We start from the raw sequence: 450,000 nt of genomic DNA, 5'->3' as shown, positions 1-450,000 counted from the left end.
GAAGGGAAGGGAAGGGAAGGGAAGGAAGGGAAGGGAAGGGAAGGGAAGGGAAGGGAAGGGAAGGGAAGGGAAGGGAAGGGAAGGGAAGGGAAGGGAAGGAAGGGAAGGGAAGGGAAGGGAAGGGAAGGGAAGGGAAGGGAAGGGAAGGGAAGGGAAGGGAAGGGAAGGGAAGGGAAGGGAAGGGAAGGGAAGGGAAGGGAAGGGAAGGGAAGGGAAGAGAAGAGAAGAGAAGAGAAGAGAAGAGAAGAGAAGAGAAGAGAAGAGAAGAGAAGAGAAGAGAAGAGAAGAGAAGAGAAGAGAAGAGAAGAGAAGAGAAGAGAAGAGAAGAGAAGAGAAGAGAAGAGAAGAGAAGAGAAGAGAAGAGAAGAGAAGAGAAGAGATTAAAGGAGAACTTTTTATAGAAGTCTAAAAGAAAGGGAAATAATTGAGAAAACACAGGCTGTAGAGAGAGGTTGCCTTTGGCCCTGGCTGGCAAAAGAGCCATTGAACTGTGAGAAATACTGAAGTGCTGGATCTGTTTTGTTTTATCTTGAACTTTATGCACCCTGGAGAAGGGCAGACCTTTTATGTAATTGACAGGAATTTTAACACCCGAGTACAGCTGGTTGATGAGAAGAAAGCTGCTGGTTGCTGTAGTTTGACTTGATAGAATTTGTCAGGAATGGCTTTGCTTGCTGTGATGAGTAAGCATGGGAGACATTTCATTGCTACTGTGGGGGCTGTTTTTAATTCACTTTAGACATTTGGGCTGGCAAGCTGAGCTTTACAGGCCATTGTATTTAAGTAATTTGGAACGAGAGTTTGGAGTATTAGAGGGAAAGCTGGGTTTACAGTATGTTAATAAGCAGGAAGAAACGTTGAAGTCAGCCTGTATAAAGCTTCGTTTGGAGCAATACTCGTAGCCTGCCTGTGAGCTTTATTGTACACACGGAGAAGGATTTTTTTTTTAGTTTAGTAGAAGAAGTTTATCTTATGGTTTAGGTTTAGGTTATACAAGCATGGATTTGTGGGCTGAATGTTTGGGCCTGAAGAAATCTTTATATCTAATAAAGATCCAACCAAAGACTGATGGTGGGAAATTAAATGAATTCCCAGAAGATTAATAAGAGTGCAGACATCCAAAAGATGTCACCTACAATGGCCATAATGGGAAAGATGTTTCTCTAAAGGTATTACTTACTTCCTTAAGAGAAACTGAATTTTTACTGAGAAAAAGTTATACAATGAACATCCAGTTCATGAAATTTTAAGCATATAGCATGCTGAAGGAATATTGAGTTCTTTGTTGTTGCAAGCAGTGTACAGGGAAAGTACACTATAATTTATATCACTTCTTTGTATGCAATCTTTGCATGTGTAAATTGCTTAGAAAATTGTATAGCTAACAATCTGAGACTGCATGATTCACATGTGAGATTTCACGGGGGTTGGAGCATACTGGGTAAGGAATGAAATGTGAATATGAAGGTTTGGGATCTTGAGAAGAGCTGTGAATGTTCTAAATGGCTTAATACAGGGAAAATATAATTTCTAACAGAGTTAGAAACTGCCAAATAGAAGAAATCTGATCAAGCCTCCTTTTAGTATGGAAAATAAAATTAAAAACATTGTACTCCTTCTGTGGGCAGGAGGACTGGGCAGGGGCAGAATTGCAGAGAAAGTAGGTCAGATGACAGTTTCTGTCCAGTTATGTAGGTTATTTGGAAGAAAATGGAATAGTTTGTACTTCAATATTTTTGCTTCAATGAGCAACAAGAAAAGAAAGTTGTTCATGAATTATAAGGAATGGAATGTGTGTTAAGTTCATCCTATACTTTCAGTTAGAGGTCTGAATATCAGGGAAGTACTTTGATTCAAATTCTGAAGCTCTTTGTTTGAAGACAAAGGAACTGGCACTGATGGAAGACAAAAGTACCTTCTTTTGCCTCTTGAGTTAAGTACATATAACTTAACACAGATAGCAATTGCATAGGAAAACTGACAGTGTTACTTAATGGGAAAACAGCAAAGAAAAAGATTTTGGAAAAAAAAAAAAAAAAAAAAAAAAGTTAAAAAAATAGCGAGGCTTTGAAAATTTTTGAAGAACTGTTTTTTCAGTGATAAAACTGACTTGGAGTCATCTTCCGTGGCACCAAAGTCTCAAGAATGAGAGAGGTGGTTTCCAAACACAGGAGATGTCTTTGAGCAATATGCTGTTTGTTTTTTTTCATAGCAACTATGCAGTCGGGGAAAACACTGAGTTATAGCAGATGCAATAAGAGACAGCTTTCCCACCATATGCGAGAAGACTTTGGCAACATGAAACTTCTCTGATCTCTTTCTTTTTTCAAGATTAGCAGGACAGCCTTGAGTAGAGCCAAGCTGTGTACACAGTTTCATGATACAATTATTAGAAAAAGCAATGCAATACACATTTACAGCACCAGTTGTTTTCAATTGCCAGTAATTCCTAGCAGTTATATGGCATTTGTCTATTAGCTTAGTGTAGTTATAGCTACATACATATATATATACACACTTTATACAGTCATACTTCATTAAGATGATTTTGGAAAAAAAGATAATACATGGTCAGCTTTTCTTCAAAGTATTTTATCAAATTGTATATATATATATATTTACTGAAGCTATTTTTCAGTTTCAGTGAAATAATGTATTACAAGTTCTGTCTGCTTACTGTAGAAAAGTTTTATGTATTTTAAAGGAGAAATGAGTGTATGTAAATTTTCAAATAAAAGAGAAAAATATTCAAAGTTAGCATCACAGTAATTGCAGGGCATTCTTGCTGAAGTGATGCCTACCCCCAGGCTTTGTCTGTGTTCCGTGAGGCACCACAGGAAATTTAGGAAATGAAGACCAGTTAAAGAAGCAGGTTAATGGGAGAGGATAGGGCCAAAGGGAGCTGAATTAAAATTCTTACGGTACTTTGTCTCACATTTTCAAACTTCAGAGTTTTGGTTTTCAGTTTTTCATTAGTCAATTTTTTTTCTGCTGATTCTAATCCTTAGTAATACACATGACACCATGAAACAGGTATAGGCTATATTACAGATAATAGTTTGTAATATTTCAGGCTTTCAGCAAGGTTTTTCTAATTTATCCGGACTCCTGTTGCACTTGCTAGAGTGAATAAAACGCTAATCAGATTATACAGAAATATAATCAGAGAAAATTGTCTTCCTTTTATTTGTATCACAATCCTTGGATTTTCACCAAAATTTCTGTGGATTTCTCTGGGCAAATATTGTGCCCATCACTGGTGAAAGCAATTATACCCAGCTTTTATTCCTGGCTCTATAACCTCTGCAAAATGATGCAGTTGAGGATGATGCTGACCTCTGATCACAGATTCTTTTCAGGAGAATACATGTAGTGAGTGTCTTAGACTTTGTTATGGAGATATGGGGTTCAGTCAAAGTTAGCTTTAACAGAGGAGAAGGGAAGTAAGAGTCTGCTATTTCACAGCACTGGTTGAAATCAAAAATAGTGAAGAAGTCATCACTCAAGAAATGAGACTTTATGGCTGCATTCTGTCGAGTGGGCACAGAAGTGTAGAGGGGTGATTTATTACAGACACTTTTGTTGTGTTGTTATGAACCCAAAATAATGTGACTTATCACACATGCAGACTGGTAGTTTATTTCCACAAATACAGTTAAGTGCTAAATTGAGAACTCTGGAAGTGAAAAAGGCTATCTTGAAGAGATGGAGTATATATGCATGCTGATCACTGGCCTGGGATCAATTTTAGAGAAGGAGGAGTATTGCAGCCATGTAAGACAGTTGAAAGAGCTACCTAAGCACATCCAGGAGGCTTATATAAGCTTAAACTGATATTTGCAGGAGGCTGCATATGTGTTTGAGGCTGCCAGCTGACAAACAATGCTTCTAATGACAATGCTGCCCCAGGCTGTCCTTGCTGTGCCTGATTTCTGACACATGCCAGGACAACAGTTTGTGGAACCGCACAATGGGTAGGACCAGGGAATTTATCCAGGTGATGAAAAAACTTAAACAATATGGAGAATCAAGTCTTAAACCCATGTAGATATGAGGAATATGGGTGAGATTTCTGGTAATATGCAGACTGTCAAATGAAAGTTTTGAAGAACTAGGTTACTGAAAAGGTTGATCGATCTTAGAAAGACTTCTCTTAGCATCTTTGGCTCACTTTCTCTTCTGGTTGTTCCTTTGGAGTGTGTATGAAGAGCTTAATATTCATATTTTCAGGTAGGAATCTTGGACTTAAAAAGTAATTTTAGATATTGTAGGAAAATGCCCACATAATTCAGAATTCAAGAAGCTTGTAGGAAAAGCATAAGTATATAGGTGTGCACTGAGGACAGGATCACTTCAATATGGTTTTATAGTGTGCATCAAATATAGAATCATACTATTTTCATTTGGATGGAAAAGACAATTTTGTAAATAGATCTATGATTTCTTAATAACGTCAGGCAAATGTTATTAACACTAAAAAATCTCTGAACTTAGCTATCACTAGATACATATTTATGTAAGATATTTGTGCATTAAGGAAGTAATGGCCTGCTTAGTTCCCTTCAGGAGAATTTTTGACATTCTTTTCTCCTTTCATCACAGTGAAATGCTTGATAGATCTACAAATTTATTGAAATTATAACCACAGCTTCCTTCTTACCTAGGTTATGTGAGCCCTCAACATTCCAGCCATGAGAATCATCTTGATACTTCAGGCTTGCCAGTTATATCACACCTCTTTTTATAGTCGAGAATTGTCATTTTTTATCCTTGTTCCTCAGACTCCAGCATTAGGAGATGAACAAGCAAAATGTATCTTTAAATTCCTTGACACCTTATGTGTGCCATACGCTGAGTTCAAACAATATTTTTTCTACCTTCTTCTTCTGTTGTCAATGTTATGTCTTTTTGGCTGCTTCTCCAGTGAAAAGGATCAGCATTCATGTCTATCAAGTGCAGCAAAATTGCAGCATGCCGCCCTGTTATCACTGTGCTGTTGGCTGCATCTGCCCTTTACATCATGGAGTCACCGGCATCCATTGCTCACCTTCTTACAGGAACTCCCATAAGATATCTTCTGCAATTTTCTGTTCCATTTTGCCACATAAGTTCCTCAGTAGGTGACTTGCTGAGTGTCTAAAACCCAGTTGATGAGTGCTTTCCAGTTGTCTATTCACTTTGTGTTGTAAGTTGCCAGTCTGCTACAAGGGTTTCTGGTTTTCTGTGTTTTCCTACCGCTGACGCTTTTCCCTGTGACCCCTGCCAATTCATTCAAGGGATTTTAGTTGCTACTACTGTAACTAGAATTACACTTCAATCCCAAGAACATATCTTATGCTGCATTTCTACTGACTTGTACCACATGCACCTCAATGTGCCACATTGTCCTGGTGAGAAGGAAAAACCAGTAGAGGCAGAGGCACAGCTGGCAGAAGGAGAGCAGAGCTCATCTGGATTGACAGGACAATGCTAAGTATATGCCTAACTTATAATACAGCAGTATCTTAGTACTCAATCATTTTTGACCCCAGTGGTAATGTATGTATTTAGAATAACATTACCATCATCCTGTTGATAAATTACTCATCACTGCTATCATTGCTAGATGATTAAAGGAATGCATTTGTCTGGGCTGTGTTCAAGATGCGCATTCTCATCTCCTGGAAGTCAGTGGTCCATTCATTCTTCCAGGAGCAGTAAATTGGGTGTTGAGTAATCTGCCCTTTGAAATGTGTAAAGAAGCTGTTAAGAGAGCACAAAATATGTTTAGCCAGCAGTACCAGCTGGATGTGAGCCCACCCAGGATACTTTGTTCAGCTGACAGCTGCTACCAGAACCACATGAGAGTTGGTCTCTAACACTCTCATGTCTCATGCTGCTTGTCAGCTTCCCCTTTGCTTTGCTCTGAAAGGAGGTAGAAGGAAAAGGATAGGGGCAGAAGCAGCTGCTGGTGTGTAGAGGGCTAGGGAGGATTTGCACCAAGGCATGGATTTAATGTTGTGCCCGCCAGTTTTGAGATGCTATTGGGGAAAAGAGTCATGCCATAAATTGCATCCTTGTAATAATGAGGAAATGATGTTCTGGTCACTCCACCTGCCAGTCCTCTGCCTCTGAGGAAAACTGTTCCTTCTGTTTGTTTGCTTCCCTTCATTCTCTCCCTGTGAATTGTGGGGATCAGCCTCGTGCCTGGTACATGGGCGCAGGTGAGCTCTGACACCTAGTGAAGAAGGGGGAGGAGTGGAAAGGGGCCATGTGGGAACCCACTCAAATGTCTTGGTGCGCAAGCCCAGTGCTTACTGCATACAACAGGGAAAGTCCTGGTGCCTGCCAGTAGAGGGGTAAGCAGAGATGGAGGCTGGAAAGCAGATCATGCCAAAATGAAGCAACAACAGCTGTAGCATCCTCTGGGAGAAGCATGACTAGATGCTTCAGGCACACTCCGAGATGAGGACACTGGCATCTGTACCTCTCCAAAAGCAGGGCTGTACAGCAGAGGGGAAGACCCTTGGTGTTGGAGAGCCAGAACCTTTTTTAACCATTCCAATCTTTACATTTTCTTTCTAGAAACCAGCATTAGATGATTTGAGTGGGCTAACAATAAACACTCTTCACAAAACCCCAAATTTGCTCCTCAGGATAGAGCAGTAATGCGAATACCCCACTATTTTGCTGTCAGCAAAAAATCAATGCAGACCTTCAAAGGCACAAGCAGTCGCCCTCTTGTTGTTAGGTGATGATCTAAGGCAGGGCGAGCTTTCTAGGGAGAGATAAGAGCCTTTGCTGGACCGAATAACACAGCTGCTCTACAGAGGTGCTTTTGGGCTCACAAATCTTCTCAGCAGGAGGGCAGAGCTGGACACGATCTCGCCCCCAGCCCTATCGCCCGGTCTCCCTGACGCCCTTACGGCTGCCCTGAGGGACGAGCGGGGCCGGAGGGCCCGGTACCACGGGGGGGGGGTCCGTCGGTACCACAGGGGGCCGGTCGGTGCCACAGGGGGCCGGTCGGTGCCACACGGCTGCCCTCGCCCCCAGCCTGTCCTCCCCGGCCGCTTCCCCGTCTCCCTGCGCTGCCGCAGGCTGCTGCTCGAGTCCCCGGCCCCGTTTGCCGCCGCCTCTCCCCGGGGCAGGTACCGCCGCCCCCCGCCATTTCCCTGCCCGCCCCCGGGCCCTCCTCCTCCCGTCCCCGATTCGGCGCCGCAGCCGCGGGGCCCCGAGCCCCCTCCTCTCCTCCTCTCCTCTCCTCTCCCCGCCGCCTCCCCGCGGCTGCCGAGCTGTCAGTGCGCAGGCAGCGCCGCGGCCCCGCGCCGAGCCCCAACGGCCGCCAACCGCCGCCAACGGCCGCCAACGGCCGCCAACCGCCGCCGCGGGGCGGCAGCAGGTAGGGGAGCCCGGAGAGCAACCTGACAGGAACGGGGCTGGGGCTGGGGCTGGGGTGGGACGGGGGCCGGTGCCCGCGGGTCTTTTTGTTTGTTTGTTTGTTTTTCTCATTTCTGCTATGAAATGTGGAGAGTGAGGAGGCAAGGGCAGGACGGTTTGGCCCAGCTCGGAGCCCGGGTTGGTCAGCCTCCCACGGGGAAGGGCGTCCTGGAGGGTTTGTGGGGTGGGAGGCAGCAGCAGGCTGGCAGGGGGCTCTGCTTTAGGCTCCTGTGGGAGCCGAGCCCCCGAGGCTGCGGGTTCTGTAAGGTGCCCGGAGCAACCCGCTCCAGCGGGAGGTGTCCCTGCCCACAGCATGGGGCAGGATTTGGGTGATCTCTAAGGTCCCTTCCAACCCACCCTGTGACTCTATGAACACGCAGTATTGTGTCAGGTCATCCAGCTCAGTCCTTCTCTGTGTGCTTGGCAAAAGCACTGCCGTCTCCTTAACCTGCTCCTCAGAAGCTCCTAGGGAAATGGGTCAGCGTCCCCAGCTGATGCACCTCGCAGACACTCGGTGAGTTCCCGCACTGCCAGCTGGCTAGCAGGCAGCGTTGTGACCCTTCGGTTTATGCACATACTGAATGAGCTTTGCTTCAATTATTCATTCTGATGCTACTGCAACCTTCTACAGCTTCTCTTCTCCAGGGAGGTGATGTGTAACAAGACTTTGAAATACTTTGCCATTGAGTCTGTGATCCTGTCAAGGCACATAGCAGCTGTTTGCTCACGTAGCCATTCTTAAGGGTTAATTTATAGCAGCAAAATGCATGTCAAGGAAGAGTGAGGATTCACAGTAGAGCAATATTACCCTTTACATCCCTTCTGTTCCCCTCTAAAAAGCTGTGGTAAAGCTGAGAGCAGAGTACTGAACGGTTAATGGATGAGCCTCTAAAAATGAGTCTTGTATTTTCTGTCTGGAAGAATTAATGCCACAAAAGTACAGTTGGTTTCCAAAATGTAGAACCTACAGCTTCAACATGGTATTGGTTTAAATCTGATAATTTGTCAATGTGGTAGACAGTTGCTATTTTGCAGATGAAGAAACAGGTGCAGACATGAAATACATTGGAAACAGATTTGGCGGCAAAACTTGGAATCCTATTTGTTGTTATTTATGTTTTACTAGTGTGATCAGCTGTCCATTGCGCTGTCTTCTCCATAGAGTACTCATTGATAAACTGAGAACCATTCATATTTTCCAAATACAGGAGGCTGGGTAGACCCACAAAAGCCAGCAGCTATACTTACTTAAGTATAACTCTGACTGTAGTTAAGCAGCTTTTATATTCTCCATTTTAATAGCAGACATATTTCCAAACAGCGGCAAAGCCGTTTGTTGATCTCTGGTTGTTGGAATTCTCACCCGTGCATCAGACATTAATCCAGATGGACACAGACAGAGAAATGCCTGAGGTGTAAAGAGCCATAATAGTTCAAACCTCCTGTGCATAACACCCAATAGTATGAGGACCAGTTGAAAAAGATGCTAGTGTGAATGCAAAAATGAGCGTGTACTGAGTTTCCAAGTGATCACTGTCATTCTGCCAAAATTTCACTTTCTTATGGTTAGTTGTAGGCAGAGAGCATTGAAATAAACTAATCTGATAGTAATGGTAGGTTTCTAAGATGGAAAGTACCTCTGAGAAGATAATATTCTCAGCTGAGGAACATCTCTTCTCAAGAGATGCTCATATCTACATTGACTCTTAAGGCATGAGGCTAGAGCAATTGGCTTAAAAACACTAGTCTGAAAAATGCTGAAGTCTAAGGCTTTGTTACCAACACCTGAAGTCAGATGTTAGGATTTTGTCGGTTTTACCCTTGAACTCTCCCATTCACCTATTCTTTTCCACTGCCCGAAGTATGAAGTGTACATTCTACTCGAAAGGTGCATAATTAAGGAGAATGAAGTTCAACTTGCATTAGAATTACAGCTTACTGACTAGTCTGTAGGGGTGAGCATCTTTGTACTGTCTTGGAATACACATCAAGGCTTGGCATTTTGACAGTTTGTCATACTTTATCAAAAAAATCTGCCTGACTGACTCCAGTTTTCACCCAGAGGAGATGTAAAGCTTCAGTTCTTAATTCCTGATTGACACTCATAGATTTGGTACAGATCCCAGCATATCCAAGTGCAGGTAAATTAGGACTTCATTCTTCATTTCAGCATTCCCAAACCTTTACTTTTGCCAGGAAAGGAAATTTGCCTGATGTTCAAACGAGGTAAGTCAATAATGTGCAACTGCTGTGCTGCTGACTCTCTCGTCAATCACTTTTCTTCCTGAGTGCTTTCTTGTTACTGTAAAGCCTCTCTAGATGTATACATCCTCAAGACAGGTTAGAGAACAAAGGAGGAATTCCTGCTGCATCTAATCAAAGGTCTGAGGTTTCCAGCAGCTGTAACCCAGTCAGAATCAGGAACTGATCACAGAGCAGAGCAGTCAGAGACTACTCCTGAGGCTGTTGGTTGATTACTAGGGCTCCAATGGGAAACAGTACAGGTTCATAAAGTCTTATTTCTTCTTCTCCACCCCACAGCTGTTTAATCTATTCTGTGTGTATTTTCTGCTGTGTCAGAGACTCAGACACAGTGCCAGCAAAACTGTCCATATGGGGTTAAAGAATCTGGGGAGACCATGGAAGTGATCCCTGGAATGGGAGCTAGATAACAAATTCAAGCCACTGTTGTCAGGAGGAACACCAGATCATCTTTATTCCCATGTACACAATGGCTTACTATCTATCATGTGCCTGTTTGTGACTGCTGTGACTGGTGTTGAGCTCTGAGGAAGGAACTTGCAGTCCTTTGGTCAAGGGCAGATGCAAAGAAAATGTTTAGCCCATCAAAATCTACCAGATGTCTTAGTGCATCCCTTCCAAAATGCAGCACATGCTGCTAGTGTACCTCAAAGTGAATGCAATAAATGATGACATTTTGAATACATCCCTAAGTCTGCAAAGAGAGATGGCTGCATCTTTCCTATTCATGCTTTCAGTATTCCAGCAGATTCTGACAGAATGGGCTTTGGTTCATTTCACACATTAAAGGATTTTTTTGTTGTTGCATAAGTGAGAGATTTAATTCGTTTTAAAGTAAAAAGTGAAATTCTTGATCATGGCTGTACATTTGATATTTGCTTTGGTGGGGTACAGAGCATAGCAAGTAAAGGGGGCTACAAATTGGGTAAAAAAGATTTTCTAAACAGGAAGATATTATTTAAATAACATTAAAAGATACAGAGCTCATAATCTGCGTGCTTTTCGTCTGTACAAATCCTTCAGAGAGGCCACAAGCTGCTTAAAACTGATACGATAGCTGTGTTGGTGGGTCCTGGATCTGCTTCTGTTCAGTGTTTTCTTAGGTTTCCTGGATGCGAATAAAAAGAGTGGGTGTATGACATTTCCCAAGGACAGGAAACTGTGAGACTTGAAGTGTTTTTGGTGGGAAAGATCAGAATTCAAACTTATTCCAACAAATTGGAAGGGCTGGGGAGAAAAAGACCTGGATGAAATTTGGTAGGGATAACTGCAAGGTGCTGCACTAAGGCAGGAATAATCAACTGTATAAGCACAAGAGAGAAGCAAATGACTAGGCTGCAACTCTGCAGAAAAGAACCTGTGTTGTGACAGATCACAAGCTGAACATGAGTCAATGTCATGCTGTTGCCAAAGAAGGCAAACATCTTGGTAGGATATATAAAAGACATATAGCCTGGAGAACGTATGAAGCAATCCTCCTGCTCTGTTCAGCATTGCTTATAGCGCAGTTTGGAGGCTTTGTGAAGTTTTGATTATTACACTTTGAGACAGGTGTGATTGAACTGGACAGAGTCCAGAGAAGGGCAGCAGAACTCTTCAGAGGTCTGGAAAGCATGACATGCTTTGACAAAGAAGATTTGAAAAAATGTAAATTACTTAGCCCAAAGACCAGCAAGCTGTCAGGGGAATACTACAGACTTCAGATACAAAATAGAGGAGGGAATGATCTTCTCTTTGGGCCTGTGGTGGGTTGAATAGAAAGCAAGAAATAGCAGAAAGATTGTTCTAGACTGTAAGAATAATTTTTTAGGACCAAGGATAAAAAAAACTGCTGAATATTTGGTCCGGGGAGGTTGTTCCATCATTTTAAGAACAAGTTAGATAATTATCTCTGTAGAATAAAATTAGGCTAGATCCTATCTTGGGAAAGTTATTTGCACTATATGACTTCTTCAGTTCGCTTTGAGACCTTTTCTAACATTTTATGAAGGCAACATGCTCTTTTAATGTAAATGAAATAAAAATTAGTTGTCTAGCTGTCCTGTACTAAGGTGTGTATAATACCCAAGGGTAGCGCAGCCCCTGGAATATGGTGCAGCTCTTTCTGAAAAGAGCCTGAAAGAAAAGTAAGAATTTAAAGAGTTTACTGGACGATGGTGAAAAAAAGCTCTTTTTGGAGAAGGCATAGGGAACAGGGCATTCTGATTTCACTGAAACAGATGCTTAACTAAGTCTGTGAATGCTGAAAACAATGATATGGAAGAAGAAAAACCAATGAGGATAAGCAGTTACCAAAATGATCTGAACTGAAAATAAAAGCTCTTCTAATATTATACTCCTTGAATGAAAGACCATAGTCCAAAGTGCTTGGGTTTTTTTTAGAGATAAAATGAAATAAAATAAAGCTTAGTTCTGCAGGTGATCTTTTTAGACATTTCTCCGGGGAGAGAAAATCTAGGTCCTGTAGTACTCATGGTTTAACATATATTGTTTAATATAAATGGAACAGATGGTCCCCCGTGCACGATGAAAAATACTGAATCTGTGAGCAGACAGGTAGAAAGAAATAAGAGAGCAATGATCATCTCTTTTGGGTACTGTAGTGAGGAGCTGCACATAAGATCCTGAACAGAACTTGTTTTGAGTCCAAAGAATTTTTTAAACCTCTAAGGGGAGAAGGATTTTTCCTTTCCTTACACGTCTCCACTCAGACAAAAAGAAAAGCTCTGAGGAATTAAAGCCATACTGGGAGGAGTGGAAGAAATTTTTAGACCAACCAGGCAATAGGGAATCCTTTCTACAAAAACAGGTACCCTGGGACTGAAAGGCTGCAAAGCAGTGCTGGAAAGAATCTGTGCTGAATGAACAGGACAAGGCAAAAATGAAGAATTAAGCTGGGCTTTTTAGAAAGCTATTTTCACGGAGCTGTTGCTCAGTGAACTGTAGCATGTTAGCATTAGAATCTGATGTAGTTTAAACACTCTTACACTGGAATTACCCATGAATTGTTAGAAATCTTCATGTTTTGATTTATTTTGGGCCACGCATGCACAAACTATGACATTCTATTGCCCGTCTCCCTCCATCTTTCATTGCCACTTGAAAACTTTGGGAAAACTATTGATTTACTCAGAAAGCTGGTCACTTGGTGCCCCAGATATTTCCAGGTAAATTCGCACCCCCTCCACCCAAGGACTGACATTCATGCTAGCTCCTATTGCTTTGCCTTAGTTTATATGATCCTTCCTCCACCCTTCCCTTTGCTTTCTTTACTTTTCATATGAGTAAAACTGATTTCCCAACCCAGTCCTTATCTGGGAGACAGACGGGGCGTCCAAAAGAAGGCTTACATTGACCTGATGCTAAAGCAGGTTCAGCTTTGAAACAACGTGGTTCTGAAAGGAAATGAAGCAAGGGATGGCTAATGTAAAAAATCTTGGTTTTACTAGTAGGAGGAGGCAACAATGTGGAAGGTTTGTTCTCTGTGAAAGCTGGGAGGAAATCTGAGAGGCTGGGCAGAATATGACTGGACATGGTGAAGGGGGTAATCCGCTGTTGGAAGCTGTTGGTAATTGTCATGAAAAGGGAGAGTTTGGGACAGAAGCAGCTAGAAGGAAGACAGGAAACTGAAAGAATTTGACTAGAAGGAGCACTGGCTTGAAATAAGCACTGAATATGAACATTTGCTTACAGGCCGCATGGCTGAAATTTCCCAGTGTGCTTGTGAAGAAATTGTGTAGGCTATTGCAAATGGCACTTCAGCATGCACCACATGTTTAATGCAAAATAACAGGATCCAAGCCTGCTTTAAATAAAGCATCTGCATAGCAGTGTTCAGAGCAGCCATACCCTTCACATTAATTCATCTTTTTTCTCTTATATTTTGCCTAGTTACAGTCTTAAAGTAAGGTAAATCCTTCCCAGTGTGTTGCTGCAGACATTTCAGCAAAATTCTTTTTCTACAAGCGAAAATCAGAGGCAGCAGCTTCAAGCTGGCAAGGGCAATTTTGCCTAAGAAGAAGCTGTCTGGTCACGCAGATGAGACTGGAATCTGTGAACATTTGACAGGCTCTGAGCGCTTTCTCTGTGTGAATGAGGAACTGATGAGTGAAAAGCAGTGTCCAGCAGCGCTTTTTGGTGGTAATGCCAAAGCCTTTTACCAGCAGCTTCCCAGTGCAGATGGACTTTTACAGAAACAGCCACATAAACATTTCTACTGCCATTAAGAGGGAATGGGCCCTTTTTAAATACTGGAAACAATGCAAAGACAGAAAGCAGGTATGGGAAAGCTTTGTAAAATTATGGGTGTGAAATTATGTAAGGATATTGCTCTGAAAATGCTTCTCTCTGTTCTTCCATCCAAGGCAGTACACTCTGCCTTGTGGCCAGCAGCACTTCTGTGTCATATGTACACAGAAAAATCCAATTTCAGAAACACATTTGTGAAAACTTGAATTGTACAGGGTTTAATGGGGGAAATTCATAGCTTCTTGTTAAAGAAGATGACAAACTGGTTAAATCTCTGGATGGAAATATGCTCAGAGTTTTAAAAGTGGAAGCAACAACATGTTTTCCTGAAGATATCAGGAATGAATTCACAGCCCTGTCTGTCTTATTTGCACCAGCTATAGCCTCCTGAGAAATAGCTTTTTGTAAAATGGATAAAAAAACTGATAGGGCTCAGGTTCCAGCTATCTATAGGCTTTCCACAGAGAGCTGTCATTGCAAGAGATTTGTTGGGAAAGACCACTGGAAGTGAGGAACTGCACATTGCAGATTGTGAAGGGTCACCGTGAACAAACATGACTAACTTTCCTAACTTGCTTTGCTACTTTTTACTGTGTGTCTGTGGACATAAAATAAAGAATGCTACCAGACCCAGAATTTGATAAGCCTGATTCATCTCAAGCAACAAATACTAAGGCACATTATGTGGACTGCAGGACTTCATTGGCAGAGCAGGATTTTCATCCTGGAGTAATACTGGGCTCTGCGTTGGTGCTGAGTACATCATGGTTGTTTCTTCCCTGTTCTCCAGCTCAGGCCTATGTCCTGTCCTAGCAGAAAGGAAGGTGTGCCAGAGCAGAGATGGAAGTAATTCTCATGGAGATACGCAGATCTTAATGCCTTTGATCACCTTCTTCAGTAAACCACAGCTCAGTGATTTTCCAAATTGAGATGTTGCAGCATGTTGGCAGCAAAGAGCAGCACTGCAGTGCAATTCGCAGTGTTCCCTGAGTATCTTCACAGTAATAAAACAGCAGGACATGAAAAGAAATGAAGGTGATTTTTTGGCTGAGTGTGATGGCAGGTGTTAAAAGACAGCATGCTTTCCTGCCTTACCTGTCAAGACAAGAAGAAGAACAAGAAAAAAAAAAAACCTCAGGGAAAGCAGCATTCTTGTAGGCAAATACTCCTGTGTAGATTTTTTTTCAGGTGGGTTTGTGAAGCCTGCTGTTGGAACATACTAGTCAATAGCACAAGATATTTTTCAATGTATGCTGTAGTTCAGCCTTTGATGGATAAAAAGACAAAAGCAGTTATGTTTTTATTGGTGAAACATAGTGTTACAAGTTGCTCTATCAAGCAAAAGAAACTAAACCTCATTGATTCTGAAAGTTTTGTCTTAACTGCAGGTAATCAAGAGAGAGACTAGAGTTACCCAGCTTGTGAACATCTTTTGTTGCATTGCTAAATAAACTGTTAGCAGTCAATGAGCTCCAGCATGATTAGGATACCAAAATGCATTTTGTTGTCTTTGCAAGTAATCCCAGCTGCTGCTCAGCTATCCATTAATTTCCTTAGGGGATGATTATTGGACTCCACAAGCACATCGTAACTTGTGATGCAACAAGCATCCACCAGCAAGAACCAGCACATCCCCTCTTGCTTTTACCCATGTGGATAATGTGGCAGGTTGTAGAGCTGTGACCAGAGGGCAGCATTCCAGTGAGTGGGGAATTGGTTGGAATCAGCTACTGCAGGCACAGAGTTCCAGGAAAGATGAGAATCGTGTGCCCACTCAAGCAAGAGAGAGAAAGAGAAGGTGTGCTTATGGAGATAGAGAAGAAAACAGACAAGAAAAATCTAAAACTTGTTCTCTTTTCCATAGAACCTTACATAGCAGTTAGTTGTATTAAAATCGTATCTTTTCTGATACAAAGTACAAGAGCACAGACTTGCAGAAAGTAAATCGAGGACATAAAGCTGTTACAGAGATCAAACTTTGAGATTACACCACAGGTTCCAACATCTCATTATGGTATCTCCATGATCTCATGTACAACAGTCTTCGACAGGAAGACTGGCACAACTGAACTTGTGACTCCTGTAATGTACAGACAGCCAAAATGACTTTCCTGCTTAGTGCACTTTCATGGGCGGCAGGTTCCACATGTTAGATCCAGAACAGATACACCTCCTATTAACAGTTGCTTTCATTCATAATGAGGAGAAATGAGAACATGAAAAGATCACTGCAAGATTTTCCCCAGCTGATCGTGCTGTGCCTGACTGGTCTGCTGGATGACTGGGCATGTGAATGAAAGTAGCAGTGTGGAACAGGAAGGAAAACAAGTACAGCCTGTGTTTAACTGGAACAGTTACTCAAATCCTAATGAAATTTTCCTTACTTTCTCTAAACATTTGTTATAATTAAGGATATAAGGAAAACCGACAAATGGGGCATCAACTCTGAGAAGAAATTAGGAACCTCCTGTTCTGGTCTGCATGCTTGGAGGGTGAAAATATTCCTTCAGCTGTATTGAAGGAAACTGCTACTTAGATGTGTAGAGGAAAGTGTGACTAAGAATAATCAACAATTACCTATGCCTGTGCCTTTGAACTATTCTTAGACTTTCATTACTTAATAGAAGGAGTGGGAACTATCCTGAGCTAAGAACAGGATAAGGAAGACAGCTTAGGCCAGCTATTTGTCTGACCTACAAGCAAACTTTTGTTCAGTGAGGCTGTCTAAATCACCTTTTCATTCTTTGTCAACCCTTTAAAGTCCTCATGCTGCATCAGTTCTTGGGGGAAAAAAATCATAAAATTCTTTTCCTACTTAAACTCCTATTGAAAAGGAAAAATGACGAGTAACCTGTGATACTGAGCTAATCTGCATCTTCCTTAGGTTCTCAGTTTTTGTCTCCAATCCAGAAACTTACACAAACACGTGTAAACTTTCTCCCTTGTTGCCTCTTAGGAGAACCTCTGTGCAACCATCGCCTTCTTCACATTCTCTTTTATCACTACTGGAATTGTGCCTGTTGAGTCCAGCTGGTCAGATGACAAAATGGAACTGTCCTACTGACTGACTCATTTTAGCATCTTTAATCCTGCAGGGGGAGGTTGTTTTTGTTTTTGTTAGTTTTGTTTGGTTGGTTTGGTTTGACCTTATAATAGCGTAGTAAAAGTGAGAAATGGTGTGCTGCATTGGCTTTTTCTTACCCATGTTCCCCATCCTATGGCCTGTAGATTGTAAGTGTCTTTTAAAAGCTCTTTTACAGAGTCTAGCAATGTGCAGTTTAGCAGGCTCCCAGCTTCTTTGCAGACTACTGTGATTTGAATATCATAATTTAAGCAAGATAAGAAGTTTAATGTAAAATCATCACAAAGCCCCTCTGAGATCCTTATGGTAGATGCTGTCAAAGTGAGTTACATTCTTTAAATGCTCCTGGTATTCCAGGCAAACCTGTCTCAGCTAATCATTTATGCTAGTGTGATCTGCCTTCTGAGGCAGCAACCTGGCTGCTCTCGAAGAAACAGGACGCCTCAGCAAAGCCGTGTTCCACAGGCTCAGCATCTCTTGTGCACACCGTAGAAAGAAATGCACACGCAATCCAGGAAAATAGGAAATAAGGCTTGGGGCATGAAAGGAGGTGGTTTAACCTTGGCATTGCTACAGGTGTAACTGGATCCATGAAAAAAATCCTGCCATTGAAATGGTCTCAGTGTTTTATGTCTAAAGGTAGCAATGTTAAATAAACATTGGACAGCAACAGAGACTTCTGGCTTTCTGAGGCTGCAGTTTTCAGGCTCCTCTGGCCTATGCTTTTGCATAAACCATTTATCTCTGAGCTCATTCCCAGCAGTAGCTTGTTTTTTTTTTACTACTTGCTGCTGGTGTGATTTCAATGACTGTTTAGTAAGTCTGTTTAACTGCAAGTGCGGGACAACTTCATAGAATTCAACACATTTTATGCACCGTAGTTTGAACTCAAATATTCTAGCAATATTTTCTGTTGTTTTTCCACTTCAGATCAGTGTTACAGTATGTTTCTTTGCTTTACGTTTTTTTGGTCTTGTTTGCTTGAAGATTGTGTATGCAGTGGAAGGTTGGATTTTTGTAATTTGTTCATTTAAAAAAATATGTAAAAATGTGTATTACATTTTAGTCTGCTAGAATAATTGCTGGCTCCCACCTAGAGTTTATTCAGCCTTCTCTACTAAAAGACCACTTTGCCTTTCTAAATTAATACACTTATACATATACATAATAGTCAAAATGGATGACATGGTGTGTCACCCTGGCACAGCAGATGTGGATAACAAATTTCGCTGAATGCTATTCCAGGAATAAAAAAGGTTAATATCAAAACTATCATGTTTCTGTTTTGATCAGTGCATATACATCATTTTATATATCATCATTTTAGCTTAAGCAGAGTTGTTAGAATTTCAGTTGAAATATAGAAGGTTTAATTAATATTCTGAAGCGCAGGCTAACAGTAGAAGCTTCTGCCAAAATACAGTCTCTCCATTTCCTTTTCCTGAGTATGGGCAGAGCTGAGGAATTTCAAAAGAATTTTTGTCTCTCCACAGATCTTGGGGTATACAGAAGCTGGTTTATTATGCTGACAGACTCTCTTGACTGAAGGAAACATTTAAAATGAAGTACTTTCTGTATTATTGCCATACGGTTCTGTGATTCTAAGTGTGGCTTATAATTTCCAAGAAGCATCCCAAATGCTTCAGACAGTGATTCACCTCTCTGGATTGATGCAGAGTTCAAAAACATGCATTCATCAAAAGCAGAGAAAGGTCAAAGTCCTAAGTGAGTCCCTCATTTTGTTACACAGCCCTCTTTATACTGACTTTCCTTTTGAGGATCTGCTACAATAAATTTCTCCTTGATATTGGGAGAAGTGATGCTCTTAATCTGTATCCAATGAGCGGAGCAGACAGTATGTGGTATCTGGGGAAAAAAAATCTGCTAACCATAGTCCAAGAAAGCTGTTCGTTACGCAGGCTTTCACTGACTCAAATAATTGAAACATTTGCAGCTGTCCTTAAATATTAGAGCAAGAGCTTGGAAGAACAGGGCTTTGCTCTTGTAGCTTACGTGATTTTGCAAACTTTTACTAATGGTGAATCCAGCTGCATTGCTTCACTTTGGTTTCTTATGTCATTTTTCAGTGATCTTATGATCTTAGAAAATTAAAGCACTCTTGCCAAAGGTAGGACTAGGGAATTTGGCTCGTTAATATTTTGGAATAAAAAGAAAACCCTCTTGAGTTTTACAAGAAGATCTGACCTACAAGACTAGAAATGGGGTGACCTTTCTATTATTGAAAGTCCTTTACTAAAATCCATGGATTTCAATAGAAGAATAAAGTTAATTGTCTTTCCACCGGTGGATTGATTCTGTTTCAGGACAGAAAAATCACCTCCAGTGAGCACAAAGGTATTAAAGTTTCCTGGGTCATGCACATGGTGAATTCTGTCATTTTCTTTCCAAAAAAGGGGTTTGCAATTCCTGGCCTGCTATGTGAGTCACTACCATTTTGGTCCAGTCTTTTCAGGTCATTGACGTAATGTCAGTGCCTTTGAGAACTGGTGAGCTCCATCACGTTTTTTTTGCCTCCTCTTCCAAAATTAGTTTCTTGGCTTCTTCCCTGTAGGCTGCTGCCCCCCTAATAGGGGGCTAATAGGGTGTAAAGGCGCTAGCACTCCATGTTTATGCCTTGGATCTGCTTGGCTTCATCGTATACCTCTGCGCTAACACCACAGGGGCGCCATAATAAGGAATGGTAGGGTAGCAAAGTACCCTGCTCCATCCATAAACGGAATGAGGGTCACACAGCTGCTGTGTATGACTCGTGTGACCCATGCTGAAGGCCCACTTTCCGCCTCTGGCCTGGGTCTCTCCTCTCACCCTGCAGTTTCCAAACTTATGCCACAGCAAGAACTCAAGGCTGACACCACAGAGCCCATGGTCATCACATCCTGATGCTCTCTGTTCCCTTCAAAGCTATCACAGGAAAAGGTTTGAGCACCTTTGCCCAAGGACTTGTGCCTTTGCTGGGGCAGCAGTGGAGCATTTCAGAAGCTTCATCTTGCAGACTTTCCAGGCTAATTCTGAAGTCCAGGAGCTGTGAGTTGCCTCTGTTTATGGCAGCCCTGTAGTTAGCTGAGTCTTCCTAATGATTGGCAAGTGATTCTTAGATTGGTTTAGTGAGAGGCAGTTATTAGATACTTTCTAATTTATTTAAATAGATAAAGAACTTAAATAGTCCTGAAAGTGGTGAGTGGGAGCTGTCAAGGAAACAATTTGCTAATGGAAACACGGCATAATTAACTGCCTTATTTAAATGACTTGCCGGCACGTTACTGGGAAGAGCTGATAAACAAGGGACTCTGCAGCAGCAGGGAGTCTTTGCGACTGTAACTGAGAGATCCAGCCTTTGCAAAGCGACTGTATTACAGTGAAATTAGCTTTGGGATGGAAACAAGTATAGGGGTTATATGAAGAAACACAAGGTCAGACTCACCGTAGAGTTTATTAAACTGTTTTGTCTTTTTGAGATTGTTTGGCCAGCAGTGACCTGCCTGTAATATATTCCCCAACTCCTATACAGTGTGGCTAAAAAAATGCATTCTTAATACTTCGCTGTCATTTTTTGCCTCAAGAGCACGCAGGAATGTCACAGTCAGCCTGCTTCTCCGTGTGGCCACACCATGGTGATCATTGGAATAACAACGGATGAGTATGAATCACAAACATCTAATAGCCCTTACAAGTTTGCCTTTAGGGACTGTTTTACTAAGCTGGAAGCTGCAATGAGCCTGCCGTGCTAGATGTAGCACTGTGCAGAAATAATTCTGCAGAACCAGAGGCTAAGCTCACAGTGTGACTGTTCGGGATTTAGTTCTTGGTGAGATGTTAGGGCCTATTAGTATTGTTTAAACTGCAGCAGTGGCCAAATGCAGTACAGACATGGGAAGAGAGAGAGTCTTCGCCCTGAGCTCACAAACTAAAAGGCGAAGTGAGGAAAAATAAAGACAGCATGGAAGCAGATACATGGCAATTAGCTATGGCTTAATAGTTACATTCAAAATGCTTTCTTAAATTAATTTGCTGGATGAGAGACAGACAGCTGGTTAGTTCCTTGTAAGTGCCATGGGTAAGGTTAGTCGTTTTATCTCAGAAGGCAGGCAGTGTGGTTAGGCATGATCGACCTTTAATCAATCTGAGCTGAACATTCCCAGTCATGTCCTTCTTTGTCTTCCCAGCACTGTGTTCCAAGAAGATGTGCTCCATGATCTTCCCAGGAAGCAAAGTCAGGGGCTAACTGTCCAACCAGCTTGTAGTTCCTCACGTTATCTTTCTTGCCCTTTGTGAAGATGGGTGCAACATTTGCCTTTCTCCAGTTACCAGGGATCTCCTTTCATCTCCATGAACATCCAGAGTGACCTCGATATATCAGTCATCTCTCTCAACACGCATCGGTGCAGCCCATGGGATCCCAAGGGTGTGTGACATGCTCAGGAGTCAAAGCAGTCAAAGCTGGGCAAAGTGTTCTGAGTTCAGAGGCATGGAAGAGAATACAGAGATGCTTGTGAGGAGTGATCTAATGTAAAATTGGGACATTAGGGATATTTCTTCTTGTCTTTGTTAGTGTGTCCCTTTTGATAATTAGGTGAGAATTTAATTTGTTGCTGCCTTCAGAGCTATTAGAGCTGCATTTCAGATTTCAGTTTTATTCTCAAGTATGAGCGAGCAGGGACTGTGGGTCAAACTGAATTCTTGTTGGTTGGTTATTGCAGGTATCGCATCGTGCCACTTCGGGATCCCATTACCTCCTCACAGTCTATGCAGATTCCATCTGCTTTACTTCTATTACTGTCATCCCCCATTTTTTTTCAAATGTTTACCCCTTTATCATTTTTAATTCAGGATTTACTTTCACCCCTCCCGCAATGAGTAGCGTGTTTTGCTCCTGTTCTGCCAGTCTGTGAATTCATTGTTTGCTGGCTGGCAAGGCACCAGTTCTGGGGTGACAGATGGGGCAGACTGCAAAGCAGGCAGTTGCTTCCCAGCCTGAATGATATTTTAATAAGCACAGAGACGTGACAGAGGGAGAAGCTTCTCACTGGAATGACTGGCAGTTTTGTTTTCAGCCTGAAAGCACTAATAGATGATTTTTGGCCTCAATCCAAAAAAAAAATCAAAGAAAATAGAGGCAGAAAATCCCATTAGCTCCTAACTTATCCCTCTTTTTTAAGGGTCAGAGAAGTTTTTTCTCTGCAGTCTATTCTCTACATAGTGAGTTGTTTCCTTGTTTCTGGTGTTTTCAGTGCCCTCTCAGAGAGAACTCTCAGCGAGACTTGCCTTTTAATTATCTTTTATTTTCCTTCTTTTTTTTTTTTCCCATTTCATTCACTTTCTCCATTGTCTTCCTCCCTAAACAATCCTTCGTCCTCTGGTTTCTTTACATTCCTCACAGCTCCACAGTGAAGTCTGTCTGAGTAATGGGGCCTACCAACTTACTTGGCTTCCAGTTTCTGCATCCTGTGAAACAGCTTCTGCAGTGCCAGGCAATGACATCTGCATGGGAATCTCGAGAGCATATGTCCTCATCTCCCTGCCCTTCAGCTGGATCTCAGTTACATAATACAAGGCCTGTGTAGGGCTTTGTTTCATCCTTGGTCTTACGAACAAAACCACTGCAAAAGAGAGCTCTGGCAAAGCCCCAGAAAGCTCTGAGATCCCTCTGCAGTGTGAGCAGCACAGTGTTCTGCAGACAAACTAGAGGATAGCGAGGCTTTCAGAGAAGATTGTTTTTTCTTCCTAGAAGTATAGGGTAATAAGGTCCAGCTGTCACTGGGAAAATATCAAAATGGTTCTGGAATATGAACTGAGATACAGTCCCATACACTGGTCAGAGAATGCTGTGAGAACTTCTCAATATTTTCCTTAGACTTTGATGTCTATTTAGCAAGATTCAGGTCTGGGTCTCAGCCGGAGCATGAGCTGGAAATTAATGGGATTCCTGCTAAAATGTGCTTCTTTTTCTTTTCAGATACAATGATGACTCTGAAGGTTCAGATTCTGATTGGCTTCCTCTGGTGCATGATTTTAATGCACGCAGATGGCTTCCCAGTAGACAGCAATACTGAATTTCGCTCTGCTTTCTCAGTGGCCCGAACCAGCAGCATGGAAGGGAGCTCTGAGATGGTCATTACCTTTGACAAAGTGTATGTGAACATTGGCAATGACTTTGATCCCAAGACGGGGTTGTTCCGGTGTCGGATCCCTGGAGCCTACTACTTCTCCTTCACAGTTGGGAAATACCCAAAGAAAAACTTGTCTGTCATGCTGATGAGAAACAAGAACGAGGTGCAAGTGATTGTGTATGATGAACATCACCGCAAGGAACGGAAGGTAGCCAGCCAGAGTGCCATGCTGCAGCTTGACTATGGTGACACAGTCTGGCTGCGTTTACACGGAGACCCCAAGTACGCTCTTTACAGCAACGTGGGCCCCTATACAACTTTCAATGGCTACCTAATCTATCCGGACACTTCTGCCTTCTTCCAAAATGCTCTTAGCTCTCAAGAGCTGGGGCCTCCCCGTCACAATATTCAGCAGCTTCCAGGAGAGCAGAATGAAGCTTCCCAGCGACACATGTTGTCTGATCAGCCGAAGAGGGAGCAAGATCCTCGCTCCGCGTTTTCTGTTGCTCGCTCACAAAGTCTCCTGGGGACAGACGACAAGCAAACCCAGCATGAGCCAATCACATTTGACACGGAGTTTGTGAATATTGGGAAAGATTTCAATTCCTCCACTGGCATCTTCTCATGCCGCATACCTGGTGCATACTATTTCTCCTTCACCATTGGCAAAATGCCCTTTAAGACCATGTCAGTGAAACTTATGAAGAACCACAATGAGGTGCAGGCCATGATCTACGATGACAACCACTCCAAGAGGCGGGAGATGCAGAGCCAGAGTATCATGCTGCCTCTGCAATACGGGGACACCGTCTGGCTCTACAGCCATCAGCATGATGGCTACGGTGCCTACAGCAACCATGGCAAGTACATCACCTTCACAGGCTTCCTGATCTATGCCGAGGCTCAGCCAAAGCGGCTGCCAGGTGCCAGCTCACTCCAAGGGTCAGAAAATTAAACGCAGATGTGAAAGGAGCATAAGAAAAGCCAAGGTGCCATGAACTTGGGTATAGCTCCTCTTCGGATATCATCCTCTACTTTGAGCATGCTATCATGTGTCCAGTGCTTTCCTTATGCTGCGCGCTTGTGCCTGACTGCAGGGCCATTGCTGTGTCTGTCGTTCATCCATAGAAAGGTCTTTACAGGATGTATGTGTGTGTCCAGTGTTGGTGTTTGATCTAAGCATAAAGCATGAGGTAGTTTGGGGCAGGGGTGGGGTGATGTAGTGAAATGCCAAGGATCAGAGAAACACTGCAGTGATGCTACTGCAGATCCCTAGCATCCAGAAAGCAAAGGATGTGGTGACTTTCCTTGCATATCTGTTAAGGGAATAAATGTAATGAAATTGAATGTAATAAAAAATACAAAATATGTACGGTTTTCTCAGATTGGAATTTGTTGGTGGCTGTGAGACTTGTGTTCTTTTAACGGCCTGAGGTGCCACTTCAAGAGGGAAAGAAGTGTGGCGATTGTACGAGCTGTGGTATGGGTTACTGAGCCAGATGGTTACTGGGGCTGTGCACACACTTTTCTCTTGCGTGTGTGTGAAGCGTTGGTGCCTGTTATGACTTTATTGCAAGTTCCATCATATTTGTCGCTTTTCTTAATCTGAACTTCCTGAAGTCAAGAAGAACCCGCAAGACAAGTGTTTAAGAATCTCAGCTTCCATTTAATGAAAATAATTCATTTGGGAAACATAAATAAATAATAATAAAAAAAAAAAAAAAGTATGCTTCTAGCCTACTAGGATAGTAGGGGCTAGAAGGAGGAGGGCACAAAGCTATGAATGGACCAGTCTCTGAACGCTCAGAAGCAAGGTAAGTGAAGTGTTTTTAAATCTATTATTTGGGTCATGATTTTTAAGTGAGTAGTATCATGCCATGCAGTGGCAGTAGTTTCCCCACAGATGAGCTCCTTGAATACAAGGCTATGGATAACCTTTATGCCACATTGCTAACCTAGCACGGACGGGATCAAAGGGACCACCACCAAGTGACAGGTTCTGCCTGCGTCGCCGTGCGTTGTCGTAGTCTGCGCCCCGTCGAGCTGTAGTGCTGCTGCAGTGGGACTGCTGCGGCTGTAGAGGGCACTGGTGTGTTCCTACAGGGCAGCCGAGACGGGCAGCAGGACCCCAGAGTTGGGTGTTAGGAAACCAGGAGGCTGGAGGCCCTATCGCTGTGTGGTTAGTGCTGTTTCCGTTGAGCTAGATGCTCAGCTATACCCTGTTTTGCCTCCCAAAATACATAAACTGCCCAAGTGCCAAATCTTGAGCATGCATGGAACTTTGTGATATCACTGGGATGCAATTTAGAGTCTGCTCTCGAACAGACCCTAACAAAATCCTGAATTCAACAGAATGCCTTTGTATCTGAGTCACCAAGCCAACCCCCTCAATGTTTATCCAGACACTTCTGGAGCTCAGGCTGTATATTCTCCAGCAAGGCAATATTTTCAGGCACTAATGACATCCCAGCTCAGCCTTTCAGTGATGTTCTGTGCTCAAACTAGATGTATTTGCAGCCACTCCCTAACTCCATCACTCCGTATCTATACTAGATGTTAAAGACTGAAGACTGAGGAAAAGGATGAAGGTTAAAGATTTGAAGTATATTAAAAACAAAAACAAAAAACAGGGCTGGAAGAACATGGTAGGACACTAGCTTACTAGAATTTGTTTCAAATGACATGCTAATCTTGGTCCCTACATTCTTTGGGGAAAAAAAAAAAAAAAAAAAAAAAAAAAAAAAAAAAAGATAAATCTGTCCTACAGTGTCCTTTTGTAGCCCTAACCTTACCTCTAAACCCATTCTCTGTGGCATCTTGCTTCCAGGCTTCTTATTCCTGCCTCACCATTTTGCCTCTCCATCTGTTGGGCAGCAGTGGCTTGGAGAAAAATAAACTAGGTCAAAAGCTAGCAGTTCCCACTTTGAATGTCACATACTCCCCTTTTCAGCATGGAAAATTAAGAGTATATTGATAGAAAAAGAATTACAGATCCCACCATCTAAGCACACACAATGAATTTTTGAAATTAATATAGGTAGAATGGCAGCAGAAAACCCAGTAGAAACAAAAACAACATCAACAAATCAAAATCCTCCTGTACAGATAATTATATTTATTTAAGTCTAGACAGCAGCATGTGAGACAGAAAAAAAAGGTTAAAGATCTACTTCTATAAAATAATTATATTTCTGATTTTAAGAATAGAGATTGTGTATTTGTTATGTTTGTCTTTAAAGTGCCATAGTTGTATATATAAAAAAAAAAAAAAAAAAAAAAAAACTTCAGAAGAGGTAAAATCTGCTGAAGAAATAACTAGGTCACGATCCTTAGGAATTTAAATGAGACGTACAGAAGTGTATTCCAAATGAATAGCTGATACAAAGCTGTATACATATGTAAATATGATATGTGAGCACTAGGAAGCTTCCTGGAATACAGACATTTTCAGATTGATCTTTAATGAACACGTGAGGTGGGAAATTACTGTGGACACATCAAATGTGATGCTGCATAACCAGAAAGCTGAAATTAAACACACCACCTCTATTGTGAAACACGGCAGCGTCTGCTTCACTGATTATTGGAGAGGAGAAACGACTGCATTTGGCTGAAACCACAGAAGGAATATGAGGCTGAACTGAATTATTCAAGACGAATTCAACTAGGACACTAGTGAAACATCCTGGAAAAAAGCTGCCAGGACATCTCCCTAGAAAGCATCAGTGATCGAGACAGATAACACATCTAAATAGCACTGCCCACTTCAGCTCAGCCCACTTAAAAAAAAAGAGAGAGAGAGAGAAAAGGGTGAGATGCACTTTTTGGTTTTGTCCTGGTTCATATAAAAACTAAAAACCTGTGTATAAATCCTTAGAGGGTTGCCAGCACAATGCAGAAAGCAGTACAAAAAGGTGTAGCATATTTCTACAAAGTCCTGAATACTGAGGAAAGATTGCCAGCATTCAAAACAAACAAGGACGCAGCTGAAGTCAGATGTGTCCTTTCCCGTGGCACTTTCCCTTTTTAAGTGTCTCTCTTGGTCCTGGCCAGGTTAGAATGATAGAACTGTTTCAGCGATGCTAAATGCGAAGGTTTCTCCTTCCAGGGCCAGGAAGCCATAAGGAGAGTGGAATTTGCAGGGCAGAGCCCCTTGCACAGATCACGAAAGATTTCATCAACTAGCTGGGAGAAGAAATGGATCCAGAGATTTTTATCCAGACCCTGAATGGAGCGAATCTGATAGGCACAGTAAACACTGGTGAAAATCAGACGGTCATACTCTCCTGGAGGCAAAGGGGTATCGATCAGTGAATAATATCTCAGTAGCTGCTCGATCTCCATCGGTGTTTTGGGAACTTCACTCTCTAAGATCTGCATGAACCGCCGCGCTGGGCGCAGGGAGGCCAGCTCCTCGTCCCGCAGCCGGATGGTCCCATTGGCCTCGACGTCCAGCCTCCCCCAGAGCATCTGGAAGAGAAGAGCAGCACAAACATCGCAAAGCCGCCTGCTCAGTGTCCGTCTCTGCCGGCCCCACACCCCTGGCCCCAAGCCTTGGCTTCCCCGCAGGGCCCTGTCCAGCCTCCCCCGCCTCTCCCCCTGCCAGCCCGCCCTCCTGAGGCATCTTCCAGCAGCTCCCGAAATACAGTGGCGATGAGAAGGAGCAGAACAGGTGAGTTTTTACGTGCAAGCAGGTGGGAGCGCAGGTGCTAACAGCGCCTCTGCCCAGAGGCCCCCAACACCCCGGAGACCTCTAACATGACGTCGGCGTCCTCTGGGCCGCGACGGGGTGTGTTGGTGCTGGCACCATCCCTGCTGCGAGGATGTTCATCTGGAAGACATCAGGCAGAGTGTGACACCACAAGATCATGGCCCTTCCCATTCGTTTCTGTCATTTGCTTGTTGATAAAGCCTTTGGTATTTCAGAGCTGTCACTCACGGCTTGCCAAATACGACAGATGCTGATCACAAGATCTCAATGAGCAAAACAAGCTTCACAAGAGAAGCAGAAGTGGTTAAGGGAGGCGAGTATGAATTTTGGATATGATGACCCCAAATCCTGCCAGCACAGAGCTATAGCATGTGGCAGCAAAGGCATTTGTCTTGGAAGGCTGCAAGGAGCCCCTCACTCTGGGGTGGGTGCAGCAGGAGTTTGAGCAGATGGGTTTTGACAACAGGTTGTTTTGTAGCTTTTGCTAGGAGAAAGAAATGCTGCCCAATCGAAAGAGGATGCCAGGAGGCTCCTAGAACCTGGAAATATTGGTGGAAATATTACTTGGTGCTCACCCTGATTTTGTACTTGTTCCCTGAGCATCTGCCACTGGCAGATGCAGATTATGAGTCTAACACGGTCAAATCCATGGCTGTTCTCATGTCCAGCTAATTTCTTGCCAGGCCACCTAACCTCATTTAAACAGGGAAAAAATGAATACTAGGCCAGAAGAATTAATGTGAGTTACATTAATCCCAATAATCCTTTATTTTTTGTTTACTAATTCTTCTGATACTTTAACTTTCTTTTTCCCATATTTGTTCTTTCTTTGTGAAAAAAAGGAGACGCATGTATCCTCAGTCCAGAACTGTAAGATGGATGCTGCAACCCCTCCCTTCTTCATGCTGATCAGCACAGTCACGAGCCAAGACCCTCTTCTATGGCTCCTCTGGGTCAGGAAAATGAAATGCAAAAGCCGATATAAAATAGTAAGCTCTCTGACACTCCTCTTTCTTATTATTTTTATACGGATAAAGCTTTTCTATATTAAAAAGAGAGAGAACATACATTGAACACTCTAGAGTTAAGGTCAGCAGGTGCTCAGAAATAGTAGAAAAATGATTTAATACTGTATGTGTGTGATGACTGCTACCAAAGCCCACTTCCAACTTTCCATTCTTGATTAAAGCTTTTCAGGGTGATAGATGTACAAGCTGCCTGGAGATCTGCTGTCCCTTCAGACTGAGCTTTGTTTCTCTGCACAGCTGCAGGATCCCTAATGTAAGCCAGCTGGGGCTTTGGAATGTGAGCTGGGCTGTAGCTGCTTTTTCCTCTTCCTCCATGGATGTGCCAGCAAAGCTTTTACACCATCCGAAAATTTCTTTCCTGGGCTTCTCCTCTCAGCTAACTGATCCGCAAAATTCACAGATACCTCTAATGAAAGACATCTGCCTGGCTTGCACAGTCAGTCAATTTGTTGAATAGCCACCAAACTGGTGTTATTCATAACCATCTTATACATTTATGCAGCATTAGATTTTGAAGTACAGTAAGAAAAAAATCAACCAAAGCATAACAAATAATGTATTGAAATAATAACATAAATGTAATTTGCAGATGGGAAAAACAGTCCCTTATTTATCATCCAACAGTTGTTCTGTTCCCAAAAAAGCACCTAGAAAACCCACACACATCATTGCAGGAGCAGACTTTTTCAGCACAGACCCCCGCCACCAGAAACAGCAGCAGGTCTTCATCCTGCAGGTAGGTGGGCACAAAGCCCAGCTGGGACTGCAGCTAACGCGCTCTCCTGCGTCAGCACAGCTAGCAGATGCGTTTGACTTCATCTGAAGAAGCAGGCAAAGCGTAGCACCACAGGAATTGCACAAACATTTGCCAAGCCAAGGAGCTGCCCCACGACCAGGTGCGCTTCCTACCTGTCAGCCTCTGGGATCCAGCGAACACACACAGCACCAGCCAGGCGTTGAGCTGCACCTGGGCCATAGCAGCCGTGCCCAGTAGTGGTTCACATCCCCTCCGCGGACAGCGCCGGGTGTAAAGTGAGAGCTGTTTGCTTCTGTCTTTCTTGGCTGCTTCTAATCCCAGCAGCCTCTGCTGGAACAAATCTGCCTTGCTGTGTTTATGGTTGCAGTCCCGGGAAGGGCTTTGCAGTTGAACTTGCTGACCCAAGAGGCTATTTTCCATCATATTTTGGAAAGTTGGAAGACTTTGTTGTGAAGTTTTTGGCAATAATATTATTTAAGGTTCTCTTCCAAAGACTGACTTTCCACTGCAATTTATTATACGGAGCTATTAGTTGCAAGAAATTTTACTACACATGATTGCCTCTGAGGAATGGGGGAACCCTATGGTCCCCTCCTCCACTGCACAGTGCCTCTGTCCCATCTCTGTGACCCTTCAGTTTTCCCTTTTACTGGGTTTGAAAATTTGCAAATGATCCAGAAATGTCACACAGATAAGGCCACAGTCTGGGCAAATTTGTGGTAGGGCAATAGCAGCCAAAATATACAAGCATGCAGAAGAAATGTTACTTGTTCAGCTCTGTAGCAAATCTTTGGGAAGGAATAGTTGGTGTAATGACCTAGCAAACTGCAAGGACCAGAGCCAGTCAGCCTTCAGCACCTCATCATCCTCTCTTGTGACTTATGGGTTACAGTGAGCAAGGTCTGCCTTAGGTGTTCTGAATTATACAGAGGAAATTTCATCTGATCCCCTTCACAGCAGGTATCTGTGCTGTACACATCCTTGCACTTTCACGAGTGCCTAACCCTCACTTGAGACACGGTGTATTTCTCCTCTGAGTGGTGCGGTATTGTTGCAGGTTCACCGACAGGTTCTTGGATGTGAGGGCCATACAAATCAGTAATAAATATAAATAAGTAGCAATGCCGTCTCCCTCAAGCTAACGGTGTTCTCTGGGGAAAGAAGTCTGCCTAGAAAAGACAGGAGAAGCTGAAGTGCATACCCTCCTGAGTGAGTTGGAGGCTGTCGGTTTGTGGTGACTTTGGTCGCCAGCTATTTTATGGGATGATGTTGCAGTTAATAAGCTGCCAGTGTGCAAGGCAGCCGTTCTTCTGCAGCTTCCAGGATCTGCAGCTATGCCCGGCAATATGTGCTCACAGCAGCTATCAAAAGTGGCACAGATTTATTAAGGAAGGAGGAGCCCTCAATATCTGGAGCCATTTTTCCCCTCTGTTTGGATCAAAGTAAGACCTGTATCTGTCATAGCCTTGGCTATCTTACAGTCAGATGACACTTCTTTCAGTTTTCATTATTTTCTGCTGCTTCTGCTTCAGCTGCATCCCTTTCTTCTGAGATACCTTTTATTAAACTGTAAATAATATGCCACTCAAGAGGCAGACTCGGATGACCCATCTGCACAGTGAGATTGATGTGCCTTCTGGTTCGTGCCAGTCCTTTAAAATTCGCAGTGTACACCAGTGTACACATGACTCTGTCTAGAAGTTACTTTAAAAAAACAGCAACAAAACCCCACATCTTGCTGGTCATGAAATAGCCTCTCTAGTATGCATCTGGGGGGATTTTGGCAAACATCTGCAAAGGTCGTAGTTGATTTTGTCAGTAGGAGTGTTTCCTAGGAACAGCATGCAGCTGAAGGTCTAGAAGAGGGTACCCATGTGGTGGGAGGGAGAAGAGAGGAGGCTCACAGGCTGTGCTGAGGTGACTGATACAGCAGCAGGTAGGAGGCAAGCAGAGGTGGTAGACACTGCCTTGAGCTGGGGAAACTTTGCACAACTGCCTCTCTATCCCACAGAGAAAGGCAGTTGCAGAGCACTGATAAATGTACGCTTTAGCTCTTTGTGAACCAGCAGTAGTTGTATGGGACGTGCACAGAAGCAGGCATGAGTTTGTAACAGCTGCACACAGTCCCTGCCCGTGCGACTGCAATGTTAGGTGGTGCACCTGCTCCTCCTGAGGGATTCTGTCCTTGCCAGGTATTCACAGCTGAGCGTGCACAACCCTGCCGCTCCACGCTCCCTCTGGTCATGCCATCTGTTGTAGGCACAGTTTCAGCATCTCACATCGAGCCCGGTTTCTGCAGGGTCACCCTGGCTGCTTGTGGCATTTCCACCAGGACTTCCCGAATCAGAAAGATGGGAAAGGGGAACAAGATATGCAGAACCCAGATCTGTAGGAGCTGGTTGGAGGTTGATCCAAAGTTTGGTCCAAGTAGCAGAAGCTTTGCCCATCACAGGGTAACGGTGCAATGGAGTGAGGAGCTACCAAAGGAAGAGACAAGTGAGGTAGCAGCCACTGTAACCCAGTTTGCCAAAGTCACAAGAAGCAGGATCTGCTGGGAAGAATTCCTCTGGTACTTACATTATAGACCCCTGCAGGCTCTTGAACCTTGTTCACTGTCATTTTTAGTGCCTCCATCAACCGTTATGTTTTTTGTTCAGGCCTTTTATTTTGCACCTTTTGTGGGTCTTTCCGATTTTTCAGTTGTAAACATACCCATAGACAGCAGTGTTTGTACAGGTGAAGCTAGCCGGCCTGTCAGCACTGTGAATTTCTGCTGCTTCCTTTTCCTATTGCAGATTACATCTGCATGCTGGGACAGGCACCTTGCCACAGGGACCTGCACAGGCTGTGCTTAGGTATGTAAGAGGCTTAAGGCAGCACAAGAAGTCACAAGGTGTGGATAATGCAGCACCAGAAGAGCCTCTTTGGAAGAGATGTTTCTTTGAGATAGGACTGCAAAAAGCTTGGCAGCATCTTCATAAAAGGGAAATGCTGCTTAAAAATTGAAAAAACCTCTTGCTTGAAATGTCTCACGCACAACTTGGGGAGACCTCAGTGCCCTGCCTAGGCTTGTCTAGCAGGTCTGCAGGGGAGGAAGATGAGGAGATGAAGAATGGTGAGAGAACAAGAGAAGAAAAGCTCACGGGAAAGGTGATGTTTGAATCACAGGAGAGGAAAAAGAAATAAAAGCTGGAGGGAAGCAGGAGTAAAGTACTGTCCATAATCAGATGGGGCCTCCACAATTCAATCCTTTACAGATATGGTGCTGCTGGTCCTTAAGGAAATAGTCTCCCTGTCTTCTTCTTCTAGTCTGTGAGCCACATCCAACTGCCTGAAGCAATAATGTGTAACAAAGGGAGAGAGGGCACCACCCCACTGCACCTACTGCACAGAGTGGGATGGGGCCTCTCACAACTTGGGGAAGATGTAACGGGATGCAGGTAACATGACTGTCATCTAGCCTGTCCTTCAGTACTCCTGTAACATCTGCTCTGCAGGAGTCCAAGACCCAGCTGAAATCCCCATCTGGATCTTGACTGGAGATCAGTCATCAGGGCCCGTACAGATGGCGTGGCTGCGATGCAGCCGGATACCCTAACACCATCGATGGCCACATCCCCAGGGACAAGAGGTTGCTTGCCCAGCTGTGGGGAGGAAAGCCAGAATGCTGGAAAACACCAGCTAAACACACTCAGCTGGGGAAGCTCAACACGGTGAGTGTGAATCATCACTTGAAGTCTAGTTATTCAGCTCTGCAGCATCAGAAAACACAGCTCCTGAATAGGGCATCAGCTACCACAGATATGTATCTCACCCAGCATCCAACTACATCTGGGAAATCCAATGCAGACAAACAAGCTGACAGCCTCATGGAGGCTGGCAGCGCAGACCAGGCAGTGACAGAGACTTGGAAGATAACTTTGTGCTTGACCAAGCTGCAAACAGCCTTGCCCACCATAAAGTAAATGCTCACCAGCTACAAGGACCTCAGGGCAATCAGGCTTGTGTGTAAGGATAGTCCCTGGGGCTCAGGAGCAGTGGAGGGGGTGTGCCAACACTGGCACTACTTTGTGAAGCTATGTAAGCTCCATCTCAGGCATCCAGGCACCATGTGCCCGGGTGACTAAACTGCACTCTTCCCAAGTTCCATCCAAGACTTCTCTAATGAGAAGACATTTGGGTCCGTTAGCAATTATTCCACTTATTAAAAAGACCTACTGGTGCCAATGCCTGTCCCCATGGGGCTGTTTTGGCTCCAGTACACACATTCTTTCACAAAACTTGCGTTTTATCTAACTTGACAGAGCACCGCGTCTAACCTTTCATGACGCTATGTCAATCAATTTCTCCTGCTATACATGCATTATGTTTAAATTGCTTTTTCTTTCTGTTCCAGCCACCATCAGTCTTCTAGCTCACCACACTGGGAAATACATATTTTTATGATACATGGACCACGACTCCTGGCATGGTGCCTCATGCACCCTGGGACGGGTGAAGGAGAATGCGGCGTGGGGGGCAATGTGCTCAACAAAGAATTTTCACAGTAACAGAAGTGGTGCCACAAACTTTTTTGTCTTGTGCAATGGGCATTCGCATGGAAAAAGAGCCCGTGCAACAGAAAACAGAACCAGCTGTGGAACATGTTGTGGGAATGACTAAAAGTACATTTCCTTTTTAATCAATCAAATTAATAGCAGACCATAAGGGGAGCTAGGAATCGTGTAGAACCCCAAACTTCTCCTGATTTCCTGTGTTCCCTTCTCCTTTTTTCTTCCCACAAGAGCTGTACTTTTTAAGGAAAGTGGCAAATGCTATCAGTTTTAACTAGAGAATGCTGTTCTGAGTCACATCCCAAACACTGCTGGCCATAGCAGCCTGAAACGAATTAAGGAAAAAAATAAAGAATTTAAGTCCATGCTTACAAGTCTAGATTGAAAACAAACATGAAACCTGATTCTTACCATACGGTTCAGCTCTTTATTCTTGCAAACAGATCAGATTCTTGTCACAATGATTAACTGTCCCTTTTTTTTTTTTTTCCTTAACTGAATTTATTATTGTTCTATCTCTTCCTCTATCCCATATTCTGACCACCCCTGATTCTTCTTATTTAGTGATCTTACAATTTAAAGAGCCTTAAATAGCACTGGGATGATTCAGGTAGTCTCTACAAACTCTTCTGAATTATTTTATAAATTCTCTAATACAACAGTTTTCAGATTTTGATGAGGTCAGTCAGCTTTCTGATGAAGAACTGCGTTATGCATTTTCTGGACTAAGAACAAGGGACATTATTAATTGATGACTGCTGTAATGTAATCTCATTCAAACAGCTGGTGGGTGGACTCAAACTACAATATTTCTTCATTTTTTTTTGGAGAGAGATGAGATTTTCCACAAGAGCAAAGATAGTGGTAATGCTATTATATCATAGAGCTCAGAGTAATTGGAATAGTGACAAAAAGGCACGAACTCTCGTCTATGGCACGAGGGAGGGGAGAGGAAAGGAGATATTTTTGACTGCAGGAAAAAGCAGTCTGAAGAAGTTGGAGAAACTAAAGACTGCTAAATTGTGAAGAAAAAGCTGGCATGAAGTAGCATGTAAGAGGTTACCTGCAACCCCTTCTGCCAGCAGAACAGCCAGACCTAACTCCCAAAGAAACAATGCAGACATTTCCACAATCGATTTGGTGTGGATCCAGGTACTTCTTGTGTTGTTCTACTAACAGCTGTTTGAGAACCATTTACAAAAGCTACGTGTGTTATGCTACATTATGATGATCTTCCCATCTTGGAGCTGAGATACTGTTCTCCCATTACTTACGCCACACAGCTGTTTCAGATGTCTCCTGGAGTCTGCACGAGTGAGTGAGTGCTCAGGCTATGACTTATGTCTACAGGGGCAGCTAGCAGAAGCCGTGTATCTACAGCATCTCAGCCATAGGGAATGCCTGGACTCCATTCAATTTACAAGCCAAAAAGACAAATCCAGTGTCTTACAGTTCAAAACAGCAGATAAACACCTGCCAGTTGGACTATCAGGACTGTAAATTAATATCCCTCATCCTGTGCTTTTTATCTAGTTCAAAAATAACATTACTCATGTGACCATGACAGACATGAATCTCACATCAATTTTTATTATCATAAATACTATGTTAGAACAGAAAGGATAGTGCTGTGCACCTGCTCCATTCTGATGTTATTTTGCGTCTTCTTTCTTGGCTCCTGCTTCTATTTTCAGGGGTTCTGGAGCTGCACGATAGGCAGGAAATGTCTCCCAAGGACTATTCAGATCAAACTTGCGAAATTCCTGAGATAGCTCCACAGGTTCTGCCACTACCCGTTTCACTTCATCATCATACCGCACCTAGAACAGTGCAAAGGACACAGGCTGGTCATTTTCATACAGCCCTCATGCTCCCTCCATTAGTGGATGTACACAGTAATGACCCAAATCGCCCTCAAGTATGAGCAACCCCAGTTCTTATGCCATGGATAGGGCTCAGGTCTCTGCCACAGCTTCAGTGCTCCTCATTCTTGAACAAAAGCCCTCCAGATGCCACCAAGACCTCTGTACTCTCCAAAAACTCCTCCTCTTTGCTACCATGCACCCCACATGTCCTGGCTAACTAACCTGAATTAGGAGTGCCCAGCCTACAGTCCACATGAAGTCTACTCGGAATAACAGATTTCTCCTGAGAATAACAGAATAACAGAAGTTCTCCTGAGTCACTGCGATAAGGTGGTCCATCCACCTGGCAGAGCTATATATTTATAAATGCCTATTTATAAATGCCTATTAGAACAGCTTGTTTGGTTTCAGTTTTGCTTCCTAGCATAACATTCAGAACATAGGTGAAGGGTAGCTGAGTACCAGATAGGCTTGATTTACCCTCGTTGTGTCAGTTCCAATCTCCAAACCTGTTGCCTAGTCCTCGGTTACAGGATTCCACAATTTCTATTTTCTTAAAACCCTCTGTTGCCTACAGAACTTCTTTATCTTCTCCTGAGATTCAGCTCAGTCTTACAACTACACCAAATATGAATGCTTCTGCAAGGCAGTCATTTGAAACTAGGCAGATACCAAATACACTCATTTCACATGTGGTTTACCACACAGAGGTAAACATTTGATAAATGACAAGTCAGTTCAAATAGAGTTTTGTTATCTGGGCCTACAAGAACTCCACAAAGTAAAATTCCAACTGTATAAAGATCAGTCCAGTCATTCATTCCAATGGAAATCTCCAGTTTTGCAGTGGAAAGTTTAACATTTCAGATGAAAAACAAAAAAGCAGAAGCACTTTCTCTGCCTTTGGCATACGTCTCATGAAATTTGCTCAGTGTTGCTGGCCTTAGGCTGCCTTATTATAGATAATACTTTGTGATGACTTGAAATGCTGGAGATGCATATGCACTGGAATATACACACAAGTGAAATGTCTTTAGACCCCTTTTAGATAAAGGACTACAAAGCATTCACATCTCTGTACTGAAACTCAGAAAACAGTATTACAGAGATTTGATCACTTTAGACACAAGTGCATCTCCTACCTCCACATAACCAGAGAGTGGGAAGTCCTTCCGGAAAGGATGGCCTTCAAACCCATAGTCTGTGAGGATTCGCCTTAGGTCAGGGTGGTTGGCAAAGAAGACACCATACATGTCCCAAACCTAAATGAAAGGGAGCCAAATAAATTGAATTAGATAGTCAATTTCCATCTTAAGCTTTCCAGCACCTCCATGCTTCCCCACCTCATATGGAAAGGCCACTCCAACCAAGAAAACAAAGGAGTTTTCTTTGTTTGTTCGTTTGAAAACACCCTGCTAGAGGTAAGGGTCCTCTTACTTTGAAAAAAGTCCCCTTTGAGTATTATATCCACAGAATTTCAGTTCCATGTCCAGCTTTGTGCAGTGCCAGTATTCCATGCAGGAATAATTAATTTAAAAGCAAATTAAACAGTGTTTTTCTCCTATTCAGAAAAGACAGCCAGTGAAACACCTCCCCCCTTCTCAGGGCCTTAGATAATGACATTTTTTTAGGAAAATGCAGCCCCACCCAACAGAGACTCTGTTCCCAAATAAAATGGCACTCACCTCCCTTTCATACCAGTTTGCTGCCTTGTGCACAGACACTGCTGAATCGATAGGTGTCAGCTCATCAGTGTATGTCTTCACACGGATCCGACTGTTGAACCGCAGAGACAGGAGATTGTAAACAATCTGCAGTAGGATAAAAGAAGGCATTGGCCATGCATGGACTTTATGGAGATCTCTTCACAGTACAGTACTGGCTGAGAAAAGATGTATGAAGCCTATTTCAAATATTCCTTCTCAGCAAAGTCACATGCAGCACCTAAGAGCTGGGCATGAAAAATCACCTAACTGAGGCTCTGATAGTTTTTCTTCATTCAAGAGTAACAAAAAGGATATGGGACGTAGAAAACATCACTGATGAGGAGCTGAAATAAAGATTAAGACTAAATATTAAAAAAGGAGAATACTTATGGGATGAAGACGCATGATGATTGTCTTAAAGAAAATGACTATTAATTACCCCCAGCATCCAGTGACTCTGTTGGTAAGTGATTTGATACCACAAGATAAACCAAAAGGGGAAAATGTATCAGCTACTTTTCATAATCTTTCTAACTTGCTGGGAACAAAACCAGTTCACTTCTCACGTCTGAAAGATGATCTGCCCAAATTGGACAAGGAAAGAAGGACATCTCTTCATCAATAAAGTTGCCTAAACCACAGTCAGCCTCCTGCAACCTGTGAACTCCACGTATTTTCTTCTAAGATTTTCCTAGGCTAAACTACAACAAGGTCTTTGCAATAATACTATGAACAAGGCTTTCTAGCAGTAGGTGAGAAGACAATACAATGAGCATCTAATGTCCTTCAAATAGGTCCTGATTTTCAGAAGATGCTTTTAGAAGTACTGAAGATTTTTCTTTTTTAGAAGAAGAGGAGAATTGTTAAGGAGAAAATTGGTGGAATTTTAAGAAAAACATGACTGTTTGTGTCCACAGCAGCTAACAGACCTAGGTAGAAGAAGGAAGAGCACCAGTTCCTACTTGGCCAGAAAAAAAGTCTCTAGACACTTTAATAAAATCAAAGCAAAACAAACAAACAAAAAGAATAATAAATAAATAAACAAACAAAACAAACAACCACCTCCCTCCAAGGGGAGGGGGGAAGAAAGACTTTCAGCAGAACACAAAAGGAAAGCTAGGAACCCACGTAGTATTAGTTCTGCTACTGCTCCCAGGATCAACAGGTTAAACAAACCCAGCACTTCAGAGTAGGTTTTTTTCCGACTGTCAGAAAGCAAAAAAATGCAGTCAGAGCTGCAACAGCATCCACAGCCATCAGCAGGTGTGGAGCTCTCCAAGTCCGGCAGCTGTGAGCGGTTCTTACCTCAAAGCGGTACTGCCGAGAAGGGACATCAACAGCAGTCAAGTCAGCCAAGGATTTGAACTGGGCATTGGTGTGATCCCGAAGGAAGGTCAGAACTGGAATAATCCCATCTGGATGGATCAAAAGCTCCAGCTCGTTGAAGCAGGTCACCTGATGAAAACAACAGAAGGGGAACTAGCACTGACACTAACAGGTCTCAACGTTACACTGAATCCAGCAAGACACGTATACAAAGAAAGCATATGGTACAGCAGACATGATGACATCAGAGAAAGAGGCTCAATAACAGCCCTAATTTTCACGTAATTCTGACAATCTTTCATCCTCATAACAACATCTAATAAGAAGTAATGAGTTTATGGGTTGCAGTCACCTCCCAGCATGAACAATTTCTTAAACAGCACTTACCTGTGCTTGCTGGACATACTTGGGCAGGATCTCAGCCACGTACTCCCCAAACGCACAGAGCTGCTTCTGTTCTACTTCATTTTTTGGTCTGACGGTAGCTAAAGAGAGCAACAGGAAAAGCAGTAACTCCCATCCCGTGCTTAAAAATCCCCTTAATCACTCCAACTGTCTCTCAGTAACTTCTGCAGAAGACAGGAGGATTCAAGTAACCCACAAAGCTTTTTTTTCTGGTAAATTCAAAGCTAAACAAACCACACATGTGTAGAGGAACAAAGGGCACGTCACAGAGACTGGCCTATTGCTACACCTGGAGAACAGGAGGCAGAGGGGAGAGCTCGTCATCTCCACAAATACCTGAAAGGAGCTTGTGGAGAGCAGGTGACAACTGATAGGACACGGAAATGGCCTCAAGGTGCCCCAGGGGAGGTTTAGATTGGATTTCGGGAAGAATTTCTCCACAGAAAGGGTGGGCAGGCACTGGGACAGGGCACCCAGCGAGGTGGAGCCCCTGTCCTTGGAGGTATTAAGCGAGATGTGGACGTGGTGGTGCTCGGGGACGTGGTTTGGAGCGGGACCCAGCAGGTCACCTAACGACTGGGTGACCCCAAAAAGCCTTCCCAACCCAGATATCCCAGTTTCGGCATGCTCCAGCGGCACGGCGGGGAGGGAAACAAGATGGAAGCGAGGGGCTGCCGCGGCCGGGTAACCGAGCCCACCCGCCGACAACGCAACAGAACGGCCCCGCTACTTCACCAACAACACAACCGAGTTTTCGCCGGGGGGCGACCCCTCGCCCCCTGCCGGCGCTCAGCGCCCCCCGCCCGCCCACTTACGCCGAGTCTCCGCGGCGGAGCCCCCCGCCGCCCGCGCCTGCCCCACCACCCCCGGGGCCGCTGCGCCCCGCGGAGGGCAGCGCCGCACCAGGCCCCGCAACGCCGCCGCCAACATCGCCGCAGCACGGGCGGGCAAGGGCACGGCCCGGAAGAGGAAGGCGCCTCCTCCTCCTCCTCCTTTTTCTCCTCCTCCTCCTCCCTGCTCTCCCCGCCCCGCTGCGGCCACTCCCCGGGCGCTTCCGGGTCGGTCGGCGGCGCCTGGCGCAGGGTGAGGGGCGCGGGGGAGCCGCTGGGGCACCCCGGGGCGGCGGCGGGAGGAGGAGGAGGAGGAGGAGGAGGCGGCCTCGGGGCGGCGGCATGAAGGGAGGCGCCGCAGGTGGGTGCCGAGCTGGGGAGGGGGCGGCGGGGAGGCCGCGGGGAGATGGAGGGGGTTCATAGCGGGAGCTGGGCTGTGGGGGGGGGGTAATCGCGGCACTGCGTGTGGGAGGTGCTGCCAGGGAGGGAATGGGAGCTCCCCTGAGCCCCACAGAGCTGTTGTCGGAAAAGGCAGGTTTGGGAAAATGAAGGGTGGAAGGGTAACGGGAGGCCTCTTGGAGAAAAGCCTTGGCTGTAGGTGAGCGCTCCGCTGGAAATCGCGTTCAGGAATAAATAATTTTGGGTCCTAGTCACCAGGGTGGATAATCAAGGAGCTATTTAGAAGCTATTTCTACTAGGCGTAGAAACAGGTTTAGAGGGAATGCAAAGGGGCATCTCTTTGCTTTCAGTGCTGCTGAGCCATGTTAGCAGAAAGTTCTTCCTACAGCAGAAGCTTTTTTGACCCAGAAACTGCTCAGAGCATTGCACGTAACCTCTGTTACCTACTAAGAAATGCAGCAAACTGAGTTATCCTCCCCACTGTGGGGAAACGCTGGCTAACAGCATCTCGCATGTTATTTTGCATGCTGAAGATGTCTGGCATGTTAGCAGGCTGAGCATGACCACGAGTTACCTCATTTGGTTTGGCTGAAGAGCTGGCAGTTATGTCCGGTGGGCTTTTGGGTAAAAACAAACCCACCTGACTTGGTAGCACTGCAAAAATTCATCGCTTCACTTCTGGATGCTAACTAACCCCTACTAATGACATGAGCTGCTGCCTGTGCTCATTGTAGTATGATATTCTAACCCTTTTTTCTTTTATCTAGCCCAACTAAGGTACTGTCACTTTCTCTTGGCATTGCTAGTTTCCTAGGGGGGTTGCTGGCCTTTCCACTTGAATAACTGTTGCTGCATTTCTTTGTGTCAGTGAAATGAGTTGCGAAAAGATATGCAAATCTTGCAACTCTGCTGGGATGCAATGCTCACTGTACTGGAAGTTTTGTATACATTATAATCTTAATCATGCCAACTTCTAATTTGTTTCAGTTGTTTGAGGTTCTGAAACTCAAGCAGAAGTTTCTGGCTGTGCTATTTATATTCAGTCTGAAATATGCTGGCCTCTTACCAGTATGCTTGATTTTTCCCTGTATCCTGAAGCACTGCGTAATCGTGTTGGTGGGGGGAGAAAGCCTTATAATCGCTGTGGTTTTACAGATTGCTGGAGGTCTGATCTGTGCAGCACCATGGACTCGTCAGAAGAGACCGGAGGCTCCTCTGCAGAAGAGAACTACTTTGTGAACTACACCTTCACCGACCGCTCCCACTCGGGCCGCGTGGCCCAGGGAATTATGAAGCTCTGCCTGGAGGATGAGCTCTTTGCTGATGTTACGATATCAGTGGAAGGCAAAGAATTCCAGCTGCACCGTTTGGTCCTCTCAGCTCAGAGCTGCTTTTTTCGTTCCATGTTCACTTCCAACCTAAAGGAGGCCCACAACCGAGTGATTGAGCTGCAGGATGTCAGCGAGAGTGTCTTTCAGCTCCTTGTGGACTATATTTACCATGGGACTGTAAAGCTGAGGGCAGAAGAGTTGCAGGAAACCTATGAAGTGGCAGACATGTACCAGCTGACTGCCCTTTTTGAGGAATGCTCCCGTTTTCTGGCTCGTACGGTGCAGGTCAGGAACTGTCTGCAGGTCATGTGGCTGGCAGATCAACACAGCGACATGGAGCTCTACACAGCTGCCAAACACTGTGCGAAGTCACATTTATCTCAGTTGCAAGACACGGAGGAGTTCCTACACCTACCTCTCCGCCTACTGACAGATATCCTTACAGGTAAGGAGTTTTTGAGAGTAGCCATGCTGTGGATCTGGGAAGAGACTTTCAGCCTGAGAGTCTAGCAGGGATTGATCAAAACAGATGGAAAGATACAAGCTTTCACAGTCACTGCCTATTCAGAAGCTTAGCTAAGCAAGGCAAAATATTCTGGATAACTGAATTAGAAAAAACAAAACACCACAACACCATAAATTGTTAGTGGACATGCTATAGACCTGTCAGGATCTATGGTACAGAAAATGGAGATAGAGGATGCTGGTAATTTCCAGCAGTTTCTGAGCTAACAGATTGGAAATATTACATTTTTTTAAATGTAATTTAATAACTTCTAACAATTTTTGTTTGCATTAAAAGTAAACAACGAAGCATTTCCAAAATGAACACCTTAAGAACATCTTTTTCTTCTGTTGTAATTCTTAATCATTTAACATTGTAATGCAATGACTCGACATCTGTAAGAAGTCTTGAGCACAGGCTACCTTTCTAGACTATGTTAGTGTTATTAACAATTTTACATAATTGTTAGGATTATTTAGGCTAGGCAGTCAGCTGACTGAAATAGAGGCAGTGTAACATCTTGGGTAATACAGTAATTACTCTTAATGTAAAGCTAATAGTCTTCCATGGTAATGGATGCAATGACTTAGTGTTGTGAAGGATGTGTCAACATATTAACAGCTTGCTTTGTCTGACACCACTGCTTAAAGGTTCCCTGCTGCCCTTATATACAGTCAGAACTATAAAACCTCTTCGTGATGCTCCAGTCACTACTCTATTTTTGCACGTTTCTGTATCATTGGTAGAGGAAGCAAGAGCGTAGGAGAAGCTCATACAGTCCAATGTGCTGGACTCGAGACTGGAGAGACTCCCCCTTTCTTGCTTTAATTAAAAATAATTCTGTGAACAAGTAAATTGCTATAGTTTGTGTGTCAGTGGTTTATATGCTGTTATAGTGATAAACCTGCTGTAACCGTCTTCCTTGGAACACTGGCAAATTTCCCCATAAGACCTAAAGTATCCTCTAAAGTTGAGGTTATGCCTATGGGAGTCTTTACAGATACTCATTTGCAGTATTTGTTTTGCAACTAAAGAAATTCGCAATCAAAGCTATACGTAGCTAAAATTTTAAACAAAGTTGTGACTTCACTAATACCCCAAAATGATTAAATAATGGGTGACTGACCTCTTATAGCTTTAACTCTTCCTCATTGTGATACCATGTAGTAATCATAGTTTCAGGACTTTGGCCTTCAGTATTTGTGGTCCTTAATTAAAATAATTGCTTAAGAATTTTTTTTCTATGCATCACCTATTTCCGTATATAGAATCATGTTACTCAATATTTATGGCGAAACTTGGTCCATGAAAATGGATTAATGGATTAAGAGCTGAAATACACTCCTACTGCTGGTAGGGAAAATCTTTTGGAAGTGCTGCTGCTTTGTCTAGTTAATGGACAATTAAATAGAGGAAGCTATTAGTAGCAAGGATTAAAATAAACTTCATGAAGATGGTAATTTATTAAGCTTGCCTTCTGTTGCGCCCTGGGACCCATTTCAAAATCAAAGTTTTTCCATTTAACCACTACATCTGATAAACAGCTTATGGAAATCAATTTTACTATTGAACAGATTCAAAATAACCTGCTTTCTCTCCCTGCCCCTCCCACCCCCCTTTCCTTCCTTCCAGTATGGAGAAAAGGGTCAGAATTTGTCAGATGCCTTCAGTATCACCGAATTCAGGGTTTGTTGGACAACGAAATTGGAGAACCTTTTTAAAGGGAAGCCTCTCAATGAATACAGGCGTAATTGCTGGTGTTAGGACAACTAGCTGACTTTCAAACTAGAAGGAAGCACTTAAAATCTTCTAGGTAATGTGCTGCTGCTGCAATAATTTATGGCGTAGCTAAAACTTCCAGTTATGCCTGGAAACAAATCGAAATCTGATGCAGTCTGTTAAACATAAGTGTTTCCTACTGTCACACTACTAAAGAAAGCTGTAGTAGCTCACAGGGGATTTCCAAATGTTGACAGGAAAGCAGCAACACAGATGTTCAGTCTTGAGGGTCAGCTGTCTGACAGCGCTCAGAGAAGAACAATTTCTGCGGATGACCTTTGCTAGATGAGTTTCTAGGACTAGCCAATGAGCCAAGAAATGCAACTGCTGAAATTTTCATTTTCAAATAAGAGAATCTTTCTACCTAAATGCTTAATTACGTTACTATTTTTTTTATCATCTCAAAGCATGTAAGGGCTCTTCCCTGCCCTCTTTCTCTTTGAGACAGCTTCCTTTGTTGAAAGTCATCCAAAATGCTTGAAATCTGACAGCTCTGTCTTCTGATATTTAACCAAGCGAATTGCATGTAGATGCCTGGCTGGCAGTGCTGATCATGCCTGCCAAAATCTATAAACCTTTGTATCTTTTTTTCCTCCTCTACAGGGTATGGTTTGTGGCAGGAGGGGGTGAGGGAGTTGCAGGAAAGGATTTTCTTAGGTACACGCACCTGTGTCTAGATACCATAAATTTATTTCTGTCCCCAAACCGCAGATGGTGTTCCGTGTTCTCAGAATCCGACGGCTGCCATAGAAACCTGGATCAACTTCAACAAGGAGGAGCGAGCAGGCTTTTCAGAGACACTGCGATCAAGTCTGAAGGTATAAAAAGACCTTCTGTTCCAGGCTGGTGTAGCATTTGCTGGTGTTGCGCTTCCCAAGGCAGGGTATATTCTGTTTGCAGGTGCAACTTGAAAGCCGCAAAACACAAACACCATTGAAATTCACAAGGTTTGCATGAGGGATACTCTCACTGTTATAAATAGCAACCCCACTGACAGCTTTTTTAATTTTAGCCTGAGGTTGTTTTTGTTAGTGATTAGGGCAATGCCGCAAATAATGCATTTCACCAGATACTGTTATCTGAGAGACCATTCGGAAATCTTACTTTGGCATTCCCCTCATAGTAAGTACTCTCTCAGTGAGGTGGCCAACCCTTAACTAAACTGCAGTCACTCGGATTCCAATGAAGTCTGTTGCTGCTTTGCTGTCAGATATGACTGGTGTCTTGAAAAGGCTCTGAATGCTCTAGGGTAGCAAGGTTTGGGAAGCAGAGTGCATGCCTCACGCTCACAGGTGGGTCCTGAAATGCTGAAAAAAATCGGTCTTGGGCATCGCTGACATTAGTGTGAACAGACCTAACTGTGGTAAGGTTGACAAGCTCCTCCTTTCTCTTAGGTGATTGGGGAAAATGTTCACATCTACCTGATCGGAAAGGAGTCATCACGTACACATTCACTCGCTGTCTCTCTGCACTGTGCTGATGATGACTCCATCAGCGTGAGTGGCCAGAACAGCCTGTGTCACCAGATCACCGCAGCCTGCAAGCATGGCAGCGACCTGTATGTTGTCGGGGGCTCTATTCCACGACGCATGTGGAAATGCAACAACGCCACCATAGACTGGGAGTGGTGCGCGCCCCTGCCCCGTGACAGGCTCCAACACACACTCGTCTCTGTACCAAGCAAGGATGCAATATATTCCCTTGGGGGGAAGACTCTGCAGGACACTCTCTCTAACGCTGTGATATATTACAGAGTACGAGACAATGTCTGGACAGAGACCAGCCAGCTGGAAGTGGCTGTCTCAGGGGCTGCAGGTGTAAACCTTAACGGTGTCATTTACCTGCTGGGCGGGGAGGAAAATGACCTGGACTTCTTCACCAAGCCCTCTCGGCTTATTCAGTGCTACGATACCAACACGGAGAAATGCCACGTGAAGCCATACGTACTGCCTTTCGCAGGGCGCATGCACGCCGCCGTGCACAAGGATGTGGTGTTCATCGTAGCTGAGGGGGATTCGCTGCTGTGCTATAATCCCCTGCTGGATAGCTTCACCCGGCTGTGCCTGCCAGACGCCTGGAGCTCAGTACCCTCCCTCTGGAAGATTGCCAGCTGCAATGGCAGCATCTATGTTTTTCGAGACCGCTATAAAAAGGGCGATGCAAATACTTTTAAACTCAATCCAGCCACCTCTGTGGTCACGGTCACAAGCGGCATCAAAGTGCTGCTCACTAACCTGCAGTTTGTACTGGCCTAAAGGGGGAAAAACAGGCCCAGTGGTAGAAAAGGCAGCAGTGGTGTTGTGCTGTGCAGCTCAGAGGCACCCAGCCACCCTCCGCACCAGTCCCAATAATTAGGAGCTCACAACATCCAGTAAAGCGCCCATCCTCTACACCCGTGCAGAGGGAGTACAGGCTTTCTAGCTGTGGGCCTGTCCTTTTACATAGCACTATTCAAGTTGAACTGATGCATCTTAGATTTCAGATGGACTAAATGCTATTACTGTGATCCCTTGATGATAAGCTGCTTGTGTTTGAGGCCCAAACTGCAGCAAGTGGCTTTTTTAGCCTGGAACCCATCCACCAATAACAAATCCTACAGCATATGGACGACATCCTCCTTGGCACAGACTGCTCGTTTTAACTGCCCGGGAGATTGTGGGTTGCTGCCATTGTCAGTCACAGAGAGATGTGCACTGTCTGTCCTCCAGGGATGTCCCCGTTTAAACGTTCCTGTGTCCCTGTTCCAGGAGAGGCTGGCAGAAATACTTAGAGCAGACAGATTCCAGAGCTGTCCCCAAGACCCCGAGTAGGTTGCATTATGCAGCACTTCTAGAGGAGTGGTAACAAACGGGGAATCTGCTTACTGCTCTATCATCACCCAGCATAAAGAGGGAGATCATTTTTATGAGCATTGGCTTCCTTTACTGTACAGGGAATCCCTGCCTGTAATCATAGCATAGTGTTGGTGACAGATGGAACTAAGACCACTCCCTGCTACCCCTCTGTTGGCACTGTAACCCTTTGGGTAAGAATCTGAATAAAGTCTCTGCTGAGACAGTTTTCTTTTCTTTTGCTGCAACTATTTTAGAGCCTTCTGTGGATTGCAGTTCAGCTCAGTGCTAATGCTGTGCATGGGAGAGATCTGTGGGGCTCCCAGAGAAAAGACTAGTCTTAAGAGAAAATGCTATAATGAAACAGCCCAGATTTACTGTAATTTATGTAAAAGTTTCTTTATTGATGGTCAAGAAGTACAGCACCTAAGCCTTTGTTAGTTCATTAAGGCCTAAGTTTTCTTTAAAGGAGACGAGACTGAGATTTTGATAATTCTTACTGACCCTCTGCAGTTGTCCCAGCAATCATGTTCCTGTGAAATGCCTCCAGGACTTGGACTTGTTTACGACGAATGAGGATGTGGGGACGGATCTTGGCAATAGCCTCTATTGCTTCCTGGGGGGTCCAGTGATGCAGCTGAAAAGGCAAAAACCCTGCAAGTGAAAATCCATTCCACCCTTGCTCCGCTTAATGGAGCCTTTCTAGATGCTACAGGCAATGTTAGCGTTGTTAGAGAACCTGCTACTTTGTCCCTTCTGGTTACTTCATCTTCCTCAGGAGGGCCTGAGTGTCAGTACAAGTCCACGAAGTGAGGTCCTCACTTAAAGAGTGATGGTTGCTGCCTCAGACCTTGGTTTTCTACCTCACTCATGCTTCCTTCATGTTGTGAGTAGTTTCCTGTCCTAGTCCCACCAAACCAGAGAAAAAGGGCATTGTTTTTTAATTGAAACTTCAGTAGTACCTCCATTGTACTTCAGTACTTAGAGCGTCATTATGGAAAGGCCTCCCAAGGGAGTGCTGAACAGCACCAGCAGTAGGATCCCCAAGTGGGATTTTGTTTTCAGTGCTGGTTTACCTAGTTGGCTCTGTAGTGGAACTCAGAAAGCCAAAGCTATTTTTCTTGCTCCTGAATTGTATTTATAGAAAGGCACAGAGTGGCTCATCGTTTCAGATAACCATGAAGTCTAAACAACAAAAACTGAGGTTTATCTGCTCAGTGAACCTATCGTCACATGCAGCTTGTTATTCCCATCTCCATCTGTTCTGCCCTAGAACGAATTAAGAATCTCAGAAGCATTCTAAACGGGTTCAGAACTTAATGGCCCAAGAGACCAAACGGCTTCTTGAAGTCTGACTGATCTGCAAGAACCAGCCACAGAGCATCAGGCCATGTTTCAAAGCTGTGTCACAACAGCAGTTTCTCCTTCCCATAGGACCAGGACATCTTTGCCAATACTTTTAAATGTTGTAAGTGCAGGTGAACGAGGTGTACAGAGATAAAATAGATTAGGAAAGAGAGCTTAGTCTTCTGTTCAGTGAATGTAAGCTTCGCTTGTTGATTTATCTTGCGTCTGCCAGGTTCCATGAAGCAGGGAGCGATGTGAGCTTGGGGCCTGGCTGTCCACCTCCCCTGAAACGCGTGCCCAGCCCAAACCCCGTACAGTCACACACCTCAGGCACTTGAGCAAAACCAAGCTGTAGAAGCTGGCCGTGCGTGCCCGACTACAAGCACCCTTCTCACCTGGATGAGATACGCTGCCACCATGGTAGCGCTGCGGGACCGCCCGGCCTTGCAGTGCACGTAGACGCTGTTACCTCGCTCGCGGTGCCTCAGCAGGAACTCGACGCCCCGCTGCAGCTGCTCCAGGCTGGGTGCCCCGCTCAGGTCCACGGTGCTGAGCCGCAGCTGCTCCACCCCCAGCGCCTGCCATTCCTGTCAGAGACAGCCCCTTGAGCGCTTAACACCCTCTTATTTTTATGTTATTTTTATTTTATTTTTATTTTGTTATTTTATGTTATGATATTTAATGTTATTTTGTGTTATGTTACGTTATTTTATGTTATGATATTTAATGTTATGTTATTTTATGTTATGTTACTTTATTTTACGTTTACATTATGTTATGTTATTTTATGTTTATGTTATTATTTTATGTTACGTTACTTTATTTTATGTTTACATTATTTTATGTTATGTTACTTTATTTTACGTTTACATTATTTTACGTTTTATTTACGTTATTTTTGTTATGTTTTTTATTCTATTTTATTTTTATTCCTTCGGGGGGGGCGAGCCCGGCCCCCGGGGGTGCTCACCTGGGCGGAGCAGCACAGGTAGCGGGTCTCGTACTCCTCGTTCAGCGTCAGCACGGCTCGGACCTTCTCCTCTGCCACCAGCTGCGGGCACAGGCGGCCCGGTCAGGCCCCGTTAGGGCCCGGTCAGGCCCCGTTGGGCCCCGGTTCCCCCCCCAGCCCCCTCCCCAAGCCCCCCTCTCCCCACGCACCGCTCGGCTGCGGCCCCGCAGCGGCAGGGCGCCGAGCAGCACGGCGCGGTCGATGCGGTGCAGCCAGGGCCGGCGGGCGGCGGGCAGGGCGGCGCGCAGGGCGGTGTAGCCCAGCGTCGGGTAGAACAGCGCCCGCGCCGCCACCCCCCCCATCCTCCGCGCCGCCGCCGGGCGAGCGCACCTCACGCGGAGGGAAAGGGGGGAACGGAGAGAACGGAGCGGGGGGAGGCTGCGAGAGGCGGGGCTCCGCCGCGTCCCTCCCCGCCTGTCCACCCCCCCGCCTAGGGCCCGGCGTGGTTGGTCCCGGAAGCGCCGCCATCTTGCGGAGCCGGCCTGAGGCGGCGCAGGGAGCAGCGGGGCGCGGGCGGATCCCCCCGGGGCAGGTGAGGGCGGCGGCCGCCAGGAGGAGCTCGGGCCGGGCACGGCCGGCGGGGAGCCCGCCGACAGCGCGACCCGCCTCGCGCAGGTAACGGCTGCCTTCCTCCACCTCCCCCTCCTCCTCCTCTTCTTCCTCCTCCTCCTCCTCCCGCTGCTCCCCTCAGGCCGCCCGGCACCGGAGGCCTCCTCTTGCCGCAGCGCAGCGGGGCGCTGGCAGCGCCTCAGGCGGCTCCGGGCCTCGGGGGCGCTGCAGGTACGAGCGAGGCCCCCCGGGGGTGGGGAGCGGCCCCTTCCCTGCAGCCCTCCCGGGACTGAGGGGCGGCTGCGGGTCCTCGCTAGGGGCTGCTGGGGGGGGTGGGGGTGCGGGGTGCTGGGAGGGAGCGGGGAGGAAGAGGAAAAAAGCAGGGAGAGCGGGAGAGAGCGGTCGTAAAGCGGCCGATAAGCGCGTGGAGGGGCAATAAAGGTTAATGACAGCGCCAGGCTTTTATAGGGAGGCTTTTATAATGAGGAGGAAGCAGAGAGGCAGCGTTACAGTAAAGCGTGGAGCCTTCGCTCTCCTGTAAATTCCTGAGGGATCGCGGTCCAGACGCTTTCACCTCCAAGGCACAGACATTCTCCTCCGCCAGAAGTTGTCAGGGAGCATTTTTTTTTCTGATGTTGCAGCTTTCTCGTGTTGTGCCGCTCGAGTGTGGCCATTGGGCGTGTTTCGCTGGGAGCTCGCTGGTTTACGGTGCTCGCCGGGGATTTGCATCCTGAAGCATGCTTTGCTGCTGGTCTGCACGAGCTCGGACTTCCTGAGTGTCCTGATCTATTTATTTATTTAATTGCTTGTGTCTGTCTGTCCCTTCAGGCGTAGGTCTTTGAACTTGCAATCACAATAATTGCTAAATTATCTCCTGCTGCCTTTAGCTCTCTTTTCTATTGGTTTTATATAGATCGGTTCATCAGATCCAGTAAAACTGTGTGTATTGATTTGGCATTGCATATCCATGATAAACCTGTCACCTTTTTGTTTGTTTGTTTTTTTCTTCCCCATAGCTCTATTCCTGAGAGCTCTTCATAACGTGAGGTACTGTTCTTCCCAGCGTTGTGTTTGGACCTGAGTCTTTAAGAGGCAGCCTTGTTAGAAATAATACTGCTGTGGCAGATGTTTAAAAATACTTGTTTCTTTACTGTGTTATAGGAAATGTTAAGGGGGGTACAACTTGCATCCTGCAGCTTTATGTCCAGTTGCATCTCTGCTGATGAAGAGTCCTCTGGGTAGGAGCACAGTTCTTATATCTGCTCGGGGACATGGGTGTGCCTATATGAACCGGCAGAACCCATAAGTAGGGATTTTAAAATATGATGATACGAGGGAATTTTTGTATTTTTTCTGAAGGTGTATGCTGTTCCCTTTCAGTCGGTGCTCACCTTCAAAATAATTGCTGGTATTTATTTAAAGGAAGTGTAGGGCTTTGCTTTTTTGAATGATTGTTCTGCAATTGACGTGTTTTTCTTTCCATGTCTGAGTTTACGAGTAGACTGTTCCTTAACTGTTTCTTGTATCTCTTTCTGCAATATGGCTATTGATTGTTATTTACGATATTTCTTCTTAATCTCATCCATTTGCCTTCTGGGTTCCTCTCACAAATCTCTTCAGAGGGCCTGCTCTAATTAAAGTTTTATTTCAGTGGGTTTCAGGGTACTTACTGAGCTAGATGAGAAGTAACATAAATTCTCCTTTCTGAAATTTCCTGGTTATTAGTCTCCATCTAGGATCTAAGAACCCCCGATTGTTCTGGCTGTTGAAACAGAGGCTGTTGATCACGGATGTGTCCATGAGGCAGTCCAGTTTGCCAGCCAGCATGTGAGATTTACCACTGAAACAGCAGTCATAGTCCAACAGGCTCAGATATGTTTCTGCGTTCTTATTAATCAGTCTTGCCACAAATGTCTTAATGCTTTATTACAATCCAGGCATTTTCAATATTGTTCCTTGTCCTTTGGTTTACCATTCCCCAGGACTCTGTTCAGAGTTATTTGTTGCCTTGGTAACTGCCCTCAGGTGAGAAATATCATTTTTATACATTGATCAGTAGTTTGGTGGGCAAAAAACAGCCACAACGGTATAAATCAAAGCAAGATAAAATACTTAAACGTTTATTGGAATGGGAGCTGTAAATAGAGAAGAGTTATCTAGGCCCTCCAATTGTATTTTTCCATGAAGGTTTGCGACACGGTATCTTGAGTTGTTACCCTGTAGTGAGATTTCTTGGAGGCAAGAGAGCCTGTCTTTGTTGGAAGAAGTAACTGCTGGCTTTAATGCACTTCTTTCTGTCATTAGAGATGCCTGTGTCATATGGAAAAATTCAAGATACCACCTTGTCTGCTGTTGCTGTCTCCAACAGATTGTCCTGCCAAAATGCTTTGTGCTTGGGGCATAAATTCATACTTTCAAGCATAGATTTCCCGAAAGTGATTTGAACGTCATCTTGTTTACACCTGATTCAAAGCTAAAATATACATTAGGAGCAGGAAATTTGGCTAAGGTAAGGGAGAAAATGTAACCTGCTTTAAAGCTCCAGAGCAAATTAGGCTTTGCTCTAGGGACAAATAGCTCGCAAGTTTGAAGTGTGATAGGCAGAGCCGGCTTATTAGTTTATGACAGCAATAGTAGGGCACAGTCGTCATCCCAGGTGAAGGAAGTCTTCTTTCTGACATCTTGGGAAGTCTGAAACTTTCAGCCATCTTAGCTCTGTGTGCTGTAAAAGAAAAACCATTGCTGCTGACTGAATTCAGGATGAACAGTGAGCAAAGAGGAGCAAGTACTGAGGACTCCTAGTTGGACAGGCATCTTCGCTAGTTTTCAGCTCATAGAAAAGCATTTTGGTTTTGGAGAAGCAGTTTGTGGTATGAGTGTGTGTGTTAGTGTACCGTGAGAAAGCCTTAGCCCAGAACCGGAATCGTGCTCCATGAGTGGTTACAAACTAAGATGATACAAACTGGGCTGATCTAACTGCAGCTGTTAGATTTTTCACATGAAGTTACTTAATATTTAAATATTAATTTGGAATAACTGGTTTAGATATTGCTGAAATTCGGGAAAATGAGCAGACACTTTGGGTTCTTCATCCTTTTTAGCAGCACTCCTCAAAGAGGCCTTAAATGAGCGTGTGAATTAGAGGATGAGTGATTGTTGAGTGTGTCATGCTTGTACATCTAGCAGGCTTTTTTTTTCCAGAAAAACGTTTTGTTATGGTTGCATATAATGTGTTCTCTCAGAACCTAATTCTCCATTCTCAGAAAAACTCAGCTGAATTATGTGGTGGCTTAGGTTGTTTTTACTTGAAATTACTTGGAGTTTTTCACAGCCTTGTTTTTCTTGCCTCCGTCAAAATTGGTATTTCTGGAAGCTTTCCCTTCTATCTGCAGACTATTTCGTACTTTGCTCTTCACAATAATAATGTAATTGTTTGCCGCTGCATTTCGGTATTACGGGTGTCAAAGTAAAACCACAGTTCTTCAAATATCTTCTCTAAAATTCTTTTTTCACTGAATCCATGAATATTTTTTGCTATTTTTGCCTTAAACTACACCATTGAAAAGAAATTGTAGCATATGCATGATATGCAGGGATCCTTCAGAGTCCCTTGGAAAGGGAAGATTTGTGCCTGTTCTCCCAGCGCAGAGGAGCTGTTTTTTATGAAGTCTGTAATTTTAATGAAGCATCTTAGCAGACAACATCCAAGTCCACATACAAAAAGGATAGCATCTTCCTTAATTTAATCTCTATAGAGATTTACAGGATGGACACCAAGTCTCTTAATATCAGCAACGTTTTACAAGGTAAAAGCTTTGATGAATGCTTCTTTTCTCTGAGAAAGCAATGCAATATTGGTCCTTCAGGAACAGAAAAAATATTTTGAATGTCACGTCTAGCTCTTGCAGTTCATGTAGGCACAACAGTGTAAAATAAATTCTTCTCTCACTTGCGGTCTTAAATTCCCATGTAGAATGCTGTTTCAAAATTGTCTTGCCAAGTCACCTGCACCTGATCATTATTTACTATCCAAAAATTCCTGTTTAAATGTAAACTTCAAATTTAAAAAAAAAAAAAAAAAAGCCTTCAGAGCAATAGAGTCTTTGCGTGGTGGTCATAGGAGCTATTGCAAACGGCCATTGGGAATGGGCAATGTGCAGGAGCTCTGGAAAAGGGCTGTATATTTACCTTGCGAAGACACACTTTTTATTGCTCAGTAGTCTGTGATCTCTTGCTGGGTGATTTAGGAAAAGTGCAAATATCCTTGTATTTATGGAGCAAAGCCACCCATATTACATTGTGGGCTGTGTATTCACTACCAGGGTTTGACCACTGTCAGAGGCTGGCTCTGGGTTGTGCTGTGTGTATTTCACAGTACAGAAGTTCCCGTGATGCTGATTCTCTGCTGCAGAATCTGCTTTAGAATTTCTTTGTTCTTTGAAGTATTTTCTGCTTCATTCAGTGCTAAATTCAATAGGAGTTTCATGATCGCTTTGAGGGAGCAGGACTAGGACATGTTCTGGATCCTATTTGTAAGGAAAATATTTCAAGATCTGCTTAGGCAGATGCTAACTCTTGAGTATACCAGTATATTCCTGAGTTTGGAGGGAGCCTAAACCATTATCTCAGTCATGTGAAATATGAAAAATATCCAGCTTGGTGCTTCAAATACAAGAACTTTGCTGCTTATTGCAGGTCACGTTAATGGAACTGGCTGAGTAGTGCACTTCTTGTTCTGAATTAGTTACCACACTGCTGGTGTAGCTGAAAGTTACAACCTCCGCGTACATAAGAGAACTTTTCTGGTAACTTCTCTAAGATGGCTCCGCATCACCACATACGATGCGTGATATGCTAAATATAAGAAACAGGCAGCAGCATAAGGCAATAAATCTCTTGTACGTAAAATTATGTATTTGTATATAGATGAGACTGATATTGAGTTTGCAGACTGTCACACCTGTGTGCTAAAACATCCAGGGATTCTGCTGCATTTTTTTTCTCCAAGTCCCTAGGCATTTGAGTTCTCATTTAAGCTGATTTTATGTCTTTTTATAATAGAACGTGAAAAGGGGCAGGAGGGGACACTGCCCAGAGGTGCGTTTCTTCTGTTTTTATTTAAGAAGAATGCATAGCAGGAGGCTTGGTTTGTGTATAAGCATTGGCGTGAAGGGCCGCTAGGAAAGCAGACATGGTATAGCAGGTCTCCAGTGTAGCTTGTATCAACCAGGGGGAAGGTTGTGCTTCTCAGTTCAGGAGAATAATTAAAAAGGGAGAAAGGGCTCAAAAAGATTACATTTACAGTAATTGCAAATTACAGTATTTTGATTTGGGGAGAAAAAAGTAAACCCAAAGAAGCTGGGTGTATATTTGCTTCCAAAAGTGACAAGGAGGACCAGACCGGTTCAGTACTTACTTGAAGCGCTGGTGAGTGTCGGGATTCCCTGGAAGGGAGGTTTTTTGTCCCGTGTCCGAGCTGCTGCCAGGTTCTGTTGGATGGAGAGTGTTGGGAATTTCTGTGTTACTGAGGTGGACTCGAGCAAAGTGGGTTTGGGCCAGTTTCCAAACAGTAACTCCTTCCTGAAGTTTGTACACTTCAATTTTTTTCCTCCTCTGCACGGTGTGACAGCGAGCGAGTGTGCGTGCGTGTGAAGGAACTTGTTTTAGCGATGGTCTCTTTCAGAGACCATGTATGGGTAAAGCACTTGGGCTAGTTCAGCTCCCTGCTCCTCCCTCCCTCCCTCTCGGAGAGCCGAGCAGAATCTATTCTGCTGAAACGCTCGTTCCACTTTCTGCTTTCTATATTTGTACAGCAGCAGCACGCTAGCTAGCAAAGCGCTGGGGCTGGCCTGGTGTGCGTTCAGCATTTGCCGAGCAGAATTGAGAGAGCCAGGGCTTACAGTCTCTGTCGTTCCGTCCGTCCGTCTGTCTGTCTGTCTCTGCGTCTCTGGGGAGGACTGGCGTTCGAGTGAAAGGTGATCTGTTCGTGGATGTTTTGTATTTTTTATGTAAAATGCAGTTTGACCCAGCTGGGAGCCTAGGGACTGGGAGTGGAGGGGGGGAAGGCAGTTGTCTTGCAGGGAGGGTATGTAGTGGGTGGCAGTGGCATCAGCAGCGTAGTTTTTAACTCCAAAAGAGCTGCTGTCTTCTGGGATCAGGGCTTTCCTATCCCTACCTGCCTTGGGGAATGATTAGCCAGGGGCTGTATCTGGCCATAAAAGGTCTGTTGTCACTGTCAGCCATGAAGATTAATGGAAATTAGATCCTGTCCTGGAAGAACTTAACGCTGCCATTGCCTGTTGCGAGGGGGATTGATGAGCTAGACGCTGGCCAGCACAGTTTGAAGAGTTAGTGCTGGGAGATGGAGTTGTAGGAAATACCTTTTTAGAAAGAGCTGGGAACTTGTAGCTGGGACTTCCCTGGCTGTACATTTGCATAAACCTCGTATTAAGGCCCTGCATGTGCTGGGCTGGCTGTTCAGTTACTTTTCGTCAGCAGTAGGTCAGGTGAACAAATAGCACAGCAAGTCTGGCTGCTGGCAGTGCAGCACATGTTGATACGACGTTCTGTGAGTAGTGGAAGGGCGCTCAAAATAGTGGCAGCAACTGGATGCACCGTTAATGCCAGCGAGAAATTGAGAGGGGAAAAAAGGAAAATAGGATCCAAGTATTTTTTCAGTGTTTTAAGGGATACTGCCCTTTACAAATTCTGCTGCCTTTTGGTTATCTATGCAAGCAGAAATCAGGCCTTTTGTTCCTGAAATTCGAGCAAAAGTGTTTCAATTGTGCAATAGAAGTAGCATCTTGTCAAAAATCTTTCTTGAGGACAATGCTTCAGAAACTTGGTCTGAATTATTTTCCTTTCCTGCCACTGCAGTGTCTCTAGCGTATTTCCTGCCGAGAAAGCTGTGTGTACCTCAAACTTGGAAGGAGCAAATTTAGGAGGTGAACTAGGGAATCCCACTGTGCCTGCAGGCAGGGAGCTGTGATTGATGTGTGACAGAGGCTCCTCTCAATCTTGGACTGCTTGAACTCAAGCAACTTAGTTGTGTGTCTGTTTTCAGATCCTTCTTTGTGTAACGGGGATACGGTGTGGTAATTTTTCCATCTTCATCTGGGAAACCTGTGAAATTCATTGTGAACACGCAACTTCCAGGCGGCTAAGCTTTCTTTCTTAAGTGTCCTTGCGCGTTTCCGAATTCTCACATCCTCTTAAAGCCCTCTGCCTTTCTTCCTACTTCTCTGCTTCCTGACTCCCCGACTGACATCCTTTCATTTATACTAGCCAGAACAAAGTGGCAAAAACAATGTCAAGTGTTTCGAAGTTTACAGTAGCAATTAAAAGCGAATTTTAGCATTGTTTGACACTGGTGATCAGGATTGTAAAATTGTATTCAACTTTTAAACATTCTCCCGTAGCACACTTCATTTTTTTTTGCTCATTGTAGCAGGCGTACAATTAGGCAGTTTCAAAGGCCACTTAGAAGTACATGTACGCTATTTCATATTCAAAAAAATGTTTTCTTGTCCATTCTGTGAAAGATGCCATGATAAATGGGTAGAACATTGAAGAAATGCATGTTCACCAAGTGCTTTGAGTAGGTGCAAGATAGAGCCAGGCTGTAGAATGGCACTAGGGGATTTAAATCTTCCATTTTGTAAAAATCTTCTTAACAGCACTTAAGAGTGACATTGTTCAGAGCCAAACTAAGCTGTCAGTGTGTTTTATGGGAGGTGGATGCTTTGAGTTGTGTAGTAAATTTGTCTTGTACCTATTGTCTGCTAGTGCAAAAAGAGTGACTTCGTACTTCGCCTATTTCCAGAAGCTCCAGTGATTCATGTAGCAAAATGTAATGCTTTAGATGTGTAAGGACAGGAAATCCTATTTGGTGTATATACTTTGAGTTTAAGGGATAATACTTGTTAATCCATTCTGTTAATCCATTCTGGATTAACTGCATTATTATCTCGTACATAGAAACAGTTTCATCAAGGTTGGAGACAACTTTTATCTGGCATCCTTTGAAGGGCCTGAAAATCCACAGGAAGAGTCATTTTCTGGATTTTCTTATTACTCTTATTCTTTACTAAAATCTTTTTTTCTTAGAGCATCATAATCATGCAGTTGATGAATGACGTCATGTTAAGGGTGAATGGTTGGAAAGATTATGGAAATTTGGAATTAAGTCCAGCGTTCATTTGAAGTTAGCTAAATTTATAAAGGAATGTCTTTAATGGAAGAAGACCATGGATTAAAAAATTGGGACAGTAAAAGTAGTTGTATGGAAGTGTGCACACATTTATAAACCTTAGTGTTTTCCTAATAGAAATATTGGGGCCCTCATTGATTGGGGCCTTTAAAACTAAAAGGGATACATGAGTAGAGAATTAAGAGAAGTGCAGCACCTAGATCAGATGATGTAGTTCCATGAGTAATTTGAGCATATGCTGGTATTGCTCTGAAAAAAGCTTTTTCTGTCTTTCATGCGTTTTCCCTTTCCTTTGTGCTGCCAAGAGCATTTGTGAGGTTGTGCAGTGAATTGAATCCTGGAAGAAGTCTGGGTTAAAACTATTATTTTCCTGTTGTTGGTAGGAGAGATCAAACCTGGATCGCTTCCTTCCTCAGGTCCGTTACACAGAGGTGGCAATGGACGGCTGGGGAGGAGAGAGTTGTGCTCTATTCTTCTGGCAAGAGCAGTGAATTAAAATGGATCTGCAGGAGGATTATTTTAGCCTATTCTTGTGCATTTTCTCCCCATTTCTTTGTCTTTTCAAAGAGCTTATATCCAGTCTTCTCTAGAAACACAGCCTCCCCAAATTAGTTAAGAGTTGTGTTACCTGCAGTGACAAATATCATTTGGTCCTAGGCAGGAAGGTACTAGATATTGTCACGTTGTCATAACTTATTTCACTATTTATGTGGTATCTGATGCATGCTATATTTGGTGCTGCTGTGCTGAGAAGCCTGCTAGTCTTTTTTGGGAAGAAATCGGTGAACATTCATAACAGGAGGATAAAGAAAAGATAGTGTGCTATGTTGATTGTTAAATGTGAATTTTTGATTCTGGAAGTATGAAGAACCTCCGGAATCTAGATGCAAGGTACAGAAACACAAAGAGAGAATGTGATAAGTAAGAGAGTTTTGTCTGCTTTGTGTCCTTAAGTAGCCAAAACTGTATTTATAGCACTTATTTTGTCATAAAGCTTCTGGAGTCTCCTCCTGCTAGCAGTGGAAAGCAGCTGATGTCATACTGTGCCTTCCAGGAAAAGGGAATGGAAAGAATTGATGGAGAAACGAGTGCAGAACGTCTGAAAATATGTGCTTGAAACTATGAGCAAGTTTTGAGCCTCCAGTTCTTGGCACAGCATGTGGACGGTTTTGATCCTTCCCACCCTCTTCTTCCCTCTCACCTCTCCTCAAAAGCCTGATTGGGTGACGGCTCCAGCCTCTGCAGCGGGGAACATTTATGGGGCCTTAGGTAGAGCACAAGAAGCGAGTGAAGCTGCCTTGGCACAGATGTCCCAGTGCATTAAACAAAAAATTAGCAGCCTGGATGGATGGGGGGTTTCAGGGTCTCCAAATGAGCCTTGAGGGTGGAGTAGAAGGCGACTGAAGTTGGTTGGAAAAAGTCTCTGAATGTTCTGTAGATGTTCATGGCAAAGCATGACAATTAAGCTTCTTCAGGCAGAGAAAAGTTTATCTTAAGCATGGTGCTGTATTTGTGAATGGTGCTCGGAAAAAAAAATGTTTCAGAGTGCTGCATGTTGTTATTTATTGATGTGTTTTCAGTGTGTTTTAGACTGAATTATTGCAGAGAAAAATGTGTTTCTAAAATACATGCAGTGGTTTTCATGATAAAGATCATGAATAAAGTATAAAGATGTTGAAGAGGTTGGTAAATATTGCCAAAAAAAAAAAAAAAAAAAGAAACTGTTACACAAGTGAGGACAAAAGAGAAACCTTTAGAAAGCTTGAGCTGAAGCTTGGGAAGAACTCCTTTGCAATGAAATAGATCTTACTGCACTTGGGTTTTTGAACAAAAGTCAGGACATTCCTAAGTTAATGTTCCCACGGCAACGTTGTGTTTGCCTCTGATGAAGAAATAGTATGAAATATTTTTGAGAGTTTCAGTTCTATACACTCAATGCTAAATCTCTCGAAGTGTTAATAAAAATTACCTGTTTTTGAAAGTTATTTGAATCAATATTCATTTTTTAAAATAGAGCGTTGACGCCAGTTCTTTGTGGATGTAAATGAGAATAATTTGGGTGTTATATCCATGTGCTTCTGCAAAGGACTTGGTGATGTGCTCGTTACCAAAAAAAAAAAAAAAAAAAGGTAAATAAATCACTGAGCTTATTTTTCCTCTTTAGTTTGCAGGCATGGCAATGGCAGGTTATGCATGGTAGAGTTCTTAGCAAGTATTTGTCTAGTATAAACCAAGTAAGGGACACACAAGCTTAAGGTAAATGAGTCTTTCTTAGTTGGGCTGCTTTGAAACAAAACACGAGTGTTTATCCTTCAACTTTTTGCACATGTGGAATTTCAGGCCTACTTAATTTCTTACTCAGATTCTGAATTTTAGAAACTGGGACGCCTCAAAATTGTTTTCTGTCTGAAGCTGACAGTAGATGCTGGGAATGGTCATGTGCACTCTGTCCTCTTTTACCCACTGGGTGCATCAGTACAGCATGGTGATGGCATTAGTTTCAGGATCTTTGTGAGGAGACTTAACCGCAGATCTTTTCCCTCTGTGTTTGAGTCTATTCTTTCTTGGATCACATGGAAACAAAGTACATACCTAGCTGTCCTTCTAACAGGCTTATTTCAACAAGGAGCTATGCAAGCTGTGTTTATAAACATTACACTTAGGAAAGTGAAAGTGTTAGTGTTTGAATCTTCTGGCTGAAATGGATGAGGTTGTTAAAGTTTAGTGCTGTTGCTTCTAGAAGTAGGCACCGTGTTTAAGCTGAGAATTTTGCTTCTGCTCAGTACATCTCAAACTTCTACCCCTAATAAGACATTAAACTGTGCTACAGCTGGCAGGCCTTCCTGGGGCACGTGCAGTATCCATCAAGCAATCAGGAGATTTCCCGTCTCCTTTTTTGTTCTGATCTGTGCTGATCCCCAGATGTGTACTTCTTTTATTCTGTGTTCTGTTCTTCCTGTTGCATCTGTTAATCGAACAAATGTAAATTCTGACAGTTGACGGAGCTGTCGTGAGTAATTCAACTGGTCTAATTACTAGCTGTACAGATTGTCTGGTAACCTGGGTGCAGCTTAGTATTTTTGCCTGCGATGCTGAAGGAAATATTTGACAGCACTGGCTGCAGAAATAAAGTGAGCAGGCACAGTGACTGGGAGCCGGCATCGAGCACGGTGCTGAGAGGTTTGGGCAGTGTCAAGATTGCAGTGGAAGACGGGAAATTCTCAGATTAGAAAGTGTGTCTGCCTCTTGGGTGAATTTTTGGCACTGTAGGAGCCTCCAGGTCTGTCAGGTTTCTTCTTTCTATCTCTGTTGTCTTTCTGTCTCCTAAGCAATGCTTGCTAGAAAGTGGCGTACCCCCTGTGGGTTGGGACCCGAGCTGTGCAGTAAGTGAAACTTCACCTGCTTTGTGTAGGCCTTCCTCTTCACAGCCTCTACGCTCATGTTTCCAAGTGTTTTATATTGGTACTTAAAAGTGTATAAAACCACTGTGATGCCAGACGTAACATTGATTTATGTGAGAGATGGTTGGCATCAGGATGTATCTGAGATGGAGCTGTGTGGTCTGTTTTACCTGTTAGACTCTTTAATTGTAAATGGTAGTCTTGACATCCCACAAACATTAAATTCCTGGAAGGTGTAATCAGAAATCAGAACTAACTGGTCTAGACAAGTGCTGACTGTGACAGTATTATCATCGATCGGAATCCATTAATTGATCCAGTAATCGCTTACAGATGGTCCTGAGTGCTAGGGAGACTGAAGTTTCCCCAGTAAGTAGCAGAGTGGTATTGCTAGGTTTATTGGGCTCATCTCCATCATCTAGTACTTAGTGGCCAGAGCCATATATTCTCATTACCAGCTGCAGTTCTGTTTGAGTTGTATGGCATAGCAGAAGTTACAGCTGTTTGTTTATCACCAGGAGTAGTTTGTCACTCCAGGCTCTGGCAGGGCTGGGCACTAAACCTTCCTTTTTTTGACATGGACTTGTCACGTGGCGTCATCGCTCCTCCCAGCTGTGCGTAGCAGGGGTTGGAAGCAGCATCTGGTGCAGGACATCAGTCAAGGAGGGTAACTGCTGGGAAAAGCATTGCCAAAGCCGTGATGTCCTGATTTACACCTATGAATTGTTTTGCTGTCCGCACAAGAACCTACGCTCAAGCAGCTACAAAAATGGTTAACTCAGCCTCTAATGCTCGGCTGGTGTCAGTCTGCAGTTTGCACTTAAAGCCTAATGCTGTGTCAGTTAATTACCAAAATTGCTCTGTTCCACACCTTGCTAGGTACGTGTCAGCTGTACATGCCTTCATCTGAAGTATCCAAGTTCTGACTTCTTTTGAGAAGAAATAGGGTTGCCAGATTCTTTGGCCCTTGGGCTAGGTCTGTCTGTGTAAACTTGAATAAAGTATTCAGTGGGTTTATGTTCTGCATGCAATTACTAGCCACACTGAAACAATTTTGGTTTGAGAAACACTTATGATTTAAGAGTGTTCTCCTAGACAGGTGGTCATCAGGTTTGCTACTTGCTTTTATAAAGTTTTTATTGCGCTGGATTTTCTTTGATTCAATCAGATGTCTTCTATTTTCCAAAGGTATCAAGAGTTATGGGTTCCTCTGGCTATGTTAGCTGCACTTCATCTCCTTTGAAGTTTTTAAATTAGTTCTCTAATGTTACATAGTTATATGTGCTAAGGGAAGGTTTTCTTTCCAACATTTAAAAAGTTGTTTACTGTTGTATTCGTAGGCATTTACATGATTGGTGAGCTGTGTAGTTCAGGTTTTACTGAAAGTTCATTATCACAGCAATACAACTCAGCATTTATGACAACTCCATAGGCCTTAAATACCTTGCAAAGTCTGAGATTGAAAGGAGGAAAAAATAAAATTTGTATTACATGTTTTGAAGCTAGGGTCATTAGCAGGACTGTGAGATCATGTTTTGACCATAAATAAATATGCTTTAATTAAACTTAAAAAAAGCAGTGGAACGTGGATGAGGTGAAAGGAGGTGTACTCAGGTAAAATATTTGCTAGTAGGAGGTAGTGCTATTTTGAAATGTTATGAATGTTTCTTCTGAATTCATTATTCTGAATATTATTCTGAAACCAACCAAAAATGTAAAGTATAAAAATGTAAACTGACCAGTAGTTAGTTTTCAGTCATATTCTAGAAAAGATAAATGAACTCATCACTATGAAAATGCACATTTCAGATGACTAAATTAAATTTATCAGAATTCCTGGATTGGTTTTTATTTTTCTTAACTAGTGTTATAAGAAAACTCATTTTTTGTTGTGTTCAGGCTTATGAGTTCATTTATCGGGTATAATACTTAATTAAAACAATTGAATTAATTAGGAATGATTTTTAAAATAACTCTAAAATAAGGATATAAAATCTCAAGAGATCTCCCTCTGGAAAAGAAGGCATGAGTACATGTGACAAATATCCAGGTATATTAAAAGATAAGTTAGAAGAGGATAAGGATCACTTACGCACACTTCTGAAAGAATATAGAACAAAGGTTATGGAGAGGCCTGCAAAGCAGGGAAAATGTGGGCACTCACATAGCCTTGTAAAACTCTTCGCATTGCAGATGAATACTGGTTTTGGTTGTTTGCCTATAGATATGTAAGCAGACGTGGATTTTTTGTTAAATGTTGCTAGACAGCCATAAATGTAGTTCTGCAAAATAGGGTACAACCTAGGAGGAAGCAGAGAAGAAATTCTTAATAAATAAATACTTCCAAAATTTGTGTTTCGATATATGTTGGTTTGTGTTATGGGTCGATAGTTGAGTAGCATCCCCGACTTACGAGATGTGAGTGCAAAGAGTCTGTATAGTTCCTGTTTGATTTGCTTGAGAAATAACACTTGTTACTTGTGGTGTTCTTTGTGTTACCTAACTCAGAGCTTTTTTTCATACGCTCCCATCTCTACTGTCTTACATTAGAGTTCACATCTGCAGGGTCATTGTCATCTGTTAGTGCTGCTGCTCTCAAACTGTAATGTAGGTTAGGACTGTGCGTGCTGCTGGTGGTAACACTGCTTCTGTCTTGAGATGAAAAGCCATACAGGTAGGAGAAATCCACAGAATAGTAATAGGAAACAAGACATCTGCTGCCCCTTTCTTTTGTACCCTTCTATTTATTTATTTGAAGTCTAAATATGATTGTTACCACCATATGATAACTTGTTACTAGAAATGGGCTTTCATGTTTCTCAGCTGTTTGCAAGATGCAGTTCATGTTGTAATGATTGTTGTTATGATTCTAACTTGAGAGTACTCAATGTTTCTTGTTTCTTTTCTTTTAGAGTGAAGACTGGAAGTGTGAGAGAGGTGCGTAGCTGCAGGTATGAACCAACTACAGTTTCTGTCCATCAGTTGCTTATTGGAGCTTCCTTTCAAAGGTTTAGACAACTTGTCTTTGCTTTCAGAGATACGTGGCCACTGTAGTGAGCTCAGCCTTAAGTTCTTTGTAATTTCCTGCCCTTGTGCTGCTAAAGGGAGTTGGAAGTGGTAACAACTTAGGACTGCAAGTACCAAATAACTATGCTTCTTTAGCTCCATGTGTAATTTAATAATGTTATAAGTACAGGTAACTACAAAGTAGAAATGTGTACCTTCATAGTTATTTCTTGGCCAGAATATATCTCAAGTTCTCTATACTATATATAACTAAAGGTTTTGGTTGGAAGAACTCCGTGTGGACTGAGACAAATTTCATTATGTTCAGCATAACAGGAACGTGGTTGAGTGTGAAAATGTTTGGAGCCAAATGTGAGGATCTTCTGGTGCAATCCTGTTAATGTCTGAAGTCCAGCAAGGATGTAATTTCATGAGCCAATTCCCCCTTCCTGCTTTACTCAATTCCCAGTGCTGATTATTTGATGGTGCCTGGTTCTCATGATAGTTTGACTGCATGGTCAACAGCCAGCTTGCTAACCCAATTAAAATCTCTCTCATGAGCAAGTTATTTCTCTGGTTTAGTGACTTGGATTTATTGACACTTCTTTGACCACACAATAAAAAAAAGACCAGTGTCTGTAACTGTGCAGCTTTAGGACAATCAACTCGTGACTGCTATGTTAAGTAACACTATCATGCTCAAATTGGGGTGATTGTTGCTATTCTGAGAATTACCTCTGCCATGGCAGAAATGTTTCAGATGTGCTTTAGTGTACAAACAGAGAAAGGAGGCTCTTTAATAAGGAATTAATATACTAGCCATGTCACTTTCCAACTCTCACACAGAATGTTGCTGATAGCTTTACCAAGGCCCTTAAGAGATGAAAAATGAATGCTTATTTCTGTTACAATAACAGTAGATCCTTTCCCTACTATACTCTTAAATCTAAAGTTTCTACAAGAAGGGGAGACAATGGCATTGATTGATGTACCTGTAGATATTAGGCGGTTAGTGACTGCAAAAAGCAAGAGTGGATAGGAAGGATGTGTTCCTTCTGTGCTATGTCCTTATCGAAGAACTCAGAAGTGTGGGTGGAGAGCAATGTCCCCTTACCGGCTTTGGTATGTTGACTTGCTCGTCCTGTCAAGACAGAAAAAAGAGCCAGGGATATCTGTGGAAAAAATGGCCAGGGGCAGACACTTGCTGAAGAAAGCAGAACAAAATAAGATGTGTGGTCAGTGGAAAATCATGCATAATTTGATAGCTCATACAAGATGCCAGTCCTGCTGGCTAGTCTGGCTATTCCTTTAGGTGTAGTGATGCAGACAGAGAGTGTATGGGACTGACAAAACCTCCAGTAAGGAGCCTCTGGGCCCTGCTTGTGTTCTAGGCAAAGGATTCAGAGGAAATACTTGTCCCATGTAGATCCAATTTGGTAAGGTCTTAAGGAAATCAGTTTTCGAAGCCTTTACTAGGGTTCAAAGTATGCTCAGGGTGGGAGGAGAAGCCATAACAACAGACTTGCATGAAAAATAAAACTAGCTGGGGAGGAGTGCTTGTATAGTCTGTGATTGCTCCCCATCCAGAGCAGGATTAGAGAGATGAACCTCAGTAGGTTTAAAAATAGATATATTTTTAGAGTTTAATGTATCAAACATATGAAAAAAGAGGCTATAATCATGTGTTGATTTCCCCTGAATATGGAAGGATGCATACTTGAAAAAAAATGTATTTCTTCAAACTGTGGGGACACAATGGTTTAAGAAACAGGTGCCAGAAGGAAAGGCACCTCTTTGTTCATAAGTTAGAATGCACTCAGTGGGGATTGAATTTTGATATTGCCTTGAGGAGAGATTTGTTTTCTATCCATGGCCATTTGCTGTGATTTTCATAAATACACTGGTAAGGTTTTAGTCATGCCTATATTAGAAAGAAAACATAATTTGTTTTTACAATGCATTATATCCAGCCTCTCTGTAGGTTATTCATTAGGGTAGAAATAGCTGAAGTTGGTATCCAAGAATACTTCATTTTGGAGTGATCTTTAGAAAACTGGCTTTTGTTTGGAAGTACCAGTTTGAGGGCATTGGTCTCCAGGCATTGTGGGTGTTGCACAACAAAACTCCTTTCCTAAGTGGCCAGCCCACTGTGGTTTACCCTTCCTGCTCCTTTGCTGCCTTATTAGGTCCGTACAGAAAGTAGAAAAGAGAATGTTGGCATTTGTGTTTTTTTTTGTTGTTGTTGTTTTTGTTTTTTTTCCTGAAGCATTTCTGTCTTTTCTGACAGTCTAATCTGTGATTAGACTGAGTTTTACAGACTTGTGAAATTTTGCCAATTACAAAACACAATTCCAGAATCTGATGGTTTGGATTATATAAATAACAAAATCTTCAAATTATTTAAATATCAAATTACTCAATTTTGATTGCTGAAACTAAGCCACCAATTGGAACACCTCAGTTTGCAGTAAGATACATAATTTCTCATCCTTATGAGGGAAAAATCTTGAATTCATCTGTCTTAATGTGAATGTAGAAAGGTGTCCAAATGAAAGAGGATCAACATCCTCTTCTCTTTAACATCTAAGGTTATATAAATCCATATTAATTATATTAATATATTAATCCAAATTATATATACTCATTGCTTATTATACATACCAGTATAAAATGCCTCTTAGGATGAATTGAATAAACAAACTGCCTAGAGATTGAATCAGGGTAAAACTGTTGGAATTCTGATTAGAGTCTGGTTCAGAGAATTAAACTGAGGAGGAGTCAGCTTTGATTTGAGGTGAGGAATCGGCTGTCCTTTTAAAAAGCACTTGCCTTTGTTCCACACTTTTATGGTAGCTGCTGTCTCCAAGCAGACAAGTTTTTGAAATGGAGAGTTTACTCTGAGACTTGGGATTGGTCCTGGTATTCGGAAACTCTTATGCTACACTTTGCCAAAGCAAACTAAACAGTTATTCTTCTTGTCAAATACTGCTGTTTTAAGAGGGCCTTGTGAGCACTGCTGGTTTCAGGAGTGAGGAACTCCTACCTTCTGTTATACTTGTCAAATCTACGTGCACTATGCTTATATTCTTCCAGGCAAACAAATTTGCCTTAACAGTGTTCAAATGCCCTGTGAATAGGAGAATGGTCGTACCTCCTGCTGCTCTGGCCCTCCTTTAGGATGCTGCTTTTGTTTTCCTGAAGGTAAAATAATTAATTGTTTGGCACCCCTGTGCCAAAAACCAGGGGAAGTCATACCTTGCCATGGGGCTAGCCAGTGCTCTAAGTAGAAATGATTATTGCAATGATTGCTATTTTAACTGCTTGTTACACTCTGCTGGAGCTGTCTGAGCTGCCTGTGAACTTTTCAGGTAATGTGCAAACCAAAGTTTTCATCTGGATAAAATAAAACGGGAGAGAAATATATATTTATATTTTTAACTGTAGTGTAATGTCAACTGTTCTTGTTTTGTAGCTGGTGCTATTAGAAGAAACAATTTAAGATTAAAGGACTTGTCAAAACAGCTTGCATGGCTGTTCTGATTGCTGCAAAGGACAATGAAACTTGAGACTTGTTGCTTTGTTTAGTCTGAAAGGTCTCTTGAAATTTAAAAAGGAAGGGGGGGGGAAGCCTCTATCATATTTGTAGAAGTTTTTTAAACAGAACTGGCTGCTATTCTAGAAACAGTCAGGAAGGAGAGGCCTGTAAATTATTCAATAATATGAAGTTTGTTCCTTTCAGTTAAGATTATTTGTTATGTTCCTGGAGTAAAACAAACAAAAAACCTCACTCTCTCACCAGTTCTTGCTTCCTCTAAATTCTTTACACAAACATTTGATGTACTACTTGCAATAAACCTCGGCTAAAAGTATTTCTCGTGTGGGGTGATAGAACAGTCTTCAGATGTGGTATTGTCCTGGCGCTGTACATTCGGTTCTGCAGTCTCCCCTGGGTCCCATATGCAACTACATGGCAATGCTCTGTGTAAACGTAGCTGGTTGGCTTGCTCCTCGTAGCTCTGCGGTGTGTTTGGCTTGGAGAGAAGCAGACTGGTCAGAGCTTTCCAGGACCCAGTGGATTTCAAACTCCTTAGCAGAAGAATAATTTCTGGCTGTGTTTTAGTGGCAGGAAACTAACATAAAATGTGTAGTTGATTCTTTTTAAAGAATTCTGCGAATATTGCAGAGGTGACAAAATGTTTGTTTTTGGTGCATCTTCTTGACTGAGTCTAGAGCTGCAGATTCACGTTGTATAGGGAAAGACAGCAAAACTACAGGGCTCTTTGAAACCAGATTTCTAGGTCATACTTGTGTTTAGGTCTCCTTCAACTTCTTACACGTATAAAATACTTCAACAGAATTGCTTGCAGGGTTGTTTCTTAGACAAAAGGCTGAAATATGTGAAGGTGAACTCCTGGCTGTTATCGCAGACAGAAAGAGGGGAAAGGTTCCTCTGCTTTCAGCGCGTGGTAGCTTGCAGACATTAGTATTCAAATTCTTTTCTATGGAAGACTGGGCGCTGAAGTACAGGTGTTGTATACCATCCGCACTTCCAATTTGAGCAAGTCAGAATTCAGTTAATAAACATAAGAAAAAAAATTAAAAAAGGACAGAACACTTCAGGCAGCAGCAATGTTTTGTTCTGTTTCCATTTCCTTTTAGTAGTTCTGTAATTTCACAGGGCAGAGATGCATGTCCTTGCTTCTTGTATTCTTATTTCCTGCCTTGTCTCCTGCTCTGTGTTATATTGCAGCCTTTATTTCCTCTTACTATTGTTGTGGCCAAGCTACTCTTCCTAATTTCTCAAGGTTTTTTTCTATGTTGCCAGCGTGTCCACAAGTCTTTCAGATCTCTTAGGTATTTCTCTGTAGCTTGTCTCTTCCAAAACACGTAAGCATTGTTATGTTCTAGCACTGTAATGATAAAAACTCAAAATGCTTCCCAAACTGTCTGCTGGAATTTTGGCTGGTGTTTAAAAATAAATAAATAAATAAAAATTACTGAAGTCGTCTTTTGCATGTCTTTCAATAGAGATTAAACGGTACCTGAAATTTTACAGTTATTGACAAAAAAAATTGAAAAAACAAGGCTTAAAAGATTAAATCCTTTATAGTTTTTTAATGGCTATATGGCTTTGTAAACAACAAGTTGGCAATGAGACTAGGAAACCTACAAGCATCTGCTTCAAAAGCAGTTGCCCTGGGATTCATACATCAATGCTGCTTCTTCATATCAATTATTAATTGTGAAGTGTCTTGCAAACAGGGATAAACACACAGTGATTACCTTGTCTTTGGTTTGACAAAATTAATTATTCTGGGGAGCCTGCATTAAGGCTTGCCATTATCTGTTCTACAAGTACAGCTTCTCTACTAGGTTGTCATGTGTTAATTGCTCCAAATTCATGATTTAGCCTTTTGGCAATTTGTTCATCTGCATATATGCCTCGTGTCTTTCATAGAATTCCTCTTCAGCCAGGTCTTTGTCTACTTTGCATCACAGTAAGTTTTACTGTGTTTTTTTTTAGTGGTGTTTTTTTTTTTTTTTTATGTTTTTTTATCCACTACTACTGCTACCACCGAGAAACAGCTGATAAAGCTGATTTTTGTCTCCTCCTATATTCCTTCTGTCTGAAGAAAAATGAGGAAATATGCCAGATAAAATTAGGAAACAAAACTTATCTGGAAGAGACTGTTACATTTTTACGAAAATTAACAGCTATGTTTTATGTATCTTTGGGGAGCAGGTGTTAGAAGGAAGCAGTGAAGCAACAAAGAAAAGATGGACTTCATCAGTAAATATTTTAATGTGAAGTTTTTCCTAACAGATTTTTTTTATTGATGTCACTGTATTGTTTTAGTAGAATATTAACCTGATGGTGCATAGGTACTCTCCTTGAAAACAGGGTGGGCAGGTATTGACTACCGTTGGAAAAATGCCAGTATATACTGTGTATGTCGCTGTACGTGGAGCTACTGTGATAGTTAAAATCCTTTGGAGTTTGCCTTTAAAAAAAAAAAAAAAAAAAAGAGGGGGGAAGGATTCTGAAAATAATAGCTGTGATTTGTCTTTTTTTATTTATTTTTGAGCAACCTCAAACCAGAGAGCTTTGGAGGCTCTGTTTGTTTATTCTTCATTGCTCTAAGATAAGAAATTCCATGATTGGAGGTAGGTGCTAGACAAGCCCAAGGCGTTGTCAGGAGGCAGTTTCCTGTCCAGTTCACTTGTTTCTTCATTTTTGTAATGCCTCTGCAAGTATTTCTAGTGTCATCACTGAAGTAGCAGACACAGCTGCAGCAGGTCAAGCACTAGGTTAGCAGCCTCATGCTGCTGTGTTAGCTGATGGCTGTGTCCTAAGAAAGTAAGAGGGTAGTGTTGTGCAGCTGTTCTGCCCTAGAGAAGCAGGGCATTGTCTGCAGAGCTGTGGGCCGCTCACACTGCTGAAGTCTGATACCCACAACCCCACTAGTATATTCACAGCATGCTCATGTTTCCCCATTCAGGCAACCAGATGAAGACAATGAAGGGAAAATTGCAGAAGTTTGGGAGCCGCAGTCGTGCAGACTTTGAACTTCATTTATCTGCAATAAGAAGGAATTAAGGCTGATAATTCAGCTGTTTCTGAGTTCCTGTTACTAGCAGTTATTCCCAGAGCTGTACGTTGTTGCGGGTTTTTTTTGGCTTCTCGGATTTGAACAAATGGTGTAACCTGCTTCCTGGTAGATAAGTGCTCATGTTGCAGAGCTGTCATCTCCCATTTGGTGTAGTCCTCCTCAGGAGTAAGCCAGGTATTGAATATACCACAGATTGAGTTTATTTGGCAGTTACATGCTAACATACTGAAAGCAATTGCAAGGCATTTTAAAAGAAAGGGAAATGCATATATACTGATCACAGTCTGTGCTGTAGAATTTCTGAAGGCCAGAGGTGTGATTTGCTATTTATTTTTGTGGCTTATGAAAACATTTGAATACATTGCTGGTAATAAGTTAGCATTTTAATTAGCATTTACATAGTATATGTATAGTTCAGCTTTTGAGTAATTTTAACAGCACAACTTTTCTTTTTCTTTTTTTTTTTCCCATAGTACTTTTTGCCTTTCCTTTCTCCCAATACACATGCATAGGATCTTTCACATGTTCCAGACTTCCTGCCTTCCACATTTGTAGAGAGTAATAATCTGTACTGTTTGTTTTCACCTTGTCACCACAAGACTGACCCAGCAATCTCTCAACCTCTGTTTTCAGTTTACAAGAACCTCACCTGTTGTGGGTTTGTCTGGTAGCTTCCAGCTACTAGTCCAGTCTGTCCTTGCACTCATGTAAGTTTATTGTATCTGCAGTATCCTGCCAGCAAGGAGTTTAAAAAATCTACTACCCTTTGCCTGAAAAAACATCTCCTTTCGTCCTCTGAGAGGAGGAATACTGATTTATCAGCCATTAAGATTTTGCTTTCTTACCTGTCATTTGAAAAGTTGGTTAGCTTAGAGACATTATCCACTTGCAAAAATAGGCCACATGTAACCTATTTGAGCTGATACACGTGTTCACGTTAGTGCTTGTTTCAAATAAAAGCCAGAAGGATGACATCTAGACTTGTCAGTCAAATGAGTGTGTGGCAGTCAACGGAGAACTGCTTGGCTTCATGTTGGCATGGGGTAATATTGTATATACACATTTTCCCTATTTGTTTTTACTTTTACATTATGGTCATTAAATTCTGTCAGAGCATTATTTGATTCCTGTTTGTACTTCCAGCAAAACAATGGCTTAAAGTCACTGACCTGTCTGAAGCCTCAGTGTTCGAGACTACCTTGCTGGTGCCTTTTGAGGAGCCCGCATACTAATGCGTGCATCACAGGGAGCAACCAGGAGGGACTGGATGTAGGTGTACAGCCTGTGCAGTCTGTGCTCCAGTCCAGAAGTATTTTGATTAATGGAAAGAAGTTGGATTAGTTGGGTTTTTATTAGCTTGTTTTTAAAGAAAACAATGCACAAGCCTTAATCTTTCCTGAAAAATTTGGAATTCACTTTTCATTTAAAAAAAAAAAAGCAGAGCAGTAAACATCTCAAGGCGTTGAGTTCCTAAGCATTAAGTGAATGTGACAGTGCTTTGAGAAAGTCAAAACAAAACAGTCAGCTCCTTTCCTTTGTCTGGCATTGTGCTTGTAGCTCTGAACTAGTCCTCCTGTTGGCTGTTGAAGACATTGAAGGCTGTTGAGTTTCATTGGGTTTATTGTAAGGAGGTAAGATAACATCTGTAGGAACAGCTTTTTTTAGTTCTGCTTGTGGAATGCCTTGTCATGTTTGTAGGAATGCTTAGGTTTATTGTCTAGCAAACAATATTCTCATTTCTTTGTGTCTCAGGAAAGCATCTCTGCATCCTGATTGCCCTGTATAACATCTGGAAACAGAATTTTTGCATCAGGTCTGTACAGAAATGGGAAAACAGTGTTCTTTTCTATCTCAGTTTGTAATCCCCGATGGTACTCTGAAAAAGCATCAAGTGGTAGGTCTTTTCTGACCAGCTTAGTTTAGAACCCCTTTGCACAACCAACTTAAACAGGTATTGGGCTTTATATGCTGCTTTGACACATCAGATTTGTGTTCATGGTTGCCACAGAAAGGCAACTGTGTTTTTAATCTACACAAAGTCTTCTCTGTTTTCACATGAAGAGTTTGTACTGGATATGTTGATTTAGAAAGGTAAAAAGTTGTGTCTGTGGAACTTGAGAAGTGCCACACTGGACTAGTAGAGTGCAGTCTAGATTTGTGTTTTGGTTCTCATAATGTGTAGTACTGTGTGCATTTGACAAACAGGTCTAAAATCTTACAAATGACTGATTAGTCTGTGTTTAAAGGTAAGATTACTTAGTTGTTCCTTACTAATGTTAGCTAGAAGGTGGTAGGTTTGTATATCCAGTATTTTGATCCATATAACCTATTGTTTATCTTTTTTTTGTTTTGTTTTGTTTGTGTTTTTCTTTTTTTTTTTAAGTGGGAATTATATATATATGTGCACTAGATAGAAGTGGAAAAATATATCCCTGTAAACAACCAGTGGTGCTCAAACCCCATCAATATTTTTCCAGGATTACAAAACTCACTGCTCCTAAATATTTTATCTATGAACTGAGTAAGAAGTTTTCTTTCTTCCAGGTTTCCGACTTGCCTTTGCAAGTCTCTTCTGCTTAGTGAAATGAGTGGCAGGAATTTTGTTTCAAGCCAATGTTGCACTGCAGTAAGAAGGTAGGAAGAACAGAAAGATTTCAAAAGAATAATATGTATTTAAGGAGTCCTGTAGCCAATTTAAAAGACAATGTATATGGGTGTGTTTTTTGTCTTTTTATAAACTCCACCGTTTGGGCTTCATTAGTATAACAAATTCATTCAGGTGTTAGTGCAATGCTTTACGTTCTTTTCCAGAAAGATAACCTCATTCTCAATTTAGAAGGTAGGTTTTGTATAACTCATTTTGAATAATCTGTCTTTACACTCCTATTTGATAGTAAGCTTAGGTGCCATCTTATATTTTCTCTTTCTAGGAGTGCTTACATAGAGAAAACGGGCTTTCTATAAGCTAGAGGAATAGGTGACTTGCTGCTTCATCTTCTGGCAGAGCTGGGAGTCGTGCAGGTTGTTCAGTCAGACAGAAGTTCAGAATTTGTTTTGATCTTTCATAGAACTAATTGGAGTAGAAGTTAAAGGTAAACAGGATTTCATTCAAAAGCCAGAGGAGTAGATTAAGAACATCTTGATTTACCTCAAATAGTGTTGTCCCCAGAAATATTTTGAAGAAAAATACAAACAAACCCTTATGTTACAAGTTATTTTTAGAATGGATTTTACTTAAATTGTGCTACCTCTAGAGAGTATAGATGATTTAAATGCTCTCTGCTATATGCATAAGAGCAAGCAGCGTGAAACTGGTATTTCAGAGATAAAAGCAGTTGTCTTCCCCTCCTATCATTTTCTCTATCTAGGAATTTCTATGAAAATCACCTATACATGAAAATGGCTTTCAGTTAAATTAATCTGAGTTGTAAGCAACCCGAAACTTTATTTATTTTGATGGTAAATTTAATGTTCTCAACATATCGGATTTGTGTGCTCACAATGAGTAACTGTCATAGAGATTGTCAGAGAAAGCAACTCCGTCTTTGGCTAGTAGGTAGGGGGCTTTTTGTACCTATTGAGAGATATGGGAAGACATTTTGGGTTCCACATACGCTGAAAACATTCTGTCGACATGCTTACACGATCAACAAAGAAACAATAAAATACTGACAGGTAGTTACTGTATTTTGATGTGTGTAACCTAGGGGTTATCTGCTGAAAAAACAAAACTGCAATTCAGCAGCACTGTAGGGATCTGGATATGCACAGATAATACAAGGGGAAGTTTATTCTAGGACCTGTCTCCTTCAAAGCTTCACAGTGTCTGATTTCCCCATAGCCTGCATCCTTTCCCATAGTTTGCTCTCACCATCCCAGTAGTCCCTCAGCTTCAGAGCTGTGTATGTTGTCTGAGGTTCAGATTGTATAAAATAAAAGATGGTCTTATCTTTAGCTTTCAGTTAATTGCTCGTTGCAATGAATGAGGCTTTCATAGTGAAAGAAAATACTGCGCTTGGTTTTTGGGTTTTATTTTCAAGTTTTGTGCCCGAAGATGGGATGTAATTCTTCAAGCATAAAAATAAAAGCAAAACTTTCAACATTTATGCCTTACAATCTGAGGAGTTCATATGGTAATATATTCTGCAACATAGCCGAGGGCTTCAGAAATATATATATATATATATATATATTTTTTTTTTTTTTTTTTTTTTTTTTTTAAGTGAGATTTAATCTGTAGTATGCAGAAGTTTTTAATGCTCATATTGTCAGGTTAGCACCACGTTTAAATTTGTAGCTACAGTACATAGAGCTTGGAATGTCAGACATTGTTTCTATTATCCTTTGAATAGAAACAGTCAAAGAATGGGTCTGGAAGCCAGCAGGAATTTGACATCTGAGCAAAAAATAAGTGTGTTTAGCTGTCTAATTTTTCTTTCTTTGTGAGCAATGGCTAGGATGGCTTTTGTGTTTTTATAATTCCAAAGAAATAACCTCTTTGCTTTATTCTTCCAGCTTCTATGCAGTAGTGAAATACCATCTTTTTCCACTCTTTCTGATATTTTTATAAGAAAAGTCCGGAAGTGTTTTACTCTCATCAACTTGATTCCTTCAGCTAAGTAATGTTAAAACAAAACCATTCTCTATACTAATGTTTTGTCACTGAAACTGCCGTCATTACTGTGGAATGATGGCACCGTGAAGCATGGAGTTGTGGCTAACGTACATTCAGATATTTATCCACCATTCTAGTATTATTTTTTTTTCTTTCCCTCAAATTGTACATAACAGCATGTGAAATATTTTTGGCAGTTTTTCATTACATGAAGTGAGCATATCAGAGGAGAAAAGAGTAAGTATAATGAGAATTAGAAATTAATATGTGGCAGGATAATTGTACAAAACTAATGTTTTAATGAGCAAAGCCAGAAAACTGAATTTGACATGGAATGTAACAGTGTGACAGTGAAGGATGTGGGAATTTTTTTGCCTGTATCTTGTTGCATTTTTGTTTTAATGGAACAAACAAATATGCTTTCTGTTCTGGGGAGCAGAGAGATGTGGGGGTAAAAGCAAATCAGAATGACGTAGTGCTTTAAGCTAATCAATCCAGTAACGGTTTTGAAACCCATTTTCTAGAGTATCTCATACCAGCATCATTTTTCATCAAACCTACAATGACTATGGCTGCTGGAGTGTTTTACTGGCTGCTTAAAACTAAGGATGAGAGGTGTTCTGTTTCTGTCTTTGGTAAGACCAGAATTCACGGTGCTAAGCTCTAGAATCGTATAAACAATGGAAAGAACCCCAGTATATTATGTGCTGCTTTGAAACCATATAAATCTGAAGTGTTTCTCTTTGTGGGTTCATTTTAGAAAAATCCATAAAGTAGGCCTCGGGCTGAATTCAATGTTTGAATATGATGCATTTTATTCAGAATGGCATTTTTCAAGTAGGACAAGCCCGTGAGATGTGTCTGAAGGTAGATACTACCAATTTACTGCAAGCTAGTAAATTGACCTGTGTTCCACAGTGCCGACTTGAGTGCTTATGCCAGTGGTGCTTAGCAGGTAGCTTACACCTTCTCGTTTAGGGATAAGCCTCCTTGCATTTACCACATAGTAAGAGCATGCATGAAGTAGTTAGTGCCGAACATCTGATGTGTGATAAATTCAAGCCCTCTCTTATTTCGAAGTAACATATGTCACTCTATTACAAGGCCCAGCTCACTGTAGGCAGAAGATGGGAAATGTTCTTTTTTTTCAGAAGTTGGAAAGGGTTATTTATCTAAAAAATAATAGACATGCTGTATTTGTGCAAGCATAAAGAAAGCTGGTATACTGGCCAGTCTAAATAACTGCAGGTACGTGTTGCAGTCATTGACAGACAAGAAAAGCGATCACGGTTGACCCAGTAAGCGTTCCTTAATGATGCTCTAAGAGTTTATTATGGGGTTGTATTGGCTGTATGCATAAGGCTTATCTGGATTCATGTTGGACTTGAGCTAATCACACCACTTGGAGTGCTCGGACACACCCAGCTGGCTCTGTAGCACACTCTGCAATCAAATATTTCTGCATCTCACAATGTGGTATTAACAAGATTATCTCCCCATTAGTTTGAGTACTGGAGGCTTAACAATAGGCCTGTATTATGCGTGTAATTATTACACCTCGCAGTTCCTCGATGAACATGTTATTCCTGTTTTAGTGATGAAGAAGCTAAGGTGTTACGATCAGTGTTTCCAAAGTCTGTACAACAGTTTTCAACAAATCTCTGCCAGGAACAGTATAAAAACACGAATGGTATTACCACTAGTCGTGTATTTTTCCCTTTCTTTGTCTGTGTGTTTCTGGATTTACAGAACCATGATGGGCAAAGTGTTGTTTCCAAAACAAAGGATGTTTTGATCCTCTAAAGAGGAGCTGTTGAAGCTCTGTGGGAGTTGGGGATTTTTTGAGATAACAGACCTTAGCTTTGATTATTATTTTTTTTTTGGCAGGTTCAGAGAAACAGTTGGCATTTGCCTAGAATTTAAGAGTGTCAAAAATGGCACAAGGTGGAAAGAGTGAGATCATTAATCAGACATTGAAAATGTTTGTGGGGAAGGAACCTTTTGACTACACACAATGAATTGTCCACCTTAATGCTGCTGAGATGGGAACTGCCTGGATCTCAAGGCCTTGGGCTGCCATTTTGGGAGGCAAGGAGTTAGTTGGGGATGGAAAGACTGGAGTTTGTATTCTTTCTGCTCTGTTACCCATTGCTATCTTCATGGATCTGACACTCTGTTTATCTGACAGTGCACTCAGTACTGCTTCGCCAGGGAAAATTGCACAAAACAAGCCCAGTGCATCAGCATTTTCATTGTGTATTGAGCTGAGCCTCCCTTCACATGGTCACATCCCCTTTTTAATCTGGGATTCCATGTCCCTTTCCCAGTCCAGCCTGTTTCTGTGGTGTCTATTGCTGGTCTCCCCGAGCTTCTGTTTCTGTGGTTTGAGTGTTTTTTTGTGTGGCTGAGTGTTAAGACCTGCAGGACTTTTGGAAGTGCGTTGTTTAGGGGTTAGGCAATACACCGAGTTAGTGCTAGTAGTTTGGGACAGACTGAGGTGATGGCTGCGTTCAAGTTGGATTTCCTCCCGGAGATGATGGTGGACCATTGCTCCTTGAATGCTAGCCCTGTGTAAGTAGTCTACCTTCATGTCTAATTTTATAACTGAAGTGAGAGTTGGAGTTGCTTTCTCTGAAGCCAATGCTGCCTAATGGATTCCCCTTGCCGTGGGGGGGAAGAGGGATAGGGGAGTCTGCAACTGGTTTTCTTGAGGAAACCGTAGCAGGCATTGGGAGTTGATACTGGATTCTGGACGGAGGAAAAAAATGATTAATTTTGGGGCTGGGGGTAAGGAGGAATAAAGCTATTTGATTGTACTGTTTACGTGTATGCTGTATGCTACGGGTGCTGATGTTCTAAAATCAGTTATTAAAATGAATTGTTGGGAGAACAACTCCAGTTCTTTCCTGTTAATGATTCCAGACTAAACCTTCTAATTAGGAATGAAGGATTCCTTGAAATCCTGTTGAGGTCATGTTAAAAATTGCTCACTGAACAGGGGACTGGCAGTGCTCCTGAAACTGTCCATGGGAGAGAAAGCAGGGCTGAAAATTATTACTGGAAAAGGTTAAGTGACTTCCAGTCGTTCTCATTTAGAACGAAAAAACATGCAGTTTACCTCTTTGTAAAAGGTATTCTTTATGTTGGATATTTGAAGAGATGCTGACTCTTTTGGAGTGGAAAGGTTGAGTAGTGAAAGGATTTATGAGGATAATTTGCTTTCCTTCTAGTAAGAAGCTGTGTGGTTTCTGAGGTCAGTTCGTACAGTTATAAAACTTTGGCATCAATTCTTTATCGTACTCTGTACAGCAGCATATTGAGAGGGGAGAAAAAATAACTAAACGTTGCCTGGTCTTGAAATTTTTCTAAAACAATTATGTTGAGGGATAAATGTGCCTATAGTAAACAGTGTTCCTGTCATTGCCTGTAATGTAATAAGCCATTGAAAAAAATCTTTAAAAAAGAAAAAAACAAAGATGAAGAGAGCTGACTACTCTGGAAGAAGGCCACTGTATCCTTCAACAATGAGCTTGGGGACCGGGCTGGGGGGAATCATTGCGTGGTTACTGTTCTGGTCCCCATGTTCTTTCTAGACTATGTAGGGGTTGGCCAGCAGTTTTAGCATACTAATCACTACAGCTGCAATAGGATGTCATTACAGCCTTCCACAAAGATAGGTCCTGTGGTATACCAGCCTGTGACTGCCAAAAACAAGACCTCACATTGTATTCAGCAAACAGTGAGGAGTCAATACAGAAAGCAGCGTATGGCTTTCAGGTAGCTGGGTGAAGTATAACAGTTTTATTGACAGGCTTTAAACAGTTCATACAGCTCCATGTAGTGCCTCACATGCAGCTCCACGTAGTGCCTTGAAACCTTTTGAAGAACACCATAATCAAAACTTGTGTGTTGTTGTAATCTAAGTAATGCTTCTCTTTCTGTGTTAGCACCCTACTGTTACTCAGCTTGATTTAGTCTGAGACTAAGATTATCCAGGCCCAACCTGTTCATCTGCAACCTGAGCCTGTTTTTTTTCCAGATATTGTTGAAAGCTGCCTATTTTCACAAAGCACTATATCATTGTAAATCTTTAACAAGACTTCTCATTGATTCAATTGTACCTATTTTTCTCTTTTAAGATGTTTTTTCACCCCAGGATATAATTCCACAGAGTCATCTTTAAACATACAAAAAAGTTACCCTCATTTATGCTAGTTATTAGTTTAGGTTCCTTCCACTTCCAGTTTCTCCTGTAAAATTTTATAGGATTGAACTAGTGATATTTTTCAGTCATCTCATCAAACATTTCCTGAATTCCAGATGTCTACATTGTAAGAGCATACATTAGGAGAAGTTTTAAACAACTGTGCAGAGTAATTGGTTTCCAAGTATATGACTTGCCAATGAATGTGAATAATATTCATGAATATTCTCTTGCCATGCAGGATTGCAGATGTGCAGGAGTCTCTTTGTTTTAATCATACATGTTTATATACGTGTTGAAATATATTTTAACCTCACTATAAGCACGCTGCTTCTAGCTGCAATGACATGTAGAATCCGTAGTGAGTAATATAACAGAAATTCCTTGTTATTTTTCATAGCTCAAAGAAAATGAATGGCACACTGGATCACCCAGACCAACCTGATCTAGATGCTATCAAGATGTTTGTGGGTCAGGTCCCACGGAGCTGGTGTGAGAAAGATCTAAGAGAACTTTTTGAACAGTATGGTGCTGTCTATGAAATCAATGTCTTGCGGGACAGGAGCCAAAACCCTCCTCAAAGCAAAGGTGAGAACTGTCTTTCTCATGTTAGACTTGGGGTCTCAGCTGCTTTTACACAGTTCTAATCTTAACTGTTTGCTGTCTGGATTATAAATACAGAGCAGAACACCTAATAAATATTGTGTTGCTCCAGAGCATTGCTATGATGTTATGATATGGCCAAAATCTTGCTGGAAGTGTCACAGTTTCAGATAAAATACAAAATAAAAAGTTTTTATTTATTTTCTTGTATATATCAAATGCTTAGTACCTCAAATCCCAACTAAATGCTGTAACCTGGGTATGCAGTTCAGTAATATGCAATAATGTATTTCCTGTAAAACCAGATCTAAGATCTGGATACTACCAAATAATTGAGTTTAACAGTGGAAGTAGCCAAGATTTGTTTGCCAGATACATTTAAATGCTTGTTTTAATGATATGTTATGGTATTGAATATATCCTGTTGATGGTATCCTGTTTTATTACACACATGAATCTTTTTCAAGTTAAAATCAGTAACACCTACCTATTTCAATGCCTAACTTCTATTTGTCATGTATTTTGCATTGGAAAGGTGAAAGTGGGGGATTTCTAATTTCTGTACAACACATCAGGATTCCTAGTGTTCTTCCTTAGCTAGCGTTTTGTTTCAATTGCAGGGTGCTGTTTTGTTACGTTTTATACCCGTAAAGCTGCACTAGAAGCACAGAATGCTCTTCACAACATGAAGATTCTCCCAGGGGTAAGTGAAGAGGCATTCTTTCTTCTCAGCTCTATCTTGTCTTTCTTTTCTGCTCTGGCAGCACAGATGTAAAACATACATTATTTTGCCCTCAAGTCATGTTTAAGAGATCTCACAGTCTTGCTCTTTTTAATATATTTGTACAATAACAGATCTTAAAGGAAATTTGGAGTGTTTTGAGGAATAATATGGTAGTGAAGTGTGTGGGCATGGCTTCTATAAAAGTACTTTCTCAGGAGGAATGATGGTGTATCATTCGAAAAGCTTTTCTTTCTTCCAGAAACGTATGTATTGTTACTTACACCTTTCTGTAGAGACAATTCAGGCTACCATCTCTTTCTTCCACTATTCTTCTGGAAATATATTTCATGTAGCATAAAGTGAACACATCTGGGATTAAATAATATTTTTGCATTTCAGATGCACCATCCTATCCAGATGAAACCAGCTGACAGTGAAAAGAATAATGGTAAGCTGTGCTAAAGTCTGAGACTTGTGGCGCTATTCATGCTAATACAGAAATTTCAGCTTCTGTTGAACAGCTTCTGATCGAGTCATATTGAACTGGAGACCTAATTATAAAAAAAAAAAAAAAAAAAGGCATGTTTTCAGTACAGTAGGTATTGTAAGTGAGTTCTCTAAATTTTCATGACTAAGTATCTTCCACTGTTGCTGCTTCCGGGGAAAACCATGGTGTCAGTTGGGGAAACATCCAGTGAGTTCTTGTTTGTACTAAGGTGTTTGAAATCCAGAAATGCTTTTCAGGTGTTTGACCAATCTGAAAGCCTGTTGTGGTTAGGGTGGGAGTCCAAAACTTTACCTTGTAGTATACAAGGAAGAGTGAGAATTCAAAAACAGACCATCAGAGAAAATACTGTGAGTATACTTCTACACATTGGCTATTTCAGATTAAGATGTTAAACATCTAACATTGCTTAAATGATTTATCTGCATTTCAATGATGAGTTTATGTACACACTCAAATACGTATATATGCACACACACAGGTGTGTATGTTTCTTGGAAGAATAATGGGAAGTGGAAGGTGTATTTAATGAAATTTTAAGGTGACAGCTCTGAGGCTATAACATGAATTTTAGTACAGGGTTAAGGTGAGTATATAAATAGGAAAGCATCAGTTAAAGTATTTTAACTTGACATTAAAATAAATTCTGGAACTCTTGAACTAAAATGGACTACAAAAAGGATTTGAAGGCAGTTTTATGCTCCAAGAGCTTGACAGTGAACTGGGTGCAACATCAAGATTTACTAGTCCGTTAAAACTTGTCAGCTGGAAAGGTTTGGAGTTTCCCTTGTCCGCTCCAAGGAATAGTCAGCAAAGAAATTGATTTCCCCTCACCATGGCACTAAATAGGAGAAGACTTCCTGTCCTGAAGCTTCAAATTGTGCTTCATGCCTTCGTCATGTTATATTGTGTTGAATGTTTTATTTGCAAACTGTTTTAAATGTCCAAGTGGCATTCTGATTAATTTGCTTCATCACTTAAAAGTGAGTATTTCTGAGGTAATTAGCATCCTCAGATAAACAAAATGAGAGGTTTAAAGTTCTGATACTAGTAACCACCAACTGGCAAATTAAGAGAAATGTCTGTTTCTGCACCATTTATTTTAAAATAGTCCACAAACTAGGAGTTTTTCTTCAACACTAATATATCTGGTAGTGTCAGCATTTAGAGGAAAGATACAATAGCAGATGGATCAGTTTGGATGTGTCATTTTCTTGCCTTTGGTACAGATCAGAATGGATGACTGTGAAACAGAATTAAACAACAGGTGTTGCTTCTGCTGTTGAGACAGGAGCATGAGGAAATAGGCAGAAGTAAATTTAGGTGATTGGCCCCCTATCACACCAATCTCATGAGCTAGAGAGAATCCTTTTGTGACTAACTTGCCTGTTTAGACACTGGTGAGGTATGTTGGCCATCTAAAGATAGAATGGACAGATGAGAGGATGAAAATAGTCCAGTAAAATAGACACAACTCTTCTCTTGCTAACCAGGAACTAAATGTAGGAGATATGGGAAGTGCTGCTGAATCTGATGCATTTTTTGTTTTTGTTTTTGTTGTGGTTTAACCGGCCAGCAGCTGAACACCACACAGCTGTTCACTCACCCTCCCTCCTCCCTCTCTGGGATGGGGGAGAGAAATGGGAAAGTGAAGCCTGTGAGTTGAGATAAAGACAGTTTATTAAGACAGGAAAATAATAATAACAATAATGATGATAACAGTACTACTACTAATAATGTGTACAAACAGGTGATGCACAATGCAATTGCTCATCACCCGCTGACCGATGCCCAACCTAACCCCGAGCAGCCGGCCCCCCCACCCCGGCTAGCCACCCCTATCTATTGTTCAGCATGACCCTAGATGGGATGGAATACCCCTTTGGCCACTTTGGGTCAGCTGTCCTGGGTCTGTCCCCTCCCCGCTCCTGCTGCTCCCCCAGCCTGCCTGCTGGCAGGACAGAGTGAGAAGCTGAGATGTCCTTGGCTTGGTGTAAGCACTGCTCTGCAGCAATTAAAACATCAGCGTGTTACCAGCACTCTTCTCATCCTAATCCAAAACACAGCACCCTACCAGCTACTAGAAGGAAAATTAACTATATCCTAACTGAAGCCAGGGGGGTTTTTTAACATTCTTGTAGCTCACGGGCTTGCAAGGGAGAAACAGACAGTAAAATATAAAAACATTATAAAACAGGCATCCTTCAGATTCATTGAGGTGTCACATATACATCTTCCTAAAACAAAGAAATTGCATTATTAGGAGTTGTTTTTTAACAAGCATCTACCCCAAAATAGAAGGAAAGTAATTCTATGGTTGATGGAGAATGTTTGACAAAGTAAGATGTAGTAAGTATGTTTTTGTTGGTAATACTCTCATCCTTTGATTTCTTAGCAGTAGAAGATAGGAAGTTGTTTATTGGAATGATATCCAAGAAGTGCAATGAAAACGATATCCGAGTGATGTTCTCCCCCTTTGGGCAGATTGAAGAATGCAGGATATTACGGGGCCCCGATGGCCTGAGCCGAGGTAGGCAGAAATTTTTCTGACAGTTCAAGATTCTCCAAAAGGTGATGCTACCTTTTGTAGCTCAAGGTGGCGTTTCAGCTATTTCAGTGATTTTTTTTTTTTTTAAAGGTATATTCATTGCTTTATTCATCCCGGTAATTGCTGATAAAGTGAGTGACTTGTTTCCTTCTGCGTTCTTTCCCCAGGTTGTGCATTTGTGACTTTTACAACAAGAGCCATGGCACAAACAGCAATCAAAGCAATGCACCAAGCACAAACCATGGAGGTAAAGCAAGTTAGGGAATGTCAGCAGAAAATAGTTACTGTGGAGTCTGGGGGACTAGAGAGCAGGGAGAGGACGTTGTTTGCTCTCCTCCTAGAGCTCAAGATAGAAACCTCACCTGCAGAGAAAATACCAAAATATAAAATGGAATGAAAATCAAATGAGATTTTGAACCTTTAATAAAACGCATTGTTTGATTATATATATGTATGGGGAGGGTGTCAGAAATGCTTCTAATGACTGGGTCTTAATGCAGTAGTTTCTGATAACTGGGGGATAGCAAGTGTGTAATTGTTTGAATTGCTATTTGCAGGGTTGCTCTTCTCCCATTGTGGTAAAATTTGCAGACACACAAAAGGACAAAGAGCAAAAACGAATTGCTCAGCAACTCCAGCAACAAATGCAACAGATCAGTGCTGCCTCGGTATGGGGAAACCTGGCTGGTCTCAACACACTTGGACCCCAATACTTAGCAGTGAGTTTCTCATCTGAGTTCTTTTCATCTCTTCAGGGATTGCAGTGTCTGATTGTTTTGTAATGCTCAATGTATTCATGTTTAGAAGGCTCCTGATAAATAGAAGTAGGGCTTGTAATCCCCGTTTTGTGGATGAGGAGGCTGAATTACAGGAAATTGTTATGTGCTAACAGCTAGTCAGGATGCATTTAAGTGAGGATTTCTGCCCCAGTCTCCCTAGCACTAAGCGCTGAAACATTTATTTGTCTTCTGCAGAATGGCAGAAGAATTCCTGTTCCATTGTTCCTTAGCCAGCATTTCTTTCACCCCCTTCCAGTGAGACATAGGCTAGTACTTGGTGATGAGCAAATAGAAAAGGTGGGCAGGTGGAAGCAGCTCACAGTGTACACTAAACAAAACAACAACAAAAATAAAAACACACCAGAATATAGACAGAAACTTCTCTTCTCTATCAAAAATGACTCAAGAAGGTAGTCTACAGTTTGTCACTAGTTTCATTTGGTTTTGCTGGGTCCCTAGAGGGTGAACTTTCATAAACTGGTGTGCTCTGGCTCATGTGGATTACCACATAGCTATGAGAACTGTTTTCATGCAATTTGGGGAATAGAAAAGGAAAACTTCATCTCATTCTTGGTATAGTGTACTACTGAAGTGGGGACATTCATTCTTTTACTTCTGCTTTAAGTTTGGTAGATTGAAATTTTTTTTTTTTTTTTTTAACAACATGTGGTTAAGGGAGAAAAGAGCAGTAGGAAATCTCTCTAAATAGCTTCCTAGCAGGGGCTTGGGATTTCTCTCATGGCTGCTGTGCTTAAGAAATGTGGAGGAGATCACCTCTCACAGTGGCTCTTTGATTTTTGATTTTTGGTATGGCATTTGCCATTTGTCCTGTGCTGGCAATGTCAGCTGTAAAGTCTGGCTTGAGGTAGAATTATGGGTAGCAGTCCTGCCTGAGGTGCTTAGAATAGGTGTTCTCTCTCATTACTGATTCTGTTTTTGTCTTGGTGCATTAGATACAAACTTCACTTAGGCTAGTATACTGACTGTCCTGAGTGGGAAAAGCATTGTGGTGTTGCTTTGGCTGCAATGCGGTGCATGGGCAACATTGATTTTCACTCTGGTGGTGCTCTGGCTGTATTTTTGAAGAGGAATTCTTTTTACGCTTTGCTGTGATTTGGTGCATGGGCAGGGGGAATTCCCTTTGTGACGGCGCTCTGGCTGTGGTGTGATGCAGTTTCTCCCAGAAGCGGAGCCAGCCCTCACTCTCACTCTTGTTTTGTTTTTTGGTGTAATGTCTAGCTTTATTTGCAGCTCCTTCAGCAGACAGCAGCTGCCTCATCTGGAAACCTGAACACATTGAGCAGCCTCCACCCAATGGGAGGTGAGTTTTTTCCACCAGAAGACAAATTCTGTACCCCACCCCACCCCCGCCCCCCCAAAAAAAAAAAAAGGCAGGTAGAAAAAGTAGCCAAAAGGCTTGTAGACATATTGCAGTTGTAGTAAGTAGTCCTGAGTTTACCCATTCCTGTGGAATGACAGAAATTCTCTGCTAAAAGTGTGCATGTTCCTTCTTAATCTTAGTTAATCGTTTTCTCCAAGGTAAGTTGTGGTATCCTGTTTATCTCCCCTACCTCTGGCATTTAAAATTATCTTCCCTTATGGATACAAAAAAAAAAAAGGACTGTTTATTTTCATCCAAACAGATCCATATTTGAAGCACCGTGGTATTGAAATAAGCACTAGTGCATGTGTTTAATTGTTTAGGTCTCATATTTTAAATTATTTCTTTTTAAATGCCTCAAAGTTGAAAATGTATTGTTGCAAGTAATGTGAACTAGTCCTTCATTCCGGTTCTTTAATTCCTGCATTTGTTTTACAATTACTTACAATATTGCTGTGATGTGGGAGTATCAGCTTAACAGATATAAGCCAAATTCCTTGCTGTTGATTGCTAGTCAAAACATAAGTGAAGTTATCTGAAGTATCCTTTAGGATTATGGAGATAATGTAAAAGTTTCTGAACTGAGGCTGCAAATTAATTGCACTTTCTGTCTTCAGAGGATGGCGAATAATAAAACCCATGTTAGTAACTCTATTCATCACTTCCTCTAAATTTTTCTGCTGACAGAGAACCTATAGTTTTGGTTTTAATACTGAACACTTAGTGCTTTTAAAATTGCCTCTTAGAGTTGTCCAGTAGTTAATAATATTACGTGCCCTGTCTGTGCAGAGGTTGACCTTAAAGTATTAAAAAGTAAAGTCTCTTTGTACATCCACCAGCAACAATTGCAAGCTTTTACAAGTGTTGTGTTGTCCGTTCTAATAACTTCGTTGTTTTCTTTAGACTTATTCTAACCTTAGCTTCTTAGGTGTATTTTTTTTTTCATGTTCAGCTTCTTCAGAGCTCTTGGATTCTAGAGTCTCACTAAAAGCAAATTTAGTTTCACAAACACCTGTTTGGTGGTGATGTAAATAGATTTCGTGACATTTTTTCACTTATTGCTTCTGTTTAAAAAAGCAGTCAGTGATAAAGGGGAAAAATAGTATAGCAGTTTGTATTTATTGTCACAACAATATGGATGTTAGGGTGGCCCAGATAGATAAGGTTGTATATGGAATTTTCAGGGTATTTCTGACTTTGCTATAAATTTAAAAAAATAAATAAATAAAATGAGAACCCTCGCATATAAGTAGCATGTTTCATGGTGTTTTGAAAGAAGTATTCCAAGTCTATGGCTCTACACAGGAAGAGTTTGTTTCAAAGTCCCATTAATATCTTACTTGATCGCCTTTCCTGAAATTCTTAGAAAAATAAGCAGGTAATTAGATCCCACTCTGTATTAGGCTTATAGACAAAATTTAATCTTGACCCTATTTGAAAGCAGATGGGAAAACAATGTGATGACAAGAAAACAGGTGCAGCATGTACATGCCAAACTGCTTCAGAAAGGAAGCAAGCTGCTCTGTTCTTCACAAGCTCTAACACTTGCAGTTTTAACCCTCTGTAGCACAATAACAAAAACAACAAAAAAAACCTTGTTGGTTTTAACTTCATACTTTTATGTTACAATTGCACCTTAAAGAATATAAACAATATCAGGATCCTCATGTTTGGGGCACTAAATATGATTAAAGATACAGACCTGATCACAAAGAGAGAACAATTAGAGGAGGGGGAAAAAAAAAGAGGAAAAAAAAAAATACTAAAAGCAGTAGAAGCTACTTAAAGAACGAACAGTTTATGCTGCACTGCCGTTTACATTCTTATGTTGTGTTTGCACACTTAAAGTGCAAAACTGAGACTTTAATTGGTAGGTGTGCATTATCACCAAGTACTCATCTTCCAAAAGATGAGGAGCTGGATCTACTTAAGACATTTGGATAATGTTACATGAATGATGACAATTAAAATTTCTTGTGGAGATGTGAAAGGGAAATAAGGGAAAGGAAAGAGAAGCAGAAATGGAAGATTGGAGCTAGCCTGCTGAAGGTTAAATTATAACTCAAAATGAAGATGAATCAGATGAGTAAATGACCAGTAAAAGTTCATCGGCTCTTCTTCCTCCCACTGGTATTACTGGCAGTTTACCTACAACCTGCCTGATGTTTTCCATTTTCCTTACCACTTTTGTTTGACCAGCTGGCTAGCCTGTGCATACAGTAGGTGATTTTGTGGTCAGGAATTTTGCCACTCAACACTGTTTTACAATTTATTGTTGCTTCTTGTCTGCCAAGGAGACCAGATAAAGCATGCTAATATTCAGCTGATGGCAGTTTAAAGGTGTGACGCTGGCTACTGTGTTGTGTAGGCCTTCTTGAAAGAATTCTGCAGTTGTTGCTGCTCCCCTGTAGAGAGGAGACGGATATGAGACAAGATGAGGTTATTAGCCTGGTGTATAGACAAGTTCTGTGGCTTGCAGATGAGCTGTTATACCCTGTCTTAACTGTCCATAGCAGTTAAAACTGCTATGCTTTTATGACTGTACATAACACTGCCTGAAAATGTCTGTGCTCTGGAGTCTACATCTGGGACTGTGACTACTTGGTCTTTTAGAGAAATCATCCTTCTGGGCAAAAAATACATTTCATTTTAGTTGTAACAAGGAATCACAATGTAGAAGAGATCGGTAACTGGTACTGAAGTCTGTTGTTTTTAAGCTCCTGCCCATTACCACAAATCCCATTATGATGTGCTGAGGTTACTGGATTTGTTAGTTTTGGATGATGGTGGCTATTGTAGGAGAAACTCTGTGTATTCTTCAATGTGTTGCAGGACTGAATGCGATGCAGTTGCAGAACCTGGCTGCATTAGCAGCTGCAGCCAGTGCAGCTCAGAATACACCAAGTGGCACCGCTGCACTCACTTCCTCCAGCAGTCCCCTGAGTGTGCTCACCAGCTCAGGTAAGAGACGGCCTGTGTTGTAGTGTGTTATGGCATGGGTTGCTCTGGGAGTCTTTTCAGGATAAATATCATCTGTTTTGTTCATCTCTGTCATGTCAGTTCTTTAACAGATAAGGAGATTTTCTTGTAAATTTACTGGTGTTTGTTTAGGGTAGGTATCTTTGTCACCAGCAAAGTGTGTGTGGTTTTTTTTTGTTTGTTTGTTTGTTTTTTAACTCACTGTATTCCTGGTAAGGTTAATTTAGAGTAAAAAGGATTTTTAAGGTTATCGTGAAGCAGAAAGGTAGGTGACCTCTTTCCAGTAATTTTGCTACAGTCTCATCACATCTGTAGTTTCTCTGTGAATTCAGACAGGTATGTAGCAGATGTACCCTCTTCCTGTGGACATGGGGAACATAGGATGCTTTAAGCAGGAAGTAATGCATTCTGTGCAGTAGGAAAGACAGCTTTATGTTCCTCTGGCATTACTGAAAAGGATACTACAGCTGCCTCACAGAAGCAAAATACACAGTTTGATAGAACACTTATTGGAAAGAGGTTGTCTGGAACTGATTTTATCAGTTACACTTCAAAAATCAGTATCTTGCTCTTCCATTCTATTTGTGTTTTTTTTTTCTTTAGGTCATGTACGTTATCCAGAGAGACTAGGATGTCTGAACAGTGTCCTTTTGCCACCTTATTGTTAAATGTGATTATTATTTACAACAAATAAAAAAAAAAAAAAAAAAAGTAACTTTGCTCACATCAGACATGGTAAACTTCTATTGCAAATGTGGGTCAGAATCCTACTCAATTATATTTCTATCCTATTTTCAGTTATTTCTAAATCCTGACATGGGAAGAGAGGCCCTGTATTTTTAGGGTGTCAGTTTTCCAGCATGTATAGAGTGATACGTAGGTTTATTTCTTCATAAAAATCCAGATTGCTTATCTAGTTCTGAAATACAGCCTACAAAGTTGACAACCTCACATGTAATCGTGAGACTCCAAAGGAGGTGCTTATTAGGGGTCTTTTAGACTGCCCCAGGTAGCTTTTTGTATTACGTAGGAAGACCAAGGAACTAGGTGAAGAGATGATAAGGAGATTATAAGGGAAAGCTGTTTAGAAGACCTTAGGTCACATGATCAGGAGTTAAGCTCTGGGTGTTTTGCGCAGTTTTCTACTTAGAGAAATTCCTGAGAGAGAATTCAGCTGAGTCTTCTGTTGGTATACAGGCAGTTTTTGTTTGTTTGTTTTTTAATATAAAAACTTTGTGGTCTGCAGTCCTTGAAGATAAAGTTTCAAAATAAAGTTTCAGAATTTATCTTGGGTACCAGCTATGGTATCCTATTGTATAATTAAGAAAGAAACGACTACACAACAACAAAAAAAAACACCACAGAGTTGAGGCTGTAGAAGAGCTACATTTACAGTCCATTACTACTGCTTCATTGTAGAGAAAGCATGGAAGTGAATGTAACTGAGAATTTCTCCCATATCTCTTCATGCAGTAGCAGCGTTGGAATTGCCAGGTTATAATTGGCTATGCCTGATGTTTAGAACCAAGCTTTCCTTGTTGGCTCTGTCATTTACTGACTGCAGCAAGTTTGTTCTATCTGTTGAGGTGGGCAAGGGGACTGGTAGGCAGGTTTTGAGGTTAGTGTCAGGCGTACTAGAAAAGGTAGAGCCAGTTTCTTCTTGGAAGAAGTGTACAGTGGAAGGACAAGGACAGTGAACACAAACTGCAGCAGAGAAAAATCTGGTCGTAAAAGAAAAACATGGTTAAAGTCATTAAGCACAAAAACCAGGTGTCAGTGTGGCTGTGGAATTTCCATCAGTTTAGAAGTTCAGAATTCAGTTGGAAAGGTCCTTGAAGAGGCTTACCTAAATGGGAGGTTAGACCAGGTTTGAGCAGACAGTTGGACTAAATAATCCACAAAGGTCCCTTTTAACTGAAGTTATGCTATAATTTGTGATTCTTTGGGACTGCTTTCCCTTCTGTGGATTTCAGCAGTCACACAGCACCCTGCAGGTGTCATTTCCTTCAGAGAGAGACATCTTAGGACTGGGTTCCCCTTCTGGTCACACCGTTGGAGAGCTAGGGGTGGGGAACAGCAGTCAATTTTTAAGTGCCACCTGTGCTGAATCCAAACAACTTTTTGATGGCCAGTTGCATCAATAAATGCTTGTGTGTCACCAGTTGAGTGATCGTGATGTGTCACTTGAATTAATACCCTATACACATGTAGTAGTTTACTCTTCGCAGGCTTCTAATGTGAAGCAGTCACTATTGTATTGCTCTTAAAACGTAATTTCAAGTATAATTTTAAAAACTAGAGATTATCTTTGTTCAAAAGAAGTTCAAAAATGAAATTTGGAGGATATATGGTCTATATGTAGTCAATGAGCAATCAAACTCTTAAATGGTTTCAGGGGCTTTTCATTAAAGCTATTAATATTCTTCACATTTTAAAACTGTGAATTGAAAAGAAAGTTTCAATGTATATAGATAGCATTCAGTCTCATGATACTTCTCATAAGTACAAAGCATGGTGGCTTTTCACTCTGAATTAGCTATTATCTCTTAAAAAATCAAACTTATAATTGTCTTTTGATTAATATTTGTATGTGCATTCACATTGTATTCACATGGAATATTGTTAAAACTCCACAGTATTCAGAGCATCCCTCTTGAACCATACCTAGACCCACTTTCACAAGATGGTTGATGTTCTTACCCTAGTTTTATCTTTGCTAGCTATTCTTTACTACCTGACAAAAATTTCTGAAAACCCTTAGTTTCTTCAGTTAACAATCTTACAGTAAGCTTTTTTAGTTAAGTATAATTCAGTAGACTGATTAAAAAAAATATATTCAGTAGTAAGCAAGAAGGAAATAAACAACAGCAACAAAATAGAGAAATAATGTTAGGGATAGGAATGGAGTAAAGCACATGTATAAACCTATATTGGTTTTCCATTTCCATTGCTGTGGGCTGTTTTCAAATCTAAAATAATATATGAGAACTACAAAAACAGAAAAAGAGAGAGAATGACTAGAACTGCAGAATTCTTTCCCTATTCAGTGCAACTAAGGAGAAACTTATGTAGGAGTTGGATATGACAGAAGCCTACAAATGTATTAGTGGTGTGACAAAGATGAATTGGGATAGACTGGCTGCTAGATATTCCAAGATGAGAATTACAGGATATCAACTGAAGTTACGAGCTGACAGCTCAAAAATGAAAAGATGTATTCTTTTGCATAGTGCATGCACTAAGTGGCAGAAGTCAGTGGCTCAGAATATAGTACAGTACAAAAAAAAAAATAAAATTGTGTTCAAAATGCACTGTAATTAATGAGTGAAAATCGTAACTTAAATGCAAAGATGTTCCCATTGACTGAACAAGTCTTAGAGCCACAGATTGCTGGAACCTATGAGACCATACCGAAGAAGTATTGTTTTGTAATTGCCATGTATTTTTGCTCATCTATTATTTATATACCTTTTGTCATCATTAGAATGTGCTTTGCTGACTCAGTGCAGCAATTGGTATATACGTGTGATTAAAAAAAATGCAAGTATTAAATTTTCTCGGTGTTTTCAAGCCAAATTATCTCATATTAAAGATTTTCTTGTTTTGCTTAAACAGATGTCTGTTAAGCTAGCTAAACTAAAATAACCGTGTTCAGCTTTTTGCAGTGGTTTAAATTAATTGATTTAAAATCACAACCTTTTTGAAGATGGGAAAGGATCCATTCTCTTTTACTTTGCTCTCTAGCCTTGGCTCTATTCTTTTTTTCCCATGCTGCTACTTGTTCTTTTCTTTTGAAATAGTGTTCTCATCTGTCAAATGAAGTGTCTGCTTGAATTATGGAGATTAGCAATGAAGTGCTGCAGAAACAAGTGATACTCTAAAATCAAGGCAGCTGTATCATTTCTGAATGCTGGCTTTTATTCAGCCAGCTGTTCTGTTTTTCTACCAACTTGAGAATTACTCTAACTTGTTCTCTGTATTTTATTTTTTTACAACATTTAATATGCTACTGACAGACAGGAAGTGTCTTCTTTTCTTTGGAGTTAGCATCTTGAAATACAGCTTATCAATGTCTTCTAGACATTGTCTTTCAATTTCTGACTTGTTAAGAGTTTGTCTAGAACTTTTCACAGAGTAGGCTTGTCCTTTCCTCTGTCAGCACAAAAAGTGAACTGTAATACAAAGTGCAGCTCCCTGGGTTCTCATGCAGTTTTCATTGGGTACAAGAGCACGCTTTTGCCGTGGCTTGTTAGGTAAGTTTGCAGTATCCCATTTAAACAGTTACCACATTCCACTCCAGAAGAGACATGGTGAAACATATATAAATTGATGGATATGTAGTGTATGTAAATCTGCTTGAAAGACGATAACAATTATTTTCAAAGTTGTAATGGATAAATGCTGCATACTGAGAATTACAAAGAATGAGAAGGAAACTGAAAATGCTTGAATTTCGATTCTTTTGTTACGTACTTGATATAAGTCATAAGTTTTTATGTTTGACTTGAGAACTTTGACGTAAGTTCTGTTACCCACACAGATATAAATTCCTCTCAAAGGACTATGAGATGCTTTTACTGCTCCAGTTTTCAGTTCTAACTCTACCTATTGCAGAACGTGGCAGGCCATCTAAGCCAGCAGTCTGCTAGGGAGTGCATCTGTAGACTTCACTTACTGAGGTAAAAATGGTTGAAGGTGTTAGTGATACAGTCAACAGAGGATTGGCTCTATATTTTAGGTCTGTGTTCCAAATCTTTTCTTGCCCATAGCCCCAGCTGCTGCAGTAGGATTTTTTTAATGGAAAATTATTTAATGTGTCAGAATAATTTGAGCATCTGCTGTTTCTGCTCTGGCGGTATGGGAAAACCATATGTTCAGTCTGACTGGAGTTTTCTTTAATGTTGCTAATATCTGTGTGTCAGGTCTTTTTCACCTTATGTGGTGTGTCAAGGTTTGATGTTAATATATAGCAATTCTTACTCATTTCAGGCAGCAGTAATAAGCATTGCTGCTAGTTACTTTGACTGAGATACAAAATTTAGCTGATGATCGTATTTTGATTGAATGCCTTACACTTGATTAAATTAGTACTGTTGCAAAAAGTGGATGTTGTTAGGAAGCAGATTTTTTTCCAAAAAAGGGATTAGATACAAGGGGTTAGATACAAGTGGTGTGATCAATCAAGTTGTGTGGGCTTAGGATGGCTTTATTGACAGAGTCTTCTCTTTTGCCTTAGTCTGTTGTGTGCTAGCTTTTCTTGCAGAAATGATTTAATGAAGAAGTTGAGTTTTCAGAACCAAAAAGTATTGTTTGGAGATTAATTATCTTATTTTAATAGCAGGTTCCTCACCTAGCTCCAGTAGCAGCTCCTCTGTTAATCCCATGGCTTCTCTTGGAGCACTGCAGACACTGGCAGGGGCTACAGCAGGCCTGAATGTTAGCTCTCTAGCAGGTAAGCTGTGTGTTGTGGTGGGCTGGGGGAATAGCTGATTATCATTCCTCAAGTTGCGCTAGTTCTGTTTTAACGTGTTCCTTTTCTTTTTATAGTAGTGTGGAGTATTGAAAGATAATGGTTTTGACTTGATGGCACTACTTAGTCATCTTTACTTCCTCTTTCTTATACAGGAATGGCAGCCTTAAATGGAGGACTTGGCAGTGGTGGTCTCTCAAATGGGACAGGTAGCACAATGGAAGCCCTCACGCAGGCTTATTCTGGAATCCAGCAATATGCTGCTGCTGCATTGCCCACGCTCTATAACCAGAGTCTCTTAACACAACAAAGTATTGGTGCAGCAGGAAGTCAAAAAGAAGGTAGGCAGAAAGTTGTACACCTCGAGAGGACTTCTTAAAAGGGCAAGACCAACTGCCTTCGTAGAATCATAGAATGGCTTGGGTTGGAAGGAACGTCAAAGATAATCTAACTCCAGCTCCCCTGCTGTGGGCAGGGATGCCACCTGCTAGATCAGGTTGCTCAGGGCTTCACCCATTTTGGTCCTGAATGCTTTCAGGGATGGGTCATCCACTACTTCACTGGGTAACCTGTTCCAGTGCCTCACCACCCTCTGAGTGAAGAATTTCCTCATAATGTCTAATTAAATCTCCCCTCTCAGTTTAAAACCATTCCTTCCCCCTTGTCCTGTCATTGTCTATCTGAGCAAAAAGTTGCTCTCCGTCTTAACACTTTAAGTATTAAAGCACCTTAAAAATACTGAAAAGCTGCAATGAGGTCTCCCCGGTGACTTACCCTATGTGCAGAGCTTTAATTTCATGGCATTGCTTAGAATAATAGTTATTGAGGGGGGGGGGGAAAAGGAAGGAAAGCCTATGAGGTCCCTCTAAGGGCTGTCCAAAGTAGTTATTATACAGGCAGTGTTTAGTATTCAGTAGTATTTAACTAGCCTTAAATGCTTAGTAATAGTCCCCATCCTTTTTCTTGGGGGAGGGTATGGGTCCTCAGCCTGACAAATCCCATTGTCAGAAAATCAGTTTTTTTATTTTATTTCCTTGGTATTTCTAAATGTGAACTCCAGTGTCTTTGTTCTTCATCTCTTCCCTTAGATCCTTATTGCTGATCTCTTCACTCTTCAATTTCTGAATCAATTTAACATGTAGTGTAAAAAAAAAGAAGAATATAGGAGTAAATTTTCAGCAGAATGTAGGATGATGATAAGGAAAGAATGTGAGATTACTTGTAATCTGATTATTTTGTTTCTGTTGAGATCTACATAGTTTCTTTAGACAACAAAATAAGCTCAAGTTTATTGTTCAGCTTTTGTTACAACTAGGATCTGTGAACCAGTTTTCGTAGGATGTGGAAATTACAAGCAAAAATGGTGGAGAAAGAGCTAGAATTACATGAATGCCCCATCTCAGCAAAGGATCAGGTTGATTTATTCTGGAATCAAGTACTCTATAGAAGTGCATACAGCAATGTCATTGTTTTCACTAGAAGATTTGACTTGAATGGCTCTTTCACTTTTTTTTTTGTGAAGTAGGCCTACGTTATTTATTCTTTTTCTGAGTTTATATTCCTACTTGTTGCTTAAAGGTCCAGAGGGAGCCAATCTGTTTATCTACCATCTCCCCCAGGAGTTTGGGGATCAGGATCTTCTTCAGATGTTCATGCCATTTGGAAATGTCGTCTCTGCCAAGGTTTTCATTGATAAGCAGACCAATCTAAGCAAGTGTTTTGGTACGTTGGGTCTATCTGTAGAGGGATGGCTTCTTTCTAGTAATCTTTTCCAGCATATTGTTATGTCTACTTTGGTACAGCTCCTTCTCTCCCTCCTTTCTCTTTTCAAGAACTGTTTATGTTGCTACGTATGTTACTACATAATCATTATGAATTATTTCTATTTTTATGAAAGGTACCATACATTATGGGAGCACTGAACTCTCATGCTCTATAAATGTTTTGAAGGCATTTTTTAAAGCTTCCTCCTAATACTTGAAACCTTGGTAACTGAAGAACTATTTCAGCTGTTATGTACTACCTAAATTTGGTTGCATTCCTTACCCTAATTTTCTTTTAATTAGTGTGTGTTTAGACTGGAGATGCATCAGGGCAAGAAATTTAAACAAAAAATATAAATTGTGTCATGCTACTTTTACTATCCAAATAGATTATTTTCAGTTAACTGCTAAAGTCTGTGTTGTGAGCAAAAGACATATTCTTCTTTAGCTTGTGAAGCAGAAGATCGTGCACGTGGACTGCACAACTCAATGGTTTCATTTTTCACCACTTTGAAAACAACAGAGAGAGCGAGCAGTGGTAGCATTTTTGTAGTGCTGTAAGCTCTCCTGACTGTGAATAGGAGAGATGAATCTTTATGGTTTCCATAGTATTGTGCCTTCATAATACCATGTGGGTTTTTTTTTAGTATTTTGATGGTCTAAAAGATGTGGAAAAGCTTTTGCCTTGTGAAAACAAAACAAAGATGACAGCAAAAAATACACTGAGCGTCAGGCTGTAACACCTGCATATGGGATGATCTCCCCAGGCAGTGATACCAACCATTGACTAGAGTTATTAAAGTAGTAGGTTTCTTCAAAAACCTTGGGATCTTTATTTAGAGGATGCTCTTCTCCTGGATTGATACACAACTTTTCATAAGACAAAAACTTAACCTTTGGTACAAGTACCATGCTTGCCTTAACACCTACTTCACTCCAAACTAACCTACTCCTATAATGCCAAGATCATAGAATCATTTAGGTTGGAAAAGGTCCTTAAGGCCATGGTTGGAATTGATCTTAATACTACCAAGTCTACCACTAAACCATGTCCCTTAAGTGCCACTTGCATGTGACGGTGCTTTCAGTCCTTTACGTTTACTGAACTTGGATAGATTGATGTTTTCCAGGTTTGTTGTTCTCCCAGCTGTAAGATGTTACAGAACAAACATCAGTACTCTTTTTTTTCCTATTGGAAGACAAAAAATATTATTTCAATTTCCTGAGTTGTGTTTATCTTTTGATCGAAGTTCCATACATCAGAAAACAAATCTTTGTCTGAGAGCCCTTAGAGTATTCATAAAAACTTCTTACTAAACAGTTGTGAGCTTTTGTAAATTGCATTTCATGCAAGCTTCTCATACCTTGTGAGTAGCTGTTCTACAACTTTGGCATGCAATAATAACGTATTTCCTTTTCTTCAGGTTTTGTAAGTTACGACAATCCTGTCTCTGCACAGGCTGCCATTCAGTCAATGAACGGCTTTCAGATTGGCATGAAGCGTCTGAAAGTACAGCTCAAGCGCTCTAAGAATGACAGCAAGCCATACTGAGCGCCCCTCCCCTCCGGGACTGGAGTGAGAAGGATCTTCTGGTAAGTTGGAGAGGAGCGCACTTAGTGATTCGAAGCCCTAAGGCTGTGTTTTTACAGTCCTGGAAGCTGATCCATGCCGTTCTATCTGGCACATCTTCCCCTGAAGACTCGGCTGCAGCCTCTGCTGAGAATCCTGCTTCGAATGGAGGACAAGTTTGTGCTTTTGTTTCCAGTGTTTTACTTTGGAGTTTAGGTGCCATATCGCTGAGGTTGTTTTTTTTTTTTTTGTTTTTGTTTTTTTTTCCCTTATTTGAAGTTTGCTGTGTTTGTAACCAGTGTGTGTTGAGAAGGACCAATGCCAGCTCCTTGGGGGTCGGGAGGTAAGGTTAAGGGAGCCGTGGAAACTGACACCACACTGCCTTGGGGTAGAGAGGAGAAGGGGAGGCAGAACTGACACCACACTGCCATGGGGAGAGGAGAGGGGAAAGCAGAAATAACACTGAACAGCTGATGGAAACAAAGATGGGGAAGGAGAACTTAGTCCATCCAAGTTTGGGTGAGCGACGAACCAACTCCAAATAGCCTCTGTCATGCCACACCCACTCTTTTATGCTTCCTTAACTGTATGCCATGGTGGGGAATTAATAAATCATCTCTAAAGCAGGAGACAGATTGGAAGGGTGAACGCATTAACAAGCCAAAGGAAAACTGCAGCTCTGTTTGTTTTCTTGTATATAAAGTAGTGTGTATGTAGCACTGTGAATGTACACAGCACTTTATAAAATTATTAGTTAATGTCTCTGCCCAGAAAACTTCACTATTTACAGTTGAATATTAATGAGATGCAGTGAATTTCTCCCTATTTAAGAAAACTTATCCTTTATAATTAGCTAGGTTTAGAGAGACATAGGTTAGAGAGTCTAGATGAATACATCTGGGGCTGGAAACAGGAAATTTTTAATCCCTGATAACCTGCAGATTTTTTTTGCCATTTTCTTTTTCCTAACAGTTCATCGCATTCTCCATTTCTGTGGAGTAGCATCCTTGTTGCAGAGTATTACTTGGAATTCATTCTGATAAGCATAATATGTGCTGTTTGTTTCTCTATTAAAATGACTGTTAAATTGAGATACAAAGCCCAGAGTTACCCTGAAACAGCTCTTGAGGCTCCTGCTTCATACGTGTTCTTACAGGATTTGCTTTCTCAGTCTTTCTGTTGCAAAGATAATTGCCTATTTAAAAGAAAAAGCAACTAATTTGTGCAGTGAATTAGTCTAGTAATTAGGTATTTCTTTATACTGCAGTTTTCCTTTAAGGTGGTGTGTACCAGTGCTAAACAGGGCTAACACCCATGCTGTGGAACCAGAGCAGAGCATTGAGACATTGCAGTCTTATTCTGCATTTTGGTACTGTTATCTTTTATACTGAAGGAAAATTGAACACAACCCTTCAATTAACACATTTTTTTGCACACTTCTGAAATTTCTAGTGGATTGCTAAGGGCCTTATACACTGGTTTTAGGGGACTCAGAGGACTTTTGACACTCTGGCCTGAGTTGTTTTAAGAAATCAGTAGAGTCCCATGTTATAATCATCAAAATCCACTTCTGTCACAAGAGGAAGTTTACAATTTCTGTGTGTCTAACAGAATTTCCATTTACCTCATATTTTCTCCTCTTCCTTGTTTCCTTTGTATTCCCAGTTGTTGATGCTGTTTCCCAGGGCATAAGCTAACAAACACTGCTGTCTGGGAGCCAGCTGCTAAATAACATGTGTGGAGTCAGACGTAGGGTTTGGACTGCCTGTTCTGCTCCAGCAGGAGGAGCACTAAACCCATCAAACCTGACTGAGATCATGTTCAGAATCTGTGCACCCATGCGTGGTGGTCTGTCGGGAATGTCATGCATTCCCAGGGATCTCAAACCTCAGAAGTAGAAGGCCTGACCCATAGCATCCAAGAAGAGCCCTTTCCATTGTTAAACTGAAAATCCAACAGTCGATGCCCGTCCACATTGACGGCAGACAGGTAACTCTGTCAGTATTAACACAGATCATTTTGTGGTGGCAAAGGTTCAAAGGCCAGACTGCCAAATTTCCCAGTTATGCTGGCATGTGGTACCCTTCAATGTTAATTATTTGGATCTCTCTAGAAACGTAAACACTTAAGTGAACCATGTACACTTGAATTCTGCACGACGGGAAAGATGTGTCCTGGTTTTCTGAGAAGAGAGTGTTGGAGTGTGAAGGCCTCCAGGGTGATAATGGGATTTTTTTTATAAATAATATACTTTTCAAAAAAAAAAAAAAAAAAAAGAAAAAAATAGAAAAAAAAATAGTTGGGAGCAGCTGCTCCAGGTGCAACCTGCTGTAACCAAGAATGTTGTTTCTATTTTTATAGAAGTTTTATACCGCTCCAGGGTGGAGAATATTTATTGCCTAAATTATTTCACTGGAAAAAAAAAAAAAAAAAAGGCCAGGGTTTTGTAGAATCCTGAATGTGATTGTTTTACACACATAATGATGTGCATGATTGAAACTACTGATTTTCAGTGGCCTGTTTGCAGCCCAACAACTGCCAAATGGGGAAGATGAACGCTGTGAACCACTGGAGGAGAGCACTGTGCTCTGGGGTCTCTACAGTCACTCTTACCTTCTTTGCACCCTACCCCACTGTGCTGAGAACTTTTGTCCTGTTTTTCTTTTAACCTGATGCTCTGGCCTCTTTAGTAGTCATTTCAGTTGTCCAAAATTAGACATTTTAGCTTCTGCATCCTATAGTGTGTCCTCAGTACTGTGACTTACAGATCAAGCTTGGCGTTGTTGCAGATAGGTGTGACTCCTGTGGACTTGAGGAGATTCACCAGCTGACAATGTGGCTTAGTTTGGTCAGTGACTCCTCCCAGACATAACCACCTTAGACACCTAACTTGGGCTAGCTCTTGTGCCTTACTGGCGTAACTGTATTATAAGTATTGCCAAAAAGAAAAGAAACAAAATATCTATGCAGGTTAAATTCTAAAAGATGTGATCCTCAGATGGTTTGAATCAATGCAGTTCCGCTTTCTTCAGCAGAGCTGCATCAGTTTTCACCAGCTGAAGATGTTGCCCTTTTTCTGTATTTGTTTGAGATTTCCCTTTTTTTGGTGTATCAATGTATATGTTGCCAAAGTTAATAAATGTATCAAGTTTGTCACTTGGGCAGATTTTTCTGTTAACAACGGATCAGATAAAGTCAACATTCCTGTGTCTGTTTGGTGGCTGCTGCTGACTACAGAGATTTATGTTCCTCCTGGCTTCAAGTTTTCTTTCTCGTTCATTGTCAGGAAAGTCTAGGATCTGGGGGGGGCTTGAGGATTCATTTAATTTTTTTTCCTATTTTTAATTCCTTCATGCTCTTATTCAAGCACAAAGCAAAACAGTCAGCTCTTGGGACCTCATGGGGTAAACTGCCCAAATCAAATGAGTTGGTTCTGATGAGCAGCTGGTGTAAAAGAATCTACCAAAATTCTTTGAGTAATGCTCAGAAATAATCCTGATGAGGAAATTGCCTGCAGAACAACAATGTAATAATTTTTAAAATGTGCTAGTATAGGTTAGGAACCATGAGACTGGAAGGGATGTTAGTAAGGAACAAGAAACAGAAGTAACAAAACCATTTGAGGCAAACTTGACTCTCCCCTCAGTATTTTAATGTTGGAAGTTATAATCAGATAGGTTTCTTTATTATAATCTGTTCTTGTGCCAAATGCTTTATTTCCTGGATTGTACAATAAGAGTTGGACAAGTTCAAATAAATTGCAGAGGGATTGGCTTAACTAGCCCCCTGGGCAAAATATTGTGTAAACTCAAACCAAAGAATCTGAATTTTCTACAACAAAAGCTAGTAAGATGTCTGATAAAATAGAATTACGTGTTATATGTGTCACAAGGAAGTACTTAAGTATTTTCTGGAAGCAAGATGGAAATGCTGGTATATTTCATAGATTTGTCTCAGAAGACCTTTGATTTTACTAGATATACCATAATAAGATGAAAGTATTATGAACAATTGAAATCCTAGTCTAATGTTGCTTAGTATCTATCTGGTACTATAGCAAATGAACTCATAGATTCTTCAGCCCCCTAGATAATCAACAGTCCAAAATTAGATATTTCCCTCTAACTTTTTTCCCCTCAATTGTACAAAACTTTTATTATTAGAAAATGCCTTTGATACATAGTCATTAAATTTAAAACCTAAGCAGAATGAGAATTAGAATTTCTCAAAAGTATGAGATGATGGTGACTATCTTCTTGTATTTTAGTGATGAAACAGTTTACTAGCTGTGGGCTCTATTTGGAAAACAGATGCCTCAAAAATTCCTAGCAACACAGAACTCTGTAAGGAAAAAGCTTTACACCTAAATAAAATAAGTTAGGAGTGATAGGTTCTTCTTGCATCATACAATTAACTAAAATATTTCTTGTTAATAGTTGAGAGTTAGGGAAGGAGAGCCAAGTAAAATCCATCTAGTTACAGAGCTGTTCTAGCGGTTTCATTTGGAAGCACCTAAAAGCAACTTGAATAAAGCAAATTGCAGTTGAAGGGTGCAGCTATGACCAAGTAAAGTGCTTCGAGAACTGCTTGTTGCAAACACTTAAGGATGTTATACATCCCTGAGCATGCTTACCACAAAGTATAAAATACAGAATGCTGAGCAGTTGCATTATATTATCACAGCTGTGAGAATAAAACAAGGACAAAATTAAATAACTTTCCCTAAGTCATTCAGTTCTCATTCAGCTTCTCATGGCTCTGCTGTTGTAGGCCAGTCCTTCCTAAGGGCTTTAATGAATCTTGGACTTTCCCCTCAAAATTGCTGACTGAAATACTTAATCTATCCAAAAAGCCTAAAGGAATGGCACACACAATTCCTGTGGTGCATGCTAGATGTCACTTGATTTCATGCCTTTTATTTGTTCTCATGCCTCAGAGTTCATGATGCATTTGCCTTTGTGGTTTAGGACTGAAACCTCACAGCTGTCTGCAAATTATCTAGAGTATTTCTAGAACTACAGAAATAACTGCAAGAGCTTCATTAAACTCCATACTAAGTCCTTTCTCTAAACTGGAAAGTACAAAGAGAAAATTTATTTTAGCATTTCTGGTAAGTTTTGCAGATTTAGTGGGTGATGTGCTACTTTTTGCTTTGGCACTAGAATGCACTGCTTTATATTTTCAATCATGCTATAAATGCTGTATAAAAGTCTCATCTTGCATTCGTCTGTAAGTTGTAGCTTTGAGGGGTGCTGAAAAAACAAGGCAGCGAACGAGATAAAGTGCAGTTCCAGGGACAGGGCTGAAGAAAACCTTTTCTCTGCCCTGCCTCCCACATTCTTCCCAAAATGTTTCTTCTGTTTTGCAGTTCAGAGGCTGAGGGGAAGAAACAAAGTTATATCATGTAATGTAAGAATTAATGTATTTATAAACTTTGTGAAAGCTTCAGGAAATGCATTTTTCTACTCATCAAACTGGCAACAGTGACTGTAGAGCTTCTCAGAGCCCAGAATCCCCTCCTCACAAAGTCAGGGAGCTGGAGGCTGTTTATATAAAAGGTTGGGAGAGGAAAATCCCTGTGCAGGTCTAACGATATGAAAAGTGCTCAGCTAGGACAAGTCTTAACTTGCAGTCAAGTCTTAAGGAATTCTTTTCTAATATGTAGGGTTTTTGGTTCCACTTATGTCTTGTATAATCTTTATTTTCCCCCTGTTCCAAACCACCTAACCCCAGTTTCACGGGCTCCTAGGGAATGAGAAGGGAGTGTAGCTGAAGGAAAGAGCGTGGAAACGTGGATTTCCTGGGCTACCACTGCCTAAGAACTTCCCATGTTAGGATGCTGGAAAAGTCTCAGCTATCAAACCACCTGTAAATCCCTTGTGTCCCGTCTTGTCTCTCAATCTCTGTGGGCAAACGTGAGCCCTGGAGCCATATTTTCAGAGTCAGTCTCCTGGGGAGAGTGCTTGCTCTGTTCTTCTCTTAAACAGAGCTAAGAGAGACACGGGGCACGGGACAAGGTGAATGCATGCTAGTCAGCGTGTCACTTGGCTGTGGAGTGCTCCACGGACTGGATGTTGAGGGAAATCAAGGCCTCTGCTTCCATTTAGTTTCTGGCAGTTTGATGTTTACTTGGTGTCCTTCATGTACTTTGACTTTTACTTGTCCATCGTTGGCATGTGCTGCCCTTCCCTGTCAACTCCCTTCCCCAGGAGGTCTCATTGTACAGTGCCCATTCTTGTTCTCTCTCTCCTCGTTTGGATGTACTGCTCTGTGTAACTCAGTGGGTCTCCCTCTTTCTGGTTTGTTTTTTTTCTAGATTCCTGCCGTTTGTTCATCGTTGTGCCTAAAGCATGTCGATGTGGCGTTCAAGTACATCGTCCAAATCCTTGTCTCTTCAGCTTCTCTGATGCTTGAACTCTCACCTTTGACCTTGTGTTGACTTTTGATGCTGATGTGTATTTTTATTATGTTTGTTTCTTTCTTTGTTTTTTTTTTTTTTGTTTTTTTTTTTTTTGTGCTGCCAAATTGGTTTTGCTAGAAAGACTGCTGAAGGGGGAATATTTAAACTTGCATTTGAATATAAAAGAATTTCTATTTTTCTAGACCTTCGTAAGATAACCACTTGATTTTGTGAATCTGATTCTTTGTAATTGTCTTCAGAGCAGCCTTGCTAGCATACCTTGTGGAGTATTTGTATTTCTGTGAACATACAGCCAATCACTTTCTAGGCTTAGTTTTTTTCTGTGTGCTTAGTTTTAAAAACACAGTTTTGAAGAAAAAGTCAATTATGTGGTGTGACTCAATCTTTCAGGAGACTTCCTAGTCACATTTTGCTGATCTGGTTTCTGTGCTTGAGGAGACAGCATGTGTTTTTATGAGTTCAAACTTGTGACTTGAGTGGCATCAGCAGAAAACACTTGAACTACATTTTCTTCTGATTGTAGCTACATTTTTGCCCTGGCATTTACTGATTTATTTTTTTTTTAGTTTTATTTTTCCCCCGCTTCCCTGTGTGATTATCAGTCTGCAGTGAAAATTTGATCAAAGTATCAAAGTTGATGTTGTATTTTGTTAAGCCCAGCATGCTTGTTTTTTTTCGTAACTACAATCTCCTCAGCAAAATGTGATGTTTTCGTTTTATTCTTTCAAACTGAGATAGTGCCCAGAAATGTTTTGCATGTTTCCTGCTGTTTTCTTCACACCCTCGTATATATCACCTTCACCTCTCTGTTTTCTATAGTTTGTGCAAAAACTGAGCAATTTAACGGGTTTCAAAGGTATCCTTTTAAATTGGTGTTTTTGGTATGGCAAATATCTGATCAGAAGCCACCTGAGGGCATCTACCTGTGCACTTAGACTGTCTGCCTGACAGAGCACCTGGACCTCGTTTCATCTCCAGTGCTGTCACAGGCTCCTGAGGGCTTGGTTGCGTTGTTCCTGTAGTAGGAGTTTCGGTGGAAGAGGATAGCTGGGAAGCAGGAAGGTGGGGGAACTTCACAGTATTTCTGTTTCTAAAGCTCTCTGAAGTTGGGGCTCCTTTGAAACACTCTTTACTAGCATTTTGTATAAATCAGGGCACATTTTTGTGAAGTCCAGCCCCAGCTTAATACCATCAATCAGACCTTGGTGGCAGGATCCTGGAAGGATCTAGGGTAGCTCTTGAAACAAAGTGTTGGAAATCTTCTAGAGAAAGTATTTTTAAACCTGGTCATACAACTGCTGGCTCTTTTCCCAAGTGACAAGCACAATACAACAGCCTCTGAAGCTGTTACCTGAACAGGGTACCATCCCCAGCTCTCTTCTCAAGGGCCTTAGCTGGGGAATCTCTACGGAGATTTTTTAGTTTTTGTTTAGTTTTTAATTGGGTAATGAGCTAAGCAGTTTTTTCTAGCTTGCAGGATGAAAGAGAACAGGTTACTGCTTTTTGTGTGGCAGGCTTCCCCCTACCCTACATACGATCTGCACAGGTAGAAACTGGGACGTAGCTTCTAGATGAAGGCACCTGAAGAGTGTGTGCTGTGATGAAGTTTCAGTCAGAAGGCAAAGCGAGCTAGTTTAGGTATCTTAACAGTATAAAATAATGTGAAGTGAAATCCCAGGAGAAAGGGGTTTGCTGAGAAAATTAATTGTTTGATTGTATAGAAATCTTACTTTTGTCCAGTGTTTGGGCTAATGAGGATGCAAAAGGATTTATCCTCCTACCCTACTCCTGAGTTGGCTGAGGATACTATATATTCTCAATAGATACTGGTTAGATTTGTGTAGAAAGTCCTTAATCTGCTCGAGACAGAACATTTTTTGGATATGGTACAGATACCTGGGAGTGAAGTGTGAGGCTGGGTGAGAAAAGGGTAGAGGCTTGTTTATTTTGGAGGTAGGGTTGTGGGCTGGCTGCTGTCATTCCCACAGTCTGATTGCACAGGGCTGGGTGTCACTGGGGGCACTGATACCCTGCAGTATATTGAGCAACTGCCAATGCATTTCTGTACGTGCGCATGTGGTTCCATAAGGAACTCTGGGGAAACCTGTGGAAAAATATCCGAAGAAAACCAAAATGCCAAACGTTGGATGTTTCTTTCCTTTCTTATTTCCTTTTTCTTCCTTTGGTTGTTTTAATTGTTCTGTGGTGGTTTTAATGGATTTGAGACAGTGGAGCAGCAGCTGCCTTTCTGATTTTTGGCTGCTTTTTGTGAATAATTTAAAAAGAAAATTTACATTTTGGAGACAAACCTGTGGGCTTTTTTATTGGTACAAACATTGTATTTAACACTAGGGGTTTTGTACAGTTTTTTGCCTTTTCTACTAGAAAACAATGTAAAGTGATTCACAATGTGATGAGAAAACAAATTGCCACTATGACCAAATGTAGAGTCTGTTCTGCAGTAACGGAATTTAATCAACTCGAAGTCGTGGTTCAGTCGTAGAAATGCTTTTCTTTACCTTGTTTGAGCTGTTCCTTTTTTCTTGTTTTGATTTGCAAAACAAAATGTCTTTTTGTGTGAAATTGTGTTGTACTCTGTAGAGAATTACGGATTTTACTTTAATGGTTTCAAAAGTAGAGGAGCACATGTTGCTTTTCTGATCTGATCGCAGAGTTTGTGTAGTGGATTTAAAATGAAAAGATTTGTTACAAGTTTGGAACGAGCGAGTATGTGTTAAAGGAATTTTCTTCCTTTTGTGTGTGTGTTTTTTTTTTTTCTTTTTGTCCCAAAGGGCAACTTAAAGCTGTTTTAATTGCACAGACACACCGACAACAAGTCATTTTGTATATGCCAAGTGTGGTACCTTCCTTTGTTTATTTGCTATTAAACTGTTTGAGAAGAGTCCTTGTGTGTTGTGTTTGTGTCTTGAACTTGAGGTTCTTTTGGGGTACAGGTGTGGGAAGCTGAAGAGAGACGAGAGAACTGTCTTCCAGTTTTGTAGCCGTGAGCTACAAAAATTTTCATGGTCCAATGATACCTATTCTAGATGCACAAAGTAGCCTTCCATGTAGATCAGCTACCTTGAGTATAAATGAAAAAGGTTTTGTTTCTGTAGCCTCCATTTGTATCATTTTCTAGTCAAATCCTAAAAATCGTGGATAACACAAATGTGATACACTGGGGAGTGGGTTGTAGATATATCTGCAGCCTCACAGAAGTGCTGGGTAGCCATTTGCCTGTGCATGCAGTGTGCTGTGTGGTGTTTCAAGGGCTGATGAACTTCAGCATAACACCAAACTGGAGCTATATAACAACAGCATGGATGCGTGGTGGTGTGTGGGATTAGATAAGCACTCTTGGAGAAATCAACTCATACCTCTCCTACAATCAACTCATACCTTCCACTCCCACTGCCTCCTTACTCCAAAAAAGACCCAGCTTGCTGAGCTTATCTTGGTGTCTGCAGTCCCCAGTGCTCCTGGTCCTGAAAATACCACACAGGGAAATCCAAAGTGATTGGAATTTTCATAAAACCTGTTGGGGTTTTATAACACTTCAGGACTAATTAGCTCAGGTTTTGTGATAAACTAAAGTTAACCTGCTTTGCTCTTAGAACTAAGATACATTAATTGTTTGAGTTGTCTAAAGATAAATATTTGCTGTAGTCAGAGTATAATTCACTTTATAAATTTGACCGAGTTTGATATTAATATTGCTCCTCTGAGGGGGAAAGTACCACATCGGCTATGACTCTGCCCCATTTGTGAAAAATCCTACAATTCAATAATGCTTTTCCTTCTGACTTCCATCTCAGGCTGCAAGCACTTTCAAGGCAGCTATGTTCCTCCTCCGTGTCCTTTTTCTCTGTTATCTGGCATGCTCTGTTTCACCCCATTACTTCCTACATGATAATAAATCTGAGAGCACTTGCAAGCATCAGGATTCAGTGCTGCATTCCGTTCTCCACAGCGCGCCAATTACGAAGCAAGGCGCTGAGCCACCTGTTGCATAGTGTGCTGGGATCACTCATTTTAATTTGCAGCTGTTGAGAAGGGGGGCTGGAGAGATTTCAGTTCAGATATGTCCGAGGTGAAAGATGGAGAGAAACAATTGAATTGGAGAAGTGGTTTGCTTAGCTGGAATGGAAGATGCCTTCTTGTGCAACAAAGTTGGCTAGCGTCATCTCACACAATCAGTTAGCAACTTTGTCCATTATATCTTATGAAACTGAGACTAGAACTATCAATACTTAAATGTATTAAACTACAAATAAGAGCCAGTGTATTAATTTCTGAAAATCGCTGGCATTTCACATGGGTTCTTAAGTTCATCAACATGAAAACACACAAATCTGTAGATAAGTCCTGATGTTGAATGTTTAGGCAAAATTGTTTTCCTCTCACATCCTCCTCCAGCTTTCACTACTTGTTTTAACTCCAGGCTTCAATCTTCCTGACTTTACCAGCCATGTTCTGCTGTCTTCATATGGCCAGGAGCCACAGGGGATACATTATGAAGAGCAGTGGGGAAGGAGACGAGCAGCTCAGTGTGGTCACTCTGAGGAAGTGACCGTGTGTATGACTATAGCTCCACAGCGTGACAGGTGAGATTCCCCGATTTAGTGTTTCCATGCACCTCACAGGCTTACCTATTTGCAGTTCCTGAGGAAAATTGTTGATCATTTAATGTAGAAGCTGTACTTTTATAATTTATAAACTAGACCAATCTTGAGCCACAGACTGACTGCTGTTAATTTCTCAGACAGTCAGTGTCTTGACGATGCCACCCGTTTACCCTTCCATACTTAGGCAGCCTCATTTGACTCAAAGTGGTATGTTACATATCAGAGTATGTTCCTGTTTTTTGAAAGTGACCAGTTTGAGCTTGACAGATCTAGCCCTTATTTTACTAGGTTAAATTTTCATCTTGGCAGACTAGTTGTGAGTGGATTCTTAAGAAACTAAGCAGCATTTCAGAGGAGAATAGCATGCAACTCAAAAGCAAGGAAGTACAGTGCAATCAAGAAAATGCAGGACAGATCATCTACCTGCTAGAATGGCTTTGGCAGACTGCAAGGCATCTCCTTTCCACTTTGACCTTTCCTCATCAGATATAAGAGCAGCGTTACGGATGAAGAGTTCCAAAAGCATCAGGATGAGTTAAGGTACAGACAGGCTACTTGTGGAAGGTAATTTTACAAAATGGTCTGCTCCAGCAAATAATCGTGACTTCTTTTATTTCCCTCTTCTTGAGTCCTGCCTGGCTTCATTCTTTCATGCTGTCAGCTGCAATGTCTCCCATCTCTGTCCCTCTTAACTTCAGTTTCTCCAAGTTCCAAAAACGGATGGCCTCACCATTACCACCACTTTCCATGGGGATCAACCTTCTGTATCATGTGTCCATCCTGCCACTCACCTTTATGTGCCCATCACCAGATGGGCATATAAAAATCACTGCTGGAAAGAGGGTTTTTTATATTCCAAATCAGACTTCTAATGAAGTCCTAAAATATAGGGTAAATAGATATTCTAACAGTGCTGCTGAAGTGATCTTGGCGCATGAGCCAGTTCTGTGTCAGCTTTACTTTCCTGCAGTCTTCTATAGGTTTTTCCATAGTTTCTACTTCTAGAGTGTGAGAGCATGCAGTCTATTCTGAAGCTTCACCAAGCACATTACATCCCTGAAAAACAATGCAAAATTAAGTAATGTGAATATCAAAAGCTCCCAGAAGAGAATGAGACATGCCTGCTTCAGCATCTGGGTCTGCTGTTAAAACTTTGAATTGCCATTTCTTCTATTTGGCCTGTAAAAGGATCCCAAACAGGTGTCAGCAACTTCTGTATCTGAAAAATGTTAAACTTCTCTGATGCATCTCCCTACTCCCCAGGTATCTCTTCTTCTGAAGGACAGAGTAAATCTATACATAACAAAGACTAAGCCCTTTAAAATTGCACCAGATCAATAGAGGTATGAAACCTGATTCCTAGAGTAACCAGTCTAACTTTACTCTTTCAAAGATGTGTAGGCAAGTTAAAAGCTACCTTATAATTGGGCTGACAGTCTTCTTATGTGCTTGCATCTTTCTTATGCAGAAATGTATTGCTTTCAGTTGTTATTATCAGTCGTCATTAAAGATCAGAAAGTTCTGGAAGCAGAACTTCAACAGTGCCTTTGACAACTTCTACTGAAAACTTCTGGAGGACTTGCAGGTATCTGATGGCAGTGAGTAACAGTCACGAACAAAGTTTTTCAGTGTGGTTAGCTTCTTGCTCTCCTAGAGAGGTTAACAAGTCAGTGGCACATTTGCAGCACATCAGTGGCAGAGATCCTGACCGTTGGCCACAAAAACTGTCCCCATTCTCAGCTTAGGTCTTAAGAGAAAGGCAGATTTTTTTTAGCCTGGCATGTTGCTGCAAGCATAATGTATATGCTGAAACATCTAAAATCATACTCTACTTCTTCAGACACGTATTGTTCCTAAAGCTACATTCGTAGATGAGGCTGCTACCTCCTAGGCTAGCCCGCCCCCCCAGTGCTTGCAAAAGAGGATGGCAAGGGAGAAAGGCAAGAGAACTGAGACATCCCTGTGACTTCAGCTGATTGTCTCTCCCTGGGGTATTTATAAGCTGCATACTGGCGGGCTGGGGTGGGCAGTTGGCTCACCCTGACCTTGGGAGCTGGGAAGCCTGACTAGCATTCCTGGGAGCCATGTGAGCAGGACTGGCAGGCGCAGCTGCAGCCAATGGGGGGGCCCAGCAGTGGCTGCTCAGATTGAGTTTCACTCCCATCGCTTGAGATTATTCTCTTTCTCTCCCTGTTGTGTTTTTCCTCTTTGTTTATGGGATTGGATAGCCGAATGCATTGACGGAGTCTTAACAAGCCAGACGTTTGCCTAATGGATTTGGGATTCTGCCTTCAGTGCTGATCAACCACTTCTTGCCATTGCTTACCATAGCTCCAGCCCCCTTACACGGCTGGGCTTTTATGGCTCAAACCTTTCTGAGCACACAACCCGCCCTCCTGTATTAGGGCATTTTATGTTGTGTTCTCTCTCAGGTACTTCCTTTTTGCTCTCCTTAGAGGTTAGTATATGAGGCTTTTTAATGCATGGGAGATGGGTCAGGACCAGACAAAGCAACAGATAGAAAAAGGACTCCATCTGTACCAGTCTAATCAGACCGAAAAGGCGCTGCAAGTCTGGATGAGGGTTTTGGAGAAGTCTGCGGATCCTGCTGGCAGGTTTCGGGTTTTGGGTTGCCTCATCACTGCTCACGCAGAGATGGGCAGATACAAAGATATGCTGAAGGTAAGGCAAACTGGAGATGAATGCATGCCATTGTGTCGCATCCACTATGGAGAGTGGCTGGAGATCAGAATGTAAAATTAGGGCTTTCATTGTGCATATAGTCAGATGTACCAGCTCCTGGTGCATATTGTGGGCTGCCTCATTCACTGTGTTGACCAATAGCTCCAGCCTACAAGGTACGCAGAGTACTGCTTTCATTGGGTCTGGTCCCTCAGGATTCCCAGATTAATGAGGTTCTACAGACAATCAGGCTTCACAAAAAGGCATGAAAACATGGCCTTTATTTATTTTTTTTACTGTAAAAACTGTTTATAGCACATGCATTAGTGTAAAATGAGATCTCCAAATAGATTATATAGAATAAGTGTCAATCTTGAGGTGTCTGTTATCTTCTTCAACTGCTGTTTAATATCTGACACAGATCTTACACTTTTTTATTGTAACTGTTTGCATGGGGACTGATTAAGAGGGGAATGGGGATGCTTTTTTTTGCTGGGGGATGAAGGGTGATGAGAGATGTTCCAAGAGGGGTCTGACAGGTTGAGGTCAGAGGTGTTCCCTATTGTCAGGATAGCATTGAAGAAAGAAGGACATAGGGCTTGATGAAAGGTTGGCAAAAAGAAGCTGAAGCTTCACTAAAGATCATGAAGATAAAGCTTCTGAATAACTGGACAAAAGGAAGCTGACAAGTGGGATCTGAGAAGTCACAGGATCCACATATAGTAGCAGGCAGTGTTTGGGAGAGTGACTCAGGAATCTAAAGACAAGAGGATGTTGTAACAGTCTTAAGAAACTATCCCAGCCTGAAATAAGGTCTTGTTAAAGGGCTTTGATATTCTTGTCCTGATGGTTTTGGCTTCCTCTTAAGAGACTAATCATTCAATATTTAGCATAAAAAGTGAAGAAGGTGCTCACATCTCATTGAAAAGTGTTTGGTAGCTCTGTTTAGAAGGTGGGGCAGGGGGAATCCTCTTGCTAGTAAACCTGTGCGCATATCAAAGCCTTACCTACAAAGCAGATGCTTAGCATGAAGAAGAAAGAGGGGTATTAATACACTTGGAAAACATTTGAAGAAAAAAAAAAAAATTCTGAGAAGCCGTGTGGGATTAAGTGGTGGCAGAAACAACAGACTGATTAGAGAAGAGAGAATCGAAAAGGTAAGATGTGGCTACCTGAAGAAAACACTGAAGGCTTCACAGAAGCAAGAAACAGGCAAATGAATGGGCCCACGACACTCAAGCTGTAACTTCTTGCCTGAGAAGAGAACAGAAAACAGGATCAGAGTAGGTGAATTCTAGTTCTTCCCAGTGTTAGGAAAGAAAATGGCTTCAGTCAAACTAAGATTTTACACTGCAAATGATCAAAGATAGAGGATGGAGAACTTTAGCAATAAATCATGGGGAGAGGAAATAACAGGAACAAAAGGGGGTCTGTGAATTAAACACGTGAGATTAACTGGGATTTAAGAAGAGTTATGATGCTCAATCTCTTGGAGAGAGAAATTACTTCACACCAAGGAACGAGGCTGTGACTATCAGGAAGTAATGAAGAAGTGATACAAAGGTAAGGGAATCCAGGAAAGCATAAGGTAGTGCACATTGCTGGATACACACAGCAACCTTCCTAAAGCGCTAAGGAGGGGGGTGAACATACATACCCAAGCATAAACAGCTTGATTGTTTTTTATTTTGTGGAATATGTAATATATTCTAGTGGCTTAAATTATCAACTGTTGCCAGTGTGCAAAAGTGAAGCAATTGGTGCCTTTGGGAGTTACCTGTAAATCTAACTGCTATTCTCTAATGTAAACACATGGAGAAAATTGCTAAATATTTACCTTTGCTACAGGCATTAATTCCAGCCAGCAGTGTGCTTGGTTCATCACAAAACATACAAGAGAGTCCCTGCTCAGGAGAGCTTGTGGTCTAAAAGAAAAAGACTTCGAATCATTTGTGAGAACTGTATGCAATGAATCCTGAGGGTTATAGAACAAAAATGATTAATACGACTCAACTGTAATTTGACTGTATAAAACTGATGAATGAAGAAGCTTGCTTAGTTTCTTTGAGTACTTTAATAGCTTAAGCATTCCAGAGAAAGCAGAGTAAATTAAACCAAGTGAAAGAAAAATGAGTTGCATTGTCAGATGTTTTCTGCCTTACCTGCTTCTCTTCAGGGCCATTTAACATTTTTTTCCACTTATTGCCATTCCAGTTCATCTTGTCCGAGAGGCAGTGTGGAGAGAGGTTTCTTCAGACTGCTCCCATGCCTTGTAAACCTCTGGATAACTGCTCAATTTATACAGTGCTGCTCAGCCCATGCTGTGCTGCTCAGAGATGAGCCACTTCTCCAGTGCAGGATGCTACTCTGTGGGTCTTTGAGCTGTATTTATTTAAATGATATGCCTTTTATAAACACTGACTTTTCTACTTGAAGTTTGCAGTGGTACAGATTGACACAGCACGGGAGCTGGAAGACCCAGATTACCTTACAGAGGGCTACCTAAACCTGGCTCGCAGCAATGAGAAACTCTGTGAATTCCAGAAAACGATATCTTACTGTAAGACATGCTTGAACATGCAGGGTACCACTGTGAGCCTGCAGCTGAACGGCCAGGTGAGCCTCAGCATGGGCAATGCATTCCTGGGCCTCAGTGTTTTCCAGAAGGCTTTGGAGTGCTTTGAGAAAGCTTTACGCTACGCACACAACAACGATGACAAGATGCTGGAGTGTCGAGTCTGCTGCAGCCTCGGGAACTTCTATGCCCAGATAAAGGTGCAGTAACCTACGGGATGAGAGGATGGGGGGGTGGTGGACTCATTATGGAAAGAATTGGAAATTGTGTGAATTTCAGCTTAGACGTTTGCTACAGAAAGCGAAGCGCTGGGAGAGCGTTTCAAGTTAAAATCTCTACTTGGTAAAGTCATCAGTGAGTATTCCCCTTTGTAGTAAGGATGGGAGGATTAGTGGAATGCTTATACAGCACAGCAGAAGCAGCTGTGAATTGAAAAGATCAAACTTAACTTCAAAGAAGATCACATCAGAGGAGGCACTGTGCACACAGGGCTGGCAGCCAGAACTCATGGATTCTCTTTCTAGCTCTACCACTATTGCAGGCAAATAGCTATTTGTATGTACAAAACCAGGCAAGAACTGTGGGTGGGATGATTTACTGGTTCTAACTAATATCACAAACTCAACAAATAGTTTCACAGAAGTCTTGATTTTTTGTCACTAATGGAAGACTCGCCAACTAAAGTGTTGAAAACTCCTTAAACTTCCCTCGTAGTACCAAAAATAAAGAGGCAAATATTATACAGTATACTTTTGAGGTATGAAATAAGAAGAGAGAACAGAAACTAAAATGTTGAGGTTGCCTTTGTGCATCTTGGAGAATAAAAAAAAAAAATTATCATTTTTGCAGCTTCATATATCTCATTTGAGAATGGTTTAGATATCTTTAATAGTTTTATGTCCTTATTGTAAAATAAGATTTCTTTCTAAAAAGTTTTTAATTCAGAAAGATGCTTAAAGTATTTTTATTAGTTATTGCCAATTTGGTAGGGCTGTGATTTTTTTGTTCCTGTTTCCTGCAATGCTGAATAACCAACCTCTCAGAGATCCTCACTTGCCATATGGAGAACATGAGGGCTCCATGTAGATGCTGAAAGTGGAGCTGATGCACGAGCAGAGAGTTTTCAGCCTTTAGTTATAGAAGATGGCAAATGATTCTGGCAGCGTGAGGCTGATGGTGCAATATATAAAATTCATTTGCTGTGTCGTTTCTCCAGTGTCCTGAACACATGGAGTAATAGCAGTTCAGCATATGGCAATTCCACCTTCCGCAGTTTGATATCCATGTCAATTTAGAAAACCAGGCGTGTAGAAGAGGACAGGCAGGGGAAGAAAGGCATACAAAAAAAGCAGCTAGCTGTTGCAGCATTAATAAATCAAAAATGGTTGCTTTTTTTTTTCCTTACAATGGTTGCTTTTTTCTCCTTATTTTTTTTCTTTACTTTTGCTGTACCTACTTCTGTCTGCTTGTCTGCCTTGCAGGACTACGAGAAAGCTTTGTTCTTCCCATGTAAAGCAGCGGAGCTGGTGAATGATTACGGGACAGGCTGGAGCTTGAAGTACCGTGCAATGAGCCAGTACCACATGGCAGTGGCCTATCGGAAGCTGGGGCGCTTGGCAGATGCCATGGACTGCTGTGAGGTATAGGGTGCAGGCAGTTGCAGAGCATCAGAGGTCTCAGCAAGGGTATTTTGCCTACAGGACAAGACTGAGAGGAAGAAATGCGATGGCATTCACACCTGACTAGATACAGATGTTGCCTCCATGTCTTAGAGTTGTGGTCTCAGTAGCCCTGGGTGCCTCCAAGTTTCGGCCTATGAATGTCCCCTAGTTGGGAGTGTGAATGCAATTGTAGTTTCTTTAAAAAGTTTGTGCCATTTCTCTGGAGATGACCCTTCAGTGGCTGGAGCACAGACCAGCCCTGTTCTGAACCAGAAGCAAGCTCTCTTGCTGACTAAAGACTATTTCTTTCAGGAGTCCATGAAGATTGCCCTTCAGCATGGTGACCGGCCTCTGCAAGCGCTGTGTCTGCTGTGCTTTGCTGATATCCATCTCAGTCGCAAAGATGTGCAGGTACAGCTCTTTCCTGCCAGGAAGGACATAGGGGATGGCAAGAGGGTGTAAAAAGCAGGCCAAAGCACAACATGCATTTTCCTCCCCGCTTCTGCAGACAGCCTTTCCTCGGTACGATTCTGCCATGAGCATCATGACAGAGATTGGAAACCGCCTGGGACAGATCCAGGTGCTGCTAGGAGTGGCTAAGTGCTGGATGATCCAGAAGGAGCTGGACAAGGTCAGTTATAAACTTGTTTCTACACAAGTTTTTTAGATGAGATAAGAGCAGTCATTTTCCGAGCTGAATGCCCATCAACGTGCAGTAGAGCTGTTGCTCGTACAGCTGCATTTCTCCGAATGGTCCCTCTCAGTCAGGAATTTGTTGCTAACAGTATGAACATCCATTCTGAGTCAGCCTGGTGTCTTACAGAACTGTCTCATTAGTCAGTCCTGATGACTTTAAACACTACTCTGAGAAACTGTTACTGGGGAAAGGAAGTCTGCTCCTGCTGTTGTAGGCAATCAGCTTATCCTTTTGCTCTGAAATAGATTCCACTGCCTACTTTTTAGCAATATGACTAAGCTCCTTATTGTTAGTGACGATGTTTAGACAGCTCTACAGCTCCACCATGTGCTCTGCAGATAAATGTGTCATCAAATTCCTGGAGGAAATTTGAAGGTATATAAACCATGATGTGAAACAGAAATGAGAGCAGAAAATGAGTTGGGAATAGACAACGGGTCAACACAGTACAAGGAGGTGAAGTTACTTATTTTGAAAATACTTAGGCAGTGTATGTGTCTGAAATACCTGACTGTATTAAATGCTGCAGATTGCACTGCAGGAATGTTAGTGGGCTGCAGAGGGAGATGCTCAAAAGTTGGTCTTGAACGAGTGCTGAACAACCTGCAGAGCCTCTACAGTGACGCTTCAAGATCCTGTTTTGGATGTAGATGTGCTGAAGTTACACTCTTACTAGTCGTGAGAGACACAAAGTATACGAAGTAAAATGAAGCATCTCAGAAGGAAAGCAGTATGTGTCTGTCAGAAAAGGCAAGTTCAGGGCGCTGTCAGCATCCAAGTTCCCCATGGTAGTAGGAAGTCAGCGGGGTGAGATACACCTTGCAATGTTAGTAACTAAATGCTACGTTTGCATTGGAAGAAGAAACCTGTGGACATAAAACTGCCTAGTGTAATCCCTTCCAAGCCTCACATCTCATATGTGTCCTGTGGTACAGGATGCAGAAAGTAGGCCTATAAACAAGTTGAATATTCAGCACTCATCTAAACCCTACATCCCCTGGTCTCACCTTTAGCCATTGCCACCCTCTGCTAGCACAAACAGTTCTCACCTGTGAGCCCCTGATGAGGGCTTTGCAGACAATTCTCACCTGTGAGCCCCTGATGAGGGGTTTGCAGAGCCCTGATCTCACCAAACCCGTAAAAGAATGAAATGAAGCTTGGATTCTGCTCCAGGTGTTAGAAGCAAGTCTGCCCTGGTGGTCAGGAACCTTATGCCCATTTGCCCCAAAGGTGACCTCCTCAAATGTTACAGTGGTGAATATTCCCCTCACTCCAAGCCTGTTCCTCAGTTTTACCAGTCCCAGTTTCCATTTTTCATGCTGCTCATCCCAATATGAGAATTAAGTATGGCAATACATGTACTTAACTATTTCCACTTTCAGATTCCCTGCTCTTGTCCCAATCTTCTTTGGCCTCCCAATCTCCTCACTTAGTCCCAGTCTCCTGTCATTGCATGTAGTCAATACTATGCCAATTCCTCCCTTGCCATTGGCACAGCCTGCTTGCCCAAACTCTTGTGCAGTCTTCATTTTCCTGTCTCAGACAAACAGTCCCCTGCACTTCTCAGCACCTCTTCCTCCGCCTCATGTGCTTCACTTTATTTCTTAGTCCCGGTCATTAATTCCAGGTTTTCGATTACACAGTCACTCTGCCTGGGCACAGCTCTCAGTTATGTTCTTGCTGCTGCTCTTCAGTTCCTGCCTCCCTCCTTTGTGAGTTCCTTACCCTAGGTTGTTGCTGCTACCACAGGTCTAATGCCATCTCCGCTGTGTTCTAGGTGTGTTCTTTCATCTCAGCTGGTCCTCATCCCATAGAATAGTGGTGATGCCAAATTATAGGGTGAAAATTTAATAATGTTCCTCATTACCAATATTGTGTCTCAGGGAAGGTCTCTTCTTCCTCTTGGACCTAAAGTAGGTCTTGATAGTTCTAGGAAACAGCGACTGATTATCAGAACAGTGGGGATCACTGTGGCATCTAAGGGAAAGTAGGGACTCAGCTGGTATAACATAACAGCTGCTATGCTAAACGTTTTGCTTCAGACTGAAAAAGAGTGCTAGCAGTACACTCCTACACTGCACCATGTGTAAGTAGGACAAAGCAGATATATGAAGAGCAGGAAAAAAATGGAGGAGCGTGGTATATTGATAGTGCTGATACCTTCTCCTCCCTAAGGTACAGATGAAATTGGAGTTCCCTAAAGATTATTGAGCATTAGGGCAGGATGGGGAAAAGGCTTGCTTTGCTTGTGCTTCATCCCAATCCTGAAGACAGTGTGATTCAGCTTAAATAAGTCTATGTTCTCTCTGCTTATAAACACCAGCCTCTGCCAATGCCATACCCCTTCTTTGTGTGGTTTATGGCTGGAACGGAAATGTAGCTCTTCGATTATTTGTGGTCTTTCAGGGAACCATAAAAGTTTCTTATGGATAAACTTTTTTTTTGGGGGGTATATCTGTCAGGCAGCCATCTTATGTCTCCTGAGTTGCAGGAATGCTTGTTTATCCAAATTCTACTCTGTACCTCTTTACCTCTTTCTTTTATTAACTCCCAGCAGGGTATTTATAGAAGTCTGTTTCTGTTATATCAGACTGAGAACTGATGATGTGTGCTCTCTGTTCACAGGCTCTGGAAAGCATTGAAAAGGGGCAGGAGCTGGCAGAGGGACTAGGGAACAAGGTAGGATACTGCAGCTTCTCTTCAGCACTATCTGTAGTCTTCTGTCAAGCAATTTAAGAAGCCTAGAGTTCATGTATCCACATTTGTTATTGCTTATTAAGGTCTCCATATTAATGATTAAGCGTCATTAATTCATGATTAAGCATCATTAATTGATGCTTGACTTGTTTTGTTAAGTGTTTAGTTGTGGGCATTAGCACAGATGATCATCAATGTGCAAGTCTGTAAAGCGAGGGAGGGATCACAGTGGGAAGCAGTAAAAATGCAGTGTGAAACAACCATAGAGCTGGAGGATTAGAGTTCACTTCTTGGAAAATATTGTTGGCTGAGCAAGAGCTGAACAGCATGCTGGTTGGAGGCAGAGGAAAATGAAATGTAGCATATGTCATGCATAGTTTAGGAACACCATCTTGAAAAAGCTGCAGAGTGCCTCAAACCTGCTCTCCCCTTTTGTGATGCAAGGCTACGGTTAATATTAGGAAGTGCTGAGAGACCAAATGTCCTTCTGACTGACCCTGTCCCTTGGACAGCCTGCTGTGCTGTTTTTTTCTAGCTGGACAATGGGGCTGGAGTAGTCTCCTGTCCCTCTGCTACTGCTCTGTCTTCGTCTTGGTCACTTTTCTTGTTTCTGCCCTTCATGCGCAGCTTGGCCTGCTGAAGCTCCACTGCCTGTGTGAAAGGATCTATCGCACAAAGGGGCAGCAGCGAGAATTGCGTGACCATGTAGTGAAGTTCCATGAATGCGTGGAGGAGATGGAGCTGTACTGCGGCATGTGCGGAGAGTCGATTGGGGAGAAGAACAACCAGCTCCAGGCCCTGCCGTGCTCCCACTTCTTCCACTTGAAGTAATGAGCTGGAAGTACTACACATCCCTGCCATGACATTAGTCAGGGGCTGTTTGTGCCCGGAGTAGGACACTTCTATCTATGTTATTCCTCAGGCTTTGTCATGCGTAACCGTGTCCCACAGCATCCCATTGAGTATCAGGGCCTTAAAGGATGAGGGCCTTAAAGTCCATCCCACTTCCATCCTCTAAATGATTGTTCATGCACATCCTTGCCTTGTAGGCAATTTCCAGATTATTCCACTTAATTCCTCCAGGGCAATTCACTTTGGGGCAGTTTGGCTTTTTGCCCTAGGTAGATAAAACCTACCTTTTAGCTAGATGTTGTATGGAGCTGTATGAGGCATTCAGCCTGTTACTGTGCCGGTGCCACCCAAGGACCATTAGCTGTGCATACTTTTATTTTTAGACCTATAACATGTGACAGAAAGTTGGTTCTTAACATCACCTATTTAAGAATACACCAAGGATCACCCCAGAGGCTTGGCAGCGGGCTCTGCCGTCCCCAGCAGCCCAGGAAAGCAGAGTTGCTCCCCGGGGCGGGGTGGGGAAGGGGTCGGGGCTCTGCCCTGTCCCCTCACCCGCCCGCTGCCAGCCGCCCCTTGCCTTGCAGGTGCCTGCAGACCAACGGGACCCGCGGCTGCCCCAACTGCCGCCGCCTCTCGGTGAAGCCGGGCTACGTCTGAGCGCCCCCGGGGTCCCCCCTCAGCCTCTCCGCGCTCTGTGTGTATCGCAATAAAGCCGCACCACCACCAGCCGCCCGCTGCCGCCCCCGGGGGGACGGGGAAGGGACCGGGACCGGGGAGGGGACCGTGAGGGGACCGGGGAGGGGCAGCGCGGGGCCGGCTCCGCCCCGAGATGGCGGCGGGGCCATCACGCAGCACTTTTGGGACCGCGCCGCCCCCGCCCGCAGATTCGCCACGGCCGGGCGCGCTGCGGGCCGCGGGGGGGAGAGAGGCTGTGAGGGAGGGTGGAGGGGTTGTAGGGACCCCGCACGGCCCCCGAGGGGTCGCCGCTAATTTTCGCCTCGCCGTCCGCGGAGGCAGCCGCGGGGAAGCGGCCGTGAGGAATCTGCGGCGGGGCAGCGGCCGCTGAGGGGAGGGAAGATGGCGTCGGTGTGGGACGAGTCTGAGGTGCGCGGCCGGGGCTGGGGGCTGGGGGCCGGGGGCTCGGGGCTGGGGGGCTCGGCGCGGGGCCCGCGGTGACGGTGCCGTTGTGCCCCGCAGGATGGCGTCGGCGAGGAAGTGCTGAAGATGTCCACGGAGGAGATCGTGCAGCGCACCCGCCTGCTCGACAGCGAGATCAAGGTAGCGCGGCCCGGCCCGAGCGGGGAGCGGGGAGCCCGCGGGGTCCCTGAGGCGGCCACAGCGGGGCGGGGAGCGGGCCCCGGCCGCTGAGGGGGGAATGAGGGGAAGGGGAGGGCCTGGGGAGGCCGGCCCGGCTCCCTCAGATCCTTCTCTTGCACTCCAGCCCCCTGCCCATCTGGGTGGCCCTGTGTCCCCTCAGCCCGGGTTATCGGCCCCTTTGCTGTAAGGGGGGCCCCAAATTGGGCACCGGCTGGGATCTAACAGCTGTTGAGTGCCTGCCTCCATCTGCTGGCTGCGCTCCTGTTGTCACAGCCCAGGGTGGTGTTTGCCACTTTTGCTGCCGTGGCACGCTGTGGGCTCACGCTGAGCCTGTTGTCCCGGGTCTCTTTCAGCAGAGCTGCTCCCCAGTCTGTGTCACCACAGGGTACGCTCAGTTCCCACATGCGGGCCTTTGCATTTGTCTTTGGTGGATTTGTGTGGTTCCTGCACACCTGTTCCTCCAGGCCCTCATGGTCCCTGTGAGTGGCAGCTCTGCCCTTGCCTGTATAGACCGTTCCCTCACATTTAGTGTCATCTGCAGATGTGATGAGATTGTGTTCCATCCCCTCATCTGGGTCACTCATAAAAAGGATAAAAAGAACCAGTCCTGGGGTAGACTTGTCCCAAGATCCATAGGGTGGTATCAGACCTATCCCATGTACAAATGCACTTAAAACTTTAAGCTCATCCCTACTACTCGAGGCTAGTATTATTGAGATAAATTACTTCATAAATTCTACAGGGCAACTTTATCCTGCTGCTTCAGGCTTTGCAAGTGTTTCTAACTTCTTAACTTAAAACACCAAAGATAAATTTGTGTCTTGTTTTTAAATTGCAGAATAGAGTGTGTAGTATAAACAGCCTCCATTTTGTAGTAAGAGCATCACTGACATGGTGGCACCCTCCCTTCATGTGGTTTTCCTTCAGCATTTCCAATACTAAATTGAATCAAATTTATAAATTTTTATGTTTTTATATAATGCTTGCTTTATCACTGCCTGTAAAGGTTCTGCCCTGTGGATTATTGTGTGTTATACTTAAGTTTTTAGAGAAGAATGGATTTTCCATTAAACAGGACCAATTCAGGTGCAGTGAGTTCTGAGACCATTTGGGGTTACAGTCGGTGGGGCTCACACTGTGCTCTCAAACTGTGACAGTGACCAGGAAAGGGAGCAAAGTGCGTGTGGGTGTCCACCAGGTGGCACTGAGCACCACCTGTGTTAGGTACGACAGGCTTGGATGTAAACATGCTTACTGGTGGATGGTGATTACAGAGCTTTCTAATCTTTCAGCCGTTTTTCCTTCCAGTTAGTAGCAAAATCCACAGTAAAATTAAAATTATATAGTAAAATTAAAATTATATAGTAAAATTAAAATTATATATTAGAATATATATAATATATATAAAATAAAATATAAAATATATATTATATATATTCTAATAAGAAGAAATTGTGCTCCCAATGTTGGGTTTGTGTGTTTTGTTGTCTTTTTTTTTTTTCTTATAGAAAGGTTTTATATCTTATTGAAGCCTAGGCCTAGGTCCTAGAACGTGTTTTGAGTAAATTCTGGAAGGTGTTTTGAGCAAATTTGCTGATGATATTAAACTGGGAGGAGTTGTGGACTCTGCTGAGGGTGGAAAGGCCTTGCAGAGAGATCTGGACAGATTGGAGAGCTGGGAGATCGCCAACTGCATGAAGTTTAACAAGAGCAAGTGCCGGGTCCTGCAACTGGGACGGGGAAAACCTGGCTGCATGTACAGACTGGGCAAGGAGATGCTGGAGAGCAGCCCTGCAGAGAGGGATCTGGGGGCTGTGGTTGACAGCAAGTTGAACATGAGCCAGCAGTGTGCCCTGGGGGCCAGGAGGGCCATCCTGGGGTGTATCCAGCACCACATCGCTAGTTGGTCAAGGGAGGTGATTGTCCCACTCTGCTCCGCACTGCTGCGGCCTCACCTCCAGCACTAAGTGAATTGTGTGCAGTGCTGGGCACCACAGCACAAAAAGGATGTGAAACTGTTGGAGGGTGTCCAGAGGAGGGCAACAAAGATGGTGAAGGGCCTAGAGGGGAAGGTGTATGAGGAGCGGCTGAGGTCACTGGGCCTGTTCAGCCTGGAGAAGAGGAGGCTGAGGGGGGACCTCATTGCGGTCTGCAGCTTCCTTGCGAGGGGGAGTGGAGGGGCAGGCACTGATCTCTTCTCTTTAGTGACCAGTGATAGGACCCGAGGGAATGGTGTCAGGCTGCAGCAGGGGAGGTTCAGGCTGAACATCAGGAAGAGGTTCTTCACTGAGAGGGTAGTTGCACACTGGCACAGGCTCCCCAGGGACAGAGTCACAGCACCAAGCCTGTCGGAGTTTAAGAAGCATTTGGACTATGCTCTTAGTCACATGGTCTGAATTTTTGGGTAGAGCTGTGGTGCCAGGAGTTGGATTTTATGATCCTTATGGGTCCCTTCCAACCTGGAAGATTCTACAATTCTAGGTTACTTCAAGGCATAAGCTACAGGTCATGAACTGAAAAAACAGCTCACAAATTTAAAGAGGCTCCGCAGGGCTATGAGGATGACCCTTTCACTGGGAGGGCAGTCAGGCAGTGGAACAGGCTGTCCAGTGAAGTTGCAGTCCCCATTGTGTAGTCCTATTCTTTGGCTCTGGTAATTAAAATTTTACAAGATTCAGTTGGGCTCAGTCCTGAGCTACCTGGTGGGAGCACACAGCTGGCCCTGCTCTGAGCAGGAGGTCGGGGCAGAGGCCCCCAGAGGTTCCTCTCAGCCCGAGTTGTCTGATGAGCCTGATGAGGACCTGGCTATCTTCCTTGTGGGATGCAAGTCATGGATATTACCCTAGTGTTGAATGTTTTGCTTTTGAGGAAAACGAGGAGGTTTTTTTTCCCTATGGAAGCAAGTGATAAGTTGGTTTCTCATATGATCTTGTAGAATGTAATGGCTTTATAAAAATGGCACCTGCATTTCTTTGTTCCACTGGGAGCAGCAGCAGTGCATCTCACTGCAAAAGTGCTGCTAGTCCTGCTACTCTCAGTAGACACGAGCCCTAATTCTGCCATTCCCCATTCATACGTTGTTTGCTTTGATGCTTTATTGTGATTCTTTTAAGTTTAGGGAGTTTCAGGCTGCTTGTTCCTATGCTATTGCTTGTAGTTTTATCAGTGTTCCAGTACCTGATTCTTCTTTAAATCAGCAGAAAGTAACTTTTAAATGGACGGATATAGATGTGCACGTGTCTATGTTAAATTATCTGTGTATCTGTTTGTGTGTATATATATATATATACATATAAAACAAATAATAGTAAAAAATAACAGTTTTATTGCAACCCTGTAGCTGCAACCCATATTGCAACCCTGTGAGCTGACATGTTGATTGGGCCGAATGTATCAAGTGACATTGGGAGGAAATTACTAAGGGGTATTGATTAGAGACCAAATGGACTGCATAGCTCTAACTCCTAACCAGTTTGGGCTATTTTGCTGTCTTCTCTTTTTCTATTATGTTTCCCTTTGTCTACACTGTCTCCTCAGACTTATGTTTTTAGAATTTCTGTGTGTTCTACTTCTAGAACAACACATACATTTTATATTGCCTTAGACTTCTGACGTTATTTCTACCTCTTTCTTCTGCATGCTGAATCCAGATCATGAAGAGTGAAGTGCTCAGAGTGACCCATGAGCTTCAGGCCATGAAGGATAAGATCAAAGAGAACAGTGAGAAGATCAAAGTGAACAAAACCCTGCCGTACCTTGTCTCTAATGTTATTGAGGTGAGAGCGGCGTGCTTTTCTGGAGCAGAGTGAGAAGTGTGCACAATTTATGTCAGGAGGGAGGAGGGCAGGGGAGCTCATTAGTAATTTGAGTCATGGCATATTCTCAAACCACTAATGATCCTGGAATCAGGGCTTCAGGTTTTTCTCTTGGTTTCATTTGTGACCTGCAAGTGCTTATCACTTGCCCATGTCTTGTCTGGGTCATTTCTCAGGGAGGTGTAAGCTGCTGGACATCTCTACACAACACAGCTGTCAGGCACTGCTTTGCTTAGCATAGACTTGGATATGTGAAATCTGGCATGTGTTTTCCAAAAGTTGTGGCACGATGAATGGAAAGTGATGGCTCTGGTAATTAAAAATCTGTAAACTGTGCCCGGCTTTGCGTTAAGATAAGTTCTGTGGTTAAAGCAACAGTAGCTAAGAGACCCTAATCAGAAAGATTTTTATGAAAAAAGAAAGAAAGAAGAGAATGGATTGGAATTTACAACATTTAGAGAGTTTTATTCTTAACTAATAAGCACCAATAATAAGCACTAATAAGCACCCTGCTCATCCAGGGACTTGCTAACCAAGTCGTATGAATGCAAGAGGTTCTGTCCTTTAGCCACTTACACATCCACATCGTCGTGTGCCTGCTTTGTTCATTGTAAGAGGCCAGTTAAGTTTGCAAAAGCCTGGAGAAGGGCCAGATGCTACATTACATTTTTTTCGTAATTCAGTAATTTTGCTGATCTGCTTAAAAAAAAAAAAAAAGGTGTTGGTGGTTCTACTTTTTAAAAGGGTGTTGTTTTGTACTTGTGTTTTCAAACTTAATGAGCTTAAGTCTTAATGTGAGCTGCTGTAATGGGAAAAGGAATCAGTGCCATTAGCTACTGCTTTGTTATGGGCTTGATAGTGTCTTCCTGTTTGCTGCTTCATGAGGAAAGGAAGAGATGAATTTTTATAGGGTACTTTAAAGCATTTAGGATTCTACCGCTAATGGATAACGGGAAGTTTTTTCCTACTCCATGTAGTTTAGAAGCATTAAATCTGGGGGCATGCTGCTAGCCTGGTTATGTTACAAGGAATTCTCTCGCTCTGGTTTTCAGCTACTGGATGTTGACCCCAACGACCAGGAGGAGGACGGAGCAAACATTGACCTGGACTCCCAGAGAAAGGGCAAGTGTGCTGTCATCAAGACCTCTACGCGCCAGGTAAGAGCCATGTGCCCAGCGAGGTGCGAGGAACAACTAGGAATAACATCGGTCTGTTACTTGGTGAGGTTGGTCGCCTCACCGGTAGGGATGTAAATACAGCAGAGACGTTTAATGCTGCCTTTGCCTCTGTCTTTATCACTGATCGTGGGCCCTGGAGCCCTGAGCTGGAGGACCATGGCTGGGGAAATGATAAACTCCTAGCCAACCCTGCACTTGTTTGGGATTTGCTGCTCCAGATGAGTGTGCCAAAGTCTGTGGGTCAGGTGGGATTCATCACAGGGTACTCAGAGAGCTGGCTGATGTCATCATAAGAGCTTTCTGTTATTTTTCAACAGTCTTGGGAATCTGGGGAGGTCTGAGCCAGCCAAGAAGCTGGCTAAATTTGCCACAGTTTTCAAGAAGTGTAAGAAATACCCTGGTAATTACAAGCCTGTCAGTCTGACTTCAGTGTCTGGTAAAATGATGGAGAAGATTACTGTGGGAGTTATTGAAAAGCTGCAGTCATTGGTCATAACCAGCACAGGTTCATGAGGGAGAAGTCCTGCTTAACTAACTTAGTGTTCTTTTACAGTAAGGTTACCCATCTAGTTGGCCAAGGGAACCTAGATGATGTGATTTAGTACTTTGATTTCAGCAAAGTTGTCAATACTGTGTCTCACAGCATCCTTCTGGACAAAATGCCCAGCACACAGCTAGACAAGTACCTAACGCAGTGGGTGAACAACTGGCTGATGGGTCAGGCTCAAAGGGCTCTGGTAAACGGGGTTACATTGGGCTGGTGGCCAGGCTCTAGTGGGGTTCCCCAAGGTTGCATTTAGGGATAGTTCAATGTTTTCATAAGTGATCTGGGTGCAGGATTTGAATGCATACAAAGTGTGTGGGTAATACTAAATCAGGAGGAGCTGCTGACTCCCTTGAAGACAGAGAGGCCTTGCAGAGAGATTTTGACAAATTAGTGCTGAGCAATTGGCAACTGTGTGAAATTTAACACAGCAAGTTCTGGATTTTGCACCTGGGACAGGGTAATCCTGGACATATGTACTGAGAGACTGGGCAGCAGCCCTGTGGAAAGGGATCTGGGGGTTCTGGTCAATGGCCAGACATGAGTCACCAGCATGTCCTGGCAGCCAAAAGGGACAACCACACCCTGGGGTGCATCAGGCACAGCACAGCTAGCTGGTTGAGGGAAGGGATTGTCCTGTTCTGCTCTGTGCTGGTGCGGCCTCACCTTGAGTACTGTGTGCAGGTTGTGGTGCCACAGCGTGATATAAAGCTCTGAGAGAGTATCCAAAGGAGGGCTACAAAATGGTGAAGGGTCTGGAGGGCAAGATATGTGAGGTGTGGCTGAGGTCCCTTGCTTTGTTCAGCCCGAGCAGAGCAGGCTGAGGGGAGGCCTCATGGTGGCCTGCAGCTCCCTCACGAGGGGAGCGGAGGGGCAGGCACTGAGCTCTGCTCTCTGGGGACAGCGACAGGACCCGAGGGGACGGCATGGAGCTGGGACAGGGGAGGGTCATGCTGGGGGTTAGGGAAAGGGTCTGCACCCAGAGGGGGTCGGGCACTGGGATGGGCTCCCCAGGGCAGTGGTCATGGCACTGAGCCTGACAGAGTTCAGGTGGTTAGACAGTGCTATCAGACACGCGGTTTGAGTTTTGGGTGCTGCTGTGTGGAGCCAGGAGTTGGACTCAGCGGTCTCTGGGGGGTCCTTTCCAACTTGGTGTATTCTATGGGCTTGTGACTGTATGAGTGCTGAAAAGAGTCTTACTGTAGTACAGCTGGTTTTGCTTACCTTTCCTATAGACATATTTCCTGCCTGTTATTGGCTTGGTTGATGCTGAGAAGTTGAAGCCTGGAGACCTAGTGGTGAGTGATGTTGTGACTGTTAGGAATTTCAGAAAATTCCAAGTATCTTGTCCTTTAGAAAGGAGACAATCTGTCTAGATTATTTTGAGACCATTTCTATACTAAAATTCTAATAAAAGTGAATATCATGGGTTTATTAATATTTGTAGTATAGAAAAGTAGTGGGGGGGGTTATTTATATATATATAAAAATATATATGTGGGGGTATAGATATATATATGTATATCTATATACTTATATACTATATAAGTATATACTATAAGTATATATATACTTATATATATAAGTATACTTATATACTATATATACTTATATATACTATATATACTATTATATATATACTATAATATATATAATATATATATTATATACTTATATAGTATATATACTATATTATACTTATATAGTATATAGTATATACTTATATACTATATAGTATATACTTATCGTATATACTTATATATATAAGTATACTTATATATTTACTATATATACTTATATATACTATATATAAGTATATATATTTACTATATATACTTATATATACTATATATAAGTATATATATATGCTATATAAGTATACTTATATATATAAGTATATACGATAAGTATATACTATATAAGTATATACTATATATACTTATATATATATACATATATATGCGTGTGTATATATATATGTGTATATATTTATATGTATATATATATAAGTGCCCAAAATTTAGATATCTCCCTAGTAAGCTTTCTGTTAGCAATCTTTTGTACCATAAGTAAATTGGGCCTCTTCCTTTTAAAACATGCCCAATTTGTTGCGATGTTGTCCACCATGCCAAACTGTTGTGATTTGATGGTGTTAAGCTTGTTATCCCTGCATCCTTGCTGCGCAGAGGATCATCTCTGAATGTGTGTTCATTAACTGCTATCTGAAGGGCCTGTTAAAAGCAAAGAGCTTGTGTTTGCAGGGTGTGAACAAGGACTCGTACTTGATCCTGGAGACTCTACCCACTGAGTATGATTCACGGGTGAAAGCCATGGAGGTGGATGAGAGGCCCACAGAGCAGTACAGTGACATCGGGGGACTTGATAAACAAATCCAAGAGGTGATACCAGTGTGACCGAGGACAGCAGTCTTTGAACTCAAAACGGGCAGCCTGGATTCGTGGCGTTTGGTTTTATGTCTTAATACTTTTATTTTGCTGCAGCTTGTGGAAGCCATTGTCCTGCCAATGAATCACAAGGAGAAGTTTGAAAACTTGGGTATCCAGCCTCCCAAAGGAGTTCTTATGTACGGGCCTCCAGGAACAGGGAAGACACTTTTAGCTCGAGCGTGTGCTGCGCAGACCAAGGTAAAATGAACCTTAGAAAATGTACGCTGCTGTAGAATAGTAGCTGAAAAAGAGTAAGGACACATCCAAGGGGAAAGGGAGTATATCTACACACTGGTGTTACTTGGGAAGGTTGGGACTTTTTTTGTTTGCTTATTTGCTTGTTTTAATTAAGAGCTTGTGTAGTACTCAGAACTGGCACTACTAAGAAACTAGACACAGGACTGTCTTTCACTTCCCAGGCTACGTTCCTGAAACTTGCTGGTCCACAACTTGTGCAGATGTTCATCGGTGACGGAGCTAAGCTGGTACGAGATGCTTTTGCTCTAGCCAAGGAAAAGGCTCCTTCCATCATCTTTATTGACGAATTGGATGCCATTGGAACTAAAAGGTGAGGTACAGGCCATGTTACAAAGCTCTTGGGCTGTCTAGCAGTCCCTTTTGCCTGTGTATGTGAGGGAAGTCAGGCTTAATGCACGGCCTGTTCAGAAACAGGGTAAAACAAAGCACAGATACAGTGTTTGCCACAGTCCTTGGGCTCAAAGCACATGTGCTTGAGTGCAATACATGAGCTTAACCAAGGCTGTGAACTGCAGTCATTCTGCCTTTTTATGTGATTAAAAACATAGGGGCAGGGTGGCCAGGTTCTAGCTGATTTCCCCCCCTTGTTTCCTCCTCAGGTTTGACAGTGAGAAGGCTGGCGATCGGGAGGTGCAGAGGACCATGCTGGAGCTGCTCAATCAACTTGATGGTTTCCAGCCTAACACACAAGTCAAGGTTGGTATCTAGCAGAGCACTACCAGGGGCCAGGGCATTTTAGCAGGGGAAGAAAAACAACATTAAAATTATGTCCACGGAATAAGCTGGGTAGATCCCTGGGGAGGAGAGAGGCCCATCCTCCAGGTGCCTCAGTCTGATCGCCGTGCTTCTACTTAGGTGATCGCTGCAACCAACCGAGTTGATATCTTGGACCCAGCTTTGCTCCGCTCTGGACGATTAGATCGCAAGATTGAGTTCCCGATGCCTAATGAGGAGGCCAGAGCCAGAATTATGCAGATCCATTCACGCAAAATGAACGTCAGGTATGGAAGAGGCATCACCCTGGGGCTGTGTTTGCCACTCACATTGGGGGTATGTCAGGGCTGTGGCGTGGTGGTAGGCACTCTACTGTGGTGAGAGTTCACTTGGGTCTTAAGGAATTGCTGTCCCTTGCTTCTGCTTGGGACGTGTGCTCAGACTTCTCCCTCCCTGCTCCTATCAGCCCTGACGTGAACTATGAGGAACTGGCGCGCTGCACGGACGATTTCAATGGAGCCCAGTGCAAGGCTGTGTGCGTTGAAGCGGTAAGTGTTCTCCTACAGCAGCCAGCACTGGTAAGGGGGGGATGAGAAAGCTCAAGTGGAGCACTTCATCAGAACTGATGCAGCGCTCACATGCCATCACTAAATACTGTCTTGTTGGGCAGGGGATGATTGCCCTCCGCCGTGGAGCTACAGAGCTCACCCACGAGGACTACATGGAAGGAATTCTAGAGGTTCAAGCAAAGAAAAAAGCCAATCTGCAGTACTATGCCTGATCTCTGCCCAGTCAAGGTTGTGGCCTTGGCAGAGCACAGGACTAGACTGGACTGTACCCCTTTCTGTCTGGAAAAAATAAAGCATTTTTTCCCTCTAAAAAGGGTGATGTGTCGGGGCTGTTGCCCTTGCTTAGTGGTTCTACATCTACAAAAGGCAAGGGGAGACCCGTCTGTCCTCGGTGCCCGTCGTGCTGCCTTTGGAGCCTCCTGCTAGGACTGGATTAAATCCTGCTCTGCTGCTTCACAATGAGGACCAACAGGTACTGTTGTACGTACTGCAGTAAGTGTACTTGGATATCTGCGGCTCAGACAGCATTCCCCCTTTTTACCTGTGCAGCCAGGGAACAGAGTGTACAACTTTGTTACGATCTTAGAATTCTTTTCAGCAAACACTCATTTTGCAGGGGAGAGGTGAACAGGATTCGCACATGAACGATGCTGTAACTATAGCATTTAAACTTAGCTCTGGAATATTTTACACCATATGTACGTGAGCTTTCTGGTGAGTCAGTCTGGTAATTAGTAGGAAAGAATTCACAATTACGTCCACTGAGCAAGTCTTTCAGTACTTTTAATGCCAGTTGAGAATTAAAACTTCCATTTAAAAATTACACTTTTCATAAATACACTGACTTTAGCATTAAGTATCTTACATGCCACTGTATTGTATTTGAAGTACAATGTAAACATCTCCAAATGCTGGCCATCTCATCTTTATCTGTGCAGTTTTTGGACACTTGGGAGAGGGGCAGGGATGTAAGGGAAGAAAGAATAGGTGAATGAAAGAAAAACGCACCCCAAAGTACTTTGGCTGATGTTCCTGAGTTAGCCCTAGTACTTGCACTGGTTCCAAGGTCCGTTTTAGAGGGAGCTTGTTCCAGTGGAGCATGCATGTTCTTGTCGTGCTGTGCTCAGGGGGCATTTGACATTATAAAGGGGTGGGTGGGTGGTGAAGTGAGCAGAAGCGACGTGTTCCTGAGGCAAATACACTGCAGTTCCTTTGGACGTGAATATTGGAGGGGGCTGTACATTCTGCTATTTCAGCAGTACTGCTATTTGAGCTCGGGGAAAATTACTCATCTCCTTTCACAGAACAGGAGTTGCACCCACAAGTTATTTGGGTGGTGAAAGTTGATCCCAGCAGCTCAAACTATGACTTACTTTCAGAAATGTACCCTGGCCTCTAGCTGAATTGTCACAAGCTGCATGTTGCATACATCTCCCCATTAAGCAAGGGGACATTAGCCAAACGAGTAACCTTACCTGTGGAAGAAGCTGAGGAAAACCTTCCCCTCCTCTCCTAAAGCCGGTAAGAAATTTTCAGAGGCTTGCTGTTCATTTACAGCAGGCTCCTTTTGGAAACAGCTTTAGTGGTGAGTAAATAGCTGATGCTACAGCATAGAATAGCACAGATATCTGCTTTAGATGAATTAATACTAATGATGGGCTAATTCTTTGGCCTAAACCTCGGCTTAGATCAAGGTTCTTTTGGGAAATGATGGCCTGAGCCAACACTAGACAAGTTTGTTGCAAAAGTGTTCAAGCCAACCTCACATAGCTCCTTCCCTAATTTGGGTCTGAATTACACAGACCTGCAGCAATAGAGTTGGTGCGTAAACATCCCTTACAACTGGACAATAACAGGACCATGGAGGTACAGTTCAAAAAACAGCACAAAAGAAGACACAGCCTTGGACTTAATCCCTTGTAAACAGAAGAAAAACAAAAACAAAAACAAAAGAACTGTCCCCCTTTAAACCATCAATGAGCAAATCAGCAATAATTCAAACCTGGAGTTACTTGCAATGTCTGTGTCCACGACGCGTCTGTAGCAGCGTCCCACAGGCTGGTACTTCCCACCGCTATGGCACTGCTCCCACGCGCTAACGTGCCACCTCTTCCGGTGTTAACCCACGGCTCTGCCCAGGCTGCGCGTCCCAGAGTCTCTCCTCGCTCCCTCCGAGGTCACACGGCCCCGTTTTCTTGTCTGGGTTTTTGTACGGATGCCCGCGAAGTGTTGAGTGACGGGGCCAGTGTGCAGAGGAACCCCGCCAGCAGGGTGAGGCCCAGGCCTCCCCAGGCACAGAACATGGACCAGCCATAGCCATGACTGATGTCCTCTGGCAGCCCATAGACGTAGCGGGGATAGCGAGATAACTCAAAATTGATCCCGGCTACGCATGTGCAGAGTGAGATGATACAACACGTACCTGCGGGAGAAAAGCAAGAGGGTTCTACAGTGCCCTCGGGTTAATTATGCTGTTTGTTGTCTTCCCCCTAGGTATTTTAAAAGTCATTTTTCAAAAACAGGCATTACTTAAAAAACAGAGGAAGAAGAATTACAAAATATGTAGCATTATAAGATACCTTCCTTCCCAAATAAGCAATATTGTCTTAGCTAAAAAACAAAAAAAAAACAAAAACAAAAAAAGCCAAAGAACATTTTTAGCATGAGTCTGTCCAGTGCAAGTCCCTGAAGCAGGCAGCAGCAGTCACTGTTCGCTGTGAAAACATTGACTATAAAATCAAAGTGAAATGCTTCGGGAAAAACTGTGACACATTCCCCTCCCAATTTAACCATCTAATCCTTTTAGGTCATCTATCCTTTTAGGTCAGGGCTCACAATTCAAAGATTAGCTGTAGCTTCAAAAACCAGATACAATTGAGGCAGGGTAGAATTTAGCTCAATCACATCTACATTAATTGAGCTAATCAAGTCACACCAAGCAGCTCAATGGTGGCAGCTCTGCCTTTCAATTAAGAAAAAAAAAAACATGCCTCTACTTAAAAGTTGCCAATTTATTGCTTCCATTTAAAGAGTCAGCCTTGCAGCAACTCTGTAGCTCACCGTTTTGGTGCATTTGTTGCTACTATGCCCCTTTCAAGTAAAGAAACACTGGCCTAGTTTTTGAGGGCTGACATGAGCATCTGTGATCAGCCGCAAGGTGCTGTACGTTGATTATTTTCTTTAAGATTCCCTAGAGAAAATGATGAGCTGAGGTGCCTGACAGGAGCAGCGGGCTGCACGCAGTCAGGGCAGGCAAGAGGCCTGTGCTCACAGTCCCTGTGGCTACAACACACCACTCCCCAGAGCAGGAGGTGTGTGCGCGTACAGCCAGGGCCACCCACCCAGGCACACGCATGCCCAGGTCCTGCCTGGTGCCAGAAGTGGCAGCCCCGTGCTGTGCCCATGGCTCGCTGCACTAACGAATCGCTTTGGGTTTGCTGCGGGGCTGACTCGACTTTAAGAGCACCTCCCCAGCCAACTGTGCTGACTGGTGGTGCCAGAAACAGAACACACACGAAGCGCTCTCACCTCCCATCAGGAAGAGCAGCCCGGCCACGTACTGCATCAGCTCCTGCTGTTTGCAGCAGCCCAGCACGCCAATGATCCACCCAAACAGGATGATGGAGACGGCCATGCCGATGAAGCCAGCTGTCATCCTCCGCAGATCTGAGGAGAGAAAGCAGAAAATGCAGAAAGAAGAAATGAAGATGACGTCACCCAGACACGACAGCAGGGAGAAGAGTCTGGACAGATTTAAACTTGCTGTTGCTAAAGCTTGTACTTACACCTATGTGCTTCTCCTCCTGTAGCTTCCTTGCGAAAGTTTCAGTGCTACGTGCAAATTACCTCTCAGCACCCAGCCAGCTGGCCTCCCTTCTGCTGGGCACTACAACTAGGAGCTCTCTTTCGCTGACCAAGAGCAGTACCGGCCAAACGCTCCTCAGCATTGGCCAGAAGGGGCACGTTATGAATGGTTTGTAAATGTCAGTACCGCAAAGGCTTGTGTGTGTGCATTTCTTTGTGAGTGTTGAAAACAGAAACCAAAGGAGGAAGGGGACGCTGAAGAGAAGTAAAGCACAGGAAGGCAGGCGCCGTGAGGTGAAGACAGGAATAGTGGGAAGACAAGCAGACGGAAGATCAATACAGCATGAAGGTAACAACTACAGTAACAAACTCCAAAAATAAAACGCTTAGACAACCATGATATGAACAGCACCTCGTCATCCACAACACAAGCAGTGGTCCTGCCTCCTCGGGGTTCAGGCTGTAGCTGAATTTCCTCAGCACTGTGGCTCACGTGACTGTGGCTATGAAGCATTTTGTGAGGCAATGGGACCAAACAAGTACAGGGAGAAGCAGGAGCAGAAGAGCCTGATTAAATCATTGTCAGCAACAGGCTACAGGTCAGTCAGCTGCGTGGGAAGGACTGAGGCACGAGGCAGCTTGTGGGCTGGGAGCCAGCGACAGGACAAACGGAGATGTTCCCTAAAAGAGCTGGTTGCCAGGGAGCTGCACCAGGTCGCTAGTGTGCACACAAGAAAATGCACCAAGCTCTGCACAGACGAGATGGTGACGCAGCACCTTCGCTGCAAGCCAGCTAGAAACTGCCCATCCCCAGATCCAGAATAAAGTTATACCTTGCAGCACACTTTTCTGTATTCCCATTTCACTTGCATAAGCCCCTCCAAATCTTACGTCCCTTTCCACTTGTACTGCCAGCTGCTTTCCCATTTCACTAACAAATAGGTATTTATACCTCTTTATACCTGTGAAGGGTATCTGATGTAAAGCCCTCACCTGGCATTACATTAAAGCATCACTAATCCAAACAGTCGTGTGCATCACTTGGGTTACTTACGGAGAGCGTGCCACTCGTCCTGCCGGATGGTGTTGGTGATGTTGATGGGTAAGTTGCGAGGCAGAGAGCTGGAGGTGTAGTGGTATTTCACTGCGGTGCAGCGCTGAATAACTCCTGCAAGGGAACACCAGTGTGAAACACGGCACAATCCCCATGCCTTGCACTTGCTGCTGAGTTGGCTGGCCCAGCAGAGCTTACACAAGGGAAGTCTTAGTTCGGTACCAGAGCAAATACCATCAAAAAAGAACCGTTTACTTCAGGGACTCAGATTAGGAGTGGAGGGAGCCTTGCTATAAGGAAACACTGGCTAAGGGGGAACCCTGCTACCCCAGGCAGGCCGCAGGAGGAAAAGCCTGAAGGTAAACAGCAATGACAGCCATCAAAAATGGATCCAGAAGACTCCTAGAGGAACTGGTACAACCTCTTTGGGATAGCTGAGGAGACAAGAACATGTCAGAATATGAACAGGACTGGTTTGTTTCTTAAGAGTACAGATTTCAATCACTTTCTGAAAATTTTGAATGAATGCTAAAAAGTGAATTGAAAGGGAGAAAGGTTTGAATCTAATCCAGTAGTCATTTGCTCTTTGCTTTATTTTTGATGGACAATAGTACCCCTTCAGGCTTGTTTCCACCATAGCTTAAAGTAAAGTGTATCCCTGATGCAAACGTGAACCTACATACATGCTCTTCTCAAAGGGAATTTTTAGTTTAGAAAACAGAGGAGAGGAAATAAACATGGATAGTGGGGAGGGAGAGACCAGTCAGAAAGGTAACAAAGCTAAATAGCACAAAAAGTTCCCCTTAAACAATGGCCACAGGTCATTACTGGCACTTGAATGCTGGGGCAGAAGAACCACTCGAAAACAATCAGCTGGCCAGTGAGCTAATTAAGCTGGTGAACAATCACTAGCAGAGAGCTGCAGACTCAGTGACCAGCTTTGCAAAAGATGAAAGAAAACCCAGGAGAAGAAATGAACTTTGAGCTGCTCCCGTAGCAGTGGGAAGCCTTATTTTGTTCTCTAACAGCACTCCCTGGGCCGGCGCTGAGCGGTTCCTGCAAGGAGGAAGCCCCCACTTCACAAGGCCGGGAGGAGTGCACACAAGACCCAGCCAACTCCAGCGACCACGCCAGGGAGGGGAAGGTGATCTGAAGTTCCTCACATTAATAAAATAGTGACATTTCTTACTGAAGTCGAACAAGCAGACATGCAAAGCACGTGCCCCAAAGAGGGAAAAGCCCAACGCTAGATTTCCACACAAAGCAGCAGAGCACTGCAAGCGGGCTCCTGTCCTTGGGTGCGCTCCCCACTGCCTCCCGAGCCACAGGGAAGCTGCCCGACCTGCCCCATGTGCCTCTCCCTGCTGAGCAGGGCACCCGCCTGGCGGCTGTTTTGGAATGGGTCTGTAGGGCTGCCTGAGAACATCTGCTCCACATTGCTACAACAGTTTACATATGGAATAAAGTAAAACCTCCACCTTCTTATACAAATCCGGTTGCTCAGACATTCTCAAATAGCAGTTCATTCTGGTTCTGGTTTAAAAAACTTTACTCCTCCTAATCCGTTCTCCAGAATTCAAAGTGCTGACTTTATGTAGGCAGCACATAAGCCCGTATTAAAACAGCACGGTTGCAAAGTGAAGAGCTCAGGAGATGGAGAATTCCAGGGCTTATGGTGCCCACTAAGCTCAGCTCTGACCCCTAATCCACAGACCTGGTGACAGCCCCTGATAACACCACCATAAGCCAGTCTTCCTCTAAGATCCTGAGTGTGGGATGGACCCATTCTGGTGTGAGCCGCAAGCAAAACAAGGGTGGCCACTCACTGTAGGTCCCTTTTCCATGTGATAAAAAAAGCTGAAATACGTAGGCAAGAGTCAGAGGATCAGGTAAGTGGTAAGAGTGATCTCACAGCTGAACGTGACCCACTTTCTCCCACAAAATTATTGCATGCACCAAGGCAAGCCTCAGTAGCCAGGTTTTGCAACTGCAGTAACAAGTTCACATGTCCAGTTTGGTCAGGTCTAAGTCTGATTAGCAGAGACACCACGCACTCAAATACACACAGACACTTCATGGGGCTGCATTTAGCAGTGTAACACCTTGTTCTCTAAGTGCACACAAAAAAAAAGAAAACCACAAAGTAACTACAAAATCAAATGCATTCCAAAGGTACCCTAATTAGTCCTCTGTCTTAAGTCCTTACACAGCTGAAATCATAGGCTATAAAATAGGGAGAGCATCCTGTCCTCCATTTCAGAAACCTGCCAGCAAAGTCATTTTGCTTTTGTTCGTAACAGACTCAGAAAAGCAGCACAGAAAAGCCTGCCAAAATTAAAAAGTTTGCCTTCAGGCAAAGGTTTGAATAGAACAGAGTAGCGTGGTGAACAAGGAGGACAAAAATTAAGGGAGCGCTGTTGGTTTTGGCACACAAATAATTTGAGAATGCAGGACAGAAGGGGACACGCGCTTGAGAGATCCGATTATCATACGGTCTATGTACAAGAAAAAGGTTACGCGGGCAGCCTGATCCTAGCAGTTCTTAGGGGCATTAAAAGAACATTATGAAAGTTGCACTGCATGTGCAATTTTCTTGATTAAAAAATAAACATGAGAAGCAGCGAAGTGCATCTGGCAGTGTCACATTGACACATTCATGGCCAACCCACACGACTGTAGCCTCCCACTCCAACGCTGTTTCTCACACCTTGCTCTCACATCCTTTTCCCTCAGGGCTGCAGCTGCAGACAGGTTTCCCTCCTGTGACCTCTCACTGCCCTTGGGGCACCACACCTCTGTGTCCCTGCATGCATTCTTTTTCCCCAGCTGAGCACTGAGGCTGGGCAAGACCAGAGGATGCTGGCTATGAAGAATTTCCGGACCCCAGATACCCAGGCAGAGCACAGGCCCCTTGTCCCTTGGCTGCCACACACCTGGAAAGGGAGAGCTGGGCCCACTGGAGCACATGGAGTTTGTAGTCCTGGGCTCTGCGCACCGATTTTTTCTCAGTTTAGTCTCCAGCTCTCTCTGCCTTTGAAACGTGCGTGCCAGTGCTACGAGGAGGAGATGGAAGGCCCTCTCCTCACCACGGGTGAGGCCAGGGGCGGCTACCGCTGAGCTCCCAGCGCCAGCTCTGGCACTCCCCTGTCTCCTGCCCCGGCACCAAGCAGCCTCAGCAGCCCCCTGGCCTATTCCGGCTATTTTTCCCCATGACTGCTCCTCACCTCACAGCTCTGGATCACTTTGTCCACACCGCTGCCCAAAGCCCTCTAGATCTGGTAAATCAAATTTCTTTTTAAAAAATACAGCTCTTAACAACCATAGTTATTAACAGATCGTACTTACCAATGGTCACGACTAAACACCTTGAGTTTACTAAATATCCTGCTCTAACACGAGCTCTGTGGAGCTCAAAGCCACTCCTGTAACTCTTCCATTTTCTCACCAGCTGGAAAGCACTGGGAATACAGACACTGGGACGGAGCAGTTTTCTTTTAAGGGCTTCCCTCCTGCCACAAACTGCAGTGTTCCCCTGCTTAAGCATCTGCTGGTTCTCACCTTCTCAGCTACGTCATGATACTAACAAGTCATTTTTACCCAGCACGTGCGAGACCCACCAATCCCATCCCTCAGTCTTTTCAGAACAAGCTTGAAAAGCAATAAAAAGAACAGTTTATGAACAGTGATGAACATTTTTTGGTTTTCATTCCTTCAACTTACTCGTGTACAAATGCACATTGTTCAAAAGAACCCACCAAGTTACCCAAAGCAGCCCATTGGAACTGATCTTTCCTAATTAATCATTTTCTACAGTCACCACTTCGCAAACACTGTTTCTCGTATTGATAGACAAGACCACTAAACAGCGTATAATGAGTCCCAGCAGGACCTCGCCACGAGTTCTCCATGCAAAATGATTTTGTTGCCGTCTCCAGTGTGGAATGCACTGAGCCCAGGCATTATTCGATGAGGCACATTGCTCAAGTTCTCATGCTCACAGAGACTGCCCCTACACACAGAGACCCTCTCATTTTACCCACCATGTGGTTCAGTTCTTTGGCTGCTATCTTGTACTAACTGCTAATCTCCATTTTCCCCTTTTCGTCTGTCCATTTTTTTTAACCTTCTCAATGGTATTTTTAAAGTCAAACTGTCTATTTTTCCACAGATCCAAAATAGCAATGTTGCTTTTTAAGGAAACACCCACACATTATTTCCCTCTTCCATTTAAACTTTTCCCACCTCTCGGTTTTGCTCCGTGTTTTTTGACTCTCCTGCCTTTTCCTTTTAAGCGTATAAAGCAAGTATATAAATTACATATGTAAACATATCCATCTATATGCATCACCAGCTAAAATGCTCAAGTATTGAAGTTTCCACAGCACTTAGTTTGCATTAATAGCAATAGATAAGGATTAGACTAGAAATCTACAGAATTATCTAAACAGAAAAGGACACTTACGGATTTAAGTAATTTAATCAGCACTCAAGAGAAACCCAGAAAGAAAATAAACCTTACTCCAGAGATGCTAGAAAATGAAGAGTGGAAACCTTAATCAAAATGCCACTGGACTTGCACAAAAATTACTTACTCCTCTGTCACTAAAGCCTATAAAAATCTCTACTCTTGAGACTATCGAGAACAGAAAGAGGTATCACGCATCACCAAAGGGCTAGCTGAAAACTTAGTGCTAATTGAAGAGAAAGTAGGACACTCGGAGGAGCACAGTAGTGAGCTTCAGCTCACACTAGGATAAAAAGCCCATTTGCTTCTCTTTGGAAGGCATCTAGTAGCATTCTTGAAAGAACAGCACAGCAACAGCCACCCCTGACCATCGGCTGGAAAAGGCTGCTTAATCATAGCTGTCAGAAAAAAGATAGACACAGTGAGAACACGGAGAGGCTGCTAGAAAAGCAGGTCAGGGGAGGGGATAAGACGAGAGTCATATCTATTTAAAGACCTGACTCCACAAGAACTATTATTAATAATTTTCCTTCTATAAGATGATACCTAAATCTGTACAGCAGCAACGTAGGCAGAGAATACAAGGAAGCAAGGTTTGCAGGGAAAGGCAATGTCCTCTATTAGAACAGCTGAAGGAAAAAAAATAAAGTAGAAGGAAAACCTTTTGTATTTGGAATCTCTCCAGTTTAACACATTGGGCCCTAAGGAAGATCACGGACCACTCTGTAACACCCTCACACATGCAGAACGTAGACTCTGGCCTCTACACCCGACAGCAGTAATGTTGGCAAAATCCCTCAAATCAGAAGTATTGAGGGCCAAAGTAGTATTCCCATCCCTTCCCCCACCCTTTGCTAATCTCAGTAGAAGCTGAAAGCATTTGGTTTGCTATGAAGCAGAAAAACAGATAAACATTTTACATCATAGGGACAATTAATAGAATGAAATTAATGAACTGCCTTTTAGCGAAATGAGATCAACACGGAAATAAAAATGAAAATGCATAAAATGGATGCTAGGAGATTAAATAGAGGAAGAAGGTAATCACAAAGCACTGAGTTTCTAAAAGTAAGAGTCACTGCTGTGCGTTGGAAAGAACGGACAATGACGAGCTGAGCCTCGCAGTGCCAGTCTATCCATCCTCCGCTGTGCAGGATTGGCGTCACAGTTGGAAGCCACACTGAAGAACTGCTCCTGCTTTCTTAAGATAGCATTTCCATTTTGTGCCTCAATGGAAGCACTTCTCCCAACTCCTACTCTCCCTGTACCAGTACGTACCTTCTGGAACACGAAGTCCTGCTATTTATCATTAATCACGCACAGTATTTTTTCCCCTAAGCTTATTTTCTATGACATTTATGTTGACTTGGGGGGTCAGCCCGCTACATTATTTGTGCTACCCAGCCCAGGAATTTTATCCATACTCCACAAACTGCTGGGCTTTGCACTGCACCACGACGGCATCACATTCACAGCTTTCTCTCCTGTCGCACCTGGAGCCCTGGGTGACCCAGCTGGACACACACCAGTCACCGTGAAGGTCTGGCCATCCCCTGCAGCAGCGTGAAGCCCCCCAGGCTACAAGAGGCACAACAGGTCCCCATCTCCTTGCCACGCACAGCACAGAGCTGCACACAGCCCCGCACGTTCCTCTGCGCTCAGCAGCGCGGTGCCGGGGCCACAGCGCCCAGCAGCACCCTGCCCGAGCACCAAGCCACGGGAGGGGCTGTCGAGGAGCGGGTCCCACCCGGCGCTGCGGCCCCCGAGGTGTGGAAACGGGGCCCCGGGAGCGGCTCGGGGCCCTCCGCACCGCGGCCGCCGCGCTCAGCACCACGGACAGCAGCGGGCCCGGGGCCGCGCCCGCTCCCCTCACCTTTCCGGATGAGCTCCTCGCTGTCCGGCTCGTAGCCCGCGCGGTGGCAGCGCCTCCAGAGCCCCGAGACGGTGGAGTTGAAGCGGCGGCCGCAGTGCGAGTCCAGCGCGGCGGCGGCGGCGGCGGCCGGGGCGGGGGCCGGGGGCCGGCCGGGCAGCAGGGCCCGCGGGGGCCGGGCGCGGAGCGGCAGGTGCGAGCTGGGCGCCGACATGGAGCCGGGCGGGTCGCTGCGCTTGTGGCCGAAGCCGCGGCAGCGCTCGCGGTGGCGCCGCGCGTCCGTCTCGTACCAGGAGTCGGTGCCGATGGCCACGGCCAGCAGCGCCAGGGCGGCGGCGGCCAGCAGCAGCCCGCAGCCGCTCAGCGCCTGAGCCGCGGCCGCCATCTTACCGCGCCGCGGGCGGCGGGGGCGGGCGCTTCCCTGCGGGCCGCCTGGGGGCCTCCGCCCGCCGCGACGCCCCCGGAAGGGAAACGGGGCCGGCGGAGCCCGCTCCGCGCCGCCGGGACGGGCTCGGCTCCCGGGGCGGCCCCCAGCGCCCCCCCGGCCCGGCACGGCCCGGCCCGAGGCCGCTCCCCTCACGGGGCCCTGAGGGCGCCGCTCGCCTCACGAGGCGCGAGGCTGCGCGCGCGGGGTAACGGTCGCGGGGCCGGCAACGGCCGCCAGGTGAGGAGAGGGGGCGGGGCGGGGCGGGGCCGGGCCGCTCCTCGCCTCAGGGCGGCCGCCACACGGCCCCCAGCCCCCGGGCATGGCGGGGGATTCCGAGGGTCCTGCCTGCCTTCCCCCGTTATTGGAAAATAAGGGTTGGAGAGCTGGAAGCGTCGCCCTGGGGTACACGAGGAGAAACAGCGAAAGCCAAGCCCTGGCCATGCTGCATTTAACCCAAGGGCACCGCATCCCGTTGGGTCCTGCCCGCTTTGAGGGGCTCCTGCCCCCAGCTGCAGCCCTGTCCCCACAGCCAGATTTTAGGGCATCACCTTTTCGAAGCTGGCTTCCAGCTACAGCAAGTCAAAATTAAAACAACGTCCCCATTTCTGACACCTTTGACCTTGATATAAATACCTTAATTTGCCTGCCTGCAGCAACTGCCCACCTGTAGGAGATTTTGGTCCTGACCCTCCCAGCTGTGCTCAGCGCCCCCAAACTGCCCCCCGCAGCCCGGCTCCCAGGGGCCCTGCTGAGGGCAGACGCTGCTTTTCTCCCCAGAGAACCATGCCTGGTGGGAACACGCAGCAGCCATGCATAAAGCTTGCTTTTGCCACATTTCAGCACGCTTCTCTCTTCAGCAGCACGGACTGGACAGATGGGATTACCAGCCACGCAGCTGCACAGTCGTGCCTTGAAGGCAGGCAAATTGAAAGGAACTGACAGGGCTGCTGCTAAAGGAATTTTCTTACACATACCAGCTAAATTACAAGTCTTCCACATCAAGAGTGAAAAATAATTTTCAAACAATTGCTGCTCTACATAACACAAGATCCTGCAATTACGACAGCTTCCTTGTAGAAAGATGAAAATATTCATGTCTCCTAAATCTGCCATCCTATCACATCCCCCTGCTTTACACATCAGTTCCTCAGGCTACAGCCTCAGAAGACTGGCTCTGGCTAGAGCATCACCCTTAAACAGTTCCAGGTGTTGTTCCCCTCTGCCTTACAGCAATCATGCAAGAGCCACTGAACGAGGCAGCTGACTTACATTACTTTCAAGAAAAAGGGGTTGGGGGAGGGAAGCTCAGAGCACAGCCCCACAGACAACCAAAGAGGGCAGCACAGTGAAGCTAGGGACAGAAATAACAAAAGCTACATTGCTGCCAAAGCCCCTGTACCACCATCAGATCATGCCCTTGATCACCTACCTACCTGTCTACATTCTTCCAGCTCTAGGGTTATCTTTTTCCTTCTTCTTAAAGAAGTCTTCTGTAAGAACCAAGAGTCATTTCCTACTATTCAGCATTTATAGCCTGAAAATCTTTCAGCTTAAGAGTGGGATAAGACCTGCTTTGAACCTATGTGTTTGAAGGGTAAAGAAAATCCCTTTACTCCCTTCTGGGCTCCTCCTATACATGACATTTGATGCCTTTGTCCCATATGTCAGGTAACCAGCTTAGCCCTAAGTGCTGAGGAGCATAACTACCAGACAGGCTTTGAGTTTTTACTTGAAAAAAGTATCACTAATCACAAAGTATGTTTGCCAAACTCCAAGTAGTAGTCAGTTACCATGCAAGTTCTCTGCTCAACTAGGAATAACTCACCTGGTGATACTTTTCAGGGAACACAGGCTGGCAACCAAGAATTTTGATCAGAACACAGCGTTCCTGGCCCAGGGTGCCATGGCAGCAGATACAGCAAACTGGGTTAGAAACTTTTCTTACAATTGTGAAAGTCAGAGCAGTAAAGAACAGGGTCAGGCTCCAGAATTAACCAACCCAGAGACATTGTTCTGTAATTCACTGAAATTTGAATTGAATGTGTAGTCTTAGTTCATTGAAAAGTAGCAATTTCAACAACAACAATAAAAAACGCAAACCCACAATGAAAAACCATTTATTTCATCTCTATTGTCTCCATGCAGAGCAGACCAATACAGATGAAGTGGGAAAATGCATAAGAGTAGCTGAAAAAATAGAGCTTAGAAAATACTAGTCTCTCTGCATTTCCAAAAGTGACAAATGTGGTGGAGTGATGCTCCATTTCCTCCCAATGCTCTGCATTCTCAGCCCCAGAGCTGACGTTGCATGTAGTGGAAAGCCAGCCCCTCCTGTAAGCCCTGTGGATACCTTCTACAGGGTATCTTCCCAAGAACCACAGACTCTCTCGGCCTGTGGTATCAGCCAAGAAAAACAACTGAGAAATTCTTTCTTCAGTGTCATCCACTTCACATTCCTGAACGCTGAGCACAAAATCCTGACTGTAGTTTAGTCTTGGCAAGAGTCAGTGCTGATGCAATAACACCAACTCATGGGCACTCACCTGGCAACGCTTCAACTTAAATACCAGCCTCATTTTGAGAAAGACATCTTGGGAAATGGCAGGCACCTCTTTCTCTACAAATTCATCCTCCAAAGCCCTACTACAGGGTCCAGCTAGCTCTAGTCCCCAGGGAGGGGGGAGAACAGCAAAGCCAGAGCTAGGGAGGTTAATATATTCCCCCAGTCCCTGCGGGCTAATCAAATTAATCTTCCAGCAAAGCGGATGCTACATTCAGACTTTCTGACAACTGAATGACAGAGGGAGAAGCTGACAAAGGAAAGCAACTTTGTTTTCCAAAACACTCCCCCTCCCCTAAGGAAAAAAAAAAAAAAAAAGGCACTAAGCCTCCCTCACTGTGAAACTACTTACTGTGTGAGCCTGGGGTAAGGAAAGACAAAAAAAATTTAGACAGCAGTTCCTGGGCAGAGAAAGCTGCAAGCATGAGCTCTCCAGCTCTCCCTGAAAAGTAGGACAGGAGCTGTCATAAGAAAAGAACTGTCTACAGTTCAAGAATCTCTTAGGAAAGTAAATGCCTCTGCTGCGGGCAGCATACCTGCATCATTGCTCCGACCCAAATTACCCCCTCTAGGGACAAGCCCTCTTGATAAGGCTTTGTGCAGGCTGGAGAGCTGTGCTCATTTAGAAAAGCTGTTTAAAAACAAAACTGAATTGGTGCAATTCACATTGTGGCACCTGTTTTGTATCCAATGATTCTGCTAGTTCAATTAGACCAGCTTTTAAACAGATTTAAGCAAAGCGAGGATAAGCTTTGCAGAATGGATGATCTAGCAATTGCCCATGTCTCTGTGGCACTAAAACATCCCTGTGGAATGAGGGCCTGGTCAGCCCTGTCTGCTTTGCCTGTCTGGGCAAAGTGCTAGAAATGTCATTCATTTTTATTGGCCTAAAATTGCCAAAAATGTTACCCCAAATATCATACAACAGAGAACTCTTTAAGCATGCTTAAGACCACCCTTTCCTCTCCTTACTCAGCACACAACTTTTCCAGACCCGTATTTTTTTTAAAATCTTTTAACCAACAGTTTCACCTTTCCCATTTCACCCTCCCTCCAGTATTCCCTGCTGCTTTGCCCCTTCCCTTAAGGAATTCCAGTATTATTGCTTATCCGTTCATCCCCAACAGACTACCTCCACCATGAGGTAAGGCGGCCAGAAATAAGCTACCATCCCTAGCTTTGGTTATAGCACGCCCTTAAACATGCTACGTTGATCAGAGGGAAAGCTAACGGGGTTATATGCTGCTGACCAGGCTGTACTGAATGGTGTCCAACCACTGCCCAAACTGACCTGAGCCATGACAGTCCAGGACTGCTGTAAGGTGCCAGGCAGGGCTGACATGCTAATCCTTCCTTCTCAAGAGGGCTTGGAAACTTGCGGGCAGATGGTGGGTGAATTAGGTCTCAAGAGCAGACTTGGCCATGTTCAGCTGGCAGTTATGAGGAGAGGAAGGTCAGAAATAGCAGCTACGTGGCTTTCCTTTCACGTGTAGATGAGCTGATAAGTCTGGCAATAGAAGAATCATTTACTGACCATTTTTCAGAAAAAAAAAATAAAAAGGTTAGGCTGTGCTGGCTGTTGGAGTGGTAAGAGCTGAGGCAAGTGATCTCCAAGCTGAGCCATTTAATTGTAGTGACCTATCCAAAAGTGCCCCGAGTTCTTGGCTCAATTTCAACATAAGTAAATACTAAACAGACCAAAGAAGCAAACTGCCAAGGCTAATACTACCTTTAGGAACAAGTGATGTCAATGAAAAGCCAGAGATAAGTTGGAAAGGAGCCTTTCCCCTCTATCTACAATGCAGGTTTTCATAGCACCGTAACTCCTCGTGGATAGGGAGTTCTGGCTAAAGCTGTTGCTTTACTGTTGCTTTGCCATCCCTGTTCTGTCTCCAGCCCTCAGAGTGGTAGAAAAGTTCTTCATCGGCTACAGGGATCGCCTCTGTTGTGTTCACACGAGAGCCTGGGAGGTACAGTTCCATCAGAATGAACCAAATAAAACGTTGTCCATTCTCGGTGGAGCAGTTGTTCAGTTCATTTTTGCTCGCTGTATCTTTTGCTCCATAAAAAAATAGAAGCCCTGATGTGTGGGATTTTAGCAGAACAGGGAAAGGAGAGCCAGGGAACGAAGTCCTGCACACCCAGACCTCTTTCTCACCTGCTTCTCACACTAGCAGCCAGATCTGCACGCACACACATAGGAAATAACATTAGTGTTCCTTATTGCTTTGTAACAGCTCAGAGTCACTGCGGTGGCTCTGGGAGGCATCATGAAGTCAGCGCAGAGGTCAGTCAGTTGTGAATGAGAGTAGCACCATGACTGTAATGCCTGTACACAGGAGCAGAACTTGCTGCAGGGAGTTCCTGGGAAAGAAACAGCAAAATTAGGAGGGGTGTAGACCAATGCCAATAGGCAGTGATGTACAAGCTCATGACTGTTTTTTTCTTTGCCCTTCCAAATCTATCACAAGGAAAACACGGCAGTTGTATGACACCATTACACAGCTGAGAAGACTCGTTCCCAGCACCCCAAACAAAGATGCTGTCTATAAACTGACGTGCTTTTGTTCCACTCAGCTGCAAGGCTCAACTTAAGGTTTCCAAACAAATTTATGCTGATTCAGCTGTGCAATTACCCAACTGCATATTCCTGCCCTTTTACTCACAAGAGAACCAACACTTCAGTAGCATGTTCAAAGATTGATTAGGAACCTCATTCAACTAATAAATAGCCACAATTAAAAAAAAAAAGCTGATTAATTTTCATTAATTTTACCACTCTTAATCAAGCGTAAATCTAAGATGGTGCTACAAGTGACTATATACCTGCTACACCTCTGTATACTCTGCAAACAGCTGGGCCAGCACAAGAGATTATCAAGCCAAAAGCAAGCTCCCAGCTGGTCATTACCATTTTCCTACCAACTGTTCCTGCCTCCTCAGATATAACTGTGGAGCTGGTTTTTGGGTCTTTTTTTTGATCACTTCCTGATTTGTTTCAGTGAAAATGAACTAGGTGAGTGGAAGTCTCTCATTTAAACTACAGAAGTTAACCTGTCAATATAATTGAAATATGTGGGAACATTCAGGGGCAGCTCTGCCAGCAGATCTTAGAGGACCTTTACTGTGACACACCTCGATCCGGACCTGCCAGAGCCTCAGTCAGGCTCCATGAAACTAGAATAATACAAACGGGGGAAGGCTATATATATGTACACCAGAATACAGCTATCTGTGTAGAGAAGGGATGATTGACTGAGGTAGGATACAGTGAAACTAAAAAATGCAGAGTGATGGAAAGAAACTTATTTTCTACTCACACAGCAACACAGTGACATCTAAACAAAATTATTAAGCAAGATGCAAAAAATAAGTAATATAAAGCATCATTTCATGCAGTGCAGTCAAACTATGGGAGATTGCAGGAAGCCCAGAGTAATGGATAGGATCAACAAGAGATGAGAAAAGCATGTGAAAGATATGTTCGTGTGTGGTTATCAGACACTAAGCCTGTATGGGGCCCTGGTTCAGACAGTCCCTAAGCCACTATCCCTAAGCCACTAGGTGTAAGAGCTGCGAAGACAGACTGTGGAAAGGGTCACCTTACTGGACATGTTTCTGAGCAACCTGCTCTAGCTGCTTGGGCTTCACACTGCACTAGCACAATCTTTGAGACTGACCCAGTTGAAGGTTTTCACGTTTTATAGGGTCTCTATGGTCCCATAAACTCAATAGCTAGCACAGCAGCCTTGTTAATGGGATTTGGAAAGCTGGCATTCATGTGCCCCCAGAACAGGCGTGGGGAACTGTCACAGCCCGGCTCCCAGGCAGTAAGAAGGGCAGCAGCACAACAGGAGGGAGCACTTACCACGGGTTCTTTTCCTCCAGGAGATCAGGCACAACATTTACCAAGGCAATATACAGAAATCCTCCAGAAGTGAAAGGGAGGATCCAGGCTACTGTTTCCCCTGCAGAAGCACAGAAAGCTTTCATTACTCCTGACACAAATCCATGGGAGAGAAGATACATACATGGGGATCATGGGCTCCTCACATTCCTACTGAAGTCCCAGGGAGCCTCACCTGCTCCTTTTGGTGACTGAGCGCATATTGCAAAGCAGGCTCCTAGAATCCCCCCGAGAGCTGTGGATAGCTGCATCTTGGCTGCGCTCCAGCGGTCAAACCCAGCCCGAAGTAGGATTGCAAAGTCCCCAACCTACGAAAATCAAGAGCCAATAGTTAACGAACATTCTCAGTCAGAGGTCACCCTTAACAGAACAAGTGCTTCAGGACCGTTTTTAACTTTCCACATTTCCAGTCTCCCAGAGAGCTTTCAAAGGGACAAGAAAACATAACCGGACTCAGCTCTTCTCATTCACACAATAAAGCACCCTTGAAACCCCCCACAAGATACAAAGCCCTCTCACCTCGTGTGGGATTTCGTGCAGGAGAATGGCCATCGTGGTCAAAAACCCAACCTACAGCAGAGGAAAGAAGGTAGTTAAGAAGCAGTCCCCTAGACCTGAGAACGAGACTTGCAGGATTACATCACGGCCCCTTTCTCCATGTTAAGGTTCTTACTAAATGTACAGATGAGCTAACCCTTTCCAAAATGCCAGGAGCTGGGGCAAACTGAGGTGTCAGGTTTGAAGAAGCTTGTAATTCTGTCCTGACCCTCTGATTCCTTTTTAATATAGACTCCATTTTATCAGAAACTTCCAGAAAATAGGAGCAAACTCCTCTTATCTTTGGTGGTGTTTTTTTTTGCATGTTGCATCACACTTGGGAACAGACATCTCCACTTCAGTATACAGCTGGTGACAGAAACCTTACCTTTCTGCTAACCAGGAAGCTGGCTGCTACTGCCAGGCCATGTGTGAAGTTATCAATGGTGTTGGCCAGCAAATTGAGGTATCCACTAATCTGCAAAAAGAGAAAAAGAGCCCCTGATAAAGAAAGAGACATACGATAAGAGGAGGTGCCAGACATGGCTCTCGCATGGGTCATACAGAACCATGATCAGATGGCAAAGGTCAGGACAATCTTAGAGTATGTCAGGGCTCAAGTACAAATTAAATACTCCATTCAGTTCTAGAGTAAATTCAGCTTTAGTGTAGGCAAGTACTGTCAGAGATTAGGAAAGACATCTTACTGGAAGAAAGACAGACAGAGAGAGAGCAAATAACAAAGAAGCTTCAGATACAGAGAGAGAAAAAGGAAAAAGAATAAACCAGAATATCTGATTCAAAATTGAGTTGATACTGGGCAACACTAATTTACACAGGTGACTAGCTTCAAATATGACCTGACCTTGTTTTCTAGCCATGTATTTTAATACCTGTTAAATATCTCTTCTTCAAAAGCTGGCAAGAACAATGCAACAGAACAAATGCTGCTGAAACAGCTTTTTATAACCATAAAAATCTTGAAACATTGCACTAAAAAAACTTCTGCATGTGGGTTTGCTTTCCCTTAACAAAGAATAAAGAGAAGATAGTGATGACAGTCACCAAAAAAACACCTACTAGAAGGCTGGATAGCACGTATATGCATTTGTATGCTGACAGATTTCTGAACATTAAAAGTGTATGCCAGTTACCTTCTTCAGAATGCCAGCTCCAGGTCAGACTTCCCTATCAGTGCTATATTCCTGTCCAGAAAAATTGTGTACTTGACCGACCCAAAATGGTTTAAGGGTACCACACCATATCATTTGCTCAGAGGTTGTTTTCTTTATTTCACATCATATTTAGCAAAAAACTACCAGGTGTAGGTCCTGGGCCACTGCAGTTCAATGCAGTGTAAATTATCATCAATCCAGGAGTTAGCTACTATATCAGGCTGTCTCTGGACTGCAAGAACTGGGGGCACACGTTACCTGCAGATACAGGGCAGCACCCAGTGAGCACTAAGGAGAGACCACGTAGAAAACGCTAAGCATTAACTTCTTACTTTACCATCAGGTAAGCCAAAATTTAGCTAATAGGTTTCACGTGTGTTAATAGGTTTCACGGGCCCTTTTCAGTCTCCTCTTCCCTTTTTCTATCAAACTTCCTTTGGGGAATCTTTTCTTCCTGCCACCTGTACACCGCAGCTCAGATTGAGCTTTCTGTTAGGTATCTCTCTCAAAAGCATTTACTTTCTGCAGGTTACTTTCCACTGCACAATCTCCAAACATCTTCACAGGCTTTAAACTTTTCACAGTGCATACATAGTTAAATATGAAAATAAGGAATTAAGCAAAGATCGTCTAAGTATCATGTTTAAGTAACAATCTAAGCAACATCTCCGCAATGGATGCAGAAATTCCCTGCATGTTTTTGCAAGAAGGAGAACACAAAGCAATGCGTGCATACAGACCCACAAACACAGCAGTTTTACTTCTCATTTTTTATTTTCAGTCAGATGTGACTGTCTAAAATTTCTTCTTTTCATGTTGGGATTTAATGTGATTGCATTTTCCCCACAGGCTAGTAATAATTATTCAATAAGTTTTATATTAAAATGATTTCCCATACCACTGTATAGAGAAAAAAATAGACTTCATGATTAAAACATTATGACTTTTTCTTGTCAGTGGCTTGGGCAAAAGCTGTCACTGAAAGAAGCAAAGCCTTGGAGTGTTCAGAAATAAATTGGGTTGATTTGACAGTTATGAGCCTCTGACATTTACATTCTGTGAATACCTAATAGGATGTTCTCCTTGCTCAAAAAGAGCACAGCAAGATGAAGTGTTTATGTTCATGCTTCAGAATTAATGTCACTGTGCAATAAAACATACTTCTACAAATCAACGAGGACCCCTGTGCCATGGGGGAAAAAAGAAAAAGAATGAGTAAGGAAAAGGTACTCTACAAAGTTTTTACTTGATGAAGGAATAAAGGCTGCAATGCAGGGCAGAACCAATCTGTGTTTGGGTGCAAAGGATGCCTCCCACTTGCAGCGTTTAAGCTAGGACAAGTTGTTACAGCAGCAGCCAAAGAGTGTAAGTTCTAATAGACATGGAGCAAGGATGACTGATTGCAGCTTACTAATCACTGAAGCCTTGAAGAGTGACATCTTTTTGTTTAAGTAGTATCTTTCCATTTTGGGAAAAAAGATATAAGAAAAAACTGTTACTGAGCGCATAGGAGAACCGAAGAAGCCTTTGCTATAGATTTTTCTTTTCTTTTTAGGCTCCTACCTTGCACACTTCAGCAACATTTTCTCTGCATGTTCCTTTCCCTCCCCAGTGCAGTCCATGACAGCCACTTCTCCACCAGACAAGGCCAGTGAGACCTACCTGCTGATCTTCCAACCAGGCAGAGCTGCCAAGCAGCATGCAACATTTAAGTTCTGCCAGAGTTTTTCAACAGGACATTAGTCTGCATTCCTCCTCTACTGCCACGCTGATTTTTATGGCTCTTGCAGAAATCTGATTACCCTTCAGATTCCTACCCTCTCTGAAACTCTAGTAAAATTAATTATGGGTTCAAAAGTTACTGAAAAATGAAGGGCAGAACAGATGGACAGGCAGATGGAATGACTGCTTATGTTGTTTCCTAAGGAAACAAGGTAGAAATATCTTGATAATTTTGGTAATCTCCCCCCTACCAGAAAGGCTATTAAAATCTTCAGATTAAATGCCCAGAAGGTGGAAAGTTAAAATTATATACATTAACTCCTGAGTTTCTATTTCATGTGTATTCATAACAGTCTGCAAGATTAAATAGACATGTTAGGATTTTAAAGCTAGAAGAGGTCTCCATGATCAGCCAAGACCTATATAACACAACTGAAACAGAAACTTCAAGTTTCTGCATAAAGCCCATTGTTTCTTAAGCTGTACTGTATTTTGTAGAAAGAAGCTTAAATCACACCTTAAAGCCCACAAGTGACAAAGAGTCTATGTCTCTAGGTAAGTTATCCCACTGGCAAATTACCCTCCATCACAGTTGTCATCTATTTCTAACCTGTTTTTATTTAGTACAGCTTTAGCTTTTCACATATAGTCATGCCTCTTGCATGGGTATTCATACACCTTAAAGTCAACCCTGATTCGTCACATCTATAGAGCTAAAAGCTGAAGAAAAACACTTAAGAAAAAACATGTACTGTAAACCTGAAGTAATTATTTCAGCTCTTTTCTGATCACTTTGCAATTTATTGATACTATTTTGGATATCATGAATAATACTACAGAAAAAGCCAAATAAAGAGTCAGGTCTACTGCTATATGGAAAGGAACGCTTGCTTTTGGTCTTATATACTATTTCCTACTCACTTGGTCACCCTCCTGACTATAGCATCATAATGGAAGACTGTAATCAACCAATTTCCTACTATGATTCTCACACCTTTTTCCAAGGCATTGACTTCCTGGAATCTCTCCCTATTTTATAAGTGTGATCTGTATTCTTTCTTAATCTATTACTTGATATTTGCTTCTATCAAAACATGTTAAAAATTCATCTCTTTTGATCAAATTACTCAGTTTAGCAAATGTCACCAACCTCATGCAGTCACAACATGACATTTAAGAAAGAGAGTAGTATCTGCAAATGTAAAGATGTACTTTTCTTTAAACAATCAATTAGAAAAATCACAAACCAGTAATGAACAGATTTGAGAGGGGCTGCATTAATCCAGTCCCTGCTTATAATATAGAATAACAGATTTTTTTATATTAATAAGGTTGATTTCATGCAGTACCAGTTTTATTAGAATTTGGGAGAAAGCTGTCATTACCAAATTGTCAAACTACCAAATTAACCAGATTTGTCATTACCAAACAATCTTATGACTGAATAGAAGCAGGGAAAAATGTCTAGTTGACAGAATTTATCTCCCATAATACCATATCAATTAGCAATAATTACATGATTATTTTTTACATTAGAACAAGGCACTGAGCAATTGTGTCCCCCATCAGTGTTTCATTTCTCCTTGAAATCAGGGGAGGACTAACCATTCTCAAAGTCCACAGTTCCTTGTATAAACCTTTCTAAAATAAACGCACAATGTTTCCTAACCCAGTAATACTGACTTCTTCAGAGCTATCAGCTCCAGAATCACCAATGAAGCACCTTGCACTTTGTCAGTGTTTAGATTACACAAACGTTACAGGTATCAAAACCACCCAGTGATCTCAACATGTCTTTCACATTGTGTAGTAATAGCTACAAGGTTACAGCAAAACAACTTTAAAATAGAAAGAGTGAAGAGCCTCTGACTGACCACATGTCCAGGTTTGGGCTAGTTTGCGTAACCACACTTTCTGTTCATAGTCAATCTCCTACAAATCTTTCATATTTTTAAGTGCTTTCAAACTCAAATTATAGGTCCTCCTTGGTCAAAGTGATCTTTTACTCTCTTGCATGTCATGGTCACCCAGGCAGGGTTTCCCACAGTGCAAAGATAGTAACAAAAGCAAAAGCAAAGCCAATCTAGAGGTTAGCACTGGGGGGTGGCTACAGTCCTCCTTTTCTGTCCTCCACCTCCAGTCCTGTGAGCTCACTGACTGATCTCCCTTATCCCAGCACTACTTTACATGGGAAGCTGATTTAAGATGATAAATTATGAAAGAAACCTACAGGCAAAATAATCATCATCATCAAAAAATCTTTGCCTGCTTAGCTCCCTGAACAGGCTCACTGTAGGGGTCAGATGAGGTCCAGTGCAAATGAAGTGATGAGAAATACAGGTTTGGAGGCAGAGTGGAAAAGAGGCTCTTTTGGGCAGCAGATGGCTGCTATTCAAAAAAAAAAAAAAGCCCTGAATTTAAGTTTTACAGCTTCAACTGTCAAAATACATCCAAAAGGTGCCTTAAAAGGAAGCATGCTGTTCACAATTAATACAATGTAGGCACTGGAGAAACAATTAAGTCATTACTCAAAAAGTTAAGCAAATAAAGATATGTTGAGTATAAGATAATAGAGTAAGTTGAAAAGTACTGTACTTTGGTCTCAGGATTCAGTCAAAACACCCATCCCCAGGCTTATGCCTTCACAATAGTGATTTTGCCTCTTTTGCATAAGCTGCAGTGCAGATTTTCTCCCAATGAGTATCCTATTTCCTTCCTGCTGTGACTTTGACAGAGCAAAAATTAAGTGTAACTCCCTCAAACACTGAGTCCCCCACTCAGGCACACTTCTCTCTACAGACAACTCAGCCTCCTGACTGAAAGATCTTTGCCCGGAAAACATAGGATGCAAATCATCTAGAAAAGGGCTGCTTGTGGGTCTCTTACCTTGATTCTGTTGTCTGTTGGACACGACGGAGGAGTGGAGCCATTACACTGAGTTGAACCTGTTTCCTCTCTGTGGGACCTGCCTGATACCTTTGACAGGGGGTAGCCACTTCCATTGGGAATCTTTCCAACTGGTGCTTTGTAATCACAGCCCTAAATTAGCAGAAAACAACTTGTCACTGCCTTTTTGTCCTCAACAAAGAGCACAAATCTAGGTTAGAAATCCAACCTTCAGCCTTAATAGTTTCATTCTTACAACCCAAATCAGTAGCTTTGGTACCCAAATCTAACCATGACAGTGACCAGAAACAAGACAGACTTCAGAGAATGTCACACCTTGTCACATCTGCGTAAGAGCAATGAATTCTCCGAGCATCAGGAGAGGGAAAATAGAAAGATATACAGGGAATCAGAATCAGGCCCCTTTGACGTGAGCAAGGTTCCACTGGGAAGATTAGGGCCTCAATCTGTCAGTCCTGCTGGCAGCTACTGCCCAGAGAAATTCAGTTCCATCTGGGAAAGAGTCTTGTTCTCCCCAGTGCATCAGGATAACTGAATCCCAAGGAGTTATTCTATAGCTGGGATTGTCAGCTTCCAAATAAACTGCTCATCTCAGACTTCAGTCTCTATGTATGAGCTGAAGTTCTTTTCAATTTAATCTCGAGTCAAAACAATGGCTAATTGCTTACCCAGTTCCTGACCTGCTCTTTTCTCTCTCAAAAGGCATGGCACAGAAAGTACTGAACAGCCTATAGGAGAGGTGCTGCTAGGAACCAGGCAGATGGCTTAGGACTAGCCACTGTCTGTCTTGGTGTTACCTCCCGGTTCCTGTTTTGTCAGTGTTGCTTCTTTGCTGCTGGGTGACTCTTGTCTGAATCACTGCACAGCACGACCTGGCCAACTATAAACCCTGCCTACCACGTTAGCAGCTCCATGGAACAAGCACCTGGTTCAGATCACCCCCAAGAGAAGTGGACAGCAAGGAACATCTTCCAAAGAATGCTGGTCTTTGCCCTGACTGAGGACGCACAAGGAGAGTGAGTCCAAATTACTCAGTAGAGCACGTGTCAGCAAACTGTCATCCCCCAGAGGTTATCTGAGGCAGTCTCAAATGCAGAGCACTCCAGCTCCCAGTCCATATAGAAGGGGAGCTCTTTTTTCGCACAAACCACATCAAGAACAAAACCAGCCCAGAGGTGAGAAATCTCAAGCTAAAACCACACAAAGCCTGTAGAACCACGTGTCAAAGTGGCAAAATGCTCCCAAAGGCCTTTGATAAGCTACTCACAGCTCCAGGATCCTTTGCTGAGCCTGCCAGATAGGGCAGATGAGGTGTTTAATACAGTGCTTATGTGCCTGACTCACCAACTGAACACAACAGCACTCCCTCCCCTCTGGCTACTCACTTACCACACCAGGACACTCCTTCTCTTCTTTCTCTAGGAAAATCTTCTCTAGCGTCAGGAAGGTCAGGAAGCCAATAATCACCCAGAGACCCAGAAGCTTCTGCTGCTGAAAGCTCTGCCCTTCTCCTAAGGGACAACAGAAAAAACCTTCGTGTCACTTCCAAGAACAGTGTCTTCCCATATGGGAACCCCACCTGCCCCAGATAGTTTAATCACCAGTCCCAAGACAAAAACCCAAAACAATAGAAACACCTCCTGCAAGGAGTAGAGAGCAACGGTATCTCACAGAAAATTAAGTTAACCTGCTCATTGTTGATCTAAGTAAAAGGTGTCCTCATCTTGAGACACTTAGTGTGAGAGCCCCCACCCCTTTTACTTCAACAGCACAATCCAGAACATTTCTTGACAACACTGGGAACTTCCCGGTGCCCCAGAGGCACGTGAACATTACATCAATAAAAATCCTGCAGCTCTACCTACTGAGCAGCAAGACCCAACATGAAACCTAACATCAGTGGAGCTACAAACTCACCTTCCCATTTCTGCCACACCTGGGCAAGTTATTAAGCCCAAAGCTATAAACTTTCTTTTCAATTACAGCCAAGCTTGTGAGATAATCATCCTTTCAACCCGGCTGCAGAAATGGAGGTTGCAGTGGAAGAACAGAACGATTCTGCACTGGGGCATATACAGGTAATGAAAAATTTTATGCTTCAGGACAACATAAGAAGCAAACAAGCTAGAGCAGGAAGAGAGAGTCATTAGGGAACCACTGCAGGAAGAGGGGAAAAAGGACAGCAGGTAGGAGGTTCTGCTAACAGTACCAAAGCCACAAAAAGGAAGAGAACCACAGGATCAGTAGATCTGTGGAGCATTTCAAATCCCAGGAAGTCTGGGAAACCTACAGCATCCTTTTCACCACTCTTTCATTTTTAGTGATGAAAGAATTTCTTAGCTTCTCAACAGGTGGGATGCAGCAGCACTTGCCTTCTCACATCAGTTTGCCAAAGCAGAAAGATACAACTGCTGCGGGTTTCTACAAGTCTGGCCATCCAAGGGGCAAAGGATACACACCAATACCACAAGCTGCATCCCAACAGTGTTTAGTTTGCTGAAAACACAGGTTTCTGTCACCTGTATTTGTTTCCCTCCCCAGCTCCCCAGACACCATCTTAGTCAATATCTCTACTAACAATCATTTTTTCCATGACTTCTCCCTGAACAAAGATTCAGAGGAGAACACATTTGGGCTCCAGCTGATGAAGTGGAGGGATCCCAGTTAGTTCCAAGAAAAAGGCTCTAGGAGAAGAGCACTGTGATACAGATCTACAGGCAAGATGCACATGATAGGGCAAAAAAACTCCACCTAAGATAGGAGACATGTTCATGTATCATGTACCCGACCACACACAGATTCATAACTTTCCATCAGGTTAAAGAAGTATTCCCTTTCCTTAGGGAAAGGGCAAAGGAAAATCAAAGATTTACAAGAGTCCAAAGCAAGGCAGGAAAAGTTGATAGACAAAAAACCTGTTAGAAGTTACTAAAAAAAAGTAATTATGCTCATCTCAGGAAGCTTCTGATCTTAAAAACTTTGGAGTACAAATAGAAATTATTACACGTTTTTATTCTTCATATACTTTTCCCTAAGCATTTGCTTTTACACATTGTTCAAAGCAGAGTAACAGCCTAGACCAGTTTTTGGGCCAGGGCTGACAGAGTCTGGCTGGTTTTGTATTTTTAGGATGGAACAGACTCAAAAAATGTAGCAGTAGGCACAGCACGAGCTGCTTCTATGCATATAAGGCTTTCATACCTGTTGTTGCACTGCACGTGTAGGCCCAGGCTTCGGGAAGCAGGTGCAGAAACACATTCCCCAGTAGCCCACCAATTGCAAAGCTCAACAACTGCTTCAAACGACGTGATCCAGCTAAAAAAAGAAACAAAAACCTGATTATAACTCAGCTTGAAGCCAAAACATCTCCAGCTGAGTTTCTGCACAAACAGACCTAAATTAGAAGCATCTGCAAACCAAGCTTTCAAAGGAGAGAGCATGGAAGAAATAGCTGGAGTGCAAAAAGAAGCCCTTGTACTGCAAGGCTGGGACAGCTGTGTGTGGGAGGGTCCTGGACCAAGCAGCTCCCCAGGGTGCACAACAAATGCTATTCTGTACGAGTTCCTTCCAGGACTTGCATGTGTTAGAGGATTCCCCATCAAATTGACAGGTAGGCCCTAAAGCACTGCAAATGGAATGCCTGCTCTAGAGGAGATCCTGTTCATCACAGTCACAACCAAGGACCTTCAGAAAGGCTACTGCAGGTAGCAGGCTTACCTTCTGACCGCAGAGCAGCTCCTGTCTCAAAGGGGATCACGAGCAAGGGGAAGACCCCACTCAGCCCCACCATGAACGAGCCGATGAGGGAACAGATCCAGGCATCCAGCCGCTCACTGCTGAACAGGTTTCCCCAGGACTCTGCTTCCTTCTCGCACAGAGGGCCAGAGCTGGCAGCAGCATGACTCCTCGCGAGCTGCTGAGCTTCACAGGCCACGATCAGAAACAAGGAGAACGTCCCATCAAGCAGAAGCTTTTGTTTTGTCATCGCTAAGTGGTCTCAGCCAGGCTGGCCGATCTCTGAAAAGAATAGAGAACAGTTCTGAGTGCATGCTAGAGGCTCTTGCCCACCACCCAGGAGAAAAGGCCTTGGTCACGCCATTCCATCCCTCAGCATCCTATTGCAGGTGGATATCCCGCTACCCCCCATAAGGAAGCATCCGAAATTTTCCCCAATTTCAACACAGTACTAAAGGACACTGCTTATCATCAGGTATGTAAGACTGTGCATGAGACACCTTGCAAACAAGTCTTCCTTCCAGAATCTTCCCTCCAGTGGGCTGGACAAGGACTCCCCAGGCCCAAGACCCGCAGGTAGCTTGTCCTTGCCCTTCAGTTTTCCAAGGCTCCAGAAAAAAATCTTGGCCAGAGATATTACCAGGATCAGTCTTCTCTCTGCCTTTTTGGTGAGCTGCTCTAAGAGCCCTCTCTGGCCCTTTTTACCATGAAATTGGCATGTCAAAATTACAAAACCCAGGGGACATGTGGTTGTGGGAATACTGGGTAGAAAAGGCAACTGAAGAGATGGAATAGCATCTAACAAATCAGGATGCAAGACAGGTAACTAAATGGGAAAGGGAACATAACAGAGGTCCATACAGTCATGACTGGTGTAAACAGTATAAACAGGGATAGATTATTCACCATGTCTACAACCCCACGTACTAACAGCCATCACGTGAAGCCAGTGAGGGTCGGCTTCAAAATGAAAACAAACATGACACCAGCTGGTAACTTGCGTGGCAGCATTTCTCCAAAACCAGTGCAAAATTTTACATGGATTCAACAACAGACAGACCAGACACTAGGAAAATAAATCTATTGATTGCTCACGGTTAGACAGCTCGTGTTAGACGCAGGAAATTCCCTTATCTGAAAGGAGCTGCAGATCGAAAGAGTAGTTGGAAAATATCATATATGCTTGTGCTATTTTTACTCCTTCCTACAAGTCTGCTGGGTTAGATGGACTCTTAGTCAAAGGCAGCACAGCTGTTACTAAGAACTCTTCAGTCTTAAGAGAACTGGAGAGAAAAAGGGCATGTTAGACGTGGAAAATAAAGATAATTACACACTCGTTGGCAAATAGGAAAGGAAAGCAAATGACACAAAGGCTGAAGTACAAATGCCTCCTTCAGTTTCCAGAAGGAGGAGCGAAACGTGGCAAGCAAAATTAATTTGGAAACAGGAGAACAAAGTGGGTTAGAAAAGAATGCCATAACGATTGCAAGGCAGCTGCAGATTGAGAGGAATAATGGCATTCACCTGAAAGCATTTAAGAAACCAGTCACAGTAATCTGAAGCATCTTTGAAATTTACAGAAATATGGGAAGGCCACAGAAGGCTCAAGAAGCATCATGCCTCATCTACCTTCACAAAAAGAAACAAATAAAAGGGGGGTGCGGCTGAAGAAGTTACTGACCGGTAACTTCAATCCTCTGAAAGGTTCTTGATGAATTTAAGTGATCAGTTTGCATTTACCTATAAGATAAGAAAGCGATAAAGACAGCAAAGTATTAAATAACAGCCAAACAGAAAGGGGCCTGAAATTGTCAAGAAAAAAAATCAGGGTGTTGGAACCAATCTAAGGGCTCACTGCAGCGGAAGAGGACAATGTTGACCCTTGTCTCCCCATCCTCTCAGGCAGCCTCCCCTTCCATGCTCACACCCGACTCCATGAGCAAGTGGGTTCAGAGCAAATCAGCAGAGACTTTTTAATCCCCAGAAGCTCTTCCAGTTTCGGTCCCTGAACTAGACCACTGCTGGAGGAAGGCCCAGCTGCAGCAAGCAACCAAGGGGAACAGTAAAGAACAGAACCTGTGAAGGAGGACACCAAGCTCCAAGCACAGTAACCACAGACATTAGAAGTAGGAAGGATGCAAGAAGGAACTGCTGAAGATGCTAGCTTGGCTGGCTGCAAAAGAACCACTGAAACTTTTTGTGGAAAGATAACATCTATTGGAATGTAAGCTACTGACCCATACAAAACCCACCAGTTGTTTCTGGACAAGACAAAAATCCGTTAACATAACAAGTTTAAGCCAGCTCAGTTTTTTGTGGCATCTGATTGCAGTGTTATGATCTGGCTGTGACAACCCTAGACCTACCTATCACATGCTGTCAAACCAACCTCAGCAAAGATGAGCACAAAAGAGCAGACTAATGAAAAAAAAAATCAAATGGATATGACAAAATACTAACTCCAATGTGCCAGGAGGGGGGGAAAAAAAAGGCATACATGACTACATTGATTCAGAAAATAAATCTGAGCCAGCAACACAAGCATGCCACTAAGCAGGCAAATGACATCCCGGGACATACCAACAGCTACACTGTTTGTGTGACACAGAGGCAGTGAATCCATTCTACTCCCCACAAATAAAACTTCAGCCAAAAGACTGTACCCACCTCACACACTGTACTTTATAAAACAGATGTAAAAATAAGAGACGTTCCAGTAGACAGAAACAAAAATACGAGCTTAGAAAGTACAACCTGGAAGAAAAGACTGAAGGACCTGGGTGTGTTTAGTCTAGAAAAGATAAGATTGAAGGGAACAGAACAGTCTGCATACAGCAGAAGTCACAAGGGGGAAAGTGCTCAACTCTTCCACATTGTGGTATCAGCTCAAGTAGTAAGCACAGTTCAACCTGGATATGAAGAAACTAGTTTACATAGTGCCAAAATGCTGACAGACTGGAACAGGTTACCTATGATGCAGAAACATAAAAATAAAAAAAAGAGTAAGCTCCTTATCCAGATGCTCTTTCATTGCAATGACTAGATCCCCTCTTGAAGTCCCTCCCCGCCCTATGCCCCAGACTCCTGCTCTACTGGCAGGACCCTACTGCAAGTGGCAGCTCTTATCGGTTATTATCAGCACAGAGAATACAGAAGGCTGAGTGGCAGAAGTAAGAGACGTTTTCACCTCACAGCACTCCAAGTATCCATTCATCTCCACCACTGAAGTGAACAGGCACAGGGCTGATGCTTGGATTAGACCTTGAAAATGACTGAGAACAGCTTATTTGTGAGGGGTGAAGCCATTCCAGCCCCAAAAAATTAGGATTAATACAACCACCATATCAGTAGGAAGATGCAAGGAATACACGTAGCAAAACAACTGTTCTCCTGCAGCTTGGCAATGACGGAAAGTGGCATAAACAGGCCCCTTCTGTGCCACGGTTGCCACAGAGTTAACAGCTTTTGGGAATTGGTCTGGAAAAGAAATCACCACAACTGATGCAACAGGTCCAATTCTTCCATCTAGTTCTCCCCACTCATAGCCTGTGTCTTCCCCAGAGGACACCTGGAAGGGTCTCCGAGACTGAGTGACCAAAATCCTGGATAGAGGCCGTAGCACACAGGGCAAAGGACATGTCCAGGGCTCTGAAAACAGGCTGCATATCAGGCTTCATTTCCTTTTCCCAGCAACAAAAGGGACCAGGGTTATCCAAAAAGATGGTGGTGAACAATAAAGAGTCACAAGGGGTAGAAAACCAATTCTCCTAATTCAGCTGTGTGTCAGTCAATCTTCTGAGGTTGACAGATCTTTTTTTTCTTGTTAATCACACCAGGGAAAAACAGTACATTTCTTCACCCCATGCTGGCTGACCATCACTACCTCATAGCTCAAGAACATCCCCCAGTCTCAGGCAATGAATTCCTGATGTAAGTAAAACAGCTATGAGGAACTCGGTGCATTATCCAGGACATACACGCACTGATTTTTGTGCTCAGCTAATTATTTAGAACACGCTTCCTGCATATGCTTCTTCACAATATATCATAACTACTTCATATCATAACCACTTGCTCCAAAAAATGCAGGTTTAATTCCATAACCCCTTTGTTTTTCTATCACATTGCTACATGCTCTTCATGAAATGTTAAGTTTACTTCAAGTCTCTGAAATAACACTGGCTACTCCCGAGACATATTTTAAGAGGAAGGAAGGGAGCAATCAGAACATAGTCCTAGGATAAAAAAAGCTCAAGAGAGAAAATAATACCCTGCACCACTACAGTTTCAGAGGATGGAAGATGTCTTTACCTACCCCTAATTTTAGACATCAGCATCTGTTTTAGGTACCCCATAAAGAAATTTCTAAGGAAAGCAATTTTAAGTTCTCAGAGAGATCCACTGCCACTATGAGACATAAGCATAACCACATTTATAAGAGATGTGGTTTTTCCTCAAGAAAAGTATATGTATTTAAGAAAATGCCTAAGAGAAGAATCAGCATTGCATCATTTACTCATCAGTTTTGACACAGATGTCCTTTGCTATCACACCTCCCAACCATGCCAGGAGCAGAACCTGTTCACCAGTACTACCAGCAGGTCCCGGAGCAGAGCACTGAAGTCAGGTCTGCTCTGGCTGGGATTCTGAACTGAAGTAACAGCGAGGTCTTCCCAGCTCAGGAAAAACAAACATGAAAATCTGCCATTTACACACTCCTTAGTGAAAAGAAGGGGGAGACTGAACATCAAGTGAGAAGAGGACGTGCCCTCCTCCTGGGAGGCTCCCACAGCCTCCCCTGCCTCACTGAGCTGGTCTGAGGCTCAGTGAGAAAACAGTCAAAACTTACAATGCCAAGGCAAAAACCTACTGGAAAACAGAAAATAAAACATGTACACGATAAAGATTCCTGCAGCGACCCACCTCCTCCCTTCCTGGACACTGCCTTTTCAGACCACACAGCTTCAGCTCTGTCTCAGCACAATTGCTCGCTGCCACACAATGACATTTCAGATGTTGTTGCGCGAAGGGGAAAAAAAAGATCTTTATAACAGCCGTTATAAACAACTGTTTTCCCTGGAAGCCAGTTGGCTTTAGGAGTTGCAAAAGAGTATTGCATGGAAAAAAAAAAAAAAAAAAAAGTTATTTTTCCAGGGAGGAAGCATTATTTCCAGCCAAAAAAATCCTCCACTAAGCCGCCTCCCTCCATTAGCCCCGTGGAGGGCTCTGAACTCCTCCTGGATGCCTGACCCCGGGGGAGGCACGGCGGGCCTGCAGGCTCTCTGGGCACGCAGTGCCCCCCGGCACGACCCCCCCGTTCCCCATTCCCCTCGCGGCGAAACGCTGCAGGCAGGACTCGTTTCTGCACAGCGTGCAGCTAGAGGCACACAGCGCAGCGGGCACGGCTCTGCCCTCCCCTCCCCTCACCTCACCCGGGAGCTCCCCGTCCCACTCGGGGGGCCCGCAGTTACTTCACCAACTTTCCTCAGCCCGGCCCCTCGGCGGCGAGGCTCCGCGAAATGGCGGCGCCAGCTCCAGCTCCCAGCCGGTCCCCTCAGCGCCCCGCCGGCCCCCCCAGCTCCCCGCCGCCCTCACCGTGCCGCCGCCGCCGCCTCGCCCCGTGCCTCCGCTGCCATCCAGCCGCAGCCCGGCGCCGGCCCGCCCCGCCCGGCCGCCCCCAGTCCCCGCCTCCCCCGGGCCGGCCACGTCGGTCCCGGCCTCCTCGGCACCCGCCGCGGACCCAGCGCCGCGATCGCTTCCGGCCGCCGCCAGCGAGGGGCCGGCGCCGGGCCCGCTTCCTGCGGGGGCCCGGGGGGCTGCCAGTGCCCTGCTGGCGCTGCTAAAAGCGGAGCAGCCCCCTCTAACACTCGAGTTTTTTAAAAAAGATGAAGTCACTTTCGCGAGTACCTGCCGCTGCACGGGGTTCTGTAGCAGGTGGATGCGCTACAGCCTTCCTGGTGGGGATTTGGGTGACAGCAGGGCTCTGGCAACGTAGCCCTGACTGCTAATGGTGAAAATACCCACGGTTCTTACCGAGGTTTGCAGAAACTTCGTGTGCTCAAAAAACTAGGTCAGCAGAGAACAAAGATTTACTTTTATACAAGCCGAACTACCTCAGAGCTATAGTTTCCAATACACTTTCCAAAATACACTAACATACCTTTCGGTTCCACCTCTTACCATTTCCCCTGCGACTCAGGACGCCGTGCTCACTCCAGTTTCCAGCACAAACCCCGTTCCCCTAGGAGACGCTGCTGATGCTGACGTTCCTCCTGTCTGCAGTCTCCCCCCGGTCTCATTACATCACTCCAATGTCACGCCACGGAGCAGAGTTTGGAATTCAGTCGGCCATCAGTGGCCTGCGCTGGCCGGGCTGCTCTCTCTGCAGCCGTGTAACGGGAATACGACCCGACAGGGACACGTTGCGAAGGCAGTTTCCGAAAAGTTTGGTCTTTCTCAGTCAGAAGCAGAAAGTTTATGCTGGGAGCTGAATTCTCAAAGCAAGTTTTCAAAAGGAAAGGATTTGGTTCCGAAGTTGTAGGCTTTGTGGTTGCTGTGTTCCACAGCCGCCTCCCTGTTGCCTGAATAACTGTCATCAGTCCCAGTGGCGCAGTTCCCTGTGCTGACGGATCGTGTCTGTGATTATCACAGTTACAACAAGCAGGCACTTCCTCGGGTAAACCACACCACGCTGAGCACCTGGGACTGTCGGAATCACGAGCGGTATCCCGGGCTCAGTGAAGTAAATGGGTTTGCTTTTGACTTCAGTGGTGCAGGACTTCAAGGCACTGAGTTTCGATTTGTGCCCCACCGCAAGCCAAACAGGGAGAGTTTTGGAGGAAATGTGGACTCAGTAGCTTATGCCATCAAGTGGCAGCTGTACCACACTGCATCCAATGGAGCTTTTTCCCGGTGGGTGGCTGAATTCTTAGCTGTAGTGAAATTTTCAGCAACAGTCTGAAGATCAGTATGGCTCAGAGTCCAGCAGGCTGCGTCCAAAAGTAAAGGTGTAAAAACGTAAAGATGGATTCTGTTAAAACAGCGACGAGGCAACTGGAGCAGGGCGCAGGGACCTTCTCTCGCCTCCCTTGAGCCATGGCACCCACCTCTTCAGCCTGATTCCTCCAAAAGTGACTTTTAGGTTTCTCTGTTCTTTACTAAATGATGTTTTCAGCTGAGGAGAAAAAAAAAAATCAGGTCACTTGTAATTGCAGACTAACAAAATCAGCCACCATACATCCAGTTCTCCTCCTTTTTTACTTGTAACTGATGTTTTTGCCTCTCTAACATCTTTATGTGGGTGTTTCCAGCATTTACACTTGCTTAGGAGCTTTGTGGTCCCTTGTGACCTTCTTGCTGGAGTGGGGCACTGTATTGGTGGAAATAAAGCAATTTTCCTGGGAAAAAAAATAAAAAATAATAATAATAAAGCCACTATAGCTCATGAAGACAAAGCTTGGGTCCCCAAAGGCTGGCATGTTGTGTAACCACAAAAGTGAAGAGATATCAGCAGAGCTTGATCCCTATATTGGGAAATATTTTTACTTACTGAAAAAAAAAATCAGTTACTGATACATATTAGTGAATTAATGACCAATGCTGTGAAAAATTTGATTCTCAAAGTCAACTAAAATGCAACTGCTTGACGTGTTATTGCACAACCAGAAAGAAATGCTAGAATTAGCGTATTGGGTCAAGAACAAGTTTAATTCAATCAAAAAGATACTTTTTTGGTTGGATCACCAATCTAAAAAAAAAAAATAATAAATCAGTTTGGAGCACTCAGGATGAAAAACTGGTGGAATAAATATAAAATAAAAAATGGAAAATCAGTTATTCGCACACGTCTAGTTGGTTCTTGAGATTTCTGGAGTTTGGCAGCTCGAAATTGCTCGGGAGCCGCTCGATACCATGTTGGGAAAAGCAGAAATATTGTTACAGCTGTAATTCTGCAGGGACACCGCATGGAGGTGCCGCCTGCCTTCAAAACGAGCAGGTTGGGCCCGCACCAACTTCCCGTTTCCCTTTCAGGGTTTGAGTTAAAGCGTCTTTCGGTGGGGAAAGAAGGAATTTCAGCAGCATCAGGGCAGAGAAGAAGATACACAGCTGTAGACTGTGTCAGATCACTTACAGAGCTACTGGGCATAAGCAATTAAACCCGAGGGTGATAATACAAGTGCCCTTCAGAATTGCCATTGCAATTCACTGCTCAGAGCAGGCTGGTACCTGGGCTTTGTACACCGTCCGGGCTTGGGAACAAGGCTGGTGTGCCTGTACCACCTCCCCTCTGATGACAAAGAGGAGATGTTGTCAGCCTCACCTCCAGCAGCCCCAGCCCATGGAAGGTGCTCAGCCTCCTCCAGCGCTCTGGGGCTGCGGGAGAATTTCCTATAGCCAGGCCCAGCCTCAGTGGGAGTAAGGCCCCGTGGGTCTTACGGAGATGTCGCAAACATCTGCTCTTGGTCAAGGAGAGGACTCTCAGGAGGTGTTGGGGAGACAGTTGTCTCCTCTAGAAAGACATTTTAGCCCCTGAACTTCCACCATAAGACTTGCTGATGAAGGGACTGGAGTACCTTACTAAACTGACACTTCCTCACACCTGATAGTGCTCTCTGCACTCTGTCCCCAGGACATTTAAAAACATTTTTTTCCCGTTGTTCAGTCAGAAGTTCCCTTTTGAAAACAGGATGGAACCTGAATGGTGTCCTGGTAGTGCAAAGGGAAGGTACCAGAGCCTCAGCAAAATCTCTGGGGAGAGCACATAAAATATCCGACGGGAGCATATGTATAAGACTGGAGGTTAAGTGCTGAGAGATGGGGCATGGGCAAGCAGAGAGACGGAGAGACTGGGAATCTGGATAGGGCAGGAGGATTTTTTAAAGGTCTTCACATTAAGAGTGGTCAGGCACTGGAAGAGGTGGCCAGGGTTGCTGTGGTCTCTCTCGAGGATTTTCAAAGTTCAGCTGGACATGACCTTGAGCAACCTGATGTAAACGTGAAGCTAGCCCTGCTTTGTGTGGGACACTGGACCTACAGAGATCCTTTCCCAACCTCATGTTTTCAACAGTCCTCTGATTCAGAAAAAAAAAAAAAAAAAACAGAATCAAGGGGTAACAAGTGGGAGAGCCCTTTGAGTGTGTGGAAGGACCTGTGAGGCCCTGAGGTCCCACCAGCAGGCATTTTTGCCTGCTATTTGGTGGGAGCCGAATGCAATAATGCTACTGCCTGGAAGTCCTGCTCTGACTCATCCCAGGACACATTTCTGCAAGGCACAGCAGAAAAGGAGAAGTGACTGCTGAGCCCTGAATGGGGGGGAGGGGATCTGGCCCCATGGAAGCTCAGAACAGGGAATTTTAGTCTTACTCATCATATTATTTTTATGTTTGGTTTTTCAGACGTAAACCTCAGTGTTTCTGCCAGCATATTAACTCTGTGTGCACCACAAGTTTGTCCACTAGCCCGAGTGACTCCTGTAAGCCTGCTTCCACATACAGATGCACAACTTCCAGCTGGGAGCTCCATCTGACCCACTGCAGTTTACTATTGCTAGTAAGGAACAGAGGGAGTGACAGGTGAGGGCGACTTAACCTGGGCAGACTTCAGTGTTGTGTTGGAGAAAAAAGGAAAATGATGGGCCTGGTCTGGGTAAGATACAGCCAGAGCCAGATGAGTGAAACGTGGCAGATGTAGCAAAGAAGATTTATGGAAGTTCACTGAGATCCATCCTGAAACAGTACTCTACGTAGTATTAACAAATGTAGGCGAGAAAAGGAAGGGATACCTTGTATACAGCAAATAGTGCTGGAATAGCAGAAGCTGGACTTCTAGCAGAAGAGCAGTATGGGTTGTGCCTTACTAAGGTTTCAGACTTAAATAATAAGGCTGCAATATCGCCCTGCCAAGCAGGGTATCAGCATGTGTGTGTTACACAGTCTTTATCTTATATCTAGAAGTAGTTAATGCTGGGTTCTGACCAAGAGGAGGGGGTTCTTACCTTCTTCAATGTTCAGTAATGAAAATCGCTGCACCCTGATTTCTGCAATGTAACACACATTCTTCATGAATACAGGGTACAGCCCCAACCATGGCTCCTGCCCTTCAGTTGACAGAGGGGAGGCTGGAGCCCTGTGTAGGTGTTTCAGTATCAGTGTTTCAGATATACAAATGCGACATAACCAAGATTCACACTTTCATTCTCTGCATAGAGTGAGATGGACATCCCTCCCCAATGTGGTCTGTATTTTGAATTCCAGTGCCAAGATTCGCACTCTCAGCTATTGCAAGTAGTGAGACCTATGCTGTCACTCACTGAGTGCTGCCAGCTCCAGAGTGGACAGTGTCATACCCCCTTTAAATGGTGTAGCAATTGTTTGTCAGGGTTGTAAGATTTGTGCTTACATTCTACAATGTGGCATGCAGAACAGGTTAAATATCAGGGGTCTATAATGAAAAGATGCATGGAGTGCAAAAGGAAGCCCAAAGCAGAAATGGTGTGATTCCGGATAACACCCACCTCAAGCCAGCAGAGCCAGAATTAAATTATCCAACTTTTTAAAAGCAGGAGGATCTGTCACTTGTATTCACCACTCAAATTCTAAGTCCAAGTATTCTTGTCCACTCCAGTTTTCTTCCTATGAGGAGCCTACAACTATACAATTGTTTATAGTCAGTGGTTTACAGTTTTCTTCCAGACTCTTGGTGAATTTACAGTCTCCCTTTGGGTAAAATACAAAACTTCACAGTCGGCTGCTGCAAACAGTTCTCTAAGAAGATCAAGGAGAGCATCTCTTGCCGTGTTCGAATTTGACATGCTGCATTATGGAATACATTCTCAAAGGCGGAAGAAAACTTTAAGATCAGGGTTTTTCCATTTCTGTTTGTCTATAGTGACAGAGGCTGTATAAAGCTGGCAGTAAACTAGGTGCCACTGATAGCAAAGTTCATCTGGGGTACCTGAAAGTAGGTGGGGGAAGCCCTTTTTTTTTTTCTTCTCCAGCTGGCAAAGAAGCCCAGAACTGGTGCAATAGTGGGAGTGCCACAGGCAAGACTGAAATAGTAGCAGGCATTATTATGGAGGAGGATTCAGAACAAGAACAGCAAAGAGAATGGCCACTGAAGCTCAGCTGGCGTTCATTGTCACACAGTCATCGGAGAAGCTTGAAGTAGTGTTTAAATAGAGCAACTTACATGCAACATCCAATGTAAGCAATCCAATACAAAGCAATGTTTTCCTGGTGCTATGGGTCAGTGATGAAATGTTGCACGGAAAAGTAAATTTAGATCTCAAGCGGAATGATTAGAATAAGGAACCAAGTAGCCTGGGGCAAGAAGGGCTATATAGGGATGGATTCAAAGTAAGTCTTAGCAGGAGACAATGAGGAGTCAACCATGGCATCTCAAAGATGAGGTCTAGGAAGCTGATCTTAAGGTAGTTTGCTGTGGACAGTATCAGATGCAATAGCAATAGAGAAAAGATAGCTGAGAAAAGTGATACAGTACTGCCAATTTTCTTTTTTTTTTTTTTTTTTTCCCTTCACACACTACATGTTTTGAATTTTATCTTTTGTTTTGTGTTCTCAGAAGCCATAACTCTTGGCACATTGAGAGTCCCTGTGGAACCTCAGTTTCTCTTTCTTTCATAAGCTTTCTGTCTTCATCTTAGGGCAGCTTGAAATATTTGAAAACATGGAACTGACAAAACCAAAAAATCTGAATAAAGAAAGAGATCTCCATATTAATACTGGAAGGATCTAAAGATGTTTCAATGAACCACGATTTTTATTTTCATCCTGTATGTTTGAGCTTCACAGATCTTGCACCATCAGAAGTGGGGTATGCTCTGGACAGTAAACAGCACAGCTTTTCCAGGACAAGCAGTCACATACACCGAGCAAATTTGTCTGCTGGCTGGCAGAGCCAGTGGCCCCACAAAGATCACAGATCCTGAGTGTGAAAGCTTTGAAAGCTTATCAACCTCCCTCATTTCTTGCTATTGCCATTCTTCTCGGCAGTCTGGGGCTTTGCTCCCCTAATGCTGGGCTTGTCCTACACAGCTGCCCACCCCTGATAACACAGCTGAGGAGCCCAGAGGAAGTTGTACAAGATGCTTTTGTCAACACTCCTTCCCACACAGACCATCTCCTGTCTCCTTTGTTACTGTAAATTGACATCAGAGCTGCTGAATCATGATATGGGAGTCACAAAAATGTTATTTATGCTGAAGAACCAAGGCCCCCTCCCTCTCATTGTTTCCTGCTTGTGTCAAAATGGAGCCACTGATTTTTGTTCTAGCTCCTCCTGTGCTGGTGCTCTGGGTGAAGCAAGATTTGATGCTGTCCTGTACTGGCCTGCTAAAAGACAGCCTTGCTGAGCAGACACTGTCTGGACAGTTCACTGTGAAAAGCCACTTGGAACCAGTGTCTAAGACATTTGCCTACAAGGTCAGAGCCCCAAGGGAATTTTTCAGATGATACACTGCACATTTGAAAAGCTGGCCTCCCACACAGAGGACTTACTTGCACTGCAAAAATGTTTTGTTAGGGTGCTTAGTTACAACAGGCTTTATTCCTAAGCTTATAGATGGAGATGAAGTGTGGTTTGCTTTTACAGTGCTGTAACTGGACTCCTAATGAACTGCTTTGAGAGGTTATGTAGAAAGGGAAGCATGGGCTAGGATTTGGAAAGCATTCGACAACACAGAAAGAAGAACATAGGCGAGAGCAGAGAGAGGCAGGGGGAGCCACGGCTATAGTCAGGGAGTCATTGATGGTCGGAGAGAAGTTACAGAGAAATATTCAGAATACGCAAAGAACAAGGCTAAGTTATGTCGAAGAGGAAGTCTGAGAGGCCTGGCAAAAGACAAGGAAAGAGATTATTATCAAGCTATCCAAAAACTTCAGCATTTTCTGCATATAAAGTCATAAACATATAACATTTTTATGTGCAGATAAATGCTTTTTGGACTCATATTTCCATACCCCAGTGGGGTATAACTTCCCTATTTTAATACATAGACTCCCTATAGGATGGCTAAAGTATATAGGGAAAACTTCCAGACTTTTACTGCCTAAGTAAATTTATCAAGAAAAGACACCTATGGATCTTTTGCATAAATTCAATTTAAAACTGTGACATCACTTTAAAAAATCTGGGAAAAATCACAGATGAAAAGAGCTAAAGTTGTAATCTCTTTCACTGGAATACTGTTCCTCTGCTATTCTTTTCCAAATTCTTATTTTACAACTAGCCAACAAAAAAGACAAAGCTGTAGTCAAAAAGAAAATGTGGAAAAGCAATAAAGATTTCAGTTCTTCATTAACTGACAGTCTTCCCTACTATGACTCACCCTAGGGTTATCAAAATATGTAATAAATTCAAAATAACAAACCACTCCAGAATTATGAAATGATGTTTTTGACACAACATTGATTCTCAACACATTACCAAAGTGTTATTGCTGCTATTGTTGTTTTAGCAATGGTGAGAATAGCTTCAAGATGAAATGATACCTGTGCCAGAAAAATCTTGTAACCTAACTTGAAATCAAATGTCACAGGCAAATGACAGAAACTCTAGAAGAAATTACTGGAGACAAAAAGAAGATAAATTTTAAAAATACAGCTAGTCACTTATATTATCTGTGTGACCTAAGTCATGTGAAAAATGTCTTTGTTAACAACAAATTAAATAATCTCTTTTGTTCAGGCTGACTGTCATTGTTTGGCTCATAGCACACTAAAATACAGCACAGAATTAAAATACTTATTTATTACTAAATGTTAGTTAAAACCAGACCTTAAACTCTTCATAAAATTTCTTATCCTGTGCTTTATTTGTCTTGCAGTTTCAAGCATATCCATCCCAGTTCTGTTGAGTAAATATTCTTTTGTGCCACTACAATACGAAGGTTATGGAACTGGGCTATAATGTCATAGTCTGTTGAACCTCCTTTGGGAGTCTTCAGCACATGCTTAGTAAAGACAACACTGCTTTTGGCACCGTATTTCCATTAAATGGAGGGGAGATTCAAGAAGGAGTGGGTGATTCATGTCCCCTAACTGATAAGAGATGAGTGACAGCATTGACAACCAAAGGAAATCTTTCCTTTTTTTTTTTTTTTTTTTTTTTTTTTTTTCCCCCACAGACATGTATGGATTTTAAGCTCTGCAGTACAGTTTCAGCTGACTCCTTGCTTTGTGATAGTAGCATTTTGGGCTTATATTGCATTTTTTATCATCAGACTGCAAAACATTCACTTCTTCTTTAGAAACAGTATTTTATTTCAAAAAATGGCACTGAACACGTATTCCCACCACCACCAATAACTGACAGGGAAAATAAAGGCACAGAGAATGCAAGTGTCCTGTTCATAAGCCGAGGAGCCAGTAAATTAATCCAGTATCCTAGATTACAAACAAGACCCCAAGGCAAAGGTAAAGGCAAAGCAAAACTTGGGGGTTTTGGATGGTGATATTGGAAGCAGCAGATTAGTCACCTTTCATGTTTGGGAGGAGTTATTTATAGCTCTTTGTTTTCCACTTGGTTTGCTGTGGGACTCTGACAGAAAACACATGGTTTTCTGTGTTTGGCAGGATGAGGAAGATGACAGACTAGGTTTAAGAGCCAGACAAAACTACAGATCTCTTATTTTGCCAATGCAAAATAATAGTTTTCCAGCTAAGGGTCTTCAAAAAAAGGGGGGACAAGGGACAACCCACAATCCATCAAGTATCCTTAGTAGTTTGCAATAGGGTAAAAGTTTTAATTTTGGATAGAATATTTTTGGACACTGAATGGCCATTAGATTTATCCAGCTATATACGGAATATTTATTTTGGGTCTTATCATTGGAAATAATTTGAAATTGGTCAGTTTATCAGCAGGAAATCAGGATGACCCAAGTGCAGGCTTGCCACACAATCTCTACAATTTGAGCTTGTGTTTCATCAACCATGTAATACTCTCAATTCTTAAGGGACTAAGAGGATAAGCAGATGGTCTACAAAGCAAAACTATAATATTTGAGGCTTGATGGGAGATCCGCACTTTGGCCAAGAGGCGTGTACAGTCTTGCCTGCTATTTATTTTCTCTAACATTTAAGACACACATCCACCATTCAACAAATTGGCTGCAAAACAGCTGTTCCTAGTCATCACCTGCCCACCCTAGGAACAACAAAAGAACAATCAGTATTTGGATAATACAGAACAAAATAGTAGTTTGACAAGTTTCTCAAATACAGAGCATAGTTCTGTTCCTGTTGCATGATGGACACAAGAAAAGGTGAGGCAGGGACTGAGCTCTGAAAAGGCTTTTTCCCTGAGAGGCTGTTAAAGAAGCACAAAATCTGAAAATCACTCATATCTGACACGAAGGAGCTGAGCTGCTTTTTGCAAAGTCTTCTAAAGGGGGCTGGCCCTGCTAAGAGGAGAGGAGATGGTCTCAATGCACTAATGGTTCTTTCCATCCAAATTTCCTGTGTGTGTCACAGCTGCCGGTCTGTGCAGCTGTCTCAGTGCGTTGATTTTTTTTTCTTTTTTCTTTTTGTCTACCCCATCTCATGCTTTTAAATGGCTTTTAATTTTATTTTGCAGATTAGGGAGATAAAGAGTAAGAAATACTACTTCAATTTCTGTAACACATTGAGCATGAAACCCTCAACAAGCAAATATCTGTTGTGTTGGTTAGTGATTAGGGAGATAAAGAGTAAGAAATACTACTTCAATTTCTGTAACACACTGAGCATGAAACTCTCAACAAGCAAATATCTGTTGTGTTGGTTAGTAATTCAACAGTAATTCAACAGTAAACACTAATGCATTCTTACTCAGGTAGACTTTTATCCTTGGGCTTTAAGTTTTCCTTTGTTTCCTGCTTGTTTTTCAGGCACATACGACCAGGGACTTATCTCCTGCCAAAGGCTTTAGAAGGCCTCGCTCTTCATGAACTGCAGTAAGCACCACTCTTCCTGCTGTAGAGATGACTTGCAGGAAGTGCACAAAAGAGCACAATCAGTTTCCCTACTTATCTGTAGGGTTCAACAAATTTCAGATCAAGAGGAGGATGATGTGACCTTTTAGTGATGGAGCCTTATGGGAGCTAGCACTACCCTCCAGTTACCATGACTATATCCCCCTGGGGCACCGGGTAGCACTGGTGTTAGTCATGGGTGCCTTCCAGCAGACCAAAGCAGGTGTTATTACCCCAATTCCTTCAGATTTCTCTCATTTCATTCAGTAGTTGTTAGTCATATTCACTGCTCATCACCTACAGGTGAAGGTAGCAGCTCAAGACAAAAAGAAAGGGCAGATGAAGAGCCCAGGCACAGCATGCCAAAGCTCACAGACAGCAGCATGCAGTGGTTTGGCACTGGTTTGTAGGAGCATTGCTCCATAATTGTCAGTCCTTGTGCTGTCCACCCATCTGGTGTTCATGTCATCTGCTTTTTCCCCTTCCATTCTATGGGCAAATAGACCTCAGCTGCTGAGTGTTGCTTCAATGTAAAATAACACGTGGTGCTTGTGGTGTGGGAAGGAAGCTGGCTGTGAGAGATAAAAGTTGAGGTTAGGAGCAGACCGACTGTTACGCTCCTGGGGCTTTGCTGCTCTTTGTATAACCTTGGTGTGGCTTAGTGATACAAATCAGCACTACCTATTCTGATAAAATCCATCCACCAGAGGCAAGAAGCAGCCCTACCTCCATTTCATTTTGGAGTTATTGCTGCCCTGGTATTCCAAAGGGTCTGGATGGGTCAAAGGTTAGTTTTCCATTGTATTACTTACAGAGAGTGACCAAGTTTGCGTAGGGCTTAGAGACTTAGGAAAGAAACTGGAGAAGAAATATATCAGAGGAGCTACAAGAAACAAAAGCCTTCTGGGAAATTCCAAGATTGCCACAGAATAGAAGTGTCACTGAGCATGTTTTTGCAAAACTACCATCTTCTCCTTCCTTCCCTCAAGGACTAGCGCAACTCACTTCGAAAGAGAAAGAATCAGACAGCAATGAGCAGTTCACCCAGCTGTCCTGCTCTGCAAAGCTCCACTGCTCTACTTCACCCAAACCAGTAGGCAGGCAGAAATGCAAAATCATGCCATTTGCGACATACAGAAACAAAGCTCCATGTTTGCATGGGTGGGGGAGAGATACAGTCAAGCTTATCACCAACTACGACAAATGCAGGGTAGAAATGGTCTGGTTACTTTAACTTTTTCTTTTCCCCTCCAAGCAAGACTTCTATGATTCTAATTGATTTTCTTCCTAGGAAATGTAAATCCTAAATGAAGCCCAGCTTCTTTGTGCATAGTCAAAGAGACTGAGACTTTTTTGAAGGCTAAAGACTGAAACTAATGGTTCTGGAAGATGCCGCAACAAAATCAATCTCTAACTCTTCAGTGGTAAATAATAAGAAAAATACAAAAGACAGGAAGGAGTGAGAAAAAAAAAAAAAAAAAAAAAAAAAGAACAACAGAGAATATCTGAGCTAATCTCCTCAAAGTGGTCTTTAACCAATTGTAAAAAAGATTTTCTACCTGATCTTCTGAAGCTTTATGCAGTACAGAAAATTGGTATGTTCCTGAAGGTATAGAATAAGCAAGTGTGGGTTTATCAAGCACCTCTATGGCAGCTTCAGCCATTTCCTCAGCAAAGCCCAGAGCAGAACAAACATTGTCCTTGGGCAACCTTGTCCGATCATTCTGTCATCTGATTCAGACTCAAGCTGTCTGCTCGAAGGGAAAAATTACTGTAAACATCTGTATAATTGAAATCTGGGAACAAGAATAATTTTAAATAGGGCTAAAAGTGCTAAAATGTTCACAAAGAAGGGAAACAAATATCTGTTCTTCCTTTGAATTCAGCTCTATGCTGACCATAGCTCTAGCTCTGTCGCATAATTCCTGGCATAAGGAAATCACTCCCTCTCAGTAAATTTGGAGGAAACGGAATGGAATTGGTATGTAGAAACCCTCTGTCATTCAAAAGACATAATTTGCAGATTTTAGATACAGATTTTGTTAAGGTAAAGCCAAAGCATTTGCTTTAAGCAATAAAAAGGTAAAGAAAGAAATCAAAACAAATTGTTCTGAATTAAGAAATTTATGTCATAGAGTGGCTAGTGGAGAAATGATACTTTCTGTTGCTATGCATTTCTGATCCTTACCTGAGGATCATCTTCTATTGTCTCGGCAGCAACAGCTGAAAGAAAAGCTAGAGGAGCAAGCTCAGTGACTACCCAGGCAGAGTCATAGGCAGGAGAGATTATAGCAGCACGGCAGTCTGAAAAAGTTCTTTCTGAGGAAATATTAAGAAAGAACTGAAAGAAACAGACTCAAATGTAACTAGCTTAGCCTCTTTCAGGGCAGATTTGGGTCTTAAAGAACACTGATTATGTCCACGTTTGAAAGACTGCTTTCCATTTTCAAAGCTTTACCCACATGACAAAGTTTAACACAAGTTACATGTATGCCTTCGTTCACTGAGGGAGATTTTTCTATCCTTAAAGGCAATTTTGTACCTGCTTAACTTGCAAAGTGTTGTGTTAAATCCAACCAATCAATGCTGTCTCTACTGAGAGGCCCCAAAGAAGTCTGACTACAGCAACCTCATAGCTTCCTAAACACTTAGAAGTCGCTAGTCCTGAACACTTTTCGAATACATTTGCATAAAATGTACCCATTACCTTCTATTTCTTGCCTCACACATTCGATTATTTTCATACTGCATATTAAACCACTAATAAGGTACACTAATAAGGTACAAATTTCAGACAGCATGATCTAGTCTAACAAGTCTTAAACAAACTTTGAGAGGACTAAAATCCACGGTGTCCCTCTTCATCTACATTGCATGTTAGTGTAATGAAAAATGAATGATAATTTGTGATTTTTTCCTCTCAGAACTTAAATTTTTATCTGCTGAAGTTAATAATACTCACTTTGGACAGGCCAAAAAGAGAAAAACAGTCTCCATAAATGTTAAGCTAGACTAGAAACAGGTTGAGATAAATACATGTATCAGGCCTCTGAAAAACATCTGGAAGAAAGCTGGGAGTTGTGGTCAAAGTTTAATTAAGTAACCGGCAAAGAACTGCTGGAATAGTTTATTTTTGAATGGTTCCTTTCCAGAATGGATATTCACATCAGCAGGCACAATAAGGATCTCCTCCATCCTCAGCACAGGCTATTTTTTTTTTTACATTTACATGGAGCCCCAGAAGTCATGACATGGAGTCCCAGAAGTCCAATTTCAAGTGTATGCACAATATCCCCAAAGGGACAGAATTTGATGTAGACCCCAGATTTTAAGTGTGCTAGTTACTTTTCTGTGAGGATGCAGAGTAATAAGATACATCTTGGAGCTAAAGGATGTGCTAGTTTGCCCACATAAAAATAATTAATTAACACCTCCATGGATAATTTGTGACAAGTGTGTGTGAACTGGAAGATTTTACCAGACACAAAAAAAGTGGCCAGTAATACTTGCTAGGATAAGACATAATTTTTGTCTAGTTTGCCACCAAGAGAAAAAGATAACTATCCTAGTTATCAGGAGAAAAGAACACAGCAGTATTATGTCCAGTAAATGTCATGATTTATGAATATTTGTAGAACTCTCAAAATAGCCAACAGACAGAATAACCATCAGGAAGAGAGATGTTAGATCAAAATGAAGAGAATATGGACGTATTAATATTGGAACTAAGCATGTTGCTAATCTCTGTGCACACTTGAAATGAAAATGCATTTCATGGCAGGAAAAAAAGAACAGTTATGAGCTTTAGAAAAATTCCGAAGCGTGTGCTGTTAAGAGAGTTAACGTAATGAGGGGAGTTACAAGACAAACTGAAGTTGCCCGCTGAATGACTGTGCAAAACGGAAACAATCTGTATACAATGAGTTACTTCAAAATGAACTATTATTATGTTTTCTCCTCAGATTAAGTATTTTCAAAAGTAAGCTGTGCTAAAAGTAAAAAAAAATCCATTCTAAAGCAATCTGGAGAGCAGAAATCCAGAAAGAAAAGTCCCCATAGAAATGGAAGCAGGTAAAATATTTAATTTATTTTTGCTAGAGCTGCATTTCCATTCACCATAGAATAAGATCAATTAAAAGGTGGCAGACAAGAAAGACATTTGGGAGCTAACACTAACAAAGAGATATAAGCATTTATCCACTCTGCTAAATAGGATATTTGTCTCTAACAAGAAAGTAAGCCTGCTTAAAGATCTGTGTGTAAATTTGCTGCTTGAGTAAAACCAAGCCAACTTCCTAGGGATATTTCTCTAATGTTCTGATGACACTGCCTTCAAATCTACATTCACTTTCTGTGTAGGTTTTTCAGCACTTCTGCAATATAGCTCTTAATATTTTTTGTCTTTCAGTATTGCTGAAGACCAGGTTTTAGGAATCTGAACTTTCTTCTCTGTTTGGTTAGAATTGTGGGATTAACTGACTTTCTCTGGCTAAATTAAAAAAAAAAAAAAAGGGGGGGGGAAAGAAAGACAGAATAGAGAAAATAACAGGAAGGGTGGCAAATTCATCTTCACCCTAAATCATTTTTTAAAATTTTCTTACTAAAATGGAAATCCTCCAATACATAATTATGAATTGAATGAAACATTTCTTTCAAGTCAAAATTATATATTTTTTCACTTCAAATTTTGTTAAATTTTGAAAGAACAAAAAATTTTAGTTTTCAACAGCTTCAATTGCTTGGCCTAAAGAATTCACAGGATTTAACAAGAATTTACAAGTATTTTAGTTTCCAGGATCAGATCCCCAATTTCCCGCTTATTGGACAAATTAAACATCTGGCAGAAAAGTAATGCCTAGATCTAGTTTCAATAGCCAGCACCATCTTCCATTCCTGACCCTCTTCTGCCACCCATTATTGCACTTATTTTGCACTTATTCTTTAATTCAAAAATTCTGCTTCTTGATTCTAAAAGTCAATACTAAAATTTGATTTTCCCATCAACCAGCACAAAAGCTTGCATTTTGAAGATCATTTTTAGAACACGAGCACAATAAAAAACCTTCTCAAATTCAAAATCCTTTTGCGTATTGTATCTCATCTCTTCTGCCTGTTGTGGAATACCCTGTTCTTCTCTTTCAGCCTGTTCTGGTTCTGTATTCCATGTAGCACACCCAAGGAATGGTGTTTCCTACTCTGAGCAAGTCATTGTGCTCCTCCTTTATATATAGAAGGCCCGTCTATTCTCTGCAATGTTATGGTTCACTCCTTTCTTTGCAACCAAGAGAGTGAGAAACACTTTTTCATATTTAATATGAAAAACATCTGAATCACAAGACGTACATACACATCTCCACCCTAAAACACCCTTTCTTCCAAGTTACCAAGGAAATGAGTACATAGTTAATCATGATGAACAAAACACGGTCCTCTCCATCTTCTCTATTTCTATCTTTGTCTGTCAGCCCTCCAGACCAGAAGCCTCTTACAGTGCTTCTGTACAAATGTTGGGGATGAAACAAAACAGTTCAGAAGAAATCTTCCCATTCTGGTAAGAGCATCCTACTGTACTACAGGGGATTTAAGTTGCGATGACTGACAAACACTGGACATGTTGATGACTGAGTTAAGCGATAGGCCTGAGAAACTGAAGCCGGGAACTGCAGAGGCACCCAGAGGTCAGCAGATTTCTCCTCTCTTTCTCTGTGTACCCTGCAGTGTTCTGTTAACATTTTGCAATAGGTTCAGCAGCTAAGTTTTTTGGGGTGGGTGTAAGAGCGCACCACTTCCTGTGGTGGCCGTTGTGCTTCCTGTTTTCTCAAGGCTGATGGAGACGAGCTGGCGGGGCTGCTGATTTTGAAACAGGGGCAGCTGCATGATTGTCTTGTGAGAGCTCAGAATGAATCACCATCCCATCCTTACAGAAAAATCCCGAATCTTTCCAGAGTTGGAACTCTACATCTGGTGGTGTTGGGCTACCTGCTCGAGCACTACAAAGAGGCTGGGGAATGCCCAGAGCGCCAAACAGTCAGAAGTCAAGAGCCAGACCACAGCTGGTCATGAGACTCATAGAAAAATCGTAAAAGTCTTGGAAAAGATTTTTTTTCTGTTCACTTTATCTTCCATTCTTAGAGAAACAGCCCATTCTCTATAATAAGAGCAAGATATATATATATATTTAATATGAAAAACATGAAGCATCATGGGGCTTTTAGAAAAACCACAAGTCAGTAACAGTGGATGGACAGGAAGGTTGCTACTGAAACACACAACTATCTTTACACAGACTTTTGACCAATAAACATTCAAACCATTGGAGGGTTCAAGGACACTAGATTCAGAAAAAAATAATCCTCTGATGTAGTATTTAGGATGCAGAATAAATCTGTCCTGTTATGCCTTTCCTCAAGTGTTGTTATTAAAATTTTCATATCGATATGAGACATTCTGTACTCTAATTTAGAGAAGAGAAGAGAAGAGAAGAGAAGAGAAGAGAAGAGAAGAGAAGAGAAGAGAAGAGAAGAGAAGAGAAGTTAAACTCATACCGCACTGTGAGCTCCAGACTCACATTGGCCCCTAGATTGTCTAGAAATTTGAGGCTAACACCTGTTAGCTAACACATGCTAATAAATATGCTTGAGAAATCTTGCATAGACAAGGCGGTGTGCATTTTACCATGCACTAAACTCACTGAATTGAATATTAGGTTTTCCTCTATGCTTTAACTTATCTATCACAACACTAGACTTTTTTGTCAAACTAACACGACTTTAGTCCATTTCAATTGAGATCCAAGCTCCCCCTGCTCCAGACAGTTTCACAATTAACACCTCAAGTCACTGCTGTTGTCCTCACCACCATGCCCCAAAGCAGCCCAGGTCTACATTATGGAAATAATAACTATACAAAATGAAAAGGAGACAGTGAGAAAATCGGAGCCTAAAAGGCCTCTCTTAAGGCTGAAAGGAGCGGTGTCAGAAGGCAGGATGTGTGGGACCCTGCCAGGGAGTTATGTGTGGTCCTGACATTTGGGGCCAGACCAGAGAGGAACAGAGACTACTATTTAAAACAAATCGCCCTGTTACTCCTTGAGCTTACTGTAAATCTCTTGCCTCAAAGTGATATGTTCAATCCAGATGACTGCCAAATATTTAGGTTGTGCTGGATGCATTTAATACACATAATAGAGAATGCCCTTTGTATTCTACTGCCTACATGCTAACACCTCTGCTTTTAACTAGAGGTCTAGCTGGACCATACGCTACATCATCTAAAATATTCCCAAATCCTTGCACAACATTTTCTACTTCCTGGATTTCTGTACCCTCCTGCTCTCACCTGGTCCTCTGTAATCTTAGACTGTATTTTACACAAATATTTAATGCAGATGAATGTCCCCTTGCTTTCTGAATTCTTGCCATGGGCCTGCTCTGAGTCTTTTCACAGAGAAGTGAATACGAAAGAGCTTGGGTTCCTCTCCCTGCACTGCATTTGTTTCACTTTCTCCTCTTTTCACTCACTGATTTAATCTGAAGGTCTCTGAGCTAAAGCGTGGGGTTTCTGAGATCCCAGTTCATAGGATAAAGACATTGGCTCTGCTGGAGAATGCAAGGAATTAGGACAAACTCTTAGATATCTTCCTTTTCTGGCTCAGTGGCTCTACCTTCATGTGCCTATTTCTTTATCCCCATTCTTTTCTGAAAATCTCATCAAGCTTGTTTAGCAGTATCTATACAGGGTTTTGCATCTGAAACACTAGGATAAGAAAGGGCACATCCCAATTTTCCTACACAGCACTGAGAAAAAGTCTTCAGAGAATCAGTCTATGACGCATTAAAAAATAACTTACTTTTCCTTCCTGGCTTTAAAACTAGAATTACTGCAGACCTCAATCACATAGATCTTTGAGTGTCTGGCATACTGCTGGTTTTGTAGAGCTATGGAGCTATGATTGCTCCTGCAGGGCAATTCCTTTTAACCTCAGCTGAGGTGTTCACAAACTGAAGAAGCAGTGTGGAGAGACAGGTCTCGAACATGGGAGGAAATGCAATACTAAAAGATGTGGCGGGTGGTAAAATGGAAGACACACTAGTTTTGGACAACATGGTGAACGACACTAATTTTCGCAAAATGTACAACAGTGTTTACTGGAACTGAAACAGTTTTCTGCAACTCAACACAAGGGATGAAATCACATCACTTTGCAGTTACTAATGTCCAGCAGTGGCTCCAAAACGCCTTCATGAGGAAGCAGACCTTCACAGACCTGTGTGATAAGCCTGCCTTGTCCTTTGGAACCACATCCCATGAGCGACAGAGCCCATACTGACCATAGAGGCTGCTGTCTGGCTACCCAAGACTGCTGCGAGTCCGTGGCTAACCATCAAGTCAACTGCCAGACTGCTGGGTGGAGGCAGGGAGGGGGGTTGCAATGCTGTTATGAAAGTTGTTTATCCACTGATTATCAGCAGCACGAACGTACGTGAAATAACAGCAGGCTTTTACAGAAAGAGCCTCTGAATTGCATTATGGTTACAGATGATGCACTGTGTCCATGGTCTGACCTCTGGCAGAGGACAATGAATAAGTTAGCTAAAAGCAATCCTGATCCTCTCTTCTTCAAGGCTTGATAAATACAGACCGATGAACATCAATGTGGACTGTACTAGCAAAGTGTGGGACGTGGGACTTCTAAGGAAATCATGCATATACAGTCTTGGGCAATCTGGCACCTTGTTCTTTCCCATGGAGATAGGCATCATCAGTGTCTGCTCTGGATCTGCAGTCTTGTCCTTTGACATAATACTAGTGTTTTCACTTCAGATGGTCAAGTGGTATGGGCATGAGTACAAGCTTGAGCCTGTAGCTATCAGTTAGATATATCTAAAGTCTGTTAAAGAGGAAAAGTTGCGGTGACAGAATTTCCCAGAATTTAACAAATTCATATCACTGTATAAAATAACATATTTGTGAGAAGTTGCAGGGCTGGGTGACAACACAGAAGGAGGTAGTTAGGAATTCAGGGTCCAATTCTCATTTTGCAGATAACCTCTTTGCTCAGGACCAAGACCGTGTGTGAATATTAAATGTGTAAATTTAAAAATTTGGATAGAAAGGTAGGGAATATGGAAGAGGAAGACTTCGTGCTAATGCAGGAGACCTGTACAAGACCCTACTTGTGGTGCGTGTGTATGTGTGAGAGGCCTTACATTTTTTAATAGCTGGTGTTGAGCAGAATGTGTGCCCTTTATCCTCATACAGCTGGAAGGAAAATAAAGAAAAATAGAACCTAATCCTAACAGCCACTTTGTTCCACAACAAAGCCAACATCTCACTGGTAAAAGGCATATAACACGTGAAGGAAGAAAGTAGCTTGGAGATCCATGCACACAAAAATTGAAGAATCAGAGACAGAAGAATTACGTAGTCACTTTAAAACCACTTCAGATGTTTTCTTGATATTGATTCCAAGTAGATTCCACAACAACAAATTAGCAATTTCTGACTGCTAGGAAAATGACCAGTGGAGTCCTCACTACAGGCTCTAGAAAATGTCTCCCAAATCTGGCATTCAATCTGCCTGTCAGGTCACAAAGTAATGTAATGCAAATGTAGTACTTCTAAGACAGGCTGAGAAAACAGTTTTAGCCTCATTGGAGTATGCTAAAATGCTTAAAAAAAAAACAGAGGGAGGCCCTACTGGCTGACAGGATTTGTGAGAAGAATGCCCTAGGATCAAGACAAAATCTCTGGACAAGGTGTTTCTTTCTGCAGCATAATAGTGGATTCCTAATTTATGTTTTTTACTCCAGTTAAGCATCTTTTACCAGAGATGTTCCCAACACTGGGTTTCCAGATACAGTGCTTTGGAGTCAAGATGAAAAATTTGTCCTTGTGTCTTTGAAAGCAGATCTTTTGCCTTTGATGGGACCCTTTAATGACCATAAAGGTGCTGAGGATCTGTTCACTAGTCTTGTCTCAGGAATCATGGTTTTATGACTAGCTACAATAGCCCCATCCAGTTTGATCTATGAATTGATCAGATCATGAGAATAAACAGAAAAATACTTAGGAAACTTTCTTTCCGTGATAGCAGAAACTAACTGGGAGTGTTCCCTCACTTATGCATGCTGCAAAAGAACTAAGTGTATTTGTTGGATCGAAAAGGAGTTACACAGTGTCTCTCCACACTTACACATGGTGGCCACGAGGAAAATGCTCGTCTTTTCTGACCTCATGCAAGATTGGGATGGGAAGAAATGGGGAATGTTCTCTGACAGAGATTCTAATGAAGAATACATATTGATTTGGCTATTCTTTCATTGTCACGAGATAACTTGTGAAGAGAAATAATTTTAGCCTTGTCTCTCTTGAAGATTTGATGTTCACATATTTCAGAGAGAGGAAAAAAAAGCACTGCAGAGCCCACTCATTGCTATTTGCTACATGTAAATGGCTCTTACAACAGAACTGAAAATACCTTGGTATATACAACTATCTCGGGCACTACAAACAAACGTACTAATAGGTTTGGTGCCAAAAAGTCAATGATAAAAGGTAATAAATGATTATTATAAATTTTGGGTACTTAGACAACCCTTTACAAATGTGATCAGCATTCTAGCTGCCAGGGAAGTCACAGGATTCATGTGTTCTGCAGCCGCCCTTTGCCGCCCACATGCAGAGGAGACTTGGCCAGTGTTGTGACCCATACTGCAACCATGTGAGTTTAATGGTACAACCAGGGCAGATTAAACACCACCTCAGTTTATCCTCAAGGATCATGCCCAATTCTTCCAGGGTATGCCCCTGGCAGCCTTGTTCAGAGGATTAGCAGAGCTATTGAAACACTTTGTGGCACCTTTGTTTGGTTTTCATTGTCATTCTCTGTGTTCAGAGCAATGAACCTGCAAGAGGGTCTCTACCAGGTCCTTCTTGCAGGGAGCCAACTATAAAATGCAACACAAAATTAACCTGTGGAATCCCAAAGGTCTTTTCCTCTGCAATGTTTTCTTCTTCCTATATTCTTCTGACTAGATCTACAAAAAGTTAATGCATCTCAACTAAAACACAGTGAATCAAAGCTGCAACACAAAGTAAAGGAATCTCTAATCCAGCTAATTTTAATCATCAGCTTCTCTCACGTTATTTTCCTCTCTGCTTCCTGGGTTCAGCTATCCAGTTACACCCTCCCTCTGGTGCGGCATATCTTCTATTGCCTGGCTTAGCACCTGTAATAAGACCCAAGATATAACCTAACAGGAGGCTTGCCTTCTGGATAGAGAACCTCTGACCAGCTAGACCTCCTTCCCAATGTGAAAGCAGTCACCCTGTGCCCCCGTCCCCAGCTGAACTCTTCAAGAGCACATTCCCATAGTCCTAACACCCAATACAAGATGATTCAGTCAATAGTGCCTCAGATGATTTCCTGCTACTGGTAGTTTGAGGATGAGAAGCAATATTTCACTTTTCCTAGGTCAAGAGGAATAAAGTGAAATCCACAGCCTGAAGTGGATGGCAACAAGAGGAAACAAGCTTGAGAAGCTAACTCATCATACTGTGCAAAGGAGGAGTAAAATGGCAAAAGCTGTTCCAGTAAACTCCCATTTACTGGCATGTTATTGAGCAATAGCCTTGGTAACATGGTGCATAATATGCATACTTAGATTTATACACAAATTCTCACATGTATGCGTAAAAATACACAGAAGTCCCTTAGAGCTGGGAGCCAATTTGCAGGTGGTGTTCAGAAAGGGATAAACATTGTTGGGCTCTCAGTTTGTGAGGTTATCGCTGTTCTTCACAGCACTATCACCAGCCACTTAGAGCCAAATCTATTTAAAAACAGTAAAGTCGGAGAAGTGAAGTTGCCTTTGGTTGTGCTTTTTTTTCTCTTTCCCGTTGTAGCTTCCTCTTTCTCTTCACCAGCTCAGCACTGCTGGCAGCTTTTTATAAACCACGATTCCTACTGCAGTCAGCTTGTTTGGAAACTACATGGTGAGCTCAGTCCAGCAGCTACTGCTGTGGGTTTCTGTTTAATTGCACACCAGATTTGCTTTAAATTCTGTACCCACCGCCATCATTTCCATTCCAAAGCACTCAAAGGGCTCTGCATATTCACAAATATTCAGTACAAAGCAGAATTTTGCTCTCAACATATATAGTTAAGTAGCATAAACTACAATGCATTCCCATAAACCAGTAGTAAAGAAATCCTCTGCAACCTCTGGAATGTTAAACCATAGCAGGGCAGTCAGCAATGCAGTTATTCTAAATTGACAGTAATCTGCACTGTGCATATAAAGTGATATCACAAGCAGAACATTTGCTGTGAAGCAAAAGCAATACTGAGATCTTCATTTGTAGAGGAATTTTCTACGAGAACTCAGACATCTTAAACACCAGAGACAGGGTGGATGGGTGAGTAGAGTGCTGTCCAGAAACTTTATGGTTGCATTAAAAAAGAGTGAAAAAATCTTCTAGCCATAGGATCAAGGAGGAATTACTACGAAAGAAGTCAAAAGCAATCATGTGAAGGAATAGAAGAATGGGGAAACACTGAAGTTGGGAAAGTGAGCTGAATAACACCAGCACTCCTGAGGTCTTCATCCTCTACCTGCTGCACCAAAAGCAAATTTTGCCGTTGGTTTGGTGGAGAAAAATGTGGGTACTAACTTGGGACAGGTGCTTTTTACTTCTTCTCAAAACAGCGGAAATCTTACAGCCAGATAGGGACTGGGGAATGATGACAACAGCTTGGCTGGGGGCAAATGGTACTTATAAGAAAAGCTATACAAAGAAAATCAGTAGGTTCCTCTAGGTCACGGAGTTCATAAACTCTTTTACTTGCAGATCTCTAAAATGTTTCCATGTAGATGCAAACATACATTTTCAATTTAAGCCCACTGATAACTTTTTGTTATTTCTCTCTGGTCCTTCAAAAATATTTCATGGTCTTGCTGAGGCCTACAGACTGTAAGCTGAAAAGTTACTAAATCATGACTGGAAAATATAGATCTAAATATGTTAGTTAAACTAAATTGTAGTATTACTGAATTGAACAAAACCAACATCGGTAATAACACGCCACAAGTATCAACTACATAAAATGTAGTCCCTCTCTTAAATAAACAATCCAGTATTTCAGTGGGAACAAGGTGACTGCAGAAGAGATGAAGCTCCATTTATCAGCAGAGCACTTCTGTCATCAGTTTTACCTGTATGTGTCCATGCTGTAAGTACCTGCACATAGGATTCCTAACAGAACTGTAACTATCTAAATCCATTGTGTTAGAAGTCAGCCATTAGTAAAAAAACCAAACTTTTTCAACAGATAAAGCCATTGGAAAGTCTGTCCTCTTCTCAGCTGGCAGGAATCCTGCAATGCGGGGACAGAGTCAGCTGAATTATAAATACTCAGCCATGACTCTGTTTTGGTGTCTACTCCTCTGTCTCCTACCATCTCCTACTCAGAAAAGAACCATTTCCCTTTTCTTAATGACCACTGAAATCATTTAGGGAATTTCCAGCACACGGTGTGCAGATTCTGATTCACTTTAACCCCAGAAAATGTTTAACTCCTTCTGGGAATTATTGTGAATTGATCCAGTTGTATACACTAAGATACCCCAAGTTCCTCTTTCCCTTTTTTTCCTTGCAGCCATACACAAGCATTTAACATCCAGAGCATTCTGCTGCTTTGCACTCCCACAATGCACATCTTGTTCTGGAACGAAATCTTCCTAGTCACGAGACTTTAGAGTCTCCACACGGTTAGTTTGGACTGATCTGTGGAGGTCTCTTCCCCTGAAATGGGAAGATAGTTTCATTTTCTGACATGCAGCTACACTTCTTGGCATATTCTTCTGCAATATTCTTTAAAACGTTTCACTGCTTCCACTAGTATAACATGGCAAAACAAAACCTCTCATTTTTCCTTCCCTTCTACCTCCTCCTTTGAGCAAAGCTGTTCTTCCTACTCTCACTCTAATGCGGGTGTTGTCTCTGACACAATGCCAATCTACACAAGCAGGTTTTATCAAGGATGTGCAGCTTCCTCTTGCAGGACACCTGTAAGATCAAACTTTTTCACTTTCCTTTCATTGCTTAAACTCTCACCCACCAGTGGCCCGAATGATGGCAGTCTCTTCTCCCTGGGCTTTCTGTCTTCAGACTCATTTTTTCCTTTTCTCTCCTTCCTCTAGCATAAGAGGGAATACTGTTCAAATTCTCTCTTTCATATTTCTACACTAAAATCCTCTGAATTACCACATCAAAAACAAGTTTTGAAGTTCTTTTAAGACCCTTCACAAATCTGGTCCTCCCTAGTCTTTGTTCAATTACTGTACTGTTATGTAATACTTCTGGCACAACAAGAAGCAGACTTAAATACAGTTCAGTACAGTTAAATACTGAACTGGAGTTACAGAAAACTATTTGCATTTAAAAAAAAAAAAAAAAGCCAAGTTAGAAGACCAGTAGTTGCAGCTATGAGAACAATGGCAGGGAGGAAATACACTGTCAATCTAGATATTGTTAGCAGAACAACTTTATAAAAAATACAGTTGCAAAATACAGAGCAAAACATCTGCAACCAAACAACAAAAAAAAAGGTCAGCTCCTGCAGGCCTGCAGTCTTTACATGGCTGATGTAACCTTTGTCAAAGCAGTAAGCAAACTGTTGTTCTACCAAACTGAACAGCTTAAGATGGAGCTACTTACCTCTAAGCTGTTAAATTTTTCTACCTGAAGATTAGTGAAAAATGTCAGATTTTTACCTTACCCTGAAGATTTCAAGGCTGAAAAGTTCCACAGGAAAGAAAGCAAAACTGAAGACTAAATAATCTAACTGCATGTGTCTTAATTTCTTATAGTAAAAGTGGCTTAGCATTACAAAAATAAATTAATAAATAAATAAAAACTTCAAACACAATTTTTCTTATCAGTAACTACTTTTGTAAGAAAAATGTCTCTAGATAATATGCTACAGATTTTGTCATATACAAGTCATACATGCCTGTCCCAGTCATACAAGTGTCACATAAAGCTGTAGCATGGGGCTTGTATGCACAGTTCAGCTCTTACACAGCCAAATGCTTCCTGTGAGGATGTACCTAGAGCACTGGCTTCTTGTGCTTCAGTTCTTCTGTATATGCAAAATTTCGGACACAAAGTCCTTGTGAAAGTGATGGCAGAGAACAGGAAGTGCAGTTGTAACCCATCTACCTAAAGAATTGGGGATCTGTGAATTGTGCTCTTCTCTTTTGAATTCTGGGAGATTACTCCCAGAGATACAAACCTAATGAGATGCAAGTGTGGAAAGCCATCTTCCTAGATCTTCCTAGATACAGCTGCATTCTCAAAACAGAACCATTAACTAAATATCCAAATCACATCTCACATAGCAGAGATATTTCTGATGCAGCTTGTGGAGGTCCCTTATGGCCCCCAGTGACAGAATCCTAATGGTGGGTCTAGATCAGCAATTTAGTCAAGACCATAAGTGCACTTCCAAAATGCATCTCCTGATCCTTTCCACTTAGTACATTTTTTTTTTTAATTTGCACCAGAGAGCACTTTGAGAGCTCACAAACTGGATTCATTCGTATGACAGTGAACTGGAAGATGCAGCTCAGGATTGCAACTACAAATGGGGGAGTTCAGTCCACGTAATCAGGCTGGAGCCAGTCTGAAGAGACGTCACCCCAAAGCAGATACAGGATGGTTGTTAAGTTTTCAGCAACTACAGATATGCCCTTATTGAGCCACATCACAGATGCACCTCATATTTATAGTTTAATTTTGACTAGTAAAGTATCTGATTCAGCAGGGGACTCAGGGAAACTGAGAGATTCATTTAAATGGAACCAAGAGATTAGACAGGAGGTTCAAGGCATAACTCTGCGAGGGGATATTAAACATTACTGCTTGCATCTTACTGATGCAACTGACTCTGGAATGTAGAGTAGATGGCATTAGGACACTGCTACATTTTAATTGTTTGAGATGACACAAATGTGTTGAGAGATTGGATGGCTATAAATGAGCTTGAACATGTGAATTGAAAATCTGCTGCCTTCAGAATGCAGAAGTGCAGAAGACCATTAAAAACTAACATCACATGTTTTACCTGTCTGAACATGCCTGAAAGCCAAAGCAAGTTTTCCTATGTAAAGAAAATGACCAAATGTGGCAGGGATGCCAACATCTTGAAGCTGTATGAATTGCCAATGGGATATTTTCTACTTTGCTGAATTCTGCTTTTTGAACATCTTAAAAGTTTCTAATAAAATGATAAATTAAGTGCTTTTTATTAGTGCAAGTGACTGTGTATCATAATATATTTCCTAAAAAATAAATAAATCAACCAACCAACCAAACACACAAGAAGAACTATGAAACTTCATGGATTAATACACACGCAAATTATTCCTCTTTCTCTCAAAGAAAATGATTATCTTCACTCTGATTTGGATTTAGTCCAGTATACACTTGAAAGTCTTTGCCAACAGTGAAGTCAGTTAAGACTGTGATATTTTAATGACATTTTTATGACATTTCCCACTTGCAAAAGTGGACAGATGCAGTTACATACAGGAATTCATGAAAGCTCAACTGTCAAAAGCACTTTTTTGCCACTACAAACTGCATCAGTTATAGGGGAGGATGCCCATACAGCCAAGAAAAGTCTTTGTTCAACTATATCCATCCTAATAAACCCACGGGTCTCAACAAAGGAACATCACAGAGAGATTGATCACATTGGAACAGGGAGCACATATTTCAGTGGAGTCTACACTCAGACTGTCAATGATCCGAAGGTGAAGCTCCACATGAGAAAAAGTGGTAACAAATTTTTCTCATCCAGCAATTTGTAGCAGACATTTTCTTGCTGCTACTCTTTCATAATGGAAAAATGCATCAAAGACTTCAGCTCAGTGTCTTCGTCTCAGTAATGGCATGTGTAATGAAGAGTTAAATGGAGAGGATTGTACTCCACAGCTCTAAATCCCAACACCTACAGTCAGAGAGACTCAAAAGCTCTTTTAAGAGAAGGCGGCAAACCCTTCATGTTATCTGAATGGATATTCAGTCTTATAAGACTCACAAAGTACATCAACTCTAGATAAAACAAGTTCAATGGAGAACATAGCTCTGGGAAGAATATGGAAGATAGAAGGGAATCTCTTGTTTAGAGGTCTTGTCCTTACTGTTACAAGCAAACTCGGTAGCAGAATCTATGTAAACACCTGCTTCTGATTAAAAGGCTTCAGGATGACTGATGTTGTATGTGGTTTTAGCTGGGAGAAAAATTACCTTCTGAGCACCAAGCAAGGTTTGAGGTAAAGGGACCTCTCTGTGATGTGGCTGCAAGTTGAAAACCTTTTGCTTTGGCAGCTTGCGGTTAGAAATAGCTTGAAGAATAAATAGGTAGAGATAGGAGAGGAACTGCTTCAAGAAGCTGCACACAGTGAGGTGATGCTGACAGGGAAAATATCTCAGATTAATATAAATATTAAGTGTTTTCAGAAGCTTAATCTTTCAGCTCAGCAGTTTCATCTTTAGTCCTCCAAATTCCCATCATGGAGAAGTATCCCTACCCTAATTCAAAAGCCTTTTGAAGCAGTTGGCATCATATATCCCTAGAAATCAATTTTCTACCACACAATTGCTTGATAACTTCATCTGTTCTTCTGCATCTAAATCACCTAATAAATTGTTGCAAGGATCTGGGCCAAAAGCACTTCCTCTAGTAGGCCTTCCTTTAGGAGTGAGAAGATTCTGTGATGACAAACATAGGATAAAATACCAGTTATATCCAACAGTGAGAAAATCATCTATGTTGAATTTTAGCAAGATTGGTACTGGTGATGTTTCTAAATATCTATGATAGCATAAATGAGCATTTTGTTTAACTTCTATCATTTCCATTTATGGAGATTCTTTCCTTCCTAGGAAGCTTATTCAACTTCTGGACTTCCTGCTCTTCCCCAAGCTTTATGGCCAATTGTTTTATTCTCATTCATTATACAGAGAATAAATTTGAAGATTTATATTGATAAGCTTCATATGTTTATGATCACTCATATGTTAGACATAGTTGTTAATGCTGATAATGTTGGTAATCTAGCTTTCCCTGAGTGCAGTAAGGCTGGTACAAAATATCTATCCTTATTAGGCAATTTCCTGTGCTAAGGGACAGTGCTGAAATATCCTCCAGTGTATTAAGCACAGTTACATTCCCCTTTAATAGAAGACCCTCTCTGTAAAACATTTTTAAACCTTCCAGTAACTGCTTAAGGAAACTTCCAGCATACTGAGAATCAGATTGCATATCATCTTTGTTCAGAACAGTCTTTTTAATACACATAAAATTTCCACAGTTACTTTTATCACCTATTATCCAATGATCCACTTTAAGATTGTGTATGCCATTGTTCACTCTCTTCTGTTCTGTTTTCACCGAATTTTACCATCAGGATTGTACTTTGTCTTTTCTCCTGTTCCCCCACATGGATCTGATCACTCCCAGGCTTTTATCCAAAAGGAGACTGAAGAATCATCATTCAAGACAGAATTAGACTGTTCAGCAGCGTGCTTATTTCTAGCTTAATGTCAAGATTTACCAGTAAAATAAGAATGGAATGCCCATGGATCAACTGATGCTAGTGAAATTCAGTCTGGGGCTTCAAGAGTTAATCTTCCATCATGATTTTGATCTTATCCAATTGTTAATATGGTTTGCTTGTTGGGTTCCTTAGGGTGGGGAACGAGAGGAACTTGTGAGTGGCCTCTGGTTTTACCAGTGTATGAGGGAGGAAGTTTGTAGTGGCTGAAATTCCCCCTCACACATAGACCCAGGTGAGTGGTGAACAGGCTACTTTCAAAAGCAGAACCTGTGGCACATGGGCATAGATTGAAGGGGAACAACCCAGACAAAGGAACTTCACTTTTCCAAGATACTACTAACTAAATGCAAAGCGAGAAGACATTTTGCAGAATGAGAGAGTTCTCCCCTTGCAGCAAGGGCCCACCCTCTGCATCCTGAACGGTGACCCACTCGCCTCTGACACTGCTCCTGCCCAAACCTTGGTAAAAAGGACACACATTCAGTGCAGCCAAAGCAGTAGCAAGTATAAGTGGGATAAAGAGAGGGGAAAAAAACATGGAAAGAACTGAAGCAAAATCTCTACATGAAGTTTCAGCATCTGACTGTTCAGATACAAGTTTACAAATCTCATTCTCTACTCACTGTTAAAGGTACTTTTCTGTGAGAAGTAAAGCCATTATTTGGGGCATGTAACACTTTCTCCTTTCTCCTACTTGCTCTCTCCTTGCAGTACCTAGAAAAAAAATCACAAGAAACAAATAAGAGGACTCAGTATCTTTCACTGAATAATTTTGTTCTCTACCCAAATTTATGAAAAAAGTCTCATGGGCTCGGTTTCTATAAAACACTGGTTTTGTAGAATATAAAAAAAAAAAAAAGCAGTGTTTTGTAGAAACTTAAGACTGTACCTGGTACTGCCTACTTTTTTTTTTTCTTTCATTCTAAGTTTTGTCACATAATTCCAACACAGAAATGTTATTAAAGCAAGGCTATGCCACTGCACTGTCCTCACAGAAGTTGCCAGGCTTTATGATTGTTAAACAGGAGAGCAGCATTATGGTTCCTCCACAGTGGGAAACACATAGGCTTCCCCAGCTCACTCTGTACCCGTATGCTTGTTTATTGGTAGCAGGCACAGGCTCTGGGTTGCTGATTATACAGTAAGCACCTGCCCATGGCAGATCTGGCTCGGGGCAGACTTCCTGTTACAGTGCCGCAGCTCCCTGAAATGAGATTTATGCAAACTGGCTAAAAGCTGTGATGTCACAGCGCACTGATAGACCCAAGGGCTATCTCCCTTTTACAGACATTTGATAAAATCAGGAACTTCAAATACAACTCGGGAAGAAGTTCACCTCAGAACCTATTAGGGCAAACTATGAAAACTTGTTAGGGTCTTTCTCGTATCTTGAGATCCACCACTGCAAAGGGACTTCACGGAGTCCAAGGATCTCACTTCTGTTCTTTTTTTTTCTTTTTTTTTTCTTTGTTGTTGTTTTTTATTTTGTTTGTTTCATGTGATTTTTCAAGTCAGTTATTCTGGATGTTTGAAAACTGAATTAAGAAAAATTCACTCAGAAGTTGGCTGAATGTTGCAAGCTTGCAAAATGGAAGGATTTCCCCTCATTCCCCCTGTGAGTATATGGGCTTTATTCCTAATATGGATCACTGGGCTCAGTAGCAAAAGACAGAGTAAACCAGATTTTATTATTTGAGAATATCCTCCTTTGGTCTGTATTTGTTATGCCAGGAAGTTGGGCTCTGGTCAATATATAAAGCTAGGGACGACGTTACAATGAATGGGAAATTAACATTTCCTCCCTATACTTGTATCTGATCTTGATCTCCATTTGTTTTCACAGATTAAATGTGTGGTAGTTTTGTATGGTATGTGTATAGCAAGTCAGTAATTTTTTTTCTTCAGCGCCAGCTTTGTGGTAAAAGGCCGAGTCTTCCTTCAGATTGTAATTTTTAATAATCTGAAGACTGACATAGTTTACATATTTAACTTTCTACCAATCTGTGAGAGAAATGTTGCTGAATACTGGTTTTACGTATCGCAAATTTTTGGACTGTGTGCTCTTTGTAATTATGGCATTTTAGTCTCTAGCTTCAGCTTCTTTTGAACTAAGTCTCTTGAATTACCACTTGCTCGAAAAAGCCATTGGTAAATGAGGGAAAAATCACACCGCTCTTAATTGGGTCTTTCAATATTTTCTGTTAGACACAAGTTCTTCTGTATGATTATGAGGCTGATTGCATCCTTTCTGTAACTCTGAGGTATTGTTACGCTACTCTTATGTATCCCATCATGAGTTCGGAGATAGTCTTTATGAAGAACGTAATGGCACTAACCTGTTGTTGAGAAGAAAAAAAAAAAAAAAAAAAAAAGAAATTTCTAAGCAAAATGGGTAAAAGAGGCCCTAACAAGATTTTATAAAGTCTGTAGAAGTTGAAGAGATGTCAGATAAGGTGTTTTATGTGGCTGATGACTTATAGTACTTGGTATATGTGTCCAGAAAAGAGAAAAAAAGACACTGCAGACCCAATAGTCCTTCTAACAAAATTCATATCATGTTTTCTTTGTCCCATTCATGTCATGTTTTCATTGTCCCATCTACTGAAGGCTAAAGCCATGTTTCTTTATCTTCCCCTAAGAAAGATGGCCCTTTGAATTCTACTCCTGACTGGTATCCATACTGATTGAAAAAATACTTTTTCTTATTTTGGGGAGGTCCTTTATTCTAGCAGTTTATCAGTGGTGTCCCTGAAATCCACTATCTACCCAAAGCGAAGACCCTAAAATAACTTTTATTTATTTATTTATTTATTTGAACAAATCAAGTTGCCAGTGCATCTATTGTAAGTATGTCAGGATAGGAATCCAAAAAGAAATTGAGAAAATGAAAAAATAACACATCGATTTCTCAATATGTCACTTAGTGAGCTTAAAAAAATCCCCCCAAAACCACCCAAACCTTGTCCTCAACTACCCCAGAAACCAGCATCTCATTTTTGTTATTATTATTGTAGATTTACTGTCCATACATTCACTCATAGCTAACTTTTCTTTTATTTCAGTATTGAATTCTCATGCAGAAAATGAATAAATGGAGTTAAACTCTAACAGTCTCGCACACATGCTAATTTGTGTTGCAGTTAATATTCAGGCTGAGCTGTGTTCAGGTGAATGATACAAGAAGCAGTGAAAATGTGATTACAACTTACAGGAACACTTGGCAGGGCAATTTGGATTTGATTGCTGTGATTAATACGTTCAAAAATCAATACTTTTGTGTTTCATGCTTTCGGAATCATTTTAAGCGCACTTTGAACACTGCCAGTTTGAACCCCACATGGCATCACTACAAATGTCTGTGCCTCTTGGGACTTTTTCTGAGGGGAGGCATTCAACAGGGCTTCCTGTGAAGCAACACTTCCCTCCTCTGCCCCTCCCCTTTCAGTTGAGGGTGGGTCAGTAACTGCCTTCCTCTCGACTTTGGTAGGAAATTCTTACCCCTCACTTGGAAAATGCTGTTTAAAGGGTTTAGGAGTACTGCATCTTTCTCCGAAGACTCTGAATCTTTGCATGGAAGAGTTCTGTAACGTGGGCCCCAGCCTTCCAATGCATGAGAGAATGTAGTTGTGCTACTGGGCAGAAAACTGATAAACCAAAAACATCTTTACATAAAGAGGGCCCCAGTTGTATATGAATCCCTAAGTAGCCACCTGTAGAAATCACGTCTCTGAAGGGAGGTTTGAGACCAAAAAAGTCCCTCAGAAGTGCTCTGTTCCATATAACTGCTTTAGCACAGCGATCCAGTGTGGCTGGCCCAATGAGGGAGTCTGTTAGGATTTTTACTCTTCTTTTCTAAAATAGTTATGCTGTAAATTTTTCCCAAGGAAATATGGTTAATCCTGGCCTTAAAACTGGTCTCAGAAGCACATCATTGGAAACTGTGGAGTATTTCTGAATCACATGCCGGTGAATAGTTATGTCAGGATAACAAAAAAAAGATCAGCATTCAGTGAATTTATGATCACCTAGAATCATCTGACAAGGTCCTGGTAAACAACAAGAATGTTCAGGTAGTTATTCAGTTGAGTCCCTTGTATCACTCGTAACTGATGCCAACCAAGCTTTCTCCAAGTAGTTTTGTGGCTTTTCCCTTGATTTTCAGAGCAAAGAAGGAAGATGGAAGCAACTCTCCATTTACCAAAGTCTGTGACAGACAGAATACTTTTTGTTGACATCTTTCTTGATGCTGGACTATGGTCTTAGGTAACTCACTGCACTTCAGGGCATACAGGAAAGAAGATCAACTTCAGATCAACTAACAAAGCTTTCTCTCAGTATTTACAGGAAAACGCTTGATAGAACAAATGCCCATTGAGATCAGTTAAAAATGAAATCATAAAATAAGCCATTCTTTGCCTTTTGTCTGGGCAAACAAAACAGTTCAGTGCCATGGCAGTACTGTTCGTAAGTAAGATGGTGAAATGTGTGGGTGGGTGGGTGGGGAGGTTCCAGAGAAGGACAGAATTAAGTGGTAATGATTGGTGCAAGAGGCACCAGCAGCACATGGCGAAACCTCTTCTTTCTAAATAGAGCAAAATGAGCTTTTAATAAATCTTAAAGAAAAAGAAAAAAAAGTTAGAGAGAGATTAAAACAGGTTCTTGGAAATAGTTTCTCGAATGAATAAAGGAAAGTATCGCACCTTCCCGTAAGATAAGGGTAATCAAGAAAAATGAGATACACAACCTCAAATAACATTTAATATAAATCTTCCCGTATTAGCTTCTGTACCCTCAAAGATCAGACACCAAGATGAAAAATGGTGCCACTCCAAGTCCTTTGTGGTGATGGATTGGTCCAGGTTACATGAGTTAATACGGACAGACATACAAATAGTTATCCAATGGACCACTAAAAAATATATATATATTAAAAAAATCCAGGAAGAAAATTCCTACAATCCATAAGAAAGAATTTTTAAGTTCCAGACTTTCAACACAGAGTATATAAAACTGATCAGTGTAAAAGCAGACTGTTTTTAATATGCTGAGTATCTACAACTCTCTCTGCAGTCAGCAAGATCTGTAAATATTAAGGACATCACCTTTTTAAGAGTCTAACTATTTAACACAGCTTCCTTTGGCTCTGGTCATTGAATGCATCTGAACCTTTGCATCTGGACTTGAAAAACTAGCTACTGATAGTTGAAATACTTCATTCTTAGCTCTCAGACTGTGGAAGACTATTGATTGTTACTGGGTATGTTGGACTGAAATGTAGGAGTTTGAGAAATCTTAGGGAAGAAGATTAGGGAAATCTTAGGGAAGAAGATAGCTAAGGAAAAATGCAACTAGGCAAGTCAAGTGTTCTTTGCCATGCCTAAAATTCATACTATTTATCTATTTTTGGACTGTTGCTTGGCCTTCCTGCTAAGCTATGTCTTTGTAAACATGTGACTGATAAAGCTTTTGTTATCAGCAGTGAAAATTTTATACCTAGCAATTTAAGCTTAAACAGACTGCACACTGATTTCTTTGGAAGTTTTTTTTAATTTTGGCTAAATATCTATGAGTTACAACTTTTGATGAATCTAGATATTGGAAAATTTGCATACTTTCAGTTGGTTTCTCATATTTGAGTTGAAAGGAAACAAAGATTTTTCTTTCAAATGATATATATTTATATGACTTTTTTAACCTAGATTTCTCCCACAGTACGTTGTGTATTTTCTATTTGGATGTTGAGGTCTCTCTGTTCACAGAATATGATTGCTTTCCTCTGAGTTATGGCAAATTAACATTTCTGAATATGAAGGCTGATATAAAGGCAGAAACTTAATGCTGATATTTTTTAGACTGACACAATTTTAACAGAAAGTATATATTTATGGAAATGGAGGCATAGGGTGAATTAATTTACAAAGATAATGAAAACTAGAAATTCCTTTCAGAACTTCATCCCCCTGTTTTGTCTATGAAGAAAGCAAAACACAGCCTCATTACTTCTATTGAAATCATATTGATTTGGAGTGGGAGACTGGACCTATTACCTAGAGACCAGAAATAAAAGGAGTCTCTTCAATGTTATCCCCGCTGTGGATACAATTAAATCATGATTTACTCCCTTTACTTCAATTTTTCCTTACATTGTCTTTATTGTGGGCTATCATTTTCTCAAGATGTCCCCAAAACATCTATCTACCACTATAAATTATAGATTATATTGGAAGCTGACAAGTAAGCAACGGATTTGCTCACAAGGCTTTGAGCATTCAGTGGATCTGATGACCAGACAGGTTGTATTTTGGAAGTCATAATGTTTTAGGCAATCTTACCAGCACATTCTAATATGATACATTGATAAAGTACACAGCTGTCATTAGGAATCTAACAAGGTCCAAAGTACTGTCTAAAAGTATTTTCTATCCTTTTCTGTTCTAACATCTTAACCCTCCTGGAGCAACTCCCTATTTTTCTTGTTCTGTTTTCCTCATAGAAATCACATCCCTAGAAAATGGACAATTTTTTAATACAAAATTCCAGGAAAATGAAACAATGGAGTTAACTAGAAGAATTAAAGACCAAAAAAAAAAAAGAGCTAATGAGAAATGGCAACTCTGATCTAGTTTTCACCAGAAAGAAATCTTTTCCTTTTACCAGCTGCTTATCTCTGTTTGGATTTTAATGGCAGCTGCTGCCACAGGTTTCATTTTGTGAGCAATCTAAAGGAGCAAGAAAAAGAGAAGCTTGCCTGTGTTTTTGGCATGCTGTCACCATTGCCTAAGCTTACAAATGCTGGTGAATATATGAAGGAATAAACATATGCACATATATGTCTATCATGTGAGTTACCATATTGTTTTTAATTTGTCCTTTTCTTTAAAGTTAGTTATGCTAAAGACATTAACAGGAGAAAAAATGTTCTATTAGTACCTTGCAGAAATAGTCTCCTTTCAGAGCAAATAGCAAGAAGTTTTTTTTGAGTTCTACATTGCTGATGACATCACAGAACATTTTTCAAAGTGGATGAAATGATTGTAGTGAACTTAACTTGCTCTAATTCTTCATTCTGGAAAAAAAAAAAAAAGAAAGAAAGAAAAAAAGTACGTTAGATGAAGCAAAAGAATTGTGCACAAATAACAGACCACCTTTACTGAAACAACAGAAGAAGTTATATAGTGTTCACATTGGACTACTCAGAGTGGTGAGGAAGACAAGCAGGGAAGTTGCCCTACATCACCTGTTAGAGAACTTGAATTCTGCACTGAAGTGTCTAATAGGTCACAACTCCATGTATACCCCACATTTAGACTTTCTAAGTCTTCTCTGTGCATAACAAACAGCCCTAAACAAATGATTTGAACCAGCAAATGTTTAGACCCAATCTTGGACAAAAACTGAGAAAGAAAACATTTTCATTTTCCTCTGTTGACATTGTTACCGTCCTACAAATTGTCACCATTTAGTGTCACCTCCTAGAAACGCTCCGAGTAAGATGCTTAGGCAAGTCAAGTTTCTGCTTTCTCTGTTGTGTACAAGACGAAAAAGAATAAATGTCTGTCACTACCAAATTAAAGTTTTCTCTTCTGTGCTGTGCTTGTGTAGTGGTATTTTGGCTCAGGCCTCACTCATGTCCCAGATAGCTGGACAGAAGGTTGGAAGGTGGGATATCAAGAACTTATAAAATGCCACAGGACAAATTCTGTTACACAGACAGCAGAAAGCTCTTACTGGCTGTAAAGAGATGGATTTCTCTCCCTTTTTATTATTATTATTATTTTTTTTTTTTGCAAAACAGTGTTTGGTGTTGAACATTTTATTTCTGCTGGTTCAATAAGAACTTGAAGCCTCCCCTTCTTTCTCTAGGCAATATAAAACGTGTTGGCATCTCCTCTTCACTAACTGATATGAATAATTTTGAATGGATTTGTCTAAGCTAACAGTTCTAAACATTTCTCTTCTCATTACAGCCCTCTGAAGATATGGTACCCTATGAGTCAGACCTCTACCGACAGCCCCATGACTATTACCAGTATCTCAACAGTGATGGAGAGAGTCATGGTGGTAAGTTAAAAAATATCTCCTTGGAGCATAAAGTCTCATGGTAGACCACAGGAAAAAGATTTTAGGACATTCAGGAAAAGAACAAATATGCTGCTGTGATCTACAGTGTACAGGCACATACTTTCAGATCAGAAACCAACAACAATCTATTCTGCTTAATGGCACTGTTCCAATCCAGCAGCTGCAACACAGATTTCTATGAAAGAGAATTTTAGAAAACACTGAATGATGTAAGGAGCTTCCAGGACACTCAGTGTATTACCAGGAACGTGGGACCTCATGATCTCTATCCTTCTTTATCTTCACTGTGTTTTAACTTTCCTCTACAGATCAAAACCACTCTGCTTGTTTCAGAAATCTCCAAGGACATGAAGTTGCAATACTGTACTTCTCTTCTTGCATTCCTGTCTCCAATTCCTGTTTGACTTAGGTCCTAAATACTCTGTTAGTGCCTTCATTTTAATTCTGTTTTTCTGGCATTTGGCTTTGTTCAACTCCATGTATTTCTCTCTTTCTTTTGATCTCTTTTGCATGCTGCCACACATAGCTGAAACTTTCACTCTTCCTCCAGTACACACAAGTACTTCCTCTCTCTAAATCTACATAAAACTTCCTTGTAGCTGTTTGTACATAAATCTAGCTTAAAGTAAAATAAATTATTGTTAACATTATACATGTGATTTAAAGGTTTGGTGTCTTCTATATTTTTACATCTTGTGGGGACTGGGCTCTAAATCAGTGTAGAAGGGATAGTCCAGCCCTGTGAATTTTGTCTCCTGTGCAAAACAATGGTCCAGCAACACCACCCTGGAAATATCAGGGTCAATATTGACTCAAGAAGGAAAAGCACCGTTCTACTGTATCACTTGTGGCAGTCCCTTCAGATCCTGGAGTTTCCCTAAAAGACTCCTATTGATATAGCAACTAGACCCATCACTACTCAATTTAAGACATCTAACAGCTTCACAGCATAGCACTGTTTTATCTGTGGCAACAGAAACTACCTGAAGGGACAGCAAGTTACAGAATAGGATTGTTCTGGGCATTTACCTGGAAAAGATTCCTACCTAAATTTGTTCAGTACAAAACACCAATGATATTCTTAAGGCCTGGAAACAAAGAACCGATTCATTTTTTATAAGTTATCTCATGGCCTTTGTCAAGTCACATTAATCAAACCCAGCAAATTCCACATGGAAATTCAGGGTTTTTACAATACAAACTGTACCTGTTTACACACCCATAAAATGAGGATAAAATTTATTATCTCAAAAGGCAATTGTGACCATTAAACAATAAATACAAAAGATGTCATGTAGGAAAAAGCACTGGGAAAGAACTTTTCTGTCATTAAATCTAGGTTACCTCAAGCAACAACACCCCTTTATCTTTCATAAACTTATCATCTCACCTGTTTTACTGCCCATTTTTCTGTTGGAAGGCTGTGTCTAAGCTACAGTGTTCAGCTCATTAGAATGTTTTTACTCATCATAATGAACACTACTATAACTCCAAGTCATCTATATGCATTATGGCCTATGTAGTACCAGTACTTGTCCAAAAGACTCCAAAAAAAAATGTTCAATGTTTTATCTCCTACAGTAAGTGGTTATGCAAGAGGCAACTTAATCCCAGCCTAAATATTTCAATCAATTTTTTATTTATGAAAGTGCCTGCAATGTAGTTGCTTATGTCCAAATATCTAATGTGCTCTATCCTCTCCTGAATTGCTCACAATCTAAGACAACAATGAGCAACCACAGCATACAGAGGGGAGTGAAACACACAAATTATCTCATTTTTCTTCTTTTCTATAAACATTGACAAACCCAACTATAGCTTTTTTTTTTTTTTCTTTTAACATGACAAAAGTAGTAGGTCTTGAGAAAAGCCATACAGAAGTGCTGAAGTGCTGGAAAGGGATATTACAAATTACTAAATGTTCAGAATAGTGAGGATAAAAGTGTAATGATTAACAAACGATGGGGAAAATTAATAAATAAGGTGCTGCAGTGATAGTGTTGAAGTGAAAGAGGTGAGAACGTGATTAGGTAAGAAAAAGGAAGAAATAAATAAGACAGAATTGAGGAAAGAGTGTTCAGGTTGGGATACAGTGAGATTATTGGGAATATTTAAAATATAATTTTGCAGGTCTACTCAGTAACACTGTGAACCTCCAATAAAAACTACCAGATAAAACAAATAGATACTACAAGACAGAGTAATTCTTCTGACTGTGCAGATATGTGACTGCTAAAGAAACAAAGTCTTGCTCAAGACTCAGACTACCTTTCTCTCACTGTTAGCAAATAAATTTTGTGAAAGAGGTAGGGCAATAGGTTAATCTGTAGATCTATGCTACACACATTACTGTCACTTTTCTAGAAGATAATGCTGAAGACAACCCTTACGCCTTGTTTACTTGAGTTGGCAACAAAGCGCACACAACACTAGTTTAGTATGTAGGAGATCATTGCCAGTAAGTCAACACTAAATCAGACACACAACAATACACCATAGAAAATCCCTATGTTCAATCACATCATGCATTGTTTACATTTATTTTACATAATGCAGTTTAATTATTTTGTAAATGCTGTAATAAACACAGGGACAGTCATACAAGGCAGAAACTACTTTGAGTGATTACGATTAGTCCATCACCCTACCCTGAGCTTGTAGGCTAGTAAGTCTGTGAATGTAATATAGTGTATTTTGTAACACTACTGCAATCTTAGTAATTACAAAATTCAAAAATTCAACTGCAGTTTTGTCTCTAAGTTCACTAAACATCATTGGTTAAATAAAAATATTTTTTTGTATGAAACTGAATGTAGACCACTGCTCATTTCGCTGCTAGCCTCATGGAACTTACCAGATTTTGTAGGCTGGGATTTTATTTTCTTCCCACCTCCTGAAGTAATATGCTAATTTAAGAAACTCTGCTTTGAGATTTTTTTAGGATTTTAGCCCATGTAGCAGTGGAGGAAAGTCCAAACATGTGAACCTTAGTCGGAAATAATATAAGGCAAATAGAAAGAATTCCAGACTTCATTAAAAAAATCCCCTCACTTTGAAGCCATTCTCGTGACGTGCTGGGGCCTGACTCATGGATTTTCAAACATTTAGCATTATTAAAACCATGAAGTTTGTTAATTTGTAAAGTGAGAGCTAATGTGATTCTGTTGTCATTAGAGATTATCCTGCTGCATTGCCACGGCATTTCACTCAACAGAGGGCGGTTCTGCAGGGAGTCAAGACACGCGTTTTTCAGTGTCCTTCAATGTTTTTCTCATTTCCTCTGCTGCTTTTTTTTTTTTTTTTCTTGGCTTGTTTTTTTCAGATGAGTGAAACACAGTGGGAACATTTAAACTGTACATTGTGGTGATGTGTAAGAAACACTCTCCTAGCTCAAAATGAGTTGGAGTATCTCTGCGGCATAGAGCAGAACTGGCTGCTCAGAGACACTGATACTGCTCAGAGCTCGCAAGCAGAGCCATGTCAACAGAGTCGTCATCTTAGATCGGGCACAGGGCTGTGCTGACAGAGCTCTCGTGCTTCCGGTTCGAGAGCTGGCTCATGAATTTCTGCGAGGTTTTGCACTGCATGATGCAGATTTAGCCTGTTACTCCACTTTATTATAAATACTTTTCCCAAGCCTACTTCACCTTCTAGCTCCTGGTCCTGATGTTATTCATCTATTCAAATAGGAGCAATGCGATTTACATTGGGCACAGGATAACCCAGAAAGTTCAGTTCTGTTTCTTACTCGTAGAGCGCGAATCTACCTCCACAGTGAATATCAGCACAATGCCTTTAGGTCCAGTATTGCTTCCCAACATGGGAGGGAGTTTAGAACTCATGACTGTCCTTCCTCTAACCTTTCATTACATACAACACCAAAACAAACATGATCTCCATGTCTCTATAAGTGAGAATTTTTTTCACATCCTCTTTCACTTCACATGAAATTTCTCATAATGACTCCATTGTATACCTATAGCTTGGTTTTTAATGACATTTTCCTTGACCCAAAGAATAGACACTTTCCATTTCTAGAATCTTTCTCTCCTTTCTTTTTTCTTTGCTCCACCTTTATGTTTTTGTGAAAAGATCAGAATTACTGTGCATTGCTAACGTAACAGTAACAAGAACACAGAAGGAAATAGCTGCAGTGCAGCTGATATCTCTAATACCTGCAGATACTGATATCTAGAATTATTTAATCTTTTAATGTGCAATAACTTAGCCAAGAAGGGTAACTGCAAAGGACTCTGTGGACACAGAATTTGGAATTTCATTTTCAGTGCAACTAAAACAATTTTTTTTTTCCTAAGTATCACTGTGAAACTATCGATAACTAAAACAGAAATAAGGACTTTTGTCCAGTCACAATTTTGGGCACAAATTTGTGTTGAAGTAGTTTCTGACTTGGTAACTTATTAGTATTATGTGCTCACTGTAAGTCCTCAAATGTGTTATTCATAGTAGTGCTTTTATAGCAGGACATAATTCAATAAAAAATTATTTCAATAACGAGTAGGCTTAATGTTACATAGTGTTTAACACAAGTATGCATAAACACTGTTATACAGGTTAATTTATTTGCCATGAAAGTATAAGATAACAGTTCTGGAGGCAGCAGAAACCTTATTATAGGCTCCAATAGACTAAAAGTTATTTTGAAGTACAAAAACATCACTGCTGATAAAGGCATTTAAGAAGAATCAGAAAGGTACCACTTGGAGTTTGCACAGATACTCAGGGCTATGCATGTTGGAAATGTACTGTCTTGACTCCTGACCACCACAGCTACTCCTAGTAAGCCACTCCACACCTGAAGACCTACTGTTGACAGCCTCAGAGAGTTTTGCCTGGGCTTTGCCATCCTCATGATTACACACTGATCTCATTTGCTGTATTAGATCATCAAAGACAAGAGGTCTTCGACAGATATGTTCACATCTGACAGAGGACCTTCTGCACAAGGAGTAAAGCAAGGTTATTCTAAGGAACAGGAGTGTAGATTACTCCTGTGGTGTATTCTCAACAATTTATTATATGGGTTACCAGAGATATATCGGGCCTCCATGGTTGGCTCTAAGTAGAGAATCTTCAGTAATTTAGCCCAGTAAAAACGTGTGTTAGGCTGTATCTGTCTTCCAACTAAACAAGTAAGTTTCAGAGTTACTTGTCTGTAAAAAGTGCCCAAAGCCTCATACCAGGAGGATAACCTGTGATAACTTGTGCAGTCAGTGAGTGAAACACAGTGGGAACATTTAAACTGTACATTGTGGTGATGTATTTGATATATTTCTATATATTTCTACATATACGTTTCTACAGGCCTGAGCCATAAAGGTCTACAAGGGCTTACAGCTTCCCAAGTACAAGTATGTTGTAATGATATATGTACAAGTACAAGTATGTTGTAATGTTGTAAATGCAGATATGTAATAAACATATCACCAGGTTCCCTCCGAAGGAAGTCACATTCAAAGTCACTATCCTGGTTTTCAAATCCTCAGTGACACTACACCTAATTGCTTGAAACATAAGTGAGGGAGGATGAGGAGATAGAAGCTGAGAGAAAGAACAAAACCAGTACTGAGGAAATAATATTCTCAGGACATTAGATAATGTCATACACAATAGCATCATATTGCAGAATGAGACAATTGCTCCTCTCTATTCCTTCAGTACAACTACCCTTGGAACAATATGTTCAGCTCTGTCCCTCATATTATCAGAACAGCTGGGAGGGAGCTTAGAGGAGTGCACAAGCATGATTAGGGGGCTGAATATACTGATTTATGTTGAAAGATTGAGAGCTAAATACATGCAGCTGGGCTAAGTGATAATTAGGAATAGATTGTAAGTGTACATGGTAACAACCTGAAAATAATGAAGGGTAGGAAAGAAATTATTTATAATAACACAAAGAAAGATAACTTGGAATAGTGAGATATAAATTAGAAATGTTACACTGAATCATCAAGACATTTTTGCTGAGAAATTAAAGTACAGAGGGCTAGTTCCAAGCTCAGTCAGAGCAGAGGACGTGATGTTGACTTTGATTTAAAAAAAAAAGCACAAACAAATACGTGCAAAATTGTAAATACGTGCAGCTACAGTATTTGAGGCAGAAATAGAGTTTGCAATGCTTCAAATTCCCTCTAGCAGATTTTAAATTCTGAGCAGCAAATTTGAACATTTTGAAAATTTTGGAGAGGCTTATATTGAGCAACAATCTCAAACTGAGAACTGTATAGAATTTAATCTAATCATAACAGTTAATAAATCAAGTAGCAGTATATTCATTATCTGAGTACTTTTTAAATTTTTGAAAAAGAAATTGTCACAGAAATTTCCAGCTTAATAGAGAGATTAAAAACCTAGAGAAAGGGGCTACGTTAGAATGTGCTTCATCAATTAGAATTCAATTAGAATTGCACAATACTGTACACAAAACTGTTTATTCTTTTATTCTCTGGTATTGCTACTGAAAAATATGGTGCATACCAACACATGATTACAGGAGATAAGTCCCATGCTTTTTCTGTAGCATTCCTGAAATTTTGCTAGCAGATGAAAATAAAGATTGAAGATTAGTGTAGAATGATATTCAGATCATCTTTATCAGCTCATTTCCATACCATGAAGAAAACTGTAATGAGAATCCAACAATGTGTAAATCAGTATAATTTGTTGCCTCGAGAATGAAAATGTAAGATTGTTAGAGCCTCTTCTTGAGAAAGGTGCCAGCATTAATGTCTTTTTCATGTTCTGCTACATTATCATTGAAATCCATCACTGCACCTAGGAGCATTGTCCTAATTAAAGTGGCCTGAGCATTACTTTCCAACCACAGGCACCTAGGAGATTAGGAAGAGAAACATCACAGGAATCTATATAGGTTGTCACCAGAGACAGACAGGTCTACAGGGATGGCATGGAGTGGGCAGAAGGGACAGCGGTGGGAGTAGGGACAAGTGAAAGACAGGTAAATGCTATGTTTCTTACTTTTGTAATGACAGACAAGCTGCTGTTTTCTTTAGATCATTACTGGGAATATCATCCACACCACATGCACAGTGAGTTTGAGACCTTTGGAGACAACCACTTCACAGAACTGCAGAGTGTACAGCCTCCCCAGCTGCAGCAGCTCTACAGGCACATGGAGATTGAACAAATGCATGTCTTGGATTCTGCAATCCCAACTACACATATTGGACTCAACCATCAGGTACGGTTACCAACCCTTACGCAGAATTTAGATGATAGTTAAGGGCAAGGAACAGAATGTGTCAGGGAATGCATACAAGAGATTGCTGAAACAAATTACGTGAATTTTTGCTGTCCAACATTTGATATAAGACTCTTCATTCTCAGCACAAATGTGGTTTAAGCCTTCTTTCTATCTGGATGATGAGAAGCCATGTTCCTCAAACAGTGCATAAAAAGATAGTTTCAAAATTGTGTTTAATTTGGAATGAAAATCAACTGCTTTGAAATCCTGCAGAGGAATTGGGCCTCAGAAGCTGTGCACTGCCATAGCAAAGGTGTCCATGCCTCCTGGGAAACATTCCGAGCCCCACTGTGGTAGGAATATTTTAAAAATTTCGAAGCATCCCTGGCAATTTTACCTGACCTGTGCAAAAAATAATAACAAAGAAAAGTCATTGGTGACATTACCACGGTGAAACACAATAAGGCCAACCTACTCGTGTTTTTATCTGAAGGAAGCTAAATCATGACCTGAAGCACAGTATCTTGTCTCTTCTCTGATTTTACAAAAAGTCATCTGCCCATGAATAAAAATCATTCAAATGTGCAGCAGTCACCAAAGTGCCAGTGAACAATCACTAAAGCTGAAATTATAAGGAGTTCCAGGGTCCTGCCAAGACACTAGAACAAAGCGAGCATTGAGATCCTACAGACTATGCTCCATGTCATTACTGGGAGCAATCAGAAAGCTGGGATATTTTGTGTCAAGGAGTTTCCCAGGGCAGGCAAGATACAGGTAACATACTGAATACAAGACAGAGCAGGAATGAGATCAGAGACAGAATTGTTTGCTGATTACCCTGCTGTGTATAATGGTGCCATTGCTAAGATTTTGTGAGAAAAACGGCACGTATGTAATAGTTATGTTAGGTTTCTTGTTCAAAGCAAACTGAAATAGTACGCAAATACTGTATTAATTAAAAAACAAGGGAAAAAAAAGAGTGATTAAGTTAACACTATCAACAGGAAACTGACTTACTGCAAGCCATCAAACTTCTTACCTACAACTCAAAAAAAAAAAAAAAATCAGGAATAGAATATAAGATGTAGTTACAAACAAAGAATTAGGAACAGAAAGTTACAAATATAAAAAAAACGCTTTATGGAACAGAAGCCTGTGGGAAGCTTCAAGTCGTTTCAGTTGCTCAGTGCAACTGCTAACACATAACAACCAACTGTGACACCCAACCAAAGGCAAAGAAGAAAAGTTAGGTCTGTTTTGAGTGTCTTTGGAAGCACCACCAAAAATCATTTTCATCTTTCATTTCCATCTTTCATTTCAGGAGTACAGGCACAGAATTAATTGTGTTGCAACTTTCAATAGAGTGTTGTGTTCTGTTTCCCCCACCCCATGCTAAGCTGCAGGAGATAGTCACCATTACCCTCCTCTTCCTTACCAGCTGGGGATCTTTTTTTTTTTTTTTTTTTTAATTTAACCTACTGTAGCTCATGCAAGTGGTATTCAGCATGCCCTGAGGTTCAGACTCTGGTGTGTCTCAGCCGCAGTCCTAGGCAGCACATACTATTATTCAAGGCATTTCCACGGAAAGAGAAGCAGGAAGCAAAGTTTATTCCTCAGCTGAATTTGCCAGTTACTAACTGTACCCATGGCTGTCGTGCAATGTCATAGTTACAGTTTGCAAATAAAGGAGGAACACGAAAAGATACTTCTCCGATTTTCTGTTGATACCACATTATTTTGTGAAATCAAATTCAAAGCTCAAACTACTCTCGGACAACGGGACCTACAAACAGGTGGTCTCCTCAAGTACTAAATGAAGAAAAGGAAAGGCTGGAAAATTGTGAAGAGTTTTAGAAAGAGGAGAACCACAAGTGGATGCCACAGGCCTTGAGACAACACCAGAATATGGAAAGCAGCTAGCGGTTTAAGTTTTCTCTCTCTGAGTTGTATTAATGAGCTGTTTTCTTCAAACGCACTAGTGGGACCTCTTTAACTCTATATATTGACCTACATTGAGTTTCAGGTGTGTGTGTAAGCAAAAATACAGTGAATAGGGAAAGGAGGGGTGGTGCAGGGGAAGCTTAGGATAGTTCTCAGGTTAGTCTGAGCAACCTCCTTTGCTTTAGACCCTGTTCCTCCTGCACAGCATGTTCCCACCTTCCCCCTCCAGCCCCAGAGGAACTCACTCCCACTCCTCAACACACTCTAGCTTTCCAAAGCTTTTGCCTTTCCAGGTGCACCAAGTGTTTTTCCTCCCCTATAAGACACAGTTCCACCTTGTCATTCCCCTTCCCCCATGATGCTCTCTCCCTCCCCTCCCACCCCAGAGGCCGCAGCTTTCTTAACTGTAAAAAAGCTAAAGGTGACTCTGTGGTGAGGGCTGAAGTTTCGCTCTTGGGGATGTGACAGGAAGCTTACACACACTCTTACCCAATCCTGGCCTTCCTGCCACGCTTGGCTCCAGCCAATCTGCCAACTCACTAACCGCCAGCTGCTGCACCCCAAAACCAGCGCTCGGCACGCTCCTTATTGGGACATTTTCAACTGGTGCAAAACTCATCTGAAAAGCACCACTCGGCCAAGCCTGACACGGGGTGGGTGGTGTGAGTCACGCACTGAACGCCCACTCCCTGCTTCAGTGCCCGAGCTGGTACAAAGGGAATCACGCTCAAAATGCCCGGTTTGGTGGAAGGAATGAAAAGCAACTCAAAAGGAGCTCACCTTTTGTAATCTGGCTCATTTCATGAGAAACACATTTTATTTGCTGCTGAATTTGGGGAATTTTTAAAACTTTTTTTTAAAATGTAGAAATTGAGTTCTTAATCCACACCCATCAGACTGATTTATTTCTCCTTCAGTAAGGAGCTGCAATAATTCTTGGCAACTGGTTTCGAACCCTAGCAAACTAGACAGCAACTGAGAATTTGCAGAGCTGAGGTATATTCCATACTGCTTGTGGCAAGACCTTTATATAAGGGCAAGGGAATTCAGCACAGAAAACAGCTTGCCAGCTTTGCAGATGAGAAATCCCCATCGATGAGGAATTTTCAGATAACCACGTAGGAAAAGAGAACATGATCCGATATGATATATCCCTAGCAGTAAGGCTATTCCTCTCTTCAAGGGGGAAATTCAGGACGAGAAGCTGACAAACCTGTGTAACCCTGGCCCCAGAGATGGATGCAGTCCTGCAGCGATGCAGTGTTGTCAGAAGGTACCATGTCTGAGAAAGGAAGAGAACAACAGAGCCAAAGGCAGTCAACGTGGCTATGCCAAGACAAAACTGATCAGATCTGCGAAATCTAAAAGCATGGTTCCAGAAAGGCCACGTTAGAAAAAAAGTTCCTTTCAAAAGCAGTTTTATACTAGGGATAAGCAGCACAGATCAGGAACTCATTAGGAAGAATGTTATCTTGGTTTATAACCACTACATAGAAGGAACACTGCGATGTTTCGAAAGCAGTTGAAGTATTTTCAAAGCAATTAGTACCAACAAAGCATTTTCTATACAGAAGGCTTGAGTATAAAACCTGGTTTTTGAAAAATGTTCACATAATTATCAATGTATTAGGCAGTGGCATCTGTTATATGAATATATCTTCAACCAAAAAACAAAACAACAACAAAAAACACAAAACACAGTAGGTTCTTAGCCTGTTAGGAAACCTGGTAGTGTGTGTGTCTTCTTCCACCTTCTTAAGTAGGGTTCTCCCACTTAAGCAACACAATTTTCTCTACCCCCAGCAAGAAGAAATGTGTCTAAATTAGAAAGAGAAGGTTACTGAACTGGGGAGATATGGGAGAAGGGGGACAGGATCACTTACATAGGATATAACCTATGGGAAAGTTCTGACTTTCACAATTTTGTTCCTCCTTCCCTCTTGTAAATACTTATTTGAGATGCATCTTTGCACATGTATGTGTTGACTGTTATGTGTTTTTTTTAGCTGCATAGTATTTATTTTAAATGTCAATGACTAAGCCACTCACTCTAAACAATCTCATATATCTTTTGCTTTCCCACCCTTCCTCTGCACCTCTCTCCATGGTATCTCCTTTTTTCTCTTGATGTCCCACTCTCTATCACTACTTCCTCCCTCTGCTATTATTTTCTCCCGAAGGTTTCCTATTTGCCCCGCATGTGCCTACAGTACTCCTCTCCACCGCAGCCCAGTTCTGATGAGGAGGACATAGAGAGGCAGAGCCCCCCACTGGAGGTGTCAGATGGGGAGACCGATGGTGTGGACCCTGGGCCTGGAATTATGCATGGTGAAACAGGTCAGTGAAAACAGAGGGACTTTCCTGTGCTGTGTGCTGAGCAGCTGTTACATTACCATGACAATAAGGAATCAACTAGTAGAACTGCCGTGCTAGTATTTTATCCCACTGCCAAAGCTTCACTTTCCCTGACTCCTTGCACTCTCCTGTCTTCTGAAACTTTGGTGACCATAACCGTGTCTGTATCTCAAATACCATTTCTTCTTGTACTCCTACTTTCTACTGCCCTGCTTATTCAGGCTTCTTCACAGCTTTTGACATTTCTATTCTCACTTCCATTAGCAGATGGGAAAAACAAGGCAAGAAGCTCAAGGAACTGATTTTAAAAAATGCTGAGCTGTGTTTGCTCAGTACCTAAAAGTTTGGTTGTGTAACCTGCCCAAATTAGCTTCAGATTGGTTTCAAATTAACAATGTTTTTAATTATCTTCAAGTTAGAAAATTAATTTCAAAATTAATTTGAAATTCCTTATTCTCATTTTTTAATTCTTGGAACAGCAATCCATGTTACGTCCTCACGGGATAACTCTTTTTCTTGCCATAAAGGCTGCAAATTGAAGAAGCTATGTGACTGACAAGCTAGCTGAAATGGTTATATGAACTATATAATTTCTGTTTCATCAAGGACTACACAATAATACTAATGCTCCACTGCTTTTCTTCATTTTTCACACAGGCAGCAAGAAAAAGATACGTCTGTATCAGTTCCTTCTGGACCTTCTTCGCAGCGGAGACATGAAGGACAGCATCTGGTGGGTGGACAAGGAAAAAGGTACTTTCCAGTTCTCCTCCAAACACAAAGAAGCATTGGCGCACCGCTGGGGCATCCAGAAAGGCAATCGCAAGAAAATGACTTACCAGAAGATGGCACGGGCTTTGAGAAACTATGGCAAGACAGGGGAGGTCAAGAAGGTCAAGAAGAAGCTGACCTACCAGTTTAGTGGAGAGGTGATGGGAAGGGGAGTCACTGATAGGAAGCATTATCCTCATTGAGGCCATGGGACCCTAAGCAAGAAAAATATTAAGACCTCCAGGCTGGATACCAGCAGAGTAGATGGACGCATCTTTCTCTTTGCTTCCTGTGCCCCCTTCTCTGCCTTTAAAGGGCCTTAGCCGTCAGATGTTTCTGGTACGAATTCCCTTCTTCAGCATCTGAGAATCCTAAACGTGACAGAATTCTTTGCTTCCATCCTCCAAGTTGGACAGAGTTGGGAAATTTAAACAATGTACAAATACGTTATTGTCAGGAAAGATTTTTTGATTGTATTGTAACTAAAGAATACAGCTGATGAAGTTTTGCCTTCAAAGGTGGTGCTGTGTCATTCACAGTGACACTGCATTAGCTTACAGCTTTGAAACTAGCATTAATACAGGCTCTGCCGCAGCTCTCAAGGCTAGAGAGAAGTTTGCAGATCTTGGAATGATACTCATTCTTTTAAATAGTAATAACATGTACATATTTAATAAAATTTGATATAATGAAGTCCTAGTGTTTGCATAATAAATGATTACTTCACAAACAAATCTCACGTGCATTCAATTATGCAGATATAGCTCGCCTGTGGTATTTGAACAAAAGGCACGCTGGGCTACAGGGCTTTATCCATCTGTCCCTACTTTTACTTAGAAACATATCAATGCTGTCAAACTAAGTAACTGAGATACTCGGTGAAATACATTACTGTGAAGAGGCTATAGTAATAAAGTCAATTTTAAAATATATTTATATATCATCATTATTTTTTCCTGTGCCAAAGAAGCCCTGCCAATTGAATAACTTCTATCGCTTATCCCAAGAGTGCCACTTATAGCTCTATCCGGTGCAGAACATAACAATTAACCATGTTCTTCTGTGGTTTCACTCATTTTCCTGCTCCTGTTCTTTCCTGTTGCTTGCTTACCCCACAGTGGTATCTTGATTTTAGCTTATGAACCTTCCTGGGAAATAAGTTGCCTTTAATCGTGTTTTTGCAGAATTCTATTTCAACAGGTTTTTAAGCTTTTAATTGTGGAATTTAGTCCCTACTGTAAAACAATAGTAACTAATAACAACTGCATTGTAAAAATTACACTCAAAATGCAAAATAAAAGAGAATTCAACACCTGAGATACAATGGTAAAGTTACCCCATGCAATGGTAAAATTACCCCCATACCACAGGGTAAAGTTACCCCATGAAAACGCTTAAGAAAACCTACATCAACCAACACTGAGAAAATCAGCATTTTAGCATTTATCATTAGTTAACATATCTTGACTGTGGTTAAGCACTCAGAAATCAGGAGATGTCATAAAGACTGAAATGAATGAAGCATTCTTTTGCCATTTCTACAACTATATTATAATAGTTTAGTTACACAGTTACAGTACTTCAAACAAAGCTACAAAATATTCACCCCAACTCCAGTACATACCTGAAGTATTGGAAAAATAATTCATGAGTTATTTATACTCAGAATCGCTGCATATATTTATAGCCTGTGACCATCACCAATAGAAAAAATGTATTTGGGGATGATATAACAAAAAACAGTAAACTAGGTGGGAGAAGTTAAATTCCGAAATAGATGAAGTGAAAAGAGAAAGGTCTAAAATAAAGAGGAGGGTTTTGTTTAACAATGTTAAGCAGCTGCAGAACTTGCAAAACACAACAATTTGGAAGACTCAACTGAAATTGGAGCTTTTCAGAACTTGCTCCTCGTTGAAACCAGAAATAGTTGAAAGTGATGAACTTCTTACAGACCTGAGTTGGGTAAGTTATACCTAAGCGTGGTCACTTTTATCTCCACTAACAGTCTCAGTGTGGAAATGAAAAGTCTGGTGACATCACTGGGCTACAGTGAATCTTTGCAGCCAAAGAGAAAGACGCTCTTGCTTTAAAAAGTTCGTGGTGCAGCACTTCCCAAATCTTGTTCCCAGTTCATGAACACAATAAATATATCAGTCAGTGCCAGAGATCAACTGGGGGTGAAAAGCAAGTAAGGGCTTCAAGGACTATCACTATCAAAGGCAATAATAATAGAAAATTTATTTCCATTTTACAAAAAATCTTGAAGCCTAACTTTTCGTTACTGTTCTTTAGAGTCATGTATGTTCTCCTAGTCAAGTATTTTATATTAAATTAGGGTTAGGATATGTCAAAAGCTATGAAACAATTTAAGAAGAGATTTTGTTTCCAAAATTGTATTGTAACAATTCACTTCCTACAGGACATAATGTAAAACTCATTAAATAAGACTTATACAAACTCAATCTGCATCCATATTGTAATTGTAGGATGGAAGCTCAAGACACTGTAGCTCTCAGAGGACTAGAGCAGCACTCGACACTGACATAATCAGGGTTTCTTCAGCCCTGAGCTAGAAACTCAGGACTTTTCTGCTTCATAGTTACAATGACTGTACACCATTGACTAGAAAGAGATAAAAGACATTTGCCCTTATCAGACTTGCAGATTTGATATTCAAGAAAACAGGAGGATTAATTCCTCTCTTCATAAAAATATCTAAATCAAAAACACAGCTGAAAAGCAGAACCGATCATTTTCTGACACTGTAGTTTGGAGGAGAAGGATCATTTCCTCTTGCAGGAAAACTCTGATAACTGAAAACTAGTAAGCTAATTGTGAAGATGTTTAGGAGAGCACTAAACATATTTCAAGCTTGTAAAAAGTCTTCTTAGATCTCAGAGACCAGGTTTTCTGTTTTTCTAGCATGTTTCACATAGAAAACAATTACATGTTGGAAAAAAAATGCAAAATTAAAATAATCGGAAAAGACAAGAAGCTTTAAATGAGTGATTTGAGGTCTGAGCATTAGTTTAAAATATTATTGTAGAACAGCTGGTTGTGCTTTAATTGAAAATTTTGCATTTTACACTGGTTCTGTCCACAAGTGACATGGAAATGGAGACTGAAGAATCCGAGGAAAAATATTTCTGGGGACATTATTATTTATAATTAAAATCTTTTTTAAAATAGTATTGAATATAGTTTAACAAGCAGGACTACAATTTTGTTTCTTTCCAAAGTTGAAATCTTTTTCTCTTCCTCTTGTTAATACTTTGAAATACTGTTTCTAAAAATATTCAATCCCCATCTGTTTCTGGTTATTTTTTTCATCTGTGGCATAAAGAGTCTGAATAATCATGTGTTGCAGCTGTGAAGGAGACCAAATGATGATGTTTCTTCACCACAGTACCGTTTGTATCTCATCCAATCAAACTGCTCTGGATAGCAGGCTAATCAAGCTGAATTAGCACCATTCGGTTGCATATGCAAACAAGGAGCTCTTTGGCTGTTTTAGAGGAAAATAAAAATAAATGTAACAAAATCACTGGTTCGGAAAATTTACATAGAAGCAAGCATACTTTTCTCTGAAAGTGCCCAACTGACAGACAGACAGAGGTGCTGGAAAAATGTAGATTGGGTCATTATCTGTACAGATGACCTACGATTAGCACAAATTTACTGGAATATTTTGCAGCCCACTGCTGTTAGAGATCAACAACCTTCTTTCATAGCAAGCATTCAAACTACAGCGAGATTTTCAATTTACATATGATCTTTGCAGCTTACTTTAAAGAAATCTAGCAGTTTTATTAGCTGCTGACTAATTAATTCTGGTGGAACAATATTATTCAGAAAGTTACTACTGAGCTAAATCCAAAATTCAGAACCTCCTACAATATTTTAGACTCCCTCCAACCATGTACCAGAGTTGTACAAGGTAAAAAATTTGCAATGTTTGTACTGAGGGATAATCTGCTTATGACAATAAACAGAGATACCATATCTTTTTTAGCTCTGTCCAGCCCAAGAGAGTTTTAGACATTTCTAGTTCTCAGCTGCTACTCAGCTACAGCAGGGAGAACTGCAGTTAAAGGTGCTATCATTTATTTTCCACCTGACAGTTCACATTTATCACATCCCACAGATTTCCTGAAAAATACATATATTCATATCCTAACACATTTACTGTTTTATTGTCTCCTCCTTTATTACCTTTTATCTTCATAGCCTCACTTCCAGACTCATATACTGCTAGAGACGTATAATCTGTGTTTGTCTTCATTTTCTATTTCAACAGGGTTTGTACTCTGTGCTTGCCAATTTTTTTCCTCTATAAACCTGCTGCTTCAGTTCAGTTTTACTACTTGCATTTCTTTTTCTTGCTCCCATCTTTCTACGATTTTCTTCCCTCGTTCAAATCTCACAACAAAAGCCAATTCACAATCAAGCTGAATTCATACTACAGTGCCAACCTCATAACAAATTTATATATCACATTACAACTCAATTCAGTTTAGTACTCTGTTCCCCTAATTCACTCTCATTGCATATTATAAATTAGCAGCAGAGACTTTACCACAGATAACAATACAATTAATCAGCATTTTTCTTTGACAAAGCCCAGAGCAGCATCTTCTCCATGGGAATCCCACTCTTAGGTACTCAAACTAGATGGCTTACTGGTATTAAGACTGGGATATCACATACACTGCAGCAATCTGGGCACAAATTTCCAAGAATTTGCATTTATTTCTTAATTGTGTGTTGACTTGCTATCTTACCATCTTTCCTTTTTCTAAGCAATACTCAGATTCACATAATTTCACATATCCATATACCTAAACCACTAAAAATGTAAAGCTTTTAATAACCAAAGATACCCTAATGAACCCACCAGTTTCATCCTACAATCAAGTAGACAAAGAGCTTTGCTCTTTGAGGTGATTTTAACATAGCTACAACTTCACTAAGTTTCACCTTTCCCCTCCAGCAAATGTTGCAATACAGTTGTTCAGTTCAGCCTGGGTATTAGGGAGGTCTGTATACAACTAAAGTCATCAGAGTCCTATTCCAAGAGCTGGGGAATGCGAACTTCTTCCAAAGAAGATGAAAACAGCAGTAGGCTGCAGATATCGTTTTTCACATTCTCCTTCCTAACTCATCCGTGTCTGCTTTAGCCCCATTTATTTCCCTCACAACATCTCACATCACCGCATGCAAGCACAGAGAAACTCAGGCTGGAAGGGACCTCTGGAGCCGACCTCATCCATGCCCCTACTCAGTTCAAGAGGTTTCTCCAGACAACTTGCTTTTCATTCTGTTTCTTTCCATTCTCTCAGCTCCTACAGCCACATCCCCCTTCTTTATGCCTTCTGCCCTACTCGGTGTTACTTTTTACTATTGGGGACCCAAAGCAGTACGTGAGAATGAGCAGAGCAGTCTATGGACAGAAGGAGAATGAGGATGTGGTAGAGCAGATAAGGTGTAGCAGGAGGTGGTGGAGGAGAAGGAAGGGTGGGAGGAGGTGCTGGGGAGACCAAGGTTATGCAAAGGATTGGGGAAGCGGCTTTGTGGTAGGAAGGAATGCAGTTTCTGTGCTTTAAGGGCTCCCTCCGAGCTTTTGTTTTAACTCCCCAGCAGCAGAGCAGCAGCGTTCTTCCTATGAGAAGCCCTTTGACCACTGGTGCCTTAGTGCAGAATGCTCTGATGCCTCTGTTTTATGCAAAGCAAAGAAAGTTTGGGTGCTGAGCTGGCCATTTGCTTATACAAATTAGTTTGGGTTTTTAAAGGTTTAACTAACTAATTTTCTGGGTTTTGAGTGTTTGCTTTAGAAATATAATTCTAGAATTCTTCTTCAGATGTGCCCTCTCCCACTTTTTCCTACCCACCAACACTGTACCCTGTTCCTTTCTCAGCCAGTCCCAGTTACTCTTCTTTCAGGTTTTCTCCTTCTCCAGCCCCAGTCACCAGATGCCTCCACATTTATTGGAGCCCAGTGGCTTTATTCTTAATGTCCAGCTAGTCTGGCCTCTTCCTCTGACTAACTTTTCTCACATGCGCCAGGGTCATCTTCTCATTATGCGAATGGTTCTCAGTTCCAATATATTTGTTCAGCCATTTATAGCTTTGCCATCCCACATCCTCTTACAGTTTCAGTCTGATCACCTACGGACTCCCAGTTCTCTTCCCTCCCCGTTTGTACACCAGCTCCCCATTCAATATTCCTGTCCTTTCAGGATCTACTTCAAATCCCTCCCACAACCTCCAGCCTCAATTTTCTTCTCCCCACCCATCCCCTTCATCACATGTTTTTATTTCCTTGTCCCACTCTATTTGGTCTTTCCCCTTCTCTCTCTGAAGGTCCAATCCTTTGCCCCCCATGTTTAGATCAGGCAGCTTTCCCCTCTGTTTTGCATGGGCTGTAGAAAGATGTTATCTGGAACAAAAGAAGTACCTTCTGGTTGCTCTTAGTTCAAATATGTGGATTCAGCCCAAGACCCATAACACACCAGAGACAAATGCACAGAAAAATCTTCTGAACCCTACCTGGACCACAACTAATACAGTCAAAACTCTTTCAGAGGATAAAATCTAAGTCGTTCTCACTGAGCACGTGTAAACTGCATATCTTTTCTATAATCTGAAAGTGGAGCAACTCCAGTTAATTGGCATGCAACCAGTCAGAAGTGCATCTCTGCAATGAAAGCCACTTAGCTGTCAAACCTCCAGAAGGATCCAAAACACGGGACATAAAGGGCAGGGATACAAAATGGTTGTGCAGAGGCAAGCTCAGATGAGCAGGGTCAGCGCTACCCACATCTAGCAAGCCCCAGTAGACTCAAATTCTATCAGGGAGGTGAAGTGCCCTCGCCCAGCACGCCTCAAAGATCTGCGTGTCAAAGGCACAAAGGAAACACCCTGACTGGTTTCATGGGTCGCAGCACTTCAGTGAGTGGATTCTGCTGGAGCTGTGCTCTGCACGCAGCCAGCTCAGCTGCGCCTGCAAATCCACAACCCCTGGAGCTGCAAGTTAATTATACCTACTTTGTCCTCAGAAACTGCTGAGGTTTTATTTTCACAAAACAAAACTAAGATGGAGAGACAAATAAACAGAGACGGGGCAAGAAATCAAATGAAATGACAGAAGCTAAATGCAGAAAAAGACCCCAGAAGACAGGCAGTATATGTATTTTCTGCCTCAAGAGCTAGATTTGGGCAAAGTTGTAACAATCTAAAAAATAGTCTTTTAATGGGAAGTTGGTTAGTCTGAATAGCAGGAGGTGCTGCTAAATCTGTCTACAAATAACAAATCCTTGAGTGTTTTATATAAGCCGTGCTGCCACTATCCAAAATCAGGAAGATGCATCACATGGTCTGTCAGTGCAGGCCATCTCTTACTGTCCTTTTTAAACTTGACTTTGAAATACATGAGTACAGCCACTGTCGGCAGCAGAGAACACCAATTTCAGACTTGCAAGCTAATTCCCCTGACAAGCAAGGACACCCTTTTCCCCCTCATTCACTTCTAATAGCAAAGCCCAAAAGACATCTATTATGCGTTGCTTCACTATGCCTCTACATCAGTTTCATTTGAATATAGGATGAAACTTCACGCACTTTCTAAAAAGTCGTCTAGTGTTGTGGTGTGCTGATAAGCAGCTATCATAATCCGCTACACAAATGCATCTATTTTGGGCCAGTGTCGCAACCGCTACCAAATATTTCATTTGCATAGCAGTTTTGTTATTAACAGCAGCTATATAAATAAATAAATATAATGTAGAAAATGCTAGAAAAAATAAAGAATTATCGCTACAATGCTGCCACCTGGTAACCAGAAGTGTAATAGCAGGGAAGACATTTCTTTTGCCCTGCCTTGGACAACCTGACACTATTTTGAATAATATATTTAAAATCACAAAAATTGCAGATTTTTAACTGTGGAGGAGGATCATTTCCCTGTATCAGCTGAAATAATTCCCATGGCTCTGTTTCACTGTGGGGAAGAAGTAAGTCATACACTCCCAACATTAAACTCGATGTTGAACCCTGGAAAGTATCTATGGAGAATGACCAGCTAAGGGACTGACTCACTGCAGTACTCATTATACATTCCAGTTTTAAGGACAGAAATATTCAGGATTAAGTCCATGTTTAAAAGTGTCTATGCCTTTCAGTACCATGCTGAATTAAAACTATGCCACTAAATGTTTACAAAAAGAAACATACCTACAGTAAGAAAGATACGGAATAGATAACATGAAATCCTGATCACAGAGATCAAAATAAATTAATATGTAAGGTATTTTCAGAGGTAGAAAATCCATTAATGAAAAGGAAAATGTTGCAATCACACTAAATATGGAATATTTATTTAAACAGAGAAAAAAATATATTATGTTTGGGAAACATGAAAAGCATCAGGAAACAGTTCCCAGGCACTTATGAGAATCCATAGTACCTCACGTCTAAAAAATTTCTAACTGGCTGTGGTAAGTAAGAGGTGTGACAAGAAAACAGTATGAGCCTATTTACACGATCCTACCAAGCAGCACTGGGATGAACTCCTGCATGTTCCGCTCCCAGCATTAGCAAACACAGTCCATTGCCTAGCATTCCTTTGTAATGCGCAGTGGGAATGCTACATCAGCTGGTTATATATTTGGTAGTGACCTAATATCCAATCATATTTTATTTTTCAGATCAGATTTTTTTTTTTTCCAATTCCCTAGGAAACAACAGCTCATAGACAGCTTCTGGGATACTATCCACAAATAACATACCCTTACAATTTTTCGAGAATTATCTACCCTTAGAGATAAATTTCCAGAGAAACACACAAACGCAATTCTTCTGCCAGCCATACGATGGCAGGATTAACTCCCCATCTCCCTGGAGGAAGCAGGACCTTTCCATCACTGTCACAGTGGTGGATGTGAACACTTCCACACACACCGTCGTCAGACACACGCCTGAGAATTTTACAGACGAATATATAATGAAAAGAAAGCAGCAAATAAATAGCAATGTTTCCATACCTGGTGTCAGGTTTAAAAGCGTTTTAATATAGAATTACACAGCTGTATTTTTTGTTCTAAGAAAAGTGGAGTTGCTCTGATGAAAGTGTAGAAAACATTTGATACTCAGACATTGAAGGACAATTTCTATTCTCCCAGAACAATAGGATATTCTAATTAGAAGCTGAAAAATCCAAATTCAAAATGGAATTTCTATTTTTACAATGTTTACTTCAACAGTGAAATCACCATTATTGGAAAACGTTGAGTCCAAGGACTTAATAATGTCATTTCAGAAAGAAATGAGTATTTAGGTGACACAACACTATTAAGAGTTCCAAGAACTTAAAAGAAATATTGAAGATGTATTTAAGCCAATATCTGTTAGCATTCAGGAAGACATCTGTGTTAGATATGAATTATCCCACATTTAACTCCTCCAAGGCTCTCAGGTCTTGCTTTGAAGCACCTCTTACAGGACACTCGCAGAGAACAAATACAGCCCTAGAGGATATGATAAATACTACAGGACTGCATTTTAAAGAGGTTCTAAATCAGTACACATTTCCTTTAAACCTATGCAAATTGGTTTATTTCCACTTACACTATTTTAGTTCATGTTAATAAAGGCCTATGATGCTAGCCGTAAAAAATGATGATGACTTGAACAGACTTCTGAATCCAGATCTAAGAAAACACTTCAGCATGCTGTGGTTTGTACCCTATCAACTACTTCAGAACATACTGTAGAGACTTTCAATAAAAATAACTCTTTGCTAATAGGTGAGGGAGAAAGGATGAAGTAGTGAAACTAACTTCTCGAAGCAAAGTGATTCCTGGGGAAGTGAAGCAGATTCTGATGGTGATTACAAGAGTTTCATGTTTTAAGTATTGCAGAAGTGACTTCTAGTCAGCTGATTTCCCCTGTAAACATTATTTCAGGGACACATGCCAGAGAGGCAAATAGGTTGAGAAGAAATGTGCATAATGTGGATAATCTGCTTTTTTTTTTTTTTTTTCTCCATCTGTCAATCTATGTTAGTTCTGCCTCCTGTAGCCTCCCTTGTCTAAGGCTGCAAGGAGATAACCCTCTTTCCAGAAGGGATTTTGATGTTGTTCCAATGTCTGCTGGGATCTGGAGAGAATAACAGATTAATGGCAGTTCTTTAATAGAGAGAAATATTTAAGTAAAGAATAATGATCTTCACTAGTCGAGTGGCTGATTTTTCATACTGTGGGACTTCAAAAGACTTCAAGCCAAAGCTGACAGTCTAGACCTCCTGATTCCCAGTGAAATGCCACGGGATAGTATATCAAAATCGTATCATGCTAATTTCTGCTCCATTAGAAACAGAGGCAATGGGAGATGTATATAGGTCACATCATGATCAAAACCATGAGAGGAATAGCAGCATTCTTGCTTATTTTTATTTGTCAGCCTACCCAGAGAGTCAGATGTGAGGGACAGATAGGAAATAGAGTGAATGATGTGCTGCATGCACATCTGTCTTTTCTGAAATCCCTACCAAAAGCTGAGATCCTTTAGACTGAGATTTTTACAAGTTAGTACAAGTGGAAAACTAAAAACCAAGTATTTTTTAAATTCTCTTTTTTTTTTTTTTCAATACTAGTGGCTGCTAAAATATGCTAAATATTTGGCCTACAGACTTTCTCTGACAAAGCTTGAAATTAAAAATGAGACAGGCAAAAGTTACAGAAAATGGATGCACCACCAAGTTGATAATGCAATGACTGGAGAATGAAATGGCAATGTGAGAGCTATTTCCTGGTGAGATTTCCCCCAGATCTGTTTTCCTGTTGTTTTGCTTTTGCCAGCAAAATTAAAACTTTTAGAGGTATCTAAAAGAACCCTGGAACCATATTTAAAATGGTGCTTTAAAAAAAAAAAAGAAAAAAAAAAAGGTTGCTAGTTTTCAAGTAATGTATGCTGCAGATCAAGTGGGTGGATGGGGAGGCAGGACTGAAACTATTTAAGTAGTGTCACGCTTTATAGTTGTGACTGCAAAGGTCAGTAAAGTGTCTGAAAAAGAAAGTTATTTCAAGAAGCTTTGCATTTAATTCTACAAGCATATTTCAGCAGAGGAGAAAACTGAAAAAGAAAAAAAGCTCTGTGAGGGTCTGTCTGTTTCTGACAGGATTATAACAATAGCAAAGTAGCAAGAATGCAAGCAGATACATACTTGTAGTAAACCCGGAACAAACATACAGGATATGTAATTATCAGATCCAGTTCACAGAATGTGCTATAAGCATGGCAGTGTAGGAATCCTTAATGCAATACATATGTGAGGCTGGAAAATGTACTGTATGCATATGCAACATCCAATTGTGCTCCGGTTTGTACCAACAGCTCAGCAGTAGCCACTATTGGATGGTTTGAGCTCTCCGGCTCCTGGAACTTGGCTATATTTATCCTGGCTGATGTAGCCTGTCAAGTGCGTCCTGCTGTTGATAAGGTGCCGTAGTTGACAACAGAGGGGGCTCAAGGGGGAGGAGCAGGATGGGGGCTTCCACCAAGAGTTTCTTTAGGGGGTCTCAAAAGCCCTGGAGACTCATTCCTGTTTAGCTCGGACCCTGCTTCCTAGATACAGCTGGGAGCTTCATCAGAAACAAAGTGAAGATGCCAGAGCCTGTAAAGAAAACAGGTAAGGATCATAACTGCCAAACAAAGGCTGAGAATGGCTTGACAGATAAAAATGTGAGTAGCTTTCATATGCCAGAAAAAAAATAGATGCCTCAGGGAAAAAAAAGGAGAGGAAAAAGAGATGGTATTTTATAAATGTGATCTTGCAGAGAAATCAGTGACAGGAATATCTCAAGAGACTTTGGATGAGGAAAGAATAGAGGTTTAATTCTTAGATTCCTTTCTTATCTCATTTCTTCTCACAGTCACATTCAGGGCTGTGAAAAAAAAAGCTTGGAATCTCTCTCTTGGGCAGTTGGGCAGTGTAAAGTCTCCCAAGTTGTTTTGGTGGTGGTTTTTTTTTTGTTTGTTTGTTTGTTTGTTTTTTGTTTGGTTGGTTGTTTTTTGATCCTAATACTTTTCAGGAAGTGTAAGTGGCAAACTTTGATGTTATTTGCTGGTAGTAAAATCTCTGTGAGAATGAAAGTAAACGGCACATGGTTCAGAGCTTACTCTTTCTAGTTCTCTCATCCAGTGACAGTAGAGCTCTAGGAAAAAAAAAGGAGACACCATACTATAAAGAATACATGCATATTTCCTTTCATTCACCCTCCTCCATCCTCTCCTGTAGAGCCACAAGATCCTATAATAACACGCAGTTCTCAGAGTTAGTCAATAACAACTGCTGATACTTATTAAAGTAGGCCTTTGTACTTTAAACAGGCATCAGTCGCCGGTTAGCCTGGTCAATGGGAAAATCTGCTGTGCTCAACACTACCAAAGAGCCTACAGCTGTTGAGGAGAACTTTCATTTTGGCCAAAATATTTGGAATCAGACACTGCAAGAGACAGAAAACAAATCCAACCTGTATCTCACATTAAGAACTGCAAAGCGCTTAAGGATGATTAGCTTCAAGAACCTTCTTTATACAGTAACTCTGAAGTGACAGGGTTGGCACCAATACCTCGATTTTATCACTTGATGTTCTTCAAGCTGCAATTCTGAAATCTGATGGAAGTAGAATCTTATATAAAAATAAGTATAAACCAGACCTTGTAATTGTAGAGGAAACCCTGAAAATGTAAGTTGTAAAGGTTCAGCAATCACCAAAAAAGATGTTCATAATCGTATTCTATTTTTAAAGTCACTTGATTTTTGAGATTCATTGAAATGTCTAATGCTTGTGATTGGCAATGCTAGCAAAAATAAGTATGACAGAGTAGGGAAAATTTGCCAGTGTGATCTCCTAGGCATTGTGACTTGATTTGTTATGGTTTAACTTCCTTTAAATTAACATTTTCAACTGGGCGTAAGAGGCAACTTCTCTGACTGTGAAGACATCCAGCTCTGCTAGCTAATGGTGAAGATAAATTCTGTTCCAGTTTATTTCTCCAGAGGAAAGAAATCTAACAGGTGTCTAACAACACTAGTCCTACGCAATTCCTATGAACAAACCAGCCCAAACACTGTGATTATCGCAGCAGGGGGAGGAAAAGCTCTTATTACCCACTCCAACTGAGACAGAACCAGTCACATGCCCCATAACTTGGGAGGGATCTTCTCTTTCTCCTAAGAGCCATTAATCCCTCTGGTTTTCTATTTCACTTTGTTTATACAATTCAAGTCACTTCACGACAGGATAATATTCAGCATAATCCCAGGAGGGCTGAATAAGCACCTTATAGTTCATACCTGGACAAGTCATGATTTCTGCCTTTCACATGCCATATAGTTAGAATACTGAAGAATGCTGAGAGATCTTCAGTTGTTATTACTGAAATTAGGGCACCTGGTGTACAGGTAAGCAACAATGCTTCATGCCAAAGAACGATCAGAGATATTCTGCTGTTGTAACAAACCTTTCAACATGCATAAATAATTAAATAAACTAAAACTGTGAAACAGACTTCCCAACAGTCATTCTCTTACTTTAAATTGTCCAGCTGAAACCCTTCAGGATGAGGCTCTGTCCCATTACTCTACACAACACCAAAAGTACTGGCATGGCTTTCCGGAAAGTTGATACATTCCTGAAGACCAACAGCGTTTAGAAAATCTGCAGCAATTCATTTTTAGAGAAAACTATCAAACATTGAAAAACATTATCTTTTGCAGACTTCCACAGCAGAAGCATTATATTCTTTTCTTTGTGTCTTACACATTTCACAGTTGACCTCTGCTCAAAGATTGGCTTTTAAAAAAGCTTTAATCTATTTTTGTTGTTTTTGTGAAAACTCAAGAAGGTTAAAAACACCAACCATTTCCTTAACATTATTTTGTGACATTAAAAGGAAACAGCTGACCTTTTAACACCAAATTTAGTAGATAAATGGGACTTAATGGGAAATGTATGCATTACTAAATCTGGAAAAGGAGAAGTCTGCCATTACTCACCTTCTCTGAAAATCAGTACATTTTTTTTCATGTATTTTATACATTGAGGAGTCTGGATTTTGCAGTTCAGATTTGGTATTTTTATCAAGGGTTTATAAATAGTTTGGCTATAAGTACAGAGAAATTTTTGGCATTTCATAATAATAAGCAATTTTGCATATTGAAGGATAGCCTCTAGAATTTTAGCTGGAATATAAGCGCCTCGTTTTACATTTGTAAGCACCTAGCACAGTAAAGTACTGCTCAGTGTTAAAATGCTGGTCCATGATAATGAACTTCTGTGCACTACAGGAATATAAAAATCCATAATAACAAATTTATAGATATATTTTCCTTTTTTCTTTTTTTTTTTTTTGGGGGGGGGGGGTAATTGAAGATTCAAAGTAAGCTGAATATTATCCCCATTTTACAGCAAGTATGATGGGTGCATAGAGAGAGAGGTGACTGGTTAGTGAAACTATTCCTTGCCTGTTGCTCATGTTACAGGAATTTAAAATCTCAGCTGCTGAAGTAGGCAAGGAATGATAAGATTGAGTAGCTCAACAGCTTTTGGATCAAGGAATGATTAAGCTTGTAATTGCAAGAAGCCACTTAGGTCCTGAATGAGGAATGCACAGAATCTTTATATAGTTCCTCACTAAGGAATTTACAAGCTCCATTACTGAAGTCTGTTTATCCATAGTTTGGCTTTTCACTCAATGGAAGAGCAAATGGTAGAAGAAGAGAACTTAATGCCAAGTATAAGTACTAAAACAAAGACAAATTTTCAATGTGAAGCCTTAACAAATTAAGGAACTACAAAAGCTAATGCTACTTTTTAAATTTTTAGTTCAATATGGCGCCCATCTACATATTTGAATACCAAATACACAGAACGTGAAGTAAGCTGACTTGGCTCTGTGGGAGAAAACTGCTGACTATTTTTTCTAAGTTATACTCATCACAAGTTTCTGGTGGAGCTTGTAGGATGCGTGTTCAAGCAGTTTGATTAGATTCTCCTAAAACACTTATACCTTTTACAGTTTTTACTTCAGAAAAGTAGAAACAACATTTGAAATGCTTATTCTAACACACATTGTCCTTAAGTGCTTATCTCTCTCTCCTTTAAGGACTTATCACAAATAATGCGTGATGAAGAGCTAAAGTCAGAGCCACTGCTCTGAAAAGCAAGATGAAATTTAAAAACAAAAACCACAACGGGATGGCTCTCCTCTATCACTCTATCTAGTTAAAACCACCATTGTGGAATCAACACCTCTTTGATTTCAGGTACTTCACATATACTTTGAATTCAGTGATTTTAGGGGAACTTTTCCGTATAATGCTTATGATTCTTAACAAGCCAAATCACTTACAGGATGTGGCTAGGAAGTGAAATGATTCCAGTTAATTAAACATTATTTTAATACATATCTTCTTTTTTTTTTTTTCTGATAATCACCAAATAAGCATTTCTCCTCTAACATTTAACACTAGCTTTTATTCTTATTCGAGATACAACAGTACTTAGTTGCTATTTATTAGCTATTCGATGCTGTACAAAGAAACAGTAAAATAGTCCCTGCCTCTAAAGAGTTACAAAAGAAAAGTCCAGTAAATGGACAGACAACTCAACAAGAGAGCAAAGAAAGCAATGGTTAGTCCAATAGGTAAGAGCTTAGACATTTTGTTGTGTTTTTGTTTTTGTTTTGTTTGTTTGTTTTGTTTTGTTTTTTGCATAGGATAATATGAAAAAGCTTTGTAGCAGAACACTAAACTAGGTTGGTGTAGGCATTAGAAGATTAATTCAAAGTAGGTCAGAAAGTAAGGGGAAAGCATAAAGGCGCTCAGATGAAGATTTAACAAATGGCAGCTGTTGGAAAGCAGAATACTAATTTCATAATTTTACTTAGGAGAAAAGCATAGGTAGTTGGTTTTGGGACTTAAATGATATAATTCTAGTTTAATTTGACCAAAAGCATATATATTTTGTATTTCTTCAACCTGATGATTGAAAGACTTATTAATAAATTATTATCAAAATGCAATCTGATTGTGGAGCTCCAAATAGAGAGGTTTTTATTGCTATTTAATGAAGTTGTAACTCATGTAACATATATAACTGTCTAGCTGATGTTTCCTGAGACATCTTCAGTTGTTACAAGACTCTTAGAGGAGTGCTATCAGATCCAAGTTTAAGTAGGGACAAAATTAGGCACAGAAAGTTTTCTGCAAGCCTACTTCAGACCACATGGAGCCTGCTTACCATTTTGTCACAGGTAGAAATTTGCTCTTTTACATTACTCAGAAGTTATGTGAGGTTCTTATGGGTGCTGGAAGTGGTAGGAAAGTCTAGGACATGAGAAGTGGGTGCTGAAAAATGGGTTAGGATAAAGTGGCTCTAGACTCATTTCCTTTTATTAGCTCCACATCCCTCTTCTCACCCCATGTTAACTCCCCAAAGCAATTCCAGCTCCTTTCCCCCAACAAACGCACACAGCACACTTATCATTCAGCTTCCCTTCAACAACAATTCCTGTCATCACCAGCACTGATAATTCATATATATGTGCCTCTTCCCCTTCCCCCGAATTGTACACGTTGTTAGCATTACTGACTGCTCTCTCTTCCTTTTTGCTGGGTGGGTTAGACTTTAATGGCAAGCAGAGAGTTAAAAAAATGGGAGGCAGAGGACATGGGCTACTTCGTCATCAGGTGCTCCAGCCCAGTGGCTCCTCTGCTCACATTTGACTGGAATCTGGATAAACATGTGAAAGTGCCTGAGATCTGTCAGTGCCTGACAGGCACAAGAGGTGTAGCCATTCCACAACATCACATGAGAGGTGTCACAGTTGCTGGGTTTTCCACAGCCTGATGGTGGTGGTAGCGTCAAAGAGCATTTTGAGTAAGGGAGGGATACATGAAACTCAGAGGGACATAGCTGGGTAGAAGCCAAATCAAGCGTTGAAGTGAGAGAGATCTCTAAGTGGGGAATGTGTTTCTGACAAAAGCAGGCAAAATCAAGGCTCTCAGAATGGACAATAAGTTTTGAATGGTGATATTTTGGGACATTCCTGTTGAGGAAATAGTTGGATTAGATTGGCATAACGATATGAAAAAAAATAAATCTGGTGAACTTGGATACATTTGTTACCTAAAGTAGGAGCCACAATGAAGGAGAAGAGACTGTGAGCAGCTGACCTCTAACTTCTCTTTCTTTTGTTAAGCTGCCCACTTTTCCCCCACAAGGGAAAATGACAGGATTCTCATCGAATGCTTGTTCAGCAATCACTCTTCTGCAACAAAGAAATTTCTTATAAAAACTCCAGCTGTACATCCCCACTTCTCCTTTGCATGCAAATATGAACAGTGGAAGATAAAAGGGAATATAAATGGATATACAAAGAGACATCACTTTGAACACTGTCATCCATTGACTCTGAAACTCTGGTGCAAGAAAATGACTCTCAGAATCTCCTTGCCTGTGAAAAAGTGGGTTCTCAGGAATGGTTCTTGCAGGTCTTTTATTCTCATGGAAATTTTGGCCTGTTCCAATCACACGTTTTAATGGAAATATTCACAAACATTTTAAGTAGAAATTGAAATAAATGACTCTTTTGGCAGGAAAGGGAGAGAGGAAAAAAGAAAAGACAGGGAGACTTACTTGTAAACTTCTACATATGTATTTAGTTTTTCCACAAGTCAGAAATATGATGTGGTGGTGGAGATTTCTCACTGTGAATGTAGTTCTGTCCAACAATCTGTTTTTGTTGAGTCATCTAAAGTAAATGTAAGAAACCTTACCACTTAACAGGGTGTACAGCAGATCACAGCGTTATTTCTGAATACACGTCTTGAAACACTGACATTCAGAGGACGGAACCTTTGCAGGTGACATTACTGTTAAGTAATTAGTGTATTTATAGACTATTTTGTGCTTAAATAGAAGAGTGATGATGGTAGTACTCAGAGAAAAAGCATGCTCACTTTCCACCACATCTCTACAGTCACAGGGAGAGGAGCCAGCTGGTAGGTATTTCAGGAGTGGATTCAAGAAGCGACGTGGCCCCACACTCCATGGTAGCCTGGCCAACTCTAATTATCTTTTGAATTCTTTACATTAAAGTTGCTGTCTACAGTAACTCTCATGCAACTAGTCACAATGATACACTACATCAAGGATACCCTGGTGTGTTACATACTGAAGTGCAATACTGTACCAAAAGATGTGCAGCTGATAACAAGCATTTGACTACTACACTAAAGTACAGAGCATTATATTCTATAAAAATACCATATTCTGTGTAAGAACAATTACATCACTTACAGCCCTAAGGTTAGAAAAAAAAAAAAAAAAAAGAAAGAAACCATAAAAACATCCAAGCACATTCCAGTGCCAGAGGAAATTTCATACACATGTAGAAGACGACAAAAGGAGCTCATTGAAGGCTACTTAGTGCAAAACAAATTTGTTTTCTCACCAAATTATAAAATGTGAGGGGAAAAAAAAAATAAAATAGGAATTTATATAAAAAAGAGAGGCAAAATGCAATACATCCTAAATTACAGAATTATTTGTAAGTCACTTTATTTGATGCTTGAGCAAATTGAATTTGATGCTTTGTAAAACAGTACAAGAAGAGAGTCCTGTTTCATTTTACAGTCCAAAGGCCATCAGACAAGATCTTTGCAGGTGTAACTCCACTGTGGTCTAGTTATGCAGTCTGAGCACATGGCACAGGAATGGAGATTTAGTGCAGATGGCATTATTAGTACTATAGCATTTATGGTAGCTCAAGCACCTGTTTGAACAGGAGTATGAGCTATTTCTTTTAGTGTTTCCTTCCATACCACGTTCCCTTCATTTTTATAAAGAAGAAACAAAAGCTTATGCTAATTATAACCATTGTTCTGGTGTTTAGGAAAGTTGCTGTTGTTGTCCAAGTAGACAAGCCACGGATACTTTGCAGCAAAGGTGACTGATGTAATCAAATGTGACAGAATTACGAGTATTATATAAAAGTATGGTTATAAAAGGGCAAGTCAATAATAAGATGACATAATGACACACAAAAAACATTTAATGTATGAATCAGAATGTAAATTACTGGTATTTTTATACACGAGCATGGCTCAGGGCAATTAGCAGAAAGGTAACAGATTCAATTAAGACCAAAACACGAACATGAAAAACTTGTTTCAAAATAAAGTTAAAAGATAAAAATAAATAATTCAGAGCAAAGGAAATGGTAAAGCAAGCAGTCTCATTAAAATCTAATCTTGAGAAAGTTTAAGATACCCATAGGCAGAAAGCACAATACATGGCTTGCTTTCCAAATTCACATCTGTTGTGCTACTTTGATTACACATGAGCCAAAACAGGTCATTTGGTTTATGCTTGTTCATCCCATATATTGAGAATTTAATTATTTCTCATCATTAGGATCATAAGTGCTCTTTAACATATAGAGGAAATATTTTGATCCATCTTGTAATTCATTAGAAAACTAGCTGTCGTAGGTAAGCACTTATTAATACTATTATTAATTATTAATACTAAACTTGCTATGTTCAGAATAATGATTTGAATGCAAACAATACTTGATAGTATTTTAGGTGGGATATAATTACAAAGGCCATCGTAGGAACATGCATCCCTTTCCACTATAGCCTTGACTGGTCAAAACAGAAGGACTGAAGATGAACCATTAATTTATTAGTATATTAGGACACAGGCTGCTGAAGTAACTGTAGTTTTGTTGGAGGAACAGATCCTGCTCCTTTTTAATACCAGCATTAAGCAACTGTTAGGATAGAATTAAGAAGGAATTCCTATTTCTAAACAAAACTGCATAGCAAATTAAGGCAGGAAGCTTTATATGTGAGAATATAAATCATACCAATTTGTCATAGATCAAAACACTCACTCACGAAAAATCAGAGCTCAGTACAGGAGAAAGGAAGAGGAAGATGGACAGTGAGACAAGTTTGCTATCCCGTACATTTTATCTCATGACAATATGGAGAAGACATCTCAGTCAGAAACAGAACTTGGTAAAAACAAAGACAATTCCACAACTTCTCTGTGGAAAGTGTAATTTATATCTTGCATGGGCAGATGGGAGAGAAAGGAGACAGCTGTTGCAGCCACAACAGCTGACTACACCAGATATCCCACAACTGCAAAACAGATTTTACTGAGTCCTCTCTCTTTTTTTAGTTTCTGCATTTACCAAGAAGCCGAAGACAACAGAGGTGACAGCCGGAAGTACAGCTGTGTTTGAAGCAGAGACAGAAAAAGCTGGCGTCAAGGTGAAGTGGCAGCGAGCCGGCGCAGAAATTACTGACAGTGAGAAATATGTCATCAAGGCAGAAGGAAACAAGCATTCACTGACAATCAATAATGTAGTAAAAGAAGATGATGTGACATATGCTGTAATAGCTGGAAGTTCCAAGGTCAAATTTGAACTCAAGGTCAAAGAACCAGGTACAGTGTTTCCTAAGCAATTCTAATTTCAATTCTAATTTCAGTATTTTCAATCCCGTGTTCAAAATTCATGAATGAGGCCCATGGAAATTAGCCTAATTTGAAATTGTAAAATTTCTTTACTGGTAATATATCTGTTTTGCCATATGATTTGAAACTGCAATAAGATTTATAAAAAATGCTCTTTAATATTAACCTGAGGGACACATTTCCCGTGGGTAAGATCCCTATTTCCAGACGACAGAAGTCCACACAGCGGCGAACACAGAGGAAATCTCAATGTACTTCTTTAGAATTCACAGTCAAGCTTTTCTCTATAACCATTAGTGAAGTTGAAAAGGAAAGGAAAGCAAAGCTAGTCTAACCTGGACTCACCTTGCATCTTAGGCCTGGTATTTAAAAAAATAATACATTTTTGTATTTAAATGGAAATTTAACAATTGACAAAAATTTCCAAGTTATGCTGTTATGTTTTTTAGGAGTTCATATGTTCCTACAAAACATCTCAAAATCACCTGCTAACAAAAGCTCATCTTTCTTGAGGAACTTGAATACAAACAATAACCTTCGTATTATTTGTGTATCACCTATCATTACTATCTGTGCGGGCATTAAAGCAACAGCTAGATGGGAAATGGATGGAGACACCTTCCCCAGGCTTTCTTGGGAAAAACATTTTGACCTTCCTGATCCCTTTTTTTTTTTTTTTCCTCCAAAAGCTTTGGTCCCCATTCAGCACTTTTTGTATTTTAATATTTTATATTTTCCCTTTTTAGAGTTGAAATTTATTTGGACTAGATCCAATGGGATACTTTCTAACAATAAATGTTAAAATCATACTGTTTTCTCTTAAGACATAAATACATTTTAGGGTAAACGGCATAAATTTTCTGAGAGTGGGGTTGATTCATGATCATATGTTCACAGGTACTGTCTCGTTTTTCAGATCTTACAAAGGCTACACTGGCAAAGTATAACTGGATTACCCATAATTATTATCACAAACAAGAATCTTTTCAGCTTTTTATTATCAAAACAATAGAAACTGTCTCCTTGCCTACCCAGACACAGCCACTTCCCTTTGTTACAGAGAAGCCACACAAATTACTCACCTCATGGCACAACACGTCCAGAAATCTCTAGTGGAAGAGACACTGCAATAGCTGGGAAACAGCATGTGGGACTTGACTGTGAAGTAGGCAAGGCCCTTTGGAAGTATCTCTGCTACCTAAGGAGAAAAAAAAAAAAAAAAAAAAAAAAATGTCAGCAGCTGATCTGCTTCAAGAAATTTTACCTCCCTCCTTCTGGTTCAGTTGCTCACTCCTATTCCCTTTTCATACGTTTCTATCTTCTCTATTGTGCCAAATGAATTTGTCTGAATTTGTCTGTGAAGCCATGGTTTAACTGAGAGGGCATAAACTTCCACAAGCCAGGGGAGCAAATGATAGTGAAATTTTAAAAATACTTTCTCCATACTGATTGCTAGTAATGTCTAGCATTTCTCCCAAACCACACACAGCTGCAGTGTTTAGAACATTACATTCCAACCACAAAGTTAAACAAAATCTCATGAAAAAGCAAATTGTTTTAAAAAATCATAACTGCATCATTTTCACTACTTTTCCTACTTTTTTTTTTTATCTAACTGAGGTTAACAGCTAATAACAGTGCTTTCATCAACCAAGATTTTACACATCAAACACACAGAATTTGAAATTTCAGGCATCAGCTCCTTCCTAGCCCAGAAAAGAGCCTTGTCATCCAGTAGTCCCTTTCTCCTTACAGCACGTCTTCTAAATACTAGAAAACCACAGCTGATTTTTTTTGCATTTCCTAAATATATCAAAGCTGTAGAAACACAGCTTTCTCTAATCTTGGTTTACATGCATTTCCAGAAAAGAGTGAGACGGTCACTCCTGCGGAAGCTGCTCCTGCCCCAGCTGCCTCAGAGCTGCCTGCTCCGCCAGCAGAAAGCAGCCAAAACACAGAAGGTAATAAAGAACTGCTGCTCTTAGTAAGTCTGGTACATTAACAGAAGGGAAAAACTGGAACAGTGAACCTTTACAGTAAACAAGGTAGAGACAGTAGCTGAAAGGTGACTGCTGGTGATAAATGACAGAGAATAAAGAATAGTCTCAGAGACAGGAGAAACATACTGCGATATTTTGAAATGACTTAACAAATTTACTGCATAGGCTGTAAGAGAAGCTGATGCATAAAGTCCTAACTAGAAGTTCTTGTGTTTGATTCAGTTCCCTCTGCTGGAACTCAACCAGAAGAGCCTGCAGACCCTATCGGGCTCTTTGTGACACGACCTCAGGATGGAGAAGTTACTGTTGGTGGGTACAAAATCTGAGTCAAGCGGTGTTCGTAGACTGCACCTGCTGCCTGACTGTGCTCTCCACATACAGGAGGGCAGCAGTCATCTAACAGATATATTAAATGCTACTCATAATCCTATTTTAACCTACTTGCCTTACAAGGTGGAAATATCACGTTCACTGCCAAAGTTGCAGGTGAGAGCCTGCTGAAGAAACCATCGGTGAAATGGTTCAAAGGAAAGTGGATGGACCTAGCAAGCAAAGTGGGGCAGCACCTCCAGCTGCATGACAGTTATGATCGAAACAACAAGGTACAACTGGCAGAGTAAGATTCCCAGTCTTTTAGATTCTAATCTTTAATCTGGGGAAAATATAAGCGAATATAGGAATGTTTTGAGGTACCAAAGCTATATACTATGTAATACTTATGCAGACACACTTATGTTTTGACCAAGCAGACGAGACGAGCACTACATACAGAATCTTGTACATTTTGTTTATGGTGAAATGAGAAAATATCTGGTGGACTGGGGAAGCAGTTTTACACCACCTACTGCAGAATGTTCTACCTTCCTCCCAAGTAATAGATACTGGTTATATTTAAGAGAAAACAAAGTCAGGCAGATAGTAACATATCATCTATTTTCTTTTTATATAGATCAAGTGTTCAGCTATTAGTGTTGGAATTTACTGTTCTCTTGCATTGACTAGACTAGACTACTCTAAATATCTCAATAAGATCCATTTCTAGCACAAAAGTGTCCAAGGATACACAAACAGGAACACAAGAGATTCTGTACCATGACTTCTCATCCCATGTGGGATATGAAGCACTAACACCCTCTTCTGGATGGAACAGAACTGACTTGCTCATGAGTGAATCAGCCACTCCCATTGCTTAATCCTAGGTAGAGGCTATGTTTGTTTAATGGAAGATCTACATGTATTCCTGTTTCCAATGAACATTCAGTTACTATATGTGATGACTATATACACCCATACATCAGTACAGTTTCCTAATATAACACTGAATGCTTTGGTAGACCTGTACTGATCATACCCTTTAGCTGTTCCCACTGAATTGGGGATATGCAATTTTGATGACAGTAATGAGTTATATGTTCAGAAGATTCTTAATTCTAAAAGGAAACAGAACTGTCATCTCTCGTCTTTTTCTTTATGCCTTAATACGCTGCATTCTAAATCTCTCTCAGCATTTAATTTTCTAACTTACAAAGTGTATCACTGGTCTCTGTTCTAGGTGTACACCTTTGAACTGGAAATCATAGAAGCAAATATGACCTTTGCAGGCGGGTACAGATGTGAGGTGTCTACTAAGGACAAGTTTGATAGTTCTAATTTCAACCTGACAGTCAATGGTAAAATGAACTACTGCCACCTTGCTTCTTCCTGTTTTGTTTTGTTTTGTTTTCTTCCTATACATATGCCCGCCGATTCTTTCTGGTACACAGCAGCTACTAGACAAGGATAGATCTGAAGTATACACCTGCAGAGCTACAGGTGCACTTAGAGAAGCCTGCAGATGAAGATTGGGAAGAGTTGGCAGAGATAGAGAACATTAGAAGAAAACAGTTGGATGTCATTCAAGTCAGAATTGTGATGCTCTTTAAGACAGCACACAGAAAGATACAGAGCAGCCCAACTGTTCTCTGGCTTTATTCTGACTTCAGAAGTTTAGAACAGAGTAATCAGGTTCTGTCTACGCAACATCCTAGGTGGAGTTCCTGTACATTACTATGTATTTCCGAGAATTTACCTTTGTCAAAGGACTGATTGCAATTCAGAATGAATAACATTAGACAGTTGTTATCCAGTGGTTTTCTCATTATGGTTTCAATATACCCTGTGAAGCCAGTATCGAAACTAAAATTTACCAGCAGAGGAATTAAAAAGAAGAGATAAGACAATTTGTCATGATGAAGCTTGAGACTAAACTAAGTTATACATCAAACACTGGATGTTGAAAGCCAGTTAGTGAGGGTTACCTATTTAAAGATACTGCTTCAATCCTCCAATATGTGATTGATCACAATTTACAACATAAGAACATAAGCTTTATAAATAGCACTGTAGTTTTGCATTATTTTGATGTGCCACCTCATTCTTGTTTGTCGCTCTTTGTCACATCAGAAGCACCACTAAGTGGAGACTTGGATATTCGTGCTGCCTTCCGACGCACGTGAGTAAGCACAGTAGAAACTTATGTAGATCAAATTATACTTCCACGCAGAATTCATTACTTTCCTAGTAAAAGCAAAGGCATGGTACCAACAAGTACAGAGACAGGGATGTCTACTAAGAAAATATTTCTACCATTAAAATACTAAATAACATCTAGGAATCATCTAAGAGAATTTTGACTTTGTACTAGCATAACAATCATGCTTGTCTTCAATTATGCAATTTATAATGTATATCTTTTTATGAAGAACTTCAGCATTTTTTTTCCAATGCTGTAGAGCACTCCAGATGTAAACCAACAGAGAGGGAAAAGATTCTGTGTAGTGCTTAGCCTTGATTTAGTGTGGCTTGAGGAGCTACATGCATCTTAAGACAAACATTTGCTAAACAAATTCCAAAACTGGAATTTGATGTGAGCCCTGTAAGTAGCATAACACCAATAACATTAATGCATTTTGACTGTATTTGTTTTCATGTTTTATATTAATTGAAAGAAGACAATGGTACTGTAAATGTCTGTGTAAAAACCCTAATATATGCAGGTCCTAGAAGACTGCAAGGTGTTGCATTGGTGCTGAAAAGACTATTCTCACCAGCTCCGTAATATCATTTGAATTTATACATGACATCATTGAATAAGATTTTCCTTCTGTTAGTAAAATTTGCAAATTTGTAACATCTTTTTTATTTCAACATTAATATCTGGTTTTTATTGTTAAATATCTTTTTTCACTTTAAGTAAATCAGTTTCTGTTTTAATTTCTATATATTTTTGTAGTTATTAGATCAAGAACATTCCAACAGGCATCAATTTCTCTAACATAAGAGAAAATTTTGCTCTGTAAACTGCTTGAATTTTTCCATACAAGTGCTATTTCTGTATGAGATTTGGATTTTGCATTCTATCATAAAGAAGTCTTGAAGAACTTATTTACAGTCAAATCCATCTGTAACTAGCTGACCAGCCTGCTCTGGTGCCTAAAAAAGGACATTCGGTGCCTAGTTGCATTGTGTTATTTCACTGCAGTGGAATTAGGCTCCAAGGGGTTCTCTTCTTGCTAGCGGAATTAAAAGAATTATTTTACAATCAGTTGAGAGTAAGAGCAATGTTAGCAGCTTCAGGCTGTTCAGATTTTCAGCTCTTTCTATAAGAAAGAAGCCAGATTTTGAAATGAACTGTTTAAATCTGAAGCTCTGTGTCTGATACCCTCACTCAGGAGCCTGGCAGGAGGGGGGAGACGGATGACTTCAGCCTTTCTCAGGTAGTCTCTGCCTGTGTCAGCAGACAAATTCAAGTCTAACAATGAACTGTCTCTCTCTGATCAGGAAAACAAAATAAAATAAAAAACAGACAGAATTAGCTCCACTTTCTATTATAAACATTTGAATTCCTAATAAATCATGGTTTATAGTAGTGCTTATATAAGATTAGAATGTATACCAGTAAGTAGTAATATGTCTAAGATATTGAAAAGAGTAGTTTGATAGTTCAGTGAGAGGCAGATTCATCTACACAAAAGGCTTGTGTTTGGAGAGAACTATCTTCACACAAACTTCAAATTATATGCATGTCTGCCCCTCTGTTTTACACTCTTTCCTCTATACTGAGCACATCCTGACTAAAACTGTCACTTCTCTCACAGAAGTTTTTCAACACACATGCGTATGAAAATCTGTAATTTCCTGCCACACTCCTAATCCTATTATAATTAACTTTCCCGTCACATCCCTTTTGCTCCCAATGTCTTCTACCATAATTAAAATAGGAAGTCTGAGATTAGATTTAACTCTATGCATGTTAAAGCAATTATTAAGGTCTTACTCTGCAGAAAAGCCAAACGCTGATTGGTGGGCTTTCCTAAAAATCTGATTGTAATTACCACCTGGGAAGCAATAATGTGACTAATTCCCCTTCCAGCTGTAGATTCTGGTTTTCTGAATATTTGACCACAAGAAGCCCTTTTCAAAGTTAGTATTATAATAGTAATCTCCATATATGACACCTGTAGCCATTGAAAATCTTCTTAAAGCAAGGATAAAGAGGCCAAAAATACACTTTCTTGCTTGAGCATCATACCAAGAAAATAATCCATTCCAGTACTGTACTACCTTGAAAGTAATCACAAAAGTAAATATGGTGCTTTCTTAATAAGCAGATCTCTTCTCAAAACTTATTCAAAATAGTACTGATTCAAAATAAAAATGGTTTTGAATTGTTATTTTTTTCTCACCAACCTTGCAAGTACCAAAAGTCTGGACTTGTTTCCCTTCCATTTTTATCACCAGTACTGGCAAAATGCCCATCCTTTATCTGTTAAAGCTGTTTTCTTACGTATTTTTATATTTGTTCCTGCCGTATCAAATTATCCTTACATTCTGGTTATACTCCTACAGACAGACTGACTGAAGTAACTAGCACTCTGTGTTGTCAGAGACAGCATTTTGGGCTACTGCTACCCCTGGTACATGTGAAAATAGTAATTTCTGTGTATGAAACAGTGATGAAGGATAAGGTGTTGCTGCTGGAGGAATCTAAATGCTGTTTGTTGGTATTACCTGATTCTTACTCTCAATACCACAGAGGTGTAAAGGAGCCTCTGAACATCGATGATAGGAGACCAACTGAGGTGAAGAAAATTCATTTTGACTTTCTAAACCCTGCCTGAATGCACAAAAAGACATTAAGACTTTTTTTTTTTTTTTTTTTAATTGAATGATAACTAATCAGGAAATAGATTTAATTCCCAGTCAGTTCAGCACTTCCAAAACACATCTCCAGAATGATTTTTTTTTTTTAAGGAACTAAGCCCAAATAAGTGGTTTTAGAGACTTTGTGTTAAGTTTTCATAGTAGATCTGTACTTCAAACATTCAGAATCACAGCTAAAACACGTTTGACTCAGAACACCAAAAATAACATGGTGTACTCCATCTGAGTTTAGCATATGACAAACATCATTACATATCAAAAAATTCCTGCTGGTTGCTTCTCGTTCTCATCAATCAATTCATCAGGTTCTGTGTCAAATCACAGGATTCCTCCTTTTGCTCGCCCAAGCACCAGCAATGTGATACTCGTTTCATGATAATGAGCTCTGGAATTGCAAAGAGCCTTAAAAAAATTGTAGCTAGGTATACTAGATAAAATACCAGGAAAGAAAACAAAAACAAAAACAAAAAAGTGATTTTGGACTTCAGGAAGTCCAAAAAAGGTTGGTTTAGTACTGCCCCCACTACAACCTATATCCATACTCCTGAAACTACAGCTTCCTAAAAGCACTAAAGATTCTAAATGAGAGCTTCTGCAACATCTACATGATAACCACTATATTCCAAATCAATATGACCACCAAGTTAATAACCTCTACAGTTTTCTTCTTAATCAGTACAGAAAAAATACACGTTCATTAAACAAATTCCTTAATCTAGATCAATAATGAAAAAGAGCCTAATTAGGTCATGTCCCATGTCAGAGCACACTGTCATTCTAAACCCATCCACTACTCCACTGCAGAAATCTATCACCTATGTCATGATATAGTTTCATTTCCATTTCCTTCTAAAGCTAATTACATTTTTCTGTTACTACACAGTACTGAGGGACATGACGAAGCTGGAGAGTTGAATTTTAGTGCCCTACTGAAAAAGAGGTGAGTAAAAATCCACTAATCTTAGAGAAATAAAATTACCTTCTGTAGAATAAGTCTGGAAACACTAGAACTAGAGCAAGTAGGAGGTTAGTAAGTTCAGAATCCTTGGAATTTTTCTAAAGCAGCTCTGAATGGAAAAAGGATAACAAGTACTTATAGCGACTTCCCCAAATAGTCAAGACTTCCTGCATTCTTGCTGGGTTTATAGTGGAGCAAGTAAATACATATTTTATTCATTTATTTTTATTTTCCCAAGAAAGAAAAGACCGGGACCAGTGCAATTAGTTGCTTACTTTTCACTAAAGAAAATAAATAAATTACAATACTTGTCTATAATGCTGTTTACTAAGAAATTTTATCCTAAGTTTTCACAACACATGGCATGAGAGAACTGGGAAGAGAAGCATTTTTATTAGATATCCAAACATTACTATTATTATTGTTACAGTATACAACTATATGTACTATAGATTTTTTTTTTACAATAATAGAGATTCTGTGTTGTATAAATATTATATAACATATTTTAATGCTTTTACTCTAAGTCTTATTTCTTGCTTTTACTTGCACTTTTTTTTTTTTTTTGGTGGAATTTCTTCTTCCCATTGTCTGTCCTTGACACATCTGTTTCATAATCTCTCTACATATGCTTTTTTTCTTTTTACTACCATTGTAATCTGGATATTTTGGATTCCACTGTTGACAACAGAGAGTAAGGTTTCTACTTCATTTGATTATAAATGCATGGGTCAGACTGAATATCAGAACCATTTGGTTTGAAATAATGCATGCATTTTTATCTTACATGTAGAGCATGACAAAAAATTATATAGTATGAAAGAAAATTATCAACTGCCAATTTCTGAGATGGAAATGTTTTTAAACAGTTAGAAATTAAGGACAAACTATCCAATACAAATCAATGTGTTTTTTTTTTCTGCATGTCCTTTGTTTTTCACCATTGCTTTCTTTTATTAGTGGCTTTAAATAGTGCTTGAATCATCAAATTTTCTCAATAATCTGTTGGTTTAAATTCCTATTGTTGAAGGAAGTAGAAATGGGAACCTCTTCTTTGATCACAGATCATTTGCATTATTTGTATGCTGGTGCCTATCAAGTATGCTTTCAAGGTTTGTTCCATACACCCTTAATCATGTTTAGCAAACATATTACCAACATCACCTATTTCGTAAATGTACAGACTTCCCTGTTGCAAAATATTTAATTTCGGGTGAGGTTTCCATTGATCGTTATCATCCCATCACTCTGAGCATGCTTCTGATTACTGCCCATGGTCACTCATTTTTTGTCTCCTGAAGTTACTATAAACAATCATCACTAGACTCACATTCTAATCTCTGTAAGCAAAAAAATAATTAAAAAATTTAAAGTTTTTTTTTCTTTTAAAATTTTTCATAAATGGAGGCCAAGGAAGGTAAAAACACTTGCTTAATTTTGTGCACTGCTAGAAGCCTTTTCTTAGAGGCATGGAAGTGAGATTTTTTCTTCTGTTTCAGAACTCAGTTCAACCTGAACTCAGAATTCAGAATTCAGTTCAAACTTTAACTTTCAATACCATTTTGTTATGTACATGTGACTTACAAGCTTTTTCCTGTGACTTCAGCATGGATTGAAGACCACGCCTGTACTAATGAGAACTGAAAGGCATAAGAACTTACTGTGGAATGAAAGCATTTTTCATTAGAATAGGACAGAAAAAAAGGACCTCATGCTGAGGAACTCTCAAGAGCTATGTAGATTCAAACAGAATGGAAGATTACTCTTTCACCACTTTTGCTTTGTCCCACCTAATTTACAAGTGCCCTCAATCCAGAGATAATGAACATTCCCGCTGTAATAGAAACACCTTCATTTAATACTGTATCTCCTATTGCTGTAATTTAATTAACTGGTGTTGACATACAGATGTCATGGGCCAAGGAGAGGTCATTGGGAAGAGGAAGGGAACAGCTGTCACAGAACTATTACATGGGAAAGTTAGCGGAGACCTTGAAGGAGGTGACAGCTGACAGGGCCCAATCAGTTGACAGTAATGGGATAGGAAGGAACCATCTCTGGGATGTACAAAACTATTTTTAACCCCTCCACACATGTTTAAAACATATCAGCTGCATATTCCATTTACAGCAGATTCACTAAGCTGCATCTTAATGCCCCCAAGTGCATATTTAACCTATGAGGTGATCACTCTGGATAAGGATCCCCAGCGTCACGGAGAGTAGTGTAAGGGTGGGAGAAACTCCACGAGTCCATGCTCTCATACGTTGCTTAGTTCCTGTTGGCAGTGGAAGAGTACAGTCTCACTGTGGCTTTATGTAATCAAAACAAATGTTTTAGCAAATATAACATGGTGAAAAGGACTAATGGGATAGGAAAACTTTTTCTTAGAGGCATAGTAAGCTTTTCTTCTGTTTCAGAACTGAATTCAACACTGTAAGAATGATAACCTTTAACTTTTAGTACCATTTTGTTATGTACACGTGACTTAAAGCTTTTTCGCGTAACTAGAAAATACCAGTACGTAGGAGGAAGAAACTACATTCTGAGCATAAGGGCTCAAATTTATTTTATTTCTGCTTGCATGGAAACAGCATTGAAACAGCACTGAAATGGTATTGCCAGATCTAAAAATGGGATGACACTGACTAATGGAAAAGCTAAAACAAAAATTCAGGAAGTCTTCTCAATTGTGAGATATAATAGGCTGTGGAATTGCTTCCAAATTGGAAGATTTAACTCATGATGTATTTAAAAATAGCTCACACAAAACACTTTAGAAAATATCATGAATAACGATACCCACAAATTTTCAGGTAAAGGGGTGTATATAGATGAGCACATAAGTAGGCAGATAGACGGAGAGACCAACAATATTTATATAAGGACTGAGGGAAAATGAGAATATCTGAACCTGTTACGCCTTTCTTATCTCCTATGATTTTATATTTTCTTTTGAGATACAATTTGCCCTGCAGAACGTTAATTGTGCTACTACAGATTTTACTGGAAATATTATATATTCTTACTTTTATGTACATATATATCTATTCCAATTCATATGTGTTTGGAAATATTCTAATGTTCATTGGTATGATCAGAGCAACTTGCCCAAAAACTGGTTATGTTAAAAGATCTTGGTCTATCTGACAATTCAGTTGACAAATCAGTTCATTTGTCCTGCCTTCTGCCTTGCAGAATGACAGACTATGTGTATTCCTGAACTAAATGTTAGATAGAGAAGAGCAATTTGGATTAAATTTGTGGGTAATGTTGATGCACTGCTATGACAAAGCAAATACTCAGTAGACTGCACTTACTGCAAAGAGTCCAAACTTCAGATACACCTATCAATCCAGTGAGTGCTAGTGAATGAGGGCTTAGTGCTTAGTGAGTGCTATGCCACTCCAAAGATAGGAGATATTGCATGCCGTATTTCAACTTGCATTCACTGGGGGTTTCCTCCTCTTCAAGAGCTACAACGATGCTGGAAATCCAGAGTACTTTAATAAACATAACTCTCGTTATAAACAAGCCCTTTAGGGGAAATCACAGGAGTGCTACAAATATTTGGTTACACCTGCTGTCTAGACTGACTACTGTCATGCTTTTTTAAGTAACAGTATTTCTCACAGACTAATGGGACTGTTCTTTTCCTGAAAAAAAAAATGAAAACACACACTATAACCCTCCACTCTTCTTTGCACTGCCTGCTGCATAAGTGATCTCTGTATTGGGGTTTCCCACTGTAAACGACTTCATTATATTAGAGTGTTCTGCTGCACTGGAAGTTTGCTTGGTCTTGGTGATAACAGAAACAGTAACCACAGGAAGTTTAGGTAAACTACAGAAAGTTTTAAGAAAATGTTACTTCTTTTATCCTTACTGTTTATCAAAATGCAAGCAGTGACAGGCAACAACTCCAAGAAGACAGGGCTAAGTAAAGCTACTTATTTCACTGTAAATCCATCTGTCATAATTAGGAACAAGTAGAAGTCATTGCACTTATCATTTAGATTGCCAAGTGGAACTGTACAAACTGTGTGAGATTGATTTTACTAGGGAACAGCATTTTTCTTAAGCTTATTTCAGAGCTTTTGCACGAGTTCCTTCATTTCCCTGCTACTGAAGCACAGGCTTATTCTGCTAAAGGTGAAGATGACATTCATGGCTCTCTTGTATTAACACATGATGCCCTCTTTCTTGCCTATTGGGATGCTGCATGCTTTTCCAAACGCTTCTGTGCATCGTTCTTGAGTTCAGCAGCTTCTTGCGCTCTGTAAATCGGTAAGATTACACCAATTTCTTTCTCAATTTGTGAACTTTTAACTTAAAACATGATGATGGGAAGAGAATGCCTTTCCCAAAGCCAAACACCTGAATTTTCGCTTGGTTTTGCTAAAGCAAACATTAATTCTTCTGAAATAACTAGATCTCTGGTTAAACCATAAAATAAGTCATTCATTGTAAATATTGTCTCATTTGCTAATACTCATCAGTGTAAGTGCCTTTATGTTTCATAGATGACTAAAGCCAACAACTGCCTTTATAAATGATGATACATATTTTAGTAATCTGTGATTCATTTGAGCATGCAGGGAAAATGTCCTGAGTAGAAAAGGAATCGTTCCTTGTTAACATAATACAACTACCTTGTTTTTAAAGTATGCTCAAGATATCAGTTCTGTTCCTTGCTTTGCCATGTTTTGCATATGATCATCACAGGACAGTACATCCCCCTGTGTTTAGATTTGTTATTGTCCCCTATTGTTAAGGGAAGTTACAATTTTGTAGCTTTGGCTATGAGATAGTAAATCCTTTAGAACAGTGTTTGGATTTTAATTATCGTATATATAAATTTGAGTAAAACTACTCTGCTGTTTAATTTCATTATTTTGGGCAATAATATAGTAAAAAGTTAGACTGCTAAATTCTTTATTAATAAATGCTTTCATCAAAACTATACATAGCTTGCCAAGTCTATGGCTGTTTTAAAATTCTCTCAGTAGTGCCATTCAGATATTCTAATATCTTCCTGCAGAGGTGATGGAAAAACTGAATCACAACCTGATGTAGATGTCTGGGAAATCCTGAGGAAAGCTCCGCCTTCTGAATATGAGAAAATCGCTTTTCAGTATGGTATCACAGATTTGCGTGGGATGCTGAAACGCCTCAAACGCATAAAGAAGGAAGAGAAAAAAAGTACAGGTTGGAAAGCTCTATTTCTTCCAAATACATTTGTGTGTATATTCTTGTTTGGGAGTTCTTCAAATGTTAACATCAACTGGACAGCAGCCAGACACAAGAGCATGGGAAGTATGAGTGTGATACGGTTTCCTTTTCCAATTTTTGCATGATATTTACATTTCATTTCCATTATAAAGGTTTCTTAAAAACACTTCAAGCATGATGCATTTGGGATTCTTGAGCCTCTTTTAGTCCTGTCAAGTATAAATTACCTACTTTTAACTAATTTGTATTAAAAGTCAGAAGCAGAGAAGATAAATTGCCTTTCATTAGTACTGAGAAGATAAATATAATTTTCCTGTGGTCACACTTAGCTGTAACTGTATTTAGGATGTGTTGAAGTACATATTTATGTCTGATTTAGAATATTGTACTTCGCTCATTTTAGTTAATATCACAAGCCTTTCATTCTATGTTAATGAATAACATAAGACAGCATGGGATGAAGAACAGACAAAAAGAAATGGTAAAAATGCAAACAGGGATGGAGAAAGTGGACTAGGTTTAAAATGGCATTAAACAAGAGGAAAAGGAATGAAGACTTATTTTCTTGACAGAGAATGTCAAGAAAAAGAAAAAAAAAAGGAAAGAAAGAAAACAAAAAGAATAAAATTAAGATACTCTTTTTACAACTCATTCTTCGTCACAGCATTCCTCAAGAAATTGGATCCAGCTTACCAAGTGGACAAGGGACAAAAGATTAAATTAATGGTTGAAGTCGCCAATCCAGATGCTGACGTGAAATGGCTGAAGAACGGACAGGAGATCCAAGTGAGCGGCAGGTAAACTAGAAGTATGAGAAATTAAACACAGAACGGCCTGAAGCATGGACAAAGTAGAAAAGCTAGCTATACTTAGAAAGAAACAAATAAAATAGGGAGAAATAGGAACCATGAAAGAATCTACATAGCACATTGAGTTGTGGCCAGTTTACTGTTCTCATGGCTGTTTCTTTTTCTTCCCTGTGCTCTGTATATCTACATGTGGAATGGGATGCTCACACCTACCTTCTTAGCAAGTAAGTCCTCTGATTATGCTCTGTTGTTTATGTATATATCCAGGGTTCAAAATTCTTTCTTACATGGGATATACTTTGCTGCAGCGTGCTTGTAAAACCAAAATTTCAGTGATTTGGTGCTGGAACCTTTAAGAGGAATTGTAATGGTAAGTAGTCAGGCTTGTGTCTGTGTTAGAAAAGCATCTACAGTCACCAGCATCCCAACACCATCCACAGGGGTTTGTATGCCTCAGTTTAGTATGAAGAGATCCCCATAATCCCCTGTGCTTGTTTTCAAAACACTGTTTCTGCCCACTGTGCTAGAACAGCAATTCAAGGGTTGAATCTTAAAAAACCTTGCCACTGATGTCAGAAAAGAAGTGGGGAGCTTTCTTCTCTGCCTGGCAGGGGAAGACTGGGTCCAAAGGAGGGAGTCTCAGATAATTACACTTAGATTCTCTTTTCAGATATATTTTTGAAGCTGTTGGGAATAAAAGAATCCTGACCATAAACCACTGCTCTCTGGCTGACGATGCAGCATATGAATGTGTGGTAGGTGAGGAGAAGAGCTTCACAGAATTATTTGTAAAAGGTGAGCAATGGCAGCAAGATCTACCCCCTAACATTTAGCATCAAATTAGTTAAATACTTATTTAATCTCAAATTAGTTATCTCAAAGCAAATTCTCCAACATATGAACAAAATCTGAGATCTATCAAAGTAGGTATTTTTCTTACAGTTAAAGGAAGACAGATTTTCCCTATAGCTGCAACTGAGAAAGCACAGGAAAATAGCTCAGTAATAGTTATTAATTCTCATTTGGAAAGTGCTGTGTTTCCCAACAATAGGGCTAGAAACTTACTTTAGAAATTAGATTCTGTTCAAGATAAATACGCACCTCAAGCTTTACAAGCAGATCAAGTAGTACAGAAAAATAATGCCTCTGTCTGAGAATTTTGGAACATATATGAAAACCGATTAATCTTATGTTTGTATTCTGTCTCATGAAGTAAATACCGAAAGGTCATCTGATAACATTGGTAATATGATCCAGCATAGTAAATCTTAAGTTCCAACTCAGAGAGCATCACCATGTATTTTGTCAGGGGCTCCTCCTGTAGAGTGCTGACTGAGACCTACTGCTGACATTCAGTCTTTCAGAATATTGTTTCAATAAAGGCCTCTTCATTTCCAGAGCCTCCAATCCTGATCACTCACCCACTGGAGGACCAGATGGTGATGGTTGGAGAAAGAGTGGAGTTTGAGTGTGAAGTGTCTGAGGAAGGAGCTACTGTAAAATGGTAAGGGAATAGAAAAGGAAATAAACAAACAAACAAAAAACAGCAAATAAGAAACAGGCCATATTCCTCCATGGGACATTCTAGAACCAGTGTTTGTGGAGAAGAGCTGTGGACTAAAAAGGATGAAGGCATCCTACATCAGTGCTTTCAGAAAAAAAGTATTTATCCTCCTTCTATATATCAAATATTGAGTAGAAACTGAGAGGCCAGAACATTACAGAAAACAGATGCAATGTAGATATTTTATAAGTGTCTCTAGGATTTCTTGTTCTGCAGCTACAGGATGCTACTGACTCTACTGAGCCGTTAACATTAAAGTTTTCTAAATGCTTGACAGCAACGTGTAACTATTACATTGACTAATCAGATCCACATTGTGATGAGCTCCACTCTTCTCAATTGCAGTGAGATTTTCTTTTCCTTAAGCAAAAAGTCAGCCTCTGCTGAGACAGAGGGAAGGCCATTGACTTATTTTAACATATGTGTTGTGGTGATCCTGCAAAGCCAGTCATTATGTATATGCAGCTAGTGGGATTAAGATGACAAACATTGTGCCCATAGAGTCCATTTTGCTGGGCATTCCAGCTGAGGGGAAGCTGGAAGGTTCACACTGCCTGGGCAGGCACAGCAGGCAGCGCTCACATACCAGGCCTTAGGCACACTGTTCTCACTTCATTTCTCTACCAGATGAAATTCTCTTGTGCTTGTTAACAGCTTCAGGCACATGGTTATCAACTGATCCCACAATGCCCATTACATTCTTGGAAAGTGCTATCACTCATCTGCTCTCCCCAAGGAAGGAACTGAGAATTTAAATAGAGCCCAAGAGCTGGTAGAGCATATGCATTACACTATTAAAACCACATGCACAGGCACACACATGCTATTGTTCAGGAACTGCTTACAGATGCCTGGTCACAAGAGATGGGGACAACCATATCTGTCCCTCTCAGGGCACACTGCAGCTGCCACACTTTGATCCTATGCCTTTGAACGACTCCCATACATCTTGCAGAGCTGTTATCTGTGGGATGGGCATTTGCTGTGACAAGGGCAAAACGGCAGCTGTCTCTGCCTGAAATGCAGCAAGTGGTCAGAGAAACTCTTCAATGCATAGCAACAGAAAACTGAGCAGCTAGATATTTACACTACACACATCTACAAAACATAACTGTTTTTATGAGAGACTCCGTCAGTGCTCTTTGGCAACAGAGGCACAGGAAAGAAATGTCCAGGAAAAACATGAAATATGGTATGGAGAAACAGTTCTGGTTTTATGTCCTTTCGGTGAAATGCTCTACAGTTTAAGCTAAGTAACAGGCACTAGCTAAAGGCACCTGTTACAGATCTTGCACCCTTTAAACCTAGGAGATGAAGTCACAAGCACATGAAAAGAAGCAAATATGTGACTTGCACAAGCCAGATAAGGCCTCCAGCCTCCTAAGCGTGACCATCGGACTAGGGCTTGGAGAATTCATCATGTGGGTCTCTACGTAGTTATCAGGAAAGACTGTCCTCTCAATCACCTAGAAAGATCTCATGTTATTCTTACACAGTACTAAGGAATAGTCATTTCTAAGCTTCAGATGGCCTTGGAAATAATACAATTATTGAAGAAAAAGATTTAATAAAATATGTAGTTTTGATTTGGTTTTTCCATCTCTGAATGCTGGATGTATCACCCAAATGATACAGTTCCAGACAACTTCAAATGAAAACAAACTATAGCAATGTAACAATAAATCCATGTGTCCCCACTATTACGCAGTTCCTATGTCACTGATATTTGTGAGTTTGGATCAGATGACCTAGATTGGTCCTTAATCTAACACTTCTAGGGTTCTATAAAATCCTCTTCTTACAATTTAGTGTCAGTTGATGTTTCTGCTTCACTGCTCTAGTTACCAAGGGAGGGGCTATAATATTACTTTACATAAAAAGTTTTTCCCTTTTTGCCACAGTAGTACAGTATTTTAAGTCAGGCGATGCCTGGGAGGTCTCTTTTGCAGTTTATAATTTTATCATTACCCTATTTGTCAGTACACCCATCTGCAAACACTTTGCTCATACTCATCAGCAAACTGATAGTCACTAAATCAAACAAAAGATAAATGTACTATTCCTTTTAAGCAGGTTTTAAGACACTGCTCATTGCAAATAGTCTATTTTCATTATTTAGACAAGACTTCAAGAGATCTCTTTCTTAATCACGGGCTGAAGAGAATATTGAAATATCGTTGACAATCCATATGTCAAAATACATCACCAAAATAAATTAGAAGTTCATCTTTGGAACAGTAGCCATGGCATGTGTGTGTGCCTGTTTTTGTCACAGCAGCATGTTGAATTTCTAGATTATAGCCCATTCGCAGCAATTCAACAAAGGTTTGTGCATTGCATTGTAGCAGTTGCTCCAGAACTAAGTGCATACACGAGAGCATCAGCTAGGAGAACATCTTGCACCTGACATCAGACTCCTGCCACTCAGCAAGCAGAGGAAACATTATCCTGGCATACCACTAAGCATTGTGTTTCATGTGGTGTTGCAAGCGTTCTGCTTCCTCCCTCACTATTGTTGTAGCCCTGTGATTTGGACGCTAGGCCAGGATTTTTCTAATCCCACTGTAAATTCCAATAAGCTGTACTCTAAAGAACAGTTAGGAGGGGATAAACTGTAGGTATTTTGAAATGAACTTGCAGCAGGTACATCTAAATCACAAACTAGGATGCGTGTCTCTGCTTAAAGCTTTAATCTGTGATTTACATCAGCAGACTCTGACATAGGCAAAGGGTTTCTTTGCATGTATCTACTCTGAGATTAGAAATAGAGCATTCTAATGAGTCCCTAAACAGTACTGCCATTTCCTAGCCTGTAAGGCCCTTGGTTAAGTTTCATAGTCACCAGCAACAAACAAGGGAAACAACATTAGATAGAAAGCAACCTCTTACTTTTCTAGAAGCATTCAATTTTTTCTACTTTTTTTCACATGAATATCAAATAGAAAAAAAAAAAAGTTTACAAACTGCAGTGGTATTCAGATAATATAAATACATTCTAATGATAAAAAATATAACAGGCTACGAAAGGAGGTCAAGCTGAAGAAATTCTAAGTTATTTTCTTGGATCTTGTTTATGTTCTTTAGGATTAGGGACAGGAAAGCTATAAAAAGTCTTACATATTTTTGTGTGACCTTGACTAAACAGCTTGAATCCTCTCTGCTCGCTTCCTTTCATGATGATTGGAAATTACAATAATTAAATTTCCTCTCAGGCTGCATGGTGAAGCTTAATTTAGTAATGTCTTAAATATACCATGGCATCCTTGAATAGAAAGGACTAAAAAATCCAAAATACATTTTCATTTAAATCCATTCTAAATTTTTCTTCTTTTACTGATGCCCACAAACCATGAAATTATAATGACTGCAATTCAAGTCAGGAAAATTAAGACTTTTAAGTCATTATTCATCAAGTCCTTATTACCTTATGGCAAGATAGTACCTTCACTGCTGGTATTTCTTTGTCCCCGTATCTTCTACAATATGTATTATAGTGTCATGTGTATCTACAGTACATAAGTAATAACAATCAAGAAAATCCTTGTAAAAGAACAACCTTGAACCAAAAGTGAAATATGCAGTAAAAATTAGTGGTCAAGCTAGTAAGATTCGGGTCCCTAGCAGTTCTGGTTCTGCTAGCATTTGTGAAATAGTCTCGCTTTTGTTAACTTGAAATGCTACTAAGATTGGAGTTGTGTCCTTCAATCTCTAGCAACACTGAGCTGACTCTTACTTACTTCTTCCACCCATGAAAAATAACATCATTTGGGATTGCAGGGAGAAGGATGGAGTTGAGCTGACACGGGAAGAAACATTCAAATACCGATTTAAGAAAGATGGAAAAAAACAGTATCTAATTATTAATGAGTCAACCAAGGAGGACAGTGGACACTATACTGTGAAAACCAACGGTGGGGTATCAGTCGCTGAACTAATTGTACAAGGTAAGCATAGGTAATGAAAAAGGAGAATCTGAAAACATGAAAACAGGCTGAAGGTAACCTTCTCCAGGATAGTGCAGAGGGATAGTGCATCATCCTTGTGCCAGGGAAAAAGAATATTTCATAGGTGGCATTAGGCTTGATAACAGAGGCCTCAAGGAGAACTCAGACCTGTGTGCCGGATGTAATGGAAACCCTGATAGTAACAGGGGCTTAGCTATCAGTCTTATTAAAGCCCTGCATACTGTGGATTTTCCTTCATATTTCACCTTTCCACAAACAGCTTACTCAGCCCTAGCCTTTTCTACTCAGTAAAGCCACACCAAGTGTTTATTAACAGATCTATTCTGATTTGTCGATTTGTGTACTGACGATTCTCGCAATATCAGAGAAAAAGCTGGAAGTTTATCAGAGCATTGCGGACCTGACAGTGAAGGCACGTGACCAGGCTGTCTTCAAGTGTGAAGTTTCTGATGAAAATGTGAAAGGAATCTGGTTGAAAAATGGCAAGGAGGTGGTACCAGATGAAAGGATAAAGATCTCCCACATTGGCAGGTTAGTCTTGTTTCCGAAAGCATGTACAAGTTTGGATATTACGTTACAACCCACAGGAATTATTATCTCAGGGGGACAGGAATATAAAGCAAGACTTTGTCCTGGCTCCAGCTAAAATGAGAAAGTTAAAATCTTCTCATCCACAATCAGCACATAGTCACAGGCTTGCTTTGGTATGTGATCTGGCATTTTGCATGTATGGAATCAGTGGAGCATCAGCAGAATTTGTTTTCAGTTTTCATTTGGATTTCATGTTTTGCTGGTATTCAAAATATCTAGAAAACATGTTTTTGGTAACTTTAAAATTAACGGTAGTGTTGAGACAGATTAATATAGCATTTATGTATAAGACCCTTCAGAAAAACTACTGATTCATATATAAATATTAACCATTGCACCAATCCATGCTCAAGTTTCTTAATACCCAACTCTTACTGGCAATCAAGACCAGGAAACTTCCTAAGATACATGAGTACTACATGTTAGGTAAATTCTTCCTTGGTACTCCCTTTCTCTACGCTGTTTTGAATTTACAGTAATAAAGCGATGGAAGATCAATGTTTATCTTGTTTTTTACACAGTTTACTGTATTTACAGTCTGATCAAATTAAGTATGTCAGCAGTGCTACAATTGTCCTTTTTAAGGGTAAATGACCAGACTAACAGAAGCAGAGAAACAGCTTCCTCTCTTCAGAGTAGACTACACATTAACCTTGACAAGAAAAATCCACTCACAGACATCATGCTGAGATGGATTTACTCAAATGCTGGAAGCAGAGCAGCCTATAGCCCTAGAGGATGTTGACTTGATGTTAGGGAAAGCGGAGAATAAATAGTGCTGTTTGTTAAAATCCTATAGCCTGCACCTCATCTCTTGAAATAGCCTTGTTTCTCCTGGAATGGTAAGGTAAGGGAGTGGACCATATTTGTTCATGTTTCCAGAATCCATAAGCTCACTATTGAGGACGTTACGCCAGGTGACGAGGCTGACTATTCATTCATCCCTCAGGGATTTGCTTACAACCTTTCTGCCAAGCTTCAGTTTTTGGGTAAGTTGTATTAGAATATACAATGGGATTTCCACAGGGATAAAAGGATGGAATTAATCCTGGTCATACCAGGAAAGACTATGGAGAATCTCTTTCCAGATACCTCAAGACGGGTGCATTACGTTGCTTTTGCCCGTTATTTTGCTATCATTGCTACATCGTTTTACAGAGCCTGTTTTCCAGTTTATTGCATTAATCTACAGATGTACACTCCTTAAGAGGATTTAATGATTAATAAGTTTTAGATTACTTTTTGAATGCAAATTATATGAAATTTTGGTTTTCAGATCTATTTATCCTAACTCTCCCCACCTCTTTTTTTTCCAGAGGTCAAGATTGATTTTGTACCAAGAGAAGGTAAGAATATTCATTATTTATATGCAAGTAAACATGTTTTCAATAGCAAAGGAAACTGTATCTTCATTTTTAATGAGGAGTTGACATAAGTAGTCGCCTCTTTTTCATACAGAACACTCAAACCATATTTTAAACTTATTTCTTTGCCTTTGCTATAGAGCCTCCCAAAATCCACCTTGACTGTCTGGGCCAGTCCCCTGACACTATTGTCGTGGTGGCTGGGAACAAACTGAGATTGGATGTTCCCATATCAGGAGATCCAACACCCACTGTCATCTGGCAGAAAGTGAACAAGGTAATGTGTAATCTGACACAATAGCTGAGGCAAGAATGTCACACCAGTAAATTTATTTTCTTTCTCAAATCTGTGATTAAAAATTCTTATTTAAAATTATTTTTAATTATTTTTAAATTGTAAAGTATTTTTTAATTATTTATTTTTTAACTCAAGAAGAAAAATTAAATAGCTGCAATGTAGTTCACTGGGATTTATCTGTTTTTGTAGGAGTCACCTTGAACTGTGTTTTTTTTATGAACTTGCCTTTTGAACTTGAGCTTTTATGAATGTGACTTTTTTTTTTCCTTCCAAAGGTAGGGACTGTATCTATATGAGTAGACATACATACATGCAGGTGGTCAGATACCATCTAAGTTTATTCTTCTAATACCTCAGAGAAAAAGAAATTGATGATCAGTCACCCCCATGATCTCACTTGATAGTACAGACAAGTTCTGGAGGTGGCAGTTTCGTTTTACCATCTTTCTCAATAATTCTTCTACAGTTTGTGAAGAAGATGTGTTCTCAGCAGATCAGTGGGGTAAAGCTGTATTTGGTATAATGAAAAGAGAGGACACTAGCTATTTGCCTAATCAGAGCACTTGCAAAACATCAAAGAAAAAAATTAGAACCTAGACACAAAAGTGTCTAAGCGAGCTTCCTTCCTGGCTATCTCTGAACATCCACACCCCTCACCATCTGTGTGCTCTTGAGCTATAACGAGCACAAAACAGACATAATTTGCATAAGATTCTACAGCATCATTACACTTTCCATAGGTAGCACAAAAGTAAGTAGATATAGAGAAAATAATATTGCCAATTATATTCATTTTCCCAGACTCATTTCTTCACAACTTTGCAGCATTCTTTGTTCAGGTGGACATATTTAGTAACATTTAGGATTTCTTTCTGCAATGCAGAATTAGTATGGAACCTAACAAAAAAGCCATTCATCTCTTCTTAAGGAACCAGAAGCAGTTTTTCTGACCGTCTCATACAAACATTTCAAACCCTACAACTTATTATTTCCAAGGTTTGAGGTCTCAACATGAGTAAAAGGAAACAAGTTTGATTTGAAGGATGCATAGCATATACTAACTACTGAAATCCAAAATAAACAATACCAAAGCTTCAGAATACGTTGCTTTCTGTATGTTACAGATCTGACTATGTTTCTGACCATTAAAACATTTATATTGACTTACTATCCCATCGTTACAGAAAAAGGTAAACCTTATTTATGTAGCTATACAAAATAATTGTTACCACAGGATGCACACAGACTCGGAAGCAGTTACTGTTCTACTGCAGGAATGCATCTTTGTTTATGAAGCTGTAGATTCAGTTTTGCTGACTTATCCTTCCTTTAATTCACTACAGTCCGATACATCTATTTCCATTTCTGCTTTTTACTTTCATATCTGTTGTTTCCTTCCCAGCACTTTTTGCTCTCACTTTGCTCTTCACTTTTCTCACACCTCCATGTTCAAGCACCCCAGCCCACCTATGGACTCTTCTGACTTGCAGAAACAGCTTTAGTGTTCTGCTCAGAAAATTCAGCTTTCTGTGGTTTCTTTGTTTATCTAGAAAACTGATCTGTTTCGAAGCAATGATGACTCCATGACTCCCTCAGAAAACAGCAGTGATTTAAACACTGATAGTAAGGTAAGTTCCTTATTATTTTTGCGGACACATAAATATGCTTAGTGTTTTCCATTTAAATGGTCCTATTCAGACAAAAATAAAATTCAAGTCAGTAGATTTTAAAACTGGTGAAGCAAATAGCACAGCAAGCCCAACATCCTGCCTCACAACAGCGATTACCAATGACTTTGAACAGGCAAAACAGATCTGGAGAGTGAATTTCAAGTAAGGTATTGGTCAAGGAAATCTCTTTCTAATCACCGTTACATGGTGGCTGGATTACAAGCAATCAAAGAAGCTGTTTAAAACTCACTTCGATGTATTTATGAACGTTTATCCCCCACCTTTTTTTTGTTGTTGTTGTTTCCCCCACTAAACTCTAAGCTTCAATAATATCTAGAGGAAGAAAACTAAGACAAAATCTTACAAGACACAAAGAAAGATGAGAATGAGTCAAAAGAGTAAGCAAAGTATGTACAAAACAGTCAAAAGAAGACTTATTTTCCAACAACTTTCCTTTTTTTGTAATAGACAACTTTTTGATTTTGGTAGATACAAAAGATTTTACATTTGCTATGCAACAATACACCTTTCTCAGGGCACCTTTCTCAGGGTTAGGATTCTGCTGTGCTAGTCAGTGGACGGGCACAAATGCTTTGTAATGCTTCTTCCAAGTCTGAAGATATGTGGGCACATAAAGAGTAGAGCACGTTACAAATGCACAGCAAAGTTCCTGTGGTTATGTTTAGACCTCACAGTCAAGAGAAGAGTAGAAAGTTATCCCATATCACATTCTTGAGTGACAGAAATCACACTGATGCCATTAACAAAGGAATACAGTACCTTTTTTAGAAGGAAATTGATCAAATCTGTTATCTGATGCCAGATATTGTTGAACAGAAGTGTTTGCCCTAGTATTTGAATTGAATTTGTAACCCCCTTTGAATTTACAATCTACACAACTGTTATCCATGAAACTTTACATTGATACTAGTAGTTATCCCAATTAGGAATCTGTAGTACCGGGTGTGTGAAACTAGCAATGAATCATAACAACCTGGGGACTTTCAGAACCAATTTTTCTCTAAATTACTTGCTTTATGCATGCCATTTAGTCGGTATTTTCTCTTTTCTCCATCCAAATGTGGAGAAAAAAATATTCATAGCTTTTGAATAATATTGATAATATTCAAAATGAAGCTTTCCACCAGCTTACATACAGGCTCATTAGGCTGTCTCTGGCACAACTCGCATTGACTTTTCCTGTTACTTTCAATGTCCACAGCTTCTGTTTGAGTCTGAAGGCAGAGTTCGCGTGGAGAAGCATGAAGACCACTGTGTCTTCATCATTGAAGGAGCTGAAAAGGAGGATGAGGGAGTATACAGAGTTATAGTTAAGAATCCAGTGGGCGAAGACAAGGCTGATATCACAGTCAAAGTTATTGGTAAGTGAAGGAAGGAAATAACCAGAGCATGAAAGTGTATTGAGTTCACTGAAACTCACTCAACTCTGAAATTGACGCAGGTTCCGAGTTTAAGCTTTAAAAATAGACAGAAAATGATCATAAAGGCAGGAATACTTTCAATTACAAAATTTGGCAGAAGTATTTTTCATAGGTAGTTGCCTGCCTTGTGAAAAGGAAAGCGAACAACTCCCAGTAGAAATCCACATGTTTACTTTTTATATGTTTCTAGTTTCAAATGATCCTAACATTTTATAGATGACATTCCCTTCTAAGGAACACCCTTCAGGCTAGTATGAGATGAGAAAAACTTCCTGTCATTTTTTTGTGTTTTCCATTTTTAAACAAAGATGACTTCCTTCTGTACATAGTAAGCGGCTAATGGCATAAAGAGAGGCAGCGTATCAGATACAAGATAAACAGACTGACACTGTGAGTCACAGAAGAGCTGGGGGAAATATGCTTTTGAGTCAGTAATTTTTATCAATTTTCTCATGTTTAACTTGTTTTTACCCTACCATGTATATGACAAATGCTCAGGTTATAAGCAAATTTTGAATTGATAAACTGGAATTATTTTCATCTGCAGTATTAAAAGTTAGAATTAACTGCTTTTCATCTTTTATATCTCAAAAATAACAAAATATATGAGACACGCAGCTGTTATACTCTAGACAAAGTTTATTCTAGACAGAGTAAGAAACCCTGGAGCAAGTCTATTGTTACAGGATTGAGAACAAACTACTACTACGTTTGGATTGCTGGTTCTCATTTGAGTGGAGGACTGGTGAAGCTGTTTGCTAAAACACCTAGCAGAGTTCTGTCCAGTGGTTTGAGGTAAAAGAGCCAACAAATGAGCAATTTTATTTCTTTATGAACAAAATAAAGGCAGGAGGCATCCTCTGTCTACAAGAGATTTCGCTACATACCAGAGAAGGAAATACCAATGCTGCTTCCCACTAAGAAGTGGGTTCTGTCTGTTTTCTTTTTCCTGGTTCATAGCATAAATCTATGTCAGCCGTGGATGACTAGATGCAATTTATCACAGCTAGCACACAGCTGATTACCCAAAACCTTGCGTTTTGCAAAAACGTGATGATGTCTGGAAAGAACAAGATAGCTGAATAATTAAACAGTATTTAAAAGAAAACCAAACTAACCTGGAAGCATCAAAAAGTAGAATTCACTCTGGATTAAGACCATGCATTCTATGTTGTATCTACTGTTGTAATCTGACAAATTTCTATCATGGCCTTTATAAGTCCATGATAAATACTACTACTACTACTAGGAAATTCCTCAGGATGTCTGATTTTTTTTTTTAAGATTTATGTATATGTATGATATACAGAAAAAAAATAAAAAATTAAAGAAAATTATTTCATTGATTTGTGGACAATAAGTGTAACAGTAACAACCCCCATTCGTTTTCACGTTTTCTTCAGATGTTCCTGACCCTCCAGAAGCTCCCAAGATCAGCAACATTGGAGAAGATTACTGCACTGTGCATTGGCAACCACCTAAATACGATGGTGGGCAACCAGTGCTTGGTAAGAAGTGCTGAAAAACAAAGTTGCCAGCAGCATCACCTATATTATTGCTGCTCCTTTACAACGATGCCAAAGGATTTCATAAGTGTATTCACTCTAGGAAGGCTGACCCTCAGACATTAAAGTAGCAAATTTTCAAATAAGTCAATTCTGGCCCTTCAATACTAGGGAGAGGGTGCCCCCTGCCTGTGCTATTTGAATCCAAGAAATATTTCAGCAAGTTAGCAAAGCAGAAGATGCTAAAACTAGGTATTCCCATTCAAGACAGAAATTTTAGGTCAGTATACATGCCTTTGACCTTGCTTAGGAATAACAAAACAGAGCTGTGGTCATGTCAGACATCAACTCCAGAACTCTGCAATCTCAAGCACTCATGCAATACATTTTATTTCTTTTTAGAAAGCTAGTTCATAATTCTCCTTCAGATACAACCACACACCATGAGTCACAAAACATATTTCAAACTCTTTAGTGACTTTAAAATCTGCACTAAAACTTGAGGCCAAAATAATCACGTGATACAGGGAACAAGCTGAAGCAAGCAAGAATATCACCCATACCATGGTAAGTTCTCTGCAGAGCATGGTGTTTGTCAGATAGAACTCCCTGTGACCCTCAGAAGGAAAAGGAAGTAAGGCAGGATCTCAGCTAATTTTAGAAAAAAAAAATCCTCTAGACACCAAATCTAGGAATTTGTTTAATAAAGATCATTGGAATTTCAGTTTCTTTTTAAAAAATACACTGAAACCTCCATGGAAGTCCCATGGAGGTGCCAGAGTTAGAAATGTTCTACAATTCGTTTAATCCCTTGTACAATACTTGGAAGAGGGGAGTTTGTATTTGCTTTTGAATATTTTGACCGCATTCACTCATGCCTCATTTAATTCAATAGAAGTTACCTATGGAGGTATAAAAAAGGTACTACTGGGCCAGTCTGTTGTTTGAGAGGAAACAAGCAAGAATTCAAAGTATTTGGTGCAAAGATACATAGCAATAGCTGTCATGTTACCACAACCAACCCCCCTGCCCTTGACTGGGCAAAGCCCATGACTTTGGTTTGTATAGTTGTCAGGATATACATTTCATAAAGTTATTTGGTTTGTTTTCACTGTCAAAGGAATGATTTTGTTAACATTCCACCAGCAACTCTTAGCACTACCTGAGGAAGTAGTCTCATGCAATTAGCATAATTAGCAATTAGCATAAGACTGTGAAAATGATTGAGCTAGGCTAAAATACCTGAATGAAAGCCAAGAAGCAGCACCATCCATTAAAAAAAAGTTGCAGTAGCAAATTCAAAGACCAGAGAAAAAGATGTGTGCATTCTTGTCTGTCTTTATACCGTTACAGATATAGGCATTCTACCACAGCCTTTATTATTTGTATCTAGCAGATATAGAAAAGAAACTCACACCCCACCTTCACTGTTACGCACCTTTTATGGGGCTCAGTAAGTATAATTGTTTGGGTAAGAGTGTCAGACAGAAAGTAATACAAGAGGAGAGTTGTGGAAAATACGGAAGCCTCACAGAACTCAGACGCAGTAATTTTGGATCACATTTGGCTCTTTATGTCATAGAGAAAAAGGTGCTTTTCTTGTTTCCTGCATGTGAAATCATAATTTGCAGTTCCTTTACGTCATAAGAGATATCCTTCCAGGCTATATTTTAGAGAGAAAGAAGAAGAAGAGCTACCGATGGATGAGACTGAACTTTGACCTTTTAAAAGAGCTAACCTATGAAGCCAAGCGAATGATTGAAGGAGTCGTTTACGAGATGCGGATTTATGCTGTGAATTCTATTGGCATGTCCCGGCCAAGCCCTGCCTCACAACCCTTCATGCCAATTGGTGAGTTCTACCCCACTCCGTATTGTTTCTAGCACATAACCAAGAACAGGACAATTTTCACCTCTTCAACTGTCCTTATGCCCAAAAAGAACATGTTAGGAAAGGTTATACTATATTTAATCAGCCTTTTCCTTTCTCATCTCGTCATCTTCCTCTTCTCTGTCTCTCATTCCCCTTCCTGCGAAGCACAGAGGTTCCAGTTTCATGAAATTGCTGATGAATTTTTAGTTGTTATAATTAGAAGTGTGAGAGTCAAGCTGGATCTGGAAAGGAGGAGAACTAATTGACAGAAATTTCCCTGTCCCTCTCAGTTTCCCCCATTGCCTTATGGGTGCAAATATCACTGTATCCCACCAAGCACTCCATTAATCCTGGCCTCTCCACAGCTAAAAGGATAGCTGATTAAAAAAATATTTAAGGAATGATTTCCTATAAATAATCCTTCCCATCACAGCAGTACAGTATCTCCTGCAGTCTCTGAGCTGGAGCAGAGAGTCCTCAGGAAGCCTGTCTGCTAAGAGCTTTGGAACAAGGAGCCACAAAATTACAATTAGTTGGAGATTAATATGACTAGAGTTGCTACATCTACAAGTATCAGTGAAGGGGGACAACCGGCTGAAGGAGATAACGTAAAAGCAGATGATGCAGTGAAGGGGTCAGAAGGAGCGGATGAACTGAAAGAAGGGTCTCTTAATTGTGGATTTCAAACACAAAACAGCTGGTCTGCAGCAAAAGAGGGCAAACGAAAACCATCAGGCGGAGCTACGGAAAAAAAAGGTCCAAGGGATTTTTTCTTGATTAAGGATAATGTTCTCACTTACTGCTTAAGAGGTTTGGGGTTTTGTTCGCGTACTGTGTGATTGGGTATGCTCCCAACTGCTTTTGTCTCATATGCAGTTCACTGTTCTTGATTCCATTTGAATATGAAAAATTTTGACATAGCTATAGAAAGGAAAGTGGATGATGTATTTTTTGTAATAACATCAGGAACTAAGATCAATTTCAATCAGTTCCATAATTTATAAAGCTGTATTTAACTTACTTTATATATTACATATTAGAAATATTTCATATGTAAAATCTCTTAATTATATTCAAAAGCTATCCAGTTTAGAATGTAAATATATACACATACAGAGTATATCAAACATATATTTCTTTAACATTATTGCTTTTATGTTACACATAATATTACATTCCAGTAATTCCAAATGTAATTTTGAACATGTTATCTTTTCTATTTTACAGTAGCATTTATGCGTATTCACAATTTGGGATTTTTCAGTTAAGGCTTTTCTTGTTTGTTTCCTTTTTGATTAGTAGACAGGAGTTGTGCTTAAGAAGACTGAATCTAGCTAATGGTCTTCCTAAACTACGGATTTAAAAAGAGCCATGAGACTCCTGTTCTGAAAAGATATGAAATAGCTATATGTAACTGAAGTGAAAATTTTTCAGCCCCAAAATATTTCTCTCTGATATGTCTCCATTACAAATGAGCCAAATAGAATTAGTGTTTCAGTAAACGGAGTCAAAACTTGTAGACATTTTCTTCACTGTTTGAGGAAAATGCATTACATCAAATTTAGCCACTAACGATTTTGTCTATCTACAAACAGGGTGTAAATACAGCATACAAATTGTATGTATTTTTTATTTTAAAATTTTTCTGCAGACTTCTGCTGTCTCACTCGCCTACAACTTCTTTTTTCATTGGCTTTTACATATTAAGGGAGCATATGTGAATAGGAACTACTGTCTTACCCTCTTATCTTCCACCCACCTCCCTCAAACCCCCTAATATAGGAATCTTCTGGCACACTTCTATTAAAATGAAGTATCAGGTATTACATTTTACAACTGAACTTCAGCTAAATCCATTTTATTAAAACTGACAATGATATATAATTCTATATCTAATATAAATACTAATCACAAATTCTACAGCCTTTGAATTCTCAGTTATACTGCCATTTCTCAGAATTTACTTCTCCATATTTCCTTACAGCTCCTCCAAGTGAACCAACCCACTTTACAGTGGAAGATGTCTCTGACAGCACCGTTGCCTTGAAGTGGAGACCCCCTGAACGGATCGGAGCCGGGGGATTAGATGGCTACATTGTGGAATACTGCAAAGAGGGATGTAAGTAAGCACAAGTACTAGGCAGCAGCAACTGAACATTATTATCATACTACAGTTGCAACAGTTTCACTGAAATATCACAATAAATAACCATATCCAGTATCTCTAAATTTGAACTCCAATCTATGACTAACATCCTTGCCATCCATCACCAGCTTTACTCCGACATGACAGTCAAACCATGACAGTCACGTCAACCATAACCTCATATTCACAATCATAAATGTCAATAGAGGAAAGTATTAAAAAATACCAGTGCTGTTCTATAGTCACTGTTACACTTTTGTAGTATTCAAAAATTGTGTATTCTCTAAAAAACAATATAATACCATGACTGTAAGAATATCAGTCAAAGTTGCAAGTAACTGCTACCTCATCTCATTTAATGCTCGTGGTCTCATAGTAAGAATAGCTGCGCCATATCTACAACATTTGACTTACTGTGATGCTTATTGTTTTTGTATATGATGCAAATGTTATTGTATATAACCTTTATGTTATAAAATCAAATAATCATTTCAGCCATGGGATTTTCTCTGACGCTAAACTTGTCATATGACCTAGACTAGGGTTTTTACAGGGTATAATTTATCCAGAACTCATTTCTAGTCTTTAGTGACATTGTCATGAAATTACTAGAACCCCTAAGTCACTGTCACAGAAGAATAATTTTATCAGTAGTACTTCTGTGCTGTTAGAGTAACTAAGGAGGCCCTAGGAACTCTGTTCTACCACATCAAACAAGAAAGTAAGAATAAATTCCAAAAGCTATGAGCTCTATTACTGTTTTCAGTATATACGGCTCTCACCATTCTGTCTGGATACCCACAGAAGATACATTTCAAGAAAAAAATGAAATTGAGGCTTTGCTTTCTAGCTAAAAATGCTTCCACAATCCCCCCCCAATCTTTTGCTACAGAAAATAAATGTAGAGAAGCGCCAGCGGTCTAAGCTCCATAAAACAGAATGTCAAAGAAAGCACCCAAAGATGATTCCTGTACCCCTAACTATTTTGAGTAAAAAGTGTATGCATTCCTGAAGTGCATGTGTAAATACATCTTCTAGATCAAGAGTTCTTTCCCAGATTAATTTATTCCATTTTAAGCATGGTATTGCACGTTACATTCATTTTACCTTAATACAAATTAACTTTCAATTGTAGACAAGGCAACAGTTTGGAAAAATAAGATCTTATTACAATATGAAAATCCTGTACTTGCAGCTACAGAATGGATTCCAGCTCTTCCTGGCCTAACTGAGCGTACATCTGCACTGATTAAAGACCTGGTGACAGGGGACAAACTTCATTTCCGTATAAAGGCTATAAACTTGGCTGGTGAGAGCGGAGCAGCAATAATCAAGGAGCCCATTACTGTTCAAGAGATCCTGCGTGAGTACCTAGATTGAATAAATCTCACTCATCTATTTCCTCTGGTCAAATACCTAATCGTGTACACAGTGCAGAAAACTGGGACTGACAAGCCCGTGCCTTCTTCTGAGGGTAACATCCAAACAGCTCTTTCAGTCTGACTACAAGACAAATATCTTCTGAGAACATTACCTTACTGTCTGGGTCTTCTATTTCTGAAGTGCAGCTTTTAAAACAAAATCCTACTTCGTCCTTTCAAACTATGTGTGTTTCACCTCATACCAATAATGGCATTGTCTGCATCTAAGTGGCACATTTTTTAATATTTAGGGCTCTGCTGGAAAAGCTGTTATACTACTGCAAAATGACTGCATGGACCGGGGCAAGAGACCTCTTAACATAAAAGCAGTCATCTGCACCTGATTGTCCTAGATTATTTATTAACACTCTGTTTATCACCCAATAGCAGTAGATTATAATTCATTTGGCTGCTCTCCAAAAGATAACATGAGCTGCTAACAGTGTATCCCTCAACCTTTACTCGCACAAAGTGTCTGCCAGAGTCTCACTAACAGTAAAACAACTCAGTGTAAATGAGAGTTGTAATGCATCTCAAAATCAAATGGATATGATGACATATACCCTAACTGTAGGTTAATAAATTCTTTCTATAAATGACTGTGACAAGAACAAGGGACACGGGGAGAACACAGAAAGCTTTCCAGTGAGGTAGAGGAAAGCAGGGAATGGAAGAAAGAACAAGAGCTAAGGTCCTAATGTTAGTGAAAAGTAAGTTGCTGCCCTGTTACTCCACTCCTTCAATTTCAAAAAAGAACTATAATGGATTGACTATAGAGAGGTACAGGAAATTTTTTTTTTGCTCTACTTTCTAAGTTCACAAACATCCCCAAATGACACCTTGCAAAGAGCTGTAGTAACAACAGAGCAATAGATTAATCATTGTCTGTAGTTGCTCTTTCACTCCAAGAGTCCTGTCCTCAGTCCCGTTTTGGAATTGGATACCCAACCTGCCCAACGAAGCTTTGAGCGACCTGATTTAGGGGCAGGTGTCCTGGCCCATGGCAGCAGGGTTGGAACTAGCTGAAATTTAAGGTCCCTTCTAACTGAAACCGTTCTGTGATTCTACTGAACTGAACTCCAAAGAAACGAAGCCCACACAGACGGCTTATATCCAACAGAAGTCAGCCAAATCTACCATTCTGAATGCAACACAGTTTCAGAAGTCCTGCTGTCAATGCAACCTGTGCATTGCTACTAGAATTGTATCTGGTAGCCAAATGCATTTGAAAGTGCTCAGAGCATAATCTGCTCCACAACTGTATAAACAGTCTTTGCACAATTTTCTTACGCTTACATGTATCCAAGTCCCTCCTCTTTAGTGTTTTGCCTTATTTGTCCTGTAAGTAATATTTCAAGTAATCTAAACCCCAAGATTTAACATATTACTAATGCTTAACTGCAGAGCGCCCTAAAATCTGGCTGCCACGCCATCTCAGACAGACTCTGGTGAAGAAAGTGGGTGAGACAATCAATATTGTGATCCCTTTTCAGGTAAGTACTGGCTTCTAGTTTGTCATAGCTATTTATCATTATCATAAAGTAGTTTCCCTTATGTGAGTTCCTGCTGCTTCACTCATTGAAAAGTATTAAACAAAATATGGCTGGTGATTAAAAAAAAATCTCCCAAACATTAGAAACAAAACAAAAAACTCTGGTTTCAGTCAGTTTTTCTTACTGTCCCAGTTTCTTCCAAAAACCCTCCTTTTGGTGAAGAAGGTAACTGCTCTAACTCTACAGCCTTTTCTTGTTAATTGACCATAGGATACATCTTACACGCAAAAAAATCACAGAATCACAGAATCACAGAATTTTCTAGGTTGGAAGAGACCTCAAGGTCATCGAGTCCAACCTCCAACCTAACGCTAACAGCCCTCCACTAAACCATATCCCTAAGCTCTACATCTAAACGTCTTTTGAAGACTTCCAGGGATGGTGACTCCACCACTTCCCTGGGCAGCCTGTTCCAATGCCTCACAACAAATACACACACACTCAAAAAAATAAAAATAAAAAATGCAAGCAACTACACTTCTGAAGCCAGGGTATATTATATTACTGGTCCATTTCTTAGACAAAAGTGTGTAAATTCATTTCTGTAAATCTGATTACAGAAAACTGAGTTTGTATGCAAATAGAATATGACAACTAGCCATATACAGAATCTGTGTGTACAGTAAGAATACCTTAGGTTTTCTTAATAATAAGGTATTAATATACATGAGCTCAGGGTGTTAAAAATAAAAAAAAAAGGCATAGCATGGCAAGTATTGTCAAGAGTAGCTACATGTTGTTATGGCAGGCACAAAATTGCTGATATATTCACACGGACTCACCTAGGACAAGCCTACCCAGCTACCCTGTCTGTTTTTTCTACAGCTGTATGAGCAATTTTAATGGCTATTCATAAAACACCACGTGCATTTTTTTGGGTGCTATAGTCTCAATAAAGCACAAGAATTAATGTACAAAAGTAAAAGGTCTTCTGAGTGAGACACGAGAACAGAAATTATAAACTGCAGATAAACTGCAGTTCAGAGAGAGATCCGCTGTAATAGTCAATGTATCATTTAGTCTATTCCTCAGTCATAATTTGAAAAAAATAAAATTTCTTTGCTGTCCACGATGGATCTTTATGATAACTTAATCACTATTATTATCAAAGAGTTTTGAAATTCTGTTGTAAAAAGTGCTAGAGGTATGCCAAAGATTTCTTCAGCAAGGGAGACATACATTCACATTACATTCATTTGTTTGGAAAGTATCAGCAGAGAAAAAAAGATATATATGACCAAAATCTATATAAAATATCACAAGTAATTTGCTTTGTGGTTACTGGGTTACATGAGGAGTTGCTTTTACACAGAGATATATCTAATCAGTAAACAGTTGCAAACCAGCACATGGAGTAACTGCTTTGAATTGCATGCTTGCACTGCTTTGACATTATCATGTTTATTTTTTCCTTTCATGTTAGTTACCTCCAAAATTGCTAAAACATCCCCTTCACTGAGGTTTAGCCACATGCAAAGTTCAACATTTTACATATATTTTTCAGTTACATAAATATTTTGGAATTTATGAAAAATAATTAAACTGGTATTTTTACTGCCTTAATGGCTGAGCTGAAGTCTGAACTTACACAAAATTGACAAGCTGTTCCCTAAGCAGAGGAAGTGATACAGTTTATGGGTTTATCCATTTGTGTCTGATGTCCCCTATACCTGGAACTTCCTAGCATAATAACCCTCTCGCTTAGGACAGCCTCATTGCAATAGGAACTGACAGTTCTTTGCCCTCCTTCCCTAAATTGGCCCAGCTGACATGTCCTCAATTCCCTGGGCCAGAGAAAGCACACACTGCAACTAATCCAGGGCTTCACTTACCTTGACTGATCATTCAGCTGTTGCCAAACAAAATACATAAAGACAAAGTCTTCCCTGACTTTTCCTCAGTGGGGACACTGAGCTTTCTGTTCACCACCCTGTCATCAGTTTTCACAAAGCTGTAATACATTAATCTGAAGAGATTTCTAGTCCGCTGCCAGATTTAGCTGAAATAATCCAAGTAATTCAAAAGTTATTTCAGTGCCTGATTGACAGACAAATCATGCAGTGGTATAAACTTCTGTCTCCTAAAAAGGTAAGGCTGACAAAAAATTCTAACACCTATCCATCAACACTAAATTTTTAGCCAGAGAGCAAAACCAGAGGATTTGAATTCAAGAACAACTGAAATAAATTTGTAGCTCTTCTTAAGCAATTCTTAATATCTTAAAAGCTTCTTAAGAGTACTTAAAACTGAGCATCTTTCAAAAAAAAAAAAAAAAAAAGCAATGCAAAAAGAACATTTGTCTCTATTTTGAAAAAAGTTTTAGTTACTGACCATTTTTACCGAGGAAAAAGGCCCTAAATAGATATTATTGCAACCTTTAAATTGCAAAGAGGATATAGTAGTAAATACAGAAATACCGGAATTGCTCTGAAACCACGAGGCACTGAACACAAGCAGGAAGAATACTATCTAGCCAAGGAGTAGCTTAGTCTTCTATTATTTACAATTTTTGTGCAACCTGTCAAAATTGTCTGGCTTCTGTGGTCACTACTTTGTCATTTAAGACTGAGTTTCTATTACATATTTTGCCAAGGTATCACGAGCTAAACTCTATTTGCAAACCTATTCAAATCTTTAGATAAGAATGTGCAGAGAAAGACATGTACAACATTATTATTTATCAATGTATTTTTCTGTTGAGTGCATTAGAAAGGTGGGAGTTATTACATGCTGCTAGTGGGTAAGAGTCACAGTATTACTCAGCAATATCCTTGTCTATCATGTATGTGTAAATATAAATATCTAAAAGCACATAAATTTGCCATTCCCTTACAGTAAACTCCCTGAGGATACTTTGGTGTGCTATTTACCAACTCTGTCACTCGCTGCTCTCTCTCATGTTACCTATTACACATTACAGAAATCCAATCCTCTGTGATGTGTATTAGGAACGTGCTTTCTATCTGTTTATGCTTCTCACAGCCTATAAATATAAGACTATATGAAAACCAACACTGTGAACACTTGTAATCTTTCATTGCCACTCACAGCACCTCAAAAAGACCTATAATGAAAGCATCTGATCAACCACACTAGAGCAACAGTAGTTGCACAGCTTGATTTACAGGCAATACATTTCTTACAATAAAATAATGAAAAAGGATACTTCATAATGTTATCATTTCTCATGACCATTTTTACCGAGAAATTTAGTGCCAGATCCTCTGTTCTCCTTATAATATCAATCAAGAACTATTTGATCTTGTAATCGGTCTGAGATATTGCCAAGTATTTATCAAATTAGAAATTTAAACAAACAAAAACCCTCTCTTCCATATAGTTATACCAGTGTAAGTAGACTTTCTACTTTGAAAGCATTCTCCTAGTCAATGAGTTAAAAAGATTCCTCATATCATTTTAAAGTATATGCTGAACCTAAAATAAATTACTTGTCAGTGTCACCAATAATCAGACATGGCTAGGAAAACAAACAGACATTTCCTTTTCATTGTTCAAGAATTTCTACTATAGCTACCAGCTGAAGAAGAGAAGCCACCTCACAGGTTATTTTTAAGAGTGTTCTAAGTGAAGGGTAAAGGTACACCAGAACAGGACAGAACAGCCTTACACCTAATATTTCAGAGCTACAGGCCAGATGGAAATATAATCCCTGACAGAAAACAGCAAGAAAACCAGTTAGTAAATGGGGAAAACGGAAGATCAAAAACCATTCAAGGTTTACTATTAACCCCGATGCAAAATGAATCACGATACAGCATCAGATGATTCAGACTCCAGAGAAGAGACTGTTCATTAAGGAACAGCATTCTGTAGGTGGTTTAGAATCCCTCCAAGTGCTATTTTGGACAGATCTCTGGTTTTGGCTTGTTTTGTTTTTTATTTCATATGAAAGAAGGGTGTTTTTTTTTTTCCTAATACTACTGAAAAATTAAATGATGTCGCAAAGTCTTTCTGAGCAAGTAGCAGACAAGCCTAGAACAAAGGGGCAGCAGCAAAACAAACGGATTTATTTTTAAAGACACAGTCTTTCAAAGTATGTTCCAAGCACCCAGTGAACTGAAGAGACTTCTAAAGGTGCTTTCTCTTCTTGTTTTCTAGAGATGGTGACAAATACGTGTCCTAACCTCAGTGCTTTGGGCTTCAGTTACAGGGCAGCCTAACCTGATCCAACTGCTTGCTTGGATGGTCTCACTTTCTCTCCCCAACCATTTGAGCTACTTCTGGCATTTGTAGCCCTGTGCTGCACCATTTCACCATGCCAATCTGGCAAAAAAAATTTAAATATATATATATATTTATATATATATATATATATATATATAAAATATATTTTCTCCTAGATTGGCCATAAATACAGTTAATAAATACCCTATGCCCCATTTCTGTTTTATTGGGATTCTTGTTGTGGAAACATACTACAGAAGTAGCACTCAAAACTTTAGAAAAACTGACTACTATCTACTAGTTTTCCCAGAATTGGCTGACTGACAGTGCTGTAAACCACAGATAGCTGTCTGATTACACAACACCATCTTTCATAGGTATGGCAACACTGTCTGTCTATACTGACAGCCAGAAAAAGAATTTTGCTACGCAATTATACGGTAAGTTTCACACCCCAAGACTTCAAAATTATAGCAATGTTTTGAAAGATATTGAAAATGCCAGGGGATAAAGAATCAAATGGTTTATGGGAGAGTGAGGAAAGGAGCAAACAACTAATTAACTCCTCAAATATTAAAGACTTCCATTCCTTAACAATCATCAGGGTGAGACAGATCAACTGTTGGCTTCAGAGATGCCTAGGAAAGAATACAAAAACCAGCACAAGTACTTTTTTTTTCTGGGTGTGCTCTCAATATGATTTCAATCTCCTCTCTAAATACGTGGCATCCTCAGGTCACTGTGTCACTAAACCCCACAGATGAGAGCAGATATTTGTATGCAAGAAAACAGAAACTAGAAAGTGTTTAGAGACTCTAATATCTCAGCTTTGCATATTAAGTTAGGCTTCCTATACTTACAGAACACTAAAAAACAGAAAAGTGAAAAATGACAACCTATTATAGTCTAAAAATATCCTTTTTTCTCTTCAGGGGAAACCTAGACCCAAAATAACGTGGACAAAAGATGGTCAAAGTCTAGACGCCAAAGATGTGGGCATTCGGAACAGCAACACGGACACAATCCTTTTCATCAGAAAGGCAGAGCTTCACCACTCAGGAGCGTATGAAATCACTCTTCAAATAGAAAACATGACGGATAAAGTTGCAATAACAATACAAATCATAGGTAAGCACATGACATCACCAGAATTAAGCATATCATACAAATTAGTTGCCATACTGGTGCAATCCAAAGAGCTGTCTACCTCAGGACCCCTTCTCTGACAGTGGTTGACAGCAGGTGGCTGCAACAAAGCTCAGAGCAGGGCCAGCATGTCACTTGGTTTTCCTACATTTTTCCAGCTTGGAATGATCTGTGTCCTAGAGACTTCCTGCCTGAGGGAGGATTATCTCCAAGAGCTCCTCAGGGAAATTTTCTTACATGATTTTAGCCAGTCAGCTTTTGAATCTGTGTCTAGTTTCAGAATCCAAATATGCTTTTGTACGGAATTTCACAATTTAAGCACATGTACAACTACCTGGTTTGGTTCAGTTCAAGTCTCTCTTCTGAAAATTGCATCTGACATCCACAGTTTTGTAAGAGAAAGACCACAAAAAATTATTTAATCACCTTTTCCATGCTACTCATTTGCGTTGTGTAAGCAACCCTTTAAAACAAAAATCTGTTGTGTAGATGCATCTGTAGGTAAGTTAGCAGAAAGAATACTTGTAAAACTAGCCAGATACTGTGGAGGGCTATAACAGTAGGACAACTTGACAATAATTAACAAATAGCTAAAGTCATAACATCCATCTATTATTACATTATAACACTTTGCTTGCTGCATATACCATTTTTCATACCCACATAGATATTCATACATAGTATCCAAAATTCTTAACTTCAAATCAGAATAATTGATTTCTACAGAATAAAGATACACATCTAGAAATAGATCAAGATTTTTTTTTATAAGTGTGATTCGAGATAAGATCAGATACATTTCCACATTGTCATAGGCAATGTTGTTCCTTTGACAATGCAGGTTACCATTCCCTCCTCAGAAACAGGGAAGAAAAAGAAAGAGGGCTCCACTTGAAGTTGGTAGCAATTAAGCAACACAGAAGGCAGCAACTTTTTCTCTGACAGATTAGTGTAAACTAAAGAAAGGAAGAGAACAATAAATGGAACAAGAGCAATGCATTCTATGTTCCTTATTTAATTCCATGCTTGAAGCTAGTTGGCTTCAATACTTAGCAGTTTGGAAGAAGACAAAAAGGATTACAGCTAATTACAGTCTTTGATTCCAAAATGTGTCAGTGAAAAGAAAATTATGTCATGCTTTGACACAGAAAGTAACAGTTCACCTATTAACAGTCAAAGACTAGATTATTACTGTTTTACATATCCTTCTTTATGGAATTAAATTAAAAGCAATCTGTAATTGCATTCCTTTGATCATTTGTCAGTTTCTTGGCCTTGATTAATTTACAGCTTAGCTACAGGAAGAAGAGACAGTTTTCATTCAGATATCCAGAATTATCCCTAGCTGTCGCTCACTTTTTCACAATAACATCCAAGCCTAATAATCATCTCCCCAGTAGACCCTGCAATTGTGAGCAACAACTTAGCATACCAAAAAGGAGAACTAACATCTCCAAATTAAAACAGATTGCCTAAACATAATTGGTATAAATGCGAATGGTCCTAAAAAGAAGGGAAAAAAGAAAATTATTATAGCATTATTCTATTTATTTCCACATATCTTAACAGATACAGCATTCTGTACTTCTTTGAGAAGTTGCTCTTTTACTAGTTATTAGAAAGAAATGTCATTAGCAGGCAAGCTAACAAGCACTGATACACAACGAAAAAGCCAGATATAGCAGTGTAAGTACTGCTTATGCTATGATATATTGTTCATAACAATTGTGCATACATATTAAAAAGATGGGTCAGAAAATCAATTAGTCTGGACATTTTTTCAGACAAAGAAGCAGATTTGCGTGCTCATTAACAGTACAAATTGTGAAAGGATTTGGAAACTCTTCAAGGACTCCAAAGCTGATTTGTGTCCTGTCTCTTAGGCAGTATAGTCAAAATCAGCAGTATCAGGTAACACGGATCCAAAAATCCCACCATGAACTTTCCACTTCTACAGAAAAAAAATACATATATATTCCCTGCTACCAGTGGGACCATTTTGGTCACATTACTTGGGATGTAATACATCCAAGTAGAAGGGTTCAACAGCGTAGCTGATGGAGTTATGGCTTGGTGTCAACCCACACCTAGATTTTTGACTGTCTTCTGAAAAAAATCAGACCAACTGATGAGGCATACTTGTGGCAAAGTGCATACAACAGTTTTTGTGAGAATCTTATGAACTTTTTATACAGGTTAAAGAGGTTAGCAGACCCTTCAAAATAGTACAGTTTTTTGTTGCCAGGTTCCCTCTCCATTGGTTTTCAAACCAATCCAATGATAGCAACATGTTAGTCTGCTTGTGTCAGATTTCTAACAGTCAGAGTTCCTTCTTTCAAAATGAGTTATATTCCACACAGAAGACATGTTATTGCAGATTTAATTTCAGTTCAGAAATTATTTTTATGTATGAAACAAGAACTTCAATACCTGCTGTGGTACTCCATAGCTGTCCTTGTTTATAGGTTGCAGGATTATTATAGTGTGTAGGATTGGAAAAGATCACCCGGTTGAGTTCCCTGCAACTGTTGCCACCAGAGAACTAGCTTAAAGGCATCTGCAGAGAATTTAAACATCACGGACCTCAAACCACTTACAGTGGTCCTTCACCATCAAGAATCCACATGCATGAAAAGTTCACTACGGGGACAGTAAGGAGGAATTTGGAGTTAATGAAGTAGTTCAAGGGTTAGGAAAATTCTGGATTTTAGCAGTGTTACATAAAATTGCATCTCTTTAATAAGTTATATTAAAGGATATCTGACTAGAACTAGATGACAGTTTTTATTAGTATCCCATTTCTTTTCTTTGTGCTGTGTCCTATGAGTAAACTAAAAATTCTGCTGTGCAGAAAAATTAAATGATATTAACAGATTCTCAACGCATTCTAAAACTTGACCAGAAGGTTGTCAAGTTTTATCTTAGGTACAAGCTATCATCCTGGCTTTCATCCCAGCATCAAAATCCTGCCAAGCACATTTCTTCAGAAAGCTTTGTTTTGCTTTCCTTGTTCATTTTAAAATACACATGACAACACTCTAGTATATGGATTTCAAAAAGGTATAGAGAGCCACTGGTAATCACACCAAAGAGAGTTTTAACGTATTTTCTTCAGAAAATCTTACATTATGTGCTGCTATTAAACAAGTCTAGCAGTCTTACCTGCATGAAACCCCCAGAAGACAGACAGATATTGTCAGTACAGGACTAGATTCAATATTCTAAACACTTCTCTTTGTTGAAACCACTTCACCCTACTTAGCTTGCCAGCAAGTTGTCTGGAACCCTCTCCCTCTGCAGCTTTGGGAAACAGAGGTGACAGCCACAGTGACTGCTGACAGAAATGAGCAGAGGTGAGCATTCTTCTCAATCTGACAGTGTCAGGAGACCTGCCTGCATACCACAGCATTCCCCCAGCTTCACACAGGAATTGCCAGCGAGCAGGCAGGCATAATATCAATGGTGGCAGTGTTTAGTCTGGCAAGACCCCTCAGCTGCACATCTCTGGGGAAGAACAAAAACAAATTAGTAGCAATTTTATAAGGAAAAGAATATCTAGGACAGTCATTCTGCCATTTCTCAACAGGTTCTCTTGTATTGTTCATGCAGTGCCTCATCAGTAGTACACAGCAACAGAGCACTTTCTTTCAAAAAGGGTATCTGTTTATTGCCCCTAAATGCTATGATCAACTCCAAAACATCAGTTGGTGAATCTTAAGGATTTTAAGGCCTTTCATCTAGCTTTCAGTGATGGCTCAGAAAAGGTCATTTAAAAGCTGGGCAAGACACAAGGCTTGCAGTTTTATTTCTCCAAACATAATGTAGACCTGTTCTTTTTTAATGCTATCTGTTTTCCAATCAAAAGTCACAAACGAATTGTCCAGACAGTCCCAAATGACTGCCCTTCCTTTGTTAAGAGGAATATAGACCCGGGTCTTTTGTTGTTACTACTCTCAGTGAACCTAGATGACCACTAAATTGCACTTTTAGGTTAAAAAACAAGTAATAAAACTGTAGTAAAGAGAGTGATCACACCCATCCAAACACCACAAACTTCTTTTTCTATTGTTATAAAGAGTTTGTCTCATTCCTATGTCCACTGTGTTGTCTATACATTTCTCAGCATGCTTCAGACCTCCTAGAATACTAGTAAGAAGGACATTTGAAAACTTCCCACTTTAGCAGATTACAGTTTCAACTTCACATAAATGAAGTGTATTGCTAAGGAACAATTACAGATTGCTCTCCAGTTCTATTTTTCCCCTGCATGAAAGGAAATGACAACACTGTCCGTTCTTGAACCAGAAGCAAAGGTTTGTTTATGTCTCCTCTGCAGACAAGCCTGGCCCTCCTCAGAATATAAAGCTTACAGATGTTTGGGGATTTAATGTTGCCCTGGAGTGGACACCCCCACAAGATGATGGCAATGCACAGATCTTGGGCTACACAGTCCAGAAAGCTGACAAAAAGACAATGGTAAGAAATTGCACCGCAACTGCTTACTCTGGGAACACAGAGATTGAAGGAAAACTGCTAAATTCATGACCCTTCTTTAGAAGGGACAGATAACTCTGTTTAGAAGGTGGAATTATACTTTCTGCCTTGAATTATATTTTTGACAAATGCAGGGAGAAACTGAAGGGGAGGAAGAAACTCAGCTGCTGGCAGTCCTGTATGTCAGTGAAAGTGGAAAATGTCTCTTCTCAGGGAAGGCCCCATCAAGTTGTCATGGCCTGAGGAGACACTTTGCATCAAGTTCCCCAAATGAGTAGAGTTGAAATGTAAAGAGGTTGTTTTTTTTTTTTTTTCCTCAAAATGCAGGTATTTATACAACTACCACATCAGCCAGAAAACAGATGAGCAGGAAAGAACACAATGTTTGTTTCCCAAACTACTGTTAAATACCTGTCTACCCATGGTTTCCTTGCAGTAAGAAGGATCTCTCCATAGCATGTCTCACCTCTTATAACATCTTTCTAAACCGTGTGGTCTCGTTACAGGAATGGTATACCGTTTTTGATCACTACCGTCGCACAAACTGTGTAGTGTCAGAACTCATTATGGGAAATGAGTATTTTTTTCGAGTCTTCAGTGAAAATTTGTGTGGATTGAGTGAAACTGCTGCAACCACTAAAAATCCTGCCTATATCCAAAAAACAGGTAATATTTATTATTCAAAACAAAGATTGTAAAAGCTTTTAAAAGCAAAGATTCTCTGATTCTATTACTAAATGGAAAATACAATGTTACTAGATGCACTACCAGAAGTGTTTTCATTACTTAGTAGCTAGCACGTATGAGGTATTTTGGCATCAACAACCCTGACCAGGTAGGGTTTCTGTACTAACATGAACATCTCTTAAAAAATATTTAAACACACTGTCTTCCTAAACTATATTATTTTAAGAATATAATTCAACTAGGAGATTATACTTGCATTCTAGGGTTAAAAGTGCAAGATCTCTGTGGTGAAGACTTCCCCCTGCAGTCATGGTTTTCACATTTTTAACGAAAGCAGAAATCCAATCATAGCCAGAACCTTTTATTTTAACTAAAGCATTAAATGTACTTAAAGTTAACTACATTTAAAGATTTATTACATCACTAATGTCAGAGCTTTCAGGCTTCCCTAAATCAAACAGGCAAATAAAAAAGGCAACTGGGTGGTACAGAAGTCATCAGAACTGCAAACACAGTTCTTACTATTCTGTTTCTTTGAATTGCAGGCACCACTTACAAGCCGCCTTGTTACAAAGAACATGACTTCTCTGAACCTCCTAAATTCACTCATCCTTTAGTAAACCGGTCTGTGATTGCAGGATACAACACCACGCTCAGCTGTGCTGTGAGAGGAATCCCCAAGGTACAAGATACATCAACTGTCACTGATATTGTTTCACCAGGCTAAGAAGCTGCCTTTGGATTTCATGCCAGTTAGCATAGTTAAAGTAACTATATTAAGAAAATGTAAATGTCCCTGAATTATCACCCCTAGAGATAGCATTTGTGTGGTTGTGTGCAGAACCATAACAGGGGGATGCTCCACAGGAGTATCTTTATATCTTCTTCTTAGGATATCATCTGTTTTCTCTCAACGAGTTCACCAAACACAGTGAGCTAGAGAGGGCAATACAGGCAGAATGGGAAGAACAAGTAGGGGGGGCAACACACCAAGGGAGACAGAGGAAAAGACAGAGAAGGAGTCACAGCTTATGCAAAGCCTGCCATTTACAGTATGTATATAAAATCTACTCTCTAAGGATGATAAAAAAAATTAAATATATATATGTATGTATGCATCTTGCCATAACGTATATATTTTTCTCTCTAGTCTTCCAAGAAAACAGCAGTTAATGTAACACTGTCCTATTAACCTAAGTAATGCAGAGGATCACCAGTTTTTCTGTTGTATCAATACACCCACATCACGTTTTGAGAGTCTGATGAGTTATTTTGTAAAATTACCCAGGAGGTGTAAAGTGGGTTTTTTTTGGGGGGGTGGGGGAAGGGAGAGGGGTCTTTTTTGTTTTTTGCTTTTGTTTTGAATCTCAGAGGAATATTTTCTCACTCATCTGTTGAAGCCTCTGCAGACGGCACAGAAAGATGTACTTTTTGTTTGTTAGAGTCAGCAACAAGCAGTAAGCACTGTATGAGCTAGGTGCTAAATTTAGGTTTCTCAAAAACGGGAAATAGACTTTTCGTCTGCAGTGAAGGAATTTACCGTATTATGACATAAGCTTGTCATAAATCTAAACAACAAAAAATGCAGTGCACTTTTCCTTCCCCCTTCTGGTTGCTTATTTCCACCTCCTCTCCCTTCTTCATGCCAGCACAAGGATTTCACAGCTATACAGCAAAACATGTAAGATCGCAGCTTGTTCAATTTAACTTAGGAAAAAAAAAGAAAAAGAAAAAAAAGATTAACACAATCATTTGCTCAGTTCACTGGATGAAGGAGCTCCAGACAAAAATCAAATATAAAAAAGCACAGCCACATAAATAGCTGCAAATGAGCAAGTATGGGCAAAATCCATCTTCCAGTAGCTGCCTTATCTTAGATTAATCATGAAATTACAGCGTTAGGAATGACGTTCCCTCTTGCTTAGCTGACCTGTTTGATTGCCTATATGCACTTCATTATGTGTGCATAGTTTTAAGTAAGATAGTAAGAAAAACTTCGTATTTTACAGCTGTTCAGTACAGTACTCTGAGGCTTTTAAACATAAGCTTGCTAACTCTTCCTGCCATACTAGCCCAAAATACAAATAGTCCTCATTCTTCATACCTCATAATCTTGAAGCAGCTTTTCCAGATACATTTTTGTATTTGCATTGCCCAAATTAACCATAACAAAAAAAAACACTTCTGTACCTAACATAGAACTCATCAGTAGGACATTTTCACAGAGTAGCTTATGTTGGTAGACCTTTCCAATCTTGAGTGCAGATTAAGTCTACCTGTATCTGTATGGCACAGTATGACCTGTATGGCATGACAGTCACCACTTCAGCAGAGAGATTTGTGCCCTGCTAGCAGTGCTGAAATAAAAGACATATGCCCAGATAGATAGAAATGCTATAGAAAAGGATGAAAAACATTTGAGTCAGGGAAAAATAATAATTAAAAAACAAAACAAAACAAAAAAACTAGTATCTTTAAATAAAATTCTGAACACTAAAATTGCTAACGGTGTGCTAAATGACTTGGAAAACCTTTTCCCAGAGCAAACCAAGGCATCCCAAATTGGACACATTCTAACAATTGTGCTCTGATAGTCTATGCAGTTAAATTCTCCTTATGTAAGATACCTGAAGCATTCAAATATATTTTAATATGCATAATAAAATAATCCCTGAAGGAATGAATTTGTAGCAAGTGAAGGGTTATAAAAATTGCAATAAGATAGGGTACAGAGCTACATGTTCTACATGCTATTAGAGAGTTAAAGAAAATACTGAACACTTGAATCGTTAGTTGCATGAAGAAGATAATTCCTTGAAATTTCCTTGAAAAGTAATTAACATTGCCAGGTAACATACAGTCCTCATAACGCATAGACCTTTTGTGGCTAAATTAAAGTTGCTAGACCATAAGTCTTTCATTTTCTGCTTTCTATTTTAATTTTTGTCTTATGTGTTCTTCAGCCGAAGATATACTGGTACAAAAACAAAGTGGATCTCTCTGGGGACGCCAAATACCGCATGTTCAGTAAACAGGGTGTGTTGACCCTGGAGATCCGGAAACCCACTCCATTTGATGGTGGCTTTTACACCTGTAAAGCTGTTAATGAGTGTGGTGAAGCTGAAATAGAGTGCAAACTGGATGTCAGAGGTAATCGCATAAGCATTATGCGTAACACTAATACTGCAGTGAAGTAACAACAATAATGGGCATCTAAAAAAATATATATTCCCCTTTATCTAACACTTTCTTTCTTTATTTCCATCTGCTAACTACACAGAAAAGCAAGGTTGTATTTTTCATGTTAAACTGTTACAACAGAATCAGATTACTTGCTAGGTAATATAGAAATTAAGGTAGATAACGTGTGTCTGACTTGGTATTGCTAAAGAAGGTAATTACCACTGGAACAGAGGTCTACCTAAAGCACAGAATTGTGAGTAACGCAACACAGGTAATCCTTTGAGGTATACATATACTTTGTGCTTGAAAGTTTTTAATTCCTTTCAATGACTCCAGTCACTAGCTGTTAGACACATGTAAGAGATACTACCTGCTACATCGCAAACAATTTTCAGGTGGACACTGATAATTTGTTATCGAAAAGGACAGGAAAAAATGTCACATGTTTACACAACTGTAAAGGATATTGACTAAACATTTTCAGCAAAGCCACTACAAATGTATCTATTTGTCAATATAAACTTATATGGCAACACTTTCAATGTTCATCAAAACCAGGAAAAGTTGTGAAAGTGACCTGTAGAACAGACACTGGCAGAGATCTGTCTTCAGTACAGCAAGCCTGAAGATATTTCTACACAGGGTTTGATATTTCACTCAGCGCTAAATCAGGGATTAGCACACAGCACACCCTGATATCCTTGCTCATTTGGGTCCTAGAAGCAAGCAATGCAGCTCTGATGAACTTGGTCTAAGAACTCTGAAAAGCCTACCTAATGTATATGTAGCACCTTCTTGAGTCACGTACGCTACTTTCAGTACAACAGCTACCACAAGTACTTCTGTTCAGTGCAATACTGTACATCGTGGACATGGCTCAAAACTTACTTTTATCATCTTCTGAAGCGTGCTTCAACATTAAATCTCCTTAGTATCAGCAGAGATCAAAACAACCATGACAAAAATTCCATATTTCCCCTTCAGCAATTTAAAATTTGCGTCCTTTACTGTCTGGTAACATAATTTTACATATTTCTTCATCTTCCAGTACCTCAGTAAGACTCTGAATCTAAATTCATCTGCAAGCCAAGGTATGACTCAGAATAATTCATCTGGATACAGGAACAATGGATGTCTGGTTAAATATATTTTTAAACAATCTTTAGTTATGCATGTTATAGAATTCATGGAATTTTGATAGTCTGAGGGGGGGGTGCATATTCTGATTTCTGTCTGCTTTTAATAATTATCCTGTGATCACATTCTTGCAAGACTGTTTGATTTGAAGTCAGTATTTCACAGGTCTCAATCTTCAATACACTGTACATTGTGTATAAATCCGTAAGATTAAGAGTACTTTATTTTATTTCTTAACTCATTATAAGCACTCCATATAGAAGGCATGCTATTTATTAATATAGAGCTAAGTAGTATCAACAATTTCTGCGCATTAATCATAGTTAAAATTACACTGCATCTATTTTGAGACTTTTTAAAAATGGAAGTGCTATAAGTTAGTTGATTCGTGTATTCAACACTAAATCCTTTCTCCCATTCTGTCTCAGCATCAGAGTGGAATTTGAAGACAAGAAAAATGAAGAAATTAATGAAGGATAATTTCAGTTACACTAAAGAATCCTGATCACCTTAAAAGTGATTTGATACATGTGTATTGGGAGGTAGGGGTGTATTGCAGTGCCCTGCTTACTCAGCGTATTTTCAGATGATTTTTCCCTCCTTTCATATATCTATTTTAGTTTCACTGTCCCTGTTTGCATGTGAAGATAGTCAGGGAAAGAATGATAAAAAATTTCCCCATTACATACATAAGATGTCTGAAAAAACAAGTACTAAAATTACAAGTGAAACAAATTCCTGATGTCTGAGACTAGCATAAATTCCCCACTTTTGCATTTTTTTTTCTCAGACTTCCGAGATGCTTCATAAGAAACAAGTAGCTCAGAATAATGAAATACTAATGGATTATCTCTAATATTGAATCACCTTTCGTCATGTCAATCTCTGCACAACAGAAAGTAATTTTCATTCCTCCTGCTTTTACCAGTAATGCTTGAAGTACCCACTTCTACGCTCTTGAGCAGACTTTTATAGAACCACGTCTGAAACACACCATTTGAAAATCTATGGGTTAGGCTACTGTTGTGCTTTATATAGAGAATAGATTATTTGATGATCTTGAGGTCTCTTCCAACCTATAAATTCTGTGATTATTACCCACTACTGTTTTTCTAGTTTTTGAAAAGACACCTGCATAGACTTCCAGGTATTTGATGTTTCTGCAAACAATAGATATCACAATAATGTACAGAGATAATTTCGTACATCAAATGAAATGATGAAAGATGTAGAGGAAGATTATTTGCACAAATATATATATATATAAAAGCATGTAATAAATGCAATGAACTTACTGTCATCAATTATTACTGAAGGCTTTTGAAAGTCTATCTATATATGGTATGTATATCTTCTCACCTACCATTTTGAATAGAATTTGTGGGTTGAGGTTTTTCTGGATCTCCAGTAGTCTCTGGCTGGAAAGTATTTTTTCATGAAATCACAGTACAAGAGAAAGTGGGAAGATTAAATTAATCCAGGAAGCATTATGCTTTTGAAAACACAACACAAAGAACAGAAGTAACACTACTCCCCTACCTCCAACATGCCAATAGAGAAGGAAAAGTGTGTCCGACACAGCATGTTAGTTGCACTACACAAGCAATTATGCCTTCATAATAAAAACTTATTTAATTAGATGTGTATTTTGGTTATTTTATTACAGTATCAGAACAAAGAAAGATAGTCTACTGAAACCAAAGTTAACTTGCACAAGGTCAACATTTTTCTGCTATACATTGTTATTATTTGACAAATAAATAAAAATGATGGAAAAAAAACAAGTGAGTTTACACTGTTTTGTTCTTTCTTCTTCTAAGCAACACTATTATTTTAAAAATAAGACACATATCACATGTAAAAGTCGGCGATGTGTTCTGTATTACAAATAACTTTATTACCTATTAGCAGAATGCTAAGTGGTCTTAAAGGATCAACCCAACAACTGTGGGATCTGTCTATTGAAAAGCAGAGACTGAATTGCAAGAGCTTAGATTACAAAGGACAGTTTATCCTGAAGAGAATCAGGTGCTATACCAAATGCATTCTATTATCAGAAAGGTGTTTCACACAGAGAGTACTTTCATGCTGTAATAGGGTACAAGATTGCAAGAGTACAAAAGTGAATCAAAAGTCACTACGAAAATTGATTTTTCCACTTGATCTTTAGCTATTCAATGTGAGCATAATGCTTCTAGGAAGAGCAGTATTTTCACAAGTGAACATTTATTTCCACCGTGAAAAGAAGTGTACTACAAATTTATGCTTTCAAAATGTCAATCATTTTTCATGAAATTTTGTTTGAATGGTCTTCAAATACAAAATTCTACCACATATAAATAAACACAAGTCCAAATCTAAAGTTACGAAAGAAGTAGTGCAGTCAAGTTAATTTTAAAAAAATGATTTCTAAAAATTTGAATCCTAAAAAATGAAAATTCAAGTCACTCCTCACACAGTGAAAATTGGAAGAGGGAGAAGCTGTGCATGCAAGATCAGAACTTCCTAGCAAAAGTTCTAGAAGAATCTTTAGAAATTTGTGGGTGTTTATTACTTTTTTCCAGTCACCTAGTATTGCAGTTTATTTGTTCTATTACTGATCTTTACTACATATTTAATTAATTGATCATTAACTTCATGTTGTTAATAAGTATATAAATTACTTTCATCCCAATCTAATTAAAGCTACATAGACCAAGCAGCTTCTGCCAAACGTAGCTGGTTAAGGACAATAAAAGTATTTCAATTTTTCCCTATCACACCTGTAAGGCAACTTGACAAATTATGGTTTTAATTAATACTTTCTTGTGGGGGATCTCCTCTGCTACAAAATCAGATGGAATTATGGTCTCTGAATGTAATAGCAAATATTCACACCTTCAGTTGTTATGTACCGTCAGAAGGGCTGAGGAAGGCATTTCCTTTTTTTTTCCCCTTTTATTTTTTGCAAATTAGCAAGGTATAACCAAGTGTAAAAACATTATCAACAAAGACCACAGAATTAAAAAAAAAAAAAAAAAATCTACTAACTGCTGTTGTCTAAATGTTACATCTAAATCTGATAAGGAAATACTGTCCTGGCCAAGGGAAGTTTCGCTCAGTAGCCCTTACAGAAGCCATAAAATGGAATTAAAGCGTCAATGCAAGCAAACCTTACCAGAACTCCTCATTTTCTTAAGTGCAATCTGTTTTGTTTTTGTTTTTACAAGTGCAGATCTTGACTGTTATTCTACAAGAGAAAAAATAAAAGTAAAATAAGTTAATGGCTGACCATCGCTTCATAAAAGTACAATAAAAGGAAAAATAGCATATAAAATCCAGGAGAAAGAAAAAAAATCAAAATCCAAAGTGTACCATACTTAACTAAACAAAAAATAAAATAAAATAAAATAAAATAAAATAAAATAAAATAAAATAAAATAAAATAAAATAAATCCTTCAAGTGCAATTCTAAAATTGAGTAAACTTCTCAGCAATGAAGATTTGGCTCTTCTATGACTACACCACATATTTTCTTACTAATTAATCCAATTTTAAAGCACTACCCAAATCTTACTGAAAAACTATAAAACTGAGTTCCTCTTCAGGCCACTCACAAGCTTAACTTCATGTCTGCGATTTTTTTAATGCATTTTAATTCTCCCTTAAACGCTAGCACCTGACGGTCGGGCAGTGACAGAACCCCATTTTGACAAGTATCCCTCAGCGCCTTTCTGGGGACGGCTGACCGGGCTCTCTTACCACCACCGGCGGGATGCCAGGGGACTCCCGCCCCATGTGGCAGCCACCCCGCTCCCGGGGCAGCCTGGTTTGTCCCCATCAGGACATGGGGACACGTACGTGGAGGGGAAAGGGGGAAAATCTCCACCATCCGTCGCCGCCGGGGCCGGTCCCGCCGCCGCGAAATGGCGGCGCACCAGCCCTCTCCCTTCCCGCGCTGCGCTGAGGCGAGGCGCAGGGCCCGCGGCCGGGGCCCGCCCGTTGCCTTCAGAAGCTCGAAGCAGGTCGAGCATAGAAGTTCAGATGCCTCCCTCACACTGAGGTGGCAGTACTAAAGGAAATCGTGTGGGGTTTTTTTGCAAATAAAAACATGTTTAGTTCATGAGTAGTATCTCTCATGTCCTTAATGCAGTCAGCACTTGACAATGTAAATGCCAACGTGCACACATGACAGGGAAAGAGAGAAATGTATGCACAACCGTACTGAGATCAGAAGATTACCAGGTGGATTTATCACCTTAAAATTAGATCAGTTCTGTCATAGGGATGGGGAATATTTCCTTAATGTTGCTTTTTTGACAGAAGAGAGCCTAGTTTTTGTCATGCTTGGGGAGCAAAAGCAGGTTCAGTGTGACTACACTCCTGTCATAAATCACACACACAGCATGGTGTGTGTGTGATTTATGGTGATTTTAAATGGATTTTCACATGGTGATTTTAAATGGATTTTAAATAAGTTTCCAGCAGGCCTCTCATGGTCTGAGAGAATATTACTTAGGTTTGTAAAGTCTGAACAAAATCATTGCAAATTGAGTGTGGAGGATGAAGGTAAAGGTTGCTAGATTTCATCCCATCCCAATAGAATATTTAAAATGGCATAAAGTGCCTTACTGGCCTCAAGTGTATCTTCCTGGTCCCTCTACAAGAAGGGATAAACATTCTCTGGAACCACACCAACAGCATGAATAAGAACAAGTACAGGAGTTGGCCCATTAGTACCTCAGCACTTCTGTTTCTAACCAATTAAAAATAAATAAATAAATAAATAAATAAATAAATAAAAAGCCACCAAACTGGGCTGCCAGCTTGGCTGGTGTTTAATACTGCTACTCTGCAAAAGGCAACAGGAGTCTTTACTGGGTTTTTTTGTTTTGTTTTTTTTCCCTAAGCTTATTATAAGAAATTATTTTAAAAAAATAAATTTGACTCATTGAAGATTACAGTGAAATGTAAAGAGGTTCCCATTAATTATTGTAATAAAGCTTTTCTATGCAGGGCAAGGCAAAATTTAAGATGGTTTCAGCACACCACATCTGCAGGTATCGTTCTTTCTAAGAAAGGATTATTGTGCTAGCTATTCCAAGGGAGATATATAATTGAATAAAATGAATACAAACACAAGAAAAGACTAAATCACGAGCATTTGTTTCTATAACTTAATCATTCGAGGGTCATTCAAATGAGATCTATAAGATGTTGATAAGATGGCAAAAGATGTTTTTGGAAGCTAGAGAAGTCATTTATGTTGCCTTTATCATAGAGTTTCTTTGAAATAAAATCCTTATACATGTTTAGGAGAGACTTTTGTCACTACCACATCTTAGAGGAGGTTTAGAAATAAAACCATTCCTGTCTCCTTACAAATGAATTTTCTAAGAACACTCTGCTGAGATTAAAAATAGCCCTACTGATACCTTTCAAGTGCCCCTCAACCACAGAACTCTATATTAGGGCAACAAAGGCTGACGGCGAGATATCCTTCACTTGTCTTTGAGCAGGGTCCATACAGCAGTCTGCACAAGTAATGTATCTTAAAACAGGTTGAACTGGTGAAGGTTTAAAAGAAACAGATAAGAACAGCTTCATTCTTGAGGTCCTTATATGGAAAAAATAGTCTAGCATGTGCTTCTTGTGCCAGACAGAAGTGTTGACAACAAGTAGCCACAAAAACACAGATAACTATCCAACTAGCTATGAACACATTTCAGGTTTAATTCTGTATTGAGACAACATTACAGAAGATGAATGATACAAAAAAAAAAAAAAAAAAAAAAGTAATCCATATAAAACATGTTGATGGGAAAAATTATGGAAATTTATATGCATAAATGTTGGAAAAAAATAAGTGGTAAGTGTGCCTCCTTTTTTTCCTTCACCATGGAAAACCACCTGACTTTTACTTTATATTCATTATGGTGTATAAAACAAGTATTAGGAAAATCATACGTAGTTGTAACTGTTTTACTTGGAAGTATGGACTGTGGGACCCAAATACATTAGGTCAGGATGTAGATGAAAGTAATTTAACCTTTATGAAGGTTGCATTTGCTTCGTATCTGTCATAATGACAGATAATTGCTCCAGTAAAGCAGGTCTATTCCAGGAAAGCATGATCACAAAAAAGATGAATTACTAGCGTAACTCTCAAATATGGCTTTGTTGTTTACCACTAGTTTTCATAAACAAAAATCCGAAGCAAAAAAAAAAAAAAAAAGTGAAGAATCCAGGATTTTCTTCTACTTTGGGTCGTGTATACATTACCTCTTTTTTTTTTTTTAAAAAAAAAAAAAAAGTAGATTTTGACTAGATAAAAGTCTTCAAAAATTTCAGAATGCATGACACTTCTCTCCTCATCACTGAAAACATGTTAACTTAGACAGTTTTTTAGGTTACAAGTCTGTTTTAGACCCATTTATTTCTAATATCAGATGAAATGGTTGAACAGTTTCCAAGACGTATATGGAAAAGCTGCTGCTGGGTGCTATAGGTGATCAGCAGAAAATCTTTTCTGTTCCCTCAATAGCACTCTTTAGCACTCCACTGCAAACAGTTTCATTTTAATGCAAAAGGAGTAAGAGCAGACTGAGGCTGAGGGATGACAGATGATGAAAGGAGGGTGGCAGAGAGCTTGGTAAGAGGAAAAAGATTGAGTGGAAGTTGGAAGAGGACAGAGAAAGATGAGCAAGAGAGCATAGGCCCGGACTGCTTGTGCAGAGGCTGGAACATGATTTACATACTATGATGGTGAGAAGAATGGATGAAAAAACACTAAACAGAGAGAGACATCTGAGGAGAAACTGAGGTGTGGAACTGAGAATGAGTGGCTGAAGTGAGTCTAGGCCAAGAAATTAGGTGTGGGGAAATAGCAAGGAATCCAAGAAAGGAAACTGTATGAAAAGCAGGGAAACTGTAAGAAAAGGGAAGGAGAGACCGCTCTGACACCCAGAATGCTGTGGATAAAGATAGGTGCTCACTGGCATTATTGAGGGAAACTGAAAAGGCAGAAAAGAGTGGAAGAAAAGGAACGGAAATACAGAACCAGAGTTTTCATCTACTTAAAGGAAGCAACTGTTTAGAGCTTTACTTGGTGTTTTTCAGGCCACCGTTTGTTCCTTTTTACGTACTGCTATTTTAGGAGAAGGGGATTTCTATTTCTATATAGGTTCCTAAACCACGTTTATCACTATAGTAACTTGTAAATAGAAGCAACACTACTTGCCCTTGGTTGTTGTATATGTGGTTCTTTCTTTGTAGGACTGATTTCTGGAAGAAAATTTGTCAGTGCTACAACTGCTACTTCTCAGAAGTTTCAAAGCTTTGCACACATGCAACCAGAAAACTACCTTATTACAATTATTATAATTACAATTATACTAGGCAAACCTAAACAGAAAATCAACTTACGATTATACTATGCTTGGTGTAACTGTTGAGCTGGTTTTTATCATATCTGAGCACAGAATCTGCCTGAAAGAGGTCCTCTGTTGTACTCACGTGTACTCAAACCTCATTCATCACAAGCATCAAGCTTTCAAACCTTTGGATACAGCGCTGGAAAGAGCAATCATATACTACTATTATTTAAAGCATCAGCATGTTTCTGCTATTTTATTTCTACTATTTTATTGAATATCAGCACTAGGAACAGCTTTAGGAACTCAAAGCTCTAGCTCACACTGAACATCTTATAAGAGCGTTATAAGACAGGGCTGCACAAAAAGTCATTGCAGCTAGCAGAGGCAAAATAACCCCACTCAGCTGTTTAGAAATGTCTTGTCCTTGTGAGAAGCAAGGCTGGCTAAATTGTAAATTCTGGAAGAGTGAGAAGCTTTTTGGCATTGGCTTGTGTGGCAAGGTCCTTTGCATAAAGTGGCTGCTTCTTGCTTCTACTCCCACATCTTTAGGAGCTAGGAGATGTTTTTCACCAGAACTTTGCTTGTCTAAGAGCAGTGACTTGGAGTTCCTAAATACCACTGCTGCAGTGCAGAAGCCATTTTTCTCACAGAAGCAGGAACTCATTTCACAGGCAACTTCTTCTAACTTCAATCCATTTGGCAATCAAGGGGAAGTGGGATCTAAATATTGCTCTCTTTGTGAGAATTAGATATTAGATGATCTTTAAGGTCTCTTCCTACCCAAACTCTATGCTCTATGAAGCTGAGCTTCTATTTTCATTTAGTTCTGAATTCAGTGGTCAGGGCAGTCTATGCCTGACCCAGTGGCTGGTTTGCTTCCATTCCTTATAAGCAATATTAGCAATTGCTTCCTTATTGGCAGTACACTCAGTGGGAACCAAAAGCCCTTGTCTGGCATAAGTAGCATGGCTCTAGAAATATTTTTATCTTTAGTATAATTATAATATAAAGGCTCCAAAGATGGCTTAGAATCATAGCCACATTTTCCCATCCACTCTGATCACTAAGAATTTTAGTTGTAAAACAAATTCTTCATAATTTCCATCTTCTAGCTATTTAGCTTTTGGGTGCCCAGGAGAACAGCTTATATTTTATCCTACAAGCTCTTCTGTGGTGAAAGTGTCGAAGTAGGATTGGCAGGTGTATCTGCAGCTAGGAATCAGGGTGTAGGAAGTTTTTACAATAGATTTCTTGAAGCAATGAACCCTTTCCTCAATGTTCAACTTCACAATTTTTACCACCACTGTGACACTGACCAATACTAAAACCTTTAATCTTTTAAAATTTAGGTCTACTCATGTTAGAAATCAACACTGCATTTACAAACAAAAACAAAGGTACCTTCTTTTTGGAACACCACAGTGAAGATCTGCAATCCCAAAGAAAGATAATTAGGAACTCCAGCTCCACTTTGAAAAACTGCCAGGAAGACCAGTCACAAACATTAATATTTGCAGGGAATGGTTACTGGTCATTTTGAAAACCAACTTCCACGAACAAAGAATTGTAACAGAGAAAGAAATTTGTTCAGGACAAGCAACTGCCTTAAGGTTTAAGGCAAGTTCATCAATCTTTGTCACATAACTAACGTATTTGCTATTTGTGTAAGGGCCTTGGAAATATCACAAGTGTTAAAATAAAAAGGTTGTCAGCTTAAAATATTGTAACACTAAATCACGAGCTCCTCCTAGTGGTAAAACCGGTAGCTTAAGCCATTTTGTTCCATGAGTATTCTTGCACTATTTGTTATTACCAATATTCAGTATTCCATTTAATTTTGGAAGGCTTAGAAGCCTCTAAGTGCTTATGGCTGCTAAGGAATTCTTACCTAAGGATCAAAATAAGTAGGACATGACAAAACACATGGAAATTGCTGTAATTATTCTTTTCCTACAAAGAAAAGTTTACATACCTTTCAACATTTAGGAGTGATGAAGCTAAGGTGGAAAGGGTAGAAGACTGCGTTCTGAAAGACTTACACTCTTAGGCCAGTTTTAAATGTAACCTCCAGAGCTGTATTAGATTTCCAGGGAACCACAATGAGTATTTAGCAGTGAAAACACTGTACGGCATGCCTTTATCTCAGATGAATGTGCTACATTCCCTCAGTTAGCAGAACAGAACACCTGCCAAGCACAATTACACATCATCAAGTTCCAGAAAGATTTCATACATTTCAAGAATTTCTTTAGTTGCTCTCACCTGAAGGCCAAAAGCCCCATGTCAGCCCATTTGCAGAGTTACTGATTCTTGCCTGTGAACAGCAACCTCTGCAACTTTAGCCACAGCCATTCTGTAACAAAAATGCTGTTGAAAGGGACAGGAGGCGATTTTTCTTGTAAGGCCCATTTAAGTCTTACTTGGGACTTAAGTTTTTCATGAGTCTATAATGCATAGCTCTAAAAGATTATACTTCATGGTTTTCAGTCACACAGAAACACATCCACACAAAGACAGCTCTTAGAGGGAAAAAAGGGTGCTGTAGATAACAATTAAATGCACATCATCAATTGTTATTTAAAACCTTAATCTTCTCTTTATAGCGAGTTTGAGTATGTCAATAGGCCTGTTAACATAATATTTAAAATTTAAAAATTAATATTGTTTGCCTAAGTGGGACCCAGTATTGCAGTTAGTGGAACATTTATGCAGTCTAACATGATTTAAGTCTTAACTGAAGGATTTCAACCTGTAGTACGGTAATATAAAGAATACAACATTTGCTAAAAATTCCAGTATTGCCATAAGAAAACTTAAAGTCTCAAAAGATCAAAGAAAATAAAAAAGCTAAATTCAAGGTTTGTTAGTTTTTGTTTTCTTACTAGCAAAGTGTTAATGATTTTTCATACTTGCTTTCTATTTGCACGTCCACAACCAATATATCAATAATTCAGATGTGTATGTTATTCCTATGTTTTTCACTTTTTTTAAAATACATATTACATGGATGTTACGAAAGAAGAAAACAACAACAAAAATACAAGTTTCAACTATTGATGTGGAAAGAAATGTAATTTTCCATATATGGTTTGCTCTTTTTCATTATTTCACGTATGTGTATGTTGTGTTTTGTATATAGCTACATTAATTTCAGAGTAAGCTGCATGAACAGAAAAGTTAAAGCACAGAAGGATAAAAACAAGTTGCTGGTTGAATGACATTTTATTTTCACATTCAGACAGCTGTACAGTTTCTATAAATAGATGTGGTACTGTAATATTTACATCTTTTCCTCACGCATTACTAGTTTATTCCATTCAAAACAGTAGAGACCCTGACCAAGCCAAAACAGGGTTATATCTGGGTTCATTTACTCAGAATCCTACATCAAAACATACAATACATCAGTATGCATCAGAGCATTTTTCCAGGTATTTTACATGTAACATTATTTGCTCCAGACAGTCTCTCCTCGCAGCATCCTAAGAGCTTTCCATACAAGTGCAGTACATTTCAATAACAAAATCAGGATGCAAGAAACATTCATATTCAGTCTACTTAAAATAAGGAATGTGATGGATAATTTTAACTGAAGGAGTTTCATTACGCATTAACCCAGTATTTGCGAGATTCCTTGATATGCAAGTAGAGATTGAAAAAAAAAGCAATAGCTTAAAAATTTTGGAGACCAGATAATCCTTTGAGCTTCTGAGTATGTTCTGTACATTGCTATAGAAACATCTTGTATAGAATACAGTTACGAACCCAGAATTACATTGGTTTGACATGTGTTTCTGCCAATAATGTTTCCAAATTTTACATTTCCATTTTCTGCCCTCTGTGATTAACTGCTTTCAGTAGTGCTATATGTATCTATTAACTATACTGCTGAGATGTCTACAGATATTATCTAAACTCCGATTTGAAAAACCACATAATTCATGGGGTGCCAGGGTTTTTCACAATATACTACCTTCAGAGTTTCTTTCTTTCTGTCTCTTTCTCTTTTTCCCACTTGAGAAGCAGTCACCTCCACAGACAGAGCAATTTAATAGCCAAACTTCAATTGTCACGTGATATTTTCAGACTACAGTAGCTAAAGTGTTCATTTCTACCAAAAGGGTTTGAAGAACTGTGTGACAAGAACTCCATGTCGGTGGGTAAAAATGAACAACACAGAAGGAAAACAATAAAAACATTACATTTAAACAACATGCAGGACCGGACTGCTTCCACTGTGCACAATGAGAGAATCTGAAAGCAGAAGCCTGCAGTTGTAAAGTGATAAATTTGGAACGAGTACCACTAGAAACAAAAAAACAACTGAACTCAGGCTATGTTAGCCACCTTAAGAAAAAGGGAATTCCAAGGAATGGCCAGAGTAGGTCACTCACAGCTGGATGCTGATGCTCAAAATTGTCTGATGAACAGCTCATATAAAAACTCCGTTAAAGATGAATTCAGAAGGAGACTGAGCAATGAAGTCTTAGATTTTTCTACGGGAAAAGACTTGCAGGGTCATACATAAATAATCAAGTTCTCATAGAAGACAGCAAAGTGAGATCCAGTAACTGCAGTAAAAATGGGAATACTGCAGCACGTCAGTGTGCCGAAGGGTAGGTACTTCCCAATATCATGATCAACTGGAAACTGGCCGAGGTGGTTTGCTTTTGTTTTCTGCCTCTTTCCCACGAATGGCAGCCACATAAGAGAAGAGACACAGCACGGAGTAGCAGATCTCATGAGCCTACGAGGTTAGAAATGGAGATAACAAAATTCAGATGATTTAGCATTTTATAAAATCCACTGCACATTTTGTATTCTGTTGTATGCCTTCATGGGACAAATACTCTTGCTACATAAAAAATTTGGAATAAGTGTCTGATGCTATTTTCTAACTGAAATAGAGAAGACAAGCCTTATAACAAACAAAACACCTTGGGGATAAAAGTGTTAGTTGCTTGATAGTGTGACTACTCATAATTTTTAAGACTAGTACGCTAAGTAAGAAAGTTGGACAGTGCTTTAGCAAAAACATCCTACATAATTGCTTTTGGCCTGTTGCATGAAGTTAAAATCATTTTTCTTGGAGGGGTTGAAAGAATTAACAAAAAACACCTGTAAAACTAAACATCCAATACTATACCTTGACTCAATGAGATGGAAGGATTCTTCCGTATTCACAATGGTAATCTTTTTATGCTCAAAAGTATAAGGACTGGTAATCCCTGTTATCTGTTAACCAAAGCTAGTGAATCCATGGCTAACAAAAGTTGGGATTTTTTAAAATTTTTATATATATATTTATATAAACAATACCCAACATTGCATGTTTCATACAAAAAATACCAAACATATTTGTCACTGTCTTAGAGCAGAGGCTTTCACAAACCATTAGAAAGATTTACAAATAATGTTTTTAAATGATTACGTGTACTATTACTTAATAGAAAATCCTTGTCTAGCATGCAACTGGCAGCACAATTCAGTGAAGGTAAGACTAACTCAGTCTATAACCAAGTTTTAATACTGGCTATTCTGATGATCTGAAAAGTTCTTGTCCTGTATACCGAGGCTTATATTTATCATCTTTGTTATACGTGTATGACAGCATGCTTTGTTGTATTGTAGGACAAGCTAAAACGCTTCTGTAAATTATCATTCATTTTCATTGAAATGGCTTGTTAAAAAATATAGCTATCTGCTTCTTAAGTTACATATATTCTAGGAATGTTGTTTATAACACATTTCTTGCTTCTTCAAGTATCTTACTTCTTTTCCCCTTAAAGGACTGTCAGCTTCCATGTAATTACCAAATGTATACACCATACTTCAGAGAAAATAACTGAAGAAATGTCAGTTACGATGATAATCATTGGTGTCTCTTTCTTCCTCCTAAGTACATAAAAGCCTGATTATTATCTCTTGTCTCACTGCTCACTTTCGTGAAGAGAATGGAATTATTCACAAACTCAGATAGCAACCACTTTATGCCCAGAAATTAGTTTCCTTTTCCATCTGGTCTGTGGATTATGGATTGTGTTCTGCACTGTCTTCAGTTTAACAGTTTCAATAGCATATTGTGCTGAAGTTAAAGATGCAAGCTAGCTGGTTTGGCTTCTCTATTTAATGAAAGAGACCACACTTTCTACATTACCTGCGAGATTCTCTGGTGTCATAGGAACAAGAATCAACAAGTTTCACAAGGGTTTTAATTAAGGGAAGGCTTTAATTAAGAGAAGCTTGTACTTCACTGCAGTGTTAGCATTGCAAATCCTGCAATCTCAATGCATTTCTTTTCTCCATGTGACAATATAAAGATATATCCTCTAAAGAACTACCAGAAGGCATCACAGTTGACTCACCATTGGCGTCTTGTACTTGTGGCTCACCACTTCTTTAGTTTCAGGAACTAAAACCGGACGGGCAAGAGACAAAACAAAAAGTTCAAAAAACGAGAGGAAAAAGGGAAAGAAATAGCACAATGTTCCCATAGGAAAGGGAAGGGATGCACACAGACAGCAGGTGCAGGAACAGGGCATCTCACTATCCCTCACTTCTAGATACTTCTTTTTCCTCTTTTCTTACATTACACATCCTTGACGATAGTGGTAATGTCATAATGAATTACTCAGGTTGGCAAAATATTTCATTGTCTCTGTTTGGAAAATCACAATAGATATTTGATGGTTCTTAAAGACTCTGGCTTTTCTAATAATATTCATTCCTGCTAGCCAGCAACATTAATGGCAAAATATCATTAATGCTTAGTGCAATGAAACAAACCAACAATTCCACAGGAGTTTGTCAGTACTTGATTCCCAAAGATTTTACCCTTTAGATGTTTGAAACCTTCCCTGCTGACTGAATAACAAATCTCAAAAGAGCTGTTGGACACTCTGGTAGTAACCTAGTGAAATCCAGAGGGTTTAAAAAAAAAAAAAAAAAAAAAAAAAGGAAATTAGGGAGTTGTTTTTTTTCTAAACTGGAAGACTGTTTCCCATCTGTCTTTCAAGAGTTTCTCAAAATAGTCTTTTTCCTGTTTAGGAGGTGTGTGTTTGTTCCTTTTAACTTGACATACTCACTGAAAATGTTCTTTGCTTTTGAACAAATTGCCTTAAAGTAAAACATGGATTTCAGTTACATATCCTCATAAAATACCAGGCTTTACTTGTTTTCCAGATTTTATACAAAAAGAGGATTAGGGCACTGATGAAAAATCTATTATCCTGAAAATTTCATGTTGCTCCCTTGCACTGCCTCAAACTAACGGTAAGAAAGAACATAATAAAGCTAAAGAAAAAGTGCCTCAAACTAACGGTAAGAAAGAACATAATAAAGCTAAAGAAAAAGTTGTGTTTTGCTCTCACTGTGGAATGCATAAAGTGAGCTGTAACCATCCCATCAGCGTGCACTGCATCCGAACTGTGCCTTTAACCTCACACTTGGTCTACAAATATTGTTGTGAACAGATACCATGGGAAATCACCAGGAGAGAACAAAGACCACATTAAGAACATACAAATGGCAAATTTTAAATGTTAAGATCAGCATAATAACAAGACCAACTCTGAATACTTCCCTTCCAGAATAGCTGAAATTTGCCATGGGATTTCTGTATCACAACAAAAAAAAATTTAGAAGCAGTAGTATAGAAATTATGCAAAACCAAACCATACCAGGTTCATAGAGGAAGGGTAAGTGATTTATTACACACTGTACTAATGATGAGAAAAGAAACAGAGGCAGATGAGTTCAGTATGAGTAACTAGGAAAAATCCACAACAGAGCCTATTCATGCAGATGTCATCTTTTCAACTATATGACACAGCTAAACGTTGGAGAGGGAGACGGATCACGCTCTAGAGGGCCAAAAGTAGGCAGTGCAGACTGGGTTTGGAAAGGTACTCGAAGTACAAACCAGTGCCTACCAATTCTAGTATGCCATGGTATTGTCATTCCTGAAAAAAAATCTAGTGAAAACTACAGAATATGATTTTAAGAAGTAATATAATATTTGTTTGATTTTTCAGTTCTGTTTTCTCGGACAGATGGCTGTTACATTAATGACCGAAAAACGGGAAGTGCACACCCAGGCTGCACTGCCCCAGTGATACCAGTAACTAGAGTTGGGAAGATAAGGAGGTGCACATCCAAGCTACCTTACCCGTTGGCACCAGATGTTCCAAATTAACTCCATGTCACCAGGGGGTAAAGGTGGGAGTGAGGCTGGTGCACAGCCAAATAGGGTAGGATTTTTACAGCTGTGTAAGTCTCACTGCCCACTGGATAACATATAACTGTTCATATACTCTTCAAAAAGCAGGAAGGGAAATCTGTAAGGACCTTGGGCCACAAGGGAAGGAGAGAAGGGAAACTGTAAAGTCTCGTATTATAACTGATAACAGGAAGAGAAGGAACAGGAGAGCACCTAGGCAAGGTACCATCTTCCTCACTTTGCAGTCAGTAAATTGCCTTTTTCTTTAAGTACAGTACTCCTTCACAGTCCTTTCAGTGTGAAAAATTCTCCTGAGAGGACTGGGTTAGGAAGAATAAAAATGGCCTTGGATTTACACCCACAGAAGTCAAAGCACTACCACTGCAGAATACAGAAGGAAAAAAAAAAAAAAGAAAGGCAACCCCACCCAAAACTCAAATTAAGAGATTAGCAGAAGTACTTTTCTTCTAACATTAAAACTTAATCCTAATGCTGTTAACCTAAGTGGACGAAGGGAGTATATTATTAAGTACCATCCTGCAGCCTTTGGTCCTGTGAATGAAAATATGGCACTACCATAGAATGAGTTCAGGGGACATCACTTTACCTGCTGGAGAATGAAGGTTTTCATAGTAGCCGCGATGAAGGGGCCACAAGAAAGTAAAGCACAAGTACACAGCAGTAACTCAAATTCCAGAGGGAAGAACCTCACGTTTCCTCACCTACTTTAAATCTCCATTTCCAGTTGTGGGCAACAATTCCTGAACTTCTCCTTGCACCCTGCTCTGAAATCACTGTTCCAATTTTCATGCTGTGATATAAACCCAGTGTTACACCAACTGACCTTTCATTTCCTGACACTGTTACAGTTGGAGCACTTACGCTTCACAGAATAACATAAAATCCTGTACTGAAGTATTTCCCATCAGACTGGAGTACCTGTTTAGCACACTCCACATTTCTAAGAGGAGGCACTACTTCAGCATACTCTCTCTATAGTGAAATCGCATGGCAAGGTTCACGATGTTTAAACACAGCTTTATAACTTCATTTTTAAGAAGGCCATGCAACCTTTTGGTGAACACTATCAATTCACTTATAAATTAAAATGTTGATTTCTTTTGAACAGATAAGTCTTCTCATCTTTTAACAATCAAAAGAGCAGCCCTCAGATAAACACTCAATTCTGTACTACAAGAGAGCTTGGCTTTTCTGCAACATCTGTCTTCCTTTCTTCTTTTTGTTTATTAGCTGGATGGGCAAATCGTAAATCTCATTTAGTATCTTTAAAATGGTTCTTGTCTCTGACCTCTATTTTGGGAGTAGGGTATTTTTACTTTATAAGTTATTTAATTTTTCAGCTTTTGGTTGTAGCATTCAGCTCCCCAATTTCGTTTCTCTTACTTCTGAAAAATACCCTTCCATAAGTTCCTTATCATACATCTCGATTTTACAGTAGCTCCTTAATTACAATTTTTTCTGTAAAACAACTTTTCTTTTTCTTCCTTACGGTTATTATTTAATAGCTAAAAGTTGTATCGCAGAATCATCAACAGAAGTTGCTTGGGAATACCTAAAACAAACACTGTCTGTCTCCTTGAGCAATTTAAATACATTTTAAAGAACACTTAGAGTTAAGAGAGAACTTTGGGTCTCCAAAAATGACCCAAGATTCATTCCTGATCCACTCTCTTCTCTTGGAAAGGCTGAAGCCATGGTTTGAGCTGATTTTTTGGCTTCTGAACTCTCATATTTGTAAAAGCCATCAATAAAGTTTTACCACCTTAAGCAGTTTCTATGGAAAGTAAAATCAATCATGTCCATCAGGGTAAAAACATGATACTAAAGGAATATGCAACCATATAATGCAGACATCATTGATCATTTAAACTATTAGAAAATTTTCTGGTGGTTAAGTTCATTAATCTGATCGTTTGAACCATGCATATTTTCAGACAAGGGGAAAAACTGTTCACAGTTTGAAATCCCAAAATTCTGGGAGATTAAATTCGTTTATGGAAAAAAACAAGCAAACAATAAATGTCAGAAAGGTTTTACAATTTGAATACCTTATAACTTTGTATCACCAAAAGGAGACAACACATTATTAAGGATGAAGAAATTAATTCCAGCACTCTCATACTAAATTTCTTTTACATCGTGAGAGAGAATCCATCAGTCAGAACCTTCTATTCACAGCACCAAAGAACAATCAGTCTTGGTAAACGGAGCTCCAAATATAGATTTTGATTAACAGCCAAAGTATGCTGATCTAGTAAGGAAGCAAAACTGTAAATTGTATCGGAGATGGGTGGAAGAATAAATCAATCCAGGTCTGGGGAGTATATCAAGAGAACAGTATGTACGGATAAATATTATGGAGAGCCGCATCTACAGTCACTCTTTCTTTTTTTTCAGACAACTATTTAAGTATAGACTGACTGACACTGAATAGAAACCCAGAACTTTCTCCAAACTAGACTGTAGGCAGATTATAGGTAACGGCAATAGCGCGCCTAAATAACACAAATTCTCTATTCTTCTTAATCTTTACCACTCTTTACTAGTTATGCTCTGAAACAAAAGCCACAGCCTAATGTGCAACCTTACAAAAGATGATCTACAACAAAAATTAAACTCCACACAAAGTGAAGAAGAAACTTGTAGCAATGCTTTTTTTTTTTTTTTTTTGCAATGAAAGCACAGTATTGAGAAAGACCAACTGCAAGTCTTGCGCAGAAAAAGATGATTTCCCAGAATCATAAAAAGGAACGTACCAAAGAAAAATCTTAAACAGATCAAAGATAACTGCTGTTTTGTTTGCTTCACAAAACTCAGAACATCTTCTTTGTCTATTAACAAAGAATACCTAGGCCACAAATCTTAATATGATGAAAATGAACACGTAAATTTTTATGCTGTCACTCATCTCCCTGTTAGGCAACTTCTTAGTGCAATCTACATTCTTCTTCTATCTTTGAAACTGCAGTGTAACTCTGAATCTGAAGATTGGAAATTTGAGTTACTGCCATGTGAGTACAGACCTAATATCAAAATAATGTAATTACCAAATTCCTCCAGGACAAAGACTCCTCGCACAGTATTGCACTTTTTAATGTGATTCAGCTCTATGAAAACCTACAAAAACAGGAGAAAAATAACACAAAATTAGTAAGTTTAAAAAAAAAATAAATAAAACCCAAAATTAAACAAAAACATCACCACAGCAGATACAACCTGAAGTGTTGTAGCATACACTACCAGTTCATTTACAGTTTAATATATAAATAAAGGGTGAAATAAATATTCAAAAGACAAACTTGCCACAATGCTAGAAATCAACAAATAACTTAAAAGTGCTAAGAAGCGAAGACAGCAGAAGATGAAGTACCTTCCGCTCCTTGCAGGAGGAGAAAGCATGGAAGAGAAACGAAGGAGTTAGTAACTCTGACATATCCAACAATGCTACCCCTTCAGGCACTCAAATGAGTTATTGCAAAAAAAGAATACCAACACACCTGAAATACAACAGAAGAGGGGGACGAGAAAAAAAGCCAGCTCCCAAATTTGACATCATTTGTAGCCTCTGATCCATCCCAGTTTCTGCCCCTCCATGCATCCTCCTCCGGCACAGAGGGCAGGTTATGGACACTACACCTCCCACCCTGACACTGACCCTCCTAACCTATCCAGTAATCAAATTTAATCCAACGAGAAATCAATGAGAAATTACTAATCTCCCTCCTCCCTGACAGCCTTGCACCATTTAAGATTTTACTGCTGTTTATGATATTTAACCTGCTTACTTGCTCACGAAACTGTCTCCTTTAGAAGTCAGCATCAGTGTTCTGCTTTAAGAAGCATGGGAGCATTTCGGCCCTTCTCTATCATATGCTCATTTCACAAATGGCCACTGTCAGCTGGGCAGTCACTTAGAAAACAAACCTGCTTTTTAACTCCTTTTTTTTTTTTTTTGTACAAACATGAACCCCAAAAGACAAAAAAAAGAACTACACAACTAAGTTTTCCAGCCTAGAACCTAAATGACAAGACTGCATGAATAAACAAGTTCTGAGCATATTAAGTTTGTTCAAAATCCAGTATGTTTCACAACATAAAACAGTCCCTTCACGTATGCACAGTTCCAAAAGGATCAGCAAATACACAGACAAAAGAAGCTGTAGAAAGTGCCATAAAGAATCAAATCCACACATCAGATTCTAATACTTTTGCTTTTTCAAGGCAACAGAAACACCAAGACTAACATTGGCCTAACACTCAGAGTGAGTCTATTTCCAGTACCTTAAAGATGCACTTACAGGACTATATTACAATAGCCTGGACTGACACTTCCTACATGCTTATGAAGCCATAACCTTAGGACCTCATTAAAAAAATTACTAGGTACACTACGTTGTCTTGGGAAAAAAGGAAAGGAAATCACTGCAACGCTTCCTAATCCAATAGTAACCAAATGCACGTAGCCCTAGACGATATACTACCCAGGAAAAGCAAAGGAAATCAACACCAGAAACCTCACCAGAAGCCTTTTTTTCTTTATTGAACAGACTTATTTGTATCAATAGAGGTCAGTAAACATGATCACTATATATTTGAGACAAGTCAGGTTATCAAGTCAGGTTTTCAAGTTATTTTTACTACCAGAGAGCTAACAAATAGTCCAAGGATGTTTTCTGATCTGTATCAAAAACTAAACTTCTGATGTACCTAAATAGAAAATCTTAAGCTTGCCTTCTATTTATATTCACACTCTCAAGGAAAGGAGAACTAATCCTATCTTTTTTTTCCCTTTGTCAGTTTTCACCATGTCTGTATCAGTTCAGTTGGTCAAAAACATTTTTTTTGAGGGATGGCAATAAAGAAAACCAGACAATAACAAAACACTTACTTTATTGTACTTAGTTTTCTCTTTCTGTAATATTTTCTGTGAAAAAGTTTTTGCTAGTAGTCAAATTTCAAAAATTAAATAGAAAGGTTCAGGTGAAACACTGCTATTTAGTCTGGTAACAGTAAAGTTGGATGAAAGACTTGACTGCCCCAGATTGTCATAATGTGAGCATAACACTAAGTAGTGCAGCAAAAGGAGTTATGGGCCATATGAGAATTTATTTGTCAAAATTATATTAAGTTACCAATTTTCAGAAGACATATCAGTTGACAGGCAATTTGTCACTACTTTAAGGGACAGAGATGCTCTTCTCTCAGTCAGAAAACAAAAAAGCGTGTAAATGAAAAAAGAGTTACTCACCCTGGGGAAAATGGTTCTTCAAGACAGAGCATTCAGTGTGGATCCTACTGTAAGTGGGCATATGCCTGCTACATATTAAACTTCCATTTATTTTTGACACAGACAAATTCTTAACTGGGACAATCACCCAATATTACAACTTGTAGATTTAAACTTGGAATTTTGTGAATAGCCTGCCAATGTCACAGGTACACCTGACTCCTCCTTATTAGGGAAAGACTTCCTCTGACCTGCAAGGCTCAGACAGACTTCAACATTTTTTTCTTCTTAAGCTTATTTACACTGCCAGTATGGTGAGACAATTTGCAAATGCCAAAGACAGCTATCATGCGTCAGTAGTAGGTTGGCCCACCATTCATCTAAAACATTTCCAGAGGAATTCATATGAAACAGTGATAACATACACAAGCTACAGATCAAGAGCCTTAAAAAATAGTTTCACGAAATCCAGCACCATTCTAACACTGAAACCAACTGTATTATTTCTATGACTTCCAACCAAGAGGAGCAACAGAAAACCCTTCTTTTTCCAAGATGTCTTGACAAAAAAGAGTACTTGGAAAGAAGGCTGAAATCAGGGTCTGGATATGGAGTAAAGAACTAAGACAAAGAGAAAGTTGTGTCTGATGAGGTCCTGTAGCCATTGCTTGGTCAGTTTCAACAGTTTTCAACAAAGAAATGGCTATAGGTTCCTGGTTTTAATCATATATGTGCATACTCTGAAATTAACTGCCTTAAGGAGCAATCCATTTAATTTATATGAGAAATGAAAAGGACAGTTTATCTAAAACAGCAGACTTTTTATTAAATCAATCTGATTGACGAGTATTAGAATAAGAATGCAAGCATCCTTCAGCTCCAAAGATGATGGAATTGAAAAGGATATTTTTGTATGGTACAACTAGTAGGAGTACTTTACATAAATGCTGCAGTTGTGTATTCTTTACAGACCCTCAACTGGCAGATTTTTTATGTCTATCTAGACATTATTTTGATATGGAGGAAAACCAGGATGCATCTTACATACTCAATTCCCTTGCCCACTGACAATGTAAATCTAACAGACTCAGGAGTTCAACATATTCAATATCCATACTAAATAACGAGAACTCATCTGGCTGCAGCCTCATTGGAAAGTGGAGGAAGAGAAGGAATAATTTTACAGGTGGGGAAGACAGCTGGCATATTTCCTGGGTCTTATCTGTCAATTTGCACAGACCATCCTTCAGAAAAGATGTACTAATTTTCATCACTGACAGCAAATTAGAACACTGTCAGCAAGGACATGATGAAGCTACTACTCTAGGAGTACTGCTGGTAACACAGGACTCAGTGACTGTAATGCTAAATTCAACCATTAATGGTCCCTTCAGTCCCATAGTAAGAATCAGCACTAGGTTTCCCTAAGGCTTCTTTCAAAATGTCATTCCAGTCTTTCAGTAAAAAAATAAAAAATAAAAAAATAAAGCCATAGAGGCAGACTGTTTCATCACAGAGCAGGTTTGCAATACTACAACAGTAGGTCAGCTGTAGTCCAAGTTCTACCCTGGTAATAGGAAGAAAATTTAAGGAGGCTCACAACACTCCAGTCCTTATACTGCCATATATGAACATGACGATGCCGTGATCTTGAGAGAAGTATTAAATAAAGATTTTGAGATGGACGTGCACTTCCAGTGGGATCTACACTGATGTTTACTCAAAGAAGAACAAAGCTTGTGTGGAGAGAAAAGTCTAGTCAAGAGGAAAGGAAAGGAAAAAGCACTCCACAGAGGACTGACAGAAGCTTTTATTACTTACACACACACACACGCACTCTTTTTCTCCTAAAAGAGGATTCTACCGTCTAGCACAGCATGCATTTAATATCATATGCAAAACAAAAAAACACAAAGCAAAATAAAAAACAAGGATCAAAGGAAGCAACAGAAACTACATCCACAAAAATGAAGAAATGGCAATTCTAGTTGTGTTTCCTCTATGCCTAGAAGATCTGCTCTTTGGAGGGAAAAAAGAATCAATAATTCATTCTTATTTTTGTGAATTACAGCAAGAGCTACTTTCTTGTTCTATTCTCATACTAAATTCTACAGATTCCTCATTTTTTAAAACATGACAGACTACATATAATGTAAGTCACCTTTTGCATCTGCAGTATTCAAACACTGTATCTCTAAGGCTGACAGTTTACACCACCAGGATATGTTCACAATGTGAGCATTATGGCAGTTTAGATTACCAGTGATCAATTTTTCTCTCCCTTGATATGCCGCTACCATTTGCTTTGTGCTTACACAATTCTGACCACCAGAAACAAGAAGTTGAAACCTGTATCAACTTTTTTTTTTCCAGTTCATTACAGTTCTCATGAGGATCTCATTTCAGTGTGTTTTTACATATATGTAAAATGTGCATGTGTGCTTTTGCATAAATATACACATCTACTTTTTATTCCCATCAACATCCATCACACTATCCTTTGTTCTTCCTGATACCATGGCAAGAGGAAACACAGATGTAGGTGTGCTGCAAAAAGCTTCATGCTCACATAGTCATCTTATGTATTTCCCTCATACCTGACTGTGCATAAATTTCAGGTTAATTCCTTCCAGTGTGACCTGCAGAAGACCTCCTTCACCAGTTTTCATATCCTGCACAGGAAACTCACCACCCAACTCAGGGCCTGTGATATGTTAAGAAAGAAAAAGAAACACAAACAAACACACACACACAACAGAGAGAGGGTATGGGAAAAGGGGAAGAAAAGAAGAAACAGAAAGCAGTCAGCCAAGTCGTGATATGTTCAAGTATTTTCAAGTATTTTCAAGTTCTGATTTGACTGGTAGTTACTCCTCTTTAAATATGACACTATGCAGATGTTTTGCTTTTGCTTGGATCCAGAGTGAGATATATGGGGGCAAGCTAATGGTAACATTCTGTGCTGTGTACACACCGTACAAAGCTATTCTCAAATTTCCAACTAAAGGCCCTTATATTTAAAGAAATTAGTAATAAAGCCTAGATGATTGCAGATTAAGCAACAAATATTCCCAACAAGTAAGATCTTGTACCTGGTTTAATGCTTTGCTGTCTTGCTGCTGCTCGCTCCATGCTGTCTTTTACACAGTAGTATAATTCCCGACACTAACATATAAAAGAGTAAAACAGCATTATTTTCCCACATTACAAGGGAAGCAAATAGCAAGATTCTACAAAAAAAAATAAAAACAAGCCTCATGTGGTACACAACAACAAAACCCTGTAAAAATTCAACCACAGCTAATTACTTGATTGTATTTATATATTATTATTATTTTTTAAGTTGACGGAGAAACTACTTCATAGCTAAATTGCCCAAGCTACAGTTCACGCCATGGCACATGGTCATGGAAAATATAACCAATATAACCAAGTTTACTCATTTTCCTAATGCAGAAAAAGCTTAAAAACAATATCACAATCCCTCCCTTTCTCTCGTTGATTCAGAAATCAATGTTACCGGTCATGCTCATTTAAATTATCTATTCGTTATTTATGTCAAATAGAAAAATATGGCTTAAGGAAATTATCTAATTCTAACTCCCCTCTCTAATATCAAATAATAGTTAAGCCATAATCTCAGAGTAAAATTTAGGAGAAATTTCTATCCAAGGCCCAAAATACATACAGTTAGCTTTCTGAGTAACTTCTGTAGTGTACTGATTTTGTCATTCTCTTTGTATTTATGCCTGCATTACGATTACCTGGTCCATGTAAAATTATTTTTTTGAAGCAGAAATCTAATTCCTTTGCCTCAGAAATAATAGCTTTTCAACATATCACTTGCAGTTGCAAATCTTTATCTCTTTCTTGCTGGTCATTGTTCAGGCGTTACTGGAGTTTAAGAGTGGCTGGATTTTTTGTAATAGGTTTAAAGCTATTTCTTTATATTTGCAAATAATTCTAAGGAGAAGAAAATGGCCTTCAAATCAGTGGAGAAAGTAGACATGCATGAAATCAGCAAAATCATACATGGGCCAAGGAAAAAAAAAATCATGTTTTGTCAGTTTGGATTTTCCGTTAAAATCAACGCAATTAAATCCATTACTAAGGTAAAGTATTATTTAGCTTTACCCCATGAATCTACCACAATATTTTGAATATCTTTGTAAGCCTCCATGCTCACTCAATATTTGGTAATTGAAGTGTTTTCCCTCATGGATCAGAATTCAATCAGACACTAGACTCTCTCTGTATTCTTCAAACCAAAAAAAAAAAATCAAGTAAAAGCTACCCTTTTTTAAAATTACATCCTGCTGTACTACTGCCTCCAGGTAAATGACGAAGCATAATGCCAACTTCAGGTATCAATGCTGTTAACAGCCACTGCAGTTTAATAATCAGTACTGGAGAGGGAATACAATTATTTGATTAAAACATGGAATATGACATACCAATATATTTGTTCTGCACTGACTTATCTCATTATTAAATAAAATGTGTACCTTCTTTGTGTAGAACTTGTTCAGTTGCGTCTCCTGACCATTCCTCCGCCAGAGGCACAGCACTTTTGTTTTGGGACAGTAAGTCATGTTTATGAGTTTCTCATACCACCAACGTTCATACACAGTTCCAATGTTGCTTCTCAGCACAATGCAATCATCACACACCTGGGAGCACAAGATGTTAGATGAGATTTCTAATACTATTTACTGAATGCTACTAGTTGCATTATTATTTGTTCTTGTCTCTACCTCCATGAAAAATATGTCTCCTGTTGTGTCTGTCCCAGCATGGACTACAAAAGTCTGCTTCTTGATGTGGCGGCTGCCGCTGGGTCTCACAGGGAGTTCCCGTCCATTCTAGATAAGAAAAAATGCCATCGTGAATGAATTTTGAAAACAATTTTCTTGAAAAATGTCCAGTAGGTGACACTAGAAGCATTTTCAACAAACAATAGAAAAATAAAAGTTTTTAATACAGCTGATCAGAGGCAATTTTGGGCAAAGCCTTAGGCAAGATACTGCACTAAATTCAATTTCAAAAAAAGTTACTATGAGAGTTATCACAGCATAGGAAAACCTTCAAGCCAGTACCACACTCAGTATGTGCTAGTGTGTTGTTTGGGTGCCAACTACTGTTAATATTGCAGTAAAATGGTCTGCTTCTTCCTCTAATTAACTATAAGAGAATTACACATCCTTTCTGTACAGAAAAAAAAAAGTTCCAGAGTTGTAGAAGTGCTCTGGAAAATTAGCTCTCAGAAGGCTTATCATGCATCTACCCTGGTGAAAGCTGTGTTCAAAGCTCTCTAATTTTATTAACTTATCTGTTAGCCTATATTCTTAATGAGCAACACAGAATGTAAAGTTTACTCTGCATTGTAGCTGACAATGTGAATAGTTTTGAATAGAAACTGATCCAGACAAACCTTACAACCTGGTGACCCATGGAAAACTAAACACTGGCTACAGTTTTAGTAAGAACAAAGGTTCCCCTCAATAAAAGTGATATTAAGAAAACATTAGGGTTGCAAAGAACTCTAGTACTGAAATCTCATGTTTATACATATTTATATCATAGTTCCATTTGATTACTGCATATAAGATTACAAATAGGGTCATATCATCATAGTCTTTATGCTGTACTTATAAAGGCAGTTTTTAATAATCCAGTTTGGTTTTAATACTTCTATCTTAGTATTGCAGAGCATTTATAGAAGAATTTTGAGGTATCTTTTTCCCCTTATACTGGAACTCCCACAGATACATCACTCATCACTGTATTACCTACCAGATTGGCAAGCTTGTCTAGAATATCATTTATTTGCTGGCTGTGCACCAATCCAATATGTGATTTTCCCATTAGACGACGCACCTTTTTCCTAATATCATTCTTATTCACCTGGAAAGCACATATAAAGACAGTTACTTTTCTGTAATCACAGACAACTCCTCACGTCTCCCAAATTCAACATATTTTGGTTTCCATTGCTAAGACTACTCATTGCAGCTCAACCATGCTAGGTTCTCTTTAACCCAGCAGTACCAGCAGAAGTTGCACATGCCCAGCGACTGGGAAAAGTGGTGTAAGTGGTACTGTGCTAAACAGATTTCCTGCCTACTCCTGCACAACAAAGCAGCAATTCCATTATCCCCCACTTCCAACTATTGATATTCCAAATACACTCAAATGCCATCTTAAAACTTACCTTCACATTCCCATTTATATCAGGAAAAAATCAATACCTTGCTTCTCTTTCCCCACCCAAAAATTTAGATAAAATAAGTTTTCAAACTATCACCTGCGTACACCTAGTTTAACTGTCAGGCTGTTGCACAGCATAGTGCATCAAAACTGTTACAAGACTGTCCTGGTAACATGATGTACTACAGGCGGTTCCAAACATGATAAAAATTTTAGAAGATTGATTTTCCAATGATTTTTGATGGAGAATTTGCATTATCTAAGAAGTAACACAAACTAAAAGAAAGATATTATTAGTAGCCACCTACAGTATTAAGGTCCACTGAATGAGAAAAAAAAAAAAAAAAAAGGTTGCTTAAAAGTCATTGCAAATAATATGTTGAGATGCATATTGATGTGCATATTTGCAACCTGCCCATACCCTCCTTTCACCTCTGACTTCCCTAAGAAGATCTGGAATTTGCAGTTCTAAGGGAATCTGATTAGATGATGCTCTCTACCTATAACTCATGCCCTTGATTGTAAGAATGTCCTCTTAAAGGACATTCTTAAAGGTAGGGCTAAAAAGTTTCTATCTTGAATAGAAGTGTATGTGCATACTCATTGCATAGAACTACTTAAACTCAAACGATGAAACTCAAAGAATCTCCACGTTCTGAAATAATTTCTTCATTAAGATCAGATGTTTTATAATATTATTTTTTACTATACTGTTCTGATCTCTGAAAAGAGATGTATGGTTTCCAAACACCACCAACAAAACATACTGCTTAAATATGAGGAGTAATCTATTAAAAAAAGTTACCTTTATCATAAGCATATAAGCAATCATATTATGTAGCAGCGTAGCCAACAAGCGGTCCTCATCATCCTCCAAACGCTTTCGATCATGTTCTCCCAGGGAAAGATACCTGCAAGAAGAGCTAGAGCTGAAGTAGGCTCACAGGCACTCTTCATCCAACTCACTACAGCACTGGCAGAGAACAGAACACTATTTGTAAAAAGTGCATGGTAAATAAAACCTCCAAATACACTAAGTCAAATGGCCATTTTCCATTAAATTGCTGTGATCACTTTAAACATTGCCATTATCATCTAGTGCAAGTAACTAATATATGCTCAGTGGTAAAGTTCTCAGTGGTCTACTGGACTTACCCATATTCTCTTTTCCACAATTGTAGCTTCATGAGAACTGCTATAAGAAGAACATTCAACTCAAACAACAGCTACCCCCTTTAGAGCTTTACTTCTGCCTTGCAGCTGCATTTAACTCATGAAGGAAGCGTGCAGGCACTCTCTTTTTCTAGTAAGATAGATTTTAAACTGTTTATTTTTCCAAAAACTAGCACCCCGCACACTGGTATCTTTATTCCAGAATACAATCCAAATAAATCCTATGCTTTATTAGTGATCCGGCCTATTGCATCTATTCATAGTGTGATCACGATTACATGACCTATTTCCCTGGAAATACCACCTCTCAGTGAGCATTAAGAAAAACTTATCAAACCTGAACACAGTATTTCAGTAGCAGGAGATACTGACCAGCAGAGACAAAAGCCTCCCTTTGGAATTGTCAGTTACAGTAACAAGGTTTACAAAGTGGCAATAGCATTTGCAACAGAACTTAAATTATATTCTTTTTACTGCTTAAGCCCCAGGTCTACTGAGAACTTCACCTGTCAATCATCTCCTGGGGTCCCTGGTCCATCCCCATTCCTTCTCTCTCTAACATCACAGCATCCAAAAAAGCATCTTCCCAGAACTGCATCTGGTCCCACAAAGTTGAGCGCTCTTTACCTATGCAACGCATACAAAAATTGGGCATTTATTCCAGTCAAATACTTTAAGATCAGTTATATTTCCTTCCCACACCTTGAAAATACTATAAGCCAGCACACAAAAAAATCTATTATTAAAATAAAAAAGTAACTTTTAAATCACAAGCAATATCACAACTGAAGTGTACAGTAGAAGAAAAGACATCTCTCATTCTAATTCACAGCATAATTTTTTGAAAACCTTAAAGAAAAGAACCTCTTATCCCTGTTCTTTAAGGAGAATGTTTTCTTCCATATATTGTTAACACTGCCTGAAAGCGACGGGAATATCTCACACAAACACAGATCACAGCAAACACACAGAGAAGTGGAAAGATGAGATTATTACTCATAGAGAAGGTTTCCATTGCAGCATCCTCTAACTGGTCCCAGACAGATCCTTTATCCCTACCTGCACCATTCCATGCAGGTAGGAACAATAAATGGAAAGGATGAAAAACAGAGGAAGAGAGAGCTCTTGATTAACAGCAAGTCCAGATATACATTTAAAAAAAACACACGTAAAAAGCCAATACACTGCTAATTTAAGATCATGCTCAAAAGCCATGAGTTTAGTAGCCCTCTATTTGAAGACAAACTGAACGGTCTTTTGTAAAAGCTCAGTAATACAGTTATGCAAATAAGGCTGAAATAAGATTCTTCTCCCCTCCTTCCAACAGTTTAAAGAACTAATTCTTATTCAAGAACAAGAGCCTGGAATAAGCTACATTTTATGCAAACTACTCCAGTCACCCATCTTCTCTTATTCCATCTCCCCAGCAAATCCTTTGCTTTACCCTGAATGGCCTGATGTACCCTCCTATTTTATCAGCACGGACAAACAGGAGGTGGTTAAAATGGTCTCTGGTAACACGTAAATTCCAGTCTGAGCCACACATGACTCCCCTTGAACTTCAGTCTAAACAATCCCCTTGCCCTCCCTCCCCCAAAATATTTTACCCAAAAGTCCTTCATAGAGATAGACACGCTGATTCCCATCCTCTTGAACTCTCCCTGGAGTACTGCCTTTGTTATCCTTTACGCTCTGCTTCAGGTTATGAGACTTTGCCTGAAAATGATACAAGAGGTGTCAGACAATTTAATTCTGCAACCTGTAGGGGTGTTTCTTGCAGTCCACTGCAAGTTTACTTAACAGATAGGGTTCGAAAGTTATATTTCGTAAACACTTCTCCCACAAATGTTGATAAAACAAAAAAATTACTCTGTTAAAAAAAATGAATTGAATTTTACTGCACACATATCTTCCAGTTAGAAGAGGATATTTAAATGCTATGACTACACTTCAGATAGTTTTAAAGTACTGTTTAAAAAACAAAACAAAACAAAAAAAAAAACAGAAGAGCTGCTAAACCTATGATGATGGGTCATCACTTTCCTGTATCAAAGAGCTGCCAAGATTCTACCAAGCAGGGAATCAGTTCCTTTTAGTTAAGTAAATTCAAACACTATCACATGAGGCTGTTTCATTTCTGAAGGGTAATTAAATGACAGTTGGGTTGAGAGTAATATTGAATGAGGGTGGTAGAGCCTGTAACATGGCGTGAGATGTGAACTGACTATTCTCAAAGAGCCACATATTGCACAGGGTATGAAGAAAGGTACGTGGATCCATACAAAAGGTAATTAATTCTTTAATATCTTGTTATTGTAAATCATTGTTGATTAACCCTTAGAACAGAATCAAAAAACCTCTTTCACACATTCACTAACATCAACATGATTACTGTACAAAAATTAAAATAAAAAGGAAGGTATGCAGCATCCTTACAAAAATAGAGCTAGTAGCAGAATTTGTCTCAATTTCACTGTCTGACACAGTGCCCCTGGATCCTGTCAGATTGCCACCATTTTCCACACTTGGGCCATCACCAGCATTGCTGCTCAAGTCACTGTCAGCTCCTAATGTCTCTCCAGAGCTGTTACTAACCTGTGGAGAAAAATAAAGCTGTTATCTTCACAGACAAGACACTGTGGAGAGAAAAGTTTTAAAATGTTTCCTCTTAAGGCATAAAATAATAAGCTGTGCAACCAAAGGCCACATTTGCCTTTTCTCTTTCAGTGATACTATTCTTGCACAAAATCCCCATAAAAAAATGAAGATATACTCAATACAACCTTCAGAAAAAATACAGAACTGTTTAGTTTGGAAGCAACCCATTAGGATTCTCTATAGTCCAGCCCCCTTGCTCAAGCAGGGTCAGCTAGTGTATGTTGTTGAGAACCATGTCCAAACAAGTTGTGAAAATTTCCACACACAGCAATTCTATAACCTCTTTGGACATGCTGTTCCAGTGTTTGACTGCCCTGAGAATAAAATAAGTAAGTGTCTTCTTGTGTTCAGATGGAATTTTCTGTGCTTTGACTTTTGTGTTGGATTGCCTCTTGTCCTGACAGCAGGTACTACTACTAAGAAGAGTTTGGCTCCCTTATCTTCATCCCCTCCTGTATGGTATTTATACACATCAGTAAGATTCCCCCTGAGCCTTCTCTTCTCCAGGCTGAAGAGTCCCAATTCTCTCAGCTTGTCTGTGTTACGGAAAATGGTGTCAAGGGCTTTACTAAAGTTGTAGTAAACACATCCACTCCTCTCCTCTCATACATCAAGCTAGCTATCTCATTGTCTGAAGTTATCAGCTTGGTTAAATGTGATTGCCTCTTTGTAAATCCATATTGACTTCTCCCAATCACTTTTTCTTTCGTGTATTTGGAAATGTTTTACAGGAGAATTTTCTCCATCAACTTCTCTCTTTGCTCTCTTCCAGTCTTCAAGAACCTCTCTCAATCACCATAACTGTTCAGAGACGATCAGATGTGGCCTTGCAGCAGCATCAGCCAGCTCCTTCAACACTCGTAGCTGCAACCCATTAGACCACATGGACTTATGTCAATCCAGTTTGTTGAAGTGCTCTCTAGCCTGGTCCTCCTCGACCAACAGTAAATCTTCCTTGCTCCAGACGTTTCCTCTGATACCATGGGCTGGGAATTCCTGATGGTCAGTTTTACCAGTAAAAATTTGTCTTGGCTTTCCTAACTCTACCCCTGCCAGATGGTACAGCAAGTGTACTGTACAGGTGATCAGTAGAGCTGTACTGGAAGCAAGCAGACATTTTCATATGGTTCAAACACTTAAAGGTAATACGACAGAGTTTTTTTCTTGCTTTTAATGCATCAAACCATCTGTATTTTTTGCTCTCAGGTTACATTCCTTTATAGATGGTTTATACACAACTAAGCCATATTTATAAAAGGATTGCAAACCACTAGTTCCACAAATACACCAATATGTACGAATATGTACCAGCAACAAGCATCACATATGATGAATACAATCTGCTAATAAAATGGTATGTATATCCTGGCAGACACACATGCTTGCTACACAGTCAGAGGCTCTGGAGAGAGAACACATCATAGGCACACTACTATGGGTGTGAGATAATATGCAGGCATACTGTACACAAAATGTAGGCATGAAATGCCCTACCCCGCTTTACCAGGAAATGAATTACATCAAGTTTTCACTTTGGACATATCCTACCACTGTGCTAACTTCAGAATCCTGACTGGTACTTCGAACCATAACTGCTGGTCCTCCACTGGGAAGAGAGTCGAAATCACTCTTCTGCAATCAAACATACAGAGGACAGGAAGCAAAGTCACATCAGTTTAGTTTTTATCATCATGAGAACCCCACTTCCCATTCCCTTGGGATCTTAAATCACATGCCTTATACTTCACTGGTTCATGAAGCCAACCAAATAAGATACTACTGCCTGCAAGTCAGAAAGGCCTTGGGGTCCTACAATTGAGGAGCTAGCAAAGACCAGTACCCTAAAGAAAGTGGGGTAAAGGGGAGGGAATTACTAGATGAGCCTATCAAGTATTCTCAAAATCTAGTTTTCCCATAGTTAAGCAGCCAACAGAAGAATCTTCCATCTTACCACATAAATAAAGCAAGTGTAGGAGCAACTCACCTGAGAACCTGAGGCCAAACTGAGGCCACTGTCTGCACTGATCTGGGATTTTTTCTCATCTGTTTCTCCCAAATCAAAATGTTTCACACCTTCTGGCCCTGAGTAAAGGGAAAAATAAACCATTATTGTATCAAGAAAAAACAGTACATCAGAAGGCAGATGACAGACTGAAAGCAGGAACAGTACCAAGAAAACAAACTTGCTTTCTTGTTCCTTGTTTTTTATTCCTTGGTACTGTAAACAACAAGGCCAGCAGGACACATCTGCCATTCTTCAAATGTTAGTTTGAATTTCAAGTATTCAAAAGGCATAGCCCAACAGTGACTATCACTAAACAGTACCTTTGTTAGCCATTCAATAGAGAAAAGAGGACAGACAAAGGTCAAGTAAGCTTCCAGTTACAGTAACACATGCAGAGCAGTTGCCATTCAACTCTAGGAAGCCACTTCCTTTATTCCTGGCAAAAATAAGGGATACCTAATTGCTTGGAGTCATTATCCTTTTTAAAACAGCTAATTTGCTCAATGTCTCACAATGCATTTCTTGCTCTGAGGTTGCCCACAGCAACTATCTCGGCAGTAATCAGGCAACACTCTACAAGAAATAATCGGTGATTATCAGTGTCACACTAGTAAGAATATCAAGGAAGAAGCTTGTATGATGCTGTACTTTGTAATGTTTGCCAATTATACAACAAATGGCTCTCCAGAGTTGGCAATCACACAGGTCAGTAGTGAGAGAAGGAAACAGCAAGCCTTTAGTCATGCATTTGTTAACCTGCTCAATTGAAAATAAAAGAGAAAAAAAAAAAAAAAAAGAAAAAAAAAGAGAAAAAACTTTATGTTCAACTTCCCATGCAGTTCTAGAACCATATCATCTATTGTCCTCTGATGGGATGGCAGAAGGAAAAGAGAATGATGGACAGGTAGAGCCTGAAAAGAAATTTGGATAAGCACTGCATGAAGTAAGTAATGAGGCAGGAAAAGAATGCGTTATAGACTGTACACAGATTATGACTACTCTCAGAAAGGGGAAGAGACTGAATGCAACACTTCTGCCATATCCATATCTGCCAACTATTCAGTAACAGGAAGGCATGATCCGCAGCTGGAATAGTTGTATTAGATACCCATGACTCTATCCAGTATCTCTAAGCAAACAATGCCACAGTCTCTTATAACCACTAATTACAACAACCTGGGAATTATGAACATGTTTGTGTTATGTGTAATATTAGAGAGGGCAAGACAGCGAAAAGGAAAGAAAAAGGGAAGGGAGGCGAGAGAGGGAGAGAGAGAGAGAAGGATAATATACAAAGATTTGTGGGAGTGAGCTTGAGATGGTATGTAAACTCATGAATAGCAAAACCGTAGGCGGGCTGTGCAGACCATACTAGCTTCCTAATCAACCACAAATTTTCCACGTGAAATGTTTTACAGAAAGTCAATTCCTCATTTATTATAGTAGTCTGCCTATAGAACCATATGCCCTAGTTACTGTAAGTCAAATTGTAAGACCAATGTCAAACTATAAACAAAGTTATGAAAACTAAAAATATCCTTTATAAAATTTGTGATCTTATTTTCCACTGAAATATATATTGCTCACTTCTAACAGCCACTTTTTATAGTCCTGAATAATGCCGCAGCAAAAACTTTAGCATCTCATTAGTACAGCAAGAATACTAAACTTCAGTTGCACGCTTTAAGCAATTTAAAGAGTTCCCTGTCCCAGCACAATTCAGATATATTTCCAGCAGTTTGATTTTTAACACAAGTGAAGCTGACTGATGCAGTTTAGGTGTTTGACAATTGTGAGCAATAATGGTAATTGAGTTTCAGAAGTACAATAACCACAATCATATTGCTGTAACTGTCACTTTACAGGCACTTAGGAACCTCCCCTCCCCTTTTTAAAAGATTGTATATCCATTAGACATTTTTTAAAAAAATCTTCCAGTGCAGGCACCTAACTGAAAGGCCTGGTTTGGGAGAGTAGGTGCGTGCATGTGCTGTGTGTCTGTCACACACTCTCCCACCTCAGCAGAAAGCAACTCAGATCTTAAATGCAGTTTGCTGTACTGCAGAGGTATCCCCACTTGCTTCAGAAGCTCCATGCACTTAACTGAAGTATTTAACTGGGGAGCCTGAAAGGAAGGTACCAAACCCAGGCCCAGCCAGAATGGCAGGAATTATCACCCGTTCAGCTTAGCTGTTAGTTCTCCCCAAACTTCAGTCTGCAAAAAGGGACATTGGGTCTGCAAAGTAGAAATTACACTCATGGTTAGGAAACACCTACTACATCATGGTTTTTATAAACGACCTGTTGTCCTTATGTCATATGTCCCTTTTTATAACAGTGATAACCAAACCAGAAAAATCTGGTACTACAACTGCAGATAACACACATGCATATTTCAACAGATGTTAAGATTTGTGTCAATTTAGACTTCTATTTAGACTCTGCAAACAGACTCAGGTCATTTCACTCCTCCCTTAATATGGTATATAGAAAACAAAATCTGGTTGATTCCTTATTATGAGGCTGCTCTCTGACAGCCTTCACTAAATACAGTTTTTCACATCCACCTTCTCTCTCGCCCTCTGAAGTGCTTTTTGTTGCACACTGACTGTGGTCAGAAACTGTTCATGGTTGAATGCCAAATAACAACAGTTGCCATTCCAAGACTTGAAAGAACATTGACTTTTTCATTCCAATAACATTCAACCTATATATTCATGTCAAAGACTTGTTAAGCAAAAGTGGTCTTTAACTTGTAAGAAAGGAGATGGAACACCTTCAAATTCTATCTATTTCTGATATGGTGACAATGCAGAGTATCTGCTTCTCCTTCTTTGTAGAAGGTAACATTCAGGGGAAGAAAAAAACAAAGAAAGAAATAAAAAAAGACAAAAGACATTTGAACACAATTTCCCCAGGGCAAACTGATCTGTTTGGACTCCTCTATAAAACAAGATTTCCTGATAAACCTTTGTTCTTATGGGCATAAAAACTTATGTGCCATAGATGCGAGCTCACTCTGCACCTGGGGAGTTGGCAGTTATGGGGAGGCTGGGAAAATCAGTTTTCTATGTTTTATCATTTCCTTACTCGTTTTTTCCAAAGATTTTTGCTTTTTCACTTCCTGGTGCTTGTTCCACAATTCTACCCAAGATGCATTGAAAGCAGGAGAGAAAGAGAAAGAGTCAGCGGCTAGTCAGACAGGTGAAAATGGGGAAAAAAATTAAACAAAAAACCCACCCCCTTCATATAAAAAAATATATATATATATGAGAACTACTGAGTGAAGAGTTAGTTAACACACTTTACAAGGAATCAAAGTCAGGATTTGAGCACTGTATCATCTCTCATTTACAGAATTCATGTTAGAGATGACTTCATACAGTTAACCAACTAAGCAAAAACCAGCTATTACGAACATATACAATGCAATTCATCACCGTTCCTGAGAAAGGCCTTTAAGACTGTCAGATATTTCATCCTCCAAAACATGTGCATCACAATAGCTCTGATTAACATAAATGTTTTCATGTTTCTAGTTTGTATCATTGAAAGGAAAGGCACAAAAATAGCAGCAGCAATTATAAGATAACCTAAACTGTAGGTTAACACAATATTTAACCAAAATAATCTTTTGAAAATTATCACAAAGTTTACAAGTTACTTTTGACCTCACGGTATTCTCAATAAATGCTTGGCTCTGCCTTATCAACTAGTACCTACACACCAAAAAAAAAAATGAACTTCTTTTCATCCATTTGTTCCTATCAGGGTATGAAGAAAGGAAAACGGAGAAGAAAAACGCACAAAATATTAATCATGCTTAATGCCAACTTCCAAAAGCCTACTTAAGTCCTAACACCCTAAGCTAAGGGATTCCATAACAAGAAAAAATGCAGAGACAAAGGAAAAAAATATCTGGAGTCTGTATGCACTTTCTTCATTTGAAGCTTATATATAAGAAGAATTATTGATGAGACACTTGCACATTTCTAGCATTCTCACTTCTCAACCCTCAGAAATGCACTTAGCTTTTCCGCTTAGTAGCGCCAGATCATTCCAAGTGCTGACCCGCTGGAGAAAGGAAACATTACAAGCCAACATGCTGAACTAAGTCTCAATGCAGGGGACTGTCCCCTCTCACTTGAATGGTTAAAGCTGAGAATGCTACAGAGGTAGATATGCCAAGAAAAGTAGCTAAGGCAAAGGAAAGGAAAAAGCAGCATGATGTTCTATTGCTCTTCAAGGAAAATTCCTGAGGAACTAAAAGGCCACTGAAAGTGTGTCAGGAATCCATCCCGTCCTACAGATGGCAGAAACTAAAGACAGGCTCTAAAAAAAAAAAAATAATAATAAAAAATGGACTGTTTTACAGCTGTGGAGAAAGACTCCAAACTATTATCATTAAATGTATCAGGAGCAAGAAAAGTTTAGCAAGGAAGAAGAACTAGAAAGATGGCTGTTGGCCTGATTTCTAAGTCTGCTTCATGATTTACGGATATTCCTTCAACTTTCATAAGCACGTGGTGGATGAAAAAGATAAAACTGCCTATGGATCCAAACAGCATCCTGTAGGCCTACCTAGCTGACCACACACTGACATATAACAATCTATTCAGAAGTCGTACCAAATCTATTTGTAAAAAGGCTCTTGAATTCTCAGCCTATATGGTTCTATACTAAAAACCAGCAGGCTGAAAGTTACAATACCTGTCATTAAATCACTTTTAGTTGATGTGTCTGTTAATTGATCATTACAGTTACTCAAGTTTAGCCTATGCCATAGGAACATTTGAGAGCCTACAGTATATCCTAGCACATTAAAAACAGCCTAGATTTTACTCTCATCTTCTCTGTGAAAGAGGAAAAGAACAATCTGGACAGCAGGTCCAGAAAGGATTTGATGCAAACAACGTAGGTAGTGCAATCTTTTCTGTTTCAAAAAACTGATTCTGTTTCAAAAAACAAAAAAATATAGAGTGATCTGCGAGCATTAAACAATTACTAAAAGAGTAGTAATGGAGACTTCAGTAAATACTGAAATTTTCATCAAGATTTACTACAACAAATCAGTAAAACCAAACAAATGACTGACATAAGGTGGGAAACTATTAGCTATCAATTTTAAGGCCACTAGTATCCAAATAAAAAGGTCAACGCTACATTAATAACCACCAAGGACCCTGGAAGCAAGCAAATAACTGATGAGCTTTTTGGAAAGAAAGGATCAGGAAGCACTGTCTTCACAACAAATTTCCCAGCTATGCAATAGAAAAATATCTGTCATTGTTCACCTTAGAAATACGAATATTGCATACGAACAGACTTCCCTGTTATAAGGAATTATCTTACATACTTCACATGTACATAAGTGGTCGACAACTTTCTGAAAGATGAACAAGAAAAGGAGCTCAAGCAGGAACACATCCACCCTAAACTTCTGAAAACGTGGTGAAGCTCCTGACCATGGTTCCTCTAGTACAAGAAAACCACAAACATTCAGCTACTGTACCTCTAGATCCCAGAGATCCAGTTTAATTACCACATTAATACATACTGCAGGCATGGCTATTGCACACAATGTTGTACAAGATTTTACTCCTTCATGTTGATTACTTACATTGCTATTTCCTCTGTCAGACTTGGTCAAAAGGGTAGCAGCTGAATTTGTATTTTGTCCATAGAACACCAACAAGTTCACTGAGATTTCCATTTACATATCTGCAACCTGAGGCTGTAAGTACCTTCCAGATTTCATTGAATCAATGAATTGCTTAGGTTGGAAGGAGCCTCTGGAGATCATCTAGTTGAACCTCCCCACTCCAAGCAGGTTTCATATGAGCAGGCTGCTCAGGACCACATCCCAGTCAGGTTTTGAATATCTACACAGATAGAGCACCCACAGCCTCTCTGGGCAACCTGTTCCAATGTCATCTCATCTTCACTTTAAAAAAAAAAACCACAACATTTTTTCCTCAAGTTGTTTAAATGAAGTTCCTTAAAAATACTTTGTTATTTCAGCAACACATAAATGTTTACCAAATGCTTCTTCCCTAAAGAAGTTAGTCTGGCATAGGAAAGCCTGCATTTCACTCCAGAAGGAATTCAGTCTAGCCATGACTAACTCTGCTCCTGAATATCCAAAGCATTATCTTATATGAAAGCTTTATTTTTAGTTCTGTCAGCAGCATACCTCCTTTCTTCTCTTCTATGGAAAAGAAAAACACTTAAGTACCCCAAAGCAAGCTAAACTGAAATGCTGGAAATTTGAATCTCATAGCTCCTTGGGAGATTTCCAGATAGAATGTAAGATCAGCTTCTGAGCATTTACCTCGACAGATTACCTCTTGAAACAAGAAAGCAAAGAAAATCAGAGGTGATTGCTATCAGCTCTGAAGGACTTAACACCACTCAGCCTGCAGCTATTATTATTGACTGCAGCCTGCAGTCAGTATAAGAATGTCTGCACCCTTTCAGCCACATAACTACCCAGTACACTCATTCCTGTTGCTTTATGCCACATACTGGAGGTACAGCCTCACAGCAGCACACTGCTTTCAGAAGACTAATATTTCATGCTATGATTTCATTAAAAAGTTCTTTTAAACAGGCTAGAAGAAGCAATGGCTGAAATTTAACACAGAATATTTGTGGAGCTGATGAAATATTTTCCTCATATGCTGATTGTACATCTATCTTGGTAACAATCCACAGCAGGTTGGATCTAACCTAAATATTTTTTCTTTTTTCTATTTAATCTATAAAGCCCTTTTAATGTAAAACAATCTAATGTTTGTCTTTTTTTCCCAGACATGGACAAAAGCCATTCCGGCTATGAAATAAGAGTGGGAAAATTTCTAGAGACCAGCCTAGCAGACACTGTAAAGAAGGACATGAATTCCATTTGCTGTTGCATAGAAGGAAGATCCATCAGTACTGCTTACTGAAACTATAACACCACAATTTAAACCTTTTGTCAGTTCTTATTACTAACAGTTAGCAGATCCTTGGTCCCACTTCTATCAATCTATATAATCCAGATGTAGTAAGCAATGATTTAAAAAATGTTTGTTTCATGTAGTCCCTTCCATGGTTGCCCTTTCCAAAGTCCTGCTGGCCCTGTTTCTCTTGACATTTCCTGTTACTTGAAAACATCAATCACAGCAAAAAATGAAAGTTGACTGAAGTGTAATGATATTCAGAAAAAATTAAGATTAGAAAGCTTCTCGGAGAAAACTGTCCTGGACAGTTTAACCAAGAGCAAGTGAAAACACTTATGATTGTTCCTTGGGATCCAAGGTGTAAATGAGGCATGTTACAGCAGCAAATGTATTGTGTTAAAATGGAGACAATGCAAATAGAACCTAATGCCAAAACAGAAGCCCCTCCCACACCTCACATGTATCTCAATACACACCAATGGAAGCGATAAAATTTTCTTCCTTTAGACTCCTTGTGTCGAACTCCCTTGGCCCTTTGCCTGCAGGGCCCAGTCCCTTTGACATCAACTGAGGTACTGGCAGCTGCATCGCAGGTTTCAGCTCCACTCTTGGAGATGATGCAGGATCCTTGCCAACTGGAGTGACGGATCCATCTGTTGGACTTCGTTTTCTCTTTTCTGGTTCTTTAGAGAGAAAGAACAAAGAGTTGCCAAAAGAAAAAAGAACAAAGAAGAAAAAAAAAAGACATAAGGAAAAAGGAAATGAAAGCAGCAGACCTCTTCTATCATTCTCTGAGACTTCATCTAATCATATGTCCCCAAAGGCAGTTTGGATTATTTTTCTGCATCAAACTGCATGATTTGAATTACAGTTAAACCTTCAGAAGAGAATACTTAAATTATAATTAGGTTCCCAGTAAAGAACCTTCTGCAATTCTGCACAAACAATTCCAACAGCCGATTAAGCTTATAGTGAAAATTTCATATCCAAACGATATGAAATCGGGACAGTGATAAAAGAGTCACTGCGTAAAGCAGCAAACACTTTTCTTACCTTTGTTGTAATAGTGAGTATGTGCTATTTCTAGAAGGCCAAAAACACTGGCCATGCCTCCCAGGCCAGCATTTGCATATGACTGCTCCAGGCTCAACACAGTACACTTCAGCAAGTCCAGCATGCCTTTATAAACTTTGCGGCTGATCTCCTGCAATGAAAATCCCATTAGTGTCAATATTTCAGAAGTAAGAAAGTAATTTGAGAACATAATATTCTAAAATTGCTGTAATATCAGCCTGTAGAAAGTAATTTGATAACAAAAATCTTCTATGAATTGAACCTAAGCATTCACTAGGTATGAAGACCCTGCTGAGTTCAGCACTGACCACATCCTGTATGACATCCTGCCGCGCATCTTCTTCTGACTGGATCGTGCGATTTAGCTTGCTTAGTACAAAGACTCGGAGCTGCTCACTCTCCAGCAGGCGACGGACTCTTTTCATGTTCAGCCAGCCGACACCTTGCCCGTCGAGAACATTGTGTACCACCTCCTTCAGGAACTGCTGGTTCTCACTGATGGATTTTTAGAAAGGAAACAAGAAGGCAAGAGTTAATGTTCTGCTTACCTTAGCTTGCATGGGTATAGAGGTCTGGCCAGGACAAACCCATAGATGCATTTCCAAAACTAAATTTACAAGAAAACCTCAAATCTTGCTAGATTTGCTGCTAACCACTGCTCACAGCCCAAGCTGTGTTCTAGGGGTGTAGCATCAAACATTTTTGTTTGTCCCTTATTTCCTGTAATAAGCTGTAATCAGCTTTTTCTCTAGTCCCACTATCTACCACTCTACTGCCCACTTTCATAGCACTCCTTAGAATCCATCGGAAGTCTCTATGCCACAACATTCTTCCCTTGGCTGCCTTGTCCCACCTGTAGACTTTCTTTGCATTCATAGCACTAGTGCTGCAGCCCTAGCATGCATACTGTTTCAGCTCATTTTGCTACAGGGGAGGGAATGGTAAAAAGGGAACGCCTGTGCAGCCTGCTGTATCCCCAGTCTGAGCCACGTTTTTTGTCCTTAGTTATCTCCTATCCCCTTAGCTCAAAGTAAATTTTACTCTACATACAGCTGCTATGCAAGAAGGGAGGAGAATGAGAAAGCACAGGTCAGAAAATGTTTACTTCAGCATTCCAAGTCCATTTCCAAGCTTGAAAAAAGTTCATGATTTCTGATGAACTCATGTAATCAAACTGCTTCACATGACTCAGCTGATCCCCCGCTTGGCACACTAAACTGCTGGCTAGACTAGCCTGATCAGATTAGACTTGACTACAAAGAATAAATACTGTGTTAAAGCAGGGTCTTTCATGACCTGGAATATTTTGGATCTCAGACAGGAAGAGGAAACATTTTGAAGGACAGAAAAACACAAATATGTGCTATTAACTGAAAGGCCGTCTGTACCAAATCTTCTCAATGTGTGCAAGCTTGGGGCCATAGAGAAGTACTATGCTATTTTCAACAGCTAGACTTCTAAGGGAATGTTTGACAAGTATGACACCACTAACACCACTCTATGCTCAGAAAGCAATTAAAAATATTACCTGGAATTGCTACTTCGTCCCTGAGGCGATGGAGATTCTCTCTTCACTGTTGGGCTGTGCTTAATGACTGAAGACTTTTGATCTACCAGGGCTCGTCTGTTTCCTAAACAGGAGAGGAAAAAGGATGAGAAGAAGGGGGTGGGAGGAAAACAGTCTGCTCCCAGGACAGTAACAAGCAATACTGTGGTCGGCTAACACACCTATTCAGGTTACAAGTAACGAACTTCAAACAAAATGGAAACTCCAAAAAAGCAGCAGCATATATCATATTCTAGCATCACACATCGGCAGAAAACAGTAATGGGAGTAATGCGGAGAGAAAAAGAGAAGATGGTAATGGGAGCAGAAGGTGAAAGGCAGGAAAAATTTGGCTGCTCTGCATGCAGTTGGACAACAAGAACCATCTTCAAATTAGTCACTGTATGTAAAAGCATAATGCATCGGGGGTGACTAGTATAGATTAGGTGATACTGGTTACCCAATGAGAAAGGGAGCCCAAAGTCAGGCATAGGGAATGCTGGAAATTGTTACATCATGCACAGCTCATGCTGTAGGGAACCCACCTTCATTGCTTACTGGGCCAGCTTCAGTAATAATCTCCATTATAGTATTTAACCCAAATACTGGGACACAAAATATACAATTAGTAGTGTACTACAATATCTATGCTCCCCACCATCAGCATCAAAAAATAAATAAATAAATAAAAATAAAAATAAACTACCAGCTTTTTCCCAGCCCTCCCTCAAAACAAAACCCAAATGACGCTAGAGCGGGAAGGATGCTTGAAAGCCCAAGACAAGGGCCAGCGTAATTAATCTAACAGATAGTGCTTGACTTGAAATTTGGCATCGTGGAACCACTGTACTGCATCTTCATGGATACTATTGCACATATCGAATTTCAAGGGCACTATCAAAAACATCTGCATCACTGAAGAAAAACAATGTAAATGGATGTGCATGAAATAAAAACTAAAAAGGAGGATGGAGAGTGATCAAACAGCAGCAATGAGATGGAGTCCCAGCATCATTTCCCATTACAGTTACAAACACAGAGTACCACACACACTTGGTAAGAACGGGTTAACGCAGCAATTTTATACCTGTACAACAGAGACAAAAACATTTAAAAAACAGAGAAGTGCCCAGTGGAAATCCCAATGAGCCAGCATGCACACACAAATGAACACGAACACACGCACACACACTGGCACATGCACAGAACAAACTGAGCTACTCCATGAATATCAGACCCTCGTATGCACACAGTAACATTGAAGGCCCTGCACAATTACAACCGTCAAGAAAAGAACACCAAAGTGCAGAAGATGAGGCGCAAAGCACGAACATGGAATGGCAAACCCCATCACTGTTTTCTTCCAATGTATGGAATTAATCGTTAAGTTTACCCATGGAAATAACCCTGATATGAAGCATGTTTCGTATCCTGCACAATTGGACATGAAAATGTAACCAACTGGTAAAAGGTTGTCAAAAACAGCTGCGCAGAATCTCTGCTAGTGTTTTCACCATACCAGTCCTGTTCCTCCTCATTTTACACACAGGGAATGATTACTTGTCTCAAAAACAAAGTCCAAAGCAGAAACACAAAAACAGCTTTTGGCCTTTGTTTCTACAAGGTCAAAGGTCAGCAAAACATCATACCAACCTTCATCCACATCCCTTCCCACTTCCAGATTAAAGTAATCTTTACCGATGAAAATGATGAGGAGGAAAAAATAAATAAAATCAACATATTAAAACAAAAGCAGCAACTTCTAATTAGATAGAGTAACTCAAAAAATTTTATGAAAAGAAACCTTCCCTGATTTAGCAACTATTATCACATCCAGTGCAAGGATGACCAGGCTGTCTAATTTGAATGTAAGAGGGTCATTTCTCTAGTCCCTGGTTCAGTCATGCTATCTAACACGAGATGTCCCAATTGGAAGATTGTGCACCTAAGTTAAAGATGGATCTTTACTCTCAATGAGCTGAAGTATGTTTATAATTTGAGGCTGATTGGAAAATTTCCATATAGTGAATTGAAAGGAACCCAAGTTACCGAGGGTTAATCATGAAGACAGTGGCAGTACAACAGTAGAACCTACCTCTTAGTTCCCATTCTATACACTAAGGACTTAAAAATAATGCAAAATAAAACGCAAAACAAAACCAACATTCACAGCATACCCATTAACACAGGGTAGACTAGCTATTTTCCCAACCCAACACAGTCCGGTTGTTGGGAGGAAGTCTGACTGAGAAATATCAAGACAAATTATTGTCTTGATAACTAACCCAAACTACCAAAAGGCTTCACCACCAGAATTCCTTTTAGGGATAACACCTCAGACTGCCCAGTAACAAGAATAGTAAAGGCTGTAAGGCAAAGGGAAAAATGGTTACCTTTCAAGCTGGGAAAGGGGGTATTCTTGTCTCTCCCAACTTTGGTTGGTAGGGCTAAGTTGGACAGACTGAAACTTGTGCTGTGGTTTCTATACAAGCTGCCTATGACAAAATGGAAAAAACAACAACAAAAAACACAATTAAATGCCTAATACTCATTGCACACATCCAGCTTCCTGTAATTCACCTTCTTATTCAAGATCCATAATGATGGGAGTACTTTTTTTTTAATCCAACAACATTACAAGCATCATACCGTTTTATTTACAATACACCCGCATCTGTAATCAGATTATTCTTAATTGTATAAAACATAATTCTTGGCTCTCATCTTACAATCACTGCCGTTGTGCCTTTGAGTCTTAAATGTACCACCAATATACATTTATCTCCCTGCACTTACACAGGTAACTTCACATCAACTGTGTCTTCTAGTTTGAGACTCCTCTTAGGAGTAAATAAATGGCAGGGGTCACATGAGAAAACAGGATGATGAAAGATCTCTAAAATACATAAGCTTGAAGTGAGAACTGTGCAGAGAGCCTTATGCAACTCTCTAAATGTGACACAAAGGATTGCTTTAAAATAGCAGCTTTCAATTTACGAGGAGAAAACAAGAGCTTTTCATAGCACCAGCATATTTTTAATAGCATTAAGAAAACAAAAATGCACTGTCATCTGTTTAAGATTCCCATATAGCAAACCTCAAATAGTTCATTTTAAATGTCAGTGTACTATTCCAATTTGCTTTCTTTTGTTTCCCCTCAGCCTTATCTTAGTAACAATCTTTTTAGCAGAAACATCCAATATACTTTCCCCACTGCTACAAACTTCTTGCCCTGCTCCCTACAGCAGCAGAAGATTCAACCGGCTATATCTTCTCTCACACATTAAAATAATTTAGATTAGTTTTCCATACCTGTGGGTTTTATTATTAAAATACAATCGAAAATAGTCAAGAATTTAATTTAGCACCTAAACACAAGACATGGTAGCATGGAAAGCATACTACTGGTAAGACTTTTGTATCAATTGCATAAAATTACTCTTTTTTGTTTAATTTAACTGACATTTGCTGATTTGTGCCCTGAAGTGTCATATAACTCAACAGCCTAATGACATAACCAAAGTCCTTCTTACTGAAAAATATCTAACACGGTAGTTATCAGCAACATAAGTAAAAAAGTTCCTATGGTTCCCAGCACGGCTTCTGAAGTCCTGCTAACAATTTGACAACCAAGTTATCCTCTTGACTAGTCATCCCTCTACTCCATCTCCCTGTAAACTCTAATAAATAATAGCAGTTTAATGAATGCATTAGTACATACTTGCAAAAGACATGATGCCCCCAAAACCTTCACTGCTGTTGTTAGAGACAGTAGAGTTTGGGGAGCTGGCCCTGGAGTCCGAATCTGCATCAGAATCATTGGCCAGTTTTAAACTGTTTGGACGGAGTAGCTTCTGAGACCTTTGAAGAAATAAATACAAATGCTATTAGCTTTTTCTCCACCCAAAACCTTGTAGAATTATGAGAGGTCAATGCTGGTCTTGTTCCTTGACTGTTTTCACCACACTACCTTTACCTTGTGGGGAAAATTAAGGAAGAAAAAAGTGAGGGAAGCATCTTTGCATTCAAGCTTTCATTACCTTTCAGGACATGTTGAAAATTTGTTGGCAGAACTGCATTGGTGGATTTGTGCGTGAAAAAGTTGTGCTTTGAAAGCAACAACAAGAAAACCCAATGTCTTCAAACACAGTAGTAACAAAGCCCCTCACATTTCACCGCCAAATACAAAGCTTCACAACCAAATTCCCTCAAAGGTTTCCAGGAATCAGTAGGTGATATACTAGAATGTTTCTAAGAAGAACTGGTAATTCTGTTAGCTCCTACTATTTAAATAAAAGCAAATACCTGAGGGAACTGAGCAAGTGCCTTTACTCAAACCAGAATGGTTTGCAGAATTGGAACATTAAATAGAGATGACCAATGCTACATTTCAGCTGCAAAAGACATTGGAATGAATGTTAAACTACATGAAACAGATGGAAACCCCAACAGAGCTGCGCAGAAGGGCAGGAGATGGGGAGGACTCACCTGCTTCCATTAAGATTCTGGTTAAATCTTGGGGTGTAGCTCTCTTCCTGCTCATCATCTTCATCCTCTGTAGGAAAACCATACTGTGGCTCAAAGTATGGATTGTCATACTCTCGTTTCCTCACCACCCCTTCTGAGGAGGTCATGCTGACAGCTGGGCTGTCACTCTCGCGACGATCCAAGCTCATCTTGGGAAAGCTTGTTTGCAGTGGCAAGGAAGGGAGATGGTTTGAAAACCCAGCAGCCAGCTTCTCTTCCATCTCTGCTGAATCTGCAGACTCCTGTGGACCAGTCAAATCATAGATTTGTTTGAGAATTTGTATTATTTACAACTGAAGGGTGGGACAAGGACAGCTATTTCAAACTGGGAAGTCTGTAGGGTCCTTGCAGATCCTGGCTCTCCACCCAAATCCCACTATTAGTCCCTCTGACCTAGGATTTTAGAAATACCGCAGTATTTGTGCATCGTTCTAGGGACTTTTTCCCCTGTAAAACAGATCTTACTGTTAAGTGTTAGCTTAACTTACTGTTAAGTGACAGCTCCAACATCTCTGTTGTCCTGCTTTGACGTTATGGAATCAACTCCCACATTTCCCAAATAACCACACATTCACGAGTTTCCCCACTCCATTCCCTGTTCTTCCAATGCATTAGATTTTTCCATACTGATTAAAAGACATTCCTGCAGCCACACCCTGGACCACCACCCTCTGTTAATAGTGTTTTTCAATACATGGGAGCTTGTAAGCACAGGAATGACCTGTCCCAGTATAGGAAGCTACCAGTAAACTCCACCTTGCTCAAAGTCCAGAAAGAGCATGCAATTTAATCTGTGTGTAGTTTCACAGTCCCATTAGCTTTTGCCCTTCTCAAAACGAACTACGTGAATTCTCCCTCTCTTTATATCTTAATAACACCAATCTTGGGGCTGAATTAGTCTCAGTACACACATGATTCACTCCGTGGATGACAGTGCTGGGGCTGCTACTGGCTGTAGTACTGGAACTTGAACGAGGCTGGTTGTTCTCTTGGGAGTTCTCACTGTCCATGGCTTGTTCATCCAGATCCCCTGAGTATTCTTGAAAATCATCAAATTCCACTTCACTAGCATCACCGAGGGCTGCATGTGTCAGGGGGTCAACATCTGTAAACACATCATTTTGCATTAAAGAACACTGCCTTCCTCAGCCTTTTGCTCATCTAAATAAAGATCACTGGCAGATGGGGACTGCTGATCAGTAGAATACAGAATCATGTAAGAAGCTTCGTTGTGAAGGGGTTTTGGAGGTCATCTATTCCAAATCCCTACTCAAAGCAGGACTAACTTCAAAATTAGAGCAGATTGCTCAGGTCTTGTCCCACCTAGTTATGTAAGACTCAAAGGCTTGAAACTCCACTTTGACCCTCGGAACCTGTTTAACCATGCTCACTATGGAGAGCCTTGCCTTGGGTCCAGGCAGAACTTAGGATTGTTACCTCTTGCCCTTGGGATATAGGAAATGCATCAGCATTCCTGTATTTGGTTTATTGAAAAGAGTAATCATTTCCCAGTCTCGAAAGAGACACTCATGCTGCAGGCTCCATATAAACCACAGAGAATGTATTGTCCTGTCCCCACGAGAACAGAATGACTCATTAAAGTCAGCACTAAGAATCAAAAGCAGGGGCAGGAGAAAATTCATAAGCTGCTGCCCATATTGCATCTTATCTACTGGCAGGTTGTTTCCAAATCAAGAGAGACAGTTTTGTTCAGCAGCACATATTTCTGTTCTTCTTCCTCCCAGTGTCATTTGGAGGGCACTGTACATGAGCAGAAACAAGGTCTTTCTTCAGCCTACCACTGGAAATTGAAGGTGTATGCTCTTTTTCCTCAGAGCAACACTACAATGGAACAAAACTTTGCTCTGATTAAGGGATTTAGGAGAGTCATTTCCCCCCTCAGTGCAGATGAATGAGGAAGAGGAGCCTATGTGGACACTGTGAAAATGAAGCTCAAAGTTACTCACTTGGAGTATCGCCATTAATGTCACATTTCATCATCTCACTGACAAAGTCACCAAGGGAGGAATAGGAGGAACTTGAGTCGTCATAGTCAACACTGTCACTGCCACTGCCACAACAGGTAAAAAAGAGAGATGAGTGGTAGCAGCATAGCAACAGCAGGGCCCAGTATTTCAAAGATGAGCATCAGCACACACTGTTTTCAAGGACATCTTAGAAATCTTGTGATATTACAGTTTCCACACAAACAAAAAAAAAAAAAAAAGATTCCTGGCAAGAGTGAGGGGCCGGCTTCATGAAAAGTCAGAGCAAATGAAATTAATTTTGAGATAGGTAACAAGACAATACGGTATAGCATTTACAGGCTCTCAGCAAAGTTAACAAGGTCAACCACAGGTGGACAGGAAGTAGTATATGAATTCTCTGTGTGTGCCAGAGGGGTGGAAGAAGCTTCAAGAGAAGTAGAGATCAAAGGAAAAGCATTCTCTTTTAATACTAATGATAAATCCTACTGTGAGGACCACTGGTGCTATGTAGAACATAAAAGATAAGCAATTCCAAGCCTGAGAGCCTCATAGGCTAAAAGAAAAGAAGGATTATAAAACTAGATGAAAAATTCTGGAAAACTTGGTCAAAAACACATTAGCAAAAAATTATTCTAACTTTACTGAACACACAAGAAGGTCTCAGGCAGTGGGTAGTACTGGCAAGCTCTGCATAACCATGTGCTGATTAGAGATTTGAAAGAATGGTAGGATGGGTGGGAGTAGTTATAGTACTGCAACACAAATAACCTGAGAGAGAACAGCATGGAAGAAAAAAGCATAAGGGTGGGAAGAAATACCAAATGACAAGTAGCAAAAGAAAACAGCAAAGTACAAATAGAGAATCATGTTAAGCGAAGGCTTGAGAAAACACAAGCAAAGGGATAAGCTGCTGCTATGATGATGACAGTGCAGCAAGACAATTTACTTCAATGTCAGTGTTCTGACCAGACAGAAGAAAAAAACATCAGCATGGAAGGCTAGAGGAAAAAGCTGCAAACAAGAAGTTGGAGGAAAGGCCCAGAATAATTTGAAGTAACTATCATGTGGCTAGAGTTTTGTTCTCCACCAACCTGTCATCAGTGTGGTCAGAGTCTGTTTCTTTCTCTACTGGTACATTCAGTGCTTCAGCCAGTTGTGAATTACTGTCATAGACACGATAGTGGATGGGCTGCAGCTGGTGGGCATACCACTTAGGTTTGTCACCAATCAGTGCTGGATCAAACATGTCTGTATAAAAAGAAAAAAAAAAAAGAAAAAAACACAAGAAGAGTTAATTGAACTCATTTATTTGTGTTGAAGGCTTCATTCACAGTGAGGCTGTTCATTACTAAGTCTTACACAAAGAGAGAGGCAGACTTCTTCTCTGTAAGCAAACAATTAACTGGAAAAATGAGGGGCAAACAGCAGTGCTAATTTGGTAGAAACCCATCAATATATATAAATAGACATATATAAATAGAAAATTGTTCCTTAAACTGGATTTCCCCACCCAGCAGGAATGATGCACTGGAACAGGCTCCCCAGAGAAGTGGTCATGGCACCAAGCCTACCGGTGTTCAAAAAGCATTTGGACAACGCTCTCAAACATACGGTTTGATATGATCCTGTGCAGAACCAGGAGTTGGACTCAACCCTTGTCAGTCCCTTTCAACTTGGGATATTCTACGATTCTATGAATAGTATGGCATTAAGCTAAGTTCATCCCTAGAATCTCTCTACATTTTAAGAGACAAGACATCAAAAGTGCAGGAAACTTAAGACTAAAACTTACTGTTATGAATCCTTTGAAAAGCGTAGTTAGTAGGGTTGAGTGACCATTCTCCAAAATACTCTACTGCCTGTGTCCTGGAAAGCTTATCTGCAAAAGGCGTTTGCTTTGGCCTAGAGGCAAGAAAGGAGTTTGCCTGGAAGGCCACCACTGGTCGTGGAAAAAGACGAAGAGTGCGAGTATGCATCTGGAAACCCTGCAAAACATTTGGTGAGTTGAAGAATCTCACCATAGCAACCCTAAAAAGAAGCAGAGAATATATATCAGATAAAAAAGACACAACTTTTAAAATGTATGCATTAGGCAATGTTTCAAACCTTCAGAGAATGGTAACCTAATGCAAAAAGCTGTCTTAGAAAACTTCTTAAAATTAAAAAAAAAAAAAAGCGCACACACAAGAAATCACTTGGTTTTAATTCACCACCTTGAAACCAAGACCCCCCCAAAGGAGAGACGTTGCTCTTGGATCCGCTAGCTTAAGTTATGACTAAGTTTCCAGATTTTTTTTTCCCCTCAAGACATATAATGTTATTCATGCACTTAATGGATCTGATACAAACGCTGTTATTCCTTCTCTTTTTATTTTTTTCTATGTAGACTAGAACCTGCGGTAGAACCTGGAAGACCCTGCTTCCATCACAGGACTTACAGCAGTATTTGTGCTGCCTTTAAGTGCAAACTTTAAGAAGACTCAACACTACCTTCCTGTTCAGCCTCACCTGGTAGCCACATCCACAGAGTCCACGTCATTTCCATAGATCAGAGGGTTAAATTCCGTGGAGGGGGTAGACTGCAAATCATTCTGCGGTCTTCCCAGCAGGAGTGGCACCTCCTGCCCTTCGTGGAACTTCTCTAGGTTAAGAATGGGCTGAGTATTCAGACTCATGCTGGCCAGTGCCTAACAAAGGACAACATGATGCACACATTCAGCAATAAATTATTCAAGGAACAAGAGTGAGATCAGAGCTACTCTGCCTCTAAGCAATCACACCGATTATGCATGCTCCATTAGTTTGTCTTAAACTCCTTCTTCGACACTGAGTCAAGAAGTATCTCCAGGCCCTCCTTTATGTGGACAGTCCAAATGAGCTCCTCAATGACAAAACAGTCTTGGAGCTACCTAAGGGTTAGCATGGCAGTCTGTCATTCATGACGCGGGAACAGACAATCCAAATCTGACCACTGGCACTGTACAATACATCTGAGAGTGATTCCCACGTGTAATTTGAATACACACTGGGACCTGGAGGCCTTGAAACTTGCCTTGCAACTTGGCCATTCAGCCAGTGAGTTTGGTATCCTACAACAGTGCAGACACCTCTTACAGAGGCATCTGCCTGCACCTATCCCTGCAAACCTACACTTCTCATCTGAATGATGTCTTCATCTCTCCATAAAGCCACCATCCTCTTCAACCCTCATAACATCCTCAGTAAAATGCACTGGAGCAGCATGACTGGCAAGTCGGTCCTTAACACCCAGATCCAACCTAAATTGGACCTCCCTCATTTCTCCCATTTGCCCACTGAGTCTTCACTGTTTTATTTCAAAAATAAACAATCATATAAAATAAAGTACAATCAAAACACCAAAGGAAAAGGGTAAAATGGAAAATCGAGGGGAAAAGAATAAAATAAAGAACCTTGTTGTCAGGAGTGAGCAGCTGTTGCTGAGTGATTGCAGTCATGCTAACCAGACACTGGAGGCATGATGGAAGATCATATGATAACACCAGCAGCCCATCAGAGCCAAGACGAACACATGACCACAGAGAAACAGATGGAGGGGGAAACAAAACAAAAATAAAATCTATTACTACCAAATATCACAAATAAGAGGAAATAAAAAGGACCACAAAATAGGCACGTGGAGAGAGGTCCAACTGCACCACCCCCAAACATCCACATTTGGCTACAGTTCCTCTGGAAAGTGGAAAGGTTCCTGTCCTTATTGGTACAGCAAATTACTTTCCACTGCAGTTTAAAATCGGGTATCTCAAATTTTATTCATTGACACTAAGACCCAAAAGTAAACAAGGGCATTAACCTTAGTGACATGGGCCACAATTTAATCTTCTCTACTTTGTAAAGCAATCAGTAGCCCTCCTGTTCTGCCAATAGTCAACTCTTAATGATAATGGACACAGGAATATATAGGGATGTACAGAATTTTGGTGAATACTCTGCCAATTTTAAATAGAAAGTGTTCACGGAAATTGCAATTTGTTCTTCTGATATTCAAATTTGCTGTAGTAAGACAGTTTTGCTGAATAGTGCCTGAAATTGCAAGGGGGTGAGGCAGAAGTAAGGGGAAGGTGGATCTAACAAAACTCCAAGCAACACATTGCTTCCATCAGTGCCGACAGCAGGTACTGGGGTATCACAGAGGTCACACACTTTGCTCTCCAGGTCTACAAGGAGAGAGAGAGCAGACCTCATCAGGTCAGTAATACACTTTACCTTTAGATACTGCATGCAGCGTGCATAAGGAAAACAGAAATAAAGAGATAAAACCTGCTTGACATGATCAGCAAGGCTGACCCAAGCTGATTAATGGCTTAGCAGGACCTGAGAGAAGAGACAGACCTCACACAGATCTGTGAATGGAGGGGAAACAAAGATGATCATTGCTAGATGGATTGGGTCAGAGTTTAAGCCTGTGTGGCAAATGTAAAGGAGGAATCTGGAACTTTCTGCACCAAGCAGAAAAAAAGTTAGCCCCAAACAACAGCGAGAAACAAAAACCATCTACTGCATCCAAGAGCATTTTGAATTATCTTTCACTAGGCTAAGAAATTAACTGCAGTCATAGGCCTTAGTGATCACTTGCTTTTCCAAATTAGCTCTCTGCTTTAAGAGAGAAAAGCCAGCAGCTAGATAGCTAACCCTTAACATCTGTATCAATTAACACCACTTTTAAAGCTTAACATGTTGCTCATTTCTAACATAGGGGATATTCTATCTGGACACCCATATGTAAGTGGTGCCTTAAATACCTTGACAGAAAATCCCTAGTCCTGTGCTTCCCGACAAAAGTGGAAGCAGCGGAGACAGTAGAAGATAAATAGGCAATAAAAATGAGCATGAAATTCCTTGGAAAAACTAAAGATCTCAAATGAGATAAAAGTCTCAGATTTAGGGTTGTCAGAGGAAGGCAATGTTAGAAAATCACAGAGGTGCTCACGGGGCTCAGAAGAAAACATCCCAGTAACTTCTTCCCCTATTGATTAGCCCACCTCCACATCCGGAGCAGACCTTGCCATGACTGGCCAAGGAGCACCTTCTTGAACAAGCTCACTCTAGCATCCTCATATCTTATTCACATCCATCTGATGTGCCAGGATACACACCTGCTTTTAACACCTTTTGCTTTACATTTGCTGACTGCATTCTTGTCCAGCACAGCAAAAGAGCTGTGCAAGACTACATCTGCTAAGCTCTACAGAACCTGAGTCCTTCTCCCAAAATGCTTATTACCTGTTTCAGATGCTTTTTCAGCTCTGATGCTTCTGGTTCTGGTAGTGCTGGCAAAGATTCTGCATTTGTAGGAACAATCACCTGGAATAAAGCACAAACAACAAACTAAAAGTTACCCAGCTGTAGCCATTTCAAAACCAGAATCCCCAACATCACATCTCCACTGCTCCTGAGACTGGATAAAAGTCATAATATCAAATTTATAAAAAAAAAAAAAAAAAAAAAACCTCAATCAATACTTTGATTTTCACTTCTTTATGACTGTGTAAATAGTATTTACACAGGAGAGGATTTCGCAAACAAGAGAGGATTTACTCTGTCATAAACCACAAAAAAGGAAAGTTTGAATGAACCTATACTCATCCTTCAGAATTTCCATTAAGTGTAAGATGTTAAACACATTTCCCTTGAAATAGCCTTGCTCATGCCACAATAGAAAGCAAGATATGTGGCCCCATTTGAATTGTGACAACCAGTGCTGCTGGAAGGCTCTTATCAGACCTAGATTCTTACCTAGGGCTATAGCAGACAGGGTCAAGTTACCCAGTGAGACAGCTTTATCATTTATTGAGGATTTATCTTCCTATAGAACAGCCAGACGGATTAACTGAAAAAGAATGCCTTATGAATAAAAGAAACGGGGACTTTGTGACAAGGAAACAGAATCCTGAAATTTAGGACAGTAGTAGCAGGGGCAGACTGAGGCCAGCCTATAAGCATAGACATTCTTAAATTCTCAGTATGCACATTGATGAAAGCGCACAGTTCCCTGGAAACAAAGCCAAAAGTCCTTATGGGCATCACTTACCTTATTGGTATCCAGGTCAATAAGCCATACATCATCAGGCATTTTAAAATCCAGTTTGTAAAGGAAGAAACTTGCTGGAACACCAATGATGTAAGGTGTAGGGGCTAGAAGCAACTGAGAGAGACAGACATCTTAAAAACGACAAGATCTGAATTTGTTATCGCCATATTCTTTTTTTTTTTTTTTTTTAAATAAATAACAATACAGTAGGTTTACATCAGAAGAGAAAACATGCAAGGCTTTGATAAATAAGTCACTAACTCCACACAACAGAAGCATTTTAAAACAAACAAACGAACAAAACCAATCCTGCTCCAAGAGCTTCAATTCTCATCAAGAAGAAAATCAGTGCTTTTTTCTGCCAGGGATGTACTTTTATATGGCTGCATGGCTCTAAGGGGAAAAAAAAGAGCTCAACTAATAGCTTGCTATGTCATGGACCAAGAAAAAAAGATGTTCAGAATAAAAGCTTAACTGGAGAAGCAGAAAGCAGCAAGTAAATACACCCTCGGCTCAAACCAAGACTGTGCTGTTGAGAAGATGTCATCAGGCTTAAAGGGCTTTACCATCTCTAGGAAGCCTAAGAAATAGGTTTTCCACATGTTTGTGTAAAAAGCATCCAACAAGAAATTCTTGTTGTTTCTGAGCATCAGCAGAGGGAAAAGGTTTAAATCAATAAGCCACGTAGCAGCTTGAGATCCGCTGTTTGGGAGGCAAAGTTATCCTTTAAATCTAGAACACCTGGTTACCTGCATGGGGAAAAACAAACCTGCAGCATCATTTGCAGGATAGCACTGAATTAATAATATGGCCTCAATTCTATCTTTCCAAGCAAAATAATGAGCTCCTGCAGAGCTGACTGTTATGAAACCCAGGCTTCCAAATGAAGTAACTTGACATTTCATATTTCTGAGGAAAATAAACTGCAGGCAGTAGTTTCTAAACTCTGAATCAACAGCCCTCAAGATTCCTTAACTACTATGGACCCTCCCCAACAAACCTTAATACTCAGTTGGGAGGGCAAAGAGGGGAAAAGTAAATTCTTGCCATAATATTGTAGATGTGTGGCCTTTCAGTCCATTGCTTGTAAGATACGGCTTTGAATCACATTATTCACTATGCAGGCTTTGCGAATGTTCTACATAAAAGGTGTTACCTACAATTTAGTCAGTGGTGCTCAAAAAACATCCTTTGCAAGGCAGTGTTACAGCCCCTGAGAAAGCGTGAGGAAGGAAACAAGGGCTGCTTCTGTATGTTTCAGACATCACAGAAACATCCTTTGCAAAAGACTAATCAAGGCAAAATACGTACCTGTTCTGCAGAGGCCATGCAGGTGGGAAGCAAAGGGATCACTGGAAACATGTACTCTAAGGGGTAGATCATAGCCACAAAGGCCATCACAGACATGGAGAGAGCGTTATAATCTCGGGACTGCAACACAACCTGCAACCACAGGAACTCCCATTAGCACTGCAGCAACCCTTCTCTTCTGGTACTCCCCCCAGAGCCATACAAATATCACAGCCTGCAGGACTCTGTTTTAACAGCTGTGAACTGGATGACCCTTCAACTCATCTGTCTGAAAGCAAACTTCAGAAGCTTCCTACAACAAGATCAAAACTTTTCAGAACACGCCCCTCAGAAGGAGCTATTCCTTCCCGCCTCCAGACAAACTGATCCCAAAGAACGCAGCAGACGGCCGTTCCACACACCCAGCCTACCCTGGCTGTGGAGAAGGCAGAGCTTCCTAAGCTCTACGTTGGTCCAGAGACCAACTCTTCCCTTCCTACCTTGTGCTCCAGAAGGATGCAGGTCAGCACCTGCAGACAGGCATCCACTCCCAGCAACTCCAAAGGCAGATGCAATGGAAAATCCACCAAGGTGAAGCGGGACGGATCAGGAAGAGCAAAAGTCAAAGCTGGCTGCAACTCATGCGGCAAGACTTCCACATCCACCCGCTTCTGACCAGCGACGGGCATCGGCGAACGCAGCAGCCTGTATATCCAGGCCTCAATCTCACGCAAGTCGTGCAGCAATGCGCTGGACTTCTCCTCCACAAGGAGTGAGCCTGTGAAAATCCGCCACATTGTGTCCCTGCACATGGGGAACAAGAAGATTAACACTCCACAGCTTCACTTGACAGCCGTTCCTCTTCAGGGTTGCATGGCTCTTTGAGGGCAAGGGAAGAGTCACCAAGAAATAAAAGGTGCAGCTAACACATTTGGCCACTCAAGGGAAGGGAAGACGGGTTTAACCTTGCTGAAACAACAACTGGGGGGAATAATAGATCTTTCTGAAGCAGAAGTCAACACAAGTATGTCACGTTAGTCCGAGAGGTCATGCATTCATTTAAATGATCTGGTAAGGTCCAGATCTCTGAAGACACATCCTGCATTGCCCTGGGGCTTAAAATTCAGCCTGCAACTGGGATACTCTCACATCTTGTCCAGCCCAGTTGACTGTAGGATTGCGTCTAGCAGTTCTACAGACTTTTTCAAGAATATGAAATAATAACTTGAGATAATAAAAATATGCCACACCAAGATCTCGTAGGTGTTTTGGCATCATTAAATATTTTTACATCCTCTCTTAAATTGCATTTTATCATCCTGACAAGCTGAACGACCCACAGCAGAAGTGGCTGCATTTCTGCCGAGAATATAAATTTCTAAAAGCTGTCTGGGAAGCAGATAGGTACCTTAGCAAAACAAGCAGGCATTTTTCTATGCATTAAGCTAGCAAACTGCAAACTTCTAGCTCAGAGGCAGGCTGGCCAAAAACATGTACAGCATTGCTCAAGCCTTCAGTGCTTCAAAACTTGAAACTGGATCAGACAAGTGAAGCAAAGTGGATAGTCCATTTGATCCCTTAATGCTGTAGCACAGCATGCATGATGGCTGTAAACCTGTTATAGCCACTGGGCACAAATTTCAGGTTGATAAATATTTTTGGTTACTGTAATAGGTCTGTTAGAATGGTATAGCTCAAATAGCTCAATTTAAAAAAAAAAAAAAAAAAAAAAAAAAAGGATGACACTGGAGACCTCTTATCTCTTAAAGAACAAAAATTACATAATTTTGGAGGGGTCAAAACAAGAGCAATTTGAGATTACGCTGACTGATATACCCCTCAGGAACTGTGATGCTTCGCATCCTCTGCTCCTCCCTCAGCCACTTGTAACGCACAGGACATTAAGTTGTTAACAGGCACACTCAACCTTTCGCAAGCTGTAAGCTGGCATTTTTATTCTGCCACCATTTCAAAACCACTCTACTTTTCCAGGTCACAGCTTGCAAACCACACGGTAATTCAAACCAGCAGCTTTACTCGTCCCCCTGATGGATGCTTAGCCTCCTCCTCTTGCCTTCCTCATCTGTCACTGAGTTCTTCTCCTCTTAACTCTAAGAATTACGGTCAACAACAGCACATTTTTAAAATACTACATGCCACTCAAACACTGGAATGCATCAGCTCTCCTTTCAAAATTCAGTTGAGTTCACAGAGTTGAAGAAAGTCATGAAATTTAGCTCTTTTCTGCCTCGGAAATGATCAGACTAAACCAAGTGATGAAATAAGCTTCCTTAAAGCATTCTTCCATTTAAAAAAATATTTTTTGTTCTGAGAGAAACATTTTCTCCTCACCATCAGTGGATTCAGGTGATAAATCTGTTAATGCAGGAATTGACACAAGCCCAGCACAATCTCCTAGAGCTGTTCTGAGGCAGGAACCCACCAAGTAGGTCACCACTCTCTGAACAGGGGCAGACTTCCTCTTTCATAACAAGCATACAAAGATGCAAGTGTCAGATGTCCTGTCAATTTTTGCTTTTGAGAAGATTAAGCTGGAGTGTAACAAGCTACAAACTCACATTACGAGCTATCTCACAGCTCAATCCCTCCTGATAGTAAGATAATCCCCTCTTTCTCCAGAGATTCATTTTATATTTGCTCTTATTAGTTCATGTATTGAAAAGGGAAAAAAATTTTCCTGGCACGTAGGCGTCAGGCACAATAAACAAATATAGATCCATAACTGATACACATACAGACCTTGGTCCTTCTGTACCCTACAGTGCAACAGCTTTTTTTACATACCCAGCATTACAATAGCAGATATGTAAGATTACCATATTACATAAAAAAGATACCAAGATCCTATTTAATTTGCTGTTGCAAACCTCCATTCCCATTTGCTTCATAATCAGCTTCTTCTTTTCCTACCTCTCCTCTCTCTCCTCTTCAGAGTACTTTGATCTCCTTGAGCCATTCCTGCTGCTCTTGTCTTCTCTCTCCCACGCTGAAGTTCAGATTGTGTTTAATGAGCTTATGAAAAATACTTTCATCATTTCCCTCTGGCCCCAAGTTGAAATTCTCTCTGCCATTTCTCAACTGTTTCTAATCTGCCAGAGAACCACCAGCCCTGACACGCACTGCCACGGAGCTTATGCACCAAAGCAACAATCGCAGCATCAGTGCTCAGCTTCACAAAGATCACGTTCAGTCAGTTGTTAGCAGTGCCTCCACAGGCATATCAAAAATTAATATCATACCAGGAGACAGAACCAGATAGAGAAGTTTTACACAAATCATCACAAAAATTTCCTTTTCCTAGTGTGATTCTGGGTTAAAACAGCAGAAAGATCAGCCACCAGTTTCTGCAGCTACACCTATGGAGACAATTTGCCATGACAGTTTGCCAATTGGAAAAAAAAAAGCAGTGGGAGAAAAAAGTTTTCTCCCCCCTCAACATACCTCTGCACTCCACGAGGAATCCCCAACTTCTTGCCCAACAATCTTTCACTACAGCAGTCCACGAGTCTCTTGAGGGTGTACAAACATTCACGGAAGGTGGAAAAGAAGGGATAGTGACTAAGGATGCACAGAGAAGTCAGGGTGCTGTTCCGAGAGCGATGGCTGCCTTTGGCCAGCCGCTTGCTGCGTGGTGATCGATTCACATCTGGGGTAGACTCTGTACTTGGGACCTGCAGCGAAGAACCACTCTCTGAACTCTCAGTGCCCGCATCCTCTTGGGGTGCAGGCACATCCCCAGATTTGGTGATTTTCTGTCCCTCCCGAGCTCGGTGTCCTCCCGTGCCTTCTCCCTTCTCCTTAGGTACTCGCTTCTGGAAGGAGCGGTAGAAGTTGACACAGATTCCATAGCGAATGACTCCTGTATCCTTGTCTGTGAGGGTGAAGACGAAAGAAGTGTCATCACGGAAGCTCATGCGTTTCTGCCGCACACTCAGGCATCCTTCTGGCTGGCAAAAAAACACAACGTCGGGCGGCAGAGGAAAGTCCACGTGGTCTTCTAGAGGATAACGTCGGAGCAGCTCAGGAGTCTGAGCAACACTATCACTGCTTGGCTGCCTACAAAAACAAACACACAAAAAAAAAACAACACATGCTTACTTAATGCTACTAAAATCTTTGGTATCTCCCTAATGACATGTCAGGGGCCTGCAAGTTCAGCTTCATCTTTGGTTGTCCTCAACCCTAATACCCAGGGGAAGAGCAGCACCTCAATCGCTAGCCACAGTTCTCAGTCACTAGCACAAGCCCAGGAACTGCAGAAAGCTTAAATAAAAGTCTACACCATCATTACCAAGGCCCAACAAGGAGCCCCTCTATTCAAATTTGACTCAGAAAATGAGTTTCAAGAGCATAATATCCCCAGGGGAATAACATATTGCTATGTTTCCCTGACTTTGATTTCCAAAATGAGTTTAACTGCATGGGTCTCTGGGGAATACTCGGGTAGGAAAGACACTGCTCAGCAGATGAACAAAATGAAAAAGTTAAGAGAAAGCCCTCTACCAGGGCCTTGTGCACCTATTGCATGTCCATGGAATTTATGTAGACCTATAATGAAGACATACTGACAACATTTGGACTGTTCCTAGAGAGGTTTCTACGAAAATAATAATTTTTAATATCCTGCCAAGGCAAATAAAGGGGGGCCATGGTATAGGTTAAAACATTATGTCAGTCTTGAAAGCAACACCACAATTTTGCCAGGCAGGAAGCAGCTGTGACAGAAGTATAACACAGCTAACAATACTGTGAAATGATGTATAACATATCATAAGTTTTAACAAGTCCAGCAGAAATGCATTGTAACCACAGGCTGAAAAGTAGAGGAAAAAACAAGAATGGTAACGCTTCTCCTGTATAAGTGTGGGAAGAGGATGAAAACAAACAAAAACAGCAAAAATAAAGCTGCCTTTAGTCAGATTAACAGTCAACTGACCAAGTGATCCAAGTAACACAAAAAAAATATTTTAGTTTATTTGGTGAAGCACATTACAACCTGTTGTTGATTTTATTAACCCTAAATGACATTGGCTTCCATTAAGTTAGCAACAGTTTTTGACAAGTTCCATGAACGCAAAACCTCATCCTGTAAAATTCTTATTAAAAGGTTTTAACAAACGTGTGTGTTTGGTTTTTTTTGTGCTTTTTTTTTTTAGTTGGATTTAGAGTGTAAGCTACTACAAAAGCTGTGTAGTCGTATGCAGGCCTACTTAATACCATGTCTCACCAATCGTTGTACAGCAAATCACTAATGGAACACAAAGACAAGCAACACTATCTATACCTGATTCCTCACCGAAGGAACAGCTTGTTTCAAGGCATTAACTAATCTTCCTACCACCACTTTCCCATGAAAGTTACCCAAATAACTGCCAGAGAAATAATATTGTGAAAACCAGAAAGCAAGGGAAGAAAAATATTCCCAAAACAATCTCTTTCTGGCTTGACCCCTTTGCTATAAAGTCTGTCCTCTTGCCATTTTCTACAGTAATTAGGATTTAGTAAGCACAATACTAAATGGGATGCAGGAGCCCTGGCTCTACCATCACTCTCTTGAGGGACCTCATGCGAGACATCTTCTCACCTTAATACTTTAGATTTGCCTATTTCAAAATAGAGATGAAACTTATTCGTCTCTTATCTAAGAACTGCTGGATTTAAAACCAAAACAAGCAAAAAAATAAAAAAGCACCACCAAAACAAAACAAACAAACAACAACAAAAAAAAAACAGACAGATAGCAATAGAATGTTTTTAATTTACAAAAGAAAATCACTGGCATAAATAGTTCTGATGAACATAGTTCTTCCAAAAAAAAAAACCTTTATTAAACTAAAAATAAACATGCTTTAGTAAGACATAAATTGGTAACAAAATCTATACTGTCTGAATGGTTAAGTACTGAAATATTGTAAAAAAACCAAGAGCCCTAAAATCTTTTGTGTATCAGTATCCACTAATGCATCATCTGTTAAGAAAAACGTCAAATAATATTGGTACTGTTTAAAAAGTCTACTTGGAAATAAACGGTTATAAAAAGTCATCAACAAAGTACCAGTTAATATATCCTAAGGTCATGTCTTTGCAATACTATGAGCTACAGACAGAAAGACAGAGTCTTCTCAGACATTTAGAAGAATTCTCTCTAATAAAAAGGAGTACTTCCAGAAGACATTGGCACTTGTGCGCTGTGGATAACAAGATGTGATGGTAAAGCCACACGGAGCTCCTAAGGAACCTGCAGTGGAAGTTACTTCAGTCAACTGCATCTCTTACCAGAGGCACTTGTTGAAGTGCCTAATAAGACAACAGACCTCTAAGCAGTAGCAATCTAGCTATTGTTGCCTAGCAAAAAACAGAATTGATGCTAGCAAGTCCTTAAGTGAGGACATCAGACACTGTGAGCATCACTGGAGGAGGCAGTTAACATTTCTTCCCTCTTCTTTACCTAGTTACGTTCCACCTCTCACAGAAAAATCATGGTTGTTTCTACAGACAATAAGAAATAATTAAACTATTGAATTATTCTGTCCAGAAAACACAATAATAAAACAATTACTACTTAGGAAATTACTTCATTTCCTCCACTTAGCCTATTTCAATATTGCACTCAAAGCATTTTTGAAAAGAAAGTAGGAGGTAAAGCAACAGGCTGATGCACATAAAATGCTGATATTTAGAAACGAAAGTACAAACATTTCAGAACACACCATTAAAGAAACTGGCAGAAAGTTACCACATGAACTCTGAACAGAGAAAAAGAACATTTGCTGAGCATCTGTGTATTAGATATAGGGTATATGAAATGTGGGCTTGATGTGTGTGCTGTTTAAGTAGACAAACATAACATGTTATTTATTGATGACTAAGACACCAAAAAAAAAAAAGGAATAAAATATTAAAAGGATTCATGTAGTTCCTAATAGGACAAATGAGTATTAGGAGGAAACGTGGCCAAGTAAGGTAAGTTTCAGACTCGTTTTAAAACTGGGTTTACAGACTACAGTCCAAAAGCTAGAGAAGTAAACCCAACCAGCATTTTACTTCCGTGTGGCTTTCAGTGTTTTCAGTGTGTGAATCACCCTGTCCTGATGTCAGTGGAAGCAAAGCTGTTCAGACTCACAAGCTATCAGTCATACATAAACCGGCTACTCTTAGTCACTCTTTGCAGACCCTTGTAAAGGTCTAAAGACCACAAATAAAAAGCCTCTGACTGCAGCAGTATCTTTCAGAAAGTGGCCTAGGCAAGTACATGCCCCCTTTTTGCACACATTCCAGTCAACTCTTCTTCAGCACAAAGCATGGCCTCATCACTAGATGCCAGGCTATTTGTTGTGCTGCCCCCCACCCCACCACCTCTACTGCCTACAGAAAAGCACAGCTGAGAATCTTCTCCCTTACCTGGCTCCAATGATAACAAGGTAGTCAAGTAACCGAGGGCAGCTTTTCTTTTTCTGCACCATTGTCCTTGACCCCCTCCCTATGTCATCTCAGTGAGTTCCTGTTCATGGATCCAGCAATCGGTTGTCCAGTCAGCCGTGACCAAGTGCCCTGGGGAGCAATTCGCTTGGAAATGTCTGGCCAGTTCAACCTACGATCAAGAAAAGCAAAAGTGTCAAAGGCACAATCAGGAATACCAATTACACATATGTATTAATTACATTCCCCCAAAGCCTGTGTTCTGGGTAGCTACCGCCATCCCCAGACCTCCCTCTCTTCATGAGTATAAATACACAAAATGAGATTTACTTCCACTTCACCTGTTTTGAATTGCTCATATCAATAATGCATAGGCTCAGAAAGTCCTAACCCCAAGCTGGGGCATCCTTTCTGAACCTGCACAGACATCAGAATGAGCAGCTCTCCTTAACGCGCTGGGAGAAATCTCTACCAAGGCCTGGCTCTCAGCATAGCAACAAGATGCAGTTTACGGAGGGAAGCTCAATTACAGCACGAGTTGCTAATGGGAAGACAGGAAATAAAGAGTAAACAGAGAGTTATTGTCAGCACCAGCTGATACTTTGCTTAAGGTGGAAGTAGGAGGTGCTTTCCAGAGGACACAGAGGCACCAGAAAGTGAGACTGCAGTTTGAGCAAGATGACGAAGAAAAGGCACGATCCAGAGTGTCCACCACATGCAGAAACGCAGCAGGGACTGAATAAGGCATTTCCTCTCAGGTGTGATGGAAAGCAAAAATATAAAAAGGAACCCAGGGTGGTTTTGTTGCTTTATTATTATTAATAAATAATAGTAATACAGGAAGTGTTTACATGTAGCCACAAAAGCAAAGCAAGATGAACCACACAATAAACAAGAAGATCACAAGAATGACCACAGACAAGCAAAGAAGCCTGTCGCTGGCAAAGAGCCATTCATGAAATGGTTTGAGGCAACACTGTCGTCTAGGCAAAACCCTGGGATTCCCATGTGCTTGGGAAAGCAGCCTTAAATGGCAGCTAAACACAACTGAAGCAAAAACTGCCACCTGCAGTTTAGGTATCTGGTAAGCAACGTAGCTAAAGAAGGGGTAATATCAAGAGAAGCCCAGCTGGATGTACTGCACCTCACCCTCCCAAACCCAATGATCTCCACGGCCCCAAATGACCGCGATCCCACCACTTTTTCCTGTGACGATACAGACCTGCATGCTGCAGCTTACAAGAGCAGAAACACTCCTTGTAAATCATACTTAAGTTTTTTTTTCACTGACTTTATTCCATTTCCTTGATCTTGTACATCTCATCTTGTACAGATGCTCAAACTGTACAAGTTAACAGAGCAGCCCACTAAAAGCATTAATAAAGCTATTTTATGTTTAAAAAGAACAAACAGATTGCCTTCTGGTGTGTATTGATAACAAGGTTTCTATTTTGATTTATCTTTACCTCCTAGAGCTAACACAGAATACAGAGAATTATGACTGTACTAAAACCTTTCAGGTCTGCAACATAACACTTAGATTTTATTTGTATAAAAGTATAACAAATTTTCTGAAAACCTGAGTAAATTTAGGTAATTTTCTTGATGTTTCTCTCATTACTTCACAACCAAAAGCTAGGTAAAGGTACTGTAACCATCAGTGTCTCATAACCTCATTCAAAGCCTAGCAACACATCAGCTTTTTTTCCAGCCCTTCGTATTTCATGCACAGTTGTGGAAGTTCATTCATTATCCCTCCAAATAGCATTAAGAATAATACAAAAAATCTACGAACAGGTAAGATTTCCTGAAAATGAAATGCATACTAAAAAGCATTAATTATGGAGTAAAAAAAAATTAAAAGAAATCTTACACATCCTCTCCACTCCCAAATATTTTTTAAGACTTCATGGTCGGGTTTCAGTAGATCCTAAATTACAGTTGGGGTAAGGTCTGTAAATGACAGCGATATGAAACACCTTCTGCAATATTTTTTATAAATTATCTTCTCTGAACAACAGACACAGGAAGCAAAGCTCCTGTTTATTCATTTTAATGGTATCACTGAAAGCCTTGCAGAATCTGTCCTGTGACAGCTCTTGATCCAACACACACTGTGAGTATCTTGCTGTACACAAACTTGAGAGGAACAAGATGAAATCAGGATGATCATATGGTTATTTTGCCTTCAGTTTTGAATGACAACAGAGTAAGTGAGAGGCTACAAGAACAGAAGAACAGAACTTTAGCTTACCCCTTGGTGACCTGTCCATATCCTGTGTTTTTTCTTCAGTTGTGTAGCCTGGAAAACATTTCTTATGATTGCAATTCATAAGAGCACAAAGAGGATATCTCGTCTGGAAGATGAAGTTTTGGTGAATTGGAGCAAGAGCTAGAAGAATCAGAATGAAGTTTAGGTATTTTTTGCCTTCCTCTATTCAATCTCAACTTCACAGATTTAGTATTTAGAAGGGTGATAACAACTAAAGAGCATCAGATCAGCATTTGCTGGAACTCACCTTCCTGCTCCTGGTTGCCACTGGACACCAGGGTTAACTTGCAAGAGCCAACACAAACAGGCTCCACAGTCCTGCCTCTCGCCCTGCAGCTGCCCAAAGCTCACTTTCAGGCCACACTTTGTGCTGGTACAAGAGTTTGTGCAGTGACATGATGAATCAGATCAGGGAACTGATAAGGACTAAAATTAACACCCTTCTTTCTTTCTTCTTCCTTTCCCATGCCACTTTAGTTTTTACTGGGTTATTTCTATGACTAGATTCACCAAGTGGCCACAAAAGTGCTCGTGAAGGCACAAGGAAGAGGTAGGAGTGGGTAGCTCAGGGATCATGAACTACTACTGAGCTCACTTCTCTGCAGGCAATGAGGAGGTGAAGTAGCTTCTTCCTCAGGAATTTGCTATCATCCTTCCTCTAGCTTTTACAAACTGAGTACATTAGAACAAAATGAGACCAAAGATTGAGGAAGATCTCAGTTGCTTCTCTCGCTTCTTCATGTTACTTCATGTTACCACTGGGACCTGAGAGTTACCTCTGTTACTGTTACCTCTGAACTGAGAGTATCTTGGTAGTATCTTGGTACAGGTTTTGACATCGATGGCCTGCTCTCCCTCTCAAGCTCTTTGAACTTTAGGTTGCTTTTTCTGAACATGTCTTCTGCAGCATGTTCTCTTTGTACGAATATCTTGGATGCTGCCCTTCGAAGGCTGCACTGTCAAGCAGCATTTGAGAAGAAACTGCCTGTAACTGCGGCTCCAGGAAGGGGAAAGAAGAAGCGAAGGCCACCACAGACGCATACTGCACAAACACATTATGCTTCGGAGATCAGCACTGTTTAAGCAAGCACTCAGAGGGACAATAAACAGGTTGGTGAGAATGAGCACTACCCACGCACCGCAGCAGCTATCAGCAACCCTCATGAGCTGGTACAAACTGACACAGTAGCCCAGACACAAAGACACAGGCCAGAGCCAGCACTAACCCATGGTTTTCCACTAACTGAGGCAAAAAGTGTTCAAAACAACACTTCTATTATTGGTGCTACACTACTCTTCAAAATTCCCCAAACACCCACGTCTCGGTTGTGGCAGAACTTCTACAGGACAAGCTGTGTGGTATCCTGCAAGCTACAGTCCTCCCAGAAATAAAAATCTCTGTGAACACAGCAGGGAAAGCACCACACCACAGGGCGGATATAGTAACAGGACAGAACTGCAGAAGCCTCCTTATCAGTTTAGAGGCATCCGTGTCAGACCGATACCCCGGCATTAGTCCCCCGGGGGACATGAACGGTGCGGCACCCGTCTCATCCACACCTCGGAGTCTCCAGCCTTTGCTAAAACATCTTTTCTTTCTAGATGCACAGCTAGAGGAACAAAGTCATTTAGTCAAAGATAACCTGAAGTCCAGCTCTGACAGACCAGCCTTACACTCACCTCTATGATAGCCAGCATGCATTTAAACAGCTCCTTTGCTCCAAGGGATGATACAAAGACAGCAGCAGATTATTTTCCAACAGGCAGATGCTAAGCCCTCCTGCCTGGTGCTTCCTCACCAGTTTAGGATGGGAGCAGAATGAGGTCTGTCCTTCTCTTATCTCTGGCTTTTATCTGACACAAGAAACATACTCAATTACAAGTACATGGATCTTAGAATATAAATTGGGATCAGACAATTCAATTTAGTAAATGCATAAGTAAAGAGCATACAGAGGGACGTTGATATCTAAGAGAAAAAGGAGGAAGCTCATGAAGAAGACAGCAAGAATTACAGGACAGAAGCCATATGAATTCTGGTTCACTGAAGCCTCATCTTGCAAAAGACCAGATTTCCAACCATGTCCAGAAGGAACACTTTTCAGTTCTAAAATATCATCGGAACATCTTGAATTTCTATTTATATTCAGCCAAGACAGTGTGTACTCAGCTCAGATCTATAGCCAACCTTACCGAGTTGTTTACTGAGAAATCAAGACATTACACATGAATTGAACTGAACTGAAAGCTGAAGCAAACACAGATATGGCCAGAAGCTTCAATGCCCCCTTTTTGGTTGACTTATGTTTCATTTTCTCATGTTACACACCTTGAGTACACTGAGGGAGCTACTTCCAGCCGTGACCTGTTTTAGCACATCCTACTTGTGCTTGTATTAAGCTTTTAAAGAAGCAGACAAGCAGTCCCCGTTTTGTATTAGCCATTTTATACCTTTGCTGCTTAACAGCTATATTCAACACCGCTGTAGTTTTATACTCAAAACTATGCAACATCCTTCGGAAGCCCATTGTGCTGTTTCTCCCCTATCCAGGCACTATGGTGGCTCCACGAGCACAACGAACACAGACAGGAGTGCACGCGGCTTGAGAACACCCCCTCCTCCCGAGCCTGATGGAAGAGCTTGACAGAAGATGGAACAATTTCTGAAGTCAGACCTGGATGGACTTGCTGTACTGGTGCAGCTGCTTCGCTTGTGCTACCTTGCCAAGAAAGCAGTGCATGCCAATGCTGTGACTCCCCAACAGATACTAGCACTGACACAACTTGGGGAGAAAAAAAAAAAGGTATTTTCAAAGCATTGCAGACATACCTAAGGCAGACAACGGCACACTCATCTAGCATAGGTAGCCTACAATGTAGGTGTGGCTCCATGAAACGCAGCGGTTCCAGGTATCAGAACCCCAGCAGGGAACGGGACTGCAGGGTGGTTCTGAAAGCATCCTCCCCAGGGCACAGGCATCACTGGGGTTAGTAAGAGCTCTTACAGATAAAACAGCAGATGAATCCCAACTGCTTCCACTTCTCACACATATATATAAAGGGTTGAGAGACAGGATGTGCCAAGCTAGATTAAAGAAAATTATAGTATCAAGTGTGAAAACAGGTTTTGGTGGTACAAAAAGATGTCCTTAGAAGCCCTTCTGATGAATGTGAGTAACCCAAAGACCTCTTTCTCCTACTGAAGGATGATATTACCTCGCTGCGTCCTGCACACGTGCCTGACACTACCGACACAGCCAAACATCTTCAGCCTGCACATCGGTTTCTAGCAAAATGGAGGTGGCTTGCACAGCCAAAAATAGGCCTAATGTGACCAGAGTGGTTTCACAAGCAGAAGCATCGCACGGCACAGCCAGGAGCCTTCTCACAGCACCACAAGACTGAAGCTGGGCTGGTTCAGGGTCTCAGTTGCCATGGTAACAGATTTTGGTGTCCTTGTCATATGCTGGCCCTCCAGCTGCCTCCCTCCTCGCTTCGCCCCGCTTCGGCCAAACGTCTGTGCGAAGCAGCCGGCTGCTGTACATGCGAGGCCACGCCACACATGCACAGGCTGTGAGCAGAGCCACGGGTAATCTGATTCAGATCAATCTCCATAGCAACCCAGCCTGCAGTCCCCAGATCCCGGCTGCTGGCCCTATTTATAGAGCAGCGGCCGCGCTCCACTGCCACGGCTCCCAGTGCTGCCGCTGCCACCGGCGGCACAAGAACCGCCTTGGGGTGCCCTCAGATGTGCCCCAGCAGCTGCAGGCCCCTGAGCTGGATGGCAGACTGGTGTCTGCAACGCATTAAGAGCCTCCCAGGCGGTCGGGTTCTCCGTGTGCGTGAGCACGGAGCATCAGCAGTGGTTACTGCTCACCTAACGTGAGGCCCTACCGCGGCTGATGAAATCCTCTCGTCTAGGTACGCACACGATGCTGCCACGGATGGCTGCTGCCACCAGTTCCTTACTTGTGTGCAGAAAGGACATGCAAAGTGTGCCAGCACGACCAGGCAATCCTAACGGGAACTGGCAGGCGGCAGAAAACACAAAGGAGTTGTCCCAGTGGTCCCCGTCCCAGAGGCACGGCTGTACCCAGCGGCAGCTACTTGAAAAGCAGGGGGCTCAGGTGTCCAACTGCTGTTTCCCAAAAGAAACAGGAAAGAAAGAAAAGCCAAGACCAAGGCCTTGCATTAGCCATGAGACCAGAAGGTGAGGATGAGCGGCACGCGAACACTGTGATCCATTTTATTCTACTGCACTCTTGGGGAAAGGCATCAGTGATACACTAATGCAGGAGAAGCACATGCTTTTACTTTTCTCCAGCTGCTAACTGAAAGGAAATGTCTGATTGTAGCCGCAGCCCTGCCTTCATTTTAAGCACTTCAGTTTAGGTTACAGACCCTATTCGCCTCTCCTCCCTTACTGCCCGAAACAACCCTTTCATACCCGCCCTGCAGATCATGACTAACCATCCTTGTGCAGAACACAAATTCTGGCATAAAAACCCTCTCGTAACCCAGCCAGCCCTCTGTACAACAGCACTATCACAAAACACAAGAGTTATTTCTACCTTCAGCCTTTCATCAGTCCTCAAGTCTCCTCTAGCATCTGCTCAAACACTTTGCAAGAACAAAAAAAAAAAAAAAAAAAAAAAAAAAGAGAAAAAGCCAACCCAAAACTACAGAATGCCCCTGAAATAAATTGGCTTCATCTTCTGCAGCCACTACGGGATTCTCATTCTTTTCCAAACTGGAATTGCTTCCAGCTTGAGTTTTGAGCTGGGAAACCTCCTCAGGGCACTGGAAGTGGGTGCAGACCCCTGCCCGCCCTCGCCCCTCCATCCAGCTCAGCGTGTGACGAGCCGGCCACGGTTCCCGTAACGCGGCCACCTGCGGGTTTTTTCCACAATCCCAACACTGCAAACGCACGGCCATAAAAAATTAACCAGAAGACAACAAAGCACACGGCATCTGAATTGAGGAAACTGCTGGACGCAACTGCTAAATTATTCAGTCTCGCTGTTGCCCCAGGGCCTCCCCCAGGCATGGGAAGCAGCGCTGGGTGCGCCCAGAAGAGCCTCCTGCAAGAGGCAGCAGAGCTGCGGGGCCAGAAGCAGCGAAGAGCACACCAGCATGCAGGGTTCGAGCTGTGACACTACCCACTGAGCAGGTGACATCTCTGGTGATGCCACCACCAGCAGGCACGGGAATTCAGTCCTTTCCTGGACATGGGCCGTGACGGCACAAGTGACGGGCGCCCCCAGATCCTGACAATAAATTCAAATGGCAAACTCACAGCCAGCACAGAAACACCGAAACGTTGCTCAGGATAATGAGAACTGGAAAATAAGCAGAAGCATTTGAAATAATTGAGTTACTCGGCTGCTCTCAGAGCCACAGAAGTGGCGCCCAGAAGCTCCTCCTGTCTCTTCTGTCTTATCTGAGAAACGCTCAGTCTGTCTCCCTCCATGTGCCACCCACCTTAATCACTCCTTCCGCCTCCGTGCCTTCCCCTCCTTTTCACAAACACTGGGACACAGCTAAAATTCCTACTCTAAACTGAACCTACTATTAATCTGCGTGACAAGCGACAGCACCAGCTGGTCCAAACTGCAGGGAAAGCAAAGAGAAAAGCCCGCTCCCTCCCTGCCAGAGCTGTGGCAGGTGGGAAGCACAACGCCTGCCGGCTGCATTTGACGACTGACACGAGAGAAAGGGAGAAAGGAGATGGTGTGGAGGACAGAAGACAAACGCCCCAAGCACCAGCCCCAGCAGAGCAGGGTTTAACCACTATCAAGAGGAAACAGATGCAGACGCTGCAGCAGAGCAGCTCAGTGTTCGTGTGTGAAGCAATTCTGGTGAGTACCAGGGAGGATCGTTATCACCAACCCCCCTCCCTCTTATCTGATGAGCTGCACCAAGGCGAAGGAGGCAGAGCTTCCCATCCCGTGCCACAGGAGCCCTTCTGGAGCAACCAGCACAGAGCTCGGCAAGCGGAGACATAGGGGAGCTGGTGTCAAAGCTGCACGTAAGGTGGAGAACGGCCACTTGATACCAGCAGTGGGAAATTCGGCTAGACTGGACGGGAAGCAGGATGCTCTGCTGTTGCTGAACTCGCAGACACGACAAAGAAAGTGCAGAGATTAAGAGAAAATTTTAAGACTCTGCTCATAAGACAATGCACAGCTCTGGAGGCCACCAGGAAAGATACCATCAGCCCAGCTGTCTCTGTCCTGTGTGTACTAAAAACAAGGCTGATTTCCTGATCCTCACAAACACCACTGAGAGCGAGTGTTCAGAAATTAAGTCTTAAACAAACCAGAAAAGGCAGATCGTGACAAACATCACAGGACAGATCCAAGGCTAGGTGATGACCAGCTCTTTTTTGGGGACTGCCCCAGATGGAAAACCACAAGACTTTGTTCCTCCCTGCGACACTGAGGTGTTATTTCTTGTACTGATGTGGAAGAACACCAGTCTCTCACTTGACACAGCACCTCACAACCCGCTGGCCTCTGGGCCCCAAAAGGGAGCCACCCCATTTGGGTGCCCTCGGCCACAAGGAAACGCCGAGCTCCTGGCAGTGCATGGGTCGTGTCTGCAGTGCTGCGGGGTTTGTGGGTTTAGTAGCTACCCTAGTGCCAAGAAACAAACGTGGAGCACATCTCTCGATTATCAACAGTAATACTCACGTGGTCGTGACAGATTTAAAGGCCTCCAGTGACAGAGAACCTGATCTCTCTAAAATTAGTTTCTATCTCAGCCAGCAGAGCACAGACTAGCTGAATTGCACAGGGCCAGTTGCAGACGGAAGTAACTTTGAGCAGCAGGTCATCATAACGGGCTTTCATAGCTCCTGAGGTACAGAAGGAAAAGCCACAAACCCTTCCAGGATCAAACAAATACCACAATTACTCCACAGATTAGCAGATTATCCCATTAAAAATGCTCCCTTCCAACCAGTGCCTCACGCTACTTATTTTTATTCCACTTCTTCTCTCGGTAGGTCGCTGACGATGCTTTTCCTTCACAAGAATTTATACCTTGAGGTAGATGGAGATTGTTTAAGCAGTGGAAATGGCATTAATCTTACATATTAAGCTTTCCTTCCTGTTTCTAAATGCTTTCTTACACACTAGTATCGCATTCTGGTTGCTAAATCCTTTCCTCACTCCTACAAATCCCCACGCAGGAGCTGCAGTCTGTATTTCCTACCTCTGCGTTGAATAATGATGTCAAAGCCCTTCTACTAAGGGGCCCAGAAACGTAACACAGCACACCTTAAACGTCACCACAGCAAGGCCAGAGGACATCTGCAGGAATTAATCCAGGCTCTAACATATGCGCGGCGGAAAGTAACGCTCGGCTCTGCACCTAGCTGTGACAGAAAAGTGTCAGCTTCCATCTTGTGGGCAGGTTGGCACTACCCACCTAGTTAAAACACCACAGCGTGGAGCGATAACGTGACTAAATGTAATGTCAGATGACTAAATTTTGCATCATTCGCTATCCGTACTCAGGCACTGAATCTCAAACAGTATTATTCCCCCCAAAAGAAAGTAATTTCTCTAACAGATTTTTTTTCCTGCTATTTCTCCCCAGACAGATTACCTCAGGCACTGTACATTAAGACCTGTGAGGAGATTTCTTCTCCCTGAATTCCACAGTACTTGTGACTTTCTGGTTTAATACCAGAAATTTTCATTAATATGTTTTTTTTTCAACTGACTCATTGCAAAAGATATTAAACAGACCAGACGGAATACCTCTGCAAAGATATTTTCTAACACATCCCACTACATCCAACTTGATGATTCAGTAAGGTGAAGGAATGAGCGATAAATTAGGAGCCTCTGTACCCCTCTCCCCAAGCCAGATCAAATCAAAGCCAACATAACTCAACACTGACATCCTGTAATTAGCTACCGTGGCTAGGTGGGCACAGCTCACTGTTAAAAGTCTCTGAAACTTCCATTTCTCATCTCCAACAACCTTCTGAAGCAGACTGAAGTTGGACTTCATCATAGACACAGCCTGTCTGCATGCAAAGGAATTACAGGATGGTACCAAGGTTGAAGAAGAGGTTTCCCCAGTAGAATAACTACGTACATTTCTTCCGTAAAAGCTTTAAACTAGAGGACCTATCTTTCTGCCACTTGCTACACAGCCTTTAGTTCACCACCATTCCTAATTTTACCACATAACACATGCATCATCAAAACATTTCCTGGCCACGTTACGCATCTTGTATAGAAAACATTCTTTCGGCTGGGACATGATTTCCCTTTTCCTTTTAGTCCATCCAGTAAAACTAGAACTGCTTTAAAAGTAGTAACAGTATGGAGAGCAATGCAAACTCACAGCTTGGAAGAGGAAGATGTTAATGTGGTAGAATCGCAAGCGGCCAGACTTTCAGTACATCCACAGCACTGCTAGAGGTGCGTACAAGATCTGCTCGTGCAGACAAGATGTGTTATTTTCCAACCAAAAGCGTGCTGGAGACTTTCTAACGATTTTCCATTTTATTAAGCACACAGTAAGATGCATAAGGAGCATATAATTCATCGTAGGGTGTATTAAACTGGGTCCAAAAGCTATAAAATTTCTAATAATATGACAGTAAAGCAGAAGGACAATTTTATAGCCGGAACGATCGATCTGTTCCAGAGTTACGCAACACGCTATCAGATGATGGCAAGCTCAGATCTTGCAAAAACTGCATTTTCACCACACCGGCTGTCTTGGACGCTCTCTCTGATGTGTCAGTGCTGCAGATTTTCATTAGTGCTGAAAACAGCCAGCACGTCTTGTGCCTGCCCAAAATAGTACCCAAGGTTCGAGCAGCAGAAAGGCCAAAAACAGAGGCGCCTCCCAAATAATCAGCGTTTGGATGACATTGGCTCGGTTACATGACCCTCAGGACACCACAACACATCCTCCCTCCCTCGCTCCTGCCCGGCGGTGCCCAGCTTTTGGCAGATAAGCGATGCTGCAAGGCGCAGAGCAAGGACACGGGCAAGCACGCCAGCCCAGAGGCTGACCGTGGAGAAAATGGCTGGCCTGCCAGGGAAAGCAGGGCGTGCGGCCAGCTTCACAGCCACCTCTCCACCACGGGCACCCAGGGGCTCGGTGTGGTACCCGGGGGGAAAGGGGAAAGAGGAATCGCTTCCCTGTGGCGCTTATCGTTCCTCCCAGCGCCTCGTTACCGTGACTGCACACCGCCAGGAAGGCAGCGCTCTGCCTCAGGAGGCGAGCCACCAAGCAAAGCGGCCATTTCCAAGCGGGATTAGACATTATTTCCCCAGAAATTGCCTGACGCCGAGCGGATTTCCTACCCCCATTGTCTGGAGGCACAGCAGGACGCGCTGCCCTCAAGCCGAGGGGCACGGAGGCGCCTTCCCAGCGGCGTTACCGCAGCCATCTCCTCCTCAGCGCCTCCCTCCCACCTGCCCCTGCCCTTCCCGGCCGGGAAGGACCCAAACCCGCTGCCGGCACCGGCTCGGCCCGGGGAGAGGTGCAGGCGGCCCCCGCGGTGCCCCGGAGCCGCGGGCGGCCCCTCAGCGCCGCGCCGAGATCACCTCACGGCCCCCGCCGCGCCTCCCGCGCTCACCTGCGCCGCCACAGCCACAGCCACGGCCACAGCCTCCACCGCCGCCCCCCGGCCGCTCTGCGCCGCCCGGGCAGTTCCGCATCGAGCCCCGGGAGCCGCGGGGAGGGACGGGGGGAAGGAGGGAGGCAGGGCAGGGCGGAGCGGAGCCGCACACCGGCCGCGGGGGGGCGGCAGGTGCCGCCCGCAGCAGGGCGCAGCCGCGGGGCGGAGCGCGGGAAGGCGCTGAGGGGAGGCTGAGGGGCCGGGCGCTGAGGGCAGGTGGGGAAGGGAGACCCCAAAATGCCGGCCTTATTGCCCCTACAGGCAGCCCCCAGGTGAAAGCTGGTAGCAGGCGAGGCCCGGGGCTGCCGGCCTCACGGGGTTGTGACAAGATCGAGGTGGGGCTTCAAGGACTTCTTCCAAGCGCTCACACGCTGCATCACCACCTCCCTTTAACAGCAAACGAACAAAATCCTAAACGCAACCACTACCGCCACTGGCATCCCAGTGGTTTAAAAAACTACAATAAAGTGCAAAATGGTTAACAAAAAACAGTTTTTGTTTTTTGTTTTGTTTTGTTTTTACACAGAGCACAAAACATCTGCGCTCTCCCCTCATAGAGGAATTGGGATTTCAGAAATCAGCCCATCTGCTCCTGCTGCCCCCATCCATTTGAGCCAATTGTGCAAACACAGCTTCCTTCCTTCCTTCCCTCTCTCCCTCCCTGTCACACACCAGTGACACTACCAGCACCCCACAACCTCTCCAGCAGCCAAATTAACAAAGCAAACCTGAAACAGGTCAGGGACAGAGACTGAGAGCAGTAGGTAGCATTTGGCAAATATTAAAGCACCGCTGAGCTCAAGGCAAGTTTTTCCCTCACACTTGCTTATTTCACCTCCTCAGGCTAATGTGGGAAGTGGCTGTAAAACTAAAAACCAATTCTGTACTCATTTGCACTAAGAAAAATAAAGAATGTAAACTAAGGACTTACCTTTGCTTACAGGATCCTGCACAAAAGCATAGAGAAGCCAGAGTCAAGGAAATTCACTGTTTTCACAGCTGCCATCAACAGCAGCATTACTGGTTGTAACTTGAAAATCCTTCATGCTTCTATGCAGCTTTTATCTTCAGATTAATAAAAAATGAGATGGCAGATAGCTGCTCAAGCTGCAGCTTCAAAGCAGCGCCTGTTACTGGGCAGCAGCTTCACTGCCATTGCCTCTTCTGGCTGTTGACAGCCTCGTTTGTCAGCAAATCCTTGCAGCAGGGCCCAGCTGTCCTCTAATCCATGCAGGGCTGGCTTGAGCTCTTGAGGTCTGCTCATTACGCCCCACCTCACACCCTGCTGAGTCTCCTGTGGCTAGTTAATAGTTAGGACCCATATTTCAATTTTGTTGAGCTTGGCTATGCAGAAAGTGGAGTGGAGCACGTGGAATAAAAGGCTCAAATTCTGAGTGTAGCTCAAATTAAGGTAAAATACGTATGGATAATCAATAGCCTCACAACATTTGCTTAAATTCACTCATTTGCCAGCTACAGCACAAAGGGTACATTGTGGGCTAAAATCTCACACTAGAGGTTAAAGGAAACTGCCTGGTTTTGCGCTGTTATTTTTATTTTGCTATTTCCTGCTTCTCCCCAACCTATATTCTCACTTTCTTATCAATTTAGAGTTTGTTACATCAAAAACATTCCGCCTTCCTCCAGTCTAATGAAGGAACAACAGAGAACGCCAAAATCCCGTATTAGGCTTTATTCTTTTATATAAACATTAACATTTCTCAAACAGATTAGTTAAAAATACAGATTTTAACAAGAATTTTTGCAATTGCAATGAGTTATAAAAAACAACAGATTATTTTACAGATTGTTACAAGTGCTTTACAAAGGTGCAGAGTGAAGGCCAGTGGCAGGGGACCAACCTCAAGTGCAAAATGGACACAATACCCTCACCACGGGCATAGCGCTCAGATACACAGCCAAAAAACAAACAAACAAAAAACAACGAGCCATTGTGAACCTAGGCTCTTGGGATGCTCACCGGGCAAGCAAACAGACCCCTATGACAGAGAAGGCTCATGAGACTAAGCTACCAGGATACTTCAGGTTACATCTCTGAGATCTGCCATAAGATGTTATTTCTTGGAAAATAAGGAACAGGTTTTGGAACAGTGTATTTCTCTTCTGTCAGACAAAATATTGCTGTAAATCCTAGAATACTTGAGGATGTGGATACTTAAGAATGTAGGGCATAAATCCAGCGTGGATCTCACTGTGCCCAAAGCAAAAAAAGATACAAGACCCAAGTGTCCTTCTAAAGCAGTTGGCACTCCTCACACAGCAGGAACCTCCATATCCCATGACAATCACTAGAACCTTGAGCAAGTACCTTGGAAAGACTTTGGCATAAGGAAGAAGATGCAAGCGGATCTGGTTACACTCAATGTTCCTACAACCCACGATCTGAGTTGTGCAGCCCATAGCTTACGCAATGCCCACATATTTCACTAAATGCAGCATGTCCTCTTCTCCTTGGCAAATACATCTTCACACTCACCTTGGAACACATGCCACATGCTCCAAATTCTTGGAAGTTTCTGAGATCCTTCCACCACACCTACCTTGTCTAGGTACCAGTCCTTCCCACCTTCCTCTCTTCTCTTCCACTCCTAAAGATCAAAATCTATGCCCTGATTTGTTTTGAACTAAAGTTTTCCAGGTGTTAGCAAATCAAAGGTAAACTGTTTGAGAACCATCATGAGATAAAATTGCAATATATTATGTTAAAAAAAGTCCACTGCTTTATGCCTGACGTCTTCCTGATGTACAAATGTTCCCTACCCAGAGGACCTCCCTGTTAGACAAAGGGCATCACACATTAGAGGAATCCTCTTTCCAAAGAAGGGTCAGAATGAAAGGGCAACTCTAGAGATGAAGTCTCATAATAAAGAAATAACAGCTACTTCTCTTGGAATCTTTGTAAAGGGCAGTACGTACAAGAGATTTTATTTATCGGAAACCCAGTGAAACCCCTAGAACATCCACATTGACTTCCCTGAGCTCCTCAGATCCAGGTACACTGGGGACCCTGCAGAAGCCTTTTGAGCTGGGTTACTCTCAACAGAGATGGTTTGGCAAGTTCCTGCAAATTCATTTTCATAATCAACAAGAGAGGAAAGGATCAATGGGCCAATCCCCAGGACATGCTTAGAAAAGAGAAAGAGACTCTGAAGAAAGAGGTGTATGTGCGTGGGGAGGGTCTTCATTTCTACCGTTTTCAGATGTTTCATGCTACTCATTTGGGGCATGGGCACTACATCAAAACAACCCCCCCATCTGATCTACCCCAGCTGCCTCCTGCATAATCTCGTGATAACACTGCAACCCCAGGCTCATCACTCCCTGCACTGCCTAGCCCAGAGTTCAGTGCTTTGGAGAGGGGAGGCTGGCTTCTTGTTAGCAAAGGCTGGGACATGGCGTTATGTCGGCATATCAGTGCCCTGGGAGCATGCAGTCACTCATGCACATCCCAGATTTCTGAGAGCAGGGGAGGGAGTTTCTTGTCCTGCAGCCGAAGGGCAAACACCTGTTCAGAGTGGACGTTACTTAGTGTCCGAAGACTGACCAGCTTCATTAACATCCGTGGAAACATCAGGTGGTCCTGCAGGGTCAGAGGAATTGGCAGCTGTTAGTAAATACAGACTAAAACTTTAAAAAGAAAAAAAAAAAAAAAAACAAAAAAACAGATGATGCATTGTAAACACAATTCCAATTTCCTCTAGAACTGGCATCCTCCAGCATGCGGCAGTGTAGGGGAACACAAATACTACACCGTGTCCCAAAACATGCTTGCTAACTATGGAACATGATACAGGACAGCAGGCTGTGACAGCTCACAAATCCTCCATTTACGGCTGCCACCACACAGCCACAGAAGGGAACAGCATGAGAGTACAGGCAGTAACAGATCTGCTACAGACATCACTGCAGGGACTGTGCCTGCATAAACCCACAATCAGTTTGCATCACCACCAAGGACGTTGGTGAGACACTTACGTTTGGTCTGTTGATGCAGATGTAAGAATGAAGGGCTTCCACATAGGTGTGCTGCAGTCTCTCCACCAGGGACTGGTCCTGCACATTCGGTCGGTCTGCCAAAAAGCAGGTTAGAAGTAAGCAGGTTGCTACAGGCAGCATCACTGGACTTGACCCTAACTGTAGTATGGTTTCTCCCCAAAACCTCATCGAGAATTCACCCAGCACAGCTGGGAGTTATCCATGACTGCAGCAGCTGTGCCAGTTTTCTGTTACTGTTCCTTCTCAATCATACCTAATGCACATGGGGAGTCAGATCTGACTCCTCTAAAGGTGAAAGGTTACAGAGACCAAACACCACTAAATAGATGTGTTTGGCATCACGTTTCTGTTCCAGTGAAGATGAGAAGCTGCAGTTATTCAAAGGGAATGGGAGAGTTTCTCCAGCAGCTAAAAAAGTCCGATAACAGGAACAAAGACATATTCTTGATCTTACAGGTTACAAGACAGAAAACAGAAGCAAAGAGTAGAGGCGATTTCTTTGCAGAGCCCTTTCCTGACCCAGAGCTATATTGGTCTCTGATCAAGAGCATCTTTACTTGACCACTAGATGTCGCTCATGCAGCGCGACCTGCCTCAAGCCAGAGACCTGCCAAGCACCTTAAGGGGACAGTAAAATAGCAATTTCTAAGTGAGGAAGATTAATATTGGCTGATTTTGCTATATGCTTTTTCATCAGCAGGGAATCTGATTTTGTCTGGAGGTAGCACTGGAAGATTCGGTGTATAATGAATACCCTCAGCAGAAATAACACTGCTTTATCACAAGACCCTCTATTACTCCTCTGCTGTTCATTACCTTCCTTAATTCTATTTTCTTTACCCTGCAACTTAGTGCTGCAGGCTTTCAGACCTGCCTGGCATTTTACCTGCAGAGAAAATGTTGATGGCGATTAAAAGTGCATATTCAGCATCGTTGAGTTGTAGCTCATTCATTCCCTTTGAGAATTCAAAGATGGGGTTAATGAACTCAAACTGCAGACCTACAACAAAAAAGAAGAGGGTAAGTGTCAACAATGGCAACTGTCTCCTCTATCTCCCTCTCCCTCTCACAGGATAAGCTGTCAGAAACACACTCAGTATGCCAGGGAGCAGGGAAGGCAGGTAGGCAGGCAAATACCCTTATATTATATCCCAAGTATGGTTGAAAACACCCTTCACATTGTACCACCAGTGAACACCAACAACAGCAGGTGAGGAGTCAGGCCCTAACCTTAACTTCTTAGTTTCCTTGAGCCTTATGTGTCCCTCAACACATTAGTAGGCAATATCTATATCTAAAGAAAAACGTCATCAGTTCTCAGGTAAATCCATCACAAAGGCAGAAACCCACAATCACAAAATCTACACTTTCCACTCTCAAACCACCATCTCTTTCAAGCCTGGCAGCCTTCCTGCTTCCACAGAAGCTTTCATCCCATGCTGCTGATTCATCTGTAGTCGGTCTGAGCCAAAAAAAAAAAAGAAATACAGTTCCAAGAGGTCTGAACTATTTCAAATCATTTCAAAGTGATAGAGATGAAGAAGAGCCTGACCTATGCCTCCTATCACCTTGCTCTATCTCTGGAAGTGTTCAAGGCCAGGTTGGACGGGGCTTTGACCAACCTGGTATAGCAGAAGATTTTCCTGTCCACGGCAGAGGGGTTGGAACCAGATGATCTTTAAATTCTCTTCTAATCCAAACCATTCTATGATTTTTCAATAAACACAGCCTGGCAGAAGTGCAATGATACTTCTGTCACAACATAGAGGACACCGTCACATCAAGCCTCCATGTGCTACATGCTACACAAACATGCTGAAATCTTAAAGCCCAAAATAGCATCTAAGTTTCTCATTTCCTGTAGTACAACTGCATCAGAGCAAAGAAGAGCAAGATGGAGGAAACCCCTCTGGCTGCCTGCTTTTTGCCTTCCTAATAATCTGAAGAAAAGGCTAACAGTGAGAGCATCAAGGAACAATAGTGTTTATTAAAACCTGAAAAAAAAAAAAAAAAAAAAAAAAAAAGTTCAGCTCCCTAGAGTTCTGAACCCTTGTTATGAGAAACAGCATCACAACTTCAAAGTGAAGTTAGGTGGCATGCTGAGGCAGTAAGCTCCTAGAAGGCCATCAGGGGCCTGGAGGGCTGGAGCACCCTGAACTTGGCCCATGCAAGGTACAAAGAATCCATGGTTTGCAATGAGCCTTTGAGTCACGCAATGAAAGCATCACCTGGCAGGGCAAGATGATGAGAAGTGGAGGAGAGAAGGAAGAACAGCACGTACCTGAAAAGCCACCCTACAATTCAATTACCAGTGAGCAAGACCAAAGACAGTTCTGAACAGAAGCCATGACAGTAAGACTTAAAGGGCTGAGGCCTAACTCTTCTAGACTAGTCCTTACTGACACTGCAAGAGAACTTGGACAACCTGACACTGCTCCCCTATTTCATATGGTCTCTCAGCAAACCATGTGTATGGTAAGGCTTGGAAAACCTTACCAAGCAAGAGTCGTATCACTGAGTGAGATTAAACTGCTGAGAAGGGGCCACTATCAGGAATTCCTGGCTATACAAGGATGGGAAAGTAATGAAGGACACCTTGAATACAAGATGTTAAATAGCTACACAAGAAACCCCAAAAATCACATGAAGAACAGCCAAAATCTCCTTTTCAGAAATGCTGAAGATATGCACTTCCTTTCACTTAATTTGAAATCACAAATATTCAATGCTCCTGGAAAAACACAGTTCAGAAGTAACGTCACCGCTGATCATCACATACCAAGCCAGTGACACGTCTGCAGCATTCTGCAGGGATCTCCAACACACATTATAGACTTCATAACAACTTGAACATACTCACACTAACGTCATCACTCAAAGCAAGGCTCTACATTGCCAAGTGATACAGTGCGAAGGGAAAAAGTCTGGGGTTTGATTTGCTGTGATCTGATAGAGCCCTAAGAACACATCCATGTCAGCTCTTTACCAGTAAGTTCGCACCAGCTGCCAGCCCTAGGTGCACGCCACCCTCACACAGTGAGCTAAGGGGAGCATCCACACCAGAAGTGGGGTACCCCAGAAAGTGAACTCAACCTTGGTTCCCCCAGCAAACAGGGCTAAGCTCGAGTGCATGCTACAAGACTGCAGACATCCACACAGCAAGACTGTCACACTGTAAGTGTCCGAATTTTCCAAAGCAAGTTCACACCTAAAAAAAAAGACATTAACTGAAGCAATATCACATGTTAAAAGCAAAGAATGTTTGTGGGGACATTGGTCTAGCCCTGTTCTAAACTCCTCACCTAAGTCCAAGGCCCCAGATACCATTTCCACCAGCTCATATTGAAAAGGAAAAGATGAAACAACACAAGACAGAGAAGGAAGAAACACCTGTCTAATGCACCACCTGCTTTGGCGAAGTCATCCCGATTATAGCTCAGGTCCTTAAGAAAAGTGATGCTCTCAATCTCTGGATTGTAGCGTCGAGACGTCTCCAATAACATCACCTGAAACCAGAGATCAGGGATAGATACGCTTGACTTGAATACAAGAAAGAACATTGCAACATTGATAATTTAATGATGGTTAGAGCATCACCAAAGGGAAAAAAATATATATAAAAACTACACTTCTCCAAGAGTGCTTCAAAATTCCAGTGTAAATTCTACTGCATCCTTTGCACTGTTTCCTTCTGGGAAGGGAATTAGTTGCTTTCCACTACCAAGGCTCTTGCCTCATTCTCCTCCATGGCCCTTTGCCAGGAGAGCCTGGCACTGCAGTAACAGCCCCATAGCTGTTAAATAGGTCTTTCAATCTAGGGTGTAAAATCAGTTCTGCATGCGGGTGCTCCAAACTCTTTCTTCTCTTCTACTACGTATTGTGGTGGAGCCAAACTCTCACCTCTATCGTAGATGTCTTCAATAAAGCGATCTGATCTTCCCTGGTGAGCTCCAGGAAGCCGGGCAGTTGCTTGGCAAAGTCCACAATCTCTTGCACAGAGATAATTGCAAGTTCTGTAAAGTGAGCAAAACGCTGCTGCCTCGCTTCACGGTTATTAGGATCAGGAACTTGGGGCCATGGCTGTGGGGATGGAAAGAGACAGTGTGTATATGTGAAAGATGGAGAGAGAGCAGAAGGATGAGAAGATAAAGTGAACAGAGAAAAAGAGACACATTGGACTATTAGCCTTTGCTATTCACAGAATGTTAGCCCACAGATACAATGCCTCAAACATTTAAATTCCCCCAAAATGCTTCACCCACAACCTCAACTCCCCACACTTCCACTTTTTCTTATCATGGTTCCACTGGTAAGAGTTATTACCGTCACTTTGAGCCTGTCTGTGAACGAGCGCTGGTTGCACTGCTGCTGAGCGGCCACGAGCTTCTCTATCATGCTTAACTGTTCAGGCGTCAGTTTGTGGGAAGGGCTTGGTGGGTGTGGAGGGTTTGGACGCACCACGACTGTCCGAGCCTGATCGTCCTCCTGTTTCTTCAGCTTCTTCAGCCGGATTTGCTCTTCAGACAGAACATCTAAAATAGAAATGGCCAGAGATCAACCTTGACACAGGGGAACGCCAGAAACTGCACAAATGGAGGGTAGCATGCAGTGGATGGAGAGGCAGAGATTACAGCTGCTTGCATCTGGCTTATCAGAGTGTACATAATATAGACAGCAGGCAGTGATACCTATCACGTGTTTCTCCCTCTTTTTTCCACTTTAAGTTGTTCCATTGCCTTTCTTTTAATCATACTGTACTGCAAAACGTTCACAAAGGACAGTGAACACATGAAGCTCCCTTCATGCTGCCCTGCAGATGTCAGAAACACATCGGTGGCTTTTCCCCTTGAGCGATTCCCCAGAATATCATATTGTAACATATTCCAAGAGGTGATTTCTCCACATCATGATGTGTCCATTATATTGTTATATTATCCTGTTGTTTTGTCTTTTCCTCACATTGCTAAATTAAGAGTTTGTGGCATTTCATCTTCCTCTTAAGACGTCAAAGTCAGTACTGGATGGAGATCGAGCATGAAAGGACAATTCTCTACATAGCCCATCTGCAGCAGACTGTAGAGCAGTAACATGCAGCAAGATGAGTAATTAAAGGATAGCTTTACATAAATCCTGCTGAGGAGGAATGCAAGTCTTTCCGGAGCAGGGCTGGAAGCCTTCTTCAGTCATGAACTCAAAGGGTGATGCCATTTAGATTTAACGTAGGGAATAAAACAAGCCAGAGGCATGTGTTATGAAATATCCTACTGAATCAGCGGTTCATTAGATAATTTAAATAGAAAGACCTGTTAGAGGCCTGTAACTAAGTTAACTGAAGAACTTACTGGTTTGAACACAGGTAAGGCTGGTTGTGTCTTTAGGTCAAAGCTGTAAAAACTATCTGCAAGCTGTATCCAAGCAAAAGGAGACTATCAGACATACTTGGATTCAGGGATTATCTTCAAGAAGGTCACCCCCATGAGCTACTGATCAATGAACAAAACGCAGAAAATGGATTGACTGGAAAGTAAACTTCAAAAACAGAGGAAAAAAAGCTCGACCTTGCAAAAAAGAATTTAAGAGGTGCTGAAAAAGCCTTCGGCCATTTTTTATGTAGCAGTAACAAGGAAACATAGGTGCTCCCCAAGAAGGCAGTTCCCAAAGCACAACAAGTATACACTTGCACTTCTCAGAAGAATTGCGTTAAACATGAAGGCAAGAAGTAGACAGCTATTGTGAAAGTGTGTTCTGAGGGGCACAACACACAGGATTGGAGGGAAAGCCAAAGAACATATAACATTCAAGCTGAGATGAACCTTTATCCCAAACTTCCAACAGCAAGGGTGCACATGCACGCATGCGCAAACCAGAATTCTAACGGCAAAGGCATTCAATCCAGTAGCCATATTAAAGGTGACCTGTAAGATTGGAGAATGCCAGTCACAGTAGGAGTTTGAAAAGGGAAGTCATTGATTCAGGCAATTGCAATCTTAGGTCTCAGATGCATGAAGAATTTACATCCAAGTTACAAGTTACTAAATATTGGAGAACCCTGAAAACTGCCTATGTTAAAGCTCCTACACCATGCTAAATTCAAAATTATCTGAGTTACTCAGTTTTCTATTAAGATGATATTTAACCTCATGGTGCACACTGTTACAAGAAAGATAAATAGTCTGTGAATAACTTCAGTCTGAGAATTAGAAGAATGTTTCCATCAATTAGAGGGAAGTTCTGAAATGACCTTCCAAGTGAAACAGTTGGAAAAAAAAAACACTCCGTTTTTGTCAAGATTAGCAAGGCAAATTTCCAGTGAGGATTTATGTTGACAAGAATTGCCAAGCAGCTGATAATAGCAACCCGAAGATTCCTCTTGGCATAATTTCTCTGAGCTGAAGCATATCCTCTGTCCTCACCATAAGACAACAAGTAAAAAGCAAACCACGTAGAGGCTCTCTAATATCTACCTGCAACCAAAGAGTAACACAGTGGACAGACAGCCTCACTACATAACTTTTCAAATACATCTGTTTTGTAGCTCTCAAAAGCAAGGGGAAATGGTGCAAAGTCAGTATATACAGAGCTGATGCAAACCACTGTGGCAAAGATATAGATTACATATGTTAGGCGTGCTGTGTTTCAACTTAAAAAAAAAATGAAAAGCACATTTCCTTGCTGCAAGTTAACGGGGCTTATTCTTATTGCACAAGTGTATTTTGAAGATGTTTCTGAAATACTTTGCGTTCCTCACTGCTCTGAGTACTGGATGTCAGAAAAGGAGACTTCACACAGAATTAACTGAGCACTCATTTGGCCAGTCTTGGCCAGAAGGATGAAATCTAGGTGCCATGGCAGAGGATTGCTGTTCCTGATATGCAAGCAGGAGTACTCTTGAATATTCAGCAAATAGCAGCCTAATGACTCCTGTGAGAAAAATAACTGAGCTCGCTAAAGGCCTCAACAAGGTTGGGTCTGCACAAACACAGCTGCAGCACTCTGGTGCTGCCCTTGACTTCTGTCACGAGGCGCATAGGGAAAACGCCTTCTGGCATTCAAAGAGCACAGTGACAAACCTCACAGTGCAGACCACGAGCCAGACAGAAGCCCAAGTTTACTGTGGCAGTCGACAACATACTGAAGAATGTGTAAATCTTAGTTGTGAGTCTTTCCCTTGATGCCATTCTCCATGAATTCTTACAAAACAGTGTGTTCAGGAAATAAAGCGGCGCTCATCAGCACATCAGCAACAGACAACTCTCCACGTAACGCCGACTAAGCCCTCAGTGACTTCCCAAACACAATCCAGCATGCTGAGCAACCCCCCAGCACTCACACCGCCTCCTTATTACACCACCCGTTGGCCCCCAGCCCACTCCCACAGCACCACGGTGCGCCCAGCAGCACCCCTGGGTGCACTCACACTGCTCCCGCATGCCCGCCTCCTGGCACTTGCGCAGCCGGCACTCCTGGCACTTGCGGCGCATGTACATGTCCATCTCACACTTGCCGCCGTTCTTGCAGACGTACTGGGCACCCTTGATGACGCTGCGGCGGAAGAAGCCCTTGCAGCCTTCGCAGCTCAGCACGTTGTAGTGGAAGCCCGAGGCCTTGTCGCCACACACGCTGCACACTTCGTTTCCCAACATCTTTGGGGCTGGGCCCTTCTTCCGCTTCAAGGGGGGATTTTCTAGAACAGCATCAAGAAGAAAAAAAAAATCACACATGGCATTTGCAACTGACTGTCCCATTCCTCACAGTTACTGATATCCTCATTCAAACCCACTACCTCCCAAACATATGGATGAAAAGATCAAGTCCTCCATTCCACAGCCTTTCCTTCTGGGCAAGTATATCTTCTAAAACAAGTCAAATACTGACATAATCCAAACAGTTTCATGCTAAATGTATAAGCAGATATAGCTTTGCATTTGATCCACTTAAAAACAGGCAGAGAGAAAACTGGTTCAGGTCAGACATTCTTCTGCACTTCCCATCAGCAGGAATGACACTAAGCCACGTAAGAAATTGTGACAAAAAATCTGAGTGGAAATCCAAAATTGCATAGAAAATATTTTTTTTTTTTCTTTTTTTTAAAATTCACCTTCAGTGTTCTAACTTCTATTCTCTGCCATTCTCATACACAAAGGTAAAGTAAAATGGTTCGGCAGTCAAACAGTCACAGAAAAACAGTACCTAAACTGTGGCACTACAAACAAAACAGACTGAGTAGGCAATCCCCATAACTAGAACACCTGGGGAAACCTTCAAGATAGAAAACGCCAGCTTCATGGAGTTAGCGGCAAGGAGCAGACAAGCACTGCATGAGCTCTGGGAACCTTTGGAACCCCACAGCCATAATTTCTTTTTCAAGACACCTCCTCCTGACTCCTACAACTAAAGCATTTCCACATTGACATTTCATTTACTAAACGTGGTTACGCCATTTGAAACACTGGGCCTTTGCTACTGTCTTGCATTTTAGATGGTCTTGTGCAGCAGCTCCCTGTTCTTCCTACATCATTCTTAGGGATCTGAATCTTGTCACCAACTGTACATTGTGAAAACATTTTTAAGATTGTCTCACTTAAGAGCACACTGTCTCTCTTAAGCATTCTACTCAAATGTTTGCTGAGGTTATTTGTGTATTCCCTCCCTATTAGCCATCTCTGTTTTCATTCCAATAATTCTAGCCACGTTGACATCTGGCACGTCTTCCTGCACAGCTCAGTGCGTATAATTCTTCTGTCAGATATTATAGATCCTTCCATGACAGATGTTCATAAAGATCACAAACAGCACAGTCTTGATAAGTCTCCAGATAAGTTTAGATATGCCTGGAAAGCCTTTATACTGCATTTATACTGCAGTCAATTTATAGGGTTTGGTTTGCAGGACAACGCTGCTGCGTTTCCTGATCAGCACCAAGCTTACAACAGCACGGTTCATTTTCATGCTTACGGTTTTAATGCTTCTCTCTATTCTCAGCTTTGGTTACTATTCTGCTCAGGTACCCCAAATAGTAAACAGCTAGGAAGTTTTAGATCAGTCTCAGCAATTATTATTAGTGTTCTTCACTCCATATTGGTTTTCAGTCTTAAGTATCTTGGTGTTGATTTTCAATCCCATTGACTTTACTAAGGTCTAGAGGTCATTCATTTTGGCCTGCACATCTCATTGCAGACTGGACAGCAGGAAAATGTCAGTGGAAAGGTTAAGTCTCTGATATTCACCTCTCTTGATTTACTGTACTTCTCTTCACACGATCAGTTACAAACAAGTTATGCAATGCCTATTATTTATCTCATATTACTTAGTCCCTTAATACATATGCATTAACTGGTGTGATAATTTTGCAGAAGGCTCGAATCCCATTCACGTTTCTGACAGACAGCAGAGTAACCCAATGACTTCCACAAGTTGCACCTGTTCAGTGCATACAGGATTTCTTCACTGTCTTTAAGGAGCTACATAAAGGCCTGATAACCATCCTTACGATTGTTTTATTGAGACAAATATGCTTATTCTTCCATCTAAAGAAACTATTTTCCAGTTTTAGCACTAGCCACTTTAGTTATACAGCTTGTTATTGCCATTTTGTGCAACCAAAGATCAAGATATATCAAGCTTAAACCCCCCCTCCGGTACCTTGGGCTCTCATTACAGTCCTCCTTCTTTAGTACATACACTATTTTATCATTTTTCTCACATTTTGTGATGTTTTTTCTTGCAACCTTTGTATTTTTTAAGTTTGAAGATATAGGATTCTGTGTGTCAGTGACAATTTTAACTGCAAAACTTCAGTTCTCTTTCCTAATACACTTTTAACTTCCATTCCTTGTGGCAGATTACTCTGTTTAATTCTGGTGCCTGTCTTTTTTTATGCCGTGTAGCTTCAAAACATCATGGCCTATTATGTCTCATTACTGTGAATACACACATTCAGGAGAAAAAAAAAAATGTGTGGAGGAAAACTCTACTCTCCTGTTATATGAATCTGCAAGAACCTAGTACTTCATTGCATCACTAACCCTTGTAGGACTGTCACATACAGTAAAGCTTTGTTGTTCAGCAGCTTTTGATAAGGCAAACAAAAAGAACTCCATTTTACTGCCACGGACCTTGCCTCCAGGAGGTCAAATAAGCAAAGCATTCAACACGTTTATCAGCTGTATAAACCTGGTCATCTTCAACTACCAGTAAAGGATTCTAGTCTTAGACACTGGCTGCCTCAAGTGTAGCAGTAATCACCCTAAAATTTTGTTAAGTGTTAATTCTTTTTGCAGCTCAAAGAATGGAATTCACTTAGCTTGTGTGGACTGAATAAGAATTTTTCCATACCTGCATGCTCAGGGGGGTTCTCTGAGCCAGAGAAGAGTGAAAGCCCTTCCTCCTCCATCTCAAATACACTTGCCACCCTCTTCCCATGATCTTGTGTGCTGAGTTGAGTGGGACCCATGGAGGCCACACAGGAAGGGCTCGCTATAATCTCATTGCTGCAGCATGGTTACTGCAGAGCAAGAGGCAGCTGGCGTCTTCCTTCAACGTCTTCAGTTTCTTTCTGCTACTGCAAGTTAGAAAGGAAGTACCTGTGAAGAAAAACAGATGCAAAAGAGGCAAGAGTTCAACTACTGAGAATGTTAACTCCCCAAAGCTATTACAAACTGCATCACAAGCAAAATTAAGATTTTGTTTCCTTATTTATTAAAAAGGGACAATTAACTTTGTTTTATCAGTGTTTATTCCCTTGAAACACAACATTTTAACAAACTGTGGTAAAGGTACAAGGATTAACGCATTCAGACACAAAATTGCCTGTTTATTGCCAGAATATTTATCAAAGCAGGACACATCTCCATTACTGCTACCACCACCAGGGGAATTGAGCGCTGACCCCTCCCAAGTGTGTGAAAGGGAAGTTCCAGACTTTACAACGGGTGGCCTTTGCTGAAGCTTCCAGTAACAAATGACTCGTTACTGCCAGTTGTGCTGGATTTTGTGTCACGCACTGCAGAACACAAAGAAAATTGTAAAAGACAATTTTGACGCAACGATTTAGCAAAGACTAATTTCCCTATTACTAGCAACAGCCGAAGGCTATGCCAAAGATCAATGATGCATCAAATATGAGGATTACAAATCCTTCCTGGACCTACAAAAAGAACTGAATAGCCAGCATCACACCTAAGGGAAACAACCCTTATGCCACCCTCAGGAAACAGACTCAGCACCAACCTTCTGAGGATCCAGCACTAACTCCACACTACAGAAACTGAACCTCGAAAGTGAATCCAATCACTGTTTTTCCCAAAAGCTCTACACCTGCACAGAAAAAGCCTTACCAGTTTGACTGCACAGACTTAGTGAAACCGATGTAAACTGCTAGTGTAAACACGCCTAATCTGACTAAGCATGCATTTAGATCAGTTGATCTCAATTCAGTGATTTATCAATGCAAGCTAAAGGGATTAACTGATTTAAAAAGCAACTGTGTTAAAGGCCTGTACCACTTTAACTTGACCAGTTGAGTTTGGGACCAGAGGACTGTGACTCTCTGCAAGAGAGGAGGTGACAGAAGGCTGGGCAGCAGCCCAAATACAAACGCATCAGGTAGCCAGGGGCATGCTTCACACACCGCACTGCTGACTGGGAGAAGGCAGAGGGCTGCTGTCCCCCGTCCCTTCTTCCCTCCTGTATGTTTGGACCAGACCACGAAGCTGCTCTCGGAATGCCAAAGACAAAGACAAAAGCAATAGTCCCACAAACCACCCCCTCCCAGGACTCCGAGAGCAACAGTCATCAAGTATAAATCCAGTCATACTGTCAAGCCTGCTGGACTCCTGCCATGTCCCATTACACGCCGGCAGATAATGAATGCAGGTCTAAAAAACCACAGGACGTATTAATTTATGTGACCTTTATAAACACAGACTCAGACCGTATAAGGAATTCAAAGCTCTCTTCCCTTTGGTGCACGCAGCCCTGAATCACTGGCAAAACAGACCATCTATGATGAACGCAGTGGCAGCAAATACGAGACCCGAAGCCATAGGAAAAGTAAAAATCCTAATGTGGGAGACTGCTACATAACAGATCTGATTTGCCAACAATTCAAGAAGTCTCATAGTTCGCAAAGGAACAGAGTGGCCATCACAATCAACTTTAAAAAAAAACTCCACAGTAAATACTGCAGCCTTGTGGAGAGGCACAGAGCACCACTTGGAGAGAGGAACTTCAATGAAACAAACCCAAATGTGCCTTGTACTCCGAGTCCTGTGCAAGCTCCTCATTGATGCAGATTACCAGATGTCTCTGGGCACGTTTGGGCACGAAACAGTGAGCTAAGTGTACTGCCTAGATGCATCTCCACATTCCTTTAAACCACGCAAAAGATTCATTCAAACGGTAATTATTGTGAAGAATGAATCACTACCAGCAGCACTGCAGTGCTTTTTGAAGCAAAAGTTTGATCCTCCAGCTGAGGCATTGAGTGACTGAGCTCAGGTCCTGCTGCATCCCAGCCATAAGCTGTGATGTATTCCGGAAAGTAAAAAGAGGAGGGCGCATCCTGATGGGATTCTGAAACTCTCATCCACGATTGACATGGCAGGAGTGAAACTTGCTGTCAGCAGGACATCTGGAGCCCAAAGGGGAGTTTCTAAAAACACACACACACAACCACAAGACTGCAGACTTCCTGGCGATGTCTGACTAGTCTGCAGTTAGCACCAGGGAGGGGAGTATAAAGCTGCGTGCACACCCAGGACACGGCAAGGAGCAAGGCCTATCAGCCACTATCTTCGTGCTGCGAAACCAGCCCACATGCTCCTACCTCCTGCACCAGCTTCCCTAGCCCTCCCCCAGCGGAACAGGCCAGACAGGAGCAGGGCAGATGAGAAGCCTCTCCTACGAGCCAGCATTTTTTAGTTTCGTAGCTGCAGTAACAGGCTGTGGAAAACTGACCGAACTGCAAACAGCAGCACGCTGGTGGGGCTAGGTAAAGAAAACAAAATCAGCATTTTCCACACAGGCACACATATATATGAAAGGCTGTATGATTAGGCCAGCAAGTCAGTTTTTGTAGAAATATACAAGAATAGTTTCCAAATGACTAAAACCCTTGCGTTCTGTACTAACAGCCACGTTATTAGAGGTTCGTATCTCCCAATTTGCACCACCACTTCAACTTGAGATAAAGAAGGGTAATGAGAGCTCTAATTGCAAAAGGGAACAGAGCCTTCCTGACATCATCTGCTGTGCTGCCTCCCACCGTCTGTCTCAGCTTTGTTAGTTTTAGAAGCCAGGACTGGCCAAGTGACAGAAGATGGGGCAATCGCTTCTCTCTAACATAGCATCCAGGGCAGAGAAACCTAGTGAACATACTCCAGCAAGGAAGCCCATACAGATGAAAGACTGATGGAAACAATTCTCTACCAGCCCTTGCCATTCACATCTCAAACAAGACACTAAACACCTCTGAAATGTGTTGCCAGCAGGTTCTCCCTACTCCATTTCTTTCCTCTTTCTTCCTTTTCTGAGACAACTGAACAACTCTGAGACCAGTGGTTTCAACACCAGCGCTCCTGCAACAGAAAATTCTGTAACAAAGACCAGAGGTGGCAGCCCTGGCTCTTGCACTTCATGTTAACTGCCAGAAACCTTCATTACTTCCTCCAGCAACAGCCTTGTCTTGACCCATATGCTCAGCTGAAAGTCTTCTTCCAAGCCCAGCTAAAGCATTTATGCTCTCTTCTGGAAGTCTTTGACCTGGCCTGTCATCAACAGCCACAAAGCTGCAGAATATGCCTCATTTCTGTCCCATAGTCATACAGGGTAAATAAAGGATAAAAGGTAAAGGCTCTGAGCAGCACAGCACATGGGTAAAGAAACCAAGTGAGCCAGGTGCAGTTATTGCGACTCCTGCTAAAAACGTCTGTCCTCTCCTTGGCATTTATTGTCTGGTGCTTTCTGAGAGAAGTTTAAGAGCCAGGAAGCAGACCAGATGCAAGTGCATCTCCAGAGAACCTGTACTGTGGAGCGCAGGAATAATGGGAGGAATAGCACAACAAGCCTTTTACCTCCAAGCACTGGAAGCTCCGATGAAACGGTAGCTTTTTAGGAAGTTTGCGCAAGCCTCTGGTATCTTTCAAAAGAAGAGTTACTGGTCAGAGTCCTGGTAAGTTACAAAATCCTACAGCCTTCTGCCAAGAAAAAAATAAATGGTTAGGTTTCAGTTCCAAAATGAATCACAAGTGCGCTCTCTGCAGCACGTCAGCATCAGCAGAAGAGACCTTGCATTTATAGTCTTGTGTTAACATGACTGTGCTCATGTGTCACACACCTGCGTGGCAGCAGGACTAGGTTTTTTTGGAGGGGGCCTAAAAAAGCAGGTTGTTGGTGAACTACTGTGTCTGATAGGAAGGTTTATCCTTCACAGGTACTTAAAACAGGGATCTAATTTGGCATTTGGGCTTCTAAATGCATTCTGACATGCAGTGGGAGTGCTGGCACCCATTCTGGAACTACCTCTGAAAGCTGGATCAAAACAATGCTTAACGGTCTCTGCTGAAATCTAAATGCACAGTGTGTACACCACTGGTGCTATCTTTGGTACCAAAAGTTGGCTGCAGATATAAATGGCTGAGGGAAAAAAATAAACATGGTTGGACTGACATTTCACGGACCCTACAGCACTAGCAGGGAACAAAGCCCCCCAGGAGACACTGCTGTTCCAATTCTTTCATGAGGACTAACCTAACGCTCTTCCTATCCCTCCTCTGGTGTGGCAGCCAGAGAATTTTCACAGAATTCCCCAAAGAACACGGCAGTACCTTGCAGTTGGCCCAGAGAAACAAAAGAAGAAACATCCTAGCTCATTCCTCTGCAACATTGCATTTCTCAAGAAGTACCAACACAACTAAGAGGTCCACAGGAGGGTCAGAAGTACGTATATAACAGGTTTCGCTTTGTAAAAAGTGGAAAGAGCCACTTGTACCTTTCAGAGCAGAAGAAGAAATCTATGCAAATCTGTCATGTTGAGAATAAAGTAAGAATCTGTGTGAAAAACATTAAAAATGAAAAAAAAAATCAACTTGATTGTCAATGGGAGGGAGAAAACACGAAAATGCAAGGCATGTAAAGCAGCGCAACAGGATAGCATAAGGAGTAGTTCTGAACATTATGTTTACAAATAAGGCAAAGAGCTGTACCGTGACTCTGAGGAAAAAGAAACTAGCTGGGCCCCAGCTGTAAGAGCCCTCTCCACAGAGAATTGCAGCGACCCCAGCTGAAATTGCATTATCCATTCTGATGCCACAGAAGCACGAAGACATCCACAGACTGGAAGGAGTCTACAAGCCACCATCAGTCTTGATGATCCTGGTAAGAAAGCTGCTGCCTCGTGATTGCTTCCATTCGCGACCAAGCTAAGCTTCAGCTGACTGCTACGAGTTGCCCAAGTGCGTGGCACCTGCCTGTGAGCCTCACAAGCTGCTGCCACCTCTGGTCCTACCAGCCACTCCTAACTGTGCAGCCTGCTCCACTTAGGTCTCCTGTCCCCAGTGATACAGTCTTATTCCCACCTCTGCCCCTCTGGCTCTGTGTCTGAGAGCCCCCATCCTCTTACCTTGGCTCTGACTCCTGCTGCTGACCAGCTTCCTTACTACCTGTGACTTTGCTGACGTGTGGCGTGAGCTTTGCTTACAGCATTTGTCTCCCTTTGAAGTGGTGCATCCCTGAATTCGCTTCAGTTCTCTCTGCAGCACCCGGCTCTCATAGTGAAGCCTTCCTCTGGGCTGTGTCTCCACCCCTGGCTTTAGTCTGGTCTCAGCACACAGCAAGATGTTTCCTAACCTGCTCAGCTATGGATGCCGTGGCAGTATTCGGAGGGCAACAGCCAAAGTGACTAACAACCAGACAGACTAAAATATTCCTGTGTGTCACTTGGTCGAAAGAGTACAGGGAAGAGAAGCAGGAAGGTCTAATGATGGTGTACAGCAGGACGGGAGGGATTATTCTGAAAGACAGATTCCACCTATTCCTCATAGGCTTGACAAGGAAGGGACAGTCAGGCTCTTACAGGCAAACCTCCTAACGCTGTTTTTAGCTCTCTGAGACTGGAGGGCAGACTTGCTAATTTTCCTTCCAAAATCAGACTTTTTATTACAACAATGCAAATATTTCTGCAGACATTTATCAATCCGTATCCAACGTGACTTAGATGCTCCTGCTGTACAGAATATGCCTCTATAAGCAAACGATTGCAGCAGCAGAAATTGGAAGCCAGTTCCACCCACCTCAGGGAAAAAAGAAAACGGGAGTGAAGCAAAAGAGAAATCTTTCTCCAGTGAAAATTGGTTTTTTTTGTTGTTGTTGTTGTGTTTTTTTTTGCGAATTGTTTAGAAAAGTGAATTAGGGTCCTAAGCCACAAATGTACAACCAAACAGAACACCCTAATTCGGAGCAGAATCAGTCCCAAGCACTTCTGCTCTGTTCTGCATCAAAAACCAAATTCACTGTGTCTTCACAACACAGTATGTGTTTCTTTCCCACACAGGGCAATTTGGGAACAGAGCTTCACAAACTGTCCCTGAGAAGACGACAGAATGTGCTGACTGCAAGAACGCCCAAGAACTTACAAGTTCTGCAAAAGAGCTTCTCACCCCAACAGCAATCGTTTTGCAAGAAGTCAGCTCTTCCGTTCACGCCTCATCCAGCAGGAGATGCTCCCTCCCCTCTCTCGTTACCTGTCTCTCATTATTCCTTGCCTGTCAAAGGCTGAGGTTTGGGTTTTGCCCTCGTCTTCACCTCTTGGTTTCTGCCTGATCAAAGCGTGTCGCGTCAACACAAGGAGCTAGGGGAAAAGAGTTACACCGTGTCTGCTTTCAGGGTGGGTAAGATCCTGAAGTGGGCCGTGCCTTTCTGCTTCCTCCCACCCCACAGCCAGATGCCCTTGATCCCGCAGCTGAGAGGAGAAGGGAGGTTACTGCCGTTCATTCACACCGAGCACAGGGAGCTCGCGCCTCTCTTCCTGTTTGCACCGAGGCAGCAGTCCCTCTGACAAAGGAAGAGAGTAAGAGGCAGAAAGGGAGAGAGAGGACAGATGCTGGTTAGAAGGGACAGACTCTTTCCTGGTTAATTACCTGGAAATGAATAACAAGTGCTATCAGGCCTGGTGTGTCCACCTTGCTGACATGAAATTCCCCTAAAGGCCATTGACACAAGTTTCCTTGAACTCTGGAAAACAGCACCAGCCAGGCCTGGGTAACAAAGCTCATCCCTTCCACTCCTCCCAGGCTTTCTACTGTCACCGCCACCTCAGCTTTCAAGCTTCTGGCTAACCTAGACTACAACCACCCCCAAATGGCAAAAACTAGAGCACGCACTGGGTTATGGCAAAGTGCCAAGCCATTTATCCCCAGCTCTGTGCAGCCAGGTGAGCCGGGGACTGGTGCCCCAACGTGAGGAGCGGGCAGAGCCCTGCCACCTGGAGCACCACTGACTTGTGCAGCACCTGTGGGGGAGAACAGGAGCAGAACTTGCCGTTCGGGGCTGAACTGCAGTAATCCTCAGCATCTGGCTGCAAATCCAGCTCCAACAGTCAAATGACAGTTTGACGCTGCTATCAGCATCGACCTTCAGATGGCAGGAAGCACGACTGAGGCTTTGACAGAAGCTTGAAACAGGAAAAATCACCTCTGCGCTCCTCCCAGGAGGATGGAACGCACGAAGCCAAGCAGCTGCCCCCTCCTGCTATCACGGGAGCAAAGGGCAGCTCCCTGCAGCTCCTCGGGAAGAAGGGCAAGGAGGGGATCCAGGCTGCAGCCCCGTCCGTACGAATGGTTGTTAGCACCAGCAGTAACAGCAAGTTCTCCCTATGGAAATTCTCTTTATAAGAGCAGCAGCGTTCTTCCACCAGTGCCACTCACAATTTCCCCATGCAAATTAAGCTAGCAGCAAGTCTTTTTTTTCCCTAAGCATATCTACACCGTGGCAATTTTGCTTTGCTTTTCTTCCTAGGACACATGCAACAGCTAGCATAATTCTTCTGTACTTTTACCCACACCACCAGACAAAATCAATAAATAAATGAAATCATACGTGGAAAGTATTCAAGCAACCTAGGAAACTTCCTCCAATTAAATTATCTGCTAAGCAGCAAGACCCTGCTGTGGGAAACCAACACTGAGCTGTTTGCAGCTCGCTATTTCTGCTGCTGACCTGCTCTTACGCATCCCACGTGCAACAACAGTTCATCACATCCTACTGAAGGCTGGAAACGAGAACAGATCTCACCTCAGTTCCCTTCTAAATGCCACTGCATGGCAGCACAGAAAACACAACCAGAGTGTCTGCTGTCTCTGGATTCTCTCTCCAGCTTTATACAGCCGCCAGTACCTTGTTCTGCAATAGCTACCCCAAACCTAACAGCCAGCCACTCTTTAAAGTTTTCAAGTAACAGCTTCAGGATGTAGTTTCCTCAGCCTTGTCAGAGAACATGGCCCAAAAAAAGACAGGAAATACCCAGTGTCATCTAGATCAGAGGTAATGGCAACAACTAGCTAGGTTCAAAAAGCCTGATCGTGTTTTTTTTGTTTGTTTTCTTAAATGGGGCTTGCACTGAAGTGAAAAAAATAAGAGTGAAAGAAACCTGTCTCTCCAGCCAGTGTGGAGCACTGCATTGGCACCATATTGCAGAGAGCAGAACAAAACTCTACCTCGGAGTCTTTATGACCCCCAACCCCACAGAGGTTAGACCTCTGCTACAGGGAACACAAGTCTGAGGGATTTGGGATGTTATCCCAATGCTGTCTCCAAACTGGAGAGAGATCAGAACTAAGAAATAAAACAACACAAGAACAAACAACAAGGATGACTACCTAAAGTAACAACCTGATAGAGGACGTCAGGGAAAAGGACTAAACCCAGTCCCCGGCCAGTAAGAGGATCAAAGAAATTATGGCTAGAGAAGTTGGCCTTTTTCTGCATGCAGAAAGCAATAATGATAAATAATAACAGAACATACTGCTTACCTGGATGTTTCCTTAAAAATAATTTAATCTCTGCAAAACCCTGTGAGGTCAGGGAATACCATCTGACTGCCCGTGCCTATTCTAACCAAATGCCTTTAGCAGCTAGCAGCATTAAAGGGAAACCTGCTCAGCTCGCCAGCTTGTCTCAGCCCATCTCCTCAACATCAGCATCCCAAAGTGCTCTGAGCAGGAACATGGCCCAGTCTGCTGTCAGCACTGAACTGCTGCTAGAGCAGGTAACAGCAGTAAGAAACAGCAGCAACGTTTTACCAGCAAGACAAGAGGACGAAGGAGAAGTTCCCAAAGCTGTAAGATGAATCACAGCAAAGCCTGAAAGAAAACTTAAAAGCACTCAGCTCGCAGGCTCTTACCCAGCCCACACTCTCTTTGACACCGCTCTCCATCCTCTAGCAGATACGGAATAAAAGAACATGAGGCAAGAGAGGGAAGACGGGAATAAAGGAGCGGGCTGTTAATGGCGCAGTTGTTTGTTCATCGTTCTGATTTCCTCCTTTCCTCCCACCCCAAGAGCACTTCCATCAGCACGCTGCACACCGCCGTAACCGGAACAGGAGTGTTTCTGGGAAACAGCCTTTTTATGGAGTATCTGTACAGCACTTAGTATCCAAGCACCGTCCCACCTAAAAGCATCTATCAAAACAAATACTACCGCTCAGAGGCAAAACAGAAATACAGTACTGGATTGCAAAACAGGCAGGAAAATCATTTAGATTCCCTTAAGGGCAGTAGGGGAAAAGCAGCGTTTCCCATTCATAGAAATCTCATCCCTAGATGTAGCACAGAGGGCAGGAAAAAACGACAGCGCTACAGAAATACCCATATAAAACAGATACTGGGACCGGGTCTAAATTGCTTCAAAGAAAGCTTGACCGTTCCACGTGTTGGCTTATTCCCCACTCATCCATTACCTGCGATGCGTTTTGGCAAGTTTTGCTACCACTGCTTTTGAAAAAAGGAGAGAGGAGAGGCAGGGCCTCCCACCCCACAGCAGATCTACGCACCCAAACCTACATCAGCAAGAAGACTGCAGCTGAGCAGGGAAAGAGAGGAGAAGTAGTGCCAAGAAACACAGTAAAGACTGGCATCGCAGCAGGGTGCAGGTCAGAAGAAAAGACCATTACGGGCTCTGTCATAAGGCAAACTTGCCCTGCTTTTGACTTTACTATTCCAGGCCCTGGTCTGCACGGGCTATTTATGCTCTGGGGGTCATTTCTGCTGAACACTTCCAAGGTACGACATCAGCAGGATAAGGGAGGGAATTATTTTCCTTTTTAAATAAATCCAGAGAGTGAAAGCTACAAGGGAAGGGTTAAAGGCCTGAAAATGAGAGAAAGAGGATCTGTGTGACAGGAAGGGAGCATGTGAGAGGGCGTGTGACAGCCTGAGCGGCAGAATGTGTGTGTGTGTGTGTGTGTGTGTGTGTGTGGATCTCATTCCCTCCGAGGCTCTTGGCCAAATGTGGAGCTGAACTTTCTGCAGACTTTGTCCTGCCAAGTCATGTTCCCTTCTCACACGGCCTGACATCACCACAAATGCTCAGCTGGAAAACAGTCCAGAGCCGGACAGAGTCCGGGACTCAAACAGCAGCCAGTGAAATGGCCGCGCGGGCGGCACACCCACCGGCCGGCACAGCAGCCCCCGGTCCTGCAGGTGATCTCCATCCAGAAAGAGCCCTAACGAAGCACAAAAGGGCTGAGGTGCTAACAGCCCGATGCTTTTTTACAGCCCCAAACAGGTTGAAAAAAGCAGAACGTAACCATGAGATTGTCAGGGTTTGTCATAAGGAACATACTGCACGGAGCCCACTCCGTTCCCAGCTCCTGCGCAATGTTGCCACGAGGAGGAGGAGGAGGAGGAAGCCAATGGCAGAATTCACAAGCAACCCACGGAAAAAAACACAAGCCAGCGGTTCTGCCCAGCTTAATGCCCTGGCAGGGGCTGTATGAAGCAAGCAAGCAAACATTGCACAGGTCAGCGAGCTCCTACCACCCAGCCGGTCAGGAATAGCTGCAGAGCCAAGTTCAGTTCTGGAAAACGTGAGCACGTGTACGAGCAGGCAGCGGGGCTGAGCCAGCAGGTGGCTGGCCTTCTTCTTCTGCTCCTTGCACCAAGGGAGGAGGGTGGGGATGGCCGCTGATTCTGGGACACTGCAGAAGGCACCACCCAGAGCAAGTATCAGGCAGTACCAGTTGGAGTTGATACCGAAGTGAGGCAGGACAAAGTCTCCAGGCTCTCCTTGGTTTTACCTCTTCGTGCCCAAACTGCTGTTAGAAGAAGCATGATAGGAAAATAGTGCTGGTAATAGAGAGAAAAATCATGTTTTCTTCAGGAAAAGGCTTCTGCATTCACCACACCTGTGCTACTTGAAGAAAAACAAATAGCAACTTGGCAGCTTTCTACAGACCGAGGGAATATTTTTCTTCAGTCCCACGTAACCCAGCAAGTTAATCCCCTTCTTCTCAGACACGCTTAGATAACAGGAGCTACGCCGCATGACCTAAGCTCATCTGTATGTTACATTTGAAAAGACTCCTCACAACTCAAGTTCCCTCTTCCCTCACTAAAGGAATCTGACACCTTTCACCAGCGCAACTTCGCCTGCCCATGCGCTACACGGACCTTGAATCACAGCCCTAGGGCTTCCTGCCCACACCTGCTGATGCCCAGGAACGTTTCCCTCACCAACTGCAAACACAGAAGCCATCTGTCACATTTCTTCCTTGCCCTTCCACCGAGACCAGAAAAGTGTTCCTCTCCCACAGAGGAAGGGGGAAGCAGTTGATGAGCAGAAGAGCAGAATGGCCAAGTCGATACTGGGAGGCAGGACGACAAATTCTCCTTCAGCTTCCCGAGCACGCAGCTGGGCGAGCTGCCCTGCCTCGGTGGCAGCACTCCTGCAAGCTGCAGCACGCTGGCGAGGGCTCCGTGTGTGGATGCAAGTCAAGGCAAGAGCCACCAGGGCAAGCCTCAAAGGCTCTTGCAGCGCAGCGTCAAGTGCCCGCAAACATTCCCCGTGGGTGCTCAAGGAGCCACTACATGTGCGTTACCTGACAACGTGACAATGGAACAACGTCCAGGAAAAGTCACTGCCGTAGCATGTAGAGTCCTTTGGGGACTGGCACATTTCTGCATGCATGGCCCTGGCAACCGAGACACACCACAGAGTTGTTTCAGAAGCCTACCTCTTTGCCCTCGTTTCATAAGGGCCCTAAATAGACTGCTTAAATTCCAAACATTTCTGTTTAAGTAGGAATTTACACGCATTGGTCCAAGCTTACACTCAGTAAATTTATTTTCTGAGACAATGAGAAATTATGATAAAGCCTAAAACAATCATTACAACAAAAGCAGGAATGCTCTCCAAGCAGAGAGAGCACACGGTTGCAGTGGAATGCTTAAAGAACGTGACTCCTAAACTTGAAGAAGTTCTTAAGGCCACGGAACCAGAGTCCTCTGAAGTACCGATGGAAAAAGGACAGAAAGATTAGTTTCATCAATTCGATTATTAAATTAGTTCAGTTCACTGAACGCTGGGGGAGGGAAGCATAAAAGAGGGGGGAGATGTTTTCTCTCTTCTAATCTCTGAATAAAAACAACACAAGGGAGGATGAGTTATGCTCACTCTAAGATCTGGAAGGACACAATGACCAAAAACAACCAGTTCGTTTTGCTGAGTACAGATAACACTGCCTTGTTACACTAAAACAGTTTCAACAACAACACACTCCAGCAAGCATATTTTCTCTTCGGTATCGAGCCCTTGATTATAGTCTAGTTATAAAACATTTAGTTTTGCATGTTTTTAATTTGACCTTTTTATTCAAATGCAGTTTTGCACAAGTCATAAGGAAAGGAATTACTCATCCAGTAAATCCAAGTGACTATTTTCTAACGTAAACATTTACTGTGATATAATAGCATAACGCGGATGCATGTATACACTATCATCCTGCTTAGCAAGAAATATTAATAAATTAGCTTCGCCAATTAGAAGGTACCTTCCTTTTAGGAAAACACCAAATGCAAAACCAGGCTTACGTGAATAAGTTAAATCACCCACCGAGATTTGAAAGCAGCAAGTTGGAAGCCTGGCTTTAAACCACTCAGCCTTGTTTGTTTCACAGCTGGCCAAGAGGGCCCCTCTCCCCAGAGAGGGAATGGATGCCACTCCTCTGCCCCATTCATTTCAAGAAATTGTACAAGTTTATTTACCCATATATATTTCTAAACCTTTAAATAAACTACAGAACCTAATATGCCAGGGAACACCTACTCTCTTGTCAGTCACCTGCTTTAGCAACCAGTGCAATACTCACCGAACATCTTTTATTTACATCCCAGAGAGGCATAATTCAGCTTGGCTCTGCAGCATGGCTTTGAAAGCCCTTCAATCCTCCCATCCCTGTTCTCCCGCTTAATCCTACAGACAATGGCTTTGGTCTGATCAAAACAAGAATTAGATTTCTAATTCTCTAACATCGTTCTCTCCATTTCACCATCAACTTCACACTAATAAACACGTATTTCCCCCCCCCTTCCCTTAAACACAAAGGACAGGTTTTCACTCTGCCCTCCTATGTGCACTACCTGAATCAGCCTTTGCCCTCCCCAGATAAGACACTTAAAAGCTTGGCAGCGTAGATTTCAACTCACGTTACGAAATGAGGCTGCTATCACCTTAACATTTTCTTTTGGACGCTCCATAAAGCGAGTGATTTTACCTTACAGGAAATCTGGTTTTGAGATCTCCAGGTCTAAAACTGCAAGCCACGCTGGCTCCCAGGATGCCTCCTTGTTAGCGAGGACACCAGCGAGGAGTTCGTCAGTGCTCCAAAAATTGGAGAAAAAAGATATTTTGTCTTAAGCAGCAAGTCACAGATGGCCACCACCACACAGGGGGGCTAGAACTTTTAACAGAGAAATGAATGCCAGAACACGTAAAGCCTGATCTAATTTAACAATATCATACCCATCAGTCAAACCAAAGCTCGTTCCAATACAGCTTGCCAGCTGCCATAACCGCCGTGGAAATGCTGGGTCAAACATTGTACTTACATACGAGCAGAAGCATGACCAAGTTGAACCTGTTTGTGGCCTAGATGCAGAACCGTGCCTGACTGCAGGAAGCACTCCCCTGAATTCCCTCCCAAGATGAGGCTCCTTCCCACGGAGACGGTTTCCACAGCAAGGAGGATGCGATTCTGCCTTCCTGAATTATCATGCGGCGAGGAACACACAGTAACACTCTGTAGCAGAGCAATTTTCCCCAGTGAAACAAAATATCCTCACATGTTAAGTTTCACCTCAATTCTGAAACAGTTGCTTTTCTCCAAGATTGTCAGATCTGCAGGTCTTATTGTTGGGGGTTACATCAATCTGACAAGTTTTCCTATTCGATATACAAAGACTCACAGAGCTGTGGCAATGAGACTTTGACAGCAGCTGCTTCCAGAGCAGCAAGCAGGATCGCCCTTTAACACGTTCAAGACAAGGCACCTTATATTCTATATTCTTCCCTGGGAACATGACTTCTGGAAAACAGCGACAGCTAAAGGCCTTAAAATCAAAGCTTGACATTTTGAAAAAAGTCCTTGCTGATAGCCAGATGCTCACATACCAGATCTAATTAGAAAAGATGCAACTTTTGTGGTCTGAGACCATCCCCACTTCTAAAGACCGGATCGCATGTTTAAAGACAGCAGAGCATTCATCCTTCTCTGTACCAAAGAATGAGCGCTCTGAGAGTCCTAAGGGCTATTCCTAGAGAAAGCACCCTTCCTGAAAAACTTCTCTGAACAGAGATAGCAGCGCTGGAAACGCCACTCTCCCTACAGGTGTGAGATGGGGATGAGGCAGCAAGCTGCACTTGTGCAGCAGTAACTGCTCCCCAGCGACAAGGGTAACCCAAGGCACACGGCCAGGATGCAACAAGTCAGTGATAAAGTTTCCTGTTTGTTAGTTTTTGCTTTTTTCTTTTTTTGGATTAGGCAATTTATATATAACTAGGCCCTGCTACAGTACTTCTGCTGCTGTTCTTCACTACACAAGCAGCTGTGGGGTTCCTCGAGGAGCCACAGAGCTCCTGAGCAGCTCCACACTCTCCACACTCTGCCTCAGGTTTATTCTCCCAGCTATTTTGCTGGCCTCCTTCTGCAAAGAAGAACACACATGTGTAAACACAGGAGAAAGAAACACTAAGCTCCACGCCAGATTTCGACAAGGGATTAGGCCGGGAAGCTGGGCAGCCTGCTCTCAGGCCTTGCAGCAGGAGGAACCTTCTGGTGAGCATGTTGCAGGCGTGGTGGCAGAGAAGTGTGGCAAGGCCAAACTCCATCCTGCCTGGGCACAACGCGTACTGTCTCCAATGCCCTCTTCCCACAGCCCAAAGGAGGGAAGGCGGAGCTCAGCAACATACGGCTAGAATTCTCAAGCCAAATCCGCTCTCTTAATTAGAAGGGGAGACCACTACTCGCTAGGGGAAGGAGCAAACAGCTTTTCCTTTTTCTGCCTGCCCTCATGTACAGTCTTCTCCCGGACACCTGGGGAGCAGCAGATGCTCCACGTTCCTCATGATGAGCAGCAGAGCTCAGAGGCTTGTCTTCCCTGCAAACATAACCTGCAGTCATAGCCAGGAACTGGCTGACACACAGTGATCCAAACGGTTAGTCACGAACGTGAGTCAGGGCTGGAGACTCCCGCAGAAGCAGCTTTGCAGTGAGGAGCCCAATGGTGCCTTTAGGGGAAAAAAAGAATAAATAAAAAAAGGCAGGGGGGTGGGAAATCTGTGGTGGAAAGTATCTCTCAGCAGCGATCCGAGGTTTGTTGTGCTGTAACGAAATACCTGTTGCTGCACATCTCCGGACCTCAGCACAACATGTGGCAATGAAATGGCACGCAGAGAAATCACCACCAGCAGAAGCCCAGTTACCCTCTCATGGTGCCGTGTAAACCGATGGCCCTGCAGATGAGCCTGTGCCCCGGAAAGCTCGCGATGCAGGCTGACAGGACGCAGCAGGTGAAGGGGACAGCAAAACGCTGAGCTGAGCAGCGCAGACAAGGACAGGCAACGAGCAGGCACAAAACAAGCAAACACCTCCCCATCCTGCACCCCGCAGCACCTCCAGCAGAGCTCGGGACTCTCTGGGCACACAGCAACAGCCACAATCACCCGACCCTTCCCACCTCCTGCCCCATCCACTCAGAGGGGGGAAACCTTTTCCAGCGCTGTCCCAAAGCAGAGCCCTCTCTGCTCTGTGATCCCAGTGGGCGAGTGGCTCCTTCCTGCGCTGCCTGGGCCCTGTTTCCTTCCAGCACCTTCCAGCGCCTCCCCAGCCCCAGGAGGAAAGTTACCGGTGGTGCTGGCCTGCCGCTCCGACCCGGCCGCCCACGCCACGAGTGTCTCGCCCCGCCTCGCCCCACTCCACCTAGCAGCCGCCCACTCTGGGAAGCAGGGGCTCGGTGCCCACCAGAGCAAGCCCCCGGTGCAAAATCCACCCCGAGTGCTGTGGGAGGCCGGGAGCAAAACGAAAGCTGGGGTTTGTGCCAGCAAACAGCTGAACCGAAGTCGGTTCCACACGCGTGGCTCCGAGCTGAAGGCAAGGCGGTGGCTTGCAGCCACGCCACACGCTCGTGTGGCCGATGGCTCAGGGCGGGCGAGACCTCAGAGACCTCGCTCAAGGACGAGCAGCCCCTTCTGTAAAAGGGGCCGGATCGCTCCCCGGCGCGGTACGGGGCAGCGTGCGGTGACTGGTAATTGAGGCCGTGACCAATCCTTTTCTTTCCGCATCGGTCGGAGCTGGGAGAGCTGGCCTGACGTGCAAATTACCAGTTAGGGGCTGGGGTCAAGGCGAGCTCGCCCGGCACTGCCTTTACATCACAGCTCTGACCCAAACTTCTGCCTGACGCCTGCTCCGGCCCCAGCGGCGCTCGAAGCTCTGCTTCATCACCGGTTTCCTGCCAGCTTTCTCAGATCAGAAAAGAGAAGCAAAACCAATAAAAAATACCACAACCAAGTAGGTGGGCGCCTGCTGCGAACAACACCCGCTCCTCATCCGCGAATAACTTCTTACCGGGCAGGAAGGCTAGAAAAACACACAGCAAGGCGACCCTTCCCAAGAAAGACGAAATATCCTCCGGTCCATGCAGCATCCAGGCGCAAGCGGATTAAACAAACCGTTCCGCCCAGCTGAACCTTGGCCGCTGCACGCAGCGGGCGCGGACACAGCCCCCTTTATACCACAAATAACACAGCACCCACGCAGCTCCGAAGGGATGGCAGCCGGGAGAGCCCCCCTCAGCCCGCTTAGGGCACCGCGGTCGCCCCCTTACCTCACGCGGCCGCTGTGAGGGGCGCAGGGCCCTGCCCGCCGCCTCAGGGCCGCCACCGGCCCGGCCGGGCGCCGCCTCAGCCGGGCCCCGGGCAGGCCGCGCGCGCGCAGTGCTGAGGGGAGGCGGAGGCAGCGCCGGGCGGGCCCGGGGTGGACGGAGAGGGGGGAGCGCGATGGCGGCTGAGGCGCTGCGGGGCTGCTGGAGGGTGTGCTGCGGGTGCAGGGCGGGCGCCGCGCTGCTGCTGCTCCTGGCGCTGTGCCTGCAGCCCGCCCGGCCCCGCAGCCTCCGCTTCGTGACGCTGGTGAGGGGAGGGAGAGGAGAGGAGGGGAGAGGAGGGGAGAGGAGGGGAGGGCACGGGGAGCGGGGCTTGCGCTGACCGCCCGCCGCCCGCAGGTGTACCGGCACGGGGACCGCTCGCCCATCAAGGCCTACCCGCGGGACCCCTTCCAGGAGGCCGCCTGGCCGCAGGGCTTCGGGCAGCTGACGCAGGTGGGTGCGGGCAGCGCGAAGCGGGCCCGGGGAGGAGGAGCGGGGCTCAGGGTAACGCCGCTGCCGTTGCAGGTGGGGATGCGGCAGCAGTGGGAGCTGGGCCAGGCCCTGCGGCGGCGCTACCGAGGCTTCCTGGGCGCCGCGTACCGGCGGCAGGAGGTGAGTGCTTATTTCATCCGGCTCTGCCTCGGGTGGTCGGCCAGACGAGGCAAACTGAGAGCCCTGTAGGGTTGTCTGTCCTGTTTGCCCCCTCTGTGGGCTCCCCAGGAAGTACACAGCTGGACGTGGTTCGGATCACACCCCCTCTTTGTCGTCTGCTGCTTCAACAAAACTTCCAGTGTCAGCTCAAACGTGGATCCTTTAACCCTCCTCAGTAGTTCCTTTCCAAACGTACTTCGCTCTTACAAAGCTTTTGCCAGCTGAAGCTGTTTCTCTTCCCTTGCCTGAGAAGGAAAAACAAACCGTGGCATATGCAAACAGGAACAGTTCCGCTAACCAAGCCCATACCAGCTTGAGTTGAGCAAGCTCTCTTATGAGAAGCGTTGCCTCTGGTTGACACTGTGTGACCATCTGTCACCTGACTCAGCGACAAGCTGGAGCCGTGGCAAAAGGTGCTGAAGAAAGCAAATATGCCCAGGGCTTAACTGTTGTGTGTTTTTTTTTTATGACACTTGTAAAATTAGATGCTTACCTTTTAAAATAGTTCCTTTTTTCAGAGCTTGCCTAGGATGAAGGCAATCCTGTCTAGCATGTACAGGATCAGTTGTTTTCAGGCCACAGTTGGGAGGTAAAAGTGGGTAGGAATTGTCAGACTTTTTTGCCATGACTGGTAAGTTTTGAGATACGGGGGATGCTATACAGGGTGAGCATATGTGGTGGTTTTTTAGCATTTAAAACCCCAAGCTTGACATTCTGTTTGATTCTTCTGGTTTTCAGTTCTTGTTTCAGATCCAGTATGCTGGGGTTAAGGGCATTCTTTCACACGTGTTCCTGCTCTTTTGCACTAATTTTCTCCCAATCTCCTCCCAGTGATTTTAGCACACAGATACCGGAACAGCAAAGTTTTGCCATTTTGACCTTCTGAACTCTTTAGTATTTTCCCTTTTCTTTCCTTTCTGGCTCAGATCTCTCTCTCTGAGCTCTGGAATGGTAAGTCTTGGCCCATTAATCCCAAGAGCCCACACTGATCAAATGATATCTCAGCTCTCCCCTTCTCTTTCTTAGACCACAGATTATTATTAATTATTTCTCAGATGGCAAAGCTGAGGCTTGGAGAAGCCGGGTTTCTGCAGGAGCAGCAGCTTGTTCCTGGAACAGAGAACTGAACACAGCAGTTTGCCCCAGTCCTGCTCTGTAAATACGGCGCATTTCCTATCTGTGCCCATCGTTATCTACATCTCTGTCTTGCTCTTCTCTGACTCGTTTATTTTCAGACTCCCTTCTTCCTATCTGTAACATCCACACAGTGCTTCTCGCTATTTCACTTACCCAGAACAGACTGCTGTAGCATCGCACAGCGAAGCATCTTTCACATCCATCCTTAAAGTTTCATCCAGGTTGACGCCAGCAGGCCCCGTCACTTCAGTTCCTGTTGTCCACAAGCAGCTGCAGGGCACGTGGCGATGTTCCTCAGCACGTGCGTTGTCCTGCGTCCCAGCGGCACCGCTTACAGTGGCGTTACTAACGGTGCGCTGTCCCTGTCCTGGCAGATCTTCATCCGCAGCACAGATTACGATCGGACGTTGATGAGTGCGGAGGCCAATCTGGCAGGCCTGTATCCCCCAGAGAGACAACAGATGTTCAACCCTAACATTTCCTGGCAGCCGATCCCCGTACACACAGTGCCAGAGTCTGGGGAAAGGGTAAGTTAGTCCCGAGGATACATCCTGACTACCCAAGTGGCATGTTGTGCTGACCTCTCCAAAAGTCTTTACTTCAGGCTCGATTCAGATTGTTTTGAGCTTCTCCTGGGACCTGACTTGCAAAGATTCGTTTGTTCTCTGAATGAGATGAGAACTGAGGGGCTGTGTTTGTTCACTCAATATATTAGCTGCACCAGGCCACACACAGGCTGGCTGGAGCATGTTAGAGGGCAGAACTTGAAGCTGTAGATGGTCGGGGTTTCATTACCATTCTGTATGTTTTAAATCCTGTACATATGGAATTCCCAGTGACTTACCTGCTCTCGTCTCTGCCCAGCTACTGAAGTTCCCATTGAACCCCTGCCCACGGTACGAACAACTACAGAACGAAACACGGCACTCGGCAGAATATGTAAATAAGACCAGAGACAATTTGGTAAGTGATGGTGTGAGATAAAGCGGCCCTGTAGTTAAAATACCGCTTCTACATTATCAGAGCTCTGACAATATCATGTAGTGCATATCATGCAGCACGAAACTGGAAAATTGAAGGCCTCTCTCCTTCTGTTCATACCTACAGCAATTCCTGCAGATGGTGGCAAATGAGACTGGGATTCGGGATGTCTCTCTGGAGACTGTCTGGAGTGTGTATGACACACTGTTCTGCGAAGTAAGTTTCCGCATAAATGCGCATGGATTTGCACTTTGCTATGTAAACCTCCTGCTTTGTAGCTTAAATATCATGCCAAAGCCAGGAAAAAAGGCCACCAGCACAATAAATACCTCATTTAAAAGACACTAGAAAATGACCTCAACCTGAAATCTTCTGATGTTCGTGGACAATTCTGAATTAAGTAAGGTAGAAATGAGATCTCTGGAAGCTGAAGGAGTGCTAACTTTATGATTTAAATTGGGTGTTTTAAATTTGGACTGTTCCTGATTCTGCTTCTGTTAATTTGGATCGGTAACTTCTTTGCTTCTGTTAATGCCCTCTCTAAAGAAGTGCTCCACTGTGTTAAGTTGGGTTCACCAACATTTGTTTTTTGACCCATTATGAGGTCCTGTGACAAAGACTCTAGAGACAGACGTTACTGTTTTACTGGGGTGAAGCACAAAATTCAAATGGAATTTTCTTGAAAGCACCTCTCCTGGAAGCTTAAAAATAAAAATCGATTTAGCAGTGCTAATGCCAAAGTAAAGGTCGTGCATCCAGGAGACTTACAGTTGTGGCACAGGTTTGTGTACAACCATATAGCACAATGAAAAAAAATAAAGTGATCTTTAAATATCAGACTGGTAAGTGATAGAACAAAATGTAAACCCTGACACTGACGTGCTGCTTTTGACACTCTGTTGGTCCTATGGAGATGCAAGGGTAGTGAGATTGCTGGCAATGGTACAGTAATGCAGTATATACTACATTAGGGATGCAAAGCATAAATCTGCATGGCATTACACTTTGCTACATAAAGTAGTTGCCTGAGTTGCTGCAACCTGAGAATATTCTAGCCCAGAGCTGCATTGCACTGTGTAAATTTGCCCTTTGGATCAGAAAGCCAATCTCCTATCTTGTAACAGTGACAGTGAAGCAAGTTCTGTCAGTAACAAAAACTCCTAGTCAAAGAGATCAAGAATTTCAAAACTGCGCTTTCAAGACTCACTTAAAGAGCTTCAAATTGGGCCCGGAAGCCCAGCTGACAACCATCATATCCCTGAGAACCTGGCTGACAGCTCACTGTCCCAAAATGAAACTACAACATAGTAAGGAAGGGGAGAGTTACTGTAAAAACTATACCCTCAGCCTGACTAATGGCTGTGGCCACTTTGAGCTTCCTCCTTTTTTCTCACTTTTACAAACAGTGCCCTGAAGAGGAGTGTTTTTTCTCACCTGAGCCAGCAGGTTCGCTCTACCATCTGGATTGGAAAAAAAAGAAAAAAAAAGAAAAAAGGTCCAAGAAATACCTGAACTTTCCAGCTACTCTCTTTGTAAATTAATGAAAACCTAACTAAATACCTAGGTTGCTGATGGGAATTTCTGTGAACTGCTGAGGCAGAATGGGCCCTTAAGGATATTCAAACTCGTCTTCTGGCAGTTTAACAGGATGTGGCATACAAAATTGCTCCATCCGAGCAATGCCAGGGAACCACAACTTTTGTTTGTCTGCCAGTATAACTAATCCTTTCTTGTAAAGGGTTGGCTGCAAAGCAAATTCTTCTCTTGGTTCCCAGTTCTGTGTGTTCTAGGTTTGATTACCGGGCTCTGTCAGTGGTGCATCCCACTACTACGTCTGCTAACACTAAGTGCTTGCTAACTTTTCCAACATCTTTCAGTGGCCCACAGAGCCTCCTGGGGAATTGTGCTGCAGGTAAACCAGAAACCAAATGCCCCAAGATTACTGTACTGTCCTAACGCTCTAACCCTGTGCTCCAGGTATGCATTCACAGAAAAGCAGCTCCTAGATTCTAGTCTTGATGCTTCTCACAATTAGTTTCTGAAACAACATTTAAAAGGAATGACATGAACTACGTGTATTCTCTGTATGCAGCGTGACAGGGTGAGGACAGAATCCTAACTAGACAAGGGTCCTACTTAAACAATACAAAAAATCAGCAGCAGTAAATCAACTCCAGACACCCTGACTCCCATTCTCTGATTAGATTGTGGTCCGTGCTGCCTCCAGATGAGTACTCTCTTTCTCTTCCTAGCAAGCACACAAAATGGATTTGCCATCATGGGTTACGCCAGATGTCATGTCCCAGTTGAAGCAACTGAAAGACTTTGGCTTTGAATTTCTGTTTGGAATCCACCACCGGGTAGAAAAAGCTCGTTTGCAAGGCGGTGAGTGCAGTAGGGAAGGAGCTTTGTGCTGCTCTGCCTAGATTTTGAATCTTACTAGCTGTTCCCTTTCCCCAGGGGTCCTGCTGGATCACATTAGGAAAAACCTAACCAAAGCAGCAAATGCCTCTGCTCACCAGCACCTGAAACTTCTTGCCTATTCAGCGGTAAGTCAGAGGTTGGGTATGAACTTTGCTCCATCTCCTCCTCCTCACACTTGGGGTTGGGGCTTGCTAATGGTTTTTACCCTTTCTGGCTTCTCTCCAGTCTGTGCAGTGAGCAGGAGATGCATCTTTGCCTCTGGCTGGGTGGGATATGCAATACCTGGCATCGTTCCTCTGGGGCCCCCGAGGAAAATTCCCAAGTTGCACTTAGTTCCTGGTATAGCTTAGGCTCAGGGATAAGACCAGCAGTCTTTGGGGAACCACTGCTGTATTTATTTGGTGGATGGGTTGCTGCTACTCCAACGTGATGTTTCAGCAGTACAGCTAAAGAGAGTCACCCCCCTTTCCAGCAGCCTGCTGGCTGGAAAGTCAAGCATCTCCCAGATTGCTCCCTAGAGATTAATCCTTAAAAGAACAATGCAGGATAGATACGGCTGTGTTTCACCTCCTCCCCTTCTCTGGCACCATCACAGATCACCTTTCCGACTACTGCTCCTTTCCCTTCTTTCAATGGAAGTTACAAAGGTGGCTTCCCTTCTGCACTGCCCTGCCCATTGCTGGTATGGTCTGAGCTGCCCTGCCACATTCATGAGGGTGACTGATTTGGTTTTTTTCCCTCTTTCTCAGCATGACACCACACTTGTGGCACTGCAGATGGCTCTAGATGTCTACAACAAGATTCAAGCACCATACGCCTCATGTCATTTATTTGAGCTGTACCAAGAGGATGATGGGTGAGGGCTGCAGTAAAGATGTCTGCTGTGATTTCACCTCAAGGGTTAGATACCTAGGCTAGGTGCAATCTAGGGGGATGCAAGCTTGCTCCTAGTGGCAGACTCTTAGGAGGAAAACTGTGACCAGACTGAAGGAAATGGTGTGCACTCTAAGATTGTTTTTTGGGAAGGGGTGACTTGAACTGGGGGAAAAAAAAAATCTAGCTGTGTTTTGTTTTCAGTGACTTCTCTGTGGAGATGTTTTTCCGGAATGAGAGCGGGAAGGAACCTTTCCCACTGACGATCCCTGGCTGTCAGCACAAATGTCCCCTGCATAAATTCTTGGAACTCACAGATCCTGTTGTGCCTCAAAACTGGGAGCAAGAATGTCAGGTAGCAAGCAGCATGCAAGAGACAGGTGAGCCCAGGCTGGAGCAGAACGTGGCAGAAGGGGAAAGGTTAGAATTACTGTGACCACTTATTTTCTCCCTTGCAGGACTGTTTGTGGGTCTGGCCGTGTGTGGATCCGTTCTCCTTCTCCTTATAATCCTCCTCTTGATTGTACTTCTTCGCGTACAGTCTCAGCCCCCTGGCTACCGGCACGTTTCCAATGAGGGAGAAGAGCAGGCCTGACAGTTGCTTCAACTGCTTCCCAGGCAGTAGCGGGGAGCAGCGTTGCCCCTAAGGATGATTGGGCACCTTCAGTAACTGAGCATTCTTCTGCTTTGGCCATTGCTTCCCAGAACGAAGCTGAACTGTGATTTTTTTGGACATTTTTTAAAGGTGATGACCCAGAGAGAGGACTGACATACCCTAATGGAAGTGACGCATTTTACTTCTGAGAAGCCAGGGTACTGTGTGGTGCCTCCAGCCCTCATACAGTCAGCCTGGGATTCTCACCAAGGCCAGTTGGAGCAGCAGGCTCCTTGTGAAGAATTTTCCTCCTTTCAGTGATTGTAAATGTTACCACTCACCCTTCCTGTGGCAGGGGGACTTGGGCCTCCAGAAGGTGCCACGTGGAGCATAATTAAGAATTACATCTCTCTTCGGGTTCAACTTGCTTTGTGTGCTTTTCTCTCAAGTCCTTGGACTCATGGTGGTGAGAAGGCTGAGCTTGGAGCAGAAGGCCCAGCTCCCCCATGATGCACAGACACTCATCTGCTGACCATGCAGAGGGAGCTGCTGCAGAGATGGCAGGTGGTGAAAAGCATTTCTTGAGGCTGCTGCTAAGTAGTGGTTCATGGTCTCCTTTTCCCCTCATCAAAGTGTAGTTCAAGAGAGAACTGGCCTGTAATCAGGACAGGACTGCAAACCTGGCAGTGGTTTCTAGCATTCAGCTCAAAGTAGGTTATGTATGATCCACAGAGTAAAGAGCTTCGTAAAGGAGATGAATTCCTATAGTCACAGTGCACCCCATTTCTTGTGCAATGGTGGCTCTAGAAAGGAGGAAGTCCTTGTAGATAGGAAACGTTTTCTATGTTTCTAAAGATTCTTTCTAAAGAATTCTAAAGTTTCTTTTCTAAAGATTCAGTCTTTGAATTTGCCCTCTGCACTTCAAGTACCTACTACAGGGGACTATCCTGTACTGCAGGCGGTCCAGATTTCAGCTGGAGCCTAAGGAACATGCCTTACTGGCAGAAAGTTTTTATGCTATAATTAAAGAAATGTAGCAGAGCTGTTTACCTAAGACTAGACTGAATACCAACTTCCAGAGTTTTGGATTTTTTTTTTCCCATCCTCCCTACTGCACAGCCTTACCCAGAAAAAAATGGAAAAACAAACAAACAAAAAAAAAAAGGATCAGACTTTGCAGGTAAATATGGGCCCCTTCATCTGCCACTCTTTAGCATTTTATACAAAATGTGATTTTCTCCCAGCAAGCTGGATGTAAGCCACAATCCTCTCACCTGTCCCCATGATACCGAGTTGACAGGACAAACGGTCTCTTCCTTGATAGAACCATCGGATCAGATTTGAAGTCCTTCGTTAGACGATAGGTGAAACCTTATTATGTTTGGCTGGATAGCAGGGAGTTTAGAAACTTTGTATTACTTAGCCAGCTTCATCTGTATGAAAATAGAGACTTGTATCTTTCTCAAAGTGAGGGCAAGATGACCCAAGCCTGCAGGATGTGTCAGCAGATTAGGTGAGAAAGTCATGCTGTGCAGGTGTGCTTGCGTGTGTAACCAACTACGCTCAGTCTGCTGGCCTAAGTAGAGAGAACACGATCAGAGAGAAGGAGATGCACAAGGACTGGGATCAAGCAGGGAACACGGTGAGGAAGTGTACCGACCACCACCAGAGACCCCCAGAGACCATGAGTGGAAACAAATGTGGATGTGTCAGAGAACTTTAAAGAGCTTAATGAGTTATGGGAAATAGTATGACTATGTTATTAATTGGAAACCTAAAGAATGGTTATAACTGTATATAACGCCTGAAATGTGAACAATTTGGAGCACACGCTAGGTGGAGCAATCCTCTCTGTGCCCTGTGCCACAGGTAAAGAATGCCTGCTCCCTAAAACTCCAAATTGAGTCTTAGAGAGTTTCTTTGACTGACTTTCACGCTATCACCCAAGGACAGGGCCCAGCTCCACACCCCCTGTAGGGGACACAGGGTTGGCATCTCCCCAGGCTGAGGCCAGAAACACGGCCGCTGCTGCTCTGCCTCATCTCTTGTCATGGCTGTGCCTCAGTGCCACAGTTCTGACAGTTCCGGAAAGTTCCTCTGGAGTCGGGGCTGGAGGGCTGCCCCCTGCCCCTCTCAGCTGCTCCCTGCCCTGTCCCTGGGCTCTCCAGGAGCCACGGAGCCGAGCCTTGGCGCGGGTTCCTCCCCAGGGTGTGGGGGGCCGCCCCCTTCCCTCAGCTCGCCTCAGCCCGCGCCCTGCTCTGGCCTGGCCGTTAGCAGCCGCCATGGCAGCAGCAGCGCCTGGGAGCGTTGGGAAGCCGGCTGGAACTGGCTGCAACAGGCTGCAACTGGCTGCAACCGGCTGGAACCAGCACCAGGCTGCCCGGCTGCGTCCTCCATCTTGTCTCGCTCTGTGCCCAGTGCCCGGGCGTTGTGCTTGTCACCGCTCACAGCCTTCGCTTCTTTGGCTCGCCTGTCCTCCTGTGCCCTCGGCAGGACTGAGGCATTCCCCCTCGGCCTTCACAGCCTCCTCCTGCCCAACACGCCCGTGCTGGCAAGAGATTTCCTGAGCTCTTGTCCTGGAATCACTCAGAGATTCCCGTGCCCTTGGGCTCAGCCGGGTCCAGATCTGGAAACGGGGGGTGGTGGCCTTTGTTCGGCTGTGCCAAAATGCCAGCCGAGTGCTCCTGGGACTAGTTTGGGTGGTTATTTGCCAAGTTTGAGGAAGAACGTGCAGGGAAGAAGAGCGGGAATGGCGGCACCAAGGACTTTGGTTCTTCAGCTGCTTCTCTGTTAAATGTGGCAGCTCCCAGCAGTGTCTCTGTGTGGAAGAACGATGGGGGAACTGACAGACTGCTTTGAGTTCAGAAGCGGACGACTTCTGATGAAAGGCCACTGGAACATCCTGGTCTTCATGAGGGTGGCCATCTCAGTTTGCTTTAGCTGTTGTAAATAAAGATCTGGTTTTACAATTTTTTGCCCATGTGTTGTGTTTTTTTATTTCTCCTCCAGCTCTGGGCCTTGCCCTGGCCTCCTGCCTCAGGCTGCTTCATCCTGTTTCTCCCAGCTGCTTCCCATGCCCTTCTTGTGCCTGTTGACATGAGGTGCTAGCATGGGGCTGGAACAGCAGCTTCCATGTGTCAGCACTGCCAGGCAGTGATTTCCATCACGAGGATTTATCCGTCTATGGAATCTCTTATCAGGAAGCACCACCTAACCATGCTTAACCCTCTGAAACTTACAACTGCAACATTTGGAAGTTCTTGGAAAACCTGAGAATGTATAATCTGTACGTATGCTGGAAAATAGCCTCCCTCACCAGTAAATATTCTGAGAAAGTGCCGTACCTGAGACAATTTACAAGTACGAATTCAAAGCGGGTATGCAGGGTAGTAACAGCAGTAACAACACAGTAGTTGGAATGATGATAGGGTGTGCGTTCAAATCTATAACAGTATTGCCACTCGGACATGAAGATATTCCCTTGAAGGTACCCTGCTGCCCAGGCCTTCAACATTATCTTCAGCATTATTACTACATTTGTTTATTTGAGCGACTCCTTTATATTGGTTGCAGTGCCCTCCCATAGTCCTAATACTGCAAATTTTTTGTTGACACAAACATTAGAGAAAACAGCATGTACCCTCCTTCCCCCCAATGCTGAATCAACAAAATACTTGCAGGTACCTTGATTGAAGTTCTAACAAAGTGAGAATTTGAATTAAGCTGTGAGCTGTTGTTTTAAATATGGTTTTCCAGCGCCATCTAAAGGTGAATAAATGTTGTGAATTTGTAACTTCCAGTTGCTCTGCCCGCAGTCAATAGCGATGGGAGATGTTTGCTCCTGAAGAGTTGATAATGTCGAGGATTCAGCTTGTGCTTCGTATCTTTTGGTGCTTTACCAAAAGCTCAGTATCAAGATCTTACTGTTACAGCGAGGCAGAGAGACAAAAAGTTCTCATTTTGGTTGCTTTGGCCTCTCCGTTAGGGACCACAGTATCTGCAACACTCCCTCAGCCTCCCGATCCCTTCCAGCAGGAGTATCTGTCCATCCATCGCTGTCCAGCTTATTTAGGGAGTTTATGGTAACCAAGCTTTTCAATTTAGGTTCCCCAGAGATGCCCCCACCCCACCATCCTCCAGCTGTCCAGGCACAGGGACAAGGCACAGCTCACATGCATTTTATTTATTGTCCTCAACCATGACACAGGGGCTGCACCCGGCATGCCCCAGGCATCGGGGGAAGTCACCAAGGTAGTGAAACAACGTGGCATGGCACTGGGGTGGCAGGTACAACACGGGATTGGCATCACCGGGACGCGGGGGGGACAACATGGGGTTTCACCAGGACTGGTGGGGGGACAGGGGATGTCCTCATGTGTTGCTGCATGTGTGGGAACATATGGGGTGCCCCAGGACCCATGACACAGCCCTCCCAAAGACATCCCCATCTCCACTGCGCCCCACAGCAACACAGATGTCCCATGTCCCAGTGCCCCCCCCCATCCTACACGTCCCCACGTGTCCCCCTGGCATCTTCAGGTCCTACCCGCACTCGCAGATGAGCTCGACGACGCTGTGCTCCATGGGGACAGGGTCGAGGCAGCGGTGGGCAGCGCTGGCGGCCACCTCGTCCAGCAGCCCCTGCACCACGCGCTCGTCAGCGGCGAAGCGCCAGAGGTAGAGCTGCAGGTAGTGGCCGTCCACCTGCACCTGCTGCAGCCCGAAGCGCCCCAACGTCCGCAGCCGCACGCACTCCAGCAGCGTCTTCAGGCTGATCTTGATGATCCCCGTCAGCACCGACACCTGGGACGCAGGGACAGCAGGGACAAGTGGCACGGTGGGGATGGGGACAGCCAGCGCAAGGAGGACTCAAGTCGTGTCCGCACAGGGATGCGGAGAAATTAGGGACACCTCTCTGGGGTCACCAGCACTTATGACACCCTAATCCTCATCCTAACATGTGTTAGGACATGGGGACATGTCACACGGGGGTTACAGAGACCTCAAGCCACATCAGTGTGGGGACACAGAACACTGACACTCACCCCTGCCATCTGCCCCAGGGAACGACCCCCCTTGTCTTAGCCATCAGCCCCTGAGGAACCCCCAAACCCCAGCACTGGGGACACGGGGACACGAGGGACACGTGACAGGTGGGAAGATGGACAGCTTAGGGGCCTCGGGGACACCTGAGGGACACTGGGACATCCCTACGACCTCACCTTGTTGAACTCGACAGGGCTGAAGATGTCGATGCGTTCGGAGAAGAGCTTCTGGATGTTGCTGAGTAGGTGGGTGTCCATTGGGGCACTGGGGACAACGAAAGCAGGACAATCAGGGGGGCAGGGGACTGGCAGGGGAGGAAGGAGGGCACGGGGACAGTCAGAGGACACGGTGACAGATGGGATGGGAGGGCTGTATGGGGACACAACGGCAGGAGAACATGGGGATGAGCGGGGGATGTGGGGAGAGTCACAGCACAGGGACTTAAGGCACATGGGGATCATCAAGAGATATTGGCATCTGGAGACACGAGGACAGTAGGGGAAGATAGGAATAATCAGGGGATACTGGGATGGTGTGGGGACACAGGGACTGCCAAAGGATGTGGGGACCATGGGTGGATACTGGGACAATTTGGGATATGAAGATTGTCACAGGGACACGGGGACTGTAGGGGAACATTGGGATCATTTGGAGCCATGAGGACAGCCAGGAGGACGTGGGGCTGGTCACGAATGTGGGGACAACGGGGTGACCCCGGGCTGATAGGGAGGTGACCCCGGTGACAGGGCTGACCTGGGGGTGTAGCTGGGTGCGTAGCGCCCAGGCGCCCGCGAGCTGCTGTAGACGGAGAAGGCGCGCCGGCTCGAGTCGCTGCTCTGCGCCCGCCGCACGCCCTCCTCGAAGAGCTGCCCCACCTGCAGCATCGCACCGTGCTCAGTGCCAGCGTCCCCCAAACCCACCCCAAATACCCCCCTGGGGACTCCCAAAACAAGCCAGGATCCCTCAAAACCCTCTGAGACTCCCCAGTCCATTTGAAATCCTCTCAGACCCCTCTGGTCTCTCCCTAAAATCCTTATGGACACCTCAGGGAATCTCCTCGTGACCCTTCAGAGACTTCAGCCCCCCTGCAAGGGACCCTCTGGGACTCCAAAACCCTCTCAGGAACCCTCTGGGACCCCTGAGGGTGCTTTAGGGAACCCCACAGGGACCACCTGCAACATCCTAAAATTCTCAGCAGGCATGATTTCTGGCCCCTTCAGGGATCCCCAGGAACCCTCTGGAACATCTGGGACCCCTCTACGGGTCTCCAGCCCCCACCCCAAGCCCCTATAAGGGCCCGGTGCTGCCCCAACCTGGACGTCGATAGCAGTGATGTCCTCGACCACGCGCTTCATGACGGCGCGGACGTTGCGGGGCTCGACGGTGCCCAACCAGTCGCGCGTCTCCACGCTCTTCCGCAGCATCTGCGCCACCGCCGCCCCCTGCACCTGCACGTAGTGGTCGAGCAGCCGCTGCGCCGCCCCCCGAGCCTCCGCGCACAGCGCCGGGCCTGGCGTCACCGCTGGTCCCGTGTCCTGGGGGCACAAAGGACATGGGGATACTTCCACACGCAGCCTCGGCCCCGTGTCCTTGGGATTTGGGGACACAGGGAGATGGCTCCTTGGTGGCACAGGGATGTGAGGACATGTAGAAGCCTCCCCCAGTGCCCCCATGCACAGCACCATCCGTTGTGAGGGTACACAGAGACATCGGGGGGTACATGGGATGCTCTGGGCTGTCCCAAAGTGCTGCATCCCTATTGTCCTCACGTCCTTGTAGCATTTGGAGGGACTCAGGGATGTGCCAAGGCCTCCTGGGGACGTTTTGTGGAGCTCCCAGCCCTTAGGGACACTGGGGAACACTGGGACAGGCAGGGACCCTTCTGCCTCCATGCGTACTGCTGTTCTTGGGGCCACATTCTGGACAGACATGGGGCTGTAGCAAGACACAGGGAGGGGCTTGGGGACATTCAAGATCCCTTTGGGGACATTTCAGGGTCCCTCGTGGACATTTGGGGGCACACAAAGTTCGAAAGAAGATCCCCATGCTTCCACACACACTCCCACGTTCTGGACAGACACCAGGACTCGGGGCCGCTCTGTGGCACCTCGGGGACATTCAGGGCCCCCTCAGAGCCATTTTGGGGCCAACGAGGGTGGGTTTTGGGGCTCACCTCAGGAGGAAACTGCTCGTCGGTAAGGGTGAGGATGTAGCTGATGGTGGTGGCCTCGTAGTCGAGGCAGAGGCGGGCGAGGAGCAGCAGCAGTGCCGGGGGTGCTGCGGGGGCTCCCCTCTCCGTGGGGCTGTCGGCGAAGCCCCGGGCGGTGCGGCAGAGCCAGCGCACGAAGGCCACCACCAGCCCTTCGCGCACCGCCTCTACGCAGAACTCCCCCTGTGGCCAAAAGCAGAGGGTTACACCTCCCAAAATACCAAACCGCCACCCCTGCCTGCTTAAAAGCTGCCACTGCACCGTAAAAGCCTCGGCTGCACCCCAAAGAACTGCTGCTGCGCACCGCTGTCGCACCCATGTCACTGTGTAGAACAGCCCTGTGACCAAATCTGGAGGGTTACATCCCAAAAATACCACCCTGGGTCTCCCAAAAACCTCCTCTGTATCCCCAAAACTGCCCCTGGAGCCTGATATGTTCCCCATGGCCCCCAGCAGCCCCTCACACTCCACCGCCATGCACAACGCAAAGCACAACTGCCCCGTGCGACCCCAAAACAAACCCGGTTCCACCAAGCTGTGCTGTACAACCCCAAAACCACCCCAACAACCCCTGCAGGGACTGCCAATCTGCCCCATGCAACCTGCAAAGTAAACCCACGCTTATTTTAAGCCCGTGCAACCTCCACCCTGCCCAGCGCAGCCCCCAGCCACCCCCAAGGTCACCCCAGCGACCCCCATACTCCCCCCAAAGCTCCCCCCACTGCCCCCAGCCCACCTTGAAGTAGGGCAAGCTGGCGAAGGCCACGTCCTTGGCGGTGAAGAGCTGCACGTAGGCCAGGACGGCCTTGAGCTGGCCGAGAACGGAGGAGGACAGCGTGGCCAGGAGGTCGGGGAGCCCGGGCCCCTCTTTGCCGGGGGGCCGGGGGGCTGCCAGCGCCTGGCGCACGTCACCCAGGCACCCCAGGAAGAAGGTCTGCAGCGCCCGCAGGTAGCGGGCCACCCGCTCGCCCGCTGCCCGGGCCACCAGCGCGGCGCCTGCTTCGGCCCCGGCCGTGGGCAGCAGCTCGAGGAGGGCGCGGAGGCGGCGGTGGAAGCGGTCGAGCGCCCGCACCAGCAGCGAGGTGTCGCCCAGGCCCCGCTCCAGCGCCAGGCGCCGCTCCAGCAGCTCGAAGTAGCGGGCGGTGAGGGCGGCGGCGAAAGCCTCCAGGCGGCCTTCCCCCACCCCCGGGCAGCCCTCGAAGAGGCTGCGGTACGAGGCTGCGAGCAGGCACAGGTTGCCCACGAAGGCCGAGCTGCCGCGGTCAACGAAGTCCAGGATGTCGGAGGCCGGGGGAGGAGTGGCGGCGGCGCCGGAGGGATCGGCTGGGGGCAGCTCAGCCTCCAGCACCGCCAGCTCGGTCTCCAGGCGAGCACCGGCATGGCTCAGGAACTCCTCGCACAGCTCCTCGGGCGGCTCCTCCAGCTGCAGCAGCATCTCCACACATTCTGTGAGCTCCTTGGGGTCCAAGGTGTCATCCCTAGAGAGATGGGGGGGGTTAGCTGGGTGCTATGAGGTTCTGAGGTTAATAGCGGCACAGCAAAACAGGAAAAAACAATAAAGGTCATCAGTAGGCTTCAGAGTTAACGATAATTATTGAAAAACAAAGGAGAAATGAGGACTTCATAGCATCAGCATGTTCCAGAGTTACCAGTGGAATAAAGTTGTGAGGGGAACTGCTATAATTACCCTCCAGAACGAACACCCTCTGTTCTCCAGACCCGCCATCAGTAGGCTCCAGAGTGAACGCCCCCACAACCCCACCTCCTGCTGGCAGCGGGCTGCGGGGTGACCGTACCGGAGGCGTGCCCGCAGGCGCTGGGCCAGCTCGGCCATGATGGCGTGGCTCTCATCCTCGATGGCACGGAAGGAAGGCAGGTGGCGGTAGTGGCGCAGCACGGCCCGGGCGCGGGCGTAGCAGTGCAGGGCCCGCGCAGGGTCTGCCCCCGGTGCCGCCCAGCGCCGCAGCCGCCCCGGCACCTCCACGAGGGACTGCAGCTTCCGCAGGAGCGCCTGCACGCCTGGAGGGGCCGCAACGTCAGGAAGGAGTCGGGCATGGGGGAAAGGATCGGGCACCGAGGTGGGGGGAGCAAGGACCAAGGGGAAGGGCTACGGATGAGGCAGGGCCTGATCGGCCCCCTCTGGGATCCCATTTCTCCCCCCCCCATTTGACTCTCAGCCCCTTTCCCCGTCATCTGCCTCCTCTGCTCCCCCCACACCATTATCTGCCCACCCCACAAAGCCCAGGTCTGCCCCCAGATGGGCTCCCCCAATTCCCCCCAGCCTCCCCCAGTCTACACTCCGAACCACAAGAACCCTACACCCCAACATCTGTCTCCTCACCCCCTCATATTTACCCCTAAAAGGCCAAAATCTAATCCCCAGGCCCCTCCAAACCCCAGATCTGACCCCCAACCCCACAATCTGCCCTCCCCGAGTCCCCCAATCCCACAATCTGTCCCCAGACCCCACACATCTGCCCTCCTGGGCTCCATCCCTCCCTCCCCATACCAGCCAGCTGGGCGCCCCGGCGGTGACGGTCCTGCAGCGCCGCGCTGACACGGGCGCTGGAGGTGCTGATGGCTGCCATGTTGGCAGCCAGATCGTCCATCTCTGCCTCCATGCGGCGGAAATCAACCTTCATCTTTCGGATAGTGTCTGGGGGGAGGGAAAAAAATGAGACCCATGGGTCCCTGAGCCACTTGGGATCCCACAGGTTCCCCCCCAAATGCTTGTGTCCTCCCTGAGAACCCACCTGTGGCAGAAATGAACTTGTTATAGTTCTCGTAGAGCAGCGTCTGCATGTCGCTGTCAAGAGCGCGGATCTCCCGCCCCAGCGCAGCTTCACGGGCCAACAACTGCCCCAGGGGGCACTCGCTGCGCACCTAGAAGGGGGAAATCATGATAGAACCACACCCTGGCCCTATGGCACCCCAACAACTCTCCTGCAGCCGGAACAACCCCCTCCCAGGCCCCTACATCCCTCCACGGTGGTTCTTGGCTCCTGAGCTGCCCCCCAATTGCATGGTAGAGCCCTCCAGGTGTCCCCCTCACCCGACGTGATGCTCGGGGAGCCCTGCCTGCTACACAACCACTTAAATGGCACCCTGGCATTGGGAGAAGGAACCCTAAGAGCTTCCAGCTGCACACCAGGGCTCTGATGAGATCTATAATGGCCCCCAATAGCCCCGTATGGCCCCTACACAGGGGACATACAGGATCCCAAAGAGCGCCTAGGGAGGGAGATCTGTTGGGTACCCAGAGAACCCCTCTGTGGGGATCTAAAGGGGGTTGGAAGGTCTGTCAGGGACCCAGCACAGCCTGATGGTGGGATTAATGGGGTCCCCACAGGGCTCTGGGGGCGGGGGTACAGATTGCACGGCACCGCTCGCCCCATGAAGGCTGCGAGATCCCCATAGAACCCCCTTGGGATCTCCATAGGAACCCTTTGGGATCTCCATAGGAACCCCTTGGGGTCCCCCCAGGCGGGCACCCAAACTTCAGAGGGTCCCCGGGGTGGGGGTGCGGGTCACGGCGGGGTCAAAGGTCACCTTCGCGAGGAAAACTTCCGGGTCAAAGTGAGGCCCGTTGATGTCGATGGGGTCCGGGGCGGTCTCCGCTGCCTCGGCGGCGGGCAGCCCGTAGTAGCGCTGCAGCGGGCCATGAGGCCGGCGCCAGGAGGGGCCGGTGCCGCTGCCAGAGCCGGTGTCGGTCTCGGTCCCGGTGTCGGTCCCGGTGTCCGTCCCCGCCGCCTCCCCGTCCGCCATCACGCCGCCACTTCCGTGCCAGCGCCTGACTTCCTGCCCAGCCCCTGGCGTCACTTCCGGGCGGGGCCGTCACCATGGTTACCGGCCCCCGGCCCCTCCCCAACCCCAGCCCCACCAGGCCGCACGGCGCCGCCTCACGGGCCCGGTGCGAATAAAGCGCATAAAGCACATAAAGCACAAGTCAGTAAAGGAAATAAAGCACATAAAGCACATGGCCTCAGTCAGTAAAGGAAATAAAGCACATAAAGCAGGTGGCCTCAGTCAGTAAATACAGCACATAAAGCACATGGCGTCCATCAATAACGTAAATAAAGCACATAAAGCAATGGCGTCAGCCGTGTTCATGACTTGTGGAAAACGGACTCCACAATCAGAAAGATTGTAAATTAGCTATGTTTATTCAGTGCTGGGCAGCACGGGGGGTAGTCCTGCCAAAGTCGTGCACACCTGACGCGGCAACTTGCCTTGGTTATAAGCAGAAAAGAGTTACATATGCATGGAGTTTCACACTACGCCTATATGTATTCATAACCTGTCCCTGCTTCATATTAAAATTGGTTCCAAGGAGTCATTTCCATAAACTGCTCCCATCTGCGCTTGCGCAGTGTATGCTGGTGGTGGTCTTTCGGGGTTATGGGGATGAAGATTGATGACTCTTCCTTGTCACCGCTCCTTGACCTCTTGTCTCTGCGCAGACTCAGTTGCTCCTTGGCTCTTATTCATCCACAGGACCAGTTTCTTAAGACAGGCTCGCACTCTTATTGGGAGGCTGACCTTAGTAAAGGGGCCCAAGGCTTCTTGCTTTAATTAATTTGACCATCCTAGTTTCATGCTGTCTATCACTCTATCTCTACTTGACAATATTCCCCTAACATCTTCTCTCAGTTCCTCCTTTTCTAAAAGTTAGTAAATTATTTCCTAAAAGGTTAGTGATTTATTGTATTCTCCTAACTCCCTCTCTCATTCAGGCTCCAACATGGCTACATACCACACAACCACTCAGCCAGACATAACTGTATTTTTAGTAGTCTTGGAGGAAAACCTCCCATGGTAGGAGAATTTATGGGGGCTGGCAACTCCAATTGTGCCTCTTCCAGTGGAGCGTGAATGTGCAGCAGCCTGGAGGTGTCCTTTCCTTTGCTTGCTTCCTAGCTTTCGTGGGCCACAGTCCCACCAAAAGCCGAGCCCCTGCTTACACCTGCCGAGGGACCAAACCGCCCATGGCAGGCAGCTGCGGTCCTGGTCCTCGATGCTTTGTGGAACCTGCCATCACCAGGACTGGGAAGTATGTGCCTCCAGGCACCCAGATCTGGGGACTTCCCAAAATAAACACAACTGTCACACCCGGACCAAGTGAGTACCGGTTCTCCAGCTCTTCATCCCAACAAGACCACAACACTGGGCAGAAAAATCCACCTTGAGAAAAATCTTACTCAGGACTCCATCGCCCACTCTCTCTTCCAACTCCTCTTGCAGGCCCTGGCACCTACACCTTACCCAGGCTGATGGGACCCAGCACAGCCTACACAACTGCCAGCACGATCGCTTCGATGCAGACCTCTCTAGCGTGATCAATGCTTCCCCTTCTTTTCTGCATCACCTAGTGAACCTCAGGTGTTCTTCTCGTGCCACAAGGACTTCAAAGCCCACTGCATCCTTGCTTAGCACAGGCTTCTGTACACCAGGAGCAAAGCCAGTGAATCCACTGAGGCATACTCCAAGTCCTGGTGATGGAAGCTCCACAAGGTATCAAGGAGCAGGACCAGGGCTACTTATCACAGCCAGTTTGGACAGCGTGGGGATGGAACAGTGGCTTCCAAATTCAAATCCCAAACCTCCCCTCAGACATCAGGTATTTAGGCACAGCCATGACAAGAGATGATGCAGAAATACAGTGGCTGTGTTTCTGCCCTCAGCCTGAGGAGATGCCAAGCCTTTGTTCCCAGAGGGTCAATCAAAGCAGTCTGTCAATTCCCCCATCGTTCTTCCACACAGAGACACTGCTGGGAGCTGCCACATTTAACAGAGAAGCAGCTGAAGAACCAAAGTCCTTGGTGCCGCCATTCCCGCTCTTCTTCCCCGCACATTCTTCCTCAAACTTGGCAAATAACCACCCAAACTAGTCCCAGGAGCACTCGGCTGGCATTTTGGCACAGCCGGACAAAGGCCACCACCCCCCGTTTCCAGATCTGGACCCGGCTGAGCCCAAGGGCACGGGAATCTCTGAGTGATTCCAGGACAAGAGCTCAGGAAATCTCTTGCCAGCACGGGCGTGTTGGGCAGGAGGAGGCTGTGAAAGCCGAGGGGGAATGCCTCAGTCCTGCCGAGGGCACAGGAGGACAGGCGAGCCAAAGAAGCGAAGGCTGTGAGCGGTGACAAGCACAACGCCCGGGCACTGGGCACAGAGCGAGACAAGATGGAGGACGCAGCCGGGCAGCCTGGTGCTGGTTCCAGCCGGTTGCAGCCAGTTGCAGCCAGTTGCAGCCGGTTCCAGCCGGCTTCCCAACGCTCCCAGGCGCTGCTGCTGCCATGGCGGCTGCTAACGGCCAGGCCAGAGCAGGGCGCGGGCTGAGGCGAGCTGAGGGAAGGGGGCGGCCCCCCGCGCCCTGGGGAGGAACCCGCGCCAAGGCTCGGCTCCGTGGCTCCTGGAGAGCCCAGGGACAGGGCAGGGAGCTGAGAGAGGCAGGGGACAGCCATCCAGCCCCGACTCCGGGGGAACTTTCCGGAACTGTCAGCATGCTGCAGCCTGGGCTGTGGCACTGAGGCACAGCCATGACAAGAGATGAGGCAGAGCAGCAGCGGCCGTGTTTCTGGCCTCAGCCTGGGGAGATGCCAACCGTGTGTCCCCTACAGGGGGTGTGGAGCTGGGCCCTGTCCTTGGGTGATAGCGTGAAAGTCAGTCAAAGAAACTCTAAGACTCAATTTGGAGTTTTAGGGAACAGGCATTCTTTATTTGCGGCACTGGGTGCACAGCGGATCGCTCCATCTAGTGTGTGTGCCAAATTGTTCACGCCACAGGGGTAATACACATTTGGAAGCACTGAATAAATTTCCAATAAATATAGTATTCATACTATTTCCTGTAAATCAATAAAACCTTTCAATTTTTCTGATACCCTGTACGCTGCTTTTCCTTGGCCACAGGGGGAGATCGGAGCAGGCCTACTGCCACAAGGGTTGCAGCTCCTAAGGATGAAGGGCGGTAAATCCTTTCTCCTGCTCCACAAAGTCCTTCCAGCCTAGCGCCGAAAGGCCCCTCGGGCACCCAGGAACTAATCCTTGATCCTCAAATCTGGCCCTGCAGCTCTGAAAGCTGCCTCCCCCTGCGGGAGGAGCCTGACTTCACCTTTCTTAGCCTTGGAAGGAAAGTTCAATGAGGATAAGCTTTGCTGCTGTGGCGGCTGCTCACAGTCACAGGGCACAGAGAGCTGCTGCGGGCAGGCAGAGCTCATGACAGACACTGACTCCAGAGGGGCAGCTGCCAGCTTTTATGGGGGGGGCACGGCATCATCATGGAAACGTATTATGACAGCATAGAGGCTTTGGGAGCCTGGGGGATGGCATGTGGGCTGTTCCCTCCTCGCGCCTTGCCCAGCTGGAATTCCTGCTTCTTTTTCTGGAGTTTTCATTAATTTGGGGTCTTGGCTGCGGCATTTAGGCATTTAGAGCATATATTTATTTAGATATTTAGGCACATTCGGAGCAGCAACAGCCATGTTTCTGGCCTCAGCCTGGGGAGATGCCAACGTTGTGCCCCCCAGAAGGGGGACAGCTCTTGGGGACAGGTCTCCGTCTCCAGGCTGCTCTGCTGTGGGGTGCGAGTGGGTAGGGAAGGCCCTGAGTGCTGTCATGGTGCAGCGTTGAGCTCTGATGGCTCTTTGTGGGGCTGGCATCCCTCCTCAGCCAGGAGCTCCGTAGCCTGCACCTGAGGCACGCTCCTGGGGCAGGGTGAAGGGAGCAATCGGGATGCAAGCCCCATTGGGTTGAAGGCAAGCAGGTGACGAGGTGCTGGCAGAGCTGGCTAGACAGCCGGACAGCTGACAGACGTGCCCTCTGCATTGCAGGGCTCTCCTCTGGCGATTCTTTTGCTGCGGCTTTAACCTTACAAAGAGAAAAGGAACCTTCCTCATTCACACCCCTCTTCCCTTCCTTCCCGTTCCCCTCCTCACAGCTCAAGAACAAACAGGGTCTTTGGGGAAATCTTTTTTTATTCCACTATGAGCAGGGCGGTGTAGATGGAGTGCCGGATTCCAAAAGTGGTTTCGGGTGCCTGGGGCTTGATCAGTGTCACCTGGAAGGGGAAAAGATTAAGGAAAAAAAAAGAAAAGGGGTTTCATTAAGGGCGCTCGGCATTTCTCATCCGCAGCGAGAAGCCTGCTTGTTCTGCAAAGCCCCAGCTGCAGGGGGAGATGCTTGAGGGCTGCTTGTTGCAAAACAGGGCAGGAGAGGCGAGCAGGCTGCCCTACCTTGCCTGTGCGGTAGTCCGCGGGCCCAGGCTTGACAGTTCTGTCCCCTCCAAGTTTGGTTTGGGCTCCCGTGGTGTAGATGGGAGCCCTTCTTTTGTAGGTATCCACCTCGATCTTTGGGAATGCGGCAGGACCTGGAGTCTGCGAGAGAGACAGGGACCTTGTTGGGCACAAATCTGCAGATTTCTCCTTCCTGAGTCCCCTCGAGGGCTACACGCCAGTGGCTCAACAGAGAAGGGGTGCAGGAGGCCTGGGACAACGTCAGCGGTGGCCCAGTCTGTTCCCCTCCAAAGAGGGGCATTCTCCAGAGTGGCAGGCAGGTGACCATTAGGTCTGATGAGCTCTTGTTCATCCAAACTGCCAGAGCAGGAACGCGAGGCACTTGCAGGTGTGGGCAGAGCCTCCCTGTGCTCCCTTCTCCTGCTGGAGCGCTGGGAGAGCTCTGTGGCCCCACGAGCATAGCCATGGATACTCTGGCTTTGCTCCTGGTGTGGGGAAGGCAGCCGAGGTTCACTAGGCAGTGTCGAAAAGAAGGGAAGCATCACTCTCCTTCGAGAGGTCCGTGTCGAAGCACTCGTGCTTGCTCTTCCATTTCATGGAGTAGCACGGGCTGGCAGTTGTGCAGGCTGTGTTGGGTCCCATCAGCCTGGGTAAGGTGTAGGTGCCAGGGCCTGCACGAGGAGTTGGAAGAGAGGGTGGGCGATGGAGCCCTGAGTGAGAAGCTGCTGCTTCTGGCCCCACAGGTCGGGGGGGGGCTTTGGAAACAGGCCCCTTGCCAAGGCCGAGCAGCAGGCTATCCCTGGAGCTCGCTCAGGCTGCAATTCTCTGCCCTGCCTGGGGTCGCCTTGCCTGGAGGTTGGTCTGCTCTGAAGGCCTCGTGCGGGAAGGCCATGGACTGCACAGGCGGGCACTTAAAGACGTGCTTGTTGGATGCCTCGGTGTGATAATCGCCTGGGGCCGAGGGGGAGAGAAGAAAATCAGTCAAGTGCCAGTCTTTTTCTGCAGCCACAGAGGCAATATCCCATGAAGGGGCTGGGCTCTACAGCAGCGCTGTGAAATTCCTGGCTCTCTGGCAGCTCCTCCTGCGCTGTGCTGGAGGGCACAGGCAGCACCAACGGGGAATTTCCTGCACCCCGCAGCTTTCTCCTGCCTTGCTTCACTCTTGTTCTCCAGCTAGACCAGGGCCACAGTGAGGTGTTGGCGTCTTGTTGGGATGAAGAGCTGGAGAACCGTTCTGTGCCAAGCAGGCCAAGGCCTTTGTGCCTCACTGCTTCTGGCCTCGTCCCACTGGAATTCCTGCTGCTTCTTCTGGAGTTGTCTGCCATTTGGGGTGTTGGCTGTGGTATTTAGGCACAGCCATGACAAGAGATGAGGCAGAGCAGCAGCGGCCATGTTTCTGGCCTCAGCCTGGGGAGATGCCAACCCTGTGCCCCCCAGAGGAGGGTGTGGAGCTGGGCTCTGTCTCTGTCTCCAGGCTGCTGTGCTGTGGGTTGTGAGAGGGTAGGGAAGGCCTAGCAGAACTCAGTAGCATGGTTTAGTGGTGAACCTGTCAGGACTTGCTTAAAGGTGGGAGTAAAAGGTCTTTTCCTGTCCCGAATGACTTTATGATTCCGTGTAATGCAAATTTTTGTTCTGAGAATACTGGAGAGACAAGTCCTCTTCTGAAACCTCTGTGCAGAGCAATGACTGATCTACAGCTTTGGAGCTCGGACAGCTCTGCTCACATCCCTGTATTTCAGTTCATGGAAGAAGCACCGTTTCTCCGGAAAATAGGGAAATTGGGCTCTGAGGCAGCAGGTTCTCTCGAGTTTAAAGAGAACAACAGACTGAATTCATCTTGGGATTTAACCATGATAGCATATGCACAAAAATAAATAAATAAATAAATAAAAATTCATAAAAGAACTATAAAACACAGTCTTTATTTACATCAGCTAAGGCAAACTGAGATGGCCACCCTCATGAAGACCAGGATGTTCCAGTGGCCTTTCATCAGAAGTCGTCCGCTTCTGAACTCAAAGCAGTCTGTCAGTTCCCCCATCGTTCTTCCACACAGAGACACTGCTGGGAGCTGCCACATTTAACAGAGAAGCAGCTGAAGAACCAAAGTCCTTGGTGCCGCCATTCCCGCTCTTCTTCCCTGCACGTTCTTCCTCAAACTTGGCAAATAACCACCCAAACTAGTCCCAGGAGCACTCGGCTGGCATTTTGGCACAGCTGGACAAAGGCCACCACCCCCCGTTTCCAGATCTGGACCCGGCTGAGCCCAAGGGCACGGGAATCTCTGAGTGATTCCAGGACAAGAGCTCAGGAAATCTCTTGCCAGCACGGGCGTGTTGGGCAGGAGGAGGCTGTGAAAGCCGAGGGGGAATGCCTCAGTCCTGCCAAGGGCACAGGAGGACAGGCGAGCCAAAGAAGCGAAGGCTGTGAGCGGTGACAAGCACAACGCCCGGGCACTGGGCACAGAGCGAGACAAGATGGAGGACGCAGCCGGGCAGCCTGGTGCTGGTTCCAGCCGGTTGCAGCCGGTTCCAGCCGGCTTCCCAACGCTCCCAGGCGCTGCTGCTGCCATGGCGGCTGCTAACGGCCAGGCCAGAGCAGGGCGCGGGCTGAGGCGAGCTGAGGGAAGGGGGCGGCCCCCCACACCCTGGGGAGGAACCCGCGCCAAGGCTCGGCTCCGTGGCTCCTGGAGAGCCCAGGGACAGGGCAGGGAGCTGAGAGGGGCAGGGGGCAGCCCTCCAGCCCTGACTCCAGAGGAACTTTCTGGAACTGTCAGCATGCTGCAGCCTGGGCTGTGGCACTGAGGCACAGCCATGACAAGAGATGAGGCAGAGCAGCAGCAGCCGTGTTTCTGGCCTCAGCCTGGGGAGATGCCCAGGGCTAGCGAACTGGGCCATGATCGGGCCCCATGGACGATGAGGTCTCCACATCCCCACAAAGGCTCCGTCCATGCTGGCAGGTGTCTCCAAAGCCTAAAGGCAGAAGAGCAGAAGAGTTATGGATGGGCTGCCCTGACAGAGCCTGGAGTTCAGCTCTGCCCCTCGCTTTCTGCTGCCAGTGCTCCACTTGGTGCGCAGGACTGAAACACAGCCCCACTTCTCAACCGTCCGCTCTGTGCCTCGGTACTTCAGAGGAAACAAAGCTACTGCTGCTTCTTTCACCAGCACTCCCACATCTGAATCTCCAGTCCCAAAACCCAGCTCTGAAAGCTGCCTCCCCCTGCGGGAGGAGCCCGACTTCACCGTTCTTAGCCTTGGAAGGAAAATTCAATGAGGATGAGTTTGTCTGACTCTGCTGCGGCTGCTCACAGTCACAGGGCACAGAGAGCTGCTGCGGGCAGGCAGAGCTCGTGACAGACACTGACTGGAGGGGTCAGCTGCCAGCTTTTGAAGGGGTCATGGCATCGCCATGGAAATGCATTATGACAGCATAGAGGCTTCGGGAGCCTGGGGGACAGCATCTGGGCTGTTACCTCCTTGGCTTGGTCTGGAGCTATGGTCTCTGAAATATATGGATCATGCCCCCCAGCTAGTAAAAACCTGTAGCGCACTGCCATACTTTTGGCTGAGCTTGGGTTAATTGCCTTTGTAGAGCCTCATATGATGCTTTTTTTTTTTTTTTTTCCACTTTTAATGAAAATAGTGGTGAGACTACACCAATGGTTTTAGTTGTTTTCAGAGCCGTGCTTATCTCGAGCCAAGGACTTGTCTGCTTCTTATGCTGCCCTGACAGTGAGGATGCCACTTGCCAAGGCGATCGGTGCCGGGGCAGATGTGTTCTGCATTGGAGCGGGGGATTGGACAGGCAGGGCTGATTTTTCCAGCACCGAGCCCACTTGAGGGAGCCACCAGGACCTAGCAGCCCTCATGAGGGAGGTGAACAAGGCGAGAAGGAGGCGTAGGCCGAGCCAGCAGCGCCCCCTCCCAGGCTGTTCAAAAGCTGCTCCAGGAAGTCTGTACACACCCAGACTGACTGCCTGCTCAAAACTGCATCACTTCAGGTCTCTGGGTGCAGGGAGTGCCTGAGCCTGTTGCTACCACCTGCGGGGGCAGAGACTGTGTATGTGAGGTGTGAGCAGGTGGACGACCTGGTCCGCCTCGTGGCAGAACTCAAGGAGGAGGTTGAGAGGTTGAGGGATATCAGGGAGTGTGAGCGGAAGATAGACTTGTAGAGCAACTCCCTGTGCGGCCTGAAGCTGGCTGTTGGCTGTACTAGTGCCAGAGATCCCTGAGATCTGCAACCCAGCAGCGTGCTTTTTCAGTGATCCTGAAAAGCTGTTGAAAAGCCCTGGTTCATGTGTCATGTACTACTGAGCCCTGGTAAGAAATAGCAGAGGCCCTCTCCTCTTCACCATCCCCCCAGTTATTCTAAGCAAAGCTGAACCGCAACAGCTTATCTCAGAGGAGGTGGCTGCTTTTTCTCTGTACTTGAAACATGGAAGTAGTCCCACTCTGCCTACCTTAAAGGATGAGTCTTAAACAAAAATCTCAGGTATTTTTGTTGAAATTGGTGGCACATGAATAAAAATGGATCAAGAATAATCCTAGGAGTGTTTGCATTGGGTCTTGTTAAGGTCAGAATCTGTCCCGTCATTGCAAAGATAATGATGGCAAAAGTCAGTTTTGGATTTTTACCCATTGTTGCTCAGCAACATAATTGGAAATTACATTTCTCTTTGTCAAGAATGCACTTTCTCAACCTCTTTTTTGGCTTTTTGAAGTGCCAGTATTCCTTGTTCACTAACCCCAATTAGTGTTAGATATGTTTAAGAGACCATTAACACCCACCCCACCCAGCCCGTTGGGGTCTTGTCAGTAACTATCAGCAAACTGGTTGGTACTGGGAAAGATTCCAGTATCTCAAGAATACTTACAGTGCTTAAGCCCTAGGAGTTTTAGGCTGTCATCGCCTGTCCCTCAGTTCTGTGGTGGAGAGCACCACTTGCTCTTCCTGCATTACACCTGTGCAAGCCTCTGATGAAGTGACCTACCTGCTGTTTGTCAGCAGCTGCTCAGAGAAGACTGTTCAGTGTGGGCCATTGCTTCCCGAATACGTTAAGTGAGTATCCTGAAGCCAGAGGGATTGGCACAGCAGCCTGGTTGTTAGAGCCAGAATAATTTCTTGGTACCCATTGGTAATAGTTCTTGGAGGTCCTGGGTTTGTACAGACCTGCAGAGCTCTGCTGTCTTCCCAATCCTGCTCTTCTCGAGTGCTCTGAGCCAGAGCAGTGTGCTGGAAAAGGCACCACCGCCGGATTACCGCTGGCTCCCAACCTACAGGTACCTGTGGCAACACAGGCCTTCTGCACAGGTGGTGTCTGAAAAGCCTCAGGTGCAAAAGTTTTGCTCATTGAGCCAAAAGCAAGAACAACACACCCCTTAGCGTTCTCATCAAGAAACACTTATTTACTGAAATTTAGACCACAACCAGGACACTCACAAGGGAGGCCCAGCTCAGGGTCAGGTATGAGCATAGAGTCAGACTGTACCAGAAAACACAGGCGCTTAGAGCTCAGGGAAGGGTGCCTGGGTAATCAGGAGTTGTAACCAAGAAAAATGAAAATCCAGAGCCAAAATAGCTTTCTTGAAATCTTGAGGTTGTTTCTCTTGAATTTCTGCTTGTGATTTTTGTTTTTAGCACTCTGTATACTGTGGCTGAAGTTCCTGCTCCATCTGGTAGTAGCTATTGTGAATATTTTTAAGTTATACAGCGATATAAGTGAATTACAGGGATGTAGGTCAGTTCAAGATGCACTCAAGTCAGGTATTCCTTAGGAAAGGTTTATGGGAACACATAATCATGCAAAATGTCTCTTTACCAGTTTCTGGGAACAAAAGAACAGCAAACTAGTTGGCAAGTTCTGCAGGCCTACCAAAGCATGAGTATTTTTTACCACATGAGGAATTTCTTCATAGACAAAACACTTCTGGCTTAAGGAAACAGTGTAAAATGTGACCCGTGAGGGCAGGTTCCAAAATACCGTACTTCTTTATTTAATAAAAAGCTACGATGAGTCCAGAGGAAAATCCAGAGATGATTTAACTCACTTTTATCAAATTAGCAAGCATTCAGACAGCATTCAACATCAGTGTTTTTGCCATTTCAGCAAGCCCTTTCATCTAAGATAATAGTACAAAACTACAGAGCATCTACCAAGTACAATCATCTCACATACATAACGCCGATCAAGAGCATAACATCTGCAATTGATGTGTTTCAGTATAAAAACCCACATCATTTCAAAATACATTTGCTTGAAAAAAGTTAAGTACGTGCACGAGGAAAGGTGCAATTCTCCTTAGACGCTGTACAGTCGCCACACGTTTTTTTTAAATTGCCGAGAAGTATGTACACTGTGTTCCTCAGTCTGCTGAGTGAAACCGCAGCCATGAACACTCACCTATGTTTAAAACACATCAAGCTCCAAGAAAAAGATGATTCTGAGGTAAGAACCATATAGGTCACCTTCTTTACAGAAGACAGACTTTCACAGCTACCTGCAGAAACTAATGTAACTGTTGCCTTGAAGTTTTCCTTGAAGTTTTTTCTAACAAGTGCTGCTCTACGAAGACCTCTATTCTCCCTGTACGGGAGCTTGTTACAGAGAAAACACAAATGCCTGTGCCATTTGTGAATTAGGTGTAGAAAGCCTAAACCAGAAAGTGATCTTGGAGCTGAAGTTCTGAACTGATATTCTTTCTTGTGAGGAAATTTTTAATAAGTCCTGTTGAACCTGTTACTGAACCTGAAGTGTAAAACAATAGCCTAAAAATAAAACCAGCTTTAATGCTGAATAAATGAAATAACCAAAGGGAGAAAGGAGCAAGACAAGGATTAAAAAAAACCACCATCCTTTCAATCCAGTCTCTGCCACAAACATGGTAATTAAATTAGACAAACAAAATTATATCAGAACCTTTGTATAATTTACCTGAAGGAAGCCTAGAACTATAAAGCCTGCTTATACTACTCTGGGTATTCCTAGAGACGTGATTAACACTAGGGTCACATCTATGTCCAACAACTGAAAAAAGGTCGATCAAGTCCTCAGGATGTTTCCATCCCAGCTGCGGTAACATCACCATCAATATCGCTTATGCACAGAAGTGCACTCGTGTTGGAATAAAGCGTGCTACTGAGAACTGAAATACCCAAATTATTTTGCAATTTGCAGGCAACGAAGCCCACACCTGCTAATATCTTTATTCTTGAGAACATCAGTAGTGCGTATTTGGACTTTTCTCAAGATGCATGCAGAGGTCATCCTGCTGTACAACCTTTGTTCACTATGTGCAGCAGTGGTTGCATACTGTGGCGCGCTCACCAGAAAAGAGGAGCCTCACGTTGCTTTAGATGATGCATCCTCCTGACGTATAGGTCTAAATCTTTGCCAACTTAAAGCTAAGAGTAAAAAAAAAAAAAAAAAAAAAAAAAAAAAAAAAAAAAAAAAAAAAGAAACATCTTTCAGAAGCAAGGCCTCCCAAAAGTCTGCAACTTTGCTCAACAGTGAGAAAATAAACCCCAAAAATGGAAAATGCAAGAGACCCAGTAAGAGCTGACATTTAATCCAAAGATAATACCTAAAGATTTCAGGATACTGAATACTACCTCTCACCTAGAGAGGCAGAAACGTATGCCCATTGCTCCACAGGAGACAGCCACTGCTCACCTCAGTACTTTTTCAGGCTATATGGCAGACCGAGAACCGATTTGGAACCTGTGAAAGGCGGGGAATTCCACACAGCCGAGCTCGTGCGCTTGAAGTAGCGTGGTTTGCTTTTGTAAAAGATGTCCTCCAACTTGGGGCTTACAATTCTCCCGAAGAGCGCATCGATGTTGGGAGGGTTGTAGTACTGCCGGATTACTGCTTGGTTAAGCTGATTCCCTGGAGAAACAAAAGTTAGCGCTCTTTATTTATTTATTTTTAACTGAAATTGCTGTGCAGGCTGGTTGTATGCAGCACGCGCTGGCTCCCTTCATCTCTAATCACACAAATATTGCAACAGGAGAAACTCTTGTAGTTCTATGACATTTTAAAGCTCCCTATTAATGCTTAGAGCTTCAGCATAGATCCCTTCCTTGGTGGGTAAGTATTGCACGAACTGAATTCTGCCCAGGAACTAGAATATATTTGCGAGAAGCGAGGTTTCTCTGCTTCTCTTCCTACAGGTAAAATTAGTTTCAACACAAACTTTTAGCTCCCCTTGGGTAGGTGGAATATGAAACAATAATGGAAGCGAGTACTTCAGAACCAGGACAATAGCCTGCTGCAACCTGGCCTATAACATCTGGCGATATTTTTATTATTTATTTTTTTAAGCCAATGGTTGTCGAGCACACTTTGAGGCCTAGTTCAGAATTCCTCCATTCCCAATGGCAAAATGACACTTGGAGCAGTTAGGGTGGTTTTAAAAAGTTTTAAAAAGTGTTTTTCCCCAGTGTTGTCCCATGAAGCTCCCAGCTGGTAAAAGAGCCCTCGACTCCACACTCCAGCCACGTCACTGCACTGGTTAGGATTTTTAACTGTACAAGGTGCGTGTAGGAGAAGTCGGGCAGAATCTTACACCAGGTCTTATTATGCATCAGAACAAAGCTGCAGGAGGGATAGGCTGGGGGCACGGAGGATATTTTAACCCACTACACATACCACTGGCCCAGGCAGGGATGGGCTTGCGAGGCTGGCTTTCGTCATCAGTAGAGTCATCGCTGTTCAGATCCATGCCATAATTATTGGGATTTATCTTGGGGGGCTTTGGATCTTTCTGGAACTGTGGAGTCATCTGGTATGAATTGCAGACAGGTGAATTCTAGAAGATGAACATATTAGCACGTGTTAGATGCAATAGCACTGTTACGCTTCCAAGTTGTTCCATGACACTTACAGATTAGAATACCTCAGTATTCCACCTCTTGCTGTCTCACAGTTGCAAAACTTAACATTTGGTGCTTTTCAAGCTTTGGTCAAAGAACTTGACCCAAGTTCTACAGTTCTGACCCAAATACAACTTTGCACTGTCTTCTCCTGTTTGCTTAGGCTGCTTAATCAGCTATGGATGACACAGACAAACCAGCAGTACGCGTACCTAATGTAGATTCAGCACTTCCATTCGTTATAAGCACGCCTTAAATAGATTTGTTACATCCTCAAAGCTGGTGCTGAGTAACGCCCTTTAAATATTTTGCAACCAAGCTCCTAGGGTTATTTAATAATTTTAAACTGAATATTACCTTGCAGAGAAAATGCATATAGAACAAACTGCACTGTAATTTTGATGTGAACAGTAAGACCGCTTAAAATGCAAGTCATGAGGGAAAACAAACAAACAAAGAAAAACTTAAAACTGCAGATTTCACCAACCATAAGGTGTAAGTCAGTCCTTAATTTGAGGGACAAATACCTCTGAAGAGTTGAGAACAGTTTTGCTTTTGTCATGGCGTTGTACACATTAAAGTTATCTCATAGTTTGCTGGTTTTGCATTTAAAGATTGAAATACGTAGCTTTACAGGGAGATAAAGATTCATATATTTGTCTTTGATATTCAAGCACTACATTCACCTCCAGCATCATCTTAAATTCCATCAGCTGTGCAGCACAGCTGCAATCCTGTTTATACCAGACTCTGCTGCCACCCCGTGGCTGCTTCCAACTTTGAGTTTCAATATCACTATTTCAGCGTACCTGCTGCCAGCAAGGTTTGCTCACTATTTACACAGGTGGAGTTCAGAGGGGGCAAGGCAACTTTGACTTTAACCACTGCCTTATCCTGACAACTAGAAAACACTGACAAATACTTGCTGCTTCCTTTCCCTTCTTTTCACTCCCCAGAAATCATTTAAGTACTCCAGACCACCAGGAGTCAACTTCAGATACCCGTGGAAAAAAAAAAAGTTACAGAATCCCTTTTTTACTGAAAGGGAATAAAAAAGCAGACGGTAATACTGCCCACAGTTATTACAGCACGCCAGTGCTGGAATCAAAGTTCTCCGATGTAATCTCTTGAAGAAATTTCACCAGAGGGAGCAGAGTTACCTCTTTTTTTTCTGGGTGCTGTGTTTGGGCTACATCTTTAGCCTTTTGTTCCTCTGGTAGTTTCTTCTGTTCTTGCTCCTGCCTCTTTGTCTCTGCTAGCAACTGCTCCTCCTGCTGGCAAGCCGATGTCACAAATGAATTAAGTTTACCTTACAAACTAAACTATGCTGTTAATCCAGGGTTTAACATTTTTTTTATACGCAAAAGAAATCTAAACATCTAATTACAAGTTTTCGTTGCTAGTGGTGCTTTCTATAAGGAGCACTCTGAACGCAGCACAGACACTAAACAATTCTGATGTAATGTTTTGAGCTTTCCTCACCAAGTGGCACAACCTGACCTTCCTATTTAAGGACATGATAACGTGATGACCTCCTGCCTTGAAAAACTTGCTGCTGGCTTCTTCAGGACACACACATCAGGTACCAGCTGACCTCTGAGATGGACAAGTCCGTGCTACTGACTTACTATATCTTAGCCTCTCTTCAGACTAATAGGCGTACAAATACAGTATTTGTAGAGCCCAAGTCATCCTATTCTACAGCAACCATCCAGAACAAGCCAAAAGAATCTGCCCCTAGGCATGCTTATTATTTCCCTCTGGACGCAAATAAACCAAGAGACTGCTAAGTCAAATGGCACACATCTGAAGTTGATAAATCCCACCCAGTCTTAGCAGCAGGACAAGTTATACATGGGTCGGGCACCTGCTGTCAGTGTGCTAACACCACAGCTCTGCCAAGTAAAGACCTAGTGGACGAGTCCCCCTGGAACACTGTCCTTAGGGACAAAGGAGCTGAACAGAGCTGGCAACTTTAAGGGTGTTTTCCTTAGAGCACAAGAACTCTCCACCCCGCTGTGTAAAAAAGCAGGCAGGAGGGCAGAAAACCAGGATGGCTGAGCAAGGACCGGTGGGTCAGACTGAGGCAGAAGGAGATGCACAAGCAGCAGAAGCAGGGACATGTGGCCTGGGAAGAGTCACAGGAGAGGTTTCACTGGCCAGAAGACATAGGCCAAGGAGATTGCCCCCCCCCCCCCCCCGATAAATGAGAAGGGAGAACTGGTAACAGACACGGAGAAGGCCGAGGGACTCAACTTCTTTGCCTCAGCCTTCACTGCCAGCCAGGCTTCCCACATCTCATTTCCCTAAACCCACAGATGAGGGCTGGGGGAGCAAAGTTCCCCCCACTGTAAGCAAAGAGCAGAGGTTGGAGGCCACCTGATGGAACTGAACAGGTACAAATCTGTGGGGCCCGATGCCATGCGTCCTAAGGTCATGAAGCAGTCAGCTAATGCAGTTGCCAAGCCTCTCTCCATCATATTTGAGAAGTCCTGGCAGTCAGGTGAAGTCCTGGTGACTGGAAAACGGGAAATCACTGCCATTTTTAAGCAGGGTAGAAAGGAAGACCTGGTGAACTACAGACCAGTGAGCCTCACCCCTGTGCCTGAGGAGATCATGGAACAGATGCTCCTGGAGGCAATGGTAAGGCACATGCAAGAAAAGGAGGTGATCCGAGACAGCCAGCACAGCTTCACCAAGGGCATTTGAAGGGCAGACTGCTCAGTGGATAAGGAACAGACTGGGTGGCTGCACCCAGAGAGCAGTGGTCAACGGCTCCATGTCCAGGTGCAGGCCAGTGATGAGTGGTGTCCCTCAGGGGCCTGTTTTGGGACCAGTGCTGTTTAATATCTTTGTCAGTGACATAGGCAATGGGATTAGGTGCACCCTCAGCAAGTTTGCAGATGACCCCAAGCTGAGTGGTGCAGCCAACACACCAGAAGGAAGGGGTGCCACCCAAAGGGATCTGGATGAGCCTGAGAAGAGGGCCCCTGTGAGCCTAACGAGGTTCAACAAGGCCAAGTGCAAGGTGCTGCACCTGGATCGGGGCAATCCCAGACAGGAGCACAGGCTGGGAGAAGAACTCACCGAGAGCAGCCCTGCAGAGAAGGACCTGGGGGTTTAGGTGGATAAAAAGCTCGGCAGGAGCCAGCAGTGTGTGCCTGCAGCCCAGGTGGCCACCTGCATCCTGGGCTGCATCAGCAGAGGGGTGGCAGCAGGGCAGGGGGGGGATTGTGCCACTCTGCTTTGCCCTCCTGAGGCCCCACCTGGAGCCCTGCGTCCTGGTCTGGGGCTCCAGCACAAGGATGTGGGGCTGTAAGAGTGAGCCCAGAGGAGCCACAAAGATGCTCAGAGGGCTGGAGCACCTCTCCTATGGAGAAAGGCTGAGAAAGATGGGAACGTTCAGCCTGAAGAAGGCTCCAGGGAGACCTCATTGCAGCTTTTCAATACTTAAAGGGGGCTTATAAAAATGGAGAGCACCTTTTTGCTCAGTCGGATGATGGTAGGACAAGGGGGAATGGTTTTAAACTAAAAGGGGAGATTTAGATTAGAGGTTAGGAGGAAATTGTTCACTCAGAGTGTGGTAAGGCACTGGCACAGGCTGCTCAGGGAAGCTGTGGATGCCCCATCCCTGTTTAGTTAATCTACGCCAGAATGACCAGTGCAGAAAATAACCTTATAAAGTCTACAGCCTGTACTTGTGTTTCTGCCAAAAGTGGTATAAATATAAAATTGGGATGTTGCTTCTGAAAAATCTGGAATTGTTTTTTGACATCAGAGAAGTACAGATACACCCAGGCACAAAGAGAAAAGCCAAAGCCTTCAATTCAACAGGTGCATTATCTGTCTTTTCTTCTTGCTCTGCTGCCATCTAGACAGCGAGCACAGCTGCTGTCCATTCCAAAACAAACCGAGGACACACTTGACAGAAGTGCTTTAGCTGGCTCTAGTTCAGAAGTGCAATCGCTCGCTCATCAGGGTTCTTAGCAGCTTCAGAGCTCAGCTGCTTCAAACAAGAGGCCACTGAAGCCAGAGGCATGTCTACTTACTTTTTTCTTCTCCGTTTCCTTCTGGAGCTGTTCTTTAGCAGCCAGTACTTCCTTCTGGAGGCGAGCTGCCTTCTCTTGCTGTTCACGTTGCCTGAGAACCAAAGCAACGGACCGTTACACTCAACATTGTACAGGGGTACCCTGCCATCCACAGAGCCTGCTGCAAATCCCAGCTTTTCAAGGCGCTCCCCATCATACTTCCTGCCCTGAGCTCTGAACTACTTCTTGGCAGCTCAGTACCCCCAACAGTCCAGAAGCACCTGGTACAAAACAGCTCTTTGGTGCTCAGACCTTTCACTAATGCCCTCTGTTCCTGCTTCTTTTCAAAGTCCCAGCACAGAATTTAACGCATAAGTGGATATTAGCTTACTTTTCTGCTTGGATCCTCTCCTGTTCCTTCCTCTTCTCCAGCTCTCTCTCGGCAGCCAGCTGTTTCTCCCTCTCCTGTTCTGCCTGCCTCTGCTCAGCAATCTTCCTGGCACGTTCCTGCTCCTCTTCCTTCTTCTTCTGCATTAGCTCTTTGTGCCGACGGTCCTCCTCCTCCTGGTAAGCAGAAGGGAACTACTTACACCCCACTGTACTGGAACAGGCTCAGGAACAAAGAATCAGGACCACCTTATCTGACCAGTAGCCACCACCATGTTCTTCATCTTTGAGACACAGGGTTAACTGAGAAATTAACACTCGCTGATTCCTAACATAAGGCCTTCAGTAAGAATCTGTACGGAACTGCAGAAGAAATGCAGGTCACAAACACCACTAACAGCTCACAGGATAGCGCAAGAGGAAGCACAACACTGCAGACAGCTTTGAGGACAAAGAGCTTCTCCGCTACCCTAATTTTTACTCATTTGGGTCGTTAGTACTCCTGGCCGGATTCCTTGCTCACAAAGACCACGGCAGACCACAGCCATTCTAACTGCACGCAGGACAACGGGATGGGCTCCAGCACAAACCTGCAGCAGTGCTTTTTGTTTCCTGGCCTCTTCATCCTGCCTGCGCCGGGCCTCCGCTTCTTCCATTTTCTTGGCAGCTGCTTTCTTTTTGATCTTCTCTTCTGCCAGCCTTTCTTCCCGCACCTAAAACACACACAGCTAGCTGAATACTTAAGTCTCAGATGGGACAGTGCTCTGTGAACATGAATTACCATGGCAGTAAGGCTTAAAGATGCAAAACTCCCACCCTCTTATGAAGTGAAGATATTTTTTTTGGCCACCAGGAATCAATGGGACCCGTGCTTTATTTTAAAAAGGGAACATTTAGGGAAATTACCTTCTTTTACATCTTCACAGGAATCTACGACTACTATTCTGGTACTTATACGTCTAATATCACAAGTCACGAGGACGTATTGTAAGAAGCACAAAATAAATAAAGCAGATGGAAATACTGAAAGCAAAACAAATGATTGCTGCAGCCACATCTGCAAATTGTCTGAAAATCTCAGGCACAAGATAAGGTCTGGAGGAAGTATGTTTATTTTCACATCTTCATCCAGTAGTCAAATAAGAGAACGACTTTAAGTAGATAAAGCCAGACTAATGGTTTTATCTACTTGAAGTTGTTTCCCTACATGACTAGTAAAGCCCTAGCACAGCCCACTTAACTTCATAACTCTAGAAAATAAAGGTTTTCACCTGCCATTTGCTGTAACCAAGAGAAAGCTCAGAATCACTAAGCGCTATGTTTCTGGACGTGTCTTCATTCAAATGTTCTCCAGTTCATTCTCTGAATTTCAGCAGCCTCAATTCCTCTTTCTGGAAGGCACACTGACATCGCGTCACTGTTCAAGCAGAACGGTCCTTACCTTCTCAGTCTTCTCATCAAGTAGAGCCAGCTTCTGCTCAATGCGCCTTTTCCTCTCCTCCTCCATTTGCTCTGCCCGTTCCCGAGCTTGCAGCACTTTACGGAGGCGCTCTTCACGCTTCCTGTAGGACACAGCCCAACGTTAGCGGTGTCAGCTAGCTGGATGAGTTTCTTATGTAGAGTTTGTAACTCAAATATAAGGCAACAGAGACAGTTCTTGGGCAGCACAATATTCAATGTACCGGTGCCCTGGTTTTGGCTAGGATAGAGTTAATTTTCCTCCTAGTAGCTGGTAGGGTGCTATGTTCTGGATTTAGGATAAAAATGACACCCTGATGTTTTAATTGCTGCAGAGCAGTGCTTACACCAAGCCAAGGACTTTTCGGCTTCTTGCTCTGTCCTGCCAGCAGGCAGGCTGGGGGTGCAGCAGGAGCTGGGAGGGGACAGACCCAGGACGGCTGACCCAAAGTGGTCAAAGGGGTATTCCATACCATCTAGGGTCATGCTGAACAATAGATAGGGGTGGCTAGCCGGGGTGGGGGGCCGGCTGCTCGGGGTTAGGTTGGGCATCGGTCAGCGGGTGGTGAACAATTGCGTTGTGCATCACTTGTTTGTACGCATTAGTAGTAGTAGTACTGTTATCGTTATCATCACGTGGTGCTTAGCTGCCAGCCAGGTTAAAGCGCAACAACCGGGTAAGCTGTTTAAACATTGGCAGTATCTTTAAGCTCCATCTGAAATACAGGACTTGAGGCAGAAAGCTGCAAAAGCAGTCAACTACAAAAGTTAACTTTTTAGTAGCATCTTAAACACTACGCAAACAATACTGTCTTCACAGTGTACGCAGACAAGAATTTTTGCTGCGCATCTGGAATTTGCAAGACAAATAGCCTAGATACAGGGCCCTGCAGGACCAGAGAGAGCAGTTCAGAGAAGGCAGAAGGCTTATACTCACATCTTTGCCTCTTCTAGTCGCCGCTTCCTTTCTTCCTCCACTTTTTGTTTTCTCAGCTGTTCGGCCTCTTGCTTTTTCCTCAGAGTCTCTAGCTTCTGTCTCTCCTTTTCCTGAGATGGATTGAAACATGATTATACTCAGCTGACAGGGCTTCTTTCTACCTCAGCCTGCTCAGATTAATTAAGGACCCAGAGATAACACCATGGAACTGCAGCTGCAGCCACAACCAAGGGATGGTAAGAAGCCTGAAATAGAGCTCAGGTAACCTGTGATGTGGTCATGGATGTCTGGGAACCGATATGATGGACAATGAGGAAGTGGTATTAATCCTTGAAAGCAAGAAAAGAAGCTGACTTGTTGGAACCGAAGCATCAGCTCCTAAAGTTCAGGCAGCTTCCACAGATTGCGGACAGAAAACACCGTGATTTATGTTGGTAAAAGGAACCAAAAAAGCAGTGCTAATGCTTGGCAATAACACTAACATCCTGCAGAGAGCGAAGAGGACAGATGGTGCTCTAGGAAACACATTGCTTGCTTCAGCTCAGAGCTCTCACAGTCTTCTTTGCTTCCCACAAAGATTTATCTCGTGGTAAACCACCACCATTTAGACAGAGTGCTTGCAGCTTGTTTCAAGCACACAGTTGGCCCCATATATCATCTACACAGAAATGCAGGGCGTTTTTCTCATTTCCCCAAACAATCCAGCTAACTCAGCCGAAGCCTGCTGTCAATTAGAAGAGCAAGATCCAACCATCATTACACTCATGGCAAACACATTAAGATAAAGTAATTTAATGCCAGACTGCACACTGCAAATGCCTCGTTATGACAACTCTAGTCTCACTGCAAGCAAAGCCATTGATAAGCAGAGGGAAATACTCAGACTAATTACCTTATGCTGAGCTTCATGTTGTAAATGATTGGTAACTAATATCCAAACTAAGTTAGAGCTATCAATTATCTCTTTCTGCTCTCATTTTTCTTAGTTACGCTAGCCCCCAAATGGAAAAAGTCTTAAGGGGGAGGTTGCCCACAGTGGAACAAAACCTAAGATATAATTTTCAATGCAATCACAGCAAAGGATCCACAGAGAAGAGACTTTTCTTATCACACCAGCTCCTTTGCCAATACAGACAGTAACGTCAGCAGGAATACCACTGAGATTAGAGGTTGAATACTTCACTACCTCTTAATGATAGGCTTCTCTTAGCTCCTGGAGTACAGCAAGACTCCGAGCAGTGCAACCATGACAGCTTTAAGCAATACAAGTTCAGATATTAGATTCCCAAGATATAAGCTAGACGCAGGAAAAAGCTTCAGCAGTGTTCCCTCCTCTCCCTTCCCAGCTTTCTTGCAAGTGAAAACAAGCCCTAGGTCTACCTTATTTTGCAGGCAAGTTGTTGGGTATGAAAAGTACGAGCAATCTATGCTCGGCACGCTAGTTTCTAGTGCATCCCTAGGTACATCAGTGAAGCTACACCCCTGTCCCAGCATTACACTGTCAGAGCTGTATTCTGGAACAAACACTACAGCACGCTGATTGAAACCGGCTTTTCACAAACACTGACTTCTCTTCCAAGTCAAACAGCAAATCTAAATCTAGAGCTGGTACAGGAGAGGGGTGCCCACCTGGTGCAGGCATATTCCTACTGTAAGTCCAGCCTATGCAATTAAATGGACATTACTTATGACAAAATTGTTTTTCTCTGTGTTCTGATTGCACAGAACAACTCCTTTTGCAAATATAGAACCTCATACACCCCAAAAAACACTCTGCTTGGGTTCTTGTGATGCTGTAAACTTCACTGTAGTAACACCTAGGTAGAGGCATCTGCCTGCAGACACAAAGGCATGCCACCCATCTTCACTAAGAGCTGGCTGCAACAAGTACACTCCCCCTTGATAGTGGTGCTTATTAAATTTGGGGACTCAAATGCCTGTCTCATTGACACAGCGGTCTCCTATTAGACAAGCTCATGTTTCTTTCTGTAAGAGCCTCCAAAAGTCTGGTAAGTCTGATAAACCTCAGAATCCTAGAACATCCCGAGTTGGAAGGGACCCACCAGGATCATGGAGTCCAACTCCTAGGTTCCCAAAGGACCACCCCGAAAAAATACAAATAAAAAAAATCAGACCACGTCTGAAAGCACTGTCCAAAAGCTGCTTAAACTCCAGCAGCTCGGTGCTGTGACCACTGCCCTGGGGAGCCTGTCCCAGTGTCCAACCACCTTCAGGGTGAAGAACCTTTTCCTGATTTCCAGCCTGAACTGCCCCTGTCACAGCTCCACGCTGTTTCGCAGAGCACAGTGGGACAACTGACCAGCAAGCAATGCCCTTCTTGATGCACCCCAGGATACGGTTAGCTCTCTTGGCTGCCAGGACATGCTGCTTGCTCACGTTCAACTTGCTGTCAACCAAAAGCCCTAGATCCCTTTCTGCAGGGCTGTTCTCCAGCATCTCATCCCCCAGTCTGTACAGATAGTCAGGGTTGCTCCTTCCCAGGTGCAGAATGAGGCACTTGTTCTTGTTAAACTTCATATCATTGGGGGATTGCCCAGCTCTCCAGTTTGTCCAGAGGCAAGGCCTCTCCACCCTCAATAGGGTCAACAGCTCCGCCCAATTTGGTATCATCTGTGAACTAGCTCAGAAACCTTAAAGGCTTTCATCCAAATCATTTATGAAAACATCAAAGAGGACTGGTCCTAAAACGGAGCTCTGGGGAACTCCACTAGTGACAGGTTGCCAGCCTGATGTAACCCCATTTACAAGAACCCCTGGGCCTGACCCATCAGCCAATTGTTCACCCATCTTATTATGTTTTTATCTGACTGCATTCTGGTCCTTTCATCCAGAAGGATACTATGAGAGACAGTATAAAAAGCTTTACTGAAACCCAGAAAGATCACATCAGCTGGCTTCCTTTGGTCAACCTAGATGGGTGATCTTGTCATAAAAGGAAATTAAGTTTGTTAAACATGACCTTGCCCTTGTGAAGCCATGTTGGCTGCATTGTTCTTCAGGTGCTTTTCAATAACTCCCAAAATAATCCTCTCCATAGTTTTACCAGGCACTGAAGTGAGACTGACAGAACATCAGGAGCATGGATTTAAAAGGCATTTGCTAAGTTCTCACTCGTTAAAAAAAAGTCCTTTCTAGGAGTCTTTGGACATGGAGACTTGAGCTATACACCCAAACTGCAGTATTCAAAATCCTCTTTGTTTTCATTTCCCAGTTATTTCCAGTTTTCCTTCCCTTGTTAGTTGCCAGTACCACAGGGGAATGCCAGAGAAATAAAGCTTAGAGTCTGAATCAGAAATCTTTAGGAAGCTGACTAGTAACAAGTTTACTTAATTTATGTAAATGTAAACAGAGAGTTTGAAGTTGCTGCTTAGTTTAATATGGGTGGGAAAGGTTGTTTTGCATCTGTGCTTTACCTTAGACACTCTTTAGACCATCACCTACCAGCTTACAACAGTCTTTACTTACCTTGGGATCAATTTGGAGAGGAGCGTTGTGCCTGATGAAAGACTTTATTACTCCGTTTCTCCCCACAGAACTTGGGGTCATTAGGAGCTGGTTCTTCTGCACAGTGTGCAAAAATGTTTTGAAAGGACGTACAACCTAAGAGAAGAATGCCAAAAAACAATGTTCAGGTGTCAGTAGGAAACAATTCTTGGGGAAGTACAGCAGGGTTGTAAGGATCTTACTTTGCTGGCTGGAAAGGTAGGGGATGGGGTCTTTCTTCTGGGAGGAGAAAGCCCTCCATCTTCTGCTTGCTGATTGTCATAGCGGTGATCCACAGCTCTTTTGTAACTTGTTTTTCTCCTGCAAGGAAAATACAATCTATGGTACACCACAAATTCTCCCGATCGTCTCAAGTTCAGGTTTTAAACAAAGATCATAAAACTACCCTATCTTTAAAGGTACTTCATTGTGTATACTTAAGTAGTTATCTAACAAAATTTCCAACGTGATAGAAGATACAAATTAAATCATCTTTTCACAGAGGCAGAGAAAACTTATTGCAAGAGTTCCATAGTCACAAATCACTGAAGCCCTTTAACAGTGGTTCAGTGTTGAACCTGTTTTGAACAGGAGACTGGATTACAGACCTCCACAGGTACCTTCCAACCTGAGCAATTCTGTGAGTATACCTGGCACTTTGGGGTGGTTCCTGGGTCTCCCCATTCTTATTTACGTTGCTTTCTGAAAGAAAACAGTTCAACAGTTAGTTCTAGTCCCCCCCAAAATCCCTTCTAACACTGCTTTGAAAGCAAACAACAGATTTAGAAGCTAGCAAAATAAGGAAAAAAAAGGCCGCCATGCAATATGCACAGCAGGATCTTGTTGCTTGCTTTCAGAAGTAACCATACAGTATCATATGAACCTAGAAATACACAATAAAGCAAAGCTGTCTGGAGTTACGCACGGTACACAGTTTGCACCAATACACTATTGAGTTTTGCACAGATACAGTGCAACAGCTTGCTTCAGAAACAGGATGCAGCTAGGTCTCCCATGACCTGAGCACATGTAACCCTTCATCTTCATGACATCCCAGCCTGTTTCCATACATTTCCCAGAGCGGAAAATGGCAAGTCCAGCACAGGTTCCTAGCTGCTTATCTCTTCAAACAAAACGTGTTTCAAATATTTGATTAGTTTTTCAAATTGGGCTTTCAAATTGACTAGCAAGCCTTTCAAATTTCCAGTCTCCCAAAGTCATGACTATTTAAAATTCTGCCACAAAAAGCCTCTGGCAGTTACCGTTGTTGTTCATCTCCTGCGGCTGTTCATTTCTGTTGACAGTCCGAGAGCGAAGCGACATTCGTGGACCTTCAAAGTCCTGCAGGAAAAACAAATGAGTTTCAACACAATTCTCGCACAGAAACAGGCAATTACTGCTTCAAATCATGTCGTCACGCTGGCACAGATGCTGTAATATTACCAGAGGATACAAAGATACCAGAAAGTATTAGAACCAGCACCCAGAGTGACGCCTTGACCTCCAGCTGTGAAAAATATCTTGGGACACCATCCTAGCAAATCCCTTGATGTCACGTCATCAGCAGAAGCACAGACGTTAACACAGAGCATGAGCATCTGCAACGAGGGATTGACTGCTCAAACTGAATGGATGAACTCAGACTACTGAGGACAAAAGCATTCCTAGATGGAAACCTGTTTATGTTCGCTGGTCTTCTGGCAAAGAACCAGGCAATGCCCATTTTACTTCGCAATGATGAACAAACAAGACAGCCACAACAAACAGCTCATTTCCTGGGTTTATCTATTTCTATTATTAATGAGATATGCACTGCTGCTTGCCGCCTTTGCACTTACACAAAAACAAAGTTACTTCTTTGACAGAAGAGCTGTCAACGCCCTTTGAAATCTGCACTCTGCTTGCAGTGCAAGCATTAATTCCCAAATAAAATTCCCATAAATCCCCAAACCCACCTTGGTCAGCAGGTAGGCTGGCAGCCATAAAGGATTTGGGTACGCAAGGAAAAAAGAAGGATGAATATTTCATCCTCCGCATTTTTTGTTCTTTTTTTTAGCATCACATCCTAAGGCTAGGTATAGGAAGCATCTTGCTGGCCAACAGAATCACGTGGATCTGGTTAATTTGATGTCAGGCCTAACAAAAACCTGACCTTTTAGTAACAGCACGCATAAAGGTATCATCTTTGTCTATAGGAACGCATAAAGACATTTTCGGTTTTGAAAAGGCTGCTGAGTAGCCACATTTTCCTGCTGCTCACAGCTCACAAAGGAAGCCTCTGGAGGGAACCAAACCACAGTCGGTTTGCTCTGAAAATTGCCAATAGATAGATCAAGGTACAGAAACACAAGATAAAGATCCTCTTCTCGCAGTCTGCAAAACTGTGGGTTCATTTTTTTCCTCTCCACATCTGCACTTTAAGCTTTTCCACACCTGAAATTCAGGCACGTAAGGTCCACAAGCACTAGAAGAAATGAATTTATTTGAACTTGTGCAGATCTGCTGAGAAGCACAGCCATACAAGTACATATAAGCCTGTCCTTGCTTACAGAAGTTCGAAGGCCACAGAGCTCAACTCCATTAATTCAGTCTTTTATTGAAAATTATTCTCAGCAGTACACTGACAAAATCCTGGGAATCCTTCCTCATGAAGGCAGTGACAATTCTGGAGGGATATGTTTTGACCTGAATGAGATTTACAGATTTCTGTGGTTGTCAAAGACAAGCTGACAACCTTTCAGCAATCTGCAGGACTCGTGAAAAGGTCAAAGGAGCTTTAAAAACACAGAAACCTTAGAGAAACAGCAATAGCGTACCAACTCTGCCCAACTCAAAAAAAATACTAAATTATAAGGAGATTGTTTAACCATCTACGTATGAATTCAGGACTAAATTTTCATACAATATATCTCTAGCAAATGGATAAGAAACAGCCAACAGAAAGCAGGCCTCTACTTAGAATGCCAACAATACCAAGGACTGAATTTAGTGCTTGTATGCAATCATTTACATCACTAAAATGCACACATTTAAATATATTTATAAAAGATAGGGATGTTATTTTTGAAATTTGCCTTAGCTTTGAAATATTAGAGATTGTAACACCATACAGGATGCCTACCTTTGCCTGCATCCAAAATAAGCCTCGTGTCAGCTGCGCTCATTTTCTGAAGTAAAACTTGACTGGCTTTTATTCTGATAATTTTGAACACTGTGATTAAAACAGACCTGACAGCATCAGACTTCTCTCTAGTCCGTTGATCAGAACTGGGTGTGCTATGGATAGGCTCACACCTGTATCTGAACTCAGTGCTCTGCACTTGCTTTATTCAAGTGCTGTGCACGAGGTTGGCTGAGCCTGGCTGCCTCTCGTCAGAGCTCCCCAGTCCCTCAGTGATGAATTAGAGATGTACTCTACACATCCTGCTCAAAAACCAGTGCAAACAAGAACGCTTTTAACCTCTGCGCAAAACTTACCAACTTTGAGGGGGTAGAAGGTCCAGGAGGAGGTCTAGAATAAAAAAAAAAAAAGGAGGTAGCTATGGTTAATAACGTTGAGGAAACTGGGAAGAGACATGGTAGACACAAGCCATGCATTTTATATTAAGAGTTACTGCTGGAAAGGAAACAAAAGCAAACAAAAAACCCTCCACAAGAATGATATTGATGGTTAAAAAAAAGTCTTGAAGCACTCACCCAGTTTTGACAACTGTTTCTTCATCCTCTGGTACCTCTTCAGAGCTGGAGCCTAGAGAAAAGAAAAAAGGGTGCCAAAGTTATAACGTACAGGCCAGGACACTCTGCAAGGTTCACTCAGGACTGGTGTCTGCTCTGCCTCCTGAGTTACTGCCTGCAATTCAAATGCATGCCACTTCAAGCAAGGGCAGCTTAATACAAAGTAGTAGGAGGGAAGAAAAAAAAAAAAGTTGCCTGCGATTTTAATATATTTTCAATTACAGGTGAGTTCAAAGCGATATTCAAAGCGCTGACGTTAGGAGTGGCCGGGTTTGGGCTCCGACTCGTTTTGCATGGCCGTGTCCAGATATCAGCAGCAGTAAAACCAGCATTATTTGCAGAGTGCTGCTCCCTGCTAAGCACTCCAGCTGGCGCAGCGGTAGCCGGCTTTCCAGTACCAACACAGGCTGGGAAATGCTGTTAATAATTAAGGCAGATATGCAGCTCCAGACTGAGAGGAGTAAACACGGCCAGACATCTCACGGAAAGGGAAAGTCAGGAGTCTGCTCCGCAACATCCTTCACTGCTGGTACTGAAGGAAACCCAAGCCCAGGGGCTGTTCACATAGCCAGTGCAAGAACTTATGCATAGAGATGCAGCAGGCATCATGTTGTTGATTAACACCTACACAATTAGCCATTTGCTTTGGGCTTTCAGACATTAACAAGCTCGCCTGGAGCTTTCTGAAGCACCTAATTTCCTCTCCTTAAACCCCAAAAGTTTGACTGAGCAAGAGATCAGTCATGTCAAGCAGTGCTGAGGGAAGACATAATGCCTTCCTTAAACCTCCCAGACAATCCAGACCTGGACAACACAGATCGATATTTAATCTGTGCAGAAAATGTTATTTGGGTGTCTCTTCAAAAGTTACTGGTAAGAACAGTTCCCTACAGCTTCATTTTTACAGAGGGGGCCCTCGACACAGAGCTAGAAACTTGGCCAGAACTCCGCACTGCCTGGTTAACTGTACAGGAAATCCTACAGGAACTGCAGCACTCTGATTCTGCAAAAACATTTAACTAGAGCAGTTAAGCTGAAGTGGAGGAAAACCCCTTGTCCAGATACATCCTTCCCCAGCTAAACTGTATAATTCACACAAAGTCTGTTTTAGACAATACAAACACCACGCGGCTGTAACACGACCGATGAACACGTCACTGTAGCATTATTTCAGCTGTCCCAGTTCTCCCACCAAGCAAACAATCAGTTTTGCAGAAGAGCCAACCTTGCCTCGATTTCTAACACCCTGAACTTCTCTCATCTCACTTGCGTTTCAGGAGCCATTTACTAGCCCACCAGTTACTAGCCACTTCACTGAGCTTGCAAAAAGGAGAGGTTACATCCAGCACTTTGTTCTCCTGCACCAAAACCAACGCTTGCATTCCAGCAGCACAGAGCAACACTTAAACCACCGAGTGGCCCCTCGCAGAAACCTGCCTCTATTACAGACTAAGCGTGAAAAACTGTTTTAAGAAATTTGAGAAGCTCGGTCTCCAAATTTCTTTCTCAAAAAAGAGGCTCTGGAGGAAGCAGGTTATTTGTAAAAAGCAGTGAATACACACACAACAGCTACCTTGTTTCCCAGAAAACAGGCAGGACATGGCCCATACTGCTCTTAGAGAGCTACAAAAAGCAACAAACCCCGTTTGCCAGCTTTCTCCTCAACTTCATCAGCTATCACCACAGAAACAGATGTTAAGACCGTTCTCTCACACGATTTAAAAGGCTGAACTGGCAAGCCATAAACTTGATTCCCAGTTCTTTAAGCTCACCCCTGTGTAGGAATGTAACTTTCCCGGCTGCAAAACCCAATCACGCAGGGTGGTTACTGTAAAAGCGCCCCCATTCGGCTGCCTGCCATGACCAGGATGTGAATATGCAAGAACTGTTAGCAGAAAACTGCTGCCTCCTGAAGCAGGAGCAAGCCTCAACCACTGGGCAATGTTCTGCAGTGCCTGGCTGTTCCCCTGCTCCTGGCAAGGCTCCTGGGACTTCCCCTACAGCTTTTGGGGCTGTCTGGAGGGAAAATACATTGTGCTTTATCTGCTGGCTACTGTGTGGATTCTCACAACTAACAAGCCCTGGAGCTATGGTCCCACACAACTGGAAAGCAGTACCTCAACAAAACGAGCAGGAACAGTGCAAAAGAAACTTATTTGGTGACATCCAAACTTACCGTTCATGCCACTGGAGGACACGGACAGCTTCTGAGGTGCCCTGCTCTTGACCGCTGTCCTGGCACTGGATTTCCGGATCTGACTTTCCCTCTTCCAGGCTCGTGAGTATTTCTCTGCCAGCGAGGTTCTGGAAGTCAGGGAAGTTTTACCCAGCAGGCTTCTGCGCACAGAGCGCCGGCTCTTCCGAGAGCCTTTAGGAGTCTCTGGGCTGTCCCTCACACACTGGGCAGGTTCTTTGTCAGCCTCTTCGTGAGCAGAGACATCCATCTCCTCCAGCCTGGGCTCTTCACTTAAAATGATCGAAGCATCAGCTGAAGCATCAGCTGCTTTTGCTGTCTCCCCCTTCGACACAGTCTCGCTTTTTCCTGCATCTTTTGCCTCGGGGGTGGGAGGGACCACCAGCTCAGGTGATGCTGGCCCAGGCTGTGGCTGGGCAACACTGCTCTCCTCCGGATGATCAGCATCAGGGCTCAACAGGATGCTTGCAGAAGGCTTCTCTGCTGGTTTAGAGGCACTCTTCTGGATGCACAGCTCAGCACTGTTACGATCGCTGAGGCCAATTTCTACTACGGGAATCATCCCTGCACTCAGACGGTCAGGAAGTAACTCTGAGCACTTAGCGGGTGCTGCAGCCTTGGAGCTCGTCAGCTGCTGGGAGACAGTTTGAGCTGAAGACAAGCGCGAGGCTTCTTTGACCTCAGTGCTGAGTGGTTCCACGTTTTCTTTGTTTTGGAGTTGCTGGGAAGATCGCTTGGAGGGTACCAGTTTGAGACTGCTAGTCCTCCTTCTAGATAATCTAACAACAGAGACAGCATGTTAGAGCGGGACTGGGCACAGGAGCAGACCACAACTCCTATCACAACAGTCCCTTTGCAACTCAGAGTGTACTGTTCCCAGACTGAAGCAGCAATAAGTACAGATAGCTTGCCTGTGTCTCTATTTGTAAGGTTGCTGCATTACAGTTAGGTTATGTTTGTGTTGGAGGCTTCGTGTGTCTGAAAGCCCTTCTGTGAGAAGCTAAGTTGTGGTTTTGCAGTAGAAAGCTAACCTTCTGTATTCAAAGGTAGTTGTGTAGGCATAAGAAGGAGAAATGCTAAGGAGGCAAGCGGACAGTAGAAGGCCTCACTGTTCCAGAATAAGGTAGGAGACTGAGAGAAACAGGATGAGCAGTGTGAGAACAAAGATCACAACTTCTCAAAACATAAGAAAGGAAGAAAAAAAAAAAAGAAAAAGAAGAAAACAAAGGGTTGAAGAAAAAAAAGTACATATATGGTAAAGAGGAGTGTCGAGTAGCTTGTGAACCTGCAGTACTCAGCCAATGAGGAACGAGGGGAGGTGATCAGGTGTCGGGTAATAGAGAACAGAAGGTTATGATATGTTCACCATAACGTGCTCCTATTTGGCAGGATGCCCGCCACTGCAATCCCAAATAAAATAGCTTCACAGAAGGTCCCGTCTGAAGAAAATAACTGAGATTTTTCTCATGCTTCCATGCACAGACAGGAACGTGCAAAGAAACAAAGGTAAAAGCAGGTTTGACATATACGGAGCTGCAGAAAGGAACTAAAATGACACGATTGTATTAGTGAGAGAAGGAAGAAGTGGGAGACACAGAAGGGGCCCGGGTGAGGGAAAGAACAAACAGGATGCGTGAAAGGGACGCCGCTGAGGGAGACAAAATCGGGAGACACGAAAGGTGGGAGAAAAGAGAAACGGGGCACACAACTGGGACCCCGATGAGCGATAATGGCCCACCCCCAGCCGAACACCCGCTGCTGCAGCACACTCAGCCCACGGGCTGCAAAACACAACACACACCCGGCCCTTTAACACTACACGCAGGCGATGCAGGCTGATAGCCCCCTTGGCAGCCCGTTATCTCCGAGTTTCCCCCCTCAGCCCTCAGAGGAGCCTTCAGCGGCCCGGGCGCTGCCCACCTCCTCCTGCCGCCATCCCCCTGCAGCACCGAGGCCCTCTTCTTCCTCTGCCGGCTCTTCTGCGACGGCGTCTTGGGCAGCAGCTCCGGCTCGTCGCTGTAGTGGCTGCGGGGAGAGGCGAGGGGAGAGGTGAGGTGAGGTGAGGCGAGGTGAGGGGGAGCCGCGGGCGGGCCGCTGTGAGGGGGCGGCAGCGCGGCCGTTACCTGCCGAACATGCGCGCCGCCTCGTCGCGGATCTCCCGCAGCCACAGCAGCTCGGTGTCGTCCACCTGCCGCAGGAAATTGGCCAGCAGCCGGCCGCAGGCCGCGGGGAGCTGCTCGGGGCCCGGCATGGCGGCGAAGGGGCCCAGCGCAGCCGTCATGGCCGCCATCGCCTCAGCGCCAACCGCTCCCGGGCCGCCGAGAATTCAAACGCAACGCCCGCCCCCCGCCTCGGCGCCGCGGCGCCCTCAGCCTATCGGCGCCGCGCTCGCCGCCGCGCGCACGCTCCTATTGGCTGAGAGGTGGTGGAAGGCGGGGAGGTCTTTGTGGTGGGGAGGCGGGGTTCGGAGGGCGTGATGGACGTGGGGAGCAGCCAGTGAGAAGTCAGAGAGGGGCGGGGGCGCGCTGTGATTGGTGGAGGGAGAGTATTTAAAGCGGGGAGGGAGCGGGTGGCGTGAGGGTGAGGGTGAGCCTCGAGGCTGTGAGGTGGGGGCTCCCATCTCCCCTCACAGGCCCTGGGGGCAGCCTCCTGTGGGGGGGGCCATTAGCATCCTTCCCTTATTTTATTTCCCCTTGGGGGGTCCTCATCTCCTCTCCTAGGTCTAAGCCTCCTTGGGGAGTTCTCCCCTATCTCAGGGAGGTGGCGTTGCCCCCCTCAACTCCCCTCCTGTGTTTCAGGGCAGCCATGGAGGAGGGTCCCTGGCGCCTGCTGGAGGTGTGCGAGCAGAGGTTCTCCCAGTTCCTCCACAGTGCCCAGCACAAGCACCTGGCCTGGCTGCGGGAGGTGGAGGAGCAGGGCAGGAGGCTGCTGGAGAGGTAGGGGGGCTCTGGGACACCTCTCGGGTCACCCATAATATGGGAGCGCTGGGGCTCAATCTCTGTTTTCTGCATTCCTCTCCTCAACAGCAACTTCCAGGCTGAGCCTGGGTTAATGCCCAAGAAGCCGTCCCAGCGGAGACGCCTGAGGAAGCGGCAGTCCTCATCCCTGAGAGAGGAGAGCGAGCTGACCAGGAGGAGGTGGGTGAGGTGCCTTGTGCTGGGGCTGCAGGGAGAAATAAGAATTTAACCATTTAAGCATGTACACAGGTGAAGTAGCCACTCTTTGAGTCAGCAAACACTGATTTCAAAAGGGTACGTCAAAACTATTCAACGCTGATTCTTGTGAAAGTTTGGAATGCAGTTGGTTATTGTCCTTCACATTCATCATAACTTCTTTTGGTTAGAAACCAAAATATTCTCTTTTGTCTGTTTGAATTTTCTTCTTGTTTGCTTTATTTTTTTTCAGCACACATTTAAGCCTGATGTTGCTCCTGGTGTTTGCTCACCTGAGAATGCAGCTTGCCACCAGTAACATGCAAAAGCATTGTGTCTGTTGTCACAGCTTAAGCGAACAGGCAGAAAGGCTCAAAGGGATTAGGAGTGAAGCTGAAGTGGAAGTGCCAAGTGACTTGCTTATAAACACTCATGCTGGAGGCCTCTAAAACTAATTAGATATAAATGTTAAAACTATGAGGGGAAGTGTCTGCATCTTGTGACCATGAAGGTTTTTTTGTGGGCTGTTTCCTTTTTAGCAAAAGAAGGCAGGAGCAGCAGTGGTAATGTCAAGCAGCCAAACTTTCTTTCATTCTTCTTTCCTTCTTCTCTATCAGTCACAGATTCACCTGAAAGCAAGCTAGGACTCATTACATAGAAGACCTGCTTATTTTGGGAAGGTTTATGGGGAAACTCTTGACAACAGTTGTTTGCAAATGGATGCTGGTGCATGATACTGCTTAATTTCCTTGGTGCTGTATCTTCATGGTAGCTGACTGCATCCACTCTAACCCTAAGATGAGTGGCAAGGTAGTTGCAAGAACCTTTCCTTTGGAGAATCATTTGTTAAGATCTAAGGGTAGATGTGCAGGTAATTGCTGTAGTGTGACCCAAACCTAGGAACTGAACACAGGGTAATAAGCAGTGGTTTTTACCTTATATTTTGATAATCGTGGTGAAAAAGAACACAGAAGTTGGACAGGAAGTTAGAACTGAAAGACTGTCAAACTAGAAATGGAGGATGGAGAGAACAGCAAGAATAGTAAGGAAGCGTGGGAAGCTGGTGAGCGTGTGAGTGGTGAGGGAGGGCAGGGGAAGAAAATGCTGTGGATCTAAACAGGGAGAGCTCTGAGGACTTACTGCTAGCTTTCAGGTAGCAGCTGTATGGCAGCTTGGCTGCTCCCCTGAAGGAGATGAATCTCGTGCATTTGTCTTCATTTAAACTTAGTTTTGAGAAAGACCTGCTGATGTGACAAAAAGGCTGGAAGGTTAGGTGGTCATTTGTCAAGGGGAAGTCCATGCTGAAGCCTAGCACATCTGTCCTGCAGGGTTGGGCTATTGCTGTTTCCCTTGCCCTGTTTTCCCTCAGTATGTATTTTAGAACCGATCTCTTAGCATATTGTTACAGATTTCCCAATGAATAGTTCATTTTTGCTAACTTGAGCAAAAAGTCTGCCTTCTTGCTAGGGGTCAGAATGAGAAATGAAGAGAACAAACCTGGAAGGAGAGCAAAGGGTATTACTTGATTACTGGCAGTAAGACAAATAGCTGCTGGTAGGCTTTCCCCAGGGATTGTAAGCCATCACCCACTTAAGTGGTTTATGGGGCAGTGGGTTTTCTTAGCTGTGTTTCAGCTGCTGTGCATTTCCACACTGATTCTCTTTTGTCTTTGTTTCCAATCCCCACCCTTGAGCTACTTCCAGGTCACTTTGGTGATGGAGGCTTCATTTCTGTGGAGTGCTGAGGTTGTTTTTGGGCTTTGTCCAGCTCATCTCCTTGACTTGCTGATAAAGTATAAAGCTTCATCCTCTTGTGTCAAAATAGCTGATGCAGAGGAGAGGATTTCAGTGTTGAATTTCACTGGGGACCTTCCCCAAGCCTCTGTGGAGTTGGTGGGGATTAACTGAAGCAGCGGAGCTAGAGATGCTCCCTGAACCTAGCATTTTTCACTCTGCAGAGTGAAATTTTCATTTTTCACTTGCTGCAGAGTGACAACATTCAGAAAAAAAAGTAATCTTGAGGGCAGTGAAGACAATAAGGAGTAACTCCTAAATTATTCCAACAAGTTCTGCCAAAACACATGTGAGAGCTTCCAAGGTTCAGCTCTGGTGTTTGGCCAGTGATAAAAGGTGGGTTGTGAGAGGGAATGGGTGGAGGGAAGCATCCTGTAGGTACGCTTCAAAGCTTCTCTGCTGCTTGTTCTGAGATCACTTGGGAGCAGGAGACCTGTGTCGCTTCACTGCAGATTGTTTTTTATCTCAGGTTTTCCAGAAGGAGAAGCAGTGTCAAACTAGCACCTTCCAGGCCAGCTTCCCAAAGATGCCACAGCAAAGAGCAGCCCCAGAACCCCAGTGGGCAGGGGGAAGAGGTCTCCGCACCAGACTGTGCGACAAAGCCTCAGCTCAATGTTGAAACTGAACTTCCAGCACCGCCTGGGAAACAGCCTGCAGAAGCACAAGGTCCTGTGGCAGAAGAGGGGTGTGATGGTGATCCTCAGGCTGAGCTATCCCCAAAGGGAGATGGTGCTGATGGTGGTGGTGCAGCCTTTAAAACTCTCACCAGGGAGCAAGTGCCTGAGGGGGATGCAGCTACTGAGCAGCATGATGCATCTGCTGTGATCCCTGGTGAGCAGACAGCAAGGGAGGGCGAAGAGGCCCCCCAAAGAAGATCAAGTACCCCCACAACAGAGGCTGCTAGAAGAAGAGATTCTGCCATGCTCCAAGGAGACCTGTCTCCTCCAGATCTTGAAAAGGTGCTTTTCCAGGACCCCGACAACAAGAGGACTACAACAAAATCCAAAACACGCTGCTGCTCTGGACGCCGAAGCTTTGTGGGTGGCCTCCACAAGAACCGTAGGACTTCCTTGTCAGAAAAATATTCCCTGGCCAGCAGAAGAGAGAACATGATTCAGAAGTCCATCAGCAGGGCCATCTCAAAGAAGGCAGCAGCAGCACGAGAATCATCCTCTGCCTCCAGCAGAGTGAGCTGTAAGTTTCTTTCTGTTACTGAGCATGTTCATTTTGCTAAATCAGCTTCTCAGCTTTGCAGTAAGTAGCTGTGGAGTTGCTCATCCACGTTAACTCCAGCTCCTCCTAGTCTCCTCAGCAATCAGTTTCGTGGCTTCCATCACTTAGAGTGCATGCTCATCATCACTGTGTCTCAGGCTTTGCTGTGTGCTTTGCCACAGCAGATGAAGGGAATGTCTGAGGTGCGGGGACTGGAGGCTGGGTTGCACGGGTTGCAGATGGGTTTTTAAAAGTGGAATGGAAAATGCAGCCTGCCTGCTGCTAGCTATGGCTTGGCTGCTCAGTGGGTTGATCAGATGAGGATATTGCATTCTCTGGGGAGGGGCTTTAACTTGAGTATCTTCTGCCAGCTCCTCAAAAAGTCCCAGGAACTATGTGTCTCTGCTTCCTGAACTTTGGCTGAAGTTGGCAGAGGATTTTGAATGCTTTTTGGGTGAAGATAGCATAGACGAATAGAGAACTAAATAGCACAGTCATCCGAGGAAACGAGATCCAGAAATCCAGACTGCTCCAGGTAGCACTGAACTCCTCATGTCCCTTGTTTTTGCTGTTCCTGGGAAGGCTTTCAAATTAGAGCTTTTTAAAATCATCGCTTCTGGAGTCAGACTAGCTTCTAATAAAGCACTAATGCCTTTTGGTATTTAGTTTTGTCAGCTTTGAGTCACGCCGTATCTAGGCATTTGTTAAAAACACTTCCATCCAAGAGGTGTTGTGGAGGGGGGGGAACAGAGTCAGCGAAAATTCACCAAATCTCCGCATAAAACCGCAGGGAGGCAGAAGCTGAAGTCTATTGATGGGGAAATGCTATCGCAGTGACACAGGCGTGAGCATGTTTGTGCAGCTGGAGCAGCCTGCAGCCAGGAGGATCTGCTGCTTCGGTTCCCTGCCTCCCCAGCCTACCTCAGCTCCTCAGTGACACTCGAGGGAGGTGGTGGTGCTGGTGTGGAAAGCTGAGATGAGCAATCAGCGTGTTCCCTGGGAGAAGCCTGTACAGAGACCAGAGCTCTACCACGCACGCACTGCCACTGTTGAGAAGCCTCAGACTGAAATCCCCGAGCTGGTTTATCTTATGCTGGCTTCTGTTTTTCTCCTTCAGGTCAAAGCTCCTTGGAGGTTTTTGTGGAAGGAGATGGGCCCAGCGATGTGAGGTGAGCATGGCACATGAAGCAGGCAGGAAAAAAACACAAAGCACACAAGGAAGCTATACAAGTTGCTTCCCTATTACAGATGACTATTTTAGGTGGTGGTGTCACTTGGGCTCTGATATTCTGATGTTTGTGCTGTTCAGATGCAGCCCCTCCTTTTCAGAAGCCTCGTCAGGGTACAGTGAGGCTGATGGCTGTGTGAGTGCAGGATCTGTCCCTGTGCCACAAGCCCTGAGAGCCTGCTAGCAGTTGCTCTGCCTGGTGTTGGCTGCCATCACCTGAATAATGTCCTGGATTTCTGGCTGTAACCAGCCTCTGGGTGCCTGGTGGCGCTGGAGGTTACTCTGCCTGTCTGACAGGTGAACAGGTAGCACTTGGTCTTCAAAAGGTTCACAGCACTTCCTTTTGACCTGCAGTGTAGAAGTTCTGCAGACAAAGGGGAGGACAAAGTTCATTATGTTCAGCAGTGTGAATTCATCAGAATTCACATCAGAAGAATTTACATCTCTGTCACTGTGTGGCCTGGCTCAAACAGGCTTGTGCCTCTGTCTGGATGTACTTAAATTTCCTGTACTTTCCTTGGTCCTGTAGGCTAGGTCTGTATTTTTATTGCCTGTAACTCACACTTCTGAATGCTGTCCTGGTAGAGATGCCCCAAGAACAAAGTAGTGTTTCTTTTATTTCACAGGGAATTGACAAAATTAAAATAGACTTTCTTTTTACAGATCTGGACCAGAACTGAACTCCCAAAGTGACCAGGTGAGTCCTAAGGAACGAACTATCTTCCAACTGCTCACCAAAAGAAGCATTATGAATGGAAGCAGGGAATGTGGCCGAGGTGTTATTCACACACAACTTCAAGCTCAGCAAAGGAGCTGCTGAGGTGGACACCATGGCCATTCCGGCACCTAGGCAGCTGGTTACGCCTGTTGGCTCACTGGCTCCTGGGAGACAGAGACCTTTTGACCCTTGATAACTCTAGGATGGAGTTTTCAGAGCTGTTTGGGCAGGTTCCGAAAAGTCAGCAAGCTTTTGCCTGTCATCTGGGCGTGGTAATTGTGTGTATTCTTGGCTTGTCTCTATTGCCTGGCTGCTTTGAGCTACAGAAGTCAGAAGGGCGGTTCAACTTACTGTGCTTTACCAGTAAAGTTATGTATGCTACCAGCTTGTGTAATTCTGCAGTGCTAGTAAGATAAAGAAACCCATCCCATCCTCTGAGCTGGCAAAAACACCTTGTATGATTGTGCTGTGAACCTGCTTATGTGAAAACTGGCCTAGCAGAGAGGGGCTGCCTGCCTCGGAGCAGTTCACTGGTGCCACTGGGAAGCAGCAGCAGTGGGAATGCTGCTGTGGGTGGTGGTGGTGTAGCTGGTAGTGGCTTAACAGGTAGGGGAAAGCCTGTCCTGGGTGTGTGTGCAGGCAGCCTGGGTGCTGTGCTTCAGTGACTTCTGTGGTTTATCCTCATGTGAATGTACCATAATGGCATTTGAAGTGCACAGGGATACCATAACCTGAGATGCTTTAAAAGGGATTTATCTCTCTAGAATATATAGAATTTGAAGGACAAAAATATCAGTGCAGACTAGATACTTGTAGCTTGAAATGTCTCTTCAAAGTGTATAGAAGCTGCCTGTCCCTCCTGAGGCACTTGGATTAGACTTCATCATCCAGGTTCAATGAAGTGTCCTGCTCTGGATGAGAAATACTGGGTAGCTGTTGTTTTACCTGCAGGGGCTGGTGTTTCTTGAGCAGAACCCCTGTCACTGCAGTGAGTCAGTTGCTGTACATACAGCATGGCTCCAGCTGAGAGGAAGAGTCCCTGGGCTAGCAGTAGGGTTGTATCTGGGAGCTTTTTTTAGGGCAGCGGGTGCGTGACAGCCTTGCTCCTTTGAAGGAACTGTGCTGAGATAACACTTTGTTTCCTTTTCCTATAGGTTCCTGAAAACTTAATCACTTCAAGCGAAGATGGAAAAGCTGCCAGCCCTCCTGCACAGTGCTCATCTCCTGAACAACAGACAGGGAATAAAGAAGGTAATGTTGAGTTACTCTTGAAAGAATGCTCATGGGCTTGGAGTCTCCCATGTGTTAAAGGGCCTCAACATCCCTTTCGTCTTTGGGTTGATGTTATATGAGGATATGTCACACTTCTTTACTGTGCCTCAAAGGAAGGGGACATCCAGGCTTTTTGCTTGTTCCTTGTGACATCTGTAGGATCCCATAAGCAGCTCTAGCTGGAGTGGAAGTAAGAGGACCTGGAGCCCTTTTGGTGGGGAGGTTGTGCCTGTGCAGAAGCCTCTATACAAGAGGCACGCTTCATGATGTACATGTACAGCACTGATACTTGAGGTAGAAACCCAGGCTTCTGTGGGTTGGTTACATGCTGTGGGGCTCAGAGCACGTGAGCTGCAGACAGGTAAGCCCTGCAGGATGCCTTGCACACAGTGCTGACTACAGATTTCTTCACAGGCAGCTGTGTAAATCCAACAAGTGAACCCCAGAACATGAACCAGGAACAAGCCCATGGTGCCAAGTCCCAGGGGAGTCCTTCATGCATCTGGTACGAGACGCTTGCAAGGGGGAAGAAGAATGAACCAGTGGCATGGGAGGAGTTAGGCTTGGCATTTTAAGTAACTTGTTTAAGACCTTTGGGTGTTTTTCCTTCCCTGCCCTGCAGTGAAGTTTTGAAATCTCCTTTGACCATTTGCCTGTGGAAGTTCCTTGTGACTTGAGCCTTCTTTGCTTCCCAGGCCAGGCTTGGGTCCCAGACACATTAGTTCATGCACAGACCAGTGCAGATGACTAAGATAGTGCTGTTATCTCACAGCTTAGATGTGACTCTGAGTGGTTCATAAAGGGGTGGCCTGGGAGTAGTTTCAGAAGGCAACATGAGCAGGTGACCGACCTATTTATTTTTATCTTGTGCAAGTGTCTGGAATGTCTGACTTGTTTCCTCACTGATTATATTATTGGTGTTTCATGTGAGATTTCAGCTGTTTTTAGCTTTCGTCCTCAGCCTGTCTGCCATCCCCGTTTTGCTGGGGTGAATTTACTGCGGGTAGTGGGTGGGAAGGGGGAGCAGCAGTATCCTCTGTTCTCATGTGGTTAGTTAATGATGTCTCAAGAGCTGCAGCCTTCCTTGGAACTGCTGGGCTGGGTCACAAAGTGAGGTAGCCCCCTTGTTTCCTGCTTGGAATTAGGGGGTACACATAAAGGCATTTCTGACTTAGGTAAATCTGTGAGAGTCCAAGGTATTTATAAAGCAAATAAAACTCCTCCAGTGAGGTGGACTGGACTGGCTAGTTGGAAACATGTGAATTACATCCATCTTGTGCTGGTGGTAATACCAGCAGTGACAGATACCTTGCTTGCTGGGGATCAGAGTATTGAATGAGAGTGGGAGTGATGTTGTGTATTTATGGTCTGGAACTTGCATATTCCCCTTCTAAGCTGCTGTGTGTCCCCTGTCCTCGTTTCTGGTGCTCCTCCTGCTCCAGGGCTGGCTGGCTTCCTAGGAGGCCCGGTTCCTCTGGTGGCAGCGAGCAGGCAGAGGGAGCTGTGTAACAGCAAGTCAACTCTGATAAGACTAAGGAAGTGTGATGGTCAGCTAATGCTCTTCCTGGTGCCAACAGGACACGGAGCTGTAAACAAAGAATGGGCATTGTATGGAATGGGCAGCAGCCAGGAGGTCGTGCCCCTCTGGAAGACAAGCACATCAATTCTACCAACCAGGCTCCGCATTCTGCCTCTCCAGCTAGTAAGGTGAGTGGGTCCCACTGTCTTCTTTGTCTCCCTTTCCCTGGCAAGTACTTACTTCCCTCTGTCTTTCCCTCTTAGGTTGTCAGACCACTGAAAAACTTCCTGCAGGCAGTGCAGAGAAGCCAGCTACTCGCAAGCCCTGGGCCTACAGGACGTGGGAGTGTGATAAAGAACTTCATCAAACACAACACTCCCACCCGACCTGATCCGAAGGTGTGTCAGAGTCCCACCTCCCCTCACAGGGGTGAAGGACAGGATCGTGTATAGGGGAGTGGCAAGACAACTGCTTGCTTAGAAAAGCATGAATGTATTCCTTGTTTCGTTGGCTCCCATGGGCCAACGTAGGTCCTAACAAACAAGCTGTCCTCGTGATTCTACCATTTTCCCAGGGGAAGGGAAAATGGTCTTGCCTAGCTAGCATCACCTGTCCACAAACACTTATCAGCCTGGGGTTTTTAGCACCAATCCTCAAACTGTCCTCAGATGCAGAGAATTTTCAGCTGCTCTGTCTATACTTAGCAAAACACTTTATATTCTGGGATGGTGGGGAAAATGGGAAGCTTTTCTCTTTGCAATGGGGCTCTGCCATTGTGTATTGCACAGTTGGCTGCTGTAGGGCTGAGAAATGAGTAGTATTGGGCCAGGCAGTGTGTTCCTACCACCTTACTGACAAGGAACTGCAGCTGGGAATAGGGTTAGTGTGCAGTGGGGGTTCTAGTGCTTCATCCAAATGCTTAATAATTTGTCTTTTTTTTTACAGGGAGACTTTGTTGTAAGTAACAACACCTTCAACTGTGGGGTTAGAGGACTGTAAGGGCTGTGCTTCTTGCCTCACAAGCACTGACAGCTCCTTCCCCTCACACTGGCATCCACACAGCTCTCCTGTTCTCTGTCCAAAACTGTAAACTGGCCGTGCCAGGATCTCTGTAGGTGTGTTCTGCTGGGGAAGGGAACTGCTAAG

The 450,000-nt window shown here is 42.5% G+C and overlaps 18 protein-coding genes across 86 annotated transcripts in view; 9 read left to right on the top strand and 9 right to left on the bottom strand.

The window, feature by feature from the left end:
- Positions 1-7,254: 7,254 nt before the first annotated feature.
- On the top strand, positions 7,255-24,506 carry C1QTNF4 (C1q and TNF related 4). Of its 2 annotated transcripts, none has more exons than XM_084521308.1 (2): positions 7,255-7,378; positions 22,983-24,506. In XM_084521308.1, the coding sequence occupies exon 2, from the start codon at positions 22,988-22,990 to the stop codon at positions 24,089-24,091; it is 1,104 nt and encodes a 367-aa protein (XP_084377434.1). In that variant the 5' UTR covers positions 7,255-7,378; positions 22,983-22,987; the 3' UTR covers positions 24,092-24,506. The 2 variants fall into 2 exon arrangements, with proteins under 2 accessions (XP_084377434.1, XP_084377435.1); XM_084521309.1 differs by lacking the exon at positions 7,255-7,378 and adding an exon at positions 7,912-7,930.
- A 1,725-nt stretch (positions 24,507-26,231) lies between these two features.
- FAM180B (family with sequence similarity 180 member B) lies at positions 26,232-35,611 on the bottom strand. Its single transcript, XM_084522114.1, has 3 exons — positions 29,785-35,611; positions 27,888-27,967; positions 26,232-27,606 (listed from the first exon to the last, which is right to left on the bottom strand). The coding sequence occupies exons 1-3, from the start codon at positions 30,053-30,055 to the stop codon at positions 27,163-27,165; spliced, it is 795 nt and encodes a 264-aa protein (XP_084378240.1). The 5' UTR covers positions 30,056-35,611; the 3' UTR covers positions 26,232-27,162.
- Positions 35,612-35,755: 144 nt separating this feature from the next.
- Positions 35,756-40,461, bottom strand: NDUFS3 (NADH:ubiquinone oxidoreductase core subunit S3). Its single transcript, XM_084522115.1, has 6 exons — positions 40,303-40,461; positions 39,470-39,567; positions 39,062-39,211; positions 37,736-37,861; positions 37,193-37,312; positions 35,756-36,005 (listed from the first exon to the last, which is right to left on the bottom strand). Exons 1-6 carry the CDS (start codon positions 40,415-40,417, stop codon positions 35,838-35,840), a joined length of 777 nt encoding a protein of 258 aa, XP_084378241.1. The 5' UTR covers positions 40,418-40,461; the 3' UTR covers positions 35,756-35,837.
- An 82-nt stretch (positions 40,462-40,543) lies between these two features.
- Positions 40,544-47,410, top strand: KBTBD4 (kelch repeat and BTB domain containing 4). Of its 2 annotated transcripts, none has more exons than XM_084522072.1 (4): positions 40,544-40,570; positions 41,872-42,492; positions 45,043-45,149; positions 45,726-47,410. In XM_084522072.1, the coding sequence occupies exons 2-4, from the start codon at positions 41,901-41,903 to the stop codon at positions 46,584-46,586; spliced, it is 1,560 nt and encodes a 519-aa protein (XP_084378198.1). In that variant the 5' UTR covers positions 40,544-40,570; positions 41,872-41,900; the 3' UTR covers positions 46,587-47,410. The 2 variants fall into 2 exon arrangements, with proteins under 2 accessions (XP_084378198.1, XP_084378197.1); XM_084522071.1 differs by having other exon boundaries at positions 40,553-40,678.
- A 125-nt stretch (positions 47,411-47,535) lies between these two features.
- On the bottom strand, positions 47,536-49,843 carry PTPMT1 (protein tyrosine phosphatase mitochondrial 1). The gene is made up of 4 exons (XM_084522116.1): positions 49,668-49,843; positions 49,480-49,560; positions 48,905-49,096; positions 47,536-47,799 (listed from the first exon to the last, which is right to left on the bottom strand). Exons 1-4 carry the CDS (start codon positions 49,818-49,820, stop codon positions 47,659-47,661), a joined length of 567 nt encoding a protein of 188 aa, XP_084378242.1. The 5' UTR covers positions 49,821-49,843; the 3' UTR covers positions 47,536-47,658.
- A 159-nt stretch (positions 49,844-50,002) lies between these two features.
- On the top strand, positions 50,003-114,714 carry CELF1 (CUGBP Elav-like family member 1). 20 transcript variants are annotated; one of them, XM_084522080.1, is made up of 16 exons: positions 50,014-50,133; positions 64,590-64,628; positions 73,839-73,928; positions 80,514-80,701; positions 81,337-81,419; positions 81,840-81,888; positions 84,341-84,475; positions 84,661-84,740; positions 85,051-85,212; positions 86,512-86,593; positions 89,486-89,614; positions 94,971-95,084; positions 95,258-95,443; positions 96,681-96,824; positions 98,290-98,458; positions 104,752-107,758. In XM_084522080.1, the coding sequence occupies exons 3-15, from the start codon at positions 73,879-73,881 to the stop codon at positions 98,415-98,417; spliced, it is 1,530 nt and encodes a 509-aa protein (XP_084378206.1). In that variant the 5' UTR covers positions 50,014-50,133; positions 64,590-64,628; positions 73,839-73,878; the 3' UTR covers positions 98,418-98,458; positions 104,752-107,758. The 20 variants fall into 20 exon arrangements, with proteins under 20 accessions (XP_084378211.1, XP_084378209.1, XP_084378206.1 ...); XM_084522083.1 differs by lacking the exon at positions 73,839-73,928 and having other exon boundaries at positions 50,008-50,133; positions 64,590-64,614; XM_084522081.1 differs by lacking the exon at positions 73,839-73,928.
- On the top strand, positions 109,298-121,370 carry RAPSN (receptor associated protein of the synapse). The gene is made up of 9 exons (XM_084522095.1): positions 109,298-109,460; positions 109,791-112,163; positions 114,600-114,938; positions 116,220-116,378; positions 116,712-116,810; positions 116,908-117,030; positions 119,722-119,775; positions 120,421-120,620; positions 121,233-121,370. Exons 2-9 carry the CDS (start codon positions 111,948-111,950, stop codon positions 121,303-121,305), a joined length of 1,263 nt encoding a protein of 420 aa, XP_084378221.1. The 5' UTR covers positions 109,298-109,460; positions 109,791-111,947; the 3' UTR covers positions 121,306-121,370.
- An 85-nt stretch (positions 121,371-121,455) lies between these two features.
- On the top strand, positions 121,456-131,803 carry PSMC3 (proteasome 26S subunit, ATPase 3). Its single transcript, XM_084522094.1, has 12 exons — positions 121,456-121,752; positions 121,846-121,926; positions 125,616-125,741; positions 126,833-126,937; positions 128,738-128,800; positions 129,764-129,901; positions 130,004-130,147; positions 130,369-130,517; positions 130,807-130,903; positions 131,063-131,208; positions 131,388-131,469; positions 131,592-131,803. Exons 1-12 carry the CDS (start codon positions 121,726-121,728, stop codon positions 131,700-131,702), a joined length of 1,269 nt encoding a protein of 422 aa, XP_084378220.1. The 5' UTR covers positions 121,456-121,725; the 3' UTR covers positions 131,703-131,803.
- Positions 131,804-132,252: 449 nt separating this feature from the next.
- LOC311438060 (transmembrane protein 178B-like) lies at positions 132,253-143,171 on the bottom strand. Its single transcript, XM_084522111.1, has 4 exons — positions 142,687-143,171; positions 136,349-136,462; positions 135,019-135,156; positions 132,253-133,912 (listed from the first exon to the last, which is right to left on the bottom strand). Exons 1-4 carry the CDS (start codon positions 143,066-143,068, stop codon positions 133,668-133,670), a joined length of 879 nt encoding a protein of 292 aa, XP_084378237.1. The 5' UTR covers positions 143,069-143,171; the 3' UTR covers positions 132,253-133,667.
- Positions 143,172-145,211: 2,040 nt separating this feature from the next.
- SLC39A13 (solute carrier family 39 member 13) lies at positions 145,212-287,412 on the bottom strand. 9 transcript variants are annotated; one of them, XM_084522103.1, is made up of 16 exons: positions 287,347-287,396; positions 286,763-286,834; positions 236,264-236,379; positions 201,183-201,318; positions 194,876-194,966; positions 165,814-166,827; positions 161,335-161,393; positions 159,636-159,935; positions 159,120-159,233; positions 157,308-157,429; positions 155,898-156,050; positions 150,503-150,592; positions 150,097-150,147; positions 149,753-149,885; positions 149,539-149,638; positions 145,212-148,034 (listed from the first exon to the last, which is right to left on the bottom strand). In XM_084522103.1, the coding sequence occupies exons 8-16, from the start codon at positions 159,901-159,903 to the stop codon at positions 147,959-147,961; spliced, it is 1,107 nt and encodes a 368-aa protein (XP_084378229.1). In that variant the 5' UTR covers positions 159,904-159,935; positions 161,335-161,393; positions 165,814-166,827; positions 194,876-194,966; positions 201,183-201,318; positions 236,264-236,379; positions 286,763-286,834; positions 287,347-287,396; the 3' UTR covers positions 145,212-147,958. The 9 variants fall into 9 exon arrangements, with proteins under 9 accessions (XP_084378229.1, XP_084378228.1, XP_084378231.1 ...); XM_084522102.1 differs by lacking the exon at positions 161,335-161,393 and having other exon boundaries at positions 287,347-287,412; XM_084522105.1 differs by lacking the exon at positions 161,335-161,393 and having other exon boundaries at positions 165,834-166,827.
- On the top strand, positions 195,476-215,363 carry SPI1 (Spi-1 proto-oncogene). Of its 2 annotated transcripts, none has more exons than XM_084522112.1 (5): positions 195,476-195,867; positions 202,220-202,313; positions 209,372-209,559; positions 213,684-213,840; positions 214,516-215,363. In XM_084522112.1, the coding sequence occupies exons 1-5, from the start codon at positions 195,823-195,825 to the stop codon at positions 214,830-214,832; spliced, it is 801 nt and encodes a 266-aa protein (XP_084378238.1). In that variant the 5' UTR covers positions 195,476-195,822; the 3' UTR covers positions 214,833-215,363. The 2 variants fall into 2 exon arrangements, with proteins under 2 accessions (XP_084378238.1, XP_084378239.1); XM_084522113.1 differs by having other exon boundaries at positions 213,684-213,844; positions 214,520-215,363.
- On the top strand, positions 226,156-285,386 carry MYBPC3 (myosin binding protein C3). Its single transcript, XM_084522117.1, has 33 exons — positions 226,156-226,312; positions 234,885-235,151; positions 237,047-237,142; positions 237,404-237,490; positions 237,635-237,783; positions 238,734-238,851; positions 239,624-239,672; positions 240,892-240,936; positions 243,267-243,323; positions 247,605-247,628; positions 248,383-248,549; positions 249,238-249,370; positions 250,053-250,177; positions 250,781-250,886; positions 254,724-254,890; positions 255,277-255,442; positions 256,385-256,491; positions 256,819-256,848; positions 257,007-257,143; positions 258,715-258,792; positions 260,057-260,216; positions 261,680-261,784; positions 263,444-263,632; positions 265,638-265,772; positions 266,995-267,162; positions 268,625-268,713; positions 273,891-274,086; positions 278,441-278,580; positions 279,105-279,264; positions 279,831-279,967; positions 282,249-282,435; positions 283,517-283,559; positions 284,034-285,386. The coding sequence occupies exons 1-32, from the start codon at positions 226,288-226,290 to the stop codon at positions 283,525-283,527; spliced, it is 3,810 nt and encodes a 1,269-aa protein (XP_084378243.1). The 5' UTR covers positions 226,156-226,287; the 3' UTR covers positions 283,528-283,559; positions 284,034-285,386.
- A 6,751-nt stretch (positions 287,413-294,163) lies between the features above and the next one.
- On the bottom strand, positions 294,164-359,365 carry MADD (MAP kinase activating death domain). Of its 33 annotated transcripts, none has more exons than XM_084522048.1 (38): positions 359,231-359,365; positions 347,331-347,520; positions 343,371-343,985; positions 340,409-340,712; positions 339,930-340,061; positions 338,619-338,732; positions 337,811-337,891; positions 335,977-336,033; positions 335,054-335,232; positions 334,338-334,573; positions 333,637-333,793; positions 332,525-332,628; positions 331,469-331,662; positions 330,519-330,799; positions 329,752-329,891; positions 328,424-328,525; positions 327,684-327,722; positions 326,576-326,635; positions 326,013-326,115; positions 324,793-324,979; positions 324,464-324,614; positions 323,887-324,093; positions 319,560-319,613; positions 316,449-316,546; positions 316,013-316,096; positions 314,243-314,401; positions 313,414-313,522; positions 312,803-312,865; positions 312,313-312,433; positions 311,439-311,544; positions 310,220-310,330; positions 309,181-309,288; positions 308,932-309,096; positions 307,519-307,591; positions 307,024-307,130; positions 302,247-302,316; positions 297,326-297,372; positions 294,164-295,707 (listed from the first exon to the last, which is right to left on the bottom strand). In XM_084522048.1, exons 2-38 carry the CDS (start codon positions 347,390-347,392, stop codon positions 295,600-295,602), a joined length of 5,088 nt encoding a protein of 1,695 aa, XP_084378174.1. In that variant the 5' UTR covers positions 347,393-347,520; positions 359,231-359,365; the 3' UTR covers positions 294,164-295,599. The 33 variants fall into 33 exon arrangements, with proteins under 33 accessions (XP_084378174.1, XP_084378163.1, XP_084378190.1 ...); XM_084522037.1 differs by having other exon boundaries at positions 332,525-332,632; positions 333,638-333,793; XM_084522064.1 differs by lacking the exon at positions 327,684-327,722.
- A 1,585-nt stretch (positions 359,366-360,950) lies between these two features.
- Positions 360,951-390,780, bottom strand: NR1H3 (nuclear receptor subfamily 1 group H member 3). 6 transcript variants are annotated; one of them, XM_084522096.1, is made up of 9 exons: positions 390,664-390,780; positions 373,625-373,872; positions 370,707-370,973; positions 367,613-367,821; positions 367,190-367,369; positions 366,696-366,795; positions 364,176-364,289; positions 363,269-363,363; positions 360,951-362,873 (listed from the first exon to the last, which is right to left on the bottom strand). In XM_084522096.1, exons 2-9 carry the CDS (start codon positions 373,740-373,742, stop codon positions 362,727-362,729), a joined length of 1,230 nt encoding a protein of 409 aa, XP_084378222.1. In that variant the 5' UTR covers positions 373,743-373,872; positions 390,664-390,780; the 3' UTR covers positions 360,951-362,726. The 6 variants fall into 6 exon arrangements, with proteins under 6 accessions (XP_084378222.1, XP_084378227.1, XP_084378226.1 ...); XM_084522101.1 differs by lacking the exon at positions 390,664-390,780 and adding an exon at positions 390,405-390,517; XM_084522100.1 differs by lacking the exon at positions 390,664-390,780 and adding an exon at positions 389,518-389,605.
- On the top strand, positions 390,700-397,783 carry ACP2 (acid phosphatase 2, lysosomal). The gene is made up of 11 exons (XM_084522093.1): positions 390,700-390,964; positions 391,057-391,152; positions 391,225-391,311; positions 392,862-393,014; positions 393,352-393,450; positions 393,595-393,684; positions 395,721-395,853; positions 395,929-396,017; positions 396,642-396,748; positions 396,970-397,145; positions 397,224-397,783. Exons 1-11 carry the CDS (start codon positions 390,836-390,838, stop codon positions 397,358-397,360), a joined length of 1,296 nt encoding a protein of 431 aa, XP_084378219.1. The 5' UTR covers positions 390,700-390,835; the 3' UTR covers positions 397,361-397,783.
- Positions 397,784-401,522: 3,739 nt separating this feature from the next.
- On the bottom strand, positions 401,523-408,408 carry VPS51 (VPS51 subunit of GARP complex). The gene is made up of 10 exons (XM_084522070.1): positions 408,165-408,408; positions 407,369-407,498; positions 407,125-407,271; positions 406,412-406,634; positions 405,352-406,093; positions 404,580-404,798; positions 403,720-403,941; positions 403,160-403,281; positions 402,583-402,670; positions 401,523-402,163 (listed from the first exon to the last, which is right to left on the bottom strand). Exons 1-10 carry the CDS (start codon positions 408,378-408,380, stop codon positions 401,903-401,905), a joined length of 2,370 nt encoding a protein of 789 aa, XP_084378196.1. The 5' UTR covers positions 408,381-408,408; the 3' UTR covers positions 401,523-401,902.
- A 10,407-nt stretch (positions 408,409-418,815) lies between these two features.
- Positions 418,816-440,253, bottom strand: INCENP (inner centromere protein). Of its 2 annotated transcripts, XM_084522035.1 has the most exons (18): positions 440,084-440,253; positions 439,881-439,985; positions 437,943-438,739; positions 435,728-435,779; positions 435,509-435,542; positions 433,294-433,372; positions 432,682-432,733; positions 432,235-432,352; positions 432,014-432,148; positions 428,528-428,637; positions 427,574-427,694; positions 426,723-426,845; positions 426,137-426,309; positions 425,767-425,857; positions 422,878-422,991; positions 421,494-421,653; positions 420,516-420,731; positions 418,816-420,247 (listed from the first exon to the last, which is right to left on the bottom strand). In XM_084522035.1, exons 1-17 carry the CDS (start codon positions 440,248-440,250, stop codon positions 420,517-420,519), a joined length of 2,646 nt encoding a protein of 881 aa, XP_084378161.1. In that variant the 5' UTR covers positions 440,251-440,253; the 3' UTR covers positions 418,816-420,247; position 420,516. The 2 variants fall into 2 exon arrangements, with proteins under 2 accessions (XP_084378161.1, XP_084378162.1); XM_084522036.1 differs by lacking the exons at positions 418,816-420,247; positions 422,878-422,991 and having other exon boundaries at positions 420,378-420,731.
- Positions 440,254-440,550: 297 nt separating this feature from the next.
- Positions 440,551-450,000, top strand: part of LOC311438086 (inner centromere protein A-like) — an 18,156-nt gene continuing 8,706 nt past the window's right edge. The window contains exons 1-10 of the mRNA XM_084522135.1: positions 440,551-440,566; positions 440,759-440,896; positions 440,987-441,097; positions 443,375-444,099; positions 445,235-445,286; positions 446,009-446,042; positions 447,218-447,314; positions 447,750-447,840; positions 448,913-449,042; positions 449,118-449,303. Of these exons, the coding sequence (XP_084378261.1) occupies positions 440,766-440,896; positions 440,987-441,097; positions 443,375-444,099; positions 445,235-445,286; positions 446,009-446,042; positions 447,218-447,314; positions 447,750-447,840; positions 448,913-449,042; positions 449,118-449,303 (1,557 nt within the window). The 5' untranslated portion in view covers positions 440,551-440,566; positions 440,759-440,765. The remainder of the gene's footprint in view (positions 440,567-440,758; positions 440,897-440,986; positions 441,098-443,374; positions 444,100-445,234; positions 445,287-446,008; positions 446,043-447,217; positions 447,315-447,749; positions 447,841-448,912; positions 449,043-449,117; positions 449,304-450,000) is intronic.

This window comes from Aythya ferina (genome assembly GCF_964211825.1).
Source record: "Aythya ferina genome assembly, chromosome: 5".
Classification (NCBI taxonomy): Eukaryota; Metazoa; Chordata; class Aves; order Anseriformes; family Anatidae; genus Aythya; species Aythya ferina.
The sequence above is the reverse complement of the archived record's forward strand: the minus strand, read 5'-3'. Positions and strand labels throughout refer to the sequence as shown.

Bases quoted from the DNA above. Each gene is read 5' to 3' on its own strand.
- C1QTNF4 (XM_084521308.1), top strand. From the start codon at position 22,988: ATGATGACTCTGAAGGTTCAGATTCTGATTGGCTTCCTCTGGTGCATG.
- FAM180B (XM_084522114.1), bottom strand. From the start codon at position 30,055: ATGATGGAAAATAGCCTCTTGGGTCAGCAAGTTCAACTGCAAAGCCCT. The intron at 27,968-29,784 runs GTAGGAAGCGCA...GATGTCTTCCAG, and splicing joins TGGATCCCAGAGGCTGACAG to ATGAACATCCTCGCAGCAGG. The intron at 27,607-27,887 runs GTCTCCGGGGTG...CTTCTCTTCCAG, and splicing joins ACGCCGACGTCATGTTAGAG to ATGCTCTGGGGGAGGCTGGA.
- NDUFS3 (XM_084522115.1), bottom strand. From the start codon at position 40,417: ATGTTGGCGGCGGCGTTGCGGGGCCTGGTGCGGCGCTGCCCTCCGCGG. The intron at 39,212-39,469 runs GTAAGTGCTGTT...TGTTTTCATCAG, and splicing joins AGTATGTCCAGCAAGCACAG to GTGACCTGCTTCAACGAGCT. The intron at 36,006-37,192 runs GTAGGAGATGCA...GCACTGTTCTAG, and splicing joins CACTCTCTGGTTATGTGGAG to GTGCGGTATGATGATGAAGT.
- KBTBD4 (XM_084522071.1), top strand. The intron at 42,493-45,042 runs GTAAGGAGTTTT...CCCAAACCGCAG, and splicing joins ACTGACAGATATCCTTACAG to ATGGTGTTCCGTGTTCTCAG. The intron at 45,150-45,725 runs GTATAAAAAGAC...CCTTTCTCTTAG, and splicing joins CACTGCGATCAAGTCTGAAG to GTGATTGGGGAAAATGTTCA.
- PTPMT1 (XM_084522116.1), bottom strand. From the start codon at position 49,820: ATGGGGGGGGTGGCGGCGCGGGCGCTGTTCTACCCGACGCTGGGCTAC. The intron at 49,097-49,479 runs GTGAGCACCCCC...TGTCTCTGACAG, and splicing joins ACCTGTGCTGCTCCGCCCAG to GAATGGCAGGCGCTGGGGGT. The intron at 47,800-48,904 runs GTGAGAAGGGTG...TTGCCTTTTCAG, and splicing joins TGGCAGCGTATCTCATCCAG to CTGCATCACTGGACCCCCCA.
- CELF1 (XM_084522074.1), top strand. From the start codon at position 78,410: ATGGCTGCGTTCAAGTTGGATTTCCTCCCGGAGATGATGGTGGACCAT. The intron at 84,741-85,050 runs GTAAAGCAAGTT...TGCTATTTGCAG, and splicing joins ACCAAGCACAAACCATGGAG to GGTTGCTCTTCTCCCATTGT. The intron at 96,825-98,289 runs GTACGTTGGGTC...CCTTTTCTTCAG, and splicing joins CAATCTAAGCAAGTGTTTTG to GTTTTGTAAGTTACGACAAT.
- RAPSN (XM_084522095.1), top strand. From the start codon at position 111,948: ATGAGGCTTTTTAATGCATGGGAGATGGGTCAGGACCAGACAAAGCAA. The intron at 116,811-116,907 runs GTACAGCTCTTT...CCGCTTCTGCAG, and splicing joins TCAGTCGCAAAGATGTGCAG to ACAGCCTTTCCTCGGTACGA. The intron at 119,776-120,420 runs GTAGGATACTGC...CTTCATGCGCAG, and splicing joins CAGAGGGACTAGGGAACAAG to CTTGGCCTGCTGAAGCTCCA.
- PSMC3 (XM_084522094.1), top strand. From the start codon at position 121,726: ATGGCGTCGGTGTGGGACGAGTCTGAG. The intron at 121,753-121,845 runs GTGCGCGGCCGG...TGTGCCCCGCAG, and splicing joins CGGTGTGGGACGAGTCTGAG to GATGGCGTCGGCGAGGAAGT. The intron at 121,927-125,615 runs GTAGCGCGGCCC...TGCTGAATCCAG, and splicing joins TGCTCGACAGCGAGATCAAG to ATCATGAAGAGTGAAGTGCT.
- LOC311438060 (XM_084522111.1), bottom strand. From the start codon at position 143,068: ATGGCGGCCGCGGCTCAGGCGCTGAGCGGCTGCGGGCTGCTGCTGGCC. The intron at 136,463-142,686 runs GTGAGGGGAGCG...GTTCCCTTGCAG, and splicing joins CGAGGAGCTCATCCGGAAAG to GAGTTATTCAGCGCTGCACC. The intron at 135,157-136,348 runs GTAAGTAACCCA...TTCTCTCCTCAG, and splicing joins GGACGAGTGGCACGCTCTCC to ATCTGCGGAGGATGACAGCT.
- SLC39A13 (XM_084522102.1), bottom strand. From the start codon at position 159,903: ATGACAAAACAAAAGCTTCTGCTTGATGGGACGTTCTCCTTGTTTCTG. The intron at 159,234-159,635 runs GTAAGCCTGCTA...TTCTTTTTTTAG, and splicing joins AGCTGCTCTGCGGTCAGAAG to CTGGATCACGTCGTTTGAAG. The intron at 156,051-157,307 runs GTAAGTGAGTAG...CTGCTAATTTAG, and splicing joins AGAAGGAGTGTCCTGGTGTG to GGCTGTGATTACAAAGCACC.
- SPI1 (XM_084522112.1), top strand. From the start codon at position 195,823: ATGTTGCAAGCTTGCAAAATGGAAGGATTTCCCCTCATTCCCCCT. The intron at 195,868-202,219 runs GTGAGTATATGG...TTCTCATTACAG, and splicing joins GATTTCCCCTCATTCCCCCT to CCCTCTGAAGATATGGTACC. The intron at 213,841-214,515 runs GTCAGTGAAAAC...TTTTTCACACAG, and splicing joins AATTATGCATGGTGAAACAG to GCAGCAAGAAAAAGATACGT.
- MYBPC3 (XM_084522117.1), top strand. From the start codon at position 226,288: ATGCCAGAGCCTGTAAAGAAAACAG. The intron at 240,937-243,266 runs GTAGTCTCTGCC...GTTACTACACAG, and splicing joins ATGACTTCAGCCTTTCTCAG to TACTGAGGGACATGACGAAG. The intron at 279,265-279,830 runs GTAATATTTATT...TTTGAATTGCAG, and splicing joins TGCCTATATCCAAAAAACAG to GCACCACTTACAAGCCGCCT.
- MADD (XM_084522037.1), bottom strand. From the start codon at position 347,392: ATGGTGCAGAAAAAGAAAAGCTGCCCTCGGTTACTTGACTACCTTGTT. The intron at 314,402-316,012 runs GTAGGATATGTC...TTTTCTCCACAG, and splicing joins ATTCTGAAGTTAGCACAGTG to GTTAGTAACAGCTCTGGAGA. The intron at 307,131-307,518 runs GTACAAGATCTT...AACATATCACAG, and splicing joins ACAGCAAAGCATTAAACCAG to GCCCTGAGTTGGGTGGTGAG.
- NR1H3 (XM_084522096.1), bottom strand. From the start codon at position 373,742: ATGGGTCCCACTCAACTCAGCACACAAGATCATGGGAAGAGGGTGGCA. The intron at 364,290-366,695 runs GTGGTGCATTAG...TTTTTGTTGTAG, and splicing joins GGATGACTTCGCCAAAGCAG to GTCTGCAGTTTGAGTTCATT. The intron at 362,874-363,268 runs GTAAGTGTCTCA...CTGACCCTGCAG, and splicing joins TCTGCATCAACAGACCAAAC to GACCACCTGATGTTTCCACG.
- ACP2 (XM_084522093.1), top strand. From the start codon at position 390,836: ATGGCGGCTGAGGCGCTGCGGGGCTGCTGGAGGGTGTGCTGCGGGTGC. The intron at 395,854-395,928 runs GTGAGTGCAGTA...CCCTTTCCCCAG, and splicing joins AAAAGCTCGTTTGCAAGGCG to GGGTCCTGCTGGATCACATT. The intron at 396,749-396,969 runs GTGAGGGCTGCA...TTTTGTTTTCAG, and splicing joins CTGTACCAAGAGGATGATGG to TGACTTCTCTGTGGAGATGT.
- VPS51 (XM_084522070.1), bottom strand. From the start codon at position 408,380: ATGGCGGACGGGGAGGCGGCGGGGACGGACACCGGGACCGACACCGGG. The intron at 404,799-405,351 runs GTGGGCTGGGGG...TTTTGGCCACAG, and splicing joins CCAGCTTGCCCTACTTCAAG to GGGGAGTTCTGCGTAGAGGC. The intron at 403,282-403,719 runs GTTGGGGCAGCA...GCGATGCTGCAG, and splicing joins TCACTGCTATCGACGTCCAG to GTGGGGCAGCTCTTCGAGGA.
- INCENP (XM_084522035.1), bottom strand. From the start codon at position 440,250: ATGGCGGCCATGACGGCTGCGCTGGGCCCCTTCGCCGCCATGCCGGGC. The intron at 439,986-440,083 runs GTAACGGCCGCG...CTCTCCCCGCAG, and splicing joins GCGGCGCGCATGTTCGGCAG to CCACTACAGCGACGAGCCGG. The intron at 428,638-432,013 runs GTAAGTAAAGAC...AATCCATCTCAG, and splicing joins CTCTCCAAATTGATCCCAAG to GAAAAGGAGAGACAGAAGCT.